General features: G+C 41.7%; 9 protein-coding genes and 1 long non-coding RNA gene across 22 annotated transcripts in view; 4 read left to right on the top strand and 6 right to left on the bottom strand.

Annotated features, from left to right (window-relative positions):
- The first annotated feature begins 194,430 nt into the window (after window positions 1-194,430).
- Window positions 194,431-220,470, top strand: map3k7 (mitogen-activated protein kinase kinase kinase 7). Of its 7 annotated transcripts, none has more exons than XM_061052672.1 (18): window positions 194,431-194,668; window positions 196,462-196,581; window positions 196,670-196,780; window positions 196,964-197,029; window positions 198,425-198,470; window positions 201,384-201,522; window positions 203,978-204,106; window positions 204,956-205,080; window positions 206,711-206,841; window positions 208,031-208,112; window positions 208,385-208,521; window positions 208,605-208,752; window positions 210,238-210,318; window positions 213,894-213,958; window positions 216,431-216,530; window positions 217,722-217,783; window positions 217,916-218,031; window positions 219,837-220,470. In XM_061052672.1, exons 2-18 carry the CDS (start codon window positions 196,489-196,491, stop codon window positions 220,015-220,017), a joined length of 1,812 nt encoding a protein of 603 aa, XP_060908655.1. In that variant the 5' UTR covers window positions 194,431-194,668; window positions 196,462-196,488; the 3' UTR covers window positions 220,018-220,470. The 7 variants fall into 7 exon arrangements, with proteins under 7 accessions (XP_060908655.1, XP_060908653.1, XP_060908654.1 ...); XM_061052670.1 differs by having other exon boundaries at window positions 213,891-213,958; XM_061052671.1 differs by having other exon boundaries at window positions 194,431-194,759; window positions 213,891-213,958.
- Window positions 220,471-221,046: 576 nt separating this feature from the next.
- On the bottom strand, window positions 221,047-221,337 carry LOC132985334 (uncharacterized). Its single transcript, XR_009675035.1, has 2 exons — window positions 221,158-221,337; window positions 221,047-221,109 (listed from the first exon to the last, which is right to left on the bottom strand). It is a non-coding gene; the product is annotated as an uncharacterized LOC132985334 (long non-coding RNA).
- Window positions 221,338-255,490: 34,153 nt separating this feature from the next.
- bach2b (BTB and CNC homology 1, basic leucine zipper transcription factor 2b) lies at window positions 255,491-359,677 on the top strand. 4 transcript variants are annotated; one of them, XM_061052665.1, is made up of 6 exons: window positions 255,491-255,918; window positions 272,034-272,111; window positions 323,219-323,473; window positions 338,505-340,007; window positions 351,724-351,930; window positions 353,008-359,677. In XM_061052665.1, exons 2-6 carry the CDS (start codon window positions 272,073-272,075, stop codon window positions 353,521-353,523), a joined length of 2,520 nt encoding a protein of 839 aa, XP_060908648.1. In that variant the 5' UTR covers window positions 255,491-255,918; window positions 272,034-272,072; the 3' UTR covers window positions 353,524-359,677. The 4 variants fall into 4 exon arrangements, with proteins under 4 accessions (XP_060908648.1, XP_060908651.1, XP_060908649.1 ...); XM_061052668.1 differs by lacking the exon at window positions 272,034-272,111; XM_061052666.1 differs by lacking the exon at window positions 255,491-255,918 and having other exon boundaries at window positions 271,599-272,111.
- A 1,595-nt stretch (window positions 359,678-361,272) lies between these two features.
- gja10b (gap junction protein alpha 10 b) lies at window positions 361,273-366,941 on the bottom strand. Its single transcript, XM_061052663.1, has 3 exons — window positions 366,829-366,941; window positions 365,338-366,747; window positions 361,273-361,394 (listed from the first exon to the last, which is right to left on the bottom strand). The coding sequence occupies exons 2-3, from the start codon at window positions 366,724-366,726 to the stop codon at window positions 361,356-361,358; spliced, it is 1,428 nt and encodes a 475-aa protein (XP_060908646.1). The 5' UTR covers window positions 366,727-366,747; window positions 366,829-366,941; the 3' UTR covers window positions 361,273-361,355.
- A 1,731-nt stretch (window positions 366,942-368,672) lies between these two features.
- casp8ap2 (caspase 8 associated protein 2) lies at window positions 368,673-381,680 on the bottom strand. Its single transcript, XM_061052664.1, has 10 exons — window positions 381,371-381,680; window positions 379,399-379,467; window positions 378,762-378,836; window positions 378,520-378,620; window positions 378,003-378,077; window positions 377,765-377,880; window positions 374,564-376,968; window positions 371,037-373,803; window positions 369,723-369,822; window positions 368,673-369,634 (listed from the first exon to the last, which is right to left on the bottom strand). Exons 2-10 carry the CDS (start codon window positions 379,427-379,429, stop codon window positions 369,581-369,583), a joined length of 5,724 nt encoding a protein of 1,907 aa, XP_060908647.1. The 5' UTR covers window positions 379,430-379,467; window positions 381,371-381,680; the 3' UTR covers window positions 368,673-369,580.
- A 113-nt stretch (window positions 381,681-381,793) lies between these two features.
- mdn1 (midasin AAA ATPase 1) lies at window positions 381,794-447,375 on the top strand. The gene is made up of 102 exons (XM_061051263.1): window positions 381,794-382,037; window positions 383,822-384,048; window positions 385,556-385,780; window positions 385,875-385,982; window positions 386,378-386,570; window positions 386,647-386,856; window positions 387,622-387,753; window positions 387,887-387,990; window positions 388,630-388,744; window positions 389,062-389,237; window positions 391,726-391,807; window positions 391,988-392,083; window positions 393,919-394,031; window positions 395,004-395,152; window positions 395,244-395,304; window positions 396,559-396,770; window positions 396,854-396,957; window positions 397,070-397,214; window positions 397,649-397,745; window positions 397,953-398,066; window positions 399,030-399,177; window positions 399,273-399,380; window positions 399,950-400,101; window positions 401,307-401,485; window positions 401,574-401,782; window positions 402,117-402,263; window positions 402,373-402,514; window positions 402,602-402,736; window positions 403,069-403,207; window positions 403,839-403,971; window positions 404,101-404,231; window positions 404,577-404,715; window positions 404,955-405,069; window positions 406,573-406,833; window positions 406,940-407,137; window positions 408,567-408,775; window positions 408,876-408,998; window positions 409,097-409,294; window positions 410,209-410,316; window positions 410,450-410,638; window positions 410,751-410,840; window positions 410,927-411,190; window positions 411,280-411,544; window positions 411,630-411,789; window positions 412,559-412,675; window positions 412,753-412,961; window positions 413,040-413,188; window positions 413,403-413,602; window positions 413,792-414,015; window positions 414,205-414,318; window positions 414,938-415,067; window positions 415,816-415,922; window positions 416,020-416,153; window positions 416,592-416,758; window positions 417,236-417,356; window positions 417,477-417,690; window positions 417,859-418,099; window positions 418,192-418,315; window positions 418,561-418,725; window positions 418,810-419,024; window positions 420,827-421,214; window positions 421,854-421,966; window positions 422,362-423,040; window positions 424,904-425,065; window positions 425,722-426,007; window positions 426,098-426,327; window positions 426,824-426,919; window positions 427,550-427,644; window positions 427,841-427,965; window positions 429,319-429,471; window positions 429,988-430,097; window positions 430,723-430,796; window positions 430,891-431,074; window positions 431,159-431,306; window positions 431,468-431,614; window positions 431,713-431,839; window positions 432,074-432,179; window positions 432,276-432,391; window positions 432,651-433,055; window positions 433,144-433,373; window positions 433,543-433,680; window positions 433,871-434,067; window positions 435,159-435,320; window positions 435,414-435,551; window positions 436,745-436,880; window positions 437,785-437,963; window positions 438,050-438,181; window positions 438,408-438,549; window positions 438,752-439,068; window positions 439,148-439,303; window positions 441,077-441,178; window positions 441,268-441,466; window positions 441,811-441,984; window positions 442,080-442,237; window positions 442,355-442,444; window positions 443,378-443,493; window positions 443,593-443,767; window positions 444,830-444,903; window positions 445,019-445,133; window positions 445,673-445,739; window positions 446,208-446,350; window positions 446,440-447,375. Exons 1-102 carry the CDS (start codon window positions 381,942-381,944, stop codon window positions 446,623-446,625), a joined length of 16,602 nt encoding a protein of 5,533 aa, XP_060907246.1. The 5' UTR covers window positions 381,794-381,941; the 3' UTR covers window positions 446,626-447,375.
- Window positions 424,435-509,754, bottom strand: lyrm2 (LYR motif containing 2). The gene is made up of 4 exons (XM_061051400.1): window positions 509,649-509,754; window positions 508,732-508,872; window positions 506,399-507,342; window positions 424,435-424,521 (listed from the first exon to the last, which is right to left on the bottom strand). Exons 1-3 carry the CDS (start codon window positions 509,691-509,693, stop codon window positions 507,262-507,264), a joined length of 267 nt encoding a protein of 88 aa, XP_060907383.1. The 5' UTR covers window positions 509,694-509,754; the 3' UTR covers window positions 424,435-424,521; window positions 506,399-507,261.
- On the top strand, window positions 454,173-506,978 carry ankrd6b (ankyrin repeat domain 6b). Of its 4 annotated transcripts, none has more exons than XM_061051311.1 (16): window positions 454,173-454,360; window positions 476,469-476,816; window positions 486,227-486,325; window positions 489,311-489,409; window positions 491,188-491,286; window positions 491,438-491,536; window positions 494,263-494,361; window positions 495,154-495,252; window positions 496,331-496,408; window positions 496,522-496,626; window positions 496,932-497,045; window positions 497,182-497,343; window positions 497,648-497,800; window positions 498,561-498,674; window positions 498,996-499,275; window positions 502,196-506,978. In XM_061051311.1, exons 2-16 carry the CDS (start codon window positions 476,691-476,693, stop codon window positions 502,789-502,791), a joined length of 2,322 nt encoding a protein of 773 aa, XP_060907294.1. In that variant the 5' UTR covers window positions 454,173-454,360; window positions 476,469-476,690; the 3' UTR covers window positions 502,792-506,978. The 4 variants fall into 4 exon arrangements, with proteins under 4 accessions (XP_060907294.1, XP_060907293.1, XP_060907292.1 ...); XM_061051310.1 differs by having other exon boundaries at window positions 454,174-454,360; window positions 498,993-499,275; XM_061051309.1 differs by lacking the exon at window positions 454,173-454,360 and adding an exon at window positions 486,444-486,756 and having other exon boundaries at window positions 476,799-476,816.
- Window positions 509,755-519,057: 9,303 nt separating the features above from the next.
- Window positions 519,058-555,289, bottom strand: LOC132985329 (gamma-aminobutyric acid receptor subunit rho-2-like). The gene is made up of 9 exons (XM_061052662.1): window positions 554,848-555,289; window positions 545,954-546,060; window positions 535,544-535,611; window positions 527,551-527,774; window positions 527,376-527,458; window positions 525,296-525,436; window positions 521,431-521,583; window positions 519,716-519,924; window positions 519,058-519,623 (listed from the first exon to the last, which is right to left on the bottom strand). Exons 1-9 carry the CDS (start codon window positions 554,967-554,969, stop codon window positions 519,306-519,308), a joined length of 1,425 nt encoding a protein of 474 aa, XP_060908645.1. The 5' UTR covers window positions 554,970-555,289; the 3' UTR covers window positions 519,058-519,305.
- Window positions 555,290-557,765: 2,476 nt separating this feature from the next.
- The window catches only part of ube2j1 (ubiquitin-conjugating enzyme E2, J1), a 46,549-nt gene continuing 27,598 nt past the window's right edge, over window positions 557,766-576,716 (bottom strand). The window contains exons 6-8 of the mRNA XM_061052661.1: window positions 569,928-570,057; window positions 568,657-568,785; window positions 557,766-560,404 (exon numbers count right to left, since the gene is read on the bottom strand). Coding sequence (XP_060908644.1) covers window positions 560,111-560,404; window positions 568,657-568,785; window positions 569,928-570,057 — 553 coding nt within the window. The 3' untranslated portion in view covers window positions 557,766-560,110. The remainder of the gene's footprint in view (window positions 560,405-568,656; window positions 568,786-569,927; window positions 570,058-576,716) is intronic.

Genomic DNA, 576,716 nt, shown 5'->3' with positions numbered 1-576,716 from the left:
CTGAACTGAGCTGAGCTGAACTGAGCTGAACTGAACCGAACTGAATTGAGCTGAACTGAACCGAACTGAACTGAACCGAACTGAACTGAACCGAACTGAACTGAGCTGAACTGAACTGAACTGAACTGAACTGAACTGAACTGAACTGAACCGAACTGAACTGAACTGAACCGAACTGAACTGAACTGAACTGAACTGAACCGAACTGAACTGAACTGAGCTGAACTGAACTAAGCTGAACTGAACTGAACTGAACTGAACTGAACTGAGCTGAACTGAACCCAACTGAACTGAACTGAACCGAACTGAACTGAACTGAGCCGAACTGAACTGAGCTGAACTGAACTGAACTGAACCGAACTGAACTGAACTGAGCCGAACTGAACTGAGCTGAACTGAACTGAACTGAGCTGAACTGAACTGAACTGAACTGAACTGAACTGAGCTGAACTGAACTAAGCTGAACTGAACTGAACTGAGCTGAACTGAACTGAACTGAACCGAACCGAACCGAGCTGAACTGAACCGAACTGAACTGAACCGAACTGAGTTGAACTGAGCTGAACTGAACTGAACTAAACTAAACTGAGCTGAACTGAACCGAACCGAGCTGAGCTGAACTGAACTGAACTGAGCTGAACTGAACCGAACTGAGTTGAACTGAGCTGAACTGAGCTGAACTGAACTAAACTAAACTGAGCTGAACTGAACTGAGCTGAACTGAACTGAACTAAACTAAACTGAGGTGAACTGAACCGAACTGAGCTGAGCTGAACTGAAATAAGCTGAACTGAACTGAACTGAACTGAGCTGAGCTGAACTGAACCGAACCAAACTAAACTGAACCAAACTGAACTGAACCGAGCTGAACTGAACTGAACTGAGCTGAACTGAACTGAACTGAACTGAACTGAGCTGAACTGAACCGAACCGAACTGAACTGAACTGAACTGAACTGAACTGAGCTGAACTGAACTGAGCTGAACTGAACTGAACTGAACTGAACTAAGCTGAACTGAACTGAGCTGAACTGAACTGAGCTGAACTGAACTGAACTGAACTGAGCTGAGCTGAACTGAACTGAACTGAACTGAACTGAACTGAACTGAACTGAACTGAGCTGAACTGAACTGAACTGTACTGAACTGAACTAAGCTGAACTGAACTGAGCTGAACTGAACTGAGCTGAACTGAACTAAGCTGAACTGAACTGAACTGAACTGAACTGAACTGAGCTGAACTGAACCGAACTGAACTGAACTGAGCTGAACTGAACCAAACTGAACTGAACTGAACCGAACTGAACTGAACTGAACCGAACCGAACTGAGCTGAACTGAACTGAACTGAACTGAACTGAACTGAACTGAGCTGAACTGAACTAAGCTGAACTGAACTGAACTGAGCTGAACTGAACTGAACTGAACTGAACTGAACCGAACTGAACTGAACTGAACCGAACCGAACTGAACTGAACCGAACCGAACCGAGCTGAACTGAACCGAACTGAACTGAACCGAACTGAGTTGAACTGAGCTGAACTGAACTGAACTAAACTAAACTGAGCTGAACTGAACCGAACCGAGCTGAGCTGAACTGAACTGAACTGAGCTGAACTGAACCGAACTGAGTTGAACTGAGCTGAACTGAGCTGAACTGAACTAAACTAAACTGAGCTGAACTGAACTGAGCTGAACTGAACCGAACCAAACTAAACTGAACCAAACTGAACTGAACCGAGCTGAACTGAACTGAACTGAGCTGAACTGAACTGAACTGAACTGAACTGAACTGAGCTGAACTGAACCGAACCGAACTGAACTGAACTGAACTGAACTGAGCTGAACTGAACTGAGCTGAACTGAACTGAACTGAACTGAACTAAGCTGAACTGAACTGAGCTGAACTGAACTGAGCTGAACTGAACTGAACTGAGCTGAGCTGAACTGAACTGAACTGAACTGAACTGAACTGAACTGAGCTGAACTGAACTGAACTGTACTGAACTGAACTAAGCTGAACTGAACTGAGCTGAACTGAACTGAGCTGAACTGAACTAAGCTGAACTGAACTGAACTGAACTGAACTGAACTGAGCTGAACTGAACCGAACTGAACTGAACTGAGCTGAACTGAACCAAACTGAACTGAACTGAACCGAACTGAACTGAACTGAACTGAACTGAACCGAACCGAACTGAACTGAACTGAACTGAACTGAACTGAGCTGAACTGAACTAAGCTGAACTGAACTGAACTGAGCTGAACTGAACTGAACTGAACTGAACCGAACCGAACTGAACTGAACCGAACCGAACCGAGCTGAACTGAACCGAACTGAACTGAACCGAACTGAGTTGAACTGAGCTGAACTGAACTGAACTAAACTAAACTGAGCTGAACTGAACCGAACCGAGCTGAGCTGAACTGAACTGAACTGAGCTGAACTGAGTTGAACTGAGTTGAACTGAGCTGAACTGAGCTGAACTGAACTAAACTAAACTGAGCTGAACTGAACTGAGCTGAACTGAACTGAACTAAACTAAACTGAGGTGAACTGAACCGAACTGAGCTGAGCTGAACTGAAATAAGCTGAACTGAACTGAACTGAACTGAACTGAGCTGAACTGAACCGAACCAAACTAAACTGAACCAAACTGAACTGAACCAAGCTGAACCGAACCGAACTGAACTGAACCGAACCGAACCGAGCTGAACTGAACCGAACTGAACTGAACCGAACTGAGTTGAACTGAGCTGAACTGAACTGAACTAAACTAAACTGAGCTGAACTGAACCGAACCGAGCTGAGCTGAACTGAACTGAACTGAGCTGAACTGAGTTGAACTGAGTTGAACTGAGCTGAACTGAGCTGAACTGAACTAAACTAAACTGAGCTGAACTGAACTGAGCTGAACTGAACTGAACTAAACTAAACTGAGGTGAACTGAACCGAACTGAGCTGAGCTGAACTGAAATAAGCTGAACTGAACTGAACTGAACTGAACTGAGCTGAACTGAACCGAACCAAACTAAACTGAACCAAACTGAACTGAACCAAGCTGAACTGAACTGAACTGAACTGAACTGAGCTGAACTGAACCGAACCGAACTGAACTGAACTGAACTGAACTGAACTGAGCTGAACTGAACTGAGCTGAACTGAACTGAACTGAACTGAACTAAGCTGAACTGAACTGAGCTGAACTGAACTGAGCTGAACTGAACTGAACTGAGCTGAGCTGAACTGAACTGAACTGAACTGAACTGAACTGAACTGTACTGAACTGAACTAAGCTGAACTGAACTGAGCTGAACTGAACTGAGCTGAACTGAACTAAGCTGAACTGAACTGAACTGAACTGAACTGAACTGAGCTGAACTGAACCGAACTGAACTGAACTGAGCTGAACTGAACCAAACTGAACTGAACTGAACCGAACTGAACTGAACTGAACCGAACCGAACTGAGCTGAACTGAACCGAACTGAACTGAACTGAACCGAACTGAGCTGAACTGAACCAAACTGAACTGAACTGAACCGAACTGAACTGAACTGAACCGAACCGAACTGAGCTGAACTGAACCGAACTGAACTGAACTGAACCGAACTGAGCTGAACTGAACTGAACTGAACTGAACTGAACTGAACTGAGCTGGACTGAACTGAGCTGAACTGAACTGAACCTTCCCAGACCTCTGATACAACACCATTGGTATGAAATGGGATGCCGTTGGTTAAGAGTCAGACCTTATGACCACACATGCTGGTGGTTTTTGAGTGAGTCGAGTGTCTGTGTGTCCACAGACTGTAAATATTCATGTGTTTGCATGCATGCACATGAATGCCCCATGAAGGTCTGTAAAGCATCCAAACAAATACATACTCGTAAATCATGTTATCATTCTCCTTAGAGAGATGTTTCATTGCTCTTCTTGTGTAAGCTGCTTATTTTGTTAAGTGAGCTAATGGATTTGGTTGAATGGAAATCCGATCACCACACTCAGAAGACTGAATATCTTTGGGTGTCAGTCATTCTTAACCCCAATTTGTACAGATTTGTGTTTAGTTTATAACATATCACTCTGCAGTCTCATGATTTTCACATTTCATGTAGTTATACTGTATAACCACAGTCCAGCTCACAAACATTCTCTTCTGAATGCACTGACCATAAAATCTGGATTATACTATGCACCAGTATATAAAACAATATCTATTTTAGAGGGGTCTCCTTGAGGGAAAAAAAAGTTTGATCGGACTTCCTGCATGAACGTTTACATTGCAGTTGAGCTCTCAGCCTGTGTGGCAGTGGTTCTACATTTTTTCTGATTGTGATCACTCATTTCCCTATTAAAAGTTTGCCCAAACACATACCATCTTTTGACTCATTCTATATCTAAGAACATATCGAGCGGACAGCCCAGGTTTTAATCCAACCTGTGGCTCCTTTCCCACATGTCGTTCCCCATTCTCTCTCTCCCGGTGTCTGGCTTTATCCACTGTCCTATCTCTAAAGTAAAGGCACTACAAGACCAAAATTAAACCTTAAAAAAGTGAATATTGCATATGAAATTTCTTAGTATATAGTTTTAGATAAGGCATACAGTCACGTTGGTGCACATGGCACTGAGGTGAAATGAACACAGGCATGCCTGGCTCCTGCTGACACTTCTGTCTTGCAAACTGCTGTTTGTGTGTTTGTTTGTTTTTTCTTTCTTTATGGAGGTTGTGAACTCTGAGACCTTATTTCTGACAGTTCCCAGCTACTTGACTCTCCACATCCACAGAGCCACAAGGTCAGACAGCACCTTGGGTGCTTATCACCTGATAGTGACGGGGCCCCTGAGTCAAGGCGAGGTCACATCACCGGGGGGGAGAGCAGAGAGTGGGCCCTCTGTCTTCTGCACTGACACTTGAATTATTGAGTGGGATTGGCTGTGGCTACCTGCTCCACAATCACCACTCCACCAGCGAGGGCCCACAGGCACACTTCACAGGCTGGGGGAGAAAGCGAAAAAACATTACACTCCCTTCAAAGGCACACATGTATTGTGCTGCTTTGATGTGTTTATTTGGAGGGGCAGCTTCGCCTGGGGCTGGAGGGGTTTGAGAAATTGAAAGGGGAAAAAGAGGGACATGCAATGTTGACAACTTTCTTAGCCCTCCACTCAAGGCCGGTGGGATGAATTTGCTGAGTGTTTTAAAACCTTTGAAATTAATATAATTCTAAACAAATTCAGTCTGTGAGAAGTGGCAAATGGCTTAAGGGATTAGAATGTTTTAATTTGTAAAACAAATGGCTGGAACCAGATAAAGAAGCAGCATGAATTGCCTTCTCAATCCACAGCTGCCTCTATTTGCAAATGAAAATGACTTTATAGAGGGTTATATGGGGTGGACTCTGAGTCACTCTGAAGAGAAAAGTCTTTATTCATAAGTTCTAAGGTCATGTACAGAACTTGTGAGCCTGAATATTAAACCATTTTAATCAAATAATTCCTGAATTTAAGCATCTATGAAGGATGTTTGTGACTAACTGACTACGATTGTTTTGTGGTCGTAAGAATTCAAGTCTTGCTGGACAGTAGCTTGATGTTTTCATAACAATGTGTTTTATTTTTAAGGAGATGTAAAAGGAAATGACTGAGGTCAGACGTCCATATACTAATGACGTAATCACCATCAATGAGGAGCAGTCCACAGTCAGGCAGGCTGCACTTACCTTAGAGGGCAGGTTGGCCTGGAAACATTGGAGTGATCCTGGAAAGTGACCAAAAGGAAGAGATTAAGGATACAAGGGTTTTCCCTCAGGGTGGCTAGTTCTGACTTGGAAATAGGGTAAGGAGCTCTGACATCAAGAAAGAGCTCTGAGTAGAGCAGCTGCTCCTTTGCATCGAAGGAGACAGTTAAGATGGTCCGGCATCTAATGAGGGTCCACCTGGGCGCCTTACTTTAGCCGGTCTCTGAGGATTTGCAAATCTAATCTGGCCTGGATCCCCAAAATGTTGCAAAAAGGTTGCAGGGTTAAGGTACATTTGAAATGATCGTGCGGCCACCCTATCAGGCCCCAGACAGGCTTAAGGAGATGGATTTTGGAGTTTGGATGGATGGAGGGACGGATGGATGGATGGATGGATGGATAGATGGATAGATGGATGGAGGGACGGATGGGTGGATGGATGGATGGATAGATGGATGGAGGGACGGATGGGTGGATGGATGGATGGATAGATGGATGGATGGATGGATGGATGGATGGATGGATAGATGGATGGACGGACAGACAGAAGGACACATAGATGGACAAATGCTTGGACCAATGGAACGGAGATTATAATTGTTGATGGGATGAGTTAAAGCATTTGTCTAATTTCTTACAAAACCACGTGATTTTCATCTGAAGGAATTTTGCACTTTTAAATTTTTCATTCACATTTTTCATGGGTGGATGGACTTAAATTTGTAGCTGACTGTGCGGAAAAGAATCAGAATGTACTTTATTGGCCAGGTATCTTTTTTTATACAAGGAATTTGACTCCAGTTAACTTTGCTCTCTATGTAAAAGCATTCAACATAAAAAATGGCTCACTACACTTGTGGTGCAAAGGGCCTCTTCTGGGCTGCTAGCCACATCAAACAGACAACAATCAGGCCAGATCTGGTCCTAACATTGGAGTGATCCACACAGGTGGTCATGGTGGATCCAGTTGTTTCCTGGGAAGACCGGTCTCAGCAAGCTACTTGGACACAACATGGGAACTGATCAGCTGCAGCTGGGTCACCCAGGCGATGGTCTCTGATGATCTTAGACCCCGAAACACCCTGTGACCCTGAATTCATCACTGATGATGCGTCAAAGATGCACCAGCTTGGGTTTCAATAAGCCTACATAATACAATAGTGCAGTGCTGAGGAGGGCATGAAAACATGATGATAAACAATGTAATTATGTAACAGATGAGTTGATTTACATGAGGTAGATTGTTTTTACATACAATATTTACATTAATGGACCAATATGTAAGATATTTACTGAATTCAATGATAAAATGACACGATGGAAGCGGGCAAGCAAAGTGGTTCAGATAGAAGTGATTGTACCTGACCTGAAAAGCCTCTGCATATTTCTAATAAGCTGCAGGAGCAGATTTGTCAAGTTGGGATACATATTGGAGAGAGGTTAGAGCGTAGAAAGGTTTCAAGACCAATGCAGAGCAGAACTGGCTAAACACTGAAGCTTCGGTGTCCATGACATGGCAACCCCCGTATGGCATTCTCCCTAGGGAGGAGGGGGCGGGGGATACAGCTCTCTTCAGCTTTAAACACCAGGTGTGTAGTTATTGCTCCTTTCAAACGGTATGGGGATGACATTTACACGATTACATTTATTTAAAAATGTGATCAAATGTCCATACAGTCAAGATAAAGAATCCTATCAACCCATTACACAAACCAAACCTTGACAAAAGCCGACCAGATTACATAGTAGTCATGTGGACTGTTGCTGACTTCTTCTGGCACATTTTCTTTAAATGATGACAGCATCTTGGAGGGCACAGACAAACTATCTTATAATTCATAAAAATGCTCATATGTGTTGATTAGGATGCACATGTCACAATCAATATTTTGTCCCACAGTTTGGAGGCAGTGGCTGCTACTTAATTCCTCCACAGGACACACGAGGTTCAAGGTCACCCTTCTTTTTCCGTCAAGATGACAAGATGTCTATGATAATCTTAGTCGCACGTTATCAGATGGGACGAAGCAATTCAGATCTAATCAGCATGCCGTGATAATGTTTTTCCCTTCATCTAACATGAGGTAAGACAAAGCAGGCCGGCAGCTTCAGATGAGCTTTTTTTTTGTCTTTAGTCAATCTCCCGTAGCAAAAATTGAATCTCACATGAATTCACACAGAGAGCGGAAACTTTAAGATTAATGTGACTATCCCTGCGAGAGACAGAACACCATGGTAACGCTCTCCGCTGCTGTCAACATGCTGTTTATGGTTGCATAATTTCCATTGTATTTATTGCTGATGGCTTTAGTCGCAGAAGAGGGTGAATAATATTTGAGGAAGAGCAGAGTCTTTGCTCCCTGTGTGTGCAGGCGGACAGCTTTGTGCCCCATGTCACCGGCTCAAGTCCTTAATCCCACCCCTTATTATTCACCCTGTCTGGGAGGTTCAGACTATCTCTTTTTTTTATCCCACCTCTCCTCCTCAAACTGCTGAAGTGAACACATGATCAATTTTTCACAGCTTCCTTATTGACCACACTTAATGCTACCATTTAAGGTCCCTGTGTGTGCTCTACCAGGCTTGAGTTGCTGAGGATTATATGAAGAATGTCACAAAGACACAGCTTGATTTCTAACAAAGATTACAGTTTGGACAAGAGCAGGGTTATAGAATCAGTCACAATGTGTGAAATAAATGGAAGCAACAGGCAGCTCAGCATCTATCTCATTAACTGCAGTGTTCGTCGAGCACTGTGCTCGGTAAACATACATTTAAACATCTCAAGAGATGGGAACTCAAACCCGAACAATCAAACCAGCTGGATATCTCTGAAGCTAAGTGATTTAAAAAAAAAAAAAACATCCTTTTAGTGCGTGTACAGAAGCAGCGTTTGCCTTTGAGGTTTATGTAATGCCACTTAAACACTTAAAGATGCATTAATTGGTTTTCCAGCCACTTGGGGGCGGAAGGAGCTGTAAACACAATTTATGACATATTCCCTCTTTAACCTTATGAAAACAGAAGATTACGTAATCCTGTTTGTAATTGTTCACAAATAAAAACAGTAACAGGTAGAGACGTTTTTCGGCAAAAAGGCTTAAACCTTCATCTTTTTGTCTCATCATCTGTAGGATTACTGACATTTTAAAATGACAAGAAAACTCAAGGTCGCCTTCAAATTGGCAGCCCAGGATAACCTTGCATATTAAAAACCATAACAGTGAGTACATTCATATGATAACTACTGTTTCATTTATTGGTGATGCCCTTGCTTTATTGTTAGAGCTTGATATGTATTTGTGTTTAGACTGCCCCTCTTTGTGACATCACAAAGTGCAGTAACCCCTCCCCCAGGTGGGTGACACTCCCACAGCTAGGTGTTTGTTCTGCCCTCTGAGTCTGCCTTCTCACCATTAACAATTAACAATAGGGCATGGAGCTAGAAAGCCAGAGCTGACCCAAGCCCTTCCAAAGAGGGGGCATGGTCAGACACAGCTGATTTACATATTTAAAGGTACAGACACAGAAACAGCCTGTTCTGAGCAGGGCTGAAATAGAGGGGTTTATAGACATGATCAAATACAGGATCAGAGTGGATTTAGAACAAGAAACTTCACAGACATGTTTTGGGGAGCTCAGATACTTCTTTAAACTGGTTTAAAATGAATAATATGTGACCTTTAAGTGTTTTATGTGATTAGATTTGGCCTGTTTTTGGTTAGTTTAACAAATAGACAAACTGATGTTTAATGTGTAACTTGGGTTGAAGGCTGCTTTAGCAGTGTGCTGTCTTATCAATGAATCAGTGCTTTTCTCATTTCATAACCAGCTAAAGAATCCTCACAGGGGTGTTGAACAAGTCAAGCTCTTTAATGACTGTTTCACACAGGAATCGAATCAGAGCCTTCTGCATTAAGTTGTGTTTGTTTAAAGGAAGAATGTGCGAGTGGAGAGGGGTTGGAGGTGTCCCGCAGGAGGAGAGCGGAGGCTTCAAAATAGCCAAGGTGTCGCCGAACAGAAGTTTGTTTTGGTTTAATGCTGGTGCTCAAGGGCGACATCTACTGGATCAAAAAGTTGCACATTCTTCCATTAACTTACCATTGTCCTCAAAAACTAAACAGACCTTTTCGATTCCATATGCCATCTACTGACTTCAAAATCCCATCTAAGCATTAAAACCAAAAAAAGCCTCTGAAAGGGATGATACAGAGGCATCTAGAGAGTCTTACTTAAAAGTGTTGGTCACAAATCAATGTCCTGTATTTACAGAAGATGGCTGAATAGCTGAAAGAGCAGAATAAAGAAGTTTATGTTGAAATGATAAAAAATTAACTCCAATCATTGATTTCTTTTGAGGATTCATTTCAAATAGAGGCAATCAAAGCGGTGTACATTCTCTGTGTAGCTGCGGCTGAAAGATGTGTCTGTTCATTTAATTATTCTTCAACTCTTATTTATTTTCTTCCTTGAAAATGACTCCACATTTGCAGACAGATTATTAACCTCAGGATGTAATTCTATAACATCAATTATAAGTGCAATATTTAGGAGTTTTCTCGCATTTAAAAAAGAAACTGTTTGATCACATTTTTCCCCCGTTTGACTCTGAAAAAAAGAAGCTCTGAAAAATAAAGAGTCTCCTCTCCAGTGTGAGAGATGCCATCAAATGGTTTCTATTGTGCTGCAGTCCACAGCAGAGATGATAACAAAAAGAATGTGGACAGACGTTTCTAACCGCGCTCGGTGTAAGCTGCGTCTGAGTGACAGTGAAGAAGTGAGACGTCTTTCTTTGTGTCTCTCCGAAGCTCCAAAGCCGGGATCAGATTCCCAAAACCTTAGCCTCTCCCTGCTACCTTATACAGCAGGGTCATCATAATTAACCAAGAGGGACTCATGCATTGTCTTTCATTCTACGGCCTTATTCTTATGAGGGAATGATGTAACCAATGGATAATATCTGAAAATATGCCTTTGCTCTTTTTTATTTTTTTTTATTTTTAGGGGTGACATTGGGGTTTATTCTGCAGCAGATGCTCCATTTTTATTCTAAACTTGGCACATTTTAAGCGGGTTGTCCCTTTAAATAGATCATACCTTCTTCTAAACCACCGAGGAGTCAGAGGAAAGAGTCTGGGCGAGCGAGTAGGAGTGCTGACAAGAGCATTGAAAATCCCTTGACGTCTTATTTTTAGGCGGAGTAAACCCCAGAGGAGCCCACAGCGGGCCAGAGCTGCAGAGCCCCGGGGGCAGAGGGCCCCGGTGATGAGGCCCCAGTGGCGGCTGATGTGTCCACATTTTTTTCCAGACACACTCATCTCCCCAGCAGTGACTGTCTCTGCAGACGCTCGGGCCGGGCGCTCTCTGAGCAATCAGAGGATTAAAATAATTGGGTGTGGAGTGAAACAGTACACTGCGTGAGAGCGGGAAGGCCGTGCTGGGTCTAATTAGGAGACACTTGAAGGGATTCGCAGCGCATTCCGACCATGTACGCGTAAGCAAACACACAACCACTTACACACACGCTGGCCGCCGCCTGGAGATGCTGACGTGATGCGTAAGCGCTGACCACAAGATCCTTCATAATTGTCATTAATTTGATGTGCTGTGGGCTTTAAATAATCTCCATCCTGCAATGCCATTCAGAGTGGAAGCGGGACTCCCATTGCCCCCGTGTTTGGGTAAAGTAATTAGAATTGCTTCATATGGTGCAACTTTAATTCCTGCCGGTTTCCAACAAATATCAAACAGCAGTTTGATTCCAATCATATTCACTTGCAGGAGACGTCCCTTTGGCAGTTTTATAGCCGCAATCAAAACTAATTTGCATGATGTGCTGGAGCATCTGTGTGACTTGAGAGAAATATGTTTGAAATCACGCACATCCTGCGAGGAGGGGAAACACTCTGGAGATCTTTTTATGTGTTTTTTAAGAGGAGACAATCGACTTTCCCTGTGTGTCTTCTTTATTCCCTTTATTATAGCACATGTTTTTTTCAAAAGCAGAAATAACTCTGCTTCATGAAAGAAGGACGAGTGAGGATTAAATCATGAAATATTCACAAGGTGTTTGTCTCAATGCTATTGATCAACCTTTATCCATCTTATGTTTCCTTCCTGTCCGTGCAGAGTCCTCCATATATAATTTCTGTCTGTATTGGAAGAAGTGGAAGATATTATGGTTGTTACCTAAACCTGCGGTTAGTAAAAAGAAGATCATTTTACACATCAGGCACTATTAAAAATGTTTAAGCCTCATCATCTGGTCATGATGTCTGGTCAGATCTTTTTGATAATAATAACTTTATTTGTTTGACGCTTTTTAAAAACAGGCAGATATATACATGCAGAAGCGTACATGAACAAAGCTTAAAAACTGAAATGTAGGCGGCGCCAGTGGCCTGGTGGTTGGTGTGTGGGCCCCATGTACGGAGGCTTGGGGTCCTCCAGGTGAGAGGCCTGGGTTTGAATCTGACCTGTGGCTCCTTTCACGCATGTCCTTCCCAAGCGGCAACCTCCGGTCTTGGAAAATACCAGTAAAATAAAAAGAGACACAATAATAAATAAAAACAATAAAAGTAAATTAAAGCAATATAGTAGGTTTAGAGAAATAAAGAGATACAACATTAGAAGGGTGAGGGTTAATTCATTGATCAGTAAGAAAAAGAAAGAAAAAGAAATTTGAATAAACAATGAAAGAAATTGAGAATCTTTTAAAATAAAAAAAAATAAGATAGGCAAAAATAAGTTGGTACACATATTTGTCTAATTAAACAAACAGGTAGAAAAAATAATTTGGTATAAACTGCAGTAAAAACAACATCATAAATTGAAAAAATTACTTAAGGGCTTTCTATTCTTTATAGATTTAAGATATAATAAGACCTCAGTTTGAACAGAAATGTGTCTTGCATTACGAGCTCAGAAATCCTCACATCCCAATCAAATCACATCACACTCAAAAGACACTCAAAAGACACTCAAAAGACACTCAAAAGAACAGCAGAAATTACATTTAAAATCACAGTTCAGGAGGAACATAAATATACGAATAATGTTAGGATATTTATTAAGTATTTAAAAGATGCTACAAATACAACAGAGAACACTAGTTTCAGAGTTTGTTGCACACGTTTTAAAACCAAGTGTAAAACTTTTTAAGACCAGTGTTGCATCATATATGCAGTCTGTGTTTTTTGTATTCTATTGTGTACTCAACAGCTTTGATTTCCATTGTCTCAAGCTGTCAAACAAAAAAAGTTTGTATGTCTCTCAGGATGCTTCCTCATCGTTTGCCCCCGTCAATCATTCCCTCATTTATATTTAATTTTTTTTTCATTTTGGAGCCAAATTTTCTTGAACTTGCATTTCCCAGCTGCCTCATTCTGCTCGTCTTCTCTGAGTTTCTGAATACTCTCGTCCATGTAAACGCACTCAGTGTTTTTAAACGCTCTTGTATAATCAGTCAGGCTCTTCCCTTTACTGAGGGGAAGCAAGTGTTTCTGTTTCTGTTCTTCGTGTTTTTATGACTTCCTTTAAAGAAAAAAAAAAGCGGCCCTTAGGAGAAGCAGGTCAGCGGCACGATAGAATTCTTAAAGATTTCCTCTTACATATCATGCCCTCTGTCCTCCCTCTCCAGGAGTCCTGCAGGGGATGAGGTAATTGATTGTGCTACTTGATGGCTGATAATATCTCGTTATGGCCTTTATGCATGGAGAGTCCCCCCCCCTCGGTATACGCTTTGCCCACCCTTGCCTCCGTGCCCTTGATAAGGTCTGCTCTGCATTATCTTCACTGGGAGCTAACGCAGCGGACCCCGGTCCTTATCTCCCGTGACCTCGCAGACCGGGCATTAATCACCGACTGCAAAAGGAAGAAATTAGCCTCGAAGCAATCTCCACACAATCTAGAAATGATTAACTCTCAGCCCACTCACTTCTGACATTGCTGCACAATGCAGTCCCATTTTGAAGGAAAAAAATCCCCTGGAAAAAAGCGGGAAGCGTGGCGAGACAACACATGACATCATCATAAGCAGCGTTTGCGAGCAGTTTAGAGGATGCTGCTCCTCTCAAGGCTGATGTGTTTATGAGAAAGATACAATTAGCTATACATAATGAAAGCGATTTAGCAAATTATCGAGCTCGCTGTTTGGTACAGTGTTAATGAAATTACACTTCCCACAGCCTCCCGTCCATTAATGAAGTACAACACAATTCATTATCTAATGTATGTCCAAAGGGTTTGTTGTGCGGAGACGACAATTATGTCCATTAAAAGAACGAGGCAATTAATAGGAGAACGTCTCTTGCTTCTGCTCCCGACGACTAATTTGTATGGAGAGCGGTAGTTTTTTTTTTTATCAGCGCACAACAAAAGGTGTGTGTTTAGGAGCAGGCAATTAAGAGCTGAGAAAGAGGAGGCCTGAGGACGGAGGTTAAAGGAATCAAACGCCTCGTTCCAGCTACAATGGAAGCAGAGTCTTTGAACGCAGCATTCAAACAGGACTTCCACCCACCCGGAGGAGCCGAGGAGTGATTATTTAACACAGGCGACCCATCTCTCCTCGGTGAGCTCATTTACCTCACCCCCCCCCCCCCCCCCCCCCCTTCCTCATACGTCTCCCCCAAGGGGCTGACACTCCCCCGGCTGGAGCTCGTCTTGGGCACGGCTTGGCTCAGGGCTGGACACAGACGCCAGTGATGGATGCTCAAAGAGTTGACCCGGCGACCGATGAGCCAACGGGCGAATAACACAGCGTCTAAAGTTCTCTGCCAAGTAGAATATTGATTTCATGTTCATGTGCACTTTGGACACCACCACCAACTCCAGACTCCCCGCTCATCCGTCTTACATTGGAAAGAATTCAATAGAGTTTTGTGTTTTGCGCTTTGCATGGTTGCTAAGGAGACGACGACTGGAGAGCCCAGAGTTTTTTTCTTTCTGTGGAGCAGCAGCTAAACAATGCAGATCGGCCGGGCGTAGACTCCCACACACAGCTGTTGCTCAGGGAGAACGTGGTACATGCAAGGTGAATCTATAGCAGCAGCTTTCTGAAGAAGCAGTGAACACATCAAGTGACCTGCTGGATCTCGTTCCGAGGCTTCGTGCCCTGAAAATACTTCTCGCCTGCGAATGGAAATAGGAGCAGTATTTTCCATCAGGCGTTCAGTGGAAGTGGGAATTTATTTCAGCAAATCTTTCTGTGATGCATCAAGTATAAATCATCGTGACATTACAGCTCGAGAGGCTCCAGTTACTAATTTGAGATTGTCCAAATATTACACAAACTGTACCTTGAGATGTGTGAGTGTGCGAAGAAGATAGATTTTATTAATCCAGCGAGGGGAAATGTATTTTACGCTGTGATGATGAACATGCTACACACACATAGGCTGAAATACAAACACACTAACAGGATCCTATAGACCACAGTGAGCACTCCTGAGCTAGTGGGGGGATTCGATGCCTTGCTAAATGGAACCTCAGCAGTGCTCAGGGAGCCGACTGTCACCTCTCCAGCTACCACACCAACTTCCAGACTTAGTCCGCGCCGGGACTTGAACCAGAAACCCTCCGGTTCCCAACTGTTAGTATGTATTTTCATTCTTCTTTGAGGTTTGTGAAGCTGTAATATATAAGTGTTAGAGACCTCGTGGCAGCAGAGTTATATTTGGATTGGAGAAATGTGACTCTGAGACTGAAGAAATGTGTATGTCTGATATTTAAGAGTCAAGATGATGTCTTCTTTGTAGCCTTTTAGAGATGAACCTTCTAGCAGAATATAAGCAGCACTGTGAAGATGAAGACTTTGCCAATGATTACCAGCGATTGTGAGGTCTTGGTCAGCATGGGTCAGCGATGGGCCGCGCTTTGTCAGCCATGTGTGTTGTGTTTCTATATTATCTGACCATGGCTGAATAAATCTAAGATGAATCACAGTCTGTTTATCATTGTCCATTTAATACAGAAACAACCCCCGACCTAACACCGACCCAAGTCCCCGACCCTATGATCTGAGCTACAGCCACCCAATAGATTGACTATAGGAATAGTTTGTTGCTATCTGTTGACTGTAATAGGAACAGTTCAATAAGATGTGAATGTTGCTGAATCTAATCTTCTGTTTGGTAAAATGTTCAATTATGCATGAAGTTTGAAGAATCCCCCATCTGGGTACATTTGGTTAAAGTTCTTATGAGAAGTTTTTAGCAGGTTATAAAACAGACTGAAATAAATATTTATGCAAAGTAAATGAAAAGGAATCCATCAGGAATAAGATAAACTATTCGAACTAACTAAAAGGCTGCAGTCTGGTTTTGCAGTGTTATTAGTTTAATGTAAGCCACACTGTGAGACACAGATCTCATAATGTCGGTACGACTGGCATGTGGACTGAGCGATGACGTACCCAGTGAAGCGAAGGCTGCAAGGCAAGTCAACCTGATCAGCTGAGGTTATGCTTTTTGGACGTCCAAGACAGAAGGTGATAAATCGTGGCAACATCGGTGGTTGTGGCTCCAAAGCTGTGGTTCAACGTGGCACTGAGAGAGAGGATCGGAGATGACACATCTCACACTCGTCACCAAAGAGAGCCTGTGACAAATATTTGACAGCGTGAGAATTTTAAGACCATTTTCTCACAATGTGAATGCTTTTACATTCTACATCAACTTCCAACCAATAGACATGCAGCATTAAACAACGCACCAATCAGCTCAACTACACAGGCGCATTAGCTGTTGAATGCTAACAATGACATGACTCATCTCAAGCGCTCTTTGCAACAATGGCATCCCAATTTGGCGTCTTTTGCCTCACCAAGACTGTGTCCACACATTTTTTTTTTTTCTATCCACATGAACGCCTCTATGGCGAGAGCTCGCTTTCTGCTGACCACCGTGGAAACCTCAGCTGCAAACTGATGACGCTAATGATGCAGCGTGTTGATTGCCTCGCAGCCTTCACGAGGTTCTTCATGACATGGTGTTGCATGCATGTCATACTCAACATCATGAGATCTGGTCTCACATTGTGGCTTTCTATGAACCGACAAGATTCTAAAAATTGCAGTCTGTAAGAGGCTGCAGACATGTAGTGAAAGGGAAAAGATCCTACAGTTAAAAAAGTTGTTGTTGGCATATTTGTAGAGTAGAAACTACTAAGGACGGAGTTTTTTTTTTTTGTTTTGGTATCTGTTTTTGGCTGTCCAAACATGTGGACATAGCACTCAGCACTGTTCTCTTCACTGTAGGTCCCAGCAGGTTTGCATTGAAGAGGAGGAGGGTGAGTTTGTGTGATGGGGAGAGAGGAGCGCGGCTCGGGGGCTGATACAGTTTGACTCTCCCTCTCAGTCATGGCTCACATTCATCAGGAGTTACTGTCTGGCTCTGACGCTCTCCTCCTGAGCGCCACAGGGTATAGGGAAGGTTTGCCAGGTGCCAGCTTTCCTTTTTACCACAGCAGATGCCCTGAACTCAGGCTCCCCAGCAGGGCCGATGTGACACAGACCTGACTCCCCATCCATCAGCGCCTACCTCGACAATATGCACCCTCACAGCGGCCGAGGGATCTACTTGTTTCCTGCAGATATCATGTCTGAGGGTCTCCACCTGAAGAAAAACAAACAGATTTCATCAGAGTGTTTTTGTTAACATTTGTTTTTAGAAGCCAGAGATATACTCTTAAGCCCAATTCACACATACTCCGTGCACGCGGCGGTCCGTCAGCGCACTACGTTTTACTTAGCTTCCACTCTCAATCATTGTGTTCACACAGGGCGCGCTGCGGTCCGTCTCCGGCGCGTACCACCGACGGCACTACGCTCTGCTCCGTTTCAAATACGCAGAGAGTCTATTTTCGCCGGAGGCACGCGTCAAGCTGGACAGAATATGACAGCACAGACAGGAAGTCAGACAAGGAAACGCACAGAGCATCCGGTCAATTTCAAAATCACTTTATCAACATTACGTCAAAACAGGAACCGAATTAACAACAATGCATCAGAAAGACAAAGCAACATGTTGTTTGCATGTTTTTCCGCCCATGAACAGCAGGAGCAGTGTAGAGGTAGAGGGGTTGTGACGCAGGGACAACAATGGCTGAAAGTTTTGAAGACAAGCTGTTAAACCATTGGCTGTTTTCAAAACCATCTGTTGTACTAGTAGTAAAAGTACTGATTTGGCCAAAACTGAACAAATGCCAGAACCACAGTATGCCTAAAATTCCCGGATGTCGTACTGATTTGAGAAAAATCGACAGTATGCAGAAGACCAGTCTTCCTTGTGTACTCGTTCCCACAATGCAAAGCGCCAGGTCAGAGATCTAAATGACGGACAGCAACGATCTTCGTAACAGGGGAAATAATCTCAATCAGACCAAACCACACAAAGATATCACCAATATTATTTTCTCAAACTCACTTTTCCGAATTAAAATGCATTAATAACAATCTAATAAGTAGTTGTCACATAGAAATGCTGTGTAAATTGATGCACTGTTAGAGGAACTGTTAATTAATTTAAACATGAGCAGTGATTATGGGGTGAAAATGTTGCTATTTTCTGTCTTTGGGACTCAGATGCAAAATTTTTGATTTTATGTATTTGTTTTGTAGTCGAGACCACACTAACCGAGAACAAAGACATACCCAAGACTCCGAGACCGAGACAAGACCAAGACATTTAGGGATCGAGACATCATCTTGTGTCACTCAAGGAGACCGTAACACTGGGAAGGTTGTGGCCATAACCAGGGACAAAAATAAAATTATGAATTTATTGACGTTATTCGTTCTTTTAGAAAGGGAGATTGTCCTTCTAATCACAGTAATGACGTGGAAATATAATAGCCCGACAGTGGTGGTCTTCATTTAAAATCCGGAGTCCGCCCAGACGAGACAGAGTAAAAATGCTTTCGATTCCGAGTCATGAGACCAAGACCGGTTGTCATTAGATGTGGTTGATCTTCATGACAACTACAGGCTATTTAAGCTTCGATTTCTACTCTTTAACTTTACTTTTATTGAAAGTTAGAACATGGCTACGTAGAAACAATAAAATAGGTTACTAAAATCTATGAGCAAAGGGTTTTATGGAAGAAGATTTAGTGTGTTGGCTGACTCATTCAATCCAGTTTGTAAAGCTATACGGAGTTATCTTTTCTCTAAGTGACTTAAATATCAGTGAAAAGGGTGAATATGTTTCACTTTGATTACTATTGCAGCTATATCAGCCTTTGCAAGTTGTCAAAAAGTTTGCCGCGAGGGACTAAACACGGGAGTGAAGCTGTGACGCGCTGTCGTTATAAATGACTTTCAGATCCAAGATGCTTTAGTCATTTATTCTTCCAAAAACAAAACAAGATACTACAAACGCTGTTATCGGGTCATCAAATAAACTTGCGATCGCAGTGCAGTATAGTGTGACAGTCAACAGAAATTGTCTCTTCCCACGCTCACCCCCTCTCTCCATCCAAGCCAAAAACCAGGTGAACAGGTGAGTGCGGCCCATATAATCACTGCCATCACCACAAGATTTCTGGTGAACACACCCACCACCAGTAACAAGCAGACCGTAAACAATAAACAAACAACACAAACACCTACAATTACCTTAATTATTGTGATGTCATTGTGTTACCATTTGGGACGTATCATAATAAATAATTATTCAGTTAATGTTCCTGTGTTCTGCTCTGTTGTTCTGTAACTAAAACAGGCCTGCGGTTTTAAAATCCGGGGGATTGCAGGATGCACAGAAGGTCATCTAACTTTATCGTACCCTGGAAACTTAATAATGCATCAGCCAGCAGAAGGTCTGATTGATTGTGTTGCAAACTGGGAAGCTCTCCCACCGCGTCTCTCCCTGGACCAAAGCCGTAGGGAAGCTTTTCTAACTGCACCTGCAACTCAGCCCGGGGCTGAGAGGAGGCGCATAACACAGTCATCATCTTTTTATTTTTTCATTTTTCCTTTAGCATCAAACAGAAAGCTGCAGATATGAAAAGCTGTAGAAGATGTGGGGTTTGCTTCTCTCTCTCACTGTACAGTCTGAGGCGGAAAATACAGACACTGTACAAAATGTCTTGTACTGAAAAGAAGACTGGTGCTAGACTCTAAAAACACAACTTTCTGGGTCAATACTGGAACAACAGGGTGACAAATGGAAACAACTGTCCTGAGTTCAGGTCAGCAAACTGTGCAACAAACTCTTTTGTCCTCAGCATTGTGTTTGAAACTACAAAAACTGACTCCAGAGGAGGATTTCTATTGATTCTGGTGACACTGTTGACCTTTTATCTTGTCCCAATATCAGTGAAAAACTTTCCCAGAGTTTAGCTTTTTGGGTGAATGTAGAGTCTGACCTCTTTCCAAGGTCTGGAAGGGAGAGAGGAGGTCACCTGAGTCAGGTCCTGTTTGTTGTGACAACTTACATCAAAGCTCATATATATTCCCTTTCCTCACTTCACCTTTGAGTATATCTGGAATTTTAAACATTAATATAGCAGATATAAAATATATCCCAACAAAATATGTCTCTATCCTAAAAAGAGAGTGAAGTCAAACACCCTCTGGGTTTTATTGTTCTGAGCTCTGTGTTCACACTTACAGGACGGTGCTTCCTTCAGCTGGTTTATTTCTCACTGAGAGGCTCAAACATGATAACTTTATTTGTCATGCACACCTCTCCCACTCCCACCATTAGCCCTGCTAACATGTGGCGGGGGGCACTCGGATGCTATTTCTTGTGGCATAATGGCAGACTTTAGTTGCAAGAGTTTAACTCAAGGAAAACCAAAAGACTTTCCAAACAACATCAACTTTTAACTTTATTGTCCCTTGAGGGGAGATTTGGTTTACAGCCAGGTGAAAACAATTTAGAAACATTTAGATACACAGGCACATGGACTCAGACGATAGAAACAACATACATGGACTTCTGTGGTGTGATGACTGGATTTGCAGCACTTTTCTTTTGCAGTTGTTTTCATAGGTTTGTGTTGTTGACTTTGTATGGCTTATGTATTTGCTGTTAATGCATTGTTTAGACTTTTTGCTGCATGTTTTATTTTATTTTTTGCAGCATTTGCATGTTTTAATAACTTTTGAATTTGCATTATTTCTAAGTTTTTTGTCTTTTTCTCCTAATAAAAATTGTCTGGTCTGTTTCATAGTTTCTCTGTACACCTCCACAACTGGAAATATGAGGGGAAAAAATGTATGGTGCATAGAAAGCCAGCCATCCACAGCTAGAATCTGTAGTCGTTACATCATTGACTGTTTTTTGGATAACAAGAAACAGGAATAACTCCCAGCAGCACATTTCATGTTTTAAATGATGGAGGGAAAACAATTGCTCTACACTTCATTGCAGAGCACCAATTGTGTCCCCAAAGTTGCAGGTTGCATACACTTAATTTCATTCCTTCTCCCTTGAGGATTGAAGGAGTGTTTTTATTTCTGTTGGCGCTGTGATTTCTCCTGTTCAATGATGTGATTTGACCTCCACATCGCTGAGGAGAGCTGGTTCAACCAGATAACAAAAACAACAACAACAGGGGTTGACTGACAACAGCTGACGGCTGCAGACCCAGACAGCTAACAGACAGAGAGTTACATCAAGCTATTTGACATCTGTCTCAAACCATGAGAGATGAAGTTTAGTTTGCAGACAACAAGGATTCTCTCCACCATGAAGTATCGAACAGGAGGATTTCTTCTTCTTTATAACAATAATTCTGCAAACAGACAGAGCAGATGTTTGTTCTCTACCCTCTCTATAGTTTGTCTGTTATCATTACTGTTATTTTCATTCAATTCCTATTCCTATCTTCTTCTTCTTCAATTGCCCGTGGCCTGCATTGTTGTGTTAGCATACTTTAGTTAACTTGTAGCTTCATTTTTTATTTTTAAATTTTATTTTTAAATCCCCTGAGAGAAATTCTGGTTTTACACTCTGGTTATTGAGAGACATGCTTCTCACACAAATGCACAAACATGCACACATTGACGATAGTGGAGCGATGTCAGAGTGGGGCTGCTACACACTGCTAGATAGGGAGTGCACCAGAGCTGTTGGGTGGTTCAGTGCCTTGCTCAAGGGCACCTCGGCAGTGCTCGGGCAATGCCCTGGCACCTCTCCAGCTACCAGACCAACTTCCATATTATGGTTCGCATTGGAAATTTATTTTTAAAGATTTCTTTTTGTGCCTTTATTGGAGGGATGTACTGGAGTTGGAAATCAGGGAGAGAGAGTGGGGAAAGACATGCTGGAAAAGTAACAACAGGCCGGATTCAAACCTCGGCCACCCCCAGAATGTATTTTTAAATCCCCCAGAAGAGTTGCAATATAAAGACAAAATCAAAAAGGACCCTCCAGTTCCTTTCAGAAAGATGTAATATGTCTAAAAAGAGGAGCAGCCAGCCTTTGAACATACAGTATTTTTTTCTTTCTTTGTCATTCATCCATTCAAGGTGATGAAAAGCATACAGTGGCCCATTGTGTTTCTGAACTGACTTGAAGACGGATTACACCCCGACTCTTATCAGTCCTGAAAGCCGGAGCATTCTTGATGTCAGAGCAAGTTTGACAAATGAGTGTGAGGCGCTCTCTTACAGCCTGTTTGTCATCACCACTGTGACAAGCACGGCTTCCAATCTGAATAGAGGCAATCTGCTCTCCCCCTCCCCCTCCCCCCTGTGATAGAAGCTCTCGTCTTCACGGTGTGTTCGCACTCTCTAAATTTGCTGCTGAAATATACAGAGCCTGGGAAAAGTGCAAGAAAAGCTTTTTTTTTAACATCGCTAAATGTTTAATTTGTCACCTGCTGCAGCTCGCCTGGCCTTGAAAGCATCGTTTTCACACAGCCACCACGGTCGTAAACACTTGCACGAATGCAAAGTACAGCTCCAGAAACTTTTCCTCCTGCACGGTCACATGTATCAGAGACCAATGAGACGTTTTCTCTGACTGAAAGCTGTGATTCTCTAAACCATGCAGGAGCCATTGTGGAGGACCAAAACCGCCGGTACCGCCGCAGAGAGCGTCTGATCCCTGAGAGCTTCCTGTAATGGTAGCATGGTCCATGAGGTGGGTCACTTAAAAATGACATGCACAGATGTTCATGTAGCTCTGTTGCAGGGAAACCAGTATAATAGGCTGCCATCAATGAAGCTGTCACACACAGGCCACATGATGCCAGACTGCGTCCCCGGTTGAACAGAGGGGGCTCCCAGAAGCTCTATTACTCTTTGAGCTCCTCTCTAGAAGACACACGAGGGCCGAGACAGAAACGTGTTTGCCATCTTGCTGGCAGAGCGTCTCTTTATGGACGTCCCACCAGCCCAGGTAATAAAAGCCAGAGCCATTAGAGGGCCTAGGGGAGCGGGGGGGGAACGCCTGCACGCAGGGCAGGATGGAGGGTGTGTTCAAAGGGTTTAAGATGGTAAGCAGCATTAATGAAAATCCCACACCCACCGCTGTCTGGTTCCCATTTGATGGAAGGCTTTGTTTGAGGGGACCAGTGGGATTCAGGAGCCGACACTTGAGCCTTCAGCACAAAAACTAACATCCAGACTGCCATCTACAGTCAATGTGCTCAGCTCCTCACACACTGTTACAGTTTAAGACAAATGAAAACTCAAATGTTCATCTGCCAAATAAGACTTCCTTCAAAAAATACACAAGTCAACATGGAAACTAGGACGTCCCAGTAAGAGTCACCACCAGAGGAGGATTAGGATCTCTCAATTTCTGGATCTGAAGTAAATTAAATGAAATTGTACAGTTCTTAAACAGACGTGTGATAATGTTCTTTCAGAAAGAGTTAGCAGAGTCATGATACCAGATTTTAAAACATTGATACCATACTAGTAGACATCAAAGAGTATTGATGCCTGTTGCAATATCACAGCAACAAAACAAGTGCTAGACCCCCCATATTTGGTAATGTATTGCCTTTAATTACAGAAATGCAAGCTAACTCCTTCATATGGTCTGTACTTTCAAGTACTTTCCTGAAGCAGCTTTTGGTTAAAACAATTTGACTAAAGATCTCAAGTTTATGGACTTTCCAATACCATCACTGCATGACTTTCAGTTGGCAATGTGTCTAGGAAACATTTAAGACAATACGTGCCAACTGCACTTAATGTTGTGAATTGTCCGTAATCTTCTGTATCTCTGTGAGATCCAAAGAAGTGGAAATTTGGAACAGTGGCAATCATCAGATGACAATAAAGCTTTTTGGAAGCGATGGCCAACTTCCAGTGTAGCCAGGTGTCAGATAAAAGACTTCTGGATAAGAGTTTATTTTCTGTGCATCGCCATTGTTTACATCCAACTAGCAACTCTAGTAAGGACAATGGAGGAAGCGTTCAGGGACAATGTCCAAGAACAGACTGTTGGCTGCACTTGTATGCAGATATCTCTTTACAGACATTACTTGAAGCTACATTTAGGCCTTTGATTGGTCACAGCAGATTGCATTCCCCTTTTTGTTTTCCAACATACAGACACAACTCGCTGAAATGGTAATCATAACACAAATAGAAACTAAAACATCTGTTACAAAACTTCAGTCCCATGTCTACATCCTGCATCTCAATGCAGAATGTACAAGTAAAGATCAAACTACAGAAATCACATTTTCTACAGTAAATGTTTTTGTAAAGAGATTAAGTTTAGACAAACTTAAAAAATTAGTTGTTGTTGTTTTTTTTTACCTGCGAACAATACTTCACAGTAAATGATAAATGAATGAGGACCTGTGTCTACAGAAAGTGGGTTTTTGTGCTGACAGTGATCATTTTCTATACAAAACCAATGTCGTTCAGTGTTTTAGCGCTCAGCGCCTTGCTCGTCAATGTCACTTCTTCCTCCAATCAGAATCAAGAAGGGGACTTACAACATCAGGCTTTATCATCAACAATGTCGGAGCACACGCTAGCCTGACTCGTCTTTCCGAGGGAAGAACTTCCAGGTGTAGTTGCTGCTGATGTCAGGACATTTACATATTATTTACTTGAATTAAAGTAAATATTAATCACAAAGAACTATCTGAAACACACCTAACGGACATTAGCGAGGGAAGCAGAAGTTAACTTCTGTAACCTAGCAACAATGAGCGCTGGTTAGACGCGCTCTGAAACTGATGTCTTGAGCGCTGTCTGTGGACAAAGGCCACAATATGACCTTGAGGTGAAAAGATGGGATGAGGTAAACTGCTTTTCTACCTGCTGAAAATATTCTACAGTAAACACCTGAAGCCCAGGTAGAAATATGAGAATAGATAGTATTGACGGTGTGTTTTCTTGACACTAATGGGATGTAATTGCTGTTTCAGAACAAAGACAACTTCTTATGTATCAGGGCAAGTTTATTTAAGAGGGAAACTTGGAGATGATTGCACAGAGCAGCTAAGTTTCCACCTTTGTTAGTTTTTTTATTATTCTGTTAGGAGAGGCTTCCTTTTTTTCTTACATTACACAATGGCTGCTGTCTGGAATTAAGTGTTTCCCTGAACAAGTCCAGACCCTCACAGGCGCCACGACTACTTAAAGGCAATTGAAAAGGCGTAAGAGATAGGTTGAATCAATAGCTCTTTTTTCTCCACTTCCCTGTCAACTCCCATTGTTGATATCTCCTGAAGGCACACAAAAGGCTGGCAGGCTGGGGTATAAAAAAAATAGCTGGCACCCTGCACAGCAAGTGGAGCATCCTGGGAATAATTGAGAGTAGTGGCGGTGGAAGTGACGTGAAGATTAAGCGATTAACGTCCTGTCGTAGGAAGCCCTGAGCTGTGGCTTAAACAGGATAGATGCCTGCTGGATACAGTGAGTTACACACTCACTCACTCACTCAGTGGTGTATTGTTTAGGTTTCCTGCTCGACTGTACACACTCGAGTAAGACTTTTCTTGTCTTCAAACAGCAGTGTGGGCATCTGGGATGAGGGTGCAGGGGAGGACGAGAGAGATGGAGCAGCTGATGCAATGCTTCTCCTGTTTCTGCCCTGAATGCTGCACACACACACACTTTTGACCTGAATCAATGGAATTTTAAAAAACCAGGCTGTGTTCCCTATCGTGTATTGTGTGTGTGTCTGTAGCTGTGTGAATGCATGTGTGTGATTGGCTGGGAAGTGGTGGTCATGGCTGCAGGGGCTCAGAATGAATCTATTATCCAGGGGAGAGTTTTGGCTTCAGTGTGCTTTTTTTTTTCTTTTCTTTTTTAAAGTTCCTTAAAAATGTCTTCACCGCACTGACTCTTAAACAAAAGACAAACTCCTTCTATATTCACTCAAAATGCTTTTAAATAGCTGAATTGAAAACACTGAAATATGATATTTTAGTATGCACATCATGTATCCTCAAAGACAAATTCTGAATGTTATCAAACCTGTGTCATATCTTTAAAGCCTGCAATAATTTAACAGGCTGTAACATGATCGTTTAAGGAAAATGCATCCCACTAAATAACATCCACGCCCAGTTCTTTTGTTAACCACTGACAGGCTCATATTGTTATTCTAGCTGACAGACATCATTAGAGATGATGTCTGTAGAGTACGGCCCTTTTTATGCCTCCTTTGAAACCAGGAAGAACAGTAGCTCTCTTAAAAACTCCTTTGACAAAAACAAAAACTTGTACCTGAATGGAAACTGGGAGTTTCCTCACAATGACTCGAATGGATAGTTTCATTTTGTTATTATTTGTTACTTAAATATTGTGTTGTGTATAAAATAACACGTTAAAGCCACATTAAACACACATAAACGTACTGGTAGTCCATCAACTCCCATGTTATTTCATATTGAATTACTGATTTTGTCAACGCATGGTGGCTTTGAATAGAGTGATGTACAGTAACTAATAATTCTGGTTTTCAGAAAAGTACCCTCTGACAAAAACTTTGATCTCTTGAGGTTTATTTTATTTATTCAAGTCTGTCCCTGAAATACCAATCAGAACCAGTCATTATAGGGGGCTATGGTGAAGAGGTAGAGTCGTCATCTCTCAATCAGAAGGTTGGTGGTTTGATGCAGCTTCTGCAGTCCACATGTGTCCTTGGCCACAACACTGAACCCCAAAGTTGTTTCCTTATGCATTAACAACACTGTCTAAATGTGAGTAATTAATACCAGAGAATGTATAAAACATGGATGTAGCCTCAGTGACGTTACCCATTGAGTACTGTGGGGAAATGTTGAAGCCAAACGATGGCCATGGACATATCTCAACCTAACTGTAGGTCAGCCTTGTTGTGGGCAAAGACGTGAAGCCTAGGTGGGCATTTAGCCCAAGCGGCAACCTCGGATGTTGAAAAATGAACCTGGAGTGCAAAAAGCTGCAGTTCCTCAAGTGTCCACTTGAGGCTGGTTGCCGTAGTCCATCTAGTCACATACAAACCCATTCAAAAATGCCCAGTTCTACAGCAAAAATAAACATGTTTAGAGCTTAGTTTAAAAAATTGGTCTGAATAGATTATGTCTTTATTTACAAACACAGTACAGGGTTAACCTTTAAAATAACTAACCATCTTGATTTTATAAAGGCTAAGCGGCCATCCCTGCATTAAAGACATCCCCTGTGGCCGGGCTAAGATGGGCCCACTGCCACACCGGCACAGTAAATATTACGTCTAATTAGTAGTGGGACTAAACAGCTGTCCCCAAAAGGACATGCTTGAAGCCATATGCAGGCAGTAAAATCCGGTTAATGTATGGATGTATGGATAAGAGTGATTCATAATAAGGGGTGGGGCTAATCTTACAGACAGACGGGGGCAGTGTTGCTGTAATTCAGGAGGCTAAAGGTCAACCTCAGCTCCACCTCTTTGCCTGGTTGACCAAAATTTACTTTGAGACAGCATTTTCAATATGGCTACTGCCACCAATGGGCTTCAAAAGTTCGCTTCAGAAAACAATGGGTGAGATCACTGAGACTACATCCATATTTATATACATTTTATCACTTAGCCTCCTGTCAAACAGCTATAACACCTGTCAGTCAGATCAGCCAGGTCTCTATTTTCAATAACTATTGGCCCTAATATATTCAAGTTATAAATTGAGTTATAAAATAATTCCCCCCACCCCCCAGGTCAGGTTTTTCTGATCTTAAAGGCTTTTTGGCTCACAAAATATGTAAATCTAAAACCAACATGACACACAGTCTGAACATGCAAACTGAGTCCTGAACTCAAATGAGAGATGAAAACTGAAAACAGACTGTTGCATGCTTTCTGGTGAGCGTTGTCTCAAAGGAGAGTCGACTGCACCGGTCTTTGTTTGAGCGCTCGAGGCCATAACGTGTTAATCACGAGTGCAGAGCTCAGCGGCACAGAGCCACCAGCAGAGGTGTTTCCGTGACAGCCCGTCTACAGCACCACTCTGCACACTGCGCCCTCGTTAAACATTTAACACAGAGGTCGCTTAATTATATATCAAAGTAATTGTTCATCAGCGAGGAGCAGCACGTACATCGTCTTGTTCTCTGTCTCGTCAGTGAAGGAACGAGCTGCAGCCTCCTCCACAGAGCTCAACATGCAGGCCTGAGATGTTACACATGTTTCTGTCACCAATATTCATAAGCAGAAGCAGAATCAGCTTTGACGCAAGTAAGGTCCTTCTGTGTTGTCATTCTTAATGTTACATCATGTTGGTATAATTGTATTTAGAATATTATATTATACTCTTTTCACTTAAGTTTAATATATACAGTTTTTAAAACCTAACCTAACTAAAGCAGAACATTTGAAATGAGACAATTTTAGAAATGCTTTTCCTGCTTTTGGGATGCAAGTGATGATTGAAGCAACATATCCACGATTTCATTGGCTACAAGAAAAGCCTTGTATCAATACATCAGAATAGGAGCAGACACCTACACGCCAACTCAGGCTCTCATTGGCTACTTTAGCCCAGGAACAATGAATGGAAGGTCAAAATTTGGCCAAAGCAGATTTGAGGCAAACTGTGGCTCTTTATGGATGTAATGTGTCTGGATTGAATCTTTGACTGGATGTGGGATCGTAGGTAACCTTGTTGACGCAGTTTGAACATTTTGTTAGAATACAATGATTGGGAGAGTACAGTAAATCTTCAAAAGGTAACAGACAGTAAATCGTTGTTTGTTAGTTGCTGGTCTGATAGATGCGTAAATTGTGGCTGCTGTGGTGATCAGATCTCGACATGGTTAACATGGTTAAACCCAACAATCACAGGAATCATAGCTTTCCAGTGATTTATGGCATGAGAAACATTTTTAAACAGCAGTTATATAATCATGAAAATGAGAAATAACACCCCAACACACTGCCAATCTGCAGGCAGGATGATTAAAATCAACTGAAAATGTTCTGAAACCCAAATTCAACCACAAGTTCTTTATTTAAAAGTATAATTTACACAGATGGATTTAATCATTTTAAACAACTAGGTAAATATTAAAAGAAAAGACATTCTGATCATAATCTATTTGATTCGCACCAATCAGCAATGAAAGTTGATGGGCAGAATCTTCATTGCAGTAAAGCTGAACACAGTCTTATAGGTTTTTTCAGAATCATGTATAGGTACTTCTTTAGGAGTTTGACTGTGTGATTATTTATGTTTATTCTTATTGGTTAAACCCAACAAGCATTTATTCTTCCCTCCAGATACAAACAAACTGCCGGCTGTATTATCAAGTCAAATAATGATGAATCAAATCTGTTATTAGGCTTTTTTTTCTCTCAGCTCAAAGTCCATTTTCTCATCTTAAAGATATTCCTCAGATTGTAAACAATGATGAGTGCAGTGAGAGGAATTCTTGGCCAGGTTATTTTTCATTGCTCATCTTAATAACCTCTGGCTTCACCCTGAAAGCCCTGAAAAATGGTCCGGCCTCCGAGAGGCTTTATCACCATCAGAGGATAGCCAAAGGGCTCAAGGTAACTTCATCATGTTGCAGGTTGTAAAGACTGAGTGCATACTTTGTCAGATTGGTGCACAAGACAGGACCAGCGTAGAACTTCTCAAATGTTTCTTTACATAGAGGTTGGACCGACGATTACCGCTTCGACCTCATTAGACATTTTCTCCCATGAACTTGTGAAAATATCTGGAAAATGTCAGACCGCCTGCCCCAGACATCTTCCTGAGTTGCTTGTTAGATAAGCAAGACGTTTTTGCCTAATGGATGGGGAGGGGGCATGGGAGGGTCTTGGGAGGGAGGACTTTTAAAAATGCATCGCTCGCTTAAGGCAGAAATTTTACAAGGAAGCTGGCAGGAAAACTTCTGGTTAAGATAGGGATGAAAAAAATGGGCTGTTTAAGGTCAAAGTTGCTGATCACCATGACGTTTTTGGGACATTTCAGGAATTGTGTGTGAATATGGCTTATAAATCAGAAAAAACCTGACAGTTCACTGTGTGTTTCTGTATTTCTTTAAGTCTAATGCTTCATTTTTAATTCTAAAAGCCTAGGCAGCAGAGGTTGCAGATTAGCCTCAGCTAAAAACCGGTATGCATCTACTTTGTATTTAACATAAAACTGCACACGTCCCTCTAAGACCAACAAGATCACACAGGAATGAAGAGTAAAAACAACATGCAAACAACAGGGGACTCTGTCTTTCTGAGGTTTGTTGTTCATTTTGTGCCTGTTCAACGTAACACTGATTTAGTGATGGGATGTATATTGTGTTTCATGTTTAAGTTGACTGGATGTTGTACGTGTTCCTATGTCTGACTTCCTGTCCGGGGCGATCAACTCTGTTAAAGGGATACTTCACCCTATTTGCAATAAGGACGAGGAGCCCTGGCGGCTCGAGCTGGGGCGAAGCTGTGCATTCTGGGAGTTGTTGTCTTTCATCCACATGAGCCAAAAAGACACTTTCTGCCTTTTCTCGGTCAAGAAGGCACCAACTTCAAAATGTATTTCACATTTCTACAATCAAATTATACTCGGTGGATATTTGGAGCAGAGCTGAAGAGAGTGCTGCTGCTAACACGCGCTGGTGACGGACCATGTTGCATGCAATGTAAACACCAGCATTGACTAGAGAGGGCCCGGTCAGCTCCAGAGTGGGCGACTTGGATTGGAACGCAGCGCACTCTGATTCTGTGCAAATTAACTGCCAGTTACAGTTGAACGTTTTTTGTGTTTTTGTATGTATAAAACATCAGCAGTGCATTTCCAGAGAATGAAAACCTGATATAAGGTACAGTGAATTAAGTCTCTGGGTTTGGTTTCAGCAGTGCAGGGTGTGAGGGGGAGGCACGTTGAAGTCACAGATTCTTCTAAAGAATGATAAATGTCTGACATGAAATAAAAAAGATAATGGTTCTGTTATATCATGTAAGTAGGAAATATAACAGCTTCAATAGTATTTTGTGTGATACCCAGAAGTTCATGAGATACCAGTGACAGCATCTTTCCTTCATAACTTACTGTGGGACATTATTCCACTGATTAACACCCACAGCATCACCATCTTTTATAGGCCTCTTCCCTTTTTAGTCCTGCTGTTCGAGCCATCACTCACACAGCCAGGCCTCAGTGAACCCTCTCAATGGCACCGGCTGTGGTTTCTGGGAGATTTGTGGCACATTTGGAAAAAGCCTCTACAGGACGTGGACAGTCTCCTGCTCCTTTTATGAGGAGTGGGGCGGGCTGTGCAGCGGGCTGGAGAGAGAACTTCTGCACATGGTCGAAGCGGTGGGGCTCCTGGCAGCTGCCCTGTTTAAAATGAGTGCCCGCAGCAGCTGCCTCTTGTATCATTCAGGCAGCAGAAAGGGCAGCCCTTTCCTGATGATCATCAGTGTAAACTCTCCTCTAATCTAACGGTCAGAGGCTGTGATGAATGTGCTGTGACTGATTTATTCATCAACCATTGTTCTGGAAAATAATTTACTGACCAACAGGTCCACTGACGCTCTGATATCACCATCCTCCTATTTCCATGACGACTGCTGCTCTGCTATGACACCGTGTGAGACATGTTACAAATAACACTTCAGAGATGAAAGCAAACCTTTGTTAGATCATCTGGTTCAGGGATTAGACATTGTATTCTGTTTCCACTGATTATTTGGTGTCCAAACCTATACAAAGATAGGCACCAAAAAGTTTAGGATTTGCTCCCAAAAAACTACTTCAGCCTGCAGCAATGAAACTTACTGTAATGGCTGCCACGTATCACAAAGACTGTGAGACATCCAGCATCTGTCCCTTACTTTAAATTGGGTATTTTTGGTGAGCAATGTGAAAAAAAAAGAAGATTTACAGTAAAATTGCTGTTAACAACGCTAAATTGGTAAGCTAATTAGCAAATTGATTGTTCAAACGTTAATGTTTCATAAACTGCTTGGATTAAAGAGTAATGTGAAAATAACAGCAGCGCTAGAAGGGAGATCTGCACGGTTAACATTGCGTTGTGAGCTGAAAATAGATTAGACCACAGGATCAATTTTGCCCTAAATAAGCGTTAATATGTAGAATTAATAAACGCCTTTCATATCAGATTCTCAATTGTAACAGTGAACTATGAAGTGACTGAATGCTAACATTAGCGGTAGCTAACGGGTAATTACATTTCGGTCTAATCATTTAGACCACACTATAAAATCAGATCCAATGCGATAGTGCTAGTTTTAAAATGAACCAATTGTGGTGTTGTGGTATAGCTGAGCTGATTGACGGTTCGTCAAGTGGCTTCAAACCCACCTCAGCTCCAGCTCTCAGCCTGGCTTTAGGTTGACTGAAAGTTAGGTTGAGACAGGATTTCCACAATGGAGACCGCCATTGATTGGACTCCAAAGCCCCCTGCAGGAACAGATGGGTGATGTCACTCAGTCTTGGTCCTTTAATATTTACAGCCTGTGGACTTTCCAGTTAACAAATATGGATTTACTCATTTCCTGTTTGTAGAGTTTTCTATACACAAAAAGTATTTTTTTTCTTTTAAACACAGGCATACTTGTGTGTCACTCAGAAACAGCCCACATCTAATATAATTAAATTTTCACCTCGAGGAAATGCACACTGATCCCACTGAGAGATGTTTCCTCCCACATCGTTTTATGAATTCAATTTTCACTCACAGTTTGTGTGGATGTAATAAACGCAGAAGAAAAAGTGTGTTTGTAAATGATCAGTCATTACTTTACACCAGGAGAGAGGCAAAATATTGGAAGGAGCACATGCTAATGAGAAACAAACACATTATATTGTAGCTTTTACTCTGTTTCATCATAAACACCAGCGCCTGCAGACACCAGGAAAACAGTCGCAGCTGGAGAATCAACCGGCAGCGTTACGACTGATCAGAGCTTCCCTCTGCTGAGGTGAGACAAAACGCCCGAGCTTGAAGATGCACTCGCTCCTCTCCGTCCGGCGGTTATGAGCTGAAGGAGCAGCTGTCTGTTTGAAGGTGTTTCACAGAGAGCCGTTCCCCAGCCCGGAGAGACGAGCACAAAGTGTTTCTGATCTCCCGTTACACTTCATTTGAGTCTTTGAATGCATCGCTGGATGTAATTGTTCTGAGGCCGAGCAATAAGGGGATCACTTAGAAATAGAATACAATGGTAATTTAATATACCTGTGTGTATGTGTGTGTTTGTGTGTGTCTGTGGAAGCTCATCCAGTTTCTCCAGGCCTTGTATCGATCGGTAACTCCATCCTCTGTCCTCCAGTCTTCACACTCTGATGTTCAGGCTGTTTGTCAGTCGGCTCATTTGTCATGTTTCTTACTGACATGTCTGTCCAAAAGAAGGTCGCCTGGGGGCTCATTCATTATTACAACAGGACTACTCTTACACTGCAGAATTAACAGAATTGACTAAAGTAAGTGACAGCTTTTTAGCTTTAAAGACGTTGTGGTTTACTTTGATTATTTGACTTGTTTCGATGAAGGTCAAAGGACAGTTATTTGCTATCCCTCTGACACGTTGTGGCTCTTGTAAGTCCTTCTTAAAATCCCCCAAAAATGTTTAAAATAGTAAATATTTTCAGAAGAAATAATTCATTGCAAGTGACATGAATGAATTACAGTGAATGCCATACAGTACAAGGATGATAATCAGGGAACAGCCCAGGTATATTCACGGCTGCCAGAGTATACTGGCCTTCACACACCATCAACAGAATATTGAGTAAACTTATTTCAGCGTCTTCAGTATACTGCCAATGAATATTAACAAAAGAGCAGCAAAATACCCGAACCGGTCACATCCATCTTTGTTTTTTCATTTGGAGGCGCACATGAAACGATGTTTTACATTTTGCACAGCATTGTGGGTGTTAAAATATAATTCATTTCATGAAAGGATGCATACAAACCATACTGCATAAAACCCAGAAGTTAGAATCCATGTTGAAATGTTCTACCTACTGAAAGTTAAAAACTGTTTAAAAAAAAAAGAACAGTCTGTGCCAACTGTGGAGGTGAGATATTATTGTGAGATATGCATTAAAGTGTCTGACTCTTAGGACAGCTGTGCAGATGGGATAAGTTTTATTTAAGTATGATCCAAGCGTCGCTAGGCTGTCGACATGTGCAGAGGCTATGGGCCCCATTGCAGCGGCTGTGGGTTCGAATCCGACCTCGGCCCTTTGCTGCTCTCCTCCAGCTGTCCTGTTCGATAAAAGCAAAAAGGCCCCAAAAAAAACCTCCTGGGAAGTCTGCTCTCGTTTATCCTCGCTCCTGGCTCCTCAGATCTCCCTCCTCGATCCTCGTTGTGTGACTTGAGATTTCCTTCAACATGGCGGCCCAGAACGACTTCCGTTTTAACTGAGAAGTGAAGAAATGAAAAGAGACATGAGAGGCACCCATTGGTTTACCTCGTCCCAGCGGTCTCATTGAAAGTTCTTCAATTTGTGAGTCTTTTGAGCCTGCCTCTGCCTGCTCCTCTGGATTTGTTTGCCTGTGTGATTGGACCTTTTGTGTACTGAACCGGACTGAAGATAAACCTGCCTGATTTGTCCCTTTTCTCCTGTGGACTTTTCTTTTGTCCTGATTGTTGATGTTTATTTCATTAATCCTGCCTTTGCTTTGTCTGTTCAAGCACTTTGTTAACCTCTGTTTTTAAAGGTGCGATATGAATAAAGTTATTATCATTATTATTATAAAGCCGTTCAATATGAAAACTGATCTTGTCTTTACACTTTTTCAGTTCAGTGCCACACAAAAAGTCGGTCCTTCTTTCTGTTTATATGTTCAGTACGTATTTTATACTGAAGGAGTTTTAAGCAAATGACTTCACATAAAAACAGTTTTCAAACAACGGGCTGAAAACGCTTGCAGTGTCAAATTTGCGCAAAATCGGCTATATGACCGATGTGTTTAGGCCTCATTCTGCAGTATGTTAGTAAATGGATTTGAGCTTGTATAGCGCTTCGCTAATCTACTCAAAGTGCTTTTGGCAGACTGATGGTAGAGTCTGCTGTGTAAAGTGACAAGCACAATCCATTCAAACACATTAACACGCCGCCAACGAAGCAGCGGGAGCAATTTGGGGTTAAGTGTCCGATGTTTCCTGTGCCCAAGTTCACACAGCTGGGGATCGAAGCCCCGACTTTCCGGTTGAGAAACTACTACCTCTTCCACTGAGCCACAGCCTCCCCTACTCTGTGACTCTGTCCGTCTGCTTATTACTGAACAGGTCTTATACAGTAAGTTTAACAAAGCTCTTAATAAACTGCTCACTGCCATGACAACAAGGATTGTGTTAGACTGAGTTGAATGCTCAGTTTTTCTGGGTCATTCTCCTCAAGCAACACATTTTACATCCCACAGTCATCTCAGCTGATGATGTAACTAATAAGGGCAGCTTTACATTTCATATATTCTGCATCTCCAAACTCTGCATGAGGGTCTCCGGGACATCGTCATCACTGGTTAGTGAAACAGATGTTTATTTCCAGAGTAAATGATGTTTCATATCATGATACATCATGGCATTAATTACACATGAAATGATTCAAAGAGACCCTCTAATGACAAGCATCTCATGTGTGAGTCTCAGCTTGTTGTGCATCCTACGCATATATCCTACAGCAACGCTGATTGTATCACAGCTAAGCTGACTTATTCAACTTTCTGGCAACTCGGCTTCAGATAGAGAGTACATTTGCATTAATTAGAAAGGCTCTTTGAGAAGCAAGAATATGCTGCAGGATGAATATATTAAAGGGAGTTTTGAGACACGCTATAAATACTAAACAACAGTGTTATTCAGAACCTCCGATATGTATAGACGAGTGGAAAGCGCTGCTTCAGATGTGGAGAGTCGCAGCCATTATGTGCTTGTGTCTGAAAAATGGTTGGTTCAAATGATACAAACAAATGCTGCTTTTCAAAGTGTACACTTGTACGTACCTGTTAGAGCTTCAGGTCCCCCGGTGGAGTCTGCTCTGTGGTGGTTTTAGAGACGTAAATTAGGTCCGTGCATCACAGCTCTCCGAGAGCTGTACGGCAGAGTACCTCGCCGACACAAGTGGTCCAAAGGATCAGCCAGATGAAGCACATAATTACACTCTTAGCGTCATCCAGTGCTAGTTATGTATGGACTCAGTGGTCTCTCTCAGTGTTCAGGCTTTTCACACAGTACAAGCATCAACGCATGAAATGTGAACAAAATCTGAACAGTGTTTACTTCAGATATTGTTTTTACCACGTGTCAGAGTCACAAATCTAACCATGTTCATGTGTCTAATTTCAAGTCACAAATATCTCATTTCACTAATTATGAGCCACATCCACCTGAAAAGTCAAGATAAATATCTTAGTACTAGACCGACCGATTAATCGGCCAGCTGATAATATCGGCCAATATTAGCATACCAAGTGACTATCGGTATCAGCTACTTTTATCACAGATATGTGCCAATATTACTAGATTTATTCAACGTTAACATAGCATTTCACTTGAGTTTCATGGTATTACACTAACAGTTCTCTTTTACCAGCAGAGGGCGCTATATGGATTAAAACAAGCATCATCCCTCTCCAGAGTGTCAAGAGATCATCTTGTCTTCATTATAAAACTTTTCCAGAAGTGTTTGATAACCCATTGATTTGTACATCTATATCTATCTTTATGTACAGATCGAGATAAGCTCGTAGTATCAGATTTTTTTGGGTCGGGCCCTTATTGGTACAATATTTTGAAACCGTATTCTTGTCAAATATGGATTACAGCAATGTCATTTATGGACATGCTGCAGCCGTTGGACACGGTCTACTCTGCCTTCCGATTTATAACTGGTAGGCCTGTAACGGTTTTTGTATTCGTCTCAAACCGTGACTTTGGTGCATGCAGTCTCACGATAAATACATCTTAGTGGAGATAAAAGGCAGTCACAGTGGGTTGGAAAGCAGAGAGGGTAGAAGACTATCAAAGCTTTGACTTTTTTCTTTTACTTATTCAATGAATAATGGTTTGAGAAAATAAGGCCTGAGTTGCTTTATTTTAGTAAAATGCAGCGAAATTAACTTGTTAAGTTTCTTAATAAAAATAAAATAAGACCATAATCTTCATTCAAATAATGTAACAAGGTGAATGTGGCTTGAATTAGATTAATTTAGATGTCAATTACGCCTCTACAGCAGTGGTTTTCAAAAGGGGGGTTGGGACCCCAAAGTGGGTCACAGAGCTGTTCTCAGTGGGTCGCTGATGACCCCTCTCTCTTGCATGCCTGTTTCTCAGCTGAGCGTAGGGCCTTCTGAGAGACATTTAGGTCTGCCTGATTGAGATCCTCAGTCTCTCTCTCAGCTGGGGCTCTAAATCAATACTACTGTAAGAAAAGATGATTGGCGGGCAATCATGGGAGTTCTCTCTGCTATGTGGCTAGCTGTTAGCTGGTACATCCATTACAGAAAACATTTTGGTCCAACTCCTTTCCTTGTCAGTTGGATTGTGGTTTGTTCTACAGGTCAGGTTGTATAAACACTTGCGTTGTTGCCACAAATAGACAAGTTGATCCTGAATTTATGACATCAATCTAACTTTATGTTTGTGTTTGCTGTCGTCGCAAGTTAATCTTTTGAAGATCAGATAGCCACGCCTTTCTGACTTTGGTGGGAAAGGGGGTAACCAGGCCCAAAGTTAGCCTGATTATCCTGTAGTGTGAACCCTGCTTCAGCCTTCCATTTGTTTGGTGTGCTGCACTCATCACATCCAAAGATTGTAACGTTTAAAGCTGTCCCTCCTATAGCTCTGTGTACAATGACACAAATCCATAGGTCGTACTGATAAATCACAAGTCATTTTGTGTCCCTCCAAGCTAATCTCTTGAATGATCGATTTCTTTGCAGGCAGCCCCATGTAAGATAAAACACAACATTGACGCTGATTAAAAAGAGACCGAATCCATGTGTTTTCAGCAGCTGGAGGCTAGACAGACACTTGTGGAGTCAATGATGTGAGGGTTATGGGATAATAATGATATAAGTGAGATGATAATGACGGCTATTATGGTCATATAGCAGCACTTTTGCAAAATAGCTTGTTGGATTAAACTGTATCTAAACGACAGCTCCTCTGGAGATCATGATATAAGACTCATGGTGACGTGTCATTAAAAAAAATGGCCAAATCATTACCGTTTGTCAAGTTGTGCCCAGTGACCGCCTGCTTTGTGGGGCATCAGTTCTTATATCCCCGTTGAAGCAGTGTGTACTGTCCGTTAAAGGATTTTATGACCCAGCATTTTCTTCCCCCCAAGCCGACATCAGCTAAATAAAATCATCTGTGACTTATTTCAACATGCTCCCTCTGCAAACGTCAATTTCTCACCATCACTTTTCCTCAGGCATGTCATGCAGTGTTATGACTGAGAATTAAATCTAGGCAGCTTTATGATAATTGTATAGCCACATGTCATAAAAAAATTTGCTTCCCACTGGTGATATAAACCTTTTAATGAAATATGATGTCTGCAAACCGAGCAATGCATCATCACGCACTTTATCGCTGAGGAGGTTCTGAAATGCGAAAGCAGCTCAGCCGTAAATTCTTAAGCTGACTTTCTTTCAAACATATTAACGCAAAATGTGTCAGAGGCACATTTACACCAACGTGCTACTTTAACCGTGAGCGTTGGATGAGTCAGTAGAGGTCACCCGACAGATACAATCCACCTGAGACAGACAGCTGTGTCGCTGCTGGCACGCTTTCCTTCTGCACGGCGGCACAAACAGCAGCATATGAAAAGAAAAGCCTCGCTTCAATTATGCATGCGTTCAAATGAGGAGCTTGCAGTGTTGGCTCCTTTGCTTGCATATGCACAGACGGCAAACTGGATGCCTACACCATGCTGGTCTGATTTCTACTTTCATGTCACGTCATGCTGATGTAATGAAGCAAAAACATCTCAGCACGAAGGCTGCAGGTTCAATAGGATGGGATCTTAAAACAACGTCGAGAATAGAAATTATGGTCATGAACTTCAATATTCAGCCTTAAACTGTCTCTAAAACGCCCTGTGTGCAGTTCTCCTGCCTCATGTTTGCATGTAAGCGTGCACATTAACCACAAACTCTGAACAGAACAGCTGTTGGCAGCCTGGTGTGCGTGCAGCAGCTTTCGCTCCATTCTGTATCCTCTGCATGCCATGCACACAGCTCTGATTTTTAGAAACACACACACACACACACACACACACACACACACACACACACACACACACACACACACACACACACACATTTATAATGAAGAGAGACAGCTCCACCCAGCCAGGGTCGCTGTAGATATCTTTAGAGGAAAGATGGTGGTGTGTCCTAGCAAGAGTACAGTTCAAGGAGAACCAACAGACTCTCCGAACCTTAGAAAAGATTTTCTTTGGTCTAAGACTGTGGAAACTTTTTAGACTGCTACCACCTTCGAAAATATTTGGTTCTCCAAGTACCACCATTATTGTAGATGGTAAAATACACTGTAGGCCTATTTCTACACACATTTTACGCAGGAGGCAAATATATTAAAAAAAATAATATTATTTATTATTGACTGTTGGCAGCCATGATGTAGGACTACTAAGGGCCAGTGATAATTTTCCATTTATTCATAAAATTGCTGCGTGTCTGAGAGAGCGAGAGGGAGCGGGGGAGAGAGAGCGAGTGCATGCGCGCTCCACAGGCTCTGTGCAACCAGAGCTGCTGAATTCTAAGTCTCTGCGTTCAACATAGCAAAACTGCCTTTTTTTAAAAATCCCTCTCGACTACTACGGAGTGTTAAGACATCAAAAGAGAGCAGAATCACATCAGCTTCAGAGCAAGAGAGAGTGATAGAGGGAGGGGGAGCGATAAGTCCCGCTGTCCGTACATGCATCAAAACTGAAGCTTCTTCTGGCTCCGTTTTAAAAATATAAATGTACAGCTGCTTGCTGCCGATTGTGTGCTGAACTCCAATAAATAACAGAATATCTGTTAATGTAGACCTACAGCTGCTTTCTGTTGTTTCAGTACTGAACTATAACGGAATATCGAGTGGAACTTTTCAAAACGCGAGGCGTACTCCTGTTGTTTATGTCTGTGGGCGAGCATAAATTGAGCAGATTAAAGTTGTTTGTTGCAAAAACTAGATTAATTTAGAGGGGAAACACATTTGATATTAATACAACCCAATAGATACAAGACAGATAAGATAAGAGTATGACCAAAAAAAATAAAAAATGTTGTTTTATGCTGAACGTTTTTTTTTTTTATATTGTGGAGATTTCTTTGCGTACCACCACAGGGAGCCCGTACCATAGTTTGAGAACCACTGGTCTAAGATACTTCAAATGAGAAAAAAAACAACTTTGGGCTGCATATCTGATTGTTGATCACTCGTAGAAGTGGCTGCATTGGGTGGGATGACTGAGGGAGGAGAGGAGGCGGATCTCAGTTAGCAGAACAGTTAGCCTCATATAGATGCTTCAGTCCTCAACGCATTGAATCCCAGCGTCAGCCCTGTGATGCATCTCTACCTTAAAGGATCCTGACACACCAAGCAGACGGCAAAGAACTTGTGGCGACGAAGGCCGCCTGTGGTGTCGGCGCACGACGCCTTTTGTCTTGGCCAAAGAGTTGCACTTGAACACACCACAAAGACTACAGCCGACAGCCAACCACCATCGTCATTCCAAAATGGGGAAACCGGAAGATGACGAGGAAGAACGTGGATAAATAAACAATTCTGTGATACGAGAAGACAATTTTCTCACCGCTGTCCCTCAACACAACATAGGTACTTCTAATGGAGAATAATGTCTGATAAAAAGTTGAAAATGGCGCTGGCAGCCCTTGGTCTTTTTTTAGTCGAACAAGAATAGAAGAGGCGCTTCCGTATTTCTTCTTGTGCACTGACTCTCCTTTCTCTCTTAGCTGAACAGCCAATCAGAGAGATTCCTACCCCCAACCGCGCCGGCGACAGCTCACACTGATTCAACATGTGGAATCGCACAAAAAATAAAAACAACTGGGGCCGACGGGTAGCGACAGAGCTGGACACACCGCAAAAACTGACCGGCCGTCTCTTTGGTGTGTCAGGGCCTTAACTCTCCCCTCCAAATGTCCTGTCTCTCTTCAGCTGTCCATATAAAAATAGGCCAATACTTTTTGTAAATATTACTCATTTAGTCCCCAAGATTTATAACCTATAGTGCCCAGTGCTGTTTACGTTTTGAAATAAAGAGGTGAGAAAATAATCTCATTCAGTGGTTCATCCCGAGGTCATGTCTCGTATGAACACACAGTGTCTCTCACTTCTTTATTTGGGGATTTCTTTCAGACACTTGACGTTAAAGTCACTCATGCTTGCAGACATAGTCTGGGACTATGAAGTGAGAGTGTTTTGACAGGCTCATAATATATCTCTCTGTAGTGCTTGGCAGCAGAGATCAACAATAAACATGCCTCGGTGCCTGATGTAAGCTATTTTACAGCTCTTGATTTTGCTAATACATTTTGGGAGCAGAGACGCTGCCTGCATGATGTTCAACACTCTGCTGTCTGTAAAGTGCAAATTAAACTTTGTTAACAGACCTTGTTCTGCCCTGTGTTTTCACCTTCAGTGAAGGGTGTGTGTGTGTGTGTGTGTGGGGGGGTGTGTGTGTGTGTGTGTGTGTGTGTGTTTGTATAGGACGTAAACCTATTGTACAGCTGAGTGTGTAGTGGCCATGTGTACCTGTGTAATACAACTCAATGGTACAGTGATTGATAGAAACAGGTCACACCTACACATTCACACACTGATGATAGAGGCTGCTTTGTAAAGTGATCATCAGAAGTAACTAATCTCATTCATACACATCCTTCATACAGCAGGAGCACCTTTAGGTTAAGTGTTTTGCCCAAGGACACATGTGTCTGCAGGAGCTGTGGATCACTTCATCCATTAATATTTACAGTCTGGTCGTAACAATAAGGGGGTTATGGCCTTTTTTTGAAAGTGAAGACAGAGCAACAGGGAATATGGGGGGAGAGATAGAGACCGAGAGAGAGTGGGGGATGAGGTTCACCAAACAGCATCAGGATCGGGAGTCAAACCTGCGACCAGTTCGAAGAGGACTTCATCCTTTGTACAGGGGGGGCCCGCTCCACCAAGAGAACTGAACAGATACCCCTAAACACAAAATTATCTTTCTTAAAAATGACACAGCTGACTTTTCAGAGCAGCTTCTTGCATCACCAAACACTAAACAAGATGTTTTCAGGTCTATAGGTAGAGACTTGTGAATCATGGAGTAGATGTTTTGTAAATCCTCCCCTGATTTATGGTTTAAATGAGTATGACAGAGTCACATTATGTTGTGTGTCTGAAATACTTTCACATGCAAACTCCATAACAGCCAGATTGCATGCTGATGCAAAGTGTGTGAAAGTGTGTGTGTGTGTGTGTGTGTGCAATGTTTAGGTCTCACCTCCAATAAAGCATGTGATGTTGCCTTCAGCCTTCAACTTCTGCAGATTAACACGACCCAAGGGGGAAAGGGAGAGGGAGGGGGGAACAGAGACCCCCAGACTGTGGTGCCATAAATCTGCTAAGTGCCCTTTTCTCTCCGGCAATAAAAGAGTTGATTTATTCTGACATAATTACAAACATTTTAAACTACTTGAAGAAGCGGAAGAATGTGAAATCTTGCAGGAAACCGTTGACCCACACTCAGTCTCAGTTCATCTGCTCTTATCGTGCTCAGAGGACATCAGAGGAACATGAAACAGTCTGCAGTTGTTAGCCTACAAGTCATAAGGCCTACAAGTCATAACTCTCGAGTCTACTATAGAACATAAACACATGTGTACATGTGCTTTTTTATGCTTTTACATAAAGCACCTGTTTTCTGCTGTATGTAAATGACAAACTTCATGTCCTCATTTTGAGAGAAACTTTAAACCTCAGCTCTCTCTCACGCTCTCCTTGATTGTCTCCCTGTTACATTTATATCTGAATTTAAGGTTTGACTGATTACTTTTAATTACATGTTGTCATGCCTTAAAGCTAAATAACAGATATGGGTTTCCTCCCCCCCTTCCCTGTTTGTAAGTGTATGTGTGTATGTGTGTGTGTCCTGTCTCTCTGGAGGAAGTGGTTTGTGCAATCAAGCACCTGGCTGGATCAGACACCTGCAACTCATCAACTCATCTGCTTCAGTATAAAGACCCTGGTGTCTGGACTCAGTGGTGGTGTTTATCAGTCTCTCTGAAGTATTAAGTCAGAGAGTGTTTTCTCACATGTTCACAATCGTCTCCACCTTCAAACAACGAAACTCTGAAGATCACCGAGTCAACCTACTGAACAAAATCTGTGTCAACATGTTTAGACTCCTTCACTCCGCTCTAACCAACCAGCCCTCTGCCCTAAAATAAATCTCCTTCAAAGCGTCCAATTGCATCTGTATCTGCTTCTGGGTTCCTATCTTACAACAAGCCTTAACAATATGTTTACACCAAAGGAAACCAACATAGCATTTGCCTTCCACTTCGCATATAACATCCAACCATCAAAGCACCACTGATTTTCATACATGCACCTTGACACTAGGGTCAGCAGTTTCTTTTCGATGCTACTCTTTGTTACATGTATTCAGCCTGGCAGCAACCCATTTATGACATGCTGTAACAGATATAATATAGAAATCTGCTGTCCTTAGTTGTGTCAGACCTTTAATTAGTCTGTCCAAAGGATAAACGTGTGCACTCATTGCACATCAGCTGAGTCCTCCAAAAGCTAAAGCTAGCTTAAGCGGGGTACATACTACAAGATAATCGAACAATTTTGGGTTTGATTCCCCCCTTCTGACCAAAATCAGGAAAGGCCCGACTATCTGATGGATCCAAAGATGATCTTGCCAGATTATCCTGGTGTGAGGTGTGTTAAGAGTGATTTTAGCCTCCCCGATCTGCTCGGAAGACGATCAGCGCCGCCCCGATTTGAAATCGTAAATATTAAATGTGTTCAATATTTCCGATCAGAAATCTTGTTGTGTGGGGAGAACACTGAGAAAGGCAGAGCACGGACTCTGTGAATTGTCAAGTGGAACGGATCAATAGCCAATAGGGAAGCAAGCTGACTGAAGCAGGAAGCGCATCAAACATTACTATGGCGACCAAGTATAAAGTTAGATTGATGTCATAAATTCAGCACCAACCTTTTTAATTTGTGGCAACAACAAAAGTTTGTATACAACATGTGATGTAAAACAAACCACAATCCAAATGACAGAAAGTTTACCGTAATGGATGTACCAGCTAGCTACATCTAGCTTGCCCGTCATGTTTGTTTACGCTTAAATCGCGTTTGACCAAACAAGATTACACGTTGTGATAGTCGAGACTCTGGTTGTTGGTAAATGACTTGGTTAGTGTGTGGTGAGCTGAGTTGGTTGTCTCGTTGCACACCACACACTACAAGAACTGAACTGATAATCTGTCATGATTTGTCGTCGTGTGGGGTCTGTCACATTTTTTTTAAATCGTTGAAGATTTAAAAATATTTAAGTGTGCCAGGCCTTAGCTAACGTTTGGACTATACAACACAGAACTGCTTTTGCACAAGAACATGTTCTTTTGTGTAGTATTTATTTAACTGCGATGGACACAATGGTGGTTGCAGCTTGCTTTCCCATCACGTCTCCACCAAGGACAACTCTCTCCTAAAGATATATCTATGGAGGCTGTTTGTTCCCATTCTCGTCAGAGACATATGGTGATTTGTGTCAATGGGTTTCCAAAGACTGTAGAGGGTTGGAATGTAAATGTAAATAGATACAAAGCTAACATTTACTAGAGCTAATCATTCTTTATCATCTCCATCTCTAAATAAACTTTCTCACACTGTTAAACCAGCTGCTTTGTCTCAGAGGTCTGTCTGTGATTTGATGCATCCACGACAGAGAAAGGTGAAACTACTTCAAATTCAACATACAAGTGGAGCCCTTGACATTTTGATATTTATTCCGATATGTTCCTGTCTTGTCATTTTGGTAAAAGTTGTGTGTGTTTGCCTCTGAGCGACGCTAAAAGCGTGTTGTTAACACTGTTTGTGTTCTCATTCAGGGAGGTAGACTAATGTTTTTTCCCTCTCTCTAACAAAAGGCTGCCGAAGAAAAGTGAATCTAAAATGTCAAAGTCTGAGTTTCACAGAGGGAACCTTTAGAGAATACCTGCTTCCTGATGCATCTAAAGCAGGCCAGCATGTCTGCCTGTGTGATTCATGCCTCGACATCTCTGCACAGGTTAGGAGACAGTTTCCTGCTCTCTAAATGTGGATCAGCGAGCTTAAATATTCCTCTGATTGCTTTTATTTGGGGGGAAAAATAAAAGCTGTGCACTTTTTGCTTGCACCTACTTGAATCGTGCCCATCCATTCCCATCTGTGAGGCCCCGTATTATAGGACAAAGCTGCGTGTGACTGCTCCACATGGGTATTTATATACACCAGAGAGAGCTGATGGATGAATTTCAGATGTGCGTCCCCAGAGTCTGAGGGATGTTTCCATTTCTAGACTGGAGGAAAATGTGCGGCCCCTGGGAGTGAAGTATCTGAGGTGCCCCTGCAGCACTTTCCATTCGATTACCTCACCTCAAACTGCTGCTGTTATTCCAACAAACTGCTGCACACACTCTAGACGTAGCATGAGTGTGTGATAGATAATGTATACAAGTGAATGCATGGTTAACCCTTTTTCGCAAATGGACCTCCTGCAGGCAGCCGTTTGTGGGGGGCGTTTTTTAACCCGTCCTGATTAAATCCATAAAATATGCATCATTGTTAATCCATAATTTTTTATGCAAGAGCAAGCGAAGACTTCCACCTTTGGCGTCATCACATTGTCGGTTCAACGATGAGTATGTCATTGCATTATGTTCATGTATGAATATGCAGAGTTAAAATGTAGTAGAAAAGTAAGTGTATATGGTTAATTGTAGTTTGCATGATCTTCTTTAAAGCCAAGAGGAAGATGAAATAAAACTAGAAACTACAGCAGTGGTTCCCAACCTGTGGTCCAGGCATGCCAAAGATCTCAGGGGTAGGGAGGCGTTGTTTTCTCTGAGGTTGTCAAAGTTAGATCTGCACATATTAAGTAAAACCATGATAACACTGACTGTGGGTGTTGGCCTATTCTAGGAATTTAATCAATGAAAACTATTCATTGATTCATCCTGTAGCTGAAGAGAAGTACTGTCCATGTAATGCTTCTCCATGAGATTTAAACTTCTCCATACATCCACTCATCCAATATCTTCAGCGAATGACCTCATCAGAAGTGTGTCCTGTTGGGCTCTGTGTTTTGTACTACTTTGGGAATCCATCTTTTCATTCAAATCACCTCCTAGTATAGCTATCCCTTTACTCTGTACTGTTAGGTCAATGATCTTCTAATTTGTACCTTCCTCAGGGGGGTTATATATATATATATATATATATTAAATAATTTGTACATAATAATAATATGTTCTCTATCAATCAAACAGAAAAACATATCAGCCCTCTTTATCACATACTGTATTCTCTTCCGCAAATGGGATATGGTTCCTCATCATAACTATAAATCAGTGAGTATCTTCTTCTTTTCTCCAGTCCTTTGACTGAAAAATCTTTCAAACACAAAGGGAGGAGTCAATCGTCCCGTCCATGTAAACAGGGCCCTGACAACAACACTGCCAGTGGGACTCGAGCTTCTCACTACACATTTTCTATATCTACACATTTTGTGGATGCATTTAAAAGGTATAAAACACCATGATGACAGCTTCGTTGACGAGTGAGGTTTCTGCAGGGCTGTGTGCACGGGATTTGCAGAGTAGAGGAGGAAAGGTGAGGGTGAAAAGTAACAAACACTTAAATCAAGAGTCATTGAACTTTCCACAACTGTGAGTGTCTGCTTCAAACTGACACAAGAGTCTCTTCTGCTGTGGACCGAACCCACCTGAGGGATTTTTGTTGTGTTATCAGTAGGTTAAATGTGTGTTTTTGCATGAGGATACAGCATGAGGACGTGCTTCATAGATATGATATTTGACAACACTTGGAGGCATGACATCACAGTAAGCACAAATGCCAATGCAGCAACTGATGTCAGAGCTCAAAGGGTTAAAAAAAAACATTCACATGACTGAGCTGACTCAACATCTGCATTCAGTTATCTTCTCATTGCGAGGCTGCAAAGTGCGCCGCGGCCCCCTGCTTCAGAGAAGAACCTCAGCGTGCAGCCTAACACTTTCTTCTCCTTCTTCTTTATTTACCCACACATCTTCAGCCGTGATTTGTCTCACAATGCCGCACGCTTTAACAGAGAGAAGTGGACCAGAGCTGCTTTATCTGCTGTTCTCAGGGCAGCGCGCTTATTTCACAGCACAAGTCGCTTCGTCCTGCAAGTTTCTGCTGCAGTAATTTCCCAAATGGTCTCGTTTTTAACTATGACTTTCCAAAAATATATTTCATACAAACGCCTCCAGGCTGCAGGAACCACACAGTAAGGCCATTTCCTTGTTTATTGAATTGAATCCCAAGAGGCGCCATAGCTAAAAAAAAGCTAACGTGTTCTTGGTCTACTGATAAACTATTTACGGTACAATCTAATACCTGAACTTAATGTGTGTGTGGCCATGAGGTCCAGTGTGCTACCCCTCCCCAACAATACCTTATTGTTTCATCTGTACACTCTAATGCAAAGAGGATATGAGTGTTGGTAATTAAAGTATGTTCAGTTGAACAGGAAGTGAAGACAACAGAGATCATTAGTCATGAGCTTCATATTCCACTCTGTCTGTAAGTGTTTGATGTTTGTGAAATGCTTATAAGCAAAATTATAATTACTCCACAGCGAGCATTTTGTTCCTCTTATGTACAATAACATCCTTTTTTCCACATCTGAGCAAGAACTCACCGCAGGTTTCTGCAGCAGAATGCATCAAAGTGATACGCTCTCATCATTAACGATAATCTTAGTCTTTATGAATTTACAGAGGGAAGAAAAAAAACTCCATGACAGCATCCTTTAGTTTGATCCAGCAGGTTCAAACTGGGGCTGGCAGCGATAACGCGTCAAATGCCATGAGATTAAGGTCCATAAATAATGTATTAATTTTTTAAATCACATTAATCACCTGCTATTTTGTCCCAGTCGATGCACTGTAGTTAAGCTGCTGTAGTGTCTTCAATGCTGCTGCAGTGATGGAAAATAACGACACTGTTGCACCTTTGATAAAAACTCTCAGACAGCTCAGCTGACGAGTCCAAAGTAATTCCTATTCTTCTGTGCTGCAAAAACTTGATGCAAGCACGATCGGTACAAACATGAGCTTTATACAATGAAGTTATGAAATAATCTTCAATATCAGACTTTTACTGGTTTCATAGTGCAAAAGTATGACGCAGTATTTATGGCAATGTTGAAGAAGAAAATGTCAAAAATGTAAAATGTAAATGTACAAGGATAAAGACGTAAGACGTAGCTCAACTATTGCTTGTGTTAACGTTGCTAACTGGACTTTTTACATGCTTACACATACATACAGTTACTCTTATATGACACTGATGATCAGAGATGCCAGAATGGACAACTTGAAGATGAACGGTGAGAAAATATTTGCATGTCAAGGACATTGTCTTTGACTTGCAGCTGTAACAGTGCCTTTTTCTGTTTTCATATAAACGGAGAAATCTTTGAAGAACTTAGCGAGTGTGGACGGGATTCTTTTTTTAAGCTTAAACTTCTGTTTTCCAAAATATCCGCCTACGTGTGGACCAGGCCTTGGTGGGGTGATCGCTGCCTGTTTTTTTATCTTTTTTTGCCTTCTCCTCTGGATTTGTTCACCGATTGTTTTGCCTCACTGTGTATTTATCCAGAGACATCTTTATATAGAGCACTTTGGTTAAAAGCAACACTTAGGGCAAAGGGCAGCTGGGAGCTTTTCTTAGGTCACAGAAAGTTTACAGAAGGATGTTTTGTTTGGTAGACAACTCGCTTCAATGAAATGGGTTGATGAAGAGACTTGTTGAACTCAGCTGTAGACACACAGGACGTCTTAGTATCTGCAGTATAAATATAAATCTGTCATAGAAAATAAAACAAGTGATAAAGAAGGATATGTTGAAATATGAGCTTATAGCGTCTGACTTGTCTCCGTTTAATGATGCTGTTTAATTTTCCGTTTCTATTTTGCTGTAATCTCTGATTCTGATAAGTATATTAATCCAATGACTTGTTTGGTGTCAGAATTAATTTTCCTCTCTCTGTTCGTCTAATCAAATTGTATTAGACAGTTAACGCTTCGTCACAGTCTTGCGTAATCACATTACTGAGCTGGAACTGGCTGCAGCAGAGATAATGTGGCCTGCACAGTTAGCAGGACTCTATTGGCTCATGTTGTAAATAAGTTAATCTGTTACAGTGACGGAGCCTTGATTTCTCAATACAGATACTTTAAATGTTCTTTAACCTTTTGATCTTCTGCCCTCGGGGAGGCGTTTTAGGGTGCCTAACTGTAAGAGGAAGAAGTACAAACACTCTTTTATTTCTCAATCGATATCACTGCTGAACAAACAGGAGAGCGGAGGCAGGTCGCAACCCATCCCACACATATCCAATCATTACCTGACCTGGGCTGCACATGGACTGTACGCACTTTAATGTTTACATACACATTCTCCTTACATTATTTATATCTCTATGTCCATCCTGAACTATGATTTTCAATGTATGCTGTTTTTTCATTCTGTCTTTTAAGTGTTGTTGGGGTTGTATCAAGTCAACTTTGGTTATATTCTTTAATAATTATATTTCATTATTAATAATATAAATAAAATATCATTAAACTATGTTTAATCTCGTTTGGGGCACCACCCTGTACTCAGGGAAATATAACCAAAATATCACTCAAATCAGTCTCAAATTAGTTACTTAATTAATAATATTATTAATAATTAATAACTATATTTAATAAATTGAAGGCGTGAAATCCGTACACAAAGCCTTCGCACCCAGCTTATATCACAATGCAAATACACCCAGTAATCACAAACAACTGCTCTCTTAAAATTATAACAGAATTTATTTAAACAAAGCAACACCAATAAAAATCAATGAACTCAATCAAACAAATAACTATCATAACCTAATCTAAGCAACAGACATTATCAAACAAAACTTGTGAATGAGGTGTAAATGTGTGTGTGTGTGTGTGTATGTAGATGAGAGAGAGAGAGAGAGAGAGAAAGAGAGAGGGAGAGAGAAAGAAAACAAGATGGTGGAGAGAGACAATGCACCATGCGGCTTCGTCACATGGTGACAAAATGGTGGACAACAAATGAAGCCGTGTGGCTGCCTTTTGAAATAGTTTGAGCTCTCTGAGCTGAGTTCAGTAACTGTTATTTAAACACCAGAAAGCCAGTGGCCGGACTTTGATTCAACAGCGGGTACACTGGTCTTTCTGATTGTGAAAGCCGTTGACTGAAGGTAAACTAGCATAGCATTACACACATAGGCGAACACAGCGGTTCATCACAATAAAACAAATGCAGCAGCTTACAACAGATAATAAACAGAATGTGACGTCTCGTCAACAATGATGTATAATTATCAGTGGTTATAAAAGAAACATAACTATTTCTGAAACTATTTCTGCCCAGACCAAAGCTCTTACTTGGGGTAACTCCTGGTGATCGTTGCAAAGTTGGTTAGATCGTCACTCTGTTGAATGTTGAATCATCAGATTCAGGCAGGGTTCCTTCATGGCAGATGTAGGAGGAGGGTAGCGGGATTCAGATCTTCGACCAGAGCCCTGCTCTATAGGGTCTTCTGGTTGCAGGAGCCAAGTTCTTTATGTGTCCTTGTGGATTCAGGGATCAGTGGGCTTCCTTCAGCGCTCCTGTCCAGTTGCGTTCAATGACGTCTTACGAAAAATCAAAGGAAAGAAACTTCTTTTTGCTCGAACCTGATAGCATCTGATTGCGCCCAAAACTCCTAAAAATATGCAGTGGAAGTAGTCAGCTGAATCCTCTGATGCTTGAATTCAGCATGTGAAGAGCTACCTATACTGAGCAACCTCAGCTCTGGAGTTTAACCTATGTAAGTCAAGAGGAAGAAAGGCTTTGTCTCGAATGCTGAAGTCCATCTTGTTGGAGAGGGTATCCTCTGGTGTCAGCAGACAACACTTGAAGAGAAGGAAGCAATTTCTGGCGATTGCTTTTAAAGACTGGAGCTGCCTGTGGGTTTACCTCAGGCCTCCTCCAATGAGGATAGAGAATTCAGACACCCCCCACCCCCCACTTTTCACACCTATTTGTTAGTTTCTGTTGGGGGGTTGCTGGGCTAAGACTCCTTTGTTTAGTTCCCTCCAAAATAACTTTAGTCAGGCTCGAGACTGTGATACAGGCCTGATTACTTTGTCCCACACACATGGCTGAGGCCCAACAGTGTGATGTGATAAGTTAATTGGGATGCAAGGATATCTGATGCAAGGCAATTTCAGTGCCAAAGGATAAAAAAGTGTTATCTGATTTTTTCCACTCACTGCAGAAAACAGAAAACACAGAATCCAACATTTTATTCAGGTTGACGTTCTGACCCTGCTCAAGAGATTTACCCGTTGTTGTTATGACTTTATGTAAATCTCTGCATCCTTTCAAACTTTCATCACAATATAATCGATAATAATAATAAAGTTAGATCAGTTTATTAAGGGTTCTTATAGCTGCAGGAAGCCAGATTTCAGACACTAGTTGGCGTCTATCAGAAAACTGCTGGCTGAGCTGAGTCTGACCTAGTATATAGATATTTAAACATGGCACAGTTAGTAAATCAGACCCATTTCTTAAGGAGGAGAAATACCTCAACAGGAGGTATCGTAAGATAGAGGCACTAACCTTTTCCTAAACCATGCCTTCATACATGTGTGGTGGTGACTGTGTCTGCAGAGACTCTGTCCTCTGTCTGGATTTTCATATGTTGTTGTTTTTTTTTGGTTGACTCGAGATGTCTTAGGAAGGGAAGTTGGTGTGTTTCCCCCAGCCAATGACATTGCGCAGGTGAGTTTATGAGTGGATACAATTCAGCGATTCAAACCAGGAATATGATGGACGTGGAAGTAGCCACAAAGTAGATAAAATATAATCATATTGAGACAAAACCCGGAGCGGACGAAGCACGTTCCAACCTTGGGTTGCAGAGTTCCTGTTGCGACAGAAACTCTTTATTGCGGGTGAAAGCCAATAAACAGACAGGTGCCAAACACCAGCGGTTAGATTGTGCTAGCGTGCAGTAGCTTCTAGTGTAGGTACAAGAAGTAAAGGTAAACACTACATCCTGCAGTGAATGTGTGCTTCTGGGGGAAACAAGCCCAGGAGGAGGATCCCAGTTTGAATGTTGTGTTTACAACAATAATACTGACTCCACTTTTACAGATTGCAAATAAACCGGCTAAAGGTTTCTTAGTTGCAAGCCCTGAATAAACATATTTCTTTTGGTCTGACGACAGCTTCGGGACTGCTGCAGTTACTTCACTAAAGCAAGAAGCATCAAAACCAGTTTGATATGTGATTTTCATATAATCATTACACCAGGTAACATCTGTGTGATAAATCTAACACACATAGAGGATGGTGAGTGTAGCCGTAATATGAATCCTCTGTCTTTACTTTCACCTGAGTTGGGCGATCAGAGAGCTTAGCAGCATCACTTTTCTGTCCACGGGTGATTACCTGAGCAGGCTGACCGGCAGCAGAGTGACAGGGCCCGGCTCTGAGCCGAGAGGAGGAGGAGGGGATCAGGGCTTAGAGGGAGGCTGCAGCGCCTATAGCCTACAGTAATCCTGGATCACAGAGTTAGCTCCGTTAGCTTCTCCCACTCACTGCGGGGATTAGAGACACTGAGCTGACCACTCTGATGAAACACTTGCAATATCTGGGGACCGACAGAGACCTGGCGGGAGGACAGGTTACTCAAAGGGTGAGGGGGCGGGGGATTGGTCTGTATCAGCTGACAGCCCTGATGGAGACAGTCCGCTGTGACTTTCCAATGAAACCAGGGATCATGCCAACTTCATTACCATTTTTTTTTCAATGTGAGCATGCGCTTAGAGAAAACTCCAAAGTAAGATGATCCTGCCAGTATTGTCTACAGAGAATTGAAAAAAACATAAATGTTGCTTTGACAGACATGAGATTTTGAAATTAGTAAAAATCAGCAAGTAAAAAAAACACTAAAATCACTGCTTTTATGATCAGTTTAACAGTATATATCTAAAGGGAAACATTCCTCCTAAACTAAACCTGTATTTTCACCTGCAGTCTCTTTTTCTTAGTTAAGAAAAATAGACGTCAGCTGTTTCTCTATCATTAGATTTAAATGGTGTAATTTCATTGATTCCATTTTTCTATTTTAGAGGAAGCATTTCGTATCAAATAATTCTCCCTGTTCAGCACAGAGCTGCATGAGCACATGTCGATCAGTAGCACTATTAAATGTAGCTCTAATGAAAGCTCAGTCAGGAAGACTTTATAGTCTGCATGCTGGTTTTATTGTTTATTCTCATACTGTGTGATATCACTCCTCCATACATGCTCACTTATTTTCTTGTAATCGTCAGCAGTTCACATCACCTGGTCACATCTATCCCATATCCCATATCCCATAGCACCGCTCCGGCCCCTCATTGTTAGCCTATTGTATTGCTGCTGTGTTTTTTAAATATGGCTTTGTCTTACATTCATATCATATTACTGCATGATGCTATCTGTAAATCTCAGTTACTAACCACTGCATCTTTTTCTATCTTCATCTTTTCTAGGAGCTGCTGAGCTCTCTTAGGTTCCTCAGGATTGTCAGTGGACAGCTTGCCTGAACCATCGACCTCTCCCCTGTTGTTCTTCCTGCATCTTATCCCTTCACCCCCTATCCCGTTTTCAAGCCCGGCGCAGTTTAGGTAGATAGCTGTTCATCATGAGCCAAGATTTCTGCCTCTTAAAAGGACGTTTTTTTCTTGCCAATGTAACTTTTGCTAAATGTTGCTAAGTGTTCATGATGGAATAAGCATGGGTCTTTGTAATACAGCAATGATTAAGGTCTTTTACCCGCTTTTTGTAAAGTATCTCCAGATAACACTTGTTACTTGCGACCCTCCACCTCCCCAACACCACCAAGCCTTCTAAGATTCATCACCTTCTTCATCTCATCAGCCATCAGCCATCATCCGGTCAACCCCAGTCTTCACAGTTTGGTCAGCCTCTTCTTCCCTTCAGCCTCAGACGACGTCAACCCCATTCTTTAGTAAGCTTTCATTCCATCAGCCTCAGATGACATCATCAACCATCTTTTCATCAACCCCTGTCTTCAAAGTTCAATCAACTTCTTCATCCCATACGCCCAGACGACATCATCAGCTAACACCTCCACCACCAGTGTCTGGACCCCATGGGGGGATAGCTCTCCATTGGATCACCATATCTCCCTGTAGAGTTCAAGAACCAAAGATTCTCTAACAATCGTCCAATATCACATATGTATCACATACTGTCTCTCCTGATAGAAATACTGCTTACTCATGTAAACGACTGAATCTGAAAATAGATGACGGGTACCACTTTGTTGACAAAAAATCAACAAAACCCAAAAGTTCCTCACAAGAGCTCTAACTTTGCCTCCTGGGTAAATGTCCTGTGCATGTTTGACCCGCCCATCTCTCCTGATACCACCCCAGCAGACTCTCTGGTTTTATGCACAACACTTCTTCCTAAGGGATCTCATGTTGCATGCACAAAATATGCCTCCAATCAAATAACTCGGTTTGAAATGTTTGCTGGTTGACATAAAAAAAAGTAAGGGAGATTCAAGTTCATGCACAGGGTCTTATATTTCCATGAATATTTCACAAAGTTTCATGAGACAGAGTTGTTTATTTCGGTCCCGAAAAACACACAAACTATATTCCTGCTTCCAGAAATATTCACCAGAGCAACAAATGTGGGTTCATTTGTTGGTTGGGTAGATTTTTTTGTAGTTCTTGTATTCAGTGTTCAAACTGGACACATGCAAATGTCTTCTTCATATCATTATGTGGCAAATAAAGTCACTACATCTCCATGGCTTTTGGACTTAAGTAGATGTTATTCTGACCGTTACAGAGAACAACTGTCCATGATGACCAAAAGTTCACACTTTTAATGACCTCTCTCTCCATGAGGACATCATACACACTGCATGGCCACAGCGTTGAGCAGCGAAGAACGCCGATAACTTCTCAAGGTCTCTGTCAGCAGTGCTCCTTCAGCAGTGTGTCAGCCTTAATAAGCCTCTCTGTGCCCACCCTGCCTGAGATGTGAGCAACTGTTGACAGCGTGCAAAGCTGCAGAAAAAGTGTCAGGAAAACAAATTCAATATATGGAGTTATCATTATTCATGAGGGGGAGACGGGGCCTTGGCTCGCTGAGAGCTTATGCAGCACTGAGAGCACGATGTGAGCAGTGCAGCCGCTGCATGAAAACTTTAGTCCTGCAGGCCTCACTGCTGTGTGTTCACCAGTGTTGGGAACTTTACTGAACATTAGTGACTAGTTACTAGTCTTCCACACATCTTCTTCTTAGCATTCACGCTGTTTGTTGTTGTTTCCGAAGAGAAAGCATGTGAACACACTGAAGTCAGAAGAACGACTTCCCACCTCAGGAACTGGGACCATCTGAGGAGCACCTGAATGCATCATGAATCCACTAGTGTCGTCCCTCTTGTTGGCAGTTCATTGGGTCTTCTCTTGTGTCACCTCATTCCAGCTGTTTCTATCTGCGTTTCTTATAGTGTTTTCCGACCATTGCCTGCATTCTCGTTTTTGCCTTTTACCTGCCCCTTTCGGTTTTATTTGCATAGCTGTTTGCTTACCTGTGTACCGAACTGGGTAAATTTAGCATTTTACTGAACTCTGCCTCGCGTGAGTCTGCATATTTGGATCTGTGTTTCTGTCTGGTTCTGTTCATTTTATCATGTTAAAATTGTAAATGGTCTTGAGCTCGTATAGTGCTTTTCTAGTTTTCTGGCTCAAAGTGCTTTTTCCACCTCACGTCACACCTACACATTCACACACTGATGATAGAGGCTGATATGTGAAGTGACCATCATTATTAACTAATCCATTCATACACATTCACACGCCGCAGACGGAGGAGTGTGAGCAACTTGGGGTTAAGTGTCTTGCGCAAGGACACATTGGACATGTACCTGCTGGAGCCGGGGATCTAACCCCCGACCTTCCGGTTGAGAGACGACCGACTCTACCCACTGAGCCACGTCATTACTGTGTTTTACTGCAGTTGACTGCTAATTTATAGACAAAAACAGGTTGTACTTTCTGCATGCTAATACATACTTGGGTATCAGATTGGTCGATGTAGCGACTCTCTGATGTTTGAATAAAGCACTATAGGTGGTATAGGAGGCATTTCCAATATTGGTATCAATATCTGCATGGACAACATGAGTTATTGCTCTTTTCATGGTTTGAATATTCATTGACTTTCTGAAGTACAACAAAGAGCACTGGTTAAAAAAAAAGTCATCTTCTCAGAGCCTCCGGGCCATCACGGTGTCACGACTTTTGCAAATACACTTGACATTTCCACCAGTGTAATAAAAGTGTGCGAGGGATGAAGAGAACTACTGACATTTATGGAAATAAAGGGAGTGCTGGCCAAAGCTCTGTATGTGTTTGACCTCATCTCGAGGAGGGAGTTGACTATGCATTGCTCTTTGAAGTGTCCAGGTAAATGAAAAGACTCCTGGTGAAATAATAAGGCAGAGGTGATGTCAGACGTGGGGGGAACAAAAGAATGACATTCTGCCGCTCACAAACAAAAAGAGACATTTGTAATCCCTGCTATCACAGACAGGATGAAAAAAAAAAAAAGTATATCAGGGAGCACGCATGACCTGCTTCACAAGGTAGCGGGGGGCTTACAGCGTGTCCTTCAGGACTTCAAGGAACAACACAGCAAAGAGCTCATTTCAGCCCCTCTCCTACATACACACTGACGACACCCTGCATCCTGATACAGCTTCAAACTGAAGGAGACACTGTGCTATCATGACGTTCTGACCTCTGTGTAAGTCAGACCTTCATATGAACCAACTTGTAAACAACATATCAACTGGTGAGGAGCAGACTGAGATAATAAGTCAGGCTGGGATTTTGACTCCATCCCAGTCCACCCTGTACCCAAGAAACAACTTCTTGCAATTTGAATAAGTGCAAAATCCAAAGAGCAAGAACCTGCAGTTATAAGATAATAGTGTAATGTGTCATAGAACTGCATTATAAGGCGGATACATCTGGCTGCAGATGTTCTTCCTGATGTATTTGTGAATGATATTTGACAAACATTTGCTGTTCGGACTTGTTATTTGTGTCTTTTAACGTCTAATGTATTTTGTATTTGAATGCTTGGCTGCTCGTTGTCCGTGTGAAACTCTGTGTTGCTGCCTGTCTTGGCCAGGACACTCTTGAAAAAGAGATTTTTAATCTCAATGAGTTTCTTTCCTGGTTAAATAAAGGTTAAATAAATATAATTTTGTAGAGCTGCCGATATCCTCTGTCCTACAAATGTTGTTCTCCAGATGTAATAAAACATGTTGTTTGGTAAAGACACCAACAAAATGTCACAGCATGATGTTTTTACTTGTTTTATAAGTAAAAACTGAAATTTTAATGCAAAATGTAATCATCTAATAGTGAATTATATCACAGCAGAATAAAAGCAGAGTGGGATTTTTCCAGCACAACTTCACCAACATGAAGAGTAAAAGGCTAAAAGAGGTCAAAAAGCTCCAGCAACACTTAGTAAATGTTAATGATGATCATGTTAGTGTTTCAGGTTCTAATATTGTGCATCATTGTCTGAAAATGTATTCACTGTTTTATCAGGAATTTTGTATATTATTGTGGTTACTTCCATTGTTATACCGTACCTGCAGATGGGGCTATTGATCTTTTAAATTGTTCCCTGCAACATTGTGCTAAAGCCACTGTGGTTCATTAATTAGCTGTTTGCTACAAGATGAATGCACTTAAACTAATGCTATTTTTGACTTGTTGAAACACAGTACCTTCGACATTTATGATAGCTCTGTTGTTCTCATTATTGTCATGACTTAATTCCTCCACAGAGAGACATTCTCACTGCATAGCAGCGGTTTTGTAACATTTGCTATTAGCGTGGCTACTTAGCTAGCCATGCTGGGTCTGTGCAGACTAGCCTGGTCCCTTACTTCAAAGCATTTTGTTTTCGTCTGTGGCAAGGTGCTTTCTCCCTCTCTGTTCCACCTTTCTGTTTCTTGTGACTGTCAATTTCACCTGGCGGTGATGTTATCAATGTCAGTTGAGAAGCAGCAGGTAGTTTGCTGCTATGTGCCTCACCAGGGACGAGAAGACGTAATTTTTTGCAGACGAAGGCCAGGACACTGCGGCAACTCACAAAGCGAAAAATCATCAGGGAAAGTCATTCAGAGAGGTCTATTCACTGATTCTTGCTGTTCAAATTGACTGCTCACAGCAGGTTAAATAGACCCTCAGACCACCAGAAAATGTCTCGGAAACATGGTAAAGTGTATTTTGCATAATATGTGACCTACAGGCAGTCCAGAACGACAAATTAAAAAAGAAAAATCCTGCTTGATAGTAAAAGATGTTTGAAACACCTCTCAGTTACCTCTCTTGTTTAAAAGTATTTATGCTACATATACAGTATGTAGATTCCACCACCAGGGGGCTCTTAATCAATACTACGATAGCAAAAGAAACCATCGAGACTGGCAGGGGATCATGGGAGTTCTCTCTGCTAATCACCCTGGTGAAACTGAACTCTGCGTGGTCCGTAGTGAAAAAGAACGGGGGAAACCGACCTGAGGAGGAGAATATGTTTTCCGACGACATATCCAAGTATGATTGACATGACGTTTTTATCACAGCAGCACATACAGCAACAGTACGGCAGCTTTCAGTAACAGCTCACGCTTCCTTGTGTAGCGGTCTTTGACGTAACATCCGGTGTTTCCACGGCAACCATAAACATTCTGTCTGTAATGGCGGCCGCCACAACAATATAAGTCCCGTTACCACTATAAAATTACAGATTTCTCTGGCTTTGATAACTGTTGGAAATATTTGAGGTAATGTAAGAACGCAACAAAAAATATATTTGTAACATGGGTTTAATCCTTTTTTTTTATTAATTTTGACATTTGAATGTAAACATTGTGATAAAATTCTACATATTGTACATTTAACTGAATTAGTCACAGTCAATATTTTGTACTAATTTGTTAAGAATGCCATAATACTGAGAAAATGAAGATATAGTTTATCTAGCTCCCTCTGTCACATACCTCAGAAACTAAACCTTTTCAGGTCTGCTTATATATTTGAGGATATTGTCCGTGGGCAATGTTTAGTTGTGCCAACATTTGCTCTCACTGAATTGATGCTTCTTTGTCTGTTGTCTCAGTAAAGTCTGAGAGGACCGGAGGAGAGCGATTGATCTGCAGAGAAGAATCATCAAGTAAGAATGGAGAACCTGTCTGCTGCAGAGAAATGAAAGCTTTTGTTACAGAGGGTTCAAAATTACTCAAAATAGATTATGTTCCTTTTTGCAATCAGCGGCATTCACTTTCTTTTCTACCCATTCAAAAGACCTGTTCCAGAGAAAACATGTTGTGAACGATGCACAGTTTTCATTAGAATCAAGTCTCATTCAGACCCCCAAAGAGAAAAAGTCTGTGTGGGTGCTGAGGCTCCGATGTGATTCTTCCTTTCTCACACGCTCTTAACTGCATCTTTAACTAAAGACATGCACTCAGAGTTGTGTAAGTGCGGCCTCGTTCTATTCAAGGTCCTCGAGGAGAAAGTGTTATTGCTCTACGCACTATAGAATCATCTGATAGACGAGATAAAGAGTGATTTATCCGACGGTCCCTCCCCCTTTTTCCTCTGACTCCAGCCGAACAATCACAGTAATTCTTCAGGATGTCCAGACTGTCACCTCAGTAATCAGGGCCTGCCACGCTCCGCGTTGAGGAGGGCGCTCTGTTGGAACAGTCCACATTCAAGCTCCATTAGCTCTGAGCGGCTTCACTCCGCTACGACGTGTCCTTGAAAGAGAACGTCTGGAGAACCATGAAGTTACATATTGGACGGACCCTCCTCTAGACAAAGGTAGATTTTACTTCGTTATGACCGATGCCATTAATCTCAGCCAGCCCTGAAATGTGACGCAGGACCCTCATGAACACTGAAGTGAAACATTCATTTGCTGTTGGAGCTGTAACTAGGTTAAATGGGCCTGCTGGCGTTAATGGAGCCATCACTGCCGCGGTGAAGCAGAACTGGGAGCTCTCTCAGAAATTATCTGCAGACCCTTGAAAATGAAAATGTGGTCTCTGTAGGATGTAGTTTATCTCCACTCCTTTAAAAAAAAAGAAAAGTTAGATCCAGGTTAATGCCATGCTTTAGCGACTCCGAGGTGAAGGGAAAACTCCACCTGCGGATACTCGAACACTGTTAGTGTTCATCAATTTGTGCTGCTCAGTGTGTCCCAGGAGTGATGAAGTGTTGTAATTTACTTCTTTTTTTTTAGGTGGCACCACGCTCCCTCTCGCTGCCTCATCTGCTTCTACTTCAAGGAGTGATTTCCTGTTTTTTCCCCGGGTTGACTCCTGACGCTCCCCGGAGAGGAGGCTGCGTCGGAGTGCTGCGTCTGCGTGGGAAGAGAGACAAACTCTGCAGGTTTGTTTTTTACAGCCAAGCAAAAGTCAGACTGGAGACAGGAAAGTCACTGTGTCTGTTTTAAAAAAAGTTAAATAGTCTCATTCGTCACTGATGACTGAGCGGTCTCAGCTGCTGCTGCATTCAAGGTCACATCGGATCATCTGGTCGTCTGCTAGAGAAATACAAATATCATCAACTATAAAAAAAACAGAATGAAAATAAAGAACTGTTGCAATGATAAAAGTGTGTTAACTTTGTGTTTGCATTATTCTGTTAAAACATTAAGCTGAAAGGCGCTGGTGGTGCAGTGGTTAGTGCATACGCCCCATGTGTGGAGGCCATAGTCCTCCAAGCGGGCGGCCCGGGTTCAAATCCGACCTGTGGCTCCTTTCACTGAAGCATGTCATTCCCCACCCTCTCTCTCTCCCTGATTTCTGACTCTATCCCCTGTCCTATCTCTACAATAAAGGCATGAAAAAATCCCCCAAAAAAACGTTAGAAAAAAAAATAAGGAAATAGGTGAAGATGAAAATTTTAACACCTGGAGCCTAAATTCTTTATGCAACTAAAATACTAGTAATTTCATTTTGATGCCATCACTGAAAGACAATGCACAGGTTGTTATTACTGTGAGTCAGATGTGTAATAAAATGTGTTTGTTATGTTAGATTTGCCTTTGTGTAGTATCTTAATATACAATAATTAATTAATTGATAATACCTGATAGTTTTTTCTTATTGTTGGCATTAAAATCCATCAGATGATCGATGCAAAGATGAAGTTAGTCTCCTAATACTTTCTTACTTTCCTCTACCCGTGTGTTGCTTTTTATTCCTCCTGTTGAAATACAGAATGAAACTCTGCTGACATTTATAGATTTTTGACACAAGGTCATTAATTCTGCCAAGCCTGGCCGAGTCGTGTACCCTGTACTATTGGAACCCGACTGCGTATCGTTAACGGTATCGGTCCTAAAAGTTCACATCGGTCGGGCCCTACTAAATATTAAAATGTCCTCCTCAGAGCACCCGGTCACACTGGATCCTGACAAAGGCTTCTCAAATAAAAGGAAAAGGTGATAACATCAGGACTATTTTTTGAGGTGGATGAATACAAATCTGGTTTTGGGGAACATGTTTGTAGGATTTGGCCAAAAGAAAGCACATAATCATGCACAGCAGTAGCTCTCCTGCCCAAAATCTAAATGCCTGAAAACAAAAAATAGTCCTTTTGCATTCCACATAAAACCTCGGTGTCACACATAGTAAAAAAAAGGAAACCTGTTCTCATGTTTGTAAGTCACTTCAGAGGATATCACAGCATACATTAGGAGCTCTGAGGTGCACTGAGGCCGACATGGTTGGCCTGCTGCCCTGTTCTCAGTCTGCAGGGAGGAGACGATTGTTCTCAGGTCATGGATGAAGAGATGTTTGAGCCTAAAATCCTGCAGTGTCCCATAACAGAGAAGAGTGTGTAAGTGAACCAGGGGTGAAAACTGCCTGAAAGCCTCTCCTTGAAAAAAAAAGAGAAAAACTGTAAGTCTACAATACTTTCAATACAAGAGGCAACATAAGATGCCTGTTCACACCTACATGAATGGGATTTCTTCAGATTGGCATTAATAAATACTAGTATTGTTTTAATATTCAAGGAGGTATTGTCTCTTCTTTATGGATCTATATTTGTATATTTTATCACCTGCTAATACTCGAACAATGGTGAGGCCCACCTCACAGAATAACACACACAGGTAAAGTTTAGAGAAGTTACTGTAGTCTGATCCAACAGTAATGAATCATGACTGTCAGGAATTAACTTCTTTTTTTTTTTTTCTTCTTCTGCAGATTCCCTGGAGTGTATTACTTTTAGAGCTCTGGCTAAAGGTGATCACTCACAGAGCCATAATTAGAAAAGTTAACTTTAGTATTTGGTTTGTTCACGTGGACCATCTACAACCAAACCACAGCTTGTAAACTTAAGTCCCAGGAACTCCAGAAAATCACTGCAAGGGCTAGTGGCTCTCAAAGTTCTCTTCTTTAACCCTCTTTGTTGTCGCCTATTTTCTGCACTTACTGTTGTTTCACTTTTATAAAGGTCACATTTTATGCAAATACTTTACCCTGGTTTTCCTAACACTAATGTGTGTCCCTATTCTACCTACAAACCCCACAATGATGAGAAAAGTCCATCCTCTCCGTCTTTTGCCTGCTCCACTTTTCAGAAAATGTGTGCTCAAACAGGCCGTTTGGAGATGTTCCCTTCATGACATCACAGTAGCCCAGCAGTAGCCCCTCCCCCAGGTAGGTGACACTCCCACAGCTAGATGTTTGTTCTGCCCTCTGCGTCAACCTTTCACCGTAAACAATAGGACATGGAGCGAGAAAGCCCGAGCCACCCAAGCCCTTCCAGAGAGGGGGCGTGGTCAGACACCGCTCATTTACATATTTAAAGGTACAGACACAGAAACAGCCTGTTCTGAGCAGGGCTGAAATAGAGGGGTTTATAGACATGATCAAATACAGGATCAGAGTGGATTTAGAACAAGAAACTACACACACATATTCTGGGGAGCTTTGAGACTTATTTAAACTGGTTGAAAATGAGAATATTTGACCTTTATGAATCATCGTACCATTGGGAATCTTTAAATCTCCATGGTATTGTTACTTGCATCACTGCTCTCGTATCTATGTTCTTCCTGATTAAACATTAACAGCACAGATTTAACTAACAACAGTAAGGACAGCAGTGGAGCAATGCATCCAGGCAGCTCAAGTTTAATGCTGATGTTTTGAACCTGCAGGTACTGTATAATGATGAACAAATTTTGGAATTGATTCAATGGTTTGATCAATCTAACAGCCAAAGCTCAGGCTGTCCTGTCTGAATCATGCAGGAGTTATCGAGCCTGCTTATAGTGCTGGTTTCTGCATGCTGTAGTTTAACAATTGAAGACGTTTTGAATCAATAAATACAGAAAACAGTAACAGCATAACACATATAGCTGCCAAAAAGCTACTGAAAAATGTAGTAAAACTAATAACATTGCATATTGAAGCTAAGTTACACTGTCCATTGTACACTTTCCATTGACTTAATTTGCATGGAGCTCACCATAAGTTAAGGTTGTGCATATTTTACTTGCTTCTGTGAGTTTGTTTTTGGGTGTATGGACAGTTTAGAGATCACCAGAAATATTGCAAAGAACTTCACATTTCCTTCATGTCTATTGTGGGCTATCTTGTAAACAATGCAATGTGATGGCTTTCTAAAACAGGTTACACTGAATAAAGAAAAATTATTTTGTTAATGACAATTACATTATTTTGTCTGGTTTTGATGCTGATTAGAACTCTAAAGAACAGCTGTTGATGTTGTGCTTTGCCTCTGGTCACTTCCTGTACGCACCTCTGGTCACTTCCTGTCAACACTTGTGGAGTCCGATCAGACTGAAAACTGTTTGATTGCACTTCCTGACGTTGTTTCCTCCTCTTTAGATCCTTGCTTGTGTTGTACTTACTCTCTGATGTACATTGCTTTGGATAAAAGCGTCTGCTAAATGATTGCAGAATAAACACTTTTCATTGAATTATAGTGTTGTTCCTCCTTGACTCTCAGATATAAAAACAAGCTGGTGAAGACTTTATACAGATCCAGTTTAAGTGACAGCACCTCTGATCTCCGTGTTTTCCAGGTGCACGCTTTTCCTCTTTATATTTATTTTAAATATTTTAAAAGCTCATCCTCATGCTACACTTGGCTTTCGCTAAATGTGTCAAGAAATGAGTCGGTGCAATCAAACCTCCTGTTGATCAGAGTGTGCAGAGTGAACTTCCAGCCTGTGTCGTTGTGTGCAGCGGTGCTCAGGAGCTCTTCTCTGTGAGTTTGTTCCACACACTGACCTGAAAGAAGACGCCTCTCCTGTGGCTCCATGAGGCCAGACAGACACAAAAACACTCTCCTCCTCCCCTCTGACACACTTGTGTGTGCCTGCAGCCTGGGGAGAGAGCTTTTCATGCTCCACTGTTTCCTCAGAAAGCAGAGCCACTTCAACTCCCAAACGCTGCAAAACTGGGACCTGTTCTGTGTTACTGTACTGTGAGTCAGAGAGTACAGCCAGCACTTTAACCTGCATGCTTTGTGTCAGGAAAGGAGAGGTGTGAAAACTGGATCTTATTCCCTTTGGAAAATGACTGCCTCCCTCTGACTCCAAATAATAAAAAAAAATGTTCTCATTCAGCACTTTTTTCTTGGATGTTATTTTACTGAGGATTTGAGGTGCATCACAAATCTCCCAGAAACCACAGCTCACTTCATCATGAAGCCGCAGGTCGGAGAGAGAAATAATCTCAGATTCTTAGAACAGAAAGAGACATGTTGGAAACAAGTTATGATCCGGGCTTAAGTGAGATATAATGGATGGAAAATTAATAACTACAAAAACCCTTGGTGTTGGTCATGAGTCAAGGTGTCTGTGATGTATTTAGATTCACACGTTTAATGTCACATTTGACAGGTTAAATATTTTTCTCTTTCACAGTTTGACATGCACACATTACTTGTTGGAAAATCGTTTTTATGAGATATTTAACTGGCCAAATATGCACTTAAAGGGGAACTCAGGTATTTTTGAACATGGGCCCTAATGTACAGATTTTTGGGTCTGTGGTTGGGTGGTGTTTGTAAAGTTCATCTGTAGGGGATGTGAGTGGCTTGAGGGAGCAAGTGATTGGCACAGGTGATTGTTGGTGGAGGAGAATTTTCCTTTTGGGAATTTTGATAAAAGGGAATTGAATTAGCTCTAGAAACACCGGGCAAGTATTGTGACGATTTGTTCATGTTGTTCGATGTGCGTGTGTGTGTGTGTCTGAAATTAAAGAGTCTAAATACCAAGTTGCTAGCCGTGTGCATCTGTTGTGCTGAAACAGAACCCAGTAGCTGCTGTTACCATACGGTTTCGAGGATTCAGGTATCGGCGCTAGCGATCGCGCTGGTGCACTTAACTCGCTGCTTGACGGGCGTATACCCACTGAAAAGCCGGCTTGTTCTGATTTTCTCCTGGACCTCATCACCCACGTTTGATAGCCCAGTTTTCCGCTGTAGGTTACGCAATAGGTGACGTCGCCTCAATGAATGCTCCTGATTGGATAAACGCTCTGCTAGTCGGGGCTCATTTACACAGCATAGAGCTCTGGTCTATTCCTATCCGGCGAGTTTGCCGGAGCCCCTCTCGAAACTCGCCGCCACGATCTCTCTGGGAGTAGCAGAGAGAACTCCTGTGATTCCCCACTAGCCTCAACGTCATCTTTTGTTATTGTTTAGATTGAGAGCCCCCTGGTGGCGGATTTTACATACTGTGCGATTAAAGGTGCAAAAACCTGAATCCTTAAAGGGACAAAGATACCCGGTCAAAGTACGTCAGATAAACGTTGAAAATGACAGGCTCAAATTATTATTATTTTACTTTTTAAAGCTATCTTTATTAGTTTTAACTTTAAAGACAACAAGCAAGAAACAATTACATGGATTCCCGTATTTTAAAAAATACAGGCAAGAAAAAGAAGAGGGACATATCCCATTCTCTACAGCATTGAAAGAAATATCACCAAGAAAACATTCTCAATTGAATCGTGTCCTGGCATTAGAATCATCTCTGAACCTCAACGAATCCATTAGCGAAGTCCAATCCAATGATGTCATGTGACCAAGTGTAATAGTTGTTATTTGTCCTTTGTTTAAGCTTCACTTATCTGAACTGTAATGTCTTAAACTGGTGAATATAAAAGCAGTAGGACTTCTTCTGTCCTGATCTAAGATGTGAGCTAAAGGGCGACCAGGGAGCATGATGAGCTTATTCCTCGCGCTTTAACAAAGCAATCACAGAGACACAGTTAGGACACAGTTTACAAAGTAAAAGCTGAATGTAGAGAGAGAAAATAAAACACTTGAGGATCGGTTACATTTTCACAGCAGCTCTGACTGCGTCCTAACAGATTGATCAGGAAAGCCGTGAAATGAAGGGCTTGGTTTTAAAATGAGATATCTTCTGTTTGATAAATGTGTCGTCTACTCTGATGAAATGATCGCCGCCATTACATTTAAACTGCTAAATGCATATTATTTCTCTAAAACCCTTAAAGCAGCTCCACTTTAAATGTAATCATCACCTTTGGATTTAAAGCTATGAAGCTCATATGGCATAAAAGGCATTAAGTATAGAGTCTGGAAGCATTGTGAAGGATGAATGGTCTTAAGTGTGCTATTAAACCAATCAATTTGCATTAATCAGCTTAGACGTGGAGTGAAGAGACATTAAAAGCTTATTTTTGATGGAGGTTTATTTTCTATATGCTACAGTGGAGGCACCATAGTGTTAACTTAAAGCCTTTAAGAACAGTAAGAGTAAGTCATTACGTACTGATACTGTCTTTTTCTCACTGCTCCTTAAGTGAAGCCAATTCTTATACATCTCATTTTATAAAATTCACCCTGAGAGGGGCTTTAATTCCCTCACATACTGTAGGCCTGTATACCACAGTGTTATATGTATTACTGTATATTTAACCTCAAATCTTCAGAAGGCCAGCATCTTGAATTCTCATAATTATTTTTTTTTGTTTTTTATACATTTTGAATTTATCTCAAGGGCAATCTAAGAAACAAATGAATTATTTTCTGATTAAAGCTTTACCGTAACTGTTCTTCAAACGACACAACATGTTCTCACTCCCAACTCGTCAACTAAAGAAGCTTGGTGAGCAGTCCAACACTTCAAAATGTGATGCTGTGTGTTACCACTTAGTATGAAGGCTGTCAAGGGCAAACTGTTACAGCCGAGGACAATTTACACGAGGACATATGTGCAGCAAATTCAGTCAAAAAACAAATGCAACACTGGAAATGTGCTGCAAAGCAAGAAAATATGCTGAAAAATTGTTTGATTTTATTTCTGGTTTCTGAAAACATTCATTAAAAGCAAATAGATAAATGATACGTTAGACCTTCAAAATGAAGCTTACTTCATATTTTACACTTTGGAGTTTTTAAAAATCAATCAATATTTGGCTGCACTTGAGGACACTGAAAACTAGGCCTTGTTTTGCTCTTTCAGGAGCATGGAGTTGGGATGTGCATGGAGCTGGGAGGGTTGTCAGCTGATACCTCCTCAGCTGAGTGTAGGGCCTTCTGAGAGACATTGAGGTCTGCCTGATTGAGATCCTCAGTCTCTCTCTCAGCTGCAACCACCTCAGCCTTTTCCGTTGTGTTGGTCTGGTGCACCTCACATCACACCACATTTACACTCAACCACACATTTCAGACATGACTGATGCCTCATACTTCTATTTCAGGTTAGTTATTTCATACATTTGTTTATTTTGGTTACCTAAAGATAATGTCTTTGTGACCAGCGCTAAGCCAGGTGGTAATGTCGCCCATTTCATTCTTCAGTCCCTTCATTTATTCACTTTTTATTTCCGTTAAATATTTATGTATCTAATTTCTGATCTCTCAGACTGTCTCTGTGCTGTATAAAGTAAAATAAATCGCATCACACAACCTTCTATTTTTGTACACTTTTTTACACTTTAATCTCTCTCACACTCACATTTGTGTTTGAGCTCAAACAGGCGGACAGTAAATGATCATTTGTTCAAATCTAATCTATTTTACCATCTGTTTGCATTTATCTGCCTGATATTTCCAATCAACGACGTGTCAACTGGAATATTATTCCATGTCACGTTGCATTTGTTCGTATTTGAGCTGAAAAAACATTCTGACAGACGGCAGATAAAGACTTGTCAGTGCAGCCATATTGTTTTCCCACCTTGCTCACCCTTTTCCTTCCAGACAAAACTGTTTTGTGATTGTGCAAAACGAAGAAATAAGCCCTCTGTCTCAAATGCCACTTGTCAAATGGATTTGACTGACGCAGATTGCAGAGGATAAGGTTTCAGACCACAAATTTCCAGCCTGACGTACTCGGCAAATCTGGCTTACCAGCGAAGCATAAAGAACTGTCGTATTCCCTCAAAGAGGTTTACTTTGGAGAAAACTTTGTCTTTCAGGCCTTTTTGACAGCATCTCAAACTCTACTTTTCTTCAATTTATGACCCTGAATCTGCAACATTGTTAAAACCTTCTCGTTTACAGACATAAATGTAACTTGTATTAAGTCTTTGCCGTGTATTTGCCTTGTTTTAAAGCAGAGGGAGTTTGATTTACTGCATGTACTTGCAGTTTACATCAACTTGTTTCTTTATTACATTTTTTTCAAACCTTTATCTAAAACAGTTTTACAGCTTTTTATACTTTCTATACTGTAAGTGAGCATCATTTGATGTGTTGCCTGTGTTTCTTGTAGAAAGGAACCGTCATGACCCTCTATATCAGGGGTTCCCAAACTTTTCAGCTTGTGACCTTCACAATCAGGGCGCCAGACTTGGGACCCCCACTGTCCCTGGACGTGAGAGCGGACAGCCACGCACACATGTAGGATACTTATAAGTCTATTCAAACACTGCAACACAAAAGAACAAAACAAAAGAATACAACAGCCTAAAAACCAATTATATGACAATTACTTATAGTAATTTATTATCAGAAAGGTGGAATACAAGTAATTTCCATATACTTTAGCACTGAGTAGACAAACAAAAATAATTAAATGGACACAGGTGCTCATCTTTGTGTGTATAGAGCAGCTGCAGACTCCTACATTGTTGCTGTCATGTGAAAATTTACATTTTAAGTGTGTTTTCATTTAATTTGATTTCACTTAATAATAGGGTTATACTCAATTTAATTATTTATGGATATATATTTACAATAATGGGTACAACATACAATTACATTTATTTTCTAAATTGTCATAGTTTTATTTGGAGGGCATCTCCCGACCCCCTCTTGGTTTTTTTTTTAACTTTTTATTTGAAAATGATTTTATTTTATCAATTCATTTCTTGACCTTTAAAAAGGAGAGTTAAAAAGTAAAACCCTCTTTTCGGTGTGTGTCAGCTGTTGCTAGGCAGAAAATACTTTAAATCCAGTTTTGTGATTGGTGGTCCCGCTAGCAGAATAAAAGCCAGCCTGTTATCGTAATCCAATGAGTAAAATAAATTATTTCAATGACTGTAAAATTGACCAATCCCATCTTCCGTCTCAATGGGTGGGCTTTGTTTGTCAAGGTAAACTTTTTGAAAAGTTCCGCCAGCTGTTGGCACGAACAACAAGCTAACAGGATGGAAGCTTTATGTTTCTGTCAATGAGGAGGACAAAGCACAACATTTAAAATCAACTCTTTTTTCTCGATTAACTTCTAATGAAAGGTTTGGGGTTAACCGACAGAAGAAGGCCGACACCTGAGATTCATATGGGGTAGTGAGGGAGGCGTTTCAAATCCAGCAGTGACACCTGTGGTGGACTTCGCTTTCAGTAAGATCATCTAACAGTAAGTCATTTAAAATCTACGAGGCCGCCGTGCCAACTTAGTTTATCCTGGCTGCTGCTGCTGCTGCCGTTTTGTTAAGATTAATTTGATAAAAAAAAAATATTTATTATTTTATGTCAGCCTAGGCTTTTATGTAAAGCTTCCGGTGTTACGGTTCAAAGTGGGACCATGTTAATTAGTGACTTTCAGCCAAATGTCTGTGGTTGTCATAGTTACAGCAGTTGTTAAGTCCGTTAGGCCTCTTTTTGAGCTTTCATGAAAGACATAGCCTATTTAATAAGTAGGCTATTTTTGACACTATAATTAAAAAACTAAACAAAGACGCATTAGTCATGATACTTTACGTTTTCAACATCTATTGTAACCTATTTACAGTCTATGGTTGTAACTAGGAAAACCACAGCGGCATTTGCTGAAAGTCCCCAATTAACACGGTCACTCTTTAAATTGTAACAAGCAAGTGTTAGTGATCTGTAGCCTATTGCTTTTAGATTTTGCATGAAGGCTGTTTTAAGAATAAATCCTAACATATATTTAATAACTGGCTGCCTTGCCAATCTAATAATGTTATGAACAGTAGGAACCTATTGTTTGTTTGCGGTGATGGATTCCTTAAGATCGCTGTTCACTGTTCATGGTGCTGAAGTGTGTTGCTTACTTGGCTGTGTGTGCTGTCATGATGTGGATGCTTACTTGAGATTTTGTTGGTCCTGTGTGGTAGGTTAGAGGGGGGAGGTGCAATGCTTATGCACCTCATCCTGTTGTCAGCATCTGAAGAAGTGCACGCACAGTTTGTGTGATGAGACCATTTTTTAAAGGCTGATTTTTTTTTGTTGCATTTTGCTTATAAAACCAACTGTTTTGGTAATAACACACCCTCTCCCTGTGTTCTGCATTGCTGAGTCTGTTCTATTAAGCTATAACTCTGTAATGTTTTGTTCAGAGCTATTTGTACTTTTGCCAAATTAAAAGAGAGGCTACAGTAAGCTGGGCTGGCAGCTTGTTTTTTGGTATAGGGGGGTCAGAGAGCTAAGATTTAAGAGGCAGGAAAAGTTGCAGGAGTTTGCATTTTCAATTAACTGTTTTATAAACAAATAGTGATGGCAGAGTGTATAAGTGGCTTTTTCAAGTCATTGTAGCCTAAATATAGTTACTGAAGCAATTATTTTCATACTGAATTATTGACAGAGAAAAACTAAGTTCTTTTGTCATTGTCTGAATATCCAGCCTCGTCTTAATATGCAATCTATTCTGTTCCACAAAATCCTCTGCTTGTATATTTTTTAGATGCCAGTTTGATATTTGGAGCATTTTTTTGCAATGTGAATTAGACGGAATAAGTCTTTCCAAACACGTGTGCACCAGAGAAACTTACAACATTGGCAGAAGCTGCAGGCAGTTTTTCAAGGTCTAAAAAAATCTGCAGATTAAAATACTTTTTGTGATATCTCAACATTTACCATAAAACCTGGTGTATGAGACCAACTCCTAATACCTATTTTGTCATCTGAAATAGTTGTCTGCGTCCTTGATACCATAGCAACCAAAATACAATGTATAAAAAGCTGAAGAATTCACTGCATTACCTCAACAGCAGCCACCACCATCACCCACTGCACATGGCCTGACGGAAATTTAGTGTATTGCCTCTGCTGTTTTGCTGCAGAAAAAACATGTTGTGATATTTAGTGGACCAAGTATCTCCACAGCTTCATCCATAGTTACACATATTGTTTTCCTGTTGGATGGTCGGTTTAAAAACTATCGCCCATTCTTCCTGCTAGTCGTCTGCCATGTTTGTTGTTTATTAAGTTGCGTTTGACAGCGAGAACATTTGTGAGATTTCCAGGACTCGGGTTGTTAATGTGTGGCTTGCTCCATGTTTTTTTTGTAATTTTCGTTGCTCTCAACACACTACAGGAACAATCATTTTAATCTTTCTTTATTTGCCCTCATGTGTAAAGGTCGCTTTTGGAAACTTTTGGTATATGAGCCCAGCTTTAACCTGGACAACAGAAAATGTCCACAAGGGTCGAGGTTCTTGTGATTACAAAGTCATCACTTTTCAGTTTCGACTCACAAAGTAATCCATTTAATTTAGATCCAAAACGGCCTCTCTAGTTTGTCAAAAGTTTTCAAATAAAATTGAAAAAAAAAAGAAAAAGTGTTGACCCTAAATTTGCCGAGAAGTAAATAGAAAGTGCATCACAGCAAACAGCAACAGTGGGGGAAGCAATTGCTGCAGTTTTGCTCTTAAATTGGAGCTTTCAAAAAGGACGGAGTACATCTGTATTTTCAGTACGACTCCTGGTTGTAGAATTCAGCTGCTCCTCTATGATTCCATCTGCAGGCTTTTTATTTTGCAGACTGTCACTGCTGCAGTGCCTCAGGTAATTGTGCAATAGATCTCTGCCAGATGGTGACCCTCTACCAGCGATGCAGTAATGGGGACTGGGCCCTCGCAGGTTAATTTTTTTGTGGCTCTGCGAGAGATTTTCCAGGAGCCCGCTCTCTCTCTTTGATTCAGCGTAAGATCCACACCCTCAGCCCTCCGCTCCGGGGCGACCGCTTCCCGCGTCGTTCAGTCGGGCCGATTTCCAGACTCAAAGCCTCGAATTTGTCATTTTATCTGCATGTGGTTTGAGCTGAAACGATGACAAACTGCACTCACAGGCAGAACAAACACCTGTTTACTAGCTCATCTATATTCTGCAGCCTCATGTCCTTCCTTTATTTACAGCTCGCTCTCTCACCCCCTCCTCCTCCACTTGTTATCTCCATCATCATTGCAAAAAGGCGGCAGTTTCTTCTTTCATATTGAAAGCAGTCTGTCATCGTACTCGCTAAAGGATGGCAATTTTTCTGAGAGATATATTTCACCGGTGATGGGCTCTGTGCCACGACACGTCCACAGAGTGTCATCCCTCTTCCTCGTGGAGTTAATAACATCTGTGTGTGTTCTGGTCGGGGTGAAGGTCAGCGGCAACATGATTTCAGTGCTGCTCTATTTCAAGTTATCACTAATAAGAGGCAGCAGCAGCAGCGACATCTCACACTCTGCTGTCACACTGACACACCTGATCAGCCGCTCCGCTCCTGACAGTGCCCGAGCCGTTCAGCTGTTCAAGGTTATGAAACCGTCACAGACCAACTGGAAAAGAAACATTGGTCATATTTAGATAGATGGCGTTGCTAAAACACATCCGGGACTGCAGGATGGTACAGTATTGTTAGCAACATTCAGTTCAGGTAAATTTAAACCTGGGCTCTATTTTACATCTGATGGGCTCTAAATGATTGTGAGATTCTTTCAGTATAGCCTCACAAGGCAAATCATAAAACCAGATGTTTTCATTGCTGCAATCAAGAACATCCGTAGAGCTCTGCGAAGCCACCAGACTCTATTAACAAAAACAATCATTTGACCTTGAAAAAAAGAGAAGGTCAACCACTGCCTCACTCAGTAAACTTTATATCCGGTGTATAAGATGCACATTTTAGAGTGGGCTGGGTCTGGTTTTAGTTAGGAGTGTTAGGAGAGTTGTGGTTTGACTGTGTTTCCAGCTGTGCTGAAGATTTGCTCGGATGCTGCACTTGTAGCAAAAATGCAGAGGTTGTTAAAGTCCACATATCACAACAAGGGCAGGAGAGTTTAATTTACAGTAAAATCCAGAATATAAGTCGCACCGGTGTATAAGACGCACCTTGTTTTTTAAGGTCTCTTAGAAAGAAAAAAAAAGTTTAAACTGTCTTCCTGCGTGACGATTTCTATAGTGTTCAGTCACCTCAACAACGGTCAGTTTCTGTACAGCTGTGTCGCTCTTTTAGTTCAGTTTGTTTTCACTTTCGGGAGTTTGCACTCCTACTAGCTACAGTACAGTAGTCAAGCTCTCAGCCTGCAATGAAAGTTGTGAGGCACAGACCAGCTAGCTTGCGAGCTCTCTGCCTGACTCTGCTGGTCACACTTTAACTTTAATATAGACCTCTTTCAATTAAAAGATCACTCAACAAGGTTTATATACAGAACAATATACCCCCCTTTTATGTTAATGCATGATTATGACCTGGTGAGGAAGAAATAATGTAAAAAGTCTCCCTCCTCCACTCTGATGTTAGCTTAGCCCGTTTACCGCAATGCAGTCATAGTGGCCACGGTAACAGGGGTCTACAGGACCCCCTGCTGGCGCGTACTGTGCACTACAACCCCTCACCTCAATACATTATATTTGCGTCAGTTTCACACAAAAGTAGCGTTGGCATTTTCGAAGGTATTAAAAGTCATACCGTCAGGATTTCTAAATACCCTGGTATGCCGTGATACCACCCAAGCCTACTATAGACTACAGTTGAACATTTCAGTCATTTTTCTTCACTGATAGTTGAACACGTTAACAATCAATTAACAATTCATCATTTATATTAATGAGCTACAAAGAGCACGTCTGTTTTCATGTACTGCCACTCTCTTCTGACTCTCTCTCTAAGGCTCTGAAGTGCCCACGTTCAGATTCCCCACGTGGGCCAAGTCTGATCTGATTGGTCGGCCTGTCGACTCTGCCGTAATTGGTCAGTCGCTCAGCACGGTTCTCGGAAATGTCACGCCCGTTTTACCATATTGGGAATGCAGCCACTTTTGCTCCGAGGGCTGGGGAGCATAAACATTAGCACCTTAGCACTACTGTGCTACTGCAGGCTGCAGCATATTGTGGGCGTGCTACAGAAGTTAATGGGCGTGCAACATGAGCTGCTGGGCTTGCCACAACGAGCCAATGGGCTTAGATCAGTGATCTCACACTGACAAGACGTCACACTGGGAACATTTTTTCGGGGGCTAGAACCGAGCGTTACATGCAGCTAATGCTACAGCTAACAGGAGGACGTAGGAGAAGCTGCGTTTCCGTGGACTTTGAATTTTTGCTCATAGATAAACATGCACAGGACACTTGGAAAACACACTAAAGGGCATATAAAACCAGAAAAAGCATAATATGTCAATCATTATAGCATTACAGTAGTATTGTGAAACATTTATTCATTAAATACAAACACACTTTAAACAACAACAAGGCTCCTTCTTTAAAACAGTGCTCTTCTAAACATATCACGGTCATTAACTAACAAAACAATGCCAAAAGTGGCACTATCTCTGTAAGGCTGAAAAAATTAAACACATTATTAAAATTAACAAAGTGCTGTATAAGACTATCTTCAAAATATCTATCTTCAAAGTTCAGAACATGAACATGTCTTAACTTTCAGAAGTGAGTTGTCAATACATAAAATACTCTATACTCACCATTAAGGCCTAGTCGTTTCTTTTTAGAAAGATCAGCATATCTACATGATCACGGTTGAGTAGTGTCTATTCACAGTAAGTCCATCTGCAGAAAACTCTCTCTGCTGGCACAGACGTCCCGGGGATGCACAGGTACTCCCTGGACAAGTTAGCCAGCCTAGTGAAACGTCCTATGTTTGTTTTCCACCAGTCAACGGGGTTTACATCCAGAGGGGCGTGGTCGTAGCGGAGGAAGTTTTTTTTACCTCTACAGTGGTGCTGTCCTCAAGTGGTTTCGCAGCTCCATTTTCATTCCCTCCTTCTATATCTCTGCTGGCCACAATGTCAGTCGGCCACATTACCAAATGGCACTGCTGATACCAGTTTTAGGATCTTAGTATTAGAATGTAGTATTTTTTTCTGGAGAAAGAAAACCAAGGTGGTTTTGATGAGGGTCTGACATTGATGCAATCAGTGCTGGTGAAGACAGCAGGTCCGCTGACTGTGCACACAAATAAAAGCTCTAGTGGTATGGCTTTAACTCCACGCACCGGCTGCTGTCACCCTCTTTTCTCAGTGGGAATTTATCAGGCTGAATGTGATCGGGCACGTGTGGGAGATTCAATATCAGAATCATTAAACATAAAAATTAGTTATAAAGTTATTATATATAGTCTTATGTACAATCACGGTGGGTGTTTGATTAGTGTTACTGGTAACTCCTGAAGTCAAATGTCATCTCCACAGTCTTAAGGGGGTTCAGCTCCAGATGGTTCTGACTGCAGCAGAGGGCCAGCTGGACCTCCCGTCTGTAAGCAGACTCGTCACCATCGGGGATGAGAACGATGACGGTGGTGTCGTCTGCAAACTTCAGGAGTTTCACAGAAGGGTCCCCTGAGTCGTTGGTTTATTGAGTCCTCTTTGTGGGCAGACATAACGGTCGTGGTAACCTTTAGGGCTCCCAAGAATAGCACGATATCCTCCATGAGCTGCACGTATTCATCTTTTAGTTCCAATATTCCGGCGTCTTTGAGATTGGTCACTGTGCGAACAGAAAGCACAGCAGTAACTACCCAGCGCTGCTTCAGTCCAGCAAACATCTCGCAGACAGAGTTCCATCTTGTTTTGCAGGACTGTATTAGTTTAATTTCATGCTGCTTGCTCTCCAGTGCTTTAGAGGCAACGGTGCTATGATTGAAATGTCTCACCAGCTTCCCAGCTGCAGCAATGACCCGGTGCACGTACCCAGCAAATCCATCATCGATGGCCAGATGAAGAGTGTGCGTAAAACTTGGAACAGACTGCCAGTTAGCACGACTGTTTGCTGCCACAATCATTTTTTGCGTTGTCATGGACACAGGTGGTCACTTGACCAGCTAGTCCCCACATCTCATTCAGATTTTCAGCTGGGTTGTCTGCTGTGTGTCCGACTGGCATGGCCTTGGTTAGCAGGACGACTGATTGTAAATTCCAGTCTTTGTCTATGTAGTGTCATGTAATGGTAATGTAACTCTCTTAGAGCTGTCCAACAGTCTGTTGTTATTGCTAAAAGTAAGTGTGCCTTTTGCTCCTCTTTTTGTTTTTGTCTTGTACCGCTTCTCAACGTGGTTAGTGATTGGTCTCCTTGAGCTCATGCGATAGCCTGGTTCAATGTAGTTCAGTAGCTCAAGAAGTCCTTCACTGTCCCCCCCGTTATAGGCATCATGTCCCTTTCCTCCATAAAGCAAAGCCTTTGAGTTATTGCCTCTGCACGCTCACACTACTACAGCATCTTTTAGCAAACACCAATTTGATAGTTTGTTGAGAGGACAGTGTTTCACTTTCGACCTGCACTGCAATCGTCGGGTGCTGGCTTTTCAGGTGCTACAACATTGACGATGTACTGGAGTTGTACTTTAAGAAAGTGTTGCAATATTTACATTTGGACTTCGTTTTGACCGCTTCGTTTTTGCCTCACTTTTCTCAGCACTGCTTCTTCCTTTAGGAGTAATAACAGTAGTTTTTCTGAGTCGCAAAGGTGAAGGACGCCTTCTTTTGGTATTAAATGGTATTACATGTGACCGCAAGTAAAATTATTAAGAAAACAGATTGTCAGTTAAACCATTTTGAATCAGTTTAATTCTTAACGGTGATTAATCGATTTATCATTCATCATTAACATCCCTATCATCACTATCAACATTACTGTCTATTGAGCGCTCAACTATAGCACCTGGTAGCTAGCAGGAGTCCAACCTCCACAAGAGCTACACAGCTACATAGAAACTGCACTTTTTGGACTTTGCTGAGCACAATAGAAATCCTCACACGGACTCTTTAAACCTTTCTCTCGAGACCCCAAAACAGGTGCGACTTTTGCGGTTCTTCATAATACTTTACTGTACTTAAACAGTTTGAGCCTACTATTCCTGTACATCAGTCGTAGGGTGTTTCTCTACTCATGCTGTTGCCCATTCTACCCAATCAAGTCCCATTTTACTGTCGGCTTAAAACCAATACAAGATACATTTTCAATATGGACTTTTAGCCTTCTTGAATGACTGTATAGCCTCTGAACTAACCACTAGGCCACCAGCACACCATATCTTTAATTCACTGAAGGAACTCCAATGCAGGCTTTAAACACAATAATCTGCTGATACCTGCTACTTCTTGAGCAATTTTTGAAATGAGGACTCCTGGAACATACACAGTACTGCACTGGAGCATTTTCCTGAGCCACAACACAGACAAACGTGTTTTATTAAAATGACTGAGAGACTGTAGGTCCTGGCCTTTATTGACATTTTATTAAATATAAAGGCGATACGTTGTGTTCAATCAGAGCGTACCTACTGTGTGCTTTTTAAAGTTCCAGCAACGGCTGCAGAGTCCAGCTTCCCTCACCAGCTAATCAGACGCTGGCTCGGCCTCAAATACGCCGTGTCCTCACTGAGGCGTATTAATAAAGCAGAAAGTATGTTCAAGGTTATTACTGCTGATGTATTCCTGTGACTGAGAGGGAAAGTCAGTGTAAATTGTTGAGGGAGAGAAATATTAGATTCGCATATTACTTCTCTCTCATCAAGCACAGCTTTAACCCCGCTGTGTGATCTCATGAAACCTGGTGAACTGCAGCTCTGACTGTGAGCAGCTCCAATACAGTTATTATTTATTCTCATTCAAAACAGCCTTCTCCATGTGGAAAAAACCCACACACATTTATAAGATTCAGGTAGACCCCCACTGTAAAAAATAAATGTAATGATACAGACGTGATCTTTCCACCTGGACTGTGAAATAAATTCAAAAACTCAAATAACATCCTCCCATCCTGCTGGGAGAAGAGAGAGGCATACGTATAGAGGCTTGAAGACGTCTCGTTAAATTCTGGGTTTCATATCGGGGAACTATTGTGTGATTTGCAGTACAAGCCGTTTAGCGCCCTCTGCAGGCTCATCCTGGGATTACTCCAATCATACTCCAATGATCTCATGATCTGAAACTTTGCCCACGTTAAATATGAACATTCAGCATTGTAACACAATATATGAGTTTTAAAATGGGCATCAAACCACTCACATAAGTGCGCCATTTCATTACTAAGTCACACTGCCGTGGCATGTTCTTGTTGCACTACTATTGTTGTTTGAAAATGGAACTTTTTTGAAAACGAAAACGTTTCTGTTTTCAGTGGATCATTTTCGGTTGAACATGGCCTTTGAATAACTGTCTGAACCTTTTAGTAGCATTTGACAACAGAGAATATATTTCCTCTTTCACTGCTGCAAGCTGAAGGAACCAACTCTGACCCACAATCCCCACATACTCAGTACCCCGCACTACGCCGTAGTTCCCTGCCACTCTAGTCAATCGTTGTGTTTCCACAGCGAGCGCCGCGGTCTGTCTCCGGAGCGTGACACCAGCGCCTCTACACTCTACTCCATTTCAAATACGCTTTGAGGCTATTTTTGACGCTTCAGGTCTGCGTCAAGCTGGACAGAATATGACAACTCGGACAAGAAGTCAGACAAGGACACGCACAGAGCATCCGATCAATTTCAAAATAAAACACAATATAAAGACTCACAACTGTATTTTTCATCACTTTATCAATATAACGTCAAAACACAGAATGAACAACAAATCATCCTCAGACAGACAAAGTATCATGTTGTCTGCATGTTTCCTCTCGTGCAGAAACAGATCCAGTGGGGCATGGCAGACGGAGCAAACCGTGGCGCTGTTGGACCATGGCGAGAACGTAGCATAAAATGTATAAAATCAGTGCCCAGATATTTGAAATTATTTGAATTCCACTTTTTGGTCCAGCCAACTGTTTGGACGTTCTTTGTTTTAAACTGTTTATCCAAAGTTGGTTTCACATCCTGTCTTGTGTTGTTCCAGCTCTTTGGGGCTGTACTCGTGTTAAAGAAATGTATAGAGCAGCAGAATGGATTCAAAGTCTGCTCTTTTCATTTTGGGTCAGGTCCCTTTCCTGTTCCAACATGACACTGCAATTAAGAGGATTTTCAGTTTTCCATTTGATTCATCATAATTACACTGCCGCAGATCAACTCAGGGACAGAAATGCACAACCTCCCTCTCATCCTTTTTTTTACTGGCCAGTGGCTATAATCGACCTGAATGGCTTCTCCAGTCATGAGATATACATGAATTAAGAGATAGTTAATTGCATCATTGGAATCCACTGCGGCCCCGGGGCCTTTTGTTCTCTGTTCCAGCGCTATCAAGTCTCCTCTGTAGCTCTGCTGCAAACTCCTGCAAAGTTACAGCTTCTTCTCACGCACTAATCAACTCTGAAAGTTTATTTTAGAGGAAATGTGCACTGTCATCACTGCATGGGCATACTGCATCCATTAGATCCTCATACATTTTTTAACAAGCTCTGTTCCCAAACAGTGTACTCTTGCAAATACAAACAAATACACCTTTCAGCGAGGTGTTGAGCGACTCCTGATATTAAGACTTTAATTAGTGACGGCTTGCTGAGAGCTTAGAAACGCTGTGTTGTGTTGTGTTAAGCAGAACTTCCATCCTGCAGGTCACTAACCGTGTGTTTCAAAGAACATTTGCAATCCCAAGAGGTGGATTTTGTTTTTCTTTTTAGTTTTATTATCACCGTCTGCTCATCTTCACTTCACTGGACTTTCGCAGGAGAAAGCATGGATGTGCTGCTCAGACGCTCGGCTCCTGCTGGTGCTTGTGTGGATTAGCCTTAAGAGATGCTGGCTGCCTCCCTAAACAATGCTGCCCCTCGAGCCCTGTGTGGATTATAATGAAGACACAATATCCTCGCTGCCCTGGACCTGCTGGCCCCTTCTCTCATCAGGCCTGTTGGCTGATGTTCCAGTCGCACAAAACACAACCAGTTTGGAGTCGGCCTTAATCACCCCCTCCAGAGACCTCACATGAAGGTGAGAGCGAGTACCAAGAGTTGTGTTGTTGTTGTTGTTTTTTTATCACCACGGTGCTCTGACACAGAAAACAACAGTCTTTATCCCCAATGTCTCTCAGCTGGATCCTATCACAAGAACAAAATCATCTAATTTTGAGATGGCTCCATCCACTGTGATGGATCTTTGAAAAGAGAGGCCGAGCATAGACAGATGAGGAGGAGGTCAATGGATGAGTCCATTTTTCTAAAGCTTAGTTTTGACCATAATTCTTCTCACTTACTAACTAAGCATTGTAACACGATTTAGTTTCTACCTTTGCCACAGTTTGTCGGGGGTTATTGTTCTTCCCACTATATCTGCTGAGATCTGAATGGGTCCCATGCAACAACAAGCAACAGTGGTCTGACAATCAAATAGGCTACATTGAAACATGGCAAAAATGATGGAGGGGTTCATCAAACTAAACATGAACACAAGCTAAAAGAAGCGCTGTAAGTAAGTGAAGTTCATTTAAATAGCACCTTTCAAGAACAGCAACACGAAGTGCTTCACAGTAAAGAATTGAACAGAGATATTACAGACAGACAGTTACACAAAATCAAACAAAGGCAAGTCTGAACAGATGAGTCTTTAGCTGCTCTTTAAAAGTGTCAACAGAGTTCAGAGTCCCATCAGTGTGAAAGCAAAGCTGAGAACAACAAAGCCAGAGGGAGTTTGACTTCTCTCTCTTTTGAGAAGGACATGTGGTTTTTTGCTAAATTATGGCTTACTTAGCCTTTAATGTCGTGTTTATATAGTGATTCCCTGTTTCTTGCAGTTGGCACCTTGAAAAACCTTGAAAACGTGGTTTGAAGGGCGTTTAAATAAATAGTTTACTTCCTTACTTGCCGTCCTCATATGAACCTGCTTCCTAATATGATGTGCTGCTCAGGTTTTCAAAGGCTTTAATATATCCTGTATGTACACAAAAGTATCCGCCGGAATCCATTAGCAGACGTCTCGTCGCAGTCTTAAGAACGACTCAGAGTCCCAGCAGGGTAATGAGCGCCGTCCTCGGAGAAGCAGGTTAATGTGTTTTTATTGCTGTGGTGAAGCTTATAGAGCCGTGATGACTCACTTTTTATTTGCCCTCCAGATGAACTGCTTTTTATAATCTGGATAAATCAGACTGCCTGAAGTCTCTCCTCAACAGACCGTGTCCCTATGTTTCCAAATATCAGCAGTTCACTTGATTGTAAATGAAGACGATGGCTGGGACAACAGAACGGAGTTGCGACGTACTGGAAATGTGTTTTAAATGAAGGTCATGTTGATTTCTGTTAGAGCAACATACAAGCGAAAGCCGGTCGGGTTCAACCGTCTGCGTCAAGTTTGTGCCGAACTCCTGACTCCCTCTGTTGCTCTCACTGTGTTAACAAGCAGTCATGTAGAGCAAAAAGTTGCCAAAATGTTGCTCAACTGCCCACTCAGGTGAACATCCGGCTGCAATAATGCATCTGGGATTCACGTGGGTGGAAACACATCCAGTATCTGTTGGACTCATTTTCTCCAACTAGCTGCACGTTAAGAGAGAAACGTCTGAATTAAACTACTCTGACCTTTAGGTAAAGTGAAATACCACTGCTCTCATTATTCTGAAAGATAGCTGGAGGCAGGAGGAATATATATAACCTGTTTAGTTGGTCACACTTTATGGAGGGTGCAGAGGCCTGTTAGGCTTATATGACATGCCTTTGTCATGACACACTCCATCTGACTTCTATAAAGCTTAAATACAGGGAGATTTGCAAATGTATTCCTGGTATTAACAGCTTGTTACGAGACAGATATAAAACAATGCAACCTCTAAAAACCCAGGTGCTGTTTTACAAGTTGTATTTTAAGGACTTGAACAAATATTACAAATGACTTTTTCCCATGCTAAGGCAGCAGGACACGTCTGGTCACCTTGGTGTTTAAATATGTGATCCATGGGATTTCTCATGACTTCACCGCGAGAAGGATAAGCTCTTAACAAGAATAATAATATGCAGGACAGAGAAAAGGCAGGCTGAAGCTGGGGTTTTAATACTGGCACCACAGCTGAGACAGCCAGCAGCGCTTTGACAAAGATTTTCCTGTTATTATTCACTGGCATACATATTCATTGGCTGAACACACAGGGGGCAGGCACATGGATCTACCAGGGATGAGGTCATATTATTATAACAGAAAGACAAAGGAGAGCAGGAGGGGGTGTTAGCCTGAACGTTGGAAGATCCCAGACTCGTGACTGGAACGTGTCCTCGGGGTGTTCTCTGAAGTGCCGGAGGCCGAGAAGTAAACACGTTCTCTCTCAAAAATCATCAAATTCAGCAGCTGGATCAGTGGTCTTATGCATTTAAAAAGAGGATAGGTAGTTATCTTTCACTTGTCATCTTTTAAATGAAGAAGAAGAAGGAGCAATCAAGTTAGCAAGGATGGCTCATCACATTTGACAATATGAAGGGAGCTCGGAGTGGATCATCAACTCCTTCACATGGAAGGTGGTGAGGGCATTTAACGAGGATGTCTTCTCATACCGTCCTTTAAATGAGTTCCTGATATTCAAAGCCATGACAGCTAGCTAACAAGTGTGAGTCCTCCCAAGAAGTACAAGGTGTGAACATTCTTGACATTTTTGTGAGAATTCATACAATATTGTGTAAAACTGCAACAATTTCATAATACATGAAAAAAAAAGAATCAAGACACAAAATAAGGCACGTTGTTAGACGACAATTTGCAATCTCAATCATTTAGTCATGCTGCTAGCTTAAAGCTCTGCTAGCTATCAAATTACTCAGTTCAAATGATTCTTTGATTTATGGTTCAAGATTCCAACAACCAATTGACTCCAACTCCTGTTGACTTAAAGTGAAGATGAAGTGAAGGGACTGCACCTGAAAAGACCCACATTGCATCATCATGCAGAATGGTACTAATTATTTCCAATGAGTGAATTACTCCTTCGAGTATTATAATGTCGCAGCATTACTGATTAATGCATGCTCTGAAGTGCAATATTATTTTAGTGAAAAGAAGCTCTGCGGCTCTCTATCACTGCTTTAGCTAATTGTGCTCCTCTTGTAACATGATTTCCTACAAATGAGAGTAAGAGGAGTGGGGTTATGTGCCACAAGATGCATTGTCTTCCTTTAAATGCCCCATTAGGCTCCAGCTAAAGGATTATGAGAGTCCTCATTAGTTAGCCTATTCCTCACCCTGACATGCCATCTCTTCTGGGTATCCCTGCCGTCAGGGCGCTCTGAACTGTGTTTAAACAAGGCCGGGGCCGTGCAGGAGCAAGAAATGGAATTATGAGCAATGTCTGAAAACTGTTCACTGAAAAAAAAACTGTTGAACAGTTTTTCTTTCTGGATGTCAAACACAAGCGGCCTTACCTGCATCCCTTTTTCTCTGTTAATCCAAACGCGTTTTTCTTGATTTGAGATGTCGTTTCTCTGCCAACGCGGCGCTCAGTGAAAGAATCTGACAGTGGGAGAGGATTAATGACTAATGTGCTCCCAGTAAAATAGATGTCTGCTCCTATTTTTACCCTCCTAATTGGAAACTGATCCTCACAATGGCACGTTTTCATGAAGATGTTGCAAAAGAGGCTTATAGCTTTCAAACGGTATCAAAGGTTGTACAGATTAGTGGGCCTCCACGAGTCATCCAGGGTACAAATGTGTCGTCATCAAGAATGCACGGCTCGCTCAGTCGGAGTTCTTTAAAGATGCTATGCAATTATTTATATTTGGGCTAAAACTGTGTGCCTCACTTTCCAGTATCTCGTGGATGAATCTCAGCCACTTTGTTGGTATTTTTAATACATGGCCCTATTCTGTATGTAAATTAAATGTACAAACATTTTAGGAGTCATTCTGTAGTCATGAAACTGGTTTTATTGGCTGCAACATAAACTTTGAGGTAAGTACTTCCACTAAAAGTTCCGCAGATTGTGTTTTCTATATTATACGAGTACAGAGAATCCCTTCAGGTGCCCTTTTTTGTAAAAGACGAAGATGCTTTATTCATATCCCGAAATAGTGTTGCATTGCTCGCTTTAAAGCGACCAGACTTCACTGACAAAAACAGTAATTTTACTGCACTGAGAACGGGAGATGTCTGTCACTGCCTTGAATAAATTATTACATTTTGTTTGATGAAATTGAACCTTTACTAAAGTCACACAGAAGTACAAATACTAACCAGAAATGCAAGGTTTTGATAAAAGTTTTGTCTGTGGAATCAGCTGCTGTCAAGAGAGAAATCCAACAACAGCTTATGTTTTCTTTATTTAAATGTTCTATCACTGTATAAGTCATTTAAAATTACAATGTGAGCCTGTCAGTGACAAAAACAAGAACTTATGTTGACTGTTAGCATAGAATCTTTTAAAAAGAGCACAGTGCATTTTGTGTGTGCGATGGAACCATTTAAATCCTCTCCGGAGTCACTTTACAATCCATTTCTCGAGTAATTGAAAGACAAAGTGTGGGCTCAATACCATATGAATTATGTCTTTAAGTCATCATGAAGCACCTTGATGTGTCAGTCAGAAATTTGTATAGATTGGAATCATTTACAGGCACCGCACAATACACTCATGTCGGGGGTTAGTTCCCAAATGATCAGAGGTCCCCCGGTTATATGAAAGACATCGTCCCAGCCGACTCTTAAAAGAAGTTTTAAACTGATTATCAAAAGGAACTTTTTAATACTTCTACAAACCAGACCTTTAAGTGGACCAGCCACATATCCTCCATTATTGTGGCCTTTACAGCCTCCTGCTAGCTGTTGCAATATACTGGAGCAATTTAAAAACTTTTAGTACCCCCCTCCAAAAACCCCCAAGGTGTCATTCTGGCCGACCCCAATGATAATCTTAGTTATATACCATGTAGCCATTAGTAAAAATACCAGTATTCCCCTTTAAGCAGAGAAAATGAGTGCCTTGTAGAACGCTGCAACGAGCTGCATATTTTTTACAAGCTCATGAACCTTACTACATCATAATTTCCTGGAGCAGAACTACACTAAATCCTCACTCCAACCATTTTAAAGCCTGACCCTGTGTCCACCCCCCCACCCCCCCCCCCCCCCCCCCCCCCTCACAGCACTCTGAATTTAACATCCACATCATTTCCAAGTCTGCAGGAAAGTTGAAATGAGTGTCTCTACTGCACCTGAGTAATCTCCGAATCATCAAAGACAGACATTGATCTCTGTCTTGGAAGGAATCCGAGTAAATCAATCAGCCAGGTATGGCTACAGATAGCGCAGACCCCCTCCGTCGGATCCTCCTCTCATCAATAAAGGAGTAGAGCGGTCGATGGTCTGAGGCTAAACTACTGCCAACCACACTGGAGTGCCAACATTGCCTGTGGAGCTCTGCACACACCCAGGATGCCTCCATGTCTTCTGGGGAGCACAGCAGTAATCAGGAAAGCAGAAATACTTAATGAAATGGGACCACTCACCACATTTCATCTCCACCAGTGTTAATACAGGCTGCGGATACAACAGAGGATTGGTTCTCATGAAAATAATTTCAACAAGTCACATGTCTGCACTGCGGCACACATTAGTTCTTACATTAGTTTGTAGTCCACGTGGAAATGAATATTGGATTTTAAACTGTGTGGAGTTTGTAATGCATTTTGTACTTCCATAAAAAAAAATCAGTTCAGTTTCTAAGTTCTCTGCAAAGAGGAGTAAGAGGTTTGAGGGTCTATTTGTGTGAATCGAGTGATTGGAAGAGCTGTCAAGTGCCCACTGAGCGAAGGGCATGGAAACCTTCCTGTGGTCCTTTTTAAGGGTATAGGACAGGAGTCACAGTGTTCTTCTTCCTGCCCTCGCTGTGTTCTTGGTGTTTCCTGTCATAATGTATCCACCAGGGCACCTCAGCAGTGCTCAGAAAGGTAATTGACACCATGTTTCAGACTTGGTCTGCACGAGGACTTGAACTGGCGACCCTCTGGTTCCCAACCAACAGTGTTACTGCCATCCATTTTGATAGGACAATGGATAGAGCAGGAAAATCATGAAGCGATAGTGGGGAATGACATGGGGGGGGGAAAGGAGACACGGTTCGGACTCGAAGCTGGGCTGCCGCTTGGACAGGTAAAGCCTCCGCACATGGGGTGCTACCAACCACTAGGTAGGCTGTTGGTGCCTTCAAACAGTGTATCAGAGATATTTCCCTGCTAGGAAGTTGTTATTTTTTCACAAGATGTGGCTGTATAAAGTGTTGTTAAAGAACTTAAAGTTCAGTTCTATATGTTATCTATATGAAATGACCAGAGAAAACTAATTGTTGTGGTTGTTGTTCCTCTTTTAAAGGTAACAAACAGTCTATGCCCCCTGGAGGACTTAAAGGTTGCAGTTTTAAATGTATGGCTACAATCGCCATATTTGCAGTAAGCCACTTAGACTTCAGTTCAAATCAATCTGCACAATACTCTTAATCCACTTTTTTGGGGTTTGGGGACAAGAGCTGGCTCCACAGACATCACCTGCCTCCAGATCGGCCAATAGAAAAATTCAGTGGCAGTAGCAGGGTTGCAACCTATAGAGGGCAGTCACTATGCTTATATCTAAACATAATATGTAGTATTTGAATACTTTGTACTAAAATGTTGAGATTTGGACCTGAATTGATCAACAACACTACTTAAAAAATGTCTATCTCTGTCATTTGTTCAGACAATTAGGGCACCCTCACTTATTTGTGCTTCGGCACAGTACGGGACCACTAGGCCCAGTGTGAGTTAGGGATGGATATTTCCCACAACCCCACGATACGATACATATCACGATACAGAGGCCACAATACGATGTCCTACACAGAATTCACTACAACAGCTGTTCTTTGAGAATAACAGCAGAGGCATTTTAAGGATCCTACAATTTAAAACACTTCAATTCAGGTCCTCAGAGATCCTAGAAATACATTCAAATATTTTAATCCCAGAGCTGTGGCTATGGTGTTATTGTGAGCTGCACCATCAGTTGTTCTTGAAAACTGTCATCACAGCTTTACAGCCACATTGATTTTGTAACATCTGCATCCATACATGCTGTATGGAGCACATGATGAAAGATTGCCATATCCATTTTTTGAGCACAGCCGTAGTGTGAGTGAGGTCTTAACAATAACAATCTGAGCCCGTCAGTCATAAAAACAAGAACTGTTGGTGTACGTCATGATTAGCAGCATTTGCCTGCAAGGATGACATTACATGCATGTTTCACAGCTGCATGCTGAAACACTCTACTGAAGCAATTAACAAACGTCTTGTACTTTTTATTTAATTAAACCCTAAATTATGTAAAAATGTGGCAAAGGTTCAGGATGAGGGCCTAATGTTTAAGTCTTCAATTAACTGTAATAAACAAGCAGAACATGTGAAGCAATCAATTTAAAACAGGTTTTCAATGTCACATGAGAATTGAAGTTCAAAATAATTTCCCAAGGAAACACATGTCAAAGATGATTGCATGAAGTATTTCTGTAAATCAAAGAGTTTGTGTGGAGATCCGCTCTCCGGTCAGGACAGTCTGCCCTCCTTTCTGTGAGCTGTGTGAACCTCAGACCCTGTTGGACCCGGCCTCATTCAGGCCCATCACTCTGTTAAGCCTCTACATTCTCCTCATTATGAGCATAGTTAGAAACCAATTAATTGAAGTGATTAAAGTGTTTCCCAACTCAAGAGAAGTTAAGGAGATTGAGGTCAAATAGTGTTAATTTATTTGAGTGAATATTCCGCTGCTGCCCCCACACTCACACATTATCAGGAGCAGCCCCGCCGCCTGTATGCTGATTAATTCAGGACTTTAATTGTTGTGTCTGGAACAGCTCGGGTTGTGTGAACGGGGGCCGTCCTCCTCTTCACTGCTGTGTGTTAATGTGACGTAACATGCAGGGAAACAAACAAGAAGCAGGGATCCCTCCGAGCTGATCAGATGTAACATTTAACAACAAAAGAGCAGAGTGGGTAGAACAGAGAGAGCTGCGTTCAATCACAGCGAGGTCTTTTCACCTGTTTAAGAAAGGGCAATGTCTTATAGGCTGTGGTGAACCATGTTTATGGCCTAGAATAAACTGGAGGCAGAATTTTAGTTCCATTCTTGTTCCAGTTCATCATGCCATATTATTGAATGTTTGTGTTCATAGATTACAAGTTAGTAACCTAAAGAGAAGGAAACAGCACTGTTTCATTATGAAGGGACCAAAAATGTCTGAATTATACCCTCATCATGGGGCAGCAGTAGCTCAGTCTGTAGGGACTTGTGTTGGGAACCGGAGGGTCGCCGGTTCAAGTGCCGGACCAGAAATTGGCCTTGTAGCTGGAGAGGTGCCAGTCCACTTCCTGAGCACTGAAGAGGTGCCCTTGAGCAAGCCAACGAACCTCCCACCAGCTTAGGAGTGCTTAGTGGGCAGCTTCCTCACTCTGAAATCTCTCCAGCGGAGTGCATAGGATCCTGTTTGTCCATATGTGTGTGTAGCATGTCCATTAAACAGAGTTTTCGGCTGGCTGCAGAAACACTGGAAGTCACATACACATGACTGGTCAGGTGCTTCCCAATTGGCTATTGTTCCATTCCACTTGACAATTCACAGAGTCCGTGCTCGGCCGTCCCACACAACAGGATTTGTGATCGTAAATATTGAACATGTTTAATATTTATCATTTCAAATCGGGGTGGCCCTGTTAGTCTTTCAGAGCAGATCTGGGATTAAAATCACTCTGAACACACACCACAGTAACTTCTGGCAAGATCATCTTTGGAACAGCAGATAGTCGGGCCTTTGCTGACTTTGGTCAGAAGTGGGGAATCGAGCTCAAAATCCGCCCGATTATCTTGTAGTGCGTACCCCGCTTTATAAAGAATATTTGTCTTTTGTTTACAAAAACTTGCTATAACAGCTCCGTAGTGCTGACACAGCTTGAGAACGTTATAGGTTTTCAATCTGTTTCAATGTCACCACCAACAATGGAATATCAAAAGTAAAACAAACAAGTGCTGCGGACAAAGTTAAGTCAACTCAGGCCAGGAAATCCAAGCAATGATCCAAAATATGTTTGAGCCCAACAGGCCCAATAAAACGAAGGTATGATGCTCCAAACAAGTATCAGTCTAATAGCTCAATATTTTTTTGCCACAGACTGAAATTCTGAATAAAGTTTTTGTTAATGCAGCTTCCTCTGCATTCATGAGAGCAACCCATCTGGGTACTTTGCCCAAAATGATACTCAGGCCCATAGTAGCAAACAGACTACAATTACAGCGTCTTTTGCCAGTGTAACTCAGTGTGATAAGAGCAGCCGAAGACACGGTGTCTGTTAACACGGTCACCAAAGACGGATTTAAAAACCTCCTCCGCACGCTGGACAGAAGATATGTGATTCCCTCCCGCACCTACTTCAACCAGGTTGCCATCCCACAGCGGTACGCGGAGTGTAAAGAAAAAGTGGTAACAGAGCTGAAAGATGTGGAGTATTATGCCACAACTACTGATATGTGGTCAAGCAGGAGGACCGAGCCGTATCTTAGTTTGACTGTGCATTTCGTAAATGACAACTTTGAGTTGAAAAATACTTTCCCACTGACCACACCGGAGAGAATATTGCCCTGGGATTGAGAGAGAGTCTGTCAAGCTGGGGTCTGAAAGAAGAGGACCAGACGTGCATCACAACCGACAATGCAGCAAACGTCATCAAAGCTATGGAACTTAATCAATGGACCAGACTTCAATGTTTTGGACACAGGCTGCATCTTGCAAGTGTAAGAGTGTGTGTTTGTGTGAGTGTGTGTTTGTTTATTAATTTATTCATTCATACAGATTTAATATGATGATGTGTGCGTATTGTCTTCAGTATAGTCAGTATAGTTTTTCGCATAATGTTGTTTTTCTTTGAAGCCCTTACAAATACCTTGTTTGAATAATTAATATTATAATGATAACAGATTATTTATCATCAAACATGATGAATACTGTGTTATGTGCTTTTGATCATTGATTTCCTTACTGTTGTCTGTAATATGGCTTTCTTGGATTTACTTTGTTCTTTTGCTAGAAAATCTGCCTTGCAAAGTTTACCATTATTATCCTTACATTTTCAGCCTGTAATTCTCATTTAATGTTTATTTTTTTGTCCAGAAAATGCTGTTAAAGATGATGCAAGAGTTAAACGGGCAACAGGACTTTGCAAACAGATGGTTGGTGTCTTCTCTCATAGCTGGAAAAAGAAGACAGCACTGAAAAAGGCACAGCAAGAATTCAATTTACCAGAGCACTCACTGATAACAGAGTGTCCGACAAGATGGGGCTCAAGGCAAAAAATGATTGGGAGGGTGTTGGGGCAGAGCAAGGCGTTGTCTCAGGTTCTGTCTGAAGACAAGAAGACACATCACCTGGTCCCCACTTGGCAGGACACAGATGTCCTTGAATCGATAAACAATGCCCTTGGTCCTCTTCAGGAGTTTACAGATGCCATGTCCGGTGAAGCCTATGTAAGCGTGTCATACCTGAAGCCAGTTCTCCATCTCCTGAGAACATCAACCCTGACTGAAAGTGATGAGGACACAGATCTTACCAAGGAAATCAAATCAAGAGCTCTTGGCTACATTGAAGATAAATACAGCGACCCAGCCACACAGGAGCTACTGGACATTACTTACTACAAAAGGTAACTTGTCCTGTTTCTTTGTGTAGTTTAGTAATACAAAATGCCACATCAATACAAGTGATATTTTTATTACACTGATTGGCATTTTTTAATGTTTACATAGAATGCACAATTGCTCTAAATCACATCAGACTGCAAAACTTCAAGCTCTTATCTCTGTGTTTTGCAGGAAAAGAGGGCTCGTGTCAGCACCACAGATCCCGTGCCCCAGGGTGCAGCAGAGGCAGAGCCATCCACCACAGGGAAGGGAAAGCGGTCATTGGACAGCTTCTTCATGAGCAAGGCTGTCCCTCCTCCTCCTTCCACTACGCAGTTGGAGGATAATAATAATAATTTATACTTTATTGATCCCGCGAGGGGAAATTCATTTTTACACTCTGTCTAGTTAACATCCTACACAAACATAGGCCGAAATACACACACATGCACAAACAGGATCCTATGGACATGTACTAATGGAGAGGTCTCAGAGTGAGGGGGCTGCCCACAGTGGGCGCTCCTGAGCTAGTGGGGGGCGTTAGGTGCCTTGCTCAAGGGCACCTCGGCAGCTACCAGACCAATTTCTGGACTTGGTCCGTGCCGGGACTTCAATCGGCGACCCTCCGATTCCCAACCCAAGTCCCTACAGACTGAGCTACTGCCGCTGATGATGCTATTAAAGCTGAACTGGGCAACTACCTGATGACTCTTACTATTGATGGAGAGGAAGATCCACTGGCCTGGTGGAGAGTGCACAATGTTAACTTTCCATGACTGAGAAAACTAGCTCGTAAATTCCTATACATACCAGCTACCAGTTCACCATCAGAGAGATTGTTTAGTGCTAGTGGCAATGTTGTCACCTGTCAGCGCTCATGTCTAAAACCATTAAAGGTTGTCATGCTAGTTTTTTTGACAAAAAAATCTATAAAGAGTGATGTAGAGATGTCAGGGAAGCAAGTATTATTGTTGATTTAGTACTTTTGAGATTGTATTTGTTTGTTCTGCACATCACCCTGACTTGTTGTGTCAGCCTTTTAAAAAAAAAAAAGATATTCGCCATTTTTGCTATAATGTTTAATGCTATATTGTTTACAGAATAGATGTGCAATATTTGGGTGCTGCTGAGCTGAGCCATAAATGAATGACCAACCTATTTTAATATCTGACATATTTTTCAGAAGGTAAGAGGTCATTTTATTTTAGTAAGAGTTTTATTTTATTACCATTACTTTTCAGTTTCACTTACTGTAAAAAGATAGTCCAAGTCCAAGTTTCTTAATATAGGGTTGAATAAAGTACTGCTGATATAGATGTTGATAAGCTAGCTCCCTTGAGCCATAAAAGACTGACCTTGACCTATACCTACTTGAGTGTAAGGCTGTTGGGCAAGATCATTTGGTAATTGTTGAATTTTGTTTTTCTTATCATTACTTATTTAACATTGCTTTTTTATTTTGGAATTGTTTTGTATTTTATTTAACTTTTTTAAATTAAAACAATTAAGGATTTTTTGCACTACTTTAAATTAAGACAGTCAAAGATGGCTCTTTTAGTTCTTCAGTTGTAATAACTGGACTTTATAGAATGTACATGCATGTTTCTTGTTAATAAATACATTTGAAATCAATTCTTAACTTTAGTTTTCATTCTTACATTAGAGTAATGGCATTTAATGTTTTAATGGTATGATGTAATAATCTCATATATGCTGACAGAGAGATGATACATCAGTGCCAGCCACTGGTTCCGTCTATAGAGCGTGAGCGCAGATATGAGCAGCTGTGCACACATCATAACTACAAGATCACACAGGAATAAAGAGAACGACAACATGTTGCTTTGTCTATCTGAGGATGATGTGGTGTTCTTTTGGTGCCTGTTTTGACCTTAGGATGATAAAGTGATGAAATATACGATCGGGGGTCCGTATGTTGTGTTTTATTTAGAAAAATACTGGACGCTCTGTGCGTTTTCTTGTCTGGCTTCCTGTCCGGGTTGTTCAATTCTGTCAAGCTTGCAGAGGAGCTGTCTGTATAGTGACGCTGCTGATAGACAGAAGCAGTAGCATTGAGTAGACTTGCAGCTGACGGCAGCGTAGTGCCCGGTGCTGACGGAGCACGGCAAAATTGGCAGTGAGGTAACATAATGACCTCATCTACAAACACAAAACATGATGATAACAAAGACAGAAGCTTGCCTTCATATTTTCATTATCATGCAAACAACTTTTCTCTTTTACCTGCTCACTTGAAGTGCCTTTTCAGAGGGTTAGAATGTTTTCTTGCTTTTGTAACACACAGAAACATTTCCTGTAAGATGTCTCGCTGTGCCGCTTTGAGCATGAATTAACATGTCTTAACTGTGTTGCAGCTATTTCTACTTTTAGTCTGTAAGTAGCTGGAACTGTGTTTATGTTCCCATGAAGGAGAAAATCAGATTCTCCCCCACACACGCACACACACACACACAGACACACACATACAAACACAAACACACAAACAAGAAGTCTGACTCCGAGGCCAAGGCAAAAACAACTTGTCATAAACTGAGCGTTTCAATGTTTTTCCTCATCCAACACTTGTGTACATGAAAAACAACATTTCCATGAACCCCGAGCACTAATTATAACGTAGCAGTGTGTGTGTGTGTGTGTGTGTGTGTGTGTGTGTGTGTGTGTGTGTGTGTGTTTATTTGTTTAGCTCACAGTGCTACAGTAACACACTCTCTGGCTGGAGTATAAGCTTCATTATCCCTCTGCTTATGGAGTGCTTTTTGGAAGTGGGTTAGTTGTCAGACAGCTCTGAAATCCGCAGCTTTTGGCTGCTCTTGACACTCCGGTTGAACCCTTCCTATTAACGCTGGATTACTGTGGAGAGGCCGTGTTTCCTTGACAGGGGAATAGAGCCCAACATTGGAGCGGGGATGATTTCATCTCGCAGTTTTTAATTGCTCTAGCATCTATTCATGCACTTTCAAGATGCGCCAAGCAGCTTTGCAGATTCCCAGGGAAAAAAAAGTCAAGGTTCAGCAGAAATATCTGCTACCGAATACTGCAGCATCAAAGTTTCATGCTCTCAGGATAAACAGATCCCTCTCCAGCTATAATGTTTTTCTTTTTCTTCAAACATCTGCCAAATCTCGCCATTTCAAGGGAGCTTCTGTTGTCTTTGTGTTCAGCCAGAGTCAGCGTGAGCTTTACACAAAAAAATAAACGTGTGACTAAATGAGTGCACTGATGATGGTGATCACTGAGCAGAGAGAAGAGAGTCAACATTAGCGTCTCCGCTGGTGGCAACTTATAGAAGAGAGAGAGAGAGAGAGAGAGAGTAGGGCTGATTATGAAGACGAGTCCTGCAACTGACGCCGCTCTCATGGTGTGAATGTGATTCATTATGTAAGATGAGGCGGTGCTGCAGCTGATACTTCAGTATGAACATGTGAGTGTGTGATGGAGGAGTGTGAATGATGCTGTGCCCCCTGTGTGTGTGTGTGTGTGTGTGTGTGTGTGTGTGTGTTGTCTCATTGGGCCTCTTTACCTTTTAACACATCCAGTCCTGTTTTAAATCTTAATCATGAAATAAACCCCCATCATGTTGTTAGTGTATCACTAATGAATTGTTTACAACACATTGTGTGTATGTCTGTAATTCTTCTGATGATGAGCATATCTCCAGTTTCCATTCATTTCAATGCTTTCTAGTTCAGATCTGAGTCTCTCTGTTGCTGTCCGGGGTGCTGAATCTAGAGCTGTGCTGTGTGTAAGCATCAAACGGACTCCCAAAGTTAACGAGGGGTTATTTATTTCTTGCATTAGTTAGTGTATGAATGGCCTGTTGTGCCGTCTTGTCGGCTCTCATTGAATCGTCTCGTCACAGTGTCATGTCAATATGAGCTCAGCCTCAGTGGTTTCAGAGGGTATGGGGTGGCCTAGGCACACCTTTAAAAAAGCAAATATATATTTTTGTCAATTTCCTGATCTATAAACCTATAAAATTATCTGATCCATGCCATTAATCTGTGTTTCCATTCAACTGAACGTTAAAGCTTTTTAATATTGTTAATCATGTAACAAATGTGTATGTGAAATGAAAACACAATTTATTATATAGGCTGGTTAAAAAAATAAAAGCTTGGCTGGTGAATTTTTTCTTGCCGTCGAGTCTAAAAACACAATTTGGGACCCTGCTGCAGTACTAAAAAATGGCAAACGTCTCTTCTGTTAACCTCAGCAGGTAATGACTCTGAATAAATAACACATAAAACTAAAGCAGTCTCAAGTGAAGCTTCAGTACAATCACCGCGTGCAGACTATTTTTGTCAGAGAGCCTAATGCGGGGCTGGACTAAACCCAAAAATTGCTCGTTTCGAGCTTTCCTCATGTTGTGGCTCTGGGACATTAGCTCCTCAGCCCCCGGTGTGATGCAGAGAAAATTCATACTTAGCCTGAAATATAACCCAACACTGATGACTAAAAATAAGCCCTTCAATTTTCCAATTTTCCCCTCAGACTAACAACCACTGAGGGGCTGCAGGTTTGTTCTCACACATCACCAATAAAAATAATGACAAAGTACGAGCGATTCAATTATGCTGCTCATGAATCATTTGTGGTTAAATGATTAAAAAACAAAAACAGCCTGGTTAAAATTCATTAAAGCTGAAACCTGCAGAAATGAGGAGGCGGAGTGATTTCCCCCCGACGACCAGCAGAACTATATCATCACAGTTCTGTCAGTTATCGCTAATTAGAGCTTCACAGGAACTCGTCCTCAGAGCAGCAATGATTACCTGACATCACGTTGTGGAACTAGATAATTTACTTTCCTCTCCACGGATATTTTTAACTTTGCCTGTTAGCTCACCAGATCGAGGGAATAATATGTTTTATTTCTGCCTCACTCTGCTGCCACAGATATTCTCATTTAAAAGTCATCAACGAGGCCCTGTGCAAACTTCAAATGCGAGGCCCTGCTCTTTGACATGGATGCGCAGTTGCGCATGAATAACAGTCACACGGACACAGCTTTTCTAGTTCTACTGCACGCATAATCCCGCTGCAATACGTTTTAATCAAGTAGAATAATACAGCATAATCATACACATAGTCTCAGCTATGACTTTTTGCTATTTATTTCAAAGGGGAAAAAAATCAACTGTGCAACGAGTGGCTTTACATCAAGTCAGCTCAGTCACTTTATTTTTGGCATCTTGACATTTTTAACAAGTAGGGTAGGCCACTTTTCATTCATTATATACGTTCATTTTCATTACAACTATACACAACTCATTATTTACTGCACTGCTCACTTACAAATGAGATGGACTCACCATGCGTAAATTGCGCAGAAACTGATCATGTCAGAGTCACTTTCCTTGCCTTCTTAGCCACAAACTCAGCAATAAGATCTTTATAATCCAGTTTAGATGCAATGTCCTTTTCAATTGATAGCAAGGCGTACCTGCACAGTCTGTCCTGTGACATGGAGGTGCGCAAATAGTTTTTTATTAGTTTCAACTTTGAAAAGCTTTGCTCGCCCGATGACACGGTTACTGGAAAAGTCAATAGGATCCTGAGTGCAATCTCACAGTTAGGGAAAGTTCCTTCAATCACGTTGAGGTAATGAAGTGTTTTAGTGCTGTAGTGGTTCCCCCCTTTGGGATTATCTCTCGAAGTATCCTCAACTCCTCAAAGAGATCCAGTACCTGAGATTCGGACGTGCTCAGAGCATCACTCAGTCTTGTGCCACAATGTCGGTGTGGGTGATGCAAGTTGTTGCCACCACATTAGCATATTCAGACCCGCTAGCTTTGGGCATCTGCTCAGCACCGCATCTCTGGAAGTGCTGATAAATTTATCCAGCGATCCCTGCAGTGACTTATGAAATTCTTCCTTCTTTCATTTTTTTTCCTTTTCTCAGAACCCGATTCGTGCTTGCGAAATCGGTCGCGTTCTCTTGCAGCCGACATGTTAGCTTTCCCCCTCTTCCTTCTTCAGTGAGGACTCATTATGTAATGACATAGCTACAATGAAAAACCCGCTTAATTTGTTGGATTTGTTTTTTTTATGTATTTGTTTGTTTTTATGTGACCTTGACAGAGACAGACAAAATCATATATAACTAATGTATTTATTAAAAAAATCAAAAAATCAATAAAATCAATAAATCAGCAGGATTGCAGGCGCGAGGCCCTGTGCAGTTGCAGAGTTTGCACAGTCCATGCGACGGCTCTGGGTAGAGCTGGTCCTCAGCCAAACATAAGATTGGGCGTGCTGTTCCTCTTCCTTTATGTTGGAGAATATGTTAAAATATGCACAGATGTTTATAACATCAGTGACTGAATGAAAATGGCAGTGCTGAAAAGTGCTATGAGGGGTTGGAAAACTAAAAAGTCTCTAAATAAGTGCCCTGAGGACCATTTTCAGGGCAGCTAGATGCTTTATCTTACACTCTTACAGCAGTTTGCATATTATCACTAATTTAACCTCATGAGTAATGACCTATAAGTTTACCAGAGTTTTACTATAGAGCCCTGAATTGTCATGATTTGAAGCTTAGAGTCAGTGACCCAGCTGCTGTACGGTTTGGTGCTGAGCATGTGGTGGCTGTGATTGCACTGCGTGTTGCTGCAGTGTTTTAAGTTTTTTTGTTGTTCATTGTTTCATCAGAATCAGAGGAGTATATCAGTTCTGGACGCAGACAAGCACTGTGCTGAATTTTCCATTTTCCGTCTTCTATATCATCCTAATTTAAAATAAAGTCTGGGTTTTTGAAAACTGCGCTTTCCCCCTGTGGAGCTGAATCCGACCTGTTTGTCATTCCACAGCAGACACAACACAACCTTGGCAGACGTGTACATGAGATACGAGGGAGATTGTTGGTAGAGAAGTTTTTACTGAATACGGTGACATTGAGCTCAGCTTTGAGCAGAGGTGTTCACTGAAGTGGAATGATGAGACTCTTTAGTGTTTCATGTGCTCAGACCTTGTAAACAGCAGCCGGACAAAAGAATATCTGATAAGAGAGTCGAGGAGGGGGCGTGTGCGGCCCTGAGGGCGGCTTTCTCTCAGTATTACATTTGATTTGCTTCTTTAAACTCTCTTAACAGCTCCTGTCCTAACCACAATAAAGCTGTTCTCATCAAGAGTTTCGATATCTTCTTCTCTTAGTCTGTCTAGCTTCTCATTTCAAAACCCTTATCACCTTATCTTTTTAATTGTTAAATAAGTTTAGGATTAAAGAAACGTGACTGAACCTTCTTTCCATCATTTAATGTGATGTGTTCAAACATTTCAAAAGTAGGTCAGTAGGTTAATGCATGTAAGTCATTTGACTCTACAGCTTGAAATATAAAAATAGTACAAATCCTGTGGGCTTCACTTTCATAGACATATTGTAATCATCAGTTTCTCTTATGAAATAAAAGCATATAAGATGCTGAAACTAGGTCTGGGTATCACCTCTGTTCGATTCGATTCCAATTCACAAGGTCCCAATTTGATTCAATTTGCCGATTTCATACAATACTTATTAATTTAGGGAAATTGAAGTGACACTACCAACTCTACTTCAAAATGATTAGAATTATCAGAGAAGGAAATATTTAAAAAATCCATTTTTAAATTAAAAATTTACCCCAAAGCAGTTACACAAAAGTACTTTTTATTTAGTCACCTCGGTCAACAGTTGAGCTGGATTCATTGCCTTGTGGCTAGTTTGAATTTGGGTATGGATCTGTTGCTCTGGATGTCCAGCTGTCACAGGTCAGGGCGACTCTCTCTGCAAACTTAAGTGAAGTGCTGTGTTTCACCTCTGCATACAGTTTGGGGATTGTCATTTAACCCAAATGTTTGCAATGTCTTATATGAACCAGACGTGACAGTCTGCTCAGCTCAGAAATACAAAAGACAAACTGATTTGAATGGATAGGGGGGGAAAGGAATATAGCTTATTAAAAGACTGATCTCTGGATTTGATGAATCGATATCAGATGAAAATAGATTTTTCAAACACAGTCCTGACTCAAACACTAGAACAAAGTGCTACAGTGCCTCCATGTGGGACTTGAATACGTCTCCAAAAGTTTAAACTTCCATGTTTGAGAAACCTGCAGATTTAGAAGCGTCCCTCTCAGACTGTGTCTAATTGCTCAGATTAATGACAAGTCGTATTTTCTCTGTCGTGATCCGACAGTTTCCTCCCACGCTGACGGCTGAGTGATTCACCCAACACTTACATCTTTGTATTTAAAGAGGAACTTCTTAATGGACAGGCTTTCTGATCCTAATGGGCTTCTCTAATTAGAACGTGTTTTATTTATTAAAAGCTGATTCAAGTTGAATTATCTCAGCGCCTATATGTTACTAAAATAAACAACTTTGAGCCAGGATTGATTTTAAAGCCAAAATGGACTACATTGTGAATGACCTTAATGCTAATTTAGATTGTAAAAATATCCAATAAGTAATTTCCTATATCACAAGACACAAGTCCTATTGCAACCTTATGGAGCTCATTGTTGCAACAATACGATACTCTCTGATATGATGCTCTTCATCGTCCCCTTGGTGAAATTGGTCATGGACTCGAGTGCTGCTCACATTTAGCACTTCAGTATGTGAACATTAATACATAATCTTTGGCTGCGTTCACACTGTAAGCCTGACCCAGAACATCCAGATAGATATGTGTGCATTGTGTGTCAGCTCTGCTCTGTTACGGCTCCGTGCACCCTCGTCCATCAACACCCACAGGCTGCCTTCTCAGAGTGCAGAGTGCAGCACGGAGCAGCACCGCAAGACAGCTGTCTCGAGACGAAGGAGTTCCTGTGGGAATTACAGATTCACTCACGACAGCACAAGATTAAACTGAGTGTTTTATTCTGAAAATAAACCGGATGTTTTTAAGGAAGAATGTGTAACTTCTTGATCCAGTATGTCACCCTTGAGCACCAGCATGAAACAAAAACAAACTGCTGTTTGGTGACAACTATGCCATACTGAAGCCTCCGCTCTCCTACAGCGTCAAACCTCCAACCCCTCTCCACTGGTGTTCACATGAAGGAGTTATGAATTAGAACGCACCATGATTAAGCAGCTTAAACCGCAAGCAGCGGACAAAATAGTCCTTTGCTCGAGCTGCAATTACCTGTGGCCTGCATTGTTGTGTTAGCACACTTTGGTTAACTCATAGCTTCATATTGCACTTAAATTGAAACGGAATGACAGTGATCTAAAAACACTAATGTGACAAGCAGTGAATATGTTCTTCTTCTTTTCTCTAGTCCTTGACTAAAACAGCTTTGATACACAATGCCGTCCCGTCCATGTAAACCAATAAATGTCACAAATTCTTCCGTTAATGTTGTTATGTCGCATTACGTAGGCAACACTTTACTAAAACATTGCTGACATATTTGTGCAGTTTAGGCAGTGCTCTCTCTGTCTTCAGTGCACAGCAGCTTTTGGTTAACAATATAACTATAGATCTGTAGTTTTCTACAGCTTCAGTACTTTAAATGCTGTGGATCATTGTAATAATGTCGATTGTATAGTTTTAAAACACTTGGCTTTCAAGAGTATCAAAGCATTTCACCAACTTTATTTGATTTGTTATAGATTTCCTTGCAAAATGTAATTGTGATTTCAATTGGCATTAAAAAAAGTCAAATTAAATTAAATGTAAACTTGATTTTCTGGCATGAAACTGTTCCTCAGCAAGGAGAACATGAAGCGGGGAACCAAAGGACACATTCCCACTGACCAATGACTGTCTGGTCTTACAGGCTCTATTTGCGATAACACCCCCCAGCTTTGAACATTCCCTTTGAAGATTTCTGTCCCGGGCTGAATAACAATGTAATCACATCTAAAGCCGGGGTCCTGCTGCAGGGCCGAAACACTTTGAGCACCTGGAACACCTCGGTCTGAGAGGTTTTCTGTCTCCAAGGTTTCAGATGAGTATTTCCTGCTGCATCAGTGCATACTAATAACACTGCAGGTGGAAGAGACGGAGGTTTTTATTGTGACAGAAGTGAGCAGGAAATGTGTCCCTCTGGCTGATTGTGTCTGTGTTATTGCACAGCTCAGTCAGAGACACCACCTGCCTTCTTTGCATTGTCATCTTATGCAAGAAAAGTAAAGAAATCATCAGAGCGCACAGCCTCCAGCCGTCCACGCTTCCACTGATCTGAATCCGGCTTCTGTCCACTTCCTGAACACATTGACAGATTCTAACATTTAATGATTGTTTCATCTACCAGAAACCATAATCCCCTAATCTCTGTCTGTCATATCTATTATCTCCCACTGTTCTGTGCAGAGCACGCAGAGAGAGGCCACCTTCAGCTCAAGAACAACTAATCCGCTTACAGTCACTCGCCAAATAGAAGAAACTGTTGTTTTTGTTGCAGAGCGGCCAACATGAGGGGGAACTGACTGAAATGGCAGGAGGTGATTTTTGTTGATGACTCACATTGATGTCTGTGAAAAGGCGTCACAGTGGATGTGATTAAGCAACTAAAAGAGGAAGTTAATTTGACAAAAGATTAATTTATCCTGGGCGTCCTGGTGGCCCAGCAGGTGGCGCTGCACACAGTGTCATTGTTACATTAAAGGTCTGCACTGTTACATGTTATCACTCCTCTATTTCATCAGTCCCCTCTCTTTTTTCTTATGGCAACCTATAAAAAGTAAAAATAATTAAAAAGGGAAAAAAACTATTTCTTCTTGTTTGTCAGTGTTTCATTTTCAGTCGTGTTATGTTCATTTCTTGTTTACTATTATGGTTTGTGGTTTGTCGTGCTTGAATCGGTCAATCTGTTTTAAAAAGCAAATAACACAGGCATAAATTATCACCATGACGATGTGTGACATCTTTTCACCAACTGCTTTCCATCTGTTGCACAGAGATTTCATTTTCTGGGCCCGGTTATTTTGAAAAAAACCTGATGCACAAAATACTTAAAGCTTGAATAAAAACCATTAAAAGTTGTTCATGTGCGTCATCACTAACTTTATAAAAGCAAGTGTCATCAGTCTTTCAAATGAAATGTTCTTTTTTTTTTTTGGGTAAAAGCAGTGGTGTAGTGGTACCTGAAGAAGTTGGTAGAAATGTTTTTAATTGAATTGGTCCTTCCAGCAGGAGATAAACAGCCTCTTTTATAAACAGTGACATGTAGGACTACTCTTGCATATTTAGTTTACCCAAACAACTGGCCTTTTGTATTTGCACATTGACACTCAACTTCAACAACTACTTCCTATTCCTAAGCAGTGTTGGGGGCAATGTATTACAAAGCAATGCACTAGCATACTCTGTTTACAGAGACAAGTAATACTACACATGTAGTTACATTTTCAAATAAGCAATCTTACTTTAAAATGTATAATCTAGAAGTGGGTATACCCTATGGAGACAGAAAAATAAATGGTTATACTCCTACTGTATCTGCGTATCCTTGACCATACCCCTGGGTATATAGTTATTAGCAAAACTCTACTTCTTAGTAAAGTAGCTGTTCCACAGTAGAAGTTTAGTCGTGGTGTCTCTCAAGGCTCCGACCTTGGCCCCCTTTTGTTTTCTATACAACTGCTGTCTCTTTAACAAGTTCAGTCAACTTCCTACATTTCTTCTTTCTACCATGACAATTTTACCTATTCACACATGTCATCCTAAACATTTTTTGATTTGAGCTGCAATTGTGAAGAAAATTGCCAGGTGTTTCGCCCTGTTTGAACCCAGACATTTTCCTGCCAGCCTCCTTGTAAAGATTCTGCATAAAGAGGAGTCGATGTGTGAGAGCAGTAGATAATATTCAGGAAAATGTATCCATAAGCAAGTGAGTGGGTGTGATGACATTTAGACCCTGTGATCATTGTGAACGTAAAGAAACTGCTTCATTATGTCTTCTGCTCACCTGTATGTTCATTTCCCTTTTTCATTAGGTATCTTGACACATCCTTTTTATGAGGGACATGTGTGAACAAGCAACTTTGGGACAGCCTGTCCTGAAATGTTCTGGATATGTTATGAATGCATGCATGAAAACAGCTTAAGATACAAATGCTATTAAACTCAGCGATCCTAACAACCTAGAACATTATCATGGTTTCTCACGGTCATACTGTGGTCATTGCACCAGTGACCAAATAACATGTTGTTGTTGTATTACCATAGTATTTTTTTTTCTTAAGAAACAAAAATGTTGTTTTAACTGGAGAGAGGGGTTCTGGTATTCTTTGTTGTTTTTACACATTCTTTATTTTAGAAAGCAAAAATCAAATTGGTGTCGCTGAGTACAGTATGGTATAGAGTCACACACCGCTGTTGAAACATCACAGACCTCAAGGTTAGTTTCAAGGTTAACCTCCCTGACATCCCCCCCTCCCGATGGAGAGAAAATAGATGTGCTACTACATGCAAAACCAATCAAGTGATACCTGGAACCAACAGAGCAATCTACATGAACATAAACACATTTCAATACACACATTACAGAATGGCAATTACATAAAACCAAAATAGATGTGCAGAGCTGGGGGGTTGAATATGAAATGTCATTCCAAAGACAAAAAAGACGTTTTGTCCTAAGCAATCAGTGATTACCTCTATATGTAGCACACACACTGGTTTAAATCAAGATTTTTTCAACCTCAGGTTAAGCTATTAGAATAACAGGTATAATGAGAGGTTTCCCCTACATGTGTGGCTTATACATTTTAATTAGAACTGGTCAAGGCATGTTTCCGTTTAGTCACATGGTTTAATATTATTTTAAACTGTTAAAGATATTTATATTTCTTTATCTTAGGATCCATTCCTCAGTGAATCAAAGAAAAGACGCGCTGGAATTCTGATGATAAGAGGGGGGTAAGTGGACAGCTCTGGCGTCTGTGAGGTTGCGTTATTGGTGCATCATTTCATGCTCCATTTGTATGAATTGGTCAGTTGATGTATTTTGTAGAGGAAATGTGAGATGACTGTCCTTTATTTCTGACACTGTCAGATATTTGTCGTAAACTATGTGTGGTCGCATGACAGGAGATCAGTGATCTTTGATCCTCTCTCACAGTGCGATGTAGGACCACTGTTTAGGAACCATGACCACAGATATTGCCATGATTGACCATCTTTTGTCTGGGACGGCCGAAAATCATACAGTCGGTAACGGATTAAGGACAGTTTGTCCAGAGCTCTAGAGAAAATGAAATCAAGCTATATTACACAATCTATGGAAAAACATAAAATCAATGGTGATGTTCAGTTGTTCTTCCCTGCAAGACACAATGATATGCTTCTCATGCTTAGAAGTATTTTGCATTTTCCGTGAAGAATGTGCATAATTTTAAACATAAATAAGCAGAAATTAAGTATATCCTGTGTAAATGTCTCTCTGAGTCATGGCTGTCTACAATGAGTGAGAAGCCTGAGTGCCGCTGGCTGTTCTGTTGATAGAGCCGTGTTTACATCATGTTTACATCATGTTTACATCATGTTTACATGGACGGGACGGCCTTATGTATAAAGCTGTTTTAGTCAAGGACTAGAGAAAAGAAGAATAACATACTCACTGCTTATTTGGTTGTCACATAAGCATCTTTAGATCTCGGTCATTCCAGGTCAATTTATAATATGAAGCTACAAGCTAACCAAAGTGTGCTAACATTAGCACACTAACACAACAATGCAGGCCACAGGCAATTGCAGCTCGAGCAAAGGGCTATTTTGTCCGCTGCTTGTGCTTACTGTGTTTAATAGTGGTGCGTTCTTATTCATAACTCCTTTGTTCAAACAGGATTGGAGAGGGGTTGGAGGTGTGTCGCTCGAGGAGAGCGGAGGCTTCACAATAGCGGAGGTGTCGGCAAACAAAAGTTTGTTTTGCTTTCATGGTGGTGCTTAAGGGCGACATCTACTGGATCAAAAAGTCACAAATTCTTCAGGATTTTTTAAATGCTATATTAATGTTTAAAATGTTGCATATTCTACTTAATTAAGAAGCTTTATATATTTGTACTCTGAATGAACTCTTAGTAATAGCAGTCTGTGTAATGAAGGCTGCTGTTCAGAATTGAGCAGCTCTTGTCAGAGATGAATCTCAGATTTCGGAGCTGTAACCTGCTGCACTTCAATCGATATATTTAATATTATGCTAATGTTCAGTTTAATTGTTCACTCAGGGGTTAGTAATGTGACTTTGACTCAGAACTGACCTTTCAGTTAGCCAATAAGACATTTAGCCCGGCCATATTAATATGGCAGATTTATCTTCTCATAATGGAGGGCCTCCACTGCGGTATTACTCACTGTGATTAGTGACTAATGAATGACTGCCAACTGCTGTTGTGCTAATGCATTCCTCTGACTGATTGTGGTCAATCTTGCTGGGATGGCAGCCAAAGAGAAAAGTTTATTAGTAAAGCCATATTAATTAACAAGGTACAGGAAATTAATCTACTGAGGGGAGTCAATTACTCTCCTTAGCATGATCTCATTTTTATCATATCAACCCTGATGACAAAAAAAGTAATATTGCAGCAGGCTTGTTGCTGGATGTTTTACAATTACACAGGAGGGATTCTCAGATCCCCACACAGATATTTCTGTAGATTGTCGTCGGTGAGCTATGGTTGGCTCGAACAGAGTGGGTAAGTGAGGTAGCAGGTTTGAGCTGAAGGGAGGAGGGGAGCGACCATTAGTGGCTCCTCTCTCCCCTCGGACCTGCACACGTTATTACCTTTCTGTTCAGGGTGGATATGGTGAAAGTGGGAGCTCTTAGGATGAAGAAAGTCTCCAATTTTAAAGAAGAATTGCGTGGCCGGCTCGGTTAGAAGGCACTCAGACATTAGACACTTGTTGATGGAAAGAGCCCAGGCCGAGGAAAGCTGAGGATTATCAGTGGAGGTGCTTAGGTCCATCACTTAACCAGGAGTGAATCAGCGGCCAATCTGGACGTTACAGACTGAAGGAGAACTACAGGGTTGCAGGGTGGGGGGCTTATATGAAGCTTTCTGCAGCCAGAGAGATATGAGCGACCTTATTATTAATGGACTTTCCTGAAGAAGAAACATTAAATTGCCTCGAACACAGATGCTTCTGTCTTTTCATTGATGTTGTTGTCCCTCTGACTTCCTGCATGTCTGAATCCCTCCTCAATTTACAAATCTGCAAAGCTTAATTTAAAGATACAACCACATGGAGAAAATGAAAGGATTTTCACTAACACTTGCAGTGCTGGAAAGATTGGTTTTTCTGTCAGCAGGAAGGCTCACTGTATTAAGACCACGATATAAGAGACAATTTGCTCTGTCACTTTGTTCTAAATTGCTCCAATCATAACTTTTAACACTTAAAAGAGCAATAAGAGGCTTTTTATTGCTCTATAACACAAAATGACTGCAATATATCTGCTGGAGTTTGATAGATTTGAGATGAATTCCAATGACTCAGTGATTACTGGGTCGGATACTGAAATGTCAGGCTTGCATAAATCATTGTGAATCATGTCAAAATGAAACATCTTAATGTTTTCCTTACTTGTGAAGTTTAACATGCTCATTAATCTTTATTTTTGTATTTCTTTGTAAAGCTTACTGCTTCTATCATTGTGCTGGACATTAAAATACTTGTACCGTGGAAAGTCTTTTTCTAAAATTACATTTTTCAATCATTTTGTCTTCTGATCACACAATTTTCCTTCTAAAGGTTTGCACAGCACAACCAAATATGTGTTTCTTCAAAGGGACGGTTAAGTGTGTCATGTCGTAAAGAGGCATTTTTCCTTCTCAACCTGAGATGTGTTATAAAAGCACTTAGAATGTTTTGTGTTTGTTTTTAGTCTGAAGTAAGCTTCAGGCAGTTTTAGTTGAATACATTAAGAGTTGAAGAAAACTGAAACAAATTTACAAAGCCATTAAAAAGGGAGCTCAGCTCTGTCAGCTAGCTATAATCATAGAGTATAGCATGGACTTAGGCTCCTGGTTTCAAAAGGAAATCCAATGCAGAAGTCCCTTCAACATTTACTGAACAGACTCCAGAGTCCAGATGTTGCAGAAAGACATTTTTTTTATTAGAGTTTATGGTCTCAATCTCTAGTTTCAAGTCTTCAACACATCATAAAGTTAATTTTGTCAGCTATCGCCAAATGTTGAAATAGATAATAAAGTGTTCGCTTTAGGGTGTGGCTTGTTGACACTGACTCTCATCATGGTAGCCTGGTAACTATGGTAGGGATGGAGCTATGAATATTAACTGTGTTTTCCAAATACAAGAAATAAAGCCTTGATCCCTTTGTAGCACTGTAAAATGGTTATTCCCTGGATTTATTCTAGTTTATCATTTGAGATTTACTTTTTTACGACCATTATTGTTTTTTTTTACTATTGAGTGTGATTTGTGTTTACGTTTATTAATTTAGTTCTTCTTTCTTAAATGCTTCAGGTTTCATGATAAACTGCTGCTCTAATACCACAAGTCCCTCTTTAAGGATCCATATATTCATCCATCCAAACCAACCAACCAACCAACCACCCATTCATTTGTCTGTTCCATGTAGCGAAACATCCATCCATCCATCCCTTCATCTTCCCAACCAACCAACCATCCAACCTTCCATCCATCCATCAAATGAACAAACAAACACACAAACCCACCAACCAACTAACAATTCATTTTTCAGATCCATCCAATCGTCTATTGTTGTAACAATCAAGAATTACTCTCCCACTTTCCTAATTCAATTGATCTATTAAAATTAAATCTGTGAAAAACATTTGCCTTTGTTCTGAAATCAGAGCAGCATTTTTCAGAAACACTCTCTTAGCAGCTCCAGGTTCATTCTCAGGCATTGTGCCACTTCAGAAAACAGCTAGTTCATCAAATGATGAAGATCTGGCCAGACACTGAATGAGGTGAAGTTGGTGAAAAGTGTCCTCTCAAGGACAGAGGGTGCTGCCTGTAAAGACAGCCTGAGCAAAGTCTGAGATGTTTTTCTTTTTCTTTTTGAGAAGACTTCATATCAGCAGCCATCACAGTCTGTCAGGGATGAGACGCAGCTCCATTAGCACCTCAGGCTATTCTGACTCTCAGACAGAAACACAAGCAGCTTTGTGTGTCTGAATATTTCAGACTCAGTGGCAGACATTAAAAGTGATGGGACAGAGCCTCAAAGACTTGACGGACAGGAGAGTTTTCATGATCAAACACTAGAAATAAATCTGGTCTATGCCCGAGTATCATGGGGTCTGTAGTGGAAAGTCCCTGTGATAGTGTATGTGTTTTTATTTGTCTGTATTCTCCTGTGATTTATATTGTGGACGTTTGTATCAATTTGTGCCCCCTCAAAAATGTTGGCTGTACTACGCCGCTGTCAGTATCAGTTTGTTATGATGTGTTGGTTCATAGATCTCATACATCATCCTCTCCGCCAACAACCACAGCAGTGTCTTTTTGTGTGTGTGCAAGTGTGTGTGTGTGTGTGTGTGTGTGTGTGAGCACATCTAGTATATTGGTGTTTTAGTTGCACAACATTTCTTGGAGGCAGAACTTTCTGGCTCCAGAGAAAGAAATAATCTCATTGGAGTTTAACCTCAGAGTCTGAACCTCTGAGAAAGTTTGTAGTTCTTGCCTAACTTTCTCAAATAGCTGGAAAAGATTAAACCCTGAATAAAAACTATAGGTTAAATAAACTACTATTCTTTTGTTCAGTCAAAAAAAGCTGTGTTAGTAGATGATATTTGACCAATTTAGTCTTTGGCAACGGCATGAATCAATTAATAGCAGAGTGATGAAATTCATACCCTGCTTTTAAAAGAAGAATGTGCGACTTTTTGTTCCAGTAGATGTCGCCCTTGAGCCCCAGCATGAAACTGAAATGAACTTCTGTTTGGCCACTACTCCGCCACACTGAAGCATCCGCTCTCCTCAAGCGACACACCTCCAACCCCCCCCCCCCCCCCCCCCCATGAAGGCGTTAATAAATGTAACGCACAATAATTAAGCACCATTAAGCGCAAGCCGCGAGCAAATTGTCCTTGGCTCAAGCTGCAATTGCCTGTGTCTTGCATTGTTGTGTTAGCAGGCTAATGTTGGCACTCTTTAGTTAGCTCGTAGCTTCACATTGCATATAAATTGACACAGAATGACCTTGACCTAAAAACACTTATGTGACATCCATTTTTTTCTTTTCTCTAGTCCTTCACTAAAACAGCATTTATACACAAGGCCGTCCCGTCCATGTTAACATGATGTAAACACAACTCCGACAACAACACAGCCAGCAGGACTCGAGCTTCTCACTCATTGTAGACAGTCAGGACTCAGAGACACATTTAAAGGAAAATAAAGTTTATAGAACAAATCCTGGCTTAATTACTGAATTTATAAAAAATGAAAATACAATAATAACCAAAAGTTCTACCAGTTTGTCAGTTTAAATCTTTTTCAACTTACCAAACCTTTTGGAAAATATAATTGAAAGTCTTGTGGGTGTTCAAACTTTACATTAATAATCTCCAGTGAGCCGTCATGTTTTCATCTTTAAGTCCTTTTTAACATCAACACAGCATGCCTGGAGTGTGTTTTTCACACTCTCTGTAGTTGGCTGGTTCCCCTGGGAGGTTTAGCACACCATCACACCTACTGTGGACTCCTACTGAGAGCTCACCTGTGGAGAACACAGAGTTTTCAGTTTTCTTTTGACTATTTGTGAACTCTTTAGTTAAAGGACCAATCGGTAAGATATCAAAGGATGAAATGATAAAGTGATCTTACTATATGATCAGACATTAAGGAAACATGCTATGTTGAAGTGCTGGCTTCTCTGACAACAATGCAGCAGTCAGTATGTCCTCCTTCTAGGTTTAGATTCTGGTCCTGAATAGTAGAAGTGATTCTACCCGACCTAATAAGCTCCACGAACAGAAATGTGCTCAAACTAGGATAAATAGTAGAGAGGATTTTGAAAAACAGAGAGAGGTTTACAGGCCGATGCAGAGCTGGCTAAACATTGAAGCTTCTGTGTCCACGACATAGCATCCCGCATGAGCAACTCTAGGGAGGACAGCTCCCTCCAATGTCTTGAATTTGGACTGCAGCACCCATTTGAAACACTAGGCGTCAGAGATACATATTGCTCCTTTGAGAAGTCCCACATACCTCCTGTGTCTCCTTGTCTCTGTTTTTTTTTGCCACTTTGTGATGGCAACGGAGATTCCTCAAATACAGCAACTATTTAAATGTTGGCATGGATTCAACACTGCATGTATTCTTACATAAAGGTACTTATTAAAATGCTTTCACATAAAAGGTTGAATTAGACTGAAACCCTAATGCTACAACAGGGTACACTCTGTCCCGTGTTCTCGACAACAAATTAGATTTAAAAACCATCAGATCAGCAACAATCATGTTAGCAAATTCCTTTATCGGTTTCACTGCCTGGGAACGATGTCATGCAGCAAAAAACCAACAACTCATGAATTAACGCCTTATTTTTTCAAACTGAAACACAAGTATTTGAGTATTATATTAGTTACACCTGCAAAGGTTTCATCAATGTCAAAGTCATATAAGACATGGCAGCTTGTGCAATTCAATCACCACCTAATTTTCTGACATGGACCGACGCCGAGGTAAGCAAAGAGAATTCCCCTCATTTGCTCAAAACAGTTATTCTGTCTAAAAGGGTTTTTATCTCCAACTGTACATCACTTTGTTAATAAGTTTAAACAAACTTTGTGACCCATTCTGATTCAAATTATGACTGAAGTTGCGCACTCACTGCAGGATTAGCTTGTACGTTTACTGCTTGTACCTTCACTGTAACCTGAGAATATTACATTTGTTGTAATGGGGAATTGATAATTTAGCACGCTAGCACAAGCTAAACGCTGCTGTTTGGCACCTTCCTGTCAAACATAAAGCAGACCAACTCTGGAATGAGTTTTATCTGCTTGGATTTCCACCTCGCTATGATTATATTTTCTCTTCCTTGCCGCTACGTCTGTATATAGAGTACTCGCCAGTTTGAAATGCATCCAATTTCTGGAATTGTATCCACTCCTAGACTCATCTGCACGCTGTCAATGGGCTGGGAGAAACCATGGACTGTAAATATTAATGGACGAAGCCTGAATAAGCCTGAGTGATGTCACCCATCTGTAACTGTAGGGGGCTCTGGAGGCTCATCAGCAGCCGTCATGCTGGAAATGCTGTCTCAGCCTAACTTTCATTCAACCTAACGACAGGCTGAAAGCTGGAGCTGAAGCCTCTTGAAGAACTGTTACATTGCATTCTCCTGTCAATCATGTCAGCAACATGCCTAACTATGGATAACACGTATCGTTTTCAAAATCAAAACAGAGCATTTTGAAAAAGAAAATTCACCCCCCTTTACAGTGTGTTCCAGTGATGACGATAACTCATCAGACCTATTTAGTTTTTAGTACCAGGCTGTAAATATGTTAATTTATGCTTTTTATGCTAATTAATCCTTTTTTGAATGGGTGTGTATGTGACTTCGGGTGTTTCTCTTCTAGTGGACACTCGATGAACTGCAGTTCCACATTGGCTTCATCTTTCAAGACCGGAGGTTGCAGGTTCGGCGATACACACCACTCTGCCCATAAACGCCTACAGTCAACCAATAGAGACACAGTCACCACCACACATGAATGGAGGCGCAGAAGTGATGTTTGAGTGGAATTCATTTTGTAAAAGTCCAATTTTTTTAAAACAATTTTAGGGCAAAGAGCTACATTTAGACAGTGCTGGTGAATATATGTTGATGGGATTCTAGCTACATAATCAAATCACACAAAGTGTGTTGAAATAACTTACAAAGATTCTTTTTACCACAAAGACGGTTCAAATAAAAAAACCTGTCAGTTCACCGAAGGGTTGAAAGAAAGTTCTGCAGTGTGTGTGTGTGTGTGTGTGTGTGTGTGTGTGTGTGTGTGTGTGTGTGTGTGTTTGAGCTGCTCTGTGAACAGGAAGATATTGTTGAAAAGTGAAATGATTTCATTCAGCTATGTGGTTAACAGAAGTAGCTACATGTTTTTTTGTAGCATGCTAACACAGGTTTGCCTGCTGACTCTATTGGCCCTTAGAAAAACAAACTAGGCCCTAGAAGTGTCCTTCCTCTATTCCCTCTGCCCTGAGCTGTCTTTAATTTGCTCTGTGGCTCTACGCCCACATCGAGGACCACAGCTCAGGACCTGCTCATTTACTGGACTGTGAAATGTCAATATATACTCACAACAAAAGGTATGCTGCTGCACGTCCAGCTCTGCAGAAAATCTTATTTAAACCAAAGCCCTCAACCCAAAGAGGGTCTCTGTACCCATGGCTTCACACTTCCAGCACCAAATGTCCATTTTAAAGATAAAAAGCTGTACAGTGCAGGACCCGGATCAAACTTCTGCTTTTAGTCATTCTCTTTATGTTTCCCTGTTTTATATTTAAGCAGGACGACTTCTTCATTACAGATTAATGTGCAAAGACTTTTTCTTTACTTTTCCAAAAGAATAATAAAGAAAGAATTACTCATGCATTACTTATCATTCTGCACATTCTGCATAATAAAATAAATGCTGAATCTTTAAGTTGGATTTCTTTGGTATTTAAAGTATACTCATTTCCCTTTGTAGGCTTAAAGGTCTTTGCACACTCAGTCTGTGTTTTTTGGATGCATTTTACTGATCTGTAATCCAATAAAAACCTTACGCGCCGAAACATTGCACACTGAGTCTGATACGCCTATTTTTTTGTTAAATGCAGAAACAAAATTGCTGGACATCATCAAGCAGTGAAGATGATTTTGTGTTCTGCCTCTTGAAAAAAAGAAGACGAAAACACTGAAAACAAGACAAGAGCTAAGAGAGTGTGACTTGTTCATGAAGGAGCTGCAGAATGATCCTAAACGCGTCCTAAACATGTTACTAACAGCTACAAACAATGTGAATGTATAAGCAAGACTATTGATATTAACAATGTTTAGATGGATCTGATTGCAGCTTAGTTATTGTAATAAGAGCTTTACGGTGACCGCCCACTGTTATCGGCAGCTCTCATTTCTGAAATAAATAGCCCCATTGAAATCCTCCGTTGACATTTTAGGAAATCCTTATCACCATTTCTAATCCTGTAACCAAACCAACCAGATAGCAGAAAGCAAATACTTGTGACTTGAACATTTGGCTCGGCACAAAAAACAATTGGAATACAAAAAAAAAGGTCTTGTTTCTACCCACTGTAGTTTTTATATAGTTAATTATAATGTTGTCATATGTTGTAGTTTGTGTGTAAAGTGTGTTGAACTTCAGTGAAAGCAGCCGACAGTTGAAGTTTGCAGGGGCGGTGAATACTTCCATGTTAACAGCATCATCTCTGTGATGCTGTAGGATTGTGGGTAGTGTAGTTTTTTACCCAAAGATCCCGAATAGACCATGTTTTTCTCCAAACGTGGTTGCTTTCATACGTCCTTGTGTCTCTTACAGGAGCATCCAACATATATTTCACACACTGGTAAGCTGGTGGTAAGTAAACCTTGGATGGTCTGGCTAATAATCAAATCAGGTATGGTGAAAATAATCAGGATTTTTACTTCACTGTTGAGCCCTATTGGGCGCAGACCTGCAGATGTTTATAAACGGAACCAGAACTGTGCAGGTGCATTATTAACCGTTCTGAAGGCTCTCAACTTTATTTATAAAGAACTTCACAAACCACACAGTTGATCCAAACTGCTGAACAGCGCAGATAAAGGAGAGCATAAGAGAGTTACAGACAAAAGAAAGAACCACAGCTGTACACCTGTAAAACCCCAGCATCATTTTGTATTCTACTAATACAACCTAACTCTGCTTTATTGAAGGAAAGGGGAGTAGTCTGGAGTATATTCTGTACCTCTGTTTGTCGAACGTAAATATTATATAGAAATTAGGATGACTTCAACTCAGAGGTCACATTTTAGTGTCGCCTGTGTCACAAAATTCAGCAGTTATCCTACGCAGGAGCAGATGATCCTGCCTGTGATCGCTCCTTTTGACTCCTGTGTTGTTCAGGTTTCCTACGAGAGTTTAATGGTATTTTAATAAGGAAAGGTAATGCAGAAACCGACAAAGAGGCAGCAAAGGTTAAAGGCATTAAGTGAATCAGCTGTGATGGCATAAATGAAAGTCAAAATAAAGGGCGATGCTTGCTTTTATGTTTGCGCAGAGTGAATCATCATCCTGTTTATTCATGCACAAAGAGCCCCGTTCAGTTCCTTATATCCTCTTTGATGGTGCCGGGCTGGCAGCGCGCTGTCCCTCTTTTATGATCACTGCAGTGGATCTGATTTAGCTGATCTCTTGTGGGATCCAAACGTCTCTAAACTAATAGGTTTGCCGTGTTTAATGATGCAGGAAATTTGCTTGAATGAAAGTTATTTGTCTTTATCAGCGTCTTCAGGAGTGGACTGTCAGACTGAGGAGTGTTGGGTTCTGTTACAGACTCTAGGTCAAAGAAATAATAAAATACAATCACCAACTTATAAGGAATTCAGCTTTTCAGTGACTCTGAAAACACAATAACATGTTTACATGGTATCACTAGAATATACCAATCTGAATGATTTCCATAGAGATTAATTAGCCTACAGGTTTGAATGTCAAAGTCAAAAAATTAAAGATAAACTACTGATGTGCACACTGTAGGGCTGTCAATTCTTATTCTAAATTTGAACCTGGAGAGGTTCACATTCAAACTGAGACATTGGAGGTCAAAATGTACAGTCTATCAGTGCATCAGGCTGTCTGAAGTAGTTTGCAGTTTGATCCAGCGCTCTCCGTGTAAGTTGACCATTGCATGCACTCTTGACCTCGGTAAATGGAGACTGTAATGTTGAGGCTTAAGAAACGGGAGTGCTATTCAGAAGATGTAAACTTACATGAGGGAGACTCGTCTCTATTGGAGAGACACGGGGTCACTACAAACCTGCAACTCTACAAGCTGGCTCTTCATATTAGTATGCACCAGGAACGTCTGTTCTCGTCATCTGGTAATCTTGTACATAAAAGGAGAGCTGCACTCGATCCTGATCAAGTTAATAGAATACTTGTGTTTCAAACATTACCGTATCATATTCTAAATTTGTTTGAAATGTTGCTGTTCTTTAAATGACACAACTACAGAATTCAAACTTCCTGTGTGATTGCATCTGTATTTTTATTTTAGATTGCTTATTCCAACATGAATAAAGAAAAGTTCTCTCAAAATGCATAATTATATTGTTTTCTCTCCCAAGGGTTAGCATTGATTGTAAAAATATCCTCGTCTCCTCTGGCTAATTTTGATTTCATAATGATCGTTTTGCATTAAAAAAAATAATTCTCTCATGTTGTGCTTCATTGTCAGGAATAAACAAAAATAAATAAATGCCAAAACGCTACGTTCATGCAACGATTCTTGTCCAAGCGTTGTCATTTCTCAGTCAAAGGCAAAACCGTAAATAGAGACAGACCACAGCAGATGAATTCAAAGTGTTGTAAACATGATGAAGTCATTTCTTCATGAGTTTGTTAGCCTTAAAATAAAGTCTGCCCCTCTTCATATTAAGTCTTTGCTTATTAAGTCAAATATAAACTACAAATGCAAATCAGATCATTATTTTGGCCTCTGTTTGTGATTTCACAATTACACCACAGTTGTGTCTTCATCAGTGCTAACAGCACACCACAAGGTCTCTGCTTCTGTTCAAGGGCAACAAACATGATTTATTCATCATAATAAAAACACTATGAAGACTATAAAGTACAGGTGCTCTGCTGGGATCAGTCAGATGGACTTCAATGGTAATTGGACTTGAGCTTGTATAGTTCTTTTCTAGTCTTCTGACTTCTCAAAGTGCTTTTACACCACAGGTCACACCTACACATTCACACAGTGACAGTAGAGGCTGCTATGTAAAGAGACCATCAGAATATAACTAATCTATTCATACACAGTTGACGAAGCAGCGGGAGCAATCTGGGGTAAAGTGTCTTTCACAAGGACACATCGGACATGAGGCTACAGGAGCTGGGAATCGAACTCCCAACCTTCTGGTTGAGAGCTGACCGACTCCACCAACTGAGCCACAGCCGCCCTAAAACTTTGCTCCTTCATTTTAACTAAAGACTTAGCTGGTAAAAAGAAACAAAGATCATAAATAACACGGAAGTTATTGATGAATATATTAAATATCTTGTGTCAGACCAGATAAATAGATGGTGATTCTGTTTGTTTGTAACTTTAGTGTCAAAACGTCTATAAAACAAATTGAGATTCTTTGATATTGTGTTACCTTGTCTCCTCGTCAAAAATAAATGTTTGAAAACTGAATTCCAGATGAGAGAAAAAAAGGCTTATTTTTGGCACCAAAGGCCCCAAAGGCGTTTGGAAATCTCCTGGAAAAAATGCTGCGAGATAGACCGCACAATAAGATGAGACATTGGATTTCTAATGGTCGTTGATTCTGCCAAGCCACATCAGTATAAATATCCAGTTCAGACCAAACAACTTTCACACTGACGCCCTGAGAAAACACACCGCCTTAAAGCTGCGTGGATACAGATATTTATGATTTCAGGAAGTTCTGCTGTAGGTCTGAATCAGACAGGGTTCCAAGTTTTTTACGTTTGAACTTTGAACGTGATTCTGAAGCCAGCAGTGAAGCCCTGCAGCATGAGCGAGCTTTTGGATCATCTTCAAGAGAAAGACACTTTCTGTAGCACGCAGTGGGAATATCTACTTTTCACCACTGTCTTAAACTAAACACCAGGACTGAGACAGCCAGGGGGGATAATTATCAGTTTATGCTTTCTTCATTCTTTCTCTCCCCACACAAAGCTTCTCTGTTATGTAGCTATTGATATTAGCCGCAGAGTAACATTAGCGCTGATCAAAGATTCTCCATTGGACTTAGAATTGACAACTTCTGTGGGAAAATGAAACCTCCTCACAGCAACAAAATGCAACTCTTCAAACAACAGAAGCAAAGTCTTTCTTGTGGTAAAGTGCCTCGTAAAAGAGAGAATAGTGCCTCATTCATTCCCAATATGCGCCCCAAGGCCTCCTCTTGCACTTTGCATCTTGTGTTGAGCAGGAAAAGTCTCACCGGAGAAGTACTGCGAGGCATTCTGGCAGGAAGCCCTGATGGCAAATATTTCCTGCTGCAGGTCTCAGCTCTGTGTTCTCAGCGCGAACATCATGGCAGAGGTGAAGACAATGAAGAGGACTCTGACACAGGAGAGGAAAACAAAGAGTGACTGTGCAAGAGGCCAGACGAGAGAATATCTGCGACTGACTTTTACTCGTCTGGGAAGAAGGGAATTGCATAATGAAACCTCGGGGCACCACATCTCAAAGTATTCATATTGTTGCATAATGTTACTTCCATGTCTTATTTCTTTGTGGATGTTACTGTTGTTTTAGTGGTTTTGGCACTTTGCTGCTGCTGCTGCTTCTCAAAGTGTTTTACTGTCAAAGGAAAAGATTCAAGATTATTATTTTGATCTCTATGCCTCCAAACCATTATATCTGAAACAAGTCATCATATAAGTCTTTTTTTTTAACCATGGTTCTACTCATCAAATTATTACCACATACAGTGAGACACTGGTGATGATAATTAGTTCAGCTCAAAGAAACATTAAGTGTGTTAATATGGACACCTGGTTTTGTCAGTATCCCGGTTTTGTGTTTGTGCAAACCTGTGAAACCTGATTTAGCTGCCTGGAGAACTCTGAAACCTTACCCAGGTTTCTGACAGCTACAGACGACCTGCTCAGACGGGGCCTCAGCCAAGTGACATATCAACGTTTGCTGGAAATGAGTTGGATACACCAAAGTCGGCCCCTCTCCATGCAAATCAGTCACATTGAAAGAAGTGTCTAATTCACAAACACCGGCGCTGACAACAAAACGACCGTCTGTTGAGACTAGGTGGGAACATCTTATAAGAGATGTCAGGCACAAACGTCCCAGTGATCAGAAAAACAATTCAACCTCAGAGTCCAGATAACTCAAAAACAGATGTAAATAAAGTCTGTAAATATCACTCTGACTTTTCTATATTAATATAATACGGGGTTAAATCAGTCTGAGGCTGTCAGCGGCTCCACACTTCATCCACATCTTTGGAGACGGTCTGGAGCCGTTACCATGAAGACGATGGACGTTTTCTTTTCCTTTGAGTTGCCCTTACATATTTAATATTTCTTAGTGTCTGGCTTCTTAATGAAGACGCTGATGATCTGAAAGAACCAGTCGTCTCCCACGGACCATGTGAAATCTGTTGGATCACACATCTCTTTTTCCTCACAGCTCTCAGACATACATTTTGTGTGTGTCTGCATTTCTCAACGCTGCTTCTTTCAAAGTGTGAAGAAATGTGAAAATCCTCTAACATGCCAGTGAAAACACCTCCTGCTGGGTCGCCCTCTCACTCGCCTCATAACAAGTTGCTGTAAGTCACACTTTGACAACAGTGCACGCTCTGAACCGATGAATTTCTCCAGCGACTGTTGCAACGCTCAACAACCTACTTACTGCCTGTCGACATCACGCTCCCGATGAAATTGTATTCTTAGACGTTTATCTGTTACAAAGAGAGACGCGACGAGGCGACGTCGTGGCTAAATATTCATTGTTCCTCTTTGAAAATGCACGTCTGACTCCAAATGAAAACCGCGATACGCCGTGAAGTTCTCATTTGTCACGCAAAAGATGTCATCTGTCGTTGAGAGCCGAGTCTACAAGAGAGGACAGCTGTGAGATTAAAATTCTCACACGCTCTCGCAGTCTCAAATACTTTGGGGCAGACGGCTTATTATGGCATTCTCTTTCATGTCTTTGGAATAAACTTATCACAGTAATGCTCTTCCCCCAGATCTCACATCGATTCACATCCCCTTCGGCGTGTCAGGAAGCTTCGGATGGAGATGAAAAGAGAAGGGGAATAAATAGTCTTTCAGATATGCAAGTCTCTCTAATCAGCTGTGAGACAAACAGCGCGAGTTCAGAGAGAGGCCAACTCTCAGCGTCACTGCTCCAGAATCATCCAGAAAAATGGATTCTAACTGTTTTCAGGCGGACCCCCGCGGACCTGTCACGTGAGGTTCTCTTTTATGGACTCAACAGTCACGATCCAAATGTAGAAGTTTAAACTGATTTTAAACTGGATCATGTTTTACAGACTAAATGTGGTGTGAACCATCGTTTATATTTTCAAACTTTGAATCATCAGTGTTAGGTGGTTAGGTAGAATTTAGCATTCACTAAGAGTTTTTTAAACGGGATTTAAAAGAACTTGTCAGTTAGTTTTTGCTTAAAGGTCACATGTTATACAAACAACACTTCACCACGGTTTGTCTCTAGTCTGTCTACAAACCCCCCAATGAGAAGAGTGCCCATTGCTCCAAATTTTAAATGTTGATCCATCACCTTGAAACAGTTATGTCGATGGTTAATCTATTAGCTTTAGCTCACATCTTGAGCTATCACCACTAACAACTACTTAAAGGTGTAATATGTAGAATTTGGTTACTAATGTTTACAATACAATATGTAGATGAATTAAAAGTTGACTAAACCCATGTAATATATATTTTATCGTTGAGAAGTTGCATTATGTCAAATATTTCAAACAGTTATCATAGCCAGAGAAATTCGTAATATTTTAGTTGTAACGGTCCGTGTCTTGGCAGCAGCCGCCATGATGAGCCGCCATGACAGACATGAAATGTTTATCGTTGCCAAGGAAACGGCGGATGTTATGTCAAAGACTGCTACATAAGCTAGCGTGAGCTGCTACTAAAAGCTGCTGTACTGTTGCTGTATGAGCTGCTGTGATAAAAACAACCTGTAAATTATACTCAGATACATTGTCTGTAAAGATATCGTCTTTCTCAGGTCGGTTTCGCACGTTCATATCGACTAAGGACAACACAGAGTTTTCACTGGGGGGGAGGGAGTAGCAGAGAGAACTCCCATGATTCCCCGCTAGCCTCGACGTCATCTTTTGTTATTGTTTTGATTGAGGATTTTACATACTGTGCGTTTAAACTGTCGTATTTATACATTACCTTTAGCAAAAAAAAAGACTACAAACTCTTTAGCCTGCCTGTAGGTAATGTCATCTTAACAATTATATAAACAAACTATTAAAAAAAACATTACTTTTTGCTAAATAATTTGATCTTTTATCCCATAGGTTACTTTTTTGACCCTTCTGAGACATGACAACTGAAGAGAGAGAGGACATGTTGGGAGGGGAGAGTTTTAGGATGACATTCAGCAAAGGGCCGAGATTCAAACCCACAGCCGCTATGACTATAGCTCTATAAATTTTTATCATGTAGTGTTGTCAGGTGTTTTTTCTTCATCGTCCTCTGGTGAGGGGAGTTGTATTGTTTGTCTTGGGTCATTTTTACGTGGGACTACAGATGGAAATTAGCGACTCGCTAAATCTAATGCAACCATGTTATCATTTTTCTTTCTATAAATGATCAATGTCATTGCACTCTGTCCCCTGAGAAATAAAATCAATGAATGAATGGAATGAATAAAGCGTGCGACATAACTGCTATGAGCTTTCCGGCAACCCGCCTATTATTTGCTATTCAACTATTTACAAAGAGTTTCCATGAATGGCTCTTTTCCTTTATGATGCATGTGGCGATGGAAATATAGAATAATTTCATCTTTGCTAAAGTTGTATTAAATAAGTTAGAAGGTAATGGATACAAACTGTTTTATCTAATCATCCATTAACCTACTTTCTTTAACTTTCATTTATGATCCATCACTTTGAACTTTCTGTATTCACTCATTTTACCATTTCTTTAGTAATTCATCAACTCAATCCAATTTAGTCCACCATTAATCCACTGCTTGTGACTAAAGATTTGACCCATGTGATCATTTATCAAAAGCTTATTGTCAGGTGTCGTTGCTTGACTACTCTAAACATCATTAATAAATAATATAGATTACTGTATGTTTGTCATCAAAGTGTCATTTACATGTTTTCCAATTAGTTGAGTTCATCTGCAAACATTCCTTTATCCCCCCCTCAGTGACAGAAGAAGAACCCCCTGAGGTGAAAGGACTTTGGAAGTGACTCGCCTGTTTGCACAGCTTCCTACTGTAAAGGATCTAACATGCTACCTTATTGGTCCGCTCCACATGGAAAGCCCCAGACAAGCTCCCCTAAAGCCAAGAAAGAGTGTGGGCTTTCATTGGGAATTGCCAAGTGAAGGATGATAAAAAGAATTCATCCGTCACCTCTTTGGAAAAGTGCATTTGAATAGCTGGTGTCCATTTACCTGTCAGCGTGTGGCTGGTTTCATGGTAAGAGCAGGTCTCTGTGAAGTCAAGTCCTGCACCATGACGCTGAGCAGAAACACGCTTTGATCTCTTTACCTGCTGTGTACATTTGATCTCATCCTCGCTTTGTTCAGATCCGACTGCTGTCTGCCTCGCAGCCCGGGCAAACAATGGCCTCATGCTGAAACCAACATGGAGGATGATTGACATGGAAAACAAGATTGCAGCACATTTCCAGGGTTTTTCATTCATGCATGTTATGTCAGAAGAATTCCCAGAGTAAAGGGCGTCCTGCACCTCTGATAGTTCCTGTTCTGCTTCATGAAGGCCTACAGTGCTGAGTCCAGGTGAGAAACAGCATGCCTTCCATTAATCCTCACAAAGGGACCCACATTGGTCCTCTAGTCGCCCCCCTGATCAGCTCCTGATGCCGCATCAAGTCACCTCCAATGCTCTGGTTACCTTCCAGCTGGGAATTAACAGGAATACACGCGCGTCCAGGGAAAAAAGGGCCCAATTAGTCACTTGAACCACCTCCAAAATGTGAGAGGAAAGGTCTCTGTTAGTAGAGCAAGACAGTGAATCCACATGCTGCAAAAAAAAAAAGTAAAATATAAGTATCAAGGACAGCTCCCTGGCCCTACTTTTTGGGGGTTATTGCTCAGTACTATACCTGCCTATCAGTATAATTACCACTGGGGTCGGTGTACACCCAGTGGCCGCCCACTGGCCCTCGGCTGTAATAAATGTTACGTTCCAGGCGTGTTGGAATGAAGGAAACTCCCACTCAATTGAAGGAAAAATGCAGCTGAACTGTTCCCTAGAAAGATTTCTGAACTCGTGGCTTCTGTGGTGTCAAGTCAACCTCACAGCTTACAGTGTGGAGAACATGGCACTGCATTATATCAAACGTGTTTCTAATACTTAAAGAAAAATATGTATTCAGTATCGCTTAATTGAGCAAATTTGATCCCTTCTTCTATACGCATGTACTGACCTGCTTTTAAACATCACCTAGTGTCCGGTCATCCTCCTCCGTCTCCACAAATATGAAGAGAATGTGCCGCATGTGGCGGGGTTTAAATGAAGCCTTGGAAAGCAGCAGACTAATTTAACCCCTTATGATTATAATATTCGATGTCAGAGTCATATGTACAGACTTAATTTACAGGTCATTTATTTTCAAGCCATATAGAGCTGCAATTGTTTTCCTGATCACTGGAATGTTTGAGCCACACCCCTTCATTTATACTGCGGTGCTGTTACCACCAAATCTCAACAGACTGCAATATTTTCACTCACATTGTTTGTGGCTGTTGGCACCAGTGTTTATTCATTTAAAGTGTTTTGGCAACGAGGTTTATTGGCATATAAAGCCCCAAATGTCTGCATGATTGTTCATTGAAATACATATGCATGGTGTCATATCGGGGAACTATCGCGTGATTTTGCAGATAAAGCCGTTTAGCGCCCTCTGCAGACTCATCCTGGGATTACTCCAACACGTGTTCACCTCATGATCTGAAACTTTGCCCACGTTGACTTTGTACATCCAGCATTGTAACACTACATGTGAGTTTTGAAATGGGGATCAGCATGAAGGTCGACTCATGAACCTGCCCATCTCTGAAGTGAATAAATACATGTCTGGAGGGTCTGACTGAAAGAGAAAGGAGTGTTATTCACCGGGTTCATTCACTGCCACTGATTTTTATTCTTTCCTACTTTGACCACTGAGAAGCTAGCAGGTTATAATTATCACACAGCCGCCGCGGATATCCAACCCCTGACTTTTAAATTGAATGCAGACTTGAATTATCACCTCCGCATGACTTGTACTCTAACAGCTATGGCAAGTGTATATTACACCTAACACATCACAGCTATATTAAAGTCATATTAAAGCAGGGCACCATCTGTGTTTGAACAAGTAGAATAAATTACAGCTCCAGTGTGCTCCTTTTGATAAGTGCAGCAGTCGAGTTAAATAGAATTTCTCTTTGTAATATGGCTTCTTCACCTCCTGAGCAGGCCGGCCACAGCTAAATCAATATTCACTGTTTATTCTCTCAGGTAGAAATAAGGTGATGTGCTGCTCACTGCTTCCTCAAATGTATTTGTTCTTGTCAAATTGGAGGCTGAGGGCCAGTTTTGTCAGGAAAGCAATATTTACCTGCAAAGAAATGATTGTTTTCTGTAAGAGTCATCAATTTTAGGGGTTAGGTTAAAGTTTTAGACACATTTGTCTTAGCAGTATTATTAATTTGCAGCTCCGGGCGAAGTCACGTCGGAAAAATCGATACAGCGCACACAGGTTACAATTAGGTGTAAATGAATCAGCGCCACAGGCCTGTTCACCCTGTAAATAATCAGGGGACAAATTCTGCCGCCGTCTGGAAAAACCAAAACAGGAGTGAGAGACCCGAGTGTGCTGCAGCTCGAGGATCAATCAAAAGGCTTTTATGGAAATGGTTGGAAAAGAGAAAGATTCTGAAATCGAGCTGTGATGAATACACCGGTGGAGGAGAGTGTGCAGAAATCAATAGCAGATGATTCATTTCTGGCAGCGTAATGGTAGCAAGCCGAGTTCCCCAAGAAGTCTGAACCATTTCCAGCACTGTGTGTGTGTGTGTGTGTGTGTGTGTGTGTGTGTGTGTGTGTGTGTGTGTGTGTGTGTGTGTGTGTGTGTGTGTGTGTGTGTGTGTGTGTGTGTGTGTGTGTGTGTGTGTGTGTATGAGGGGATAATTGTGGGCTACAAAACGTACTTGTGAAATGTTCATCTATTTTTGTGTTTGGCTTTGGGCATTTCTGCATGTGCCCAACTCTTAGCACACTAAACAGACGACGGCGGTTAAAACATTCAATCTTCACCAGCAAATACTCGATATGTCATCAAGACCATCGTTATAAAGCACCGTCTGATTCAAGCAGGTATTAGACCCTACAATGAAACATATCAGGATGTGCATGTCTGCAACATGTGGATAGTCAGAACAGACCTTTTGTATTAATGTGGCATCAAAGAAAAATCTGTTTTGAGGGGTTGCTCGTCGATGATGTATAGGTGGGAAATAAAAACAGACCCCTGTTCTACGGTTCATCATCCAAAACACTCGGGAAACTACAATATATCCAAAACTGGCATCTCGCACCCTATGCCACATCATCCCCATCCGTCATAACCTCCACGGGCTCCCCATCCCCCCAGCGTATCCACTTCAGAAATAAGCAACCCTGACTTTAACTGATTAAATGATATTAAAATGAACCTCTTTGTTCATTGATCAACCGTTAACGAAGTTACAATACATCGTCATCAAATAATTCACCATGCAGTCTGAACAGATTAAAAATACATTTCTTGCTGAATATGAAGAGAAATGGTGAAATAAAATCTTGTCAAAGCAAACTTATGAAGAAGATGTTTGGTGGCTCAGGTGAGAACAGGAGTCCTTCCTCTGGTTCTTGAAATCGGCAGATTTAAAAACATCCTGGATGAACAAAGACTGTGTGAACGATGTGATTTAGGAGAAGTGGAAAATAAATCTCATTTATTTTGTACTGTCCTTTTTATGATGGATTAAGAAGACCTTTGATTAGTGAAATATAATCATTTCAATATTTATAAGTCGGCCATGTTTGTCTCTGAAGCTTGGAAGAAGTGTCTGGATGTTTTGTTTCGTTAGTATTATTATTATTTAGTGTCTTCCTTTTGGTCTCTTTTTATTCATAATGGTGTCTTGTAAACCTGTTTTGGGCTGGGCATATTGTTTATGCACGACACAATAATCAAATAAAAGCAATCAATCTGACTCAAACTGGCCTGTCCATGACTCACTATTCATTCTTCATTCATTTTTTCACTGTTTGCTGACGTGTCTGATATAAAAACTTGAATGTGCATACACTGTGACCATTTGACCCTCACTCATCGTTTTCCCATCACAGTGACTCCCTCCCCCTGAAAACCTCCACTCAAGAGGGCGACACATCCCAACATCACTTTAGTTACTTCAAACCGCCTCGCCTTTTCATCTTGCCCTCACTGGATCGATAAGTTCACGCCGTAAAGACGTGTATTGTAAAGGTTTATGACTGTGTTTTGGGGAAAATGCTGCTTCACAGCCGAGGGGAGTGTTGAGAGGTAATCTTCAGGTCAGGCTGCAGACCGGGCGGTGGTGGTGGGGGTGGGGGTGGGGGGGAAGGGGGGGTGGGGGGGACTGCACAGGGCAAGAGACAAATAGAGAGGAGGAGAGCAGTTCAGTTCATTCTGCACAGATTCATTGCTGCTGCTGCCATGCCATAATTATCTTCATTCTGGGGCTCGCCGGCCAACCATTCTGCAAAGCTCTCATTATACACTGTACACTGTGAACACTCTTTGTCTCTGTCGTCTTCCCTCTCACCCTTCTCCGCTCTCTGTTCCTGTCTCCTCTCTCTCCTCCTCTTCCTCCCCTCCTCCTCCTCCCCTCCTCCTCCTCCGGCTCAGCAGGCCTGCATGAGTGTCGGATGTGGTGTCACTTCTCTCCTGGTGGGCCTGGGCTGCGTAATTGAACGGCTCTGCTTCCCGACTTCATTTCTATCAAAGTGAAATGAGTACGGGGGCCTCCCAGGATATCTTCAAAAAAAAAAAAAAAAAAAAAAAACGAGACAGGACGAGGTTTTGTGATGACCCCCGCTACACTGGAGGTGAACAGCACTGGTGAGAATTTCAGGTGAGCCAAGTCCATCGAGTGTGTCTTAAAACCACCTCAGGGTGTGTGAGTCTGAGGAGGTTCTCTTGTTTTGTTGTGAAGCAGCGTGAAACAAATAAATAGTGGCTTTGTCTACCTGAACTGCAGAGAAAACAAGAACTTGCTGCACCAGCTGTTTGTGTGTTCAAACTGAGACTGAATGTGATATTGTGTTTGCTCTTTTCTTAGTGGAGGAGGTTGCATCATTTAACAAAAGGGTTTGCACCACACAAACACAAGCAGAAGCTGCACTCATTTTTTTGTTTTTACCTAATGGAGGAGGGACTGATCCTCACTCCAACTCAGGCTCTTTTTTGATCGTCATCATTGACCCTCTGTATTCAGAAAGGTAGTGCACAGGTTCTTCATTGAGACGTGAAGCATAAAAATGGCTCCTCCTCTTTCTTCTAGACAAGTGCACCACATATAGGCAGTCCAAAAACCTAAAGATCTATTTATTATTTTATTATTTAACAACCTACAAAAAAAACAACCAGGGAGAGTAATGCCAAAATTACAATCAATTGACCTTTAACAATAACAAAATGGCCTGTGTCTGAAATCGGGTAATAATGTTAACGTGCACAAACACAGAAAACAGGATACTTGAAAAACCCAAACATATCTTTGAAGGGATCACTGCTGTCCTCAAAACACTCCATTGGCTCCCCGTATAACACAGAAAGACTTTCAACATCCTTTAATGAGTCCATTAAGCTCTCAATGGTTCAGCTCCTGAGGTCATTTCTGACCTGCTCACAGAATACAACCCCACCCGGCCTCTCAGGTCATCAGGTGGAGGTTTTAGCCGTACCCAGGATTAGATCAAAGTCCAAAGAGGGGGGCCTTTAGTTACTGCGGTCCTTCTCTCTGGAACACACTACCTACTGACCTGAGGTTCATCACAACTGTCTCTACTTCTAAAACCTAGATTCTCCCAAGCATATGAATAGTTACTCTCTGTGTGTGTGTGTGTGTGTGTGTGTGTGTGTGTGTGTGTGTGTGTGTGTGTGCGTGCGTGCGTGTGTTTATGATCACTTGTACCTTTATTGATGTTTGCTTTGCGGTGTGTTTGACTCTTTTGATTTGATTTCTGTATCTTTTTCTGTGGAAATCATTTTTGTTGTATGCTGAGTTTTTAACCTCAATGTAAAGCACACTAAGCTTACCTACTATTGCTAATCAATACCGTGATACTCGTGTCCATGTAACTGACTCAATGAAATCCATGGTGTTATTTAATATTTATCTCTGCTTTGTGTTCAGCTGCACAATTTTTCTGTGCGACAGCAATGGCGTCATTATTGGTCTCTGGTGAGCTGTACCCGACAGTGCTTTTTTTTTATTGTGCTGCTGAGATCACTATATAGTCCTCTACAGAGAGCGTCCTATATAGAAGTAGAAGTAGTAAATGGGGATTTTGACGCAACCGAAGAGTCAGAGTTATAGGATTAAAATCAAGTAAGTTATAAATGACTCAATGATTGTCCAGTACAGATACAGTCCCGTTTTCCATTCTTAAAGGAGCATTATGTAACTCTGACACCTACTGTTTAAAATAGGTACTGCAGTCCAAACTCAAAACATAAGGTAGAGCTGTCTCCCCCAACCCCTCCTCTCTAGAATCAATGTGCACGCAGGTTGCCATGTGGCGGACACTGAAGCTTCAGTGTTTATCCAGCTCTGCATCGGTCTTGAAAGCATCTCCAATATTGATCCTAGTTTGAGCACGTTTCTGCTCGTGGAGATTATTAGAAACATGCAGAGGCTTATTAGGTCGGGTACAATCACTTCTATCTGAACCACTTCTCTTCCATCACTGCCAACACCTGTTGGTTTGACCTGATAACTGCTCTCATATCTGGTAAACTGAGGGGCGTCCAAAACGGCCGTGTGGGGTACCTTAAAACCGTCTACCTTCTCTGGTCCAAACAAATCCAGAGCATTCAGGACCAGAATCTAAAGTTAGAAGGAGGACATACTGACTGCTGCATTGTTGTCAGAGAAGCCAGCACTTCATCATAGCATGTTTCCTTAATGTCTGATCATATAGTAAGATCATTTTATAATTTAATTCAGTAGATATCTCACTGATTGTTCCTTTAAAAAGCTAAAACTTGAGAAAACTTCAGCAGAGCTCGAGGGAACTGCAGAGTCTGGTTGTAATTCAAAGTGGATTGGTTACACTATGACATCTTAAGCGTTACATATCATAATTGTATTTGGATACATATATTTGTTTGTATGAAATATAGTTAAGAGCAGCTTCTAAATGGAACAGAAAGTCGTCAAAGTTGAAGTAATTGGAATATATGTTCCATTGTTGTACGGGTAATTTCATCCCAGCTTGTTGTTCGTTATTAGGGAGCAGTTGTGTTTGTTGGTGTTTGCTATAAATGTATGTGAGATGCAGCTGATCACATTTCATATCTCATTAAACTGAGATTTAGACTGAGACGCTGCAGACATTCTATATATTGTAATATGGCTGCGTGGAAATCTCATTCACTGTGCCAGATGCCTCCTGCCCTTGTTTGTGAGCGCTGAAATTGAGGTTTAAACGGCTTTCTGCGCCCAAGGAGGTCCAATGGATTTCTATATCCTGACAAAACATTTGTCCTTTCTGCGGTGCCAGCGCTGATCTGACAGGCTTTACTGTAGCTCTGTGAACACCTGAGCAGGCCCTGTGAATACAAATACATTGCTACACCTCGTCTGTTTCTTCCCGGTTTAGCCCGCCTGCACGCCGCGCAATCTGTTTAATCTGCAGAGCCTGAAGTTGTAAACTCAATAAAGTAACCTCTCCTCAGAATGTGTACGGCTGTCTGCTCTTATTATGACATTTGGGCTTTGGAAATCTCTGCAGAACAGGAAAAAGTGGGACTCCTCAACTTCTCCATGTAAATCTGATCAGGATTGTGACTGTTGTGCTTCTCCAGAGCAAAAACACAGTTAGATTTCTCTGAAGTACCAAACTTTTTGGTTCACTTTATTTAATCCTTTTGCAACACCTTGCCAAACAGCAACCACGAGGATTCAGTTTAGCTTTTAGCTCTTCAGTTGTTTTCTGGTTTATTCTTATTCAACCTTTGTCTGAGAAATGATGGAATCCGTAACTTAGCTGAGTTAGAGAATGTATTTATACCAGGGTATGACCTTGAGTGTGCCACTTGTGAAATGAAACTCGACTGCACAACTTCCTTGCAGCAGAATGTCCCCATAAAATAAACATCAGAACCTCGGCTGTAAGCTTATATGATTTGCTTTTAAAAACAATTTCAACTTTTCTTTGTCAATCTACAAAAACTTGCATGAAAAAATGAAACTTTACTCATCTGAAGGTTTGAAAGAGAGAAAAAAGTCCATATTTGTTGATGTGTTGCAGTTTATTGTACCAGCCTCGACAGCCTTCAGGGCTTTAATGCCAGAAAGCTGTTTCTTAGGTAGATCACTGTTCATGTCCCATGTGAAGCAAGAAGTCTAATTTAAGTAATGTTCATTAGTCCATCCAACCATCCATCCAAAGATTCATCCATCCATCCAACCATCTGTCCATCCATTTGTCCCACCATCCATCAGTCCAACCATTCATTTGTCCGTCCATCTATAAGTCCATCCACCCTAAGATTCATCCATCCATTTGTCCCACTGCCAATCCATCCATCCTTCCAAAGATTTATCCATCATCCGTCCACCAATCCATCCATTCATCCACCCATTCATCCATGTGTCCATCTGTCCATCCATTGAAATTCCTAAGCAAGATAGCAGCTACCCTTCGGGGATCCACACAAACAGGTTATCAAAATATACAGCAATTATATTAAAAATCATTGAAGAAAAGGAACAACATTATAATAATAGCTCAATTTTGAAAATGTATGATTATTTGTTTTAAAAAACAACAATACCAAATCAAGGAAACGCCAAGTTATCTATTACCACCATCCTCATAACAATACTTTTTAATAGTTAACAGATAAACAGTATTTAGAGTATCAAAAATAATTTGGCCTTGGTGAAACACAACCCCTTCTAGAGAACAAGTGAATCCTAAAAGTCCATTTGACCCTTTTCCTTGACCATAATTGCCTCAACATTGATATATTCCTGTTGTGTCATCGTCCTTTTTAGTATTTATCGCCACAGTCGAGACTCATTTTAGCTGATATCCAGGAAGTCTGGTGGCCCTCGCTGGAGGCGAGGCCTCTGCTGATATACCCCTTCCCCCTGGCTCACAGCTCGTCATCCTGAGTCACATTTCAGCAGCAAATGGAGACTTTACTCCCTGAGGAAATGCTCAAACTTATTCCACCAGCGACGGGGCGACAGCCGGTTCCTGTGGAGGGTGAAACGCTGCCGGCTAGTGGAGCTGCTGATTCCCAGCCCTTCATGTTTGGGGTTGATTGGCGTGTTGCTCTGAATGAACAAAGAGCGAGCTGAGATCAGAACATTTTGAAAACAAAGCTCTTCTGATGGGAGATGTTTACACCACATGCAGGAGCCGCTGGGGTTTATTTGATGCCGGGGCAGGCTAATTGTGGAGACAACATTTAAATCTGTGATAATTACAAGTGATCTGGGGTGAAATATAATAATGAGGAATTGTGCCCCAGAGGAAAGAGGATGAAGCTGTATTTCATGAGCAAACGCAACGTGGCAGCCGGTTGGTCTGTTGATGTGCTGCAGCATCACATCGCTGATCTTAATAAGGAGCATTAAGCAAATTACCTGTGAAAATGGACGGTCATTGTGCAGCTAGAGGCAGGACTTCTTTCATCTGATTAGAGCATGCAGTCATTAATCTGAGAGGAGGAGGCTGTTCTTCAGCTGCTGCAGTCAGAAATACATCACAGGAATGAAACTGTTTATTCATGATGGTGGGTTGTGGTGAGGTTATAAACCCTGGTCACACTCATGTATAGGTAGATTATAACAGACAATCATAGTGGCCTCTGATACTCACATAGTCCAACCCACAATTCTTATTCTATCAGATGTTTCGCTGTCCATTTACCTCCTCTGACAGATGACATAACGCAAGGGTTCCCAAACATTGCCATGCCGAGGACCCCCATATACTGTAGCATTAGTCTCTGACAACATCATTATGATGGGTATTTTTCAAATTTAACATAGCCTACAGCTTCTGTCTTTACCTATTTTTATTCACAAAATTCTTGTTCCACATGAATTAATTCAATCTGCTTTTTGTGAAAAGTCTTATCAGAAACTGAATTTTTTTTTTATTGCCAGAATTTGATTTGGTGCAAAATAATTAAAGCAAAGGATTAAAGCAAAAATAGTACAAAGCTATACAACAGCAGTGATCCTGCTGGCAAGAAACTACTCTGGAATAAGATGAAAATATAAAAAGCGAAATAAAAATATATAATAGAATATAAAAATATAAAAACACAAAATGTACAAAAGGTGCGAGCGAGGAAGTGTGCAGGTATGTGTCTAAATCAGGTCTTAAAGAAACTGTTCAGGAAATATTACTCAAAATAAGCTAATGATCTCCCAATTTCACAGGAAAATGTTCCTTGCAGATATTTTTTTAAAACAAGTTAAATATGCACCAGAAAGATGATATTTAACAAAAGTTCCCTATGCAGAAAAAAGTGCTTCAACTGATTATCCAAGGCTGTTGCAGAAATCATGGAATGAAGTGATGTTAATTTTTGAATTCATAGAGAAATATTGTTCTTATAGTCAGGCTTCTTAAAGAAAGCTACAGGACCAGGGGTGCCGTTAGCCAGTGTTGTTTGTGCACGCACCCCCATGTATAGAGACTGTGGCGACCCAAGTTCGAGTCTGACCAGTCGCTCTTGTCCTGCATGTCATTCCCCACGCTCTCTCTCTCTCTCTCTCTCTCTCTCTCTCTCTCTCTCTCTCTCTCTCCCTCCCCGGTTTCTGAATCTATCCAGTGTCCTGTCTTTAAAATAAGGACATAAAAAGCCCCAAAGTAAACCTTAAACAAAAAAAGCAAAAGGCCTTCTAGTAAACACATTTATTTGTCAAAGTCATGTTAAAATATACCGTCTGAGGGATGTAACAGAGTTGTAGAGCCGTTTGATGAATCACTGTGTTCCCTGCATGTAAAAAGTGTTCTCTGTATAATAAACAGTATCAAACAAAGAGCGTTATAAATCTGCAAAAAAATCAAACAGTAAGGCACTCCCAAAAGGACATCAAACCTCAGAAACATGTTATGATATCTTATCCAGTGAGTTAAAACTAGGTCTGCTTTAGAGACAAAACAAAAGTGTATTTTTGCATCGATTCAAGATGCTTAGATTTCATCTTTGCAGAGTTCTGTAAACCTGTGGCTGTCAGTGAGGATCAACAGAGAAGTGAGACAGGAGGAGAAATATCTGCGGTGCAATCAGATGGACTGTACTTCTATTTCATCTCACCCTATAATCTTGCTTGTTACCATTGTGCCCCCCGTAGGGAAGCTGCAGAATTGCAATTTGCACATGTGCAGCACCTTCAAATCCCCCTCTCTACAATAGGATGAAAATCAGCGAGCCTTTTTAAATGCTGCAAAGGAAATGTTTTCAAAATGAACATGTTTGTCTCCTCTTTTTGAGGAACAAGCTTGTGATCTGTTGAAACATTTATCACATGTGACAAAAGAATCACACTGTCAGTTAGTTTGCTTGAACATGGAGAACTTATTACAATATTGAATCTTTAAAAACTGGAGATAGTTCATGATTGTGTTTGGAAAAAAAAGGTTTTTGCTTTGCTTCTTGTTTGCTTTAAGAAAATAAAAAAACAGGAAATTATACCAGCAACCTGCCAGGGACTGAAAATGAGATCACCATGTGCTCGGTAAAACTTAAAAAACGTAGATGGATGTTGGTCCAAAGTGTTTCTGTCACTTCATGTACGTTGTCCCTTTAAAACAAACACAAACCTTACTTGTGTATAAATCTCAAACCAATGTACAAACTTCTTCACAGCAAGAACAATCAGGAGTATACTATTTTTTATTTTTTATTTTTTAAACTCCTTGAGATTAAAAATCTAAGAGATTCCTGGCAGCAGCACAATTAACAGAGTTTCACACAGACCACGATTAGCCAAGCATACAAATATGAAATACATGATTAGGCCTTAAAAGACACAAATAACAAATCTGAACAGCAAATGTTAGTCAAATATCATCCACAAATACATCAGGAAGAACATCTACAGGCAGATGTGTCATTTAACTTCCGAGAGAAGCTTGTTAAGTTTCAGCTCTTTTTGTAGCTCGTAAAGGGAGCAGCAAACTTAAAGGCCTTTTTCTCCAGTACAGTCCAGACTTTTGGAACAGACAGTAATAAAAGGTCCTGAGATCGAATTTAATAAATCATAAATCAATAAATGGGGCGGCTGTGACTAAGTTGGTAGAGTTGGTCGTCTTCTGTCTAGAAGGTCGGGGGTTCGATCCCCAGCTCCTTCAGCTACATGTCCGATGTGTCCTTTGGTAAAACACTTAACCCTTGTTTTCTACCGCTGCTTCATCAGTGGGGTATGCATGTGTATGAATGAGATGAGTTACTTTTGATGGTCTCTTTACACAGCAGTCTCTACCATCAGTGTGTGAATGTGTAGGAGTGACCTGAGGTGGACAAGAGCTTTGAGTAGTCAGAAGACTAGAAAAGAACTCTACAAGCTCAAGTCCATTTACCATTTAGAACTAAACAGACATCTCTCAGGAAGAGCTTGTGTCAGGAGATGAAAACCTCTACGACAGATTCTGCTTCTTAAATCCATCTTATTTTTGCATTATTTCTGAGGTGATTAAATCATGATTCGTGAGTATTAATTACTACTGACGCCTTTTTTGGGGGGCATCAGATAACAGAGGTCCAGTGAAGTGTCACACCAGAAAACAATGCTGATTCTGTAACTAATGAGTAGAGTCACATTTCCTTCTTCTGCACGTCTCACTGAGTCAGTGAGTCCCTCTCGTCTGTTTATCAATCAGCAGAGAACTGTGAGGAGTTTCCACTCACTCACTGAACAGTTGACAAAATCATTTTCTAACTATTATTTATTTATGAGATTTCTTTCCCCCTAACAGTGGAGATAATAAGCAGAGATGCCCTGAGAGAAGTGTCCCGATGTAATTGCTACTTCGTTCAGATGTGTCGCTCAGCTGCAGATTTACGACTTCATCCGCTAAGGCTCAGACTGTGACGGAGCTCTTCCTTCTGACAGCTCCTGCTTCACAGTTTTCACAGGACAGAGCTTCCTCCATCATCACTGAGCAACAGAATACACAGGAGAGTACACACAACTTCTTTCAAAGTAAAATTAAGTTAAACATGTTAAAATAAGTGGTCATAATAAGTTAAAGTTAAAAGATTAAAAACATTTCATTTTTACATTAGTTCATGGTTTATACTGCCACCTACTGGTCATTGTGGGTATTGTTCATTAAGTCACATGCTGCAGTCAGAAGGACAGAGAGAGACAGAGGAGGCATGTTGCTGCTCAATGGTTTTCTGCTACACTTCTGCCTTGGAGACCATTTGTCTGTAAGTTTTATGTTTAGTTCATTATAAAACTGTCGAGATATTAACACAAAATTCACGTCAGAAACTTTTTGTTGTTTTTTTTTCATACATGTGCTTTGCTAGGTAATGCTAAATGTAGTCGCTAACTGTTTTCCTTACGATAGCATGTAGCTTTTTGATGAATTTGCATTTTTATGCATTTCTGAGTTTGCTTGAAGTCAGATAGCAATGCTTAGACTTTATAAACCTATACTTGTTATCTGTACTGAATTATTGTTATTCTCTTTGTAATATTGCAGTTTTAAAAAATCAAAAACAAAACCAAAGGAACTCAAGAAAAGTCAAGAAAAGACAAGCCTTGTGTTTTTTTGGAGGACTTTTGTTTGAATGTTATCTGGCTGTCCATTCAACTATTTTATATCAACTATTTCAATGAATGTATGGTTCTTATTTTTCCAAAAAGAAAAGAACATCACTCTCTTCAAGTCATAGAGACAGGACGGACTTGCACACTTTTATTCTCAGCCCACAAACGCTTCATGCAAGTGTTCCCGATCGCACAGCCAGCTCTTTTCTACCCATAATAAACGCTAGGTGGATACGGGGCCTTACTCATCAGAATGCCCCTTTAATCGTACATTAGTCCCATTAGACATTAGTGATAGAACTCAGTGAGACCGCAGAGTGAAAAATAGCTTTAATATGACAGGACCCGTGGCTCATGAAGTAATAACTGGACCCAAATGTTCTCCGTTCTAATGTCTGCGAGTGCTCCAGGAGACCTGTAGATTAAGACGAGCTCAGCGGCTCCACCGTCCTCCACTGTGAGCTCTTGTTAAGATAAAACAGGTAATATACATAAGAGACTTTATCAGATCATTTTCTCTTTTTGAAATCATCGCTTTTGTCACTTTCACTTCCTGGATAACAAGTGTACCCCATGCAGTCAAGAGTCTCCCTTCAATTACTTCCAGCACAGAGAAACATGTGGTTTGAATAATCTGCAGTGTGCAGACGGCCACAGCAGGCTCCTCAGTATTCTGCTTTCCAAATGAGAGCCACTTGTCAAGGTCACAACACTCTTCCTTATTCATTTGTCCCCTGACAATCACTTCTGGGGTCCCACCACGGCTAGCACCATCTTTCATTGGAACAGCTCCATCTCTTGTCATTGGTGTTTACAGAAATCTGCAGCATCAGTCGCCTGCAGACAGCCAATTGAATGTTTCACCCCCTGCATCCTTTCAAATGACCATGTAATGCCACCGCTGCTGCCTGGATGAGATCAGGAAGACATTTCTTAGAGACACTTAATGGGGACAACGAAGCCTGCAGACGAGAACGCTTCATCACGTTTTCCCTTCAGTTTACAGGACTTTGTATAAAAGTGCTGTACTGGGGTGCTAGTGGCACAGTGGTTAGTGTGCGCGCCCCATGTATAGAGGCTGTGGTCCTCCAAGCGGGCGGCCCAGGTTCGCATCCAGCCTGTGGCTCCTTTCCCGCATGTCATTCCCCACTCTCTCTCTCCCTGATTTACAGCTCTATCTACTGTCTTATCTCTCCATTAACGGCACAAACTGCCCAAAAAATAAAATCTAAAAGTGATGTAGTGTTGGTTATTATGGACGGAAATTCAAAGCATGAACTAAATAATATGATTAAGTTAGTGCTGTCAATGGATTAAAAATGGAATCCAATTAAAGGCAGGGTTGGTAATTTCCTACAGATACACTTTTTTTTTTTTAAATTAAAATGTTAGATGTCATGAGGTGATTATTACTTTAGACCTGTCAACTGAGCCGTCTGGGAGTTTTTTAAAAGTAAAATCAGACATTCAAAGATGCTTTGTTGTGGTTCTTTTTCATCACTGTAACTACAGGGAGAAGCTGTCACTGCTGTGGTTTTATCTTATGGGGTCTACATGGACAAAAAAAGAATGTGTTTAATGCAATTAAAAAATGAATGCACTAATTCTGGACCTTGATCACATCTCTATTAATTAATCAATGCTGACATCCCAACTCTTACCACATGTCACACCTCAGGAAAATCTAACTAGATAACCTTAGAACCTTTGGAAGATCAGGACTTTGCTTAAGATTGTGGAAGGGAGCCCAAAATCAGCCTGATTATCTTTTAGAGTGTTCCCCACTTTAGTCACTTAGTCATTTTGTGTAATTAACTGGCATCACTTCAAAGATATATTGTTGAATATCTAAGTTACTTGCATACGTATGTTAGTTACCAAAGGGACGCACATAAGTTATTACTTGATTATCTTTCTATCCCAAAGACACATTCCAAAACTTGAATTTTCTTTTCATTACCTCCATGTTTTTATTGTTGCATGTTTCCTGTTTCTCAGCAGGCTTTGATAACATCTTATAAAGGTCTAACCAGACTTCTTTACAGTGCAATTTAAAAAAAATAACACAATGGTGTCTGGATAGTTACATGTGGATACTACAGGTGGGGTCAAAAATCGATTCAGTATAGTATCGTGATATTTTGTGTGGCGATTTTATGTCGTCTCATGGCGGCCAAGTATCGATGTTTTGAACATGATATTTTAGAAATGCTTTTTAAATTTTTTACCGCTGAAGGTGTTGCACAATTCATGTTGAACAAGTTGCATTGTGAAGAATTCATGTTAAAGTTTGATTAGACTGAAATACAAATAAAAGACTGAAGTGAAATGAATAGACTGAGAATTTGATCTTATTTGACTAAACAGTTGGTTTAGTGTAGAGGACATACTATGCAGGTAAAAAGCTTAATCGCAATAAGTTGTATCGCAATTCTCAGCATATCGCGAAATGTTAAAAATCGCAATAAAATGGTACTGTGTCTCGAGTATCGTGGGGAATTTGGTGAGTTCCACCCCTAGTGGATACAGTAGTTGGATCCCTGACCATGCTGCTGTGTTGACCTTATATTTGAGAACATTTTGCATATCCATGTTAGAACTGAAAAGATGTGTTGATGAGATGAGATGAGATGAGATTCAACTTTATTGTCATTACACATATACAAGTATAGAGTAACGAAATGAGGTTTGGCATCTCACCAGAAGTGCAAATAAGCAGAAAGTGCAAGAGTCTGTGCTATGTACAGTAATTACAAAATTTACAGATGCAGACAAAAAAAAAATAATTATTGGGTATATATGGCTGGATTAATGGGATGCTATAAATATAAATAAATGCTATAAATATAAGTATATTCTTCAGATTATAATATACAGATTAAGGTGCAGTGAGCATGCTATACTAGTTTACAGATAATATACAGAATATGGACATATTTTACAGGTCGATAACTTATTGAGGTGATATGAACATACTATAATACAATAATACAGGTGGATGAGAGATGTGTGTGTATGACCAGGAGGAGTGGTGGGGGGATGATGGGTGTGAGGTGATGTGCAGGGGAAGGGGGGTCAGCGGGGGGCGGAGTTCGGAGTTAGAGAGAGAGAGAGACAGAGTTCAGAGTTCGGTGGGTAGAGTTCAGTAGAGAGACAGCTCTGGGGAAAAAGCTGTTCCTCAGTCTGCTGGTTCTGGTCCGGAGGCTTCTGAAGCGCCTACCGGAGGGCAGGAGGGTAAACAGTCTGTGGGCAGGGTGGGAGGAGTCTTTAAGGATGCTGTGAGCTCACCGCAGACAGCGTTTTCTTTGGACATCCTCAATGGCAGGAAGTGGACACCTTGTGATGCATTGGGCGGTTTTTACCACCCGCTGTAGAGCCTTACGGTCTGTGACAGAGCAGTTTCCATACCAGACTGCTGGTCAGGATGCTCTCGATCACACAGCGGTAGAAGTTCATCAGTACAGCTGAAGACAGGTGGTGTTTCTTCAGTGTCCTCAGGAAAAAGAGGCGTTGATGAGCCTTCTTAACCAGACTGGAGGTGTTAGTGGACCAGGAGAGGTCCTCTGTGATGTGGGTCCCCAGGAACTTGAAGCTGGAGACACGTTCAACAGCCGTCCCGTTGATGTGAATGGGGTTGTGCGTGCTTCCTCTTTCTCTCCTGAAGTCCACGATGAGCTCCTTCTTCTTGCTGGTGTTGAGGAGCAGGTTGTTGTCAGCACACCAGGCGGCCAGATGCTGTACCTCCTCCCTGTAGGCTGTGTCATCGTTGTTGCTGATGAGGCCAATCACCGCCGTATCGTCCGCAAACTTGATGATGGTGTTGGATCCATGTACAGGTCTGCAGTCGTGGGTGAAGAGGGAGTAGAGGAATGGGCTCAGCACACAGCCCTGTGGTACGCCTGTGTTGAGTGTGATGGTGGTGGAGCAGGTGTGTCCTGACCTAACATACCGGGTGTCTGTTGGTCAGAAAGTCCATTATCCAGTGACGGAGGGAGGTGTTGAAGCCCAGGTCTCCGAGTTTAGTGTTTAACTTGGAGAGGATGACAGTGTTGAAAGCTGAGCTAAAATCAACAAACAGCATTCGTGCATATGTGTTGTTATTGTCCAGATGTGTGAGCACAGAGTGCAGCGCGGTGGAAACTGCATCCTCTGTACTCCTATTGCTGCGGTAGGCAAACTGGTATGGGTCCAGTGTGGGTGGGAGGCAGTTTTTCAGGTGTGCTAGGACCAGTCGCTCAAAGCACTTCATTATGATGGGTGTGAGTGCTACAGGGCGGTAGTCATTCAGGCCTGTCGGGCTGGAGTGTTTCGGCACTGGGACAATGGAGGTGGCTTTGAAGCATGCTGGCACAGCTGCTTGGGCGAGGGACAGGTTGAAGATGTCCGTAAAAACCCCAGTGAGCTGCTCCGCACATGCTCTAAGCATGCGCCCGGGGGTGCCGTCTGGACCAGCAGCCTTTCGAGCGTTGATCCGGCTCAGTGCAGCGTGGACGTCTGTGGAGGTGAGTGAGAGGGGCTGTTGTCTGCAGGAGGTCTGGTCGTGGTCTGCATCTCCCTGTTGTCTCTATCGAAACGAGCATAAAAGTGATATAGCTCGTTCAGGAAGGAGACATCTGTGGTTATCGGGGTGGAGTTGCTGGGTTTATAATCACTGATGGCCTGGATGCCCTGCCACATGCGTCTGGGGTCGGAGTTGGAGAAGTGTTCCTCTACCTTCAGCTTGTAGCAGTGCTTGGCCTTGATGATGCCCCTCCTCAGGTTTACCCTGGATACGCTGTAGGCCATTGCGTCATCTGATCTGAAGACGGTGTTGCGGGCCTTCAGCAGGAGACGCACCTCCTTGTTCATCCATGGCTTCTGATTTGGGTACGTGGTGATCTGCTTCCATGTTGTAACACTGTCGATGGTGGTATTGATATCATCCAGCACAGAAGAAGTGTAGGTGTCAATGTCTGTGTGAGAGCCCAAGGTAGCCTGAGAAGCAAATATACTCCAGTCTGTGTGATGGAACTTGTCCTGAAGTACAGAGTCTGTCCCCGCTGGCCACACTTTAATCGTTGTCACTGATGGCTTCACACGTTGGATGAGTGGGGAGTACTTGGGGATGAGGAACAAAGAAAGGTGGTCTGACTGTCCCAGGTGGGGGAGGGGGGTCATGGTGTAGGCTCCTGCGATGTTTGTGTAAACATGATCCTGAGTTTTGTTTCCTCTTGTATTGCAGGAAACATGCTGGTGAAATTTAGGGAGCACTGTCTTTAAGTTTGAGTGATTAAAATCACCTGCAACTATAAATGCAGCCTCCGGGTGAGCAGTCTGTTGTTTACTGATGGCTGTGTAAAGTTCCTTCATAGCAGTTTTTGCATTGGCATCCGGGGGGATGTAGGCTGCAGTTACAATAGTGGAGTTGAGCTCTCTTGGCTGATAGAAAGGTCTACATTTAACCATGAGAAACTCAATGTTAGCTGAGCAGTGTCTCCCAACAATGACAGAGTCTGTACAGCAAGCTTTGTTAATATAAATGCACAGCCCTCCTCCTCTGGTCTTACCGGAGTCCTCTGCTGTTCTGTCTGCCCGGAGAGTGTGGCGTCCGGTACTCCGTTGTTTAGCCATGTTTCCGTGAAGATCATGACATTACAGTCCATAAGTCTCTTGCTGTGCATGATGCGAAGTCGTAACTCGTCCATTTTGTTCACCAAAGACCGCACATTAGCGAGGAAATTGCTGGGTAACGGGAGACGGTGCGGTGTTAGCTTTAGCTTAGCTCTTATACCGCTGCGCTTCCCCCGCCTTTGTTTACGGTCTCGACGCCGCCTGCAAGCACTTCCGCCCGGCCGGGTAGAGTGCGTAGCCTCGGGTGTTTTGGCGTTCTCAGGGATGAGTCGAAGATTGGTGATTAGATCGTCAGGGAGGTGTATTCCAATATCCAAAAGTTCCTGTCGGGTGTAGGATGTTAAGGCGAAGCTGTTCCGTATGAACAGACCCGAAATGAACAAGAAAATTACTACAAAATTGCAAATCTGAGAGAGACGCTGGGCCTCGCGATGCGCTCACGCCGCCATCTTGGATAGATCAGGATACTGATCAGTACTGACGATACTTTCTCAGATAAATTGCGGTCCTCCTACTACATGTGGTCGCCTGTATGGTCATATCCAGTCTCATCTGTTTGGAATCTCTGCTGCTCTTATCTGTGATATCTCTTTAATCTGCCTCTCTCTCACACAGAGTGAGTTCCTGCAGAGGGGAGCCTGCCCTCATTGTGTCACACTGTCAGAAACACTAAATGATCTGAAAGTCATCCTGAACTTGTGTTTTGCTTCGCTTTCATTTTAAACGTGTTTAGTTATTCCCCAGGTAGCATCAGGATAAGTGTTTCCATCAGTTTCACTTCCCCTGGGAGCGTTTAGTGCATCACACTTCACCTGATTACTAAACACGTCTGAAACAAGCTAATTATAGGCGCCATTTATCATCTGACGTGTGTTGTGAATTCATTAGGATGACGACGTTTGATCATTTGGATAAACCATATGTCTGACTCACATCTCATTAAAAAGTACCATTGAGGACATGAAGATCTCTGCGTCTGACCGCAGTGAAGCAGCAGAAACACATCGGAGGAGACAAAGCAGATCTGTATCGGAGCGTTCTCGCCGGAGGGTCCAAACGGTAATCAATGAACAAAACAAACTTGTGTTCACACTGCCCACTCGTCTGAGTGGATCTTTCAATAGTTCTCTTCAGGAACACCAATCAATTAACTTTGATTAATGAACTGCCCGAGCACTTCTCAAAGTTAAAACTCTTTCTGTGAACGGCCACAGCGGTGATCACCGTCGAAGCCTTCAGGCCACATCATAGATTATTATGTTTATTAACAGACACACATTATTCATAGAAATGTGTCTTTGTTTAACAGTTTAGAGAGGTGAAGCTTTATGAGGATTTATATTATTTTCAGATATTTTAAACCCTTTATTTTTTTCTTTGCACAAAATCATCCTCATGTAATCTTTACAGCTCAATGATTGGCCAACTTTCTTATTCCCTTATAAAGGAACAAAAAACTGATTTTAAGCAACAGTGGCAGCAGTGGCTCAGTGGTAAGAATCAGTCGTATCTCAACCAGAAGGTCAGGACTGGGTTTGATCCCCAGGTCCTGCAGCCACATGTCAAAGTGTCCTTGGGACACTTAACCCCAAGTTGCTACTGCTGCTTCATCAGCAGCGTGTAAATGTGAGACTTTAGAGTCATCAGTGAGCCTACAGTCATGGTGGGTTGGTTTATGGGTGGTATGGCCATAAGCAACAGTTTTGTGTACATAAAGGTCATATAAAGATGTGGCAGCCTGTGGTCATAATGTGGTTGGGCAAATTCTTGAACCAGGCTGGAGTTTTGGATGTCTGAATATGTCTCAACACTATTTGTTAAGACAATGTTTTCACATCACCTGATAATGGGGAGAAGATGTGGCACAGTTAATAGGGGACAAATGAGGACTGGAAAAGGAACTTGTCATAGGGTGGTTTGGCCGTAAGCGTCAGTTGTGAGGACAAACCTGGATAAAGACAACCAGTGGCAGCCTGTGGCCACTGAATATGACTTTATCTGCAAATGTATTTTGTCAAACATGTATTGTACAACAAAGTTCCTGGTTCAGATGACTTTCTGTGAGGAGTTTGCATTTTGTCCCCATGCATGTATGGTTTCTTTCTATACTCTGGCTTCCTCCCGCAGTCCAAAGTCATGCTCTTAGGTGTATTGGTGACTCTTAATTGACTGGTGCTGTGAGTGCGAGCATTAATGTTTGTCTTGTCTCTAAATGTCACCCCTGTGATTGACTGGCGACCATTCCCTGGTGTACCCCTCCTCTCAGTCTGTAGCAGCTGAGATCAGAGAAAGCACCTCAATTTTTGAATATCTGAATTGGTCTATATCACCATATGATAAAGACAATTGGTTTACATTTTTAATGGGAAACATGGCTACTAGAGTTACTAGGGGAAAAATAAGATCTAATGAGGAACTTACTATTAGTTTTCCATTAGTTTATCATTAACTAATAGTAAGTTCCTCATCAGATCTCATTTGTGCAAAAGCTCCCCAAAGAACCCCTTTAGAGCTCTTAAATTTAGCCAAAATGTAAAAATGAGGCTTTAACTCTGTAGAGACTGCAAGCATCGATGTATCGTGTCATTCAGCACTTATCTTAAACTAATGGATTTCAGTTTCATGTGATGCATTTCAAACATATAAAAAACACATAAAAGTGTCTAATTCACAAACACCAGCACTCATAACCACACACAGTTTTTTTTCACAGTTAGAAAAAAAACTACTGAGAGTTGGTCGTAACTGCGCTTTCTATTGGTCAGGAAACAATTCAGCCTCTGTATGTCTTTAAAAATAAATGATTTGTATGTAAGTGTAATTATTGCTTTGACATATTAATAATATAACCAGTGGTTGAATCTGTCCGGGGCTTTCTGTGTCTCCACACTTCATCCACATCTGTGTATCTGTGGAGACGGTCTGGAGTGGTTAAGCATAAGGATGGATGCAAGTTGAATTGCTGTTGTCTGAGTTGCCCTTGCTTGCTCAATTTGGAGAGAACATTTTGTTTTAAACCTTGAAACTCAATTGAACATTTTTAAGTCAGGCAACTAAAACAAACCCTGAAAAAGTTTCCCTCCCCTCCTCGGTAATGAGCTTTATTTATACTGAACTGAACTCCGTTATCATGAGATTGCAGCTCCGTGCAGAGTAAAGGGGCGGACGGCTTTTTTCCACATTCACACACAAAACAACAACAAACTGCGCGGAGCTTGACAAACGTTGTTGGGTGAATTTATGACAAAAGATCATTGGAGCCATTCGCTTTGTGAAATAGACCTTAAGACCGGGAAGATAGCGGGCGCAACTGATGCAATTTTTTTGAGCTATTTGCCTCTAGAAAATGTGTGTTTAACAAAAGCCGGTCTGTACTATGATCACAGCTTTCATTCTAGCATTCTTTGCTAGCTGCTGTTCAACAGGTTCTTCTTGGCGTCCGGTGTGCTTAATCCCAATGTGAGGAAAACAATCCACACAGAGCAGCAGCTGTGGACACCAGACATGTTTTTGAAACCTGTGACATCTTCTTTTACAAAAGGTGACTGTCGTTAGTCGATCATTCCTCCCAAAATGAAAACATTCCTCTCCACTGCTGTCATCTGAAAACAGGCACGCTGACACTGAGAAAACTCTGCTGTCATCACTCACTACTTAACCAGACGGCTTGACAAGTAAACAAAAGACAAGAGAAGACGACAGATTGCTGTTGTGAAAGGTTTGACTGACATATCCATTCAATCACTCGTCAGAGGTGCGTAACCTGCGCCTGCGGAGGGGAACGCCAAATCATGCTGCAATCATGGCTAATGTGCAGGAACATTATGAAGGAGCTAGAGTTGTGATCCTGTGGAGACGTCACCTCTTACACAGTCCGTATATGAAACAGAGAGACAGAGATGCACTGCAGCAGGTGAAGGCTCCTTCTCATGCACACAGCTCTCCTTTTATTGGAGGTGACGCCTGAATGGCAGCCCGTCTCTCTCACAAGAACCTGCAGACTTTGTGTCAGAAGGAGCTTCAGGCGCCGACCAACCAGCCGACGACTAAAACCTTCAGCTGAATTAATAAGCTCCACAGCCAGACGAACCCTGGTGTAGTTCAGAGATAAAACACAGACGCTAAACGATAAACAGAGCAACATGAAAAAAAAGCAAAATGATAAAAGCTTAAAAACAAGACAAACTAATACATTAGTCCAGGTGTGATAAAGACTCCCCGGAGGATTTTGAAACAACATTTCAAAGCAAACAAATAAAAGCAGCTCTTCACTCTCTGTTATGTAAAGCTACACTGTGCAGGGAGGTAAATTACAGCACACTGAAATCTGGGTCACAATTAATTCAAATAGTCCAACACTGATGTTAAAAGCTCTTGTGAGGTTGGTTATGAAACAAACAGATGCCTTGGTATGACCTAAAAACAAACATGAACATTAGGTACAAAACTGTTTCTGTATTGTTGTTTTATTTGGTAACACTTTAAATTAAGGTCACAATATTCAGCATTTACTAGTTACTAATTAGCATGCTAATCAGTAGCATACCGGCTGCTTATTAGGGCGTTTTCACATTAAGCACGACTGTTTCACACTTGCTTATGTACACAGTCTGATACAGCAGGTCGCAGTATGCACATAGTTGGTTTGCAAATCTGCCACAAAGCAGAAAGAAGAAAAAGCAACCATGGCAACCACTCGTGGGCTGAGTGCATCCTGCTAACTGTGGATGTTTCTCTTATTTCAGAGACGCCAACAACGACCCTCTTCCTACTTCCACATCTACCGTGCAGATCAGAGGATGAAACGGGTCCATGTTGCAAGGAAGAGACAGTTCTTTAAGGGTCAGGAGCCGATTAGGTCCCTAATGTGAAACCAAACCTGAGTCAATATTTAGCGCTTATCAACCTTATTCTACAGGAGCATACTGCCCTACAAAGGCAAAAGGCAGTAACTTCAATTTTTTTCAAAAATGAGTTTTTGTCATTTTTGGAACATTACAGATGTGCTTTATTATGTGGACAGATATCTTGAGTCAATTGTGTTGTTCTTTTGAGAAAATAGTAGGTTGTATTTGCCTTAACTTCCAAAAGCCCTCGAGAAACCAAGACAGAGTCCAGTAACTCCACTCATCAGGGTCATTGTACTGCAGCATTCAGGAATGCTCAAACTGAGTTAAGGTCTTCTGCCTTTGTTTTACTGCGGATCAAAGTGAAGTTACTGTTTTACTGCAGTGGAGTTAAGGTGTTATGCCTTTGTTTTAATATCTGTCATCAAGCACTCAAACACACACAGTAGCTTGACTAAAGTGTAGCAAAGAAATAGTGTTGGTTGTGTTATTTTAACCATGCAACCAAGTGAAATACAGTATCAAATGGAAGTTAATGCCTTTTGCCTTGGCATGACCCCATATTATTGTACAGGCAATGCAAAGGCAGAGTACCTTAACTTCCAAATAAGGGTCAATAAAAGGTCATGTTTGAGCTAAAGATTTTTATGAACATTAATAACCTGATTAAAAAGACAAAGAATTGTCACATTTCCAGTATTCTGCCTGCAACTCATTTGGCTGGACAACAAAAAGACTTTAAAGTCATTTATCTCAGTTCTACAATCTGGCGAGTTAAGGTCTTTAGCCTTTGTAGGGCAGCATAGTTAATAGCTTATAGGCCTCAAAACGCTCCTCATTAATAGCTTTTCTTGATTTTTTTTATTGATTTTTTTCATAATTTCTTTATTTTTTTAAGCATAGTCAGCAATGCAATTTAACATAATAATGTACAGGGTTTCTTATATAGCCTGCAATATAAAGATACAAACACATTATATTCAACCCCTCACCCACCCACAAACATCCCTTCTTCTCTCTAGAAATCTCTCTTGCACTTAAGAGTCCATAAAAGTGAAAGATTATTTCCAAGATAATTGTACCTCATTCAATTGTACCAATAAAAATGAAAATCATAAATACATACATGTTGTGCCCATTCATACACATATATATCTACACTTACCCATACACATTCATACATACATAAACCTAAAGTTACATATTTGATTTTCTGCTTTTATCTCTTTTTATTGAGTCCAGCTCCTTTACGGCCTCTAATGCTTTCATCTTTTCACCGCCTTGTCTCTATTTAACTATTAGATGTTTTATTGTTATTTCAATGTATAGCCGATACGCCCCTCTCATCGTTTTGATCTAATTTTTTATCTTCTTTAAGATAACTCTTATCTCTTTTAAAGCTTCTCAACACTTTCTATTCTCTCTTTGAATCACTTTTTTATCTTCTTACAGCCTCGCTCCTCTTCTCCTCAACCTAAGTCGCCTGTGTTCCTGTTGTTGCCTGAGTTCTTCTGAGTTATTGTGTTGCCTGAGTTTGCATGATGTTCGGGTTCTGATGTTGGTTTGGTTTCAGATTGGGTTCTTTAACTGTTGGGCTTTTGTTATCTGATGCGTGGGTTGCTCTGTTGTCGTAGTGTTTTGTTGTTATTTGGGTACTGATGCTGTAAACCCTTGTTTTTAAAAATGCTACACAAATAAAGTTATTATTATAATTACTGCTTATTGATAGTAAGTTAGGAAGTCGTTGAGCATGAATTATGACCTTAATATGCTTTGCTTAATACGACCCTCATACGGTAGAAGTAATCAAAAGCACATTAAGATCATAATTATAATCAAAATAATAACTTCAATTAGATGACAGTATAAATGATCCAGGTCAATCAGGGTGCAGGTGAGAGTCATTCTGAACCTGTGGAGAAGACTCTGAACAAAGTCTGTGACTCTTTGTTCTGTGTGCTGGTCATGAGCTGATCATCATCATCATCACTGCTGAAACAGAGATGAGCCCGGCCTCGTCACACAGCATGGTGTAAATTGAAGTTGTTAAACCTGATAAGGACCCGTGTAAAAGCCTCAGTGGCATGAATGGGACCAGTGTTGCTGTTATTGGTCTGATTTAATAAGGGAATTGCTGCGGTGATTGAGGTCATCTTCCTCGTCTGCTTCTTGTAAAAATAGTCCAACGTGTGAGCTCATGAGACGGCTCGCGCCTCCTCCACACACACACACACACACACACACTGCTGACATCTTCATTTTCCTCTGCCAGGCAGGTTTACTCCTCTGCAATCCTTCCAGAGAGGATTAAACACCATGCCTGTTTATTCACCTCCAATTCCAATACAAGTATTTTAGCTGGTGGCAAAAAGAGAAATCTTATTTGATTCAGTTTACAGCCACATACCAATGCGTGCTCATCCAGGAAAATAGAGAGCACTCGCAGGTGAATCCTGCTTAATAATTGCTATTTTTCCACTTTTCTTCTCCTCATCTGCTGTATTGAGGAGCAGGCCACAGGAAAGAGAAAAGGCTGCACAATGTCTTTATAACACAGAGGTCACCGCCGCAGACTTCAGACCATGACAGGAACCCTGTCTCATCATTCCTTTTATACCTCCTCAGCCCGCTCGGGCTTTTCTGCGGACGCATTCAGCCGGGAAGTGACTGCTGCAGCGGTGCGTTCATAAGGTGAAGTACTCTGACTGCTCTCTCAGGGGTGAGCGGCTTTCTGAGTTCTCCAGAAACAACAGCGGCATGTCCCGGAGAGCGCGGACGATCGGACTCCTCAAGTGATGAGCGAGCAATCCTGCCTCATTATTTTTTCAGCCAGACACCGGTTGTCACTTTGGCTCTGTGGAGTCGAAAATAAAACTCCCAGACTTTTTTTCCCCCAGACTCGCACAGTTCCAGCACTCGGTAGACATCTCTATTATTCGCCGGTGGAGGCTTCGCTGCACTCAATGTTCCTGTTTTTGACAGTAGAAAGACATCTTTGTTCACCTGTGTGGATTTTATTAAAAAGAGAGAGAGAGATAGAGAGAGAGAGAGAGAGAGAGAGAGAGAAGCCACCATGAACTGTGACAAAAAGTGGACAAAGCTTTCATGGTTTTAAAAGTGAAGCCAAGTGTGAAGTGCCCTAAACCTGCAGTCTCTCAAATAGCCAGCAGGGGGAAGTGATAAAAGTGAGAGTACATAAAAAAATACTACGGCGAGGCTACCTATAATTGGCTGCCATGGAAACCTGTCAATAAGGACAGTGACGAAGCAATGTGTATGTATCAGAAATGGTAACTTCTTTTTTTTTAAGATTTATTTTTGGGCTTTTTGTGCCTTCCATGGAGAGACAGGAAAGTGGATAGAGACGGAAATCAGGGAGAGAGAGTGGGGAATGACATGAGGGAAAGGAGTCACAGGTAGGATTCAAACCTCTGGGCTGCCCACGTGGAGGACCACAGCCTCCAAACATGGGGTGCGCGCACTAACCATTGCGCCACCAGCGCCCTAGAAATGGTAACTTCTGGCTCTATTTTGTATGCAAAACCTTAAGGCTACAGAACCTTGGCCTTTCGTCCAATTTGTGACGAAACAGCGGCTACGCTTATTTCTGAATGCAACAAGTCTTGAGATGCAAACATAAATATTAATGGAGTGATGTCACTCATTTGTTACTGCAGGGGGCTTTGGAGTCCCATCGATGGCGGTCTCCATGTTGAAAATCCTGTCTCACCCTAACTATCAGTCAACCTAACAACAGACTGAGAGCTGGAGCTGAGGCGGGTTTAAGACAAACTGTTACATTGTGCTCGCCTGTCAATCAGGTCAGCTAAGCGCCTAACTATCACGTATCATTCATAAAATCAAAACTAATGAGTCATCAAATAATTCACCCACCCAGTCTGTGCCGATCGAGACATGAGCTAATCAGACATTTTTCATTTTTTGAACCAGGCTGTAAACAAGTTCATGTACGAGACTTCTGGTGCTTCTGAGGCCAGCCTTAAGTGGACACTCGGAGAACTGCAGGATTTTGCACTTCCCCATTGGCTTCATTTTTCAACACTTGGATGCCACCAGTATGTGGAGAAAGAAAATCTCAATATTATATATTAAAGTCTCATAGTTGTTTTAGACCTGGGTGTTTTTTGACAGTATATACAGTTTTTCCACTTTGTGTAAAAATAATAAAGAAAACATCCCCTATAGTCAGCACAAAGTCAACAGAGCTATGTTCTTCTAAACGGCCTCTAAATGGGACTCTTTCATGTTTATCTAGTGGAATTAATGCGTTCTGCAGGTGAGCACGCTGAGGGAGGATCTGCGGCACGTCCCCTGACAGAAGAGAAATTTTAATTAGCATTGCTTGCAGTTTGGGTCACCAACATAGACATCCATCTGAGACTGTTCAATATTTAATTAAATGGCTCTTGCTTTACACCTTTGTTCACCTCAGAACACAATTCCCCGCAACACGTTTTGCTCAGCCTCCCAATTAATCAGTGCAAAACACTTAATGAGAAACAGCTGTCACAGCAAATACTCGATAAATCCCCAAAGCATCAGTTTGCTGCTGTCGCTCAGCTGTGATACGCACTCACCTATTTCAGGGAAAAGGTGGAATAACGTCATTGATCAGGTCAGTGATCTGTGGTCTGAAAGTGAACATCGTACCCTTGTCTTAATAACTAGAACACATGTATGCTTTATTAGATTCAGATAAAAGTCTCATTTGGGGTCTTCCTACTATTTTCACTTCTCCATCCTCCGGAGACCCAAAAATGTCTTATTTTCTACAATTCTACAATTCACTTAGCAGATGCTTTTATCCAAAGCGGCGTACATCAGAGAGTAAGAACAACACAAGCAAGGATCTAGAGAGGAGGAAACACTGCAGTAAGTGCAAACAAACAGCTTTAAGTCTGATCAGACACACAGGTGCTGACAGGAAGTGACCAGAGGCAGAGCACAACATCCACAGCTGATCTTAAAGAGTTCTAATCAGCATCAGAACCATCCTAAATATCACCATAGTCATTATCAAACAAAACCATCATCATCATCATCGCTATCATTCAGTTCGTAAGTATTCATAAAGAGCTGGGTCTTTAGCTTTTTCTTAAAGATGCAGAGGGACTCTGCAGATCAAATGGAGTTTTGTAGTTCATTCCACCACTGGGGGGCGACAGAGGAGAGTCTAGTTAGAGACTAAGGGCCCTGTTGTGAAGGTTGGATCAGACGCCTTTCATTCTCAGAGCATATTTTAACATAATGTAATGAAAAGTAATTGGATCTCATGAGGACCATATCCCAAATTTAAAGAAAAGGTTTTTTAAAATACTTTATTAATCTCTTAAAGGGATACTTCACCTGTTGAAACATGAATCTGTATTGACATTGGGTCATATATGTTTTAGAAATGTGAAATAAATGTTGAAGTTGGTGTCTTCTTGACAGAGAAAAGGCAGAAAGTGTATTTTTTGCTCATGTGGATGAAAGACAACAACTCCCACAATGCACAGCAGCAGGTCTTGTGCCTCAGCTGCATCAGCCTCAACTGTTTGTCGCTGTATTGCTGCTCGTAGAGATAGCCGTGAACATCCGATTCAAGCACAAGACCTTCAAAATCCCCTTCATCCATATCAGTTTGAAGTTGAAACATCATTTTATCATAATTCCGTTCTTCTCAACTTTCTCCACAGAGCCTGTCATAGCATCCAAGCAAGATGGCGGACATTGCTTTTAGATTCTGGGACAGAGGTCCCACCCACTGATCTGTATTAGGTCTGTAGCTTCAGTGGGTCAAGCGCACCTCGGCAGTACTCAGGAAGGGATCTGACTCCTCTCCAGCAATCAGACTGCACCTAGACTTTAACCAGCGACCCTCCGGTTCCCGACCCAGACTGAGCTACAGCCACCCACAACTTAGTAGTTTGTTCTCGTCAAGGCAATGCATCCCTCTAATGTACAGAAGCTTTATTTTCATCTTTTTATGACCTTTACCTTTTTATGTTGACTAAATAAAAGTTGGGTTTTGTGTCAGGTTTCCCCACAGCGTGTACAAAAAAGGATATCAAATGTTGTTAAGGGCCAACAATAGACATACGATTCCAACAGTTTTGTATTATGTATGTGTATGAAACTGTCCCAATCGATATATCTTCTCTACATCACAAATCCCAGTATTACCAGTTTGAACAGATAGATGATCACATTTGTGCGTGTGTGGCTGCTGAATAAGTGGTATTGTTTGATGAGTGGATAGTGAGAACGTGTCGAGTGGGCTCAGTTGTCAGCAAAAAAAAACTCTACAAGCTGTGTCCCACTTAAAAACAAATTACTAAGTTTAACTGTGAAGAATAAGAATTAGAGGTTTATGTTCCCATAATGCAATGCATAAAGTATGCAACAGCTTCTTGCAGCTGGAATGACAAATTATGCGTTTCACAGGCTGGTGAGACAACTTAATAAAGCTCTTTTTGTTGTGGAGCCACAAATAATGTGCACTCTGTGGAAACAAATATTCCCCTGGGAGCAATACAGAAAAGAAAGATCTATTTATTTTCAAACATTAAAGCCATAAAGGTACAATCTGTAACTTTTAATAGCTTTAAAAAGGTTGATGCACAAAAACATTCAACAGGGAGAACGGTGGCTCTCTCATGTCCACAGCGCCCTGATAGTCTGTTTACTGCAACAAGTAACTTTGGATCGGGCAGGGGTCATCTTTCAAGTTCCCGCACGAGGCCTCAGTTTTAAAATGAAGCAAGTTAGCTCGTCACTGTCCTCTTTGACACAATGGCTGAGGCTACGAGATGGAAAAGGACGAAGGATGTGATCAAGCTAAGAGAGAATGACCGAGCAAGAAGCTGCTCAGAGTAAAGGCCTTTGCACACAAAGTCTGGGGGTCTTCTGATGGTTTTTTTTTGGATCCTTAATCCCCAAAAAATAAAAAACCTTACGCATAGACACCTCGCACTCTGAGTGGTTTCTTTCACTCCTTGAAAAAAAAACGTCTCGTCCACATGAAAACAAGACCAGAGTGAGGAGAGTTTCACCTGTCGATAAAGGAGATGCATCACAGAGACAGATCTCTACAATGTTTTGAATTTGGACTGCAGTACCCATATTAAACACTAGGTGTTTAAACTTGCAGTCACTCTGCAATAACGATTATTCATGCATCTTCTGTATATATTGTGTGTTGCTTTGTCTTTAAACTGCTGTTTGTATTTTTGTTTTGTTTCTAGTTGATGTTTTTTATCTCATCTATTGCTGAAGAAATGTTGTCGTCCTGCATACAATGACAAAGTATCTTCTCTTCATATGGTGATACTGGTAGGTTTAAAATAGAAAGAGATCATTATGTTAATAATTAAAGTTACACACACAGTATAGGCCTAAAGGTAAAGTGAGTCATTTGAAATTAAATCTTGTTTTTTTATATGATTGGCCAAACAACAATAGGTCTTGCATGAATCCAACACAGAGCTGATAACAGAGGGAGTGCTTCAGTCTTTTTTTTTTAGGTGTTTCTACAGGAGTCTCTGCTGTCGCTTCTGAAAAATTTATCATTTTAGAGACATTTTCCTCCCAGATGAAACCAGTGAAATAACTCTGAGACATCTATATTCAGTTATAATACTTAGTGTGTGTGTGTGTGTGTCTTTTTGTTTGGTGTGACTCGAGTGTGTCCTCTCTCCTGTTTGATCACAGGGATTATTCAGAGGTTTAGTCTTTTAAGTCCTGTTTCGTTTTGCCCATCTAGCTTGTTAGCATTTAAATGACTTTTTGTAATTGCCTGGGCGAATCTTGCAATAACACGACGGGGCGAGTCGCACTCCCTCCTTGTTGTTAACCTCCTCATTCAGACTCTATAACAAACAAACAGAAAATCCTCAGATCCCTGTCAGGAGTTTGGTTCCCTTCAGATGATTCACGTAGCTGCTGCGAGTCTGCCTTTGATGCTTGTCACTTTGAGTTTTGTTAGCACCCTACACGGAGGAAATATTCACCAATTATACCCACAATCCCCTGAGAACGAGCCAAGAGACACTTGAAGCTCAGCATGCTGGTGCTGAGCTTCAAGAGTAAGAGCTGTAAGTGTGTGTGTGTGTGTGTGTGTGTGTGTGTGTGTGTGTGTGTGTGTGTGTGTGTGTTTGTGTGTGTGTGTGTGTGTGTGTGTGAGGATGCTGAGATGTCCCGCAGTGAAAGCTCCTATCTTGTATTAACACATAAGGACTTTGTGCAGGGCATGACTTCATATTTAATCTATAAAACTCCAATCCAGAGAGATTAAATCCAAACAATAACCTATAGAAGGAAAAAAAAAAAAAACTTTCTTAACCCCTGAGTGTCCAGAACTGAAGACAAAAAAGGGAACAAATTGGTCCTTTTCAGACTGCTTTTTTTTCCGTAACTAAGCTCAGTGAGTGTAACATATTTGTACATTGATATGAAATATTGGTGTCCTAGTGTGTGAATTGAAGTGTGTTTCGGTGTTGCAGAAGCGGGAGCGCCACAGAGACAGTAAGACATGCACACACACACAGCGCTGCGCTCCTCAGCTGGTTCCACTGAAACCTTCTGACCTCTAACGGGATCACTTTGTCCCCGCATTATGACTCTGCGACATTTATATTGAAGGTGAAATAATCTGAATAGGGCTATTGACAAGAGTCAGAGCTCAAGTTTTTGCTGCAAGAATGGAGACGTTTGTCACTCCAGAGCTAGACATGTGAAAAAGTTAGATTTGATTCATCTGAGGATAATTCATTTCGTCAAATTCTTAGTCATTTAATAACAATCCTTTAATAGCTACTGTACACTATTTACCACTTTTCACAATTGACTTAATTTTCTCTAAAACTTAATCAAATTAACGCTGTTTCATAAACTGAGCTATGACAGCATGGCTACAATAGAAACTGCAGGTCAGAGTCAATGTCTGCAGAGATCCTGTCCTCATCCTGGATTTTCATGGTTTATTTTGTTTTGATCGACGCTGGTCGTTTCTGAGCGGGGAAGTTGGTGTTTTTTCCTCCAGTCGATGACAGCACGCTTTTGAGTTTAGGAGATTTAATGATTAGACGTGATTCCAACCAGGGAATATGACGAACATGGACGTAGCTACAAAGAAGAGAAAATACAATCATAAGCCATTTTCATATCTGCACTCCTGAAAATATCTAGATAATTTCAGGTGGATTGCTCCTGATATTCTCCTGACCTGGCTGTTCACATTACGCTCCTCACAGGGAGAGACTATCCCTGTCAGATGGGAGGGGCGGCAGGGGGTCTCCTGAGGTAAGAGGTGACATAAAAAAAGACAGAAGTAGGAGAAACTCCAGGTGAAGTCCAAGTGAAAAATGTGGCTGTTTCCGTTCACACATACAGCTCCTCTGGCACAGGAGTTTCTGCGAGTGTGAAAGTGGATAAAGCTCTTTCAAAAAGGAGGGTGACCCTTGTGTTGGCTTCCACATGGTGACATTGAGTTGGTATGCCCAACACTGATGGTTAGCTCATGCTAACGTGCTAAATTATCTGCTTTCACATTACAACAAATGTCTCAGGTAGCTTGCAGTGAAGGTACAAGCAGTAAACGTACACGCTACGTCATGCAGAGGGAGTGCGCCTCTGCTGATGATGAGCTCAGGAGGAGGGGCCCAGTTTGAATGTTGTGTCTACAAGCTGAAACAAACATTTCTACAGACTCCACCTTTAATAAATCTGGAAAGCTTTACTCTCATCTGTCATTTAATCCAAGTCCATCCCTCTGATTGGTCATGAAATTGAATTTAAGAGTAGGATTTTCCTTTGAAACAACGTCAACTAAAACATTAAAACAGTAAAGTCATTTTTCACCCTCACTAGTCATGTAAATAAATTACCAACATTTCAATTTGAGATGTTGTTGAATCAAATCAGCAGAGGAAACATCCTTCAGTGTGTTGCGTTCACGCCTGCGGGCACAGTTTACCTAAAGTATGAACTTTGGTTTGAAAAGATTCAAAGTGGAAGATATTTCCATAGCAGCATCCCACAGTAAAGATAAGTCAGAGGATTAATGTCGAATCAAGCTCTTCTAAAAATGTGTCTGCGTCGTACTGATAAGGAGGCGGTATGTAAATAGAGTTAGTATCAGTGATGCAGCACAGCTTTATGACTGGAGTGATAAAAAGTGAGCATATTTATAAACCTGTGGCTCAGACAGAGAGAGAGAGAGACGACATGTAATGAGATCTGAGAAGAACACATGACATGAGAGGAGCGTTTTAAAGGAGCAATTAAAAAAAAGTGTTAATACAACTCTGTTGACTCTTTGGGGGGAATTGAATCCCTGAGGTGAAATGTGACATTAAGAACAAATACAATTGATGACAAAAAAAAATCAGAAACTACGGAAACAGTAGGCGATGGATGTTTAGCTGGATAATCAAATCCAAATGCTAAAGTAAAATGATCAATCCATGTTCCTCCAGGTTTCTGCAGAGGATCACAGACATTTATGATTGGAATTTGGTTGATTATTTGGACTTGAATACAAATAAGCAATGACCTTGTTGCATTTTAATGAGTTATGAAGTGATGCAGTTGTTATAATAGTACACATACTGTTTTTTTACTGGGGATGGCAAAGGCAAGAATGTAGTCTACTGAAGAAAGCTAAAACAATTAAGCAGCATAAAGCTGAAACAAATGCATAAAATTCACAGAATATACAGCATGCAAAAAAAAAATGCCATGTCTGTTGCTGCATTTGTTTTTGGCTTTGCGTTGCCTAATCTGTAGCTGGTTTCTCCAACTGGAAGTTTGTTGGGCTGTTGCTGCATGTTTTTTCAAGTTAGCTTTAAAAGAAATACTACTTTTCACTTCATTTTCCTAAATATGAGCACACTGAATCAACAACACTGCACACAGTGAGAAATAAAGGAAGAATCTGCGACTTTTGATCCAGTAGAGGTCACCCTCGAGCACTGCCTGTGGCCTGCATTGTTGTGTTAGCAAGCTAATGTTAGCTCACTTTGTTTAGCTTGTAGCTTCACATTGCTTATAATTTAACGACCGTGATCTAAAAACAGTTACGTGACATTCAAATAAGCAGTGAGTATGTTCTTCTTCTTTTCTAGAAATCCTTGATTAAAACAGCTTTTACACAAGGGGAGGTGTCGGCCGTCCCGTCCATGTAAAAATTATGTAAACACAGCTCTGACAACAACACAACCAGCGGGACTCGAGCGTCTCACTTACTGTAGACAGTCATGACTCAGAGACACATTTACACAGGATATACTTCATTTCTGATGTGTAAAACTGTTGCACATTCTTCCTTTAAACTGTTCAGCTCACTTTCAGTTCAGACTTAGAAAAGAGACTTTACACACATGGGTGGAACAATGATTTAACATAACTTGTTTTTGAAACCAGCTCCTAATGCAAACACTATGAACTGGTTTGTTTCATACTCTTTGTGCAGAAATGTTTGACTGTACAGTTTCTTCATTGCAGTGAGGACACGACAAAGGCAAAAGAGTTTCTTTCCAGCAAGCCGGCTAAAACTCGAATAAAAATCCTGCCTGGCATTAGAAGCTTACATAATCAAAATGTAACACGGGTTTAAAGTTTTTTAACATCAATAATTTATGCACAACACATTGTCCATTATTTCCGGTCCATATTTGAGATCAGAGAAGAAATAGTTCAAAAAATGTTTGGATCTTAAAAAGTCTACAATTTTCAAATGGAATTATTCACAGCCTTAAAATACTAGATATATAGATATTTCTCTGTATGCAAATGTGAAAACAGTACACAATACAGTCTGTTTTATGACATCATGTTTTACATTTCAGTTGTTTAGTGTTAGTAATCTGCTTTACAGTTAATCTAACACCTGCCAGAATGTTTCCGCCCTGAACACGTTGATAACTTGACTTGTTAAGCTGTGTGGTTGGACCGTCTCTGAAGCAACCAGAGCTCCATCACAGACGTCTCTGAATCCAGGTGTGAGGATAACAGCAGGTGGATGAGTCTGTGCTGTCATAACAGTGTTCAGAAATAACCCCCACTTACAGCCAGCAGACAAGAACAGTTATTACCAGGAAGCTGATTTACATTTCTCTACGATAATGATGCTAATTAGCCAAACAAAGGAAGTGCTCCTCTCTATTTAGCTCACGGAGCAGGTGCTGAAAGTGAAGACACAGCTGGTCTGGTTTGTAAGGCAGAGAGAAGAAGACAGGAGTTAAGGTCAGATGGACCTAGATTCGATTTAACGGATCCTGTAAAATGTGTCTAAAACGCAGATTCGAGCAATTGAATGCTGTTATAGGGCTCAACCGGAAGTAAAAACCTGTTCATTTTCTCCATAGTGGATTTGATTATTAGCCATAATGTAGTAACCATCAAAGGTCGACTCACCACGAGTATAAAACGATGGTTTAAGCTCCTGTAGGAGACACAAGTTAGTATGATATCATAAATCAGAACAGGGGCAGACACTTCCTTTTCAACTCAGGCTCTTATTGGCCGGGAACAGAGAATTAAAGGTCCTTATGAACCAAATGAAGTGTCAAGCCAAAGGTCAGAGTGCGGTCACCATTTTCATGTATTGCAGTAGAAAGAAATGTAGTATGTTTGGATTGAATCATTCACTGGATTAAGATGGTGGAGACCCTAACCGATGTAGTGGGATGTTTTTGTTGGAACATTATGATGGGATGATGTAAAAATCATAGTTTGTTTGTCCGCTGTCTGACAGATGGGTAGATTGTGGCTGCTGTGGTGGTTTGATCTATGAAATGGTTTTCACAGTCGGAATCACATTAATTGCAGCTCTCTACAGATGGAATGAGATATATGTATAAACAGCAGGTGTGTAAATGATCGTAATTGGAGAAAACACACTGGCGGCCTGTGGGTGTGCTGTCGGATTCCTTACAGGAGTCTCAAGATCTGTCTTTGTAAAATCAAATAACACAGCAAACAACAGGCCTCGAGTTGTAAGATTAATGTGTTCATTTTATTGCAAGCAGATCAAAACATAAATGACTCAGGGATCAGGTTAGATGCAGTTATCCAAGTTTGTTTTTATATCTAGATAAAACTTTCAGTCGGCCTTTGTGTCTCAAACTTTTCTCAAATGTAATCATTATTTACAGCCCTACCCTGGAGTGTTAAAACGGTAACATGCAGTCTTTTGTTTTCAATTGTGCATTTTTTTTTGTTGTTGTAGTTTTAAGTTCACAGATTGTGTTGATCCTCAAAATCCATATCATCCTGATCCCAGCAGGAGGTTGGACTCAGGCTGGATTACAGAATCAAAATCTACCAAAACCTTCAAATTAGTCGAGTCGAAAGACTTAAAATGATGGATAAACTGTGGATATACGTTTTTATGTTGAACTGCTGAACTTGAGGTAGTAGATAAAGTAGACATTAGTGTTGGGATAACACTGTCTTATTGCTTTTCTTTCTATCAGTAATGGTTTTCTTTCATAATCCTCCTGTGGACAGGTGTGGAGAACAAGCATGTACATGCTAAAACACAATACATCTGGTTTGTCCAATATTACTGTGATGTCATGTCAAATAAAGTCTATTTATCTATCAAATAAGATTTTTGATACGATATAGCATCATAAAACATTTCATTTAAAGCAGCTGATAGGACTGTTTAAAAGGCTAAGCTACAAGTTGTATGGATTTTGGCTCCCCCTGTGGACAAAGTATGTATTGTCTTTTAAAGATTCAATATTCTCCTCATTTTCACCTTTCGTGCTGTCAGTTTGTGAAACCTTTAAAGCAGCTTCGCGTGATTTGCATTTTTTTTTTTTTAATCCTTATTTATCTGATACTGACGTCAGTAAAAACCCTCATTTCAGATTCTACCTGAAACAGTCCGTTTCAGCTGTTATCTCTTTAAGGCCCCTTCCTCACATGCCCACTTTCTTCTGATTGGTCAGCTCTCTGGAAACCTTCTGGTGGGGGGGGCAGAACGCTGCAGGGCTGTCAGGGGAGGGCTGCTCTCCGGTGCTGGGAGAAAAGAGTCTATGTAAGAGGTTTCACTGGCTTACGTAGAGGCTTGCTTCTCGTGAAATTCATGGTTTCATATCTCAGAACTTATCGTGTGATTTACAGAACAAGCCGTTTAGCGCCCTCTGCAGACTTATCCTGGGATTACTCCAACATACACCTCATGATCTGAAACTTTGCCCACATTTAAGTATGAACATCCAGCATTGTAACACTATATGTGAGTTCTAATATGGGAATCAGCATAACAGCTCAATAAACTACCATAATACTTCTTAAGGATGTTTTTTGAGATCAAATGGTGACACATTTAACCATAATGCACAAATATTATTTTATGTACACTGTTAATGCAAGTGCCCTAGCCCCTATTTTAAAAATACATAAAAGGCATATCAGTGTCTGCAAGTGGCTGTAAGAATCTTAGATCATTATCACAGTTATCATTTTTGCTATGAGACTTAATAAAACTGAAGTCCTCAGTGGATTTCATTAATCCAGATCGTACATCTTGTAAAACCATGAGCATGAGATCACTGCAGCCTGTCCTCATTTTCTGATTCCCCAGTGATTCATCTAAAACGTATCTGTCTGCAGTTCTGTCATCTCCTGTTCTCCCGAGCAGTTCACTCACCCCCTGAATTAAAGAGTTTCAAATGAAGAAGTGCCAGCAGATATTCACTGCCTCCTCCTCCTCCTCCTCCTCCTCCTCCTCCTCCTCCTCCCTTCTCGTCCTCCTCTCTTTTAAACTTCTCTCACAGAATGGAAAGGTGACCTCCAAGACTCGTGTTTGCCTCAAATCAAAAAGAGAAGTGCTGCAAGAAACAAAAACCTGTCAAGGACTTCCACAGATGTTTCAAGTGTGCCATGTTGGTTTGAAAAGAGAGACAGACAGAAACTTTGAAGGGTTTTGTACTTTTGCTCTTGAGCTCTTAATGATTCAGTCACAGTTCAAAGACTTTCAGGTTCACTGCATTTAAACATGTTTTTTTAAAGTCTGCTTATTACTCTGGGTATCAAATGGATTTTTAATGATCCATCATTCAGATTACAGATAATGTTATAGATATAAATATATAGGAATCTAAAGCGGGGTCAGATTATAGCCTATACATTTCAGGACTGGCCTGCGCAACATTTATTTTTCATATTAATTAATAATATTTGATAGTCATGCAGTAAAGTTGTCATGTCGGTGTTAGCACGCACCAAATACTGACTTTATGCCTCTTAGGGCTCATATTAACTTGCTTTTGAACCACACCTATGCATAGACAACCTGCCGCATCGTGAATGTAAATATTGACCTTGTATAATATGTGCTACACGACGATTCCTCTAGAGGGAGCACCACATAAATCAGATCGCATAAAACATTGAAGTTGACATGATCTGTCGCCAGCTGTAAAAAACATATAACTAAGCTTTTTACATTCCCAATGAAAACAAACATAACACTGATATTCTCCTTTATTCTCATGCAGCCTTATTAACAGTGATAATTGCCAACCCATCCACCCATAGACTGTAAATATTAATAGACGAAGCCTGACGTCCCCCATCTGTTACTGCAGGGGGCTCTGGAGTCCCATCATGTTCATTGTTTTGATTTTTTTTTATTAATATAACATCCAAAGTACCTGTACCTTCTTGCTCATTTAGTCAAATTTACAATACAGTTAAAGGTGGGCACTGTCCCTGACTAATAAGCATTATTATTGCAAGAGGAAAGCATTCTATCCACTTGCAGTATTTTCAGAATCCTAATAATCATGAGGAATTCATGAATTCAGAAGAGGAACTGTTCAGCTCTACACCTGTTCATTGGTTAAATAAAAACTTGTTACTTTCCCAGGTTAACTTATGAGTAATGTAACTTGTCATACTCCATGACTTGGCACTCACCCTCTAAATACTTCACCTAAAGCTGGAATAATAACAACATTTCCCACATGGTTATCTCATAATAATAATAATCCTACATAAATAAGGCCTTATAGGATATCCAAAAACCACGGAGCCAATGCAATGACATGAATAAAATGTAAAATAACTCATGGCCATGCATTAGCATCCCTTAGCCACAACTTACCAACTTATGGCCAAGCATTATTATCTTCAGGCCACAAGTTATTTTCAGCTTTACCTGTGTGACTCAACTTCAACTTTATTTGTCCCAGAAGGGCAGTCGGTTTTGTGGCAAGGCAGAACAAGACAACAGAAAGACAAAAGTACATCCAAAAAGCCAACACGGCAAAAATGCAAGAGGCACTGAATACAGCAGCCCCCGAGAAACAACCGAGATCACCGAACGAGGCTCTTAGCGACTTTCATCAAAAGCCTTCTCCTCCTTTATTTGGATTTGTTTGGTTTAACTTCCTGGATCAGCAGCCAGTAGGTAGAGTCGGGACTTCAGTTAATCAGGCCTCAGTTAATGTAAATGGCTTCCACTCTAACATCTCTCCCTCCCTCTCAGGCCTCCACCAGCTGGTTTGGTTTAGTTTGCACTTCACAACACTCCACTCATCCATACATTGGATTTGTGACTGATTTATTATCAGACTTATATAATAGAGATTATTTTAACTTGGGTCTATAATAAATTAATTTCCTTTAAACTTTGTTTCGTGTGTGATACCCCTTCTTTGACACTTCCTGTTTTACTGTAACCTGCCTGCTTTACATCCGGGTTATTGTTTTAAATATTACCTGACCTGTGGTGCCCTGTAAACCAGCCTTCTGCTTATTTTGTTGCATGAATACTCATTTTTAACTCAACTTTCCATAAGAATTAAACTGTTCCAGTCAGACTTTAAATGCATTTACTAACACAATGGTCAGTGATTATAACAAGTATGTAAGTAGACAATGTAAAATGGGATCTTGTTATTTGAAACAATACATTTTTAAAGACGCAGACACGTCATTACTTTAAGCCTTCAGTCTTGGCTCCACCTGTGAGTGACGCAGCAGCTCTTACAGCAGCACCAGGCCCTCTCTCTCCTCTGCTCTGACATCCTTCAGTCTCTCTGTGTGAGCTGGATGCTGTAAGGTTGGGCAATAAGGAGTGACAGCCACAAGGAGACGAGTGCTGTCGCCTCGTACTCAAATCACTTTGAATTCATCTGGAGGGAGATGGAGGAAGTCTAATCAGCCTCGTAGGATCACCCGTGGATCCCGTTTCCATTCAGAGCAGCTGCATGAAGCACGGCGTCTCTCACAGCTCTATCTGTGCCCTCTTTGCCTCTCACTCCTGTCAAAACACGGTGTAATTATGTTGAAAGTTCCACTTTCAGACAAGAGGCCCATGTTTGTGTCTGTCTTTCAAGTCGCAGCTGCTCTGCAAAGGCTTCTCAAAACTCCTGATTTACAACCAAAAATAATCCCTTTAATGATACTTAAGAGTACACAAAGACCGAAGCTTTGAACGTAGCTGAAGGTTTCAGGCTCAGGCCCTTCTTTGGTCTCATTTTTTAAATGCACTCTGCATCAGCTTGCAGGTAATATATCTGACTCCTATCTCTGCACATTTTGCAGAAACACTCAGAAGAGGAGAATTATTTCTAAAACAAGCATCTGTTGTCAAGGTGCAGCTCAAAAGACCGGCAGCCGTCTCACCGCAATATTGCGGCTCGTAGAGAGAGCCACAAACATCTGATTCAAGCACAGGACCTTAAAAATCCCCTTCATCCATATCAGCTTTTTTCGCCATTATCAGCTTTCTCCATAGAGCCTGTTAGCATAGCCTCCAAGCAACATGGCGGATGTTAAGTTTCGATTCTGAGAGTGAGTTCCCACCCACTGATCTGTGATTGGTCTGTAGCTTTAGTGGTCGAAAATATGAGGAACTAGCGTTGTAGTTTCACCCTGCTAACCGCAACAGCTTCCAGTGACGCAAAATGATGATTTTTTGCGTCACTGGAAGCTCCTTTTCAGACTTAGAAATACAAAGATTTCCCATCTCAGGGGAAAATGAGGGCAGGATGCACCACCATTCAAAAATACTACCAGGTTTCTAATGATACAAAGATTAATGCTAATGGGTGAAGTATACCTTCAACACATTGTAGCTATAAGCTACAGACACACTGAGTAGACAGTAGGACTTGATCCTACTCACTCTAGGTTTGTGCTGCAGCCTTAAAGTCACAAAGCTACTTATTTTTCTTTCTGTCAAACTTGAGTCTTAAAAAGTATTTCCTACTCTAAGAATCGTACTGCAGCAGTGAAACTTTCCCTCTGAGCATCTCGTCTAAAAACAACTCCTCTGCAGTTGTTTGGGGGGAAATGGATGCAGCGAGAAACTTTGTCTGTCTGCTACTACCAACCAAGTTGGGCGAGTAGATTTGGGCAGAAAAAAAAAAGAAATAGGCAATCATTTGGTGTGTGTCCATGTTATTTTTCACAGAGATAGTGTTTTGATTGCCTGCAGGGAGTAAATGGTATTATTTACTCCAAATTGCCTCGCCTGGTCCGTGTTGGCTGAACGAGCAAGCTGAGCCCTAAACATTTCCTCTCTTTCTGCGTCTCATATTCTCCACACACGCTCTCTTTTTCTGCAGCGTCGAGGAGTGAGACGGCGGCCTTTTTTCAGCTGAAGAAGTGGAAGTGTGGCAGCTCTCAGCTAGAAGTCTGTGTGAAAGGGTTTAGTGGGAACACTTACACACAGCGGGGCCCGAACGACACGTCTGCTCAGAGGAAAACATCATATCAGGAGGAGTCTCAGAGCTTTGAGGCCTCTCATGACTGACCACCAGTAAGGCAGAAAATGACAAATGTCTGTTCTTTCAAACTCCACTCTTTGAAATGTAATCCATCAGCAATAAAACTTCTGAACTTCCTGCTCTGCCTGCTGTTATTCTTAAACTTCTGCGGTCATCTTCTGGCAGAGATAAGCAGCAAGCGCTTGTGTCTTGTGTGGGCAAAGTGTAAGAAATTGAAGCAATGAGATAGCAGGTGTGAGATGAATCATGTTCGCTTTGAAAGGAAAAGATAAAATTAACGCACCACACATTTCCTGGAATACATACTTGGGCATATGTAGCGGCTTGAGATGAAAACACAGAAAGGGCCTGGAGGCGAGTTCTCTTCCTGCAGAAACCCACGACGGATACATCCCACAAATGGATTCGACACGCTGCGATTTATTCTGATATCAAGAGGGTTCACTACAAGGGTAATTCTGTTATTTTTAAACCTTTGCCCTATTTTTACATGCCATGTGTTGAAATCTCTAATAGGTTCAGAGAGTTTTGGAGTTTCTCCAACAGACTGAAAACAGCCTGTAATAGCTGCAGTTCAATCCCTCCAGGCAAATGCATTACTCTTATAAGACACACTCACACTAGGCGACCTGTACCGCACACAGTATGTATGCACGCTTCACCCCAGACCAGTTCTTTTGACTAGTGTGAGTGCTCTGTTCCGATGGTCTCAGTACACTTCCTTGGCCCTGGCACAGATTGAAGAGGATGGCTTTGGCACGGTACAGCTGCTCATGCACGAGCGCAAGCACAGGAACACAACGTGGACATGAAGTATAATCGATCCCCGAGTATTTTGACTGTATCTGACTAAAATGAGCGACCAGACCCTTCCATGATGTAATCGACAAGATTTTAAATCCTAAACATCAAGCATGTTTGATGTAAATCTGAGCAGCCCCGATGCTCTCTGGGAGCAGATCTGGGAGGTTCAGATTGGATCTTTGTACCACTCACACTACAAATGAATCAGGGCAGATAGTCGGTTCCGAGCAGCCTCCAGTCTGGAACAACCCTGCACTGGGTGGGGCAGAGGGAAGCGGACCTCAAATCGGCTCGATTATCTTCTAGTCTGAGACAGCAGCTGAATTGAACCGTTTCAGGCAGAGGCTGAAATGAGGGCTTTTACTGGTGCCACTACACGATAAATAAGGAGTATTTTGAGCTGCAAATCATGCAAAGCTACTCTGCTGGTTCTACAGACTGACAACATGAAAGGTGAACATGAGGAGAATACAGGATCTTTAGGAGATGATTCCAAAGAGGGCACAGCAAAATGTCAATTTTTTGTATTCTTCTAATTTCTAGTCAAACATGTGGGTTAAAATTTAATTTGACAAATTCACATTAACATCTCATTTTCAAGATATTAGTAGCAACAAAACAACAACCTGATTCTTTGTCATGATTCAAACTGAATGCCAATGCAACAAGCAAAATGTACTTTTCAGGTTTCTTAAGACATAAGACAAGACTTTCCATTAAGGACATTACATCTTATTTAAGACGCCACAACTCATTTCAAATATCTGAACTATAGGTTAAGCTTGCTGACTATTATTAAGTGTAGTAACACTTTTTTTTCTTGGAATAAGACGAGTGCACGCAGTAAGATTTGAGTTTTTGCAGTGTGGGGGCTAAAGCAGTAAAATTGTGATCACCTTTGATTGTTCTTATATAGCAGGAAGGAGGGGAAAAGGCGTTGACACAACATGCTTTGAGTCTTCCTCTTAAACAAAATAAAAAGCTCTATCTATTCAGTGACCCTTCTGTAATGTTATCAGACACTTAACAGTCACATCTCAGCCCGTTAGTGGCACACAAAAAATTACTTTTTAGTGTACACACTTTGATAAGACAAATTTAGCCCAAAGGTTTTGGCAGCGGCCTGAAGAAGATCCTTTGGAACGAAATGTTGCCCTCAATAAAGTTGCTCATCGGGAGCTGAATAATGTTCAGACCTTTCCCTTTATTCTGCAGTTCAAATCTTTTCTTCTTCTCTTCTGCTCAAACAATCCCTCAGTGCAAATCCAAAACGTTTGTACCAACCAGTCATTTCATAACCAAATCTGAAAGACAAGGGGCGACCAACAGGGTACCCAGTTCACAGTATATACGTCCTCAGGTGCAGGTCGGTTGCTGGGGGAACCTGAGAAAGCTACAGGCAAATGCGTTGTTCGATCACGGTTTATTTTTATTTTTCAATGTAAGAAAAGGGGCTGAAGTTATAAAGTATTGGCGTTCCCCTTTAAAATGAAATCCAGATTGAGCCTTCTGGAGCTGAGAAATCATCATAATCAAAAAGAAAAACATGCTCCATGAAGAGCTGCAGAGACAGAGGTTGAGCCATCTCCATCAGCTGAATCACTTGCTGTAATCAATGCCAATAAGCTGGGGGCATCGCAGGAACATCCCTCCTCCTTAACACTTTACCCTCACATATCAAATGGCAATTAATCCCTAATATGTGTTAGAAATTGCCTAATTACCGAGTATGCCCGCTTCTCTCAGTCGTCTGTTAATGATGCGCTGCTCGTTGCAGCACACTGCCAGCTCTGGAGCCACCAGATACTGTTCCTTGAATTACATACTGTACGGGACACCATCATTACTGCTCCTGAGTGAGGGCTCAGCCTGCTACTATTGCACATCTCACATTATGGTAATATATGCATTCTATATCATGCTGACATGTAGCATGAACAGATATACCTGCTGGGCCCCGGGTGGAAAATGACAACCTGGTGCCATGGCGGTGTGTGAAATAGACACCAAATTATAATAATATATAGAATATATATAGAATAGTGCGCATGAACCCACACACCGTCTTTGTTATTGGTGTCAGTCAGCCCACATGTAAAATTTGATTTATTTCTAATTTGACGTTTTTTTCACACCTCTAACACAACAGCTTTTTGGAAGTCAGGTGGTTTAGGTTAGGGGGCCAGAACTTCTGCAGGGTTGGCGGTCAGGTGCAGTGGATTGGTCAAAAGGAAACAGAGCATAAACCCAAGAGCCCAGCATTCAAGACCCATGCAACACCACAGGTCAAAGTTGAATTAGTTTTATTTATTAAAATCTGTCTTTTTTTCCCACTTTATCGGGTTACCAATCAATTTTTGGTGGCCTTTTTGGATTTATTGGAAAAGACAGCGGAAGAGAGACTGGGGGTGACATGGACGAAAGGACCGAAGTCAGAATCGAACCCTAGGCCGCTGCAATGAGGGCCAGAGACTCCGTACATGGGGCACTAGGCTATCGTCACCCAAACCATTCAATCTTTTTTATATATTATTTCAGACCCAACTCGAAGCCACCTTGAGAAGAAACATGGACAAGAGAAAACGTTCTCCCCTGGAGGTGGCTGTGGATTGTTATGTAGAGATGGTCGTTTCCTATGCGGATAATTGGGGGTATGATCCTCAGCTCCTGCAGCTACATGTCCGACGTTTCCTTAGGACAAACACAACCCCAAGTTGCTCCTGCTGATTCGTCTTTGCCGTATGAATGTGTGTGAATGGATTAGTTACTTCTATAGGTCACTTCACCTGGCTGCCTCTACCATCAGTGTGTGAATGTGTGGGTGTAAAAGCACTTTGAGAAGTCAAAAGACTAGAAAACCTTGGCAAAAGCTCAAGTCCATTTACCATTTACCCTTTGACTCCAAATAGGACAAACATTTACTAAATGAACATCATGCTGTATTCAAGAAAACCTGAAACTAGAGCTTGAGAGGATAAACCCAATAGAAAAATGTTTACAGAGGAAATGAGAAGAAGGATCATTTTATTATAACATCATATAATATTCTTATAGGGTCTTTTATATATGATTCAATACATGAGAAAACAAGAAGTGATACAGACTCTAAAACAACATTATTCAGAAAGTTCTCTCCGGTGGTATCACTTTCTCTCTTGGCTTGAAACAGACACTCACAGATTTGATTTCCCTTTGTATAAAAACTAACAGATGACTGAAACAAGGGGCTACAGGAGGCTTTTCTTCAGCGCTGTCACTCCCTGTAGCTCTCAATGAAATATAAATGGAGTTTAAGCGTGACTTTGTACGACTTTGTCACATTTTAAAAGTTGTTCCCGGTAAATGCAAGGTCATGTTTGTGTCCACGTCTCGACACCGGTGGATAAGACGGTCCATCTCCGTCCTTGTTTTCTGCTGTCTTTGAAGCTGCATCATGAAAAGCCTCTCCAACCTGTGAAATGTGAAACGCTAACAAACAAAGACGCCCCCCCAGTCTCTTATCTTGGTGCTGTTCATGCCAGATGAGAGGGTGGATTTCTTCTTTTTATTTTAACAACAATTTAAACAGCAGTGCTCTTAGTTATTTCACCTAATCCTTTGTTTGAGTTTCCATCGCTCTCTTTTTTTCCCATTCAAACAGGAGGATGCTGTGATTTTATCTCTCCTCCTGTCTCCAGCTGATGCTTTTATTTAATTCAAAAGAAAGTCAGGGTTGTTAGATTTTGATTGACTGTCAGAAGTCGTTAAAATCATTTTAACAGCACGTGGTTTCTTGCAGGACGGAGTTTGTCCAATGTTGGAAAGTTGTTGTTCTATATTATGAACGAAGCATGTTACATTTGGAAAACATTTTGAACAGACAGAACTTGTTTTTTGAAAGCCCTGACATCTTTGCTGTCACATTTTCTAGGTTTTCTTGAGGTTTGTCGACCGTCATTTTATAGTAGTAATGTGACGTGTCACATTCCCCGACAGCCTCAACGTCATCTTTTCTCATTGTAGTATTGATTGAGAGCCCCCTGGTGGCAGAATCTACATATTGTACCTTTAATAAGGCCTTTTAGCTGTACTTCCTTTTTTGTAAGTACATCTTCCCACAACTCTGCGATGTTCTTTTGGAGTTACTATAAGTTTAAGGGGAGACTGTGGCTCAGTTGGTAGAGTCGGTCATCTCTCAACCGGAAGGTCAGGGGTTCGAACCCCAGCTCAAATACACTTGGGCAAGACACTTAACCCCAAGTTGCTCCAATTGCGACAACAGCAGTGTTTGAATTTGTATGAATAGATTAGTTACTTCTTCATATAGCAGCCTCTACTGTCAGTGTGTGAATGTGTAGGTGTGACCTGCGGTGTAAAAGTGCTTTGACTATACAAGCTCATGTCCATTTACAAAGTGACTTTATACTTGTGTACACTCAGTTTATTATAAACTTCAAGTACCGTCATGTTTTGTGGGGCTGCTGTCTATCTTTTAATGCTAAAGTGCTGAGACTGTGTTCACAACCTGGATTAAATACACATGATGTGGGACTAGTGTGACCGGGTACCAACAGGCCAAATGTGGGACAAAGGGTACATCTGTGCAGGACAATGTGTGACATGTTATCTCGAAGCCGAGCGGTAGTTTATATATCGATATATAATGTCCAAATAACCCTAAAAGGATGAACAGTAACCGTTATCTTATAATTATCAACAACAATGCTTTACCACGTGGACTGTGCAGGTTGTGAGATCTCCACAGAGGCAAGTGAAGCATATCTGTCTCTTTCTATGTCTGCTGCTTCATCCAGGGGATTTTTCTTTTGCAGTTTTTGAGTCAGGAAAGATGAGCGGAGCCACAACCTGCTGACCTGTAAGACTGCGAGTGCTGCACAGTGTGGTGAAAGCTCGTTATCTTAGCTGCTGTTACCTCATCTGTTGGTCAGTCCTCTTTAGGTTTCAGGACAAACATGTCCATAGATCCACATTTCTCTTCATGAGCCAGGTGTTTCTTGTGAGTCTCACATGCATTGTGTCGCTTCAAGTCATTTTCTCTTCTATTAATGAATTCAAAAACTTTGGTGAAAGTTGCAAAAACAACTTTCCGGGGAATCGCCCGACACTGTCTTAACCTGAGTACCAATGTTTTCCCGGACGTTGTTATCGCTGCATCTTCTGTCTTTGTCCTAGTTTCCATCACATTCCTCCAGGATCTTCTTCATCTTGGCAGCTTGTGTCTATTATTTCTGCCAGTGACGTAGGCAACGGGGATGATGACAGTTTTCATTGATACATTTATTAAATTAGGACAGTGCACATTAATCTACATATCAGCAGATAGCATTTATTAAAAATGCCAGAATTAGCACAAAAGCTAAATTTAGTCCTAAGGCAGGAACTAACAAACATAAAATACATTTACAATTACAGGACACCTTGAAGGAGAGTCTACAGAACATCCTACAAAAGATCCAACAGGACGCTTTACAAACAAATTGGACACATAAGAACTAACATACAGTTAGCTAATTCATATCGCAGGAGACCCTGGGAACGAGCACCAGAAGGGGGGGGGGGACAGATATTATATGTGAGAACATGACTGGTTTGTTTTTAACCAATGTGTGGCGAGCCATCGACCTACACAAGGGGGCTGATTGATTGACATCTGAAAAAGACCATGATGATCTCTTTCTCTTGATTTCTACAAAGCCATTGGATAAAAGCCAGGTTTTAGAAAAGGGGGCTGCCCTGCACTTTGGAAAACCAGAGCCAATCAAAGGTGGGACAAAAGCAACTCTGTGAATGTTTTTATTCTCTCCACATTCTGCTGATGATAAGAAATTGTTTGAATTCAAGTTCTCTTAACACAAGACCCGGTCGGTATTATATTTTTGAATGTAAAATCTCTATGCACGCTCAGTACATTTCTCCATGTGATACCAGTAAAACACAATCTCAGGACGCTGGAAAGCACCAGGAGAGTTTGATTCAGTTTAACCTGCAGTGATGTATTCACAGTGTGAAGCAGCGAGGAGGTTCAAAGTTTTCTCTCTGGTTTGCTGCATGTTAAAGCACCAGTGGGAGATCTCTGTGGATATTTATCAGTGAGGGATTATTTTGCTTTTCATTACTTTTCATAAAATCCACACCCAGCAGAGATATCCCTAGCTGTGCATATGACATATTGTACATGAAGATGTTGTTGTTGGTCATACCTGTCTGAACCCGTCATCATGTTTTCAATAAACATGCACACCAACATGATGTGCTAACTTCCAGTCTCTGAAGGCTCATGAGACCCCGTCATGTTAGCAGATAAAGAGAAACCCCTCCATGCACGGAGGACACACAGTCTGCATGTCAGCTCACACATTTGTGGCATTCAGAAAATTGGCAAAGACTTATTTATGCACTGTACATTCCTCAACACGAGCCCTGGAATATTAAGAAGTATATCCTGAAACACGTCCCACACACACACACACACACACTCTCTTAGCTCTGTGGTGTGTCTCCTGCACAGTGACAGGAGAGGAGTCTGTAAAAACATGGCCGTCCTGAGAGCAAGCGGCAACCTGCAAACACACACACACACACACACACACACACACACACACACACACACACACACACACACAAGGAGGAATGATTGGAAGCTGCTAGCAGCGAGTGAGGCTTCAGCAAAATCTGTGAAAATGTGTGCAATTTTGAGTGACTGGGGATTGATAGAGTGTTTGCATTTGGCCCATGAAGATACTCTTCTATTCAGAGTCATGCTCCAGTAGCTGGTTCAGAACTTAATGTTAAGATGCACAGCGGCGTAATCTGGAGTTTGTATACGTGTCCGGTTGCTGTTACCTGGCACACAGTTGTTCTGTGTTAGCAATAATTCAACTTTCATTTGCAGGTCAGAGTTCAGCTGTTCTGTTCCCCCCTCTCTCTCTGATTGGACCGTTGACGTTATTAACGAGCTGAAGCTGAACACAGAAACCTCCCCTCTGTCTGAGAGCGAGCCGATTTATGTTCATGTAAGTTTGTTTAATATCAATTTATTGGAGCTGTTTTGACTGTGAACCGTCGCGGAAGCCAAATAAGAAGTCAGGAAGTGTTTCAGAGCCTTGAATCCACCAATCACAGGAGGGTACAGCAGTCTGATACGGAGGAGGTGGAAACAGATTATTAATATTACTTTTTTTTTTTTAAATTTAATTACTTTAATTTACCTGAAATGAGCGTGATCTAGAAACACAGTTAAGCAGTGAGTACAGTATGTTATTCTTCTTTTCTCTAGTCACTCAATTAAACAACTTTTATACACGAGGGGAGGAGTCAGCCGGCCGTCCTGGCGATGTAAACAAAGTGAAGATAGGACTCTGAAAACTCTGAAAACATCACAGACAGTGGGACTCGGGTGTTACACCCATTGTAGACAGTCATGACTCACAGAGTTATTTTCAGAGGATATACTTAATTTATATTACATTTAAGTGTGAAAAATCGCATATTAAGCCTTTAAGATGGAAAAGTGCATATTGTTGCTTTCAGGACTGATTCTGCAACAAAATCTTGTTAACAAGAGTTTTTCCTTTTTTTTAAATATGCACCACATAAAACTCCTTTATCAGCCTCATGACTTTTAAACACAAGATATACGTGTTGTGTAACTACTTGTAATCAGCCAGACATCAAAACATTTTCAGTATGGTAGATTTTCACTCTTTCAAGTTACGTCACTGTTGTTTTTAACGTTATCATTTAACCTGTAGGGCTCAGTCAGCTACACAACAGCATTGTGAACAGCTCGACCTGTGGCCTAAAACAGAGAAGAAAAGATTGATTAAAAAAACAATTTCATTTATTTCTTTGTTTGAAGTTTTTACCATAAAATGCTTTAAAAAAAAACATATATAAATATATATAATATGTATATGAATAACAGTTTCTCTTTATATTAAAGAGTTTAACACTAAATGAGAAATCTTCTAAATGGAGCTTGAGCCTTATCTTTTTAAACCACGTCATTTAAAATGAATTTTTGGTTTCACTTTCAACATGAAGAGTCTTCATAGGGAGGACAAAGAGCAACATTTAACTGAGAGCGATTGAGAAATATTTTGTCTCACTTTTAGATTTAGTCTTACCAAGGTGAACATCACTCCATTTTATTCACAAAGGAAACACTTAAACATTTTCAAGTGGCGCCAAGATCAACACAAGTGAAAGGTTCCTCACAGGAACTTTTTATATTGATTAAATTAAATATCTAGTGAGGACAAATCATGAAGGACAAAGCAGGATTCAATTCTCATCTTTGTTGGTTTAAATAACATGAGGTATGGATGTAACCAAAATTCAAAGCTTAAAGCGAGGGATGAAAACTGGTGTGAATAAAAAAAATTGAGAAATGAAGCGATACATTATGAAGTGATTTTTAACGCTCCCAGTGTGAACCAGTTCAGACTTTGTTCAGCACTCTGCGGCTTCAGTTGTAGCAGAGAAGATATATAGTTTAATAATACAGTAAAAGAGCTTATTGTGAACGTATGAAAACAAAGATATGTCTGACTTACACTCGTCCAACTTCTCCACATCCGTTTAAAGTCGCCCTCCGGCTTCAGTTATATGTTGAAATCTGATGAAATGAGAAATCCCATTAAAGCCGTGCTGAATTCAGGAAAAGTAAGGCAAAAGTTTTCATTTTTCACACCACAGTGAGACATGCAGGAAATGAAAAAGCCCAATGAAAACGCTGACTCCAACGTCGGAGGGGAAAATACAAAGAAAAACTGTAACTCGGTTATTTTGTGCCTGTGGAGAATAAAATATACATCGACTCAGGGTTGGATGTTTAATCCATGTAAGCATATAGGGCCGACTGCGGCACCAAACTGAGACGTGGAGAAGAAACAATGATAGCTGTGTCCAATGATCCAACAGGGAGCCACTCGGAGGAGGAAATTAAGCCTCTTCAAGCTCATCAGGAGGAAAACAGTGACTGTTAGTGCTGGAAAAACTCTTCAAAATGTATAATTTACCAAATAACAAACAACATCAGCAGGGAATAAATCAAACTATGACGTTACTGCTTCAAAGGAAATATAGTTTATAACAGAAACACGGCTTTTAAAAGCTTCAGCTGCTTATTACAAGTGGTGAAGGATTGAACTTTAGTCATGTTGGTATTACAGCTTTAACTTTTATTAAGCCCAGCTAATTGAAGGTGTTTAACAGTTTATGGATCATTACAGTGCTGTAGATTACCAAACACAATGAGGGCGATAACATGGACTTGAGATTGATCAGGTTTTTTAATTATCCCATTTTCACTTTTGTGCATGTAAACATCATATCACGATTCAGATAAGCCTTTTTGAGCTACCTGGAAAAAGCAAACAGGATCCTGTGGCATGAATACGCCTTACCCCGGTTTCTGACAGCTGAAGACTTACCTGCACAAGCAGCACGACCTCGGCCAAGTGACGGATCAGCAAAAGAAACCTCATCAAAAGAAATCATGGTTCCTTCTCTTTGAGGTAGCTGTCCCTTCAAGGACACCATAAAAAATAGTTTTAAAGAAGCAGTTCTTTCAAAGTGTCCATTTGCCTCTTTTCTGCTGGTTCTACAGGATATGTGTTTGTCTTTAACACGCCGGTGCGACCTGTAAACTACAACATTTCATTTTCATCAACAGGATGGGCCTTACATGAGAGGAGGATGAGGATGAGGATGGTGTATCTCGTGCATAAATACTTAATCAACACTTTCATTTTGGTGCTTTAGTCACAGTTTAAAACTGTATAGCTGCATACCTGGGAATAATAACGACACACAATAAATCACAGGTGCTGCAGTCAGCTGTTCATCAAAGCGGTGGGGCTGTTAATGTACACTCTCCTCTCTCTCCAACCAGCCGGCGTGAGTTAAAGACTGCTCAAACAAAACTGATGAGCAAACACACATCCCATCATGAAGTTAATGTTAACATCCAACATCAAAACACTCAATAAATGACTAAAGAAACTTTTTGACTTCAACAGAGTCTGTTTTAAAATGAACTCTAAATGAGCCTTGTAGTCTTTGCTGCAGACAGACGTTCATCATCTGTGAAGCAGCTGACAAACACCTGTTGGTAACATTCAGGATACACGTTACTGTGAGGGTTAAAATAATTCACCAGATATGTTCACATTTATGAATTTTACTGACTTACTTTTTACTGGTATAAACATGAACATTAAAGGGATAATTCACCCGTTGAAACATCAATCACAAACAATCTGTATTGTAATCTTCTTGACTGAGAAAAGGCAGAAAGTGTCATTTTGGCTCATGTGGATGAAAGACACCAAATCCGAGAATGCACAGCACTGCATGCAACTCCCACTAAGGTCCTCTATTTCAGAATCAGAAATACTTTATTAATCCCAGAGGGAAATTTGATCGATACAGTTTCTCCAAAATATACAATATAGCAGTAGAAATATAGAAGTAAAAACATTTACAGACATATTTACTTCAACACATAAGGCCATTTCCTCAACTGATTCAGAGATTTTTTCCAGAAAGGAATTGGTATCATGTAAATTCCTGGCAGCAAACAGACTCTATGTCTGTGTCCATAGGCAAACAGTGAGAGCACCGACACTACCAGTCCGCCCCAGCTCGAGCCGGCCCCGGCTCCTCATCCTCACCGACGCCGACAGGCAGGCATTATGTCTCGGCTGCTGAGCTGGCAGTGGCCGGCGGCGGCAGCAGCCAAGACACAAGACCTGCCTGTCGGCAGTAGTCGTCTCGCCGCTATATTTATATTTTTTCGGCTTTATATATTATCAGCTTTCTCCATAGAGCCTGTTAGCATAGCTTCCAAGCAATATGGCGGACGTTATGTTTCGATTCTGGGAGTGAGTTCCCACCCACTGATCTGTGGGAGCGATGTAGTTTCACCCTGCTAACTGCAACAGCTTCCAGTGACGCAAAAATCGTCATTTTGCATCACTGGAAGCTCCTTTTCAGACTTAGAACTACAAAGGTTTCCCATCTCAGGGGAAAATGAGGGCGGGATGCACGACCATTCAAAAATACTACCAGGTTTCTAATGATACAAAGCCTAATGCAAATGGGTGAAGTATCCCTTTAAGGAAAGGCTATTTTATTTATAGAGCAGCATTGATACAAAAAGCAACTGAAGGTGCTTAAAAATAACACATTAAAACACCAAATATATTCAAATATAAGTCAGATACAACAACACTCCTTCTTTGCCCCAAGTCTTCTCCTTTGTGTAAATCAGAACGGGCAAAAAAAGAAACAATATTAATTTAAAGGTAAAACATTTATAACTAAATGTAAATTTCTCCCAGGTTTCCTCCTGTATGCAGAGAGAAGTGTGATGGAAGTCGGGAGCACCATCACTCTGATGTTTCCATGTGTGGCTGCAGCTCTCTCCCTGACAGGCTCTGTTAAAAGCGCTGATCTATTGCTTTTACATAGGAATAGATGTTTGCTGCTGGCCACAGAGTAAACTACATCCTGCTCAGGATGGAAAAATAAGCAATTTTCTTCTTGGCTTGGGGCCTCCTGCGTCGGGAGGGGTGGAGATATGTGACCTCTGCTCGACAGTTTTGCTGATGTGCCTGCTGAGGCCGGCGTGTATAAATGAATCTCAATTTCCTTTATTAATTTCAAACGTCACTATAAATTTGCCTCTGAGTGGACCTGACCCGAACATTTCTGCTCACCACCACACAAGAAGAGGTGACTCCAGAAACATTAACACACATTACGTCTTCCAGATGACACTGGAACTGATGGGTTTTACATGTTGACCCTTTATACTGAAAGAAAAGCTGAACTTTAGATAGACCGAGCTGTTTGTCACCGGGGGCAACAGAAGAGTAAAAGGTTAAACAAGTCTGTTTGTGGCTAAAGGAGGTACATGACTTTTTATCTTATTTATAATGTATATTTAATTCACAGGGGAAAATACAATGTGCTTCATGTGAAACATTAGAAAAGAGGAGATATGGAGGGACAACAGGAGCGCACAGACACAAACATTTCAGTTATCTAACAACAGATCTGGAGCTGAGGCGGCTTTTAAGTCTCCTGACAAACCGTTACATGGCACCCACCTGTCAATCATGTCAGCTACGTGCCTTATTGTGAGTACCACTTCAATCCCCGTACAGTGTGGGCTGATCGAGACATGAGCTAAAGAGACCAATTTGATTTTTTTCAGCCAGGCCGTAAACATGTTAGTTTGTGCTGTAAAAACAGCCTTTTTTGGATCAAAGTTCATCACTTTCTCCTGAATCAGTCCGACACAATATCCTATTTGTTTGTTCCCACTTCATCCCTTCATAGCACTTCATCCCTCCACCCTCATCTCTGTGTCCCTTATCCGTCATTTCCATCACTGTTGTTGTAGTCAAGACCACACTAACCGAGACCAAGACATACCTGAGACCAGAGTGCTCCCGAGACCGAGTCAAGACCAAGACATTTAGGGATCGAGACCGAGACAAGACCAAGACCAAGGCAGGGCAAGGCCGAGACGAGACAGAGACTAGCGGATGTGTCACTCACTTAGTACTTATCACCAGGAAGGTTGCGATCGTAACAGAAAATAAAAATCAAATTATGAATGAATTGAAGTTATTAGTTGTATAAGAAAGGGGCGTTTTAAGCCTTCTAATCACAGTGATGACTTGGAGAAATAGCTGTTCAGTGACCGGTCTTGACTGAGACAAGACCAAGTTAAAATGCTTTTGATTCCTAGACGAGACCTTCACAAAGTGGTCTTGAGACCAAGATTGATTTTGATTGAGTACTACATCACTATTAATCACTGACAGTCGTCTAATACTGTAAAATATTCAGTCAGTGAAACACATGTTAAGACTTCATGGGTCAATGTAAGTCTTTGAAACATTTGGCCTGAATTTCTACACATGTTCAGGCTCAGATTGTGTCTGAAAACATGAAAGAAGGATCACTTCAGGTTAGAGATGTTGTGTGCGATGCTTTTTTAAAAAACAGAAATAGTCGTTACATCACTCTCCTCGATGCTAACACACTCTCCTGACAAACAGGCTGTAAAAACAGGGATCAGGTTTTAAAAACAGAGGAATTATAGTGTAAGTTTAGTAATATATCATCTACTTGTCTAGCTCTTTGCAAGATGTGGTCCAACTGAAAATGTTGCTAAAGTTTACTTTGTGAGTTTGACTCTATAAGCAGGGGGATCTCTGCCTCTGCTGCGTCACATTTGATTCTTATTTTCTCTCATGAGATCTTTTTACTCAATTAAAAAAAATGCAATACAAAAATCTGGGGTACCTTTTTAAGAAGCCAAAAAAACCAGTTTGGCAACATTTACATTCAAATTGTCCTGCCATCTGCCTCAGCAACAGGTTGTTAGTGTCCTCTGGAAACTTTTTGTATTGATCATCCCTTGCAAAACTTGGAGGATGTTCAGCTTATTGTGAGACTGCATATGTGAAAATGTTTTGTTTTTTTTAAACTGGCAAAACTACAAAAGAAGGATCTCAAATCCCACAATAAAGCTGTAAAAATGGTTTATAAACAAAGAGTTTTATTAACAATGCACTCATTAGAAATACTTGTCGGACTAGCTTTAACAAAGCTGCGTCACATTTAAACTTCAAGCACAAATGCAGCCAAGACTGATCCTCCAGTAATGTGGTCTAAATCAGCATAATTAGGCTGTGAATGTTCCTCTGGCCCAGTTCATCTGCAGGCAGCCGGCCAAAGCATTACTGAAGTCCAGATTCTGCATTTTCTATGAAGCTATACGTGCAGAGCCACATTTTCACAGGTGTATGCGGTGCCAGGTTATTTTCCTCTCTCTCAGAATAAACCACGACCACGTGACAGCCGGCGGCCCATCGAGCCTGCCAGAAGCAGTCGGGCCCCGACGGTGCAGGGGAATAACTTTATCTGAAATATGATGGCATCTGTCTCTCAAGCTGCAGACTCCTCATTACAGGCAGTTTCTTTGACCGGTTGTTCAGGCGTCAGCTGTCACAGTTCATCGGCCCCGTCGAGGAATAGGGGCAAACTGAGCGGCTGCCACAAGTCCTCCTCAGCTGCAGACGGAGCCACGTGGAGATAAACGCAGGGACACAGAGAGCTGGAAACACTCCAGACCCTCAGTCAGCCTGAGCACGCTGCAGAGAAACAAACACTTCATGTGAGTTCATGTCAACCTGATTCAAGGGTGATTGTTATTTTGACAGTTCAGCGTTCACAGTCAACATGTAAGTTGAGTTCATATGGCCGTTCTTTACTTCATCAAAGGCTTTCAATCATTACAGGTTGATTATTTGTGCTGAGACATTCATTCCTTTGGGGATGGGGCGCTCAAGAAATGAATAAAGAATCAAGACGAGAATGGAGGCAGTTCAAATGCTCCAGTAAATAACTTTTGCACAAACAAACAAGCTAAATTTGAAAGCCTCTTCTGGCTCCAATAAATGCCCCGACACCGGCTGTGGCTCATTAGTAGAGTCAGTCATCTCTCAACCAGGGGTTTGATCCCCAGCTCCTGCAGCCACATGTGTCATTGGGCAAGACACTTAACCCAATGATGCTCCCGCTGCTTTGTCAGCGGTGTATGAATGTGTATGAATGGATTAGTTAATACTGATGGACATTTCACATAGCAGGCTCTACCATTAGCGTGTGAATGTGTAGGTGAGGTGTTAAACTGTTTAAGTAAAAGACTAGAAAAGAACTATACAAGTTCAAGTCCATTTACCATATCTTGATGAAGGCCAAACTCAGGTCCTACATAAAAATACATTCATGCAGTCTATGTACCCCTGCATCCAACCAGGTCATTTGGTGGGTTTTTTAATCTTCTCATTTCCTAACATATACCTGAAAAACTGGAATCAGATTTAAAGGCAAAGTTTCAAATCATTAACGAAAAAAACATACAATGAGAAAAAACAAAAGTGCAGTATTAGACTGCCGTGTATGTTTCCCTCACTTCTTTCTTTTTTTTCCCAACTAGCTGACGTCAGCCAGTCATAAGTTCTTGTTACAAAAGTGGAAAAAGTCATCTCAGGCACAGCAGTCCAAGCAGTGCAGGGATGTATCAATCCACCAGCTCAATCTGTCTGGAAAGTTTTCCAACAACTTGGCACAGAACTGCTGTTCAAGTTTCAAACTTAGAAGATAACAAGGATGCTTTTTAAACGGTATCATGCAAATTTACTCTTATGGAATCCCAGGGCCCGATTGTTCAAAAGTAATCCAACAGGATTTAATGCGATCGGATATGGATGGGTTGAAACCTGAAAAGGCAGGCGACCAGGAGATATGCTAATCAGATGCTCGAACCCATCTCAACTGGCTCCTTTCGATGTGAAGGAGCTGTGGCTCTACTCTGAGCTCCAAGCTCCTTACCCAATCTGAGCCCAGCCACCCGTAAGAAGAAACTCATTTCAGCCGCTTGTATCTGTGATGTTATTCTTTTGGTCACTACCTGAAGCTACAAATCATAGGTGAGGGTTAGAACAAAGATCGACTGGTAAATCAAGAGCTTTGCCTCAAGGCTCAACTTCCTCTTCACCACAACGGTCCGTCAAAATGTAATACTGCAGACGCTGCCCAGATCGAGTCAATCTCACGATCCATCTTACCCTCACTAGTGAACAAGACCCTGAAATACTTGAACTCCTCCACTTGAGGCAGAGACTCGCTCCTAACCTGGGGGGAGCAATCCACAGTTTTCTGTGGGGTGTGCCCCTCATCCTGAAGGCTTCACACTTGAGGGTCCTATCCTGAAGATATACCAACCGAACAACATCATCTGCATACAGCAGAGATGAACATCTGAGGGCCCCAAACTGGGACCGTTCTCCCTGGCTGCGCCTTAAGTCCATGTCCTGGCCAATCCTGTCCATGAAAATCCCAAATAGAATCAAAGAGAAGGGACGACTCAACGGGCCACAGGGAACGTGTCTGACTTGTCTGCAGATGTGCTGAGAATGTGGTCACAGATTTACCTTAGGTCGTACAAGGACCTGGGCCTGGGGGTCAGGTGCTATGTTGAGTTGGCAGCAGACGAAGGCAGCTCTCTCCAATGTTTTTAGTTTGGACTGCAGTACCCATTTTAAACAATAGGTGTCAGAGTTACATATTACTCCTTTAAACTGGACTGAACAGTGTGCTATAATGTTTTATTTTGATCAAATCTGTAAAGTCTCATTGTTATCTAAGCAAAAAAAGTGCCATAACTATCTATTCAGGAAATGAACATAATGTAACTCTCTTATTCTACAACATTGTGTCATGAATCAGAGTCAGGTTTAAAATGGACTCACATGAGCACACCTGCAGTAAAAGTGTGTGGTCAGGCAGAGAGCTGGAGCAGAGGTGTGGCCATAATCCTCCAAAATCCCCGAGAGGTTTTACACCTGACCCAAAAAAACAGAAAAAGGAAAAGAAATGACTTCCTCTCTCTGTATCCATTCTGAGTGTGGGAGGAAGCGGCTCTAAAACTCTGTCCTCCTCTTTCTTATCACCTCCAAAAGCAGTCCTGCAGATACGAGGAGGAGTAATCACAAATAACAAGAACGCCCTTGATCTCTGTCTGACCCCCCCTCTGGAGTCCTACACTCTCTGCCCCTCGTGCTTTTGCCTGAACCGTCGCTCTGCTCGAGTGTACGGACATTACCTTATCCTGCCCCTCCAGCCTGTTTGATGCTCCACAGTGATGTTCTGCTGCACAGGCCGAGCTCTGTCTTTATCACAGCTGCAGACTGTTGACTGAGCGCTCAGGGAACACTGTAGAATACATACATATATATATATATATATTTATGTATAAAAAAAGAGGTGAAAAGTCTGGTGGCAAAAGTTGCCAAACACTTTCTGTGAAACAGTAACAGGAAGCAAAGAAAAAAGTAATGAAAACTTTGGTTATTATACCGAGAATAGATGCTATTTTATGTTTTTAAAGCAACAATATGTAGGAATTTGGTTTGGTATGTTTTGGCGCCCACCAAAGGCCTCTGCGTGCAACAGCATTGTCGTAAGAAGCAATGCTGTTACGTCTACCCCTCTTAGAAAACGTACATCATGAGAAACCAAAGAACCATGTCATGCCATTGGGCCGCGCTGTGGACATGAGAGAGACGCCATTATCCAAGTTGAAAGGTATTGTGCTCTTAAATTTACCTTTAAACCATTACTTTCAGGTGGAAAAGGTCACCATGTGGTGGACACTGAAGCTTCAGTGTTTATCCAGCTCTGCATCTGTCTGTAAACCTTTCTGTGTTCTAACCTCTCTCCATTTTTCAAAAGCATCTCCAATATTGATCCTAGTTTGAGCACGTTTCTGCTCGTGGAGCTTATTAGAAACATGCAGAGGCTTTTTAGGTCGGGTACAATCACTTCTATCTGAACCACTTCTCTTGCCCGCTTCCATCGCTGCAACACCTGTTGACCTGATAACTGCTCTCATATCTGGCAAACCGAGGGGCGTCCAAAACGGCCGTGTGGGGGTGCCTTAAAACCGCCTACCTTCTCTGGTCCAAACAAATCCAGAGCATTCAGGACCAGACTCTAAGAAGGAGGACTGTGCAAAGGTTCTCCCATACATTTTCACCTTCCCCCACCTTCCCTACACTGATATTGTGATTTAGCTACCCACTTGAAACAATATAATGATATATTGCTGTTCAGTGATTTATTATTGTTTTAGTGGTATTTTTTGTTCTTTGACTTCCCTTTGTGCATGAAATGGTTTCTTCCAACTAGGGCGTGGTCAAGAAGAGTATAAAGGTAGACTAAGCCAGAGTCTGGGGGGGAAATGTTGTTGGTGGCAGCTTGCTATGAGACTGTGTGTTATTTCAGTTTATTCAATCTAGTTGTTTTATTAGATTACTTTTGTTTGTGCTATTTTTGGTAAAATAAATCAACCACTTTATTTTTGCATCTATTTCTGCCTCCTGACATCTTTTTGCTCACCACCAGTGCCGAACAGCCACTTAAATCCCAATTTAATGCTGACTAACGATGGGTAATGTTACAAGGACATACTGACTGCTTTGTCAGAGAAGCCAGCACTTCAACATATCATGTTTCCTTAATGTCTGATCATATAGTAAGATTTAATTCAGTAGATATCTTACTGATTGGACCTTCAAAGATTTAAACCATTACTTCATGGTTAATATCTTTAATCAGAATGATTCAGTCCTTTTTTTTATTGACCCTTTATCCATTAAAATGGGGAGCGAAGTAACTCACTGAAGTGATTTGAATAACTTTTTGCTACAGTGCACCAAAGAAGGAGATGCCAGGATCGCATTAACATGCCTCTGATGTGTTTGTTCAAAGTCTGCAAACGAGAGGGGAAAAAAGCACACATATCTTTCAGCACAGCCTTTTAGATGGCCCGTCGAGAACATGGCCAGGTAAAACAGGTTTGATAAATGAGTCTTTATCAGGAACTCTGTGGGAGCTGTCCTAACTTCTCAGCGCTCGGCTTCCAGACATACTCAGATGATGTCAGACGTTACACGAGCCCTCTGATAACCTCTTGTGTTTCCAATAAAAACAGCCCGCCTTCAAATGAGTGTAAGAGCGCTCCTGTGTACCAGTCATTTGTTTCCATAATCACACACTCCAAAGCCAAAACAAATGTGCAGACAGGCCCGTCAGGCTGGTGGCTCCGGATGAAATGTAGTGTTTACTGAGATACATCCCACGGGAGCTCTTTGGAGAACTTAATCTACAGCTCCTGATACCATCCAACCGTTTCACAATTTGTAAAAAAAAATATGATTCATTCCCTCAGAAAACAAGTCCCGGTGCCCTGCTGAGCTAAATGCAGAGAACACAAACAAAGCCTTTTAAATGAAGAGGAGTGGAGTGATGCTGCTTAGGCTCAATGTCGTCACAGTTTTCAAGAGGCTGCTCGAGATAGTCATCTGCAGCATTATTTTACATATTGAAGGAGATTTTTTTATAGTGTCAAAGAGAAGTGTGCATTGATTTAAAAAAAAACATTGAGAAAATGAACAAGGATGTTTTGAAAGGAAGAAAAAAAGGAAAATGGTATCTATAATTGGGTATTAAGGCATTTTTATTTATTTTAAATTTGGCATCTAACATTTGTTTCTAATAAAACATGGTTTATTTCAAGTGGAAGTGTTTATATATGAGCAACATGAAAGCCTTTTTGCGTCAGACAGCATGACCCGAACAATGTGGTGGCATGAATACACTTTCAGTCAGCAGACAGAGAATAGTTCAACCTCCTAAACCCAGGAGGCGCTATTTGTGTGGACTAGGGCTGGGTATTTCCCATAGCCACAATATGATACATATTGTGATATTGATTTTGGATAATGGCCATGTCCTACACAGAATTCACTACAACAGCTGTTCTATATTGTTGAGAATAACAGCAGAGGCATTTTAAGGATCCTACAACTTAAAACACAAATCAGGTCCTCAGACCTAGAAATACATTCAAATATTGTAATCCCAGAGCTGTGGCTATGGTGTTATTGTGAACTGCACCATAGGTCAGTTGTTCTTCAAAACTGTCATCACAGTTTTGCAGCCGTATCGATTTTGTAACATCTGCATCCATACATGCTGTAAAGAGCACATGACAATATATTGCCTATCCATTTTTTGAGCACAGGCCTAGTGTGGAGACAGATATTAAAATCTTTGTGTTTTATTAATGTATGATTCTGGCCGATATTATGATCTCCATACTTAACCTTACCCATTCATTTTGGTATTTGTATAGCGCTTATTCACAATCAATTCTGGAAAGTGGGAAAGAGGAAGAGGCAGAAAGAGACAAACAGAGCAACAACAACAACAACAACAGTGAATTAAACAGATAAGAGCTACAATAATAACAGTAAAAGTACGTGTGATCGCAGCAGTAACAACATGATATGATATTGGACTGTCTGCCACGAGGTACCAATCTGATGAACCAATCAGGCGCCTCCCTGTCTCCCTGCTCGTTCTCTACACCTTGCGTTCACTAGCCCACACTCAACGGCCATCACCAATGACAGAGTTCATACTGTGATGTTGTGGTTGTTCCATTGTGAGTAGTAAAAATAGTCAGTTGTTTTTACATGTATTATGTTAAAGTTTAGTGTTTACTTACCGCTGAATGAGACATAAGTTGACGTAGTTTTTACACAATGTAAGCGATGAGCTGAGGTCCACTTCTTGAGCAACGGCGCTCGTGCATGTGAGTGAGGGGGCGTGGCTTTAGAGGGAGCACAGAGTGGAGGAGGTGCAGACGTATCACTGAGGGAATGCTACTTTCAAAATCATGCTAGTTTTCAAAAATTACCAACCCTGCCTCTAACAAAACATATGTTGGCCCCCATGTGATGACGAATATGACATCAAGTCAAACACCAAATTCCTCCGACTTGAGCAGGCATTCAGAATTTCCAACTCGGACACCACGTGAATGCAGGGTTTGTGATGACACAACGAGTGTGTGATTGGTCTCCTCTGTCTTTTTTTTTACTGAATTAAACCAGCTGATAATGACTTTTGTGAACTTGCTTTGCTGCAATTACAAGACTGTTATAGTTTTAAAGTGTTTGTTCCTCACTGTTCAAGTATTCTAAAGCTTTTCTCCTCCTCTGTGAAGCACTTTGCATTTCCTCAGTACTTCAACTGTGATATATAGAAAGCTGCTTTAAAAAAAAGTCTGTTATGCTACAATAATTTACCCTTATTAAAAAATTCAAAAAGGGCTTCTATAATCTCTCAGGAAGATATATTCAGCCGGTGTTAATGTTTCAGAGCTATGCAGAATTTAGAGGGAAAAAAAACATGAAATATTACTCCAATACCTGTGACATGAAAAAAAAAAGTGCGCACTTTGCCTGAAGACTTCAAACTTTTTTTAATAAAAGTAAATTCTGCAGCAGACAGTAATGGAAGTGGAGGGCAGCTGAGAGTCATATTTTTACCTCATTAGACATGAGCAGAAACTATTAAGCAGCCCGCTCGTCAGAGGATAATCCAGCATGCAGGTGTCTCATCCACACATACACACATGCTCTCAAAACCCCCACAAAGGTGGCATTAGTGTCGACAATGGAAAGGTCAGACACTCCCCTCAGATCAGCCGGAGCGGATAAATGATCCCCCATGAGAAACAACGGAGGGTTCAACGCAGGGATGGGAGGATGTGAAGTATAAGGTTGTCAAATATTTCACACATGCACTCCTGAAAATTTCAGGACAAGCTGCCCCTGATATCTTCCTGAGTTGCCTTTTCACATCCTGCGCCACCTTTGTCCAACACTGCACATGTTGCATGTTATATATGTCATCCCCCACCTTCAACTCACTTGCTCTGAATTTTTTTGTCTGCATTCTCACTTTAGCTCACTTCCTCTTCACGCAGAGGAGGCGAGAAGGACAAATGTCGGGTAAGGGCAGGGTGAAAAATGTGTTCATTTGCATTCACACATGCAGCAAACAGATAGATTTGGGTAAAAATTTTTAGGAGTTTTGTGCATGTGTGAAAACACCATGAGACACTTTGAGTACCATGCTCAAAATGATTACATCTCCATTAATTATGAGTTACAAAGTTTCAAAATATAGGGACACTTTTAAAAAAAACTATAGTTAATTATTATCCAAAGCTGCTGGGAGTGAAAGAGAGACAACATGTCTAAATAGCATAAAGCTAACATATATGCATATAGACGATGTGCAGGAGTTTGCCTGCAATTTTTGGTAATTAAAAGTAAGCACTTTCTAAATTTTTGGGTGCCCATGGACTTAAATTCTTTGTCCAATTGTATGGAGACAGCTATCAATATCATCTGACATCTATTAGTATCTTGTCTAAGTTTATAGTTCTAGTTTTGTCACAATAATGTGAAGGCAGCTTGGGCCTCTGTGCTCTCCCCTTTCTTTCAGCCACTTATCAAGTCTAATGCGTCCACATCTTGGTGGAACAATCTTGAAAAGGTCACTCTCAGCTGGCTGCCGAGCGGTCGGCGTGTGAGGTGGTACAGCCGCCTCCAGCTGTGCCGGGCCGGAGCGGCTCTGTCACTTGCTGAAGGGAGGGAAGAGGAGAGGGGGGGAATCTGATTCAAATCAGCTCTTGAAGCGAGAACAGAGAGAAGGCAAATAATGCATTCATTCCTACCTGGGCTTTGAACATGGCCTGGCTATAATAGTCCCCTTGGTGCCGTCTTTGAGGGCCTTCTATAGGATTTAAGGCTCTCTTTCAGGTGCAGCTCTTTGATTCACACTGTGACTCTGTTGGGTATTCAGCCCTGTGTGTGCACGCTGCTCTCACACTCATACCAATTAGCCTGTGGGATTATTTTTCTCGTGATGTATTTCATCTGTCACATAAAGTCAGCGTAAGTGAACGGAGCATTTAGATAAAGTTAAAATGATTTTGCAAAATGACTTTGCGGCGGTCCCCGGTGTGTACACTGTTTACTTGTCGGGGGGGCTGCGGCGGTGGGAGTTGCTCCACTTATAGAAAATGATTCAGGTGAATATTTGCACACAGAGGCTTTTTTTCCCCCTGTACTCTAATTAAACAATGTAAGTCTTATCGGGGACAGAGATATCCATAATGCCAACCTGCAGCGCTCGTGGCACTTAAAAGCCATAAACACAAGACAAATGTTCATCAGCTGCACGACTGAACTGTAATCAATCATACGACTTAGCGCAGGAAACAGATTATTTCCCCGTGTAGGAGAGTGCTGATGCTGACATAAGAATATAAATGAAGGCATTCTAATTGTGAGAAATTTCTGTGTGTAGCCGTACACAAACACGGGAAAAACACCGGCCTTATAGAAGTGCATGAAAGAGAGAGAGAGAGAGAGAGAGAGAGAGAGAGAGAGAGAGAGAGGGGGAGAGAGGGGGAGAGAGGTGAGGCTGAAGAGGAGAGATGCTGATGGAAGATCAACAGTGACACCCAGTGGTCATGAGGGCAAATAACACCCTGATTCATTCTGTACAGGAGACGCCATGCATTGTGTTATGTTTAGTAATAAAGTGACTTTGAGGTGAGTGAGGGGCTTTTTAAACCACTTGTTGTCAACACTATATTATAGTTTAATTCTTCCATATTTACCATATTTAATTATATTTTTGCAGGTACATTTCCAACCCTCCTCCATTAAATCGTACAGCTTCAGAAGCCGTTTGTTTCATCAGCTTTTTTTTAGTGTGCTCCCTTTTTCCCCAGACTGACGCTGTCGACTTTATTGGACATCTGAACATCTGAACATTTGTCTCTAAAGCCAAATGATTCATAGTTATCTCATAGTTTATTTCCCTTAAAAATAAAGATGATAAATACAACCAGATACATGCAGTGCACAAATCAATGATCAGGTTACAGAATCTGTTCACTGGGACCCTTTTTAAGAAACATTGAAAATGGTGACAGTGGATGTTTTCACTAATTCAAATTGATACTTCATTCAGGATATTTACTGCACTGAGGCAACTTATAATTAACATATATGTTGTGGCTTATTTAATCGTAGAATCAGGTTCAAAACATTTACATGCATTACTGAAACTGTGCAACACTCTTGTCCCACTGTTTTTTTTATTAGCAACATTTAACAGAGAAACACAGATACCAGACAGACATTATATTTCTCCATGAAGCAAGAACTAAAAATACCCTCTAAGCCCTCTCCAACCTCCAGTCCAGAGTTCCAGATCCCCCCACCCCCCTACCCCACTTTACAAAATAGATTTATAAAAAAGCAGATTAAATAAAAAGTCAGCCGTTCACGTACAGCTTAGGTTGGATAAAGAAAAAGAGAGCCACAGGATCAACTCACAAAACATTATGCAAGATATACTGCCAGAACTTTTAAAGTAAAGATTTAAAAATGTTTATCTACAATAACCTGTTTAATCATTAAACTATTCCAACACAGCAATTTTTTAATTGAATAAAATAGTTCACACAAAAAACAAGAATATGTACTAACAGAGTGAAGCTAAGAAAACAAAAACACCCAACTGGAAGAAAACGACTTCAGGGCTCTCACAAGGACAAATAATTCAAACAAAACCACCACTCTGACTTGAAACAAAAATAGTCATAACTGTTTCTGAAGTTTCATAGGCAAAGATAAATCAGTATTTTGCACATTTTTTACTTTTTCATCAATATAAATTCAATTACCGGTAAACTTTTTCTTGAGTGATTTTGTGTAACTGTTGTAAACAAAACACACAATACAAGGCTCCCTGACATACCATGAAACAGGATGAAATGGAGTTCAACAAAAAGGCAGAGAACCCCTACACCTCCTTCACTGAAACTGCTGACTGCAGCTCTTAAAGAAAACTTGCTCACAAAGCTCAAATCTGCTCATCTTCCAAACACACTGGATAACTCATAATGTACAAGCAGCACCATCGACTTGTAGTCAGGGCAGATGAGAGACCAGATGCACAGAGGCCCTTTCCTTTCAGTAGACTGAACCCTCGTGGTCATTCGGTGGGCTTTTTTTTGGGTCCACCTCAGTAGAATGAACATTTCAGCATGGATGCTAACTTCCAGGTTTTGTGCAGCATGATTTGTAATCATCTTTTCAGGAAATGAATTGTATTTTAACACCAACAATGCTGTGCAAAATGTAAAATGTCACTTCACGTGCGCCTCGAAATCAAAACAAACGAGGATGAAAAACGGTCGGAGGTATTTAATTCCAGCTCCTCTGGTTGGCCGATCAGCTTCAGGATGTGATGGGAGAGCTCTCAGAGGTGTGGCAATGTGGAGCAGGAGGGCGTGGCAGATCTACAGCGCAGACATGGTGAGGGAGAGCAAAACAAAACACAGTCCAATCAGGACGTAACACAGGCCATACATCAAGATCAATCCTTTTTTATTCTGCATACTAAAATAAAACTAATTGAAAATATTGAAATGTTATAATGTCATATATTTAGAGTGAAAGTGTGATATCTAGTAAGTATGTGGGTAAGTTTTTTGTATATTTCACCTTTCAAGAGCAGACGCCACAAAGTACTTCAAAATAAAATATTTTTAAAAATACATGAAATACAGATAATTACATAATAACAGACACAGACAGAACAAACAAAGACAAATCTATTCAAATGAGTCTTAAACTGTTTTTATATAAATGTCAGAGTGGGGCATTCTTACCTTTATCAGATAAGACAGGTGAAGAGAGAGAGAGGAGCCGCTGTGATGAAGACTAGAGCCTCCATACATGGGGCGCACACCAAAACCACTAGTTTATCCGGCGCCCCACGTTATATTCAAAATTATAAGTACTGTTTGAATGTGTTACTTTCTTTGTTTTTTTTGTTTTTTGTTTTGATTTCACATGACTTCTGTGGAGGCTTCATAAAAGCTCTCTGAGTTTTCTGCACAGATCATTATGTATCTCTGTCATCTCTGTTATTTGTGTGTATTTTAAACACAGTTTAGGAAACATTTCTGTTAGTACGAGTGCATAGGGTCGTGTTTGTTAAATATGTAGAAATAAAATAGATGGTATTATTGAGATTAGCCAGCTTATAGTATTTCCCATGTATGATAGCATCACGCTAACAAACTACATCCTGGTCCATGTGTCAGAATTGTTGCCCCCCTGAAGAACAGTCTACTGCACCAGCAGCCATTGCTTTCCATTGCATCTGTCATTCAGATAAAAGAGATTGTATCTTTTTAGTGTGTGTGCCAAAAACTATGGAAAGAAGAACATTTTGCACTTTGTAGTTTTGAAAGTTGGAGAAGTGTACAGATACTGTGGTATATGTTCATAACTCTAAACACAAACTGTCCTCAGAGGGAAATTTGTTCCCTGTAACACAGTTTGAAGATAAAAATCTACGCGAGAAGTTATGGTGGGGGGCCTGCAACAGAGAAATGTAACTCTCCTGTGAGATTTTAAGTTCAAAACAGTGTTCCAGTTATCCATTTTTTCTTTGAGTAAAGTTTGTGTATTTAGTTCAGAAAATACAGCACAGAATTGTTTCACTTCTCCAACTTTCAAATTTCACCACCAAAACTCCATAGTGCACCTTTAATTTAAAACTTGTATTGAGTCATCAGTGTAATGGAGGCGTGTTTATAGAGATATTGCAGGGTTGGCTGAGACTGTGGTGGAGGGGCCCAGAATGGTGAAGCCCCTGCTTCAGCATAGCATCCCATATTTCCTAGATGCATTTCCCTGTTGACAGCTTTTGTCTTCCTTGAAATCATTCCTAACTTTATCCCCGGCTGGTGAATGTCACCTTGATATTGCAGAGTATTGCTCGTCATCATCACTTCCTTCACTGCTGGAAGATGATGTAGGTACAATGTCTGCTATATCTGAGCGCTGTGCAGTGCAGCAGGTCCAACTCTTCAAAGATTTTTTGCATCTGAGAGGGCAAACAAAACTTAGTGATGACCGCGGGTCCCAGAACATATGCCGATGCCTGTAGTCCCAAATAAACAGCCAGGTGAGAGCGTTTTAATCACCTTTGAAATGAGCGATTAGAATAATTATTTGAGGGGAGAGGGATGGCTCCAGCTATTAACAACCCTCTGTTCAATATCACAACAAATTAGTTCATGCTCATTAGTATGAGTTGTGCTTGCTTAGTGGTTTGGAAAGCCTCCACTGGGAACTTGCTTTATTACTCCCCACGAGTGGAGCATGTAATTAGCATTCATCAAGTGTAGTGTTTATATAACATCCCTCCTCACAAATTCCATTTTGACATTACATAAGTGTTACTCGCCTGATCAAGGAGGGTCTTGCATGCGAGGCTAAATCGACACATCAGAGGTCGGCAGAACTTCCTCTTCACTCAAAGTTCATGAAAGAAGAAAATGAGAATAATCTCAAAAGCAACTAGATGTATTTCACAAGTCAAGTTGATGTATATTTTTTACCATGAAAAGTGGTTCTGCCAAGAGGAGGTCATTTATGTGCAAGGTTGCAGAGTTCAATCATGCAGTCAGGACTTTTTTATGAATTAAAATAAATTCTTACAATTTTGCAGAAGCACATTTTCTCAAACCAAGTGCTAAAGTACCTACAAGAGGGGATGATTTGTGAGTTAGGTGGTTTTTCTTAGGCATGATACTACTATTGTAAGTCAAACTTTAGCCTGAGTTGCATATATCATATATCAAACTGTATTGTGGGCTCATGTTTTTTTTGTACGGGTGGGATATGTATATATGTGTTGTGTTGTGTGTTTGTATGTATGCTGGCTGCTGGAACACCTACATTTCCCTGCTGGGATGAATAAAGTATATCTTATCTTTATCTTATCTTATCTTATCATATATGCTTTAAAATATTAATAAAAGTGTATGGAGAGAAAAAAAAAACAGCTACCAAAACATGGATAAAATGTATAGGGAGGCACTAAGCGGGCATGTGTCCCTAAATTGTTTTTTACTCTGTTTACTCCTAATAATTTTGACTTATTTATCTCGTTACTTAGGGGGAAGAAACACGAGTTGATTTCAGTCATTTTCTGGAGAACTTGTCTCATCATCACAGGAAATGCAGCTTTGTTATCTCAAGTTAAAAACATATAAAGTCTAGACCTTAGAGAACTAACAGAAATGACTCAGGAACACCAAAAAACAGAGTAAAGAAATATCCTGATGCAGCTCTGCTTCAGACTTTAGAACAATAGCACCTCTCAAAACCAACTTTACAAGTTTCATTAGACATGTAACTAAAACAAAATAATCAAATAATCCGTTATGAACGAATGAAATTAGCAGACATCAGGACCAACTTAAAACAATCAAACAACAACTGTAAAATGTAGAACTAATAAGAAAACACTAAACTGAAAATAATTTAAATGATGTGACAAAGCAGTAAGTCGGCTGACTGTTGTTCACCTGCAGGCCTACAGTTGACACTTTTAATGACACTTTAACTAAAAAGTATACTACAGAACCCCTGCGCTCGTAAAAGGGAACATTTTTAGGACATTATTTAAAATGTTCACTTTTTTTATCTCACATGCACAATATAATTATCTCTAGCTCACAAGGTATTGTCTAACGTGTACACAATATAATTATTTTGTGTGCACCAGATAACTTGTGGGCACTATATATTGTGTCTAAAAGAATATAAAATAGGCCTACCTTAATAATACCTTGGGTGCACACTATAATAAGTTGGCTCTCAAAAGTTGTCATCTAACATGTTTGCTTTTGGATAATTATGTTGTGCGTACCAGAAATGAACTTGTGCTAAGAAGTTATTATCCTGTGGCAGCTCCTTAAATCCCAAAAAGTAAAAAAAATATATATATATTGTTCGTACAATATATTTAATAATTGTGAAATAATAACAGTATTTTGCACAATTGCGTAATTGAGTTGATCGCAGCAGATAATAACTTGCGTTCACAAGTAATAACTTAAATATCCACATGATAATAACTTGTGTGCACGATGTAATTATCTTAGTGTTAATCTAACAACACAATGAAGGTTAATAACTTGATAATAACTTGTTTCCACAAGATGTTATGGTCCCTTTGGGGATCCGTAGTGTACAGTGTCAGGTAGTCAACATTATTTCCACCCCAAGAGGTCAAGATGATATATGTTTTATATTTTTAAAGGTTCCGTGTTCAGTCCGGACAGTTTAGCAGTGCGCACACACTTCCTGATGGAGCTGCTGCTGCGGAGAATAAAAATACACTCCCAGCAAGTCAGCTAGACGAGTTCAGAAAAAGTTATGTCTGGCTGTCAAGTTGATGTAGAAAGACTGTTTTTAAAGCATGGATGTTACTCCACGTCTGTCCGTCCATGAGTAGAAGGAAACTCCCCCAGAGAGCCGGAGCCGGAAGTCAACAAGAAGGGTTGGATTGTTGAAGCTAACGGTAGCTAGCGTTAGCATCCAGGCCAGCTAACGAAAGCTAGCTGGAAAAAACACTGAAGGCCTTTTGTAGATTGTCAATACCTGTGCTTATGGTAATGTAATGGTAGTGTTTAATCATCTTTAGTGCTGGTTTGTGGATACTTTATGCATGTAGGGGAGTTTAACATAACCGGAAAGTCAACTTTTATCACTCTGAGTTAGCAGTTAGCTTCTCTGTTAGCCAGCTGGCAGAGTTCATCACACTGACAGAAGACTAAAGAGAAGATAAAGTTAAGACTTTATATCTTGTTTGACAGCTCACGATAGACTGACTAACTACATGTTACATACATAATTACTTTAGCATGCTCCTAAACTTCGAGTTTATTGAATCATTAATATGTTATTATGACAAATGACTTGACTAGCTGCTTTGTGCTCAGTTTGTGTTGTTGTGTCTGTAGGTCTAAACCTTCAGTCATGTGTATTTGATGTATTTGCTTGTTTCAGTGTATGATGTCCAACACAGCAACACAACACACATACATACTGTTCATAAACAAACAGGAGCAGGAGGAATATCATATCAAATTTAACTGAAATCACCAATTAAAGTCATCTTAATGTTAGAGAAAATTACTTATTTTGTAAATCTCAGCATTCTTCTTAGTGTCAATACTGTCCATTTACAACTCTGTTTTTGCACATGTACATTTAATCTTCCTATTTAAGACTAGTAATGCTAAGTTAAATCCTGGTTGTTTATATTTCCATTCTTATTTTTGATATCTTTTAGTGATTATTTACTTTGTATTTAATATTATATTGTGTTTAAATTTGCTAATATTGTGTTTTTTTACTCATATTGTGTGTTTGGACAACCTGCTGCTGTAACGCCACAATTTCCCAGTTTGGGATCAATAAAGTAATTCTATTCTATTCTATTCTAGTGTTCATACAATATTTGAGAAAGTTTATTGATGTCATTTGGGTTCAGTGGCATTAAGCTCCTTGTTCGTATTACACAGATCAGAACTCGTAGAAAATATAAATGGACCAGGTGAAACGGCTGTCTCTCTCCTCTGCTGTCTGTCTGTCTGTCTGTCAGCCGCAGAAAAAACATGATTTGTGCATCTTCATGAGTTGCCTTGCAAAGACTTGACAAATGTGGGCGTTTGCCAACCAACCAGTGAATTTGAACACTGTGTTGTTGTGTAAGAGCTGCAGGTGTGACAGACAGCAGAGCGGAGAGATATACAGCGTGACTGTGCCCTGTGTCCACCTAGCCTTTTTTTTTAGTGCCAGTGTCCTCTTTCAGTTCTTTTCAATGAGGAGAGAGCGTTCACAGAAGAAAGCGGTCGCCTGGAGAAAAAGCGCAGCGCCCAGTGTCTTTTCCTAATGTATGATATTCCTTGTAGTTTTGCCGCCTACAGATTGTGTCTTTTACCCAAATCCTCTTTGATGATTGGTAAAATAAATGGTCTAAAAGAAAAACATACAGTAAAAAGTAACATAGCCGTGTCGGTCATACAGTGGTCTTTGTCAAGAGATTGTTGTCATAGAGACAGGTCAGGCTTCTCTTCTCAAGTCTTTAGTGCTCCTGAGTGCACAGCCAGCGTTTTTCTGCCCGCAAAAATCACTAGGTGGACACAGCCTATAGTTGGACATGATCTTTTTGGGCTATTGTGTTAAGGTGTAGACGTTTTTATAAGATCTATTGAGCATTACCACCATGAAACAATCAGAAAATGACAACCTTACCTGTAATTATACGTCAGCATTTTTATTTTATTCTTCTGTATGATCTCTTTTCAGTAAATTACTAGCTGACGTTGGCTAGTAATGTCTCTGTCGTTACCATCCGCCGATATACTCGAAACACCACCTGGATATCCATTTGAAGAAATCAACTATGAGGATATTGAAGTTGAAGAGGTGGGCTGTGAAACTCTTTGTGTTGTAGTCCATGAACATGCAGATATTTGTGAGATGAGCTAAACTAATGTTGACTTTCTGTCTTCAGGTGGTGGGGAGAGGAGCCTTCGGGGTTGTTTGCAAAGCCAAATGGAAAGGCAAAGATGTGGCGATCAAGACCATCGAGAGTGAGTCGGAGAGGAAAGCCTTCATAGTCGAGGTATGGATGGAAGAGTTTTTTTGACTCAGCCATGGTCTTGTAAGACAGTTTTGTTTGTGTCTTGAAATAGCAGGGCAGGGGGCTTTATAGTGAGGGACATGGTGACAGATATTTGTGTACCTGAGGTGTTGAACTGCAGGCGTGTAGATGGAATTGAGTGAAATGTTTCCTCTTTGTCTGCAGCTCCGGCAGCTTTCACGAGTCAATCACCCCAACATTGTGAAGTTGTACGGCTCTTGTCACACTCCGGTAAGTCACAATTTGAATGTAAATGTCATACCTGGGTTTTTTTTTAACGGTTCTGGTGTGTAGATGACTTTTAGATTCAACACTTTCTAGCCACTGAGGGGGCTGTAGCCGGCTGCAGCAATTTAGTACGTCAACATAAAATGCCATAAATGCTTGCATTCTTAGTGTCTGACAATGTAACAAATTGGTTCCATACAGAAGTTTGACCTTAGGTTAAAGAGTACGATTCTTTGTTTGTTACTGTTTACAGGGCTTTCTTCATACTAGCTACCAGACGTCATTTGACAAAAACAGTCATTTTATTGCACAGAAGAACAGGAGCTGCTGATTTACCACTGATCAGTCCGTTTGATGTTGTCATTGTGTTAAAAAAACAAAACTCAAACAATCTCACAACCAAATAATTCAATCTAGTCAGTCTTCTTTTTGGTCTTTTGCGAGCTAAAATGACTGATGTGAGATTAGTTTGGTTTAATCCTACCGTCTCGGCCTCACAGGAAATGAAAGACTGAAACATCGTTTACATCAATTACCAAACTTAAAGTCAGCTAAGCTGCACATGTCGTTTAAGCCTACTTCAATGAGAACACTAAATGATGGCGGGACAGTTAACCTCAAACTCACTTGTATGTTGAATATGACTTTGTTGCTTTGAAGAGAACAGTGTGCTGACTCTGTCTGGGTTTAAAACGATGTGTGAAGTCTTTTTGTTAAGTTGTCTGACAAAAACAACCTGAACTCACTGCTGTAAAAAACAAGAACTTTGTGTCGATGCTGTTCAGTCTCACAAGGATGTAGCGTTAACATTTGGTGTGTGAGACTCACTTTTTGAAAACTTTCTTTTCAATGAAGAAGTGACCTGTGTCCTACACCAGTCCAATATACCGTTATAAAATACAGAGAGAGGTATTTTTTATTGCACAATGATCTATCTATGCACTATGAATACCAGTGCAGCTGCAACCATCACCCACTGCTCACGACCTGACACGATTGAAACTGCCCACTGTCACTGTGTATTGCAGGAGTTAGCTTAGCTGGCAAAGTGTACTGAGGTACAAATCAACGCAGACCAGCGCCACTCCTAAACAGATTTTCTCTTTAAACAGGTCAAAATCATGTATTTTTCTTTTTTTCTCTCTGGGAGACCCTCCAAAACAGACTGCACCTTAGAAACCAGTGCGACTTCCATTCTGGATTGTACGTTTGTTGGTTTGCATTTAAAGATGAGGCCATCCACTAGAGAACTTTTGGAACATTTTAAACCTATTTAATAGAGTTTAGAAACACTAATATTCCCTTTAATCACACAAAGTCAACCGTAATGATGTCTTCATTTAGTCTTACATGTTGGTTTTGTCTGGTGAGTTTCATGTGATCTTCTTTCCCACTCAGGTCTGCCTTGTGATGGAATATGCTGAAGGGGGGTCATTGTACAACGGTGAGTGTAGAAAACTTTACGTTTCTTTTTTTTGTTCCACTTTGCTCTCAGTGAAATGGACACAGTCTTGCACAGACACGAGAAGCTGTCCTGTTCAGTTGACCCTCCCACTGTTTGCATGTTCAGTCACTTGTCCAGTTCCTTTCTGTGATAGTCTTTGCTCAGTAACAGACACCACAGCCTTATTAGTCCCTTAATTTGATATCCAGAATGAGCCCAGGGATTAGGGAGGTGTACAACCATCAAAATGAAGTACGACTTTAATGACTTTTAAGAAACACAGTATATGAGCCAGCATCCTGGAACTTGACCCAAAGACTGTCACCTTATCCTCAGTGAGTCGGGGATACACTGCTGAAAGATAGGTGTGTCTTAATGAATAAGGACCACTTAGGCTTACTGCTAAATAATACAAAGGTATTACGCACAGATCTCTAAATAGAGTCAGCACTTTGGTGTTTCCAGGGAAGAATATTTATTTTAATCCCAATTAGGTTCTTGTTTTTCTGAAGTCTAAAATGACTTGTTTCCAGTGCAGCCTGTAAATCAGTTGTTTTATTGAAAGAATGGAACAACGTTGCTTAACAAAAATATCAAAGGGAAAGGAAATTGGATGAGTCAGATGATCCAGTGGTTAACTTTGAAAAGTGAGATCTTAAAGAGTAATCTGGTGATTCTTCACTCGGGCCCTGTCGTCCTGATTGTGGGTCTAAATCTCAAAGTGTGAGACAGTAGATGTCTTTAGTCTGCAGCTGTTAAGGCCTGTGATGTATGCAATTCTTAGATCAAAAATGCACACGATCAAAGTACATCCTCTAAATATGTTCAATGAAACACTCTGACTGTTCCAAGTGTCTGTCAACAGAACAGAAATGACATTTTTTAAAGAAAGAGAATTATGCTTCTTTAACCAGAAACAGATCTTTCTATCACTTTTTAAAAGAGCCAGACTCTATTGATGTACACATGACTTTTAGCTGAATGAACATGAGAGTTGCTGATCTACTGCTGTTGGTAAGTTTGTTTATTATATTTAAAAAAAATAGTTAGGTTCCAACCTATTCGTGCAACACACCAAAACCATATTCACACATGCACTCCTGAAAATTTCTAGAGAATTTCAGGAAGACTGCCCCTGAAATCCTCCTGATCTTGTTGTCCACACATGCACCTCACAGCGGGAGACTATCCCTGTTGTACAGGAGAGGGGGACGGGGGGTCTCCTGAGGCATAACATGACGTAAAAAGGACGACAGGGAAGTAGCAGATGATGCAACAGTGGGCACTATAAGACGCTATAATGATAATATTTGCCTTCATATCAATGCTACCTGGAGTTTGACAGAATCAGATTATCAACAAAAGAGAGCGGAGACGAACACAAATGAACAGAAAACATAATGCAGCAGATTAAAGACGCGCAGAGAGATCGCAGCGGTCGCGTGCAGACAGTCTGTGGTTGTGTAGGTGGTTAACATAGTGTGTGTTATCATACTGCATGCGGAAAATATACTAGTATATACTAGGAAAATATACTGGCGGAAACCAACATAAAGTCCAAGTGAAAAATTCAGGATGTTCACGTTTACACATGCAGCTCACCCCAGAAGTTTCAGGAGTTTTTTGCAAGTGTGAGTAGGATACAAAATACTAACCAACTGAGGCAGAGGAAGACCAGCAACTCCTGTTTTCAGCTAAACAAACTCACTTTCAGTTAATAGAGTCTGGTATCTTTCTAAAGGAAGATGTTTCATGTATAACTATTTCATATCATATTCTTAAAAAAAACAAAGATCTGTATCAGCAGGAACAGTTTGAGATTTAGTCAGACACTTCAAAAACATGGAACAACTTGTTTACATTTCAACTATTACAGCCAGTTCTGCTTTCGCTCACTGAATAAATCTACTGGGACAACCTCCAAAACCTTTTTTTTTTTATGTACAAGTCATTTTGACCCTCAATTATGCTAAAACATATCACTGAGCAGGTTTGAAAATATCAAAATGACTCTTTAAATGAACTGATTTTAGATTTCGACAAACCTCTGTGATCGTTTGTAAGCTTGTGAGTTCAGCCACATTGAACGTAAATATCTCAGTGACGTGGCTGTGATCCCACATATCAGTTTTATACTAGCAGAACATGACCCGAGTAGAGGTGAACTGTAATGAATCATCAATATTTGAATATCTACTGTAAAAATTCATTGAGGCTTTTATTTCCTCGAGTCTATAAAATGACCCCTTATTTTGGACAGGCATCAAAACAAGACGGCCTTTAATTCTTTGCAACCAAAACGTTTGCACAGCAATGACGGGAAAGACTACAAAATTGGAAATTCCCACCAGAACAAATATTTAACTGTTTACAAAATGAGGACTTCTGTGAACAGATGAAATAACAAATCACTACTTTGATCTCACTTTGTAAGATTGCACATCATTACCAACCCGCTGCACTGTGAGGGAGAGAGGAAGACGTGCATGATGATATCGCAAACTAATTAACATTAAATTCATGGAGGCCTCTCACTGAGACTTTGTCTATTTTCAAAACGTGCTGTTAGGAGCTCAGAGTTTTTCCAGGAGCTGATGCCCACATTTCGGGGCTCTCTGATGTGCTGCACAGTTCATGAGTACCTCTCCTCCCCAGTTACTGAATCTCTATCAAAGCGACTCTCCCTGGGAGTTATAATGTGGTACCATAACTTTGATGTCATTCAGTGGAGTTGTGAGTGTGGTTACTGAACGGTGAGTCCTCAGCCTGTCCTCCTGGAGTGACCTTGTCAAAGGAGCTGTAAGAGCGACGTCGTCAGCCCTGTGAATGTGTACGTGTTTGTGTGACTTCCCCGGTTCCTGTGGGAGTTTATTGTCTGTGCTGGTGGTTGTGACTGTGCTCTCTTGTCCACAGTGCTGCATGGTGCTGAACCCCTCCCCTATTACACTGCCTCCCATGCCATGAGCTGGTGTTTTCAGTGTTCCCAGGGCGTGGCCTATCTCCATGGCATGAAACCAAAGGCTCTCATTCACAGGGACCTCAAGCCACCCAAGTATGCTCCTCCTCACCTCACACTCTCTTGTCTCCTGTTTCACTGTGCCAACAAAGTGCCTTTTAGCTTTATTTTGGTTTATTGTAAACACTTAAATGCTTTGATAAAGAAAAATAACTTTCCTGTGTTTCATTAGACAAGTTCAAGAAGAGTATTTAATTTGTTGTATTTTTATGCTAAATCAAACCCCTTTCATTCTTTTACTCACTTTCTGAATGTTTCTTTTTCTTCTGTTCCTTTAAGTTATTATTGTGCCGTCATGCAGCTGTGGCTGAAAACATTATGTATTCAAGTTCAACATACCCAGTGTAGCTTTTTTTTATTTATCTGGCAGTCACCCTGACAAAGGAGACTGTGTTAAACATGAAACTATTTATTCACCTGACAGGTCAACCCAGAGCTTCTTCTAGCGCATTCACATAAAATGGGCCGTGTTAGCTTCATATAATCACTATAATCAATGAACAGGAATCATGACCGAGTCTGCTGCCATGCTCAACGAAATGTTATCCTTAAAACGTGAAGAGGTTAAACACAGCAGCAGCAACAAATCCATGAGAACCAGCAGAAACAAGTCTGAATATGTGAATGTGGAAATTAAAAGTCCAATATGTAAGATATTTACTGAATTAAATGATAAAATGACCTTACTATATCATCAGACATTAAGGAAACATGCTATGTTGAAGCTTCTCTGACAACAATGCAGCAGTCAGTATGTCCTCCTTCTAACTTTAGATTCTGGTCCTGAATGCTCTGGATTTGTTTGGACCAGAGAAGGTAGGAGGTTCTAAGGCACCCCCACATGTATCTGACCTCTGTATGTATCTGAATGTAGCCGACCTAAAAAGCCTCTGCATGTTTCTAATAAGACTACAACAGTTTTCTCATGGTGCTGTAAACCTCTGTACAGTGTTCTGGCCTCTCACACACAATAGACTTTGGAGATCTTCTTCCATTATCTCAAAAGAACACGAGGCAACGTTGGGCCATCATAACACTTGAAAAGCAGCACTGTGTTATCAGTCTGAACACGCGGTGACATGGTGTTGCTGAGGGTTGTTTTCATTGGCGGAGAGAAAGCTCCTGGCAGGACTCCGTGGGAATGATCAGCTGCTCCATTTCCTAGAGATCTGTTGTGGAGTTTCTAGGAACAACAAGGCCGTGCATCGTGACAAACTGTCAACTCTGGGTTATTGTACAGGAAACTATTCCCAGTACACTCTGCTTCATGATTCTTCCCAGAGTTAGTCAGCAGTGGGGTTCTATGAGGCTCTTATGAACCGTGGTTTAACAGTAGATGACGGTCAGTTTCTGCCCTTTTTAGAGAAGACAGCTGAGATACAGACACATGGGAAAAGATATGAACTGCTGTCAACAAAGTGAACAGATTTATGAGACCTAAAGAAGCCCTCCTTACCACAAAAAGTCAACATCAGTTGAGCTTTCAGAGTCCTATCTTCACTTTGTTTGCATCGGCTGGACGGCCGGCCGGCTCATCCCCTCTTGTATAAAAGTTATTTAATTGAGGGACTAGAGAAAAGAAGAATAACATACTGTACTCACTGCTTAACTGTGTTAAGCATTAGCATGCTAACACAACAGTGCAGTGTGAGTTGTTTTGGTTTCATGCTGGTGCTCAAGGGCGACATCTGCTGGATCAAAAAATCTAATATTCTGCCTTTAATGTCGTATTAAGAATATTTCTCAACGTTTCCTCTCTGCCACAGAGAGATATTTGGCAGCTTTACCTTGCTGTCACAAAGCCCTTTATTTCTGCAAAAACATTTTCAGCCTGACATTTAATGTTTTCTGCAATTGCTGCAGTTTTAAAGATACAATATGTAAATTCTGCCACCAGGGGGCTCTCAATCAAAACAAAAGATGACGTCAAAGCTGGCGGGTAATTCTCTCTGCTACTCCCTGCCCCCCCAAAATAACCGGCTTTGACCGTGTTAGCGAAACCGACCTGAGGAAGAGAACATGTTTACAGACGAGCTGATGTATCTGAGTATAATTTACACAAAGTTTTTTATCACAGCAGCACATACAGCAACAGTACGGCAGCTTTCAGTAGCAGCTCACGCTTCCTTATGCAGCGGTCTTTGACGTTACACCCAGTGTTTCCACGGCAACGATAAACATATTGTGTCTGTCATGGCTCGTAACATTTCTCTGGCTTTGATAACTGTAGGAAATATTTGAGGTAATGTACGTACCCGACTAAAAAAATATATGTAACATAGGTTTAGTCCATTTTAAATTAATTTAGATATTTTAGTGTAAAAAATTCAACATATTACACGTTTAAATGAAACAACCTAAGAGAGATAGTAAAGGAGTACGAAACATGTTATGAAACTTGTTGAGCTGTCTGATGTACATGAAGCTTTAGACAAACAATCTAAAATCCTTATCAGCTGTTAACTGGGTTTATTTCCTCTCTCTTTTCCAGTCTTCTTCTCGTGGCAGGCGGCACCACGCTGAAGATATGCGACTTTGGAACAGCATGTGACATTCAGACCCACATGACCAACAACAAAGGAAGTGCAGCGTGGATGGCCCCGGAGGTATTCGAAGGCAAGTATGAGCGGCATTCTAAGTAGTTGAAGAGCTTTGGATGCCTCTTTCTGTCAGACGGTTTTTAATTAAAAAAAAAAAATGTGTGTCCGGTTTGATTCTATTAATGCCCACAGAGATCACGCTCTGCCGTTTTCTGTGTGCTCTTTTATGACAGCCAACTTTGTTTTTGTCACATTTCACGTTAATAGCACCTCAGTGCTCCCAGCGTTGAGGCATTAATTCTTGATTCATCATCAGCAGCCTCACTCATGCTGCGTTATAGATGGTTGTCTCCCAAAGCATGTTGGGAGGATGAATGGAGTGATGCTGGTGGCTTTATTTCCCTCGGGAGACGACGGCGTAGAATTTGTGTTCTCATTCAGCCTAATGTATTTCTACATGATGAGACATGTTCTTGGCAAAGGGGGTCAGGAGGAAAAATGAATTAAGCTCTGGTTATTATCTTGTTTTTGGAGGCATCTTACAAGACTCCAGTGCAATTAAACATCTCACTTCTGCCCTCTCTGTGAACTCCTCACAACTAATTTGCATCAGTGTGAAATGCTACCCGAACGCCTCAGCGCAGCAACTTCTAATAGGTGTGTGATGTGCACTTTAATTCAGCAATAATAGGCTAATCAAGCAACAAAGGAGCTATTTCTTGATCAAAATTGCTCCCTTATTTTCATCCTCCATCCTCCTGTGAACGGGAGGATGAGATAAATGCTGCTGTGCTTTCCCAGGCACTCATCTCAAATGTGCCACAGAGAATTCACTTTCTCAGTCAGTCAGCGAAGTCAAACTGAGCGTTTTCCCCGTTTGAAAAGGTCCTAAATGTTGCTGTGTGTGTTCTTCTGTAACTCACAGGCAGCAATTACAGTGAGAAGTGTGATGTGTTCAGCTGGGGGATCATTCTCTGGGAGGTGATCACTCGCAGGAAGCCCTTTGATGAAATTGGAGGACCGGCTTTCCGCATCATGTGGGCTGTGCACAACGGTGAGTCACCGACTGTGTGTGTGTGTGGGTGTGGGTGTGGGTGTGGGTGTGTGGAGCTGCAGGTTGCAAATGCCATGTCAAACTTTCAGTCACTGTGAGTCCTCAGAAGTGCCAGCCCTGCAAGGAATGCTGGGAGACTGTACAAAGTTAAAAGATTGATTCCAGTAGTTTTAAACCTGGGATATCAAAAATTTCAGAATTGCAGTCGAGTGCTTCAGCCAGCGTCTGTAAAATGAATGCTGCATAATCCTTTGAAGCAATTACACCCGATCAAATTCTGTCGACTAAATGTTCTTGTTCTTGTCACAAACAGTCTCTGATCGTAATTCTGTCAGCGAGTGTCCGACAATATTACAGAAATGCAGAGAGATTGGTGTATGACCACAAACAGCTCTTATCACACTCTCAATAAAACAACTACTTTATCAGACAAAACTAGGGAGCCGCTGAGCCGCTGACACTTCAATCTGTAAGTTTGGTGAAATTATGTGTTTTGTCTGGTAGCTCGATTTAAAAAAATATTTTAGCCAAAGTTATTTGAAACATCTCAAACAAGGCTTAACTCACTAAAATTCAGTTTTCAGTCTGAATGCTGTATTCATATGTCAATTCAATGTTTAGAATTGTAACACTGTTCAGCTAAGGACTTTTTCAAATTTCCCCTCGGGATCAAAAAAGTATCTGTCTATCTTTCTATCACTTTGTCTTTAGCAGCAGCAGAAAACATTTATCGATCTAAAACAGGCCCGCTTTACAGTAAAATCAGTGTCAGTGTAAGTCTCCTCTAAATGTGAAATATATCTAAAGCTTCACTCAAGCTGATTTCTCCAGAAAGTCTTGTGGCCTTGACAACAGTGATGTAATGGATGTTTCATCATCTTCTGTAACAAATAGCTCTCTCTCTCTGCAGGGATCCTTTCTGAAATGTTGTCAGACACTTAGAATAACAAGTCTGTCTCTGACTAAAACAACAACTTTTAGTGGTCATTTTATTTTATTTTTTAAATATTTTTTGTCTGGACAGAATCAGAAATCAGGAGAAGCTAGAGTTAGGGTAATGACTTGGGAAAGGAGCCACAGGTTGGAATTGAACCCTGGCTGTCCGCTTTGAGGACTTCAGCCTCTGTACTTGGGGCGTGCACACTAACCACTAGACTATCCACACCCCTAGTGCTCACACTTTAATCAAGAGCACGTGCCCTCATTGATTTTATTGCAGCCATTACAGCCTGTGTAATGGCTGCTGGATGAAGCCAACGACTGCAAATACCAATCAGTCATTTAGACCATAAACATGTCACATTAGTTCTCTTGATTAAGAGTAACAGTTCCTCTTTTAGAGTCTGGCAGGAGAGAGCAGCTTTAAGGTGTCTTCACCTGTGCAGCGCTCCCTGCAGTTTAATTCATCCCAGAGATGGATGGAGGACAATACTAATGGGACGCTTAAAACACTACAGGACAAGTTTGATGTTTTTCACCTGCCTTAGTCATCACTATCTCGCCGAGCAGGAGACGGGGGATTCAGCATAAATGGACTCCATTTCTCTGCTTGTCTGGTGTGATGTGAAAGTTATTTGTTCCCCGTCTCCGTGCGAGCTATTACCCTCTTTTTTTGTCTTTGTACGTTCAGGGACAAGACCTCCTCTAATCAAAAATTTGCCCAAGCCCATTGAGAGTCTGATGACTCGCTGCTGGTCCAAAGACCCCTCTCAGAGGCCTTCTATGGAGGAGATAGTGAAGATCATGACTCACCTAATGAAGGTAATTTGTTTATCACACACTCTGCTCGCCTTCTTTAAAAGGCTTTCATTACACTGTCGTGACTGAATCAATAAACTTGAGAAAATACAACAGAGCAAATCATTTACTGTCAAACTGTTCCAGGAAATGAGCCCCTTTAGGGCCTGTGTCCATTGACGGCTTTCTTTGCCCTGGCAGCATTTTCAATACAAAACCGATGCTGTTCACTGTTTCAGCGCCAAGGCGTCCGCAGTGCAATAACGACCTCATCATCTCCGTTTTTTGGGGTTTTTTTTTTTGTTGGGCACACGGCACTCAGTTGAAAACAGTTCAACTTTTATAACAGCGCACGCTCATCAATGGCTCTTCTCCCTCACTAACCAATCAAAATCAAGAAGGGGCGGGACTTCTGATATTTGATCAGTCTTGTTTCGAGGGAACAATTCCAGATCAAGCTGCTGCTAATGCCAGGACATGATTCATTTATATTGTTTTCTCCAAAATAAAGGAAAACATGAAGCATATATATACAGAGCAAATTAAACCTCACTGTCTCTAAAGAGGTAAACGTAGCAACAATGAGCGCCTGTGAGAAGCACTCTGAAACTGAGGTGGTTGACGTCTCCAGCAGGAAAACTGCAGTCAGTGTACACTGGCTCTGAATGTTACATAAAGAATACGTTCAGTGACGAGTTTATTAGGCCTAGCCTTTTGAAATAAATGCAGTCTAACTCAACGACCCGAAATGATTTCTCCCGTCATGACTTTTATTGTTTTTATTTTCTGTGACATCGTACACCTTGAAGATTTTCATGAAGTTATCCTCCCCTCACTCATTTAGATGAAGTTGATAAGTAAATAAAGATACGTGTCTGAACGATAAAAATTAAGCATGAGAAATTAATGAGACTTTAATTACTGTGATGAAGATATCAGTATCATAAACATCCCGGAAAAAGCCTAAAATACAACACTGGGTATTTGCAAATACCAAAGTGAAGCTGCAAATACCAAAGTGAAGCTGCAGATTTGATTCAGAAATTATTGTCAAGTTAATAATTTATCTGTTTAAGTGGAAACCTTTTTTTTTTAATGTGCCAGAGCAGTATCCTATCAATGCCGAGTTGTATCAGTGTTTTTTTGTCTGTTTTTTCTGTACAACAAAGGTGTTTTCAAGTCTTCATCAATCCCCTTTTTCTCCTTCTTGCAGTACTTCAAAGGATCTGATGAACCCCTGCAATATCCGTACCCGTATTCAGATGATGGACAGAGCAACTCTGCAACAAGTACAGGTACAAGAGTCTTCTTGAAACTTTCTTTTACACCAGAACAAACAGTTCTTAAAGACACACCCAGCATTTGGTGCACAGGGGTTCAAGGTCTCGTTTAAAGTCAGGTTTACTTAATGGTCATGAATACTGGACAAAGTATTTAGAGTTTGACCTAATGTTAGAGTAGTGAGCAGGACAGCAACACAAATTATATCAAATCTTAATTAAAAATCATCATAGTAGATAAATGATGAGATCTATTAACGTACCTGTCACGCTGCGTCTTTTTGGAGAAACAGGTTCATACGTGGAGTACACCGCCACCAGCACGAGCAACAAAAGTGAAGTGAACATGGAGCGCAGTGATTCTCAAGGAAGCAACGACACCATCAAGATAACGCCTCAGTTTGCTCCTCACTTCAAGCCGAAGGTAAATCTGCTCTTCATCGTCAGAAGAAATGTAGAAAGAATAATGAGTCACAGCGTTAGTGAGAGTGTTCGTCTTTGTTTCAGGGAGACCCACTGAGGACTCTGCCTCTGTCCAGGGGGAGCAGCGTTGAGAGTCTGCCTTCACGGACTCAGTGCCTGGCGTCATCTGACAGCAAAAGAATGAGCGCTGATCTTTCAGAGCTGGAGCCTAAGATGCCGTTTGCACCTTCAGGTAACACCACTAAATACACAGCGCGGAAGATGAGAGCAGAGCAGACGAGGAGCTTGTCGAGGCAAACCCGGCACGCTCCTACCATTTTAGAATTTCTTTAATGTAAGAACAATTTGCACAGGGCAGCAGGGCATGCAGCGTTACCTTCAAGGAATGAGGCCTTTCCAAATCCACAAGAAGCTCCTCCCCAGACTTCAGTGTCCGATAGTTTTTTTCAAGTACTTTGATAACTTTGAGGTATAGACTAAGATGACAAACATCGAGCTGTCAGCCGTCTCCCCTCCTGTAACATCATACCCAAGAAGCTCTCCACATTAAATTTTGATTGAAGTCTAGTTGAGTGTTTGTTCCTGTGTTTTCAGATTTTAAACCAGTTCTCTTCTCTTCTATTAAAGCTGGGTTCTGTTGGAACGGCTCCAATAGATTTGCTTCAGCCCGAAGCTTTGAAACAAGCTGGAATGTTTGCGATGTAAACTATTAGGGGAAGGCTCCAGATCAAAACAAGTTGTTGTGTTTGTCACTGACAGGCTCAGATTGTTACTGTAAGTGTTGCACAACATTACTGAACAGATCCCTGCAAAGATAGACCTTTAAGTTATAGAGGGAGACGCTCTTTTTGAATCCAGAAACAGATGTTGCTTTGCTTTTCTCTACAGGGGCGGCTGGTCTACTGCTACCTTGATTGCTTAGTTTGTCTGTGCTATCAAATATTGTATTTGCTTCCAAAGTAACCATTTCAATAACTAAAGACACATAATAACAAAAAATACAACCGATCAAGGAAGCAGTGGAGTGGCTACTGCCATGTTTTTCAACTTGACATCACCGTTTTTGTCAATGATGTCTGGTGGCTTTGAAAAGAGCGATTCAGCAGCTGCTTCTGGTTTAAAAAAATTTATTATTATTAATAATTTTTTTTTTTTAGAGCTCCATCTCTGTAAGACTCCTGCCTGTAATGTTGTCAGACACTTAGAATAACAATCTGAGCCTGTCAGTGACTAAAACGTGCATTTTTTGCAGATATTAATTTGATCTGGAGCTTTTCTGAAAGAGGACATTGCAGCCTTTACAGTCTCTGATGGCTGAAGAAATCTACCGGATCGTTCTTGATGAACCTATAAGCCATCTAGATTCTAGACTATATAAAAACAGGGCCTAGCTTTAAAATACCAGAGTTTAACCAGAGAATAAACTGTTATTTATGCATCCCCACATCGTCCAGTAAACTTCTGAGCAGCGTTGGAGCTGAATGTCTGCTGCTGTTTGTGCAAAGAGAAAATAGTGCAGGTGTCTGCCGGCAGTGTTCACCTCTCTGCAGCGTCTTCAATGGATGCGGTGCATGCTGCCCTTGCACGTACCATGTATGCTCTGCATGTCCGTAGCTCACAGTTCCAGAGCGGCTGTGGGCCTGCAGTCTGCCTCCAGTCTGCATGCTTGTTGTGTCCGCAGCTGTTCGTGTGAGTGTGTATGTGTGTGTTTTTGCAGCAAATCCCGTGTTTAAACGAGGCCACCGTAAAACAGCATCATACGGCACCATTCTGGACGTTCCCAAGATCGTCGTCACAGGTACCACTGGGACCACTGGGCTTCATGGTGGCTGGGTGCAGCTGGCTTGGCTGAGCCCGTGGGTTGCAGTGCTCTTACATGACCTTCTTTACTGTGGCACTCCAAACACATTTATATTCATATGTTGTGATTTAAAAAGAAAAATGTTTTCAGACCAAAAGGGAAGCAAAAAAATGTTGGGCTGCACAAACCCAGAGAGCACTGCGCTCTGAATCTATCAGTGTGGAGATTCTCAGGAAGTCTGGAGATTGCATCCGTAACAAACTCTGTTTGGAAGGCAAGGCTTTTAAAGGTGTTTGCTTGTTGTCTTGCAAATAGACCAGAAAGAAAGCATGAATTCAGACATTGACCATTGAAGCATGAAACTGTCACTCAGCAGAGACAGACGCCCAGGAGCTACACAGCTAAAACAGAACACAGGAAGTTGGTGTCCATTAGAGAATCCTGGTACTGATCCTAGCTAACAGGTCACCAAAGTGGGCACAGGTCAGTCTCAAGTACCTGGAAGAAGCAGGGAAGTTAATCATGCATGTTGTAATGTTTTCCAACACATCTTAAAGAGTAAACTGGCCTCATTCAGAAGTAATTCTCCGGAAGGAATATCTGCTGAAGTCCCAGTGACGCTGTTTCTAAAAAGGATTATTGTCTTAATTGACACTGAACCATAAGAGGAAAAGGACAAATATATCGGTGAATGAGGCTGAATTCCAGGGTCAAGTTTAACTAACCAGATGAAAGAAAAACAGCAACATTTGTGCAAGTAAATGATCTTTTGGTCTGAAGACATGTAAGGGACTATCTCGACAAAATAAGAGAGATTTAAGTGATCTTGTTTTGGAGTGACACACGTCAGAAGGTGTCTCATGTCTCTCTGTCTTCTGTGGTTTGCGGTAGACAAGCAGAACATGAGTTAGTATTCTCATCTTGTGTCACTTTTTATTCCACAAAGCATGTCCCTACTGAGGAACTTTTCCTGCAGGTAGAGGAGCCGTTCGCTTGTGTCATTAACACATTTTTAGCTGGCGTCTTAAAACCTGATTGTCATATTTCATGCGATGAGGTGACACAGATGAGATGAGCTCCTAACTCATGGCCCTGTCCTCTCTGTCATCACTCTGGCTTGGCTGCAATACATCCTGGGAAGGGGGGGGGGGCGCTGAAACCAGAGCACCACCCCTACGCATCTGAGCTCGTCCTTACCTTTCACGCTTAGGTAAGGTCGTCCTTACCCCCCCCCCCCCCCCCCCCCCCCTTGCTCTCTTTACATCCATTAACTTTGAAAAAAGTTGTTTTGATTAATTCCTCTCACACTGAGGGTCAGAGCTATTATCACGAGCAGAGATACGGGTGAGAGGAACGGGGACGGCTCTGGTTGTCACAAAAGACTTCTATTCTGGAGCCACGTGAGTGAGTGGCTAATTTAATCCAGCGACTAAGTCAGTCAGCTGGTGCATGTTATTAAAGGCTGGGCACTTATCATTGCATCTGCACACCTGGATGTCAGGCCTCTTCCAAGGATCATAAATCACCTGTGGCTGTTAGGTGACAGTGTGACGGTATACAAATCCTCCACTCAGTATGTGTGTGAGTCTCAATGCTACACTAAAGAAAATATTTTTATAACATGAAAGAGAATTTCATTGGCTACTTCAAAATACTCACCTCAGCTCTGAAGAAAGTCCAAGAGCGAGTCTGCAACAATTACATTTGTCTAAACAGCCCGATATGTTCTGATAAGAATAACCTCAAACAAGACAACTATACAAAGAAGAAATAAAAAAAGAATACCGGTAGGTCAAAAGAATAATGAAAAAATCTAAACTAATTGCAACTGAGGCTTAAGGGCCTTTCAGATAGGATCAGTGGGCGCTGCACACCGCTGTCAAACCAGTTCATTGTCTATGTGTTGCCCCGCACAAGAGCGTATCTGCACCCTGTGACGTCACCTCTGTGCGTCCAATGGGTGGGAAGATCACAACAAAAGAAAAACCAGCCTTGAAACGACTCCCTCCAAACCTGCAGGATATTTAAACATGGTGTGATTTGTGTTTGTCCTTAATTACCGCTGTTGCACAGGAAGTGAAGATTCTTTCGATCAATCAAAGGACTGCAGTGTGTCTCACTCCATCCTTTAGGGTCACATCTGTATGCTAGGCACGCCAACAGGAGGGAGTAGGACAGCACGGATCAGTTATTTTGGTACCCTTCCCAACTTTTGAGAGTGGAAACGCCCATAAATGTGTACCGTACCGAACAGAACTGAACCGGACCGCTTGGTGGAAATGGGGCTTAGTAAAGCCACATACTGAACAAAACCTCCTGATAATAAATGTAGTGTTACGCATTAGACGTTTGTACGGCAGAATACATAAACAGCATGACACAGTATGTCAAAGTTTGAAATCAGACAAAAAAATCACCACAATGAGGTTTCAGGCTGCAGCAGACATCTCTACTCTGAACAACAACAACATAGAGAAAGTGAAGATCCTACAGACTCTGTGCTCTCTTTGTTGTGCTTGTCTGTTAGGTGTGTGTTAATATGTGTTGTGTTCTCATGGTGCAATAGATAGGGATGGGATCGTTCATTTTTATTGGTAATGAAAGCATCAACGAGACTCCCTGACCATCAGAGTCCTATTGATACTTTTCTTTTATATTTATTCATATTTAAAGATTCAAGGCTTCACTATTGGGACAGTGGATAGAGCTTGAAGCAGGCGATGAGAGAGTGAGGAAGACGTGCAGGATAAGAGTCGCAGGTCAGAGTCGAACCCTGGCCGCCCTCTAGGAGGACGATAGCCATGTACATGAAACGAACGATATAACCGCTAGGCCATCCTGCGCCTGCAGAGACAATATTTGAGACAGAATTTGGACATTTCTCCTCCAAACAACTTTTATTAAACAAGTTTCTCAACAAAACCTAAATGTTCAGTTTCTTGTAGCTACCTTTAAACACAACATGATGAAGTTTTATTTACCGTGTTTAAAAGTCATTTCACTGACCTCGTTTGAAAGCTAGCTAGCTTTTATTTAAATACGGATTTCAACATTGGATTACTGTTTCTACCTCCCAAGACTTGCAACAAAGTTTGGACGTTGAGATAAAACGTTACACTGCAGGGTTCAGCGTGATTCTTAACAGTATCTGTACTGCAAGCTCAAACATTATTATTTTTTGAGGCTCTGAAAAATGTGGAGCTGGATCGCTATGAAAGCTAGTTTTGATCCCCATCCCTTGCCGTGGACGTAGTGAGTAGTCAGCGTAGATCAGATGATCCCAGGCTGCTGTTTTAGTTTTAGACGAGTGAAACATTGTGATCCTTTCTCAATTAAAGTTTAGGAATACAAACTCCCACGAGCACTCCTATTACACATGACTCCATTGATTTCATCAAATCAGAAAGTAGTTAGTGTTTTTTTTCTTTTTAAACTGCAAAGTACATTTTCATGAAGTTGATTAAAGGCATCCTCATTTTTTAAATGTAGAGGCTAGTCCATATAACCACCGCTCCCCCACGTTCAATGTCTGTAGATCTCGTTATTCTTATTCTTTTTTATGTCCACAGCAGTGTGTGATCCTCAGAGACGTCGGTCTGTGCAGGATCTGCCCGGCATCGGCACAGAGTCCAGCCATGTAAGAAACACACACACACACACTTATAGACACACACACACACACAAACACACCTATAGACACACATTTTTAGTAATTGATCTGTCGTCTGTGTAACAAACAAAATGTTGAATTCAGCTCAGCTGCACATTTGTTATTTTGGTCCTTTTTGTCAGACTACAGATTGTCACTTTCTGTGCTCCATTTGAAGAAGACACATCTGTGTCATTTTTAGTTACATTAATGACATAAGTTCAGTCCCTCTGAAGTTTATCTGCACCTCCAGATCTTTGTTTGTGTGTATACCCAGGTGTTCATTTAGTCAGTTATTCTACATTTAGTCTTTTGATTAGTTTAACACCCATTATAAACATGTTGTACATGGTTGAGGTACAATCAGGAAAAGTCCTGAGGTCGGGGAATGGGCTCGTGGCTCTGCTCTCACTGTGTGAGTGTGTGCGGTCGCACAACCAAAATGTCAAACGTAGCAGAAAATCATCCAACCGGTCAGGAGCAGCTGATCAGAGCCGTGGTCGACCGTCGTGCGTCAGTGTGCACTGCACGGCTATTGACGAGCGATCAGGATAAAATTCAGCCTGACATTAAAATAAGTTTTAAAATGAAAAAATCAGCCTGAAATGTACAGTCTGACTCTGGTCATTAGTTTAAGTCAATGGTTCACTCTAATATAGCAGGCACACAGGTTGTTGTATTAGTTGAACATCATTTAAATGATTAATGTTTTGGATTGTTTTCGTAGCCTCTCAGTAGACTCATCTGTCAGTCAAACGTGCACAGATCTACCAGCCTGATTAAAGGGGTCTTTCTTATAAATCTCTACAGATTTATCTCCTGTCACAAATGAAAAGAATCCATTTAAGAACCGGACATTATTACTGTCTGCTTAAAGAGACTAGATGAACCCCTAGGATTCATAGCTTCTGTGTGTTTTCTTCTTTAATGTGAGGTTAATGATGCATCCATTATCATTCATAAACAAAACAAACTCTTTAGATCATTTCAAATGAAAACTTGAACTCCACGCGACCCCGGCCAGCTTTTTTTTTTCCTGCTCTCTGAGTGTAAAACATGTTTTTACTCGCGTCTTTGAAGCCTCACCAATGTTTGACTGATGGCATCTGTTTTCAGACACATTTGATGCATTCTTCGTCAGGAGCGAGAAAATCCACAGAGAGAAGATGTCACAGACTGAGACGTGTGTTTGATATGTCAGCTCTGAGAAGATATGAGAGTTGGACTCTCTCAGCGTTTCTGCTGCTCTCCACAAACACTCATAAACCTGCAGTTCATTTAAAGTTCAGCATAAAGACTGAACACAAATACAGATTTTAAAGAAGACACATAGATCTGTGAGATCCACCTGCCCTCCAGGTCCACAGAGCTGTGACACAGACACTCATTGATCATGGAGGGTTTGATTCCCACAGTGGGAATGTTACCAACATCAAGTATTAACTCCAGATTGTGTTGTATGTGTGGGTAAACTCCTGCATACAGAACAAGAGACTTAGGATACATTTCTTCAGGATGGGGGGGTGAACATTTAGACAGTCTGCAGGAGTTTTCTTGCTTTTTCTGATGGGTTCATTCTTCTCATTCTCACGCCGTCTTGTGAAATAAGTGTCGTTTTTAAAAGTTTTGGTTCATTTTGATTCTATCTATCCTAGAAATAACTAGGGATTTTCTCAGCTGACTGAAATTTAAATTCCCTTTAGGCGACTATTTCAAAGGTGCCAGGTAAACGATGTAATTTGGTTTGCTGAGTGTTGCTAACGTTAGCAGCGCTAGCACTGGCAGCCTTCAGCTCTCCCTGCAGGTTAACATCCACATGCCCGTGATAAATGTTGTTACACATCGCTCCGGTCCATTTGATAGTTTCACCTGACACAGCGTCGCAAGTTTATTACAACTTTATCTCCATTTTATAGGTCAAAATACTGACAAAACCCATTAACCAAAAGGCTACAGCCAGTCTGTGGCTACAGCTCCATCTAGCGGCTGGAGGCTCCAGTGCAGATTTAGCATTTTGACATTTGACCAGCAGCAAAGGCCCTAAAATGTAGAATTTGTTTAATCGACTTGTGATTCTGGTGCCAAATAGCAGTGGTGATGATGTTTAACCGTGTAATCGACTGAAGCACACATACCTAAAAGTAACAGAGATTATATCGTTCTAAAACAAGTGGTATTGAACAAGTTTCAAAAATGTGGACAATTTTATATCGCATGGAAACGATTTAAATTTTTGTCATGTAGTTACTAATCTTCTTTTTAAGCTTAGAAAATCAGAAAAAATAGTTGTTATGTGTTAAGCTTCCTTTCATTTCTCTTTATTATAGTTCCAACATGAGGAGATTTCTATAGCTGCATGATTTTGATTTAGTCATGATTATTTAAAATTTTGCCTGTCTAGCTTTTATAATCTCATCTGGCTCGCCTGTTTATTCACCGTGTTTTGATGTTTTCTTTCAGGGGAGCAGAAACAGCAGCCGGTCCTCCAGTCCCAGCATGAGGATGATGCCCAGCGACAAGACGGGCAGCAGGGGTTACTTCTCCCCCGATGACCCCACAGGTACCAACGTCAGCTGGAACACAACCACAGAGACAAAAACTCTGCATGCACCTTCAAAGGAGAAGTGTTTCTCAGAGTGTCAGCTCTTCACCTGGGCAGTAGAAATAGTCTGCCAGGACCCACTTTAGTAAATCTGCAGATTGTTACGTCGTTTCTAGGAGTTTTGAAAAAAATACTTTATATCCCTAGAATCTGAACAATGTTAGCTAAAATGTTCTTCAAGTCATAAACCATAAACATTGATAAAAGAGTTTGTTTCTTTAACGAAAAATTTGAGGATAAATAATCATCAGCATTTGTTTTTATATGACGAGGACGAGACCTCAACTGTTAAAAATTCTGATTACATCTTTATTAAGTTTTCATCAACAAGACAAGACGGGACTAACATTCCTGTGTTGTTCTGTCGGACATTCAAGGTGTATATTTCCCCCACTGTGCGTCTGATCTGTGAAAATACAAACAGGAGAGAGGTGTGTGCGCTGCAGGAGGAGTGTGGAGCAGAGTGACGGAGAGAGCCCGAGCTGGCACGATAACTTTAGGTCACTGTAGTAACCGTGGTTCTCTGAGTAGCATGAGTGGGCTGTCTCAAGCTTACAGTTAGCTTGCGTTAGCAGTGAGTGACTACAGTTTGTATGGTACCATAACATAAGTAACCTTATAATGTTGACACACAGCAAAGGGCCGAGGTCGGACTCAAACCTACGGCTTCTTCGATCAGCACTATAGCTTTTGTACATAGGGGGGCGCAACATAACCACTAGGCTATCTGTCACCCCAAATGTAACATTACGTCTTCATTATGTCAATTCAAAAATTATATATTTTTTACATGAATGTAATGATGTCATCCTAAAATGTTCAGAGTTCAGCTTTCAATGTCTGGCTTTCTGATGCAAGAACAGTGAACACTACAATTAAAACAGATTTGATTTCAAACAGTCCAAACAGTATTACCCCCCCCCCCCCCCCCCCCCCCCTTAAGGTTAAACAAGGAAAAATAATGTCTATAACAGAATTAGCATCAATTTGGTCACTCTTTCTTAATGATGTCAGACTACACTGGGACTGTGTCAATCAGCAATCAGGGTTTTGTTGTTGGTCTGTGGTCAGCTGAAGCAGACCTGCTGGTTTATAATCACACATGTTAAATAAAGTCCTACTTGTTCTTTCTTTGTGCTCTTCTGTCAGACACCAACGGCTCAGATAACTCAATTCCCATGGCTTATCTGACCCTGGACCACCAGCTGCAGGTATGTCAGCCAGTCACACAACAGGACATACACTTGGGATAGTGTTTGTTTGAACCGTTAGCCTGAAAACATTTAGCTACATCAGGATGTTTGTGTGTTCTCTCCTGATCCTGAACTCTTCCTTATTTCCAGCCTCTCGCTCCCTGTCCAAACTCCAAAGAGTCCATGGCGGTGTTCGAGCAGCACTGTAAGATGGCCCAAGAATACCTGAAGGTGCAAACTGAGATCGCCCTGCTCATCCAGAGGAAGTAAGTCCAGCTGCCCAGAGCAGAGATTTCATCTGCTGGGGGCCGTTTCAGGGGGTTCAAGAAGCTTTCTTTGTTTAAAAATCTAATGCATGTTTAGACACGAGTAGAATGAACACTGAGGGGACTTCTGCTCATCTCATTTTTATAGTTCATCAAAGAATCAGCCTCACAGAATCAGCATCTGTTGCTTTGGGGTTGTTAGTTAAAACATCCCTGATTTGGCAAACAAACTTGAGTCCGTTGCCAAGTTAGTGCGGTGTGAAAGCTGTCAATCAAACCCTGGTGTGCACCAAACAACAGCCTGAGACAGCTTGAGGAGGTGGACCTTTATCTGCTTTTTTTCAGGTTCTTTTACAGTAAGAACATGAACCGACCTCGATATGACCTAACTGCAGGAAGCAGCCACCTCTCTGTTCATCATTGTTGAACGTGTTTTAAAGACCACAGACATAATAAACAATCGAAGAAGACAAGCACATTCCTCAGTGGGTGCTGGATCCAAAACTAACAGGCTTACAAATGCTAAAGGATCAGCACACCAAGAAGATCCTTTTGAAGGATTTATTTAGCAACAAATGACATTTCAGAGCCAACGTGCTCTACCTCAGACCTGCAACTTTTTCTGTGAGTCACCATCTTAAATATACAAACACGTGACCCAACACCACTAAAATCCATTATTTTCTAATTAGGAACCAAAACATAAAAAATATACAAATAATATCATGTAAAAATTAGTACTGTCAAACGATCAAAATTAATCGTGAATAATTGTGTTTAATCGCGTTTGAAATTTCAATATCTCACATTTGAAAAAGGAGATAGTTATACGCAGATCACGTAGGTGTAGGGCAGTGCAAAAACAGCAAACTCAGGAAGAAGGTAGGCCCGCACAATTGCTCAAATGCCACAAAAAAAGGGTTTTTATTTCGACCAGAGGTCTTTATCACCTGAAGAAGACCTCTGGTTTATTTGAAAATAAAAAATGTAGGCTTTTATTTTTTAGTGATTGAACTGTCTTAAGCTGAGAGTGCCTTACTTGCAGTTTGAATTCAACCCTGCTTTTATTTTGAAATAAAGTATGGACCTTCTGGTAGATGGAAGGTGATGACATTAACTTAAACACGGATAAAGAAACTCTTTCCAGTGACTGTGACTACACAGGGACATTTAGGAAGCGTTAATTGCAATTAATTAGTGAATGCTGACAGCCCTAAAAAAATGACATTATACATAGAAATATCCTCAGACATACAGAGAACATTAAATGTTGATTTACCTTCAGATACATAGCTGACACAACTGTGATAAATACCATCACTTAAACAAACCACAGGAATACTATGTACAAACATGTTAGACCACAGGCTTACTAGACGGGTCTTCAGATTAAAGCCACAGATATAACCACCAAAGACCAGAGCGATCATCAATCGTGTAGTTGTTCGTCCATTTAGAAATTGTGAAGTGTCTTTGGAGCAGCGACAGCCCGGCATGAGTCGACTTGTTTTTGTTTCCTTCTGGGATTTTATCTCACAAAAAATGTGGGTTTTGGTTTTGGTCTGTCTGTAAATATCCTCGTGTGAACTCAGACCAAACTTGAGGTAATTATGTGACAATGGAACAAATTGGTCCATGATGATCCAGAGCAAACAACATATAGGTTGTGTGACTACCCAAAAGTCGTTTTTCTGGAGAAGTTCTTTATCCAAAAGTGTTGCTTGTTAAATTTGTTCCAACTTGGTTATATATGATGAAAATCTGTAATTAGAGGATTAAAGTTTCCTCCTGCCTCTGCTGTGCAGGAAGGAGCTGATCGCTGAGCTGGACCAGGACGAGAAGGACCAGCAGAACACGTCCCGTCTGGTTCAGGAGCACAAGAAGCTGCTGGAGGAGAACAAGAGTCTGTCCACGTACTACCAGAAGTGCAAAAAACAGCTGGAGCTGATCCGGGTGCAGCAACAGAAGAGACAGGGGACGTCCTGATGAGACAGAGACATTAGAACTCTTACCATCACCCCCCTCTGTCCCCCCCACCCCACCCCGGCTCTATAACACTACCCCCCGCCCCTCCCCAACACACACACACACACACACACACACACACACACACACACACACACACACACACACTCTTTGACCCAGCTTTGTAAAGAGACCTGCACTCTACTGTGTCCTGCATGTCCCACCGTAGACCCTCACGTCTGTCCTGCAGGAAGATGATGTCCTCTGAACATTTGCACATTGTCACATTGACCGCAGACCAAACAATCAGTGCACCCCCCCCTCCTCATTACCCCGGACCCTGCTGCTGTGCCCCGGGACGGACCCTCGAGTAATGAGTGTGTGATTTCTTCATTTAGCTCAGTGTGTGTCCTCTCCTCGGCTCTCTCACACACACACACACACACACACACACACACACACACACACACACACACACACACACACACACACACACACACACACACACACACACACACACACACACACACACCGTCCTCCAGAATGTGAAAAAAAGGCGTCTCAGCGAACAGTGTGAATCTTGTGCAGACTTCTGAGAGCAGTGAGGATGTCAGAAATGTTTTCTGAAGCGTGTGTGAGGAGTACCCGATATGCAAAACACAGACACCCCCCTTGAATCAACATATTTATCTCCAACTTTGTTCTTTTTTTAAAAATTGTGAGCATGAGACGCGTTTCTTTCAGGTGTTCGATAAACTCAGTTCAGGCAGGGATGTACTTTGAGTCGGACATCGGAGAAAAGAGAACAACTCGGGGTTTGAGTAAACCAGGATGCAGCGTTAGAGTGGAACTCCTGAGATTTTAAACCCTGGGCCCTTTCTTGACTTCATCACAGGGTCTAAATGACTTTTACTCTCAAAAACATTATTGAATTTCTCCAGTCTGTTGCCATGACGGTCCGTAATTGGCTGCGACCTAACCTTTGTGGTGAAATGCCTCAGGTTAAGTCCACTCTAAGTTCTTGTTCTGGTCCCCACAGAGACAGACCTCTTTCTTACAGAGGAAAGAGATTTCTTTAAACAGAAAAAATACATTCTCGTTGGGGTTGCCAAACTGGGGCACTGACTTCTGCAGGGGTGGCCTGATGTGTGATGTGCCCACACACAGATTAATATCAATGATTTACCCTTTCTAATCTTCACAATCATATCCACTTTATACAAAAGATAATAATTTATTAATGACACAAAAGAAGACAAGTGTTCAAATTCACAATTTAAAGTTGTTTAAAAATGCATGGAAAGCTCCTGCACATTGTCTAACTTAAAAAATACATGAACTGGCAACGTGTTGGTCCCCAAAACAAATAGCCAATCACAGTTAAGGATTTTTGGGGTGGCAAATCAGATTTCAAGGTTGTCTCATGCCACTCCTCTGGATACGCCCCTCTCTGTGTGTTATTGAATCGATATCGGAGCATATTGATCAGCATGGACTTGATATTGAATCGAATCATGACCCTAAGAATCAGATTTATTTGTGAGGTTCCGGAAAAAGTCCCAGCTTAAGTGGAGAGGATTATGTCGCAGCCATCACAGCCTGTTGCAGGACTGCAGGCTGGATCAGTTCCAAACCTTTATGTCCCTTTTAGTCATTTAGACCCTGAAGATAAGTCAAAAGACCCCAAAGATGAGTATTCTGCTCCTGTTGCTCTTCAAAAGAGAAACTCTGTTCCAGAGCGTTTGCAGGGGGCTGTGGATTCCCTTTTATTTTGACTCCAGTATTGTTTTAGCGTGTCGATGATTTTTTTTTTTTGTCTTTTCTATTCTGTAGTTCTCTTTGTATGATGGCTCTGGTGTCATTTCTGCATTAGGACTTCTCTTCTCTGGTGTGGGTCCGCCCTCACGGACATCATGGAGGAGCCTGCAGCTCCATGTTGGGTATCTATAGTTTGTTTTTAGTTCACATGTTGCCTTAGGAGTTGCCTGCATTTTAAGTGCGTGTTTTCTGTGACATTTCGTGGGGATACAAGCTAAAAAGACAAAAAGAAGATATTTTTAATGTTGAATGAACTTCTTCTCTTGAGGGGAGCGGGAAGGATGTATGCTGAAAATGTAAATGTTTTCCCACCAGCTCTACATCCAAAATGTACTCTGAAAGAAGGATTGGATGTCATGTTTATTTTTCTCTCTCGCTCTCATATCCCTCGAGTATTTTTGCACAATCACTTTAGTTTCGTCTGGTTCATGTTTCAGATTTAATTTCTTTAATTTTAGTAATTGTGTTTTTAAAAGTTCAAAGACTTAACGAGTCTGGCTTTTAAATCTGTTACTGTACAGGAGTGACTCAGCGGTTCTCCTCATGAGTTTGTGTTCACAAAGAGTCAGCACAAACACACAGACACACAAATGCTGTTTATGAGTGTTTCCTCAGTGAAAGGGAACCCAGGTAGGCCTACAGTATATGACAGTGAGCAAGGCATTATGAAATAAACTGAATGGTGAAAAGACACTTTTTTTTATTGGTGAATTTTTCTATTGGATGTATTTAAGGTATAATTGAACATTTTTAGAGATAGTTATCCTCTTACACCTTACTGTATCTTTGTCTTTATTCTTTCACAGAGGCAGAGTTTATTAAATAATCTAATCAGTTTAATATAAATAAAATTCCTTCAAATCGTGGGGCATATTAAATTGTATCAGATGGGAAGGAGCCTGGCAACAAGAGATTTTGTCTGTCCTAGTAACGGTTACTAAGGAGTGCTGGGCTTGACAAAGGGTCAATTGTACCAGTTCTTCTCTTAGATTTATTTTGGGGTTTTTTGCGTGCCTTTTTTAGAGACAGGACAGTGTACAGAATCAGAAACTGGGGAGAGAGAGAGTGGGGAACGACAAGCAGGAAATGAGCCACAGGCCTGATTCAAAACTTGGGACGCCCACTCTCAAAGACTCTGTTCATAGGGACGGCACTTTAACGGCTAGGGTACCGGCGCCCCAAGTTTTTTAATATAGAAAAATGTGATCTTTACAGGTTCCCTTTTTCACTCAGTTTTCCCTGTATCCTGATTTATTTATCTTGTTTTCTCGGGATAACAACTCACAATATTCTTAGGATATTCACTGGTTTTCCCGTGAATTATGGGTGAGTTTCAGTCGTCATCTCTAGATCTTGAGAAATTAACTCAGCATCCCGAGATAATGAAATAAATAAATCGAGATTTTGAGAAAGCAACAAAAACGTACTTGTCATCCTGTGAAAAAAGGAGTAACAGGGCTTCTGTAGCGCTCGCCAGATGTACAATTTCAGAATAAAGCTATCACTGAAACAGCTTGAGCCCAACTTCTGGAAAATTGACGCATTCGTCAATGTCATGTCTCCCCCACCGACCAATCAGAATCAAGAAGGGGCGGGACTTCTGTTATCAGATATACGTCACCATGGCAATAAATAGGTAGGTATGGTAATCATTTATTACATATTGATATGTAACATTTGAACATATGACGCTTCTTGTATTGAGATAAATGACTAAATGACTCAAGATTTTAATGTTCCTTTTATGGTCGACAAATCTCAAAGCATGAGTCTCATGACTAATGCTTCATTGCATTCTTCATTTTCTAAAATGGCTAAACCAATCCTTCAAACTGGAGTAAATCAGTCTTTTGTCTGGGACTATTTTTAGTAGTGGATGAATACAGATTTGCATTTCCTTTCTTTTCTCGATATTTCTTTGAATAAAAATAAATATTAAGCACAAAGAGCTATCTAAACTATAACGATCTTAACGGTCATTGGCGAGGGAAGTGGAAGTTAACTTTCGTAACTTAGCAACTAACAGCGGCAGGGAGAAGTGCTCTGAAACTGAGGACTTGTTTCTTCTTTGGCCTTTATTGCTCTGAAAGGAAAAGGGCACGCTGCTCCCGGATCTCAAACTAGGCAAAGGTTCATTCGGGATTAAAAGGTCTTCAAATATAATCTGGACTCAGGTCATGGAGAGATTTAAAGGTAATCAATGAGGATTTTTATAATCAATCTTTAAACCAACAGAGCCGATGTCGAGAGGCTTAAACAGGAGAGATATGATCACACCTTTCTGCTCTGGTTCTGTTGAGTCTGTAATCGTTGTAATAATGTTTGATAGAAAGAAGCATCGCTGCAGTGGTTCAGACACAATGAGAAACAAATACAAACATGTTTCTGCATCTTTAAACTTTAAAATGGATCTTATTTCTATGTTAAAATCTGTTTTAAAGTTACCTTTGAACCTGAGTTAGTCTACAGCTGTACAGCGACCGTCAAGATTTGCAGAATGCTCAATGTGACAGAGAACATTTTAGCAGGTTTAATGTCTCAAAGGTCACATATTATTCAAAATCCACTTCACCATGTTTCTCTAACACTAATATGTGTCTCTATTCTGTCTACAAACCCCCCAATTATGAGAAAAGTCCATCCTCTACGTCTTTTACCTGCTCCATTTTTCAGAAAACATGTGCTCAAACAGGCCATTTGGAGATATTCCCTTCATGACATCAGGCCTACAGCGATATAGAACTCTGAGACTAAGCGTTTAAAATGTGTACTGCAGTCCAAATTTGAAATATCGGAGAGAGCTGTCTGCCCCCTCCTCTCTAGAGTCAATGCTCATGCAGGTCACCATGTGGTGGACGCTGAAGCTTCAGTGTTTATCCAGCTCTGCATGGGTCTGTAAACCTTTCTGTGTTCTAACCTCTCTCCATTTTTCAAAAGCATCTCCAATATTGATCCTAGTTTGATCACGTTTCTGCTCGTGGAGCTTATTAGAAACATGCAGAGGCTTTTTAGGTCGGGTACAATCACTTCTATCTGAACCACTTCTCTTGAACACTTCCACATGTTGGTTTGACCTGATAACCTGATATTTACACACAACCTGGTGTGTGTGTGTGTGTGTGTGTGTGTGTGTGTGTGTGTGTGTGTGTGTGTGTGTGTGTGTGTGTGTGTGTGTGTGTGTGTGTGTGTGTGTGTGTGTGTGTGTGTGTGTGTGTGTGTGTGTGTGTGTGTCTGATTGGGACCAGGTGTGGTTAGTTTATATAAACCTTTGGGTTGCCGCAGTCAGTGCTCCCTCACTGTCTCACCATCAGAGATAGTGAGATGTTCTCTCTCTCTGTTTTCTCATGTTCTGTAGTGGATGATTCTGTATAATCACCACAAAAAAAAAAAAATGTACTTGTCTTACCTTTTCAAGCTGCTCTGAGAGTGTGGTGGCACCCTTCTCATTCCACTCCCACATCAAATCCATCACCAAATCCGCCTTCTATTATTTTTAAAATAACCCAGACTCCTGCCATCGCTCTCTTTTATAACCTTGATACACATACAAATCCCTCCACGCCTTCGCCCCTCAGTACCTCTCCGACCTCATTCACCAGTACACCCCGTGTCCCATAACCTCCAGTCCTCACACACCGGCCTGGTTTCCTTCCCCGACACCAGACTCCATACTTATGTAGACTGGGCCTTCAGCGTCACAGCACCCCAACCTCTGGAACACCCTTCCTTCAGACATCGGAAATGTCCCATCTTTGGACACATTAAATAGACTACAAAACACCATCTGACACCACACCACAGCCTCGTAACTGCCTCCCCATCAGAGTCCCATCCTTTGTTAGTTGTCTCAGTCTTTGCTTTTTAATTTGTCCTGTATTCTAATTGTTACAACACTATGTAAAGAGTAATTTTGTCCCTTGAAAAGTGCTTTATGAATTCATTTATTTATATTTAATTGCTCATAATTTAATGGTTATCCTTCCAGGGTAACTTTTAAGACGTTTCAGGTCCTGATGTCAGACACCTAGAGTGACAATCTGAGTCAGACAAATAAACAACTTTGAGTGGATGAACTTGAAACTGAAGAAATCTATTGAAGCAACTTTTTATGTATATGTTTATCATTTACATGTGCCACAACAAACTTTATTTATACTACGGTGAGGAGCTCAGACTTTTTCGGGGCGAGCTTGGAGTTGACCCAGAGTTTGCTGGATGGATTATATGTCCCGTCTGGCCTGGAAACGCCTCCAAATCCCCCCCGGAAGGAGCTAAAAGGTTGCTGGGGAGAGGGAGAGGGAGAGGGAAGTCTGGGGTTGACTTACTGCGCTTGCTGCCACCAAGACCTGACCTCATGACAATAAGACAAAGCAGGGGATAACATGAGCAGGTATCTAAAGCATTTGTAAAAAGGGTTTTATAAGAGGAAGATGATGCATTGACAGATTTTCTTGATCTCCAAATATGGAAATTTATGACAGAGTTTTAAAAAAATACCAGAATGACCCTTTTGGGAGTATTTAACACTCCTTACAGACTCATTTTGTCTGACTCATTTGATCATGCATGCTCTATACCAACCTACAACAGGAGAAACATCACGGTGTAAACACCACCTGTCTTTACCACACTCAGCCAGCAGGTGGTGCTAAACATCCAGAGTTTGTCTTGAACAGCTGTGTGTGTTTTTATCTCAGACAAAGAGGCTGCGCTCATCTTCAGTGTATCAATGTCCAGGATCAAAGTGAATCCAGATTATGTCACTGTGGGGCTCAGACTGACCTGATTTACTGACTGCGTTTATTTATCTCATGTATCAATAGATCCAGTCACATAAGAAGCTGAGTGGTTATATGAGGACCCTGAATGTGACCTGCTGAAATCATCTCCACTTTCTGCTGACAAAGGCTCCTGTTTTGTCGCTGTGTGTGTGTGTGTGTTTGAAGTTGATGCTAAATGGGAAACAATGAGTCATTTCATTGTGCAGATATGATGTCATCTTCCTCCACAGCCGGCAGGTATTGTGTACGAGCTGCTGCCTGTCCTCACTGAACTGCTGGGAATAAGGAAGACAGCGTTCTGCTGCCAGCTTTGTCCTTCTCTCTTTGTTCTCAGAAGGACGTTTGGTGTTTGGCCCATTGGTTTGTGTGTGTGTGTGTAAGGCTGACTACACACTAGACATGGTCAGCTGGCTGTGTGGCATGTCTTGCATGATAAAGGCACTCGTTTGGTCATTCCACAAGCTGGAAGTCTTCTTGACCATGGAGGCACCGAGATCTGGAATCATAAGTATCAGACATGTTTGATATTTACAATTCCAGATCAGGGAGGATCTGACTCAATCAAAAACATTAAAACATTCATATTGACACATCACACTTGAGGATTATTTGGACAAATAATCGGTTGCGACAAGCCTGAAATCAGGCCACGGCCCCTAATCGGACCCAAGAGCGGGCCTAAAATCGGCGTGGCCAGTGTGTGCTGTGTAGCCAGCATAAGGTAGAAAAAGCGATGATTTGACTAAATGTACCCTTTATTTTATTTTTACAATGACAGGTGAAACAAACACACTGAGCTACAAGATCAAACAAGGGAAGCCAATGTGGAAGTTTCCTTGACCTGCATTCTTTTTCATTTCCAGCAGGGGGCGACTCGGATGAATTCCCATGCTTGTTTAGAAGCATAATGAGAAAATGTACATAATTCTCATTGGATTTATTCCCTCAGGAAACATTTTTCTAATGACTTTATGGTCTCAATCTCTACTTTCAAGTCTCTTTCAAAACAACACAATCAATCAATCAATCAATCAATCAATCAATCAATCATTATTTGATGTTCACTTTGTAAATGATGATCCCTTTCAGAGTCAACATTTGTTTTCACACTTGCACAAATCTCCTGAAAATGTTTTCATGGTGAGCTGCACGTGTGAACAAAAACCATTCAATTTATTTTCCGACTTCACCCTGGAAGTTTTCCTGCTGGTCCCATTGTAAATGTTCAGCATGAAGTCACGGTGAGCCGATGTGTGAACACAGCAAGAAAGATTCAGGAAAATTCATGCATTCATCATGTGTCTGATATGATCTTGGTGTACGTAATACAACCTCCTACTCTTTTCTGCTCCCCAGCATATTAATCTCTCCGCTCTTTCGTTGATACTGTGACTATAATAGTAAGATTGGATGAACTTCATTGCCTCCAGGGGGAAAAGTGCAAAGAAAACACAGCTCTGTGCAACTTACAATAAAACAATCATAACACAAGACAACCATAAAAACACATCAAGTAACAAATACAAAGGAGAGAATCACATCAGCACAATCTGAAAAAACAAAACATACTAAAAAGACTAAAGGCTAAACAAGTTAAATACTGTGGCTGGACTTATTCCACTGGGGTCAAGAGAGCTTGAAAGGGTTACTTATAGGCTTAAAGGCTTGATATGATATCAAGGCATCAAGCTGTCCTTCTAGTGTCAGACTCTGTCGCTTTGTCTGCCACTGTGGTCTTTTATACGTCATGGCTTACCTTCCCGTTTCCAACATGAAAATAATGCTGTGAGGGACATGTGAGAACAAGCAAGTCAGGAAGATTTTAGGTTCAGTCTGTCCTGAATTTTTTCAGACATTTTCAGGAGTGTACGTGTGAACGCAGCTAAATGGATGTTAAAGCAGGGGAGACCTTTAGGGCGAGGCTTTACATGTGATGAAAAGACACTCCCATGGCCACATGAAAAAATGTCTTGATCAACGTTAGTACATTTTGTTTAACGCTTGCCTAGCTAACAAGCTATTATAGCATTTTCTGATCGCTTGGCTAACATTTCCCTCGTCTTCCAGCTCTACTCTCATCCAAATACGCTCGCTCCTTTCTCACAAAAATCTCCAATTTCAAACACCAAAATGCAAAAACAGAAGTCTGAAAACTAATAATGAAGGTGAGGACTAGCTTGTCTTTGTGTCTGGGTAGTGAAGCTGCTTGTTCATTTTTTGTATTTCTTTTTTAAGTAACAGCTGAAGACAGACAGGAAATGTTGGGAGGAGAGAGTGGGGGGGCAAAGACTCACTGCATGGGGCGCGCGACATAACCCCCAAGTCATCCAGCGCCCCTCTCTCTGCAGTATTTTGAAAACACTGTAAAAACAGCAGCTGAGTTACAGTATAAAAATCTGTTTAAGAAGATAACGTTCTCACATGTAATATGATGAAATACAAATGACTGTCATCTTTATAACGTGCCCAAAAAAGGTATAAACTCAACATTGTCAACGCTGTACAGTTCTTTTTTTATTCATGATTGATCATCAGAGAACAGAGAACATAACAGAGGACTTTTTATCTTGTTTTAGATATAAGAATGTTTACATCACATGCCTATACATCACCTACATGTGTAACATTTCTTTTTTCTAACCCAAGGTAAAAAGAAGAAAACAAGATCTGCACACCAAGCAGCTCCCGTTTCAAGGATTTATTGATAAGTGAAGCTTTGAGCCAATACGCTCTTCCTCACACTTGCTCTTCCTTACACAAATTGTATCTGGTGAGTCTCCATCTTTGTTAACATAGACAAACACGTGACCCAACACAGCTGAAATGTGTGTGTGTGTGTGTGTGTGTGTGTGTGTGTGTGTGTGTGTGTGTGGGCGGCTGTTGGTAGAATCTTGTCTCTCAACCGGAAGGTCTGGGTTCGATCCCCAGCTCCTGCAGCTACATGTCCAGTGTGTCCTTGGGAAAGACACTTATCCCCAAGTTGCTCCTGCTGCTTCGTCTTTGGTGTATGAATGTGAATAACTGGATTAGTTACTTCTGATGTTCTCTTTACTCAGCAGCCTCTACCATCAGGGTGTGAATGTGTAGGTGTGACCTGCAGTGTTCTGAGTAATCAGAAGACTAGAAAAGCGCTTTACAAGCTACAAGTCTATTTATCATTTACCAAGTCCAAAGCCATCATTCTCTAATCTGGTACTAAAGAAAAACATGATCAAATCACACTTCACATGGAGTTAAGTGTCTTGCCCAAGGACACATCGGACATGTTGCTGCAGGTGCTGGGGATCGAACCCTCGACCTTCCGGTTAAGAGACAACCAACTGAGCCACAGTCGCCCCTATACGAATCAAAGTAAATTCTTCATTTCTTTTCCTGAATTCTGTTTTGTTTTTTTTTTGTGGTAGATTTTCTATTTAGAAATGTACAAAGAAATTACACAAACATGTATAAAAGTGCAACCCCACATACATCCCAACCCCGGATCTCTCAAGGAAAACAGAGAAAATAAAAACATATTTCAGGTCAAGCATGCCGCACACTGTCCTTAACGATATTGTAGGCTGCAGCAAAGACTGTCTCCTTGACGGGGGAACCTCTGCTTTTCCTCTGTTTGTAAACCTTTAAACCGCACTGTGTTGTCCTGTTTAAATTTTCACACAGATCATGAGATAATAAACAATGAGTTAACCTTTATGTTCAGCTGCATTCAGCACGTGAGGCTGTAATGTCCTCCTCTCTCTGCAGGACAAAGTTGATGCTGCACTTGAGAACCTGTGTGTGCTTTAGATTTTATCTATGGCATGGTAGCCATGGAAACTGGGTGACATAAATAGGCTAGCGGTGGCAGAGAGAGATGCTGCAGTTTTTTAATAATGGACAGAATTTGGGTCATAATATCGTACATGTTGGTCTATAAATTGCACCGTGTGCCACTTAGGATTCCATTAATCTGCGTGAATCCCTGGTCGGTCCTCAGAGTGTCTGCGGGCGATTATCTGAGGAGTCGACAAGCCTGCGCTCTCCTCCGCACAGTCAAAGATGTTGGAGGAGCAAAGAGCAGCACGTTCAAGCACTAAAGTCTTTGTTTACTCTGCCTCATGCATTATGTAATTACACACTGCTTTTTAGCTACGGGAGCAGCGTGAGTATGCTAATTGGGATCATGAATTAATTTTCTATTTGGAACAGCACTCATTCATAATTTCACCGCGGGTCTGTTTAGAGGGGCACTAATGAGGGCGAGGGAGAGAGAGAGAGAGAGAGTAAAAGAGAGAGCAGCTGCTGCGTCTCTGATGTGAAACTGGGAGCAAATGTTTTGACAAATTCACTTTTCTAAGAATTTCTTTTTTTTATTTTTATCAACAAGTCTGCTTCTGTTCTGCCGATTTTATGAGTCATGGAAGACAAATTAGGAGGAATGTGTTTGTGATTTGAAAAGAGGGTTGAAGCTTTCATGTGGAAGATAAAAGTGTGTGTGTGTGTGTGTGTGTGTGTGTGTGTGTGTGTGTGTGTGTGTGTGTGTGCAGCTCAGTGATTGAATCCACTCTGTGCTCAGGGTGACCACCCACTTAGCGAGTCACTGACTAAAAAACACGCCCCTTCTCTTAAATGGTCAGTTAAAAAAGGTTCTTAATGTATTCGTTTATGGGAGAAGCCAACGTTTTTCAGTCTCTTAAACCTGAAACCAAAGTGATGTGGATCATGTGTCTAATGTGATGCATCGTCTAAAAGAAGTGAAAGTCATTAGCACTGAACTTCAACGTCTTGATGTCCACAGAAAAATAGATAACTACCAAACATTCAAGTACAAAATAAAACACTAAATAAAACTGAAGGTACAGCACGACTTCACAATGTTATCAGCAGAACTCAGCATGCACATCGCTGACTAATATGGAGTTCAATTTCACCTGCAAACAAAATACACTGTAAAAACTCAAATCTTAGTCAACATATGTGTGTGACTTTTAGTCAAAAAAATCTCATTACATTTAAATAAGCCACATTCAAGTGACACGTCCAGATAAACATTGTATTTTAAGATAAAAAAAGCAAAAAACAAAAGCCTGAATTGCAATAAGTACAAATTCTCAATGCTCTGAATGCTTTTCAGATGAGTTATGTTTAACAGTGAAACATGTCTTATCAGCTCAGCTGATCCTCACCTTTCAGAGAGCGGGTTGAGTCTGATCTGCAAAGATGTACATTGACTGTGCAAAGTCGACAAACTAATAACAATATGTTACCATAGAGACACAAGTATCTTGCCATGTTTCAAACCCAAACCAAAATAAAACTGCTAAATGAAACAGTCTGAGAACATTTATTTTCTCGACGGGGTCTGACTGAGAGCTTGTGTTGGGACACTGAGGAACTGATCTCATAACTCCAAGATTATTATCTTGTTAATTCAGATAAACAATACAGATGTTATTTTCTAATGTGAGTGGACTTGAGCTTAACCACAAGTCACACCTACACATTCACACACTGATGTCAGAGGCTGCTATGTAAAGAGTCCATCAGTATTAACTAATACAATTCATACATATTTATACTCTGCCGACAAAGCAGTGGGAGCTACTTCGGGATAAGTGTCATGCCTAAGGACTGACAGGACCACCCGGCCACGCCACAGGCAGGATTGTGCATGTTTGTTTGTTATGTGTTTAACCTGAGCTGTTCCTGGATGGATACGTTAGAGCAAAATTAAATGGAAATGATGGGAGCGTACTGTGAGGAGAGTTGTTCCCTTGAACTCAACTGTGAGAGAAAGGAAGAAAGAGGAGACCAGGACAAAAGTGAAACTGAAAAACTTCAAACCCCCAACCTTCAGGTTGAGAGACAGCCGACTCTCCCACTGAACCACAGCGGCCCCATAAGCAATGCAATTCTCTTCTGTAAAACTGAACAGAATTTAATTTAACAAGTGGGGAAAAAGCCTCCAGAGAAATGCCCAAGTTAAAGATGTATTCAGAGTGTGCTGAAAGTAAGTTCATGAGGTTGTATTGCTGTGTTCATCACATGGGTCAGTGTCACACCTGCCTGTGGTTCTGCTGGACGGCTGACCGCAGCAGACAGAAAGCTGCTGCTGCCTCATGCTGTCAAACACTGCATGAGTAAGAGGCGAGGCATCTGTGTGTGTGTGTTACTGTAAGATGCACTTCTTCCCAGAATCCCCCAGGCTCAGGACAGAGCGGGTAGTGAACAAAAACCTCACAGTCCATGTAGTTTTCCTTCTCTCTGTTTGTTCGACAGACGCTGACTTTGAAACATTTTCATAGCCTCTAAAGATGTAATGATGCTATGACATTTGTAACATTCCCGTCTGCAGCCGTTTGTAATGACATTACTGAAAGTTTTAAAACTCTGTGCACAGCAGCAGCAGATGAAACAGACTGACGTATGGAAAGCTGTGGAGTTCAAACTAGCAGCAAACAAACGTCCTGCCTTGCAAACACAAAGCCTGCAGGAACCCACACATTTTTTCCACAAACAACAGTTGAAGAAACAGTTAAATGTCGTCCAGTACTGCATGTTTTAGTTTGCATAAAGTTGTGTAAATTCTGATGGCTGTTGCACTGAAAGGATCAGTATGTAACTCTGAGCGTTTGAAAGTGGTACTGCAGTCAAAATTCTAAATATTGGAGAGAGCTGTCTTCCACCCGAGAGTTCATGTGGTTGCCATGTGGTGGACATTGTAGCTTCAGTGTTTATCCAGCTCTGCATCGGTCTGTAAACCTTTCTGTGTTCTAACCTCTCTCCATTTTTCAAAAGCATCTCCAATATTGATCCTAGTTTGATCACGTTTCTGCTCGTGGAGCTTATTAGAAACATGCAGAGGCTTTTTAGGTCGGGTACAATCACTTCTATCTGAACCACTTCTCTTCCATCGCTGCAACACCTGTTGGTTTGTTGTTTTCCTGGCAAATTGAGGGGCGTCCAAAACGGCCGTGTGGGGGTATGCCTTAAAACTGCCTACCTCTGGAAAAAAAAGAGACCATTCAGGAGCAGAATCTAAAGTTAGAAGGAGGACATACTGACTGCTGCATTGTTGTCAGAGAAGCCAGCACTTCATCATAGCATGTTTCCTTAATGTCTGATCATAAAGTCACTTTATCATTGAATTAAGTAGATATATTACATATTGGACCTTTAAGGCTGGATACACACAATATCGGGCCCGATTTGCTTCAGGTGCATTAACTGAGGGTATACGTTGAAGTCAGCACGCCCCCTCAGTCGGACCGAGAGTCGAAACAGTCTTAGACACAGCAGTATGCAGTATAGAGAAATGACGAAAACGGGAACAAAACAGACAAATATCTGTTTAACTTAATGACAACGTTCAGCTATCAAATCAGCAAATCTGCATATTGGAGCGCTTACCTTCCATATGCTGCCTCCACAGAGTCCTCCCAGGGTGCCGTCAGACTCACAGACCATGACACAGTGTCAGGCTGTGACAGGGTTTGTGCAAACTATTCAATGTGGAACCTCCCAAACCTCCTCCCAAATCTACCTGCATCTCCCTGTTATTGGCACTGTTGCCAGCTGATATGTGTAAATTGGTGGTTTGAATAATCAGGAATGTACAAGTCTAAAACAGTAGAATTCATGCATGTATACATTTTAAACAGTGACCGTGGTGTTCACTCTTATGTCTCAGGAGATTACTTTAGAACCTGCAGGTTATGTGTGTAAGACGTTTTCAGTATTAACTAATCCCATTTACAACATACACATTCATACACCGCCGTCAAAGCAGCGGGAGCAACTTGGGGTTAAGTGTCTTCCGCAAGGACGCATTGGACATAGCTGCAGGAGCTGGGGATTGAACAGAGAGACTTCTGACTACCACTGAGCCACAGCCGACTCTACTGCATCTGTCTAAAACAATACTGTTGAACTCACTCATGCAATCCTCTTCAAAAGTGATTTCTCAAAGATGGTAGGGATCTTCAGTATGACATTTCTCTATTTTCTACCTTTTGCACTGAAGTTGACAAAATGCAAAATTTTCTACCTGCAAGTTATTGTCCACAAATTGTGATTTTTTCCATTAAAAATGTTGATTATTGCAGCTTTTAACGAAACAATTAAACCAAAATGCTTAAATAAATGACTTTCATTTTCATTTAGTAACAAGATAGGGAAGATAATATGACTCTATAGTTCTCTAATTCTACAGAACTGGAAAACATCATCGGTTTAAAATGTGTCTGATGTCATAGAATCTAATATCAGCGTGTGATCAGATGTGCATACCAGACATTATCTCTCTCTCTTTCAGTGTGTGTGTGTGTGTGTGTGTGTGTGAGAGCTGGCAGTGACAGTGTGACAGCCTGTTATTACAGCCGGGGTGACTGACAGTGTGTGGGTGAGGAGGTAATAGCTGGAGTCTGCCTGCGGTGCTGAGGAGCTTCAGGGGAGCGGATGCTCAGCAGACTGAGGCACACAAACACACACACACACACACACACACACACACACACACACACACACACACACACACACACACACACACACACACACACACACACACACACACACAAACTGATGAGTCATCTCTCTCACACCCATTCACTCGTGTTTGTTTACTCCTCTTGCTCGCTCGGCTGCAGCCTGAGCCGCAGCAGTGACAGACAGTGAAGTGTGGCCCAGTGATGGGCCGTCTTAAAGGATTTCACCTGTTTAGACTCCGGGAGAAGCAGATTAGCCAGATTCAGGTCTGCTTCATGTAAACAGCCTCAGAGTCTGCAGACTGAGAGATTGTAGAGCGGTCCAAGAGGGAGAGTCTAATACACACGGCTAAATATACCGACTGCACTCAGTGATGGGATTAGACTGTAACACATTATACTGTCATTCATAACATCTGATGTGTGTTTGAACTTCACTCACATTTAAAGTCATTGTGCTTAAACTACGGCTGCTAGCCTGAACGAGTTGATCGCTATGCGAGTAATGTCAGACATTTCTGCATTAATTTTTCCAATTGCAGTTTTCTATTTTGGCCCTTTAGGCGCACTGTAGGAAATCACCAGTGATGGATAAGAACGACTCCTCTGTTCATTTAAATGTCTCATAAACATTTAGCTTTTTTACCATTCCTTTGTTTTACTTTTCTAAGTTCCTTTCTCTTAAGTTAAGTTAATCTTGTAACCTTCAATCTACCTGAAGCTCCTTATTTTATTATTATTCAGAATAAAAGCAGGTTTGTATCCAAACAGGAAGTGAAGTACCCTAGACAGTACAACAAATAAAAGCATAACAAAATCTGTTGTGAAATGCAAAATAATGGAATCCTGTCCATGTAAACATCATGTGAATACAGCTCTGACAACAACACAGCTTTGGGACTCGAGCTTCTCACTCATTGTAGACAGTCATGACTCAGAGAGATATTTACAGGGTATTCTTGATTTCTTGTATTTATATGTCAAACGATGCACCTTCTTTCTTTAATTGGTAAACGGTTCTGAGCTCACATCTGATACTGTTCCATGTTTCTCATTGATTCTTCAGTTTTATATCTGATAAATATGTTATTCTTGAAAATGTGTTTGAACTGTCCTGATGTTTGACATGTTTTCATTTTGTCACTGCAGCTGTCCCATAAATGAGCCCTCTTAGTTGTGATACAGTGTAGTTTCACGGTTGGAGAAAAAACCCCTGGATACTGTTCAGTAGCTGATGATTTATTAGTCTGTACATGATTTGGATGATTTCTTAGTTTTGTTTTAAGATTTATTTTGGGGCATTTTGTGCCTTTATTAGAGAGATAGGACAGTGGATAGACCCGGAAATCAGGGAGAGAGAGAGTAGGGAATGACATGGACATGACAAAGGAGCCACAGGTCGGATTCGAACCCGGGCCGCCCGCCTGGAGGACCATAACTAGTAGCATAACTAGGAGCTGGTCCATACCTGCACCAGCCCTTACTATAACTGTAGTTATTGACCTGATCACAGCCTGCATGGTCTCACTGAATGATTCAGAGCTTTAAGAAGTCAGAAGACTAGGAAAACATTTTATACTTAAGCTCCAGTCCATTCAACATTCAGTTAAAATTCAGTCTTGTACTCACTGCTATAAATATCAAGATTTTATAAAATATGATTTAATCGTATCTGCTCTCCTTTATGTCAGTGTTCACCCTCTTGTCTCTAATAGTGTGTCTGCTACTCTGCTTCTCTGACAGCGACCGCCTGCTGCTGTTGGAAACCGCAAAGTTGAAGTTATGAGTCATCAGAGCAAAAGTTATGACAACAATAACATTTCATCACAACAACAGAATAAAATCAGTCGAAAGCGGCTGCAATGTCTGTGAAGATTCTAAAATCATGCAGGTCGGGGTAATCAGTTTCTGAAGACGTTTCACCTCTTATCCAAACATCTTCTCCATCTCTAAAAAACAAAAAGAGAAGTTAAATTCTCTGCAGAGCCGAGGGGGATCAGCAATCGTGCAACAATTCATAGAAACAAATATGTATCATTGCAGCTTTAAGAGACGTGGTTACAGTCCCAGATGTTTTAACAAAAAAATAAATGCATGGTATGTTTTGAAAAGCTGAGACGTCGTTGTGATGACTCATAACTGAACTTTGTGGTATTTGCAGAATACACACGAGGCCGGATCTAACGGGCGTGGTGTGGACACAGACAGCCGCTGTCAACAACAACACAAGATCATCAGAATCTGCCCAGAAAAATGTGCATCTTATATATCACGACATGATCTTGAACCTGAGCTTCTCCTGAATATTTGTTTGTTTACCTCGGATTTAGAGACTGTAATCTGCAGAACAAAAGTAAACACACAAACAAAGCCTCGCTCTCTGGACTGTTGTGTTTCTGGTTTTGTACGCTCTACTTGCTTCTGTAAAACTTTGTTTGTGCTCCAAGAAGCTGTCTGCCTTCCCTTTTGAACTCTCAACTCACCGCCCACATACGTCCATGCTTCACACACACACACACACACACACACACACACACACACACACACACACACACACACACACACACACACACACACACACACACAAACACCTGACAAGCCCACAATGACATCTGTCATCTGTGGAGGCTCAGGCTTTTACCTTTTAATCTCGGTGGTATGGAGAGAGCTGAAAATGAGCTAAGTGTGTCAGATGCATGCTGGGTAAGATGGAGGCATGCAGGGAATGAAGCGTGCAGTTTTTCTTCACACAGACAAAACACACGTTCCTCAGAGAACACACAGAGCGAGGTTGGGTTCATGCACCTGGGTGATTCTGCAACCTTTACTGTGTGTCAACCTCTGTGAACCTGAACATCTCACTTATGAAACAAAAAAAGTGAAGTATGTTGTGAACAAAAAAGATGCCAAGTACATAATTGAAAACCGGAGCAAAACCAGGCAACTGGACTGAGGAGCATGTGCAGAACGCCTCGTCCAGTACTGTTTACATTCAAGAGTTCAGGCCATTGCACGAGTAGTGATTTATGGGACTATCCTGTTAGACCATTTTGGTACTGTTTGATACTATTGATGTGGCTAAGAGGACAGTGACAGATTAAGCTAAGAAGAGAGAAGTGGGGGAGGCTTCTGTGTGCAGCCGTTGGACTCCTTCGGTCGTAGGCAAAGCGTACCAAATCGAACTTTTTGTAGCCATTAAGAAACTTAAATATGTCAAAAATAAAAAAGGTTTTATAAAAGAGAAACTCCTATGCACACTACAGAAAGCATTTTTTTCTGACATTAAGGTTGCTTAAACACGGTAAAGATTTTTCAAGGTGTCATGTCTACTCAACCTGAATCTGTGCAGTGCATACACGTGTGTATTTGTAATGACACATTTAAAAAGTGCATTTCCTGTGAGTGTTTTCTTGCAGCAGTTTCTTTGTGTTTTTGCACATTTTATTTTTACTTGAGGAACTAGAAGTCGTCCTCTGCAGGTAACCGAAGCCTGATCGTTCGCTCTGAGGCAGCCACTGTTATGAATGGCGGTTAGATCGCTCCCTGAGGCCCTGTCAGACTCGCAGTAATTGATGTAATCAAAGGCATTTGGCTCCGGGTCACATGCCGGCTCACTTGCTGACAACAGCGCTGCATTTACGTCTTTGTGCCTCTGCCTGGACTTGCCGCTCTCCTTAGCCAGCAAATTCGTGGAAGTTCTTCTTGGCTGACAGTCCTGTTTGGGTGACCGCAAACCACGATGAATCACTGGGAAATGAGTCATCCTCGCTCTCAAAGTGATGACTCTTTGACCGAAGTATCTCTTGCTCTGAGCGGGGCTTTTTTTTTTTCTTCATGCTTTTGGATCTGCTTTGAACACTTTTCCGATGAGTCATCACTGTGAGCAGATGCAGGATTATACATGTGCCTGTTCGCTCGCAGCGTTCTGGATTTTAACTGTTATCTGAGCCTCATGAAATCCCAAAATGTGGAACAAAGAAAAACATTTATTTAAGCTTGTAACACATTGTCAGTCCACAGCATGTCACATGTTTTTGTTCAGATGCATTTTTCACCTAATCTCATTGAAATACATGTGTAGATGAACTCATCTGACTTTGTCACTCAGGTTTCTCCCAGTAAAGGAAGAGCTGTGAGTCAGCATGAAGAGGGAGACCTGCATGTGTAACAGGGTCAAATATGTACTTGATTATTTCACTGTTACTCTTGGTAAAGTTAGACAAAATGACCTGGTAAAAGTTTTTTTTATGTTTGTCTGAGAGGACTTTGGGACTCCGTGCTGAAATATGCTGTAGTTTATGTGTGGTATGTGCAACACTTTGATTTCTTCTTCGGTGGTAAATGGTTAAATCCTCCATTGACATTTCACAAAATCCTTATATCAATAGTTTTAATCTTGGAACAAGGCCGACCAGCTAACTTGAGCCTCGTGATTAAAAAAACATTTAATTTGGCGCAAAAAAATAATTGGAAGTGGGAGACAAAGGCAAAGGTACATGACTGTGTACTTTTTTTTCACAGAAGTGAAGGAACTACACCTCCCATAATCCACTGTGATTCTTATAAGACCCAACAAACAATAGTTTAGGGTGCTTCTTTCGGAACGTAGACGTTTTGTTGGCGAGTGTCCATTGTTTTGCCTATTTTTTAAAATCTATTTCCAATCCTTTTATTATCGCATTATTCTGTCTTTGTATATTCTTGCTACCTGTTGTTGTATTGATTCGATTTAAATATAATACATACTGTATATGGACTTCTTATCAGTCATAAAACAACAGGGATATTTTTTTTCGCACTCTTTCTATTTCGCGCAGCCGTTCTATAAATTGCGCTTGATTCTTTGCTTATAGAAATTTAGACCATATTCCTGCTATGTCCATGTTGCCCTGACGTCACTCTCAGGGTGGAAAGCCCAAATGTTGTTGTAGTTTCTTATCGATGCTCCAGATTTAAGTCACGTTATTGTCGCAAATCAGAGCAACTGTTTTCATTTCAATGCTTCCTGATTGATGAGAAAGTACACAGACAATAGATAATGAAAATCCTGAGATGTTAGGGGACATCTGATGAGTTAGAAAACATTGATTTCAGCTACTCCCTAGTTCAAATTGAACACATGTTAGAGAATCACAGATATGATATAAAGACATTTATTAATTCCAGTGTTTGGACTAATGCGTAACTGTAACACCACTACTATTTGCTATTAGTGTAATAACTTGTTACTTTAGGCTATGTGAAACAGCCGCCAACAACACCTGATCATGGTTTATTGACATTGATTCAGCTTGCCAAGCTAACATCAGAAAATGAAGTACCCTTGGTCGAAATGTTAGGATGACTTGCAGACTGTTAAAATAATTGTGTCAATTTGGACTGCGAAATGTACAGAGTCAGCTCAACAATAAATCACTGAGTCATCAGCATACAGATGTTCATGACAGTTTGACAGATGTGAACTCAAAATCAAGCTTGGGGAAAGCCTTCTATTTTCGTTCATAAAATATAAAAGTAGCTTCTCAGTTGAACTGTTTGTTGTCTCTGACAGATTGCTCCTGAACAAATGACATGCATTATTGCCTGCTAGCAGTTACATGACATATTCGCTCATGCACTGCTTCGAATCAGAATCAGCTTTATTGGCCGGGTATGCTGACACACACAAGGAATTTGACTTCAGTGAACGGAGCTCTCTATGTAAAAAAGACTAATGTGAACATGACTAAATGAGACAATAGTGCAGTGGTGGTGCAGTGGTTTCTAAAAATTCAAGAAGATTTCAGGACAGTCTCCCCCTGAAATCTTTGTGAGTACCTTGTTGGCACATTTCCCTCTCAGTGTGAAGTTTTCCCTGGTGGACACAGGCTCTTATACTTTTTAGTTGGCATGCATTCAAAGTGTCTCTACAAGAAGGGCCGTACTGCACATTCCCACGCAGGCGTTAGACTTTGCTAGTAAGATGAACCATGCGTCTCTGGTGAAGTTTCTTGTTCTAAATCTACTCTGTTCCTGTATTAGATCATGACTATAAACCCCTCTATGTCAGCCCTGCTCAGAACAGACTGTTTCTGTGTCTGTACCTTTAAATATGTAAATGAGATGTGTCTGACCACGCCCCCTCTCTGGAAGGGCTTGGGGGTCTCGGGCTTTCTCGCTCCATGTCCTATTGTTTACAGTGAGAAGGCAGACTCAGAGGTCAGAACAAACACCTAGCTGTGGGAGTGTCACCTACCTGGGGGAGGGGTTACTGCCCTTTGTGATGTCATGAAGGGAAAATCTACAAACAGCCTGTTTGAGCACACATTTTATGAAAAGTGGAGCAGGCAGAAGACGGAGAGGATGGACTTTTCTCATCATTGGGAGGTCACCCACCTGGAGGAGGGGTTACTGCCATTTGTGATGTGCAGGTAAAAGACGGAGAGGATGGACTTTCTCATGATTGGACAGACTACAGACACATATTAGTGTTAGAAAAACATGGTGAAGTGGATTTTTAATAATATGTCCCCTTTAAGGCTTAAAGGTATAATCAGGGCTCTGGGCATAGGGTCACTCCTCTGGTCACGCCCCAACAGTCTAGGAAATACTGCATTTCATTCATTCATAATTTGTACAAACTGAAGTGTAACTGGTGAGTTTCAACACGACTGTAACAAACTTCAATTCTTCTCTGTGGACTCATCACCACCTCACAAACACTTTGATATGCACTCCCTTTTGCATGGTTGCATCGATATATTAAATGTGATTAGTCTGAGCTTTACTAACTTTACTTGATGCTTTACTAACAATTCAATAATACTGCGTTAGTTAATATGATCTTGTTTTGATTTTCTTGGATATGTCAGTTACTGTACATTATTGTCATTCAAAAAGGGACACAAAAACAAGCTGTCAAGTTGTTTATTTTCAAGAAACATGAGTTTACAGCCTCTGTGATTCAGTTAGGTATAACATTTTTCAAGTTAGTGGGGTAGTTGTTTGCACAGACTGTTTCAATGTTCCCTATGACAGATTTACCACTGTACAAACATTTAGAATGCTTGGCAAGTTTCTTTTTCAGTGTACATTCAATTGTACTGTAGACAGTTTTGCTTGTGAAAATTTCAGCATAATCTTTTCCATTTTTGGGGCAAATGTTTTCAACATCCTCTGGTTTGCTGATGATGATGTAATTTAGCTGCACACACTCCCTGCCATCATCCTGTTTAAAAACCTTCATCATTTCGTCGCAATTCTTGGCACTCATCTTCTCTCGGACATGCATGGTCTGAAACGTGCCCCATTCAGCAGGTTGAGAGTGCACGGTAGCAGAGAGCAGCAGCAAACATGCAAACTGGATCTTCATGATTCCACTGCTTAGAAAACAAAACACACTAGTCAGAGATTTTATGACTGGAACTGAAAAATGCACCAATGTCATCCAACAAATGAACATCAATCAGCTCATGAAAAGTCATGCATTGTTACTAAAAAAGCAGGCCGACTAGAGCCAAACTCTGTTATCTTATCCTCATGGTCTTCTCTCTTACCGCTTCAGCTGCAAAACTTTGTGCAAAGTTTGAAAGTCAGTGCCTTCAGCCTCAGATGATCGTCTGGTATCTGTGATAAATAAATCGTCAATTTTACAACATTAACCACACCAGACTGGAAATGAGTTTATTTTGCATTAAACCTGTCCAGATTACTTGGACAATGTGTCTCACTTTTGTCAACCCGACCCACAGAGCTGCGATTAAACTTATGTTTATTCATATTTTTCTTTGGAAAGTTCAAACATGTAATGAGTTCATGTTCATTTGGTCTTCTGATTGTTGGGTTACAGAGTTTTTTTTGTCAATTAAATATCATAAACAACACTTCTCTCTGAAAGATTCGAGTTAGCTTTATGAATGAATTAACTTTTCTTAAAAAACAGCAGAGAACAAATTCACCTTTGAAAACGATACATGGAAATAAAGATGAAAATTAGGTGGCACCCCACCACCCCCCACCCCCACACACAAACCCTCTCGTATCGGGTCTGGAGGTTATTCACGATTGGAGAGAGGTATGCAGGAGGCGACCCCATTAGCCGGACCCCTCTGATGGGTCTGGGGGGAGACCCCTGCATTAAATGAACTACAAAATGAAATACAAGAACTACAAATCTAAAGATGAGCTGTACCTAAGCGAAGGTGAGGGAAAGGGGTAAAAGGATTTTTTTTTTTTTGTTCTTAATTTATTTTATCTTATTTTTATTTATTTGTTTTTTCTTTGTCTCTCTTGTATTCATTCATCAAGCGTATTCTCCTCTTAGATTTTACCTCCTACATCCTCCAAGTTATCTTCAAACCACCTCCCTCTTGTTGCCCCAACACATAAAGAAGCAAGCATGCACACACACACACACACACACACACACACACACACACACACACACACACACACACACACACACACACACACACACACACACACACACACACACACACACACAGTCACACACACACATGGAGCCCTTCAACATTCTTAACCTACAATGTTTCAATATGTCATCAGCTACTGCTCGTTTCTGTTCTGACGGAACAGTTTGTGCCGTCTTAAATGTTAAAACATATTGATTGTCACATCCCCACATTGTAACGTCTCTCACTTGTCTTAAACTGTCCCGCATCAATGAATAAATAAAAAAAATAGTCAACAGCAGAAAACAATCAATACTGATTTAATATCAGGAGTTGCTGGTCTACCGATGCCTCGACTTGATATTCTGTTTAATCAGGTAAATCTAGTAACCTGAGTTCTGCAGGATAACATGAATCTTTTTGTCAGTGGAGTCTGGTAAAGTTACGTCTGTTTCCTCATACATTTCATCCGTTTATTATGTGTTGTAAATATGCAAAATATGAGAGAAGCTGTATGAATCATCACTGACAGTAAGATGTACAAAGAAAAACATCTTTAAGTGTGAATTTAATCATTCAAAAACTAAGAGTTATTGAGGTAAAAAGTTTGTCTGTGATAATAATAATAATTTTATTAAAGACGGTGACCGATGACTGAAGACGGTGTTACCTGTCGACTCTTTTATAGGGTAACCAGTGGGTGAAATGCACATGCCAACCTCAGTGCCTTATAAGGGCATAAGTCATGAAGCTATAACACTGGTATCAGAAATCAACGTTTTTGTTTCAGATAGCAGCCTTCTGGGAATCTTTGCAAGTCAAATGTGTGAAAGAGAGATTCAGAGTCCACATGGACAATGGGTCTGTGTTAATAATTAAAAAACACTCGCACAGTGAACACGGCTACATGTTTGTCTTCACAGCACTGAGGATCGAATGTGTCTACCTGTCTTCCTTTGTACGCTTGAAGCATATTCTATTTTTCACAAGAAGGTAAATGAACAAAGTTGCTAAGATTTAAGATTTTTTGTATTGTGGTGCTTTGAAATTGAAAGTACAGAGACCTTCTTTGTTACAGTCACATTTATTTAAAAGCAAACTGAAATTGAAAAAACGGCACTGTTCTCCTCTTCTGTCAACTGCGACAGGCTGCGAAAGGCTGCGCGATAACACGATATATGTGGTATAAAACCCTTAAAAACACAACAACAAACACATAAGGTCATTGTTCTGAACCGTCAAAACGGAGTGTTTGATTCTGAAAATATAACAAATGTTTTAATGTTATTTCAGTGTCTGACTTCCTGTCCCGCTTGATCTGCTCTGTAAATGATGCGCAAGGCTTTGACATCTGGCATAAATTGAAGCCTTGGGTATCTGCACAGGGATTCAGACTGACGGAGCTCAGACGCAGTGCAGTGTACCCAATGAGAAGTAAACTGACTCAAGTAAAAACAGCTCTGTTGGTGTGTCGGTTTCCTTGTTATTCAACATTTTTCAGGAGCCAATGGGTCACTGACACTGCGGCCATGTTTTATACAGTCTTTGATACAAATTGACGTTGAGAAAATAACAACGTACCTAAAACTGGACCTTGTGGAACGCCTTTTGTTACAGTTAAAAAGTTGGAAAGGAGCTCTGCATTTCAACAAGTTGTTGTAGACATCTCCTGGACCAATCACGTGCATTTTCATCAGCCAACACTCTGCAGGTATTAACAGAACAAAGTTGTTTTCACACATGCACTTGTAACACGCTGAAAATGCTTTTTCATATTTTCTTATTTTTTTCTCTCATTTTGTTATATCAGTGTGTCTAGCTAAACTAATTTAATTTCCAGAAGTATTTAAGTCAGTTTATATTTCTAAGATCATTAGCAAAAGAAAACAAAGTTATAAACAGTAAATACTGTGTGTGTTATATACCTTTAAAGATTAAGAGACTGGCCCTTTAAGGGAGGCTCAATGAAGAAGATACAGAAGTGTGTAGGCTGAAAAACGAAGCTGTGGGCATTTCTTTAATAAAAGTTGCTCAAAGTGAAGATTCTGACCGGTTCATTTCAAGGGTGCAACACACTGCTGAAAATCACAGACACATTTTAGGACAGTAGTACACCATATCATACTGTACACACATCACAAGAGAACTACGAGATCACGCGGGAGAAACACGTGCAACCAACAAGTTGCTTTGTCTTTCTGAGGATGATTTGATGTCCATTTGGTGCCTGTTTTGATGTAATGTTGATAAAGTGATGAAAAATAGGATTGTGATTCTGTATATTATGTTTTATTTTGAAATTGAGGCACATAGGGGCGTTTCCTTGTCTGACTTCCTGTCTGGGCTGTTACAGTTCATGCTGTCCAGCTTGATGCATGCTCCAAAGACGGACCGCAGCGCTCGCTGTGGAAACACAATCATTGACTAGAGTGGCGGCGAACAGCGGCTTAGTGCGCGGCGCTGACGGACCGCGATGTGCACAGAGTGAATTGGGGGTAACAGGAAAACTTTAGATTTTCTTTCAACTTTCCTCACTCACCAGAGCGCGTTAGCTAATATTACAAAGTGGTGCATTCATTATTTCGACGTCTGTGATTGAACAGTTGTACTTTGACGTGTGTTAACACCAGAAACAAACACTATTTGCCTCATTGTGATTTGAATCTATCAGTCATCAATGCAAAGCACCACACTTCCATTTGTCCACCAACAGATATCCCTACAGAGTATGTGTTTTTCCTTTTAAGCTTTCATTTGAAAGAATTCTAACAGATGACTCTATTTTCCCTGAACACAATGTCCAGTTTATATTCATAAGGTGTAGGAGTGTCTGGAGGAATGAGCACTGTAGCTTTTGCAGTTAAGAGCTTTGCTGATATGAAAAGTTCTGCCATCATGTTTCCTTTTGTCAACTCACTGACCTGCACTCCCACTTTATTCCTGCTTTCACAGTCAAATTGTAGATGACACACAAAGACGGTTGTTTTCGTCTTTGACTTTGGTGATAAAACACTGAACCAGCTGTGTGAAAAAAATGAGAGCGAGAGAGCGAGAGGTCGTGACCATGACAGACCTCTCCCATTTATGACAGCCATAAACTTTCATTTGAGAAAATAAAGAAACATGCTGGAAAAGATACCACCTCTGAATCATATTCTGCCGCACAAAAATACACCGTATTATTGTTCCCAGTGAGTATGGGAGTTCATCTCTGCTTCACAAGACGATCTGATTCGAGTCTTGATACATAGGCTGCAAAGTCTTGACAGACAGTAAACATAGTTAAACTGACAGTCGAGCTTTTTGCTTAATCCAAACGTTACTTTTTTTATGTGCAAAGTCAGCCTACTTCTAAGAGCCCGGAAGACGGGTAGAGATTTCACTGCAGCCTGTGCACAGTGTAGCTTGAAATTATTATGCATTACTCCAAATTTAAAAGTCAAATGTGACAAAGGAAAATCAGTGGGCTCCCGAATTAAGAAGCTAAATGCCAAAAAATTTTAAAAGTATGGCACTAAAAAAGAATCTGTTGCGGGGTAATTTTTGGGGGTCCAGAGACACATTTGACAATCCAGCAGCTAATCCCCCTGGATTAGTGAAGGTATTCATATTCATATTCATCCACGCAGAAACCTTCAGGACTTCTGAGGGTGTTCATTCTGAGAGCTGTGGAGCTCCAAAGCAGGGCCGGGGGGGCCTCGTGGAGGTGGGAGAACCCGTGTCTAAAGGGGCTGTGAGACTCGACCTCTTTGTCTCAGGGCGCTGCATTCGCTGTCAACATCTCCCTCATGCTCCCAATGCTCTAAATGCATGAGGAGAATTTAATTACAGACTATAGACTGAACACACACACACACACACACACACACACACACACACACAAATGCACAGACACAGAGTGAGCAGCCGCGGCATTCCTGCACCCGATGACCTCTCCTAAAGGCGGCTGACTGAAGTTAGGTTTTCGGAAGTGGAGGGGGGGGGGGGGGGGGGGGAGTAGGGTTTGGGTTGAAAGAGTCCACAGAGCGATGGCCTTCCCGCTCAGCACTCACACTGTGGACAAACAGTGTGTTCTTGTGTCAGGAAGCATAATTAGGCTTAATAAGAGCAGCATGTGAAACGTCTGCTGCTCCTCTGTGACACAGAGAGGAAGCAGCATGCAGAGGGAAGCCGCTCTGTGTGCAAACTCTCCAATCCCCGCTGATTGTGCAACATGTGAGGAATGTTATTGTTTGGCTTCAAATCCGTCCTGTCATGCATTTATTACTGCAGAGACATGGATAGGGCTGCCCAACCGTTTCATATTAGCCAGAACATTTAGAAAAGGGCAGCTTGATTTCGGCCAAAAACTTAATCATGAATATATTTTATCAATATTGATATCAAGATTATTAATTGTTATTAATTTGTTTGTTTATTGTAGAAACACATATATGCTGCAACTCACCTATTACAGGGGCTGGGACAAAAAAAAACTGCCTAGGCGTTTTTTGACCCCTGACCCCCACAGTTTCCACAGTTCCTCAGTATCCATACTCAGGCCAAACGACGTGAGAATTATCAAAGAAAAACATCTAGTGTTCTGTATTAATCCTCATCTAAGAATGTGATTTATTTCAGTGGTTCTCAACTGGTGTAGCCTCAGGATCCACCACAAACTGCTTCTTGACAAATCGCGACCCAAATTGATGATATTTTTCAACCAATCAGACGGTACAAAACATGTGACACTGAGCAATGAAATGGAACAAAATAAATGTTTAAAATAAATGTATAGACTTTGATACAGTTTTCTTTTCCAGGCACACATTCTCGACCCACTGAGAAACAGTTCTGGGACCCACTTTTGGCTCCCGACCCACCAGTTGAGAACCACTTTTTTATTTAATGATAATTCATAAGTTAGCTTAATATGACAGCTTTAGTAACACGGTGTAGGTAAACATCAAGCTAAGCTTTTATTTTGTAATTTATACTGTCTCATGGCAGTGGTTCCCAGCTTTTTTTTGTTTTACTTGTATGTAAGAAAAGCTGAGTGGATATTACTTTGGACTCGTCAGCTGAGCTGTCCTTCTTTTACATCACTGAGACTACAGGGAGACACTGCTGTTTCATTTCCCTTTCCTTCACTCCTCCTAGCACTGTCTGTTGACCCCTAACAGGGTCAGCACCCCCACTTTGAAAAACACAGGTATAGACTATCCAGTAAGTGTGTTAGGATTTTAGTAGAAATGTGCAAATCTTGTTTTGACAACCTCAGAGCAGACAAAGCCAGACAAAGCCTTTAACCCCCCTGAGATCTATGGCGCCCAAAGCTAAACTGATGCTTTCCTCCAGACCCAAAGCTCGAGACCCAAATGAGGTCACTAGAAACAAACAATGGTGAGATTGATAGAATATACATATTTAGGCATACAGATAAACGTACAGTTCACACTCGTGAAGTGCATGATTTTTTATTTTACACTGTTTTCACCCCAGAAGACATGGAGCAAAGAGGATGTGAGTACAAGACACGTTCTGTAGGCGGCAAAAATACAGAGAATATCATACATTTGGACGTCAACAGCGCCTTTCTGAAAACGATTCTCAGCTGAAGCCCTCGGAGCAGCCGCAAAAAAATGCGTTGTGCTCGGAAAAAAGACACTGGGCGCCACGTTTTTTTCTCCAGACGGCCGCTTCCTACTGCAAACGCTCTCTCCTCATTACAAACCATTGAACAAAGACGCTGGCGCTCAGAAAAAAAAACTTGGCAGTTTTCTGGTCCTATCTTACACCATGGTGCAAAGACTGTTGTTGTAAAGTGCAGGAATTATTTGTTTCTCCCCTGAGACAGTTGAAATTGTGTTATTATCAAATGATCTTGTGCCCACGTTAATGCCCGTAACCATGAGCAACCAAAAACTGGTCCAAAGATTGAAGTCAATGGCGTTGTGTTTGGAGGGCACAAAGTGAGACGTAAAAAAAAAAGACAGGACATGCAGCCGTATTCACAGTGTGAGTTTTTAAATATTATCAACACAGAGCCATTGTCCACGTGGACTCTTAATCTCTCTTTCACACATTTGATTTGCAAAGGTTCTCAGAAAGCTGCTGTTTTTAACAAAACGTTGATTTCTGATACCAGTGTTATAGTTTCATATGACTTTGTGCTTCAGGTCACTTTTCCCTTATAAGGCACTGAGGTTGTTGTGTTTCACCTGCTGGTTACCACATAAAGGATTCACCATGGTAAATATGCTATGTATATAATATATATATAATTATATGGTATATAAGACATTTTTATCTTCATTTATTAATTTCTGTTTTTTTAGCAGCAAGAGGACGAAAAGTACTTCATGGTGGAGATTTGTTAACTGATTCATTCACAAAGTTTGGCTCTAGTTGACCTGCTGTTTAGTAACAATGGATGACTTGTCTTGAGCTGATGTTGATTTATCAGATGGACGTTGGTGTGTTTTCAGTCCCAGTCGTCTGCTGCCATAATCTCTCAGACTGAGCTTTATATTTCTAACCAGGGGAGTCATGAAGATCCAGTTTGCTTGTCTGCTGCTGATTCTGCCGAGGTGCACTCTGGTCAGATTAAATTTGATACATTTTCAATTAGCGTATCACTGAGAGAAGATGAATGTCTTCAAGGTGGGGGTGGGGGGTCCAGTTGCAGAATAATTAAATGGTTTGAGTCACTTTATCTTATTGATTAATGTGTTGAACTCAACCTGATGAGGTCTTCTCTTCCACTTGGATGTGGTATGTAAGTCCACTAGCTGTTACTGTTTCCTGAAACTGGGAGGCTTTCCAGTTTCCAAATTGTTGAAAGTCAGTGCTATCAATATGATGATTTCATCTTATTCAATCATATTATGCTCAAAGTATCACAAACATGATACAGTCTAAACAAAATGGTTCATTTGTCCCTACGGCTCAGATTTCTTTGAGATGGAACGAAGTAGAAACATGAAACTTAACGTCAACATTATAATAAAATTATGTGCATTGGCTTCCCAAGAAATACACTAACAATTGTAATTGTTACACTGTAATTATGAAACAAATCTACATTTTTAAAGGCTACTCCCCCCTTACAGCGTTATGCGGATTGACTTTATATTTGACACACACGACCAGCTCATTCAAAGTCCAGAATGATGGATTCTCCACCATTTTCACTTTGTTGCCCCATCAAACGAATGAGCTGAGACAGAAATATCAGAAATGCAATGTTTTCCTGTTAACTTTTGTTTCTTATTGATGAACCCCACCTAATAATGTTCTGTACTTTAACATATAATCAGAAGAGTACACATTGTCTGTTGTCACAGCATCACACAGATGAGGTATTAAAACTGATAATGGCTTCACTGAAAGCAACAACAACAAAAGAAGAAGACTGCATGTTAAAGTGTTGGTGTGGTGGTGATGAATTCACAGAGAAGAAGTTGGCAGTGAGTAACAGTCATGTTTAAACTCACCACTTATACATTACTTTAATTTGTATAAATCCATTCACCAGATTAGAAATGTAGGAATTAAATGCAGGAATTTGGCTGCAGTGGCATGTCCAGAGGGGGGACCAGGGGTGGCATTGCCCCCCTTAAAATGTGTTTGGCCACCCCTGATTGGACCCTGATGTAATCTAAATCTTTTAGTTATTTAGTGGTGTAATGGGGAACATAATCAGTGTTTCTCCAGTGCTCTTCGCTTCAGTTTTCGGGGACTGTAAGCTGAGCTGCAGCCTAATTCAGCTCACTAGCAGACACAAAGCCCTCAACCACCAACCAATTATTAGATTATACATCACTTTAATTTTAATAGAAGAGAGAAATGAGCTACAGAGATCAAAACTGGTTTTTCTTCTTCTACCAGGCTGTAAACATGTTTTGTTGAGTCAGTTTTAGACGTCTCAGGGAACTGCAGTTTTTTTAAATAATACTGACATTATTAGGTTAGTAATGTAGTCTCACTGCGAGGAGGTTCCTGGTTGGTATCCCCCGTCAGATAACATGAGTTTTTTATGTTTTCACTGTGCATGCGTCAGTTATCTCTGGGTAATCCGGCTTCCTCCCACAGTCTAAAGACATGCTCGTTTAATTGCTCGGTTAATTATCCACATGTGTGAAGGTGAGTGTGGCTGCTCGTCTGTCTCTATAGAGACTGCAGGGCTGCAGCAGAGCAGCTTCAAGTGGCAACTGTAGAGTTTCATTTTGAAAAAACATCTTTCGCTCAAACAGATTTTTTTCTGTGAAAGGAGTAAAATCCTGGAACTCACTACCGGATCATGTTTAGCTGTTTGTACAAAGGCTAAGTTTGAATCTTATCTGTATCCTAGTGTTCCCAGTTTACTCTTTCTTTCTCTTTTTTAACTGTTTTTATTTTTTATCTACACAAAAGCCCTTCTAGGGACAAGTGTTGCACTATGATACTTGCATTGGATTGCTGTTTTCAGTTTGTCTATGTATATTGTATCTGTCTCTATCAAATAAACCATAAATTAATAATAATTAATATGTCAGTCCTGTGAGTGACTGGCGACCAGTCCAGGGTGTAACCCCGCCTCTCGCCTGATTGACAGCTGGGATCAGCTCCAGCTTCCTGCGACCCTGAACAGGTAAGCAGTATAGATAATGGATGGATGGAAGGACTGACATTATCTAATAATGTTGATGCTTTTCTCTACCATTCAAAGAGAGAAAGTTACCAAATACCTGTGTCTTAAGTTTAGTTGAGACATTTTGACCGAAAGTATACGCCTGTTTTAAAAGTCTCCCTTCTCATCTTTAAATACTGTGTGCCATATTTTCTCACATTCTTCGCCTGACGGTGGTGTTGTTTTGATGTCAGCAGCGACATCTCAAATTGTGGTTTCGAAGCGTGCAGCAGCACAGGGAGCTGCTCTTTGAATGTCGCTCAGTGAAGGGGGCTGTCTGTGTTACTGTGATAATTCATAATTACATGCAAACTCCCTGGGGGGAGTTTTATACATAAGGAATTAAAACATCTCCAGTGAGTGTTCGCTTGTCCAAAAAAGGATGTGAGCTTCCTCCAGAACAAAACGCTGCCTCCCTCACACTGCTGATGTTTAAGCTGTGCAGCGTTCTCCGGCTTACCTCCCTCCCACCACCTCGCTTCACTCATTTAACATAATCATTTGCATTTCTGTTTGTTTGCTTCGGTCTGGAAACCTGAATATTCCCCCCAAACATCCCTTGTTTTCTTAATTGTTTTGACCCTTCATATTAAAGTGCTTTTGTTTGTGAAAGTGCACAAACAAAAGAGAAAGTGACACATTGAAATGCAAAGAAAGCTGCTAGCAGCTTGTTGTTACACAGCCTAGACAGATGTTTCATTATCAATCAATTAATCAATCTTTATTTGTTTAAATCAAATTCATAACAAATGTTTTGTCAAGCAGGACGTCTGGAGCACCAGGACATTTCCCGGTGGCCCGATGTACAATTTGATCTGCCGTGAGCAGTCAATGTGAGCAGCAAGAATGAGTGAATAGAGCTTTCTGAATGCATGCATTAACATGTGCAAGTGTGCAGCAGTTGGTTTAGTGGGCTCGCCCTGCCTCTCTCCATCAGTGGTACAAACTTTTTTGCACAGAGGTGTGCTCGCCTATGATGAAGATGTTTCTCTCCACACACCGGTTGGTGTAATAAACGAAGGAAGAGTCTTTCATCTCTTTGGTGTAATCGTCAGCACTCATCTTCTCTTGGATAAGCATGTCCTGAAACATCAGCCAACCATAATGTATAGAGTGCACGGTAGCAGAAAGCAGCAGCAGCAGAACAAGCAAACTGGACCTTCATGATTCCCCTAGTTAGAAAGGAAATGAAAACCTCAGTCAGAGAGTTTATGGCGGCAGATGACTGGAACTATTGTCACTAAAAGACAGACCAGCTAGAGCCAAACAAATTAATCGGTCAACAAATCTTCACCATGACTCGACTTGATTTTCCTCTTGCTGCTGAAAAATAAGAGTCATTGAGTTAAAAAGTCTGTTTCTAAAATGATATATTCGGTCTGTTTTATGAAAAGCCTATACCTGGAAGTAAAACCTGCAAACTCTCGACAGACTCTGCGAATAAGTTTTTAAAAACAGACAGTTGAGCATGATGCTTTCATACAAATGATATTTTTTCATGTGCAGAGTCGGTTTACTTCTAATGACTCAGACGGCAGGTGTTCGTTCTGAGTCTGCCTTCTCACCGTATAAACAATAGGGCATGGTGCAGGTTTGGGAATCCCTGTTCTATAAAACATGTCGATTTTACTCAAACACAAACCAAAAAGCAGAGAAAACATATTTTTGGAGTCGTCTCTTTTTTTTGTGTAATTTTTGATTCAGACCTCACCTTCGAACAACACAATCCTGTTTCATCCACATGAGATCCATTTCCTAAATCAAACCCATTCTGCCCCCTGCTGACCTGGAGAAAGTTATTAATTCACTGATCTTCTCTCGTCTGGACTACCACAACCCCCCTCCCTCCCGGTGCCACACATGAATCACTCTCCCACCTCCAACTGGTCCAGAACGCAGCAGCTCGGCTTCTGATTGGTTTTTAACAGACAACATCACATCACATCACTCCTTTCCTCTTCTCCCTCCACTGGCTGCAGGTCACTTTAAGAACTGATTTGAAGATTTCACTGATCACTTTTAAAGTTCGTCTTGTTCTTGACCTGTATTTACATTTCTGTAACGCTGACCTCTTATGAGCCCTCTTGTGACCTCAGATCCTCAAGCGGGGCCCTTCTGTCCCAAAGTTGAGGCTCAAATCTAAAGGTGACCATCCTGTAAGGGCTCCTCTACTTTGGAACAACCTCCCTGACGAGCAGATTCAGTGACATCTTTTCAATCACTTCTTAAAACTCACTTTTACAGACTCGCTTTGATGTGATGTCTCTCATTTTAATTTGATCTCTTCCTATATTCATTTTATTGCTCTGTTGATGTAATCCTCTAACCTTCCTTTAGTGCTTTTAATTACCTTCTAAAGTATCCTTTTTATTTTCTGTGATCTGATGCTGTCTTCTTAGTCTTCTTCATTCATCTTATTGTTTTTATTAGTTTATTATTTCACTTCTTCAGCTTTATTTCTTTTATACTTTACCAGCCTTTTCAGGCCTTTTGTTTTTACTTTCATCTGCATTTATTGTTGTTGTATATTTTGCTTTTTTTCTTGTTGATCTTTTGCTTTTGCTTTTGCTTTTGTTTACTACTCTCTGTTTGGTACAGTGGCCAACTGGCCAAGGTCAACTGCTCAAATATTTCATAATTGCAACAAACATTTCACTGGATGCCAAAACCATTTCACGTTCTGCAGAAATATTCCAACATCTGTGGAGATGTGAATTAGAAATGAGTTCGCAGTAGCCGAAGAGAAATGTTTTTGATGTTTCATGGAGTATTTTTACATTTCTTGGAAATGCATTTACGTTTTATGAAATATTATTGCATTCTGTTAAATTTTTTGGCGTATGGTTAAAAGTGTTTTGCAATCATGAAGTATTAGTGGTAGTTGACCTTCAGGGCCACCACAGATGGTCTCACTATTGATGCTTAATTAGTTATATTCCCTTCTTCATAGTTCTTCATAGTACTTTGTAAACATCTGTTTTAAAAAGTCCAATAGAAACAACGTTATTTCTTCTTCTTATGTTCTTCTTCTTATTATTATTATTATCAATATGATTCCGGAGCTGTAGCCTATTTATCAGAGATAATCGGCGTGTTTAAATGAGAAAGATGAGAAGTGTTGGTGTGGTTTGAAAAAAGACAATACATCACTGTTCTGAATTTGTTTTCCCTCTTCTGTCCGCAGCCTGTGAAAAATGCCTTGTGTCATCTTTCACCGTCATGTTCCCGCTGTGTGTGGACGGAGGGGAGGGAGGAGGGGTTGGGGCGGGGGGGATTTGCGCGAACAGCCAGCTGCGTGATTCACGAAGCTGCACTGCGCATATTCTGCTGAGCAACGCTCGCGCTTCCCGCCTTCACGTACGCAAAATCCCGCGCGGAGCTGACGATGTTGTGAATGAGGGGGGGATAGAGTGACGTCAGCGGCCGAATGTCAACAACGCAGCGACTGAGAGAGTAGAGAGAGAGGAGGCGGACCAGTCGAGTGAAACAAACAGCGGAGACGGAGCGGCACGCCGCGCGGGAGCACCACGCACACATTACGCACAGAAACACGCGCGCGCGCACACACACCGTACAATCACAGACCGAATTTTTTTTTTTTTTAAATCAGTGAGAATTAACCGAGCGGAGGAGAAGAAGAAGAAGAAGAAGAAGAAGAAGAAGAAGAAGAAGAAGAAGAAGAAGAAGAAGAAGAAGGGGATAAGTGATGTGTGTGCAGCCGGGAGGCTTTGAGGAAACGACAAAGCGAGTCATCATGTGAAAGAACTTAATGTGGGAAACGGACGCACGGGCTGGAATACGAGCAGAATAGAAAGTCAAAGGTGAGCTGGCATGCACCGTTTTCTTTCTCAAACCAACGCCTCGCTCTTATTTCTCTTTGTGTTTCTCAGTGTGTGTTGACGTTCTCATAACCGAGTTGTAAACTTGCGTAAGTGTCGCAGCGGTGCCGCGGTGGGCTTCTCCAGGCAGGCAGGCAGAACAGAACAGGGGAGTCCTCAGTGTTTGTGTGATATGTGGGAAAAAAAAAAAAAGTCGCAGATAGAAAAACACAGAATAAACCGCATGCATGAATCCTGAGAGCTCGGCGGTGAAGGGGTGTAAATGTGATTGGGTGTGAACGCGGGTTCAGGAGTGAAACTCAACTCTTTGTACCACATCCTGTTGTGCTTTGAGTCAACACTCCGTGTCCGTGTGCGCTCCCCGGTTCTCGGGTGTTTTGTTGCACATAGAGAGGGGGAGATGTGTCGGTGATCCCTGCGGAGGCATGCCGGGGCATAAATGCTCCGTAAAGAGCTGTCACCTGCAGCGTCACTTTACACACTCATTCAGCTGCACATGCATCAGATTCATATCGAGCTCAAGACAAAGCATGCTCTTATTTATAAATTAATATCGCTGATTTTTTGTTGTTTTTAAAAAAAATAGAAATCCAACCTTTTCCTATCTGTTAAGATTTAATCTCATATCTCATGACTGATTTGTTTTAAAAACAAATCGTGAAAATATTTGCTGTGTAAGGACGAGGTCTGTGTTGTTGGAATCACCTCATTGCAGCGCTCGACGGAGCTTTAACCGAAACAGAACCCTTATTTACATGTTTATTAACCATTTGTGTTTAAAAAAAAAAAAGATCGGGACTGCCTGAACGGTATAATGAATTTAAATAACACATGTATTAATAATCGTGTGGCGACTTGTTCTGAAAACAGCTGCGTCTTTACGCGCGGAGCGGTGGAGCGGTCCTGCATTGTCATGTGAAAGGGTGCTGCAGTGTAGTGGCTTAGTCAGTCCCTGTCACTCTTGTTATTGTGTAGCACTCAGTGAAAGGTGTAGTGGTGATTTATGCTGCCGTGCAAGATGAAGTAAAAGAAAAAAAGAAAGATGCGGGGGAAACACATTTTAGACATTAGATTTTTGTTTTAAAAAACAGACTGGCTGCACATATTTTATGACATTTAATGGAGCTTAGGTGTTAAAAATAATAATAAAAAAAATGCTTTGTACATTTTTTGCTGCTCTATTCTTGACAGAAAAGCAGGCACGTGTCCACAGTGTCCACGCAGAAGTGAGAAGGATGTATTTGCAGACCATTAAAGCAGAATAAACGGGTTTATTTCGGGATACTATTGTTTGATCGCCACGTGTGCGTTTGACTCATGCGGGAGCGGAGTGATGCTGCTGCTGCTGCTGCTGCCATTAATGCGGTGATACAGCAAATTGAGGAGCGGTGACTTCCAGCCTCTTTGTCTGTTTGTGCTGATGCAACGCGATGATGATGGCACTGAGGGGATCGCATCATCATCATCATCATCCTCCATTTCTCACAGGACGGAAACGCAGCGCTGCGTTTACCGCTTTGAAAATGTAAAAACATTTGACTGCAGATGAGTCAGAGTGCGCGCAGAGGAGATGCTTTTATTTCTGTCATCGTTGTCAGAGTTAATAAAAAACAAATTGTCGCTCACTGACATCGCTCTGCTCGCACAAACACGTGCACGGCGGCAGCACTCATGCGTACTTTTACGCACAGAGCCTTTTGTTCTGTACAGTATAGCCCCGCTGCCTGCTTTTCCCATGCATGGCAATCCTCTGCTTATTGTGAGGAGGGGGTTGAGGAGGCGGAGGAGGAGGAGGGGTGTCCAAAACTGTAAACCCCACAGTGACTCAGTCAGGCTTAAATGCCATTTCATCCAATCTGCCAGGCTTTGTCTCTGCTGCTCCTCTCACTCTGTCAACTCACATATCGGGCATGTTTACTCTCTGCATCGGGATTCTTTGTCTCTTTGTCCATCCGTGTATGGAAGGAAACAAATATATAACATGGCAATCTTGACACTGATAGCAAACACTCTCCAGTCATTGTAAAAAGTAGTGATTTTTGCAGTTTGAAATGTCATTTTTGTGTATTTTGTGTTGCTGGAATTCTCGGAATTTGAACGAATATTTGGAATTTCTGAATGCAGCATCTTTGTGCATCCAGAAAAAAAAACCTGCTCATTGTTTCAGACTTTTTCAACCGCCCAATTCTTCTTTTAAGAGGAAAAAAATCAAGCGAATAAGCACAAATTTCAGGCTTTTTTAAGTGCTGGGGGAACCTGAGGAAGCTACAGGCTAAACACAGATTATTGATTTATTTTTCATGGTATGTTCCTGCAACCATGCGCACCTGAGAAGGTATAGGCTGTGCACTGGGTACCCTGTTGGCCATTTAGATCAACCTTTAATCATATTTGAGGAATCATTGAGGGGCAACCTTCACTTATGATATCTAGTCAGTTAGAGAAGAAATTAAAAGACAATTAACCTTAAAAAAAAGAAAACAGAAGACAGATTGATTTAAGGACATTTGAGTGAAAACAATTAGTCAAATGCATAAAAAGCAGATAAACTCAGGTGTGCAAGATAAAGCGTCAAATGTACTGAAAGAGATACAAATCCAATAATTACACTGTTTAAGAAGAATACATTAAAAAGTACACTTGTGTGAAACAGTTTCAGACTTAGGTTAAGAGGTTTAAAACCAATTTTTTAATGTCCAAAAGTGCATTCATGCAAAGCAGATACTGTCATTTGTTCCAGGATTCAGCTGCTGATTAGCAAAAAGCTGACTTTCACCGTTCTGACACGACTCATGTCAGTGTCTGTAAGGCTTGCAGGTGCATCTCAGTGAAGTCCCTTCACAAAGATAAAGTGGGACAAAATGACTGTTATTATATAACAAGGCCATCGTCTCTGCAGTGGAGTTTGTCTTGGGAACGTCTCTCTCTCTGTCTGAGCGGTTCTGTCAGGGGGGATCTCCACATAATGAGTCCCTCAGGGTTCCCCGGCCACAGCTGAAGTCCCACACGGCAACAGGATCCCTTCATGTGACCCCGCCGGTCCCACCATTCATGCTTTTTTTTTTTTTTTTTGAACTGTACCGTCCCAGGCTCAAGACACTCCTGCTCCAGGTTTCGTCTGAACCCCTGCGTCATTATATTTTCTGCTGCTGAAGTTGCCATCGAGCTAATTAAGATGCTGATCAGAGAAGAAGCTGCTCATGCTCAGAAAGTAACCAGGCACTTATGGGTTAATGATTCATGAAATTGCACTTGGAGGAGGATGTGATGGAGCGATGTCTGTGTGTGATTTCAGACATATGAGCTGCAGTGTTTTTGATTCTTTCAAAAGTGAGGTTTAACCCCCCCCCCCTTGCGTCATTAAAGGATTGTTTGCATCACTGAGGATATTTGAGTAACCCCCACTAGCTCAGCCCAACATCCCTTAGCCTCAGCCTCGGCCAGGAAAAGGAGAAGAAAACATGTTCCCATAGCTCTCCCACGTCAGCACAAAGGCATGTTTGACTGGGCCGCTGCCAGTGTGAGGCGTAGATGGAGCAGCTCTGCTGGGAGAAATCTAAGATCCTGCACTTTACACTCAGAGCTATTGTTCCCCCCCCCCCCCTTTCTCTCTCTCTCTCTCTCTCTCTCTTCCTTCTGTCATATCATGGCTGCTCGTCCCTCTCCTCCTGCCGTTCAGGGCAGCGATGTGCACTGGCATTATGGCCAGGCGTGTGAAATCAGATTGCATTATCCTGCCAGCTCCCGTCAGTCTGCGGTTGCAGAGTCAGAGCTTGTCTGTGTGTTTTGCTGCTCCTGTGCCAAGAAGCCTTCAAGTCCAAAGCACCACAGGCACTTTTCTGAGCGCTCTGTTTTGGTTTGTTTTGTTTTTTTTCCTTCCCGTGTTGCCTGTTAGAAATTACAGAAACACGTAAATCACGCAGACAGTTGCGTCAAACATATTTGATGACCTCACAGACGGCGGGCCTCAGGCGCAGAGCTTCACCTCCTGAACTCTGCGTTAAAGCTTCTTTGGTAACCCCGTCCCCGTTGGTTCATCCATACCATAAGACGCAAAGCATGTCGAGCTAATGAAATGATGCACATCTGGTCCTAATAGCTGTGGAATTAAAACACTTAAGAGGGGACGGGAGAGGGAAGCGGTTTGAAACGGTTTTAGAAGAATGAGTGTGTAGAGCAGCGTTCAGTGAAGGAAGAGAAAACATTTAGCACAGTGTAATGACCTGTTTGTATTGGATTAGTGCAGCACTACTACTACAACTACTGGCAGCAGGGGATTGCAGAGGTCTGTTTAAACTCAGTGTAGACGAGCTGCTGCTACATTTAGTTAGCTTACAGCCGGTGAGCTGCAGGAGCTGCTCCTCTCCAGTCTCCAGGATTTAACACTATATGGAAGACAGTTAAAGAGCTACTTGTACACAAGTTTAAAAAAAAAAAAGAATTCAACATGGTCTCCTCTAGCTCTGCAAGTAAAATTGAAGTGGATTGGACTCATCCCCTATAGGAGGAGTTAATCCCAGAGGGAGCATTGGAAATGGCTAATCTGAGCCATTTTTTAAACTAAAATTTCAAAATGGTCCTGTTAGTGATATGGGTCCAAGAGGCTTTATTGTAGAGAAAAACAATGCACACATGCCTGTTTAATTTTATAATCCCATGTTGAACATGCTGCAGGGGCTGCATTTTTTAAAAATGTTGTAGGGGGCACCACTGAGCCATTTTGTAACACTACCACGATCTCCATGGCGGGCTTTAACCTGGAGGTCGAATAGCATGAAGGCATAGCAGAGCAGAAGTGGCGTTTGCATTGAGATATCACCATACGCTATAGGGAGAGCGTGCATAGCATTGGAACGGAAAGCAGAGAGCATGTATGAAATGTACGACACATATAAGCATCACTTTACAGTTTGCTCAACTGTAACAGTATCTCAACTGTCCTGTGCATGTAAACATACTGAGTGTGTGTTGATTGTGAAACAATGACTGTTAAGTTGGTAAAAACGTCTGTGAAACTTCAGCATGTGTTACGGGTGTTTTTTCTGCACACACACACACACACACACACACACATACACACACACACACACACACACACACACACACACACACACACACACTCTCAGAGCTGTGTATCAGACACAGGCATGCTTTGACTCGGCTCGTTGTTTTGAATTCCCCTGACTTGTGTGTGGTCTTTCTTCTTCTATTATTATTCCGGGCGTCAGAGAACGTGAATGACGTGTGCGCTGCAGTTTTCTCTCTCCCCGGCGTGAGCCCACCGCAGGAAAATGGCCGCCAAAGAGTCGCATCACATGCTTTCAGCGCGTCTAGATATTCACCTTGGTAACAGTAACGGAGCCATTATCACGGCATGCGGACTCGGCCTGATTCCTCTGTATTATCCACGCTGTATTTCCTGGAGGGGTTACGGGGGTTATTCATAGTCAACACTGTTGTCTGTGTGGTCCCCTGAGCCCGCCCGCCCCCCTTCTGCCGCTGTAGAAACGATATGCATACCATAACACATTAGAGCAGTTTGCTGTGAAAGCAGGCGGTGTGTCTCAGGGGTGAGGGCCTCCTCTGGTGTTTCAGCTCCTCCTGAGGATCTTTGAAAACACATAAAAAGCTGATTTTAAGGCTTTTTTCGCCTGTCAGCAGTTTTCTCTCTTCACAGCTGCTGAGTCACAAATAATGCCGGAGCTCTCACCAGGGCTGTCACGATATCAGAATATTAAGCTGTAAACGATTCAAGAAAATCAAACAACATCCACACCTGATATTACAGCGATTAAAATAGAAGTTCTAATCACCCAATATTGGGTCATTTCTTGCTTTAAACTGCCAATCATGCAGACAATCTGGGCCTATATACACAGGCTATACAGAGGCTGTGATCCTACAAGCCTGCAGCCTGGATTCGGGTCCGATCTGTGGCTCCTTTCCCTCCTTGTCTCTCCCGATTTCTGACTCTGCCCGCTGTCCTATCTCTGGGTATTGGAATTAAAAAGCACAAAAAATAAACCTGCAGACAAACTCTTGCACTCTGTCTAAATCTTACAGATATGTTTGCAACATATTATTGGTGTTGAGTAAAAGGATAGTTTTCTCTTTTTACCTTAAAATTCTGAAGTTAGACTGAGAAAAGGAGAATCTTTTTGTAGTAAATCTAACAAGCTTGCACCTTGAGCACACCGTAAATGCTTCAATAAAGTCTACCTGACAGAGTTTAAAGGTATAGGTTTTTGATCAGCAGTATTTTGTGTTTCCAGTCTGAAGACATCTTTGTGTCAGTTTGGACACGTTTTTCTCCACCCTCCTGCAGAACAATGCCGCTGTGTGCTTCTTCCTCTGAAGTTCGAGGTCACATCCTCGTATGTGACACCCTTTTGTTTTCCTCCCTGACATTACAGCGCACCCTGCAACAGTGAAGCGCTTGCCTGTCTTCATGCAATCACCAGAGTCTTTCTGCCCGTGGCTGAATTATTACAGTTAAACTCATTAAAAGTGTCTGAAAGTAAAAACCATGGCTGCTTTCAGTTTCTGTTTAACCCAGTGTGATTTCCAAGACCATCTTCTCGGAATTGAAAGCATTTTAACTTGGTCTTGTTTCGGTCTCAGACTGGGAGGACCCCAGATTTTAAATCAAGACCGGTTAAGACCACCACTGATCGGCTATTTGTCCACGTCATCACTGTGAGTAGAAGGAAAATGCCCCTTTCTAAAAGAACAAATAATCTCAATTCATTTCTAACTTGATTTGTATCCCCTGGTTACAGCCGCAACCTTCCCAGTGTTACGGTCTAAGTGAGCGGGCTTGCCCCCTGCACACAAGATGATGACTTTTCTTTGATATTTATGGTCTTGGTCTTGGTCTTGGTCTTGGTCTTGGTCTTATCTCAGAGCACTCTGGTCTCTGGTATGACGTGGTCTCGGTTAGTGTGGTCTTTTTCTACAACACTAGTTGTACTGTTACCTCATCTGCAGGTAATGAACTTTAATAATAAACTTTTATTACCCCCACATCTTTAATAAAACTTTCTCTTCTCTGATGAGAGTCACTGATGTTACTGACACTCATTTAAACCATGAGCTGTGAGGGACCAAACAAAGCTAGTTTCCATGTAGCTCCAGGTCTCTCTCTAAGTTTCCTGCAGAGGTGTTTTTTTTTTTTTGTTGTTCTCCCTGGCCTCTCTTTCCGTCCTCGGGGTTGATGGGAAATAGAAGTGGCATTGAGTCGGGCAAAGTGGAAGGAATTCAAACAATCAGAGTCGGGATGGTGAGATCATTGTTTAAGTGAAGGATGCAGAGTTTAGGATGCTGTGAAGCTGGAGGTGACAGCAGCTGCAAGAGAGGTCAGAAATCCTCCTGTGTGTGTGTGTGTGTGTGTGTGTGTGTGTGTGTGTGTGTGAGTGAGTGTGTGAGTGTGTGTGTGTGTGTGTGTGTGTGTGTGTGTGTGTGTGAGTGTGAGTGTGTGTGTGTGTGTGTGTGTGAGTGTGAGTGTGTGTGTGTGTGTGTGTGAGTGTGTGTGAGTGTGTGTGAGTGTGTGTGTGTGTGTGAGTGTGTGTGTGTGTGTGTGAGTGTGAGTGTGTGTGTGTGTGTGTGTGTGTGTGTGTGAGTGTGAGTGTGTGTGTGTGTGTGTATGAAGCTCTTACGTTTGTGTAAATAGAAAATGATAAACTGTTTCCTGGAGGTCGGAGTGAACAGCACGTTGTCTTTGAGGAACTATTGATCAGTGAATAAACAACATTTGATCTGTGGCTCGATCAGAAAAGCTTGTCATTGTATTCACATTGTTAAAGCTGCTTGATCATGAAACCCTGACAGTTTAAACCCTGAGGTGTCAGGGTTGATTCAATACCAGACTTTAATACCTAGATAAAATACTTATCAACTTAAATAACATTGATGGCTTTTTTGATACCACGGGACAAAAATGAAGAGGGCAAAGGCAACAAGTGTTTGTAAATCTCCTGTTTTTAATCATCAAAAATTGCTGGCATCCTCCTGCACAATGTCTAAATTGCAGAGAAATATTGGCAACACTTCAGTACAGAAATGTTGCTAATGCTCTGGTGCACTTTAGACAGTCTCTCTTTCTCAATTCAATTCAAATGAGATTTATTGGGTTGACAGATCATCACTCCATATTGCCAAAGCCAATATGTCCTGCAAATGATTATTCAAATAAATACAATATACAAACCTTATAAAATCAATCATTTTTATGGTGTAATTACTGAGAAACACATGGACTTTTACTTCTCTGGTAGCTCCTCCTCAGACAAAACGAAAAGAGAAATAAAAGAATAAGAGGAAATGAAAAGGTGAAGATTGAATCATTTGAACACACATGGCATCAAAAAGAATCAGCATATTCAAAATGTTGTCAACCTTTGTGTTTGTGGAGCTGCAGGTAGTTTAGGTTTCTGTCTGTCTCCTGTTTAAGGTTCCTGTTTTTCTGTAAGTTTTCTGCCGTAATGTCAGCATGATGTAGAAAAGTTCAAAAGTCAAGCCTCAGCGACGCATAGTGAGTTATGAAGCTCGCCAGCTTCTTCCATTTTTTAGACTCTGAACCAGAGCAGACTTTTGTTGTTTTAAATATCTCAAACCTTCTCCACTTTTTCTTTTTTTTCAGAATTCACAGTTTTCTCCTTCCCTCTCATCTCTTCTTAAAAGACACAGACGATTATTTTTACCTGAAAGTCTGTGTAAACAAAAATCAATCTTTCTATTGAAACTGCAGTTTGTGCTCTTAAAAAATGAGTTAAGTCTCTAAAATGAAGAAATGTCCAATGCCTAAAAAACAAATCTTTTCATGATTTGATTTAAAAAACGTGTTGTATGAATTTATCTGTCGGTGTAGGTTGAGCAATAATTAGTGTGATTTTAATTTTAAATAAAAAAAACCTTCAGTTTGTGCCGATCTTATGGAGATCTGAAGAATATTTGAACTTCAGTCTGAGTGATATTACCTGAAATAAAGAATAAATAAAACTAGTTTATCTGCTTTTGCAAATGTGCTTTTCATTTTCAGAACTGACATAATAATAAAAAAAAACCTCCATTGTATGCACCGTGTTTATATGCAGATAAAACTATATAAAAAACACATTTTCTTTACACATGGCAATAAAACAAATATTTAAATTAAATAAGTTAAATTATCTTCTGGAGAGTTTTTACACTTAGAATGATTTTTCATCAATTTGTACCTTCATTTGCCAAATTGCAAGAAAATCTTAAACCTTTTTTTTTTTTACAATAATGTGATTTTGTTTATACAATTATTAGTAATGTATTTGGTTGATTGGCCCGAAGAAGCTTTGAGCTTCATTTACAGATTTTATGGATACAAAAACACAACAGTAAAGACACTCAGCAACCGTTGCTATCACCGCATTAAAATAAATTCCACCACATCTTTGCAGAAACAAATTTTCCTGTTATTAAGAATCTGATTTTAAAGTTTAAAGTTATCAGCTGTCACTTGGACAGGATGTCAAACTCTGGTTTAATAAAACCAAAACTATATCTGCATGACGTTCCTCTGGAGGTTGGTTTGGGCGGACGACTTTTGAGTCACTTTACAGTAAATCGAATCTTCTCTGACGTCGAAGAAGTGGAGTGTAACAAAACAAAGTGTGTTCAGAGTGCGGTTTGGAGAAGTGCAGCAGAGGGGGGGAGAGGAGGGGTTTGAGGAGGAGGGGGCATCCTGTGAGACCAGCACAGGTGGTTGGGAGGGTTGTGGGGTGATGTGTTGGGAGGTGGAGGAGGCAGGCTGTGGGCGTGGAGGAGCAGTAATGTGCCCACTTCCTGCTCTCCAAGCCCCCGCACTCGCTGCTCTGTAAAGCAGTAAGCCTACAACGAGATCAGCAGGATTTGCCGGCGGTGGCATCCTGCCATGGTGCAGCAGGAGGCCATAGGTGGAGATCCTGCATGTGCACTCGAGTGGCCCACTGTGCCTCGTTCTCCTCCTCATCGTGTGTTTTATTTCTAATCATGCCACAGAGAAGGAACATTAACTCCACGGCAATGCACAGAAAACATAAAAAACTGTGAGGATGACGACGTTCTGGCTTCTGGGTTTTCCATTTGTTGCACACAGATGTTGGATGGAAAACATGAAAGACTAAGTGTTGGGTTGGATCCATGTATACAGCCCTTCCTGTGGGGGAGTAATGTGTACGATGGTTTAAGCTGATTTCATCCTGTAATTTTCCTGAAAGAGCCTATAAAACATAAAGCACACACACGTCCTCTCAGGCCGTGTTTACGTCGTACGGCTTGGAGCGGTTCTGCAGGTCAAACTCATTCTGTTCATAAGGAGCAACAGTGAACGCATAAATAGTTTTTCGTTGAGGCACAGCAATCTTTAAGAGGCTGATCAAGAGTGACTTTAGTTCTAATCAGTAGGAGTGTTTGAAGCAACAGGTGAAGGCTTAAACAGGCCAACGTGTCTTTGTGTTTCTGAGAACGAAACTCACAATCGGCAGAGCTGAAATCTGAAATATCTCTTAAAATGAGAGATCAGAGGTAGTTGGGCTTTTAGAAGCTCAACATACAGATATGAAACCACATGCTGCTCTAAGTCTCTGCACCATATTTAGTATTTATTTATTTGCACAGTAAGGGAAAAAAACATATTAAACAAATAACAAAATAGACAACACTCAGGGTAAGGCAGGCAGAAAACTCCATGAACCGTGTAGTTGATGTGCTCAGAAAAAACCCAATTGTTACCAGTTCTGTCAGGATTAGTACTGTAATGGTTCTCCGTGGGGATGGGTAAAGTTTGGGCTGAAAGAATGCTTCAACTTTGCTTTGTGTTTGATTCCTGGAACACAAGCAGCAGCCTTCTTCAGGGTGGAAGAGAAAGATTTTTTTGAAAAAGTCTGAAAGGCCACCACACTACAGTAAGGTCTTAACGACTGCTATGAGGATGGAGAAGACTCAGCCCTTTTTCAGGCTGTAGCTCACGTTTCCATCAGTTTCTGTAGACCTGCTCCAGTCCCAGAGTTTTAAAGATTGTAGGAAGGTAGCGAGCTGCTATCCAAAAGCTGCTATAGACATGCTGACGGTGGTGTAGTGCAGGGTATACACAGGTATACAGAGTATACTTATTTTCAGTCTCTATAGGGTGTGCCCACTTCTAAATCTCATCTGATTCACACCAATGATTGATTGACAATAATCAGTGTGCTGCAATTTTTCAGATGGTGAAGGATGACCCTCCCTACTCTGTCTCTTATTTACCTGTATGAACTAACTAAATATGCACGAGTAGTCTTACATGTAACTGTTCATAACAGAGACCGTTAATCCTCTGCTGGCTGGGACACTTAAAGAAAAAAAACATTGAGGGGGTAAATTAAGAGTATACCCACTTCTAAAGGCACCACTACACCACTGCCTTATCACGATACCAGAATTCTAAATTTAGATATGAAAATAATAAAAATCAAACAATGTTGCTTCCTGTTTCAATACAACAGCAACAATTCAGAAGGCAAGCAGAAATGTGCAAATTCTTTTTTTTATTTTAAAAAAGTGCAGGCGAACTCCTGCATATGTATAGACTGAAGATTTGATTTTTTAAAAAGCTTTACTACATTTACATAAATAAAAAAAAAGAGGTTGTATAATTTTGAAACACATGTTTTTTGACCTTTCTCGAGAGTTTGAGCGCACAAACTCAATACCATAAGTTTGTTTGTTCATCGTGCACTTCTTATTGATCTGAAAACCTAATCACACAAACATTTCACCAGACATCTTAGAAAACCACTAAATCAATGGTTCACAACCTCTTTTAGCTTTAGACCTCACTTTGACCTCACACAACACAAACAGGTTTTTACTCTAATTTATGTCTTTTAAATCGTGTAATAGTTTTATTGTGTGTTACAGTAAACATCAATCTCAGAGCACATTTAGGCTTTTTCACGTGCATTATTGTGGACAGAGGAAGAAACGCTGGGAGGACGTTCTGCACACTGGATGACAGACAGACAGAGACTGCAGGTTTCCTGTTTTGGCATTGGCCCATCACAGTAGACCAGCCTGTGTTCAATATATTTGAATATACAATATATATTTTATTGATCAATTTCAGGCGACCCTTATTTGAATGTCAGGGGACACCATGTTGTGAAAGCCTGCAGTAAAGCTTTTGTAGGACATTAAACACTAACTCATAATCTAAAGAACCTTTTAAAACTCTACAATCGTGTTTTCTTTGTTCCTATTTCAGTATGTTAAAAACACATTTTAAACTTGCACTGCTCATCTTCCCAGCTCAGTGTGTGTGTGTGTGTGTGTGTGTGTGTGTGTGTGTGTGTGTGTGTGTGTGTGTGTGTGTGTGTGTGTGTGTGTGAGTGTGTGTAATCCAGGAGAAATTAACTTGAAACACACTCTCTGTGTGGCTGTAAAAAGACGGATGTTGACACCTGATCGCCAACCGTTTCTCATTCTTGCAGAACCCTGAGTGGTAAAATGTGTTTTAAACTGTGAGTCACCATAAAAGGTCAATCATAACTTAAAACAAACTCAGGAAGTGTGAACCTGAATGACCTGAACAGACCATGGAGCAGCGGGGGGAGCTCATAGGGCAGGAGTGATCAGAGGTCATGGTGGGTTCACCTGTGTGTGTGTGTGTGTGTGTGTGTGTGTGTGTGTGTGTGTGTGTGTGTGTGTGTGTGTGTGTGTGTGTGTGTGTGTGTGTGTGTGTGTGTGTGTGTGTGTGTGTGTGCGCTGGTCTGCAGTGAGTCAGCAGACTGTGGTCGTGTACCTGCAGCGGTCACATGGTGATGTGTGCAGTCCGCTGGCCGGGTCGTGTCATGGAGGACAGATGGGAAAAGGTCAACGAGGCCGAGCTGTGGACGCTCCGCTGTTGATACTGAGTCACGAGATGAGCGTCAGTCGAGCATGTGAGAACAACAGAGGAGGCACCTGTGAACCTGAACTCTCACTTTTAGAACAAATACTTTTTCTACGTCTTGTTTGAAAGTCCTTTTCTAGGTGTGTGATAGTTGTACATATGATGACTAATGACTAATGATGGGGGCCAGTTCTTTGTCCATAAGCAGCTCCCACATCCACAGTTGAGTGCTTCTCATCTGCGTTTACTGTTGCTAGGCTACGGAAACTAACATCTGCTTCCCTCGGTAGTGAGCGTTCGGTCGGTTTTGCTTCAAAAAAAAGAAAAAAAAGTATTTCCGTCCTGGCTCAGGCAGCAGCTCTAGATCTGGAGAATTTTGTATCTTCTCCTCCGCCATCGCTGTGTATTCTGATTGGTTGATAAGGGAGAAGTGACATTGGCGAGTGTGATGATGGTCAAATGAGAGCGCTGTGAGCTAACGCAGAGGCATGGAGGAGGTTTGGCTTTGAAAAGACGGATGTTGCCTAAAAGACGTGAATCTGCAGACTTCTGTATGTCTTAAAGCGGTAGACGTTAAAGACAACTAAGCAGACGACCAGGAGCGAGCAGTTGAGGTACCGGAAAAACAAAAACACTATATTGAGTCTTTTTTGAAAAATATCGTCGACATCAGCAAAATAAAGTTTTTTAAAAAAATATTGCACACCCCTAGTCTACAGCTATCTGTAACCACATGATTTAAGCTCTGCTGGTTCTAGTGTTTAAAGGGCAGTTACAAAAGTTTTCCAGTAAAAGACAAAGCAGAAGATAAAAACACAAACACAAACAGGGACAGAGCGTTATTGAGAGAGGAGATCTTCATGCAGACTGATTCATCCACTCCATTCATCATCAGGTCGCTGTTATTGTCCTGAAATCTCTGACACAATCTGAAGAACCGCCACCGGCAGAATAAGCAGAGAAGAAGATTTTAAAAAAGGAGATGTCGCATCTGGTTTGAATCTGAAAGTGAAACATGTCTGAAACCAGCAGCTCATACACACACAGTGATGTTAGCTCTCACTGCGACATCACAGTCACTCCTCTAAATCATCTCAGACAACTTCAATCGCTGTGATGGGACTCCAGCAAGTCTGCAAACCTCCAGCTCAGTCACTGGAGTCAAACATAAATCCACCAGTCGCTTCAGTTTCAGGGATAAGTACGGTGGCTGGGAAGTGCAAACCAAATTTAAAAGATGCAAAACACTTCGACGAGAGGAGAGACGAGTTAAAAAGTGGCAGATCACCGAATTATGTTAAGTTTGTTTTACGGTCTTTGGAATCTTTGAAGGAGACGGACGAGACAGAAGGTCTAGAAGGTGCCCTTGGTCATCTTTTCTCGTCCTGTCCTTTAAAAACTCCAGAGCCCGCCCAGACGGAAAGCAAAATCACGCTAACTGTCTCAGGTGGGTTCCACAAAACGGACTGAACATCATTCGGTTAACATAAACATCCTTATAACACATTTCAGACAGTTTTTCCTGCCAAAACAAACTCATTGACCGCTCACTCAATCACTTCCGGGTCACTTCAGGCATTTGGTACGTTCCCTTTCCAGAGTCTGTTGTTTGTGTATTTGTTTAAATGTTTTTTTTAAGACTGGTAAAAGTGATGTTGTTCATTTGTCTTAGTGCTCATCCAAGTGTTACACATCTATTACATGTGTCTTCTAAAATTATAATTTGTTTTGTCCTTGTCCTTGTAAAACTGTTTCACACTTTGTAATTTTGTTTTTGCAAGTGATGAAAAAACAGGAAACTACACTAAAGCTAAAGAGTCTGTGAAAACCTGAGTACACTAACGTATCCTGATATGTGTTTTTATTCTACATTAACTCTCAAAAACAAAGTTTACAATCCTTTGTTTTTGCAAAGGTTGAAAGTAGAACCATTTGATCTTTAATCTTCTTGCTAACAGTATTATTGGTATAATTTCAGTAATTGAATCCTGACCCATGTTAATAATAATAATAATAATGTATAATGTTAAACTAATGTGAAATGAAACAAACACAATCATGAAAGTTATTTGATTAGAACAGGAAACGTCACTTCTTCTCACCAGGAAATGTGATAATCTCAACAAAACAAATAAAAACAAATAATCTTGTGTATTAAATCATTTTCTGTGCTTTTAAATCACTGATTCAGATATTTGAATTTGATTTATATTTTGAATAGGGACATTGCTATTTATCTAAATCCTAGTTTAGTACAAAGCATGAAACTGAAGAGCTGCACAGAGAGTCTCTTTGGGGAAACAAGAGGAGAGTAAAAATGTACAACGTCTGATCACATAAAACCAAATCACACTCTATGAGGATACATTCAAATACATTTACAGAAATATGACAGAACCAAATTCTTTCTTCTTTAAATACATGTGGCTGAGTGTTCATTCTTGACCTGAGAAAAAGTCATTTAAAAATGTCTCCAACAAGTTCAAAAGTTTTACTGACAGACTCCTTCCTCAAATAAAGTCTGAAAGACTAGAATTAGATTTTTTTTAAATTTAAAAACATTTGATATTTAGCCAGATATTTTGAACGTATTATTTTGTCGAACCAAATGTACAAGAACAATTTTTTTAACAGAGTGAAGTAGAAAGTTGAAGCTGTTTGTGACGTTGTTTCCTCTTCTCTAGATCCTCGCTTGTGCTGTTCTCACTCTCTGATGTTTGTCACTTTGGATGAAAGCGTCTGATAAATGAATTGTAGAATCTTTAGAAATTAGAAGTAAGTAAATAAATGATTCCAGAAACATTTCCCCTTCTGAAAAAAAAAAAAGAGTCAGAAACCAGAAAGGTTAGGACTAAACTCTGTGACGTAGTTTTTGCAGAAGTTGATTTGTTTTTGGGGGGAGCAGTGAAATATTTAGTTTGATGTTTCATGTAATATTTTTGTCATTTAGTGAATTGTTTTCGGGGTCTGGTGAAATGTTTGTTTGGAAGTTGACCTTCAAGGCCACCGTAGTATGGAAACTTTTAACACAAATAAACTGTACAGTACTGTGGTACAGTGTGTGGTGGTGACATTACATGAGTACAATTGGACGATATATCTGATTCACCTCCCCCCCACACACACACACACACACACACACACACACACACACACATATATCTGTCAATCATGTTTCTGACCTCCTCCTCCTCCTCCTCCTCCTCCTCCCTGATAGTGATGTTGTCAGTGCGACTGTAACGCTGCTCGTGGATTAATGATCTGTAATCGGCATCAGGACATGAAGGACGTGTCTGTGAGTAACTCTGCACACACTCCATCTTCTCGTTCTTCTACTTGAAAACAGGATTTCTGTTGGCAGGAAGAGTGTTTTTTTTTTTTCCTGTTGTGGTTAAACAGTGTGAAGGCAAAGGCAAACATTTGTCGCACTGATATGCACAAACAACAATCCAGACACTGCTGTAGTCACATCATTTCAATTTCTAACATTTTATTTGACGTATGATTTGTGAAACCTTTTTATTGATTTTTTTTGGCAGAATAATTCATCGTTTTCTTTCTGTTTTTTTGAGTCTTAAAGCAGATTTTTTTGGTTTACACGGATTATTTCCGACTTGTAATGTCACTCTTATTTCACAAATAACAAGAGAAGTGCTTAAAGGTGATACATTGATGATTAAGGGACACATGATTTCCATTTATAACTTGCTGCAAAGGAAATCAAGCTTCCCCCTCTGACTTCCTTAGCAGGTGTTAAACAAGCGGCTGTAGTCGACTCAATATTCAATGATAAATAACCCAGCTCTCATTTCTACAAGCCAACATGACTGAGAAAATGTACAAGTGTAGCATATTTAGCCTTCTGCTTTTAAAAATAGATCCATTCTGAAATCTGTTTGTTTAAGGGGAACTCTGAAGTGACATGCTGCTCATAAATCTCCTCTCAGCACCTCTCACGTGTAAATAAAGTCACAACTCTTATCCCCCGCTTTTCTTTTGAATCCAGCAGCAAACACAAAGGCCGTCTTTGTCCCGGAGCCGTTAGTCTCATAGCCAGAGTTTGTGGCTTAGTGCAGATCCAGGAGTTAAAGAGGCTGTAGTGGGAGTCGACGTTGTCACAGCGGTAATAGTCCGCACCACGTGGAGAGCTGGTATCTGAGCGTCTCTCTCCAGTGGCTGTCGCACGCAGCAGCTCACAGACGTCCCACAGTTTAAAAAGATATACCCTGCTGAAATCATAATTCACTGTCAGTGAGAGATCTACTCTGCAGATGTTGAGTGTTTCTCTTGTGCTAATCTTTGGGTGAAAGACGAGAAGTTTGCGTATCATTTGACTCTTCTGGTGATCGTTCATTGGTTTCGGATGCTTGGATGAAAACAGGATTTTTATCAGCGTAAAAAGTATGTGACTGTTAAATACAGAGACCTGAAAGTTGTCCTACAGAAATAAGTGAAATCAAAGCTGTAAGCAGCAGAGGTGTGGACGTTTAGAGAGGATAAGGTGAAAGGCCGTGATGGAGTTCATCAAAGTGTTCACTCGTAAATGGATCTAAATTATGGAGATTTATGATTTTGGTGCACACTAGAATCTAACCCGTGCTCAGGAGAAACTTTGTGTGCTCATGAGCTGTAATTTCATTATAAATACACAGATATTCAGTTGGAGGCAGCCAGATCTAAATATCGATATAGATTCAAGATGGGGGAGCCTCGATGTATTGACACAACATACCTTTGTTTTTGTTTTTACAATTTTATTAATCCATGAGGGGAAATTCTGGTTTACACTCTGTGTTTGAGAGACATGCTTCTCACAAACTTAGGCCTGAATCACACACATGCACAAACACAACCTGTGGACATGCATTAGTGGAGAGATGTCAGAGTGGAGCTGCTACACATGGAGCTGTTGGGCGTTCAGCGCCAATTCCTAACCCAACTCCCTACAGACTGAGCTACTGCCGCCCCCACAATTATTCGGACAAATAATCATTTGCGACAAGCAACGAATCGGGTCACAGCCCCTGATTATTGGGGGGACATATCAGGCCCCAAAATCAGGCCTAGAATCATCTAGTGTGTAGCCAGCCTTACATAAAACCAGGAGTTGTTTGAGGTCTGTGAACTGGCTGCCCCCTAATCCAGACTGAGTGTTTCGTCTGTGTGTGTGTGTGTGTGTGTGTGTGTGTGTGTGTGTGTGTGTGTGTGTGTGTGTGTGTGTGTGTGTGTGTGTGTGTGTGTGTGTGTGTGTGTGTGTGTGTTACAAAGCAGGAGTAATCCGAGCACATAACTCACACTCGGCCCATATCGGAAAGTTTAAGTGCGTCTGCTTGTTGCCCGGGTTTGTGTGAGGCCTCTCTGAAGTATCCCCTCTGAACTGTATATGAAGCCTGTCTGCTTCCCATGATGCACCTCCCCATCTCCAGGCAGGCGAGGGCAGTGAAAGAGGCCATTGTTCGTGTCACTGTGAGGCATGTTGCATGCACTTATGACACGGAGTGGGAGAAATTATTCCCATTATACCTCTGGAATGTCTTTGAATCAATCAACGTCTGTATGAAGAAATGCTGCTCTGTAGTACACTTACATTTACAAAGTCCTACACTCACTACTGTGGACTGTTTACATGTTCAATCAGAGGGAAACTTAGTGTCGGAGAGTTGAAAAGGGGTTTAAAGCTCAGCACAATTTATTTTTCATATTTCGGGTCTAGATGAAAAACATATTATAGCGCTCAGCTAGAAGCCGAGTCTCAGGCTGTAGTGGTTCCTAACAAATCCTTCTGATCAGCATACTACAAGTTTTTGTTTTTGTCAAAGACAGACCCACATAATTATTCTAACCATATAGTCCATGAGTGCTGCGATCCGCCAGTGCCTCATTTTTTGCTCCGTTGTGCGCCCTGCCCCGGTGGGTCAGTTTTCTGGAGCGTGAAGCAGCTTTTTTCCAAGATCACAGGAGAACTACAAGATCACGCGGGAATAGAGAGAAAACATGTAAACAACATGTTGCTTTGTCTTTCTGTAGATTATTGGTTCTTCACTCTGTGCCTGTTTTGACGTCATGTTGATAAAGTGATGATAAATGTATCAGGAGTCTGTATATTGGGTTTTATTTTGAAATTGACGGGATGCTCTGTGCGCTTCCTTGTCTGACTTCCCGTCCGGGTCGATCTATTCGGTCCAGCTTGACACGTGCTTGCAGCGGGTTCTGTCAAAATTTGACTTGCAGCAAATGGACCGTGTGGAAATTGCGGGTAAGTGTCTGACAGCCAAACAGAAAGGAAATTCTACAGAGATGTACATTTTCTTAAAGAAGGAAGGCGATTATTTTCAAGGCATATACAGCTGTATGGTTACTCTCCTCAAAGCCTCCAGTCTCCAGAGAACATAGGACTCGCTTTCCTACCACTTTTTTTTTTGTGTTACAAAAATGTTGCATTTGATCCAAACTACACACTAATATTTTTGTGTAACAAATGAAGAGAGTTGTGGTCAACTGTCAGGATGGTTCCCAAGTTCTGCACATCATGTCACAGTTTTTGTCAATGAAGTCTGGTGGCTGTGAAGAAAGAGATCTAACGGCTAAATCTCTGGTTAAATTAAAGCGTTTTACCTATAAACAAACGGCCATCTCTGTAGGGATCCTTTCTGTAATGTTGTCAGACACTGAGAGTAACACACTTTGATTTAGTCCCAATATATCATAGCAGACATTTCAGCCTGTTTCAATGCTGCAGGCTGGATCAATCCCCTGGAGCACTTTTTCAACTTTAGCCATTCAGATCATAAGAAATGTGAAAACAGGGCCCAGGTTTAAAAACACCAGAGTTCCTCTTCAAAGAAAAATTAACAATTTTTCAAGCCATCACACAAAAAGCAACACCTTCTTTATGCTAATGTACTCCCCTCATAGATTTTCTTTATCGGCCTGACCCTGAGCAAAGACCACCTCGGTCGCCTGATTCAGATGTCTGATGTCCTTTGAATCAAACTTGCCAAGAAAACAAATGGCTTTCAGGACTTTTTCCCTCTAATTCCTTTCTTCTTTTCCCACTGAACTCGTATGGATGTGAAGGAAAAACCACAGTGGGAAGCTCACAGCTTCTCTCGTGGATTCCTCCTGCATGATGTAATGTTTAGATGATCCTCTGTGGAGTACGCACATGTGCAGTGACATCAAAACAAAAGAAATATCCTCCCCCTGAAAAGGTGGACTTCTCAGGCAGATCATTTATGCTTCACATAACGTGAGACCCTTTGAATCCCCCCCAAAAAACAGGACGTTTTTTGTGCTTTGACATGCGTGAGAACATTTGCTTCTCTCTGTTCTCAAGTTCCAGCAGGGCTGCAGGAGAGTGTGAGATGTGAGATTTATTGATCCTATTTCTTCATCTTTAATGGTGTTAAAAAAATCCCTTTTAATTCAATCCAGAGCCACAGATACTCAAGATTTAAAGGAAGAGCGCTGCATGCCGAGGTCACGAAACTCTGCCCCATCCGTCAGCACACTCTATTTTTAACTTTGCTGTATCACGTATCACCTCTTGCCATTTTGTTCTTTTGTTCGGCGAGGAGGGATATTTCGGTTCCGCCTCACCCCGACAGTCGATCCGTCCTGCGTTTGATGTGTGTGTGTGTGTGTGTGTGTGTGTTTGAGGTGAGGTGAAGCCCACGCCTGCTGCTGACCTGTTGCATGGGGGTTGAAATGTGCTCTTCCCATTCATTAGACTGGGCGGCCCGCGCTGCTACCAAAGCGCTTTCACTACATCTGTATTTGTGGTCCGTGATCGGATCCAGATGGCAGTCTGGAACACCCGTGCAGACCTCGTACGAGCTTCCCATATGGCCAACAGTAAAGGGATATTTAAAGGAGCCCTGCAGCAGGGTCACTCTGTAAACAACTGATGCTCCGTGCATTTGTAGTTTCTGCTGTTCAGTGAAAAATCTGTTTTGTTTTGTTAAAAGTGTCATCTGAAAAAGTCGAGTCACAGACACACATTTTGCATTTTACACTAAGGATCCTTAATTTGTCATGAAAATCTCTTTTGTATTTTTACACAGAGCAAAGCAGAAGAAACGACGTGGCAGGCTGTAAACTTTACCCAAAATAAAGTCTTAAAAATAAACCTCAATCTTTTAACTGGAACTACAATATCATCTTCTCTAAAAACCAATAGAGCCAATTAATGAAACCAGTAGAAACATGAAACAAAGCAGACTATGCTAACCTGTGGTATAGACTATAGGCTTTATTCTTTCAATACAACTTTTAATATGCAAATGGTAGACGTAAAGTGACTATTAGCAAGCCTATAGAATAAAGTGAATGAAAACTGAAATTCATTAAGTGTGTTTTTTTTATTTGAGGTCTAGTGAATCATCATTTGGAGCTTTAATCTGCTGGAGGGGAGAAGCCCACAGGCTGCTCTGCTGCTGTTTGTTTGGGTTGGGTTGTGTGATCCTCCTTTCCAGTCTGCTGCTCTGTTTTGCTCTCATTTTTTGCTGCTATGAATGTGGCGGGGGAATGTGCACGGGGCGGGGTAATCGAGGTGGGGGGGGGGGCAGGAATTCCCACTCACTTGGCTCATCTTGCATTTGCTCTACCCCTCCGCTGAATCTCCCCCCTCCGCTCATGGAAAGGGGGATGTTTTGTTTGTGAAACAGCGCTCCGAGGCTCTGGCTTGTTTTTCAGGCATCGGGGATACAGAGACGCAGCACGATGTGGCGGCTCTTTTAGCCGGAGGAGCACCGCTGAGTTCATTCATCCGCCTGTCATGGGCCTCTTTTTTTGCTTTTATTTTTAGCCAAAATCCATCAGGTCTGACAAGTGGGGCAATTTGAGCCAAGACGAGGGCAGCGCTCCAGGTCCCTTCCACAAAGTCAATCTTCTCCTCCCCTCTTGGGAAAAAAAAAAGAGAAGAAAGCTCCGGACAGCCACGCTCCAGGCTCTGGGTTTTGTTGAGTCATGTGAGATCATGTACACAGAAACTCAGGGAGAGGTGGGGGCTGAAGGTGAAGGGGGTCTGTGGGGGTAAATGAGGTGGGTGGGGTTAAGGCCAGGGGCAGCAGTGGGAGCTAAAATCTGCTCCCAGGCCAGCAGACAGCAGAACGTGCTGCTGCTCGCCTTGTATAAGGTAATGTCTAGTGAGCATGCTGGGGTGGGACGTGTGCACAGTTTATTTTAATACACTGCAGGTCGTGCCAGAGGGGGGAGGGATGTGGAGCCTGCCAACTCGTCCCAGGACCACTGTCACACTGCGGACGAGACGGGACTTTTTAGTAGACAAACCCACCACAGGCGAATAAAAAACACTGAAAAGAGGCAAGTTTCAGTCCAACATTGATCTTTTGAATCTGCATGGTCACACTGGATTGTTTTTTCATGACATAAATGCTGTTTGAACTAGCTCCTCTCACACTTGCATGTTTTTTTTTTTAGTTGATTGCTCTGCAGGGAGGTCTGGATTTGGCATGACAGTCTTGTATTTAGCATTACACTGATACAGCATGATACTGCAGACTGAAGGTAGTGACGCTGCAGAAAGCTGCAGGTCTGCTGGAGCTTTATATATGACCGAAAACCTCTTTGCATTACCTGTTCAGTTGGATAAGAGACTAAAAGATTTGTTATAAGGCTAAAGACATATTCTTATGTTTGCTTACCCTCATAATCATAGAGAAGCTGTAAGGAGGGTCGACATCCTTCAGTCTCTTGACGTTTTCACATAGTTTTAGGATTTGTTTACGTTCACATGAACGTTGGTACAGCCAGGAAAATATTGTTGTGTTTGGTAGATTTTGTGGTGCCAATGTCGATCCTATTTTTTTCAACTTTTTATCCTTATTTTTTTTGCCTTGCTCACATTGAAGCTTGGGGTGTTCACAATACCAGAATTTTGAATTGTGATACAATTCTAGTTAAAATCAATCAATATTTCGATACCATGGCAACAACAAGTTTTCATCATCAGAAATTGTAGGAAAACTGTCTAAAACACATTGGTAACGTGCTCGTTTCAGCTTATAGATACAATTGTTACTGTAGGTCTGTAAGTTTCTTTATTTCCGGATACTCGGCCATTAAAATAACGGTGGTTGGTCTGATTGGTTAACGTCCCCATTTTGATTTTATGAAGGATAAGAGTTATACATACTTAGTGGCTTGACTGATCCGACTGCAAGCGGCTGCATTTTAGCGGTCTGTCAGCAGTCTTAAGGCCCGCCTCCACTCTTTGCCTATTTTAAGTATGACTGAAAATTTAATAAGATATTTACAATATTGCATCCATTATGGATGGGCTTCTAAACATCTCTTCAGAAACCACTATTGAGGTCACTTAAGCGTCGTCCATTTTTATGTACAGTTGTTGGTAACTAATGGATGGATTAAATAAAAATGTCATCCATGATCCTTAAAGACACACACTGTCTGACCCAGGATTTTATAAAGACATTTATTTCCAATAAAACCATCATTAGTTTTTGAATTTGTCTATTACCTTGATGTTGTAAGCTGTGCATTTTGTTTTAAAACAACCAAAACACTTAATTGAACCACACGTTCATCCATGCACAAGTTTTCAACACTGCTTGAGAAAAGGTGTTTTCAGCCAACCTACCAAGCACACCTTTCAACACCATGGACGCCATGAACTTTATACCTGAGTATTTTAGGGAGGCCTTTGAAAAAAGAGAGTTTCTCTTTGGCATGGCAGCTTATTTATTGCACATGACAGCTAAATGTGAACTTACTGACTTGGTTACACTGGTTGTGTTAGGAAGAACCACAAGCCTCATGGCCTGTGATGTTTGCTGATGACTCATAGGTTTTCAATCGCCTTGACAATGACACATTGATTGAGAGAGTGAGAGAGACACACGCACAACGATTGGGACAAAACCTGATAAAAGCCATGAAAACAAGTTTAAAATCATTTGAATTGTGGTAGGAATTGGAGCAAATGTTAATAATTGGGTCATTTTGTTACTTTACAGATATTGTTTGGAACCAGGTACACCCAGACAAACCAGCCACATGCACAGAGGAGCTAGCATGACCGTAGACTCAAATTCTTGTTGTGCAACCAAAGACAGAGAGGGAAAGCATGCCTATCGAGCATCAATAATTGAATCTGAGCTAATTTTGGACTTGGACTGCCATGGGATGCTACTATCAGGTTCAGTGTTGACTCAATGGCCGGTCGCCAGTGGCAAGGCCCAGTGATTGAATTGCATGAACTTTCTTCTATATCAGCAGTATTAGCTTTGCAGGAACATGCAGTGGCAGATATTTTTTTCCGTATTTGAATTAAAGTGTTTAGAGGACATTCACCGGGTTAATAACTTTTACAGCCTATAAAAACCTGCAACGGTCTCCCAGGATATAAATCAGCAGTCTGTCTCTGCAGGGTGTTGTGAGGCATGTTGGAAACAAGGCTGCACAGCGCAGAGGCACAACCCCTTCAAGCCCACCTTGAGCGATGAAGGTCACACGAGAGGAGAGTTAATGACTGAGCACACAGGGCAACTTTAATGAGCCCTGCACAAGTGTTATTTAGATTCCATTATTGCCTGTCTTCCTGCTCCCGTTAGAGCTGTCAAGAGGCCGTATATCCTCCGTCTGTGCATGTGTGACTTTTGTCTGTGGCAACTATATGTTTCTATGCTGTGATGTTGGGGGGTGAAGGATGATGATGCTCTATAGGAAGATATTTACAGATACTACATTTATAGAGAGAGAAAAATCCACCCGCAACCCTAATGTAATTATTCATGTTTCATTACGTTACAGTAGAGCGATTGTTTGTACTGTAAGAGTGCACTCTTAGTAACCCTGTGATCTTTTTACAAGCACATAATATTGAAACAAGAAAAAGCAAAAAAAAACATGGTATGCATACAGTCGGGAGGCAAAAAGATGATGATATAAATACGTGCTAACTGTGATGTACAAGTGCTACCATGTTCCTAGTTAGTGATGGTTTACAGACCATTCTTACCTTTAAAGAATTCTGAAGATTGACAACAATTTGCAAGCTAATGCAGCCTGGCATTTTGTGTTATAGTGATAAAAATAGATAGTTAAAAGTACATCAAATGTTACAAAGGGAAGAAAATTTAAAACACTAGCTCAACTGAGTCTTAAAAAGGTACCATAACCTTAAAAATTGGAGCTGATTGGAGCCAATCATAACTTGTAACACATACTTTTGGGTACCTCGAAACAGATTCTAACAGGCACATTAAAATGATATGAAGAGTACCTTAAAGTAAATGCAAAGTGTACCTTGAAACAGACACTGAAGGGTTGTAAAGGGTACTTTGCAACAGAAACAGGAGGTACCTTTTAAAAGATGCCTTGAAAGACAAAATACTTCAGGACTTCATAAACTTGCTCATAGACACTACTTTAAAGGCTACCTTAAAATGGACAATGAAGGGCACCTAGAAAAATGCAAAGATTACAAAATAATCGCGTATTATACCTTGAAACACACTGACGGGTTCTTTAAATATCACAAAATCTGTCCTAAAAGCAGAATCCACATTCACCTTCATCAGATTATTAATACATCCTTACAACAGAGACTTCACCAGACTCTTAAACAGACCTCTTTAAAACCTTTTAAAAGAACACTTTCTTGAAAGGTTTACCTTGAGGCTACCTCAAAACAGATCCTACAGGACATCTTAAAAGTAAGAGAAGTGTACCTTGAAACAGACACTGAAGGCTCATTTACACTTTTAAATGGGTCCTAAACACATACAATAAGGTTACCTTGAGATTTAAAACAAACCTAGCCACAGAAATGGAAGAAACCTCAACACAGACCCTCATGTTTGATTAACTTTAAATGGTACCTTGAAAAAAAAATAGGGTTAGTTGAACTTGGAATTAAGAACCTTGTACAAGAAAAAACTACCATGAAGGATATGTTGAGGGTACCGCTAAACATTTACTACAGGGCACCTTATAATGAAAAACTGCACATATATGTTGGCAACATTTTGGTACCACAACCTAGTCAACATATTTGTGCAATTAGTGCAATTAGACAGTGTGCAGGAGTTTGTTGACAGTTTTGAAGGATTCACTTCTCTCCTGCACATCTGTCTTATGAATTAGATAGATTTTGAAAGCTTTGGAACATTTCAGTACTATTTTTTATCAAAATAACAGAGAATGTATTGGTATGGAAAAGCACGAAAGGTACTGAAGTATGGAACATTTTGACAACCTTACCTTGCCACAGAAACTTAAGGTACCTTAAAACAGACTTAAGTTTATCTCAACCTCCTCTGCCAAGGCTTTCCCTCCTTGCAGTCGCTTATGGGCAACTTAAAAAAACACACTACAAGAAAAACTGAAAACATGCCTTTAAAGGAAACCCCCGAAACAGATGCTACCTTGAAACGTCTGACATATTTAGGGCACCTTAAAGTTGATTGTAAACTAATGCGAGCTTTTGCCTGAGACCCTCTTAATTTGGGACTTTTTTAAACAAATAAATTGATAGATTGAATCATATGTCATATCGTACAATCAAAATGTAAGCTCATCACGTTGCTCTGCACTTTCCCCCTTCCGCTAATTTCCTTTGATGCACCTTAGCAACAACCCAAGACAAGAGCTAATCATGCTCATCCTGGTTCATCCTGACATCATGGAAACTCGAGCCCAACACAAATATCTAATAACACTGATGAGCTGTTAAAACACATCATAGTAAATACAATAATTGTGTACTATAGAAATAAACTGTGCTACAGGAAGTAAAAAACTTTGGTGAGTATTACTGTGGCCTTGTCAGAATAACAAACGTCCAGTCTGAGCAGAGTATGTAAATTACACACAACACACCCACAGAGCTTCAGATTTATGAGAGGCCATTACTGCCTACCACTTTGTATGAGTATGTGTGAATGCTGTGTTAGTGGTTAGCTCTTCAGCTACGCTAGTTCCCCAAATAGCCTTGCAAGTAGTCATTACCTCACCAAGCTTCTGTCTTCTTTTGCACGGACACACTGATGAACTCTGTCACTTCAGAGTCCGGCCCTTTAGACCCTCCCTACCCTCAACTTTATTCAAACTCCGCTCCCACAGTTTTTAATGCTGGATTTCTGATTTAAATTTTGAAGGCTCAAGACAGCAGGCTACGGTAACCCTCATGACATTTCTATTACATCACCATCGGTCAAAGCTCCACTAGAGCCAAACATGTCATTACACAACGTTTCACAAACTAAGATCAACAGCCAACAAAGTCATTTTGAATTTGGTTGGCATGACATTTCCTGAGAAAATGAAGCATCATTTAGGAGCGAGTCTTGAGCCTTGACTGGATTTCCTATCAAGAATTCTTCCACCTATCGTCACTGAACAGTTTGTACTTTTTAAAGTACCCTTTCTTGTCTGTTTTTAAGGGGGTTGTTGTCCTATCTTACATGCTATCAGGTCTGCTACAAAGTATTATTTCTTCCTGATTTTAAGTTCCCTTTACAGTCAGTCAAGGTACCTTTCAGCATCTGTCTTTCAAGTCTTTCAATGTGTCCTTCAATGGTACACTTTAGCGTCTGTTTCGAGGTACCCTCCAGGTTCTGTTTTTGAGTAGGTCTTCTTCCTATCTTGCATACTGTTAGGTCTGTTCACTGCACTTTTTAGTGACTGCTTTGAAGCACCTTTTAGCTTCTGTTTTAAGGTACACTTAAGTATCTTCTTTCTTCATAAACATGGCTGAAGAGAAAGGATGTTTGTTAGGAAAATGTACTTGGTAAAGTTTTGGAGACACATCATGGAGTGGGTTGAATTAAAAACTCAATATTAACTGTTTGTGACTCAGTTTAGTTGAACCCTTCGTCTCTTGCCCGGTGACACATGCAGACGTTGTCTTTGCAACTCCTTGAAAAACTGGGGGCGCAGGTGGCAGTGTGGCTAGCTTGCGCGCCCCAGGCTGTAGTCCTCAGAGCAGGTGGCCCAGGTCAGAGTCCAACCTGTGGCTGCTTTCCCACGGTTTCTGACCCTGTCCACTTTCCATTGTCTCTAATAATAAGGCATACAAGTCCAAAAATAAATCTTAAAAACAAAAAGCAAAACTGACTGAGTCTGCAATATTTTAAATTATGTGGCATCTAGCCTTTTTAGCTTGTGACCTTCAGGCTCTGTAAGTGCAATGTCACCAAAAGTTTCCACTAAGAGAGTCATGATGGGTGCTCTCGTTGCCGAAGTCGTTCCATCCCATTATTTCTCTGCTTCTCTTATCACATGTTTTCTAGGTAGCAACCAGCCTCAAGTTTTTTTGTTTTTCTCAAAAAACAGGGATTCTTTCCATCCCTTTGTTCACTTCCTGTCGTTCTACATTGTTTAGTTTAACTGCTTAAGGATTAGTGATGTAAGGCGTTAGAATAAAGCTTCAATGGAATTGCTTAATATGTACGATTTAAATTTCCAAATATATTATTTTTGCTGAAATTTAAATGAGCCCTCTTGGGGGACGTGATCCCCAGACTTGTGGATTCTGTTAAGGATGTTGTTTTCTTCTTTACTATTGATGCATGCAAATTCCTCCTGTGTTGTCAGGACCGTAGGCTGAAAGGATGCCTGTGGGAAAAAAGGCTTTAGGAAGTTTGGGTCTGTAGCCACGGATCATGGGAACAGCCGAGAGGGAAACGGAACACGGACAAAAGCGGATTTTCCTTTCTGTAAATCGGAGTTTACTTACCTTCTGACACAGATCGGAAAAGGAGCCAGCTGAAAAATGTTCCGTAACGGAGCGGTGGAAGTTGGGGGGGTCATTGTTCCGCCGGTTCATTTCTGTACGGCAGCCCTGGATCTGTGGACCCGTCACCATGGAAACCATTATGTGGGGCAATTGGCGTCGGAGCACTTTAGAAACCTCCTTGGAATATATTAGAGGCAGCAAAGGCCCCACTCTTCTCACCTTCAACCCCTTCGCCTTTTGTCTCGGAGCGAGTTTTTCACTTCAGGCGCCGTTCTCAGGACTTCAGGCCCGGGCTCAGGAATGTTCAACCTAAAGCTCGACGTGAAAACAACCCAGCTGCAGTCGGCTGACGTTTGAAATGACTCATAAACAGGCTGAAACCTGCAGCCCTGAATCTCCACTTTGTTTAATTTTAGAGAAGGACAAGTCAGATTGAAAATATTCATTAAAAGCACGATCCATGCCAAATGTACATTTTCATCAGAGGAATGGAATGATTTGGACGCTGTTTCTACTGATGCTGCAAAAAAGAGAAAGAAATAAGATGAAGACTTCATACGCAGCAGATGTGCTGAGGCTCAGATTTCACTGAGAAAGTGAAGCTGCTTCAGACGCTTATTGAATTGTCAAGCTGGGTGTGAATGCATGTGTGTGTATGTATGATCATTAGCCCAGACCTGCCTCCTGAACAGACTGTGAAATGCTGTGAATATTAAGCGGACACCTCCCCCCCCCCCCCCCCCCCCCCCCACACACACACACACACACACACACTTCATATAGCAATATTACCTTTTTGCCCTTCACAGACATTTCCCTCAGGTACAGGTTCTACAACCTGAAACTCAGCAAATTTATAGCCATCAGCTGAGATTTCTCACGGGCTGCAAACCAAAAATTCAACAATTCATTACACCAGTCATTATTTTGTCAGTCAAATCTCTGCACCATAGTAATGTATCTGCATTATGGAGAGAGCAATACGGGAGCAACAGCATGGCAGGCTGTCAACTTTAGAAACCGTTCAGTTTTCGACACTCAGGTTGTTTCTGGAAGCTTCTTCTACTTCAGTCTTTTAGGGGCTTGGAGATGAGCAGTCGTTAAGTTTTGCTCATTAGCTGCAACAATTTAAAATCTAGTCAAGAAATAATACAGTCTGGGGGGCGCCGGTAACCTATAGTGGTTAGTGTGTGCGTCTCATATATGGAGGCTATGATTGTCCAGGTGGGCGACCCGGGTTCAAAATTCAACCTGGGGTACCTTCCCTGCATACCATTCACCACGCTCTCTCTCCCAGATACCACACTCTTTCCACTGTCCTATATCTAAAAATAAAGGCAAAATAAACCTTAAATAATACAGCTTAAAACAACGGGTAAGAGAAGTAAGAGAAGGAGGAGTAAATCAGCTGAAAATGATTCCATGTCCATCTGAGCTAAAGCATGCATCAGAAACATGAGATCATTTGCTTTAAAAAGGAACAAATAGTCACAGTTTTTTTTTTATTGTAGAGCCAAATCCAATTGGACTGACATCATTCTCATTCGGATACTGTCTCAGATTACTGCAGGGATCAAATATTGTATTGCCACTTTTCCCTTTTTTGTGTGCAGATTTTTTGTGCTTTGGCTCGATATGGCACATTTTTATTCAGCAGGAAAACAAGCTTCCTAAAGATCTGCTAACCCATCTGGCTGAGGTGATTAGCAAAAGCCGAAGCAGATGGTGCCACGGCCAGATTCTGCATTGCTTCAGGGGTGTATTAATCTGCGTATACTACTGACAGCCCATGCTTGGCTGTGAGGAATTTTTCTGTGTGACTGAATGAAAGTGTGAAAGTCAGTCTTTTTCCTGCAGTGTGTGAGGTTTTCTTGGGGCTCATTTAGCACGGTGTGCCGATTGACTGGGACCCTCAGGATGTTTTTGTTCGGGGATGGAGGGTAGGGGTGGGGGTGGGTGGGGGGGCGGCAGTATACTTCCTCTCTTCATATGCAGTAAAGTGAAAGAGCCACGCAGCAGCAGCCCCCCCCCCTCCTTCACTGCTGGCAGCGGGGTCTGGAAATGTTGACACACGGAGCGGAGAGCAGCCCCAGAAACCCCAGGAATCCCCCCGAGAACAGGCTGGGCGGGAGGGTGAGGTGGAGCCTTGGAATGCACTCGGAGGAGTCAGTCACTTATTTACTAGCTGAACTCGGTGAACCCTGCCTGAGTCAGCCACTTCCACCCGTGGGCCAGTCTGCCCCACCTCTCCCTCCCTCTTTCCTCTCTCTTGTTTTGTTCTTTAACCTACCCTGAAGCTCCTCGTCTGCTCGCCCCTCCCTTTCCTTCTTATTATTGACAGACACTCAGCTCTTAGGCTTCTCATTGGCCAACGAGCAACCTAATCCAACCCCCCCACCTGACCCCTGTCACCCTGTTGCTCACCCTCAAGCTGCAAACGTTGAGGTCACAGGCTCATGGTGTGTGCAAAACAAATGTCAGTGGAAATATGAGTCAGGCCGGGCAGAGTGTGCAGCACAGCCCGGGTACAGGAAGTGCCACACACTCTTTGGTTTGTGGAGATCCGACCTGACCCTGCCACTGAACCCACTTCATGTAGGTTACTCAGTGCACCTCCTTTTAAATCTGGGGTTCAAGTTAAGTGGCTATGAACCTAGATTCAACCCAACCTGTCAGAAAAATCATCCAAACTCAAAAACACAGGAGTTACTGTTTCTATACTGTTACCACCATCAGTCACTTTGTATGTTGTTTGGGGGACTTTAGTGTTTTAAGTGGATTCATCGGATCCAAGAAATGTTTTTGCGAAAAGGCAAGAAAATAATCCAGACCACTGCTTTGCATAGAGTTCAAAATGATCATCAGGAGCTGATAGTCTAGAGGTTATGTCACATGCCTCATGTACAGAGGCTATAGTCGTCGTTGCATTTATGTTTCAAATCCGACTTCAGCCCTTTGCTGCATGTCATCCCTCACTCTCTGCTCCCAGACTGTCTGTCTCTGTTACAATACTTTCTATCACATTGTCAGAAACTTAGAAAAATCTAATTGAGAACGTCAGTGGAATAAAACAATTATTTCTATAGGATGTACTTCTGCAGCCAAGGATGACATTGCAGCCATTACGGCCTGTCTCACCGCTGATGACTGAAACGATCGTGTTCAAAAACACAGCCTCAGGTTTATAACTTTAATGCTGCATCCTTGTTTACTCAAACCCTGAGGTGTTCCTTTTTGGAAATGAAATCCAGAGTTTCCTTTTCCAATAGAGAACTCTGTTTTTTACTTCCTCGTTATCTAAAGTCAGTCCACATGCAGCTCTTTCCTCCTGGTGCAAAATATTTTGTATTGTGCCATTTTAAAATAAAGCGGTCCCAGGATGTTATTTAACAAGCAAATGAAGGTGTTTTTTTTTACAAAGCATCATACAGCTTCTCTGTCTGGATGTGTTAATTGAGTCAGTGGACTTTCAGTGAAAGAGGAGCATGATGGGAAGAGGAGGAGTAATGATGTAGAGCTGTCTCACAAGTCTTCCTCTCTGACCACTGATCTGATGAGAGAACAATAATCCATGACTCTGTGGGAACCAGCGCTGTCTGTCAGTGATACTCTGCATGTCAATTACTAACTCAGGGATCCATCAATGGACTCTGATATAGACCTCGATCTGAACGCAGCACAGCAGACTCTGGAGATCTGCACGGATTAAGACGGTCACACATCAGTAATTCTGGTTTGGAAAGATTGATTGTTTTTTAACAAAAGTGATAGAGTTAGAACATTTTAAAGCAAATCCAGATTGTTTTTCTCCTTTGCTCTCACGGTGGGTTTGAGTGTGTGTGTGGTCTCTGGGATCACCTGACTGACTGATGAATGAACATTAACGGAGAGATGAACAAGCTGTTCTCACGTCTGCAGCAGCAGCAGCGTGGTGGACGTGTTCAGCGGGGTGCTGCTCACTTTATCACCTCCATGAGTCTGCAGGAGTGATCCGTGTCACAAGTTGACGCTGAACAGCAGCGGACTCTGCTCCCTCACATGCGCTCTGTCTGTGGTTCATCACTCGCACAACACCTAGGAAGAATTTGTTTGTCACTTCTGCCAGCCTTGCATCAAGTGAAACTTCAAGGGATTTGACTGTCAAAAACAATTTCCCATCAAACTAAGGCTCTGGTTACACAAATACAATTTCAGCTAAAAACAGGAAGCATTTGTTGCTCTCAAGCGTCGGGTGTTGATAGTCTGTTATCACCTGCGACGCCTGCTCAGCAGCGGAATAACTTCACCAACCATCACTCTTCTGTGTTATTTACATTGGCGGTGAGGAGTAACTGTCTCACCTTCAATGTTCTGTGCATGAACACTGAGAGCATGAAGTAAAGTTACAACGTTGTGTTTTGTACAGTCATCAGTGAGGCCCGCCCTCAGAAACAATCGATTAGGTTCATCAACCTGACTTCCACCTCCGGTTATGACAGAGCACCTGGACTGTTTGAGGAATGATGCAGCTTTTACTACAGTCATTTGAGTAAATGGAAACAGCTTACACTTCAAGGATATAAAAACCAAAGTATGTGTCACCGAATGTCAACCAAACATCGTGGCTGATCAATGGTGTCAGAACAAATGTTAAAAATGCAAACAAACACGGGAGTGGAGCTTTAAGCTGTTTGCATGTTGAGACTCTGCTCAAACTGCCTCGAGCGCAGACAGAGCTTCAAAGTCGGACTGCAGGGTCAGGAGCTGCTGGGAGAGATGTGAGCACACAGAGAGCAGAGTTTACCGAGTGGACCTTTGCTCTACTTCTCTGATCAATGACACTGACTGAGCTCCCAAAGCACTCCACACTTTGTTCCCCGTGTACTGACAATTTGTCAAAATGCTTCTTCCATGCTTTTGTTCTTTAAGAAGTTATTTTCCGTGGCATGACATTTAAACCCGGTCTGTGTTTTTTGCCCTTGGGTGAGAAGCGAGAAAACGCAGACCCTGTCCAAACACTCCCTGAAGACATTCAACAAAGCCGTCTTTCCCAATCAACCAGAGCAGTGAGAGCGCCTTTTTGTTTTTTTTTCACTTTTTGTTTTGACTCGCCACATCCCGGCAGAAAGTAGGTCACAGGCTGACCGAGGTAAAGTATGAGGCAGCAGTTTGCAGGCCGGCCCCCTCCCCTCCCCTCCCCTCCCCTCCCTCCGAGGTGGGTCGCAGCCCCAGGAAGCTCTCTGCAGAGAAGACGTTAAACACACCAGTTCCTGTTTCACATCTGTTTCCAGCGAGCCTTGCAGACCTGCAGAGGCCTCGCTCACCTTGTCGGTTTAACTGCTCTGTGACCCCCCTTTTCCTCCACTCCCTTCCTAGAAAACCAAAACGATGTGATGACGCTCCTACCGTTGACTCTTGATAGATAAACTTGATAGATAAAATCAGGAAATACAGGTCCTTACGCAGGAAGCCACTCTGCCTAGACTGCCGACCATCAGGGCTGTGAATAATTAACCAGGTGTGTATTTAAAGCGACAGGTCCACACTGTGTGCGGAGTAAGATCACATCCTGATATTTTACACTTTAGAAGACCTCAGATTACAGCTCCATGAATGTGAAAGAGAAAACCACCATCAAGGAATTCGCCCATCAAGCTTCACTGGCTCTCTTCGGGGGTTTGTTGCTTCCTCGGGCTGCACAGAGGCGGCTCTAATTTGTTTTTCCGTCATCAATAAACCGGCTGTAAAACCTCCGCCGGCCCTCAGCGGGCTTCCCTACTCACACACAGAGGGTGTATTTTTAGCCCCAGGGAGATACTGTGACCTGCCAGACATCACAAGACAAATTATCCTCCTACTACACCTTGCATGTACGGGAAACCTTAGAAAGGCTGAGCTGCCGTGTGAGAGGAGAGGCTGAAAGACAAGACGAGTTGAGCGACAGAGTGCAGGCTGAAGGCCAGCCGAGCACAGGAAGAGCCCGGAGCTATGGTCCTGTGTCACACGGTGAAGGATGTCACCGCTGCTCCCACCTGGACTCTGTGCTGCAGCGTAATGTCAACGCAGAGCTGAGGCGGCGTCAAGTATTTTGATATAGTATGTTTAGGCAACAAAGCAATTCAAAGCGCTGCACACACACACACACACACACACACACAGGATAATCAAAAGCTTCAAGACAAAGAGAGAAAAACAAGACAATTTATGAAATCAGAAAAAAAAAACATTTACCATCCCAGAGAAGATTCAATATCAAAATATTAATTACAACTAAAATAGAAAGATACAAAAGAAAAAAAAAAGTGACATTAAGCAGAAAATGAGACTTTTAAATATTAAATATGAATGACCTCACATTTGTAATGTGGTGATGTCATTCTGCTCTGCAAGCCTTTCAATGTTATATCGCTGACTGCAGAGTCTCCCTGACGGACACAGATTCACCTGCTGGTCTTGCCTCATTGAGATTTATTTAGACTCACAGTTCGCTCCATCTGTGTGCGGTCACAGCCCTACTGTGCCCTGGAAACCCCACCCAGGGGGTGCTGTGGTGGTGAAATGCACCCACATTCGTTACAGTTAAACATTACACCAATTTGTTTTTTGAGAAATTGTGTTTAGTCTGTCAGTAAAAGTGAACGAGTACTTTAAGTAATTAGCTCTGCACACATAAAGAATCCGGTGGTCTGAAGTCGCTGACCACAGAGACTCACTGTCTCGCCGTGCGTCAGAAGAAAGAGAGAGAAGGGCCTCATGCTACGCTGCAAAATATTCACTCTCTGACAGGGAAATTAGAAGATGTGCATACTTAGATTTTTTTTTGACACATCGCTTCTCATTTTTGTGGTTTTGCTGCACTTACTAGACAACAAAATCATCCTAAAAACATCGATGCTTCCACTGAATCCCGTCCCATTAGATCAAAATCTTCCCCTCCTGGAGGGGAGGCAGAAATCCTGCACTGAGGGATGTTGATACAGACCGATGTGATGAATATGTACATTTTCCCTGTGTGGAAACAATGAGGGGCAGTGGGCGCAGCCTACATTTCCACTGATTTCTGAGCGTTACTGTGTGTGATTCACATTTTCCACTTGCAGTAAAGTGAAGCTCCTTAGGGTGCTCTGTGAGTAATTTGTTCGCTGTTTCGCGTCTTCAAAGACATTCTGCTCACAGACACATATCTCTGTGGCAGCTCATCATCACATCTGACATAGTCAATTCAGTCACTTTCTATGTAGGAGCAGAGAAATATAGATGGGTGCTGCTACTTTGAAGCTAATTGTGTTTTCTTAATGATCACTTTGCTGCAAAACCAATTTAGCGGCGAGGGATGAAAAGCTTGGACTCGTCCTGTGTGATTTTGCACTTCAGGACTTTAGTATCGCGGTAGAATCGACGCGGCTCAGGTCGATAAACCATGAACAGAGGAGGGTGCAGGGATTCGGGGGGGGGGGGACTCCATTTCTCTCCGAGTATGTGGGAGTGGGTGGGATGAGAGGAGAAAAAAGCGCTCTGTTTGTTGTTGCTCTGCGGCGCTGCAGGCTGAGATCAGACTAATCAATAGCAGGGATAATGTGGAGATGAGTAGTATGACATCAATATGAGGCGCAGAGGCCCACAGAGTCCATTGTGCTGCTCTCTGTGCTGAGCAAACAGTGGCTCCCCGGGGAGAAAGGGAGTCATTGATGGGGTCTCGTCCACTCATCATCAGGGGGAATCGTACCTGCCCGCCCACAGAAGACGAGGAGAGCTGGTCGATCAGCAGTTAAATATTACGACGTCACGATGGTTTGTGACATTGACGGACAGTCTCATCCACTCCCCTCTCTCTCTCTCTCTCTCTCTCTCTCTCTCTCTCTCTCTCTCTCTCTCTCTCTCTCTCTCTCTCGTTCTCTCGCCTGGCGTTTTTATTGGATCGTGAAATAAATCACTGAGGTTCTGTTAGGACGATTCATGTGGCTGATTGAGTGGAAGGTTAGGGTTTCACTGACACCTGACGATTTTACAGCAGCTTTTATTTTCCCACTGAGAGAGGCTGCAAGAGTCCTCTACAAAATTAAATATACACAGCATTCTCTTATAAACTCAATCAATTTCTTCAGATTACACATTTGAAGATTAGATATCAAACATTTTTAGTGACTTTCCAGCTGCTCTTTTTCCTCCTAAATGAATTTATACCCCTAACTGTGTATAAGAATTGGACATGGCCAATGGACGCATCCGTTTGTTTGTGGACTACCTTTTTTTTTAGCCTCCAATCTGACATGTTGGCCCTCGCCTTGTGTCTTGTGTTTTAGTTTGTAGAAGTGACGATATCTGGTTGACAGAGGGGAACTGAACAGAGACAAGGTGTTAGGAAATGCAAAGTCATCAGCTAGTACTAGCTTAGGTAGAAGAGTACCTCTGTATGTCACAGTAACTGTGGTATTCATTTGATCGTTCATTTTGTTAAGAGAATAACAGGCTTCAAACTAAATGTACATCAGACGATAGACTTCTAGTTAAAGGGTATGATGTTTTTTTTTTTTTTTTTTTACAAGCTGTTAACGGCTTCAAATCGCTCTCTCCAAATCTCTGGAAAGAAACAAACAAATTCTGCCCCACAGTACGGGAGTTGCATGTCTACTGCTGTTTTGTGACATAAATATCAACTAGCCTTTTTAAAAATATTTATTTTTGGGGCTTTTGCCTGTATTTGATATTACAGTGGGTAGAGTTGTACAATGGGAGAGAGATTGTGGAATGACATGATACAGGAGAGGAGCTGCTGGTCGGACTTGAACCCTGGATGTCCATTAAGAGGATTAAAGCTTCCTTAAAGGAAAGGGACTAACCGCTTGGCCATCAGTGCCCCTAAACTATAGCCTAAAACTTTGCACATTAATGCAAACAGACGTACCTAAAAGCATTGGTAGATCAGCAACTTCTGCTCTGCTCTGCATGGTTACATTACTGACTCTGAAGTCCTTTGTACGTCAAAGAAAGGAAATCACTTGAAATAAAAATGTCAATTTTTTTAAGCGAGTCTTTTTCTAAAGTTTACAGACCTGTCTGAGCCTCTTAACCTCAAAAAAGTTCACTTTTAGTGAACGTATTTGGATGGTGTGCATGATGAAGAGTAAATACAGGCTGTTTTACAGATGCTGGACGAGGCGATCGACTGGAGAAATCATACATATTTTTAGAATCTGTTAGTCTCTGAGACCTCAAAGTATGTAAAAAAAGCACTTGATTTACCATTTAAAGGTATTGATAAATTAAAATTGGTATATAAAGGTAGCAAAAATAAGTTTTTCTTGTGTCAATATTTTTTTTACGAGGGGATCTGCATGGACATATTTCTGCCTGACGCTTTAAGAGAAGAAACCAGAAGACATATCCTGCAGCAGAACTCAAAAGACTGAAAACATCTGTCTTTAAAAGTTTTGCATTAGTGTTTAGTTTGCATGACTTAAAGACTTCCTGCTTTGCGTAGATCCATCTTTTCTAATACCTGACATGAAATTCCTGATAGTATACGATGCAGACATAAAGTCATTTTTTCCCCGCTCTCGTTTGTGTGTAAATGGCCTGACAAACTTGGCTCTGCTTCAAACAGCGTGCTCTTCCAGCAGCTGCCTGGCAGTTTGATAAATTGCCGCAATTCCCCCCTCGTGGTTTCTGCAGCAGCAGAAAAGGCAGAAATGACAGGAATCCTTGTCCTCCTCGATCCTCTCTCTCAGGCATGACTAAGCGAGGCCACTGCCGGTCCTGAGCCGTTTCATTCTGCAGCCGATGCTTCAAACTGCTCCTCAGGAGGAAGTTTAACTCTCCCCGCTGCAATTAAACCTCTTAATGTGCTGATCTGCTGATGAAGCCCTCTGTGCCTCCAGTTTTGCACTGATGAGCACATTTTCTGCATTACACCCAGAGAGGCGATGTTCTCTCTGTTTGGACTGTGTGGATGTGGTGATTCATCATGTGCCATCTGCTGGTGTTGTAACAGTAAACAGAACACCTGTCACTTTGATTATAGATCCAGGGTTGTAGTTAAACAGAGTTAAGGATTTCTGTCCAGCTCTGATGTTATTGACCTCTGTCTTTAATGTGATAAATGCCTAAATAGTGTTTGTGTTTCTTCCTCTGTCACCACTCCATCAGTAAATGTTTGCAGCTTTGATACCTTCATACCAGTCTCCCCCAAAAAGTTTGTGAAAGGAGATCTAATATTCTGATCCATATTTAAAAACATACTATGTTACAGTACGATGTTGGATGTCCATACTCAACCTCGGCAACATTTTTTAAACACAAGAGACACAGTTGTTGGTTTAATCCCGGACTTGGTTTCCCGCTGCTCTGAACGAGACGGCACGAGAACTTCCCGAGACTTGTCCAGAACCTGACGTCTTAGAGCAAAGCGTGGAGCACAGTTATAAGACATGCCCACCAGGAAGTTCTTTTAAGGTCACACCCACCAGTAAGTTCACTCAAATTTCCCTGCGAGTGCAAACAGAGCTCTTCAATTGGAAGAAAGTGGTCACGTGGGCAGGGGGGCCTTAAAGAGACAGCAGAAGAAATGAAGCGTTTCAGGCTGACACCAGTATCAGATAAATAAGGAGTTTTTTTGACCTACACATCTCGCAGCGCTACTCCAAAGGTGTCCCAGACTGACATCATTAGAGGTGAAAGTGAGTATAAGAGATCTCCTTTGAGTGTAAAAATAATGCACTCTTAAAAATAAGCAGTGACCAACACCACGTTTCTCTCCACATATGACTTCTGTTTGCTTGTTTTTTGTGTGTGTTCTTTATAGTTACTTGTAGCTTTTATGGAAACTTTCTAATACTACAACTCAAAGCGCTTTTTACAGTGCAGGTCAGACTTTCTAATTCACACATCATTCACACACTGATGGAGGAGGCTGATATTTAAAGTGCTATGCAAAGACGGTATTAACTAATCATACCCATTTACAGTATACTGTGATTTGGGGTTCTGTGTCTTGTCCAAGGATGCCTCGACATGTGAATGTTGGAACTGGGGATCGAACCCCCCCACATTCTGATTGAGAGACGACCAACTCTACCTCTGAGCCACAGCTGCCCTTAAGTCCCGCCCTAAAATCATCTTCTTGAACGTCAAAACAACTGGAAACAGCTGCAGAATATTAACCCGGAGACTTTCCAGAGCTTTGGTGGTAGAGAACAGAGAACTCTGAATTACCTTTGTCTTTAACCTGGACTCTGTAAAGACCTCCTCAGACAGTAAACGGTTTAAAGAGAGGTAGATCTGTTGGAATAGCGTCGGTAGTGTGAATATTGTAGTTCAGGTGAGATTATGAGAAAAAGCGTCATTGACTCGTGAATCCAGTTGAATAATTTCTGTGTGCAACGTGCTGCCGGGGAGAGGATGAAAGCTCCTCCAGACTTGATTAGAAGCCGGGATTGATAACTACCCATGATCCTCCACTCCGCCTTCCATCCCCCCTGCTCACAGCGAGCCTCGCCGCTCTCGACGGAGCGGGGATACCCGACGTGTAATTGGCCGAGCTTTGATGTGACGCTCCTCCGCTAAGCCTCTCAATTCAGCACTTAGCACTTAACAATACTCGCCTCCTTCATCTGCAAAGCCAATTAAATTGTGGCGTGGAGCTGAATTTCAAAGGCCGGCTGCAGAGTGAGGGGGTCGTTCTTTTATTTTTCTGATGTTTCATGTGCTTTGTTTTTGAAGGTTTTTTTTTTGTGTCGTCTTAAGAGGGGGACAAAACTGTGAGGTTTCTCACCATGGCAGAAGATCAGTGTCTCTGTAAAGTACATTTTTTTGACCAAAGCTCAGCAGACAGCAGGTCCAGGCTCATCATCGCCGTGGTTATTTATTGTATCAGATGGCAGACAGTCGCTGAGAGCCATTCGTACAGCCCTGAGATGTACTATTTAGCTTGTGGAACATTTTCTGACTCATTCCTGGCTTCCTCCTTCAAATTATGACTCAGAGGCACGGGGTGAACAAAGGCTTCAGACTGCAGAGCTTTCTTCTATGTGTGTGTGTGTGTGTGTGTGTGTGTGTGTGTGTGTGTGTGTGTGTGTGTGTGTGTGTGAGTGTGTGTGTGTGTGTGTGTGTGTGTGTGTGTGTGTGTGTGTGTGTGTGTGTGCAGGAGTGAGTCAGGCTGTTTGTGTTGTTTTCATAAAATAAAAGGCTCTGAAACTCAAATAAAATGCTGGTGAATAAATCTAGTTTATGGGCGCATATCTGCAAAAAATTAAATTGCACATGTCTTCCAATATTATCAGCTGGTCGATTCTGGCTTTCAGATCCATTTCTAAAGTCTGGGATTTCATAAATGTGGCTTTTCCGAGAAATCGCTGTACGTCAGGTTTATCAGTGAATCCTTAATGTGAACATCTGGATGTAAAATGTATGAAATATATGTTTGTTTATGGATTCATGTCACTTCATGCATTTATCTCTTTGTGTGAGGGACCAATCTTTCCTTCTCCATTGCTGATGTCAGACTCAAGTAATGATCCAGTATCTTCCTCCCCCCCCCCCCCTCACTCTTTCACAGGGATAATGCATGCAATGCTAGGCAGAGACATGAGAGTGAGTGCTGTCATATGGGGCCCTCTTTGGGAGGTTTCCGAGTGACATTACAAAATTTGCACCTTTTAAGCCACTGCTGTGGTTGAAAGTTTGTCATCCCTTGGGGGCCCCTTACTGGTCTGGGGCCCCAGTTGCCTGTTTTTCCTGTTGACAAGTGTTGTGGATTTTTCTGTTGGTAATGAAAGATCTCAAGTCAAAGTCTTTTGTCTTTGTTTATTTTATTGCATATCGTAAGAGTTGTTTTGCAAAAAGGGTAATCAGCTACAAAACTAACACCAGTCACAAGTACATCAAAGAGTCCCGGGGCAGTCCCGGTTGCAGAGCATATTTATACTTTCACAGGGTGTAGGTATTTTACATATACATGAGTGTGTGGGTATATTACATGTACATGAGTAATACATCGTCATTGGTTTCAGCTTGCCCTAGTGACTACGCCTTCTGCTAGTTTGCCTGGTGATTTACCTAAAACCAACAGAAACTCCTTTGTCCGGAGGGCACTGATTTAGGATCATGCTGTACTCAGATACTGAGGAGAGTTCCTCAGAAACAGTTTTTATTTGCTAAATGACGCACGAACATCCTAATCTTTTAAGTTCAAACGAAGACGACAGACAGATAGTATTTTTCCACCACACAAGCAGCACTTCTGAATACTGAGGCTCTCACCTTGACAAAGGCTTTGAATAGAAATATGTGAATTATGCTGTAAATGGATTATTACTGATTGTAGGTTTATTCATTGTTCCCTTTCTGCACTTCAGTATTTTCCTCCTGATGGTTTTCTGTTTTGACTTGCATGCTTGTGTATCTTAAAACCCACAGGGCCCAGAAGTATGACTGATATTGTCCGTGTCCATCTAAAGCATGTATGCTCCATTAAATGTCATTTAAAATCTCTGTGAATCATTAAGAAAACTCCTTTGTCAGTCCTAGTGACTGTAGCCATTCTGACTTGTTAAAGCAGAAGAATCTCTTTACGTAATGGATGATTTAAACGACGGCTGCACACCATTTATGTGCTCCAGGCTATCACTCAGGTTTACATATCATTAATGAGAGTTTAACACCTGAGCTTTTTCCTGCTGTGACAGGTCTGAATGTCTGCGCTGACACACACAAAGAAGAGGAGCTTTAACATGAGAGCTGTGCTTCTTATCCAGACTGGAGGCAAAAATGTAAATGATTTTTTTGCATTTGTTTTCACAGACCTTCATCCCTCATTTATAGACAGAATGAGAAAATCAGAGAGACTTTATTGATCCCCAGGGGGAACTTGGTCGTTACAGTTGCTCTTATACACAACAAAGCAGCAGGAAATATAGAGAGAGATGGGAATTAAAGGAGACATTTTAAAAATGAAAGCAAAAAGTACAAAATCGCAGTATTTAACCCGAGTATTGCAAATTTTGCCCATTGAATAATTTATATTATACCCACTTTAGTATCAGGATTGCACACTTGGGTTATTCACCAGACTGTTGACCCTTGTACTCCAAGCTCCAAGCAGGAGTACCTGTCTTACTTGTTCGACAAAATATCTCATGACACTTAATTAAAGCCACATTCACCTGATACTTCCAGATAAACATCTCATTTCAATATATGAAACACAAAAGATGAAACCTTCAGTTCTTGAAATAAGTAAAATTGTCTGCCAATGATGCAAGCAAGGTTTACTCTGAGTGTGTTTTGAAATGAGATGTCCTTATCCAAATAACTCTAATTTCAAGACACTCCACAGGTAAAATGTTCTTCCCTGATTGGCAGCCTTTATTTACTCACAGTTTTACAAGCTTTGTGTTCTGCTTTTAGTATCTCGAAATCCCATTTTTATTTGTACTCATCAGGTAAATGAGTCTTAAAATGAGTGTAATTTGATATTTTTTACTTAAAATCAGACAAATACTCTTGCTAAGATTGTTGTTTCTGCAGAGAAGTATTGGCCAAAATCAAAAAGTAAAAGCAAATATTCAAAATCTTTGTTTATAGTAAGGACACCGGCCATGAAAATATTCCATATGTTTTGGGTAAGATACAAATGAATACAAATGACCATTTTATAAACGAATCTTTTTTTTAGGAAATGAAAGGTTGTTCTTGGTTCAACTTTAGGTCCGAGTATCTCAAAAACGAAAGCTTTAAATGGTGGTTGTTAATCTATAAGAGTGCAATAATAATTTATTTCAGGCGTATTACACAAAGATTTCATTAAACATTGAAACTGAGTGGAACCCTTTGCGTCTTGTAATGTCACAGTTCTGACATTTCCGTCGATGTGTGAGTGTGTGTGTGTGTGTGTGTGTGAGTGTGTTTGGCCCTGCGCTGCTCTGTCTCTGTGGGAATGTGGAAGTGAAACAGAGTCCAAACAGCCCCACCACCTCCACTTCCATCCCTGCACTGTGTGTGTCTGTGTGTGTATGAAGAAGAATGGCAGGGCATGCATGTCCTGCGGCAACCCCGGTGCTTTGTGATCTGTTTACGAGTCTACTTTGCCCCCCCCCCCCCCTTCACTCGCCCCCGTCACCCCGCCTGCACCAAATTTGTTGTGACGAGCTCGAGCAACTGTTAGAAACCAGATTAGCAGCGACACACAGGATGTGACAGAGTTCAGAGTCAGTCAGCTTACTTGTCCGCCATGTTTACAGTGAGACCTCGATTGTCAGTTCAACAAGGAGCTCAAAGCCAATAAAAGCTCTTCAAAAATAAAAAGTCAGAGACAAACAGCAGCAGTTCAGATGACGTCAGCTCTTCCCTGATGTAACCTTGATTCAGCCCAGGCCTGGCGAATGGATCGTGACTCACTCGAGCTGCTGCCTTGGCAGGTGGAGTCCGGGCTGAGTTGGTTTTTTTTTTGTTTTGTTTTTTGAGCCCTGCGAGCTGCAGAGGTGAGAAAAGTTCAGCAACTGAAGCGAGGAAGGACCGGAGGCTTTGCTGAGCAACGCTTGTAAAGCGAGCTCATGCTGGAGCTTGTCTGCGCAGACTGAGACACCTGAGAGAGTGTCCAGAAACACTCAGGACGGAAACATCACCTCAGTGGAGTCATCACAGTTTAAACTGTAGCATGTCTGTCCCGGGTTACAAAGTCCTGCTCTGCACTCCTTTTAATAGTATTGTTAAAACATTTCTCTGGAAAGAAAGAAAAGACAAGCTATTACTGTTTATTTTTCTAAAGCTTTGATAAATATATCGAGGACATTTTGAAGTTTTTTGTTTTTTAGATATATATATATATATATATATATTTATGGGAATAAATGAAGTGAAATCTAGGCCTCCAAATGGAGTTGTATCCTAAGTTATATTGACATCAAGAATCCATTCTGACCAGTTTTAATTCACAAAGAGAAACAATGAAGCAGAATCTACAAGCTTCTTTTTATTAATATGCAGAAAATCTTCATTCTTCTCTAAAAACCCACCTGTGTGGTTTTACAATTTCATTGTTTCAAATTTCTATTGATTTGCACCCAATTACTCTAAAGAAGTTAAACATCTGGAAGTCGAGGCCTGAAGTACGTCTAGTGGGCAGCCTGTGGTCGGATCCGACTCTGGCTCTATCCACTGTCCTGTCTCTAAATAAAGGCATAGAAATCCTAAAAATAAAATAATCTTTATCATCAGAAAATGATGAAACGATTATTATCATTAGATTTCCAACATTTCTGCAAGGGCCAAGAAGAATGAAGAGGAATGTGTTCAACAAACACAAATATCTTTAAATAATCAGCCATGAATATTAGCTGTGCTTGTGCCTGATTGATTGATTGATTGATTGATTGATTGATTGATTGATTGATTGGTCAGCTGATTGTCTCAAGATTATTTCATCCTCTCTTGTGAAGATTCAAAGTAGTCAAAGTTTAAAGTCCTCTTTTTTTCAAAGCCCAATTCACGCCTCATTGAATTCTACATTGATGTAATTTTTTAAAGAAGCAGAACCATATTTAAGATCAAGTTATCAGACTGAGTCAGATGTTTACATGTGTGAGGCCGACCTCATCCCTCAAGTGGGAGGTTTTCCAAGTTGGATCAATCTCAACCTCTGCAGTGTTCAGTTTTATGGACTACTATGTGCAAATCTCTTCACACAGCAGAAATTAAGGTAACATCCAGGGTGCAGCGGTCCTGATTCACTTCCACCTTATTAACAGTTTGCCAACGTGCTGACAGGACGTTCATTTCAAAATGTTTCACTCAGCCCGTTGATGGAAATATCTCTACAGACAAACTGAAAACCCATAAAACCAGCAGAAGACTGTCCAAATCCACTGCGGTAACACGATGGATGAATGTCTGCAGCACCACAAACCCTGTTGGTGTTGAAGCTTATAAATAGTTTAGTCTTCACTGCAGGATGAAGTTTTAACACTTGAATCCTCTAAACTCTAAGTCCACATCCTGATTGGCCGGTGATCCCGATCAGGCTGAGATGTAGAGAAATGACTGCAGCGTGTGTGTGATGCAGCGTGTGTGTGTCACAGAGATATTGAGTGCATGTAGGCTGTGAGTCGATGTGCTGCTTTACATTCGAACTTATTGAGCAGCGAGCGGGCCGTGTTCAGGAAAGTGGGACGTGAGCTGGACCTCATTGTGGACAGAGGTCACAGAGAGAGTTTCTGTGTGGTCGAACATTTGACCTCTCACATGTGGAACAACGCACGCTCATCAGATGGTGGAAGATAAATCACCTGATATCACATCAAATCTTAGAGTGTTTCTACTTCTTCTGTGTCTTCTTGTTTATCTGTGAGATCTCAAAAGAGTCCTTACTTTTAGGGGGGGGGGCCTTGATGAGGCTGAATGATGGGACCACATCTTGTGTCCCAGAGTGATTGTTCAAAGCTAATAAGGGTTGAGGTCCTGCCTCAGTCTGAGTTTGTCCCTGATGAAAGCCTGAAGGGGGGGGGGATGTTCATTCGGCCCGTGTGTGGTCATGTTTGTCCCCTCCCAGCTCGGGCAGATTAGCCGTACAGCTAAAGCTTAGCCCTGCAGAAAGTCCACAGTCTGCGAGGGACACATTAAGCTTTTGTGAAATAAATAATTCAGACTGTATCCATGAAGAAAACTGTTGCTGAAATCCCCCTCCCGCCAGCTCTGATTCATCACACATAATCATCCTCTGCCTGTCCCAGAAGCGCTCTCATTTTCCATTACGAGGCTGACATGCACATATATGTCTATATATATATCACTTTCCATGACATGCTGGAATTTTCTTTCATAATGTAAATGAAAAGGGGCAGGAGTAATGACAGATGAGACATAAACCCAGTCTGCTCTTTAACGTGAAGCGTTTACGTTTTATTTCTGTCGTCTGGTCAGTCTGCGCCACCATGAATCCATTGAAGGATTAGGCGGTTAAAAATAGCCTCTCACCATAGGGGACTCTGAACCATAAACAAACAAATGGCATTTTGTCCTCGGCTCTGTCTGCCAGCGATTCGGGGAGTAATTTGTGGCGTTGACCTCGGTCAGGAAGCAGCGGCGGGATAAAGAGGAGCCCATTTAGCTGCGTTTAGAGCTGCATGGCTTCTGGAATCGGCCCTTTCTCAGGCCGCCGTGTGGGCAGCTGCACGGCCACAGGCGAGCTGAAACGTTCAGAAGCTTGAGTGGAGATGTGCATCAATCATGCCTTCCAAGAACTGTGTCTGTCTTCAACCGACCGAATGTCCACTCACTCGCGCAGGCCGTCGTCCAGCGAGTCATTTTAGCCAACGTTGTGTGTCCTACGCATTTAGCTTCAGCTGACAGCTGCGCTTCTCCTCCGGAGGTTTCCTTAGAGTTGATCTGAGAGGACTGCCGGACTCTGGACAGGACGGCCGGACTCTTAACAGGCAGTGAAAGGTCCGCTCTGCACTTGACCTCAGGCAGACGAGGATGACCTGTGAGACACAGCGCAGGGCAGCAGTAACCCGGGTGTTGAAAGGTTTTTAAGTAAAGTCTTGCAGGTTGTTCTGCGGCACACAGAGTGATTTGTTTTTGGCTGTAGCAGCTGTTGGGCTGAATTAGGAACCTCAACTACAGATTATTTGACTTAATTGATCCAATTGTTTTAATGAATTGATTAATGCTTCAGTTAACCAAGTGGCTCAGACATCTAATAACTACAGCAGCAGCTTGTTGAACTTACAAAATCAGAGTTAAAAACAAACAATACAGAGCGCAAAACCTTTTGATAAATTGATATGTTTGACACCACATGTTTTAAAAAGATAACATATCTGTTATATTTAAAGAACAATAGTATCAAAAGTTCCAAAGCTTTAAAAAAACTACAGCTCTGTAGTTGTATTTTTCACCAAAAGTTACCACAGTGAAAAAAAGAGAGGGCACCATCTAAACCGCACAACACTTCAGTATCTAAATGTTGCCTGAGTATTTGTACAATAAAGACAGACATTTTCGATTGATGAAAATGTGTGAGAGTGAGTAAAATGAACACATGCTGAGTGAGAAAGCAGTGCTTGTTTGTATCTATATGTCTTTATTGCTAAAAGCTCATAATGCAGTAATGGTAAAAAATGCAGTTTATTGTGCAGCTCTTTTGCAGTTGCATTCATGCAATGTTTGCAGAATAGGAAAAAAGAGAGAGGGAAACCCCCTTTTTTAAATTCTCACTTCTTCTGAAGTCTGTTTTATTTAGTTAGACTGATCACAATCAGCCGTTTCACCTCAGAAGTTGTAAGACAAATTGTCATTTGAATTGGCTTGTTTGTTTTTCACCTTACTGACTCAGGTGTGTTTACACTTTTAAAGTACTTGTTTCAAATTGGAGATAAGCTGGCTGTCTGCCGATCCACACTATTTACATCACTCAGAGTCAATTGGTTCAATATTAAAGGTCACATATCATGCAAAATACACTTCACCATATTTTTCTAACACTAATATGTGTCTCTAGTCTGTCTACAAACCCCCAGTTATGAGTAAAGTCCATCCTCTCCGTCTTCTACCTGCTCCACTTTTCAAAAAATGTGTGCTCAAACAGGCCGTTTGGAGATTTTCCCTTCATGACATCACAAAGGGCAGTAACCCCTCCCCCAGGTGGGTGACACTCCCACAGCTAGGTGTTTGTTCTGCCCTCTGAGTCTGCCTTTTCACAGTAAATATTAGGAAATGATGCAAGAAAGCCCGAGCCAGCTTAAATAAAAAAATCCAAACACTTTGACCTTGAGTTTTCTCAGCGACTGATGGGAAATAGTTCCAGATTCGTCCCACTTACACAATTGCATATGAGTAACTTTAATTTCCCTTCAAATCAACACATGGATAAAACAGAGCGTAAGAAATTTCCCTCAGTCACTCTTCTTCTCTTCTTCTCATGTTCGCTCTGAGAGGGACATTTTGTTACAGCACTTCATGTGGAGATAGTCTCCCTTTTATGACAGGTATGTGTGTATTTAAATGAACATTCATATCAGTCAGCCTCACTTCTCTCGGTCGTAAAGAAACCAACAAAGAGGCTGCTCTGCTCGCTCCGGCTGCAGAGATGATGAGTGTGTGAAGTGGTTGACCTGAACGACTGTCTTAAATTAAAGGCTTCTTTTTGAAGTGTGAGGAAAATAAATCAGATCAGGAAAAGATCAATACGTGAAAACAAGCGGTGCAGCCCGGACCTGCTGTTGTGTCGCCTATAGATGTTCTGCTCTCTGCTGATTATTGGATTCATCATTTCCAGCAGTGATGGAAAAATCGATCGCACTCAGAAAAAAATCGTCGTCCACAGTATGTATGCTCCATCACAGTGTCTGTGGGTTCTGCAGGAGTGACTCATCCAAAAACACACACACACACACACACACACACACACACACACACTCACACACTTCTGCTTTTACACTCGCTGATCCCTCTCCTTGAACTTTCTACAATGCAGTGTTTTAATCAGGAAGAAATCAATACGCCCAGCGATAAATATTGATCTCTGCAGAGTTGAGACTGTAACCGAGTTATTTGAGCAGAGGTCTGCACATTCAGAGCCACACACACACACACACACACACACACACACACACACACAGATAAAGGATTAGAGGGAAGGCTTTGTGAAAGGTGTTCACGCTCTTTGTCTGTAAATGAGTGAACCACTCAAATATATACATCCAGAATGTTTGAATGAATCTCAGGAAATCAATTACTTTAAAACTATAAAAGTGATTCCAAACCACGTCTGCATTTATTTACATGAAGTGTGGAGTTTAATCAAACCAGATGTTGCATCTATTTAACTTGAATGTGAAGCCCTGTGCACCTAACTCATCATATTTTGAGGTGAAGAGCTGCAGACCAAGCTCCTGTATGTGAGGAGTTGGAGGTGGGAATGACTGAGTTGGCTCTTTAACCAGAGTGCACTGTTAGGTGTGAACAGTTCATATTACATGATAGTAGAGCTGTGTTTCATAGATTGCTCTGTGCGGCTGCAGGACACAGCTGTCCAGTCCATGTGTGAAGAGATCAGACGCTGGATCCAAACGGTCATCAGTCGTCGTTCTGATGTGTGTTTTCATGTCTGCTTCTGACAGAACAGATGTTTTGATGCAACAAATCGTGAATCTTAAATCTAAATACAACCAGGCGGACTTCATCATGTATTTCACTGAACATTCAGGCTCTGAGATTTTTTTATTTTTTTTTGCATAGATCAAAGACAAAACGACGCCGGAAACATTTGACTCACTGTTCACTTGCGATTCAGAATATTTCCACTGTGACTTGTGCGTGCGGAGGGGTCGGATCAATAAGCACTTCCTGCTTTCTCTTCTCAGGTTGACTCATCAACACTTCAGCCCAAAAGCCACCAAACCACACTGTGTCACGTCATGAGCACATTTTGAAACCGTAACCTTTCAATTGTGTGCCCTCGCACTCTGAGTGAGGCGGTCAGAGCTCGCGTGCTGACGTACTCTCACAGCTCAGACTGACCTGCTATCGTCTGCTCTGATGATTTACACTACATGTATGATTGTTGAATGATTTAGGAGATATTCCCGTGCAGAGATTTGACTCTACAGCTGCATGTTGAAACGATACAGTGGTGGATATTTGACTCCTTTATGTCGTATGGTTTTGTGATTTATCAGGCGAAAACAGCATTTTGTCTCAACTGCGTGCAAATCAGTGAGATCAGCTGAGTCATGGTTGCAATCGTACAAAGCCTGCAACACTCTTCACATGATCCAAACGAGTGCGTTTCAGCAGAAGGTGCGAAATGAACACAAGCGGTTTCAGAAACCACAGACAGATAACAGGGAGAGATTCGGTGTTTGAGTGCACACTAAAGGGTCACTGATGGTGCGGTTTATTTCACGGTTCATCAACAATCAATACTGTGACACCAACAGAACAATATGTTCCTTTATAGGTGAGAGACGTCCAACCCACAACCTCCTCTGCATCTCTGAAAATGTCACATGTAAATTCAATACTTTCACATGGGAGCTAAAATTAAAAATGTGTGAAAAAAAAGAGTTATTTTAAACCTGAACAGGATCATTATTATTTTATAGATTTGTTTATTTGACATGGACATTCACTCACATTGGTGCTTATTGGTGGTAATTGGGCGACTAATTGTTTCATCACATATAAATGGAACATTTCTCATTGTATTTGTGGGTTTCTACGGAAGCCTGTAGGAGACTTTCTTTTCCTGTGACAAGAAAAAAACATTTGAGTTGCCTCCCCTCATTTATCTTGTTCTTTCAGGATAGCAGCGCAGAGATCATTTCAGCTGTTTTCTTGAGGAATTAATGGGTTGTCACGGGGGAGAGCAGAGTTGTTATCTCGAGACAAACAAGTTGAGAACTCAAGAAGACAGCAAGAGAAAGACTTGTGATCACAGGAGAATGGAGCAAAATGAAACGTTTGGTTGTTTGTCCTCTCAGGGCTTCTGTAGTTTTTTAATATTTGAGTAAACACAGGTTCAAATCCGACATGTGTTTACTCCTTTCCTGCGTGTCAATTACTATGGATAAAACGTATTGTTCATAAAACCAAAATGGAGCCGTCCCGTACAGCGTGTGCCCATAATGACAATAACTAAACAGACCTATTAAACATGTTAATTTCTGCTGTAAAAACAGCTTTTTTTGGCTGTTGTGTGTATGTGACTTCCTGTGTTCCCGGAGCCAGCCTCTAGTGGACACTTGAAAAACTGCAGGATTTTTTTGCACTTCCGCATTGGCTTTATTTTTCAAGACCAGGGCTGTGTCTGAAATCACTCACTCATTCCCTTCTCCCTATTCACTATATAGTGAGTTTAATGCAGTGGACTATATCGTGCACTCACTCAGCAAAATTAAAAAACATTTCGGACACTACTCGCTCACTCACCGGCCGCTGACAGTGACGTCATTGTTGTCGCGCAACTGAAACGTGCAGCTTAACAACAGCCGAGGATCAATAACAACGATAAATAACAGCATGAACTTCAGTGATAACTCGTATTATACTGAGTGTATTTTCACGAAACATTTACAAATAATAAATACTGAATTTTACATAATGAGACATATTTTCGGACCAAAACTAAATTATTTATACTCACAGACTCTGGTTTCTCGTCTGTCATCATCATTAGGACAAACTAACATCACTAAAGTTGACGATCTTTTAATCTTTATTATAACCGATCATAGATTTCAGTAAAACGCTCTGAATATGAACTTTATTGAGTTTCTGTGTTCATGCTGGTCGCTCCTCTCGTCCGCTTGCATTGATGGTATATATTGCTCGCATAGTGACCATCGCTCATACACTACTTTTTAAAATGCATTGTGGGATACATTGAGTTGTCTATATAGGGTATGACCATGCTCACTCAGAATTCGGACAGCACTACAAAATGGCGTGTTCACTATATAGTGGATAGGGAGTGATTTTGGACACAGCCCAGATGTTGCCTCTTGTTCAATCCCTACTCTCTCTCTCTCCCCAATTGTCGACTTTATCCACTGTCCTATCTCTAAATAAAGGCCCCAAAATAAGCCTTAAATATAAATTCATATATATCAATATAATTGAAGATTAACTTAATTTGTCCTACAAGGTGAGACATTAATTGTGGGCTCTTCACCCACGCTGCAGCCAAAAAAAGACAACATTCAACATCTGGAAAAAAAGATAGAAGATAAAGAAGGATTTATTTTACAATCATAAAATCATCGTTGTTAGACTAAGCAGCTCAACGCTGCTCGCTGCCTTCAGTGCGACATATTGCACAGCCTGACTTCAAATTTTCTCTCGTCTTAAATAGTGCAAAAGGGAGTTTTTTTAAAACAGGAATGTTCTAGAAAATCAACGTTGTACAGTCACCTGCTGACAGAAAATAAATATATATAATAGCAGTGCAAAAACACAAAAGACGGTCCAGTGACCTTCCTGCCTTATTTGGTACTATTTAAAAGTTTCACAGATGCGGTGATAAATTCACTCAACAACGGAGAACTCTGAACCTCTAAGGGCAGCAGCTCATTCTCTGTATGCAGAACATCGGACTGACAATCTGATTGGCTCGCCTTGATGTCACTCAAATGTGATCGATCTTGTTTCACATGTTGGATTTAAATTCATTGATGTCCATTAAGAAGAAGACATGTTTTTCACGCTGCTGAAGAGCTTCCTGTCAGTGTCATATTTTATAAGAACACATGATGTGGCAATATGTGTTTGTACATACACTTCTCTGTGTGTGGAGGTAACACAGTCTAGTCAGCTTTCCTGTGTGTGTGTGTGTGTGTGTGTGTGTGTGTGTGTGTGTGTGTGTGTGTGTGTGTGTGTGTGTGTGTGTGTGTGTGTGTGTGTGTGTGTGTGCTTGTGTGTAAGCGTGACTGCATGTCTTAAATTAGCTCCCTCACACTGTGGCTGCTGCTACAGAGGGTCCTCTAACCCAGTGTGGCCGTTCTCTGGCCGCGTCTGTCAGTGAGCTTTCAGAGTACGATCATGTGAATGTGTCGAAGCCCCTCACACTCGAGGAAACTGACAGTGACCGTTGATCAGCAACATCCAAACACATGGTTGTTGTTGTTGTTTTTTTCATGTGATCTGTCTGATAACCTCGGAGCGCAGCGAGGGGAGAGTCGGCTAAACATGACAACATAGTTTGTAATAATCTTCAAAATGGAGATGCAGTGTTTCAAAACGAAGTTCCTACATGTTTGAAGTCTTTAGCAACAGTTTGATCGGGTGAAACTATCCAGACTTGCCCCCCCTGAAAGTCGACCGTGCGATTCAGAAGTGGTATTTTTAGCTCTGTCATTGGACGCACAGCAGGCTGTAACTTTTCAAACCGAGTCCTAGGATAACCCTTCACTCTTCACAAAGCTTTAGTAGGAGCCGAATCATCCCCAGAGGTGTCCTCCTCTCCAAAGTAATGACCAGCAGTAAAACACTGATTGAGATCGTTTCATTTCATAAACTTGTATTTTTTAGATGCATTTTGTTGGACATATAAGAGGTAAGGTGGAGCTGAGCTAGAGCGACCTTGTTGTTTCCTGTTAGGATTCCTTCAGTGTTGACTCTGGTTTTGAACAGAAACAGGACAGGGTGATTCATTCTGCTGAAGCTAGCTTAATGAATTTTACACTCAGCGTTCAGGTTTTCTCCTGATGTGGGATATGGGGCGTCAGAAGGGGCTGCAAGGTCGTAGGCAGGGAATGGTTAAATTGTCGGCATTGGTTGATAACAGAGAAATGCATCTTGCAGGAAAAACCCACAGTATGAATGCCTGACGTCTGCTTTCACCTTTTTGATTGTTCTGAAAACAAGAACCGCTTGAAGCAATGCAGCACACGTGTTTGTGACGGGGGTTAAAGGGAACGCATCTTGTGACGTGTGAACAGCACACACACAGAACAGTGAAGAGAAAAAAAAAAGAGCTTGACGTGAAAAGTTTCATGCACGACGTCCGGCTCGGTCGGTGGATCTTCAGACATGTTGGGTCTCTCTCTCTCTCTCTCTCTCTCTTTCTCTCTCTATTACAATCAGTCACATCAGTCCGTGTTTCTTTCATGTTCTTCACAGGCCGGACTCTGTGGCCCTTTCATCTCAGCTGGATATAAATAAATGCATATTTCAATATAAACCCCTGCTCTGCTTTTGTGCACTCATGAAGGTCGTAGCAACAGAACGGGTGTTTGTATGTTTGCTTTTAACGTGTGATGTTGCACACACAACAGCAATGTGTGAAAAACTTCTTTTTTTTTTTAACCATATCACCCACCAGACTTGCCCACTCAAACAGGCCTGCACACACACACACACACAGTCTTTGCTTTGTGCACAAACACCCACACACACACATACGTGTGCACAGACGTGGCTTCTGAAGGTTTTGACGTGGGCGATGCCTCTGTGTCACCTCTTTCCTGTGGGGAGACTTTCCACTTGCTTTTTTTCCATGAGCGCTCTGAGGGTGAGTTGACGGTTGAATTATTGTCAAACTCATGTGTGTGCGTTGAATTTATTGTTTGGAATTTTTTTTTAAAAAAGGCTTCCACCTCCACTCTGCCGCCCCCCCCCCCCCCCCCACACACACACACACACACACACACACACACACACACACACACTCTTCTCTCCATCTGCTTCCACCAAGGCGCCATTAATAATGCAGCACATAATCCAGTCTTGGTCACATTCATGCTAGCAGCCTCTTTGGCCTGTCAGTCATTGGCCTAATTAGCACCCCTGCTCCTTCTGTGGCTGCGGCTGGAAATCACCCCGCATCATGTCCTAACCCTGATCCGTCACAGGCCGCTCTCTCCCTCCTGGCCGTGGTGCTTTTCAGGGGTTTTTTCACCTTCATCATGAGGTGCTTTTCTGTACTCACAGATTGAAACAGAACGTGTTTCCTTGTTGGTTCAGCTGAATGCACAGGAAGAGGTTCAGACAAACAGATAGTGGTGCCGGTACAGGTGTCACTGTCAGAGTAAATATCCAGCATGAGGTGAGATATGCAATAAGCCCCCCCCTCTCCTCTTTTATTTTCAACGTGTATATTTGTCTTTGGCCTTTTGTGCAGTAATATGAGGCGGTTGTATTTACATCTAAGGTTGACTTTCAAACCAAGTTTCCTCTGAGTCATGATGAGTCACTAAATAGTTGAGCCGCTTTTTCAAAACTGAAAATCCAATCTCAAATATTAGCTCTCGTTAGGGCTTTCCCCAAACATTCAAACACAGTGATTGTGGGTTTAATTTAAAGTCGGGCTCTAAAGAATGCCTTTTTTTTAATCACTGAATTTCAATAGTTGCAATGAATTGCATTTTCATTTGTGTACAGGCTTAAGCTAAGACTGAAGTGTTTGATGTCCTGAGGTGGATATTACTTCTGACTGAGCTGTCATGGAGTTCTTCTGAAGTGAAAGTATCCTTTAGAGGGGCAGTGGTGTCTTTATTTTTTCATCACTGTAACTGGTGCTTACCTATGATGCGCCTTAACACGTGAAATGCATTAAAAAAGATTGATTTGTTATTACAAAGTGCAGGTTTATACGTTTTTCTTCCTCCTGCACTTTTTCATTCTTTGTAAAGCCAAAAAAAAAAAGTATTTCTCGACATTGTACGTAATAAAAGGAATGAAATGAAATATGAGACAACACAAAACCATATGATACAATAAGATACGATGTGATACGATACTTTATCAGCTCCCATCAGGATTTTGTAATGCTGCACACATTTATCAGACTCCACAGAACTGTTAAGAAAAGAGTAAAGCACCTACTGATGAAAACAACACATGACATAAATTGCACGTTACCTCCAGTCCTGTTCCACACAATACACAACAATCACGACTCATGAAGTGAAATATGTCAAAAAGAGTAATATAATATAAAAAGTTTCTTGAGCCTTGCTCCTGCACAGTGGAGGTTCTGCTGCTTGTTCTGACACAGGAAGGATGATTTCAGGTTTTGCCTTCTTTTGCTGTCCTTGTTGATGTCGGTTGATTGGCTAGATTTGTACTTTGCAAGTTTATATTTGAAATTCTCCCTCCCTTGGGTTTCTTGTCTTGTTTTATCAGTTATACTTCTCACATTCTCTCTCAGTCCTGGACCTCAAACCTATCTCTGATACCTAGTTTAATACATAAATAAATTCATTTAAATGTCAGTCTTAAATGTGCAACAGTTTTCTATAAATATCTGAGGTTGAGTGCAGCTTTTCACCGTCACATAAGACAGGAACAAACAAAGATAAGTCTTAATATCACTCCAAAGACCAAGACGGAGCTGAGAGGCAGCAGCTCAGCTGTAGACATCAGACAGGGCGAGCAGTCTATAGATAACCCCCGTGTTTCTATCACATGTGCAGCGTGTTACCATATAAGACAGCAATATGACTCACCCCGCTCACTGACCTACTATGTGGGAAGTCATGATTCATGCAAGCTGCATTTAAGCATGCAGAGACCAAAAATACTCTGGCATGCCATCACCCAAACACACACTCACACATACCTCGCTTGCTCAGTCATACTCGCCTCCCACAGACACAGATAGGCTCAGATGCTGTCGCTAACACACTCTGAAAGACGTTAGAAAGTTGTCAGAACAAAGACTGGAATAACAAGATGACTGGATCTGCACCTGATGCTTTTTTGAGGTAAAGCCAAAATACACGAGCAGCTTTGGGGGGGGGCTCGTTTTTTTTTTTTAACCTTGAATAGATGGTTAAATGTTATTCTCAGGGTATTACAGTGTTGTCCAGTGCAACAGGTTGCTTCTGTCAGAGCTTCATAGTATTTTAAGCCATGCAGGTTATTTCTCGACAGCATCTTTTGCAACTTATTTGGCAATACAGCAGACTGAAGATCGCTCTGGAGAGCTTGTTCTGTGGTTGTTTGGCTTGATTTTTCTCTTTATCATGAGCAGGTCTTTCAAGAACTGTTAGTCAGCAAGAAATGTACGGCCCCTTTAGAAGGTGCTGCACATGCAAGTTAGGCAGAAACGTCTTAAACGTGTCATCAGTTTAGACACTGCAATTGTTGTTTTTTTGTATCAAACTGGGTTTGAAACATAAGATTTTTTATTTTTCACTCCAGTTTTTATCCTGTTTTTCAACATTTTCATGACAATTTAAACTTTATTGCAATCTTAATGAAGATGTTGTAACAGAAATTGTTCTGTTACTGCATCTTAGCTTACGCACTGTTTTGGCCACGGAGAGGTCTAATAGCTTGCTTCTTGTGGTGCTCTTTAGTTTTTAGCCTGATATAGCTTTTTTTTGCAGGGTTTTGGTGAAGGAGGAAGAGTAGATTTCCAGTGTTTTAAAAGTTTGTTCAATTCAATTGAGGAAAAAAAGACTATTACAGCTTTATTTATACTACACACTATGCTTTTAAAAATCTAGAAAAATTAGATCTCTGGGGTGCTGGTTGCTTAGTGGTTAGTGCGCATGTGCCCATGTACGGAGGCCATAGTTCTCCAAGCAGACAGCCTGGGTTCAAAACCGGCCTGTGGCTCCTTTATTCCCCACTCTCTGTAACCCCCAGATTTCTGACTCAACCATGACTGACAGTTTTGAAGAACAGTCTCGAACCCCCTCTCTAAGAGTTGAACTCTTCTGGGATTGAAACAGAGAAGCAGAGAATTGTTCTAGTTCCAGTTTTGATCCACTGCTGATGTTAGGGAGCGTGTATCTCAGTGAGTCTTTAATGCAGAGGTTGTCAGCCCATGTAATGGGTTTCTTAGTTCATAATCCAGCTGTCTTTGATTGTTTTCCATGCAGCTTCTGCTCCACACTAATTGTTTCTGTTAAAAGGTAAATCTCAGCTGTGGTTTGAGTATTGATTCACATGGTCCAGGTCACCACATGGACCTCTCCATCGCCGGCAGATGAAGTAGCTCTGGTGTTAATTAGGCCGGCTGCAGATAGATGCAGGTTTGTGCGGCGAACGCTGGCTCACTTTCAGAGCCGGTCCATTCATCAGCGTCATGCAGCAGGGGTAACCCGAGTCATTTGACTCAAGTAGAGGTGGTCGTGGCTCATCAAGGTCATCAAATGAAGAGACTGCAGAGAAGGTCCCTCTGAGCAGGTCAGACTGGAGACTCTTGTGCAGAATATCCAGTCCTTGCCCAGCTTGTGTGTTCAGGAATTGATGCCGTGTTGTCTTTCCTCCATCCCCCCACCCCCGATCGAAGCGCAGGGAGACGGTATTGATTTCTATCTGGAGTGAAAAGCACTTGATCCATTTGTTGATGGACTTGAGAATAATGACTCCAGCTGTAGCCTGAGATGACTCTGTGTCCTCCACGTTTACCTTGAACTTTTTCCTGCACAGAAAACCTGCAGAACTCTGCAACAGTAAGAGTACACCACGGCCTACATTTAAGAAAAAGTCTTATTCTGAAGTCACTTATTACAGAAATGTCAAATGCTTCATGTCCTTAGACTCGGTAAGACCTTAGCCAAAAGGTCGTGCACATCAATAAACCATTATAATTAATCAAACTAGTGAGATGTTGTCTTAAAATAAGAAAAATACAATATATGACAAGATCCCCCAGTAAAGTTCTTAATGAAGAAACATTCATTCTAAGGGTTTCATTTGACTCTTTATATTTAGAGTTTCAAGCAAAGTGCAAAAGATAACAAAGAGCCCTTTATCTTATTTTAGTGTCTCAGAAGTTTCGTTACCTAAAAATCTGAACATGTTTCTATTTGAGTGAGCTTGTAGGGCTTTTATTTTTGGATCATTCCAAACACGTTATGCAAACGACAACAGAGGAACAAAGCTGCAGCCTTCAGCCAGAGACAAACCATTGACTTTTGCATAAGCAAACATTCAATCAGACTCCTCTTTCCACCGCATGCAAAAAGACTGATAACAGTTTCTACATCAATTGAAACAGGATTATGCAAAAAGAAAAAAATGCTCTCTTTGATTCTAGGCTGTTTATTTCATGACAGCATGTTTTAGATTTAATTGCACATGGAGAAAAAAAATGATTTGCCACAGGTGCCTGTGCAGACAAACATGCTGAAGAGTCTCATTATGCCTCCACATTCCTCAGTATGTATAGCGGTGCAGAGCCTGGTGAGCGTCAGCAGTGTGTCTCAGACGTGGCTGTGTTGCATTTATTATCTCAGGATCAATATCAGAAAACCCGTTGACCCCTCTGAGAGGCTGTTTATCAGCAGTGTGGAGAATCAGGAGCCTCCGTCATGGATGTGAACAGAACTTTCCGTGGGCAGAGTGGAAAGCCCCAAAAAAAAACTGCTCGGCTGAAATCTTGAGGATCTGACTTTGAGCGTCATCATGTTATGTTTTGCTTCTTTTGATGCTGAACAAACTTTCACGCTCGCTGCTCTTTCTTCAAGATTTTCTGAGGCTGAAGTTTGTCCCACAGCAGCGTCTGATTAGTTCTCTTTTTTGTGTGTCGTAACCACACCAGATTTTCAATTCATGACTTCCTTAAGTTTGATTTTTGCAACGCAAAGACACATCAGCCTTCCTTCCTCTTGCCATTTATTGATGTTTTAACAGTGAATCCTGTCAGAAAGATGGAAGTGTTTCTGCTGATTCGAGGCAGTTTTTTTTTTTTATGAAAGAGTCCGAGCAGCAACAGATGAAAAACATATTGAGTAACAAGAAAAGTCTTTTTTCAGGAAGTGTACAGAAAGGCTTGATGACGGAGCACATTTACTGGTATTCAAAGGGTTTTGCAACCGTGTCATAAGCCAAAGAGGTCAGAAAGTTAACCCGTAGACAACCATGTAACTCAAGTGAAGAAATAACGCAGAAAAATCAAAAAACTAGGATCAGAACAGAACAACCTTTTTTTTTTTGAACAACATATTCTGGATCATTCTGGAGTTTTTATAAGATAATTAAAAACACAGCGTGTCGTTGTTTTTCCAATGAATCATCTTGTGCTTTTTCTTATCTCAACGTTGATGTAAATGAGGGAAACCTCAAAGATTTTAGAGGCTTAAATGTTGGTTAAATACGCCAAGATTAAAAACATAAATTATGTATATTTTTTCTACGGAGATCCCAAGAGGACATTGTCAAAAAATGTAAAAAATAAAATTAAACATTTCTGGTGTGCACTGGAATCTTCCTGTTGCTCATGAGAAACTATCTTGTGCACTAGAGAAGGTATTGCATGTGCATAAGATACTTCCTGGTTCTTTTGAGAAAATACTGCGAGGGTACATTCTTCTCAAACTTAAAACTTCTCACTTCTCGTGAGCACCATGAACTTCTAGTTTTATATTTTCTGACAATCTTACCTCAGGGGCTGCGGACTTTTCAAACCTTGGCACCTGTGTTTTACATTTCGGAGTCTGGTGGATTTCCTCTGCAGGCAGGAACTTACCTGGCTGTCATGGCTGCATTGAAAGTCTCTGGCAACATAGAATAAATGATCCCAGAAAGACTTTTTGAAACAAGAAGCTGCAGACATAAAGCTTTCTTCAAAGACACCAGGCTCCATTTGCAAAAGAGTGACCTTGACATTCTAGTACAGAGTAAGTTGCTGGTCAAATGCATCCAACATAGGCACTTTTTTAAAGCAATTATTTTACAAAAATACTTTTTTTTTTAAAAACACCAGACTCAGACACTATAACATAACAACCTCACCAAATGAGGCAGATGTAGACCAGCGATGTCTGCATCCTGCATGAAATATTGTGTGTTATGTTAATGGAGTCTGTTGGCTTTGAAGAGAGCGATGTAAAAACTGTTTCTAATTTAAAAAAGGATCTTATCCGTTTCTGCAGAAGCATATGTTCGGAAGAAATTCCAAAACTTTTTGTGTCCAAAATATGTCAAAATTAGGGCTGAGGTTGTGAAGAGGAATTTCTGGCTAATGAATACCAGAAATTCCTCTTAAGCTTTATTAGCAACGATTGGAATTAAAGAAACCGAGAGGGAGGTATCCTGATGGAACAGCGAGGGAGACATTTGAACAAAGTGAGCCTCTCCTCATTAACATTTTCTATTAGAGCCGAGATAAAGCAATCTCTGTTTAATCAATCCTCGCGCCTGAAGCCCCTGCGTGATGCTCATAATGAACCATTAACTCGTTTCTGATGATCTCTGCAGTTTGTTCTGCGGGGAAGCACCAACCGGGGTGTGATCAGCACCACCTTTGATAAATATTAAAGGAGGACACCTGTGGTGCTGCATTCAATGAGTGATGCTCAGGATGTCCAGATATGCAGAGATTCACACAACACTCCAGTTTACCATCATGAGTACGACTCAAATCTTAGTCCGAGCTTATCAATGTTACATCATCTGTGAGCATCAGCTGCAGACTTTAAGTTCAGAGAGCAGGTGGAGTTTGAAGAAAATGTGTTCATTGTGTTTACACATTGACTTTTAGACATAAAGTGAACTCTAATGAGACGTGAACCAGACTGGCTGCACCGACATGGATTCAACATCCACTTTGTGGTTTCCAGTATGAAAATGAACTCAAACACAGCATGTTACGACTTTGTCCTTCTTGATTTAAAAGATAAACTGGAGAAGTCGACCCTTTAATCAGAGCTGATAGTGACCTGGTCGCTGCGTTAACATGCACTGGATGCACCAACAGTCACAGATAACGTGGTTGTGACAGGTCATTTTTTTACATCACCTTTTCTTGGATCTGGGAGAGTGGTAAACTTGATCTTCTCTTAACTGGAAGGTTGGGGGTTCAATCCCCATCTCCTGTAGCCACATGTCCGATGTTGTCCTTTGGCAAGACACTGAACCCAGAATGGCTCCCGCTGCTTCGTCTGCAGAAGAACGTGTATGAATGGGATTAGTTACTTCTGATGGTCACTTTCCATAGTAACCTCTACCATCAGTGTGTGAATGGGAAGGTGAGCTTTGAGTAGTCAGGAGATGAGTAAAGTGCTTTACAAGCTCAAGTCCATTTACCCTTTACAATATATGTGCACTGGTCATGTAGCAGATATATCGCTGCAACTGTAGCCCATGGTCAGGGTAGTGTTGTGTAATTATAGACAGGAAGTAGTCCAAGACATACACCTTTACTCTTTTAAATCCTGTGAGGAGTTTTTACCTCGAATTGGAATATTATATATAAGAAATGCAGGTAGCGGCTTCTAGGCCAATGTTGGATCTGCTCTCTGTGTTGGTCAAGGAGCAAAACAAACAGAAAGAACAGAAAGTCTTAAAAACCATCCTCTGGGGACCAAGAGTCCCATTATAAAGTTTCATGGCGATATCATGCTCTAAACCGCGGCTGCACATGAACAAGACAGAACTACTATTTTGAAATGTTTAGGATTCAGGGAGACAATTTGTTCCAAACAGAGACCACCATGTGAGACATGCTGAACAACATGAGGACATAAGAACGCTAAATTATGGCTTTAATACTCATTTCAGAATTCATTTAACGCACACAATCATCATAAGAAAATCCAACTCCCTTAATCCAGATTTGATGGCATCTTGCAGGTCTTCTTCAAACAAAGTGTTAGAAAGTCAAACAGATAAGCAGATAGAGGTAATTTAATCCTTTCAAAACTAATCCTAATAATTTACTGTGTGTTGAAATCAATCCTTTTATCAAGCCTGGAAACACAGCTTGATGATAAACACTCTGGATTAGTGGTTCGTTCACCTCCCCGTCATCGTCGTCACCATCCATGTTGACATTTGCCGCCTCGTGCAGCTCGAAGGGCATTTGATGCCGCAGCCTAATTTGATAATTCTAATTAAAAGCATGTTCATCGTCAGTGTAATTGCAGTCATCTGGCAGGCGTCCTCCCCCATAATTGTGCACAGTGACGCTGTGTTCATGTTCATGATAGTCTCCCTCTGACTCGACCTCTGACTCTGAATAATGTTATTAGACCGAGGCTGCAGCAGGTCAGACTAATCTTGTTATAGACAAGAAAACACAAGAAATGTTTTTTCACCTTCATGTTGTGTTGATGCTTCACCATGAGTCACTGATAAATTCATCTTTGAAATTAAAGCAATGAATGTGGTTGTGGGCTCAGTGCCGCTTCATGCTCATCATTTTTTGAGGCGCAAAGTTGTTAGAAGATAATGGAAAGTTTGGTTAAATTTACCAATCAGGGCATGTAGCCTATGCTCGGTCCTCCCTAGAGGCTGGTCCTCCAAGCAGGCGGTTTAAATCTGACCTGTGGCTTCTTTCCAGTATGACATTCCCAACTCTCTCTCCTCCCGATTTCTGACTCTATCCACTGCACTAACCATGAATAAAGGAATAAAATGCCCCAAATGTAAACCTTAAAAAATGTACCAATAAGTCGGCCAGCTTTGATTCTCCAGCAAAGTTTTAGAAAATGCAATCTGACAACTTATAACTCAGGCTCAAGATTGATTGGTTTCATTTGCTTGTTGTTTTCTGATTGTTTTTAATGTGCTTGTAATCTCAACAGCGTTGGAAACCAGGGACACCTGAGTGTCTTTTGGAGAATACCTTAAAGGTTTGAAATGAAATGAAAAGACAAAAACAATGCGATAATATTTCTGTTAATACTCATTTCTGCTTGGTTTGAGTTGGTCCAGTTCACTCTTTTTCAGGGTCATGATATCTGACCCAGCTGATGGTACCCAAGCTGTGTTTCCATGGTAACAATCAGTGATCACCTCTGACCTGCTGATAGTAAGAGGAACATGTCTGTGGGGGTTTTTCAGATAAAATAATGTGAGAGAAATCCTGCAGAAAAGATTTTTATTCAAGCTTTTCATGTCAGTTCAGTTTTTCCAGCAGGCTCAGTTCAGTCCTCAGAGTGTGAAGTGGCTGCTCGCTGCGCAGACACAATTAATCAGTTCATCAGAATTATACTAATTAACCGTAATCAGAATAATGGAAGAAATGAATCAAGCTAACGAGACAAACATTAACTTGTTGATTATTTGTATTATTAATGTAATTACAGTGCGATTGTTAAAAAGAAAAATTGTCAAGCAGTTTGAACACATCATCATCAAATTTAGCTGTAAGATGTGATCTTAAATCAGATGGTGATTAGCCTAGCTTAGCATTAAGACGGAGCACATAATTTCCCCCTCAAACCACTGCTTGTCATCATTACATTTCTGTTTGTGTTTGAATTAAATTAATAATGTTTAAACATCATTAGTGTTCTTAAACAGATGGTAAGGGGCTTTCTTTTTTCAAACTTGGGCTAGATGTTTTTCACAAGCAGGTAATGCGGAAGTGCAAAATCCTGCAGTTGGTGGAGTGTCCACTTGAGGCACGTCACACAGACTACTACTAGAGTATGGTTTATCACTGCTCCAAGACTTTATGCTAAGCTAAGGCAGCCACATTCTGTGTCAAGTATTACGTGGCATAATGATTTCATCAGAGTTTACGATAAATTGAGAAATTAAAATTTGGATCATGGCATACAAAACGTTTTTGAATTGTTCCAACTGAGGGTCACAAGCCAGGCTTTGATTGGCTGTTACATTATTGTTGGAGGAAACAGAGCCCCATCAAAGTTAAGGTCCACTTTGATTGTTTTTTTTGTTTTTTTTACTCTGACGTTTGTCTGAGTGTCTGACAGGATTACAGAAAACTTGAGTTAGATGCTTTTTCAACCAGAACCAGCTGTAAACTCACAACCAAACCTCATTGACAAAAACAGTAATCTAACTTCAAAGAATGCTGATCCACTGCTGCGTGATCAGTTAGTTCCTGTGTCTTCAGAATTCATGAGTACAATCTCATCCTTACTTTTAAGCTGTTGCATTGTGTAACATGTAAGTTACAGAACAACACAAACTAACTATTCCAGGCAGCAGTAACACAGCGGTTTCTTTGTTCTGTAGGTTTCAATTCTTATTTTTGTCAATGGAGTCTGGTGCCTTTGTAGAGAGTATGTAACCGCTGTTTCTGGTTAAAGAAGTGATCTAACTTTATCAAAAAATATGAAAGGAACTAACTAACCTAACCTCATTTTGGAAACAACAACTTTTTTGTAGATGAGGTGTTGCAGCTGAAATGTGCAACTGCATGACCTAATTATGACCTAATTAGAAACCAATAGCATGCTTGAAAACCAAAATCGAGGCCCAGTTAAGGGTGCTTCTGTCCAATCAGGTGTAAGTAGAGAGCATGTTGGTGCCTCAGCACCTCTGTCAGTCATTAACTATTCACTCGACATCCTGTTAGAAATGACGTCTAGCATGAACACAAACTGCAGAGACCAAAGTGAGGAAATTGAAAATTATAGGCTGGTTTTGTGACACCGAGCATTAAAGTCTTTTTATAACTTGTAGATTTGGTCGTTTACCTGTGACAGAGCTGTAGTTATAATTTGAGTAAAGCAATCTGCTGCCTCATCAGACAAGTCCAGACTCTCGTGTGGTTCTGGCCGGTCCAGCTGTTGTACAGTCGTCTTATTTCCACCAAACATTTCTCAGTTGGCTTCCTCGGATAACGACCTGTCTTCCAAGAATAATGTTTCCAGATGCGGTTGCGAGGTTCAGAGAAATCCAAACAGGCTATTTCTACCCTGGTATGCTCGCTCGCCTCACTTGGACTTCAGATGGTTTGTTGCAGCCGGAGGAAAATGCAACGATGACACAAACACACACACAGCGCAAGCATATTCCCAAACACATACCCAGACACACACACACATGCACCACAAAATAGCAGGTTGTGGCAGATTCCTGATTAGAAGTGCTGATGGATGCAGAATATTTCCTTTTTTTCTTCCCTTTTTCTTGACTTGCAGGCTTCGGTTGTTGACGGCAGCTCTAAGGCTGATGTTGTTAAACCTTCTTGTGAGATGCAAACGTTTCGGCTGCAGATCAAAAGCACAGCGTGATGGTTATGATTCACTCCTGCAGCGGGTGGTCGCGCTGACTTCAGGCTCACCGCTGGCTGCTCCTTGGAGCGAGCCTGCAGATCTAAGTGGGGGCTGATGAAGACTAATGCTGCTTGAGATCCGTTAGCTCAGTGCTGCCCATTACACCAATTATGCTTGTGGATCTTCTGTGAGTTTAAAGTGTGTGCAAAGTAGACCGACATACTGTACAAAAGGTGCATTAGAGGGCAGCTGCAGGTAACATCGTGCACTGACCAAATGATGTTCACCTGTCACAACCTGAATAAAGACTCTGACCTTCTGCCTTACATTTATTGTTCCTGCTTGTATTTCCACATCTTCATTCATCATGAGGATAATGATCCTTAATGTAGGGTTAACCATCTGTACTCTGCAGTCCCAGTGATGCCCTTTGACCCTCTCCATGTTGATATCTATTTAAATATATAGGCCCGATGTAAAAGGTGTGACTGTGCTCATTTTGGGTGGCATTGCCAGGCATTGACCGAAGCAAACAACCCTGAAACCCCTTCAACCTATGCTTAATCCTCCTCAGATCTTAATGTGCATGCATACAAGTTATCTACATTACAAAAGAACATGATTTAATTTGAACTCCCTCAGTGAAGCACACTGGAGATGACTATTTGTTATAATGTTCTTGTCCTTTAGTGCCTTGTTTTGGATCGATCTGTGTGTATAGTCAGTGAAAACAACTGTACTCTTTCGAGGACAATAAATAATTGTTCTGGCTCAGCATACCTCCACAGTGAATCCTGCTGAGATTACAAACACATGTGGACCGCTAAATGATAAACATACTGCAGAACGATCTCTGCACTGTTCTTAAATATTTATTTTTAATTATTTAAATAAAATGTGTTCCGTCTGCTTTTTTCTTTATCTAATTATTACTTTGCAAATGTTTTTTGGGAATATGTAAATGGCGTGCTCTGGTATCGCTCCTTTCTATTTTTTTTTTGGACCAATTAAAATGCTTTACAGCACAGTTTAATCATACATCAAAACACTGATGGCTGCAGTTTTGAGAACAATTTTGTGCCTTTAGTTTCTGAACCTTATCTGTGTTTTGTAAATCTCATCTGGGTGTTTTGTACTGTTCCACACTGAGAGCGTATTTTTCCGGTTTTGAAAAGTGAAAGGGAGACTGAGGACATGAGAGAAGCAGCCAGTCAGGCCTATTTGTGTTGAATCATGAGTCCGGCTGCAGCAGTCCGTCGGGGCTGATGTCAGCCCTGAGGTATGCCGCTCTCTGCTCGCCTGTAAGCTGACCCCCTCCTCTTGTTGTGTTTCTATTTCCAGGGCGTGAGCGGTATGTCCGTGGATGAGAAGCCTGAAGCCCCCATGTACGTGTATGAGTCGACGGTTCATTGTACCAATATCCTCCTCTGCCTGAACGACCAGCGGAAGCAGGATATCCTCTGCGATGTGACCGTCCTGGTGGAGGGCAAGGAGTTCCGCGGGCACCGGTCTGTGCTGGCCGCCTGCAGCGAGTACTTCCTGCAGGCCCTGGTGGGTCAGGCGGAGAATGGCCTGGTCGTCAGCCTTCCGGAGGAGGTACGTCCATCAATCACAATGTTTTCCCGACAGATTTCTCCTACAGGGTGGAAATGCACTGACTTTAAGACAATGCAACATTAAAAACTCCCCCGACCAGGTAGTCTCTCTGCAGGCCTCTCAGCATCCATGGCCACACAGAAACTTTTTACATTCTCCCAGCCCTAAAAGTTTTAGTCCCTGAATTCTTCCTGAGTTGCTTATTGACACATGTCCCTAACAGCGTGTAGTTGACATATGTTTCTATTAGAATGGATTCAGCATTGGAAGCTGGGCCCCATTAATATTTGCTATGTTTATGTAGCATGTTCATTAAACAGAGTGTAAAACTGAATTTCCCCTCGCAGGATTAATAAAGTATAAATTATTATAATTATATCATTAATATGAAAGCTGCTCATGGCCCATGAAATAACAAAATATCACATTTCCACATTTAGAAAGTACCCTGATCTTCTGCATAATTGGACACTAGAAGTCGCAGTCTGCGGCTCTAGTGTGCGTTCAGTATGTCTACAAAATATCTCTAAAATCGGCTTTAATTGCATTTACAACTTTTAGGAACTAATAACTTTAAAAAGAGCTATCTAAGTGTTCAAATTGGGAAGCTGAGGTCAAAAATGTATCTACTGATTTATAGATATTTCTTTACCAATGTAAGCTCATGAGAAAAATTATTTCTTGACCCATTGGCGTCAAGTAATGCTGCAATACCAGGTCTGTCCACCGTGTAAAATTGGCTTCAAAGATCTGCGCATTTTCTTGAGGCTTGAATTCACCCTGTTGTTATGGAATCAGGCGTTAAACAGACACTGTGGAAAAGATGGAAAATTAAGTGACTCTAATATGACAGTTTTTTATGAATGCTACATGTAATTAGACACATTCACAGTATCAACAAAAGAGTGTAAAAGAACAAAGCCAGCAGAAAACACTCCCTGTACAAAGATCGCACTGGCTGCTCACTTATTGTGTTATATATAAAATTCATCAACCCCTCATGCTCGCTCGTTGTGAATATTTTGAAAGTTGGGGTGAAACATTTTGGCTTTTTGCACACATTCACAAGAGTGTTTTGAGTTGGTACTGTTGACCTCCAACGACTCTGTCTGCTGTAATGTTTGTGGCACCTAATAACAGAAACAGAACTAATTAAGGGTCTGATTCTCCCCTCTACAAATCCATCTGATCTCACTTTCATTATTGGGCTACAATACAACTTTCAAAATTCAAAATATAAAGGATTCAGTGCAATAAATTGAAAAGTAGAGGTAATCATTTAATCCTTTTAGTCCCTTTATAGATGCGCGGTGCACCCTGAGTGTTTCCCAAAGTGCATCGCTGTGATTCCACCTGCTGCCTCTGTATTATATTATCACGTCGTTACAACTCCTCTGACTCCACTTTGAGATTATTTGTCTTTTCTTCCATCATGAGAGAGGACGGCGGTGAGTTTTAATTTGGCGCGTGGTTCGCTGGAGGATAAAGACTCAGTGAGAGGTGTGAGAAAGTGCATTATTGAGTCTAAGGGCTGTGATTGCCAATTAGCACCTGTCAGCTGCAACGCCGCCACCGCTGCCATCGCTGCTGTCAACAGAAGGTAATGTTTCATGGCGAGATTTACGCCACCTCAGGCTCAGCTCATCAGGTTCAGTAACACCCGTCTCTTGCTCACCTCAGCTCCCACACTGTCACTTTCAACTGATCCCCCATCGGAGCGCCTGAACACACCATGAAAGTGTCCCTCTGACGTATTGATGTCACACACACACACACACACACATGTGAACATACATGTGCGGCTGTGAAAAGTGGGGCACATCCCACATGTGCCGCGGCGGCTCCTCGCTGGGGCCGGCGTGCATTAATAAAGCCTCGCCTGTCAAACACTCGCTGACAGAGAAGTTAGCATCAGATTGTCGTCTTATGTAAAATGAGAATCAGCGGCTTTTAACTCAAAGAGCAGCTGCAGGGATGCTCAGGCTGCTTCCTTTCATTCACCCAGTGTGTGTGTGTGTGTGTGTGTGTGTGTGAATAATGCATGAGCTGCTGTGTGTTTCAGGTGTGAGATGGAGTGTGGAAAGTAACATCTTTCAATGACTCTCTCTTTAATGTGCCACAGATAGATTTACTCCCACTGAGCTTTTCACTGAGCCTTCTTCTCTTTGTCCGACATCGGACAGATTTACTATCTTTATCTGTTTATTTATAAAGTACACACGGCCTGTGTTCTCTCACAGCAGATATTCACGGTAACTAGCCCTGACAATGTCCTCTTTCACTGTGGAGAAATGCAAAAATAGTTCTTCTCATGACCAGAAATCGAATAAACATAACGCAGCGTAATGGGACCAAAGGTTTTGTCATCCCTTAAATTCTACTCGCTTATAAAGTCTTGTTTTTTCAAGGATTGCCTTTGTTTTTAGCCTTTGCTTGAAGAAAAGAATACAAGTGAAGTACTAATACAGAAATGTAAAATTACTCAATAGTGAGTGGCTTTTTTATGACTTTATTAGAGATATGACAGTGGATAGAGTCGGAAATCAGGAAGAGAGAGAGAAAGGAGAGGAAATGCAGGAAAGGAGCCACAGGTCGGATTTAAACCCGGCCCGCCCGCTTGGAGAACTACAGCCTCCGTACATGGGACGCACGCTCTGACCACTACTCTACCAGCGCCCACTTCTGCGTTTAGTTTAGCCAGATATAAATATGGATATATATATTTAGATATGATTTGATTGCATGACTCTGGACGTAATGTGATCTGAACCATCTTTTACCTGCCTAGGAGAACAGCTTTGAAACACCTGTACGCATGGAATTAAATAATCCATGGGACTAGTGTGTGTCACATGGATTCCATTTTTGGACTTTCATCTTCACAATCTGTTGGATATATAGTTACCTTTAGACTGGAGGAAAAAAAATCATCAAATACGCTGAGCTGATCAAAGGCGACGTGCAGCCAGCAGCCGCTCTTTAGGTGGAAGATTTTCTTGCATGTTACTTTATGCACACGTTTAAATTGTAAATCAATCAACACACCTGACTTTAGGTGAAACAACTTTGACGATTATGTTTTGTTTTATTGGCTCCCTTGTATGTCATGAGCCTCAGTGATGATTGATTTATCATGCTACTAGAATCCAAACTGGTTCCTGTGCAGAGCAAACGGGCTGTAAAGCAATCTCAGCCTTCTTCAGCAGGCAGCTATAGAGACAATTTAGCTTTAATTCTGTAAACAGTTGTCAGTGATCCAGCTCTCAGAACAGGGAGTCTTGGCCTTAAAGAAACTTTTGACTAATTGCTGGTTACACCCGATGCTCCAAAAAGTTGGACAGGTCACAGAGACATATATGATCGTAAGATAGCTGATAAGTCCAAAGATTGGTGTATACCAGACCATCGCATACCAACTATGAGGGCAGGTCAATCTTTGACATTGCATCACTAATATATATCTGAATATTACTTAAAGTGCTGAAACAACAATTTACAAATGAAATATTTTGTGTTTTTTTATATTTTTTTTAAATCAAATTAAGTTTGAATAATCCTCAAACAAGCATTCCTCTGCCCTGTGTAGCAGGTGCTTCATCTCTCTGAACGTCTAGACGGCCTCATCATGACGTGTCTAGTCTTTTCGTTTTTTAACACCCTCTGTCAGCATTTTGCTTCACGGTCATTGACTAAAGCCTGCTGACGCAACCCTGCCCCCCAGAGTCTGAACAGTGTCTTCTCGGATGATGAGGATGATGATGATGATGAGGATGATAGTGGGGGTGATGATGATGATGGTGGGGGTGATGATGATGATGGTGGGGGTGGGGTAGGTCGGCTCAGAGAAGCAGCCTGAAGCTCTGCTCGGTTAGCATCACTGTGTGCCTGCGGCCATAGAGAGTTTTCCTCCTGCAGCACCTTTATGAAACAAAGAGGGGGAATGAGGAAGACCTCTGCTGCAGTGAGGGGCAGGTGATGGTGCAGATGAAATGTGAAACAAAGACCACCCCCCCCCCCCACACACACACACACACACACACACACACCACCTCCATCGCTCCTCTCCCGTGGCCTCGCTGCCCTCGGAGTAACCGGGGCTGGCGCGGTTGAGTGACATCATCTCTATCTAATGTGATTGTGGGCCCGCGGAGGAGGAGCAGCCGGCTGCATCAGGGGGGCTTTGTTGGCCATCACATCACGGCAACAAAACAATCCCGCTTTATTCCGAACAGCGCTGTCCTCCGGGCCCGCCGGCCGGAGAGAGGGAAGAGAGAAGCTGACGTCGTGTTGGACGCCGGGGGCTTCACACAGAGTTTCTCTGCTTCATATTTCTTCAGAGTGCCAGAACAAAGAAGGATTCATGAGAAGCTGGCTCCGATCTGAGGAGTTCCAGAGAGAGAGCCCTCCACTGGAGAGGAGCAGACATCACCGTCACACAAACAACATATGACCTCCTTATTGAGGAGAAAAGATGGGACTCTTTCCTCACTGCTATGATCTTAACAACTAGTTAGAAATCAATCAATCAGTTATCAAGCAAGCACATGCACTGTATATTAACATGGACAACACATCCCTGTCTCCTTCTGTTGTACAAATGAGAATAAACAGCCAAGTCAAGACGTGTGCTGAAGAGAGCTGGATGGTGGAACCACTGAATTGAGGCCACGCCCCTTCTGCTAACCAAAAACACACAACCTAAAGCTACCAATTAAACGTCAAAGATCCCTTAGGTGTGGACAGTCCACTGCAGAACAGATCTGAAGCAGACACTTACGTTTATATTTTGTAAATGTGTATAATGTTTCCTCTCACCCCTCCTAATCTTCTCTGATAATCCAGTTAAGAATGCTGCGAGGACACACATTTTCCTAATAGAGCCGTCAATCATGACGTTACATCCAATCTTTTTCATATTAAAGACTCATTCAAACAAAACTACTCAGAAAAATGAACATTTGGACATCACTTGGACTTCACAGTTTGACCCATGTCCCCATCTGTTAACATGGAGGAGGCGGGGTTTATGACCTGCACTGCAGCCAATCAGCAAGGGGAGCTCTAAATATTTTGGCTTCACTATTCCATCAATGCAGTCTGTGGTGCAGCACTTTTTATAAACACACAAACACAAACTCTCTTTGTTAATAAAGTGGAGGTCAGCACCTTTTTGCTTACAATTCTTGGAAATGACAAAACAAGAAATGCCTGAGTAAAGGATGCCTCAGACTTGTATTGTTGTTGCCATGGTAAAGAATGAGGTATCAATTAATCGTGACTCTACTTAAGGACAATATCTAGAAGCAGACCCTTACAACTGTACTCTGAAATGTCATTCCTCAATTGCAGCAGAAACCTAATTTATTACAGTAATTAGATAATTGAATAATTCCTTTGCCTTGAATTAATCACATAACCATTCACAGAGCATTTCTAGTGATTGGCTGTATTGTGCGCTTGTTTGCACATCTGATGTCCAGCGTGGGAAAAGCTCTGATTGGTTCCAGACCGCTGTGAGGGCTCCAGACGGATCCACACTGATCTAAAGTGCTAACATTTCTGCCCTCTCTTACTTTTACATCCTGGAGGGGAAAAAAAGGAGAGATCTGCTACGGTGATTCAGCAGAGCGCTGCTGGTTCACAAACCTCAAACCACCTCCTGTTTGTCAGCTCTTTCCTTCGTCATGAGCCAGGGAACGCTGCACATTCTTCATCTCCAAAGAAAAACAGACAAATGAGCACCCTGTTTTTTAAAAAAAAGGAGAGTTTATCCTTCTGTGGTGTCGCTCGGGATTTGCTCTGATTTATTCTAAGATTGCTGAAAGACTAGAGGCTGCTGTGTTCTTTGCACCGCAAACTTTTAAAATATTGACTTTGGGTTTGACATTGGACCTAAGCTTGATCCTCCAGGCTGAATGTCCTATATGTGTTTGCTTAACAACATTCATTATTATTCATTACTTTACAGCTTTTTATACAACGGATGTGTACATGTCTTTTAAAGGACTTGTGTTTGCACCACATAGAGGATCGTTGTTGATTTTTGCTTTGGCTTTTTCTCTAACGTGTGTTAACATGCGTTATGTCGGCTTATTTTAAGAGATTTTATTCCAAATATGTATGAACTTTTGTGCATTTTAGTCTGGTTGTTCAGGAGGCCAAAGCTAAGGCTCTTCTTATTGTCATGTAACTTAAAGTTGACCTGTGATGCTGATACTTTAGACTCACTGATAGAGTTACAATGCTGGATGCCCAAACTGAACGTGGGCAAAGTTTCAGATCATGAGGTGACCACGCTTCTGACCATTGCAGGGGGCTTTAGAGTACCATTAACGGCAGCCGCCATGCTGGAAATGCTGTCTCAGCGTAACTTTCAGTCAACCTAACGACAGGCTGAGAGCTGGAGCTGAGGCGGGTTTTAAACCTCTTGACAAACCGTTACTTCACGCCCACCTGTCAATCAGGTCAGCTACACACCTTATTGTGAATAAAGCTGATCTTTTATAAAAATCAAAACAGATCATTTTTTTCATTTTTCAACACCAGAGGTTGCGGCTTGGTTCTGGTTGCAGAGAGCTGGCCAATCAGAAGAAAGTGGGAGCAGCTGAAACGACACCATTATAAGATAAATAAGGAGTGTTTTTAAAGCTGCAAATCATGCAAAGCTACTCTTTAGGTTTCACAGACTGACAACGTGAAAGTTGAACATGAGGAGAAATATAGGATTAAAACAGACACAGGCGGATGTAAAGCACGTCCGGTGGTTTATGAGGTTTTATAAGTGACATCAGTGCTCTGTCTCAGGTCAAACTGTTGATCGGAGCTCAACCTGCACAATGCTGGCTAATCGGAGGGGGGGCCTTACTTAGACGGGCCCCACACCGAGAGCCTCCTCAGGACAGCATCACACAAACACAGCCTGTCAGACAGATGGTAGGAGACAGGAGCCGGGGACTTCCTAAAGATGGGGGTTGGGTAGTTAGGAGATGAAAGAGGAGTGATGCGCAGCAGTGGAAGTGCTGGCACTAATACCCAACCTCCCCCCCAGGTCCAGCAGGGGGTCTCTCTTTCTCTGCCAACACAAGGACACATCTCATGATGAAGCTGATGGAGAAGACGCAGGGTCTTTGTCTGTGGGCGGGTGGAGAAGCACCTTGAGCAGCCAGATTGTAGGGCAGCAGCCTGCGGGGAGATCCACATGTTCATCTTTGTGTTTGACCCCCACTCATTTTTTTAAATCTGAAATGAATACACAGACTTTTATTAATCTGGGCGGAAAAATCTGAATAGAAGAATCATTAATGAAGAAAAAAGGAGGAGGGCACAAAGCCGAGAAAATCACATGACACGTGTAGACACACTCAAACAAATTCAATGGTTTAATATCTGTGTGTGTTCAGAAACAAAGCGCTGTCATGTCGTTGAGGTGGGTCATGTCCTCCCCGGTGTCTGGCCTGTAAAGTAAGCTGCAAAGGGGAGAGGATTAGGACGTACAGTATCTGACTTAATCCACCTTCAGGGGGAGGTTTACTCACCCACCTCACCCACAGCTCAGCACCACCGGCGTCTGAGCCGCTGCTGTCACTGACTGTGACACTTTCCTTTAGATGCCTACTCTCTGGACATGTTTGAACTGTATGAGGAGCTTCTTTGAATGATTACAGTGATTCTAATGTGCTCTAAACCTAAAATATGTACATTAAGAAACTTTACTAAACTAAGTCTGACTGATAGGCCAAGATTGTCCTGGTTTGTTGTAAAGGTTTACAGACATGCATTCACATTTTTCATGTTTTTAACCTCGCCTGCCGAATCCATGTCAATTAACCTGAATCTAACAAAATTGATGTATTTCACATAAAGTAATTAGGATTGAGTTATTAAATCTGAACAGTGACTAGATACACATGTAGTTACAGCAAATAGTGGATTTACTGTTATAGTAATAAGTAACTAAGTACTAAGTCACCAAGTCATGGGCGGTTCTAGGCAGGGGCCAACAGGGGCCAGTGCCCCTGTAACACTGAGCTTGGTCCCCCTTGTGGCCACACCTCCAAAAGGAAGAGCCCCCCTAATAACACATACACAGTATTTGACTCAACAACCGGACTCACAATCTAGTATTAAACACTGTTACTGAAATGAATATAAAGCATGATATTTAATGATGTGTGCGATTAGTTGGCATAAGATATATATTTAAAAGCGATCATCTTTGTCTATTTTTCACCTGGGTTTAATGTTCCCCTCTGACAAAACAACTGGCCCCAGTTTGGCCCCCTCAGTAAAAGTGGTCTAGAACCACCACTGCACCAAGTGAAGTTTCTGCAAACCGACCATATGTTAGCACAAACTTTTGAAAAAGGAGAGAGCAGGCCTACTCTCAGATTCATGCCATGAGACTCTCTCTATGTACACAGCCCATACGCCGACTGTTAGGGTGAGGCAGTTTAAGCTTAAATGAGTGTGTGCTTCCGGACGGCTGCATCCAGCTCTGCTGATAAACAGTAAAGCTGCTGGAGGAAAAGTGCTGAGCCTACCAGGGATCTATTTTCAGCTAGTATCAGCAGCTGCTGCCTGCAGGAGTGCATCTTTATGTGTGCCCTGCACCATATGTAATTACTCCACTGTTACAACCAGCACAGCAGCCTAATGAAGGGAAGGGATCGACATAGGAGGGAGGGAGGGAGGGAGGAAAACCAGCGAGGAACAACAAACATATAGGAAGCAGAGGAGGACAGGGAGGATACACAGACTGTTTCCTGGTCATTAGCTCACTGCCGTGACGTTTGAAGCATTTCAGCTGTTAGAAGCACTTAGTGTATGAGTTTAAACAAAGAGGGAAATACATCAGTGTGACAGATTGGGGCCATTTTGGGCTAACTCAGCCCTGCTCTTCGTCTGCAGGACAGGCAATACCATTACAGGGCAGGAAATTATGGGCAGTGGCCAATCACAGACCCAAAAGAATCTGCCTGACATTTTGAGGAAGTCTGCCAAATATCTGTTCATAAACAGGCTGAGCGTTACTACACCGCCCTCCTCCTCCTCCGTCGTCCTCCCTCCTCCCTCACCTATTTGCTGCTCTCTTACATCGGCCTTTTCGCCTCTGTAGAAGAGACGGCTAATTTATGCAAATGTGCTCCAGTGAATTCCTGCATGTCATGCATGCTAATGGAGTCGTGGCATGGCATGACAATGGGGAGCTTCCCCGCGCTCTCCGTCTCCATCTGAGGGGACGACTTAACATCAGATGTGCTGAGCAACCTGACATTAACCTCTGAGCGCGCGCACAAACAATACACAGCCTGAGTCACAGAGCTAATGGAGATGAGGCAGCGCCTTACTGTACGCTGTCAGGATGCCATTGTTAGGTAATGCTTCGGTGCTCCAGGAGATGACATGAAGTGTGCAGGCGCAAAGAGGCTGCTGCTGAACACAAGAGCTCAAGGGCTGAAGGAAATTGTTTATAAAGACAGCTGGAGCAGATGTGAGAAATAATCAGACAGCTTCTGTTTATACAGAGAAATGCATGGCACGCTTTGTCATTACTTGGCGCAAAAAAACCAATCTGATCTGAAATGTTGCTTGCATTTTAGGATTACTGTAGAAAAACCTGAGCTTTTGAAAGTTTCCAAATCAAGTTTTTCTGGTGATTTTTCCCTCGTTTTTAGGATCTTGTGATTTTTCAGCCACTTATAATCTGTCTGTGTGTGTCGGTGTGACCAGCAGATTTGTTTTTGACGTCTGCAACTTACCAAGCAACAGTGGAACTTTTACACTCTTAAAAAGAGAAGTGCAAAAGGTAAACAGAGTTCATGTTTCTGCCAGCTCTGGTACAAAAATGATGAACAAAAACAATGGTTTCCTGGAGGGAGCGAGAAGACAGTTTTCTTGGAAAAGATGCTGCAAAAACATTTCTAAAAATATGCAAATTGTGTTTGTGATTTAAAAATACGAAAAATCTGGTTTGATCCTTTAAATAGGAGCATATTCAGAACGTTATATATATATATATATATATATATATATATATATATATATATATATATATATATATATATATATATTATGTACTGATGCCTTCACCCTCTTGTAAGTACTGAACACAACAAGGAGAGCTTACATAATAAAAAACAAATAGCAGAAAACAAGTTAAACAATGAAGGCAGCAGTAGACCAGAAACCTCAGGGTTTTCTGCTGGAATATAAAAAGAGTGATGTAGAAAAAATCATCTTCTTAAACAAGAATCTCTATACTGTTATATTGTCAAACACTGAGAAAACAATCTGAGCCTGTTAGTCACTAAAACAACAACTTTTAGGAGATACAGTATCATGTGATTATTATCTTGCCATAATAATTATGTTGCAGCTATTACAGACTGATTTACAGCATTATAAAGATCATCACACAAGCAGAATGATTTCATGGATAAAAGACGAGGATGCATTCAGTTACTTAGAGAGCTCATGATTCAGATTCTATATTGCAGTACAGAAATGTGTGTGTGTGTGTGTGTGTGTGTGTGTGTGTGTGTGTGTGTGTGTGTGTGTGTGTGTGTGTGTGTGTGTGTGTGTGTGCGTGCGTGCGTGCGTGCGTGCGTGTGTGTATGTCCTGAGCAGTGCTGCTGCAGTCGAGTTGGAGATGTGCTGCGCTCATCAGTAGAGCAGATAGTCCAGTCAAAGCCTCTACCCTCCCCCAATCCGTCACAATCACACACACACACACACACACACACACACACACACACACACACACACACACACACACACACACACACACACAGTACATACAGACTCACACACACACACACACACACACACACACACACACACACACACGCACATGCACCCCTCGCCCACTTACACTCTAACCATCCCCCTCACAGATATGGAGTCAGCAGCTTCCTCTTAACAATGACTGATATTCCTGCTGCTGCTGGACTGTCTGTTAGCTGGAGCTCGCTACAAGGTGCTGCAGACCAGGTGCATTCTGGGAGCTTTTGGATGCACATGAATAACATAAAAAACATGGAGACCCCTATACTTGAGATAAGAAATATTTATTATGTTTTATGTTTAAATGGATCCCGTCACACCTTAACACACTGTCTGCAAACAGATGTGTATTGAGGTCATAACACATCTGTATGTGCTAATGCCATGTTTTACCTAAATAAACATCTGCAGTCATATCAAATAAACAAAGAAATCCAGCAGATGTGTCAATGAAATCACTATAAAGAATAACGAATGAAGCCATTCACGACGAGCAGCAAATGAATCTCTTATATTCACTGTAACAAATCTTTAAATAGTTCAGTGTGGTCACCCCGTCATCAGGAAGGTGACAGCAGCACATCGTGACTTAAAGCCCATCAGGGAAACACTACAAGCTGAAAGAATGTACAAGAGATTTGACAGCTGTTTCTGTCACTTCACAGAGACGCAGATTCAGTGGAAATAAGGAACACGTTTATTTATAGCTTTTAAAGAGAGAGAGACGGATGATAGAGGTTGATTATGAGCAGGAGAGAACAATGAAGAGGAGGAACAACACAGTAAATGTATGGCGCTTTACAGCTTGTTTCTGTTCACACATGCAGCAAAATTCATGAAAAATTTGACGACATATAGGAAGAGTTGCAAGTGTGAATGCAAATTGTTCAATTTTCACTCCAAGCTTCTTCCTGTCAGCCCACAAGTTAAATTTATTTATGTGTGAAGCATGGATCAGCCGATGAGTGAATTGAGAAAAATATCACAATGCAACAAACTGTCTCCAGAGTGTTTGACTCTGTTTCTTCATCCACCATCTTGGATATCTGCAGCATCTGTTATATGTCATGTCCTGCCTCCTGAGATTGCTGATGCTGAAGAAACACAGCAACGTGCAGCAGATCAGAGCGGCATTTACCGATATCTCATCAGTTAATGACCTGGTTAACAAAGACAAAGAGAGGAGATTCTTTTCCAAAAGTGAACTCAGGATGCTTCATTACATTTCAAACGAGAAAGATATTCATAAATGAATCGTCATTAGTGAAACAAAACTGTCTAACAGTAAATGGCATCCCATTGGTTGATTGCTGACAGTCAAACAAATCTATTTGACTGTCTATTGGCTAACCTGCCCTTGACTCAGATGTTTTGTCCTTTGTTTGCTGATTCCCCTCTCTTAGTTGGTAAATTAAAGTCAAGTGCATGACTTGTTCCTGCTCAGCCAGTCAGAGCTACAGTATGACGCTCCTCTCTCGTGATGTGACAGTGTTTTTTGCAAACAGATGTCACAAAGAGAACCGAGCGATTCACCTTCAGCTTTTTTCTTTTTTCTTAAGTGTTTTAAAAATGTCACCAAAAAGAAATTTGATCCTCGGCAACAGATCCGCTTAGTGGGATGTCGCCTGATTGGCTGCTGTTTATTGCAGCCATGCGTCTGTGTTGCTGCCATAATCAATAAGTTAAAATCTGCAGGAAAACAAATCAGCTCTCCCCTTTAGTCAGGAGTGTGAATGTATAGATTATACCTCTAACATTTCTCCTCTAATCACCTTCACACTTTACACTGCTCTCCATTAAGTTCCTCAACATAAACACATGGGCCCCAAGCCATAGGAACTGTTGTCTAAAAATTCAATGTGTATGATATTAACGTTAATGCATGCTCTAGCTCGTGGTAGATAGAATCATCTGCCCGCAAATTAAAACCAGATCCACTTTACTTGAGTTGTTCGGACACACTTCCCGATCATTAAATTTAGCTGAGGGTCAAGTTCATTGTTTTAAAATCTAAAGCTCATCATATCTGTTTTTTAAAAATCTGTTTCTAATCTCTTCATCCCGTCTGTATTTTGGGATCATGTTCCATGTAAATCGGCACAAACATATCTTTCATTGTGTGTTGTTGACATTCCAGCCCTCCAGCATGCATTATCTCTCATTTTAAACAGAATATTTGGAAAGCAATAACAAGAGAGAAGTCCAAAGAATTGGCTCTTCTTAGCATGTGTGTAAAATGCAGTAAGTGATGCACATGTTTATCTTCTATAACATCCACAGAGCCAGATGATTAAACACATTCTTGGACTCACTCAGATGACCTCAGGCTATTTTTCACTGACATATTTGCGTTTCCTCATGCATGCATGCTGCTACATTGTTTTTCCAAGGGGACAAGTCCACAGAGCAAAATTTCTGCGGTCTATGAAACTTGATTACTGCGGAGGGGAAAATCCTGTTTTACAAGTTGGGGTGTCTGGCAGCGGCCTCTGGACCTTCTGGAAGCTGCTGCACAGCTAGATACCTTCTAGTTATTCATCTTCTCTTGTTTTGTTTTTTTTCTAACAAAGGCAGCGAAACAATCAGTAAACAGACGGCTCATTAAAACCACATTGTGCTGCTCATCCCTTACATCGGCAAGCCTCTGTTAAGTCTTGTAAGAAACACTTTACATCACTCGGCCTCTGAAAAGATGCTTTGTTGAGCAAACAATGCATCCCAGATTCACAGTGAACCCATTGTAATTGTGTTTGCGAGCGCACCTTTATACTCTGCGTGGTTTGATTGCTTTCCCCCCGAGCGCCCAACAGTAATTTGTTTGTCACCGGAGAATAAACCGAGATAAAGCTGCAGGGATTGTGTGCCTGAGTAAAGTGATGAACGCAACCTAGTGTGAACCTCACGCTGATCTCCCAACAGCCCAGCATTAAAGCGGCTCCTCGGGCTCCTTTCTCTCGTCTGTGTGCTCGGTGACAACAGCAGCAGAGGGCGGCCTGGACTTCTGCAGGCTCAGGAGTTTACCTAATTATCAGGCATTAAGTCTAAATGGAAGGCTTCCCTCTATCATCCCTCGCCACATGGCCACAACAGGGATAAGCCACGGTCTTACAAACCATTAGGCTTTGCAGGGCACTTGACCTGACGATGCAGGGCACTGACACAGAAAGTGAGGCTGCGGGGCCGTGTCCTGATCCCAACTCTTACAGTATACACAGAGCGTCCAGACTGTGAAGGCAAATCAGGTAACCATGCACGTTTCTTAGGGGAAGGGATCAGGTATGAAAAGAGCCGGGTACGAAGTTCTAGCCAAGAGACAAAATCCAATCCTGGATCTGTGCAATGTAAAGGCCCCTCATAGTTATACAGTTATGCCATTGTGTTTTAGCTATTATGATTTAAAGACCAATCATAGCAGGCGGCCTGGGTTCGGCTCCTTTCCGGCATATTTTTCTCCACTGTCCATTGTCCTACTCTGTCCACTGTCCAATCTAAAATAAAAGGCAGAAGCACAAAAATGAATCTTTACTTCCTTTGTCAAAAGAATGAAATGGGGATGCCGGTAGCCTAGTGGTTATGGCACAAGCCCCATGTACAGAAGTCATAGTGCTAGTTTTGAATCTGACCTCGGCCCTTTGCTGTATGTCATCCCCCACTCTCTCCTCCCAACGTTTCCTGTCTCTCTTCAGCTGTCCAATAAAAGCAAAAAGGCCAAAAATTATCATTAAAAAATAATGGAATGAATCTTAACTTTATATGAGTGTTACATCTCTTCAAAATGAACTTATTAGCTGATACTCAGCTCAACAACAATCTTTTATTGGTGTCATTTAGTCCTTCATGAAGGAATTAAAGTTTTCATTTTAACATAGACTTCTGCTGCAGACAGGGAACACTTGTGCTTAGACATCTTACCTAAAGTCAATAAGCAAAAGCAGTGACAGGAGTGGGCGTATGCAACCCAATGGTAAGACCACAGAGCAGACAGTGGTGGACTGCTGGAATGTCCCACAGGTTGTTATTATGAACATGAGGCAGGACACACAACCTGCCAACATCCCCAGTACAAACCCACCAGTTCTTATTTACTGCTGTGTCCAACGTTCAGTGCTGACCGATAGAAAGATTAAGCGGTACTTTACAGTGTTTGTTTATGATGGTCTGAGCTGTCCGGTTGTCTCACCACACTCCAAGTGCTCTGAACAATGCCTGTGCTGATGGTAATGCTGGCAATTTCCCTGTTTTTTCGCAGGTCACTGCCAGAGGATTCGCTCCATTGTTGCAGTTTGCCTACACTGCTAAGCTGTTACTCAGCAGAGAAAACATCCAGGAGGTCATCCGCTGTGCCGAATTCCTGCGCATGCACAACCTCGAGGACTCATGCTTTCGCTTCCTGGAGGCCCAGCTGCGCAGCGAGGAGGACGGCCTGCTGCTCTGCCGCAAGGTGGCGGCGGAGGCCAACAACTCGGAGGACGAGAGCATGCAGTCGGAGGAAAAGCCCACCTCCCCCAGGGTGCGGCGGTGTGCTGACGCCCTCTCCTCCTTCCGACACCCCGACGACGATCGGCTAGCAATGTCCAGTCAGCTGATGGACGGCAGGTTGGACTTTGATCGACACGGAGCGTCAGACCTGCCACGATGCCCTAAGTACAGGAAATACCAGTGGGCTTGCAACAAGCACAATAATGACACCTCCTCACACACCAGTACCTCAGGTTTTCCAAGCACATTAAAGGAGAGCGGCGTCGGTAGCACAGTGCCGAGTCCGGGCAGGCTGCCTCTGGCACAGATCAAAGTGGAACCGCAGGCCGAGGAAGAGGCGATCTCATTGTGCCTGTCGGGAGACGAGCAGGACGGCAGGGATAAGGACAGTGTGATAGCCATGGAGATGGATCACCCCATATCTGTGGAGAGAACCAAGAGAACCAAGTCCCCGTCCTGCCTCAGAGCCTTCTTCAAGAAAGGGGCGGACCTCCCCGGTCTGCCCAACACTTCACAGCAGCTATTCGCCAACAGACTCGTCAGCCCCCAGGACAAAGGAAACTCTCAGGGAGATCATAAAAAAGACTTCAGGCCTTTCTCTGGGGAGCTGAGTCTGTCTGTTACATCCCCAAAGGACGGGGACGGCTTCCCTGTAGGGTTGTCCCTCAAGTCCGCTTCCTGCGACGGGGTCTGCAAACAGGAAGTCGAGCTCGACCGCCGTAGTGTCATATTTTCCTCAGGGGCCTGCAACCGTCTGGGAACCCCAGCGCATTCCTACCCTGGTGGGAACTCTTTGGAGATGGATCCCGCTGAGCACATGCCAAAGGGCGTGTGGGCTGGAGCCAGCCAATCCCTCCCCACCTCACAAACCTACTCTCCGGGCGCCACCTCCTCGGAGCCCCCGACTCTGTGCCGCCCGCGACCCAACACCAGCTGCCCAGTGCCAATCAAAGTGTGCCCGCGCTCGCCACCTTGCGAGACGCGCACCCGGACTTCCAGCTCCTGCTCCTCGTACTCCTACGCGGAGGACGGCAGCGGAGGCTCCCCCTGCAGCCTGCCCCAGTTCGAGTTCTCCTCCTCGCCGTGCTCCAACGTGGCCCGCTGTCTCAATGTGGACCAGCAGGAGCAGAGCATGGGAGGGGACGCCCTTTTCAACCAGGTGCGACCCAAGATCAAATGTGAGCAGTCCTACGGCACCAACTCCAGCGATGAGTCGGGCTCCTTCTCGGAGGGAGACAGCGAGTCCTGCCACATTCAGGAGCAGGGGCCAGAGGTGAGTGTAAAACATCGTCTCCCCCGTGTTACACAATATGTAGCCCTCACACTCTACTCCTCCATGGCTAATTATATCGCCGTGGCCTGCTCTCCAGGTCTGCATTAGCAGTCATTAAATCATCATGTAATTGAAGCGGGAGTGTTCAGCACAAGATTTACAGCACCACCAAAGGGCACAGATGTGCTTTGATATTATTAATCTGCTTTATGCACCGCTGGAGATCTGTGTAATGAGTCTGAATATGAGAACCCCAAATGCACTGGGACGGTTTAAATGCAGGAGGCTGTGATGCTGTTTTTTTAAGATGGGAACTTGTTGTGTAGCATAGCCAGAGAAGGCACTGGAAGGGTCAGGAGTCCCTCAGGGTAGGGCTGACTCCTGACGTGTTTCCTCTGGCTCGATCTGTCCGTCCACCTGAGCAGCTCATTGTATCCCCGTAGAAACTCTGACATCCACAACCAGCGTGTAAATATGCTAATCTCAGTGTAGCTCAGCAGAACCCTGACATTTTTGATCTATCGACAATTAGCTGTGATGCCTGTCCGCAGTCGAGGTGTGCGGTGCATCACAAAGGGATTACAAGCGATATATTACAGCCGCAGTGTGCAGCAGCCGTAAAGTTTTAACAGCACGCCGGTTGCAGTGAGTTCAACATACATGAGTGGGCGAGAGCTTCAGCACAGCTCAACATTGCTGACAAGGATGAATAGCCAATCCTCTAATCACCCTCCCCTAATCCACCTGGGCAGACGTCCTCCGAGCTACAGACTAGACAACTGGTGTTGTTGTTGTTGTTGTTTACCGGGGAAAGATCAGTCAGGGACCCTCTAATTCACACAGATGGAGCACAGTTCAGGTGTAATAATATCGCAGTGAGCTGATTCTCCACCTGAGGGAGAGTGAAAGACAATAAATCTCTTCACAGGAAGCAGCTCTGCTTCTGTGCAGCGCTGATGTTTGCTTGCTGGTATGATTAAATGTTCCGTCTGTAACTCGGCTTTTCACCATGGGGTCACTGCCAGGTGAGGACTTTTCACCTCAAAGCCCTCCTTTGAACGAGACTAGTGGTGCCATTAGCAGATGTAGAATACATCTATTGATTTATTTTAACCTAACACATCCATCATGTAATCTGCATGAGGAGCAAATAAAATGTTAATAAGAAAGAGTTAGTTACCACCAAGCAATTTGATTGGACAAGAGGCATTACATGAGTGACAATATAGGAGAACAACATCAAAGGGACTTTTAACAATAAGTATCCCTCCGCCTCAGCCAGAAGCTCTGAATTATTTTAATTCACATTTACAATCTGACAGAGATTTATTTATTAATGACCTCAAACCTCAGAATCAGGCAACAGACTCTAATGTCACTGGTTTCAGGGTAATATTTATTACTTCTAACATACAAGTAGAGGATCATAATACTAAGAAGCTGCTCTGTGGTAACCATCAGAGTAGCTGAGTGCAGGACAATGTTTGGGTTGCCTAGCAGTCTACTTTCAGTTAAATTGTGAAACTATAGTTGAGGGGAAGTTGTTAGTTTTTACTTTTTACTAATATTTTCAGCTCTCAACTGAAGGTTGAGAATTACCCAAATTCCTACATATTGTTGCTTTTAGTGTTAAATAAATATTGTCAATTTGTTGTGATAAAAATGTAGCCGTTAAAAACCCATCTTTAGAACTATATTTGAACTTGGCATCACCCCTTTTCAGCTTGTGAAAATTCAATCGTAGACATCCATAATTGGTGTATGTTTTATTTTAATTCATCTGCAAAACATAATAGATAAAATAGATTGTTCGGGACCAAAAATTACATTTTTTTCATGACAAAATGTCCAAATCTTTAAATCTTTACTCGTTGGTCATCGTTGAAAGGGCTTGCCATGTTTACAGATATCATACCTAATTATGAAATCAACTATTTAAAATGTTTTAATGATATGTCGTTCAGTAAAATGAATGCTCTGAGGATTAGCCTACATATTAAAAAAGCTTGTCCAAGGAAATAAACTTTGATAAGCTTGGAAAGAGAGCTCTATTGTATTGCTCTGGATTGGATTAGAAATGTTTTTTTAATAAAAAAAATAATAAAGCAGTCACTGATGGGTTTTCAACATGACTTTAGCACTGTCGGATGTTTTCATGAGACGTTGACACCATATGTTGGCTGTCGTCAAGCTTTAACGTTTGACCTTTTTCACTCTAAAAGGCTCCTGGTTTCCTCCGGCCCACCTGCACTCTTATGATGTTTCATTCAGCGGTGTTTTGCTCGAGGTTCAGGGAGAATCCTTTCTGATGAGCCGGGTGTTGGAGGGATGGTGGCGGTGGGGGGATGCTCTGAGTGCACAGCGGGAGCTGAAAAAGGAAGATGGAGGAGAGAGAAAGTGGTGCATTGCCATGGTGACCATATTCACAGAGCGCGCCGGTGTTTGAGAGACATGACAGGAATGTGCTTTTTCAGTGTAAAGAATTGGGAGCAGAGCTGCAGATGAAGAGGCTCAGCAGTAATGTGTAATTATTACCTTCACAACGTGGCACACAACGCCGTCAGATTTACGAGCGTTTAAAACGAGCCGTTCAGTGTGGATTGATTTACAGCGCTGAGCCATCCGCCTCCAAAAAATAATGTGGAGATGATTCAGTTCCCTATGTCATCTCTTTGTGTGAGTATGACTGTGTTAGTATGAGTGTGTGTGCCGTTATAGGCTCTACATTACTCTGCACAGTATCCCTCATAAAATCTCTCTCAGCCAGCTTTTCCTCTCACTATACCAGGCTGCAGAGAGGATCCTTTAACAGTTTATGTCTCCCATGCTGCCCAGTCTGCAGTTTGAAACACCGGCTGTACAGATCACATAAATAAAAAGGCCAGGATAACCAAGGTGGCCCATTTCTAATTGCAAAAAGAATGGAAAAGGGAGTTGTCTTCAACTTTATTTGCAACATTTCCAAGTACAAAAACAGAAAAAACTTCCTTTGCTGCACTGCTGAAGGTTTGACTTACTTCCCCAGATAAAAACTTGATTTTCAACATTTCATAGTGTTTTATGACATTCAAACTTAACTCTTGATATCTTACATTTATTTATATTTCACCTTCATGTCTCTTGCCTCTCGGCCAATGACAGCAAGGATTGGCTCCAGTCCCTTGTGACCCTGAATTGGATCAGCTGTAAAGATAATAGACTGATGGATGGATGACTGTTCCCACTTTTATTAAGGGGTAATTAAAACTGAAGCTTATTGAAACCCAACTATCAATGCTTCACGTAATTACTTTTTTTTTTTTTTGCCTTACTTGTGTTTTAACTTTTTTGTTCATCTTTTGTTACTTTACTGGGCGGTGATTCTTTGCATCTAACCCTTGAATATTTAATATTTTACTTATATATGATGCTGGTGGGGATGGGATCAGCAGGGTAACTACTTAACACTTCATAACTCATCTTGGTCTTGGGCAGAGTTAAGTGGTGATGAATGCTAGCTGTAGGGGCCACCTGTGTATGCTATGCTATGATATGGTATGGTTTGGTATGGTTTGGTATGGTTTGATATGGTTTGATATGGTTTGGTATGGTATGGCAAATATGGTATGGTATGGTTTGGTATGGTATGGTATGGTATGGTTTGGTATGGTTTGGTATGGTATGGTATGGTATGGTTTGGTATGGTTTGGTATGGTATGGTATGGCAAATATGGTATGGTATGGTATTGGTATGGTATGGTTTGGTATGGTATGGTTTGATATGGTTTGGTATGGTATGGTTTGGTATGGTATGATATGATATGGCAAATATGGTATGGTATTGGTATGGTATGGTTTGGTACGGTATGGTTTGGTTTGGTTTGGTATGGTATGGTATAGTTTGTATGGTATGCTATGATATGGCAAATATGGTATGGTATGGTATGGTATAGGTTGTATGGTATGGTATGGTTTGGTATGGTATGGTATGGTATGATATAGCAAATATGGTATGGTATGGTATTGTATGGTATGGTTTGGTATGGTATGGTATGATATGATATGGCAAATATGGTATGGTATTGGTATGGTATGGTTTGGTACGGTATGGTTTGGTTTGGTATGGTATGGTATAGTTTGTATGGTATGCTATGATATGGCAAATATGGTATGGTATGGTATAGGTTGTATGGTATGGTTTGGTATGGTATGGTATAGGTTGTATGGTTTGGTATGGTGTGGTATGATATGATATGGTATGGTATGGTTTGGTATGGTATGATATGATATGGCAAATATGGTATGGTATGGTATGGTTTGGTATGGTATGGTTTAGTATGGTTTAGTATGGTTTAGTATGGTATGGTATTGTATCCTATTTGGAATCTTCCACTCCCCTTCTCTTAAACCTGGCCCTCTTTCACTCTTCCAAACCTTATTGCCCTTTCTGTGGTGAAGAAGTGCTACCTCATGCTTCCTTACTTTCCTCGCTGGCCTCTCTGTAATTCTACTGTACAAACAAACACAGGCAGCAGCCGGGCCTCGCTGTGTTTGCAGAGTGAATGGCAGAGGGGGGAATGAAAGCTGCTTTGGTAAAAATAGCTTCAGCTCCAGCACTGCAGACTGGACACAATGAATCCCGATGAGGAAGGAAGTTGTTAAAGTGTGGGCCGGTCTGACCGAAGCCCAGTCATTCAAGGTAGCAAGAGTCACATGAGGTCTTTGGGCGGCTCCTGCTCTGTGGTCATGGTGTGTTTGGTCCATATGATCCTCTTGTGTAGAGAACTGTCAACACAGTAATAAAGCACAGAGACACCTCCAAACAGAGACAAAGCAACTCCTAAAAGAAGATCAATATATTCTTCACTTACATGTAAAGTTATGAGCTGCTTTGAGTGTGATCTTGAAGTATTTTCTCTGAGGTTTGGAGCCTTCTTAAGGTATATTCTGTCTTCATCATACTGTTTTAATGACACAAGTGATGTTTACTGCTTCAATTGAATGCTGTCTTACCTCCTACGCAATACCTCCTTCAATGGATGGATGATGAAACTAATTAGATTTCACCTCAGAATAAAACATTTTTAATGTTCAGGGGGAAAATGTTGAGTCAAAACTAATCTACAAAAACAAGCAGTGGGTGAAGTTTATATTAATAAGTGATAGAAATAGAAAACAGTGCGATAGCATTGACTTGTAACAGGCTTTGTCAGTCACGTTTGGGTGTAGGGGGGCTGTTAGGCCTTTTTATTTGTGAAGGTATATATTTGGTAAACATTTAGGTTTTAACTGTTTAAAAGTTGAATTCATCAGAAATGTAATTTAGCTTTTTTCATTACACTGCTAAAGGCTCATAGTTCAGTATAGCCTGAAGATGAAGGGGTGCTAACTAACATTAACTACCTTCAGAAAAACATGCCAGTGTATCTGAGTCAGCATACTAAATAGATTATTTATCACTGTTTTTCAATCCACTATTAATATTACAGTAATATGTCAGCCCAATCCCATCAGTGCTAATGCTAATGTTGCTTTGCATTAACAAAAAGCTAACATGTAATCAACTTGGATTCATTAATGTGTTGTACCTATTGGTGCTGAGGACCAGGCTGGTGGCTGTATCACATCTACTGTAAATACTTTTTACCAACTGCCATTGAATAACAATAGAAGAAGAAAGCATTGGTGTCAGGTGACGTAACTGTAGAGTTACAGACGGTAGAGATGCTAAGAAACAGGCTGAGTATCTCTTAATATAAAGAACGATCTGTTTTACTTGAGCTGAGAAGAATAGATCGTTTATCAAGTGAAACTTAACGGGATCCATTGATAAATATGTTTGTGTTTGTGTATATGTTATATGTGCGTTAGTGACAAATTCCATTTTGTGTTAGCGCCAAGCTAGCAAAAACTAAGACGTCCAAACTGGTGCCTCTGTGGTATATATCGACGCATCACATTTTGTGATACTGATGATTCATAATGTAGATCTGTTAATCATGTGATCATGTAGCTTTTTTCCCCCTCACTACAGACCTTCGTCATCAAAAAATGACTTTTGAATAATAACTTTACTTAAAATGCACCTTCGCTTTAACTATTATCTCATAAGCAAAATTAAAGTTGAATGAGAAACAACAGAACATTTTATCTGTTCAATACTTTGTTTGAATAATGTGCAAACTTTGGATAATAAATATACTCATATCATAGTTGTACTGAATTATACTTCTGAGTGTTTTCTGTATGAACATTTTGACATAGTTCTGCTTTAGTCACCTTGATTTGAGCTCTTCTGCAATGGCGTGTAAGCACAAGAAAGGTCAGAGCAACAAATCACAGCGGTCACAGTAAATGTTGTGGAGGCTGCAACAATCCACCTGGATTTAATAGTGCTGAAGGAGAACTGAACTTGAGTGCCACTTAAACCAGCAGCATCTCAACTGGTGATGTATCATGCATCTCTACACATGTAGCACCATTTGTAGCTCAGCCTCTCTCTCTCTCTCTCTCTCTCTCTCTCTCTCTCTCTCTCTCTCCCTCTCTCTCTCCCAGAGCTCCAGCTCCTGGTGTCAGTGTAGGCGTTGAGCTCATTCTAGCGTAGCGTCTGGCCACAGCACTTCAAATATTGATCTCAGAGCGAGTGGGAGGAATGAGGAAGTAGTCCTGATACATCAGCACATTATTTTTTTTTCTGTGTTTTTTTATCAGGCGAAACATGAAATAGAAAGAACATGTGACAGGAAGTGCAGAGACATTAATATCAGTTCTGCTACATTTGCACAAAGCACAAGAACCTTTTCTCTACTCTAGATATGATGTGGCTGTGGTCAGAGTCTCATTCACCATTCATAATGTTAGCAGCAGAGATATTTACTCGTTTTAGTCACATCCAATACTGATAATACCATACAGAAGTCAGAGCCTTTTTCAGGTGATGTAACTATTTCATGCCAGGGCACTGGGTAATTTATTACAGCAATATGTATCAGTGTGAGTCGAGGAAGAAATGCTCAGTAAGCCATGTTAATATTGCATCAAATATTTGGCTGTTATTGTAGCTGAGGTCTTGGTGCAGTCGCTATAGAAACCAAACCGCAAGAACGAGTGTGCACACTGTATGATGTGGAAGGAGACTTATTCATGTTTTAAAAAAAGGGGTATGTTTGCACGATCATTTCCCTCTTAAATCTATATTTAATGATGGAGATGCATATGAAAAATGTACTTATGGCACCACAGGGGGCCGTAGTTTGTACCCTGCAGAGTACGCAGAGGGAAACTTGCTCAGATTGAGCAAGAGGAGTTCTGTTTACCAAAGCATTTTACTTTGAAATCTATATTTATCTAGCTGGATGCATGTACAAAAACTGTAGTATCAAGGTAATGAGATTCAGTCTCTCTTCATTACCCCCAAATCGCCCCTGGGGCAAACGCTGCATCGCTCTGCAGCACTGAGCGGAGCGGGACAAATATGGGGAAACAAACAGGGGCACAGAAACGCTTCTATTCCTTTTCAGGGCCTGTGGTAGGAAGACATTTAGCATCCAGCTACCTTGCCCTGCTAATCTGTGAGATTCCCACGGTGTTGATTTTGGCTTCGTCGCAGCAGCAGCCCCGGCGCCCGGTGCTGTGAGGGGTATCTTGCACGAAAATTCCCAGAAAGAACTTGGCAAGCAAACAGCAGGGTCCAGTTTTGGAAGTTTTGTTTGTTCATGTTGATTTTGGAGGTTTTCTGTTGATGAAGTTTGACACATTTTTCTTTCTGTATCTTCTCGTGTTTCTTTCAAACAAACTTCGGTTTTTGCTGCCAGCAAAGGAAGGCGTCAGAGGTGTAATACATGGAAATGTTAACATAAGGCCTATGTAGCCATAAGAATATAATAAAAAGAATAAAAACAAGTTATGAAGGCTTTTATAATTAAAACAAGCAAAAAATAGTGACAACAAACTCCGGTATGTTTTGAATAAGTACAAGATACCTGTTCCCCAATCAAAAGACGAGCACTCAGTGAAGAAAACCCCCATCCCAACCACGCCCCGATGTCCCTCCGACAAGCCAAACAACCCACCACATGGCCCCGAGTCGCCACTTCAATCCAAACAGCCACACCACCCTCAACAGACCCAGCTATTGACGACAGTGACAGCACTACCCTCCCCACCACAGGACCCTCATCAGCTCTCCCAACACATCTATGTAGACCGATTGGGAAACAAGAGCCAGCACACCACCTGGGCCACAAAGGGGGAACCACCTCTTCCCCCTCACACCGGCGCCCTGTCCAGTTAGTCCCACAACACCCCGGGAGGGCCAGGCAACTAGCTTTGGCGTCATCCTCCACGCCAGCTCCTAGCACCCACCACACCCACATGTAGAAATAGAAAACAGAAAGGAGAATCTGCAGAGAGGTGTTAGAAGGCAGAGCCAGGGCGAGTTGCCTGGTTAGGCTGCACACTCCACCTTCCCTTACTCCCCCTCCTTCACTAGGGAAGTGTCATTTAGACACTTAGTAACTTCAAGTCTGATTAGACACAGGTGCTGACAGAGTTTTTTTTAAATGTTATATCATTTTATCACCATCAACAACATCGACAGCTTCTTAGTATTCTAATCAACATCAGCACCATCCTCAATATCGTCGTCGTTATTGTCAGTCCCATCACATAGATTAACTGCATAGCTTCTGAAAGTTGAAATCTCGACGCGTTTATGTTTTTAAATCAGACATCAAAGAACATCAAACATTAACCAGTCGAGATTTCAACTTTCAACAGCTACGCAGTTAATTCATGAGAGAAGTGAGTGAGTCTAAGAAAATTTGTGAGATTAGATTGTTATCAAGCTCTGGAGAAAATAAGTTGGACAAGCATCATGGCTTTTGTATATTACAACATGAATAAGTTGAGGTCCCAAAAAAAAAACAGGAAATTTATGCATTTATGCATTTTAATTGCATTAAATATTCCACGTACTTGTTTTTCTCCTTTATTTTCCAGTTTTTGATCAACTGACTTGGTTCTTTCAGATATTCTTACTTTTTTCCGATACTTTTTTCTGAATTACGCTTTTTTTTATGTCGTTCTTATGACCTCACAAACGCTAAGTGCATCTGACGTGAATAAATCTTTTTTGAAAACTGTCATTACTTTTACCCCAGGACAGAACAGTAAGTTCTGGACCTCGGATTCGATAAGAGAAAAGTTCCACACGGACAGAGGCATTCGTTAGCTTTAAGGTAAAAAAACAGAACTTGTTTGTAAACGACTGCAGCTGATCGCATGCAGTGACCCCTTCAAGTCGGGGTCATCCATCGAGTTCACGATTCACCTGAGGTCTCCACCTGCTGCAGGCTGCCGCAGCTGAATGTCTTTAGACGTTGAAGCAAGTCACTCTTTTTCTGTGTTTTCAAAGGCAAGTTAAATAATGTACATGTTTAAGCAACAAGGCAATTTGAAGTTCTTTACACCAGACAACAGTACTCTGTGACAAAGGGAGACATTTAAAAAAAGAGAATAAAAAATAAAGATCTTCTCGTGTGATTGAAACAGGAATACAAATATTTCATTAAATGTCAGACTGCTCCTGTCATGATGTACATTTAACTGTGCTACAGTTGACTTATATTTTATTATTCCGAGTATGATATTAAAATTGTGCCTGATATTACTTTAGAAATCTACAGGAACAAAAAACAGGAAGAGCCAGAAGACCTAACAGATGCAACTAGACTCAAGCTGTGAAGAGAAACAGCATTAGAAATGATATATTTATAACTTGACTTGATCTCCTCTTGTAATAAATAGCTCCTTCCGCCTGCTTTTGAGACTGTGAAATACGGCTTATTTGTTTTAGCAGTGCTCAGTGTCAGAGCTGAGACCCAGCATGGCTCTGGTCCTGATGACAGACGAGTCCTACTTTTCTCTCTGTCCCCCATTTACAGAATAATGACCCAGAGAGAGAGAGGGAGACTGAGGAGGAGGAATTGAGGGAGAAATGTTAAATCCAGAACAGTTGGCTGTGAATTTATGACCACCAGTGAAGCGTACTCTGTCATCCCAGCTCTGCTGCTGAACTGGTTTCTCATAGTGGAGCAGCTAAATTTAGCCGTCCCCTGCGTCCCAGTGACTGGTGGAAGAGGGGGGGAGAGAGAAACCATCACAAGGTCGCAGCGTCTCCTTCCCCGTTGCGTTCAGATCCTGTGGAGTGAGTGCTCACACTTCTGAAACCTCTGCTCACGACGGTACACGAGCCGGTGTGATCACAAACAGAGTCATCTCCTGCTCTGCTGTAGACGAAGCTGGCAGCTCGCACTGATGTTTTATAGCTTCCCCGCACCTCTCTTTTCAGGCTGGAGCTGTCATGCCCCGGCAGAGCAGCGAGAGCAGAGTGTGGCCTTGAAAGCTCGGGCCATCATTTATTCATGCGTCTGCATGCAGATGTCGAGACCGAGATGAGAGAGAGGGCTCCTGGCGGCTCAGAGGGCTGAGCCTCTAATGAGGAAACTCAAGCCATTTTACTCTTTCAAGGATAGATTGACATCTAGATTTGCTCCTCAGTGTCAGAGTCATTCCAGTTCTACCATAAGTAGGCACCTTGTTTTATCCCCATGAGAGCTGCGCTCATACCAGGTGACACCACAGCCACCCTGTGAACCGTCTGCTGCTCAAACAGAGCCGAGCTCCCTCTGCTGCAGCCTCTGCCGGCTCAGGGCCTCCTGGGAGCATCGAGCAGCCAGGTACACTGTGGAGTCACATCGTTTGCTCCTCTTTCTCCCTCTCTTCCTCCTTTGTTTGACTTTGTTCTTCCAGAGGCAGCCACGGGGAGGAAGAGTGGAGAGAGGAGAGGAGGAAGAGAGCTGCAGCTCCTCTCATCTCTGCCAAGCTCTCCGGCTGTCTTCCTCTGGCTCTTTGTTATTCCTCCACTGCTTCACTCCCCGCCTGAAGCGACGGCTCCCTGGTGCACACAGATACCGCTGGGGTGGATCTGCCTGTGATGTGCTTATCATAAGGTTTGCCATCACCTGGGGGAGAGAGCCTGACTTATTGTTGCTTTCCAAACTGAGCAAATAAACACACATGGCATCCTTCATATTTCCTTTATTCTCATTTCACACCGCACTGTCTTTGCTCCTCCAAATCACTGCTGCATTTCTTCCACTCGTTCTTTTGTTCTGCAGTCTGTGAGGACAGCTCTGAATGTTGCCGGTACAGATATTCATGCCCCCAGAAATCACCTGACACTGATTTGGAGCAGGTTGGCAAGTCACTGCCCCCTCAATCTGTCATCCTGGCACATTTCCAGGTGTGAGGGACTGACGGACAGAGACACTCTCTCTCTCTCTCGCGCTCTCTCTCTCTCTTTTCTTGCATCACTTCTTCCCCTCTGACTGAAAATGTGCTCCATGGTAAATATGAGGCGCAGGATGTTGAGACGCTCTCTAACTCCTGCTCTGTGTGGTGTGTGCGGAGCAGTGCTCTACTGCCATCTTGTGGTCCCATGCATAACTCTCCTGCATCAAACAGGCAAAAACTACTCTTGTTGCAGCTGTCACAGAGCAAAAACTCAGCGTTTGTCATTCTTATTTTCTTATTTCAAGAAAAAACAAAAACAACTTTATTCTAAAAGAAATTGGCAGCATTTTTGTACCAAAATCTAGCCAATGTTTCTGTGCAAGTTAGACTGCATGACCAATTCATGCTCAGTAATAACAACATGTCAATCTGTCTGTTCCAGGTGAAGCTGCCTTTCCCCGTAGATCAAATCACGAATCTTCCACGGAACGACTTCCAAATGTTGGTGAAAATGCACAAACTGACCTCGGAGCAGCTCGAGTTTATCCACGACGTGAGGCGGCGGAGTAAGAACCGCATCGCCGCGCAGCGTTGCCGCAAGAGGAAGCTGGACTGCATCATGAACCTGGAGTGTGAGATCAGGAAGCTTGTGAGTCGACGTTTTTTATTTAATACTATACCTGCCTCCAGATGTCATCTGTCTGTGAGACTTCATGTTTTCATTAAACACTCTGAACCTGGGACAGCAATAAACCCCTAATCAATAAAGCTCTGGACATCAGGATGTGATGATGCACATTCCCACCACTAGGGGATCCTCTGATCTCCATGAGTGGGAAGCTGCAGCTCTGCAATTTGTCGTACTAGCCACACAAAAAAATATATTTTTGTGACGTATCTTTCATACATAAGATGCAGCGGATGCAGCCTTATTCAACATTTACCACAGCAAAGATTTACAATGTGCGATACTTGACCGTTAAATAAGAGCAGCACAAGATTTGTTGTCACATAGCACTTCTTCCTCATGTACAGGACAAGATGAATTAAGAGAGAGAAGCACCTCTGTGCCCACAGGGGTCGCCAAAATCGACACAAACCAAAAGTTCCTCAACCAAAAGTAGAAATGTTTGTTGCAGTTTGTTAATGCGTCCTTCAAATTGGGCCCCTCTTCCTGGGCTCATGGCCGCCAGAAGCACAAGCCCACTGCAGGGTTAGCTTGTATATTTGAGGCTTGTACTACACTGTAAGCTAACTGGGAAGATTACATTTGTTGTAATGGAAAAGCTGATCAATTAGCACGCTAGCACAAGCTAACCACCGGTGTTTGACGCCTGCCTGTCCAACAGACAGCTGAGGCCAACTCTGTGTTTTCAGATGGACGACCTTTAGTTAATTCTCATTTTGGAACAAATTTTATCCGTGTGGCGTTTCACCTCGTTGATTGTATTTCACTTCTTTGCTGTTAAGTCCAAGTAGGCCAAATTCACCAGTTTGTATGGCGTCCAATGAATTGTATCCAGTCCCAAACTCACCTGCCTGCTGTCATTAGCTGGGGGAAACACATCCACTCCCCGCCCAGAAACATCCCGAGTCAACCAAAAAATCAGAAAGCAGGCAGAGAGAGCAGAGTCTCTGAAGACACAGTCAACACCACAGTGAATGGGAGCTTTATTTTCTACTGTTGTAGAAAAGTTGGTCACTTTCTGTGTGTGTTTGGTTACAGGTGCATGAGAAGGATAAGCTCCTGACGGAGAGGAACCAGCTGAAGGCGTGTATGGGTGAGCTGTGGGAGAACTTCTCCTGCCTGTCTCAGGAGGTGTGCAGGGATGTGCAGCTGAGCCCCGAGCAGGTCCAGTCTTTAAACCACTACTGCCCCGTGATGCGGCCTGCCAACTCCACTACCAGCAACCACAACAACAGTGCCGCCCACCAGCCCAAACCCGCCCCCCTCAGCCTCACCACCAACAACGCCACCACCAGCATCGACCTCACCACCCACTCAGGCTCGGCCACACCGGAGCCGAGCTTCCACGGGTCACCAGGCCCCTCTGAGAGCGAGCCCGAATCGGCCGTCAGGAACGGGGCGGACAGAGAAATGGACGGCCAGGACGCCAGCTTGTACACAAAGTCCGGGCTGACCGTGGACAAGTCCAACCAGGCGGTGACGGTGGATTTTTGCCAGGAAATGACTGACAAATGTACAACTGACGAGCAGCCGAGGAAGGACTGCACTAATTAGTTCTCTGTGTTTGTTTTTGATGTTTTTTATTATTTAATTTTACTCTTCTGACAAACCCTCGCTCTGGGTTGTTGAGACGGTCAGCCTCCGCCAGTGTTCACTGAAAAAAAAAAACAAGCTTTGTTTGTATTTATGTCTTTTTGTGCTGTTTCGTTTTTTTTGTTTTTTTTTGAACGGTTGACACTAAAGTTGTCTTAACAGCAATACTGTTCTCCAGGTATTCTCCTCTTACCATGACAGAGTGGGAACTTCTCACCAAACCCTTACAATGGTGCTAAACTCGCTCCGGCAGCAGCGGAGGCTCCGTTCTCCAAACGTTCACAACTCAAAGTCAAACCTCATCGGACCTAAACAGCAGCAGCTCTCTGTCTCTCTGTTCCTGCCTTTTGTCTTCTTTCACATTTGCTCTTTTTTATTTCCCACTCTGTCTCTATCAATCTTTACTCTACCTCTTTCTCTCTTCCCGCGCTCTGTCTGTGGTTCTTCTCTCAATAGATATCTCAGTGGCCCTTTTCGTCACAGCAATTCAAACTCAGGAAAGAAAGAAAAACAAATCCTCTGAATGTTCAACCTAATTCATGACAAATGAGAATACAGCTTTCTGTAAGTGAGGGATGCAGCTAGACTGTAAAATGTTCATATGCAAAAATGTCTTCAAGCGTCTCGCATTTGTATTTCTGTACAGGAGAACTTCTTTGTAACTAAAAACATTCCTCCTTTGCCTTCCTCAGCACTGAATTGAAAGGTTAAAAAAAAAAGGTTTTTGCAGGCGGTTAAATGGCTATTTTTATTTCCCACTCATCAGCAATACCATTGTATTTGGATGTTGTGATGGTGACTTTCAAGTGCTTGTTAGGCAGAAATGTACATAGTATGGAGCATGATGACTGTAACAGTGATTTTTGTACAGGTAGAGGCTTAGATGTTTCTTTTTCACCGGGGTTATATCAAGCACCTTTTTCTAAGGGAAAAATCTTTGCTTTGCTGTTTCCTGTCCTGCCTATCGAATGCTCCCCGTCACGGCGGGTGTTCATAAACTCAGGAAATCAGCTCTAATACACATGTGGACACACACACGACAGAACATACAGACACATGCGTCAACACACAGAGTTTTGAGCCCCATGCATGTATAAAAATTAGACGTTCAAAGACGTGTTTTTGAGCTCAGGCCAGCTCCTGTTTCCCCACTTTGACTCCTCTTTAAATGTGAAAAAAAAAACGAGTTCTGCCTTGTGTTTTTTGGAGAAAAATCTTTTTTCTTATCAGTATTTAAAGATGCTATTTGTGTACACGACCGTACAGACCTTTTAAGGTTTTCTTCCCTGTTGCCAACTAAAGCTAAAAAGTGACAGATACTTAAAAAAAATTTCAAACTGATCCTAAAATAATCACCTCTTGAGAAAAAGGAGAAAGAAAATTGACTAAATTCAGGCACTTTGTTTCCGCCCCCAAGCGCTCAGAGCCGTTTAGCACTTCAATTAGGGTCTTTATTTTTAATTCAGGCTCCTTAAAAGTCTGAAACTGGAGCACTTCATTTGGCACTTCAAGAGAAAAAATCATGTTTATGTGATAAATGATCTTTATGAAAAAGATGTATCTGAGACACAAAAGGAAGCTAACATTTTAGTATAAGATTATTCACGACTTATATTTGTATTTCTTTAGGAAATGAATAAGCTAATTCAGATTTCATTTGACGTGAAAACAGTGTATGTGTTTGTCCAAACGATTAAGTAACAATCATATAAGATAGTAACCAGTTTGCCCTAATTGTGCATTTGTTTGAACATCCTGCTTGGTGACGTGCATGCATGCTCCCTGTAGCTATAATGAGTCTTAGTTTGTCTAGCTTCTGTTTGCCTTGTGACTTTTCTCTGGAGCTTTTAAAATGATATTTTTAAAATTGTATTTTAATGTATAAACAAGCTGAATTATGTCAACCCTCACTAGAGGCTTGCTTTGTGTAAAAGCAGGTTGATTTTAATTGGAATGTGAAGCTTTATTCATCACTCTTTAAAGCCCCAATCCAAAAAAACGGCCCTCCCTCTTAGCGTAGCTAGCTGAAGCTAATAACAGGCTAGCCACTGTTTCATTAGCAAGAAAACTTCTCTTTCATTAAACAATTCTGCTATAGTGTTAATGTGTTAGAGGAATGTGTTCCCAAAGTTTAACAAATTAGTATTTACTACAGTACTTTCTATTAGAAATGTAAACCCCAAGTCGTTAAAAAAAAGCTAACGCAGCTTTAAAGAAGCCTAAAACAAACAGTTTGATACAAAAATAATATTTATGATAATTTTTCACTGAAGTAACTTTTTGTAAGAAAATGTATGAAACAAAATAATTATACAGTTGAAGCATTCATGCCAAAAACAAGCTAACTAGCATTTCAGACATGTTTGCTAATGTTTCTTCATTTGTGCTGAACTATTGTTGTTTCTTTGTCTCAGGGATGTTCAGAACATTATTGACCATGATTAGCAATTAGTAACATCTTAGCAACGAAACTGACATGTTACATTTAAGGCAACTCTTGTCTACTTCAAAAGTATTGTGTTGTTTATAGACATTGTTTTCTAAAAATCTTAAAGAAAGTACTGTAGTAAATACTCCCCCCCCAAAAATATTGTAAACCCCCTTAGAGCGATCTAAAAAGATCAGATTGCCGTGCTAGTTAGCTAGCAGTGTGTTTTGTAACACTTTGTTTCGGTTGATTTATTTTAGGTGTTAGTCCTTTGAATCATTAAAGTGACTAAATGTTGTATATGTCAATGATTATTTGGCCGAATTAATCATGGATTTGGGCTTTAAAGTTAAGATGAAACATTTTAAAGTCCTCCCCCCCGGACTTAAACTGATGTAAATTTTAGATGTAGTTAAAAATATGATCTCACATGTGAGACTCTTTCTGTTATACAGCCAAACAGAGTTAAGTGTATTTTAAAAATCTGTCTTTAAATTGTTAAAAGACCTTTCCCTACTTCGTAGAGTACATAGACCCCGCAAAGACACGGACACATGCACACGTACACGAACAACACACACACACAGAGTACACACACATGGGGCACAGCCTGAGTGCAGAGCAGTAATGGTGGTTCGGCCCGTCTTTTATTTGTGATCTTTTCATTCTTGTATGCATTTTATCTGAAGTTAAACAGTATTTACAGTATTAATGTGCAGATTCTACCAGGTTCAAGCAACAAAACTAGAGAGGAACTGACGTGTCTACGTTACAGAGGCTTCATTTCTGCAAACGTTATGCAACTCGTTTTATGTTCATTTACTTTTTTATTAGCTTGATGTTAAATTGAGGAAGCCTGGTTTTGAATCAGAGAGCATCAACTCTGATATATGTTGTTTTTTTCTGTCTGGAGAAAATGGATTTATGAATATTGTGTTGTAGCAGAAAGGCCCCTGGATGTCTCAGATGTCCTCATAATACGACAGCGACCACTTGCTTGTTTTAGCATACTGCAGAATATCTGTAACAACTATTTCATAATTCAACTCAACAAACTCTTAGAGTCCCACAGAACTTAGATGCATAGATAATTAAACAAATTAAAGCTAAACCTCCAGTCAGAAAAGCTTTTCATCCAGACCGCTAAGCTCTCCGATTCTTTGCATCTTTGGCTCCAATGAAGAGACGAGGTAATGTTGGGTTACTCGATTGTTTTATTCCACTGTTGGTTAAGGGGTCAGTTCACTCAAATGACTAAAAATAGTTAAATAAATAAATAGCTATTACTCATTTCTTGGCTATAGTACCTATTTGGACCACATTGGAAGTTTATTTTTAAGTTCTGAGTTAAACGTATTCAGGGAATTTAAACAATCAAAATAAGAAACCAGGACCAAATTCTAAATGTAACGTCCAAACCCTGGGTGTAAAGATGGACTTAAAAGAAAAGACGAAAGTTTGAGTTTACAGTTTGAATTCTTTTTTTAGGGGTAAAAATCTGGATTTTAGATTTAAGATCTGGATTCTGAAATCGGAAAGTCTGCATTTTGTGATCAGAGTGGATAACAGTGAGATCAACACTGTTCTGAGAATTAATTAAAAGATCTGAAATAAAATACAGGCTGTGAGACCAGATTAGAGTGTATATTCTGAGATTAATGTCCGGATTCTGAGATCAACTCGGACCTATAAAATACAATTTTCACATGTGGACCTCATTGTTTTCTGTACTTGAGTCATCTAGTAACGCAGATAGTTTTTGATTCAATGGTTACAAACTTGTTCCTGATTACTTTGGTATATTTTGTGTCCTGAGATCCTGTTACTTATTTTCCCTGTTGGTCTGGATAATCATGTTTTTGTTGACTTTGTTTCAAATGAAAAGTTGAATCTAATCAAATGTCCACTCACCTCTGGTCTGTTGGGATGGTTACAAAAATGTCAGACTGAAACCAAAACTTTCTGTGTGGTTTGATACCATCAGAAATAAGAATTCTGATTTTTGTCATTTGGGTGAACTGATCCCTTAGTGTCTCAGGGTGTCAAGCATTTAAACCTGCTCTTTATCTCCCTCTGCAGCAGACTTTTATCTTTTCATCTTTTCATTTAACTTTATTTGTTTGAGCCTCAGAATAGATTTGTTAACGAAACTTAAAGCTGCAGTAATTGATTTTTGGCAACTTAGGGGCAAGCTATTAACAAAGTTGACATATTACTGACTATTAAAGTTTACAAAAGCAAACACAACATTTTCCTTCTTACACAGTGAGCTAAAAGCATCATACACATTCATTTATAGTCGTGTTTATGTCTGCCTGAATGTACGTCCAATATTCGCTCAAACTTTTAGGTTTCTTTTTGGTCAAACCCACCACCTCCAGTATTTTTACCAGCTGCAGCTAACTCTGTATCTCTGCTGTTTGGTGCAGCTTTGGTAGCATACAATAACTTTTTCACATACAGTATTTGGCAGAATATCCTGGGTTAATAACCAAAAACAACTGGTTCTTCACTTCAAACAACACACACAGTCATCTGATCCATTTTGAATACAAATCGATTAGTGCAGCTTTAAAACGATGTGGTTTATAATTCTATGCATAAAACCTGAAGTTAATGTAACCATTTAATTATTAGATTCGAGGAATCCTCCAGGTTACTTTGTGCAGGCCAAACATTTTTTTATTTTCGGCTGATGCCATTACAACAGGTTGATTTAAATACCTTGACATGTATAACTGAATGCTCGTACCTTTTTGTTGTGGATTTGTTTTTTTTTTGTTGCTGCTTCTCTGAAACAAACACTGGCTTTTCAACTCCAAAGGTTGTTCTTTAAGAAAACGTATGAACAAAAACATGCCTTTCTCACAGATTGCTCAACTTTATTGAAAAAAAAAAATTAAAAAATCTGGTATCCTGGTTGAACGCGCAGGCTGAGATCATTAAGTAACATTGAAAATGGAAAATGTTTACAAATAGGTGTCATGTCATGTTTGATAAATGTTTGCCATGTTAAACTGATGGTCGCTTCAATCGGACTGCTTCTTGGTAAAGAGACAAAGAATGAGTTTCCTCACCTTGTCTTTAATCCAACTGTTGGGATGGGTCAGCATGGATACACATGCACCTCCGATATTTGCCTTAGAACTTGCAGAGGCCATAGTTCACATTCAAATGAAGTGAGTGTATGCAGGGGCCCCGGCCCCCATCCCTGAGTCACCAGTGCGGACTTTCTCACACTTATCTACCTGTGAAATCCTTCATACCTCTCATAACTGGTCAATGACTGTATCAGCAAACTGCATCAGGTGTTTTTTCTACATGCTTTTTACACAGATTCTATGGATTATTGTATTAGTAGATTTTTGGTGCATCATTTTTAATGTAATAGCTCTTAAGCTTGTAGTTCAAGTTGTTGTTTTATTCTTTCATTTTTCTAGACGACTGTTTTGTGTTAATATTGTCAATTTGAAATAGCTGTCATTTGCTTATTCTCTACTAAGAGTTCTTACCTTTATCATTTTTAAATGCTACATGACCCTAATGAATTAAAATGACTTAATAACCATTGTAAATACGGTATTGTGCAAACCCCATTTTCATTCATTTCAATTGCTAGTGTTCTATAAATGACTTTTTTTGTCTAGACACCATTTCTCTTTATGAAATAAAGAAACATGCATATCATCTTCTGCACTTTGTGATTTTTTTGCCAAAAATATGACGAAACGTTGGTCATTCATAAGCTGTCTTTGTTGATCCTTTTGTCCACTTACTTTCTTCATAGTTTGGAGCCGTCGAAGCCTCAGGTAAGAAACAATAATTTGCCATTTGGTGAAATTCATGATCAGTGGGCGTATTTTGATGCCGAGCATTTAGCTCCAAAGTAGTTAATGCAGCCTCTGCAGGCAGGGCTTCTCGGCCCCATAACAAGATCGCACATTGGGCCTGTCCACCACAGCCTCAGCCAACCCTGGGATGTTACTATTACCCCCCTCCCCCCCTTTAATTCACTAAGGTCTTCAACCGTTTACTCCTTCAATACCTTTTGACAAGGAAGGTCTTTTACCTGTTCTTTTGTCAAGTGTTAGGATAACATTTGTTATGAATTGGCGCTATACAAATAAGGATTCATTAATTGATACCACACATTCTAAAATTATACAATCTCTGATATTTTAATATTTGATACTATTGAAAAGTACTGAAGCTTAAAAAAAATAATTCTATCCAATTGCAAAAGGTTCTTCAAAGAAAAATGGGTCAATCAAATTACAATAGCACATATTATTTTAAAAAGTTTTGTTAGTGGTTCCCACGATTCCCCCCACTACTACAGCCCTGCTTGCAGCCTGTTCTGCTGCTGGCTGAACCAATCTAGAGGAGCAATTCCAAAACTTCTTGACCCCAATAAAGGACAATAGGGCCCAAGCTTATCGACACTTGGATTCCCTTTAAATGCAGCAGGTTTTTAAATGTACAGGGATACAAACTTTAGCAAAGATAAAGACATGACAATGTCACCTTATGACAAAATTGACTGAAAAGGTCTTGTGTAAGTAGACTTTTGATCCCAGGGAGAAGGGTTTAAAACAATCGGACAGGTTCCTGCTCAGTGGAACAGAAATATCCGCAGAATGTCAGTTGTCATTTGGGACAACGTTTTAGAGAAAAGTCGGCCTGCAGGCTGACATCACCATCCTCATAAAAAGATACTGTTAAAAAACAACACGCAAACGGTTCAGTCCTGCTGAGAAAGGGGATACCTTTATTTAGAAAAAATCAGGACAACAAAAGCATTTAAAACACAAGTTTAAATTTGTCAGATATCTTTATGACCAGAATCAGGCTTTCCTCTTGGTCAAACGTTCAAACTGCAGAGCCCTTTTTCGTCTCCAGCTCGTTCTTTTTGATAAACAGACAGAAATACATTTGAAGAGTTCTCTTTGTTTATTGTGGCCGCCAATTCCACAATCTGTAAGTACAATCTTTAGTCAAATATCATTGAAACAAGGTATTTGTTGTCTCATTTTATGAGCAATCACATAAATGCTTTAAGCCAAAAACTAATTGGGATTCATATTTGATTTGCAGTATCCAAAAATACACAAAACACTAAAGAGCAAGAAGTTTGCAATCTGTCAATAAAAAAGTCATCAGAAGTTGGAGATATCATTTTGACAAAACATGAAGCATCTTTTTTTACCTCTTAATGTCATGTTCACATGTTTCAAATGCAGTAAGAGTTTATGTGAAATAAATACTGCATAGACATATGTACAGTATGAAAAGAAAGCAGATCCATCGGCCCCTCTAGAAATCCTGTCGGCCTGTAAGCGCTCGTCCTGTAACAGTCTTTGTCATTTTATTTTTTCATGATAGAAGACAGCTCCAGGATCATGCTCTGAAAGAAAAAACAAGATCAGACAGTAAATGATTATTTAAATCACAGATAAAACCACATTGTCTTTAAACAGCATCCAGCACAAATTCATTGCACTATAATAGTTAGATTAACTATTCAGCCACTGCATTATTACTGTTAATTTGTTAAGTCAACGTACAATAACTACTTTATAATTCATCAAATACACAATACAGTTTACTCCTTCTGTCACTGCACTTTTTACCTATTTATCTAGAAACTTTTTAATAAGACACTGGAATATAAGTACTTATATATTCATCCAGTCACTGAACTTTAACTGTACTTATTTAAAGAGGACATATTATTCCCCTTCTCCCCCTTTTCAAACAGTCCCCCTGTGGTCTAAATGAAACATCTGTGCTGTGCTTTGGTCAAAATATAACATGAATCAAGCACCAGAGGAGGTTTGTGACCCTGTATAAACCAGCTCTCTCAGAACGCTCCGTTTTGGTGTGTGTGTCTCTTTAAATGCAATGACACTTTGAATTGCTTTTGATTTGTATGAAAGGTGCTATATAAATAAAACTTGATTGATTGATTTCTCTGCTCGTTTAATGTAGCACAAGTATTTTTAAATGTACATAGATATATCTTTTTATACAGTATGTGACCAGATGTTGTAACACTGCTGAACAGGATTGCTGCAAACAAAGTTTTGTTGTGCTCTTTTATACAATGACAATAAAGTGCCTAGCTATCTGAAATCCCTTTTTCTAACCTCTACTATTAAACCTTTATTTAAGCCACCAAAGTCAATAATTGAGGTTTCCCTCATTTACAACACTGCTGAGATACAAAAAAAGGAACACAAATGAAACTACAAAGATTCTCAGGATGATCTCAGTAAAAAAAACAATTGCGCACTGTGGTGAAGTGGTTTGTGATCACGGTCTTAATTTGTCCAAACAAAAAGAAGAGTGTCAATCTGAGTGTGTTGTAAAGTATTCCACATTTCTGGAGCGTAAAAGCTAAGTGCGGAATTCCCAAGTTCAGAGTAAATCTGTGGGACGTGAAGCAATAGACGGTCAGTAGAGCGAGTTTGGTACGGTCTGTTGGTCTAGTGGTTTAGCATGTTATGTAAGATGGGCAATGTCCAATAAGGTAGATCCTGGTCTCTGGATTACTTAGTGGCTCCCCCTATCCTAACCTCAATCATTTCAGAGTTTGTCTGTCATTTCTAACTGAAGGTTGAGTTTAGATGCTACAAATATTTTCTCGGGATGCACAAGCTGATAAAAAAGTTCAAACAGACAAAAGTTGCAACATCCCCTTTCGACAGCGTCGCAACTAAGCTCAGTCGTAATCACGTCTTTGTAAATTCCTCTGTGAAATTCCATCTCTGTGAATTCACATAGTGTTATGGCATAGCAGAAACACAAGAGAGCACGGCACAGTGGGAGCTTCACAATTCACGTACACACAGTCAGCACACACACACGGCACTGTTCTCCCCACTGGCTCGCTCCTGCTTTGCCCCTGTATCGAATCTGTTACTACTGCACGAAGGGGGGATCAATTCATCCCCCTATTACACTTCTTTGATATTCATATTGAAAGTGAAATGTCCCCAAGGCATAAATATCGCGCTTTGTAATGGCAGTCATTATTTACCCTACAACAGCATAATATGGGAGTCTGAGTCTGTGAATTCACATTGTGTTACAGTGTTGCAGAAGAATGTCGGGAGAGCAACAGCGGGGGTTCCACAAACACACACATTTGGACATGCACACACACACAGCAATGCTCTCTCTCTGCTGGCTCCGCTGATACCATCTAATCTAGTGTCCTAGTCAAGACCACACTAACCGAGACCAAGACATATCCGAGACCGAGACAAAACCAAGGCATGATGAGACCAAGACAGAGACGATAAATATCACTTAAAAATCATCATCATGTGTGCAGGGGGCGTATCACTCACTTAGACCGTAACACTGGGAAGGTTGAGGACATAACCTGGGCATAAAAGTCCAACTACTTTCTTCTAGAAAGGGGTGTTTCCTCTCTTAATCACTTGTAAAAATAGCCAATCAGTGATGGTCTTGACCGGTCTTGATTTCGTAGAAAAATGCTTTCGATTCCGAGATGAGAACTGAGACCTTCAACTAGATCAATTTTGAATACTACAGTACTAGTCTTACTTCTCGAGAAGGGAGGCGTGGTTTTTCCTTCACCAAAAGGGGGCATGAGGGGAAAGTTGGAAAACCATCTGGTCTAACCAAACTTCAACACAGCAGCATTAAATCGTTTCATCACATGGTCTGCTGTAGACTGTGGTTGTGTTTTCTGTGGTCTAATCTCATTTTTCCCTTTATTAATTTATTTTGTTTACTTTACTTTACAGGTAAAATGAACTTTGCATTCTTCTTTTGTTCTGAGCACCTACTTCATTTTCCCTTTGTCTTATTTAGTGTGTTTTTAAAAGTTTTTTTAAATATAATAATTATTGGAATTTCCATTATTTTCCTATAAAATGCAAAACGTCCTATATATATGATTCGTCTTAAATTAGAAAATAAAAATAAAAGTTAAAATTAAAACATGTTACTACAATTTTGGGGATGTTGCAAATGTTGCTATACTACTACAACTCCCATGTGAGAAACTGCACCCACACATAATGGATGATTATGTTAAGATAAAGAAAGATATACATTTACTAAACTGACTGCTTTCTGTGATTTAGTTTCAGTTTTTAATAACTAAATGTCTATAACAAGATTATTTGTCCCAGCTCTTTGTAAATCAAATAACAAAGAGAGAAAAAGAGAGCTGTATTTCTATTTTAGTTTTCTTTCCAGCAGAGGGCAGCAGAGATCTACCAAAGATAGACTCAAATTACTTTTACAAGATGTGGTATTAAAAAAACAACTCAATAAACAGTTACAACATATTTTTACGGGCTGCTGGTGGCCAGACATCAGAAGGAAATACACATGACAATGTGTAACTTTAATGGCATCACTTCTTTGTTTCATTTCTTTTATTTCCATGGACTCATAGAAAAGCCACATGACAACACTGTGTAAAAGAATTGAATTAAATGAAGTGATCTGTTCAGGAAAAAGAATATTTATACTTCTACTAAATAATGTAGATCACTTAAAATGTTATTTAATTAATGAGAATCCATGCAGGAATAAATGTGTGAAAAAGGAAATAAAGATATTATGTATATCTTTTGATGTGTATTTTCTCATTTTGATTGTTTATATTTCGATTAGTTCCCTTTACACTCTGATATTTCTAACAATGCAGGATACAGGCAATTGCAGCTTAATGGTGTTTAATGATGGTGCGTTCTAATTCATAACTGCCTCTTGTGAACGGGGGTGGAGAGTGGTTGGAGGTTTGATGCTGGAGGAGAGCGGAGGCTTCAGAAAAGCAGAACTGTCACCAACCAGCAGTTTGTTTTGGTTTCATGCTGGCTCAAAGATGCACATTCTTCCTGTAACTTTTTTACGTTACACATAAATTCCCTATAACTGCACCACCACTTTGCATATAAAGGCTTCAGAAATATTCCATATCTTCCATCCTGGTTTTTGATCATTTTTTAAATTGAGTTAACCTCTTTTTTTTTTTTCTTTTTTTTTTTTAAAGATTTATTTTTGGGCTTTTTGTGCCTTTATTGGAGAGATAGGACAGTGGACAGAGCCGGAAATCAGGGAGAGAGCGAGAGAGAGTGGGGAATGACACGCAGGAAAGGAGCCACAGGTGGGATGTGAACCAGGGCCGCCCGCCTGAGACGACAGCCTCCATACATGGGGCGCGCGCACCAACCACCGCGCCACCAGCGCCCCGAGTTAACCTCTTTTTATTCACTTTTATTCACGAGTCGCCCCAAATAGATACATTTATTTTTCAAAGGGCTTCAGATTAAAATAAGGAAAACATGGAGAGTTTTTGCTCTTACCATAGACATCCTCCTCCCGCTGGATGGAGGCGGTGGAGTGATCATCGGGCTCTCCCCCTGGTTCAGGTGCTGGGTCTCTGCGTCCGTCCCGCTCTGAGAGTCGGTGCTGTCAGACGGAGAGGCCAGCTTCCCCTCGGACATTCCTCGAGACATGAAGCTGCACTTCCTGGCTGTGGGGTAGTGACCGCTCTCTGGAGAATCACTCGTGTCACTGAACTCCTTGCACACACTCACTTTGCTCTGCTTCCTCTGCGGGATCCTCAGGGACGCTGGGATCTCCATGTGGCCCCCCATCAGTGTGGGTCTTGGTCCTGCGTACTGAGGCTGCCCTGAGCTTTGAAGTCCGTTTGATTCGTTGCTGCTGCTCGACGGCATCCCGTTGTCGAAAGTAGGCCGTCGCGCCAACACTCCCAGCTGATGGAGAGCCTGGATGTCCGCTTGGCTGGGACGCTGGTGGGAGCTGGCCGACCCCTCCTGATTCTGAGGGGCCCCTGGGACAACACTTAAAGGCTCCCAATGAGCGTCAGGCACAGCATGACAGGTCCTCTGTGTGAGCTGCATCAACCTCTGCGGTGAGGAGTTAGTGAGCACGCAGACCTGTTGCACCGACGAGTTTTTCTTTGACCTGTACACGCTGTCATCGTCTCCATATTTGTATCCGTACAAGCTCTGCTTGATCTTCTTCACCCCCAGGTGGAAAATCTCCAGCAGGTTGAGGAATAAAGAAACCCCAGCTATAACCAGCATGAATACCATGAAAATGTTCTTCTCTGTCGGCCGAGACACAAAACAATCAACACTGTTGGGGCAAGGCAAGCGCTCACATTTGTACAGAGGAGACAGTCCGATCCCGTACAGAGCGCACTGACCAATAATGAAGCCCACCTCCACCACAGATCTCGTTAAGATATGGAACACATACGTGCGCAACAAGGAGCCTGTGAGGGGAGCTTTCCTTACTTTCTTCTGTTCGTCTAGTTTTCTGAGCTCTCGCTCTATTCTCTTGTGGTCCTCTTGGACGGGGTCCTTCCCCTCCAGCTCGGCTTTCAGACAGGCTTTCTTTCTGTGCCTCTCCTTTTCCAGGGTCCTCAAATGGTACAAGGCATGCCCCATGTAAACCAAGGACGGAGAGGACACGAAGATGATCTGCAGGACCCAGTAGCGGATGAGCGAGATGGGGAACGCCTGGTCGTAGCAGACGTTCTTGCAGCCCGGTTGCTCGGTGTTGCAAACGAACTCGCTCTGCTCGTCGTCCCAGACGTCCTCGGCTGCGACACCGAGGACAAGCATCCGGAAAATGAAGAGGATGGTGAGCCAGATCTTCCCCACGATGGTGGAATGAATGTGGACCTCTTCCAATATACTCCCCAATAAATTCCAATCACCCATCTTCTGTCACATTGTCATCATCTGTCAATGCATAAATACGTTATCTGTAGGTTTTCCATCAAATTGAGATCAAAGAAGCGATGAAAGAAATGGTTTACTTACATGTTTTCTAGGGTCCTTGTCTCAAGTGTTCAGCAAAACGCCAGTATAAAAGAGCAGATAAACCTGTGCAAACATCGGAGCTCATTGGTGGTCTCCGTGGAGACGGATCAGACCCCACTGTGCAGTGTGGCTGACACTATTTTTGATGCTGTGGCAAACTGGGACTCCAGTTTGAAGCCATTGATCCACCACATGGCCCTATAACGCCCTGAGGGTCAGTTTCATCCTGACACTTTTAAGAGGACACTACACTGGAAATAACAACGACAGAGATGTCAATACACCCACATGTACAACGTGTTCAAGCCTTTTCCTTATTGTACAACAGTTTGCAATGGTGAACTCTCAACTCTGTGTTGAGTTTGTTTTCGTCCTTTCCCTGTTTCAAAATGTATCCAAAGAGTAGCCCATTACAAACATGTATCTAGGTTTTGTGTGGAAACTGACTGGCCTGCAAAGAGTCCTGACCTCACACTCATTGACACCTTGAACTTTAAGTAGTATGGGAGGTAGAGCCTTCAGTTATCAGGCCTCTGCCAATTGGGAATGATCTACCATTCAGGCTCAGGGAGGCTGACACCTCGGCTTAAAACGTTCCTTTTTGATAAAGTGTATACTTATTGCTGGCTCAGACTTGGACCAGCTCCTGGTTATGCTGCTATAGGCTTAGACTGCAGGGAAACCTGACACACTGAGCTCCTGTCTCTCCCTCTCTCTTCATTAACTATGTGCTCCTGTCCCCTTGTTGCATCATGTTATTAACTACATAACTTCCCCAGAGTTTTTTGGGCTGTCTCTCATCATGAGGTGGATCATTGATGTAGACCTGTTGCCTAGGAACTGTCTGACTTCAGCTACCATTGCAAGTGCTTTTTCACGGTAAAAGCCAATGAAACACATTTTTTTACACAATTTTTGAGACCACTTCATCGTCGGTGAGACTATTTCCCCCCTTAAAAAATCTGGTGACTACAACCAGATACATGCTGTGCACATTTTTAATATCAGGTTACAGAAAACGGCTCCATGAGATGTCAATCAGTGACACAAATTAGATTTTTCATGGATATTTTCACTGACTTTGAAAAATACAAAGAAAAATGTTCAAATAGTTACTGATACTTGAAAACAGATACTTACTGGACTGAAGCAAAATATAATGAACCCATGTGTTGTGGCTTATTACATCGTAGAACCATGTTGAAAATGTATGAATCAGATTTGATACATCATGTATTTAATATGATTTTGTGAATCATTGCTGCACTTAATGCATTATGTATTCCACAATAAAGGTTTTTCTATTTTGCATATTAAGTTAACAAATGAAAGACTGAAACCTCATAATTAGATATATTTAGAGTATTTAAGGAGGTGTTTGCACATCCAACTATCTCATGAAGAGTAGGACGACAAACTATCACTTGAGAAGAAAACATCCTGTATACTCTTGCTTAGCATCACCAATTTATTAGAAAAAAATCACCTTTTGGGTGATTACTTTTGTGTACTAACGTTGTGGTGATGCTTAGAAGCAGTCTGTCGGACGTTTGCCAAATGTTTGTTTTCCTTCCATCCTTCCTCCGCTTCACATCACTGTCTGTTACAACACTCTACTCCCCCTCCCCCTCTTAGGTGCTGGCCTGGTTTCCAGGACTTTGTGGCCCACTTCATGAATATTTGTCATGCTGATAACAGTATAGGGTGCTACCTCATACATTATCTTCCACTGGTGCCAACTGGAGTCGATCTTTTTTAATTCATTTGGGCGATTTGCCAATATTGTCTTACACAGATTACATCACTCTGTCAATGAACCAATGAATACAAGCTGACCCCCTGAATAAATAAATAAAACTTTATTTGCACAATATTCACATCATTTGTGTTCCATGCTGTTGTTAAGCATTGGGCTAAATTGAACAAAGAGCCGTTCAGGCCAACAGATAAAATGCTTCATTTGATTAACAGAGATAAGGAAATCGTCCTGTACATGAATCGGGCATGTAAACATTATAAACTTCAAACCAATTAAGCACCGACCTCTTACACCAATACACCTATTAAAATAATATCCAAAATAGAAAACTGTACTAAAATAGCCCAACCTGCCAGACCCATAGCTTCACCCAAGGTTCATTCCAACAGTTGTTTGAGTGTTTTAGAAACTAAAATCTGAACACCTGTGCTCTGGATTCATCTGAGTCTGAAGGGGGTTTTCCTCCGCCGGTATGAGGAAAACATCAGTTAAGGACTAATATTAATTTGAGGGTTTGTTAAGTCGGTGTATCCTAAAGAGAGAGAAATGCTGTAAATGCTGCATGAGTAGCAGACATCAGCACGTAACAGAAGTAGTGTGTGCAGTGCGGCGTCTGACACCAAAAAGTGCATCAACAACTAACACTGATGATTTATTTTACTGTGTAGTGATCCATATTGTCAGTTCTGTTGAAATCTTATTTTTCACACTTCAAATTCTTTTTCAAAACAGCATAAAGAGGAAACACTTCACACTCTGACGATCTGGTTTCAAACGGCCGTCCATCTCCTGTCAACTCGTCTGATGGAGGGGGTAAGCGGGTCCCCACATCGTAGAGCAAAGAGTTCGTGTGGGGATCGATCCGCTGACTCTGCGTTCACGTCTTCCAGCGCTACAAAAACAGCGCACGCACACCTGTGTTGTTGGTGTGTGGAAATGTTCCAACCACAAGATCTGTTTTCATGAAACAATCCTCCTCACAGTCTCGAGTGATCAGGGGTCCATCTTCTTAAAAAGCTTCATGAGCTGGTTGAATCTGTGAGCAATCTGTGAGAAGGAAAATCAGATATTGGATGATCCCAAATACAGCCTGTAAAGTGAGAAACCGGCCGACGTTCTAAAAACATGGACTAACCTGCGCCGATGGTTTATTCAGTTTCTCTGACAGAGCAGAGAAAGTGTCGCGGGAAGCTCCTTTCGTCTTCAGTTCAACCAGAATAGCTCGATCCTCGTCTCTGGAAGCAGCAAAAAAAAAATTTTTTTTTTAATGCAACCATCAAAATTTTTTGTAAAACCCTCTGCACACATGTTAAGGAACACATGATTAATTCACACACGATCTCCTTTCCAGATGATGGTGATTCACTTGCTCATATTTCCCTAAACATTACAAACAAGGTGTATTTGCGACAGTTTCCCACATCTCGATACTCCCACAGGCCCCCAGGTATGTTAATAACTCCTCCACTAGCCTATTATTACGACCTTTTTTAAAAATGAATTCATAAAATTGCTGTGCACGAGAGAGAGACAGAGAGAAAATAGAGAGAGAGAGAGAGCCGCTGTTCCTACATCCCTAATGTTAATGCACTGATTGAGGAGCCACACTGCTGCCCTAACTGTAGCTTGACATGCCTTCGTTTCAATATTTAAATTCTGCAGCTGCTCTCCTCCGATGCTGTCCTTCTCTCGTAGTTTATCATTGTTGTGAAAAGCATCATCATCAAATACATCTCGACACACACAGACCACCTGAAGTGGTACTGACAACATAATATCAAGTGGTTTAGTGACCTTCAGTCTCCCAGAAGCTCCTGATTTTCTTTCAAAATAAAAGCAAGTTTGTATACAAACAGGAAGTAAAGAACCCTCAGCCAAAGACAGAACATACATTCAAAATAAAAGCATAAAAACTTGTTTGTAAAGCAAAATAAGGGAATTTCAAACGTGATTAAAAAAACATGTCTCACTATTAACTACTAAAATTCAGTGATTAATCACAACTTAAAAATTGAATCCTTCAACCGCTACTCTATAATTATGTGGAACTTACTCCGAAAATGGAATGAAGAAAACAAACTTTTTCATTACAGCACTTAATTCATGAAATTGGTTGCCAAATCAGTTGTAAGCTTTTTCTCATCTTAAATTATCACAGCATCTGTTTTATAAAACTTATATGGTTGGGCTCTACAGAGTCGCACCAACACACAGCAGATGTACTCATTAGCATGATTTCATATCAGTTACTTTGTATATTGTTTATTGAAGAAAAGGCGAGTAAGACTGTTTTGATAAAATCTTGGAGGTTGGACATTTCTCCAAAGGTTTGGGACGAGTGGAAATAATGTAAAGTCTATAAAAATATTGAGGATGCTTAACATTAAACCCATAACTAACTAAATCCTGGGGGGAGACGGGCTGATAAAATAAAGAACTGAGTCCATACCTGGTCCAGGACATCACCACCTCGCCCTTCTTCCTGATGACGTTCTTGGCATAGAGGTTGTTGGGGGACAGAGATCCCGGGGAGGATTTGGATTCACTCCTGTCCATCTGGCAGTTAGACACCACCTCATCTGTACTGTCCTCCTCTTCCTTCCTTGACCTCTTGGCCTTTGATTTTTCCTGGTGCTTCTTCCGTTTTCTGTTTCTCCCAGCATCCTTTATGTGTTTCTCTGGTGTGCTGCTCACATCCTCTGCGATGGTGAGACTCCTCTCCGACTCTGACACCTCCGCTTCATGTCTCTCCGAGTCAGAATCACGGGACACAAATGACCGGCTGCTTTGATTTGTCTCAGAGCTTTCAGCCAGATGACGTGGACTGTAACCTGACAGTGAAGCTTTTGAGGGACTTGTCATGTCATCCTTTCTGTTGTGTCTCATTTGCCTTGAGCTTTCGTTAGCAGCGTCTTTGACATCTTCTCTGCTGATCTGACCAAACACTTGATCAGCACTCTCAACGGCATTGTGCAAACTTTTATCTGAAGGAGGCAGAACTTTAAGAGACTCAGTCAATATCTGGGAATCTTCAGAAAAACAATCCTTTGAGGTATTTCGTTGCGGTGATGAATTGTCTTTTTTGGGGGATGGATCCTTTGTCGGCGTCAAACTCTCTTCTTCTCCAGAGGCAGTCTGAGAGATCTCTGAGGTTTTAGGAACGTTACACAGGTTGGTCTCTGATGGTTCAGCGTTTGATGTTGTACCTTTCTTGGATTCGTCTGAGAAATCATCTGCAGCATGAGTTGCCGTGTCGTCGTCGCCGCCATGGTGTTGATCTTCTTCTGTTAGAGTTTGACTCAAGCTGTCGTCGGCAGTGAGCGTCACATCCGCCCCCGCTGCCGCCTGACGGATCTTCAGAATGAAATGATCGTTGGACCGCTCCATCACCAGCGCCTGCACGGGCAGCTCGGGCTTGAACACAAAAGGTGTGGCGAGTGGTTCAGAGTCCAGGCTGGTGCTGGAGCTGCAGCTGGAGAGGTCCGTGTCGAGGGCCAGGTGGATATCCTCGCTAGCGTCTTCCTCGCCCATCAGAGCGTCCTCGCTTATGTGAGCGCTGATGACGCTGTCTGGAGTGGACATGATGTGCATTCTCGGCTGCTGCTGAAAGCTGAGAAGGCTGTCGGACTTGAGGGGGGATGGGATGGTGAGCGAGACGGCCAGATCTTCAGCCAGAATGGAAAACGACCTATGTGAAGCCAAACCGGACAGCTGCATTGCTCTACTCTCTGTTGGCACTTCTAACAAGCAACTTTCATCAAACAGAGCTGGATTGAGATGCGTCTGATCTTTGGATCGCGGAGACGATATCTTGCGAGGTGAAATGCTGGACCACGTTGTGATCAGTTTAGAGGGAGTGTCGAACTTCAGCGGGGAAAGTAGTTTAGACGGAGAGTCGAATTTGGTTGGAGTTGTGATGCTGAGGAGTCTCTCCCCGTCCTTCCTTGGCGAACTGAGGGACCAGGTCGTGTTATCTCCGGTGATGCCACTGGTTTCCAGTAAGTCAGAGCCTTGGAGGAGACACTTGAAGATCTCTCCCATTTGAGAGTCTGTCACCAGGTTGAATGTCAAACGGGAGGCTTGCTGTTCTGTGAGAAGCTGAAAGTCTGTTTTGTCAAGCAGAGAGCCACTTGGAGGGACAAGAAAAGATGATGTGTTGTTTTTGTCTGGGGTTGAAGGAACATTTTTAGGAGGCAGGAAGTTGACCACAGTTTGTGTATTTGTTGGATGCGAGTCAGCATTCTGGTCTGTTTCCACCTGTGTGATTCTGATATCTTTGCCTCTGCTACCAAGGCCTGTTTTGTAAGGCGCCACGGCACAAGGCTTGATATGATTCAGGCTGGTTGGAGCAGATTGTGCTTTCGTTTCCTGACAATGAGGAGTCTTCAATGGAGCCTGTGTGGAAACTTTCTCGTTTCCACTGAACTTTTTATCCTCAGCCTGAGCTCTTGTTGTTTTGCAAAGGCTCTTCAGTGTCACATGAATGTCCTTGAACATGTAGTCCACTTGGCCGTCTACAAAGTCCCACAACTTCTGCTTCAGGTCGGATGCTTGCTGTTCAAAGATGCGTTTCACAATACCATTGTTTGAAACTTTGCCGAACACAGAAGTGATCAGTTTCTTCAGCTGGGACTTGAGCTCCCCTTCCTGGCTGCAAACTTGAACAAAATTGGCGCCATCCACAAAATTTAAGAAAGACTCCTGGAAATTGTGCATCATACCGAAGAAGCTCTTCTTGGGGAAGGTTTTATGAAGCTTCATGTACTTTTTTCGGATCTCAGCGCGGACCTGCTTGAATGTTCCCATTATTGCGTCCACACTGGCAAAAGAAGCTTTGGTTGCTGCGGGACAAACTGTTTTAAATCGACTCTTTGGACTTCTCGACGATGCACCCGCTTTTTCAATTATTTCATTAGACACAACTCGCTTCTCTTCAGATGTCCTGTGTAATAAAGACCTAGGACTTAATTTACTTTTGATTGGTTGAGCCAACTTTGCCCTCTTGGTTGACGGAGCAGGAGAACCTGTTGCTGCCTCGTCACTTTCACTGATAATTTCCCCTTCTTCTAAGTCGATGTCAGAGAGGCTTGAAGGCACGTCAGACTCCTTGTCCACCACATTTTGTGGGTCATTGTTTGCAGGTGAACCTGGATATTTGTTTTCTTTGTTTACATCCAACTTCTTCAAGTTAGCATCAATAGGTGGGCTGGAGAACTCTGTACAGGAGAAGGGAGGAAAGAAGTTAATACAAAGTTTTTCGTATTTTGTAATTTGCATTTGACATAGCTGAAGCCATGATGACAGATTGAGCAAAGAGATACTGATTTCTAACATTTTACCTGATTCTGAGTTCTTTCAGCCCAATCAGATATGCTTGCTCAATTAGAAGATTACTGTTTTTTCCCCTTCAATTTAATTTACTTTGGCACCACAATACAATAAGCTCTTATTTGCTTAGACTTCATGTGTTTTGCCTGCAAGATGTTTTTCAGAACTTTTCACTAAGTGCCTGGTTTTGGTCTTATATTATGGCATTTCAGACCACTGCCTTCTTAGTGGTTCATTACAAGAAAGGGGCACCCACTCTGAAAAAAAAAAGCCCATATTGATGTAGAAGAATATGACGGTTGCAGATTCTGATGTTTTTTCATTACTGTTTTGTCATGCTTCATGTCTGTTTTTCAAATGATCTTTGAGATTTGATGTCTTTAAAACATTAGTGTTCCTCCTCTTGAAATGTCTCATGAACATCTAACAAACATCATGTCACTGATCTTTCTCAGAGATGGTGTAAGACTCTCACACTACTAACTTTCACATTTGACCATGAAAACAAATTTGAGTTTGTCAAACAGATGATTTCTTTGGTGCAGTAAAATCTCTTCTCTATCAAAAGGACCTCAAAAGTACTTGCAACCACATCCACTCTGATCTTGTGGATATGAAAATTTGATTGTAATAATATTTGATCTTTACCTTTCTGAAGGCTTTTGACGTGACCCGGCTTGCCGTCCACATGGACATGGCTTCTCCTGGTTTTCCGCATTGGGCTCCTCAGAGGGCTGATGGCGTCAGGGATCCTCTTCAAATTGCTCAGTGTGCGCATCATGGAGTCCTCATCATGGAGAAATGGCATGGAGCTGGAAGGCTCCAAGTTATTCTCATGACTTTTACCCGGACTGAAGTTCTTTTTAGGCGTGAAAATTAGATCCTTGAACTTCTCTGGCTGGGCCGTCTCCTCTGTTGTACTGCTGACTTTGGACACGCCGATGCAACCAGAGGAAGAACTCGGCTCAGCGGTGTTGTCACTCTTGTCGTTGATGTCTTCGTTTGTTTGTGTCAACATGTAGATGGCCTCAGGAAGACTCAGCCCTTCTTGTGGAAGTGATTCCAAGCTTAGTGAACTGGAAACAGCTTCTGCACCTTTGGGACCATCCTGCAGGTCGCAGGCATCTATCTCAGGTAAGGAATTGAATGTCGAGAGGGATGATTTTTGCTGGCGACCTTGAGGTAGAATAGTGGGTGGAATTGGCCGATCTACAAGAATAGCCTTGTCAGCAGCATCTTTGGCTACAGGGCCTTTTATTGAGGGTGCAGCGGTTTCTTTGCCTGAATCAACCGGGGGGTTTTTCTGTACTGCAGATTTAGAAGTCCGACATTTCACTTCTACAATTGGATCAAGCACATTGGGTTCTGTAACAGCAGCAGATTTATCTATCCTGTTTCTTTGTTTGACTTTTTGTAAAGAAACGTTTCCAGGCATGTCACCTGGAGCCTCCAAACGTCCACATTCATCTTTTGTGCTGTCTGATACAAGCTTGGTTTTATCTTCTTTTGAAATGTCAGCGAGCTGTAGAGAACCCTTCTGCAATGGTTTGGCTGTGAGTTTCACAGTCCCCTGAGTCTCTGCAGTATCTGGTGGTGTGTTCTTATCTGAGGTAGTTTGGACTGAATGATCTTCAAGCTGCTTGTCAGTTTCACTTCTGTTTTGGTCCTTTTGCTTGTCATCTCCTCCTTCATCACGCCTCTTATGTGACTTTTCAGGACTTGGCGGTGTTTTAGGCTCATCTGCAGACGGCTCTGCTTCTAACTCACTGCTGTCGACTTCATCGATCACACACATGTCTTCAACGTTAGGTTGCGAACTCTCATCATCAGGTGTGGTTACAAATGCTTTGTCTGGCAGTGTGAGGTCTTCGATGGGCAACACTGGCTTCTTTATCGGTGAAAGGGTTAGATTCAAAGTTTCCATAAAGCACAGTTTCCTGTTTGGACTGTTTTCCTCCACAGAGCTTTTCTGAGTCTCTTTAGGTCCCTCCGATGTTGTCTTAAGGGCCTCTTGAGTCTTCTCTTTTCTTTCCTGACTACAGACAGGAGCTTTATGTCTGTCTGATTCTTTTGATTTCTCAGATTCTTTGCTTGGTTCCAACAAAGTTCTCCTCTTATGCCTTCTGTTTAAGTCTTCTTCATGTCCTTTTTTCTCCTTCGTGTTATCACTCTTAGACAGTCTTTGCCCTTCCTTTTCTTTTGAGGTATCCCTGCTGTGTTCAGAGTGTTGATTTGAAGAGGACTTTTTCCGGTCCTTTGAGTCTGAGCGTTTAACATGTCTGTCATCACCCTTGATTTTTCTATGATCTCTGCTGTGACTCTCTTTGGAGCTATGTTCAGAGTCTGACATGGACAGTTTGGCTTTGAGTTGTCTCTGATCTCGTGTTTTCGACTTCTCGCTGTGTAAAACCTCTGGTGGAGGGCTTTTGGTCCTCTCTGACCTGTGGTGCCCCTCGCTGTTTAGGTGGTTCCTGCCTTTACCTGACCTGGAGTCGTATCTCCGCTCTGTGTCTTTGTGTTCTCTGTGAGATCTGTTTTTCTCTGGGGCATGACAGTCCTTGTTGGGATCCGAACCAGTTCTATGTCTCCTGCTTGTTGAGTCAGATCTTTCATCTTTATGCTTGGACTTGTGTTTGTCTGACTCTTTATGCCGGGTCGAAGGACAGTTGCTGGATCTATCAGGCGCATCACAATCCCCTTTTGAGGAACCTCTCGAGTGAACATCAGAGGATGCTCGTGTCTCTATGCTGGGTCCATCAGGCTTAGAGGTGGTCTCCTTCCTGGAAGGTTGAGGAGGATCCCTCCTGGATGTAGGTTTATTCTCCCTCGGGAGTGAAGGCGGTAGAGGTGGGAGAGGGGGAGGCGGACTGGAGGGTGGAGGTGGAGGACCTGAAGGTGGAGGAGGAGGTTTGGAGGGTGGTGGAGGAACTTTAGAGGTAGGTGGAGGAGGTGGCCTACTGGAGCTGCCTGTTGAGGTTCGACTAGATGAATTCTGGTCCCGCAGATTATTGTGAGACTGACTATGATGTTGATGATTGAAACCTTTCATTGACCTGCAAAAAAACAAAACAAAGATAGATCAACTGATTAATCATGAAACATTGATTCAATCAGTAGAATAAAACTTAAAACTTAAAATAAAACACCAGCAGTGGTGTTGGTATACCTGTCAACAATATCTTTTACTATTCTTACATGAAGTTGTCATAGTAACTCATTATGGAGTACATTCATTTGTTACATCAATGTGTATTTCCATCATTTGAAACAGGCTCCTATATTTACACATTGATGATTTGAATTGTTTTTAGAGGTGTAACTATGCACAAAAATCTGGCTGTGGTGCGTACCTCGGTTTAAAGTCACAGTTTGATACAGTAAGAGAAAAAAAATGCAGCAAGTTTCCCCCTTTATTGGGAACATTTAGAACATCCCTGTTACAGATTGTCTAAAGTGCAGCAACTTGTAGGCCTGCCCAGGTTTCTTCATTGTAACATTTTAAATGAAACATAAAAATGATCGGACTTTTGGCTGCAGGAGCTGGGGATCGAACCCCCAACCTTCCGGTTAAGACACGACCGAATCTACCAACTGAGCCACAGCCACCCCTATAAGCATGCATTAAAAACAAGTGCCTGTACCTTTACAACCCTAATGGTGTATTTGGCTTTAACACATAAAAATACTATTATACACAGAGAAGCAGTACCAATTCCAAAAGTTGATGTACCTATGAGTCACTTAATGAGTCATCCGACTCCTTCTTTGACACAGTGACTTTTATATTTCTTCAAAACAGATAATAAAGTTCTAAGTGACCCCTTTATCTCAAAAGAAAAGCACACGTACTGTTGGTTCAATCTCAGGATCTCAGCATCTTTTCTGGTCACTTCCTGTTTTGCCGTCCTTAAGAGTGCCGAGATGTTCTTCTTGAGACTGACGTTCTCGGTGTTTAACCGGGTGTTCTGTTTAAAGGGGGACACACGAGACAGGTTAGTGATTTAATGCTGATATGACATTTAATTAAAAATAATATTTTATGCAACATAAGCTCATTTGATTGAACAGCTTATAAGACAAAACAGACCTGAAATTCCATCTGCTCCAATCTCCGATGCAGCTCTTTGATTTGATTCTGAGCTGCTTGGAATCTGCTCTTCAGCTGCAAACAAACAAACACAAACAAAATAATAAAAAATAGCCTGATTGAAGATGTGAGGTCTAAGACTAATTCACAAATTTAGTCTAGGATGTCAGGTGACTAAAATACCTCCTCCTGGCATTATGCATCTCTTAAGATTTCAAACTATACTCTGGATTTATTCTAGTGTCATTATTTGTATACTGTTCTACCCTACAGTAAAACATTTGATCATTAGGATGACAAGTCTGCACCTTGTGTGTATTACCCTTTAATGCACAATTACCCAAATGAAAGATACATTTGGCATACTATTTGCATATTTTATTAATCACTTTATCATTCTTTCATCTTACTCTAGAGCTGCTGTAAAAAGTGATTCTTCTCCATTTTAAGATCAATAATGCTTCTTATCTTATCTCCCTCTAGTCTCAGATATACAACAGAGAATATTGTTCCTCACCTCGGAGAACGTCGACTCTCTGCTTTGCTGCTCCTCCGTCACCATCTCTTCGTACAGATCCATCGACTCCTTCAGTCGAGAGGAATGCGGAGGTGACTTCTCTGTAATGAAACCATATGAGACTCAAGGTAAGTTATGTTCATGCTTTGTAAGGCACGGTGTTGGATGAGGTGAAACGTGTTGAACTACAGGACAGGACAAACGATGGGACATTGCGGCTGACAAAAGTAAACAAGTCTTACCTGCATTGCTGCTCATGTTGCTGTCCAGGCCATCGTAGATATCCACAGAGTCTTCATTGATACCCGCTTCAAAAACTGTGATGAATCAACATGTGTTATAAAGTGAAACAGAAAAGTCTAAACCTCAATTTAGTCTAAACTAACAGATGTATCCCCTCAGTTAACATTTTCCTAATGAGCCTCAAGTCTTCTGCAAACAGCATGATGTTCATTTTGTATTGTTTCATTTACAGTCACACAGATGATAAAGCTAACGTCTTATAGGCAAGTCCTAACCACGAAAAAAAATGTCTTATTCAGTGTGCCGATGTGTAAAGACACGACTGTATATTTGATTTATTAAATAGTGTCTCCACAGCCTGTACTGTCATGATTTCACAGTTACAATAAATGAATTATGCACGTTGCTAACTAAGACTGATCATTAGCTGATATGTAAATATCTGACAACCCTGCACTTCTCTATAGCTCCGCCCTCTTGACCAAATATGGACATACCTGACAAAAAATAAACAACAATTGCAAAGGCAGAAAAAATACAGTAAGCGACGGATCCCGACATGTACAGTTTATGCTCAGAAGACAAAAATACAACAGATTAAAACTGTTTCTATGAATGTAATAACTTAAAACTTACTACCAGAAGCATAAGCGTCAATGTCCTCCATTTTCCAGTACTGCTGTGGCTCCGTTTGAAAAGGAGATCCTAAAAAGGGATAAAGTAATGATTGTTTACAGTGAATATAATCCAGAGAACACGTTACAGCAGGGGTGTCCAAAGTGCGGCCCGAGGGCCATTTGCGGCCCTTGAGGGGATTTTTTGCGGCCCGTGACTTCAAATGAAGAATCAGAAGATTTTGGCTCGAGGCCTCGATTAAGATTATCACATTATCTTATTTTTATTTTTCATGTTAACAAGAACTGAACAATATTCCTCAAATAGAAAATGTTCAGTAACATGTATGTTGTTGTTTTTTTTAAATCTACAGCTTTTACTATTTTCCACATTTTTTGTAAACTATGAAAAAAAACGTATGCAAAGTTTTTGGAAACAAGCGGACTGTTGTTTAACCATTTAATGACCTGAGCTAAATGCAGAAAGCTTTTCCAAAAACATGAACCACGTTACAGGCTTGATTCTGAGAAAAAAACAAATAAAGTAGAACGAAGAAATCAAAATATTTGATTTCTTTTATTAAAGGGTTTCTTTAGCGAGCCTTTTGATTCTGATCTACAAAGCCTTACTATTTTTAAAACTATATTTTAAAAAACAAAACCTGTGGCCCGCGAGCGATTCTAACACGACAATTTTGGCCCTCAAGAAAAAAAGTTTGGACACCGCTGCGTTACAGGCTGAAGGTTTCACCAGGTACCCTGTTTATTAATCCAGGTAAAACCTCATTGAGATTAAAGTCCACATTCAAGGAGAGATATTTACGCCTCTGTGACATCTCGCCTCAAGTGTGAATGTCACAGAGGTATAATGAGGGTGGGGGTGGAGTGGGGGGGATTAAGTGATCCGCCCTTCTGAAAGGTCTTTTAAGGTAGTGACAAAGGTGTTACAGGGGCGAGATGAGATCAGAGGAGCCAGCGGGAGAGAACAGCGCTGTGTGTGAACATGAACCACTTTTTTTTTTGTGCTAATATCCTTTCACAAAATAGTGGTAAAATGTTTGACATTACAGGGATTGTTAAAGCCTTTCAGACTGACTAAAAGCTGCTCCATCTTGTCTGAACGTCTCGATGGAGACGATTTGTGGGCAGTTCAGTCTGAATATCTTCAAGAATGAGACATTTTTAAGCGCCCAATAATCATTCTTGATCAGTGACGTGGATCAGTTCTGTCAGTCTGATAAACTGTATATAAATTAGATCAATATTGAACGCGACACCGATATTAGATCTGATCTGTCCCATCCCTGATTCCAGTAGGAAACAATATTTGGAACAGAGACTCTTCTTACAGGTTGTAAGCCTAAATATAGTAATAAACTAAGATTAAATATTTACAGCACAGTCATGTTCAGCTCAGGCAGAGATGTACTCTAATGTTTTTTATTCTTTGTTTATTAAAGAATAATAAAACTAAACCTATACAAATACTACACACATGATTATTTAACAAATATCAGAAGGTACTGTAATGAATTATCTGGGTATTCCTGTCATTTGTGTGTATTATTGAATTGATATCGAAGCAAATCGATCAATATTGAATCAGATTGATGTTGAATCATGAAGAAAGAATCAAAATCAAATTGAATTGAGGCAGCCCTAGTTGTTAACCATAACTCGTTTTACACTTCTTAATTTTTATAAAGCTGCATTTACTCCTCATGTATGAATGTTTATTTTAGTGAGGAATATGACAGACTATGTATTTAATACAGCAGGATATTTAATCTCCATTAACACATGTGTTAATAAGCCGGCTGTGGTGTGTTAAATAACCATTGTTCTACCACTGAATTACAAAAGACCAGAGGAAACCTTAACGTCGACCTGAAGAGGAGACAAGTACTAACTCCGTGTTAATGTTAAACAACCGAACAACATGTAAATAACACAGGGGTTGGTTACAGTAAGTTAATATTAAATGTCTGCCTTACTTTGTTGAGCACGGTCGTGTGTCCTCCCGTTGTTTACAACTGTAATGTCGCGCCAAGACTTCTTCGCACAGGAAGTAACGACATTTTCCCGCGGTCTGTCAACGCACCTCCTCGGTTAACAATCCACACTTTACACAGCAGTAAACCACTAAAGAGACGCGCTTTACCTCTATTAACAGTATTCAGTAGTCGAGGACATCCTCCCACAGCCTCCTGGCATTAATAAAGTCATATAATCGAGGCAGATAGTTGAGTTTGCTCGAGAGAAAGTTGCTCCACTCGCTCTCTTTGCGCTGACTGACTGGGAGAGCCGGACCCTGCGTCGCTGTGCGGGCGCGTCATCAGAGCGCGACGGGAGATTCCATCATCCCCCCGACCCGGAAGGATATGCGCTTCACTCACATGTGGACAGGATTTTTTAACAGCGGTGACGGAAACGTGCTGCCTGCCTGTGTGTTGTGATACAACATCAGACACACGAGCACGGGATGAGCCGTACACTCTGGGTGAACTATATTCAATTAATCTGTTCGTTAGCTGTGTTTGTGCTGCAGAGGCGACACATGAAACGATGGAGAATTTAGAGCTGAGCCTGCCCTCTCTGGGTACCATATCCAGACATGTTGACCAAAGGAACAACCAACTCAGCCAGTATCTGTCCAAACAGGTAATATATTCTTATTTCTGTTAGCTATGAAGCACATTAATGTCTCTTTAATGTTTTATTTTCTAAACGTGTGTGTGTGTGTGTGGCAGCTCTCAGTCATCTCTCCATCACATGTCACAAGTCACTGATCAACCGACTTCATTGTAATGTCATTTGAGCTTTTATACCTTAATAACTGTGAAATAATGAATAATTTACACGTGACCCCTGAAATCTGGAATAAACATGAAGACACATGCTGTGTAACAGAATCTAGCAGGCGCATAGTGTCATTTAATGTGGTCGTATCCATTGATTACTACGATCTGGTCCTCTGTTCAAACAGAGGGGGAGAAATGTCTTGACATCAGAGGAGAAATGGACCTAAAACTATGTTATCATGACCGGTCAAAAGGCCAAATTGCTCATTATCAAGCTGCTTAGAATCCTGCATGTTTGGCTTGATGTACATCCACCCACATTAACAATTTGGCATTATAATTTATTATCATTTCTTCCTCATGATAGTTTATTCGATGTATTGCAGTGAACATTAGAGGAATTTTCAAAGCAGCGGTCCATCCTCAGTGTTTTTATTTTGGTAGTGAGTGGTCAACACTAACCAGAGTTGGAGTAGACTGAGCTTACATGCTCATCAACCTTTTATTTTTATTTATCTGTTTTCCCCCTTTCAAATGTCTCCCACTTGTGTGTTTTTGTCCCTTGTAATTTACGTTATGTTTAGAATATTTTGTATGTGCTTCTATGTGTATTCATTCAGCAGACTTTAGACTTTATTGTCCCCAAGTTGAAATTCTTTTCCACTTCACAGTACAGTTATGGACAGCACGCCGACAGATAATAACAGATGGACAAACACAACAAGATAACATGCAGACAAATATATAGACAGAGTGGGCGCAGTAAGACAGATGTAACTTTTCTATTCCTAAGATTACTCAAAGCACTTTTACACTGCAGGTCACACCTACACATTCACACACTGATGGTAGAGCCTGCTGAGTAAAGTGAACATTAGAAGTAACTCATCCCTTTCATACACATTCATATGCCGTCAATGAAGCAGCAGGAGCAACTTGGGGTGAAGTGTTGCCCAAAGACACATCGGACATGTGTCTGCAGGAGCTGGGGATCGAACCCCCGACCTTCCAACTGACTCTACCACTTATCCACAGCCACTCTGCTGATGCTGATCTCACGATATGATCTGTTTTGTTATTAAACAAAAAAGAATTAAAACAACAGCGATGATACAATTGCCGTCATTTTGATGATTGATATTATGCAGTAGTACAGGAGATATAAAAAGTGTATTTATTTCCCAAGACAGGTGCATAGAAGAAGGTTTAGTCCATCAAAAAATGCAAAAGAAACTCCTCCAGGTTGCCAAGGATTTGTGCAATTCAGACAATGTGTAGGACATTTTTGTTTTCAAATTTTGCAATGCAATATGAGGTACCTAGAAATTCAAATTCTCTTTTTTTATTACCAAAATATGCAAACACACTCTTATACACACTTGCAGTACACATATAGACTGGTTGACAGTGTGCACAGTGCAGGAGTTTGTTTGCAATTTTTGAATAATGAATTCTTCTCCCAGTCAAGATAGATGTAGTATTTTTAAAGCTTCTGTAATATTTGATACTCTTGGTCATCAAAATATCTGAGAAAGTATCTCTATAATACACGTGGTATAATGAAGAAGAATGTAATATTTTGACCACCTTACCCCACACCCCTAACAAACAGCATCACCGACTGTATGGATGATCTCTCCTCAGATTTGGAGTCAGCAGGACCGGCAGTGTATTCTGGAGTGTTTGGCTCAGCTGCTGTTGGAGAGAGACTACACGCTGCTGATCGCCCGACACCTGCGGCCGCTGGTTCTGGATCTGTTGGAGAGGAACGCGGAGAGAGTCAAAGCTGGGGGCAGGATTAACCATGACCTCCATGAGCGCCTGTGTGTGGCCCTCAGCAAACTCCTCGGCATCAGTCCGGATGCACAGGCGTAAGTAGACTCTGTTCTTCTCCCAGAGAGCCGCGGACATGAGCTCTGAATCGCACTTGATGCTGGAGCTGACTGTGGGTGCACACACGCAGTCTTAGGGGCAACAATATGTGTCTTTTCACTTTCAGACAAAGAAATTATTATTAATATTTATTGTAGAGTGGATAGAGTCGGAAATTATGCGCAGAGAGAGAGTGGAGAATGACATGCAGGTAAGGAGCCACAGGTTGGATTTGAACCTGGGCCGCCCGCTTGGTGGACTTTAGCCTCTGTATATGGGGCGTGCACTTACCACTTGGCCACCGGTGCACCCATACGGGGAAATGATAATCTGTAAAGAATTCTCTCTGTCTTGAGAAGGGGGGCTCTTGGAGTGTCATTTTTAATTTTTAATCTTTTTAACAAATGAACAGTTGCAGACTTTTATCGGTTCCAGTTGAGCAGGACGGGCTTGTGATGACTTTTCCAGAACACTGAGAAGCTCACTGCCCTCGTCTGCATATCACCACTCCAAATCTCTCCGCTTAATATCTCCCTGTGCTGTCCCCTTGTAAGGAAAATATGTCTAGTGTCCCAGTAAATACTTATATCCTCCTATTCTAACTACATTTTAAACTGATCAATACAGATCTCTGTATTTTCAGTTGATAAGTGATTTAATGCCTGTGGAGGTGTTGCACCACACAAATGAAACTTGTGGTATGTATTTCTTGCTGAAAGAAATACTAAAAATAGCTATCAAGTCTGAATTATCTTGATTTTACTTCCTAGTATGAGACAAACTCAAAAGTTATGGAGCGGTCTATCATTTCTTGAACAGACAGGGATGCAGGAATCAATCAATCAGACAATCTTTATTTGTATAGCGTCAACTCATAACAAGTGTTATCTCGAGACACTTTACAAAAAGCAGGTATAAGACCTTACTTATTGCTATATTACAAAGACACTCATTAAAGGTCACATATTATAGGACATTAACGTAACCTTGTTTTAATATTAATATGTGTCCTTAGTCGATCTACAAACCCCCAAATTGTGACGAAAGTCCATCCTCTCCGTCTTTTGCCTGCTCCACTTTTCAGAAAATGTGTGTTCAAACAGGCCGTTTGAAGATTTTCCCTTCATGACATCACAAAGGGCAGTAACCCCTCCCCCAGGTGGGTGACACTTCCACAGCTAGGTGTTTGTTCTGCCCTCTGAGTCTGCCTTCTCACCATTAACAATTAACAATAGGGCATGGAGCGAGAAAGCCTGAGCCACCCAAGCCCTTCCAGAGAGGGGGCGTGGTCAGACACAGCACATTTCCATATTTAAAGGTACAGACACAGAAACAGCCTGTTCTGAGCAGGGCTGAAATAGAGGGGTTTATAGACATGATCAAATACAGGATCAGAGTGGATTTAGAACAAGAAACTTCACACACATGTTTTGGGGAGCTCTGAGACTTATTTAAACTGGTTGAAAAAGAGAATAATATGTGACCTTTAAGTCTTCTCTTTGTCAGGTTTGCAGCGAGGTACTTCGATGACGCCCCTCCAGTGTTTCAGAGACTCTTCTTCACCAGCGAGGAGGCCTCAGCCGTTCAGTACGGCCCCAGGAGGATGAAGCTGCGCGACCTCATGGGAGCCACGCTGCGTTTCCTTCAGAGTGACTGCGCCAAGTTTCGGATGCTGTGGGACTGGAGTTCCTGCGTGTCTCAGCTGCTCACCAGCGACGTCATGGTTCGAGGGTACGTTACCTGCTTCTCATAGCTGATTCAACTCTTTAATTACCATAAATAAAACTATAAAATGCATGTTTTTTTAACTCATCGTCTCTTACAGGTACACTGCCCATTGTTTAGCGCTGGTCTCTCACATGACGGATAATCAGAAAACCATCTTTCTGAGGAAGGTGCTGACGAGTGATGAGATCCTGCACATGAAAATAAAGTATGTACCTTTCATTTTCTGTATCTATTGTTCATGTTATTTCATTAGAGATACGGTTTTGTACATATTCTGTTTGATTATTTCTATTTAAAGTCTACAATATGTTACTCCTGATATGTTCAGGAGGAGCTGTATGTGTGAAGTTCTGTCTTGGCTTTTTAAATTTACTTTAACCATTTATAATATCCCACATCCTGTCAGACAAGGATAGTCTCCCACTGTGAGATGCATATGTGAGCAGTCATCCTGAAATGATCTAGATATTTTCAGGAGTGCAGATGTGAAACGGCTTCAGATGTTGATAAACTAGAAAAACGATAGATAACATCTAAAACATCACATGCACGTTTCTTTTCTGTTTGTTTCTCACTTCTATTTCTTTGTTTGTCTTTTAGAGCTTTGGAGGAAACTCAGCAGCTGGAGGTAGAAAAGGCCCTGGTGTTAGCCAATCAGGGCTCTGCGGTGTGGCGTCAGGAGAAGGCCAATAAGTTCACGAGGGGTCAGGTGGTGTCGGAGGATCTGTCTTTGAACGTGGTGGCCGTCTGTGGCGTCGTCCTGCCCAGGATTGCTCCCAGAATCCCTGAACAGGTTTGCACTCTTTATTTTGTCACATTAAAAATCTCTCTACCGATCATTTGGTTCTGATGTCGCTCTCCGTTCACAGATGAACACGAAGGATCTGGTTCTGGTGGACTCCACCTGTCGTAATCTGAGGAGACTGGCGCTGGCGGTGGCGTCCCAGAAGCCCGTGCTGCTGGAGGGTCCTATAGGCTGTGGGAAAACGTCGCTGGTGGAGTTCATGGCTGCTGTCACGGGACACACGAAAGCTACAGAGATCCTCAAGGTCCAGCTGGGCGATCAAACTGACAGCAAGGTGAGAGAGCATGAATTCAATGTACACTTAAAGGGACAGTCCCAACACTTTTACATTTAAAGTTCAGCATGCTCTTCAGGAGGTTTCAGACAACTCAGACTGTGAAAAGCAGCTGCTTCATTTTCCTGGTGGCTGTGGCGGTAGATTTCCAAAGTTTCAAAGATAAACACTGATGATGCAAAAGTTCAGTCTTGGTTTAAATGTACCTTAACAATTTAAAAGGAAGGAAGCATGTGTTTAAGAAATGAAAGTAAGCAAAAACTTCACACTGATCTGAGTACAGGCTTTCTGCCGTTTCTTTTCTGGTTTTTGATTTTTCCTCGAGCTGACATGAGCTAGTTGAGGATTTCTTAAGCCATTGTCACACTGAAAACTTCTGGAAACTTGCAGAAGGGCTTCATGTCAGACGAGAAACCATTTCTGACGGCGTAATGACCACTTTTTTGCCTCTTATATATATATATATGCTTCATATAATGTGAATATATACGTCTTTTGGTTTCACACTTTTAAAATCTAGGTGCTTTCTCCAGGAAAACAAGAACTGCATTATGGGAATTGTAGGACCCTATTGCTATATTTAATGCTGGTCCATACTACAGGCTTTGAGTCAGGCGACCTCAACCTCTGCTGCTTTGATTTTTCACTATCAGGTTTGAAATCTGTCTCATGCGAGTACTCCTGTTTTACAGAGGTTTACTTGAGTTCCCCTTAAACACTAAACAAAGGTTTTAAATGTGTGACTGTGTTTGGTGTACTTCACAGATGCTGCTCGGGATGTACCGCTGCACCGACATCCCGGGGAAGTTCGTTTGGCAGCCGGGAAGTTTGACACAAGCTGTTACAACGGGCCAGTGGATCCTTCTGGAGGACATCGACCACGCTCCTCTGGATGTGGTCAGTTCCAGCTCAGCCTGATCCTGCAATAACACATGCTCTGAACACATTCTTTACACACCTAAGTTCTTCATGTTAGCCCTGTTTGTAGTGAAACTATCATCAGAAGTGGACTGAAATGATCTTGTTTCAGATCTCCGTGCTCCTGCCTCTGATGGAGAATAAAAAGCTGATGATTCCAGGACGAGAGGACTGCATCGATGTCGCTCCAGGATTTCAGTTCTTTGCGACAAGAAGGTGAGAACATCATCATACTGTATGTCTGAATGGACCTCTGCAACAACTGCTTGTTATACTACTCTTTTTTTCACACACCAAACTCGTGTAAAGACAGCCTGAGCAAAATCCCCTTCCAGAGAGGGGCGTGGTCAAACACAGCTCATTTGCATATTTAAAGCTACAGACACAGAAACAGCCTGCTCTGAGCAGGGCTGAAATAGAGGAGTTTATAGACATGATCAAATACAGGATCAGAGTGGATTTAGAACAAGAAACTTCACACACATGTTTTGTGGAGCTCTGAGACTTATTTAAACTGGTTGAAAAGGAGAATAATATGTGACCTTTAATTCTCCCAAATGCACATGGACAGGGTTCATTCATTGAGTTGAAAGTTTAATGGAGCCAACTTGGATTCCTTGTATCCAAGAGGTTTGAGAGGTTTAAGATGAGACTTGACGGATGCTGCATGAGGCGCTTAAATTCACCCAAAGAGACGATAAAAACAAATAACTTGAGAAAGAAGATCTGAAACACCTACTGTGACAGCTCTACACACCCCGACAGACGAGGGCACGATTATCTGATTGTTTTTATGGAAAGGTAGAGAAGTGGTCAGACTGTTGTCACACTCTTGCTTTTTCTCGGTTCTTGCAGGATGTACTACAGCGGAGGAAGCTGGCACAAACCACAAAACTCTCACGCAGCGCTGCTCGACAAATACTGGACCAAACTGCAGATGGGAAACATGACCCGAGAGGAGCTGAAGAAGGTGAGTGTGACAGATATCTGTCGTGCACAGACACACAGGAGTGGAAACACTTCAACATGGATATTGATCATGTGCAGAATATGCGGAGTAGAAAATATTGTATTTTCATCTTTCTCCCAGATTGAAAAATCAGAAAGGTCTTAAGACCTCTAGGTTAATAAAGTGATAACATATTTAGTCTACAACACTATTATGATGCAGTTCTCTATGACTGCTTCACAAACTTCAAATACACTGCAGGTTGGATATAAGAAAAGAAAGCATACGTCTGAGGTTTCATTGGTTCTCCCTCTGTGTATCTCATCCGTGTATCTTAGGTGCTCGTGAGCAGGTACCCTCTGCTCACTGTGGTGTCAGACCGTCTCCTGGACATTTACTGCCAGCTGACCGGGGAGAGACACCCGGACACGGACACAAACAGCCCCGACGACATCCAGCAGAACAAGTCTGAGGACAAAGGCACACCGCTGGAGGGGAGAGCCCTGTCTCTCAGGTGAAGCCCACAACACTACTATTATTATGCTCCCTTTATTTGACTCTCTTGTTCATTGATTTATTTTGTCATATTAAATAGATTTCTTTCATACATTTTTGGGTCTAAAAAAAACTAGAAAGTACAAAAGGTTTGGCATTACTCCAGTAGAGTTCTTCAGACAACAACAGTGTCTCAATGATCTTTTCTCGTAAGTGAAGGACTTTTATGTCAACCGGTAAACAACCTTTTTAAAACCACAGTCAGCTGTTACTTTACTGTTTTCAAAACCAGCGGACTCCTTTGACCAAATCGGTCATTCTATTGTGCAAAATGCAACCTGTAAATATGCTAGTGCTGTAGCCTCACAGTGAGGAGGTTCCTGGTTCGAATCCCCGTCAAAATCTCTGTGTGGAGTTTACATGTTCTCTCCATGCATGAGTTCTCTCTGGGTACTCCAGCTTCCTCCCACAGTCCAAAGACATGCTGGTTAGGTTAATTGGTGGTCTGAAAATGAGGTGTGAGTGTTGCTGGTTGTTTGTCTCTATGTGTCAGCCCTGTGATTGACTGGTGAACAGTCCAATGACAGCTGGGGTCTGATCTGGCCCCCCACAGTGACCCTGAACCGGAAATGCCAGGTCCTGCCAGGACCTATAATGTCAACCTGCTGTGTCTGTGTCAGACACTAAGGATTGTGTTGCAGCCTTCACAGCCTGTTACATGTCTACAGTAAAAACAATCTCCAGAAATCTTTCTCTCTAGAAGTCATTTAGGTTCCTAAATCTTTAAAAGTAGAACCCAGGTATAAAAAGAATTCATAAGAACATTTGCACCGACAAAAACCCGGGAAAAGTCATGTAGGAAAGAAATATTGAATGCATGGAAGACTCCCTAGAGAGATGTCATATCAAACATTCTGCAAAGCTGCCTCTTTGGAAACAATCAACATTATTTATGTTGTTCATATTGATGTACAGCTCATGTTTCACGACACCAGAACTCCAGAACAGCAGCCAAACCTCGAAAGCTTCAACCCCCCTCTGCTTTAAATCCCTCAGATTCTAACTAATCCAAACTACCAGGCGGTCTGCAGCGGCAGCCTTCATGTTTTATTGAGCTTTCCACTCACTGCTGCTGCGTTCGATAGAGTATTGATCAGACCTGTCCTCTGGACCAGTGGCTGGAATAACAGACTGTACTGGTCATACTGGGACGTTTCCCATCAGCCTACAGGTTGTCCAACACCTCCTCACATGACTTATGATATGACTTATCTGCCCTGTTTTACTTTTTGATGAGATGCTTTCAGTGTGATCCATAGAGGGCGTGTTTGTGATTCAGCTATCAAATCGATGTGTCGTTGTTTCCATGCTGCTCTTCATGGATCGATGTCATTCACTTTACAGCTCAGCCTGCCATGCTCATGTATATTGATCTGGTTCAGTAGGGTTCATCCTATAGAAAAGATACGTTCACTTTATGTAATCCAGCGTGTTTCTGCTGAAGGAGCAGGAGGACAGTGGATAGTGTAGGAAACCATGGAGAGAGAGCGAGAGAGAGCGAGAGAGAGCGGGGAACGATATGGAGGCACAGGTCGGATCTGAACCTGGGCCGCCTGATTCAAGGGCCATAGCCTCTTTGCATGGGGTGCGCTAAATAACCGCTAAGCCACTGGCGCCAAGAGCTAGCCTTAGTGCCATTTTTGGAAGTTATGAATCGATTTAAAATCTCAGAAGATAAAATCTCGATTTTTATAAATTGATTTTTTCCCACCTCTACTCGTTATATTATATACGAGGGATTTCAAAGCCCACTCATTTTCTCGTCAGTTAAATTCTGTTTTACTGACTTGTCCAAAGATTTGAAAACACTGCCAAAAAAAAGTCGAAATGATTAACTTAAAACTGTAAGCCGGTCGTACTAAATGTTGGTACTCATGGCTCCGGTTGATATGCCAGTTTAACCTGTCAGCCTACATGCAACTCTCTCTCCGTTTTCTACATCAAAATACTGATAAACTACGCTGCACTGCGCCTACGAGATGCTATCTGTTCATTGTGCTCGTTTACATCTCAGTTGTAGAGCAGGGAGAGGAGGCTCATTAGGAAGAGCTTCAGCCCCCTCTAGTGGCGAGCGGCTGTAGTGATGTGGGTGCTTTCTAGTGAGGCTGATGATTTTTAATTGTTAGTTGTTTAACAAGCACATCCCTATTTTACACTAAGAAAAACCAACCAGAGCTGCTGATGATAGGACGCTCATTAAATGTGACTTTAATCAAAGTTTTCTAATAGTTCATTACCTGTTAGTCTCTGCATGCAGACTTTTGTTTTTCCGGTTGTCTATCATCATTTCTCATTCTTCTGGTTCAGCTGAGACGATATGTTATACCTGAATAATAAACTGATTCAGAGATGACGCACCTTTTTATCATCCACCAGTGACACATAAATGTAGATATATTCAACTTAACGTCATTTTTGTTTCTGTGTCTTCATCGTGGTTTTGACAGGGACTTACTGAAATGGTGTGAGCGGATCAGTGTGAACTTCGACAGCACGTCACCAGCCACAGCACAACACGTCTTCCAAGAGGTGAGTGTGTTTGATTTCTGTTCTGAGTAAGCAGATCAAGAGATATATATCCGGCTCCGTGTGGTTAAAGTACCTTTTGTTTTCTCTGTTGTGTCTTCATGCCTGCTTGCAGATCTGTTGTCCTTCTGGATTATAATGAAGTTGAAGTTGAAAACATTTTGATAACCTTTCTGTTCTCAGGCTCTCGACTGCTTCACAGCCATGTTGTCTCGTCCTGAAAGTCGACTGAAGATGGCCGAGATCATCGGGAGCAAACTCAACATCTCTAGAGAAAAGGTATTTGACCGGCCTTTTGGGAATAAAATTTGGGTAACCAAATTTTACCAACTATTTGAGTCTGGGGGAAGGACATTTATCCAGACCATCATCCTGAAAGCGCTGAATAAGCAGAAAAAAAACATGAGGAAAGTTTATTTTTTGACTTTTTTTTTAAGCTACTCAGTCAAAAAGTCGGCTTCTTTTCAACCTGGACTCTAGTTTGACATGTTTTGGGGTCTGGATAAGAGTGTATCAGTTGTCTCAGTAGATTAAATTAAAAGCAGTGGAATCGTCCGCAGTGACTACAACGTAATCTCATTCTCAATGTAAAATGACAGATCACAGTCCGTCCACTAAAAGTTGTTTTTGTCGCTGACAGGCTCTGATTGTAATTCAAAGTGTTGTTCTGACAACATCACAGAAAGGATCATTGTTGTCATTGTTCTGTTGTCTTATAGCGGTTAGCACACAGTTAAGAGCATCACCAGAAACTGGATTGCCGTGTGAATACTGCCGTTTGTCTCCACTCAGACATATTCACACTCTGTGATGTCCAAACTTATGACAGTTCAGTACGATTATATCTATCTGTATCAGAGTTACTGTAGCCTCAGGACCCACCACCAGATCCTTCATGAAAAACCGTGACCCAAATGTCTGATATTTTTCAGCCAATCAGATTGATTTATTCAGAATGTGCAACATTTTATACATAAATACAGCAGAAATCAAACATATTGTAAATGTGTCTCTGAGTCATGACTGTCTACAACGAGTGAGACGCGCGAGTCCTGCTGGCTGTGTTGTTGTCAGAGCTGCTGGAGGAGAGCGGAGGTTTCAGAGTAGTGGAGGTGTGGAAGTTTGTTTAGGTTTCATGCTGGTGCTCAAGTGTGACATCTACTGGATCAAAAAGTCGCACATTCTTCCTTTAATGATAAATTGTGCAGCTCGGACCACAGATGGTACAAAACATTTGACGGAACAAAGAGACAAACAAACACGTTCACAAAGCGCTGACAGGCTCAGATTGTTATTCAAACTGACAACGTTACAGAAAGGATTCCTACAGAGATGGACTTTTGTTATTGTTCAGATGGTTTTATAGCAGCATGCATACTTTTTTTTTTTTACTCTCGGTTTCTTTTAATAGTTCGTTTGTATTTAAATCTAATATTTTTTTCCCTCTACATTTATTTAGTTTTTGCAACACACAACTTTAATTTGCTCAATATATTCACGCACGTGCACAGACACAAACATCAGGAGTACGCCCCGCGTTCTGAAAAGTTCCACTCGATATTCTGTTATCTACAGGAGTTCAGCACAGAAACAGCAACAAGCAGCCTACATTAACATTATAAAAGCGAAGCCATGAGAGGCTGAGCAAGGCACCTCAACTGGTGCATTTAAGGGAGGGGAGTACAGACAGTGGACCTTATCTCTCTCTCTCTCTCTCTCTCTCTCTCTCTCTCTCTCTCTCTCTCTCTCTCTCTCTCTCTCTCTCCCTCTCTGAAGCCGATGTGGCTCTGCTCTCATGGTTTTGCTGTGTCTTATCTCTCCGCAGTAGTCGAGAGGGAAGGAGTTTTGTTATGTTGCACACAGAGTCATATAATATTAAGACACTGGTTGCACAGAGCCGTAAGGTCCTCCCTTCGTCATGATACTTCTGATGTCTTATGTGAACCACGTTGATGATGTAATGTGCTGTATAAATCCTCTTGCATTGCTTAGGGCCCGTGTTAAAAGTTCAAGCTTCACAGCTCGTTGTTCGTCTGTATAGAGAACGATTGATGTCTTTGTTTTACATGAAGTCATTAGTGTTTCATATGATTCCCTGGTTGTTGTCTCCTCAGGCGCTGCACTTCTGTCAGATGTACCAGCCCGGCATCGCTCTGACCGAGCTGGAGGTCTCGGTGGGCAGAGCGCTCCTGCGTCGAAAGCAGACCGAAGCGGTGCAGCTGAGTTTGTATGTGGGACGTCTCGCCCCCTTTTGACCTCTGTTTACACCATATATACATCAGCTAGTCACTGAGCTGATATACGCCTACTGACAGAGCCCAACACACCCAACACCAATTGATTTTGAAACACATTACAGTAAAGACTGTGTGTGTACTATAAAGAAGTTGTATTAGTGCAGTCCATTTATCATCTAATGGCTCAACCTCCAGCCCAAATACCCACATTGATCCCTCCACAGAGCTCAATATGAACGAGTGTCATCATGTGAAAGCTGCAGAGTGAGCGTGATGCCGTGTGGTTAAAGTTCATTTGATGGTGTTTGTAAGAATGTCTACACATTGACTGTAAAGGTCAGAGTCTTCTATCACAGCACTTGGAACTTTATGTTGTTTTTATGGCTTATATAATGATCAGATAATAAAGGGATCATGTACAGTGAACTGGTTGTTATCGTGGAATGAAACCAGCGACCGGGTAAAAACAGGACCCCAATGCAAAGTGGAGGACTCGTTTGCACACCGTCATTGGCTGAAGGAAACACATCAGTTCCCCGTCCAGAAACATCCTGAGTCGACCGAAACATGAAAATCCAGTCAGAGGACAGAGTCTCTCTGCAGTCACAGTCACCATCACACATGTATTGAGGCCCACAAGTGATGAATAAGCAGAATTACAAAGAAATACAAATTTAGGAAGTGGCAGTGTGATATGAAATAGTGTTTACTGACCCCTAAAAGACAGATTCTTTCTCCAGCTTCTGTTTAAATTCTCAACATCGCCAAGGGAGAATCAAACTAAACCGCTTTAGTTCTTTTAATAAAGAAGAAAAAGGTCCTTACCCGGGACACAAAGTGATGTTGTTTTACTTTCAGGCATGTGTAAGAGATATGTTTTAAAAGGCTGAGGAGGCCAGACGCTGACGCTCGTATCTTCATCCTCAATCATAATCAAAACGTGTCTCTGCTTCCACTAAAAGAGAAAACCAGACGTTTGCTGCCACTCGTCCGTCGGCGGTGCTGCTGGAACAGCTCGCGGTGTGTGTCGCTAAAGGAGAGCCCGTTCTTCTGGTGGGAGAGACCGGGACCGGAAAGACCTCCACCGTTCAACACCTGGCCAGAGTCACAGGTGAGCTCACGATCCAAACCGGGGCTGTGACTCATAGATTGTAGCCTCTCATGATTTCATTATTCCATGTCATTATTGTTTTTAAATCCAGGTCACAGGTTGCGGGTTGTGAACATGAACCAGCAGAGTGACACTGCCGACCTGCTCGGAGGGTGAGTGCACATTATTATCTTAACAAAGACGTTTCATTTTCAGTCATTAATAAAATTGTCTGGGTAATACAAAATTTGATTTAATTAAAACGTGTGATATTTAGAATTTAAAATCTTGACGATTACTTCATGAAAGGGTCTGGCAGAAGTCGAGTGTGACTACAATCACCAGGAGAGGACAGGAATAAGTGTAGTAGTGGGGACCAGCGGCAGGAGTCAACCTGTACTGTATACTCATAGTTACAATCCGACCTCCAGCTCTCACTGAAGAATATACAACACATGTTGTCGGCGTCTCTCCAGACATTTCTTCACCCAAAAACCTTAAAAAAAAGTTCTCTCTGCACAGAGCATTATAAATCACACATTTACCCGCCTGCTCCATTGTTTAGGTGAGGTCACGTGAGGTGATGCGTTCCTCCGTCTGGCAGGATAATCTTAATGAAATCCTGTAGTCTGTGATGTGCCAAGATTTTCACATCTTGTAGTGTGAGCGTGTTTGAGATTATGCAGAAGAAGATCTGTTAGGATTATCCTAAAGTGTGTGATGCTACAGGAAATCAAAATCAGGGTTTTTAACTCCTGCAGTGTGAGCCAGCCTTTAGACTATCCAATCACAGAGCTTGCCAGCCAGCCAAATAGGGGCTTGAAGTAAAAGTAACCGTACTGTCATTTATTCAAATATGCTGCTCCCTCTTCTTGGAATCGGTTTCAAGATACTTAAAATCTTCGGGAGCTGGTTTCCTTGAATGTTTTTAAAGGTCGTCTTAATGATCTGGAGGCAGAAATATCTGACTGTAGATGTTTTTAGCTAACTCGTGTTGCCCTTTTTGATCGCTTTGTTGCTGATGACTTATGACAGATTCTGATGAACTGGTTCTTTTTGTGATTCCTGTATTTATGTTCATTGTTGTTAAGTGTTTTATGTCTGAAACCCTGTAATTGTGCTGCTGCCTGTCTTGGCCAGGACGCTCTTGTAAAAGAGATTTTTAATCTCAATGAGACTTTTTCCTGGTTTAAAAAATGTAAATGTAAATGCAAAATAATATTAACTTTGACTTTGTAGCAGAAGAGGAATTTGGTACGAGTTGTCAGGACAGTGCATGTCCCATCTTAAGTGTCCAACATTTAATGTATCCCCAACATTTACCAATTTAAAGACTGATATTATCAGTGTGTGAAATGGTTCTGAATCCTCGTTGATGGAGAGAAAACTGCACTTCAAATGTTTTGTTCTTTTTCCGTCTGTCGCAGGTACAAGCCGGTCGACCACAAGCAGATCCTCCTCCCGCTGCGTGAGGCGTTCGAGGACCTGTTCTCTCAGACGTACTCGAGGAAACAGAACCTGACCTTCCTGGGTCACGTGCAGACCTGCTTCAGGGGGAAACGCTGGCAGGATCTGCTCAAACTCATGGACCACGTCTGCAAGTCGGCCCTCACCCAAGAGCTGCAGGACAAGGCGGACGGTAGGTGACCACAAAGAGTGATCAGTGATAAGAGAGGGCTGCTGAAGCATGATTAAAGACTTTGACTTCTTCTGTTTGTGCAGCTGATCTGCTGCAGGAGAAGTGGGAGGCGTTGGCTCTCAGGCTGAGTCAGACCCAGCAGCAGATCCGAGCCTGTGAGACCGCCATGGTGTTCGCCTTCGTGGAGGTATGAAGGGCCTGGAAGAGTTCCTGTCACTCTGTTCTGTCAAATCAAATAAAGGGAACATTTCTTCATGTTTCTGTGTCAGCTGAACTTTGTGTGTGTGTGTCCTCTGTAGGGAACGTTGGCTCAGGCGGTGAAGAAGGGTCAGTGGATCCTGCTGGATGAGATCAACCTGGCGGCGGCAGAGACTCTGGAGTGCTTGAGCGGACTGTTGGAGGGCAGCGCTGGATCTCTGGTGCTGCTGGACCGCGGGGACACTGGTGAGGACTAGTTTACCCGTACACAGAGGTTTTTTATTCATCTGATTCATCCAACAAATCCTCATCCTTTTCAAACCCAGCCCATTGAGATGCAGGCTCTCAGTCTGTCGTTAGGTTCACTGAAAGTTGAGATTTGCAGCATGGAGACCTCAGCAGATGGGACTCCAGAGCCCCCTGCAGTCACAGATGGGTGACGTCACTCAGGCTTCATCCACTAACATATACAGTCTATGGGCGCCATCTAGATCATATTTATTATTTTTTTCTGTTGTGTTAGAGGTCTGACTCTTTCACTTTTAGATAAAGTGTTGTAATCATGTTGTCTCATTTACAGGTGGGGTGTTTTTGTGGAGAGGGAGTTTGCAAATGAAATGAAGAAAATATGATGAAGTGAGATATTCTTTGAATGTGTGTGTTTGTGTTTTTGATTATAGAGCCTCTGGTACGAAACCCGGACTTCCGGCTCTTTGCCTGCATGAATCCAGCTACTGATGTGGGAAAGAGAAACCTGCCTCTGGGCCTCAGGAACAGGTGACAGTTCAAGTCTTTATCTCATTAACTTTATCTTACATCAAGCTATTAATTTATTAAATCACTCAGAAATGACAAATATGAAGAATTTACTACAGATCAATGTGTTGGAGAGGAAAAATAAACATGACATATGTGCTTATCTTTTGGGCTTTCACTCAGAACAGTGATGTCATTCATGTGTGTGTAAATGTGTGTGTGTCCCAGGTTCACTGAGCTGTACGTGGAGGAGCTGGAGAATGAGGGGGACCTGCGCATTCTGGTCTCAGACTACCTGAAGGGTTTGAATTCACACAGAAACGTCATCAGTGGCATCATCAGGTCAGTTCTTACCGAGCTCAAGTCAGGTCACCTCAAATGTTTATTTTGTGATGCTGTATTTCTTCTTCTCAAACACGTCAGTAATTATTTAATAACTGACAAATGCCTCGGTTTGTTTCCTGAAATGGGCGTGCTTATCCTTTTCACGGATTGCACAAAAGTTCAAGTTAAGCAGTGGGCTACAGTTTGACGATGATTGGGTGGGTGCAATGTAACAGTTCATCAAGAGGTTTAAAACCCGCCTCAGCTCCAGCTCTCAACCTGTCCTTAGTTTGACCGAAAGTCAGTGGAGACAGGATATCCAGCATGACGGCTGCTGATGAGCCTCCGGAGCCCCCTGCAGTAACAGATGGCTGATGTCACTCAGGCTTCATCCATTAATATTTACAGTCTATGGTGTAAAGTTACATCTCGTGTTTGATACAAATAGATGAAAAAAATCAAAAAAAGATGAAAAATCTACTACATTCTGTAGACGCTATCAGAGTCATGCCTGTGCATAATCTAGTTATTCTGAACACACTGAACTTGTGTGTTTAAAAGCATTAAAGATCCCTGTGCTTTGATTTCCTATAGCAGGAGGTGTGTGTGAAAGGTTAACCCGCCTGCGAGCTCCCCTAAGGCAGATAGAAAAGTCCCCCCAATACCTCCGTGTTACGGTCTTGAGTGACACGCCTCCTGCACACAAGATGATGTCCTTGTCTCTGTCTCACCCTGCCTTGGTCTTGGTCTAGACTTGGTTTCTTTCCCTAAATGTCTTGGATCACTCTGGTACCGGGGAAGGCTTGGTCTCGGTTAGTGTGGTCTTGACTACAACACTACTTGGGACTATAACTTATTGTATCCAGATAAGCTGAGAGCAACGTTTAGAAAAAAAATCTACTTTTTTGCAGCTTTTTGGTGTCACATGCAGGATAAAAAACAACCTTACAAAAGTTTCTGTACCTTTGTGTTTGTGTTCAGTTTTTACTTGGCGGTACGAAAGGAGGCACACTCCCACCTGGTGGACGGGACAGGTCACAGACCCCACTACAGCCTGCGTACTCTGTGCAGGGCTCTGAAGTACGTGGCAGTAAACCCCTGTAACAGCGTGCAGCGCTCGCTCTATGAGGTACGAGGACATTCACTAAAAAACATTATAGTTTTAATTTTAACTTTTCTAAGTGTGGGTCCTGAGTTAGCCGTCTCTCTGTTTCTTGCCTGCAGGGTTTCTGCCTGAGCTTCCTGACTCAGCTGGATAGAAGCTCTCACCCTGTGGTCCAGAAACTGGTCTGTCAGCACATCCTGCTGGGGAACACAAAGTGTCTGAAACATGTAAGAGCCAGATACACACACAAAGCCTGATTTATACCTCTGTGTTGAATCTCCTGCCCTTCTATCTACTCTTACACCTTCGATGTAGTCTGATGTGAGGGGATTGGTCAGGTCAAAGGTCAGGTCAAGTCGTGGTGAGAAAGTCGACTATTTGCCTCCTACCATGCAGCTCCTCCTGAAAATGTTCAGGAGTCTTGAGCATGTGTTCAAAAACATCAAATGATGTTCTAAGACAAAACCTGCTGACTAGGTAACAAAAGAAACATAAAGGAGACATAATAACAAAGCATAATAAAAGACGATGAGGAGAAGAGAGACAAACAAAGCAGACATCGTAAAAGGTGCACACGAGCTTTCATTCGCTGAACTGGCTGTTGTTAAAAAGTTAAATTTTGTTTGGTAAATATCTGTTTATGTTTTAATCCAAGATAGAAACATACTGTAGTTATCAGCAGCACTTATGTATCACAGGAACTGTCCGATAACAATCTATTTTTAAACTGTAGTCCTTTAGAAACATCAATCTATCTGTGAGATAATACAATCACTTCCTGTTTAATTTCCTGCAGCCCATCCCGGCGCCCTCAGGCCGGCCGTGTGTGGACGTGGAGGGGTACTGGGTCTCTCAGGGGGAGATGGAGCCGGCTCTGGACCCGAGCTACATCCTCACCGCCTCCGTCAAACTGAACCTGCGTGACCTCGCCAGAGTGGTGTCTGCAGGGTAGGAACACAGCCTGACCCCCTGCCCGTGTTTTTAGATCGATTGGGCTCATAGACTAATGTCCAGACGGACATTTTGGCAGAGCTCAATTTGGCACTTTAGGAAAGCTGCATCCGAGTGCATGGGGACAAAAGTTTGTCTGGAATGAATCCCCACGCTGTGAGCGACCTGATGGGCTCAGATCAATTTCAGAGGCAGAGCATTAATGATGTCTGACTGTTGGCTGGTCAGCTGTGGAGCCCATGAAATGATCTCACATTGGGCCCTTCCATCACAGCCTCAGCCGACCTTTTGATATTACTATAACCACACCTCCTTTACACCGATGACACATTACAAGCTTTCTGGTAAGGGTGCAAAAAGCTACGTCTATTACATAATAGAGGGGTGTGATAGGAATTAATCCATCAAAGATTGCCAACAAACACCAAAACCACGGGTTGAAAACAAGAAATCACACAATGTTGGGTGTCTCAAACGTCTATTTTTTTGTTACCATGGTGATAAATCAGCTATCAACATCACTGGATTTAAAACCAGTATTGTATCCCAGTTTAACTCTGCTATTTTTACTAATTAAAAAAATGGTGTTACACTCTGGAAACTTAGTTTCAGTTTAAATAAATCACAGATCTTTTTGAAATTGGTCCAACTTAAAAACGGTCTAGATTAGCCTGAAATCATACAGCAATTCTCGGCTTGAAGATTAAAGAAAAAAATCTAAAACTGTTTGAACCTGTTAGATGTAACAGTTCAAATGGTGGAATGTACCTTTCAGACAAACTGTGTTGCTAAGTTACTAGAGAGACAGACAGACAGACAGACAGACAGACAGACAGACAGACAGATAGATAGATAGATAGATACTTTTTTCATCTCCTAGGGGAAATTCAGGAGTATCCCATAGCTCACAAGTAAAAACATTGAACAAACAGTGAAAAAGAGGATGTTAATTTAAGACTGCATAGAGACAATTAACAGATGATTAAAATACTGAAAGTCTCTGCAGTCCTAAAGATTTATTATTATTATTATTATTACATTTGTTATTGGATGAATACATTTCTGTGTTCAGCTCTTCTGTTGATTCTTATTGATCCTCTTTATTCATCAGCTAGTACGACTCTGAGGTTTATTTGGTTTCAGTCAGGCTACAACAACACACCAGAAACCATCACTCACTTTTTTTTTTTCTGGCTCCACAGGTCCCACCCAGTGCTGATCCAGGGAGAGACGTCTGTGGGGAAGACCAGCCTGATCCGCTGGCTGGCTGCAGCCACAGGAAACCAGTGTGTGAGGATCAACAATCACGAGCACACCGACATCCAGGAGTACATCGGCTGCTACTCGTCCGACGACCGGGGGAAGCTGGTGTTCAAAGAGGGTATGAGTATCTCACACTTCTTTATCTAGCATTTTTCTTAGTCAAGTCCAGTTCTACAATGAAAAAGTGTCTCCTGTTTCTGCTGCAGGTGTTCTGATCGACGCCATGAGAAAAGGCTACTGGATCATCCTGGACGAGCTGAATCTCGCCCCCACTGACGTCCTGGAGGCTCTCAACAGACTGCTGGACGACAACAGGGAGCTCTTTGTGGCTGAGACGCAGGAAGTCATCAAGGCTCACCCCAGATTCATGCTGTTCGCTACCCAGAATCCCCCTGGACTCTACGGAGGGAGAAAGGTACGTCATTCATTCAGTCTGAGAGGGTTTGACATGATGGTGTGGTCACAGTGGGATCATCTCAAGTTCACTGTTCACTGTAATCAAACGTATCACTCAACACAGTCTTGCTCTTATTACATCACCGTATCTCGTACTATGAAGTCAATCCCACATACAGAGAGCTAGAACATTATGATAACAGACATTATGATAACATACATTATGACAAGCTTCACAAGAAGTCGTGGGAATGTTGTCCATATTATGTTCTTCAAACAACATTTACACTCCTTTGTCCTATAATATAAAAAACTTACAGGAAGTTAACCCCGCCCACTTCCTTTTTCTCCAGGTTCTCTCCAGAGCTTTCAGGAACCGCTTTGTGGAGCTTCACTTTGACGAGCTGCCCAGTGGAGAGCTGGAGACCATCCTCCATCAGAGGTGCAGCCTGCCTCCGTCCTACTGCAGCAAGCTGGTCAAGGTCATGCAGGACCTGCAGGTAACCACACACTCCAGAACTGTCCTCCATCCTGCTGATTTGTACAGCTTTCCTACCTGATTTTGGGTGATCTTTAACACTCGTGTGAAATGGTTTTTCCCTCCTCCAGTCCTTGCGTCGGGGATCTTCTGTGTTTGCGGGGAAACATGGCTTCATCACCCTCAGGGATCTATTCCGCTGGGCAGACCGGTACAGGCTGGAGCAGCAGACTGAAGACTCTCAGGACTGGCTGCAGCATTTGGCCGATGATGGTGAGGAGTCTCTCAGGTGTTTCTCAGATTGTTAATGTTATGACATCAGTGGACGTCCTTAGATTAAGCTGCTATCCTCTTCATCAGGGTACATGCTGCTGGCTGGACGTGTGAGGAAACCAGAAGAAGAGTCGGTCATCCTCTCCATCCTGCAGAAACACTTCAAACGGACGGTCAACCCTGAAAACCTGTTCTCTAAGAAACAGGTCAACAACCAGTTCAGTGAGTGGAACACAGAAACTCTGATCCAGGTCATAAACATCTGGATCGTATATATCCACTTCTCTAATAAACTCATTCTAATACACTTCTTTAGTGTCACAAAACTGCTTTCCACGATGATCTATCTTGACTTTTAAAAGTTCAAAGTTTTATTTCTTATTTATTAATTTATTTATTTTTCTTCGTTTTATTTTGTTTTGTAATTTTTGACGTTTTAATAATAAAAGATGAAGATGTTTAAGATTTGCATTTAATCACTCAATTGTAAACTAAGAGATTGAAGCCAGCTCGTCTGATGAATACTGTTTTTTTGTGATGCTCTGATTGGCCAGGTCCCTTCATCGACAGCATTGCCGGAGTACCGGAGGAGTTTCGACACGTGGTGTGGACGCACAGCATGAGGAGATTAGCCGTGCTGGTGGGACGGGCGCTACGATTCGGAGAGTCTGTCCTGCTCGTAGGAGACACCGGGTGAGATTTAGGGCCTAGACCGAACGTAGGCCGGTATTTTTTTAAACCGAGAATTTCCTCCTCTGTTTAAAAAATATGACATGCTAACATTTTGTCACCCTTCTTCTGCAATGCATTTAATTTACAAAGCAGGCATCTCTGCTCATCAGCCTAGTCAGAGAGTAACTGTGTACTTATGTGTATGCATGTAAAAAGTCCAGTTAGCAACGTTAACACCAGCTCTTACAGTTAAGTCTGCCATCACACTGATCTCATGACAGTATCAAACAATGACGTCAAACAGGCGCACAGTGTGACGTTACAAGATCAACACTCAGTTTTCCCTGTCTACAAAATAAACACTTTAAACTGAGTTTCTGAAAATCTCCCCCTGGAAGGAGTTTTCCAAAAGGTCAGCTTTTAGTGACCTAAAACACCCAGAAAAAGCTACATATTTAAAAAATGACTCTCTACATGTGGACTCCTCCAGGCCTGATTAAATCCGTCTTTAATAAGAGGAGAGTAAGATGGACACTTGTGTCAGATTCTCCACCCTGCTCTGTATTTTCAGATTTGAAAGAATAATATCTGCTCTGGGGTTTCACCTCGATAACTCACTTCATATGTTACGTTCTCTCTGTTCCCTCACCAGTTGTGGAAAGACGACAATCTGCCAGCTGTTTGCGGCTCTGGCTGGACAAAAGTTCTTCTCCGTGAATTGTCACCTTCACATGGAGACGTCTGACTTCCTGGGAGGCCTGAGACCCGTCAGACACACACATCAGGTACTGACCAGTCAAAGCTGTTTGGAAATGGAAAAGGGAAGAGAGCCTTTAGAGCAAATATCTGACATAAACGTGTAGAATAATAACGTTTTAAAATATACTGTGTGTGTTTCTTTTGTTTTATTGCAGACTGCTGGAGAGGACAGCCGGCTGTTTCAGTGGCACGACGGTCCTCTGGTTCTGGCCATGAAGGAGGGAGGAGTGTTTCTCATGGATGAGATCTCTCTGGCAGACGACTCGGTGCTGGAGAGACTCAACAGGTAAACATGCAGGAGAGGAATCTGCAAGTTAGATGATAACGTATGTGCACAACATCAGGGGTGCCATCGGCATAGTGATGAGGTGTTGTGGGCTCAGCAGACACCATTGTGTTGGTGTTGGCATGTATGGTGAGCCAGTTGTTTGGGTTTGGGACTTCGGGCTCTGAGTTCAACGTGTCATAAAGTTAACTCTTTGTACATTTCAGTATGTCTGTTTATTCTGTGTATTTAGCACTTTTGAGTTCTGACACTCCACAAGAACACAACTTGTTGGTCCATACACAACATGGACAGACACACATCAAACGGTGACAGCCCTTTACAGCGTGTCGTGTTTGTTTTCAGTGTTTTAGAGACGGAGAAGTCCCTCGTGCTGGCAGAGAAAGGCAGCGGAGACGACGACGACGTGGAGATGATCAGAGCGACTGGAGGTTTCCGCCTGGTGGCCACCATGAACCCCGGAGGAGACTTTGGAAAGAAAGAGGTACTTTAAACAAAAGAGTTGTTAGAAGAGTTTAAAATAAAATAATAATATTTGTAAAAAAAAAAAAAAAAAACTCAAATGTGTCCTGCTGCCTTCAAAAGACACAGTTTTGTATTTGCAGAAACTGATTCTACTTAATGTTTGTGAATACAGATTGCTCCAATGTGTTTAGTTAGTAACAAAACAGATCTGTGTCGATGGAGACTGATTAATGTGTGTGTGTGTCTGCTCTTGGACAGCTCTCCCCCGCCCTCAGGAACCGTTTCACAGAGATCTGGTGTCCTCAGAGCAACAACCGCGGTGACCTGGTTCACATCGTCCAACACAACCTGCGCTCAGGACTCTCCCTCGACGGTACATCAGCCCCGAGACGAGCAGATTCTAAAACAAGCTGCTTTGTACTTCATTGATGTTTGATTGATGTTTGATTGATGTTTGATTGATGTTTGATTGATGTTTAATTGCTGTTTAATTGCTGTTTAATTGATGTTTAATTGATGTTTGATTGATCTTTAGTTGATGTTTGATTGATGTTTAATTGATGTTTGATGTTTGATTGATGTTTGATTGATGTTTGATTGATGTTTGATTGATGTTTGATTGATGTTTGATGTTTGATTGATGTTTGATTGATGTTTAATTGATGTTTGATTGATGTTTAATTGATGTTTGATTGATGTTTGATTGATGTTTGATTGATGTTTGATGTTTGATTGATGTTTGATTGATGTTTGATTGATGTTTGATTGATGTTTGATTGATGTTTGATGTTTGATTGATGTTTGATTGATGTTTGATTGATGTTTAATTGATGTTTGATTGATGTTTAATTGCTGTTTAATTTATGTTTAATTGATGTTTGATTGATCTTTAGTTGATGTTTGATTGATGTTTAATTGATGTTTGATGTTTGATTGATGTTTGATTGATGTTTGATTGATGTTTGATTGATGTTTGATTGATGTTTGATGTTTGATTGATGTTTGATTGATGTTTGATTGATGTTTAATTGATGTTTGATTGATGTTTAATTGCTGTTTAATTTATGTTTGATTGATGTTTAATTGATGTTTGATTGATGTTTGATTGATGTTTGATTGATGTTTGATTGATGTTTGATTGATGTTTAATTGATGTTTAATTGATGTTTGATTGATCTTTAGTTGATGTTTGATTGATGTTTAATTGATGTTTGATGTTTGATTGATGTTTGATTGATGTTTGATTGATGTTTGATTGATGTTTGATTGATGTTTGATGTTTGATTGATGTTTGATTGATGTTTGATTGATGTTTAATTGATGTTTGATTGATGTTTAATTGATGTTTGATTGATGTTTGATTGATGTTTGATTGATGTTTGATGTTTGATTGATGTTTAATTGATGTTTGATTGATGTTTGATTGATGTTTGATTGATGTTTGATGTTTGATTGATGTTTGATTGATGTTTGATTGATGTTTGATGTTTGATTGATGTTTAATTGATGTTTGATTGATGTTTAATTGATGTTTGATTGATGTTTAATTGATGTTTGATTGATGTTTGATTGATGTTTAATTGAAGTTTGATTGATGTTTGATTGATGTTTGATTGATGTTTAATTGATGTTTAATTGAAGTTTGATTGATGTTTGATTGATGTTTGATTGATGTTTGATGTTTGATTGATGTTTGATTGATGTTTGATTGATGTTTAATTGATGTTTGATTGATGTTTAATTGATGTTTGATTGATGTTTGATTGGTGTCACCTTGGATCACTTCATTTTTTACCTCAAATAAACTGGCCTTGCCTTACATGGTGTAACCACATAGAGGATCTCACTGACATGGTTTCTTTGCTATGAAACACAGGCGGCGACATCGCAGAGCTGATGCTGGACTTCATCGATTGGCTGACGCGGCAGGACTTCGGCCGCCGCTGCATCCTGAGCGTCAGAGACATCCTGTCCTGGGTGTACTTCATGAACGCCGTGTGCGAGCGCGACGAGGATGGCTTCATGACCATGGGGGCTCTGGAGGATGAAGAAGAAGCCGAGTGGGACCTCAGACTGGACACTGTGACCGCCTTCATCCACGCTGCGTGTTTGGTGTACATAGACGGCATCGGCTCTGGTGAGCTGATTGATCGTTTTGAGTTTAGAGAGATTTACTGTCAAAGGAGTTTTTTTTTTTTTTTTTTTTTAATGAATCTAATGTGAGACTCTTTTTCTCATTGCAGGAACCACAGTGTCGTGTGCAGACAGCGCCCTCCTGGCTCGCAGGTTGTGTTTGGGTTTCCTGCAGCAGCGGCTCGGTAAGATGACCAAACTGGATCAGGAGATGCTGGACGCCCTGAGGGTGTACGACAGCAGCCTGCAGAGGGAGCCCCAGTGGGGGGAGGACTTCTTCGGCATTGACCCGTTCTACATCGCCTTAGGTACGTCATGCAGTGATTCTTAACAGATTTATAAAGTGATACCACAACAGGAAACTGTAAATTACACACTAAAAGAAATAAATCAAATCTGTGATGTCATGTTGTCAGCTGCTGACCTTTCAGAGTACAGCTTTGTTTGTTTGCATGAACCAACCTTTCAAACCTCACAGCATCTTAAACCATCTGTTCCTGAAATGGTTTGTGATGTCGCTGAGCTTCCCCATCACAGTGCCTTATAGCGGCTCTGGCTCTGAGGTGTTTACCAGTTTATCTGCCTTTAGGGCCACTTCAGTAAAGAAGCACAATGTTTTATAGAATCAGTTTTAACCTTCAACATCACAGCCTGGTTTGGGTCAAACATTCATCACAACCCCATTAAACAGGATCGTAACAATAAGCAGCAAAATAATGGGACAGACAGCAGCAGGAACCACTGATCAGTATCTAGAACAGGAGAACAAAACTAAAAGGACAACATATAGCCTCAGACAGCGCGCACACACACACACACACACATAACCTCAGACAGCACACACACACACACACACACACACACACACACACACACACACACACACACAGCCTCAAACAGCACACACACACTCTGCCATCTCTACAACCGTCTCCCCTCAGGCCACAGATACAATCTCTCACTTTCCGGACTAATCGAGCCATGTGAACACCACTCCTTTAACCGCTCTTAACAATTATTTATCACCTATTTATCATGCTTTTAATACAGTCACTTGTATGTGTGTGTTTTTGGGTCTAGCTGTATGCGCACTGATGCTCTTTTACACAAATGAAGTTCCTAGTTAGTTTCCACAATTTCCCAGTTTGGGATCAATAAAGTAATTATATTCTATTCTATTCTATTCTAACGGATACATAAAGTTATTTGAATTTGAATTGAAGAGGTTTGGGGAAAACCCCTTTTCTTATTCCTTCTTGTCAGGAGTTATTGAGACTGACAGCTATCTCCAGTCTGTATAGAAAAAGGAAAATGTGTCCCTTTTGTCCACAAAGATGATGCTGCAGGCATTACAGCTCAATTCACTGAAGCATGAATGAATGAATGAATCTTTTTATTTTCATGTCTGGCCTCAAATGGCCAATCCTTAAAGGGATTATTCAGACACATTTAAAGAAAACCTTTCCTTGTGCCATCACACTGACACTAAATCAGCAAATCCAGTGGACTACATGAAAAGAGTTTTGTACCTTTTTAAGTGAAAGTCCCCAAAATGTGTCCAAAATAATCTCAGGTTTAAATCCCAGGATTGTTTTTTAAGTAGAGAGTGGTATATACCATCCTTCTGAGTACAGAGAGTTGATATCACACCACTATGACATACTTCTGTAATGTTTGATTGGATGTATTTTTTCTTCTCATGCTTTAAATAATCAGTTTTTCTGTTTGTGCACACAGGGACTCGGACTGAGAGTCGGGACCTATCCGACTACGCCATGGCGGCAGGGACCACGGCGGTGAACGCTCAGAGACTGCTGCGGGCGTTGAAGCTGCAGAGGCCCGTGCTGCTGGAGGGATCCCCCGGCGTGGGGAAGACCAGTCTGGTGTCGGCGCTGGCCAAAGCATCGGGGAACCATCTGGTCAGAATCAACCTGTCAGAGCAGACGGTAAGCCTCTCCGTTTGTAGTATTTAACTCTACGTTCATACCATGGTGGCTTGAATAAGCTTTAAACTCTCTGGTACTGATGATGCTTCCTCTCTGGCAGGATGTGACTGATCTGTTTGGGACTGATCTCCCTGTGGAGGGCGGGAAGGGAGGAGAGTTTGCGTGGAGAGATGGCCCCCTGTTGGCTGCTTTGAAGGCAGGGCACTGGGTCGTCCTGGACGAGGTGAGAACCAGTAGTTTCATGTTTTCTTCATTAAGACAAACGGTACCCTGAAGACGCTGACATAACCTGCTGGATTAAACTAACCTGTGTCTCCACAGCTGAACCTGGCCTCTCAGTCGGTGTTGGAGGGTCTGAACGCCTGCTTCGATCACCGAGCAGAGATCTACATTCCTGAACTGGGAATGAGCTTCCAGGTTCAGCACGAGAAGACTAAAATCTTCGGCTGCCAGAATCCTTTCACTCAAGGCGGAGGACGTAAGGGGCTGCCCAAATCCTTCCTCAACAGATTCACTCAGGTAAGCAGCAGCCGAGGTGATTTACACTTCTATACAAATTTTAATAAAAAAGGTTCTTTCAGTGATTCTGGGTTTTCAAGATCCTCTCATGGATCATTCTAACCATTGCTCTCCAGGAGTCTCTTAAAAATTAGATCAAGCAATAATCAGGAACGATCACTCTTTGGGGGAACCTTAAGAGGCGAGGGAGAGTAGGAACGATCTGTTTGATAAGTCTAGTCCTAATTGTTTTCTCTTCTTTTTTGTCTTTTAGCGTTTTCTTTCTAATTACTTCTTTGTTTGCTTTTAAATATTTAGAGAGTTGATCCAAGAGAAACATTCTGCAATTTCTTCTTCTTCTTTGTCTTCAAAACAGTTCAAGAAAATAGAAAGCTGGAAAAACATGTTAGTGGATGTTGTTGTTGTTAGAGTGTCAGAGTAGAATAGTGATATTGATAAATACTAATAATAATACATTAGACTTTTAAAGCGTTTTTCTGAATACTAAAAGATGCTTAACATAGAACAACAAAACAGAGAAAATAATGAAAAAGTAAAGCGAGAGCCGCAGGATGGAAACAGAGTGTTGGTGGTTGTAGGCGATGTTGAAAAGTCTGTAGGGATTTCTTGAAGGTGGAGAGCAAGAGGGAGTCCATCGTAAATAAAAAAAGCCATAACATTTTAAAGTACTACATAAAGGCCGGACTGAAGAAATTAGGTTTTGGACTCGATTAACATGCAAAGGATCTCAGCTTTTATTTTATCTTTCAACCTGCTAAAACTTTGTTCCCACTTTTTGTAGTTTTATACCAAATAAAAAAACTGAAAGATTGATCCTGGATTTCTTTGATTAGACTTAAAGAGCACGTTACCAGTTTTCATGCTGTGATCTTTTCTCATCCCTGCTCTTCCTCACTTTCACCTTTTGTTCTCAGGTTTTTGTGGACCAGCTCACCAACAAAGACATGGAGTTCATCGGAGACTCCATTTTCCCCAACATTGATAAAGAAATCATCGTTAAGATGGTGGAGTTCAGTAACAGGGTAGGTTTCTTTTTTAATCTAATAAACTGCTGACTAAGAGAAACGATCATTCAACCTGTCTGCAGGTTGTCTATCAGGGATTGTGTCTCACGTTTAAATCTGTAACTAAAAGCTGTTTTCCTCCCTCCATCAGCTGGTTCAGGAGGTGTGTGTGGAGCGCCGGTGGGGTCAGAGAGGGAGCCCCTGGGAGTTCAACCTGCGGGACATGTTTCGATGGTGTCAGCTGATGCAGGCTGACCAATCCCCGGGCTTCTTTAACCCAGGTCAGCATGTGGCCCTGGTGTACGCTGACAGGATGAGGACGGAGGCGGACAAAGCTCAGGTACACCATATTTCCAACTTTCTTACTTTCATGGGACTTTTTTTCCTTTTAGTTTTTTATCATTTTCTTAAATGTACCCTCCCCCCCTACCCCCCTCCGCTTTTCCTTACAGGTGCTGTCCGTGTTCAGGAAGGTGTTTGGGGAGGACTTTGAGCCTTACAGCGGCTCCAGAGAGTTTCACATCACCCCGCTCAACCTGCAGGTTTGTAGAAACACTTAAGTCCTGTTTTTCATTTGAACATATTTGAGAAATGTACAGACTAGTGAAGTGTTTCTCCTCCCCTGTAGGTGGGTTTCTCTGTCCTGCAGCGCAGTGGCGGAGCCCCCGTGGCCCTCGACCCTCCGCTGTCCATCACTCACCAGGCGCTGCGGCCCCTGGAGTCCCTGATGAAGTGTGTGGAGATGGGCTGGATGAGCATACTGGTCGGCCCCACCGCCAGCGGGAAGACGAGCCTGGTGCGGCTGCTGGCCCTGCTGACGGGACACCGGCTCCGGGTGATGGCCATGAACAGCGCCATGGACACCACGGAGCTGCTGGGGGGCTTCGAACAGGTAACCACCATCTCCGACCCCCCCTTTGTCATCATCTAAAAACATCAGACAACTTCACTCAACACTTTCCCCCCTCCTCCTCATTCCAGCTGGATATCATGCGGCCATGGCAACAGGTGCTGGAGAGCGTGGACTACATAGTTGCCATGGTGATAAGGCGTGGCCTGATGTCTCTGGACGTTGGCGTGCAGGACACAGAGTTCCTGCTGCAGACGTGGGGTCTGTTCTGTCGCTGGCTGAAGGAGGAGGGGCTGCAGAGGAGCGGAGGAGCCGTGAACTCGGAGGCTCTGAACAAGCTGGAGGTCATCATCATGCTGCTGCAGAAACTCAACACCAAGCTCAAAGTCTTCACCGGTGACGACCTCATATACACACAAACACACTTTAATGACGTCTTTCTGTAATGAGAATGTGTAGAATAATGTGTTCTCTCCTCCAGACATGTCCAAGCTGCAGAAGGACTTCACGCTGCTGAAGGAGCGCCTGGCTCAGCTGGAGGACGGGTGGACTAACGGAGGCTTCGAGTGGCTGGACGGGATGCTGGTTCAGGCTCTGCAGGCCGGAGACTGGCTGCTGATGGACAACGTCAACTTCTGCAGGTCAGAAAAAAAGTGCACAGCAGGATATTCTCCCTGGAGGACTCAGCTCCAGCCAATGGGAGGGGCGTTACGTTTATATATTCAGTCAGTGCATTGACTGTCAGTGTCTGCCCATGACCACTACGATCTCCGCACACTTAAACGGCTGCATTACATTTTCTGTTCATCAGTATGTCGTTCTCCACTCTTTAGTTCATATTGTGATTCTGTTGAACTACACATTCAACGTAGCATTGATTTAAAGGGAAATATTGTCATTATCTAGATATTTTCAGCAGTGAAGATGTGGAAACAGATATAGAGTGTACTGTTCCTTCATACTTCCACACATGACAGTGTGGAGGTTTGGGGAAAAAAACATATTTCACACTCACAAATCTGACTTTCTTGCTTCAAAAGAGAGCGATCAGAATCATAAACAGCTGATTATCACAAACCCACAAACAAATGATTCATACATTCACAGGCACTCAAATTAAGTGAACTTTCAGATTTTAGAATAGCATCACTGATGTACAGAGAAAGCATGTGATGTGATTTCTGTTTTACTTACCATGTGTTGATATGTTTATGAGTTTCAGCTTTGACAAATCAAAACAATACTTTGTTGCATTGTAGCCATGACATCATTTAAAGAAGCAAAGTGATTATAGTTGTAAATGAAGAGACATCTTACGAGTTTAAACAACTAGCTTCAAAGCATAAAAGCCCTCTATAGTTATATGAATATATATATATATGAATATACACTGATGTGTTTTCTGTGCAGTGCTTCTGTCCTGGATCGTCTCAATGCTCTGCTGGAGCCCGGCGGGTCTCTCACCATCAACGAACGAGGCGTCATAGACGGGAAGACCCCCCAAATCACCCCACACCCTAACTTCAGGTAAAACTAGATCTACCTCACTTTGTGTTTGAGTCATTGAAGAAGTCCCCGCTCAGCTGGTGTGTGTGTGTGTGCAGGTTGTTCCTAACCATGGACTCTGTGCACGGAGAGCTCTCCAGAGCCATGAGGAACAGAGGGGTGGAGATCTACATCCCAGGGGAACATGAGGGGGTCTGCTGGGACTCACTGGACCTGAAGACCCTGCTCCACACTGCGGGGGTGACCGGGGACTGTGTGTGCGAGCTGCTGATTGAGATACACAAAGGCATCAAATCTGCCATCTGGGGTAAACACTGAATAATAATAATAAAGTCATACGCTGTCGACCAGTCTGCAGAGACAATAACCATCTTTTATCTTTCAGACTCCCCGGCATCATCGCTGGCCTCCCTCCTCCACGCTGCCACCCTGCTGTCCTGTCAGCTGCAGAGAGGTGTAGATTTACCCAGCGCCCTGCAGCATGCATGTGGAGAGGCCTACTCACACTGCCAACGCACCACTGCCAACCAAAAGGTATCAACACCCCCTTAAAGAGCCTTCTTAATCTCCTGGTAACATCTCAATACATGGGTCTCTTTTATACCTGTGCTTCTGTATACTCAGTATCTGTATATGTAAGGCTGTTGAGTCAGAGTTCTTTGCATCCAGCTTGGGAATTGATTTTCTTTTGACTGTGATTGAAATAGTCGTTGGATGACAGAACTTGGGTGTGTTGTTTTCCCTGCAGCAAGCCCAGCAGGTGATCGAGCAGCACTTATCCATCCTGGACACGGAGGACTGGGGCAGCGGGCTGCTGTGTGCCGGGGTCTGGCCCGACGGCTTCCCTTCAGCTCTCCTCTCCACCGAGGACTCGTGCTTCTCAGCCGTGCTCAGAGACGGACAGGTCCTCTCGTTCTGCCTGAACACCCTCAGCCTGCAGGGGAGACGGTGAGCAACACATCCCTGAATATGTGACTTGAACTGAGCCTGACCTTTCAAATGTTCAACAGAAAAGAACGTATATTTAATGTCAAACAAAAACAAACACAGAGTGGACTGAAGTGTAAAAAAAATATCAAACCAATGAAAATGCCTTTCCCAAAAGTGTTGACATTAAAATAAATATTTGACCCACAGGAGTCGTCCGCTGAGTCTGAGTGACCTGCAGAGGGCGCTGCAGAGCAGTGCGGTCCATGAAGGCCAGGTGTTCTCTGGAGGCGTGGTGGATCTGGCGGATGGAGACGCTCTGAGACTGATCCCCACGGCGGTGAGACTGCTCACAGAGAGAGCGTCTCACGGAGACTGGATCCTCCGCAGCAGCTGGCTCTCACACCTCGGGAAGAGCTACAAACACATCCCTGGTTTGTAACCTGACATATTCAAACACACCCAAATAAAAGATCCTTTTACCAATCAACATGTTAACGAAGAGGGCCAGTGGTAAATGTTTCAAACTGCAGTGTATTGTAATCTCTCCTTTCAGATATTAAAGTAGTTTCTTTTGTCTAGTATTTTAGATTTTAATACGGTGTCATTCTTGACTCTTCCAGATCCGGCTCTGGTCCAGGTGGAGGCGGGAAACCGAGCTCTGAAGGCCGTATTTGGTGGTAAACTTGCTGCAAAGGGAAAGTCACTTGCTGAGCTGCTGCAGCCTCACAACATAGGTGAGCAACACTTTGTCTGTTCTTTGTTCTTCAGCATTTTAGAGTCCTGATAAGAATGTGTTACAAAGCACTACCCACAAATATCAACGTGGTTAATATTAGTTTTTATGCTTGAGTTAAGTCTGTACAATAATCATGGTAATGCTTGTACATAAAAAACACAAGACTCCATTCACAAATCCAGTGACGTAAACTTAAGGAAATAGAAATCTGCTGGTCTGACTGTTTACTTTTTGTGTGTTTTTATGTGACTGTCGTGTTTTACATTAGAAACAAAGTAAATGATTGATAAAAAGGTGGACAGCTTACTTTAGTCTGGTGTTGGCTTTAAAGAGAAAGCAGTAACTGTTCCTGGTCTCTCTGTAGGATCCTTTGTGTGTTAGACATTTAGAATAATAATCCGCCACCTTTAACCACAAAACAACCCACTTCAACACAACCTGGTTCACACTCATCAAAAAACTAACCTCCACTATTAACTGACCTTCAATCCCCAATGCTATTTTAAAGGCGAATAATTTGCCAAACCATGTTCTCTCTTTTTGTCTCAATTATTTGTCTCATGTTTCCGCCTCCTGCTAGTGTCTGTCACAAGTATTATCCTCTGTTTTATTTCCAGATGAATACAGGATCCTGGTGGACATGCGATGGAACAAGCAGTACCTCGATATTTTGGCAAACAAGTGCAACTTTGAGGACGAGGAGCGATACGCCGAGTTTTTGGAGGCGCTGAATGCAGTGGCCAACAGGTGCAGAAAGAAATACGGATGTTCACAGACGAATATTTCCCTTGAATATGAAAGTACAAAGACGTGATGACGGCTGAGCTTAGTCACTGCACTTCTAAAAGGCTTCTATCTACAGCTCTAGCTAGTGGCAGGCGACAGTATTGCAGTCAAAGCATAACATTAGACCAGCATCAAGGGCCAAGATATGAAAATATTAGTGCTGTACATTTTAAAGTCAAGTGAAGTTTATTTATATAGCACATTACATACGACAGGCTCAATATGCTAAAGATGATTAATCTCTGAATTTCGATAGTTAAAAGCGATTGTTCACATTTATAACGTCATGTTTGAAATTCGTCTTTCTTTTCAATCACTGTGACTACAGGCAGACATTACGAAGGCTTACCTACAGTGTGCCTAAAGGGACAAAATAGCTTAAAAATGCATGATTTTCTGACCTTCATTGAGGGCGATTAACGCGATGATGTTGACAGCCCTAAAAATGCATTAATAATTATTTTAACCAACTGGTCATTATGGTGCCGACTTTTACCCATGTAGTCCACATTCCTAGAAAAAAATAGACAAAATAAACATATCCTCCTTCCAGTCTGGAGATATTGTATTAACATTGGTGTTGTAGAACAAGTTAACATGCTAATCATTTCTGTTCAATCAAAAGGAAAACATGATGAAAAATGTTTAAAACTATTTAGCTTTTCTTTAACTTTCACTCATGCACGTGTGTGTTGACTTTGTGTCTCAGGATCGTCCTGACGATGGACAGAGAGGAGAGGTCTGTCATCTGCACCTGTGCCATCAACCTGTCTGCTCAGAACTGCGCTCTGAGAATAGCCACGGCCTTCAGCAAAGGTACGCACGGCAAACTGTGTGTAAATATGTCTCCACACCGAGCTGCACTGTGTGTCACTCAGACTTTAACAGTGAGTGTTTCTCTTCCCCTGACCAGGCACTGTGGATGTTGGTCACCTGCCCCACCCCGTACTGATGCACCTGCGGGCCTTCTTCGACCTGTGTGACTCGTTCATGCTGCAGGCGGTGCAGAGCGGACAGCCCTACATCTCAGACCACATCATGTTCGAGGTCAGAGTTCACTTTTATCACTCTGTCACTTTGCATCTCCATGTTTCATTTCTAATGCTGCTACAGCTGCTGAAATGAGTGCTCATAGTGTCTCCACCAATTATCTGTCCAAATGATCCTCAAGTGGGATGTCGTGGTGTCAATACGATCATTTTACTTCTTCCAATCGAGTCTCTCCGATCTGAAATCGTAAATATCAAACATGTTGGATATTTACTAATCCAGATCAAGCTGCCTCCAACAGAGCTGAGCTAAGTGAAATATTGAGACAGGAAAGGATTATAAAGAAGACCAGCTCGTGTCTTTATGGCAACAACAGAAGTGTCTTTATATAGTCTGTAAATCCATGAAGGAACTGTCCGTCTTCAGAGGTGGATCAGAGCTCGTGTAGATCTTCAAAGTGTCCCCTCTCTCTCTCTTCCTGTCTTGTATCTTCAGATCCTGCAGCTGCTGCAGTGGCTCGATCGGTTCTGGGACGTGTGCAGCACGCTGCCGGCCGACTCTCAGGGCATCTCTGTGCTGTCTCTACACTGGCAGTGGGTTCAGAAACACCTGATCCTCCGGCTGCCCCAGCTGCTGCTGGGAGACAACGACACCTCCATCGAGTAAAACACTTCTCTCCACATTACATCCACACTACTGTACATAGAGTTATCAAAACACCAGGATGTTAAACTTCAATACAACACTAATAAAAATCTAACATTATTGATACCTGTTTCGATACCATGACACCAATAGATGGCGTCCTGGGCAAGCAAACCTGCTTAATTTAGTTATATTTGATTTCCAGCATGGAAGAACACAGAGCACAATGTGGATTACTATTAATACTCATGAAAGGCAAAATCAGATTTTCCTACAAAAGTTTTTCCTCTGAAATATCCTCAATAATGCAGAAGACGTGTGAGCTGTGATTCTGCTCTCTGTCGATTTGAGAGCATGTCATATCTAATAGTATCAAAGTATTGAACATGTTGATAACCTTGATACAGTTTATAAAATTCTAAAGACATATTCTATGTTTCAGAGTCTGCACTTTTTATATTTTGCATCACTCTTTGTTTCTGTTTTTACTCCAGAGGTAAGCAGGAGCTGCAGGCGGTCTCAGCAGCCATCCAGACCGTCCTGTCCACCCCGGTGTCTGTGGCCACAGCTCTGAAAGGAATCCAGAAAACACTGGGGAAAGCTCTGCCGTTCAAGGTCTGAAGACGCCTCATTAGCCCTCGGTTACTGTTAAACATCGTCTCTCAAGACTCTAAAGTCCATTAAACATTGAACATTTACAGCATCTCTAAAGTAAAGTCTCACTTCCTCCCTCAGTTGGAGTCGGTGGCTGAGTGTGCGTCTCGTCTCAGGCTCCTCAGTAAAGCTCTGGATGTGAGCGACCTGAGGCTGGACGGCTCTTCCAGTCCTCTGAGGCAGGAGCTGGTCCGGCTTCAGGGAGCCGGACTCGGGCTGGACGTCAAAGAGAGTCTGCTGGAGGCATGGGGCCTCGTCCTGCTGGCAAACAACCAGCTGGATCCACACACGTCAGGTAAGCTTGTATCATATGACAACTTGTTTTTTAACCTCCTGACATGCCTCTGTGGTGGTTGGTGAAGTTTACAGGTCTGCAGAATACCAATCATTTTCATAAATCAACCACTATTAACCACTATTAGGCCAATAAGTTTGTTCCTATTAAAGCATATCTTCCCCTCAGGAGTGTTGGAGAGGCTGGTGTCGAGTGTGGAGCAGCAGCAGCGTCAGATGACCTCCAGAGGTCTCCTGGAGGTCCGCCCCTCGTCTGAAGAGGAGGAGCCAGCCGAGGGAGTTCACCTGGCCCGAGGTGAGCTGCAGCAGCTCAGCCGCAGGGCTCAGCTCTGGCCCCTCATGGAGCAGCTGGCTGTCCTCAACCAGCTGAGACTGAGCACCGACCTGCTGCACCTCGCTCTCTCTCCTGGGTAAACATGAATTGTAGTCTCCTGAATAAAACAGAAATACTCCCAAGGCCTGCTTTGGAAAGACTTTATGAACTCTTCCTGTTGAATTTCAGAGATCCGGAGGCTGAGGAAAGCTTGCGTCGAGAACTCTCCAGACATCTGCGGTTCTGCCTCCAGTCCACACCGATGAACGTCAGTCAGCTGCAGCCGCTCTGGTTCCAGCTCAGCAGTGACAGGGTCAGTACAAATACACAATTCTACAATTCATTTATCAGACACTTTTATCCAAAGCGACGTACATCAGAGAGTAAGAACGACACAAGCAAGAATCTAGAGAGGAGGAAACATCATCAGGAAGTGCAAACAAACAGCTTTAAGTCTGATTGGACACACAGGTGCTGACAGGAAGTGACCAGAGGCAGATAAAGAACAATGATTTAAAGCTAAAATCATCAATGTTTTGACTTTTCTCTCTCCTGCAGCCGTCTGAGGAGCTGCAGTTTGTTTGGTGTGAGCTCCTCTCAGAGGCTCTGTCCGCCCTGTGGACCAGCAGTGTGACCTCTGACCCCGACCTGTGGCTGAAGTGGGACCCGCTGAGACCTGAGACCCGTCAGGCTCTGAAGCTGCACCAAGGAGCCGACAGCAAAGTACCGATCTTCAAACATCTCCTTTTCATTTCTCTGTGTTTGATCGTCAGAGTTTCACCTTTCTGTTTGTTTTTGTTTTTTTAGGGACCAGCCTTGCTGAGCAAAGCCGTGTGGTCGCATTGCATGCTGGGAGTTCTCAGCAGCAGTGAGACTGGAGGTCGGTGGGAGCCGTCGGGGGCGTCCCTCCTCTCTCTCTCCCGTGTCACCCTGGGCGAGTGGAAGGAGCGGATCCAGCAGCTGCAGGATGTTTCTGCTGTGCTGTGGGACAACATGGCCGTCCCTGCTCTGACTGAGTTCAGGTATGGATCAACTGATCGGTTGACATCTTTAATTTAAACGAGTTAACAAGATTAAGTAGATAAAGCTGTCACAACAGAAGAATTTTAACTTCAGTTTATACTAGTAGATATCAAGTGATATTGACACCAGTGTTGATACCATGGCAACAGAAACACAAGTTCAAGGTACTCAGTACACGGTCATTTCCTGGTTATGATAACCAAAAACTCTTGCACACTGTCATAACCCGAAGTCAGACTACATGTTATAAGCACGATTATAGCCCGATCCGGCAGATGTAAGGTTTCGACCTACGACCTCAAAAATCTATAATTTAATCCCATGTAGCGTGTCACAGTGAACGACAATCAATGCCACATCAAGGACGCTTCATGACCTGCGGACAGAAAGCCTAGCATGTTTTATTTTTTTTATTTTTATGCCTTCCACAGTGTGTTCTGTCACATCAGTGATGCTGACCAATGAGAGCACAGAACGCTCTGCATGCCCAAAAGTGTTAAAAAAACTAAAAAAACTGAGAATATTGTTGAAGTCGGTGCTGCGTGATGGAACTATGGGACAAAAGAAAAGTTAATCTCTGTCAACAACAGTTTTTATTTTGTTTACAATCGGCTGTCGTCTAGCCCCGCCCCTCTTCTTTCCAACGTCGGTTGTGATGATTGGTCGGATACCAAGATGAAGTCTGTCATGTTGGTTGGCCAAGTCTCGTCACAAATGTATGACTCTGTGATCGTCTAATCTGACACACATATCGTGTAGTCTGACCTCGACATTAATCGCACAAAAACATCACAGAAATGTTGACAATGTTTTTGTCTTTGGTTAAAAATATCACTGAAGATCTCCAGTGTTTTTTTTTTTACTTTTGGTACTTTTTGATAAGATAGATCAGTAAATGAACAGAGATCACATCGTTTTAAAACAAGTTATTGGCGCCAGATAACCTAGATGTTATGTTGCCTACCCATTACAGTCCTGTCAGCGACCTTGCTGAATGTCGTCTTCTACTCTCTCCTCCTAACCTTAGCCTTAGGCCACTTTTTGTAAGTGCCAGCGTCTTTTTTAAATAGTTTTCAAAGAGTAAAGAGCGTTTGCAGCAGCAGGCGACCGCCCGGACAAAGAGTGCAACACCCAGCTTCTTTTTTCAAGCGCTCTGCCTTTTCTGTGCGGCCGCTCAGAGCGCTCAAGTTGAAAATCTTTCAACTATTCAGGTGCTGTGGACGAAGATATTATCCAAATGGTTCCTCCTTTGGATTGTGTCTTGTACCCAAATTCTCTGATCAGGAAAAAAAGCGACCTCAAATATTAAACTTGCAGTAGAAAGTAACAGAGCTGTGTCGGTCATACAGCAGCTGTAGTCAACAGACTGTTGTCAGACAGGACGGACGTGCAGGGCTTTTCTGCCCGGAAACACAAGGCCTTAGAAGATAAATCACTAAACAAGAAAGAGCAAAAGAAAATATTGAAAGTAAATCTAAACAGTAATATGGACCTATGCTCGACACAGAGCAAATATTTCATGTTTGAAAGAGATTAGAATTAAGTTTATTGTCATTTAGCCAATTCCTAATCTACTGTAAACAACTGCAGCACAAACATACATCCAACAGTGTGTTAAAGACACTTAATGGTAGAAAAATCATAACTGAATGAACAAGCTTTTACTATCTCTCCTCCTCTCTGTACACACACAGGAGGTTTCTTTGACACAGTTTCTTTAAAAGGAATAAACATCATATATATTCTCCACAGTCATGAATATCTTCTGCTTTGACTGACCTCCTCCTCCTCCTCTCCTCAGGGCGACAGACTTCAGGCTCCAGGGCGCCGTCCTGCGTCGCCAGCTGCAGAGCATGGCGGACCTGCTGCCCCCCAGCCTGCAGGAGGGCTACATGGAGAGCTGTGAGAGCCTGGTGGAGGACCCCGACCCTCTGATAGCAGCTCAGGAGATCCAAACCGTCTTCAGAGACTTCCTGCCTCCTAACCTCCTCCCCGCGGGGCTGCTGGAGGCCTGCATCACCTGCCTGCAGCAGTACGTCCAGAGCAAAGTCCAGGGCTCCAGCACGGCCGCCCGCTCAGGGCTGTTCTGGGTCAACATGGGCCTGCTGCAGATCAAAGTGTGGACCCCTCAGACCATCTTCGACCCGGCTGTGAAGAGAGCCTACAAACTCAACTACGCTCAGCAGGAGGTCAGAAGCTCCCTGTGTTTGTTGTAGTACCTCCATCAAAATGTAAAGAAAGGAGCTCCTAGCATTAGTTTAATTAAAGGCACAAACTATATTTCATGAATGACAGAAAATAATTTATCAATAGATTTTTGTGATTTCTGCTGCATCAAGAACTTTCGGTGAACATATTTTGAATTTGTAAAAATTTCCCCAAGGATTACATTGCAGCCTCTTCAGCTAGTCCATGACTTCTTCTTCTTAAATAATTACAAGTCACTGAGACCCTCAGGTATGAAAAAAATGAGTTAAAGATTTAAACCTTTGCATTTGGACTTTTTTAAAGAGCAGCAGGCAGAATAAACTACAGATTGTAAAAGCTCATCATGTTACAATAGTTTATGTTGTGTTTCAAAAAACAGAATGTCTGGCTAAACAACAAGTGTGCCTTTGAATTATGTGAATACATCTTTTTGTTGAAACTGGCAGAATTTTAAAAATACATGACATAAGGGGGAAAAAGTCCTGTCCTACTTCCAGACAAAAAGCAAAGATACATATCTCATGACTTTGTTTGAAAAAAAGTGAAAATTAGAAGCCGTATGAAGCTTTGACTTCATTAAAGTAATCTTGAATGTGTCCCTCTGTGTGTCTCTGCTGCAGCTGGCTCTCCTGCAGGAGGAGTGGAGAGGACGCAGTCTGTCGTCTCAGCTGATGACCGGAGCCGAGCTGGAGGAGAGCAGCATCACCGACGGCTTCCAGCATCCCAGAATCAGGTCAGAAACCATCCTGTGATAATCCACCTCCAAAAGGACCACAACTCAAGAGTTTTCTCTGAGACAGTTTACTGTGCTACAGCACTTATTAAACATTTACTTTCATTTGAATGTGAAGAATATTCTGGATGTGCAAATTTAAAATTGAAGTTGAATCGTACAATTTGTGAGAAACACTGAAATCATCATTAATATCATTTAGTCATATCCAAATTTTGATATGGTATCGAGTAACATGAGACTTCAGAATCACATTAATGTAAGGGATAATATCCAGTATGGAGAGGAGGAGTGATAACAATGACCCAGAGTTCTTTGAGTGTACACATGATGCTGTGAGTAACTTAAGGTGACAATCCGTCTTTTAACCGTGTGTTTTGGACTTGTCATCGTAGGTACCTGTGGATCCGCATGCAGCAGGTGAAGGAGCAGATCGCTGAGCTCTCCAGGAAGCAGGCCTGTCGTCCTCATGAGCCTCAGTACGGCCGTCTCTTCCAGGAGCTGCAGCACTACCTGTGCAGCATCGGGCAGGCGTCCGCAGTGGAAGACCTGCTGTCACACCTGCTGAAGGCCCTGCAGACCCCCTTCACCTCTACAAAGTCCAGGTCAGCGGTGCAGGGTCTGCTGAAGGAGGAGGCCGTGTGGCAGAACTCCCAGCAGCGCTTCTGTCAGAGGCTGCGCGAGGATTACCCCCTGTACCCCGATGTGGTCGGACCCGTCCGGACTGGGATCTTCCTGCTCAGACACGGCATGAGGCTGGTGGCCGCGCAGGTCGCTTCCACGCTCACACCTGCACCCGGTCTGCCCAGACTGGTGTCCTGCCTGCTGGCGTTCCCCTCCCTGTCCCCCAGCCTGCCGTCCTACCTGTCCCGCGCAGACTTCCTCTGCTCCAGGTCCTGTGTGGACGTTCTGCGCGGCCTCGTGAAGCTCCTCCCCCAGCAGCAGGACTCTGATCATGTGGTCCCTCAGTCGTCCACGCTGCTCCTGAACGCTCTGCTGTACGTTCAGTGTCACTCGATGACCACAGGAGAGTTCAGCAGCGAGACATGCAGCCTCTTCAGACACATCTGTCAGGTCAGTGCTGCAGGCTGCTCCTGGATCCACTGCTTCTGTTATGTTTCAACCTGGGATATATCCTAACATGTTTTTAATGCATGAATAACTAATAGGTGTAAAAACAAGTTGAATTGCTCCTGAATGTCTCATCCTGCAGCAGTGAAACGTAATCATAGTGAATCTGCTACAAGTTGTTGTTTTTGTCCCTGACGGGCTCAGATTGTTACTTTAAGTGTCTGACTACATCACAGAAATGATCCAAACAGAGATCTTTTTGTTAAAGAGGAAGATTTTTTAAATCAGAAACAGCTGTTACATTATTCTCTTCAAAGCCATCAAACACCTTTAACACAGAGATGTTCCCTTCATGACATCACAAAGGGAAATAACCCCTCCCCCAGGTGGGTGACACTCCCACAGCTAGGTGTTTGTTCTGACCTCTGAGTCTGTGAGAGAAATTTCTTTTGAATTGCTAGTTCTCAAAAGAAATACGAACACAATGTTATATGAATCAGGAAACCGTTTATAGAGTGATCACGCAGAGCAAACATTGGAAATGGTTCCCTCTAGACAGCAGAGTTAATCTTCACACCATTTTCAAATTTAGTCATAGTCATAGTCTCCTGTCCTTTATATTTAGTCAGATATTAGTCATTTGTGATTTAATTTAGTCAATTAGTCACTGACTAAAATTGCACATCATTTTAGTTGATGAAAATAGAAGATATTTTAGTCAACAAAATCAGACGCATGCTTTTATTTTTATTATCAGAAGCTCCAGTGGGCGGGGCTTCACAGACCTGCAGGCTCCAGGCTGCATATTGTTGCACTCACCACACACACACACACACCTTTGATGAAGTATGCTATGGTTTACAGTGATTTTAGAACAGCTGAGGGGGTACGTGATAATCCTCACTTGTAATGTAGTTTTCGTTTCGTCACATTTTCGTCAATTAGATGATGAAGTAAAATTATTTATCAAATCATCAAATAGCGGAGTTTCGTCTCGTCATCGTCAACGAATATGTTCGTCATTTATTTTGTTGACAAGATTAACACTGCTAGACAGTCAGCTCAGACTGCTTCTTAAATACAGAAAACCCTCCTACAATATGGATACATCAAAGAACACTCATAAAACAATAAACCAATAAATCAATGTCAATACAACTGCTTCAAGGCAATCACACCTCTCAAAGATGGTAATCGCCAAAGAGGACAATTCAGGAAATCATTAAGTGAAGAGCCAGTTCCATCTATCTGCTCTTAATTACTCCTGTTATAAGAATAGTTCCCTTACAGTTTGCACTCGAGACACCCGAGCCCTTCCAGAGAGGGGGCGTGGTCAGACACAGCTCATTTCCATATTTAAAGGTACAGACACAGAAACAGCCTGTTCTGAGCAGGGCTGAAATAGAGGGGTTTATAGTCATGATCAAATACAGGATCAGAGTGGATTTAGAACAAGAAACTTCACACACATGTTTTGAGGAGCTCTTAGACTTATTTAAACTTTCTGAAAAGGAGGATAATATGTGACCTTTAAACTTTTGATTTTATTGACAATCTTCAGGCAGGACTCTCGGGTCAACAGCTGCTTTAATCTGTTTGTTTGTTTGTGTCATTGTTTAAAAGACTCAGGCCTCAATAAAGGAATTTCAGTCTTGGATCAAACATGTCTGTTGTTAGAACATGTCTGTTGTGAGCCTGTTATTCACAAAAACAAGATTTGGAGTAGACGCTGCAGCCTTTTTTTTTTGTGGCTGCTGACTCAGCAAGCTCTCTGAAATAATCCAGAGGTTTAAAAATACCTAAATGACCTTCTAACCACTATATTGAAGAAGAGTTTGTTTCTGACTGTAACGTGATGTTCTTCAGGCTCTGGTGAACGAGTGGGACGAGCAGGAGAGGAGGAAGAGAGAGAGAGAGCAGCTGGAGGCCAGTCTTTATCGTAACCGCAGCAGACTGCACGGCTCAGGACTGACTGAAGACGAGCAGGAGGAGAGAGACTTCAGACGACTCTTCCCTCAGTTCAACAAGGTAAACACACAGAAGAGATTTACAACCCGCCTCAGCTCCAGCTCTCAGCTCCAGCTCTCAGCCTGTCGTTAGGTTGACTGAAAGTTAGGCTGAGACAGGATTTCCAGCATGGAGCCCTCCACCAGATGGGTGACACAGTCAGGCTTTGGACATTCTTCTTTACAGTCTATGGTCGTGTCTATGTCTATGTAGTGTTTACAGTGGGTCGCGAATGTGTGCCTGGATTGTTTTTGGGCAAAAAGTTCATGAAGCGCTTTTCTTTTTTTTTCAACATGTTTGTTTTGTTCTTTCTCTTTGTATTATCACATATTGTGTACCACCTGAGGTCCAAACTACACCACTTTATATTTAAAATAAAAGTTGAAAAAACAAAAATCTGAAATTCAGGTCACGATTTTTCATGAAGGAGTAGGAGGGGGGTCCGGTTGAGACCAGTCCAGAATCTGAGTCTAAGTATTATACACATTTTGTCAAAATCAAACTTTAAACTAAAAGTCAAAAGTGATTTCACACTGAAGTAAGTTCTGCTATCGTGACGAGCCTTTCCCGTCATGTTGCTACAAAATGTTTCCTTTGCTTTCAACAGCAGGTTCATGCTGCTGTCTAAGATTAAAACAAAACAAGTCATCATCATGTTTGTTTCTACTCTCCATCAGGACTTTGCAGACATTACGTCTCAGCCCAGTCTGGAGGCTCCAGCAGACTCTGAGCTCCAGGAGGAGGAGGAGCAGGAGCAGGAGGAGTCCAGTGAGAGCAGCTCTCTGTCTGCAGCCGCCATGAACACACTGGTCCAGATCCACCAGCGCCTCTGTCTGGGGTACGCTCAGTCACTGTGGTACCAGAGCACCAAACCAGCCAATCACAGCAAAGAACACATCACAGCCCTCGTCTCCTCCTATCAGATCGCTTCCCCTCTGATGTCTCGCTTCTATCATCTGATTGGTCAGTGTTTCTTTTGGTTTTTGTCAAACTTCTTCAACTTTTTATTTTATCATCTCAGAAACGATGACCTCTGTGTGTTTCTCTTCTCAGACTCTGATCTGGACCAGCAGCTGAGCGGCAGTGAGCTGCTGCTCTCCGCCCTCCTCCAGAACACAGTGCAGGGAGCAGGCGGTCTGTCCGTCACCTCAGAGGGTCCGTACGATTTCTACCAGCAGCCCAACATGAGCGAGGCTCGTCTCTGTCTGCCCGTCCTCGAGCAGCTGAGTGCAGCAGTGAAGCAGAGACTGGACGACTGGCCCGAGCACCCAGCACTCGTACAGGTCAGACACCTTCAAATATCCAAACATTGTATGAGTCTGCCAACCTGCTGCACCGTGGGGAGACCCCCTTGTTAGTATATTGTTGATCTGCAAACTAATAAAAAATAAAATAAATGCACAGCAACAATTAAAAGCTGCCTGTGATGGTCAAAATGTGCAGCAACACCAGACTAGTTAAAGGGACTGAGCCTTAAAGAGGGATGGGCTTTATTTGAAGTTTTATAGTAACTGCATGTCTGATTTATTTTTATATTTAAAGATCAGTCTTTAAATCATTTTAAATTTGTAGTAGTCATCCAAAGTGATCATGTAGAAGTGTTCAGTTGTACATGATCATACAGGAACATGCAGGAAGACGCTTCCATTCGATTAGCTCGAATAATAAAAGTAACTGGTTTGTGAGTTGTAGACTGAGCAGCTAACTGATCTCAACATGTCTGCTGCTTTATTACCCACAGGAGTTGGTAAACTTGTGTCTTTGTTTTTTTTTTTCCAGCTGACTGTGGTCATAGAGAGAATCATGACGTTCAGTCTGGCCAGTCCTCTGGCTAAGTTCCTCAACGGTCTGGAGATCCTGCTCAGCAAAGCACAGGTGAGCTCGGTGTGCAAGAAACCCCTCAGCATGTAGGATTACATAAGTGTGTAACGTCAGCAGACATCCTCTATCACCGTCTGATAGACGATCTATCCCTCTGGGAACAGATGTTTATGTTCTCAGTAATTCATTTGAAGCCAGCTGAACTACTTCCAGGACAGATTTCATTTTCTGTGCAGGGCCGTCGTTTCTTTGTCCATAACATCGTGGAGTAACATCTGTTCATCTGTTGGGTCTCACTTCAACAGTTTAATATAAGTTACACAGCGGCTTCACTCTGACTCACTTCATCTCTAAGAAGGGGGGGGGGGATTTTCTTTTCTTGTGATTTACTTGCAGTTAAAGGGAATTCAGATTGCAGAAAAAACAACATGATTCACATTTTTAAAGTAAAAAGTCAAGTTTTGTCAGGTCTGTCCTTCTAGAGGAGAAGAAAACAACGTTAAAAATGTTTGTTGCATGGAGGTCAGATTGATCACTTCTAATGTGTTTCAGGTAGTAGGGATCAAATCAGAGACATTTTCATTTTAATATAAAGACAGAGAGTCTGCTAGTGTTTCTTCAACATCAGTTCGTAGCACAGATGTGATCTCTGTCTTATCTGTTTGTCATGTTTGTTCTCCTCAGGACTGGGAGAACAACGCCAGCCGCTCAGTCTCTCTGCGGAAAGAACTGGAACCAGTGACCCAGCTCATCATCCAGTGGCGCAAACTGGAGCTCACGTAAGAGCCACAGAGCTTAGACTACATTTTCTATTTGTGTTTTATAGAAAAGTGATTATAGATGTGAGATAAGCGAGGTTTAACCTGGACCAGAGTTCTCAGTGTGTCCTGTTTTTGTTTAACCTGATATTAGACGATGAACAGACTGTACAGGTTGTTTCCTATAAATGTATAACTGTGTCCTGTCACTCTGCAGCTGTTGGTCGAGTAGTCTGGACAACGCAATGAAGCGTCACACTCAGAAATCAACCAAACACTGGTTCTCCATCTACCAGCTGGTGGAGCGATATCTGGAGGAGCAGAGGACGGACCCTGACACAGGTATGTAGAGAATCAACTGCTCTCTGTTTGTTATCAATCACATTATACATAATTAATAGAAATCAATCAAATCAACTGTTGATCTGGGAACACAGACAGAGTAAGTGATCTGAGTTTTTAAAATGTTGTAAATTATTCTCATTTTTATAATCAGAGGTGTTAAATCTACACTAAAATATAAAGAGCACACTCTGGTATTTTTTCTCTTTTTGATGTTTTTTAAGGTCTTCAGATGATTGATATCTCTTAAAGGAGCAATATTATGTAACTCTGACATCTAGAGTTTAAAATAGGTACTGCAGTTAGCCCCCCGCCCCCTCGTCTCTAGAGTCGATGCTCACACAGGCCACCATGTGGTGGACACTGAAGCTTCAGTGTTTATCCAGCTCTGCATGGGTCTGTAAACCTTTCTGTGTTCTAACCTCTCTCCATTTTTCAAAAGCATCTCCAATATTGATCCTAGTTTGAGCACGTTTCTGCTCGTGGAGCTCAAAGTGCGTTTCAATGTTCAAATGTGTCAGGAAATGGCAACAAAAAGGAATGAAAAATAGAATACGATAACTAGATTTAGATTTTTGTTACAAAGACACAAACTGTAGCAAACAATCAGATGCATTGAAGGTGACATGCTATGCAAAAATACACTAAACCATGTTTATTTAACACATATATGTCCCTAGTCTGTCTGCAAACCCCCCCAATTATTCTACAATTCACTTAGCAGACGCCTTTTTCCAAAGCAACGTACATCAGAGCGTAACAACACAAGCAAGGATCTAGAAGAGGACACAATGTCAGTAAGAGCAAACAAACAGTTTTAAGTCCGATCAGACACACCGGTGCTGACAGGAAGTCTCTTCTTGAGAGCTCTAATCAGTATAGAAACCACCTTAAAAACATCGTTATCAAACAAAACCGTCGTCGTCGTCATCATCATCAATACTATCAAATGATGAGAAAAGTCCATCCTCTCCGTCTTCTGCCTGCTCCACTTTTCAGAAAACGTGTGCTCAAACAGGCCGTTTGGAGATTTTCCCTTCATGACATCACAAAGGGCAGTAACCCCTCCCCCACGTGGGTGACACTCCCACAGCTAGGTGTTTGTTCTGCCCTCTGAGTCTGCCTTCTCACCGTAAACAATAGGACATGGAGCAAGAAAGCCTGAGCCACGTCCCCTTCAGAGAGGGGGCGTGGTCAGACAGCTCATTAGCATTTAAAGCTACAGACAAACTTGTTGAAATAGAATATAATATGTGACCTTTAAAACATCCCTCACACGGTTAAACAAACGTTAAAGGTGGGAAAACGCTGTGACAGCTAAGAATCTTTGTCTTCCTGTTTCTGTCCTCTCAGGTGAGGAGGTGGAGCGTCTCTCCCTGTCCTCAGTGACCTCCACCCTGCAGGCCTTCATGGAGGGCTCCACCCTGGGAGAGTTTCACACTCGCCTGTCCACGCTGCTCAGCTTCCACTGTCACCTCCTGCTCGTCCCGGACCAGCCTGGACAAGGTCAGACGTCAAAACCTCTTCAGATACAGAAAATACAAGTCATTTAAAATACAGGAGTCACAGTTATTATTCCCCCGCCTCCTGGCTTGACTCTTATTGCTCCATATTTACATGTTAGGTAAACAAGTTGTTTTTATAATCAGCTCATAGTTAAACCATCTTGCAGTATTGCTGCACAGCATGGATGTAACAGGTTGGTGGTGTCCAACATTAGGAGATTATTGCCAGGAAAAAAAAAACGGATGTTGCATGAATATATTGACAAAATAATTGATCCCCTGACCAGACAGGGTCAGCCCCCACGCTGACATCTCTGTGGTTCAGGTCAGGCTTCAAACTATCTCAGACATCACTCACTGGATTCCAATAAAGTCAATAGTTACATGGAAACTCCATCTCATCACTGAACTAGAAAATAGATTTGACCTGTGAACTTCAGGGGTCCAAACGAGGCTGTATGTATGTAGGGAACAATCTGGACTATCGATGGTTAACTCTTTTGTTTTTGTTTCACAGAGTCTTTGTCGAGTCTTTTGTGGAACCTGCACAAATACTACAGCCAGTTCTCCGACTGCGTCCAGACCAGAATCAGTCAGCTCCGACAGCCCATCGAGAAGGAGCTCAAGGTTTGGATCCCTGTTTAATGATTTACTGTGAACCAGCATGATGGGTCTCTGTCTGTGTCAAGGAGTGTTGAGACTGTTTATTTTTAGTTCAGTGATTAGAAACAGGGTCGATGCAAAACTGCTTAAAGACACAAAAATATGTCAATTATCAAGTTCGGCTTTTTCACCTGGTGATCAACTTAAAATGTGCAAAATTTGTCGCGAAAGCTTCTCAGCACTGAGACTTTCCTGGGACCTGGTACTGGTCCTGGTACTGATCCTAGCTAACAGGTCTTTAAACTGGGGCCTGGTACTGGTCCTAATTAACAGGTCAACAAACTGTGACCTGGTACTGTTCCCAGCTAAAAGCTAATCAAACTGGTAACTGGTTCTGATCCTATCTTACCGGTCTTTAAACTGGGACTTGGTCATAAAGTTCCTCCAGACAGTGGAGGAGGGAGATTAACCCAGCTGTGACCTAGACATGATGGCCTTTGAATTTCTTGCGTTAATGAAAATGGGTCTAAATGGAGGTTGTGTGTAACAGACATAACAATCTGAGATGTATATTTGATCATCTGAAAACAGTTTAACAATATTCCATCACGGTGTTAAAGTCAACTGAGATTTGAATGTGTTCCCTCAGGACTTTGTGAAGATCTCCAAGTGGAACGATGTGAGTTTCTGGTCCATCAAACAGTCGGTGGAGAAAACACATCGGTAAGATTCTGAATATATATATGAGGACTTTTGTGTTTTAGGACACAGTGTTGTGTTTCTAACATTGTTCCCCCTCTCTGTTCTCTTCTGTTAGGACTCTTTTCAAGTTTGTGAAGAAGTTCGGGGAGGCTCTGAGCGGTCCCAGTGTCCCCTCTCTGGTGGAGCAGGGGAGCAGTGCGAGCCTGGACAGTGTGGATGTAAACTCAGAGGAAACACCCATCCACCGGGTTCACCGGGCCCTGAAGAGCAACCCGCCTGGGAAGGGCCGAGACCTGGAGGTACAAGTTGTCAAAGCACACAGAGAGGGTTGATCATATTGAATCATTTGTTATCAACCTAATAAGCTGAATGATGTTTTTCAGTGTGACGAGGTCCCAGGTGAGGGAGTTGAAGGTTCGTCTCTGCAGGCCCGTCTGCCCGTTCTGACCAGGAAAATGAAGAAAATGTGCGTCCAGCTGCTGAAGAAAAGCCCTGTGCCCGAGCTGACTGAAGACCTCGACTGCTTCACGGGTAAGAAACACAAAAACACAATCAAATAAATGAAATGAGACATGGACCTATCCACCCAGATGCTCATTGTTTATCTTCAGATGTGAGCATTTGGATGTAGATCGGTCAAATTAAGGATGGTAAAAGTAGAAAAATACACAAGTATGTGTCCTTCTGTCCAGGCGAGGTGATCAGTAACCTGCAGGCACTGCAGAGCCTCAGCGTGAACACGTCGGCAGAGAAGGAGAAGCAGAAAGCCGAGGTGAAACACATCCTGCAGCAGAAACAGAGAGCGCTGTCAGATTTGTTCAAGATGCTCACAGAGATAGGTGAGTTCTTCCTCTCTGGTGTTTCCAGAGTTTTTTTTTTGAACTCTCAGATAAAGAAAAACACTCTCTAATACTGTATGTGTCACGGTCTCTTTCAGGTCTGTCGTACCGTAAAGGCCTGACGTGGAACAGGACGGCCGATCCAGAGCAGACTCTGTGTCTGCAGCCGCTGGAGCTGAGCACGGCTCTGACTGCTGTCAGGAAGCAGGAGCCGGCCGAGAGCGCGTAAGAACAACACAGCTTCATTTATTTAACTGCTGCCAGTTCATGTTCAGGACTTAGTGAAATCAGAAAAAATATTAATTTTGAGTCATTTTGGTCAGATACCGCCCTCTAACCATCCTGGATTTGAGCTCGTGCATGAGCAACCGTACACCTCACACCTCTTGCATCCATGCTCGGGCCAAAGCAGTGCAGTCGTCTCTAAAAGCTGTTTTCTCTTTGCTCTCGATGTTGCAGGTTGTTCACAGAGTTGTTGACAGCGTGGGATGGATGTCAGAAGTATTTCTACCGTTCATGGGCGAGGAAGACGACCCTGCTGACCGCTCTGCAGCAAGCCGCCAAGGTGAGACACAAACTGACACACATAGTGATTACAGATAAAGAAGTGTATGTAGCATAGCTCTTTGGTCTAAACTCTATATGTGTGTGTTTGTTTCAGGAGCTGGGTCTGGGGAACATCGAGCGCTGCAGAGGTTTCTCTGCTCATCTTTTCAAGCTGCTCCTCAGACAGAGACGACGGCTGTCCAAACTCACCGAGCAGTGGGTCCACCTCAGGTCAGTCTGCTGTCGCATCGTGTTTGTTAAACATGCACGGAGCAGAAGGTCTGCCGAGGGGAAGCAATGCACTGAGGGATAACTTTGTTTTGTTAACCTGAAAGTCGCATATCAAACCTATAGCTCTGTTGATGTCTGAAAGTTGACAAAATGTGTGTTTTGATTATGTAACATTTAGCTTACTGGATGGAGATGAAGTTTAATTTTGTATATTAAATATAAGTTAACCTTTGTCCCTTTTTCCATCCTAATCTCTCAGGAGGCTGACTGACAGCGTTCAGGGCATCAAGGCCGACCTCCAGAGCCGCAGTGAGGACCCGGCCTGCGCCCTCCCTCCTCAGGAGTCTCTGCAGAGCTGGCTCGTCAGAGGGCAGGAGCTGGCCGCTCAGTGCTCCACCCTCCTGCAGCAGCTGTCCTGGCTCCACCAGTGCTGCCCCGACGACCTGCAGCAGAAGGAGACGGGCAGCTGCAGCCAGCACACCCTGAGGTGTCCGTCCCCGCTCGCCGCCCACCGCCAACCCCCCGGCTGTCTGATGAGGAGGGGGGACGCCGCCTGGTGTCAGCTAAACCAGAGCTTCATCGCCATGTCCAATCAGACGCAGAGCATAAAGGTGGAGCTGGATGACGCAGCGCAGCAGACGTCAGACAGAGTCCTCCACACGTGGTGAGACATCACTTTTACATTGTATTTCAAATCTGTTGTCACAGCTTTCGACGAGTATCAGTCTGAACACGGTTGGTTTATTCCACAGGAAACACTTCATGACGTGCTGCTCGGCCTTCGATCAGCTGGGAGCTGTGGCGGCTCAGATGCCCGGCGTGGAGCAGCTCTTCTCCCCGACCGTGTGTGTCGGCAGCAGCGCTGACAACCAGCCGGCCATCACACAGAGCCTGCAGTACGTGAGAGGACAGGTGGAGGCCGGCATCACCGAGTTCACCACCTGGAAGACTCAGCTGCTCTCTATTGGGCCACACAACTCAGGTGAGTGACCAGACCAGAGTCTTTAACCACCACTGCATAATGATGATTTAGATGATTTAGAATGTAACATCTTCAGAAGTTGGAGCAGGGTTTTAGCATTCCTTTTTTTAAAGTAAAAATCACTTGAAGTAACACGCTGTCACACTCCGTCTCCTCATTCCTCTCACAGATCTGCAGCCTGCCTTCTGTTCTGACTTCTCTGCTGAGCTGGAGACAAACATCAACACGGTGTTGTGTGCCGTCCAGACGCTGGTGAAGAGACGGGAGAGAGAGCAACAACCAGAGCAGCAGGGTGATATAAAGAAAGGTGAGAACAAGTCAAGGAGATTGATGGAGAATCTGTAGCATGCAGAGGGGGAACCATCACAGCCACATTTATAACAGGTTTTTTTTAATTTTAAAGGTGTTTTCAGTTGTCCAGATCGTTGTATTCTTTACATCTGTTTTTATTCTGCCAGCATTAAACGTTGTCGTCCTGCTGTTATTAGATGTGACAGAGGGTGCTGCAGAGGAGAAGGAGGATGAAGGTCCTGTGGAGGACCTGCTGAAGCCCGGTCACCTGTCTCGTCTCCTGGAGGACGAGCTGGCTGCAGAGGTGGACGCTCTGTGTGTGGGAGATGTGAGCGGCGGGCTGGAGAAGCTGCTGAGCCGCCTCAAGACTCACAGAGACTCGTGTCAGCCTTCTCAGCTGCAGGTAGGAACACAGCCTCACATCCATCACACTGAAAGTCTGATTTTTATATAATCACATAATCCTCTCATCGGAATGCTCCCACTGAGCTGCCAGTTCATGTCATGTTTTTATTTATAAACCAATTAAAGTGTATCTGAAGTGAGCATGGGAAAATGATATTATAGACTTGTTTATTTAAAAACACCTGCAGGAGGGATGTTCATTAACCCTTCATGAAGTCCCTTTGAGTGACAAGGTGCTGTGATTTTGAAAAAGTAATCTTCATCAGTTGATCTGCAGATTATAAAATCATAACATATATTGCACATATATCTTTAATAATAATTAGATTATAATAGTCAACTTCATCTATTAAAGGTTTATTTTTGGGCCTTTATTGTAGAGACAGGACAGTGGACAGAGTATGAAACACAGAGAGAGTGGGAATGAGATGCGGGAATGGAGCCACAGGTCAGATTTGAACCCTGGCCGTCCTTTTTGGGGGGACAGTAGACTCTGTACAGTACATGTGAGTGTGTGATATAACTGCTAGCCTACAGTATCAACGCTCCCACGATGCTTTTTTTTAAGTGAACAATCTGAGACAAACGTCCTTAAATCATCAGCAGTCAGTCAAATTGAACTGAGTTAGAGCTCACTGAATCTAAACATTTAAGTCACTCTCTAGACTTTTTAGGAACATGTTACAATCTAGGTATGAAACCTTAAATAGTTTCATTTCTGTATGAAACATGTCGGGTAAAAAAAAATATTTTTCAAGCTCCTTTTTAGGGTCATTATTTCAGAATGTGTTTTTTCTGCTGTTCATGAATTTTATTCAATCTTATTACAATGTTAGTTTCATTAGCATCAGTCCATGTAAGATAAGATAATCCTTTATTTATCCCACAACGGGGAAATTTACATTGTTATAGCAGCAAAGAGCAAAGATTGCAAAGAAAAAGTGAACACAGTACAATTTAAATTTAAAAAAGAAAAATGTACAAAAAATAGATAGATACCACAATATAGATTTTAAAAAATAGATCAGCTGAGCTGCAGTTTTGACAAAAATGTAGTCAAATTTGTGATGTGTGTGTGTGTGTGTTTAGGAGGTGGACAGGGCGTGCAGGATGCTGGTGCGTCTGCAGCCTCTGCTCGGGGTCTTCTGTGACGTGGTGAGGTTCTACGTGTCCGTGTCTGTAGGAGCTCACAGGAGCACGGGGAAGCTGCTGTCTGTGCTCGCCAGCATCTTCACCCAGCTCGCTCAGAAGGTAAACAACAACAACACTCTGTCAATAACAATATACGGATATAAGAGGAACTGAAAGCACTGAGTCAATGATTGTTTTCTCCCCCCTCTTCAGGGTTTCTGCCTCCCTCAGGAGCTGATGGCCGGGGGAGACGGAGAAGGAGCCACAGAGTTTCACGACTACGAGGGCGGAGGAATCGGGGAGGGCGAGGGCAACAAAGACGTCAGCGACAAGATCGAGAATGAAGACCAGGTGAGGACAACTCAGAGACTTTACTCGTTTTTTTTCTTGTTTAATAATCACAACTCATAAACGCTCCTTAAAAGCATCCAGTAAGAGGACTTTCTGATTGTTTTTCAAGCTTTATTTTAAAAGAGCAAAAAAGCCTGGTCAGCAGTAAACATTGAGATCTTAAATCTTCCTCCAATTCTAACTCTGATCATCAGTGTTGTTTCTCCTGTGTTTATAATGTAAAAGTTTTTATAAAAACGTCAGCGACCTCTTTTTTGTTCCTCAAATGTTTTCCTGTTTCACTCAGGTGATAAATGGTCCACTATACGGTGGTGAAAATAGAATCTTTCTTGGATCATTCCTCTAAAATCCTTAGTCTTTTTTCCACCTGATTTCAGGGATAAAAGAAATGAATGAACTGTGAAAGATTTTTGGTGCATTTTGTCTTTTCCTTTCACCTTTTCTTAAGTCATAAACAATAAACACAATAAACACACAAAAGAATTTAGATCAGGCACAGAGAATTGACTTGAGCTCTTGTTCCACCGAGCGGTCCGGTTCAGTTCAGTACGTTACACATTTATTGCCGTTTCCACGCAAATGTACCAAATTAACCATTCATTACGATACCCTTCTGTTGAGCTTCCAAGTGTACTGATCAGACCCTAGAGGGTGGAGCTTAACACGCTGCAGTCCTTTGATTGGTCGAAAGAATTGTTACTTCCTGTGTGACAGCGGTAATAAATTACTTAAACAAAACTTGTCATGTTTAAATATCAAGGCAGTTTCTGTTTTAGTGATGTCAGCGCACAGTGCTGCCCGGTGGATGACCTCGGAGGTGAAGACCTTTGTACGGATTGTTGTCTTTTGTTTCCATTGTTGTTGTTGAATTTATTGGCGGGCTACACCATGCCAAGCTGCTGTGATGTCACGCTGTTACCTAGCGATCCGGCTTACACTCCTCTGACTGAGTAAGGGTATGGTTGGCTGTGGAATCGCAGGCAAGATCAGGATTTACTGAACCAAGCTGTACTAAACCGAATGTTGTGACACAAGAGATAATGCGGTGAAGCCTTGGGTTGAAAGTGTAATTGACACTAATTAGTATAATTGATTGTAGGTTTTAACTATTTTCACCAGCGATGATCTGAATCAAGTTTTCTGTATATTGTCTGAACAACATTTCCCATGATTCTGTGTGATTCCTCCTGCAGGTGGAGGACACATTCCAGGAGGGTCAGGAGAAGGAGGAGGAGCAGGATAAAGGAAACATCGAGGCCGAGGACAACGCCATCGAGATGTCGGAGGACTTTGATGGACAGATGCACGACGGAGACGGGAAAGAACAAGGTAACTTCTTCTTTTTATATCTGTTATAACGTTCTTCTTCCTGTTGCTCTAATGTGACCTGCTCACTGTGTTTTGTTCCATGTCTACTTTTTCTCCTGACTTCCTGAGATGACACAGTCGATCCTGCACATTCAGCTGGTGCCATATATTTACATACCGCTCTACTGAAGAAAATCTAACTCACTTTTTTCACTCCTCCATATATCCCATGTGACACACACTCTGTGTTTAAATTCAGAAATGTTTGTATTCAAGTTCCTTTAAAGATCATTTCAGTGTGATGTTTTAAGTGATCTTAATTCAGTTCGAACACATCTTCAGGGGTCAAAGTTCACTTTTATTGTGAAATAATCTTCTACAATAAAGCTAACTCTCTTCAATGTTTAGAGTAGTGATACTCAACCCGAGGCTCTCGAGCCACATGTGGCTCTTTTAGGTCCTACTTGGAAAAATAAATCCAAAGTAATTATTTAAAAAAGGGAAACATTGTCAGCAAAAATTATTCTTTGAAAGTCGTGTCACTGTGTTCCCCACATATTTTAGGAAAGAAAGAGGTTTTTTGATCGTTGCTCTTGCAGATATATTTTTTGGTCAATGTGGCTCTTAAGTCTAACAAGACCTAAGAGTACCACTGGTTTAGAATTTGGACTGCAGTACCCATTTTAAACACTAGATGTCAGAGTTACATATTGCTCCTTTAAAAAGATCTACAAAACGTGTGAACAATGTGCTTTAAATCAGAAAACCACCAGCTTTAGAGCACAGTTTTTATATAGCAAACAAGAAGGAGAAACTATGTTCATCATTAAGTGCAGGAGGCCCTCAATAAGAACTTTAGAACTTTAAATATAGAGATTTCACTGAAAAAATAAAATGTGTTTTTTCTTTTTTTAATTATTTGCAGAGGAGGACGACGACTCGTCTAAAGAGGAGGAGGAAAAGGAGCTGGACAAAAAGATGGGCGACCTTGGTGAAGGTGAGGCGGAGACTCTGGATGAGAGGATGTGGGGAGATGATGAGGACGATGAAGAGGAAGAGGAAGGAAGTGACAAAGAGGAAGAGTCTGGACAGGGCATGGACCAGGTACAGAACAAAATCATGACTTCAACTTGTTAGAGGTCACTTCAGTGCGTGTTCTCTAACTGAGTGTCCTCGATGTGTCCTCTCAGGGGGAATCAGAGCTGGTGGCCAAAGACGACAACCTGGACGCTGCAGATCCAAACAAAGAGAAGAAGAACCAGGACGGAGACGATCAGATGGACGAGGAGGAGAAAGACAAAATCAACGAACAAGGAGACCAGGTAACCGTCTCTGCAGCATTCCCATACCTTTCATAAAATATGTTTATTACATTTCTAAAGATTGATACAACACAAACAAGACTTAAACAGCACACAGAAGTTAAATAAATCAGTTTTTACATACGCAGTCATGACCTTTAAAAAAAAAAAAATCCAGACTCTGTTAGAAGTTTACAACGTTTCACAGATTGATGTGTCTAATGTGTTTCCTGCTGTTGTTTCTCAGAGGGAGTTTGATGAGAATGAGGTGGATCCGTACCACGGTCAGCAGGACAAGGGACCGGAGCCTGAGGCCATGGATCTGCCCGAAGATCTGAATCTGGACCAGGACGAGGAGGCGGGAGAGGATGGGGAGGGCGAGGGAGAAGGTGAGACCTGCAGCTAACATGCAGAGTTTATTCCTGCTGGATGGCGGAGGAGGGAGATACACTTAGTGCAGCTCCAGACGATGTTATGAACACACATACCTCTTGGTTTGGTTCATAGAGGTATCAGGAAGAAGATGAAGAATGAATGTTATGAACCAGTATGAAAAACAAAAGTGTGACGCTTGTCTTTTTATTTTTCCAGAGGAGAACCCTTTTGACATCGATGATAAAGCCACGCCTCTGGATGAGAAGGAAGACGGACAGAAAGATGGAGACAACGAGGAGGAGCAGAAGGAGGAGGGAGCGGAGCAGATGGAGGAAGAGCAGACGGACCAACCAGGAGAGGAGAAGACTCAGGAGCCAAAGACTGAAGAGGAGGAGGAGGAGGGAGGGGGAGAGAGAGCGGAGGGAGATGAAGAGTCAGCTGAGAAAGATGAAGAGGAGAAAAAGGAGGGAGGAGAGGAGGCAGGAAGAGATGAAGATCATACTGTTCCTAACGATGAAGGGCACAAACCAAAGGTGTGTATGACAGAGAGCTCCTGTGTGATCGACACACACACATCTGTCAGGTGTGTAACTGTCTTTATTCTGCTCACAGGAGGAGGAGGAAGGAGCAGGCGAGGATGAGGAGCAGCCGGAGTCAGCAGAGAGGAAGGAGCACAACACGGACGGTCAGACCGGAGAGGAGAACGTTCAGAGTGAGACGGCTGTGGAGCTCGCAGGAGAGGCCTCGGAGAGAGACCAGGCCAAAGAGGTACACAAACACATCACACACCTCGTGTGTTCACCTGCACACACACACTGAGGGAGGAGCATGACACACGCTCACAGGACATTCTGCTCTGTACACTGACACTGCTGTATAAACAAACTGCAACCAAGCAGTGTTCAAAAATGAACCTGTGTGGGAGTGCAAAAAACTGCAGTTCCTAGAGTGTCCACTTGAGGCTTGCTGCAAAATCCCCAGAAACCCCATACACACCCCATGTTAAAAGTCTGTGTAGAGAAAAAGACATGTGAACAGTCTGGTACTAAAATCAAATATGATAGTGCAAGTTTTTACTCGGCACACTGTGCTAGAAGGGATTTTCAACTCATTTGTTTCTATTTTATGAAGGCAAAAAGTAAGGCATAATTAGGGCCGTGTCTGAGTTGACTGACAGGTGAGGGCGCTCTAGCTCTGAGCAAGGAAGCCAAAGACCCGCCCTCATATCTACGGGTCTTGGTCAAACCACACACCCCTCCCCCTCTCCCTACACTTCAGCTCCGTTTGCACGCTCACGTAGAGGTATCAGCCGCATTGAGCGCCGTCCAAAACCTCAGATCATGGAGTGACAGTGGATGGAAACTGTCCAACAGCGAGTCTGCACACTGCACACATGCTGACTCTGTAAACGGGTGAAACACATTTAATTGTTGATCACTGGAGACGCTCTGTGCATAAAAATTCAGCTCATCAACCCCATCAATTTTAACAAGGTGACAAACACATTATAACACCAAAGTCTGTTTCTACAGCGTCCTGTTAATCTCCTCATCTTACAGCAGCCTGGTGACCGACATTAAAAATAACTTTATAGAAATAATCAGACTTGTACCTGATGGTCTTAAGTCATAAAGAGGCATTAGTAATTAGGCAGAGCTCCATTCTGTTTTGTAGCCAGCTGAATTCTCCTCATTGGGGCATTAAGTTGTTTAAATTACACTTAACTTAAAAGAAGTCATGTTCTGCTGGTTTAAGATAAACTCTGGTTATCTGGGTCAGAGTTCTGTTTTTTATACCTCTTTTTATTCTGGGTCTTCAGAATTCTGGCTTCCCTAAATGCAATTCTTGCAAAGGCCACTAGAGGTCACCACATGTCTGTGTCTTTATATCAGCCATAATCAGAGGCTTGTCAACAGGCAAGGCAAGGCAACTGCTTGGGGCCCCAGACTAGTAGGGGACCCCTGAGGCCTCACAAACTTGTAACAACAGCAGTGGCCCTGTTAAGCGTTGCATGCATGTGAAAATCAAAGTATGTCAATGAAGAAAAATGAAGCAGAATTATCCATCTGTAGGAGAGAAAATACAAACAGAACAAAGGAGGTAGAGAAGGAAGCGTCGGGACACTGGCAGACAGAATGGAGATGAACGCTGGTTGGAGGGCCCCCCAATTACTTTCTGCCTAGGGCCCCAACAGACTCTAGAATCACCACTGGTCATAATAAGCCAGTGCAGAGGACATACACAGCTTCATGTTTGGTGCAGCCTGTGCAGGAGAGATAACCTGGAGGAACAGCTGTGAAAAAGTCATTTACTTACATTCATTCATTACATTCATTCATTCATTCAATCGTTTAGGTCAAACTTAGATGTTCAGAAGAGCAGGTGATATCAATCAAAGAGCTCTGTGTCGATTAACAGAAAGTCAAAAGATGAATCTCTATTTTAACACCAAAGTGAGCTGATATAATCCACCTGAAGACATTATCTCATCCTCTTAATGAAGCTGAAATTAAAGATGTTTCCACTGTTTTTGTGTGTCAGGAGCATGGGAGTGGAGCTGCAGATGCCAGCCAATCAGAAGGCCACCAGTCAAAGCTGACAGCAAGAATGGCCTCACAGAAACAGACTCAGGACAGAACTCAGGTTTGAGAATCTGACCTGCTGCTCTCCTCTAGTATCTGTTTGTTATTCTCTCCAATTTATAAAAATGTTTTTTTAATGTACTGTTTCAGAGCTTCAAGAGGAAACCAGGTCAGGCGGATAACGAGCGATCCACGGGCGATTATAACGAACGAGTGAATAAACGTCTGAGAACAGTGGAGAGCGGGAAGGATCGCTCTGAGGACAACAGACAGAGTGACACTCAGCAGGAGTCTGACCTGTACGAGCACATCAAAGAGGGAGAGTCCACGTACGACACGCAGACATACGGTCAGTGTTCGGTCTCTTCACACACACACACACACACACACACACACACACACACACACACACACACACACACACACACACACACACAAGATTTATTTAGATATGTTTTTACCTCATTAATAAATGAAGACTTTGAAAATCTCTTTTAATCATCCTCATTACTTCTCATTGTTTTGACCGTTCACCTCATGATTAAGACTAACCATGGGGGTTTATTTTTAAATCTTAGCTCAGTCTTCTTTTGTTTGACAGAAATGCTTTTTTAAAGTTTTCTGATGTTTTATAGTAACTTTTCAGACGTCTTCGGTTCAGATTTATTTATTACTTTTGCATTTTCTCTCCAGATGTTGCCAGTGCCGACCAGCAGAAAGCAGCCGGTCCTCAGCAGGACCAGGACGAGGAGCAGAACGAGGAGGATGTCGCCATGGAAACGGAGAACCAGGAAGAGGACCTTCAGGCTGCCGAGGTCCAGGAGCTGAAACCCGAGCAGCTCGACTCCAGCAAGGCCTCAAAAACAGGCGAGACGCTTCTTCTTCTCTCTCCTGCCTGTCTGTGCCTGGGAAATAACTCTGACTTCATAGTTTTTATTAATGTGATGTGTTCATGTGTGTAGGAGCGGACAGTGGAGAGATGGAGGTGCAGACTCAGGCAGAGGGGGAGGAAGAGGAGAGGTGGAAAGAGCGACTAAACACCAGAAAAGAAGAACGAGAAGAGAGATGCACAGAGTCAACGATTCACACGGTCCCTGAGCTGCTGCTGGACACCATGCAGGTAAAATACAAGTGTCTGTCTGTCTCATCATATCACCCTCATCATCCCTGTTACTGTTGCTCCTCACGTTGAGGTTTCAGAGTCTGAACTGAAAGCTGTGTGTCTTTGTGTTTGTAGAAGGAAGAGAGAGACCCGGAGGAGATCAGGAGGGAGATGGAGCTGCAGCTGGAGGCCTGGCACAAACTGGCTCCAGGAACTCAGGAGGAGGTGAGGCTGACCCAGAAATATTCAAAACTTTAACATTTTTCATGTAGTTGTCTAACAGTCCAGTCTCTGGTTTGAAGGAGGACACACCAAAGGGAATACCAGAAACATATTGAACCCTTAAATCTATTCTTGTGTTTTGCACGGTAACCAATGCATCCAGCCGCCAGAAAGACTGTTTGACTAAAGACACAATTGCAACATATTTTCATAAAAATTCAGAGAATTAGAGAATGATATTAAATCTGCAGCTTCTACTATCCTCATATGTTGTTTTTCTTTTGATCAACAGCCTAGGTTTCTTGATTTTGAGCATTTTTATTTGCAGAACATAAACAGGAAATGACTCAGACGTATGTGAAACAATTCATAAAACTGTCAAAGATAGACTAGAACGTCTGTCACCAAATGGCAGGCTATGGTCTGAATCTGGACCCAGCTGTCGTCCTGTCTGCACCCAGGCTTATTTTGATGAGCACCTCTATTTTGAACAGTGCAGCCTTAGGTGGTTTTACAGTAGTCTATTTTAAATGGTGCAGCTTTTCTTGCCTTTACGGTAGCTATTTCAGCTACAAATTATAAGGGCCCAGGACAGTTCACAAACTCTGTGCAATGGACATTTTATTTAATTTCTTAGAAATCTGTAATTGTTTGAGTTTCATGCTTTTGTGTGTTTTAAGCACTTGACCTTTAAATCAGCACCTTTTTTTAAATGAACCTACGCAGACTCCCTAAGTTGATTTGGACATGAACTCTTAAGATTTTGATCTGTAATTCTAAAAAGAAAAACATTTTGATAAATGTTCTCAAAGATCTTAAAAAGGTGTCTTCACATGAGGAGTCAGATCCATCAATGAGTTGTGTTGGTTTGTAACCTGGGCTTGATGTCTTATTGTGTTGTGTGTGTGTGTGTGTGTGTGTGTGTGTGTGTTGCAGGAGAGTGCAGCAGCCTCCATGTGGCATCAGTACCAGAGTCTGACCTCAGCTCTGTCCCAGCAGCTGTGTGAGCAGCTCCGCCTCATCCTGGAGCCCACGCAGGCCGCCAAACTCAAGTAGGACCAAAACGCTGCACGCTGCATCACGTGTCTATAACAGAAGGTTAAGATACTGTAACACACAATAACACACACCTATTGTCTAATGCTCCACAGGGGAGATTACCGCACAGGGAAGCGCCTGAACATGAGGAAGGTGATCCCCTACATCGCCAGTCAGTTCCGTAAAGACAAGATCTGGATGAGGAGGACCAAACCCAGCAAGAGGGAGTACCAGATCTGTCTGGCTGTGGACGACTCCTCCAGCATGGTGGACAACCACTCCAAGCAGGTACCAGCACACCTTCACATGACGTTATTTAAACTCTAGTCCTGTGAGAATATAATGGTATATCACCCAACTGCAGTTACCATCAAAAAAAAATACAAATTCCACAAAAATCTGTGTTCAAGCACACATTGGTAATAAGACTTCATATCATTATCACAATATCTAGAAAAGTATCAGGATTACATACAGTGCAGGCCTGAGATAAATTGAGTTAATAGTGATTAAGGCGGCAGTAGCTCAGTCTGTAGGGAGTTAGGGTTAGGAATCAAAGGGTTGCCGGTTCAAGTCCTGGTGCGGGTCTGGTAGCTGGAGAAGTTGCCAGATCACTTTCTGAGCACTGCCGAGGTGCCCTTGTGCGAGGCCCCAAACCCCAAACCTACCAGCTCAGGAGCACTCACTGGAGGCAGTCCCCTCACTCTGACATCTCTCCTTTAATGCGTGTCCATAGGATCCTGTTTGTGTGTGTAACATGTCTCAGTAACAGAGTGTAAACTTGGATTTTCATGAATCAAGTATATCTCATTCTTCTAAGACTCAAATGTTAATTGTCCATATTTAAGCCTGTAGAAAGTCACTGAATGTGTTTTTAAAAAACAGAAAGAAAGATACAGCGATGTCACTTTTCTCCAACATCGTTCAGCCCTACTAACCGGTCGAGTCAGTAGGAAACTGGCAGCTCCTGTTTTTGTGAAGCACAACGACTGTTTTTGTCAGTGGAGCTGGCTGGTTTTAAAGAGAATGATGTAACGGCTGTTTCTGGGTTTTTAATTTTTTTTTAAAATGATCATCTTCCTCTTAACCAAAAAGGTCAATCTCTGCAGGGATCCTTTCTGTAATATTGTCAGACACTTTGAATAACAATAACAGAAATAACTACAACTCATTTGCCCCAAGGATTACGCTGCAGCTATTACAGCCTGTTTCAGAGCTGGTTCATGAAATCTAACAGAGCAGTCCCAACACTTTAAATACTTAGACGTAAAAATATGGCTTCCATATCAAAATACATTCATGGTTCAGTATGTACAAAGTCATCACTTCTGTGTCCTGTGTTTTGTGCAGCTGGCGTTTGAGTCTCTGTCAGTGATCATCAACGCTCTCACTCTGCTGGAGGTCGGACAGGTGTCTGTGTGCAGGTGAGTCTCTGCAGGTTTCATGTGGTGCAACATTTTTTAAACAAGGAAACAAAACTCAATGAGAGAGTGTGTTTAGGGAATATATGTAACCTTGAACTCCTGCTCATGTGTGCAGTTTTGGGGAGCAGGTCCAGTTGCTGCACCCGTTCCAGCAGCAGTTCAACGATGAGTCGGGCGCTCGGATTCTCCGACTCTGTCAGTTCCAGCAGAAGAAGACCAGGATAGCACAGGTGGGAAGTACTAAAATGTTGTCAGGATTTGTCTGCAGGCTTTTGTGGCTGAATGCTTTAAAACAACAAGCATTCAGCCCTTCTAGAGAGGGGCGTGGTCAGACTCAGCTCATTTACATATTTAAAGGTACAGACACAGAAACAGCCTGTTCTGAGCAGGGCTGAAGTAGAGGGGTTTATAGACATGATCAAATACAGGATCAGAGTGGATTTAGAACAAGACACTTCACACACATGTTTTGAGGAGCTCTGAGACTTATTCAAACTGGTTTAAAAAGAGAATAATATGTGACCTTTAATTCAGGTTTTTCTTGTTTCAGACATAAAATCTAAAGTGTCTAAAAAAGGCAAATATGTATAGACATTGTGTTTTCATAAAACAATTTTCCCTTTATTTTTGTATTTCCTGTTTAAAACTGATGATATGTAATGAGGGCTCGTTTACTTTTCAGCTTCAGTTAAACATAGTAAAGTGTCTGATCATGTTTAAGTACATCTCCTCCTCTCACTCCTCCTCTCTTCATTTGTCTCCTCTGCAGTTCTTGGAGACGTCGACTAAAATGTTTGTAGCAGCTCGACAGCAGGTTCCTGGAGCTCTAAACTCAGGTAATGACTTATAAGCACAGAGATCAGGCAGCTCAGTGATAGTGAGCTGTCGTGTTTAGACGGTGGTCACCTCTTACAGTCACTCTGTTTGTATAGTTAGATTCATAACAAATAACTTATTAAAATCCATTATCTGTCTGGTATTTAAAGCAACAACATGTACTACTTTTTACACCTTAAAATAGTCGTTTCAAAGGTTGATTTAATAGTACGATAACTTTCAACAGGGAGAATGGCGTTCTCATGTCCACAGAGTGCTTGGTTGCCTGTTTACTGCACTATGTAACTGTGGCAGCAGGCTGAGGTCATCTTGTGTCATGTTTTTTTTCTTCTAGCTTTGCTGCAGAAGTTTAACTCTAGGCGTGTCTGCACTCTGTGATGTCACTGATGGCTCATCAGGACTAACCAATTGAATCTGCTTTAATTGCCACACGTTCTCATTTTGCTCCTCTGTGACCTCCTCCACAGAGACGGCCCAGCTGCTGCTCGTCGTGTCCGATGGGAGGGGTTTGTTTCTGGAGGGGAAGGAGCGCGTGATGGCCGCCGTACGAGCCGCACGCAGCGCTAATGTGTTTGTCATTTTCGTGGTGCTCGACAACCCGAACTCGCGGGTAAGTCGACACGGGGTTTTTCAACTTTTTAAATTCAAAAAGTTTTCCAGACTCAAACGTTAGCTGAACCTTTTGTGCTCGTTCTGCAGGACTCCATCCTGGACATCAAGGTCCCCATATTCAAAGGACCAGGAGAGCTTCCAGAGATCCGCTCCTACATGGACGAGTTCCCCTTCCCCTTCTACGTCATCCTGCGGGACGTCAACGCCCTGCCCGAGACGCTGAGCGACGCCCTCAGACAGTGGTTTGAACTCGTCACAGCAGCCGACCAATGAGAAGCCATCTTCCGAAAAGGCAGCAAATAACTGCACAATAACTCCCTGCTGCTCAATCCTCAGACACAAATCACAAAAAGAGACTTGAGGACAAACAAATATCTGTACATGTGCCTTTATTTTCTGATTTTTACTCTAGGTTTTAGTCCATTTGAAAGCAATCTTTGTTCGTTATTGTCCTGGTTATCAGGGGACTCTCTGTTTGTTTGGAAGATTGCTTTAACTTGCACGTCTGAGATGAAATGATAGAAACAAAAAAATGTGATTATCTGTGTGTGAAACACCTCAGTGAAGAGTCAGTAAAATACCTCTGTACCCTCTGTATTATAGCCCTGAAGTCATGTTTCGGTGTGGATGTTTTTAGTCAGTGTTACAAACGTCATGACATCACTCGTCTTCAGTGTGGACACAGCGACAGATGTGACCTAACAGTAGCATGTCGGTGAGGTCACGACCGACTGTGAAGGAACTCAGAAATGTGCCTCTCATCCCAGCGCTCTGTCGGGATCTCTCACGCACTTTGAAGCACAGGGACTGCAGTATCCCACACAATCTGCAGAGTCCATCTTCCTGCCAGTCTGCGTGACGTCAGCTCCACGAGAGCTCAGAGCTCCTCAAGTAGGTGTAAATGTTTGTTATCACCTCTGTGTTTTGTACCGTGCTCTTCCATGTAAGCAGATTTAGAGGTTGTTTCATTGCATACATGTCTTGAAGAAAAAACGATCCTGACAATAAACAGTTTACAAGGTCGCTCTATGTGTGCTTGGTCACTTTAACTTCATAAGAAAATCCCTGAACTATTCAACTTCAACTTTATTATTATTATTATTATAATGAAGGAAATCAGCAAGACACGACAGAAATATCACAACTCAGGAAAAAACAGGTCTGAAGTTTTTTTAATTTTATTATGATGTCATACAAACATTTACACGCCCAGCCTGCATGACTTGACATGACACCATGAAGTTAAATGTTCCAGGATCAGAGTGCTTAGTAGGTCTCTTCATTGTCATGGAACAGAATAAGGGATTAAACTCAAGATAAAACCCTCATTAAACAGACTGTTATCTTCTCCAAGCTTTTGAGACACAATTAACAATCTTAAACACATCAAACTGAAACAGCTGTTAGAGTTTTTTGCACATCTGTCCACGGCAATATTTCAGGTTTGTGACGAGCTACTTCATGAAGCAAAAATTATTTCAAGTCATCATATTTGTACAATGCAAAAGAAAATGGGACTCAGTTTCCACTTCATCCAAATCCCACATCTCAGAAAGTCTGTTTTCTTCTAGAATATTTTTGAATCGACCGTTCTCAATGTCCAGAGAGAGGAGACCAGATCTTAACTGTGACTCTGTAACTGCACTAAGGCTCTATAGTCACATATGATTCAGGAGTACGACTCTGTTTGATCTGCACATAAGTTCCTTAGTTTTGACTTGGACAGAACGTTTATCAAACCCTTTTTCTTCAAACTTAAGTAAGAGCTTATCTTTCCTGGAGTTAACATCACAGCTCAGATTATTCCTGTACATAAACATCATGTCCTTTTTTTGCCCGTGGTACTCCAACCACACTGAGCCAGAGGCTGAAACAGTTCAGTCACAGTGTATGAAGAGTATTACATTAGATAAAGTCCTGTGCAGTGGGTACAACACATAGTAATAATGAATAATCAAGCTGAGATAGATCAAAGAATGACATGTGGGAAAGCAGCCACAGGTCTGATCTGAACCTGGGATGAACACTTGGAGGTCTATAGCCTCCTTACATAGGGCGCACACACTAGCCACTAGGCTACCAGCGCCCATATTTATTATATATTTATTTAATATGTGCAAATCGAAGTTTTCTCTAATTCTGACCACCTCAGAGCAGAGAGAGCCTCGTGCTAAGATCTCACTTGGCCCCCGGACTCCAGGTTGGAAACCAATGCTCTACAGAACCACGTTTAAACTCATCATTATTTAAAAGACTCACAATGACTGTATTGTAAATGCAAATGTCACTTAATGCCTTTTATTATTTGAATCACTCCCACAGTCCTTAGTGTACAAAATGAACAGTAACAGAGAGAGAACACAGCCCTGTGGGGAGCCTGTGGAAGAGATAATACACCATTAACCCTGACACACTGTGACCTAAACTATAAAAGAAAATTAAATATTGAAGAGTGGAAGGCTTGTTTTAAACTGTGACAAAAAAAAGTTTGGCAAAGTTTAAAGTCCTTCATACAGGAGCTGGAAACTATTTGCTCTCCGTGTGAGGCTGTGTGTCCTCCTCATGTTTCAGGCTTTATCTAAACTCTTTGTGAGTTTTGTTGACCAATAGAAAAGGACGCACCATGAATCACATTCCTGAGAGGATGACGTTATCTCCAGTTCTGCAGAAACATAACACACTTCTCCTCTGGCAAAACTCAGGAGAGAGAAAAGCAGAAGGTGATGCCGTCATGTAGGATCAGATTCCTGCTCTGGAATCTGAGATGAGAGAAGTGAAAATGTCTTCTGTTGAGAGGCTCTGTGCTCAACATCAAAGGTCAGAGAGAGAGAGAGAGAGGAGCGGACCAGTCGGTGTGACGGAGGTTAAGCTTTTGACATCAGCCGACAAATCACACTCAGCTTCATGTCAGGAGATTACCAGATCAGGTTTCAGGGATCTGTAATCGGAAGAGTGTGGGAGTGAATCTCACAGACACTCCTCCTCCTCTTCCTCTTCCTCTTCCTCTTTCTCCTCCTCCTCCTCCTCCTCAGATTGCATTTAAGGTGCTTTGTGTTTCTTCTTGCCACATTTTCCTTCTGTGTTATTGTGTTTGAGAAGAATTTGAGGATATACTGTAGTCGAGAAAAGGGCTCGTAGACCTTTTTTAACAGAGAGGCTGCAACATAAAAAAGAGTTGAGATGGAGCGGCGATGACCTAGCGGTTAAGTAGTGCCTCATGTACAGAGGCTGATGTCCTCTAAGACGAGCGTGCCCGGGTTCTATCTGACCTGCAGCTCCTTTCCTGCTCGTCATTCCCCACTCTCTCCCTTGTTCCACTGTCCTATCATAATAAAGAAACAAAAGCCCAGAAACATATCTTCCTAAAGAGCTGTGATGTTATATGTTTACTTGGTGAATGAACGACTACAGTCAAATAGTTGCGGGAAATGAACCTCAGGTCGGATTTGATCCCGGGCTGTTCACTTCAAGGACTACAGCCTCTATACATTTGGCACACGCCCTTTCCACTTTCCGACCGACGCCCCGGTAGTTGATTGAATTTACGTCTAAACCAGCTTCTCAAATGACAGCACTCTTCTGTTACGTCTGTTTAATAACATTGTTTTTCCCTTTCTGCTGCAAATGATCACTTTTCAAACCAAACGCGGGCGGCCCGGGTTCGAATCCAACCTGTGGCTCCTTTCCCGCATGTCAATCCCCACTCTCTCTCCCTGATTTCCAACTCTGTCCACTGTCCTATCTCTCCATTAAAGGCACAAAAGCCCAAAAATAAATCTTTAAAAAAATAATAATAATAATAAAAAGTAGATTTGTTCATAAGAGGACTTGAGCTTGTAAAGCGCTTTTCTAGTCTTCTGACTCCTCAGTGTTTTTAAACTGCAGGTCACACCTACACATTCACACACTGATGGTAGAGGCTGATATGTAAAGTGACCATCAGAAGTAGCTAATCCCGTTCATACAAAATCTTATACTCCGCCGTTGAAGCAACTTTGGGTTAAGTGTCTTGCCCAAGGAGACATCAGACATGTAGCTGGAGGAGCTGGGGGTCGAGCCACAGCAGCCCCAAGTGGTCTATATATATTCTATTATCAGTAAGGTGTTCATGTTCTGCTTCCTGCTTCAACATTTTTGAAATTAACTTAACTAAATAAACTAACTTAACGTTCTTAACTAACGCCTATCTGACAGCCTATGCTTCCTGTTCCTTTATGTTAAAGTAGGTGTACAGCATCCAAAATCTAGCCTTATATCAACAACAACATGAAACTCTTACTGATCTTCTTATTTCATTAATATATGAAATACAATAATAAAGAAATAAATTTCTCACATGAATCTGTTGTCAACACATGACTCTACATGTATTTAACACACAGAGACTCTACATGTATTTAACACACAGAGACTCTACATGTATTTAACACACAGAGACTCTACATGTATTTAACACACAGAGACTCTACATGTATTTAACACACAGAGACTCTACATGTATTTAACATACAGAGACTCTACATGTATTTAACACAGAGAGACTCTACATGTATTTAACACAGAGAGACTCTACATGTATTTAACACACAGAGACTCTACATGTATTTAACACACAGAGACTCTACATGTATTTAACACACAGAGACTCTACATGTATTTAACACAGAGAGACTCTACATGTATTTAACACACAGAGACTCTACATGTATTTGTGCAGTATAGCTCATGACAGCTTTTCTATTATATAGTGTGAGTCCTCATCTATTGTCAGACCACCCCCAGCCCCCGAGCCCCCCATCACCCTTCAATCTGAAATCCACACTGGTAAGCACCTTCTATGTGTGAGTCCATACAGCTCTCTGCATTGTGAGTCCATCAGAACAAGCCCCGAGGTCAGTGCAACACAGTTTACATCAGCTCTGGTTCCTCTGACTCACCTGCCGACACGAGGCTGTTTATTTTATACACCTGGAGAAAGTGTGTCAGTGTCGGCAGGAGAACCACAACTGACTGTTTCACTGTGTGCAGTCCCACATTCTCAAATATCTACCACTCTTTAGAAAGATACTGAAACAGGTTGACAGCAGATGAAAAGACGACGGAAACATCCAGGTCTCTGCAGACACGCCCTCCCTCCCCAGAAACGGGGCCCCTGCTCGGTTCTCCATGGCTCGGGGCCAGTACACTGCAAAAACTCAAATATAAGTTTTACTCTTGCCATTGTAGCAAGTAAAATTGTTGAGTGTTAAAGTGAGATGCACCAGCTGGTTTAGATCTGAAAAAGTTCCCTCAATACACTAAAGGTCAATTTGCTTGCTGCTCTGGCAGAGATTTTTACTTCCTTACTACACTGAATAAAAATAAAAACCCAACATGCCGATCCAGAGCATCCCAAACATGCTCAACGGGTGACTTGTCCGAAGAGTAACCTATTGAAGAGCAGCCGAATGTTTTCAGCTTCAAGGAATTGTGTAGAGATCTTTGCAAAGAGGGGCCGTGCATTATCACGCTGCAACATGAGGGGATGGTGGAGGATAAATATCACAACAGAATAGAACTTTTGTGAACATAGAAAAGTCTTAAAGTTGAAGAAGTGTAAACAAAAGTGTTGTTGAGTGTGTCAGGATATAAACAGTATACAAGTTAAGATCCTGATGAAGTTGTAGCTGGCTCCTTTATAACTCTTCTTTTCAGTGTAACAGTTCTGTCACTGGCTCTCACAACCATTCAGGTTTCTGTCTGATCTTAAACCCCTTCAGAGTCTGCTCCTCAGATCTCTTTGAAGGCAAAATGTACAAACATGAGTCTGATTTGACCTTCTTGACCTTCAGGATGCCCCCTGACCTCAGATTGGGATCTGCTGCAGGTTTTTGGCCTTTGAGCAACATTATTTAGGGGATGGGTTTTGCCTGTCTGTCTAGGATGTGGATGTGTGTGGAAGCAGCACAAAAACAAAATCATATACTTTGAACTTGATGAACTTGCAGCTCGATCGTACTGTACAAACTGAAGTGCAGGTAAAGGTAAAGTTTTCAGCATGAAGTTCAGTTTACTGTTCATGGAAAACCCTTCTTGGTGTCCTCTGTAGCCCGGGAGGAGACTTTTTACAACCCTGAGCAAACAACCCTGGTGATGTCACTGGGTCATCAGGGGTTATCTCTGCAGGAAGACTACACATGTCTAATAGGAAGTTTGTGTTATAAACATTAGGACTGGAGCTTTAAAGATTCCAGTAGTTTCCCTATTTCACCCAGTTTGCACTGGAAGTGACTAATGTACATTTACTCAAAAACATCCATATTTAGTTAAACTGAGAAAGGGCAAAAGAGCAAAAACATTTGAAAACATACATTTTAAAAGCGATGAAATTAACCCTTTTTCAAGAGAACCCCTGAATTGTCCCGAGATAACGAGATAAATGAGTTGAGATATTGACACAAAAATAACACAATGTACTCTTGCCCCTAAGTCGTTATCGCGGGAAAACAGAGTTAATAAAGTGTGATCATGTCATCTTGTCTTGTCCGCTTAGAGCTTTCATAGTATAGCAAATATTAAATATCTGCCTGTTTGGTAAACTTACTGAAAAAATAATACATATGTTCCATGTTGTTTTCCTGCAATAACAAGAAGCCTACATTCCAAGAAAGCAGCTGGAATTAAGCTGTTATCAAGAGAAACCAGGGTTGGTATCCTGAGATAACAGGGGCTTAAAAGTAAACTCCTGCACACTGTTTAACTTTTAAAAACATTTAATTTCAACTCTTCAGGTCTAATACCAAAATGTTGCCAATAAATGTTTGTTTGCAAGATAGACAGTGTGCAGGAGTTTACCTTTAAGTTTCTGATGGACACTGTGGTCTCTGTCTTATGAAACAATATGCAAATGTTTTTTTCTATTTGAATCATTATCATGGGAAAATTGAGTTGCATAAAGTGCTTTGATGTGTGTCCTTTTAGGGCTTCTGTACATTCAGGGGCGTGTCCAGACTTTTTTTTAACTGGGGTGGCCCAACTGGGTCACTGACTTATGCAGGGGTGGCATGAAGTCTGTGGGCACAAATCTTTTCTATCCCCACTAATATTTACTTGTGAGTAACACAATTTGGCAACATATAAATCTTCTTAGCTTGATTCTCTAGGGACTTAAAAACAAAGATTTTTGTGCAAACTTACAAAGTAGCCAACTTAAAAAGTTGCATGCAAATGCTTGTACGCTGTCTAACTTGCAAAAACACATTTATTGGCAATGAAGTCCATTGCCAGTTAATTCATGTGCACAAGTATTTATTTACAACTGAAAGTAGGTACTACCATTTGCCTGTCGAAAACAGAAACAATCGTTGATTTGTCCCGCCTCTGATTATCCAAATAGCCAGTCATAGATTTGGATTTTGGTGTTTGCACCTGGGGTGGCCAATCACATCTCATGGGGGGCCCATGCGCCACCCCTCTTGACACGCCTCTGTCTACATGAAATATCAGAATACTGAGCTATGCTTTTATTCATGTATGATCGGGATTTGACTATTCTTTAGCGACAACATTTAGTAATTATATAACAGGTCAACTTCTCAAATCGTTGCGCTGCATAATGATTTAAACAAGCTTTAGAAAGTGAGAGTTTAATTCACTAGCTAATGGCAGGTTTACTATAAATAACCCAGATGTTGATTTGAGGTTAATAGTCCCTCCTCTCTGCGGTCAAAGGTTTGAAATGATTGATTCATTTTGATTTCAGGAGAGAGTTGAATACTGTAACCGAGCCGGGTCTTCCTCCTGTGGTTTCCCCGTGTTGACGGTCTGTCAGCCTCTCTGTTGACATGTAAATGGGACAGAGAAGAAGGAGGAGGAGGAGGAGGAGGAGGAGGCGACAGAAGCGACAGGCAAACCCACCGTGTGTTTTCACTCTGGAGTTTCCTCTCTAACAGCAGCGTGCACTTCACCGGACTCTCTGTCGGACTATTTCACACGTTTTACCGCCCGAGTTTACACACTTTGTTTACAGGTGAGTGTCTTTTTTTACATTAATATTCTGCATTTGTCGCGTTTGGTCTCTGAAATACTCAGGCTTTTCATGGCTGTGTTTTTTAAAGTGCGCACTGTGACGAGCTCTGCCCACATTACGATCCTCCTCCTCCTTCACCACAAATCACATAACGTCAGTATAATCTGCTGAACTTTTATGTAACTTTATTTTTCTCTGTAAATCCTTTTCATTATGTTGTTTTTGTCCCGGAGTGACTAGACTTTTTTATTATACTAACTTTAAATAAGACAACATGGCAGTTTTTACAGTGACAGTATCTGACTTGAACACCTTCAGTCTTCACTTTAAACGTGGACTTTGTTTCTATGAAGTCCTTTTTCAGAATAAAATCTACAAATAAAATTGAGATTTCTCATTTAGCAATTTTTTAAACAAGGACAACATGCTCCAGAGGAGAATGTAGTCATATAAAAAGTGTATAAACTTCCCACCATTCATTTGTCTGCATTTGTCAGAGTAAGAAAATAGTGCAATGAAGAGTGAAAATGTCCTGTGAGAAACACACTTTTATTTGATAAACGCTAGTCAGATCCATAAAATGTACAGGGGGTCATCTAACCAGCGTTCATCACCTTTATGTTAATAATAATGAGAATAATAATGAGAATAATAATAATAATAGTTACCATTATGAGCATTTGAAGGGAGCACTTCATCCTTCTCTTTTGGATGAATTCTCTTCATTTCTCTTCAGGGACTTTGACAGTCTTTGGTGTTCACAAGAATAATTCATGAGAGATATTGCTGTCAGATGGGGCCCTCTCAGGGAGGTTTCTTACTGTCATTGCAAAATTTGAGCATTTTGAACCACTGTTGTGGTTTAGAGTTTGTCAGCGCCAGGGGGCCCCTTACTGGCCTGGTGATATAAGGTATAACACATTAATATATTTTTAAATACCTTTTTTTAAAACTTTTTATTTCTTATATGGAGATATGGAAACAACAAGAGTTAGAATATAACAGTACAATCATTGAAAAACAAAATCAAATACTAGAATGGAAAAGACACAGGCACAGTACACAATGCATACATAGTTCAACAAACTTGTAAGTGAGATTGCTGTACTGCACTCTCTGTACTGTCTGCACATGTAGCAGAGCAGACAGCAGTCCATACTAAAGCCGTTTTCTTATCCTGAACATTTTTAGAAAATGTCAGGTAGATTGCCCCTGAGATCTTCCTGTGTTGGTTGTTCACACATGCACCCCTCAGTGTTGGACATGGGGAGGCAAGTGAATGCTTTTGTGCAAGCTTTTGTTTTTCTTGTCACCTGTCTTCTTTATATTTCTTTTGACTGGCCGTTCTGGTGATGTCAGAGTACGAGGAAACACCCATCGCTACCTCTTTAAATGACTTCTCAACCTCAGGAAAAGCCCTTCTCGAGCAGCACGAGGCCAAAAATGTCCAGCAGAGACTCACACCAAGCTCTCCATCATGCAGGCTTGCTCCAGTGTGTGTTCTGTCTAATGCATGCAGAAACACTCGCACTCACATGCTCTCATGCAACAGAGAGTGGGATTCATAATAGGTCTGCACGTTATAAGAAAACTATGCAACGTGCATGCATGGTGCAATACTGCAATAACAATGTGAATTGTGATAAATAAACACAAACAGAGTTCAAATCAGCTTTAAATTCTCTGTCTGCTCTTCTTCATGTTTGACATGTAACTTCTAAATATAAAATCCCCTGAAACTTTAAATGTTTATTTTTCTCCACTAACTTGGCACTGATTAATCTGATAGTAGTAGATAGTTAGCTTAAGCTTCTTTTGACGTCATCTAAAAGGTAAGAAAGGATGAACATTACACACAGGTGTACAACATGTACACATGCTGAGAGAGAAAGCATCGCTTGACTGCATTCAAAGTGTTTTTTATATATAATGTGATCAGACTTTCATGGTGTTTTATTGAGAATGGTTACATCGTGATTTATTGGCCAGCCCATAATAATGCTTCTACATAACTATGAGTGCAACCTGCAAGCAAGCCTACAGTTAATGAACCCCCGACCATCTGGTTGAGAGAAGGCCGACTCTCCCACTGATCCACAGCATTAAAGAACATAACCAAGGTCTCCAGCAGGGCTTAAAGGGAATAAGAGCTGACTCTGATTGGTGTATATTCAAGCAACTTAATCCAACATCTTTACCTCCTGCACATCGCTTACCCGCCCTATGTGCCGCTTAACGAGCAAAATGTAGCGTGACACCTGCTGAATCATTTTGTGTCTCAGGTTTTAGACACTCAACATGTGGCCCAGAATCCCATATTAGTCACATTTATCAGGGTCTACTTTAAACACTTACACAGATTGTTGGATTTGATTCCCACGGTGAGAATTCTTGACCCCTCTGTGTGTTAGACCTTCTTAATATGCATCATGTTTCCTTTGTTTCGTCTTGTGCTTCCCTCAGACATCCTTACAGAAAGTTAACTTTATTATTAATGTGTCTGTGTTTGCTGCTCACTCTGGAACGACCTCTCCAGGATACTCCCTCTGTGTTTTCATTAAATTCCCAGGTCGGGAGTCTGTGATTTTACAGCAAAACAGCCCCCCCCCCAAAAAAAATGTTAATCACCGTAAAGGGTCTGTGGTGTGAACTCCCATAAGCTTTAGTGTAATCATGTGAGTGTAAAAGACTTCTGAAAAAACCCCAGAATAAATTACCCCAATTTAAAAATTAATAATTAGGCTGTAAGATATGGTGTTTTATCTGATGCTAATGATGCTAAATCTCCTTAAAAATGTGAACCGAAGTAAGCGTTAAGTGAAATCTCTTCTGCTGAGTGAACATATCCTGAGGCTTAACCTAAATATTTAAATCCAGCCGGGTTCAATCTGAGGGTGTGTAATGTTGAGAGATATGAGCTCATTAGAAAGGCGGCGCTGTAATGTGTTATAATGATAATCCTCAGCACTTCACAGACACTTACACCCAGCAGGCACGAGAAGGCCATGCTCACACTCAGTGGTAGTAGTACTTTTTAAAATTGCTTTAATTTGAATGAGATTTGGTTATTAGGCTTCAGTGTGTTCAGGGTGAAGTCAGGGTCCATTTATTTCAGTGGAGGGATACCGAGTCAAGAGAGAGGAGTCTTTTTATTTCTCTACAGATTGACCTAGTGAGTAAAGTGGTGGAGCATGACTGTAGGTGTTTGGAAATCAAAGGGAAAGAAAAATGTGGAAGAAATGATCTGTCTATATGATATATTGTCATTTTGTGAATCGCTCTGAAGCACTTTTCAGAAAAAAGGAAATAAAGAAATATGCTTCTCAAAAAAACTACATTTGAATCAAAGCACTTCATTACAAAATATAAAACTTCCATGAAAGCAACAATATATACATTATACATCTTAAAATAGCAGCTTCAAAGTGGATCTAATGGGACAACAACTTTCAACAGGGAGAATGGCGTCTCTCTCATGTCCACAGAGAGCCCTGGTCGGTTGTTTTCAGCACTGTGTAACTTTGGAAGCGGGCCGCGATTCTCTCATCTTCATAGTAGGCCTACTAGTTGACACAGCAGAGAGATAAATAGTCTTACATAGAGTGCATGCTAATCGTGGCTAGCGCTAGTGGGCTAAAGCAAGCAGATTAACGCGAGCAGCTAAAATCCATCGATCACCTCAGCTGCTCTTTGCTATAAACACATTCAACTCGCTGGATCTAAACACTGAAATCCACTGTTTGTGGATGGCAACCTGTGGATTACGTTAGCTCATAAGCTAATAGATAGCTAGCCTATTTACTCACCATGATGAGACAGTTGAATTAAACTGAACGCATACATACATAACAACAACTCTCCACTGTACCTTCTTCCAAGGATGGAACAACATCCTTCATTTCCCCTTTGATAAATCTTTATCCATATTGGTCGTTCCAGTCAGAGAGACCGGTGGGGATGAAATGCAGTTAGAGATGTATTAATAACCTGAAAGACTCAGGCTTTTGAGAAAACTATTGCACTGTGCTGTCTGCTCCGTTTTACTTTCAGCTGCTCTGTCAGCTGTGGATTTAAAAAAAAAAATCAAATGATGAAAAATCCAGATTCTTCAGTGAATCCATTGTCTTCCCACCCTTACCTATGAAGGTACTGAACGGAGCAGTCTCAAGCAGCAGCACTAACGGCTCCATGATGCCATCGTTTTGTGTTCTCTGTGTTAAAATACAAAAATTCATGACAGATTGAGTTACAAGCACTCTTACTGATCCTTACTGAATCCACTCAACATTCATTTTTTTGTTTGTTTTTTGTCTAAGTTGAGTGCAAGACAAAAGTTTTCAGTAGTCGCTCCTCCTTTTACTGAGAGCTTTCACAAATCTCTATTCTATTTGAATATAGAAATGTATAATGTTTAAAAGCTGCTTTCATTCGCTCATACAAAGGTGAAATAACTTTGACATGGAAGCTTTTTCATTTGAACACAGCGTCCTGTCTTCTTACTGTGTGTGAAGCTGATGGATACACTCCCACAGTCTTTAATGCAAACAGCTCCACCCGTCTGTCCGTCTGCTCACGTCCCCGGGGAGCTGATCAGCAAAGCACAGTGCTGTGGAGGTCAGAGGTCACCAGGTGTATAATGGGCACATAACGAGTCATAATGGACCACAGGGCAGAGGGGACCAGAGAGTGGGCTGGGGAAACCAGACACTGTAAGAGCGTTGGTTTATTAGATTGTCTGTCAGATGGTGAGGTGGAGCTTTTTATCCACATCAGACACCAAAACTAACGCTGCTTTTTCCCCACTGTAATGTATGTAATCTATGATATTAAAGCTGTGTTTTATAGAGATCATATCAATTTAAGGATTAGGTTAATTTAACACCAGAGTCAGGTGGAGGTTTAATAGGCCAGAGCCCAGGATTAGCACACTGTTAGTCATAGCACCACTTCCTACTGAGGCTCTAAATAAATGAATAGCAGCTCTGTTGCATAAGAAAAGGAGCTTTCTTTACGTCTTTGAGGCCATGCTGGGGCTCTAAATCCCACTTTACTCTTTAATTGGAGGCTTGAAACAAAGAGCTCGGGCACTGAGCGGCCCCTCGCTCTTTCTCAGAAATTACATCTGATGTCATTAAGTTTTCTCAGTCCACAGGATTACAGAAGGAGGGGTGGGGGGTGGGGGGGGGGGGGGGTGGGGGGGGGGGGGGGGGGGGTGTATGGTCGCTTTTTCAGGAGCAGTGTGAAAAGAAACAAAAAGGAGATACAGCAGGGAAGAGTCTGACCTGTTTGTGTGTGTTGGAAGGAGAGTTGTGGGATATTGTGTGTGTGTGTGTGTGTGTGTGTGTGTGTGTGTGTGTGTGTGTGTGTGTGTTGTGTGTTGTGTGTGTGTGTGTGTGTGTGTGTGTGTGTTGGGGGGAGGGAGGGAGGGAATCAGTTCAGGGTTGGTGGATGCTCGGACACACAGCTGACACTCGGCTCAGTCCAGCTGGAGGAGAGGCAGCAGGAGCACCTGCACCTCCTGCTTGTTCTGGTTTCCATCTACAGCATGTTCAGCTCACAACATGATAAACATGGTACATGATAATAACATGACAAAACAGCAATTCTGTGATAATCAATATATTTAAAGATAATTATACAAAGATATATCACATTCACAATATCTGATTAACTGGAGAATACAAAAAGACCATAAAAGTTAAAGTGCAGGATTAATGGATTTACTCACTTTAAGTGCTGAGCAGTCGGCCGTCCCAACCAACGATCCAGAGATGTACCATCCAAATTCCATTAAAAAGAACGAGACTTTCCCAGGTTGAGCACTTTTCTCTTTTTCCTGGGTGAAGGAAAATGTTTTGATGATGTTATGGACAGAGACCAGTGTTTGTTTTCTGAAATCCCTGGGTTGTGGTTAACCATGTCAACAACACAACAGGCTAACACTTTCAAACTTGCATAAATAACTGCATGCTGAAAATCTGATTTCATGTGGTCTGACCACAGGAAAGAAAAAGTGATATTGGTGCCAAAGAAACTGTGGTCTAACTCTAATACTTTACTTTGTGTGCCTTGTGTCGTCTTTATTTGTGACCAGGATGGTGCTTACCCTTTCCCTTCTTTTAAATAGTTTAACTCAAAAATTGGGGAATCGTTGAGAGAGCACAGCCCGTCTCAAAGAAAATGTCGGATATGGACGCTGGCTGCTTAACACTCCAGATTGTATGAACCCAATCGAAAGATGACAACAAGTCAAGAGGGTCTACATTAATATTTTAGGGTTTGCAAGGTGAAAGTCTATAGCTAGGATTTCTCCATAATTTACAGTTGCAGTGATTTGATTTTTAACTTCCGTCAAGACTGTTCAGATCAGACAAATATGACTTTGCCAATGATTTCTATCCGTTTGTTTGTGATGACTGACAGCACTACAAAAAAAAAGAGGCCAAACTGTGAGTCACAGGATTTCTACTTGGAGAAAGTGACCATGTGAGGCACACTCCACGACCACATGTGGCGTTTCTGTGGTGTTTGTAGCTTTGCATAGCCCCGCGGGTGGTCAACTCTTTGTGCGACACCACTGAGAGGGAGGAGACGCTCTGTGAGGAGCACAAGAGGCTGTTTCTGCTCACTGCTCCTGGACAATGGAGGACGTGATTACAGCTAGCAGACAGGCGAGGGTCTTCTCCTCTTTGTTGTGCAGCTGCATCCTTCAATCAAGCCCCCACTGCAAAACATGCTGAGTTTGAAAGCAATATTAATGTAGGGTGGGTGCACTCTGGCGCCCCCCGAAGGTCTCTGAGTGCAACTGAACTTTCATAAAACACACATACTACTTTCACACCTGCACAAAATTCCTGAAAAGCTCCTGATATTTTCAGGAGGGGCCGCATGTGTGAGTGAACGCAAACACCCAGGAGTTTCACTCAGACTTTACTCTGAGTTTCTCCTGAAAGCACACTAGTATTTTGTGTACTTATCCTCAAGCAAGTGGGAGGTTGGTGACGTTTATTCTGTGATAGGTGCATGACCGTAGACACGTGATCATTGCGATCTCTGCGCACGTAATTTCTGCATTAAGTTTTCTCTTCTCCAGTATATTCTTCGTTTCCCCTCTTTTGGTGAATACCATTGATATAAATATTCTCATTATAGCATCGTATAGCTGAATCGGTTGCTTCGTCCACCACTTCTGTGTCCTTCTTTGTACATCATGTCTTGCCTCAGGAGAACCCTCGACTGTTTTGTGAAGCGTCTTGTCGATGTGAAAAAGCCTGTCTCTCTTTTTCTTTCCTAGCTTCATCTGTCACCGTCGTCTTCTTCTTGTGCCTCGTCCACACCTAGTCAGGTATTTTTTTTAAAGTAGTTCTTTTTGTGTGTTTTGGCCTTTTGTTCACACACAAACTGCGTTTTCGCTCACTGAAAACACACCTCTCATCTTTCCAGTGTGAAGATTTGTGTGAAACTCTGTTTAAGGTGTTTATGTGTAGACGTGGAAAATGGTATTTTCTGGCTTGTAATGTGCTCACACTGTGCGCAGGTTCCATGAGGGGAGCTGTTCATCTCTGTGAGGTGGCTGCCTGACTGTAGTACAGTTTTTAGAAGCCTGGTGTGGTATGTTGCCTGTCATGTATTGGTTGTGGGCTGTTCAGAGCATTTTCTACCCTTTTTTAATGTGATTATATTGGTGTTGTTTGGATCCTGAGTATTTGAAGTTGGGGGATCACGCTCCTCTGGTGGTGCTGTGGATATGGTAGGATGTGTTGTGTTGTAATTTTATAGTGCTTCATTCAGCTGGAACTCTGTCATCAACGATGCCGTGAAACCCTCTCTTGTGCAAGTATAAGTGAATGTGTTTGGATTTCATTATCACATTTTCTTGTGCAAATATTCGGTGACGCCACCAGATTTTTCATACCAAAATCACCACTGGTAGCTGCTGACTAACTGGCATGGTTGGGACATTTGTTATGTAATTTGTTGAGTCTGATCCAGCTGGATATAACCTGACTCTTAACAACTTAGCCCTAATGGATGGATTGACAGATGGATGCATGTTTGAGCATTTCAATTAAACTTGTTCTTTCTCTGTTTTCTGGCTAGTCCTGCTCTGTGCCGTTTGATAAGATGTTCTCATTGTTGATGACACACAGCTGTCCTTCAGAGTCGCCACACATCACCACCCTGACTGAGACATTGAACCTCGTGCTCCTCGTTGAGCTTTTTGTTTTCCACGGTTCATTTTACAACATGTACAATCTTCAAAATGAAGAACTAGGAAACTACTATTTCACATGTCAGTAAGTTTTATCAACAGTCTGCGTCTTATAGAGTCCTTACAGGCATTATGTTTCAGTTTAAGTTAACATCTATTTACTCAGATGACCTTAACATCTGCGTCAGCGTTCACATGACAGAAGGTCCATCAGTGAGGTCAGGCGCTGTTTCAGCTTCCTGCTTCTCTGCAGAAGAATAATAATAATAATAATCTCAGCGATTAAAAACATAATAATACATGCACAAACATGTCTACTGCACTCTCCGGGGTTATTTATGGCTCCTTTCGTACCATAAACGCTTCAGGCAGGTCAGAATGTCTCTGCTGAACTGCTGCAGTGAAACAGATCTTGGGATTATTGAGTGGGTCAAAGTATTGTTTTAATCTGGTTTTGGCTCTCTGTCCCTGAATGGTGCAGCAAAGACAGATGGCCGAGGCTTGAGTGAAAGCTGGTGGGTGGAGGGATGGAGGGGGGAACTTTCAATCTGACCACTTATGCTCATAATGTAGGCTTGTGATGTCACTGATTCACACACACAGGAGCACGTGTGCTGTACGCTAGCAGCCGAGTGGAAGCTGCAGTTTGTATCTCTGTTGTTCAGGAGAGCTGAGTCCCACAGCTGCTTCTGTTTCTGCTTCATTGTTTTTCTTTTGACTTTCAACCAGAAGCACGATGGGAAATAAAATAAAGGAGAGAATCAGAGAGAATAAATGAAGTTGACTAAAACAAAGATGAAATATTACTCAAATTGAATTACACTTAGATATATTCTTTATTGATCCCGATGGAAAATTCAAAGCATCTAGTAGTAGTTTACAAAGACATGCACAATATGAAATATTTGTTACATCGAAACTACAACCACTGTCCCCCCTCCCATAAAATATGTATTAACCCAAACAAAGACTTAAAGAAGCCCCTACATGAATCAATGAAAACTGTCAATTAAAAAATAGGCTTTTACAAAAAATGTACATAACCTGTGCAGGGATAAAGATAGATGTGCAATTTAAACAAAACCTTAACAGTTTAAAAAAAAGTAAATTAGACCTGTACATAAATAGTGTACACCTCCTGAAAGTTCATGTTGTTTATGTATCTATGCATGTTTGTATTCTCCAGAGATTGACTGTAAAGATTGTACAACAAGATGAAGATGTAGGAAAAAGAAATGATGGCATGCTTGACAATCCCTTTTTTTATATATATATATTTTTGGGACATTTTCTGCCTTTATTAGATAAAAGCTAAAGAGAGACAGGAAACATTGGGAGGAGAGGGCATGAGGGGATGATTTACAGCAAATGGCTGAGATTGGATTTGAACCAGGACTGCACCATAACCGCTAGGCTATCTGGCACCCCTTTTTAATGCAATAGAAAGTTTTCCTTTGGGGGGATGTGATTTTCCATTGAAAAAAATGTCAACACACAACAGACAATATATGTTCACAGTGATATCATATTTTTAGGAGGGATGCATCGATTGTGAAAACCAGAGCCGATACCAAGACCTTTGTTTTTTTTCTTTTTGTTCAAGACTCACATCATGCAAACACTTTCTCTCATGTTTGACCACAAATCCAGATCAGAGTTTGTCCAACAGGTGACTTCCTCTGCCCAATAAAAAACCCATCTCTGAATCAGTAGTCAGGTGTACTTGATGCAATCACTAAATTGATATGAAACATCTGGAACTGACATGGGTTCATGCCACATTATTGGCTGATGTGTAAATGTCTGTCAACAGGGACGATATCAGCAGATACCAATGTTAAACCGATGCATCCCTACTTTTAAAGGTCACATATTATCCTCCTTTTCAATACGTTTAAATAAGTCTCAGAGCTCCTCATAACATGTGTGTGAAGTTTCTTGTTGTAAATCCACTCTGGTCCTGTATTTGATCATGTCTATAAACCCCTCTATTTCAGCCCTGCTCAGAACAGGCTGTTTCTGTGTCTGTACCTTTAAATATGTAAATGAGCTGTGTCTGACCACGCCCCCTCTCTGGAAGGGATTGGGTGGCTCTGGTTATCTCCTTCCATGCCCTGTTGTTTACGGTGAGAAGGCAGACTCAGAGGGCAGAACAACTTTGTGATATCACAAAGGGAAAATCTCCAAATGGCCTGTTTGAGCACACATTTTCTGAAAAGTGGAGCAGGAAAAAGATGGAGAGGATGGACTATTGTAATAATTGGGGGGGGTTGTAGACGAACTAGGGACACATGTTAGTGTTAGAGAAACATGGTGAAGTGTATTTTGCATAATAAGAGACCTGTAAGTAAAGAAGTATTGAAATGTAATCTTCAAGGGCTTTACAACCCCCGCTGTTGTCAAGGACCTGTTTAAATCTTAGAAATTTTACTTAAAGTGAACTTATCATAGAACTAAAACTTTACTGATGAAGCTACAGTCACCTTTAGCAAGAACACGAATCATTTCCTACATGAAAAAGTATTTTAAAATCATGAAAACCTACAGGACACATGAAACATTGGCACTCAGGTGGCTTGAACTGATTCTGTTCTCTTCATCCAGTCACATCTTTTTACAGTCTACACTGTCACATCTTGCACGCGTCGCACAGACACACACACACACACACACACACAGACACACACACACACACACACACACACACACACACACACACACACACACACACACACACACACACACACTCTTTCGTCTTCATGCTGCTGTGAGTGCTCATACAAACAGGGAGATGATGACCCACATAACAAGAACATGCAGCACGCTGTGTTGTAGCTCAGAGCGCTGAAGTTAATTTTAGTGCGTTTACACCTGCATCATTTCACAAAGGTAAGACGTTTCATTCTGAGATAAAGCCTCACTCTGCAGGTTGTGTGTTTTTGTGTGTAGTCTCTGACATCTTGTAGACGTTGTGTTTCTGTGTCTGAGAACATGGAAAGACTTCCTCGAGGGACGTGTTTCCTTTCTGTTAACATGAAGCGTCTCACAGCTTCAGAGTTTGAACAGAGCTTCTTCATGTTTCATGTTCAGTGAATATGAAGAAATGTGAGAAGCTCGGGCATGTTTCTGGAAGAGTGGCTACAAGTCTAAACGCTCGATCTGAATGTTGTTCTGATGAATTCAGATTATTTCTGTTTATAAACTCTGAGCAGCTCATAGAATAGAATAGTAAAGTTTTGTACCCAAAACACAGTAAACTAGTTATTCTCATATTCATCTATATACATTTTATTAATGACCAACAGGAACAATACAGTTTTTAATTGCTATAGTGGATTTCTTCAGCCTGAAACAGGCTGTAATGGCTGCAACATAATCCTTTGGAGCAATTGTTTCTGATTGGTCTGTCCACTAAAAGTTTTTTTTTTTTTGTCCCTGACAGGATCAGATTGTTTTTCTAAATGTCTGCTAATATTAAAGAAAGGATCCTTACAGAGAAAGACCTTTTCACCAGAGAGGATGATGATTTTCAGACCTGAAACACTTGTTACATCACTCTCTTTTTAAGGCACCAAACAAGTGGGTTTTAAAACCCACAGAAATGTTATCTCATTTGTATCGGTCACTAATGGTCACAACGTACAAAAAGTAGATGACGATTGAAGTCTTCAGCTGGCTGAGTGGTTTGTCTTCCTGAGTCATTATAAAGGCAGTTGTGTTTATGTTTGCTGCCATGTTTGTATGAAGTACGCAACATCCGGCTGGTGATGCTTCCCGGTCTGCTTGCTCTTATTGGCCTTTGCAGGTTTTCCGTCACATAAGGTTTTCCGGACACGTAATCGTTTGTGACGACGAGGCCACACAAAGCATGTTAGAATGGGGCCGGAGTGGGGATCTGGTGGCCTGGTGGTTGGTGTGCGAACCCCAAGTGGGGAGGCTGCGGTCCTTTGGGTGGGTGGCCCGGGTTCAGGTCCCACTTGTGGCTCCCTTCCTGCGTGTCGTTCCCCACTCTCTCTTGCCCTGATTTCTCTACTCTGTCCGATGTCCGCCCTCTAAATTAAGGCATGGAAAGCACCAAAATTAAAAAAAGAATAGGGCCAGAGTAAAAAAAAATGCAGTTCCCCTTTTTAGTAATTGGTGATGACCTTTCTCAGTGGGTGGTAGAGTAGACAAATCCCCCCACCCTCTGTTCAGCTAATCATTATTGGACTGTAATCCAAAAGCTATTATCACCAGCCAAATGACTTTTTGAAGAGTAACTAATGGAAATGAGAAAGAAATGCAGGCCCACATTCCTCTCCTGACTCGAAGGTTCAAGAAATGTTGGTGCACCTTTCAGAGTATCCCCGGGGTCAGTGAGCGGGGTCACATCAAAGCCTCGTTTGCCAGCTCTAAAATTCTCACACCCACTTAAACTTTAATGAAATTTTGCAGGGTGGCGTTTTGAATGAGCTGCTGTGCGATGTGTGGACAGGCGAGCACTAGCAGCAGCATTCCTCACATAGTTTGGATATAATCGGCCGTCCGGGGTCTTAAAAGATGCTCCGTTTCCTTTTCACTTATCAGTCGTGGAGACAGTGTTGACAGCTGCCGACAGACAAACTTCAGCTCTGCAACATGAGCATGTTCATGAGAACCTCTAAATGTGTGCTGTTCACTCAGCATGACTCGTCAGATAAACGCTGTTTTGAAAGGTGTAATTCAGGGCTGTCATTACTGTTATGGTGATTTGATTTAGTTGGCTCACTGTCTGCAGAAAACAGCTGAAACCTGATCTGATAGTAGAGTCACTTTGTTCTCATATTACATAATGTGTGGTTATGTAAACAGATGTTTCTTTTATATGTTGGAATATGAAGTGCAGAGATTATTGTTGCAGAAGATATCTGTGTATCTCTAAATATACTCGATGCTTAAACATAGACTGTACAGTGTATACTAAGCAGATGTCTCCAGGGTGAGGTAATGCTTTATGTTGTGGATGACCGTTTTGAAGCCGAGCATTTTGCCTGTAGCCATCTTATTATCTTTTTAGCCAGAAGTGACCATATTTTGGTTGAGAGAATGGAGCTGGAGAGTTAGAAAATGTTGCTCGGTTAGTGAGTTGTGTCCATAGTTTCATGATGTTTGTGGTGCTAATTATAGCAGCCAACTCCTCAGACTTACTTCAAGTGGAAACAAACACTGAGTGAAAAGTTTGAAGGTCACCTTAGGCAACCACAAGTGAAATCCTCCACTGCTTTCTGGACTATTTGACTCAAAATGGATCATCATTTAATAAATGAACATCATTCTGTATTTAAGAAGATTTGAAACTAGAGATGGAGACCGAAAGAAAAGTCAATGTTTTATTTGTCTTTTAAAAGCGTCACACAGTGTTGATCAGAGGTACTAAAAGACTGCACTTAGATTTGAACACATTTCAGTTTCTCTTTATTGCATCCACATCTTAATTTTGTCATAATTTCAAGATAGATAAAAAAAAAAGTGGGTACACGTTATGATGTTAATGAGGAGCATTCAGTTAGCTGAGGCTTAAATTGTGACCCAGCACAAGAATATAGAATGGAAAATACAGTTTTAAAGGAACTAGTTCATAGGTAGTAGTTTTTGACTTTGACCATTAAGCCTGATTTATACTTCTGGCAGGAAGCTACACCAGTTAGCCCTGTACATACACAGAAGTGCAGCCTGAGGTGCAGCTCCTCAAAATTGTAACTACACCCTGGTAGCCTAGCGTTAGCCTTTGGCGGGCTTGACAAAGTGCAGTCTGAAAGCAAACCAAACCACTGTTGCAACATAGACCCTGAATCACACCGAGTCCACTAAACTTCCTCTGCTAAAGCGACCATATAGTAGTGTTTCGGTGAGTCAGATTGCCAGAGAAATGTGCTTAGAATGACAAATGTATATTCATTAAAATATCCATGTTTGGCACCAGCACTCATTTTTAATTGTATGACACTAATCAGGAGAGGGACATCTTTTCGTATCAATATTTTGTTCCACCCTCACAGACCATGGTGTAAGGTCTGATGAGCATTAATGATCAAATTTAGGGTTAGATCAGGAAATGCTGACCATAGGTGCTTTTGGCTCTTCAACTAGTCCATGAAAGGTGAGTGGGCAAAGAAACCAGACTCAGCTGATGACAGGTATCACAGTTTGAGATGCTTTTTCTTTCAAGGTTTGGCTCCACAAACCCAAAGTCCCTAGTGATTGTAGATGAGTTCGTGAGGTCAGAGATGTTTATCTGTGAGGTTATCAAAGCGGCCCCTCCCATCACAGCTGTTCCTCTCGATGAAGTCGGTCACATCAGCAGGAAGAGCGAGACTCAACACGTCAGCTGTCAGTCAAGACGCTCTGAACCAAACACTTCCGATACAGCTGATTCACTGAACATCCTGCAAAGAGCAACGTTTAATCAGATCAAGAGAATTACAGTCACAGGGTGTTTCATCAGTGTGTTCAAGGTTATCATCTTCTCTACAGTGAAGCTCTTTTAAAATTGTGCTGTGATCTGAAAAGACATAAAGTAACAGGCAGGTTGCATTCCAGTGAGGTAAGACCTGAGAAACCAGGTTTTTGACCTCAGACTGACCCTGAATGTTTCCCTCCAGGGCAGAGTGATAAAAAAGACATGAAGGACTCAGGTGTGGGCAGGTAATAGTGTCCTCTCTAAAACACATGTGATCCCTCCAGGAAGTAATCAGGTTTCAAGTGTCATTGGACACTTCGATCCAAATACACCGAAGAAAAAATGAGTAATGTTGTTTTATACTGCTGCTGAGGCAACTTGACTTCATGCAGGAAAGATTCTTGGGTTGGGTTAGAAACCGGAGGATTGCCAGTTCAAGTCCAGGTGCGGACCAAAATATTGAAGTCGGTCTAGTTGCTGGAGAGGTGTACTGCCTATAGGTGCTCTTGAGCAAGGCACTGAACCTCCAACAGCTCTGGTTTACTTCCTGTGTAGCAGCCACACTCTGACAGCGTCCACAGGTCCTGTTTGTTTGTGCATGTGTGTATTTCTGGCCTGTGTGTGAGAAGCATAAGCTTGGTATTTATGCTGAAGATGATGCTAAAGTCAGGGGCATATATGGCTATACTGAGATGAATGTCTCCTTACCTAAAAGCTTCTGATTGACACAGAAAAGGTGTTTCAGATAGAGGAGAGCAGACATGAAGTCTCCCAAACGAGACAGATACGAGGGGAGACACAACAAAGTGTCCTTGATTGTCGTATTCACAGCCAGCCCTATCAGTGCAGCTGTGACTGTCAGGCCCAGGAAGTGAACTACAGTAAGATACTGTAGAGGAGAGGTCCCCCTGAACATGGAGAGCCTGGGACCTCAAGCTTGACCTAGATCACACAAGTATAAAGTAATATTGTCCTAACTGGCGAGGCTAAATCCAACGGAGATTTCTGAACATCTAACAGAGATGCAGATTTCAATCACAGGAATTAGTGCTGTCAAACGTTCAATTTATTTTATTATTCTCATATCATTTAATCCTCCCTTTTTTTCAACAGAAAGAAGTGTCCTGGTTACATAACAGTACTGTTGTAAGGATTTAAGGGATTCCAAGAATTTGAAGATACAAGAAATGACAATCACAATAAGTCACAGTGATGTGGACTCTGTATTTTTATTTAGGATTAAAGCATCTAAAATGCCTTCATGCTCTTCTTATGTTAATGATAATACGTCAGAGATTCAAATGTAGACGACATTTTTTTATACTTCTTCGATCAGAATTATGTAATTTTTGTCGTTATTGTCAAGAAAACAGTGACATGTCTTAAAAACAGGTGCAATACTTGGATCATTTTTTTGTGGTTTATGGACCCACATGCACTTTTTTCTTAGATTGTACAGATTTGTTTTATAGGAAGCTTTGAAAACACTCCAAAAGTGACCTCACAATAAGCAGAAATCCCAATATGAGTACTGAATGACCCTCTTCCATCATGCTTTAACACTCAGCAGGGGTTTCTGTCTGTCAGTCGTGGCTGTGTACAGTGACACTTTATTCTTCTTTGTGATTTATTTGAAACATTGTTCTTATAAATGGATAAAACATGGCGTGTCTGTCCGTGTGAGAAAGCAGCAGCATGTCAGGAGCGAGCAGGTTAATAAGTGTTCTCAGACCTCCTCCTCCCTCAGCGAGTGAAAGGAGGGCTCGGCATTTCTTGTTGTTGAACTGAGTCCCGAGTTCCTAAAGTTTGCATAAAAGGCACGTTGCCTAGCTGCACGAAGAGCCTCAGTGTGACTGCCAGCCTGCTTTGTATGTGTGTGTGTGTGTGTGTGTGTGTGTGTGTGTGTGTGTGTGTGTTTGTGTGTGTGTGTGTGTGTGTTTGTGTGTGTGTGTGTGTGTGTGTGTGTTTGTGCGACTGAACCAGATTGTCTGCAGAGAATTCCCCCCTGTGCTTCATCGTATTCAGTTTTCAGCCAGCAGGAGGGAGTTTTTTATTTTTGATTTAAATGTTTCCATAGTGAATTAGCTCTCTTTTCAGATAAAGTGAATTGACCTCTGAGGGAGAGCGTTTCCAGGCTTTCTCTGGAATTCCACTTTGTGTGGTCTGAGTTCACACTTTTGGCAAAGTTTCAAAGAAGCTTGTCCAAAACTGTAACTGTATAACTGTCAGTCTAACATTTTGCAGATTGCAGGAGCACCTTTATATATTTTTTTAAAGATTGTCTGTACATGTTTGTGGTGCAGCTTTAAACTGCACTCACTGGAGCAGCCGTGAAACACAAACCCCCACCCCTCCAGCTAAACTTGAGCGAGCCCTTTCTTTTCTTAAATTCATGGAATGATTGAAAAGTTGGCCCATCCTCCCCGGGCACGTATTATTTGGGAATAAAATACTTGAGCATTCCTGGTTACAGACTAACTAACAACCTGTTTATGCTGCCATCACTGCCGCCTGGTGGGGGCTGTGAGGATACCTGAGGGGGTACTTTACGACCCAGCACTGGAGGTACTTTGACTTGATTATTTCTTGACATCATGTTTTTGGGCAATAATACAAATCTGTTTTGTGGAGAGTGAAGCTACAGACATTTTCACACCTAACCTGTTTTTGTTTGGTTAGAACAAATTTGAGTCTGTTTGCCAAGTGTGCTGTGAGCTGGAGCCTAGAAATAGAAATAGGCTAATCATATTCACCATATACATCCAATTAAAACCAGCAGAACATCACAGGACTCAACGCCATCTACTGGTTCAACAACTTATTTAGGTTTTTTTCCAGCTTATGGAACTATGGGAATTTTAATACCCAAAATTTCACTTGTCGTTACCACTCAAGGTGGCAAAACTTAGCAATGATTTTTGAAAATGTCCATGTCTGTAGATTATATTTTGGTATGATAGACTGAGTCACAGTAACCAGCTCACCACTGTTGTGATTGCAACAGATGTTGAAAACAGCAAGAGAGCTTAGGACGCCTCTGTGTTTATTTTTTCATTATATCAAAATGAACCTCCTCAGATAAGTCTTAAATGAAAAACAAAATAAAGAAACATTTACATTCTGCTTAATGTCGCCACCTAGCAGGGTAACACCTTAAACCGTAACACCGGCAGAGCATTAAAAGTCTATCTTGTTCATTCACTCACAAGTTTGTAAACTTCTGAGGTTTTTCATATTGTATGTATGAATACAGCTGATTCAGAGTGTTTGATGTGCTACGCTGAACTGGGAGACTGTTGGAGAGTAAAAAACACATCGGCCCTGAGACGTGACTTGGACCAGCTTTCAGTTTGAAATTCAAACTTTCCTCAGTGGGAGTGATTTGGCTGAGGAGCTGCGATGCACAGCCATGTTGGATGGCAGAGTTGAGATGAAGAACTAATGAGTTGGAAGTAATCCATCCCTCTCCGTGGATTTGTCCACGTTGCCCCGCAGGGCCGTGAATCAGACGTGTTGATGTCATCTGTACCATGTTATCTCCGTGTTTGCAGAAATGAAACACAGTCATTAGAGAGACTGTCAGCACAGATTAGACTCCGGGGATCCGATTGGGACATGTCTCTTCCTCTGCTAAGACGAGACGTACAATCAGTGCTGAGTAGAAAATGCTGTTCACTGTCTCTCACATCCTGCGTCTGTCTCAGGTTACCTGTCTGAGCCCATGTGGAAACAGGCGATCTGACAGTGCACACTTGTTTTATTATGTTAGCATCATCTCTTTGATATCGTTGAGGATTTATGGGAGTATGTTTCTTTTGATTTCAGTAAGAAGAAGACAGAATCCAGATATCAGGAGCACTTTTCACATGTTTTTCCTCGTGCATCAAACTAGCAAGTACATTAACTTTTATTGTCTTTTCAACCTTTTGGCTCTGATCTATAGAATCACATAAATGTTTACCCACTATAATCTGTGGATTGTGTGAAATAATCTTTATATAAAGTAAACCACAAAATATAGAAAATGGAAACATTAATGAAGTGCATCGAGGGCAACTGTAGGACGAACAGGAGATCATGTAAATAAACCCCTGCTTAATATTTTGGATACTTCCTCGTTTTTATCCCTTCCCCATTTCTTCCCGCATTCAGAGAACCCCTGGACCCCACCCCTCGATGTAAGTAGGATGAGGAAAATATGTAGGATTACTAGTCTACACATGCAAAGTAGCTTGAAATACGGGGCTCCAGTGGCCTGGTGGTTAGTTTGTGTGCTTCATGTTCAGAAGATGTACAGTAGATCTTTAAGCGGCGGCCACAAGCTCAAATCAGACCTGTGGCTTCTTTTACTGCATGTCATTCCCCCCTCTCTCTCCCTCGATTACCACTATCTACTATCCACTATCCTGTCTCTAATCAAATATGAAAGGCCCCAAGATACATCTACAAAAAAAAAATCCACATATTGAATAATAAGTATTTTTTTAATTATTATTTTTGCATTGAGGAATGTAAATATATATTAAAGATTAATCTTAATTGGGGCAGATGGCCTAGTGGTTATGTCGCACCTCATGTACGGAGGCTATAGTCAAACACATTCCTGTATAACCTGTGGCTCCTTTCCCACATGTCATTATCCACTCTCTCTCCCTGGTTTCCTTCTCTGTCCACTGTCCTCTCAAACAATGACAAAAAGCCCCCAAAATACATCTTTAAAAGTAAAAGAAGATTATCTTCATTTAGTAAATAAACTGAAACCCTTCCTGAACACATCCACCCTGTGATTCAGTGTTTTTTGGGATTAAGTCAGAAAAAAATCCAAGTTCTTCCTCAGGAACTGTGCAGGACGGTCTTGATGAAACATGTCGACGTCGTAGTGACAGACCTTTGATGTTCAGCTGCTGGATTCAATCGGATCTTGTGTTGTGTGTTTAACTTCTCTTCAAAGATAAACTGATTCTCCTCCGTACACACTGGTGGAGCTCGAGTGGAGCACAGTGTGTGTAGATCATCATCATGTATTATAAAATGTTATTTTATACCAAAACACATCGTCAATAAAGAGTTCTGACAGAACCAGTAACATGTAATGTGGTGTGTTCATGTCAGGACGTGCTCACAGCGTCTGTCTTCACTCTGATATGATACTTTATGACTCTGGATTAATACCTGGTCATAAAAAGACATTTGACATGAAAGAATCCCACTTACCCAGACTGAACATATTTATGATGCTTCAAGCTGACAGGTGTTTCCATCTGCCCGTTTTAGCTGTCGTCTCTCAGAGTGAGAGAGACGAAGATGTTGGGACTTTTTCAAAGGGCAGCTTGGAGGGAAAAAGTGAGAGCACATACAACCCAGAGAGAGGGAGGTTTTATTTGACATTCAATCAATTTTTAAATACATAAATGTATGTTTAAATCCACTGAGTCTCACATTAAATGTCAGTACTTTTGTTCATTACAGTTTGTAAACACAACATTCAAACTGGGCCCTTCCCCTGATCGCCCCAAGAAACACATTTACTGCTTATACCTTCACTCGATGCATGCTAGCACAAGCTGACTGCTGGTGTTTGGAACCTGCCTGTCCAACCAAAAGCTGTGCAATTCTGCGTCCCCGGGTAAAAGCCAACACAAGGTTCATCCTCTTCTTAGAACGAGCTGCGTTTCGCCTCACTATTATTATATTTTTCCTTCTTTGCTGCTATATATATGTGTGTCTAATTGGCCTAATTGAATTGTGTCCAATCAATGAATTGTATCCACTCCTTAACTCACCTGCGCGCTGTCATTGGCTGAGGGAAACTCACCAGCCCCCGCCCAGAAACGTGATGATTTAGTGGCCTTACTTTTGTATAAGTCTATGTTTTATGTTTTAGGAAAAAAGCTTCTGTCTCCATCTTTAAAGTTTTTTTGTTCCCAGCTCAACACCAGCTCTTCAGGCACACTTTACCAGAAGTCTGAAATTCAAACATTTTATTCTCCACATCAACAGAAACAACAAGTACAGGTACGGGTACATGGGTATAACAAAGTTAGCTTTTTGGGAACTTTGGTATCTCTACCAATGAGTTTCCCCCCTAGTGGTTAAATAAAGTATATCTGATGCTGATAAACAAAAAAAGAAAGTTAAGGATTTGAATCATCAGTTTAAATGCTTGAACTCTTAGTTTAAAGAAACATTATTGTGTGAATTAAATATTCTGTTTGGCTTTGTCTCCCACTTGAGATGTCTTAGTGCAACTGCATCGTAAAACACACGTAGTGCTGTTCCGCCTCCCCCTCGTAGACCACATGCTGCTAAGCAGGTGTTCTATCAAATAATGCAATCCATCGAGATGTACTACCATACGGCTTTGTGCTGTACAGGGAGCATTATTTGATCTGGAACACGTATAGCTTCTGCTATCGTTTCGCGCTATGGTAGCATTTTGGACAACGTAGCACATCTCTACAGAACACCTGCAGAGATGTGAGAAGCCAAACAACCACATCAGCTGACAAGGTGCAATATTTCCTCTTGTCTGACTTCTTGATCGGCCACTCTCTCTTTTCTCGTCTTAGCTTCATCCATCATCCTCCTCTTCCTCTTAGCCTCAGTCTTTGTATCAAACAGAGACGGGCTAGCTGTCTGCGTTGTAGCTGAAGGCTGCTGTGTGAACTAGTGCCAAAGTTACATACTGCTGTAAACGGACTCCCTGTTGGAAGTTATTGTGCTATTAACCTGACGTTTAAAACTACTACTCTGAAAAGAGAAAATGATCATCCAAAACAAAACATTCAAATATTCACATCGAACAGAAAAATCAGATTCAACAGACACACAGTTTCACTCTAACAATGATCACTTTCAGAGGAGCGCAGACTGAAGTGCTGTTACTCTCTCCAAGTCTCTCAGAAACATCAAACCGGCATTGACTCTCAAACTCAGAGAATTAAAAAGCTTCTACTTTTGACAGGCGGGATGATTTCACAGCTCAGCTTTGAGCCCTGGGCCTTTTCATCCTGAAGGTTACAGACAGTCATTCACAGGAGAATGAAGCAAACCGGGAGATAACTGGATCTCTGGAGAACACTGTGAGATGTCTTATTGCATTCCACAGATCAGAGGTTTTTGTATGACACCTCGATGCCTGTCTGTCGATGTGTTTTAATGATAAGAAATCCTGATATATTTGAGGCTCAGCTGCTCTCCTCTCCCTGTGGTCAGACAGACACTACAGCAGTGTGTGTGTGCTCTTTCAGGGTTTTTTATTTCTCTCTCATAGTGTGTGAACTCGCAGCAGTACAGCCGGCTCTCTGACCAAATCTGACCCCACTCTTTTTGGCTCTCTTTGCAGGATTATTTCAGTGCAGCTCACATGACTCCACGAGGGCCGAACGTGGGTTTTTAACAACCTGGACAGTTGGGATGTCAGACCAGTCCTCCCTGTTTTCCTGTTTTCACTCTTTTGTTTCCTGTTCTCTTCCCAGCTGCTGAGAGGATGAAGGGCAGGAACCCGGGCGGTGTGTGGAGTTTGTAGAAGAAACAGAAACACGGGGCGACTCCTCTCCAGCTCGTCTGTCCGCAGCAGAGCTCACCATGAGTTAGAAACGTCAGAGACCCCGTCACCGCCGCTGCCTTCCCCCCCCCCCCCTCCCTCTGCCGTCCTGAGCTCCGTGTCTGACTGACAGCAGCATCACTCGCCCCACTTCATGATCCAGCAGGATGCCGCTGAGGTCCTCGCACTCTCCGAGCGCCTCCTCATAGCCTCGCACAAGGGACAGGCGGACAATGTGGTCCAGCTCATCAACAAGGGAGCAAAAGTAGCCGTCACCAAGGTGAGTGAGTCGCCCCGAGAGTGGTAAAGACAGAGGAAGCCCTTTGACACATTTATCTTCATTTTATTTCTTGGTCTAAAAACACTTGCGACAAAGAAAGGCAGTGCAGGCTGGTTGGTCATGTCTTCAGTTTCAGTTTCAGTGTCTTCAGCAGTCCTGAACGCATAAAGCAGGTTACACGCTGAAAGATAAACTAGCTGACTTTGGGCATGATTCCTCTCTTTTGAAAAAAACAAAGCGATGTCCTGATTCTTTTGATGGTTTTTAAAGATTATCTCCCCAGATTTCCCTGTGGTCGGAGGTGTCTTAAGATTTATCCAACCACTCTCAGAAGAACATCTTGAGTGCACTGATTTCTTAATGTAATTATTAATGATGTTAAATATTTAAGGTCCGTTGATCCCGCTATGTGGGGGGTCTTTATCTTGTGTTTTATTTTGAAATTGACCAGATGCTCTATGCGTTCCCTTGTCTGACTTCCTGTCTGGGTCAATTCGCTCTGTTCAGCTTCACGCCTATCGCAACAGGTTCTGTTGAAAAATGGACTCTGTACGTATTTGGAGCCCAGTGGCCCCGCTGGCTGGCACTGGAGACGGACCACAGTGTGTGCAGTGGAAACATGAGCTCCAGATTGTGCGGTGTGAATTGAACAAGGATCCTGTGGAAAATGAAGATTAAATTTGCAACACACAGGAGTTGCTAGTCTACCACTGGCTCCATCAGTTGATCAGCATCTCCAATATTGATCCTAGTTTGAGCACGTTTCTGCTCGTGGAGCTTATTAGAAACATGCAGAGGCTTTTTAGGTCGAGTACGATCACTTCTATCTGAACCACTTCTCTTCCATCCCTGCAACACCTGTTGGTTTGTTGTTTGCCTGGCAAACTGAGGGGCGTCCAAAACGACTATGTGGGGGTGCCGTCTACAGCACTTCAACATAACATGTTTCCTTAATTTCTGATGATATAGTAAGGTCATTTTATTGTTTCATTCAGATATCTTACAGATTGGACCTTTAATTAGATTCAGAAAATATAAAAAGTGGAGCTTTGTTTAATATTACAGCAGAATCGGGGTGCTGGTGGCGCAGTGGTTGGTGCACGCTGTGGTTGGTGCGCGCTGTGGTTCCTTCAAGCGGGCGGCCCAGGTTCGATTCCCACCTGTGGCTCCTTTTCCCGCATGTCATTCCCCACTATCTCGCTCCCTGATTTCTGACTCTATCCACGCAGAATTATGAGTCTGTAGTTCAGTAAGACATCAGATGTGTTTTTGAGTCATTGTGACGTAAATCGTTTCTCATGCTCTGTGAGCTCATCTGTGTGTAATTAAATCAATTAGACACAAAATGGAGCATGAACGTGTGAGCAGCACTGGAGCCGCTAACATATGAACACAACCTCATCATGTTTCAACACTCTGCTAATGAGAATACATTCAGCTGCTCTACATTCAGCCGAGAGGATCGTGTACTGCCATGTTTTCACTCATTTGAAGTGTTTGAGGAGTCAGTGGAGCTGCTCCAGGCTGCCTCAGTGCTGCTGTGTGTGTAACACTAAAATATGCTTTAATTACTCTTCAGTGTGATCACACAGGCTGGATTAACTTAAAGGGGACATATTGTGAAAAATCCACTTTTAGTGTTTTTGAACATATATTTGGGTAACCTGAGTGTCTACAGACCCACAAAATGTGAAATAAATCCATCCAGTCCTTTGAAGTCTTGCAACACAGAGAAAAGTGCTCCGTTTCAAATTTGATCTCCTTCTTATGTCACAGTGGGATTCTGGTAAAAAAAAAATCCCCTCCCCTCCCCTGGTATCTCCACCCATGGACTCCACCCCCAGCCTAGAACAAAACTTTGCGCAGGTCCGCCCATTTTTATTCTCGCTAGCGAAGGAGTGATATAAGACAAATTCTGAATTCAATTTTTTTTTTTTACGATAATACGCTTTTGGGCTACTTGTCATTTGAAATGTTATCATTTGTACAAAGGTGAAACAAAGCAAATATTTTTGATATTTAGAATTTAAAATCTTGACGATTACGTCACAAAAAGGTGTGGTGGAAGCCGTGTGTGACTACAATAAGTGCGAGAGACGAGGGAGGACAGTAATAGGTGGACAGTAGTGGTGACCCGCTCAGGTGTGCAGGACAACTGTAACGCATCTGACAGTTACAATCTGACCTCCAGCTCTCACTGAAGAATATACAACCCATGCTGTCCGCGTCTCTTTTAATGTTTTTGTCGTCTCTCTACACAAAGCGAAAATAAACTCTGTTGTTTACATGAGGTCATGTGAGGTGGTACATTCCTCCGCTGGGTAAAATCCTGTAGTCTGTGATGTGCCAAGGTTTTCATATCTTGTAGTGTGCATGCACGCAAAATATCTGTTAAGATTCCCCTTATGTGTGATGCTGCCTTATTTGAAAATAGGAAATGCTTTTAAACCTTCTGTAGTGTGAGATAAGTTTCTTTATGTTATTTGTAATATTCCTGAAATTGTGTGTTGAATAAATCTAGACTCTTCTAAATCACAAATTGTACCTTCCTGCACCTTTAGGAGTGAGCTGCAAGGTGCAGTGGTTAGCACTCTGACCTCAGGTTGAGGTTCCTGGTTCATGGTCTTTGGGTGTGGAGTTTGTAAGTTCTCACTGTGCATGTGTTGGTTCTCTATGGGTACTCCAGCTTCCTCCCACAGTCTAAAGACATGCTTGTCCAGCGTGTGACGCCGCCTTTCAACCAATGACAGCTGGGCTCATCTCCAGCCCCCCCTGCGACCCTGAACAGGTTAATTGGTATAGAAAATGGAAGGATGGAAAAACACAGTTATTGGTTCACTGCTTCCTTGGCTGGTTGTTTGGTTCGTTTTATGTTGTGCAAATATTGTGTAAGATTCTCGACCATCAACTTAGCACACAACACAATGATGTGAAACAATCTGAGTCGGTTTCGAGGCAAGAATAAGAAATTTAGTGGAGATACTTTGATTGGTGTGTTTACCTGCAGGGCTAAAAGGAGCAATATGTAACTTCAGTGTTTAACCAGCCCTGCGTCAGTCTTTCCTTTCTGCATTCTTACCTCTCTCCAGTTCTGTCTGAACCACTTCACTTGCCTGCCTCCATCTCTGAAACACCTGTATGGTGGCCGTTTGCCTTTCAAACCAGGGTGCGTAGATATCTTACATACAGTATTGGTCTGTTACAGTCGTTACTGCCTGTTTCATGGTTGCTGGCAAAGTAATCTACTTGAGCAATTACATAACTTGTTGTACCAATTTGTCCCTCTAGATGTTAAATATGTGATTTTGAAAATACAGAACACACGTTGAATTTCCTAAAGTTGAGTCTGTACTGCAGTGACTTTGGTTTTCATCCCGTCCAGGTGTCATCCTCTCTATCTGTAGCTCTCTCCTCCTTTTCCTGTCCATCTCTCTCTCTCTCTTTAGCATGAAGGTTAAAAGGAAAAAAACAATAACGAAGTCACAGCTGAGCTGCCGAGTGAACAGATGGATCATTGTACAACACACACACAAACACAAACACACTCACACACACTCCCCTGAGGTCTTTCTTCATTCTTTCATCCGCACTCTCACATCTTCTGAAACACACCGAGGTTCAAAGGTCACAGGAGCAGTGCACAGGATGTGATGTAACACTCCTGTGTGACGGTTCGGTTCAGTGCTCATCCAGAACAAAGACGGCGATGTCAGAGGTGCAGAGGTATTTATAGAGCAACACTTCCCTGTTTGAGTCAGTCTGTTAGAGTCAGTGTATCAGACTGAACAAAGACAAAGAAGACTTTAAGTCACTCTTTGTAAAATCATTTGAAAAGAGAAAAAGTGACAAACATGAAGATCATTGATCAAGATGATCAAGAGATGTATTTACAACTATTATAAGCAAGAATTAAGTAAACTATACACCAAATAAGATCTTAACTATTCACTACAAACTATACAGGACATTGAGACATATTAAGTGGCAAGTTGATTTTAAAGTGACCAGTTATAAGATAAAGTGAGAGAGATGAAATAAGTGGGCAAACATAAGCAATAATATCAAAAATAAACACCTAGAAATAATGTGAAATGAGTGACAGATTCCAGGGTTTGTCAGTGTGACAGCCTCTGTGGGTTAGGGTGATGAAGACAGACTGTAGCACACACTGCTGTTGTACAGTCTGATGGCTCATCATGGAGAGGATGAGAGGAGTTCTCCAGGATGGCTGTGATTTAGTCCCTCATCCTCCTCTCAGCCACGCTCTCCAAGCTGTCCAGTTCCAGGCCAACAACAGAGCGTACCTTCCTCACCAGCTTGTTGAGCCTGCTGACCTCACTAGTCTTGATGCCGCCCCACCAGCACAGCACATCAAAGAAGAGGGCGCTGGCCACCACAGACCGGTAGAAGGTCCTCAGGAGTGTGTTGAAGATACTGAAAGATCTGAGTCTCCTCAGGAAGAACGGCCTGCTCTGTCCCTTCCTGAAGAGACAGTGATATCATACCAACACAGACATCATAACTCAATACTAATAAGAGATTAAATAAGGACAAACAGGAAAATGAGGATTATAAGAGGAAACAGAAACGAAAAGAGAAACACACAAAGCCGTGCTGAGCTCTGTTTGTGTTCTTTCTGTATCATGTGCTTTCTGTTTTCTGTTCTGGCTCTGCAAACAAATCTCTCATGACCACATGGCATCCTATTGTCACAGCTAGAACAACATTGTGTGTGTGTGTGTGTGTGTGTGTGTGTGTGTGTGTGTGTGTGTGTGTGTGTGTGTGTGTGTGTGTGTGTGTGTGTGTGTGTGTGTGTGTGTGTGTGTGTGTGTGTGTGTGTGTGTGTGTGTGTGTGTGTGTGTGTTTGTGTGTGTGCGTGTGTGTGTGCTGCTCACTCTGATGGTTCAGTGTGGACCGGCTGTATTTTGGCGTTTTGGCAGGAAGCCTGTATAAAGCCTTAATCTGGGATTTAAAAAAGGGGGCGGAGCTTCATATGAAACATTCCTCTGTTCACAAAGAGGAATGTGGGAATATTTCTTTATCGGCTGAAATGATGAATGAACTGTGACTGAGAGTATAAACAGACGTGAAGAAAAGGGAGGATTAAGGAGGAGCTGAGATGGAGAGGGTAATTAAAAGAAATGTACAGAAGAAGACAGGATGGAGGTTAAGAGTTCACAGCTGGGTTCTGGGATTGGAGAGGTTAGAAGTAGGAGTGTAAATCTCTCCTTTACAATACGGTCCGATCCGATGCTCTGGAGCTACGATGATTAAATTAAATACAGAACGATTCAGTGCAATTCCTCTCGGTACGAGTCCAAATTGATAATTGTATCAAAGGAGAAAACATTTTTTAGCCAGTGTGTCGTTTCAGAACAACATGTCCTTCAGTTTATTACTTTGCAAGAGAATTGGCCGACTGTCTAAGCAAATATTCTGTTGATGATGTGAAGAGTCTTTATCACACACACCTGTCCAGGTTTCTCACTGAGAGCTCGGCGGGGGAACAAATCACTTTTGTTAATATTTCCGTACCCTCATGTATCGACCTGCACTGGTCACACAAGATTCCCTCCTGAGCAGCCCGTTAAAGTTTCCAGCCTGTACCCACTGTTTGTTTTTGTTGTTTTAATATGACTTTGCATGTCCACATTTTCAACGTGGGCACCTGAAAACACACTGCAGTGAGTGCAAAACGCAGCATACTCACTGCCCTGGTACTTTTTGAAGGAGGCTGTAACTTTCCTACAGGTCTTTGGAAAACGCAGACTTTCTTTTCAGTACGACAGCTAGCCTACCTGTTGTTACTCAGCAGGTCCTGTTAGCATCACAAGCTAGGCTAACTAAGCAGTAGCCGCAACACTGGGATTGATTGACACATGTAGAGACAAATCAGCGTTGAACTTCGATTCACAGTGCATTAGAGATGTTCCTCTACTGGTTAAAACAGCAACAGTTGGCAACAACATTGACTGACATCTATAGAGACAAATCAGTGTTAGCACAGTGTGTTGTTTGAGTAAGTGTAACCTGTGACATGGACTGTTCGAAGCCTCGATATATTAATGTTTGGTAGGTATTTGTGGGTACTCGGGACACAGAGCATGAAAAGGAAACGGTCCCGGTCAAATTGGGACGTATCGACACCCTAGATGGCTGTCCTCTTAGGACCTCTGTAGTCAGGGATTGAAAGAGTCTCTCTGCTGGTCTCAGACCGGCTGTTCACCTGAACTCGCCTCGTGGCTCCTCTCCAAGTCAGGCCCACTGAAACTCAATCTGAGGTGCACATAAATGGAGGCAGAGCCGCACCCAAACAAAGCATGAACCTCCTCAGACAACATGATACCTGAGGTGTAATGGGGCTTGTGCTTCTGTGTTACACACTGTACTGTATCTTTACACTGAGTCCACTCGGATTAACAGAAATCATCTGGACTAATGTTTGAAGTTTGAATATTTCCCCTCATACTACTACAATGTGCCTTGTTGTGAAGTGAATCCTCTCAGAGAAAAGTATTTTAACTTCATCTGAAAGGGATGACTTCCTGCTGCTTTTTTTTTTTACTTGTTACCCTCTGTGCTGATGAACAAAGCTTCATTAAAAAAAAAAAAGGTTAAAGCGAGTGCTGCACTGTCTAAAAAAATGAAGAGGAATCAGGTGCTCTTCAAGGATAAGGGACAAAGGTCAAATAGCTAAAAGAAATAAATCACTGTCACTGTTTATAGTGTGATGTATTTATTTATCTAATAAAAAGAACACACTATAAATCACATTGTTAGACATTAAAATACACAAATAACACATTTAAACAACTAATGTTTTTGTCAAGGTTACCCACTAACATGTCTGGGAGATGTGTCCGCCTACAAGTCATTTAACATCCTCCAATGAGAGCAGCCCGTTAAAGTCAGGGTTGGTAATTTTCTCCAGATTCACTTTTTTAACATTTTGGTGGAAATTGTCTTTAGGTCCTGACAGAAATTAATAATTCATTTGCTCTGAAAAAAGAACGAAGACAATCCATCATCTGTATCAGTTGTAATCCTGTAAAAACTTCGACCAATGTCTGCCACGAGGTACCAATCTGATGAACCAATCACACGCCTCCCTGTCTCCCTGCTCCTTCTCTACTATCTCACAGTTTATACTGTGAGTCTGTCGTTGGCTGTTGTGAGTAGTAAAATAGTCTGTTTTTTGTATGTATTCTGATAAAGTTTAGTGTTTACTTACCGCTGAATGAGACATGAAACGCCGTAGTTTCTAAACAATGCAAGTGATGAGCTGAGGTCCTCTTCTGGAGGAACGGCACTCGTGCATGTAAGTGAGGGGCGTGGCTTTTAATGGAGGGGGTGGGTGTAGAAGGAGCACTGAGGGAATGCTACTTTCAAAATCATGCTAGTTTTTGAAAGTGAGCAACCCTGCCTTCAAGTTTTAGTTTTTTGTTTTTTAGTCATTCCAAATAAAGGGAGCAGCAAATTTAAACATCTTTTCCCCCAGTTCAGTTCTGACCTTAGGAATTGACGGTGAGAAAATGTCCTCACAAATGTAAGAGCGTCTTGTTTTTCTTTAACACACAAATCCCAGAACAAGGAAACACTTAATATGTAGAAGAACGTGCTTCTCTTCATGATGTTAAATTTAAGTTTATTTCTGTGTTTCCATATTTACATGACGATTGACTTGATTTAATCAGGATTAAGTTAGAACTATCCAACGATGAAAACTTACAACATCTGTACGAGCCGATACAACCCAGTGTTATTTCTGCTCCGTCCTTTAAAACCTCCTCAAGGTTAAGTAACCGCGCGGCTCTCAGGTCCTTATATTGGCAGGATGCAGAGTTTATCCTCTGCTCAGCTCACATGAACAGCTGTGCACTCGTCTCTTAAACCCAGCTGGATTAAGGACTTGTTTGTTTTCCCTCGACTCATTACTGAGACGGATGGTTCTCTGCAGCAGATTGTCTTCAGTCATGCCATCAGTGATGAGCTCTGTTACCTACTCTGCAGAGGTCTCCGACTCAGCGGCCTGTGGTTCTGTGTGCAACACAGCAGGGGTGGGTTTCTGTTTCTACACTCGTTGTTGTCTGTTCACTGTTTCATTTTCATTGTCTACTGATTGTGCTGTGCATTAGTGATGTTTTTGTGTTTTATGTCTGAGGGATCATGAAGTGTTGTCGCTGTCTGTGTCAGAGTCTCCACTTTTAGTTGTGTTTGATCGCTGTAGAGAAACGCTGTTAGAGGACGTTTTTAAGTCTCATGCCTGTGCGTCAAAGGGACGTCTTAAGAACGGCTGCAGGGGAAATCTTCAAATTTAACAAAAACATCCACTTGGACTCGGGGAAGAACTGATTTGAATTCAGGGGTCAAAGTCAAATATCACTTTTAGCTCACGTATGTCTGATTGTCCTGAACGGGTTATCGCCGGTATATCTGGAGGGATCTGCTTTTAATCTGTTGGAGACACCATCTTGGTTCAGCGTTAAGTGGTCTACACCTTGTGCACCTGTTAGATCTGCTGTGGTGAGAAGACTCGACTGATAATCACCCGTCCTGCAGAGAAACAGAGAGAGATGTTTCGTGTTATTATGTTCATCCTGTTAATGATTGTGGTGGAACCTTTCCTGTTGGATGTAGGTTTCTCCTGTATAATTATTATAGGGTGTTTAGGGGTATTCATTATTTTAAATACAAACAAACTCCACATCCCAGACAGACTTTCTTTCTTGGTAATCATGGCTGGATGGAAACTTGACTTATCGGCGGAGGCGTACAACAGAAAGACTAGTGACCCTCAGCCCCCCCCCCCCCCCCACCCCACCCCACCCCTCCTGCCCTGTTTCACCAGTGAGTGTCTGTGAGACGGAGAGCGGCAGATGAGTGCTGATAAACATCTGAAAAACTTGATTCTGCAATTAATTTAAAAGTGGCAACATGCATCTCAAAGTTGATCCTGTTTGTCTTTTTAGGCCAAAGAAAGTGTTTTCTTCAGTTTAAAAAGTCTGTCGGTTCGTCTTCAGTTGCACTTGACATTTTGTCCTTTTGCCACTAGAATGACCGTCCCTGAGGGGCCGTTTCACTTCCTCTACATGGTGGGCTTACAGTTAGAGAGAGAGAGAGAGAGAGGGGTTCATGTGACGAAAACATGAATGAAACAGTTTTGAGCCTCTGAGTGAAACATGAACAAACTAAAGAAGGCAACGTACTGTCCTTGTGAACACAGAGCTCAGAACAACAAACCCAGAGGGGGTTTGACTTCACTCTTTTTTTAGGAAGTCATTACTCCCAAAATATATTTTGTTTGATTTATATTCAGAATGTTGCGTATTAAGCCTTTACACTGGAGTGGTAGTTTGATTGTTGTACGCACTTTACTGCATTGTTGACTGAGTTTTGTCTTGTGTCCACAGTATGGCAGAGGCCCCCTACACTTGGCCGCCTACAAAGGCCACACTGAGGTTGTGCGCCTCCTGCTCAAAGCCGGCTGTGACCTGGACATCCAAGACGACGTGAGTACATCCATCCGACTGTCAGCTGCTGTTTCCCGTGTTTTATCCACTTCTAGCTCAAACTTCAGTCCTCATTGGTGATTTCCACTGTAGAGCTCCTATTTTTGCTTTTTTTTAGATCCACATTACTTTTTCTATTCTAACACAAAGATAACGGTGGTCTAATGACCTCCAGTGGCCTTGAATGGGACTCTTTGGACTGCCCCCTTGTGGGTTTGCCCTCAGGATGCAAGCCCCCCACAGACAGTGATAACCAAGATCTCGGTCGTTGCCAAATTCCCTCTCTGTGGTCAATGAGCTCGGCAGATCGCTGCAGTGCATCCTCCAGGACTGCAGGGGGCAGGAGGTGCAGACTGAAGCAGGAAGAGGAGGAAGAGGGGAGAAAGAAGAGGGCTGGGGAAGAGCCTGGCGGATCAGGGAGAGTGAAGGAGGTTAGCCAAACCTGATCCTACTGACCCCCAAACCTTCCCAAACTCCCACTGCTGCTGTGCTGGGTTCAGTTCTTATCTTCCCCTCTCCTCCTCCTCCTCCTCCTCCTGCTCCTTCTCCATCACTGCTTCTTCCTCCTGGGCTCTCATGTCACCCCTCACCTGCTGTCACTCATCACTAATCTGCTCGGTGTTCAGAGTTTCCTTCATGGCTGAGCATTCATGTGCGCTGGAGCTTTTCCTGGGACTGTTCACTCACTGCTTTCATTTTCTCAAACACACCACTGTTCACCTTTAACAGCAAACACAGCTGTGAGGACCTGCTGTGGTTTAACTGTGTGGGGACATATAAACATTATTACTGATAGACTCAGTGAAAACCCTGCACGACCGAGGGATACATGATGTTTGTTTAAAGTGTAAGTCTGTTGGACCTGGACCCTGAATTATTATTTTTTAATTTTTTTTTACATATATGGGGGTACAAATTGTGAACTTAGGCTCTGTTTAGAGAGTTTGTTTACACGATAACGTGCAACGTTTTGAAAACGGGTTCCAAAGTGCAAACTTTACAAAACAGCACCATCTCCATCATGATAAAAACTGTCAATACACAGTTCCTCTGAAAACAGAGAGAGAGACGTGAGAGACCCTTTCCTCCCTGCAGAAAAAATAGTGGTCTAAAGTATACCTGTGAGACGTCTTTTTTAAGGTGGAACAGTTACTTATTGTGGCTTTAAAATGATACACTAAGATTATTAACACTGATTTACAAAGTACATCCATCCATCTTTGTGTAATTTTAAAGATAGTTTGTGTTAGAATAAAACACAACCAGGTTGTTATTTCCAGTCTGTGTGACGCCTTGAACTGTTAGAGGTTGAAGCTCTGATGTAAAGTCCTGGTTTCATCTTTGTTAGGTTTGTTTAAGTCATTACCTCAAACTTCTGGGCCTGGTTGTTCCAAAGTAATCCAACATTATTAAAGCTGTCAGATAGGATTCAGTCTTTAAATTGGGTCGATCAGGTTCACCATTGGGTTGTTTAACAATAAAGGATTTGCCCTCATAGAATATTTCACCACAAAGCTTCATTATGAAATGTTACGTTAGGACTATCAGCTTTAACGTGTAAATCATGATGTCATTAAGGGCAGAAATTAATGCTTTTTTTAAATCTCATGCCATTTTGTCCATTTAGTCACCGTGAGCTTCTCGTCGTAGTCACAGTGATGTAAAAGAAGGACACTTCTGCATCTCTGAATGTTTCATTTCTCTTTAACAAACTCTCAGACAGCTCAGCTGACGAGTCCAAAGTAATATCCACCTCATGACATCACACATTGACCTTTTCAATCGTTCCTTTGAGCTGTTTGATGTCAGTTATCCATCTGTACCAAGTTCCTTTTTCCATAGTTAAGTTAATTTTGTAATCTATGATCTACCGGTAGTTCCTTGTTTTCTTTCAAAATAAAAGTGTTTTCATACCCAAACAGGAAGTGAAGTACATTTAGCTTAAGTCTGTAAAAAAACAAAATAAAAGCACAAAAAAAACTGTTTTGAAATGTAAATAAAGACATTTCAATCATGCGATTGAAAATGCGATAAATCCTGATTAACTATTCAAATTCAGAGATAAATTAAAAAATTGTATCGTTTGACATGAAATATCTAATTGAAAGCAGCTGTAAGAATCTTTGCATTTGGGTGGATTCTGGCGCCCCCATGTGGACAGAGCATTTAGTGTGAAGTCCCCATAAAGGCTCTAGGGATCTGGATTTGGTAATCGTTAAAAGTCTGTACCTGGATCAGGGGATCATATCCACTTTAGAGCTGCTATATCTGATACTTTGTAGAAAAGAAGTCGGTAACCAAAACATCGGGTGATTCAAGGGGATCATTTTTTTGAAGAGTTGGTGAAAAAGATCAACTATATTCAGTTTGTTAATATGAATTTCATAATTGATATCAAAGCCCACTAAAATAATCCTCAGAGCTGCTGATATCTGGAGGGTTCTGGGAGTTGCAGTCATTATGTTCATGTTTTTTTGTTGCATGTTGCTGCATTAATTTGCACTGGGTGTGGTTTACAAAGAATTACACTTTTCGCTGTGTTGTTGATTTTTTTTTCTCTAAAACATACAAAGTAGTCTTGTGGCCTAACCAAACTGCTCCAGCTTTGTTTTGTCTGGCACCAGAACTACTTGATAAGGTTTATGTAAAGATCCTTGTTATAGTACACACAGTACATCAACACTGAATATTGAGTTCACAGTGGACACACAGTCTTCGGGTCGAAGGTCAAACAGCATCACCAAAGTGTGCACTGACAGATCCATCCAAACCCCGCCCACCAGGTTTAAACCCCGCCTACTACAGGGAGTCCTGAATGTTTCTTATTTAATGTAAAGAGTTTATTGTGTGTGTGTGTGTGTGTGTGTCTGTTTGTCTGTATGTGTGTGTGTGTGTGTGTGTGTGTGTGTGTGTGTGTGTGTGTGTGTGTGTGTGTGTGTGTGTGTGTGTGTGTGTGTGTGTGTGTGTGTGTGTGTGTGTGTGCAGGGCGAGCAGACGGCACTGCACAGGGCCGCCGTGGTCGGAAACAATGACATCATCAGCGCTCTCATCCAGGAAGGCTGTGCACTGGACCGACAAGACAAGGTGCAGATCAATACACAAACACACACACACACACACACACACACACACACACACACACACACACACACACACACTCACACACAGTGTAAGAGCTGTGTGAGAAACATGGAGTTTAAAGCTTCAGGAAGTCTGCATTAAAACATCTGATAATGGCAGAGAAACGCTCATGCCTGTAATCTGCTTAACCTCAGAGTGCTCGCAGTACAAAGAGAAACGGCCGACAGAACGGGGATTATAACCATGAACAACAATGTCAAAAGTCTTTACGTGCTGAATAAAGTGAAATTAAAAGTGTATTTTAGTGGATACTCAGAAATAATCCAGATGTAATAAATCCCTTTTCCACACGACTCCTTCACAGATTACAAATAATCACTCATCCTAACATCATGTTATATGTTCAAATAAAACAAATCACTCAGTTAAATACACAATGATATCAACAAACAATGTCACTGAAGAAGAAGAAGAAGAATGTAGGATTAACTGTTTGTTGATATGAGAATGGACGGATTATCACGACCACAGGCTCTGGACACAAACTCGCTTTGGACCCATACACATGCAAATATCACACACACACACACACACACACACACACACACACACACACACACACACACACACACACACACACACACACTGCTTGTGCCCTCCCCACACACACAGAGTTTGTCTGCAGAATAAGAGAGGCCAATCCACAACCACACAGCACGTATTCCTTTGAAATTATGTTATTTATTATTTAATAGTTATTTAACCCTGTCTGGGTTCTTCACAGAAAAAAAACTAAATGATGGAACGTTAACTTTCTGATGTGCATTATGATCCTTGCACAATATTAAGAGGTAAAATAGTCAACTCTCTCTCTCTCTCTCGCTCTCTCTCTCTCGTTGACTGTCCCTGAGAAACCACAAAAAGAAAGATGATGAGATGAAGTCCAATATCTTAATAGCAACAAAATACATATACTACTAATCCTAAATATTAAAAAACATAATAAATCTTAAGACCAAGACCATTCCATTGGCCAGGACCCTGCGCCCTTGCCCACATTGCCTGTGCAGTGATCCGCTTATGGATATGAGGTCAGTTTAGTTTAGAACATGGTGCTGTAGTGACTCTTTTGTCTTTGAAATAAAGTTTCCTTCAAATATGGATTTAAGTTTTCAGTTAAATTTGAAATCAAAGTCACAATATTCACCATTAACTAGTTGCTTATTAGCATGCTAATTAGTTGCATACTGGCTGCTTAGTAGTCATTATTAAGCTCTTATTAGTACCTTACATGACCATAGTGTAAAGCTAATAGGACATTAACTACTGTAAGAGTTTGTCCTAAATACCATCTTAATCACTGCTTATTGGCAGTAAGTTAAGAAGTTGTTGAACATGAATTGTGATCCTGATATGCTTTGCTTATGGTTCTTGTAAGGTGAAGTAAGCAAAAGCATTTTAGGATTATAATTCATGTTCATCAACTACTTACTATTTAGTAACACATGAGGGATGACCCTCTCTCCCACTGGGCCACATCCGCCCAGTTAGTGCAAAGTGTCTGGAGTTAAATATTCACATAATACAGAATAGAAAGAATAGAACAGTCAGAGAAAAGTAAATGTTATTTATTGATTATTAAAGAAAGAATAGAATAAATGAAACTCAGTCATCGAGAGTTTCCTTCAAATGTAAAGTGAGGAGGAGCATCACTGAGTGTTCACATGAAGTCCGGGCCGTCGCTCTGCCTGTTGTTCAGTTTTCATTCTTCTTTTTGTCAGGATGGAAACACAGCGCTCCATGAGGTGTCCTGGCACGGCTTCAGTCAGTCCGTCAAACTGCTGGTGAAGGCCGGAGCCAACGTACACGCTAAAAACAAGGTCAGTCCACACATTCTCACAACAACAACAACAACAACAACAACATCAACAACAACAACATCAACAACAACAACCAAGGCATGGATTGAAGATGTTTGGCCAAAACTGATCCTGATGAAAGACTCTGACTCTGTCCTCCATTTCTCTCCAGGCTGGAAACACGGCCCTCCACCTGGCGTGTCAGAACGGTCACGCTCAGAGCTCCAAAGTTCTCCTCCTGGGAGGCTCCAGACCCGACAGCAAGAACCACGTAAGTCTGCAGCAGAGTCGACATGCTCTTAATTACTCACTAACACGAGGGCCAGGGAGGATTCATGTGATGCACCCAGCAGCTCCCTGTTGTACACTGGTGTCTGTCAGCCTGCCATTAACGCTGCATTATTCATTATTTATTTATTATAGCATGACAGGTTTGAAAGGTGAAAGATGTTCTCAGTAGTCATGCTCTCATCAAGATCCATCTCCTGACTCTCTTGAGTTCAAAGTTTTCTTTTGTGTTTTTTCTTGGTCACAAACTTTCTGTTTAGGTTCTCTCTCGTGGCTCTCACTGAAGTGGAGTTATTGGATGAAAACGATGAGCTGATGTCTTTTGAAGCAATAATATGTACTTTTTCCACCTTAAAATAGTCGCTTCAATGGTTGATTTAATAGCACGATAACTTTCAACAGTGAGAATGGTGTCTCTGTCATGTCCACATAGCGGCCCAGCAGCCTGTTTACTGCAGTATGTAACTGGCAGCAGGTTGAGGTGATCTCCATCAAGAAGTGCGTACGGCTTTACAGTACTATTTTCACACAGCAGCCTTCAGTTATATTAAGCAGTCACTTAGCCCGTCTCTGTACTGTTTGATACGATTGGATACTGTGATGTTCAATGAAACTCTACATACAGTATCAGCCTCCATTTGAATGAAGGTAATTCCTGGTTTCCTTGATCTTACTATATGATCAGACATTATGAAAACATGCTATGTTGAAGTGCTGGCTTCTCTGACAACAATGCAGCAGTCAGTATGTCCTCCTTCTAACTTTAGATTCTGGTCCTGAATGCTCTGGATTTGTTTGGACCAGAGAAGATAGACGGTTTTTAAGGCGCCCCCAACCGGCCGTTTTGGATGCCGCTTGCTTTGGCTGTTATGAGACCAGTTATCCCGACAAACCAACAGGTGTTGCAGCGATGGAATCGATCAAGAGAAGTGGTTCAGATAGAAGTGATTGTACCCGACTAAAAAGCCTCTGCATGTTTCTAATAAGCTCCACGAGCAGAAACGTGATCAAACTAGGATCAATATTGGAGATGCTTTTAAAAATGGAGAGAGGTTAGAACACAGAAAGGTTTACAGACCCATGCAGAGCTGGATAAACACTGAAGCTTCAATGTCTGAGACATGACAACCTGCATGCACATTGACTCTATGGAGGAGAGCGGAGCTTTCTTCGATGATTTGAATTTGGACTGCAGTACCCATTTAAAACGCTAGGTGTCAGAGTTACATTTTGCTCCTTTAACCTTGACCCTATTTAATTTTGACATATTTGGGGTCTAAATGACGAACAAGTACACATTAATGTCATATTGCCTCAATAATTTGCTTCAGCCTGCAGCAGTGGAACACGCTGTCATGGCTGTAATGTCATTGTGACTCCTTCACTGCAGATTCCAAGTAGTTTAAAATACATAACATGTTCCAGTAGTTTTCATTTAACCTGAAGAGACAGGAAACTTGAAGAGAAACAAACTCGTACCTTTACTTCTTCCTCTCTTGCTCACATTTCCGTTTCACCATCCAGGATGTCGTCCTGCTGTGTACTGAGCGCCCACACGGCGCAGGACTCTCTGAATTATGAAACACTGTACGGTACATTTGCACTTCAAACATAATGTGCAGCCTCATGGGGAAACTTGTGTTACTCAGCGAACACACAAACAGGAGGAGCTGGTTGTTGACTTGTTGTTGTTGTTGTGGGTCTGAGCTGGAGCTTGAGTGCTGATTGTTGGAAATCACTGACGAGTCCTTCATGTTTAAATTAATGACCAAAAGTCACTTTGACAAGATCTAAGGACGCAAAATCTTCACATTGTTAAAAGATGACAATAAGAAATGAACTTGGCTCACTATTGGTGTTAAATAATAAATGAAATCACATAAAAAGATTCAGAGCAGAAGCCAACATCCTGATATTTTGACTGCTGAGTAATCTCTACTTTATCCCCTATATTTCAAAGTAACAACTTATTAATTACATTTTAAATGTCACATATTACGCAAAATACACTTCACCATGTTTCTCTAACATTAACATGTGTCCCTAGTCTGTCTACAAACCCCCAATGATAAGAAAAGTTCATCCTCTCCTTTTTCCTGCTCCACTTTTCAGAAAATGTGTGCTCAAACAGGCCGTTTGGAGATCTTCCCTTTGTGACATCACAAAGGGCAGTAACCCCTCCCCCAGGTGGGTGACACTCCCACAGCTAGGTGTTTGTTCTGCTCTCTGAGTCTGCCTTCTTACTGTAAACAATAGGACATGGAGCGAGAAAGACTGAGACACATCCCCTTCCAGAGAGCGGGCGTGGTCAGACACAGCTCATTTACATATTTAAAGGTACAGACACAGAAACAGCCTGTTCTGAGCAGGGCTGAAATAGAGGGGTTTATAGGCATGGCGGCTGTGACTCAGAGGTATTATAGAGTTGGTTGTCTCTCAACCAGAAGGTCAGGGGTTTGATCCCCAGTTCCTGCTGCGACATGTCTGATGTGTTCTTGTGCAAAACACTTAACTCCAAGTTGCTCCCGCTGCTTCGTCGGCGGCATATGAATGTGTATGAACAGTTTTGATGTCACTCTCGATTATGTTGTAATTATTTATAAATCTCCATAGTTCACTTTTGGTTATGATTTATCCTTTAAATTGTTTAAGGTCGAACGGAAGTACAATGTCTTGTAAAATATCTAATCTTTACATTTGTTCATCCAGGTTGGGGACACGTGTCTCCATGTCGCTGCTCGGTACAACCACCTGCCGATGATCCGCATCCTGCTGGGAGCGTTTTGCTCCGTTTCAGAGAAGAACCTGGTGAGTAACTGAAGGATGGGAAATTATCACCTATCACCAGTTATAGCGAATACTCTAAAAGAGGACATATTATACCCCATTTCCACCTTCTGTGCTTTGGTCAAAATATACTTGACCTTTGTAGTACTTTGTACCATCGTGTTCATGATGTTGTTACATGATGTTATGGGCTGTACAAAATGTGATGACAACACACAGGCTCTGGAAGGCTGACATGATCGGGCTGTGGGAGATTGTTTATTGACTAATGATCTTGTGAAACTTCATCAAAATTAAAATCCATAAAACAACAACTTATAAATCCTTTAGTTTTTTTACACTCACGTAGGCACTGAACTTCATTGTAGATCAACTATCACCTCAAAAATCTCCTCATTATAAAGAGAATAGCTCGAAAATAATAAAAAAAAATACAGTTAAATTAATTTAAGATAAGACATTATTATTTAAAGTATAAGTTTAACTATTAGTAATAGTTTCTTTAATGTTTTGGTTTGGTTATCATGATAAATCAATGGAAAAAGAGAAAGTTTTTCTTTTTTTACATTTAAATATTATACACACTTTCATTCCTTAAATAACACAGTACAGTTTATTGAGATGATTTATAGAGATGGTCGACGCTCATACCACAATTTCTTGTTCTGGTGTGTGTATGTGTTTGTGTGTGTTTTGTGTGTTTGTGTGTGTGTTTTGTGTGTTTGTGTGCGTCTGTGTTTTGTGTGTGTGTGTGTGTGTGTGTGTGTGTGTGTGTGTGTGTGTGTGTGTGTGTGTTTGTGCGCGCTTGTTCAGGCAGGGGACACACCGCTCCACGTTGCAGCTGCTCTGAATCATAAGAAGACAGTACGTCTGCTGCTGGAGGCCGGAGCAGAGAGCCGCATCTGCAACAACGTGAGCGCCTGCAGACTCTCTCTAACATCTTTACAGCAAACTAAAGACGTGTTTGTGTTTGTGTGCTCACTCTGCTCTTTTATATTTGAGTCAGACACATTTCTGTTGTGTTACCAATCTCACACTGTCCCTGCTCCTGATGTCCATTTACAAGAAAGAAGAAGAAACTAAATATAGAGATGTTGTTGTTACACGGCTCATGTTAAATAACCAGGCTTCTTTAATGGATGTAAAACAGGAGATGTTGCTTTATGTCTTTTCACCATTTAAGAAAAAGATCACTCACACAAGTCTACAGGCTGAAAAGTTAAACCATCAATAATATCAAAGTCTCAAAAGAAAAATAAATACACGGTAGTCTCTGAAAATGTTGGGTACAATCCAGATCCTGAATGCAACTATTGATGTAAAAACAAAAACTGGAGGCCGTGGAAGATGAAATAATAGACAGACAACAGTGAAACAAACATTGAGCCACAAAAAACAAACAAATATACTAAATATGATTTATAGACTTTTGGCCTTCGATAAATAAATGGGATCTCTGCCGAGATCTCGTTGACCTTGTTAATAAATCAACAGTTGTCAAGAGCAGAATAAAGAAGTGTTTGACAGGTTATCTCTGATTAACTTAACCCCTTGTTCAACGATTATGACTAAATATTAAATATTTACATTAAAAAACATCACAAATAAAATACACAATGGGTCAGAGATCAGATTCTGGTCACTGTTTGGGTTGCAGCTTCTAGAATAAAGTGATAAAGTGTTTTCAGCCCCAACAGCCCCCCCTCCCCCCCAGCATCCACCTGTAGGCTCCGACTGGGAGTTTAAGATATCATCCCATCATTCAAACTGTGAGGATTGATGAGGTTAGAGCCTAGACGCCCGAACACAAACTATGAAGTAATAAATATTTAAAAGAAAACTAACGTGAGTTGTCTGACTGAATTGAATTTTTTAATAAAGGCTCGTCCACCCATCTGAAGCTCCTGGGAACAAACTTTAACCACTATTTGAGGATTTATGGTTATTCTATGATCTCTTTGACTGTGTGTGTGTGCGTGTGTTTCTGCAGGCAGCTCAGACAGCTCTGGACCAGGCCAGAGAGCACAACAACCCGGATGTTGCTCTTCTCCTCACTAAAGCCCCCCAGGTAAGACCACTAACTCCGCTTGTCATCTCTACATACAGCATATAAAACAAAGGTTGTTCCAGTTGTGACTTCCTCCTCTGTGTGTGTGTGTGTGTGTGTGTGTGTGTGTTCAGGTGCAGAGTTTTCTGCGAGGCAGGAGTGTGAGGAAGAGGAGGGACAAGCTGAAGGCGGAGGGTCGAGCTCAGTCGGTGCCCAGAGACGAGATGCTGCCCTGCAAGGTAAAAATAAAATGTATCTGATGGTGTGACTGCAGATCATTCATACTTTGGTTAACTAGTGCAGCAACAAAACACTTACACAAAAACTCAGGCTAGAGTATTTCAAGGTCCACTAGATGATATCAAGGGATTAAAGAAAGCGTACAGTACTTGATGGTAGGTTCATGGTGGAAGAGGGAACTGCAGGGAATTGGTAATGCTTTTGAATTGAAAATGTTGTTGTCCATGCATTTTAAATGTTGAGTACCCAAGTGTCTAAACATTTCCTGCTCTACCAAACCTTTCCTTCCTCTTGCTCCCTGCAGGACAGCGCGTCTGCTGCAGAGGACACGCAGAGCAGCGACCGCGCCGCCTGCAAACACGCAGAGGTGACCGAGTCAAACACCAGGCAGGGGAAGAGCAGGAAGCAGAAAGAAAAGGTGAATCCCTGACGTCCCCATCAAAGAAACATTATCACATAAAATGTTGTCTGGAGGGAAGAGCTCTTGTGAAAGTTCTGAGCAGGTGGAGTAGAGATGTGAGAGTGACTCACCTTTCCTGCTGTTGATGTTTCAGCCGTCGCTGTCCGACCCCCTCCGCCGCAGAGATACCCGGCACGGTGAAAGTTTTAACAAGAGGAAAGACAAACTGAGAGGAGCTGCATGCATCCCTCCTCACAACTACAAAGCCTACCAGCTGTACACACTGTACCGCAGCAAGGACGGAAAGATCATGCAGGTGAGATATGAGTCCTGGAAGCTTTGTGTACTTTTTTAATCTCAGTTCATATTTTCCTAATTCATTTATGGTCCCACTTTTATAGTTTTAGGCCTTCTTCAATACAACATGACGTTCATTTAGTAAATGATAGTCTCTTTATGAGTCCTAGCCGTATGCACTTCTGAACATTTCTAGATCATTTCAGGAGGACTGCCCATGACTCCTGTAAAAGAACAATGAAGAAGTGGAAGAAGTCCGCTATGTGGCGCTATAATGAGAATATTTGCCTTTGGAGCTCAACAGAATCAGTGTTGTGTTTCAGGCTCCTCTGAACGGCTGTCGCTGTGAACCTCTCATCAATAAACTGGAGAATCAGCTGGAGGCCACCAAGGAGGAGATGAAGACCGAGATCCACACAGTCCAAGACCTGATGAACAGCAAGATGGGACAGCTGGACCGCAAGAACAAGCACCAGGTAACACACACACACACACACACACACACACACACACACACACACACACACACACACACACACACTGCAGGTAACAAACACACACTGCAGGTAACACACACACACAGCAGGTAACACACACTGCAGGTAACACACACACACAGCAGGTTACACACACACACACACACACGCACACACACACACAGCAGGTTACACACACACACACACACACACGCACACACACACACAGCAGGTTACACACACACACACACACACACGCACACACACACACAGCAGGTTACACACACACACACACACACACACACACACACACACACACAGCAGGTTACACACACACACACACACACACACACACACACACACACACACACACAGCAGGTAACACACAGATTTAAAACTCTCAGTGCAGTTCAGTGTGTCAGATGAAATCTTCTCAAACAGCTGTTGTTGCTGAGTGTCACTGCTGCATGGCAAAATACAGACGTGGACAAATGCAGGAATGCATATCAACACAATCAGGTATGAAGGCCCTAAGGTAACTACAGGAGAGGATCATGGGAAGTTAAAGAGGACAATGACATGTTTTTCTACAGTTTACTGAATAAAAACTGGGTGCTGATGAGGTTTTGGCTACTATTCAAGAAAAATACTTTCAGTGTGTTTCAGTGTTTTTTCACCATGAACCAAACAAAGGCTTATCTTTGCTTTATTGTTTCTGCCCGCTCTCCTGATCCGTGTGCTTTTTTTTTTTCACGCTCAGATCCGAGCTCTAGATAAGATGACGGTGGAGCGAGTGTCTGCAGAGAGGAGCGAGTGTGTGCAGAGGATCGAGCAGCGAGCTCTGCAGGAGAGGCAGGAGGCAGAGAAGAGACAGGTAACAACTAGCAGAACTCGACGTGGACACAGACTGCATGTTTACAGACAAGTTACTGTACTGTTGTCTATTACATCAGATCAAGTAAAGGTATGCAGTCTGTACTGCATGTACATTTGCCCCCCTTCTGAACACAACCAGAAATTACTGCTTATCACGGGAAAGTAATAAAATAATAATGAATAAAATAAATAAATATATGGATGCATGTTCGCTTAGGGGCTCCATAAGTAACAACATCTTCTGTAGCAGGGCGACATTAGTTTGACTTGAAGTAATAAAGACTGGAATCTGTGTGTGGTGTTTGTGGCCTTTAAGCAGGCGTCCCTGGTCAGCGAGCTGAAGAGCTGGTGTCTGTCCAAACTGCAGAACATGGAGGTCCGCTTCACCGGAGACCCCGCCAGGCTGCAGCGCTCCTCCTCCGTGACCGAGGGCCTAAACGAGGCAGAGGGAGCCGGCCTCACCGTGCTGCCACCCGGCTCACAGTGCCTGGAGCTCCACAGCAGCCCCGTCCACCCGGACTCCAGCTGGGGGGAGGCCAGCGTGGCAGAGAGCGGCGCGAACAACCACTACTTTGTGGTCCATGTGGAGAGTTCTCCAGGTAACAGCTGCGGTGAGACGCTCGCAGAGAGGCCTCAGGTCTTTGTTGATTGTTAGTTTTGAGTTTTGATGCATGTTAACATGTTAGCCCGACTCAAATGGTACTGAGTTGAATAATGCAGATGGATAAACTCTGGCATGTATACACCACAATCGGGCCCAAACTGGACTAGGCGTTCTGAGCATGCTCCACAGCCCCCGCGCCAGGCTTTGACCCCGAAGTCCAACTGCAAAAGTGTGTAGCATGAGTGTAGTCTCGTTGTGGTCTGCATTCAGATATATCACCGTTAGCTAGAAGGATAACTTGCATCGCATTTGAACCAAAAGTGAAGTGTAGAGCATGTATGAAATGTACAAAGCTGTGAAGTTGTTCATGTTTTAACCCTTTCGACACCACATTGCTGTCTGCTAACTTGCTAGCATGTTAGCAAGATCAACTGGAAGAAGGGTGAATAGTACTAGCTGAAAGGGGGTATATGATATCTCCAGGTAACTTAGCGGAGTCAGATATTTTATTGCCAATAAACGATTATCCGTCAGTGTGTGTAGAGTGGGACAAGGACATTACTCCAATTAAACGGCCTCATAGAGCTGGACTTAACTGTGTGTGCACACGTTCCAATAGGCTACATACGATACATATGACTTTAAGAGTAAATGAGAGAAATGAAACAAGCGCTGCACTGTTGTCAGGGTTTGTTTTGTGGAGAGAAAAGACGCTTTAAGTGAAACCCTGTGAGGATGATTTGTTCTTCAGGAGGATGTGATTAACATTTCATGAGTCTAAGTTCCTCTGTCGAGACGTTTTGGGAAAGAACCAATTCGCTGCTGGAGAAAAAACACAAAATCACTGAAGATGTGACTCCGTTTGCCAAGAAGGAAATTAAAGATGCAGAGTTATACTGTATTAAAAGCAGGAAGTAGACCGTGTAAAAATAAGCAGCCAATGAAAGCCTTTCACCCTTTTGTCATCTGCTTGTTATAATTTTTTTTAAATATCCCTATCATTACTATACAAATAAAAACCTTTAAGATTATATGATGTCATTGACATGCTTTGTTCTGTCCTTGATTTAGAAGTTTAATGCTCATAATGTTCCATAAAATCAAGGTGCTGCATCCGTGGCTCAGCAGCACTCAAAACAATCATAGCTGCTTTGGAGAAATACTAATAGTTTTCTCCATTAGAGCAGAATGATAAAGGATTCAGGTCTATTAATGGCAATGTATGCATGTGGTGTACGGTGCATACTGCTGATATTAGCTACACAAGTACAGGTAGATCAGACATGACGGATCTGTCTGTGTCACTTTAATACCACTTCAGCTGTTTCTTTTGCACCACATCTAGTAATATGGACCAAGTCCCTACAGAATGGTAGGGGTAGCTCAGTCTGTAGGGACTTGGGTTAGAAACCAGAGGGTCGCCGGCTCAAGTCCTGGTGTAGGACCAAGTCCTGGAAGTTGGTCTGGTTCCTGTAGAGGTGCCAGCTCACTTCCTGTGCACTGCCAAATTGCCCTTAAGCAAAGCACTGAGTCCTCAACTGCTCAGGAGTGGTTGCTGTGGGCAGCCCCCTCACTCTGAAACCTCTCCATTAGTGTATGTCCATAGGATCCTGTTTGTGCATGTGTGTGTATTTCAGCCTATATGTGTGTAGCATGTTCAATAACAGAGTGTAAAAATGAATTTCTAAAGGATAAAGGATATCTTCTTCTTCTTCTAACATGTGTTGTTACCTCTTTATATATTATAAACTACCTCTCCTGTAGCATCACAGACCTTAACAAACCAAATCTAATTTCTCTGTGTACTTGTTCTTTATGGTTGAAATGACAGTAAAGAAACCTTCGCTTGACTTGATCTAGTTTTTCAAGAATATATTGAAAACTACCAAACAGAGTAGATTTAAAGGGTCATTCATGTATTTTTATTTTTAGACCTGTGTTTTATTTATATTTTGGGGTAAATAGAGACAAAGCACAAAACGTTCTGCTATTCTGACTTCAAGACAGTTTGAGGCAAATCATCTGATCAAAGTATGTTAGGTAAAAGTTTTTTGTCCCTGTCAGGCTCAGATCGTTCTTCTAAGTGACAATTTCAAACTCTTAATCAAAGAAACGATCCCTACAGAGATAAAGCTTATTTTTTAAAGAGGGAGATTATTTTTTTTAATATCAGAAACAGCTGTTGCTTCACTCTCTGCTAAGCCACCAAAATCCATTTACAAAAACCGGACATTTGAGGTTGTAGGACATGGAAGTTGCTTATCTAGCCCTGCATGAAACAGTTCTCTGTGTGTCTGTGTATGCAAATGTGTAACTTTGGTATTTTACTGTTATTTTACCTTGTAGAACACAAGAGCTGATTGTCTCACTCTGCTTCAGTTAGTGTTTAAACAAACCAGCTATATGACCAAGGCAGTGGTACACAAAATATCCTTGTAACATTAGTTTTTTTTAAACTTCCAAATAGGCTTAGTTTCTAAAGTACTGTAATTACTCTTCATCTTTAATCAAGTGGGCTCAGTGAATCTGTCTTGTAAAATTACCTGATGTAAATAAGTCTCAGTGAAGATGTCTGAAGATGATTTCTTTAAACTATAAACTGTATCATCAGTCTCTCCAAACCACCAGACTGCATTGTCAAAAACAATAATGTCCCCTTGCAGAACTGGGGGAGTTGCTGGTCTACCTTTGACTCGTCTGGTTGTTAGTTTGTGTTCTTGTGTTTCTATGGTGTTACACTGTTTTAGTTCAGTTCATACACGATATTTCTGTAACGTAGAGGGATGCAATCAAGGTAGAGGTGCACAAAAAACCTATTAGTCATTTAGTCTCCAAAATATGTTTAAAAAGTAGGTGAGACGTTCTTCAATAATAACTCAGTTGTGCTCATTGAATCTCTTTTGTACATTTCACAGATGTGAATAAGACTCCTGGTGCAGAGGTCGCCTCTCCTGCAGCAAAGACCCCGCTGTCTTCTGTCCAGGTGGTCCGACCTAAAGAGCGCTCAGTGATCTGTGCAGAGGCTCAGAGGAAGAACCTGGACCTGAAGGATGTGGACGTGATGGAGAACCAGACGACGGGGGGCAGGATTCACAGAGCCAGCAGCCTGTCTCCGGCCACAGAGCGGCGCTGCAGCAGCAGGACTGAAGCCGGGGTCAGAGACAAGGAGCGAGGGCGGGACAAAGGGAAGCACCACAGGAAGCACTCCCAGGGCAGGACTAAGTCCAGGGGGGCTGCCGGGGTGCGGACTCTGGAGGTGTTTGGAGAGCAGCAGCCCGGCGAGCCCTCCTTTGCCCAGGAGAAGGACAACATGCACGCGTTGGAGGTGACACAGTACTTCTTCGAGGCGGTGTCGACGCAGATGGAGCGCTGGTACGAGAGGAAGGTGCAGGAGGCTCGCTGGCAGGCCAATCAGAGAGCGGAGGCTGACAGAGCCGCTCTGATCGAGAGGATCACCTACCTGGAGGACGAGCTGCGCATGCTGAGGACAAACAGACACGATGACTGCTAACACACAGCTCATATGATGTTACCATGGAAACTGGTAAACACCATGTGTGTAATGATATTCCCACATCCACTAGTTTTCCTTTTTCTTATCTACTGACAGTTTGGAAGCTCAAATTATAAAAAATGTGAAACTGATATACAAGTTGTAAAAAGAAATAGATCAGAATATAACCATTTGATGCTAACACATAGATAACAAACTGAAAAGACTGGGGCTGCCAGATAGCCGAGCTGTTATGTTGCGCACTGCATGTACCAAGGCTACAGTCCTGGTCTAAGTGTCTGTGGGTTTGAATCTGACCCCGCCCCTTTCCTGCATGTCATCTCCAACTCTCTCCTCCCAACATTTCCTGTCTCTCTTCAGCCGTCCTATCCAATAAAAGTAAAAATAACGGTGAATGACGATGAAAAATGTAAATCTGGAGGGACATTTTTCAAGTTTAAGGACATATTTGATAACCTATTAGCCACTCTTAAACAACAGCTCGTTAGTGTGCAAAGCTTTCTTGGCTAAAGGAACCCCTTTGTGAGTAATATGACAGAAAAGCCAGATATGAGCCAATGAGAGCCTGAGTTGAGAGGAGGTGCGTGCCTCTTCTATTCTGAACACGAGGATAAACTGCTTGAATCAATAACTAAAAATAAAAGGGATTCTGTAATCAAACAGGAAGGACAGTACCCTCAGCTTAAGACAGTACAACATTTCAAAATAAAAGCCTAACACAAACAGTTTTTTAAATGCAGAATAATGGAATTTCAAACATGCGATTAATTATTGAAATTCAGCGATTAATCGCCATCATAACATGTAATCAAAGGCTGTTGTCTTCTTTTGTGTTGTTCTGATTCTAGTGTTTGGTTAAGTTATATTCAGTGTTAGTGCACAGCTGTGAGCAACATATATGCATATACCCCCCCCCCCCCCACCTCCTCCAGGAACATTGGGGGGCCCTGAAAACATTTTTTTGATCTAATGATTATATTACGAGGAATTGGCTGAACGCTTACGTTTAGCTGTCAGTAAGTCATGAGATATTCATTTGTTTAACCAGGACTTGGCCAGATGTCCCCCCAGATTTGTCCTTTTAGTTACTGGTGGAATCGGGAAATATAGACATTAAACCCGGGTTACACCAACACAACTCGATGAAAGCATTTGAGCTTCCAAACCCAGACTTCACATCAGAGGATTATGGCCACAGGATGACAGCCAAAGACTGTATAAGCAGTGGACGTAGCCACCATGATGTCACTTACTGAAGCGTCTTAATGCCATCTTGCTTCTTGTAGCTTGGAGGGAGTGATTTGAAGAGATGATGAACCTGGAGAGGAGCGAGGGGTTGCACTTAGACAGGTGCATCACTACTTTAAATAACTGATATTAATTGTGATTCATATTTCTGCAGGTAAAACCATTCTTTGAGCTAAAAGAAGAAAATATCCCAAACTCCACAGAGTGTCTTTAGTTCTACCAATCACTGAACAAGTCATTTTTCTGGTTTCCCTGGTAGCTTCTTAAAATCACAGGTAGCCCCGCCCATAAGCACCCCCTGCTCTCTGGTCTCTTTAACTCTAAATGGGACCATAACTTACTGAACGAACATCCTGCTGTATTGAAAAGGACTTGAAACTAAAGATTGAGACCATGATGTCATCAGGAAAATGTTTCCTGAAGGAAGAAATCAACTGCGAACATTTCATCATTTCATTGACGTCTGTACAATCAGACTTCAGGAAGCTTCCTACTCTTTTTTTATATTCAGTCAACAGATGCCTAAACAAAGCTCCATCTTCAAAACACCATCCTGTCGGTAGTCATGGTAACACTGCACAGGTGAATTGAGATGTGTACATACAGTTTTATAGTAATAAGGCAGCTCTTGTGCACTGTGTGTTGTAAATAAACCAGTAGACTGAAAGCTAGATATTGATCTCATGTGCCATTGAAAAGATGGACTCTGTGCGTCACGAGAATATTAACAACTCTAGCGTCTTTAACTTTAACGAGTTTGAGATGATCTGAAGAAAGTGAGAGCGGTCTGAATGGAGGACTAACAGTGTAATAAGCTTTGTGTTTATCAGTGCATGCTGGAATCAGACCTGTGACTTCAATGAACAACCCACTGCCTATTTATGACGGGCTGAAAGAACACAGTATGCACCACCACCACCACCACTATATATATATATATATATATATATATATATATATATATATATATATATATGAATTATATATGTATAAAGTGTTCATTGTGCTGCATGATATAATGTGTATTTTGAGGCTGGAGTGTGCCCAATCTATATATGAAGACTTTTACAATGTGTCAGTTTAACAAGTGAGTAGGTGGATCCACAAAAAAGAACCATATTGTTATGCTTTTATTCTTTATAACTTGTCATTCTTGGATGATTTTCTTGTTAATTCAGAAAAACTGAGCAGATTTTGTGTATGCAACACGCTTCTTCTTCTCACCAGTACACTGTAGTTTGTTCATTTCATACACCCTGATGTTACACTGAGCCACCCTGCAGAGGCTTTAACACCAAAGGAGTGTTGAGGGTTCCCTCCAGGTACTCCTGCCTCCTCCCACACTCCAAACACAGACTAGTTATGTTGATTGGTGATTCTACATCCTCATTATGTGTGAATGTGAGTGTTGCTGGTTGTCCGTCTTTATATGTCAGCCCTGTGATTGGCTGGTGAACAGTCCAGGGTGTACCCCCACCTCTCACCCAATCAATGCTGGGATCGGCTCCAGCTTCCTGCGACCGTGAACAGGAAAAGCGATATAGATGATGGATGGATGTTTAAAAGTGAGGGAAATCTGCTTTTTCTTCATTTCTACTAATATGGACATTTTATAATAAAAATACTTTTGACACTTCTTGGTTGCACAAAGACACGACTGTGAACACTGTGAAAGTTTATATTTATTTCTGTGGCACACTCCAGACTCTTTAGATTTGGATAAACAAGAAACTTTCAAACAGCATCAAACTCTATATGTCCTGTCGATTAAAGAACGTATCCTCCCTCTTGACAAAGAATCATCAGCAGCTACTTCAGAGATCATTATTCCTCCCTTGCATGTTTCTCTAAAGTGATGGTTTGTGAATTTTCTGTCTTCAGTTATGAAATCAGGAACATATTAAAGGTCACATATTACATAGAACACACTTCACCATGTTTTTCAAACACTTATATGTGTCTCTAGTCTGTCTACAAACCCCCCAATGATGAGAAAAGTCCATCCTCCATCTTTTGCCTGCTCCACTTTTCAGAAAATGTGTGCTTAAACAGGCTGTTTGGAGATGTTCCCTTTGTGACATCACAAAGGACAGTAACCCCTCCCCCAGGTGGGTGACACTCCCACAGCTAGGTGTTTGTTCTGTCCTCTGAGTCTGCCTTCTCACTGTAAACAATCAGGCATGGTGCAAGAAAGCACAAGCCACATCCCTTTCCAGAGAGGGGGCGTGGTCAGACACAGCTCATTTACATATTTAAAGGTACAGACACAGAAACAGCCTGTTCTGAGCAGGGCTGAAATAGAGGGGTTTATAGACATGATCAAATACAGGATCAGAGTGGATTTAGAACAAGACACTTGAGATTTATTTAAACTGGTTGGAAAGGAGAATATGTGACCTTTAAATCAGTACTGAAAAAGAATCATTAGTTGCAGCGCTCTTCAACACAAACTAACCCCTCTCCTGATCCTGAACAGCTAACTACATTTAACCTCTGCTGGTCTTTGTCTGCCTGTACATGATCGTTGTAACATAAAGATGGATTGTGTTTGAAGCTGTTGCATGAAGAAAGCTCAGAGTTGTGTTGCAGTATTCTCGTCTGCTGTGTGTTTGGTGTAGTGACCGTCTGTTCAGCTCAACAAAATCTAACTGCAGAGCCACAGCTCCCTAGACCTACGTTTTATTAGACGAATGCATGGGCAGGTTTGTGGCATTATTTGAAATGTAATACTCTCTTAAATTGTGTTTTTTAACTTTTACTACCTAACCAGGCAGGAGATTATGTTAACCTTTGATAAACCTGCACAACGGTCCAAAGTTGGTGCTCTGTGGCTCTGTAGTTTGATGTTAGTTGGTTCGTTTTTCATGAATTAATGTTGATATGAATAATGCACTCTGAAAACATATTTTGTATTAATTAAATGATCTTTCTACTTCTGTCTGTGATTTCATGACTTCCTGTTTAATACACACAACACATATGACACACAGCACAGTCAGAAGTGAGGCTCAGTCGGCCTCAGGTTCATGAGTTCTTCTGAACACGATGAGCAGCAGCACAGACGGTTTTACGGAACGATGCCTACGCATCAGTTCCATTAATCCGTCCTTCAGAGAGCGTCCAGGCAAAGACAGGATTCAGAAGTTTCCATCAAACGCTTGATGGTCTTCACAGAGTGCAGATCCAAAGTAGTCTTCAATCTGAAGCAGTGAACAAGATTTAACTCCTGGCCAGCGCCAAAGACTTCTGCAGCTCCTCCAGGTGGTTGTTGGCTTGTGACACCATCATTCGGATGGCATCCTGAAAGAATAACGAGGGAAAACAAAAGATCAGAGCAGACGATGATCTACCTCATAAATGAACCCTGTGTATGAAGAGCGTTTGCACATGTCCGTCATACACAGAGATTTAGAACTGAGGGTTCATTTATGAGGTTTTTCTGGAGCCTTCAATGAAGCCCCTTTTCCACTAAGCCAGTTCCAGAACTGGTTCAGACCCAGTGCCTAAGCTAGCACCAGTTCTTTGTGTTTCGAAAGCCAAAAGAACTGGCTCAGGGCCAGATAAAAAAATCAGTTCAAGAGTAGCACCAAGTCCTGGCTGGTCTAAGAGAAAGTACCGCTTACATCAGGGACTGAGGGCAGGGTTATCGTGACCAAAATAGAAGCACGCAAAAATGTGTTGTGACCACCTCAGGGACAGACCTGTTAATGTTTATGAGCTCCAGAATCGCTGTTATCACATACCTGAGTTATGACCTGAATGATACCATTTTAAAACAATTCCGGGAGTTGTATGCCATTAGTGACAGGGATGCATCTCTCTGCATAACACCGGTGTGCCAGCTGACCGGGGCCCTGAACTCTGCAACGGTGAAGGACGTGTTGGAAGCCATGGTGGAAGAGGACGTCCCTCTGCTACAGACGTCCTCTGTTACTGGTAAGTGTATTTTTTGTTTCAGCGTTCACATGGGCTTAAGTATCCCTGTTATAAGCTGTATCCCAGTTTGACCATATTATGAACGCAATATGGGATATAGCGTTTACATGGACTCTCATTTTGAATCCACCTCACGCATCACCCTCGAGCTTTATGCCGCTTGTGACTGTATGTCTACAGTTTACATGCAGGAGAAACAGTCGGTCAGTTCTGTAACAGCCGAGGGTGATATCAGACTGGAATGGAAACGAGAAAACGGGCATTTTCTGTTTGCATCAAACAATAGAGAAGAGGCAGCCTGACGTGCCTCAGGTCACATGATTGATATCGCACATCCTGGGCTGTGACTAACGCACACGCTCACATCGCATCTGATATATTGTTCAGCCATTTTCTAAAGCCACCAGACTCCCTGAACAAAAGAAGTTACTTTACGTCACTGAACATGCACGTTGCTTGTTTACAACCAGCTTGTTCTGGTGTTAGATACTTTTGTGTTTTACATTTTAAGTTTAGATAAAACATATTATTTGTGAAAAACACACAATTTCAAAAATAAACTACCTGATCAAGGTAGCAACAAATCATCAACTCATGTGTTCTCAAAGATAAGATCAATGTCAATGGATTCTGGTGGCTTCATGAGAGGGATGTGTCCCGTCTCTTCATCATCAACATCATCTATTCACTTACAGAGCAGTTCTATTTGACGTATTAAATGTAAAGGCGAACACGTTCAGACTCTCTCTTTACCGGGTTGGTAGCGCTCTTATTCCTCTTGAACTCGTCTCTGGCCCAGTCTCGCAGGTACTTCCTGTCTCCCTCGCTTGGAACCTGCCGGATGGTTTTCAGCATGTTTCTGTAAATCCCCAGGATCCTCTGTCTCTGTAAGAACTGACAGAATACATAGTTTACTATCACAGCACATTATCTTTATTGATATTTTATTTTATCAATCCAGAGGGAAATTGAGACTTCACTCCATCACTGACTTTGTGAGATATGCTACACACATGCACACGTTCATACACAGTTATATGCCTCCAATGAAGCAGCAGTAGCTACTTGGGATTCAGTGTCTTGCCCAAGTACACATAGGACATGTGGTTGCAGGATTTGGGTATTGAACCCCCAACCTTCTGGTTGAGAGATGTCCGACTTTTGTTACCTTGCTGAAGGGTCTGTTGGCACCTCTCCATTTCCAGAAACTAGCCCAATTTCCAAACTTTGGTCCAAAACCCTGACTTGAACCTGCGACCCTCCAGTCCCTGCAAACTGAGCTGCTGATGTCATTTTCATCATGTCCAAAATGAGTATAAGCAACACCCATTAACCCAATCTCCAACCCATTTCATTTGATTACATTATGCATCTGTTACAGTACATTTATCAGAGTGCAAAATCCACGCAGGAAATGTCTGATTTCATTTCAGCTCAAGAAAACCCTCCATCACCGTATCCTTAATCTAATCCACCTCAAAAACCACATTTCTGTTTTATTGGGACACCTCTTAACACGGTCACTCTTTTAATCATAACACCGGCAGCCCATTTGACAGACAGCGCAACAGCTACTAAGCTATCACAGCTAGCTGCTTTATAAGTATAGTCCGTGAATCTTTCCAATTCTTACTAATAATGAATTTTCTTCAACAGGTGTGACTATTTACCTGTTTTAAAGAAAGCGCTGCGGTTGGTAACCTTGAAATCGTCATCTCTGTCAGATTGTTGTTACAACTTGTGTGACAGCGAACTGCAGACCCGGATGTTGTGATGACGTTGTATCCGCTGAGCAGAGTTTTGTCTCCCCCTGGTGGAGCGGAGGACAGCAGGCTGCACAGAAACCAGCCAAAAGCAACACAGGAGCTCATAAAAGGGGATGTTTTGCAGATAGGCCTACATTTTAATCTGCTGAGTTAATTTAACAAATATAATTTTCTACTAGGCCTATAACTCATTTCAATTAAACAACGTTATTTGCCCCGGGGGGTCATTTTAAATCACAGAGCTGTGGCATTAAGGCAAAAATAAGGAGCCGCAAAGGCAGTGCAGGATAGAATTAAAATACAAAATAGAAAAAGTAGACTAAATAATAAGTGGACAGTGACCGGACTAACAGCAAGAGACAAATGTAACAGAGCTGTATGCAGGTAGACAAATGTTGAATCAGCATATAGTACAACTTATACTACAATGGTAATGCTATAAGTAAATGTACTTCTTGCTGATAGTTCCCTTGAATATCCATGAGGCTATAATACTGTACTCAAACGGTGTGTTGATCTCACACTGAATGAAGAGTGGATTCAAGAAGCTTTTCCAATAAATTAACTTGGATGGACATGGTGCCATCTTGTGGTGAGAACAGTGAATAACAACATTTCAGACCACTGGAGTCGTTTTTTAAGTGGTCATCTTTTTCGGTGCTTATTAATTTGATATTTTCCTTTCTTTCATCTATTTGCTCTTAATCTTTTTATCCATCACTAACCTTCATGTATTGCTTGTATTTACTTTGCAGTAATGATTGGAAGTTGTAAGAAAAGTAGAAATATTCTGGGGGGAAATTATTATATGTTTTACATGAAAACATTATGTAAAAAAGTGAAATAGAAACTGGGGAGAAATTAAATGAAAGAAAATGACATGATATAATGATCATAGTTAGTTGATTGTGTGCTGATGTCGTGGGCAGAGACTATCAGTTGTTTAAGTCATTTGATTCTTCTGAAAGTTTATTTTCTATTCTGTAATTATTATTTTATTTAACCAAACAACTTGAGATAGAAATTATATTTTTAGCACTTTTTTCTAAATCAAAACAACAACTACAAAATGTTTTGCATGCCTCTGAAGTGTCCACCTCGTATCCTATGATTGGTTCATGTGATCAACCTTCATGCAGGTGAAAAAGTTGGTTGTTTAAAACTGGAATCTTCTCAGACTCAGATTATTTATAACAGTTTCCATCCAGAAACAAATCATTTGACATGTTGGATGATTCCTGTTGGAAACCTCTCACTGATGTTTGTTTAGATTGCTTCTCTCTCTGCGTCTCCTCCTCTGCAGACTTTCTGCTCATTCAGCACTAAATGATTGGATGTTTGATGCAGAGTGACAGATTCCGCCCCCCCCCCCCCCCCCCCCCCCCCCATAATGCTTTGTGTGTGACGGGGCAACACACACTCGAGCACGCAGACTGTCTGCATAATGTTACAGAAATCTATTTCTGCATCGTACTCTAACATACACTCTTTGTTTACTCTCTGCTATCACAGATCTTTGTTCCAGGGTTTAATCATCAGGAGGTAAAGGAAGAATACATGACCTGAAAGTGTTCTAATCTTATGTTTGAGGAAAGTATTGGATTAATCTAATTTTATTTTAGATTGATTATGAAACAATCTTCATGTTTAGAGCTGTGGATTAAAGTCAGTTGTCTATAAAGCGGAAGATTGGGGGTTCGATCCCCAGCTAATGCAGCATCATGTCCCATGTGTCCTTGGGCAAGACACTAAACTACAAGTTGTTCTGTAAACTCATGAACACCAGCAGGTGTCAGCAGACGGACACATCAGAGGGTCAGTGAGTACGTCCGCTGAGCTGATCTCCTCTGACCCCTCGGTGATCTTCTGTCCACATGTTTCATGAGTTGAGCTTCAGTGAACATTTATGTTTTATACACGCTATGGCTGTACATACAAATCCATGTATTGTGATGTAGTTTCCACACTGTCAGTCAGTAGGATAAAACGACTTAGTGATCATCATAATAACAGGTGGAGTCGTCTTTTACTTTTTGTTATTTTTAAAGCTGGTCTCTGATTTTTACGTTCTATTTGATTTTTCTCTGACCGTCCACTGACTCCTTGTCGATGACTTTTGAACAAACCTTCAGTCAAAACGATTGATAATTGATCGATGAAGGGGTAAATAAAACAGACAAACTTAAACATGGGGGCCACACTACAAAAACTCAAACTGTAGCAATGTATTTGTCTCATTTCTGTTCAGAAAGATGTAATTTCAGTCAAGATAAACATCTTATTTTGAGATATTAAAAACAAAAAAAAGACCTGAAATGCTTGTTAAGTTAAAAAAAAAAAAAGAAAACTCTGAACTACTCTGAAAGTCACGCATTACACCTTTAAATAAATGTATATGGTAAATGGACTGTGCCTAAAAATACTTTATATTTAGGTCTCTGACCTCTCAAAGCACTTTCACTACATGTCCCACAATAAGTGAATAAGACGCTGCCTCCTGGAGGATTTGAATGTTATGGCTTTAACATTCTTAAACCAATAGCCCTGTTTTCGTACTTTACAATCACCATATTTCACAGCCAGCCACTTTGATTTGAGTCATAATCAAACGGCGCAATTCTCTCAATTTACTTGATTCCCCACAGTTTGCTGAGTCAGGTCACAATGTTTTTATCGGGTTTGGTGACCAAAGCTGGAATCATACAGAATACTAGTGTTGTAGTCAAGAACACACTAAGCGAGAGCAGGACATACCCAAGACCAGAGGGCTCCGAGACCAAGACAAGACCAAGACATTTAGGGGTCGAGGCTGAGTCAAATCATAATCTTGTGTGCAGCAGTCATGACACTCACTTAGACCGTACCAATGGGAAGTTAACCGGGGGATAAAAATCTAACTACAAATAAATTGAAGTTATTTCTTTCTTTTAGAAAGTGGCGTTTTTCTTCTAATCACAGTGATAAAATGGACAAATAACCTATCAGTGGTGGTTTTGACCGGTCTTGATTCAAAATCCGGAGTCCACTGAGTTTGAGGCAGAGACAAGGCTGAGTAAAAATGCTTTCAATTCCAAGACGAGACAAGACGAGACCTTCAAACCGTGGTCCTGGTTTGGACCCTAACTGATCAAAACACTACTTTTCCAATGCCTTTAAGACTCAAAAACACTCACAGATTGGATTTAAGAGGAGGTCCACTCGCTGGCGTTTCTAAACTTGAATTGCGTCTCATGTTCTTTGAGGACAAAACAGTCTTAACACAGAGAATGTAACTTTGTATTTATAAGCCAGTCTCTGCTGCTTCTTATATCCTTTAAATCATCAAACTTCTTTTTATTGAAACAGCAAAGTGTGACTCGACTAATGACCAAATTAAAGAAACCAACCTCATGAAGAAACAGGACATTAAGGGAAGTTCAGTAACGACTAAAGTACTGAGCCAGCACATCAAGCTGTGATTGGTCCGCAGGCCAGAACAGAAGCCGTTTTCAGAGCGAGTGAGGACAGAGAACGCGGACGTCATCAAAGCTCAGAGGCCACGGGAGGAAGTGTCTCTGCAGAGCTGAGCAGCAGTGGGTCTGGATTTTTCTTCAAAGCGGCTCGTTCTCAGATCTGGCAGTTTGTCTTCCTCACATACAAACCCCAGCTGTGAGCAGAGCGGACTCTTGGACTGGACCCATAATTGAAGTGTCATCCTGTTAAATAACGTCAGGCTTCTTCTCAGCGTGCTCCATTAGCTTCATCATTTGTCTGAGACGCTGCGAGGAACATCTGAGCCGAACAGCTGGGTATGAGAGTGTTTGAGCATGCTCAGAAATATGCAAAGATGTTACAGAGCTTTTATCTTTATATCTGCAGATTGGTTACAGCCTAAAGGAAACTTTTTCCATGTTTCATGTTGACGTCCTACAGTCTTGATTGTTAATGTATCAACTGAACTGCCAGTACAGTTTTTCACTATTGCATAAACACAGTTCATGAAAGTCGGGCCCTGTTTGTCAAAACTCCACAAACACACAAAAATCAAAAACATGAAACGAAAGACACAACAACTTAAATCTCCTGCAAAACCAAATACTGCTTTCAAAACTATATAAACTTTCCTTAAAATAAATCTTTTACTTCAAAACTGTAAGACGATACCTCCAGAGAAGATTGGTCAGTGAGGACGTCGCTGGAGTTTTTATGTGTGATCTGATTGGTTACATGTGTCATCAATCAGTCATTATACATGTGGCCAGTTAAACTGTTATCTGCAGACAGTGTACAAAAGAAACCGGTGTAGATTGTACTCTTTGTTCAATTATTTATGAAGACCCAAAATTAATCCATCTAGTTTAAAGGGTCAGATCAGTGAGGGTAGTTTTGTCTTCACTCATGGAGCTCAACGTACGTTCAAGCAGGAAGACTGGTTATATTACTACCCTACCCCTCTGAGTGCATGAAGTCATCATGACATCGCCAAAGACATTGCAAATGTATCTACTGTTAAATAAATAATTGTAAACTCTTACTTAAATCTCTCCTGATTGAGGACCAGCAGGTAGACACAGCCAGTCCTGTGTTCAGTGAGGTAAAATCGTTGTTTTTGTCAATGGAGTCTGGTGGCTTTGAAGTGAATGACATAAAAAGTGTTTCTGGGGGGCGCCGGTGAGCTAGTGGTTAGTTTGCGCAGCCCTTGTACAGAGGCTGTTGTCCTCAGAGCTGGCTGCCTGGGTTTGAATATTTTATTTGAAACAATCATTTAATCGGGTTCTTTTGCCCCTAAAGGTTCGGTTGCAGCTGTTAAAGTAAGTTTCACTGCTGCAGGTTAAAAAAATCTATACTGGCGCAATTTAAAATACAACATTAGTCTTCATTTATGAACCAGGACGGCTCCTCAGATCCTCTGGTTCTTCTCTTTTATCTGTTCCACAGAGAGCAGGACACTTGATCATATTATAATTTTTGCGGTTGTTTGAGAGTTAGGCTGAGACAGGATTTCCAGCATGGCGGCTGCTGCTGATGAGCCTCCGGAGCCCGCTGCAGTAACAGATGGGTGACGTCACTCAGGCTTTGTCCATTTATATTTACAGTCTATGGTGGACACTCGATTGAACTGCAGATTTTTGCACTTCAGCATTGACTTCATTTTTCAACACTGGAGATTGCTCTTTGATCAAGCCTTGAATCACCTTAAAACTTTGATTGTGTAGCCAGCATTATTATCTAAATCATTTTTTAACATCAGGTCTTTTTTCTATCACTTATCCGCTCACTAGTGAAGCACTTGAGTCTGAAAGATGCTATATCAATCAAGTTTGATTGATTAAAAAACAAATTGTTAATCAACAAACAGCTCAACCCATCCCAGTATTGTTATTTATGATATATTCTATTTACACCACGTACAGATTATAAAAACCTTTCCCTCGTGTTCTGTAGATATTTCTAAATATGGGAAAGCAATTTCAAGATAAGTCCATCCCACAGTTTCCTTGTTGATGACGGTCTGGATCATAGTATTTAAATAGAGTGTTCTTTCCCTCCTGTAACCCAGACATTAGTTCATGTCTACTGAACAGATACATAAAAACAGAAAGAGCCCGAAAACCCCACATCTGGGTCACTCTCAGTTCATATCAGATCCTTTTACTTCCTGTTAAATCCGACCAAACTCCCCAGAGCCGCCAGCTTTATACACACACACACGCACGCACACAAATGCACGCGCACACACACACGCGCGCACACACACACGTGTACAAAAACACTTGGATTTATGAAACCATTCATATCGTGCATCCTTTTTTTGAGCCCTTTTCAAAGAAATTTGTGTAAATGCTTATTTAGGTTTCCCAGACACAACATGTTACGATCCTCAGCACAGTCGTCCTTTTAGGACAGGAAGTCCTAAAGAATCAGCCGGCGGCTCCAAACAGCCAAAAATAAGAGAGCGTGAGTCTGTGTGTTACTTTCAGCGGCTGCATTAATAAACATCAGAGAAAACATGAATGTGGGATCCTTCCTTCCTGCTCTGCTGTGGTTCTAAGTGGTGGTAGCACGGGCAAATCCGACGTGGTTTGTCTATTTGGGGATTAGAAGTGCCCGGAGTGCTCTGAAAAATCAGGATTAAAGACGGATGTGCGTCACACGGGAAGATTGTGTCTGATACATTATTCTTGGAAGTTATGAATGTTTTCAGTGGAGCTACTTCTTAGCAATCGCTGAACACATAAACCTTGAATCCATGTGTTGTTTTTTGAAAGGAGTAAACCAGGAAGCAGAAACATGTGTGAAAGAAAGACTTTATTTATGAAATGTGCTCTGAAAGCATTACATTCTGAACATTTCCTGGAGTAGAAGGTAGAAGTGATGTTTGATTGGAAGCTGATGGATCTGAGAGCGTTTCTTCAGAGAAACCATCCGTTTGTCTGATTCATCCCAACAATGATATGAAACACTGCGTGAAGAAGTGACATCGAGACTTGAAATATTTGCTGAAATAAGTCCACAGTCCATTGTTGTTGTCTGGAAGTATTTTTAGTTCACGCTGAGACCTCGGCTTTTTGAGGATTTCACATTTTGCAGAATGAGCCTTCTCATATCTGTGCTGCTTGCATGTTAGCGAGGGGAAATAGCTAGCCTTTAGTCTGGTTACAGACCCTGAATCACCTCAGATTAGTCAAATAGGGTGATTCATGGTCGGTCACTAATACCTCCAAACATTCAACCAATCAGAGCTTGGAGGGTTGAAAAAGAATTAGGGGAACCTTCTTGTACGTCATAACTATCCAGCTACATAACTCACCAATATAATCACAGACAGTCTAAGAATGGATATGGTACTACTCTGTGATTGCTTTGGATCAAATTGATTAAAGTGACCCACCCCCCTCCCACACAGACATCATGTCCCACTTTAAGAATAACATGATATAAAATGGACAACCTCATGTTATTATCAGTGCATGTTTAGAATGAGAGCCCGACCGATAAATCAGCCAGTCGATAATATCGGCCGATATTATCATATCCAGTGACTATTGGTATCAGCTAATTTTATCACAGATACGCACCGATATTACCAGATTTATTCACCAGTCAAGCATTTTATTTGAGTATCATAATATTACACTAGCAGGTATCTTTACCAGCAGAGGGCAGAGGGCTCGTACATGCGCAGTTATTTTCCAGTTGAGTGACCATCTTGTATTTATTATATATTTTTTCCACAAGTGTTTGATAACTTCATTTGAGGGATCAACACAATAAATTTGTGTATTTATATCTATCAATCTATCTCAACAGATCGAACTTAGATCGAAGAAAGATATCGGCCAATTTATTGGTTTTGGATTTTTGATGTCAGCCCCAAAAATTATCGGTCGGGCCCATAAGATGTGAAAAACAACTTGATCTAATTTGGTGTTTTGTTTTTTTAACCATGCTAGAGCTAGAATAGCCATTTCCCCCTGCTTCATAAGTAACACCATGTCATCTGTTCCAGCTCCATGCAGTGCATGCACAGACATGTTGATCGAAGCCGTCTCATCAAACAACTCATTCCCCAATATGTGGACATTTCCTTTAAACATGGAGATTCTGTTGTTTCAGCCTCATACACCGGAAGTGTGGAGTGAAACTGAAGCACTTGTCATCACAGCATGTCCAGCCTTGGAGTAGCTTTTACGCTAACTATTTACTGACGTGATTAAATGCTAAGCTGGATGAAACACAGCTTAGAAATCCCAAATATATACTTTGCAGTAGAACAGCGAGAAAAAAAAAGAACAAACAATAAAAGCACAGCCATCAGACCATGTTGGAGTATAAAAACATGTTCACTTAAGGCGGTTACATCACTGACAAAGCTCTCCGTGTTTTTTGAAAGTCCTTTCTATTAAATATACAACAAGACAGAATTAGTATTGCACGTCTGCAGCATGCAACAAGCAGTTCTGTACAAGCCCTGTGTCGTGCTTCTTTGCCAACTTAAGGTATAATGGCACATAGATCTATTGCTGCACTAAAAATAAATAATTCATGTTAACTAAAAGGACGTCAGTGAATGAAACAGGCCCATAAATACTGTAGATAAAGACTTTGTTCAGTTACGGAGGTGTTTGCTGCTCTAAAGCCCATGAGATGCCACTCAGTCCTGACTTCACGAGTTGATCCAGTCTGGTTAATGCCATGTCGAAACACATGGCAGCAGCATTTACTGTCACTTAAATGGGAAATGTTGTCAGTGTAGTCAGAGTGTTGTCAATGGAAGAAAGCCTGGTATTTAGCTCACTTACTGCCTCATTAGCCATCTGCTCTGGACACTTTCTGCTCCAAAGCTGCAAAAGTCACAGAGGCTAAGGCAGCCAAGTTATTTATGCTGGTATTTCTCTGACAGTCTGATCAGGAAGATGGAGCGCTTCAGAGGAGAGAAGAGTGGTGTTATAGGGAAAGTCTCGAAAGGGGGCTGGTTGCACAAAGATTTGACTGTGGCTCAGAACTATGAGTCCAACATCCTCTAATAGACATTAAAGTTCTGCAGTTGTTCAAAGCTTTTTCTTGACAATCTCGGGCAGAAACACATCAGACTGCGTGAACTAAGGTGAATATTTGGACGCTAAAGAGACATATGTTTGTCTCAGGACGTGGTTGAGACCAAAACAGATCTAAAAAAAGAGTTAACAATTAAAAAAAAAAAGGTTATTTTCCAGAAAACAGGCTCACGTTGCTCTTTGTATGCCAAGGTCAGAACCATACAAGGACAGTATGCCCCCCCTCCCGCGCAATATGTGTTGCCGTCAAAATGGTAATTGTGTTCATTGATAAAATTCCACCAGAATAGGCAACAGACCAAAAGAAAGATATGTGCAAATCTAACTATTGACAACCTCAGAGCACACACAGCCTCGTGCCCATCCTGAGATCTTTAGGGCGCCCCCTAGGGGTGCCTGGACCACAGGTTGAGATCCAATGCTCCATAACATTGCTTCTTATTAATATAGACAGATATCTGCATATGAATGCAGAACCTGCAGACAATGAACAGATATTTGGGTTGAAAGAGTTGTTATAAATGTTTATTACACAGCTGGTTTGAATACTTGATTCTGATTGGCCAATTTGCTAGCTAAGCGGCACACAATCTGGCCGCTAATATTTTGACGATGGCGGACTGAAGTTTTATTTCATTACATTAGAAATTATCAAAAATTTGGAATCTTTGGTGTTATTCTCTAAGATGTGTGTAATGGGCACTGGACAGTCCGTATTAATATTTGTGATCTTGATTATCAGTGGATCTCAAAGTTATGTTTCCTGCCCTCTCAAGATAGAAGCAACACACCCCTGAGCGCTCACTGTAGCGCAAGTTCATTTGTGCTGGCAAACGATAGAGCCCTACAACTTGTGCAACCAGCCCCAAGAGGTCGTTTAATATGACTGTGGGGGATCCGAGCTTGTGACTGTAAAGGAAAAGGAAGCTGCATATGTGGCCCAGTCCAGCGCTGACCTCTGAGTCAGTTTGAGATATTCAGCCAGGCATCTCTGATATTCCAGTTGAGGCTGAACCGCACAGGCTCAGCAGTACACACACCAGTAGATCAGGTTAAACAGGATGTAGGATCCAGGGAAGATCATGCGAGAGTAAGTGTCGATAGCATGGGTGTTCTGGATGATCCTGAAGCCGCGGATCCCCTTCTTCTGCTTGTTCCCTGTGGGCTCATTGTCCAGGGAGAGATGCACCACCATGCGCTCCTGTTTTTCTGAAGCATCCTCTGCTGCCATGGAGGCCCTCGTGTACCCGGCCAGGCTGTTTGCGTCCGCCTCGCTGTACGTCCCGTCCAGCATCATGGTCCTGGCGTGGGACATGCCGCAGGTGCAGGGGAGTGTCTGCGACTGGACAAGAAGGTAGAAAAGAATGCAATGTTGATTACAGAGTTTAAAACAGTATTTGGAGATACATGCTCTTTCTGAAATGGTCTCCGTACCTGCTCCCTGGCTTTTTCTCTGAGCCTGCGGTCTTTTCCGTCTCTCATGGTTGTCAGGTAGTTGACGGCAGCGTATTCAAGCACAGACAGGAAGACAAAGACGAAACTGACCCACAGGTAAATGTCCACAGCTTTGATGTAGGAGACTCTGGGCATGGAGGCGTTCACTCCAGTGATGATGGTGGACATGGTGAGCACCGTGGTTATACCTGAAGCACAGAGAACAGACTCAGATTCCTGCGCAATACGGTGAAGATTCATAATGTCGTCATCTCTGAGATCTCAGAGTTCAGTACACAAAAGGCTCCTGAACTTGTAGAACAAAATAAATAGAAACGTGATGAACTGCTAGCTTTTCAAGAGTGGTTAAGAAACTGTTCAACAACTGCCAAGGCTATGCTAACCAAATCCTGACTCTGCCTCTATTGACTACTTAGCTAGCTATCAAAAATTATTGAAATGTCCCAAAATGTTGGGCTGTCTGTTTCATTCTCTCCGAGGGCACACTCAAACTAGGCAAAGTTGTCCAGTACCATGCTTGAGCACTATTATCCCCCCTCCCCATTCCCCAGCTGGCCTGCACTCACACTGCTCCAGGACTAACCGGGCCTGAGCATGGTTAACTCTAAGTCGTAGAACAACCATGCATGGCTTCATGTTATTTTTGAAGCGTGTTCAGTTTACAAGACAGGTGGACTCCAGAAAAAAAGAAAACAAAAAGAAAAACGGAAGCGCAGTTGAGTACACGTCCGAACATTGGAGAACAACACAGAGAACATGACAGCTTATTTTGAGAAATTTTAGTCAGATACAGCCAGAACACTCCATGATGGGGATTTCTCCATGACGAAGGCTGTCCACGTTGTGTGCCCATGCTTGTGCATGAACTTATTAGCACGGATCGAAGCGCTCATACTAGTCAAGCGAACTGGACTTCAGGGGCAAAATGTACTTAGGCACGGTAAGGATTTCCTAGTGTCAGTGTGCCCTCACACTAAGCCCATTTGTCCTTTAACATGCCCCAACATGATTGTCCCCACCCTTCCCATTCCCCCGCTGGCCTGCACTCAAATTTTCCTAGGCCCAACCAGGCCTGAGCACAGTTACCTCTTGTAAGTACATCATCACGTCGTAATAAGACAAAGGCATGGCTTTACATCATCATAAAGCATCTTTAGTTTAAGAAGAGCGCGGTCTCAGAGTCAGCACATTTGAGAACAACACAGAACATGACTTCAGCTTTACTGACTGTGTGGCTTATTTTGAGTCATTTTAGTCTAATACGCCCCGATTTTCTTGTTTATGCGAGGCGGCATTTATACGTCTGCCTGTGCAGAGTATTAGTATTATCTGTTGTCTGTACTTCGCTATGTTTATGTTTTTTATTTACCAGCTGCTCCAAACCATTGCCCCATGCAAGGCGGATTAATAAAGTTGTTTGAATTGAATTGAATGAGCCACTGCACCATGCCAAAGCACACCTCTTCCAACCATGTCAGGACCAAGGAAGTGTTCCATCCTTGAGCACAGTACAGATTTCTCACACTAGTCAGCAGACTGGACTTTAGGGGTCAGGCGTGCTTGGTTCACGGTACAGATTGCCTAGTGTAACAGCCCCTTCAGTGTCTTTTTGTGCTAACTGGTTCTGCTTTAAATACACATCATATATGGACAGGTAGTGTTTTTATTGTGTAACTATAAGTTCAAGTTCTGACCTAATGAGACTCTGGCAGGGACGGCCCTGCGGTCGATCCAGAAGGACACCCAGGACAACATGACCATCAGCGTGGCGGGGAAGTAGGTCTGCAGCAGGAAGAAGAAGATGTGACGCCGCAGGGTGAAGTTGATGTACAGACGGTTGTACCAGCCTGGAGACAGAGAAGAAATGTTCAGCCTGTGTTTGCAAAATTGTTTTACAGTACACGTGGGAAATAAAACAGAGAGATTATGTGCTGAGATGACACAGAACCAGGTGAAGTTATCAATTTATCTGAGCAGGAATGACAGAAATCTGGAGGGCATTTTAACCATAACAAAGCAAACAATGAGGCAGTTAATGGCAGAAGAATAATGTGAGGGAAAGTATTAAAAAAGCCCAAAAGGAGTGTTTTTCATATCATTGTTCTAGTTTCAATGACGGACACATTTCTCAGAGGAATACCTTTTCTCCAGGTACAGTTCTAATCGAATTATCTAAGTGAAAGTACCCACAGCATCCTTGAGTGGCGTTGTCAGAGTGCTCTGTGCATTGTGCTTAAAACTAGGACAGTGCTTCTGCAAAGACGAGCTGCTTCTGACGTCAGATTATTGTTCTTTTTAAAAGCCTTTAAACCGTGTTATGTTGTGATAAAGTTAAGGTTGCTGCTTTGAAACCCCCTCTATAACAGCGCCATTTTGTTTTGTAATTATCAACATGTAGGTTTTTCTTTTAGATTTATTTTTGGGCTTTTTGTGCCTTTAATGGAGAGATAGGACAGTGGATAGAGTTGGAAATCAGGGAGAGAGCGTGGGGAATGACATGCGGCAAAGGAGCCACAGGTGGGATTTGAACCCCGGCCGCCCGCTTGGAGGACCACAGCCTCCAGGCATGTAGGTTTAAATGTTTGTACCGACTAGTTTGTTGATGAGTCAAATAAAAGTAATGACGTTTAGGGAAATGTCTGATGGATTTCTGTTTAATAATTATTCCAAATAAAAATGGTGGAAGGAAGAACCATCAAAACTGCTCTTTGAGTCCTATGTCATAACCCATCCCTTCACTGAAAGTATTTCAGCTGGTGTCATCACTAAAACGTTTGCAGTCTCTACTTCTCAGTTGATTTATTCCTTCAGTAAATATTTTCCTAATCAGTTTATGGTCTCAATCTCTAGTTTGAAGTCTTCTTCATTACAGTACTATGTTCCTTTTGTTCATTATGCTCCTACTTGGATTCCAATAGTCAATAAAGTAGGGTTTGTTACAGGGTAGGCCACCTATGATTGACAAGACGCTATGATGGAAACTTGAAAAGTGTCTAAAACCCTGTTAGTATGGAAGTAGTTTTACCTTCTGATGATTTTTAATAAGTGCAGAGGTTGTGTTTTTTATAGCATGCAAATTGATTTCTATGATTTATAAAAGTGATGATTCCAGGGCAAATTGCCAACCATGTTTCAGCACACACAGAGGTCCTTTGATAATAAATATCCAGTCCGAATTGTCTCAGTAATCTAGGGCAGTCTGTTTTTTTTTTACTGGTCGAGAGTGATGGAGGTTGTGATGGATACTGTTAACAAGTTTTGACAGTTTTTTAAAAGCATATTCTGTTGGTTGGTTTGAATAAACAGGAAGAGCAAACAGATTTCCATCCGAAGAACCAGATTCTGAAGAGAGTCAGAGTGATGACAGGAAGATTTTCTATCTTTCAACAGGCTCAAATTAAAGATCACATATTTTGCAAAATACACATTACCATGTTTTCTTAACACTAATATATGTCTCTAGTTTGTCTACAAACCCCCCAATTATGAAAAAAGTCCATCCTCTCCGTCTTCTGCCTGCTCCACTTTTCAGAAAATGTGTGCTCAAACAGGCTGTTTGGAGATTTTCCCTTCATGACATCACAAAGGGCAGTAACCCCTCCCACAGGTGGGTGACACTCCCACAGCTAGGTGTTTGTTCTGCCCTCTGAGTCTGCCTTCTTGCCGTAAATAATAGGGCATGGTGCAAGAAAGCCAGAGACACCCAAGCCCCTTTCAGAGGGGGGGGGGGGGGGGCGTGGTCAGACACAGCTCATTTACATTTAAAGCTACAGACACAGAAACAGCCTGTTCTGATCAGGGCTGAAATAGAGGGGTTTATAGACATGATCAAATACAGGATCAGAGTGGATTTAGAAGAATAAACATGTTTTAGGGAGATCTGAGACTTAATATGTATATAGATAATATGTGACCTTTAAAGGCTATATAGTCGTAAGTGCTAGTGCACTTTCCAATCAATTTCACTAGATATTGAAAATAGAGCAGAAAAGCCAGGGCTGGACTCAATGCAATCTGCTCTATTGCATTGTTATTTGTGTAGTTTATAAGACCTAAAGTCAGCCATCTTGTCTCAGCCTAAACTCAACAAAAAGGTTATTGTAGTTGGCTGTAATCGCTGTCATGTAAACGTGGCCTAACATTCGGTCAACCAAGTATCAGCCAAAAAGTGGAGCTGACAACGCGCCTGCCTATCAGTCAGATCAGCCACACCCCTTATGACGAATAACTCATATCTCATGTTATAGATCATCCATAAACGGATGAGCTATAACAAAATGTACCCCCCTGTGCAATAAGTGCTGATAAAGACGTGAGCATTCAGACCATCAGTGTGTTTAGCACCAGGCTGTAAACCTGCTTATTCCTGCTACGAAAAACAATATTTTATACGGGACATCCAGAGGAATTGCAATGTTATGCTCTTTCACATTGACCACATTTTTCAACACCAGAAGTTGCTGCTTGGGTAATACTAATGCATGTAGCTTTATTCTGCATGTGGGTTGTGCTAAAACACACCTTGAGGAGTCTGCTGATTACGGAAGAGGATTAGGGCCACTGGGAAAAAAAAGTTTTTGGTTCTGACATTAATCTCAGAATTCTGACTTTTTTTTTCCAGAGCCAGAATTCTGAGAAAAAAAGTCAGAATTCTGACTTTAATCTCAGAATCCTAAAAAAAAAAGTCAGAACCAAAAAAACTTTTCTCAGTGGCCCTAATCCTCTTCCGTAGCTGTTCATATTTTCCGTGCAGCATATTTGGTTTTAAGGCTCCTCTTCTCTTCAAGGCAGATATTTTCTTCACAGTGAATTACGGATGCTTCCCCCTCGCTCCTTCCCACATTGCCAACATTTGTCATTTGAAGCTCTAAAATAAAAACAAGACTAGGGCCAAAAAAAAGCCCAACTCAAGGCTCAAAATCCACAAACCAACGGTTTAAGTTATGATGGCTACGTCTGCTGATAGAGTCTATGATCAGTATTCACTCTATTCTTCCATCCTTAGAAACCTGCTTTCTAATGTATTATTTCTCTCTCTCAAAAATCGTCTTTCCATTAGAGCACATGTGAGGCATTTCCTTTGTGCATTAAATATGTTATGTAAATGAACTTTCCTTGACAGTCTTGCCTCGCGGCTCTTTGACTTTCCTCACAGAGGTTCAACTCTGCAGAAGTGATTACTTCTGACTCTGCAAAACGAGGGTCTGAATTACCCCTCAGCTCGCCTCGGGGCAGAGAGTCCCTGCTGATCACCCCCAATTTTCTTTAACTTGGGCGGCTTAAACATGGATTTGTTGAAGAATATGCAAAATATTAGCATAATGTCAACTTTAATATAGATGGTATTAAAAGTAGATTTTGACACAAGGCCCCTTGATATGTTTAGATTGATGAGCCTGAACATAGTTTCCATTTCAGTTTTTATTCTGATCAAAGCAGTATGACCTGACTGCCACAGAGTGAACCTGGGGTCTCCGATTGCTCTCGAATGCACTCGCCCAACATGACCAGTGAGTGATCAGTACTCGTATGAAGTCAATATAAAACCTGTGTATCTACCTGTGCTGCTGTAGAAAGCCAGTCTGGAGGTGGTGTGAAACTTCTGGATGAGAAACTGAGACAGAGAAATCCTGTCGTCCGTGCTCAGAGACTCATCGCCGCTCTTCCAGTAAAGCATCAGGTCTTCATCGGTGTAAGCATCTGCAGGACAGAGAGCATACATGTAAGAAAAGAGACGCACTGTGTGTAGTATCAGCTGCAGAAGTTTGATTTTTTTCTGACTCACGCACAAGCAGAAGGTACAGAAAAATTCACTCATAGCATGACCTGCAGCTGCCCTCTTGGACAGGAGTGAAAGAGATCGTGATCTCAAAGGGTTAATTACCTGGTTAAATAAAGGTTAAAATTAAAAAATCTACTAAGTGAGTGTTACCATACTCATACTTTTTTTTTACTCACTTTTCATTAATTTGCTATTTTCAAAATGTTTTTTTAACCGCCAAAATATCTCATGCAATCCAAAAGAAATGGCTGCATGTAATGACAGTGGATCAGTGGCTTGAAAGGCAATGTGCACATTTTTAAATCTTTCAGGAGTCCCTCGGAGGGGTTCTCATTGGCAGCATCTCCACAGCAAATATTGATTCACTGACGAGTGATGTGAACGGGTAATAAATGAATGCAAACATTTCTGATAAACACTGAAGTCAAAGATCAATATTTTAAAATGCTGGAGTGGGTAATTAACATGAACATCCAAAGTGTCTCTCTCTTACTGAAAACAGTAATAAAATGGTGAATAATTAAGCCATATCTCAGAAGAGGGAGCAAAGTATTAAATATCAGCACTGCTGTGATTCGGTTATAAGCACGAGGCTGCTGACAGAGTGCCAAAGTTAATCTCAGAACTGCTGATATTCAGAACTTCATGACCTGAAGTGTGATGAAGTTTTTAGACTAAAGTTTCACAAGCAGCAACAAGAAGTGAAGCGCCTGTAACTAAAGACAGTGCTTTTTCCTCTGGCAGCGAATCAATACAAAACCAATGTATACATAGTTCAGTGTCTCTAAAGTCTGAATTCATCACAATAAATAAAGCATGATTATAGTGAAAGAAGAAAGGATCTCTCACTCAGTATGTGCAGTGTTGACCTGTTTGATGGAGACCCAGGAGTATCGGCCAGGGCGCTTCAACAACATGTTGAAGATAGCTCAAGCTAACTATCAGCTACCCTCAGACTGATTGGTGAAGATTTAGTGTTCAAAATAGAAAAAACCTTTGCACATGCATATTATAAGACAGGTGCGTAGCAATGTATCCATCAAAAACTGAAAGGTGAACTCCCGCACACTGTCTAACTAATCTAACTTATTGGCGACATTTCGGTAGTAGACCTTCATCATTTGCCTGATGAAGGTCTAGTATCAAAACGTCTCCAATAAATGTTTGTTTGAAAGTTTTCAGTTGAATGTGTTTTAAATATTTGTTAGTTTAGTTGTTTTATTAGTTTTATTCGTCTCTGTATTGTAAAATATTCAGAGAATGATATCAAGCAAAAAAAATAATTAAACAAAGTTTAATAAAGGAAAAAAGTTCTGCAGTCATCAGCTTCTTTCAACATAAACTGACGTGCCTGAGACAGATTGTAAGGAAAGGTTGTGTGCTTGTAACATTTTCTCTATAATGTTATTTCATTTTAGTTAGTTATTGTCTTTTGCAAAGCCTGTTTTTTTTTTATGGTTTCAGTTACTGAAAATGTTTTTTTACATTTTGGTTTTCGTTAGTTTTAGTTAACGGTGATATAATAACCTTGATGCAGAACTGTAATCTGTAAGTGACAACAGAAATGTGCTAATTCAGTTTCTCTGTGAAAGTGTCTTCATGCATTTCTGCTGATTGAATTAAAATTTAAGAAAATATAAATTCTGCACGTGTTAACCAACGGATTTCTTGTGTTTTTTTAACCCTGTTTTTTGAGCTCTCGGGGCCACCGTAACAATCAGTGTTTATAATCGGTGAGTTGCTGATTGAGATAACGCTCCACAAAAACACTTGAGGGCTTTAATAATGAGGAGCTCATTATCTTCACTTTCTCCTCAGCGCTACAGTAAAGTGTGTGTGGGACACACAAACACTCACAGCTCTCCAGCTCCAGCGTGCACGTCTGCGAGTCCAACGGGAATCGACTGAAATCCATGTTGCACGCGGCGGTGACTGTAACCCTGACGGATTAAAAAACAGAGTGTGAATGTCACCAGTGAGGGCAGATATCTATGCATGTGTTTTTGTGTGAGGTGGGGGCTTCATGTCTCACCTCAGGCTGTACAGGACGTGACCATCAGGAAACACCCGCAGCATGATGTTGTCGGTCGTGGTGTCGTGGATGAACGACCTCTTGGAGTGGACGAAGAAGACGTCGGGCACCCAGATCTTCTTCACCAGGCGTCCGTCAAACGTCATGCTCTTGTTGGTGGTGCTGGGGAAGGCGAGGCGCTCGTCCTTCCAGTAGTGCCTCAGATACAGGGTCATGGTGAAGTCCTGAAGGGGGGGTTAGATATGGAGACAGCATCTGGATTTAGTCTCACAGCGAGGACTCCTGAGCTCTGGTGGGATTACACGGCTGCAGATCCTGGATTACATGGATTCTTTATGACTTAATATACACAGCGGAGAGAGCTGAACATATGTTAACTAAGCACAGCATCCATTAGTCCTAGATTACCCCCGTCTGCTCACCCCCCTTTCCTCCTGTTTCCATGCAGGGAGGAGCGGGCCTGCAGACTCACATCCCCTCCTCTACCCACTTATATAAGAGCAGATCAGTTAAGAATAATTGCTGAATCAACACATCATACTCTTGGCACCGATCATTAAAGACACTTTTATGGGTGTAAGACGAGTTCAGGGGCATGCCTGAGTGTCTGCAGGGAATAATAACTGTAATGTGCTGTTAGTTTACTAATGAGAGGTGTTACCCTGGGCTGTTAACTCTCGCTTTTTTGTGTGCCTTTATTAAAGAGATAGGACAGTGGATAGAGTTGGAAATCAGGGGGAGAGAGAGTAGGGAATGACACGCGCGAAAGGACCCACAGGCGGGATTCGAAGCGGGGCCGCCCACCTGGAGTACTACAGCCTCCATACATGTGGCGCGCGCACTAACCACTGCACCACCAGCGCCATGTCGTTTACTCTCAAATGTGTTATAATTTGTTTAAGGCTGGCTACACACTTTACATTTTAGGGACGAGTATGGACTGAATTTGAGGCTTGGTGTCAATACGATTCCATTGACTGCTGCGGATTGATTCAGAGCCTCTCCATCTCGATTCATACCAATTCCAGATTGTGCTGCCTCCGACAGAATATCTGCAGTAGCCAATGAGAGGGAGCAGACGAGGAGGTGTCAAGAAACCGGATGTTGCATACTTTTAAAACTCATCTGCAAAATGTATAAGCCTCACCCACACTGTACCGTCTTCTCAGCCAGGATTTCACCCAAATTCTTTTCTTGTTTTTTATGTTTTTCGTTGCAAAACAGAATGTACGCCAACACAGCCAGCTGACGACATTGATCGTACTCCATATTTGTTTTCCATGGGAAGTCACGTTTGGAAGATTTTCTATGAGCTCTTGTGTCTGTGAAATCATCACTACAAACTGCAGATGTGTGATCTCGCGGTCTGGCTGATTCACCCAGTGTGTTCATTTAAAATCGTTTGGAACTGTCCTCATGGTCTCCCAAGTTTTTTTTAAATTGGTTAAGATTTGAAAATCATCTAGTGTGTAGCCAGAAATCAGCCAGCAGAGTAGCTCTTTAAAACATTGAGAATTTGATTTGACCAGCTCTGAATAAGTTCAAATGTAGCCTAGATGAACATGAATTCTAATTCAGGATGGAGTTTACCAAGTTGTGTTTTGATAGTGTGTTGAACTTCTGTGATAGCAGCCAACAGCCAAAGCTCATTGGGGCAGCAGACATTAGTAACAGTGGGCTTCATCAATCAGAGACATCACTGTGACACTCAAGGTTTAAGAGTAGAGTCATTGTTTTCCCAGAGATCTCAAATCCACCATGTTTGTCTGAAAATGAGGTCATATCATTTCCAACAGGAGCAGGAAGAAACTGAGAAGGAATGACCATCATTGATCCTATAAATTTAAATTGCTTCTTCAAATGTACTTTCCCACTGTATTGCAACTCCACCCTGTGTGACTAGTTTTACAGGAGCAAACACTATCAGTTCAAACACAGGTAGCTTGTGGTAATTCTACCTTGGAAAGTTATGACATTATGGCTAAATATCAAATCTGCTATTGAGAAGACAAGTGGGATTTTTACTTCAGGAACCACTCTGTTGAGCTCTATTAGGCACGAGAGGAAACACTGGAATGAACCGAAAAGGTCAGATCAGGACAGTATTTTGTTTAGTTTGGAAGTTACACTCTACTAGTTAAGATGAACCTTCCGTCTCCACGGTAACCCAACAATGACTACATAAGTAGTACTTAAATTACAAACTAGTTTACAGCTTCGGTTTATGGTGGACTTTACACTAGAACTTAAGGCAGATGTTATACAGAGGAGCTTAAATCTGAATGTCTTGTGTGACCATTAAACGTTTAAGAGCAGTTGTAACAATTACTGTTAATGACAATTAAACATTCCATTTATTAGCAGCAAAATGCACCTTTGATGAAGTTAATGCACGCTCATTTAAAGAGCTTCATTTAGCATCTGATGAGCTAATTTGAGGAAAGAGTTTAGATGGAAATAGCTGAGTGGATGACATTACAGTAAGTTTTCTGTCCTTATGACTGCATCCAATTAGCGATTTTTTTTCTGGCAGTTTTTGTGCTTGGAGGGCTGTTTCAACCCCAAATCCATCCAGTCCATGAGGAGCACCATGCAGACTTTCTGCAGACTTACAAAGAACCCTGGTTGGGGTGTAGACTGCACAAGAGTTTACTGTTTATTACCCATTACCTCATTACAACACTGAGTGTTTCTATTTGGAGACAAAAAAAGCTTTTAATGAACATGTGAAACAAAAACTTTAAAGGACCAATGTGTAACTCTAACATATAGGGTTTAAAATGTGTACTGCAGTCTAAATCCAAAACATTGGAGAGAGCTGTCTGCCCCCTCCTCCCTCCTCTCTAGAGTCGATGCTCACGCAGGGTTGCTATGTCACAGACACTGAAGCTTCAGTGTTTATCCAGCTCTGCATGGGTCTGTAAACCTTTCTGTGTTCTAACCTCTCTCCATTTTTCAAAAGCATCTCCAATATTGATCCTAGTTTGAGCACGTTTCTGCTCGTGGAGCTTATTAGAAACATGCAGAGGCTTTTTAGGTCGGGTACAATCACTTCTATCTGAACCACTTCTCTTTCCCGCTTCCATCACTTCAACACCTGTTGGTTTGTCTTGTGGGTATGTCTTATAACCACCTACTTATCTGGTCCGAGCAAATCCAAAGCATTCAGGACCAGAATCTAAAGTTAGAAGGAGGACATACTGGCTGCTGCATTGTTGTCAGAGAAGACAGCACTTCAACAAGCATGTTTCCTTAATTTCTGATGGTAAGGTCATTTTATAATTTAATTCAGTAGATATCTTACAGATTGGATCTTTAATCATGTCAATCTATCAATTATGAACTTGAATCATGTGAGCAATTTAACATGAAAGGTAACAACACTGCAGCAGTACATGGGAATCTTCCTTTAAATGTTGCATATTCTCCTTTTCAACCAGTTTAAATAAGTCTGAGAGCTCCCCAACACGTCTGTGAGTTTTTTTTTGTCATGAATCCACTCTGATCCTGTATTTGATCATGTCTATAAACCCCTCTATTTCAGCCCTGCTCAGAACAGGCTGTTTCTGTGTCTGCACCTTTAAATATGTAAATGAGCTGTGTCTGACCACGCCCCCTCTCTGAAGGGCTTGGGTGGCTCAGGCTTTCTTGCAACATGCCCTATTATTTACGGCAAGAAGGCAGACTCAGAGGGCAGAACAAACACCTAGCTGTGGGAGTGTCACCCACCTGGGGGAGGGGTTACTGCCCTTTGTGATGTCACAAAGACGGAGAGGATGGACTTCACTCATAATTGGACATTTTGTAGACAGACTAGGGACACACATTAGTGTTAGAAGAAATAAAGTGTATTTTGCATAATATGTGACCTTTAAATAACCATATCATTTAAAGATTATAACTAATAAGCTGTTTATTTAAAGATGACTCAGCACTTTTCAGCCTCTGTTTCCAAGTTGGCAGTAGAATTACTGTGATACTTTTATTTTCAAAGTTTTCTTTGACGTGTAATATAATTGAAAATTATTTTCTTCATGGTTGTTTGGACTTTTTCAAAGAGCTCTGTTAAAAATAAACATCATGCTTTAGAGGAATTGAGTCAATTAAAGTTGCATAACACAACAGTATGTCTCGCTGACGTTTCTTTTGCAATATACTCTAAGGATAAACTGCTAATGATTGTTTATGGTGAATTCATTTCTAAGTTCAGTTAAGGTGAGCTAACTCTGCCCTCCCCAACACGAGTGGATGTTGACCACTAGTCACAAAAAAAACGTTTTTAGTCTAGTTGTACATCTTCAGCAGGAGTCAAAGGTCACTCAAGAGTATCAACATCACCACATTTTGATACATTTTTAATTTTGGGTAACATAGTCATCTGTTCTGCCACTTGTTTATTTTGTATTTAAAGTACTGGAGAATCTTTTGTTTTCCTATTTGTATGTTTATTTAAATCTCATTTTGAAAAAAAGAGGGAGACAGTCAAAGGTCTGGTCATGGTCAGGTCAGACAGGGGCGCCTGAGGCTGGAGTTTTGTGCACAACACGAGAGCAAAGTTGAAGTTCTGCTGTTTGGTCAAGGCCGAGGGTTGTTTTGTTGGCCGTTTTGGCCAAATAATATCCCTGAGGGGAAACGTTACAAACTGCACACAGATGAAGGTCTCAGCTGAGATCTGAACCCCCTGTCGCCCATTCTGACACAATTCACTTTCAGACATGTATTCAGAAAAACTTTGATTTCTGTGCTCTAAACTCAAAGTGTGGAGTTTTCTTGATGAGAAAATCTTTTGAGACCTTGATCTGGATGAGTTGTTGGTTGGTGAGTGGACGGGCAAAACATACCGGGGCATATTTGGGATTATGATCTTTTCCCAAAACCGCCTCCATGTCCTTGAAAACCTTGTATTTGCATAACCTGCCATCCCTAAATGATACAGTCAAAGATAATTTGCTGTGTCACTGTCGAGCATGGTGCAGCTTTGTGATGTGACATAATGTCATTAAGAGAAGCCGTGGTCTGACATCATTATTTATTTCACCGCTCTCTGTTCAAAAACAATTAAATGCACGACGCTGAGATCCAAATTAAGATTAATCCTCGCTCGTCCTTCAAACGGGAGCTTACACGACATCAGGACGACAGTTTTTTGGATCCAATTTTTGCTTCCAGACCAGAAGGTTGATTTAATTACATTACTCAACATGCATCAGTCTGACTTTGAACACATAAAAAACATCCCATCAATGAGCTTTTATAACCAGACGCTGGTTATCCAACTGAAAACAACAGCTTCATTACAACAACTAAAAGAGTGTGTTCATCTGTCCTTTCCAAATACACAACCCCTCTGATAACAGAGCTTCACATCACCACTATTTTGGGACTATTTTTCATTTATATATTTACGGGTTGTGATCTGGTCGGTCTAATTATTAACATGATTGGAGATGTCACGTGTAAAAAACGTTTTTTTTTCAATGTGGAGCTCATGTGTGTTCACATGCTGTTAGTGGAGTTTTTAAACCTGGAGCCTTTTTTTAATTTTTTGTGAAAAAAAGGTACAAACGTTTTGGAGTTACACCAGCATTGCTCGCTCCTGCAACAGTGAAACAGGAAGTAATGGTTGCATCATAATCCTCCTGCAAAATGTTCAAAGTCTGTCCACTGAAAGTCCTTGATTTTGTCCCTGACAGGCTCAGATTGTTATTCTAAGTGTCTGACAACGTTACAGAAAGAATCCCCACAGAGATGGACCTTTTTGTTAAAGAGGAAGATCCATCCATCCATTTTCTATACTGCTTTTCTCGCTTACCCGGGTCGTGTGGGGGCTGGAGCCGATCCCGGCTGTCATTGGGCAAGAGGCACCCTGGACTGTTTGCCAGTCAAGCAGGGTTGACATATAGAGACAGACAACCAGCAACATGTTAACTCCACACAGAGAGGCCCTCTCCGACGAGGATTTGAACCAGGAACCTCCAAGCTGTGAGGCAACAGCGCTAACCACTGTACCCCTGTGCAACCCTAAAGAGGAAGATTAAATTTAAACATGCTTTAACATCCCTCGCTTGTATGACCACCAGGCTCCAGGTGATTCCTTGCGAGTCACAGGAGTTGGTAGTTTACTGCTGCATTGATTGGTTACAAAGTGTTGTTAGGTGTTTCATAAATATTGTGTTGGATCTGAATGTGTAACTTCAAACGGAAAACAGGTGGAGAACCAGGAACATCCCCAGTGGGCCGGGCTGATTGTAGAGCAGCGATGGCCGGTGTACAGTCAGTGACGGTAAATAGATCATCAGGCTGCACTCGCTACGGATGGGTACCAGTTAGAGATGAGCCCGAATCTGAATCAAAATTCTGAAAGGCACAATGAAATGCAAAGACGCCTGAATGGACTACTGAGGTCACTGCTGCTTCAAACAACACTGCAGCAACACAAACCCTGCGGCCAACATCAATGGTTTTGGAGGAGACCTTGTCGGACTTTGGGTTGGTGGGACAACTTTGAAAAATGAAATGGTCAAACCTCTGGACCCCTATGGATTAGGCTGGGCGTGCACTTTAACTCTAGAGCACCTGGACGCATCTATGCTCATGTGCCCTGAGACAGGCTGAGATTGCAGAAAACTGTTAATGTTCTCTTTATTGTTCTAATAAATAATAGTTGTGAACTTAAACGTATGTGCTTGAATTGGAAATGTGATTTCTGATCAAATGCAATATGAATAACAAGGTCGTAGAAAATAGTTCACTGATTCAGACTTCTATACTAGAAGGGCTAAAATGATATATCTCCAGTGAAAGGTTGTGAAGTAAAGCGGGCTGGTCTGAGCCATGAAACTCCCAGGCTGAAAAGAAGTCAAACTCCAGCCCTGAATGAAAATGACATAAAAGAGATATAAAGTAACCAGTTGCTGCAGTGATAGATCAGTAATGTTACCTGCTGTTAAAACAAATCAGGTACGTTTAAGGCAAGAGATGCATAGGACTTTCTGGTTAAAAGAAGTCTAGAAGAGCGCTATAAGCTCAAGTCTGTTTACCAATCTGAGCCTGTCAGGGACAAAAACAACAACTTTTAGAGGGTGTTATCATAGTTAATTGGGCACATTTACCACAAAGCATTAGTATTCAGCCATAACAGTTTCACAGCTGCTGCAAGACGCAATCTACTGGATCAATTCCAAAACTTTAGATAATTTAAGTAATTTGAACCTAAAATATGTAAAAACAGGGTTTAAATAAAAAAAAGCTAAATTATCCTTTAATGAAGATTGATTTTTAGGATCATTAGCTGCCTCATCTCAGCTTCTTCTCCATGTGTTGAAGCAGTCTGAGCTCATTTGTTAAAGCCAGCAGCCTTGGACTCAATCTGTCACAGATTTACTGGTCACATTCAGCACCAGTAACATAATCCAGTGGAACAATAGTGTTAATAACGACATGATATTTCTTGTCCTTCTCTAATCTCATTCATTTCAGTTTGTGAGTCTGAGATTTCAGATCTGATTGAATATTAAGTTCAATTGATTCCAGTAATCCTCTCTGAACACATCCAAACTAAGTCGACTTTAACGACTTATTAACACTCTGCAGTTATTTCATGTTTAATAGCAGCTCAACCCGATATATACCAGAATATGAAACTTAGATATGATTCTAGTAAGATTCAAATCATATGGATACTTGTTTTAATACCACGGCAACACATACCCTCCCCCCCCACACTCGTTAGGGGGACAAAATTGCTTAAATCATCTCGTGTGACACCAGCCTTTGACCATGCTCGTTCACTTTCATTTGCAGCACTTTTTAGTTAAAAATAGGACTGAAGGTCTGAAGTTTTTTATAGCTATGGTACCTTTAAGGGAGATTGTTTTGTTTTGGCATCAAAAAGTTCTAAAGCGTTGAGCATTTGGACAACTTTTGTTTGTAACAATCATACTTCATGTACTGTGGGTGGCAGATACTGCAATGTAACATTGAGGCTACTCACCATGTCCACCTCTGATATGCTGTCCAAACTCTCCACCTGCACGTCCACTCCCACAGGAACAGCTGGACCTGCAGACCAATAGCAAACAGATGTTAATTTGCATTCATGTGTGTCACAACGAAACAGCTCTATACTCTATACATAAACTGTTTCAGGTTTATTAAAGTCAGCTTGTTCATATATTATGTAGAAGACTTGAAACCAAGACTAAAAGTACATTGAAGAACATTTTAAAGTGCAGTGCTGAAAACACTACTACTGCATATAAATATGAATGCCATAATAACCTGGAAAACCATTTGAACAAATTCACATAATGGTAAATGGTAGATGGACTTGAGCTTGTAGAGTTCTTTTCTAGTCTTCTGACTACTCAAAGCACTTTAACACCGCACGTCACACCTACACATTCACACACTGATGGTAGAGACTGCTGAGTAAAGTCACAATCAGAAGTAACTAATCCATTCATACACATTTATATGCCGCTGATGAAGCAGCAGGAGCAACTTGGGGTTAAGTGTCTTGCCCAATGACACATCGGACATGTGGCTGCAGGAGCTGGGGATCGAACCCCCGACCTTCCGATTGAGAGATGACAGACTCTTCTACTGACCCACAGCCGCCCTATAAGCAGGTGTTAAATATAGAGTTATATGTAAAAACTTGATTTTGGAGCATTCTGAAAACCACAGATGACTATCAATGACACATTAAATAATCACAATCTTTATGTAGTGTATGAACATGACAGCTAGATGATAAAGTGTTAATGCAGCACTTTTCTAGACTTAAAGTGCATCGTGCCACATGTCACATTCACTCTTTTACTCACACTTTCTTACACACTGATGTCAGAGGATGCTGTAATGAATCAGACTGACCAGCAGGATGTAATCTCATCACATTTACACAAACTGAGGCTTTGCATTCAGGAGCAGTTTGGGCTTCAGTATCTTGCCCGAAGACACTTCAGCTCAGGACTGAAGGAGCTGTTAGAAATCTGGCTGTGGAGTAAATGGTAGCTTGCAAATGTTTGCTTTTGAAGTAGTTTCTTCAACAAAACACCACCCTGCAGTGAATAGCACTACACCGCAGTTTGAAGATGTTTTCACACATGCTCTGAAGGCCACCCCTGAAATCTTCCTGAGTTGACTGTTCACATATCTGAATGATTATTCCGACTTCACATGGAAATTTAGCAGGGAAAATTCCAGGTAAAGGTCATGATGAAAACTTGGCCGTATGCTTTCACATAATGCAGCTCGCCAAAAAAAATTCTGGAATATTTCAGGAGTTTTGTGCATGTGTGAAAAAACACAGAGAGTTTACAAAAACGGCGAAATCATAGTGGTCAATGTGCGAAACTCACTAGAACAGGGGTTCCCAGGGGAAGGACCCCCTGGGGGTCGCAAGACCATGAGAGGTGGGTCGCGAGACTCCTTCCAAAAACACATGTAATTTAAGTAAAACTAGATTTAAAATAGTATATTTTAACCATTATTGTGAACATATATACAAAAAATTATATCAAGAGATTCATTATTTTCTGCTTCTAGCATTTCTTTCAATACATCACTAAAATAACATTTGCCTATTAGTCTGCCTGGCTGTTTTAACCACCTCCATGGACAGTGAGGGTCCCCATGTCTCTAGCACCTTATTTTGGGGTCACATGCCGAAAAGTTTGGGAACCCTTGCACTACTAGAAAATACAGTTAAGATGATGGGAGGTAATGCTTAAACTGCTTCAAATCCTGTTATATCCTTTTATTTTTCTCAAGGAAAGAACATTTCTCAACAAAATTAAGATCTGCAAATATTTAATTAGATTTAGAATAAAAACAGTTATTGTCCGTATCCCTGTCTTTAATGGTACCATCATACAAATGACAACTTCCTGTACATAATATAATAATGTTTATAATTCAGTCATGTGTGGTGTAGCATTGAGGAGAAGTGATTTAAGTTTCCACTGAATTACGTCCTGGTATCCGTTTCATTAATCCACACACACCCTCTTTGTGTTCGTGTATTAAAGTGACATTGGCGGCTGTAGTATTGTTAATCTGAGCAGCAGGGAGGGTGCCAGCCTTACATAACGGGTGGCACGACAAAGCTGCTACCTGGAACAGAGAGGGAGAGAGGGTATTTACTCGTCCCCGGTCCAGCTGTCGTCAGAGTGTACTCCCTGCTCTTACTCACACCATATGTCCCACATCACGTGCCAGACTCTGTAATCCCCGAGCTCCGAGGATGACATGTTGCCTCACCGGGTTCAACACCGGACACCTGCTGGGAAAAGCACCCGGACCAGCGGGGCTAATGGGGCTGGACGTGTCTGAAGCCAGAGCCAGAACCAGAGCTGGACTGCACTGTGAGGACATATGGATATATAACTGTGTTTCTTTTTAAATTACGATGTACAGACGCCTGTTTTGCATCAGAGTGAGACTGAAGGGAAGAAGTTTGTGTGAGCTCAAGCAGGACAATCGTGCACACATTAAAAAAAACATGTAGTTTTCCCCTAGAAGATTTCCTGTTTTGCTATTTTAGGCCGACAGCATCAGCGAATTATTCCACTACACTGATTATCAGATGAGGCCCACAAATGCGTCACTGGAATGCTCCACTTCACAATGCTGTTGGTCTTTTGTAGCCCTCAGTATCACATCTGTGTGCTTGAACATCATAATAATAGTTGTTATTTTTAATTTTTTTGTACAGCACTTTTCAAAAAGTGGTTACAAAGAGCTTCACAAGAGCAGTGTAACGAGATAAAAGCATTTCAAAAGAACATTAGGACAATAATAATTCAAAAGAGAGTATAAAATAAGATTGAGATTTGAATACGTTGGGGTTAAACAGCAAGGCTTCAAGCAAAAGTGCACTTGAGAGGTGCAAAATAAAAATGCAGAAAATAAAAATGCTGAATCTGTATAGGCGCTGGACTGGATTTTGGTATCAGAAGAGTTCTGATTTTCTTTGGTCAACCACTAGTGTTTCAGAGGGATTCAGCTGCATGCACGAAAACAAAAATGGGCTTTTAGGGCTATTAGGGCTTTCACACTTGCAGGAAACTCCTGAAAAACTCCTGATATTTCCAAGAGGAAGCTGTATGTGTGAACGCAAACAGCCACATTTTTCACTCAGACTTTACCCAGAGTTTATCCTGCCAGATCCCTAGCGTTTTCTCCACAGAAAGTCTGAGTGAGCTGATGTGAGAATGCTGCAGGATATTCTCTAGAGAATTAACCTCAAGCTAATGGCAAGGGGAGTGACGTTTCTATACTGTGACTGCTGTGACTGTGACCCCCCCTCCTGTCTGACAAGTATAGTCTCTCTGTGAGGAGCATAATGTGAACAGCCAGGTCAAGAGAATCTCCGGAGCAGTCCTCCTGAAGTTATCTAGATATTTTCAGGACTGCAGATGTGAAAACAGCTTATTATCATCATGAGTCTTGCCCAAGGACACCTCAACAGGAAATTGGGGATCAAACTATATTCTGGTCAATTCATGACCAACTCTACCACTGAGCCAGAGCCGCCTGCAAAACAAAAGAGGGAAAATGCATCGACCACAATGCAGTCTTGGAAACCCATTAGGGGTAATTTTAAAACGATTTAGCTTCATAACTGTATACAAACATATATCTATGTAAACGAGCAGCTATCAATCCATGCTGGGATTTCATTTTTCGACTATAACAGCATTCTGGCCTCTCAGCATGCAAGTCTGAATGTAAACAAAGGCAATGCACCAAAACGGAAGTCATTGCCTGTAGTCTCTAATCGCTTTCCAATGGTCATATTTAAAAACCCACAAAAGTTTGCTGTTGCTTCCATCAGATATAAAGCATCAGATGGCAGCTGATAGGCTCCCAGATTGATGAAGTGAAATTAAAAGAAAACGGAGATGTAGCAGTCATGAAAGCAAAGGCTGGGTGTCCAATGGACCACCAATAAATTTAAATCTGTCACCTGAACTTTTGAAATCATGAATATATGAAGCTATGATTAATGCAATTAAATTGTACCAATTGTTTCGCTATGTCAAACTCCGCTCTCCAATTCTGTCTCATTTTTTTCCCATCCTCTTCCTGCAACAGGTCTCCTACTCACTGAGAGTTTACGTCCCAGTCACTTACTGTACAGATCCTTTCCACTTAGAAACAATCGGAGCCAGAGAATACAGGGATATTCTGTCAATTGAACTTTCTTGCCTGCAATAGCCCCAAAGGATTGCATTGCAGCCATTAAAGCCATGTTGGTCTGCAGTCTGAAACAACCTACTGGAGTAACTCCAAAACCTTTTGAGCGTACACTTCTGCAGAAGTTCAGAAATAACCCTCAAACTTCATTAATACATTGCCAGAGAGCTATTTATTCATAGTTACTGCTGACATAAGAGAAAAATAAAGCAGCGTGTCGTCTGTATAAAAAGAGACACAAGAGTGTGTTTTTTTCTCCACAAACATATACAATACACAATGCACACAACACTGAGCGTTAACATCACAGAGGAGTACACACTGTGAGTTTAAGCATAAAAAACATCCTGTTTATGAGCACACAAAGCTGCAGAACAGGCACACCAATAGTTTCCTAAAGCTCCACAAAACCCCTGCAGCTTTTATTTAAGTCCGCGTCTTACTCTTAAAAACAGAATTATTGTCCAAGCAGAAACAAAAGAAACAAAAGCACATAATCCATACACAGCCTGACATAAAAGCAAACATTTTATTAAGCACATTCAGGGATTTATTCAGCTACTGAATATTTTATCAGGCTAATTATTTGAGTTCCTGTGTTTATTAACTTTAATTTCCCACGCTGCATGAAAGTTCGTAAAGTCTTTAATTAAGAAAGTTACACTTACAGCCTACAAAAGGATGATAAATCCAAAATATACAGGAAGAACATTTTGTGGAGGGACTCTTAGTTTGATGTGTGCTAAAGAATATTTAAGTGTTGCGCCTGAAATTGGACATTAGGGGAATATTTCACTTATGAAAGCAGTTTTTCGGGGGGGGGGGGGGGGGTCTGCAGGTACTTTTAAAGATCTGCAAGTTTTACCTCGTCTCTTTACTGCTTTATGCTAATAGAATGAACTTCTGAGCAGGCATCCAGCCAAAAAAGAAAGGGAGAAAATAAAAATCAAGAGGTAAAGGGCCAGTTCCCAACCATTAGGGATAAATGTGCACCCCCCCACCCCACCCCTCCTGTCTGCCTGCAGGTTGTGTTGTTCTGCAGAGAGACCTGCAGGATATTGATTTTCTTTTCAGCTTTATTTTACAAAAGTGTAAACCAGCCAACTGTAGAACATAAAGAGGCTGGTTTACTGCTGCTAGTGCCGCAGAGCTGTGGACTGGAAATGCTTTCTAAGATTCATCATTGTAGTGTGTTAAAGGGGGGGGGGGGGGGGGTTATTACCACCTTTGTTTGCTGAATTAAAGCAGAATCAAGCTGATTAAACAAAGTGCGTGCAAAGTTTTAGTTTAATTTTAAATCAGCTGTGCATGGTTTAAAGTTTTTTCTGCAGCTGTCATGCTGCAGGTGAACCGTTTTTTCGGTGTTGCTGCTGTCAGAGTTGATGATGATTCAAATTTTTTAATCTGGCACCCTGCTGTCACCATGGCAACAGAGTTGTTAGAACACATCTTTAGCAGCATTGATCATAGGGGGGAAACTGTAATGGAGAAACTGTACCTACATCTGTTTTTTTACTTATATTTCAAACACTTCTCTTTATTTTAAGCTGCCAAACCTGCTTCATTCAGCCGCATGGTGATAACACAGCAGGTGGGTGGATAAAGGAGCCTGCAGCTAAAGAAAGGAGACATTGTTAGAAGAGTTGGAGAGCGGAGAGGATCCAGAAGCAGTGCTGCAACCTGCTGCTGCTGATTCAACAAGCACAACATCAATGACGCCTGATGGCGGCAGCTGCTCACAGTCTGAAAGAACCTTCATACACCTGGATGAGAGCAACAGAAGAGACCAACAAACATGTCTCTTGATAAGTAAGGGGTTTAACTTAGAGATACACTTTTAAAAGTTTTGTGTGTCTGTGTGTTTGACAGGACATAATATGTAGAGAGGAGGGTAAAGCAGTAATTCAGATTAAATATTCAACTAGTTTTAAGCTAGTTTTTCTGATTATAAATACCATAATGTCATTGTCACATGGACATGTGTCTTATGTTAAACTTGTGTAGAACAGATTCAATAACAATTCTACAATTCATTTAGCAGACGCTTTTATCTAAAGTGACAAAAATCAGAGGTTAAATACAACACAAGCAAGGAGAGAGAAAAGAGGAAGCAAAGTCAGTAAATGCAAACGAACAGCGATTGGACACACAGGTGCTGACAGGAAGAGACCAGAGGCAAAGCACAACATCGACAGCTGCTCTTGAGAGTTCTAATCAGCATCACAACCATCCTAAATATCGGCATCATGGTCATCATCACTATCATTAAGGTCATAGGTGTTCATAAAGTCTTTAGGGTCTTTAGCTTTTTCTTAAAGGTGCAAAGGGACTCTGCAGATTAAATGGAGTTTGTTAAATCATTCCACCACCGGGGTGGAACAGAGGTGAAGAGTCTATTAGAGACTTGGGTTGTTATGAAGGTTGGATCATAATCTAATAAGATCATGGGTAATTGCTTGACTGAAATATTGTTTATATACCGTTTAGTATTATAAATATGACTCATCGTGTTCCAACTGTGAATCATATTTGCGTCACTTGTTACATCAAACAGCATCCACAACTTATTTTCTCCATTCAAACGTTATATATGGGGCGCAGGCAGCCTCGCAGTAATTGACGAGCACCTCATACAACCTTAAAAATACCGAACTATCCCTTTAAGTTAGATTGCAGAGTGCATCAAATGTAAAGATATGCAGTTTGTGTAAAATGTGTTTCTGCAGTCTTTATTTGCTACAAACAGCCAGTGTATTACGTATATAAACATTAGCTGTGACTGTTAATTAACTGTATAGCACCAGTGTGCACACCCATGCACAGAGGGTGTCCTCCTCGAGAGCGGGCTTCCCGGGTTCGAATCCAACCTGTGGCTCCTTTTCTGCATGTCATTTATTACGCTCTCTCCGCGGTTTCTGACTCTATCCACTGTCCTATCCAATAAAGGCAATACAACCCCCAAAAACATGATATGTGGGGGAACTATCTTATCTTGGTAAAAAATGACCAAGTGAGAAATCTTAAATTTTGTCTCGCTCAATTTCAAACATACACAATTTTGTTTTGAATTCTGATGGAATAAAAAAACTTCAAATCCTCCTCACAGCCCAGATGATACAGTAGACTATTTTTTCATTCAAATTGAAGCTTTCACAGAAAACCAAATATCTGCAAATTACGGCTCCACTCTACTCTTTTACCCAGTCACATTTTCACAGATTGTATTGTCCTGTGCTGTATAATTTCTCCTCATGTGCCCAGAGCAGAGAGAGATAAAGACCGTATCAATTCTACCTAGCGGTGCTGGACGGCTCGCCTCCTGTGTTTGTGGATTAGCAGCTGCTGCAGACAGATCCAGCAGAGAGGAAGTGTTTACGGAGGGTTCCTAAGAATGAAGCGGGTGAAACGAGGAGAAAACAAGCGGCCTCTTTAATGCAAATGTGACTAATGCATGACGGGTCTAAACCCGAGGCAGACGGGGAGGAGGAGCTTTATAAATAGAAGCACGCAGGAAATATGATGACAAATATTTGGTCCCAACAAGCGTCTTCTTCCCTTCAGCTTCCTGTTTGATTTGTGAGGCCGCAGCAGGGGACCAATCTGAGCAGTGCAGGTGCTCGAATTAAGATGACATGACACTTTATCAACTCTCACAGCTCCTCCTGCACACCGATGATAACACGAACATGATCCACTGGAGAAGCAGGAGAATCTTCACTAGAAAAATTACCACTTCTCTGTTCAGTATTTTCATTCTTTGGGATCATAACAATGTGATTTTTGCTGTCCAGACGTACACAACGAACTGCTCCACAGTCAGGATTTATCAGATGGAGACTCAGAAAAGTTCACCAACACCCCTGTTGGCGAGTAACAACATCATTCTCGATATGGTTCCCCAAGTGTGTAAGAGGTTTTCATTAGTAACACTGCAGCCACTGCCAGGAGGAACCAGAGCATCTGCTGCACTCACACTTCCTCCTCCGATACATGAACACACCACAATCTCGCCCACAGCAGCAGGGCGCTTACACGAGTCAGCTTCTTCTGATGTTTGACTAAGACCATCTCATTCTTCTTCTTCTGCGTCTGCAGTGACAAACAAAAGCTGGTAAACGACAGAGACAAAAATGATCCTCAGTGGGATCCTCGCCTCCATCTGTGTCTGCTGCTGCAGTCTCACAGGAGCATGAAATGCACCATGGGACGTTTCATTTAGCTCGCCACCTCCTCCTGTGTTCAAACTGCGCCCCATTTATGCTAAACACAAGAGGATGGAACACTTTAGTCCAACAAATAAGCTTCTTGTTTTTAATTGCCTCATGAAAGTCACAGCAGCAGTGCCACAGGCCTGACAGTCGACGTGTGAAGGAAAGACACACACAATGGCCTTAAATTGAAAGACATTTTCCTGGAGGAATGCCTGAACTTTTCTGTTTTCTTCACATCGATGACAGGCAGCATAGCATCAACATCGCTCTATTCAAATACATCAGACTCCACTGACAAAAACAGGAGCAATACAGAAGTTATTGTTTGACTGCTACCCCCATTGATTATTTATTTTATTATAATAGATCCAAGAAACCATTTAAAACACACCCTCACACACACACACACACACACACACACACACTCACACACTCTCACACACACACTCACACTCACACTTTGTTTACTTGTTGTCTGACAGATCTGACAATAAATTCACACTTGCACTACATTTATCATGATGTAGTTATTTCAGCCTCCTTTCAGTCTGTTTATTGTAATTAAATCTCATTAATATATGTTTATTTTGGGTTCAGTCCTGAAGTACGACAGATTTCAGCTGACAGCTGAGATAGAAGGAAAGAACAGAAGTTAGTGTCCATCAGAGGAATCCTGATGTTTGGTTGTGTTTGATGTGAAATTGACATTTTAACAGGAGCACAAAAAAAAGGAACTCCTGTTCTGTGAGGTAAAATTTCTGTTTTTGTCTGTAGTATAAAATAAAGTGTCTGGTTTTAAAATGAGATCACCTTCCTCTGTAGCAAAAATGTCTCTCTCTATAAGGATCCTTTCTGTAATGTTGTCAGACACTAAAGGCGCATTCACACGTAAGCCGTTTGGTCCGCTTGAAACGAACTCTGGTGCGTTTTGTCTGATAGTCCGTTTGGTTTGTGGTGGTGTGACTATTCAAACGAACTCTGGGGGTCTCAGTTCATTTCCAAGTATCAGAGTTCGGTTTGGCTTAGGTGAGAACGCATTCCAGACCAAACAGGGGAAGTGGACCAAAAAGAAGTGCATTGTGGATTTAAATTTGCCGTCTGTAAACCATGTCAAACAGTTTTGCCGATCAGGTTAACATTAGCATTGCTAACAACACCAGCCTTCAGTCCTCCTTGCAGATTAACGTGCTGATGCCTGTGCTTAGTGTGGTTACACATCTCTCTGGTCGATATCCCACTTTAAGCTGACACAGACTACATACATGTATAACTGTATCTCCATTTTATTGATCAAAATACTACCCAACTGCGCTGCACTAGGGGATGCCATTCTTCCACTGTCCTGTTGTTTTGGGTCATAGTGATGCATTGCTCCACTGACCGAAGCTACGGCCCTAAGTGGTCAATGGTCACAGTACACAACATTTAACAGACTTTGGTGAGCTTGACACAGTGTAGTGTGAAAGCAAACCGAACCAAATGAAACAACACTGTTACAACCGCAACCCTGAATCACACCAAATCCACCGGACGTCATATGTCAAAGCAACCAATAACAACAACATTTAGAGGACAGACTTTGATCAGGTGCTTGGATCACATTGCAGCCATTACAGCCTGTTGGCTGATGAACCTGTTGGTCATTTAGAGCCCATCCTATACAGTATAAGACTTTAAAACATAATGCTGCAAAGTTATCTCTGCAGTATTTCACACAGTGTAATAAAACTCAATAATTCTCTTTCTTCTTCTCTGGCTTTCCCTCTCTTTTCGTCTCCATCTTCTTTAGCTTTGTGGAGTGGAAGAGCACACAGGTGGGATAAATAAACCTGTTTCTGCTCCGTCAGTCAGCGTGCTATCAACATTTACTTCACGCTCAGGTTCAACAAAGGGTGAACTGAAACTAATCCTGTGGGTGTGTCACACCCCTCAGAAGAGCGACACACAAACACGCGATCACAGATGACACACAGCTCTCAGGTTTTTACCTGCGAAGGCCGGCCTCATGGTGAAGTCGTGCTCGTCGATGCGCAGGAGGTGACTGGTCTTCAGCTTTTTGGTTTTAGTTCCATCTGATACCTTCTTGGACAGAGGGCTGCAGACAGACAAAAGAGAGGAGAGGTTTTAACCCTTTCATGCATGAATTATGAAATAAAAGAGCAACACTTTATTTTCTAACGTTACTTTTTACTTCTTAGGACTCTATTTTTAATATTCATAATTTCTAAGATGTTACAGAAGTGTTGAGTGGACATCAACGCTTTTATTCAAAAGATCTTTAATGCACAAAGTAAATATGAACACATTTTCAATTTGTTACACATTCAGGGTCCATCGAGGGGGTCCTTTTGAGATCTTGAATTGGAGTTTTAAAGATTTCCTGACTTATTCAAGAAAAACATGCCTTGATAAAGATTTATTTGATGGCTTTTTATATCTTTATATAAAGATATTCCGTAGAGAGACAGCATAGAGCTGGAAATGGGAGACAGAGAGCAAGTGAGTAATGAGTAATGAGCCACAAGTCAGATTTGAACTTGCGCCACCCGCTTTTAAGACAACAGCCTCTGGGGGCTCACAAACTAACCAGCAGCAACAGACAAAAAGAAAGCTCTGTCGGTTCAAACTAACTCCTTACTAACGTCAAATGTTTTGCCTGAAGGCTGCAGAAACAGCGCAACAGCAGACAGTTATGATGAGAGCAAATATTATGGGAGAGCAAGGATTTGAATCCAGACTTTTTTTCATAGAAATATTGTAGAAATACATTGAATGAAACCAGTTTTAAGTCACAAAATGTATTGTTTTTGTTTCTAACAAAACCAATTAATGATAGCAACCCTTCCAGGTACTTTGCCCAAACTATGGCCCCGCCCCTTTCCAGGTGAAAACATTTCTCTGAAATGTATCGGGGTTAATTTAAAAGATTATCTTTAGTGACTAATGACACAAGTAAGATTAACGACACAGGTGAGACTAACGACACAGGTGAGACTAATGACACAGGTGAGACTTAGGACACAGGTGAGACTAACGACACAGGTGAGACTAATGACACAGGTGAGACTTACAACACAGGTGAGACTTACATCACAGGTGAGACTAACAACACAGGTGAGACTAAGAGACTTAGGACACGGTGTGACTAACGACACCGGTGAGACTTACAACAGAGGTGTGACTAACGACACAGATGAGACTAACGGCACAGGTGAGACTTACAACACAGGTGTGACTAACAACACAGATGAGACTAACAACACAGGTGAGATTTACAACACAGGTGTGACTAACGACACAGGTGAGACTAACGACACAGGTGAGACTAAGAGATTTAGGACACAGGTGAGACTAACGACACAGGTGAGACTAACGACAAAGGTGAGACTAAGAGACTTAGGACACAGGTGAGACTAACGACACAGGTGTGACTAATGACACAGGTGAGACTAAGAGACTTAGGACACAGGTGAGACTAACGACACAGGTGAGACTTACAACACAGGTGAGACTTACCACACAGGTGTGACTAACGACACAGGTGAGACTAACGACACAGGTGAGACTAACGACACAGGTGAGACTAATGACACAGGTGAGACTAACGACACAGGTGAGACTAACGACACAGGTGAGACTAAGAGATTTAGGTCACAGGTGAGACTAACGACACAGGTGAGATTTACAACACAGGTGTGACTAACGACACAGGTGAGACTAACGACAAAGGTGAGATTAATGACACAGGTGAGACTAACGACACATGTGAGACTAACGACACAGGTGAGCCTAACGACACAGGTGAGCCTTACAACACAGGTGAGACTTACAACACAGGTGTGACTAACGACACAGGTGAGACTAAGAGATTTACAACACAGGTGAGACTAACGACACAGGTGAGACTAACGACACAGGTGAGATTTACAACACAGGTGTGACTAACGACACAGGTGAGACTAACGACAAAGGTGAGACTAAGAGACTTAGGACACAGGTGAGATTTACAACACAGGTGTGACTAACGACACAGGTGAGACTAACGACAAAGGTGAGACTAAGAGACTTAGGACACAGGTGAGACTAACGACACAGGTGAGACTAATGACACAGGTGAGACTAACGACACAGGTGAGATTTACAACACAGGTGTGACTAACAACACAGGTGAGACTAACGACAAAGGTGAGACTAAGAGACTAATGACACAGGTGAGACTAACGACACAGGTGAGACTAATGACACAGGTGAGACTAACGACACAGGTGAGCCTAACGACACAGGTGAGACTAACGACACAGGTGAGACTAAGAGATTTAGGACACAGGTGAGACTAACGACACAGGTGAGACTAAGAGACTTAGGACACAGGTGAGACTAACGACACAGGTGAGACTTACAACACAGGTGAGATTTACAACACAGGTGTGACTAACGACACAGGTGAGACTAACGACACAGGTGAGACTAATGACACAGGTGAGACTAACGACACAGGTGAGACTAAGAGATTTAGGACACAGGTGAGACTAACGACACAGGTGAGACTTACCACACAGGTGTGACTAACGACACAGGTGAGACTAACGACACAGGTGAGACTAACGACACAGGTGAGACTAATGACACAGGTGAGACTAACGACACCGGTGAGCCTAATGACACAGGTGAGACTAACGACACAGGTGAGACTAAGAGATTTAGGACACAGGTGAGACTAACGACACAGGTGAGATTTACAACACAGGTGTGACTAACGACACAGGTGAGACTAACGACAAAGGTGAGACTAATGACACAAGTGAGACTAACGACACAGGTGAGCCTAACGACACAGGTGAGACTAACGACACAGGTGAGACTTACAACACAGGTGAGACTTACAACACAGGTGTGACTAACGACACAGGTGAGACTAAGAGATTTACTACACAGGTGAGACTAACGACACAGGTGAGACTAACGACACAGGTGAGATTTACAACACAGGTGTGACTAACGACACAGGTGAGACTAACGACAAAGGTGAGACTAAGAGACTTAGGACACAGGTGAGACTAACGACACAGGTGAGACTAATGACACAGGTGAGACTAACGACACAGGTGAGATTTACAACACAGGTGTGACTAACGACACAGGTGAGACTAACGACAAAGGTGAGACTAAGAGACTTAGGACACAGGTGAGACTAACGACACAGGTGAGACTAATGACACAGGTGAGACTAAGAGACTTAGGACACAGGTGAGACTAACGACACAGGTGAGACTAACGACACATGTGAGACTAATGACACAGGTGAGACTAACGACACAGGTGAGCCTAACGACACAGGTGAGACTAAGAGATTTAGGACACAGGTGAGACTAACGACACAGGTGAGACTAAGAGACTTAGGACACAGGTAAGACTAACGACACAGGTGAGACTAACGACACAGGTGAGACTTACAACACAGGTGAGACTTACAACACAGGTGTGACTAACGACACAGGTGAGACTAACGACACAGGTGAGACTAATGACACAGGTGAGACTAACGACACAGGTGTGACTAACGACACAGGTGAGACTAACGACACAGGTGAGACTAATGACACAGGTGAGACTAACGACACAGGTGAGACTAATGACACAGGTGAGACTAACGACACAGGTGAGACTAACGACACAGGTGAGACTGAGAGATTTAGGACACGGTGAGACTAACGGCACAGGTAAGACTTACAACAGAGGTGTGACTAACGACACAGATGAGACTAACAACACAGGTGAGACTAAGAGACTTAGGACACAGGTGAGACTAACGACACAGGTGAACCTCACGACACAGGTGAGACTAAGAGACTCAGGACACAGGTGTGACTAACGACACAGGTGAGACTTACAACAGAGGTGTGACTAACGACACAGATGAGACTAACGACACAGGTGAGATTTACAACACAGGTGTGACTAACAACACAGATGAGACTAACAACACAGGTGAGATTTACAACACAGGTGTGACTAACGACACAGGTGAGACTAAGAGATTTAGGACACAGGTGAGCCTTACGACACAGGTGAGACTAACAACACAGGTGAGATTTACAACACAGGTGTGACTAACGACACAGGTGAGATTAACGACAAAGGTGAGACTAACGACACAGGTGAGACTAAGAGACTTAGGACACAGGTGTGACTAACAACACAGATGAGACTAACAACACAGGTGAGATTTACAACACAGGTGTGACTAACGACACAGGTGAGACTAAGAGATTTAGGACACAGGTGAGACTAACGACACAGGTGAGACTAACGACACAGGTGAGATTTACAACACAGGTGTGACTAACGACACAGGTGAGACTAATGACACAGGTGAGACTAACGACACAGGTGAGACCTAACGACACAGGTGAGACTAACGACACAGGTGAGACTAAGAGACTTAGGACACAGGTGAGACTAATGACACAGGTGAGACTAATGACACAGGTGAGACTAAGAGACTTAGGACACAGGTGAGACTAAGAGACTAACGACACAGGTGAGACTTAGGACACAGGTGAGACTAAGAGACTAACGACACAGGTGAGACTAATGACACAGGTGAGACTAAGAGATTTAGGACACGGTGAGACTAACGACACAGGTGAAACTAACGACACAGGTGAAACTAACGACACAGGTGAGACTAATGACACAGGTGAAACTAACGACACAGGTGAGACTAACGACACAGTTGAGACTAATGACACAGGTGAAACTAACGACACAGGTGAGACTAACGACACAGGTGAGACTAATGACACAGGTGAAACTAACGACACAGGTGAGACTAACGACACAGGTGAGACTAATGACACAGGTGTGACTAACGACACAGGTAATGACAATCAAGCCAACATTATGGAAGCTAACCAGAAAAAGGGAGGAAGTGAGACAAGAAACACTGGTGACAAGTACTACAAAATAAAATAGGAAACACTGTAGACACAGAGAACTCAAGAATGTAATAGCGACAATACACACAGGAAGTACAGAAACATCAGGATAAGAAATTACAAAATAAAACAGGAAACACTAAAGACTAAACTAGGAAACATTAAATAAAAGAATTATGAAAGGGAAAAAAGCAACACCAGGGAAGAATGAGACAAACTAAAACAAGACAGGAAATCTAAACTCTGAAAATATAAAAAAACAAATTATGACACATAGCCGCTAGCCTATCTGGCGTCCCTCAATACTTGTACATTTTACAGTTATAATAATGCTCATTAGTTGTTACTTGATGTCACCTGCAGGGGTCAGGTAGAATAGCAGTATTTTCAAGGTATTGTAAAGGCAGTGTATGGGATGACTTATGTGATGTTGAGAAACCATTCCATCCATATTGAGGAGAAAACAGCTGTTGAATACATTTCCTCTGTATGACCCGTAGACATGAAATGTTAAAATAGCAGCAAAGATTTGATCCCAAAGGTGAAAACTTCTGTTATTCTGTTTGTGGGCTCTCAATACTCTCCACAACGCCAACCAAACTGCAAGAGAACAACATTCAAACTTGATGATTATAACACTCTGTTAACAAGTCACTTTTTCTTTTTTTTGGTTACAACAGAATAATTATTGTTGAAGTTAAATAGCGCAAACACCTGCTTAGAGGCAGAACAGCAAAACATATCTGATACAAGAATAGCTGATTTATGATCTGTGGTGCCTCGTAACATACAGAAAATGAGTCAGCAAACTTCAGCAGATGGAGCACAGAACTTATCCATAAAGAGAAAGACTAAATGCACAGGTATAAAACTTCACAAAAATAAAAGGAGTGCGGGCGAATTTTCAAACAAACGACACGCCAATTTGCCTTTTAATTGAGAAGGTTATTGACATCCTTATCAGGAAGTATTGCAACCATCTGATGTGTTATTGCTCATTTGTTTTTATGTCTTCAGCTTATCCAATCAGAGGAAAATAAAATAAACAAAGGTTGAGACAACAAGCACAACTAATCATCTCTTCTTCCACAGGTAAAACATCAGCACATTCTGTAACCTTTTATCAGCAGTGTGAGCCCGATGAGGATATTGAATGGTGAGTGACAGTGGAACAAAAATGGCAAGCTTTTCTTCGATATAGTTAAATTATATCTGCACTCCTCAACCCTCTAAATGTACCTTTTTGAAAAACAAATACAGACTTCTGCAGGGAGAGACAGAGAGAGAAAGAGAGAGAGAGAGGGAGAGAGAGAGACAGGTATCTCCTGTCATTTACGCAGAAAATCAAGCTGCAACCTCTGGTGTTGGAAATCAAGCCAACACAAAAGTATAAAAAAACTGCAGTTCCTCGAGTGCCCACTTGAGGCTGGCTCTATTAGCCAGATAATCTCTGTTAGTTCCCTTATTAAAATGTCAATTTTTACAGCAGCAATAAATGTTTGCAGCCTGGTATGAAAATGTCTCTAAAGCTCATTTCTATTTGTGTACACACTGTACAGGGGTACATTTTGTATTAATCATCTGTTTTGAATTCATGAAGGTTAAGAGTTATGCAGATTACTCATGTGACATAATAAGGCTGATTTGACCCATGTTGTGCGTTGTAGCAATAAGCCAGAAGGCTGTGCCTCACTTTGCTTAAACCCTGACTCGACTTCTGTCAGCTTTGTATTGTTTCCAACGTTTGGCATATGCTAGCTGGATAACAAGTTCCACCTATTTGCTAGGTGGAGTTAGGTGGAGTCAGCGTTTCCAATGTGGCGACCACCATCGTTCAGCTTCATAACTCCTCGACAGACGTCACTGAGGCTGACGACTCATTTCCACTTATTGTACTGTATATGACTGGTGTCGGCAGATCTGTAGAATAGATGATGCATCCTAGTGTCCAACGCAAGGAAATGCATCTCTTTATGGATGGATAGAAACCTGATATCAACTACCTGTAGCCGTGGGGAAGGGGCTACTTTTGACAATCAACAACATGGGCAGCTGAATCGAAGAAACTAGCCTGTTAGCTAGTTAGCAGCACGTTAGCTCCCTGAAATCAACCCCAAAGCTCAATTAATTTAATGTATTTTAGGCACATTTTGGCTAAAATATTACAGAGGGGAGGAGTTTTGCAGGCACATCTGCTATCACAGAGAATTCCAAAGTAATAAGTGGACTACTACGACGATGAGTTGTAGTACAGTCTATGCACAGGATGTATTGATTCTCTGTTTTGAAGTGTAACTTCTCGGCCCTGACACAGGACATGCGAGGCGACCACACAGTCAGCCGTTATAAGAGTTAATTCTCTGATGTATGTTTGGTGTGTGTGGGACACAGCAGACTCTGATTGTACAGCGAGGTGGTCAGCGTGGATGGATGGACAACACTAGAGGCCGCTGTTTCTTACCAAAAGTCAAGTCTCATTAAAAGATGAATGGTTCAATGATATTATCAGAGTTCTTGATAATATGAAGACGTCATGGTCAGAAAACACAGAGCTCCACAAAAAGCTGCTGATTGTCGCTCTCTGTATTATGTCTCTCAGGAATAAACAGTTCCCTGCTTTCTTCATTGACTATTTGAGTGTCTGGTGCAGAATCATACAACATTATTCTGATGAAACATGTTGTGGTTTTCTGAAACAAGCCAACTTGAAAATGCAAATCTTTAAAAACATCTCATAGTGTCTCCATTTTGATCAACGTCGTTTCTATCAAAGTCTGATGAGGACCAATCCCAGCAGCAGAAGAGCAGCACGTGTACGTATGTATGTTTGTATGTATGTAGAAATTAGGTACGAGAGGTTTGGCTAATAAATTACAAAAACATTTCTAAGCATAAAATTAGATTTTAATCTTTTTTTGGCTTTGTTCCTCCTGGTACAAACTGAGCAGCTGGCGTTGAACAGGTTGAATGATTTCTCTCTCTTTGATTTTTATTAAAGGTGATGGATGTTCTGCAGATTTAGACAACAGGAAATCCATCTTGAAAGCAGCTGCTTCTTCAGGATGTATAAGATTCTGCTCAGAACTTTTTTGCTGTATTTTCTGTGATCAGTCTTCAAATGTGATTTTAGCAACTAAAAATAGAATATTCAGTCCTCTTTTTTTTTGTCCTCTGTAAAACTGTTATTCTGGTTTGAGACGCAATCTGAAAAGGTCGACTTATTTTTTTCTGAAAGTGTAAGAGCAAATAAAAAAAAAGATAATAAAGTTGATTTAACAATAAGATGCTCTATTTTTTTAATGGCTCAAAGCAGAGCTTGTTAGATCGTCCAAAATCCAGGTTTTTCCTGCAGAATAAATCCATGCTACATAATGAGAACAGAAGTAAAGCTGCTGCAGAGTTTGATCCTGTTTGAAGTGTGACTGTCAGTGAGGAGAAAACAGCCACACATCAGGATTAAAGGGAAGAATTGGCCTCTCTGAGAGTCTTCATAAAGAATTCACCTGAAATAACATTATTCACTGTGTTCTTTCAGAGAGGGACTTTCTCCTCCAATGTAAACACAAACACAAGTTTTCTGGAGGACGATGGGTCAGTGTCTGCGCTCTGTTCGGTTCATGCACAAAATAAAAACCAAATGCCGCAACTTTACCCATATATTTAGAAGGTAAAGTGATGTGAAAGGGTTCAGAGTATGCCAGGATTGGAAGTAAATGTTGAGATTCGGATTATTCTTGGTAATGAAGAGGAGAGAACACTCTGTGTTCGTTGGTCTGTTGCACACAGTTGTGCGTAAATTTGAGCTCTCAGAGTAACGATAAAGAAAGAGCCAGGGATTTTCCTGTTGATCTTGTGTCCCATGGTGACTTTAGATGGCCATGTACATCTCCTAAAGAAAGCTTAATAAATAAAGATATTACAAAACAAAGATTTTCGCTACTTACGTCCCGGGTTTGTGCGTCTCCGCCGGCGCAGACCAGCGCTTTTTCCTACTTCTGGGTTTCCTGCACTCCCCGATCAGGACCAGGCACAGGATCAGGAGCACAAACCTTGCGTAACAGGGCATAATAATAAGTTTAAAAGTCCCGCAGCGAGTTGATCAGTGCCGCTCTGGGTGTGCGTACGGTACGCTCGGTGCGCGGTACCATCGTCCTGTCAGCGGCGGCAGGAGAAGGAATGCGGAGAGTCCGGGAACTGTGTTGGAGGAAGAGAAGAGCCAGAGAGGAGGAAGAGAGAGAGAGAACGACGGGATGCTGAAGTCTGATCCGCGCTCTGATTGGTCTTCAGACTCTGGAGTGTGTTTTTTTCTCTGCGCAGCATCAGCACCAAATGAAGCCGCGCGCTGCAGGAAACAGAAACACGACGACGTCCCCTCTGAGGAGCCGATCCGAGGCAAAGACATGAGGAGAGTAGGACGTTTTTTCTCAGAGGAAAGAGAACAAGCTGTCCCATATTCCCTGTACTTTTTTTTTTTTTTTATGACAATATACAGAAAGAAAAAACGTTCAGGAAACTATTTGCATTTCTTGCAGCGTTGGACATTATTTCATTATTTCTAACACTTTTTGCAGTGTGGGACATGTGTGAGGGCATCCTCTCTCTCTGACGTAATATGCTGATGTCCACATCTGTCTCACTCAGGACTCTCTAACCTTCAGAGTCAGTTAAAGGATGGTAAATCACTTTAGAAACCAAACAAGATACGATAGGCTACTTCATGTAGTATTCTAATATCTGTCCTTAGATTCAGCTCAGTCAGGATTCATTTATTTTACAGCTGCATCGATCCACTTTTTCAGTTTCCGATCAGTTTCCGATATATGTACTGATATTTTAACCATAATTAACATTGATATAGTTGTTGGTATTATGTGTAAGGCTACATAAAGTTGAAGTAAATATAGCAAAAAATAATCAAAACATATAAAAATAAAAATGATTCCAAAGAAATGGAATCATTTTTATTTCTGAACTTTGTTCTGGCTTCACATACAAACAGGAAGCAGCAACAACTGTAAGGTTTTCAAATGAAATGTGTTAAGTGAAGAGTAAGAATTGTAGTTTTTATGACATAGAAGGAGCTGTTTCATCTCGTCTGAACGATTTGATTTGTGGGCGTTTTGTGCAGTTCCATCTGAATGTCTTTACAGCTAAACTTTGTCTTTAAAGGTGACGTGGATCGGGTCTGTCAGTTCAACAACGATATGTAAATTACACCAATATCTGACCTGATACGGATATTTGATTAGAATTTCTAATATTTTTCATACATTTTTCAATATTAGCTAAATCTCTGCCCCATCTTTTTTGACCCATAATGAGTTTGGATATAGACAATCAAAATATTTTAATTTTAAACGAAATATTATGTTATTGTATCCATACAGCTCCATTTAAAGATGATATCAGAGTTTACAATATTTATTTGAAAGGACAATGTCAGATGTTTTATCCAAATGGCAACATTCTAGCTGAGCAATTAAGTGCCAAAAACTGCAGTTCCCTTAGAGTCCACTTGAGGCTGTCTCCAGAAGTGACTCAATCCCCATAAAGCCCCATGTTACACTTTACATTTTTACAGCCTTGTAGAAAAAACTGTTTTGTCTGTAGCTCATTTCTCTCTTCATGACATCTGAGCATGCTGAATGTTTACACAACTCACCTGTGTACATTATATTAAGGCTTAAAGTGATGTAGAATTTGGGGGCGTGGCCTCTTTGAGTGACAGGTGGGAGCTGCCTGTGTAACCTAAGCTAATTTAGTCACTGAACTTAACATCCAGGCCGTGTCTGTGCTCTGTTGGTGGGATTTTTTTGAAAAAAAAGAAGGACAAATAGTCAGTCTTTTTGTGTGATAACATAACTATATATAATATAATTCAAACAGATGATTTATATGAAAATCCATTCCTTATCGTTGTCATGATTGAAAAATGAGCCGTATAGTTGTTTTGTACCAGGCTGTAAACACGTTTATTTCTGCTGTAAAGTTTGGTATTTAACATGTGTCTGTATGACGGTTGACTCTCTTTTGGAGACAGCCTCAAGTGGACACTCTGGGAACTGCAGTTTTTATCAACTCTGCATTTGCTTCATATTTCAACAGTGGAGGTTGCCATAGGTTGGTCATAGATTGTTTAGCTTAGATAACTAATAAAGAACCTTGCTATGTTTATAACACCTTTGCTATTGAATGTCCATGAATCGCACACACTGGTCCTTTCAAAGTAAAAGACAGGCTACATATTCCCTTGTTGGTTATGGAGGCAGAACAAGACCTTATGAAATCTGACACGGAGCAAACAGAGTTTCATTCAGGCGATTTATTTTCTGTTTATATCCCGTACACCAGCCGAGAGCAGAATCATTGTAGAGACAGAAACTGTGCTGCCTTCAAGTCAAACCTGAACATGTGCAGGTGTAAGATGTTTGCTCAAACTGCAGAAAAACAACAGAGACAGATTTGTTCCCCTCAACAGGTCGACTGCTACGAGCACCTCTGAGATATTTTTCCATGCTGCCGAGTTCTGTGCGTGTCACAAAGCCGTCAGCTACGATGAGCAAAGAGTGAATGTAAATTACCTCCCAGGTTCTCCGAGTCTCATCAGAGCGATAAACCCTCCTCAGAGTGCATCAAAGAGGGTAAACGGCAGACAGTGTGCGGGTCTATTTATACAGGGAAAATTAGTGTTTGCGGTCGGCTTCAGAGAATGCAAGACAAACAAGAGACTAATGCACAGAGACGTGGTGTGAACACCATCAAACATCAAGACTGTCACAAACCAGAGGGATTAAAGCGTCCACAGAAAAATGACTTCCTGTTTCAAATTAAATAAATAAAATCTGTTGGATGTTTAAAAAAAAAAAAAAAAAAGCCACAGTTGTGTTGAAGGAACACAGACTGATAACTGAACCTGCTGCAGATCAGACTCGTGTTAACTGGTGAAAATAGTCTCGTAAATGATCTCACCAGTAAATGTTTCCATGGTGATAACAGCTCAAAGCACTCTGCCCTCATGTGCTCTTCAGAAAACCATAGTTTTATTTGGCAGAGCTATTCCCTTCACAGAACTGTCTTTGGATTTTTTTTGTAGTTGCTCCAAAAGTCTTTTCTTGACCTTCAAATGCTTTCCTGTAGTTTAAACGTTGTTTTCAGTGCAGCTGGAGTTTTAAATTTAAGGGTAGTTTTGTTTTCGTACATCTAGGCCCTACATAATTCGGCATATTATTGACATCAAGGATCAAAAGGTTTTGCAATTGCGTCAGTTGTTTCCACAAGCTGACGGCCTTGAGACAGGCTGTAAAAGCTGCAATGTGTTCTGTGGGGGCAAATTATTATTATTAACTTTACAACAGGGCAGGCAGGTAGATAGCCATGATGGCTGAAAGCAACTGAAGGACCTACCGCGGCTTTAGAGTCACTTGTTGCCTTGAATTTGGGATTACTTTCAAGCAAACCAAAAACCCTCCAAGCTTAACATTCTTTACAGTAGTATACCGTTTTCTTTGAAAGGATCATTTTCACATAATGAGGGAGACAAGCTGATGGAATGTAACGCTGCCAGTTTAGATCACATCGCAAATCACCTCGGAGAACAGCAATGGCAAACACTCTGACTCGCCCTCTGGTTGGCTAAAGCCTGGCTCACACTGCAGGATTATCGGGTTCGATTTGAGGTCCGATTCTTCCTTCCCGACAATCGCAGGGTTGCTCAAGACTCAGCTCTCACTGAAGAATACACAACCCATGTTGTCGGCGTCTCCCCAGACATTTATTCACCCAAAATGTTTTCAAATTTTTCAGTGTATTCCTCTCTGCACAAAGCATAATGATCACAAATTTAACCGCCTGCTCCATTGTTTACGTGAGGTGGTGCGTTCCTCTGTCGGGCACGATAATCTTAAAGAAATCCTGTATTCTGTGATGCGCCAAGATTTTCATATCTTGCAGTGTGAGCATGTTTGAGATTATGGAGAAGAAGATCTGTTAGGATTCTGCTAAGAGAGAAGTGTGTGATGCTACTGGATTTTAAAACTCCTGCAGTGTGAGCCAGGCTTTACCCTGATATTCTTACCAAACCAACCAAAAAAGGCAACAGTGTTTACTGGCCAATAGGAGACAGAGTAGGAAGTAGAGAGGTATCATCCCTTTGTGATCCTAGGAAGAAAAATTGCAGCATACTTTGGAATATTGTGAATCAGAGTGGATTTAGAAACGGGGCTCTATGGAGACTGGAAAATAAGTGGGTACAGTATACCCTGTATAACCTGCACTACACCACTGGGTAACAGGTACTAATGTCTCTAAAAGGTGAGCATTGTGTATCTCTTTTTAATTGTTAGTTCAAAGCTGGGACAATTACACACATTAAAACACACAGTTTATGTTTCTGGCATAAAAATAGGATTACATATTTGGGTTTATTTCTGTAACATTGCCTGACACTTAACATACTGAATAACAATCTGTAAGAATAAAACATACTTTAACAGGCTCCTTTGATCCAAGAATGACATTGCAGCCGCTACAGCCGGTTTTAGCCGCAGGCTCATGAAAACATCTACTGGAGTGATCCCAAAACTTTTTGTACCTAATAGTCGTTTAGACTCCAAACTAGAGCCCACGTTTAAAACGTACCACATCAATCGCACCTGTATGAACTGAAGCTGGAGCGCTGAGGCTGCTGCAGAGGTATAATGGACTGAAGTGACCCAACAAGACATTAAAGCACATGATGAAGAAGAAGAAGAAGAAGCCCTAAACACACTCTCTGTGAATAATATACTTTTCCAATAATGACCGTGAGACAAACCCCTCCCACAGTTCAATGATGATTACATGTTAAATTACATTTTGAATTAAATAATGAGAACACGCTGCAGCTCTAGGACAGACAACAGACACATTAAAGAAGGTATGTGATGTGTGTGTGTGGAGGTGTGACTTCCTGTTCTTAAAAAATGCACCACACTGGAGAGTAAAATGGACACTGATTAAAAGACACCCAGGAGGTCTGGTGGTGATTAAAGTGCCTCCACTGCAGGAATGAGATCTCCCCTCGGAGGAGACTGAACCTCTGCTGACGAGCACAGTGGGAGGAAAGTCTGTGGAAGCCGCTGACTCGGCTCTGGTTCCACTGCAGCGGGTCACAGTTCTGTGGTAGGAGGATTGGACTCGAGAGAAGGAGGGCGTGAGGGGCCTCGCTGGTCACAGCTCAAAGTCGAACTGGTACTCGTTAGCCAGGTAGATCCTGCGGAAGATGAGAGCGGCCAGAGCGAGGGTGAGGAGCACGATGAGGACGGCAGAGCCCGTGTGGATGTCCTCCTCCTGCTGCTGGCGAGGAGCCGGGGGGAAGGCGGGCCTGCTGGCTGCGTCTCTGCCGTCTCTCTGACCCTGCTGGCTCTGCTGCTGAGCCCGACGCTGCCGGGGGCTGAGGGGGCGACCCGGACTGGGGACGGCAGTGGGTCGGGGCTCCTCTTCTGACACTTGAGACGCCTCTGCCTGTGGAGCAGTGAGACAAAAACTAAGCATCAAAGAGTCTTCATAACAAAAACAATATGCACCTTGTGTTACTTTTACCACAGAATCAGTTTCTATTTAACTGTCAGAAGCTGCACACAGCTGACTTAATCTGCCTTGGATTCTCCCCAGGACTTCTCTGATGGCGTTCAATTTCAGCTGTGACGATCCGGCCTATCTGTCTGAGTGACAGTTTCACTGTTTCTAACAAGCAGTATTTGGATTTTCTTAGTCACGCCTTACTTTAAATCCTCTATAATTTGTGGTTACTAGCAGTGAAGGGTATCTAGCTACTCTTCAGATTCAATAGTCGTTACAATGGCAGACATTTTTAAAGCACTCATTCCTCTTTAGTTTACATGAAACAGTCGACAACTATACAAGATTTAGTGACATGGATTCAGCAGGCGAGGTCACGCTAACTTCAGTACAGTAGCATCCTGGGAGAACAAACACACGGGCTGATGATCATTCAGGTGTGAGCTTTCTGTCTTGGAGTAAAAAATATGTTTTTCCCTGCTCAAGAATATAGCTGTGAGTTGTCTATGTGCAGGAAGGAAAACTCTCCATCACCAAGGACAGTACACACACACATGCTTCTACTTAACCAGCTGTCAGAGAGCTGCAAACACTGAGACCCAGGTGCATCTCACAAGGAGTTGTTTTCTCTCTCAGTGCCAAAACAACACTAAATAATGTGAACATTAAGTTTGAGCATTGAAGCAAAACAAGTAACACTAAAGTTACTTTTATAATGCAGTAACCCAAAATAAAGAGGTTTTAATGAGATTAAATGACAATTAACAGACTGAGAGGAGGCTACAATTTACAACATCATGATGCTGATTTGTAATCTGAATTCATGCTTAGTCAGGTCATCAGCAGGAGGGCCAGCGTAAACATTCTAAACCTTTAAGGTTAACTTTTCTTTGGCATGAACAATCTCTGAACATCAAAGTCTTCTTTATATTAAACTGAAGTCATCTTAAATTGTCTCTCTTTCTGATATTTTGCATCTCACACCATGGAGGGAAGCTGAGAAAAGAACTGCTAAATGAATCCTCATTAGATTAGAAACGATCACTTGTTGCTGCCCTGTTTGGTGTTAATGTCCCTTAAAAAAACACAAACAATGTTAGAAGAAGAGTTTATTAAAACAGACAAATGAACCCTGCAAGAACATCTGACGAGAAACCTAACAAACCTACGTCGATGTTTTTCCACCATAAATACTGAAGGTTAGAGTTATTTTAGAGAAACTGTGAAACTGCTGCACAGGCCCCTAAAGTGCAGTTTAAGGGCCTGTGTCCACTGATGACGCTCTTAGCGCTGGCAGCAACCACAACCACAGTTTCAGAGTGCTGCTTCTTGTTGCTAGGTTACAAAAGTTAACTTCTGATTCCCTCGGTAGTGGCCGTTAGCTCTGTTAAAAAAAGTTCCGTATGATTAATATTTGCTTTTTATTCAAATGAAATATCACCAAGAAAATATATAAATGAATCTTGTACTGGCATTAGCAGCAACTCTGGACGTGGAAGAGTCGGATAAGTTTCTTCTCGGCCGTCATAGTTGATATGAGCTGATATCAGAAGTCCTGCCCCTTCTTGATTCTGATTGGACGGTAAGGGTGAATTGACATTGGTGAGTGAGTGAAATGTCAAGACGCTGAGCGTGTTTTTGCACTCTGGGCACTGAGAGCTGAAAATACTAAATTGCATTGTTGTCGTTTTCTTTCAAAATGTAATTCAGTGGACTCCTTCTCTCAGACAGGGACCAAAGAAAGTACTGGAGCACACAAATCACGTGAGGCAAATGTATATTGGTGCAAAGGACTAATGTTTCAATGCACTGTATCTCCTTCAGAGTTTGACTGTTTCTTAACTTTCTGTAGATTCTGCCTGAGAGACCGAGTCCACTGAATTAAATCTTGAACTTCTAAGGTCCTTCTCTGAGAGCACTGACCTCCATCTGTGGAGCAGCTGAAGCACAAGAGTTTCCTTATACTTGGCATTGGTTTGGTATTAAGAATAGGTGTTGCCAGTGCGAAATACAGCCATAGTGTAAAAAGTCTTGAGGCTCAGGTTTTACAGATAAAACATGTAATTCAGTCAGTCAGAGGACGACTGTGAACAGAACATCCTTCAGCACTGTGCAGCAGCAGGGCAGTGTGGGATACCTCGGTCCAAACAGGTTTTAAATATTGTCCCTCCAGCTCCAGATGGTGAGTCCTTTTTCTGACCTCCTCAGTTTTATCCACAAACTCACCAACTCTAATCTAAGTTGACCCTCCTCTCGGCTCCTCCACACTCTGCTGCTGTGGTACTGTGGCGAGCAGCTGGCGCCAAAAAAAATCAATCCTCTTAGACGAACAAAGCTCGTCCATAACATCTGAACTGGTGAAAGAAAGCAGCGGAACCATCGACTCCAAGCTGCCGAAACAGATCCAGCGTGATGTGCTGAGGAAACGCTGATGTCTCGCTGCTTGATTTCACACACACAGCTGGCGTTCAGCCGACACAGAGCTGCTGCTGCTGCTGCACAGTCAATCATTTTCATCCAGACTCATTCAGAGCGACTCAGCTCAGCGGGATGTCAACAGGTGATGAGAAGTGTCACCAATTACAGAAACAATGTCAAAGATGAGTGACTGACTGAAAGATGGTGTTTTTAAAACCTGGACCATGCTTTAGGTATTTTAGAGTCTCAATGATTATTAAGTACAAAGAGGTTTGGAAAAGCTCCAGTTGATTTCTTCAGCCGGCAGCCATGAAACAGTCTGCAATGTTATCTGGGGACAAACGTGTCTGATCAGAGCATGACTAATAGAAGTAGATCAATATTCTCAACATCTGACAGCGATACAGAAAGGATCCTTACAGACAGAGACCTTTTGGTTAAAGAGGAGAATAGTTTTAAAATTTGTCTGTTTGCGTTCACACTTACAGCTGTTCTTGGATTTTTTTAAATTCTACAAGTGTGAAAGTCCTGATAGACATTAAAAACTATACGGAATAATAATAATAAAAGGATACAAGAAGGAAAGGAAGAGAGAGAGGGAGTGAAAAGGAAAGACAGATTGTACGTCTATATGGAGGATCTGAGATGGAGAATTGAGAAGGGTGTGTGCTCTGTGTGTGTGTGTGTGTGTATGTGTGAGTTTTCATCTATGAACGTGTTGATGTGTGTATTCATGTTGTGTGAAAGGTGGGGTTTGTGTAATGTTTATGGGGCTGCAGCAGGGGGTTTTGGGATCCAGAGGTTGTTGTTCAACTTAAATCTTTCAAACGGTTCATTCTAACAGAGTTTTTTTTTTTTTTTTTTAAATCACTGAGAGTGGCAGCAGTAGAACAGCAACTTCCTTCTTCCTCTGAGGTAAAAGGTTTTTGTCACTGACGTCTGGCGGCTTTGAAGACATTTGAAAGGGTTTATTCTAATAGAAAAACCTCTTTGTATTGATTATTAAGCTTCATCTCTAGAGCATCTGTTCTGTAGTGAAGTCAGACACTGCTGTTATAACGCTCTCTTCAAAGCTGGCAGACTCCATTCATTAAAACTCAGTTTTATTTTTTGGGCTTTTTGTGCCTTTTATTTTTGAGAGATAGGACCGTTAACAGAGTCGGAAATCAGGGAGAGAGAGAGGGAGCTGGGGAATGACATGCGGGAAAGGAGCCACAGGTCGGGTCCGAACCCGGGCCGCCCGCCCGGAAGACCACATCCTGTAGTTCAGATACCATAACTGAACTGGTCTATCACTGCAGCAACTCGTTAGTTTAAATCTGATTTTGTTTCAAGTTACAAGTTTAGATTTCTGTAATGTCGTCAGACAATTAAAACAACAATCTGAGCCTGCAGTTGCAAAAAGAAGCACTTTGAAAGGATGGACAAGACCCAATTTCACGTGCAGTGTACTCTGAGGAACGACAGCTAATCTAGCCCCGATCTGCTGCCGCCCGGACAGTTGACCTGACCCCCTGATTTTACATGACAGACAAACTGACAGACAGCGTACAAAATCACCATGGCAACAAAGGCAGGAAATATCTGCAGACCTCCAGCTGACAGGGAATGTTTGTTATGATTAATTTTTTAGTTAGCTTGTGTTTGTTAGTGATGCTGTGTGTGTGTGTGTGTGTGTGTGTGTGTGTGTTAGAGGAAAAGCAAGTGCATATGTGCTGATGTGTGTATTTGAGCCGTGCACATGAGACAACTGAACTACAGTTTTCTATTTAAATTGCGCCATCCTGATTTCACTCATACAGTGTGAGCTCAGGTCGTGCCCGACAGCTGGGTTGTACAGTGTGAGCACATAAATCTCGAGCGCTGGTCGTGTGTCGTTAAGGACGACAGAGTGAGCTGAGATTCCACCACGACTTTTACACAATCGTACAGTGTACGCCGGGCTTTATTCACCACAGAGGACTGAAGAAATCTAATGAAGCTATTCCCAAACTCCTGTACCATTTAGTCATTCAGTCCCTAAAGTATGTAAAAGCAGGGAGCACTTTTAAAAATACCAGAATTATCCTTTAATGAAGATTGTTTTTGGATCATTAGCTGCCTCGACTGAGCTTCTTCTCCATGTGTTCAAGCAGTTTGAGCTCATTTATTAAATGCAGAAACTTCCACGACTAAACACTCCACACTCACAGATGAACGTAGTGAAATAACACAAATACTGTCATCCAACGGAATAGTAATAATAATTATTAGTTTATGAGTGTAACCTGGTTGAATCTTTCATTAGACTGAGTCCAGTAATGCTCTTTAAATACAGCCAAACTGAGTCGACTGTAAAGACTTCTCTACAGCAGGATTGTAGCTCATACATTTATTTTAAACAATCATACTGTCTGTGATATTTAACACATCAAAGCCATTTACCACGATTTCAATGTTTAGATTTCATTTCCTGTTTTATTTTGTATTCCTCCCTCGTGTTGCTTTAATTCCTGTGAAAATCTCTTTATTTTCTCATTTGTATCCTCTTGTGCATTTCCCCTTGTCTTTTTAGTGTTTCCCGTCTTATTTTGTAATTTTTTTTGCCTTTTTGTGTCATCTCCTGCTTAAGCTGTTGTCCTGTTTTATTTCTGAGTGTCTGCAGTGTTTCCTGTTTTATTTTGTAGTACTTGTCCCCGGTGTTTCTGGTCCTGTCTGACTTCCTCTCCTTGTCTGGTTTCCCTCGTTTGTCACACCTGTGTCCAATCGCTCCTGGTTTATTAAGTGTCTGTGTGCTTCACCTCCTGTATCAGTTCATCGTCTTCCTGCTCCTGTGATACGTCTCTTACCTCCCAGGGTTTTCTCGAAGCTCTTTGTTTCTCTTTCATGCAATAACTTCTGGTTTTCTGCACGTGGGTCCTCCTCTTTGTGTTTCTTTACCACATCTCTGACACACATGCTTTCTGCACATACAGTATCAGAAAGTTAGGCCACAAAAAAAGGAGAAACAGTCCTCAGTTGTTCCTCTCTGAAAACACTCACTGCTGTGTCCGACAGTTTGCAGCTTAAACAGATTGAAAAATAAACCTGCAGGACGCTGAAGACAGATTGTTTAATCCTCAGTATCAGCTCTGTTGCATGTCGCTGAAGGAGATTTACAGTGGAGTGATATATTTTTATTAAGTCTTCAGTGATGTAAATCATCAGCAGTAAGTGTTAGCTTTTAGTGTCAGCTCCTCAAGAGCAGATCAGGGACTTCTTTAGAGTAATCGCAGAGCTGTCACGCAGATCTGCTGTAGGGACAGAGGACGATGTAAACACCACTCAATCCTAGACAGAGACAGAGTCGAGACGTACAACACGGCTGCTGACACTCCTTTTCAGTTGTCACCCCCCCACCCCCTCCTGCAATTTCAGGGGTGCCTATAGCCTAGTGGTTATAACACACGCCCCGCATGCAGAGGATTTAGTCCTCATTGCAGCGATTGTGGATCGAAGTCCGACCCCGGCACTTTGCTGCATGTCATTTCCCCCCCCCCTCTCCCTCCCTCCCAACGTTTCCTCTCTCTCCTCAGCTGTCATCACTGTCCACATTTATAACATCATATATGATGATTTGGGAAAATGATACATTTTGTTTGGCATTGGGGGATAAATATATTAAATATGCTCGATGTATCAGTACTGGTTCAGTCTGAGATTTAATAAGTTACTGTCCACACACACACACACACACACACACACACACACACACACACACACACACACACACACACACACACACACACACACACACACACACACACACACACACACACACACACACACACACACACACACACACACACACACACACACACACACACACACACACACACACACACACACACACACACACACACACACACACACACACACACACACACCCTTTGGAGGGCGGTAATAGCAGCTGGAAGGGAGCTCTGTGATCTGCAGAGATGGTTTCAGTGTCTGGCTGAATTTCAAAAACCTTTCCCTTCTCTAAATTCACAACAAATAACCTCGAAGCGAAGCTGGGATTGTGTTTTTTTTTTTTTTAAATTATGTATTCATTACACAGATCTGTCAGCGTTGTCTAAACACTGAAGACAGAAATGATCACACAAACATTCAGGCAGAAAAGAGTGATTGGATTTGTATTTTTTTTTGATGATGTCATGGAGCCCTCCGTCTCCCCCCCCGCTAAATTTAAGATTATTTTTGATTAATGTTGAGGTTGAGGCTGAGAGGAATTGGTGCACATTCCTCTTGCTCATAAATCCAACATGTTGTGAAATGTAACAAAGTGGAGGAAAACTTAAGACCAAAAAACAAACAGTTGTACTCAGGTTCTGAACCATTGAGTGTTTTATGAGTATTTTAAAAGTGATTCTGATGTATGGGGAGCCAGTGGAGTGCTTTGAGGACCAGAGAGATGTGTTCAGATGTGTTCGTCCTACAGATTGTTTGGATGACCCTGCATACAGAGCTTTGCCATTATCTAACTTGGTTGAAATTAAACTTGTTCTCAGAATTTAAATATTTTTTCAGGAGGAACCATGAAAGTTTTTTTGGATTCAAAAACACTTTACCTAATTGTCTACAATTTTCCAAAACATACCCGAAAGGATAATTTCAGTTCATCAACAACGTTGTTCTAAACTTCTAGTTTTGGCTGTCAGTGATAAAATCAGTGTACTTGCGAAAAAGCGTAAAGGTGCAATATGTAGAATTTTTACACTAAAATATCTCAATTAATTTAAAAACCTGTTTTACATTTCTGTTGCTGTTGAGTACTTGCATTGTCTCTAATATTTCCAACAGTTTTCAAAGCCAGAGAAATCCTTAATTTTATAGTTGTAACAGGGAGCCTGCCATGACAAGCTCGACATGTTAATCATTGCCATGGAAACACCGGATGTTACGTCAAAGACCGCTACATAAGGAAGCTTGAGCTGTTACTGAAAGTTGCTGTATGTGCTGCTGTGATAAAAAAACGGGATGTATACTTGGATACGTCGTCGTCAACATATCGTCTTCCTGCCCGTTCGTCTTGAGATCGTGTTAGGCGGTGGGGGTGGATTAGCAGAGAGAATCACTCCCATGATTCCCCGCCTGCCTCAACGTCATATTGTTTTGATTGAGCGCCCCCTGGTGGTGAAAATTACATACTGTGTGTCTTTTTTAAGTATAAGTCCGGTCATCTCTCCTCCTTCTCCAATACAAGTCCTCTCAAACCTCTTTTACGTCTTGCTTTTTATGTTTTATTTCTATGTCAGGTGAGGTTTGAGATGATAAATCCAGCAGAGAGGACAGTTAAGAGCCCATTGCTTTAATATCACACTTATATTACATTCACTAAAAAGTTGAGTGATAATAAGACTGGAATAAAAAGATGACGTGGTCAAAAATATACAGTAGGTGTTTCAGTCGTTCAACATCGATACGATAGTATCAGAGAAGTTTGCATCTATCTCAGCCTGTGGACTTGTTGTGGATTTGAAGCCCAGTGGAATTACTGTGTGGGTTATCTTCTGTGCAGTTTTTCAACATTTTCTCCAGCACCTTGTAACTCAGTCTCACACCTACTCACATATTTGTTATGGAAACATACTAAATAAAACAGATATGTGGTAAATAAAGCCGGTTTACTTTGCTGGCTGATGATCTAAAAACTTGTGAAAGTGTGTGGAGGCTCTGTGCTGTAGGTGGTGTTTTAACTGCAGGGGGGGTAATGTTCTCTCCTGTGTTCAGTCCCTGAGCGGCCCTTTAACACCTACCTGTTCGGTCTGAGGCTCGTCAGCCGCTTCCTGTCCTGCAGACGTGGAGGCGTCTCCCTGATCGAGCAAGGAGGTCTCGCTCTCTGCTCCTCCGCTCTCACTCGTATGTCTGGATAAACTGGTCTCCGCCTGCAGGAACGCACAGAGAGCTGCCGTCACTGAGAATGAGTTCATCCTGATAGATAACCAGTGTTGTCTCTTGAGGCAAGACGTGACTTAAAACCAACGCCAGGGAAGTAGCCAACGAAGCAACAGTCAGCTTTGTGACGCAATAATGATAATATTTGCCTTCATATCAGTGCAATGTGAATCAGCTGTGCAGCTCATCATCACTACCTGACACTGACGCTGTGAAGTGAAGGACTCCTCATGGGGTAAATTTGCACTCCACATCTCTTTCAATCTCTCACTGAGAGGAGCTAAAACTCGAGGAAACGACGTGAGTGAGGGACGCTGGGAGAGACATTAAAGGCAGGGTTGGTTATTTTCTCCAGATCCACTTTTTAAGATTCTGGTTGAAATTGTCTTTAGGTCCTGACAGACATTAATAACTCATGTTCTTTGAAAAAGGAACAAAGAAAATCCTTCATCTGTAGCAGTTGTAATCCTGTAAAAAAAACAATGTCTGTCACGAGGTACCAATCTGATGAACCAATCAGGCGCCTCCCTGTCTCACTGCTCGCTCTCTACCTCATGCATCCAAGAGCCCACACTCAAAGCATGAGCTGAGGTCCGCTTCTGGACCAATGGCGCCTGTGCATGTAAGTGAGGGGCGTGGCTTTTGAGGGAGCACATGCTACTTTCAAAATCATGCTAGTTCTTGAAAATCACCAACCCTGTCTTTAATAAATGGATACTTTCATAATAACAAGGCAAACAATATCCACAGATGAAAATATGATTCAAATCTGTAGAAAAGCTACTGAATGAACCGTCTGAGCGTTTCTGTAGTAAACTGTTGTCTCTGAATCCAAGCATGAACTCTTGAACTCTGGAGTGTTTCTGTTCATAACAGAAAGTCTGAGCAGAAGAGCGGAGTGAAGTATCCGACATGTAGGCCACTGTAGTCTGAAATGTTGTCATGTCAAAATAAAAGCATATTAGCGGAGGCAGGGATTATATATTTCTGGCTGATGAAGTGCACAGAAAGAGAAAAAAGCAGCCGTTCCTCTCTGTAGTTGGTGCTGTCAGAAGCTCTTTTGCTCCGAGGGTTAAAGAGCTGACTGAAGCGTGAATCAAACGTGACGCACGTTGAAGCCGCTCGGTCGTACCTTGAAGTTGATTTGCTGAGCCAGTTCTTTGGCCTGGTGGTCCTCGGCGCTCGGGTTGCTGTTGGGCGTCAGAGCCAGGAGGGCGGAGCGCATGGAGCAGCCGCACGTCTCGCAGCAGAAGTCCTGAGACCTGACGGAGACAGAGTGATGGTGCATGGTGAGGTCATGGTGCTGTAGGAGAATCTTAAACATTCAGAGACCTTCAGTTTAAAAAACAAAACCAAAAAGGAGTTTAAAACTTTTCCTTTTCCCTCCTCTCTGTGAATGACTAACCTGCTTTATAAATCTGCTTCAGTAACAAAATATATAACCTGTTATTATATCAAACACACCTAAAATGTAAAGTTCTGCTCATCTTATCACATTACATCTGGTTTACCTGCTGTGTCACCTGAAATATTAACCAGCCAGACTTTCTGCCAGCCAGCTTGTACAATAACTACATCGTTCCCTGATGTATGTCCCACTCATAATTAAACAGCAGCTCAGGCCTGTAATGCATCATCGAGTGTGATTAACGTTCAAAACAAAAAGACTTGTTCCACTTCATCCAAAGGAAACAACAACAACAACAACACTGATGCATAGCTGCAACACTTCATCCTAACAGCTTCATGCTTCAAGGAAAACTCCAGTCTTCTTCTCACAGTGGTTTCTATCCCGTCTTCTATCTTTATTTCTGTCTACATGTTCTTCTCCTGACCCTCATTCTTGCAGCAGACATTGAGAAACTGTAATTTGGGGTGTCTGTGGTTTGTCATGGGTGCACAAGAATGCTCATAGACCAAAAAATGTGATTAATACCACTGAACAGGATCGAAGCAGATTGATACCTTTTCTACTTTTTAAAGGAAGAATGTGCGACTTTTTACTCATAAATACAGCAGAAATCAAGTATATCCTCTGTACTCAATGAGTGAGAAGCTCGACTCCCGCTGGCTGTGTTGTTGTCAGAGCCGTGTTTACACCATGTTTACATGGAAGAAACGCCCCTTGGTCACGTAAGCGTCTTTAGTTCACGGTCATTCTGTGTCAATTTTATGTGCACACCAAAGTGTGCGCCACAGGTGATTGCAGCTCGAGCCAAGTAAAATTTTGTCCGCCGCTCACGCTTAATGGTGTTTAATTATGGTGTGTTCTAATTCAATACTCCTTCGTGTAGAGGGGTTGGAGGTGTGTTGCTGGAGGAGAGTGGAGGCTTCATTATGGCGGAGGTTTGGCCAAACACCTGGTGTGGTTTGTTTTGTATATATTGATGTATTTTTTACCCCCCCCCCCCTATTTATATTGCTTTTTTCAGCTGCTTTATTCAGAATCTTTAAGTTCAATAAATGCATGTGATGCAGATGTTGTAAAATTAATGAGTAAAATAAAGCTACTGAGAAGCACGCTTCAATCAAAATGATCTTAATAAAACATGAATAACCGACTCTTCTCACAGCGTCTTTTAGTGAAACTGAACACTTGATAAAATATATTTTTTAAATCTCTATCAGGTGAAATGTCGATTACATGTAGCCCCGCCCACAATCCTCCCATGTTGTATGTCCTATTTGACTTTAAATGAGTACATCATGAACATCATGCTGTTTGAAGACTTGAAACTGGAGATTGAGATCATCAACTTAAGAAAATGTTTACTGAGGGAACAAATCAACTGAGAAGTAGGCACATTTTATCATAGACTTCTATACAATCAGACTTGTTTAGCACCGGTAGGGTTGCCCCATTCTGGTGAGTAAAGAGAAGACGCTTTTGTATACTGTACTTCACTTTTTAGTCCAGGTGGTTTTGTCCACAGCGCCTGACGTTTTGACATTAGCTGAATCTTTATGATGACTTTAAAAAAATTACCAAACAGAGAAGTATCGCCGAGGATCGAACAGTGAAACTAACCAACAGTTGGTTTGAGGAAGAGCTACAACGTGAATTCTTTGGCTGGTGGTCAAAGATAGTGAGGTGGTCAGCACGGCCAAAAAAACAGAAACTAGACGATGGATTCTGATTTATTCAGACACTTAAATGTGAGCAGTCTGAGCAGATGGTGGCTCACTGATGAATCTGAAAAACTGCAATTTGGCATCTTGATTAGGAAGTTAACGAGTGTTTTCAGAGTGAGGTGCCTGTATTTTTCACATTTGTGTGTGTGCATCCTGTAGAGAATCTGGCAAAAAAACAAAGCTGCAGAAGAAGCTTTGTTCGTTTGTGGATTTGGCTGCGTTTGATGTTGGCTGCCTCATAAAGCATCCTCAGCTGACAGCTCTGTCTCTGCCTCCTCCACCTGTGGCACGCAACACCACATCCCTGCAAAAAGGTGTAGACTGTTGTGTGAAACCTTCACACCTTCGTGTCAGTCCTGACAGCGGGGTGCAGTGCAATATTTCTTAGAGAAGGAGCAACACATCCACTGAGCGCACTGACATAGAAATAAAACATAAAAAGAAAGACGTAAAAGAGGTTTGAGGGGACTTGTATCGGAGAAGCTAATCGTCCCTTGCAGCTGCTAATGGCCTGATGTTGCAGCTGTGAGGAGGAGAGATGACTCGTGCTCTGAGGAACACCACATCATCACCGTGGAGCTCCTCGGGCCAAAGGTGGCACGGATAGATATGGATACATTATGGCATTAAATGATCCACATCAGTGTCTTCCTCTGGAGCCAAATTGAAATTCTGTTGGAGTGAAGTTGAGATGTAGTCGGGGAAGAAGCTGGGCTTATTAGGCATTCTCCATGACTCGGGGAACGATCTGGTGTGCCTCTAGTCGTCGTGTCAGTGGACTATGACAGCTTTAACAGGCGGTCTGTGTCTCCTGGAGCAGACTCCATGCAGACAGGCTCCACAGTTGGTTGATGGTTTCTCATATGAGTGACTGTTTGAACCCTCCTTAGTGCTGATAATCTCACAGATAATAACACAGAGATTAGCCAGAAGGAAAAAATCTGACATGAATACTGAGAGAGGAGAAGCAAGCCTTTAGATTTGATGTCAGTAATACATCACAGATGTGTGTAATTAAATGCAATTCTTCTCATCTTTACTTCAATTATTTTGCTCATATTTATCAAATCTGTAGTTTCCTCTCAGCTGAGCCCACGCCTCCGCCCACACACACACACACACAACACACACACACACACACAACACATAACACACCAACACACACACACACAGTGGGACGGAGTTAACACAGACAGACATTTTTCTAGTGCTCATATTTTTGATATAAATTGGAGGAGCGTTCTTCTAAAAAAAAAAGCGAGCTGCAACTTGCTGGCTGTAATTACATGACTAGTCCGCTGTTTGGTTGACAACCAGCGCTTATGGAGTAATTACCAATAACAGAACCTTTTGTCTATGAGCTAAACTACTCTCAGTTCTGACCAATCACATAGCAGTAACAAAAAATATACTGCTTCTCTAAACCCATCTTTTGTACAAAGGCAGAGATACAGGTCATGTCCAAAGGTAGAAACTTTGTGCATTTATCTGACAGCTCACACTGCTTTATGTTTGGAAAAGTAGAGTCACACAGTCCAGGAGAGCATGTCTGTTTTGGGCGTAGATTCAGAATTATTGTATTATGAAGAGTTGTAAGAGAGAGACAGAGGACAGAAAAGAGGGGGTTAATGATCGCCAGTGTTTAGTGCAAACTTGGATTATTTTTGCATTTGAACATGTTCTAATGACCTGTTAGACATCACAGTCGATCTAAAAAAAGATGTCATGTTCATATCAGTGTTTGTATGAGATGCTTTGTGGGCTTGGTTTGTCCAAATGCAGCAAGAAACAGATTGGTAAAACATAATTTAAAGGTGAGTTGTGTAATTTTAAACCCAGGCCCTGCTTTAATATTTTTGGGGGTCTACGTGACTGAAATATACAAAATCTCTGGAGAAGCATGAGTAGATTAATTCAGCCAGCAGCAGTGAAACAAACGGATGCAACACAATCCATTGGGGTAAAAGATCCTGATCAAATAACATCCAATTAAAGTTGTTTTTGTCACTGACAGGCTCAGTTATCCAAACTGTCAGAAAACATTACAGAGTGTCCCTCCAGAAATAAACCTTTTGTTAAATAGGAAAGTTATTCCTAATAACGGCTCTTACATTCACCTCTTCAAAGTCACGAGTCAGTTGAAAAAATACTGCAGTCTGATGCAATCTTCTGGTGAAATCCCAAAACTTAACTTTTGTCTTTATTGAATAGGACAGTGGATAGAGTGGGAAACAAGGAGACTAGGGCCAGACCCGAATAGGGCCGCCCAATTTGAGGACTGTAGCCTCTGTACATGGGGCATGACCTAACCACTAGGCCATCTGTGCCCCAATTTGTATACATTTTAAGGTATAATATGAGGCATATTAAACATTAGCAGCTTTTATATTGAGGAGGAATTACTTTCTAAAAGAAGAGTTAAGTCAAACTCCCCCTTGGTTTGTTGTTTTGCTTTGTGTTCGCACGGACTGGCAACTCAGCAGTTCAAACATGTTACATACAGCACATGTTTTTTCCCCACATGAATCCCTCCCTGTCCAACCATTAGCCCTGCCAACAGGAAGGGGAGGAGAGACGACCTCACTCACTCAGGGACGCTGTATGTAAAGGCACAATTGCAAGAGTACAAAAAAGAAAAGACTCTGTTTAGTCTTAAATATTTTAAAGAAATAAGAACCAAATCAACTTTGGGCTACATATCTGGAGATCAGTTGTATAAACGGCTTCACTCGGTCAGAAAACTGAGGGAGGGGTAGGAGAGGAGGGGAAACAGTGAGGTTTGTTTTGGTCTACAAGACGGGTACTCAAGTGCAACACCTACTGGACATCTACTCTGAAAGTTACATATTACCTTTGAGCTAGTCATTTAAAGAATACTGGAATTACCCTTTGAGTTTACATATAAAGTCAAAACTTTATATTCTTATATATATTTATATTATTTTCTTATATAATAATATATATATAATATAATATAATATAATATTCTATTCTAACTTCAATTGTTCTTCTGTAAATAAAGTGATTCATTAGTAAAGCAATACAAAGGCGACTTCATCTTTGAAAAAATGAACACTTGAAAAAATATATTTTTTAAATCTCTATCAGGTGAAATGTCGATTACATGTAGCCCCGCCCACAATCCTCCATGTTGTATGTCCTATTTGACTTTAAATGAGTACATCATGAACATCATGCTGTTTGAAGAAGACTTGAAACTGGAGATTGAGATCATCAACTTAAGAAAATGTTTACTGAGGGAACAAATCAACTGAGAAGTAGGCACATTTTATCATAGACTTCTATACAATCAGACTTGTTTAGCTTTGTTAAGGACAAGTAGTTACTGATATCTCATACAGTACAATTACTCCACACTTAATTTAGAGCATACACCAGGTGTTAGGAAAAACATGTTTTTTGTGTTTTTCCTGGGACTTCCACTGTGCCCCTGTGTGTTTGTTCTATCACGTCCCGAGCTGACCGACTTCTCTGGCTGTTAACTTGTCAAACAGTGAAAACATTGGACAGGAGCCTCTCCCAGCTGAGCTCTGACTGACAGCTCACACAATCTCCAGAGGCACAGAAACAGGAGATGAGAAACCAGAGCGAGGAGCTGTCTCAACCTCAGAACCTCGAGTGTAAAAAAGAGGTTTTCTATCAACGTGATAAGCAGCCAAGTATTTATAGTAAAGAGCGTCCTCCTGTCGATCTCATCTCATGTGTTAATGAAACAGCCCACTGTCAGACACCCTGCTCTCGTGATAATCCAGGAGCGACTTTAGCTGGATCCTCTCCTCCTCTCACTTTGTTTGGATTCCTCAGAGAGAAAACGTGCCGTGAAATAAAGAGAAACATGCCCATTCATGTTTCCTCCACTAACAGGCTACTTCAGCGATAATGAATATGTCACATTGCACTAACAGGACTGGCATGGGCGCGCTCATTCCCCATCATGAATAAGCAGTCATCAGTGAGCTGAGACTCAGATGCTGATTACTTTACATTCACATGTGTGTCTTTGAATAGGAAACCCCATACGTGATAAAAATGTATGATCTAATTAAAACAAAGTCACCACAGGTTAAATTGGCTTTAACACCTGAATAAAGGATGTACGTGTTGACACTTTGGAAAGTTGGCTGTGACTTGAAATCACTTCAAATGTTGTTTAGTGTAAGGCGAGCAGAGAATGGCTGGGCCCCCTTAAAAAGGCCAAGTGAACGGGCCTCCGCAGATGTCATTAAATAATATCACTACACAGTGTTGGATCAGTAGCGTTAGCATTAGCCTCCTAGCTTACATTTGACTCCTCTGTCTGGCTCTTACTAGCTTTTGGCGTTTACTGAAAACCATTTGCCAACAAGTAACTTTTGATTTTTTCTTTCTGACTTTCTGCAGGTCCTGGTGTAGCATATACCCAGCCCGACATTACTGGCCTAAAGTTCAATGGGCTCAACACTAACTTTAATGTCACTACAGAAAGGGGATTTTCATTTTAAAACAGGCAACAATTTAAAAAAAAATTGTTTCTTTGTTGTGTTCATAACTAATGGTGAGTATTTAGATATTTTTTTTAAACCATCTTAAATTAAGGATGACCATGTTTTCCCTAACCCGAGTGGGCTCCAGAGTGCTAACCCCTCCTCTTCCTCTAAATGGGTGGTCTTGAAGGCCAGCATTAAGTAAGTAATATAAAAACAAATGAAGATGGAGTTTGATGTCAGAGCTCGGTATGACAAGTTGCTAATAAACACTAGAATGTACAGCTTATACTTTTATTGTTGTA

This window comes from Labrus mixtus, chromosome 12 (assembly GCF_963584025.1).
Source record: "Labrus mixtus chromosome 12, fLabMix1.1, whole genome shotgun sequence".
Classification (NCBI taxonomy): Eukaryota; Metazoa; Chordata; class Actinopteri; order Labriformes; family Labridae; genus Labrus; species Labrus mixtus.
The sequence above is the reverse complement of the archived record's forward strand: the minus strand, read 5'-3'. Positions and strand labels throughout refer to the sequence as shown.

What these genes read in the sequence shown, in the direction of transcription:
- map3k7 (XM_061052670.1), top strand. Translation starts at nt 196,489, where the DNA reads ATGTCTCTGTCGTTACCATCCGCCGATATACTCGAAACACCACCTGGA. An exon ending in AGGGGGGTCATTGTACAACG is followed by an intron (nt 198,471 to 201,383) that starts GTGAGTGTAGAA and finishes TCTTGTCCACAG; the next exon opens with TGCTGCATGGTGCTGAACCC. An exon ending in TCGGCACAGAGTCCAGCCAT is followed by an intron (nt 213,959 to 216,430) that starts GTAAGAAACACA and finishes GTTTTCTTTCAG; the next exon opens with GGGAGCAGAAACAGCAGCCG.
- bach2b (XM_061052665.1), top strand. Translation starts at nt 272,073, where the DNA reads ATGATCTGTAATCGGCATCAGGACATGAAGGACGTGTCT. An exon ending in TCGTCAGCCTTCCGGAGGAG is followed by an intron (nt 323,474 to 338,504) that starts GTACGTCCATCA and finishes GTTTTTTCGCAG; the next exon opens with GTCACTGCCAGAGGATTCGC. An exon ending in AGTGTGAGATCAGGAAGCTT is followed by an intron (nt 351,931 to 353,007) that starts GTGAGTCGACGT and finishes GTTTGGTTACAG; the next exon opens with GTGCATGAGAAGGATAAGCT.
- gja10b (XM_061052663.1), bottom strand. Translation starts at nt 366,726, where the DNA reads ATGGGTGATTGGAATTTATTGGGGAGTATATTGGAAGAGGTCCACATT. An exon ending in GCGGGAGGAGGATGTCTATG is followed by an intron (nt 361,395 to 365,337) that starts GTAAGAGCAAAA and finishes TTTTTCTTTCAG; the next exon opens with AGCATGATCCTGGAGCTGTC.
- casp8ap2 (XM_061052664.1), bottom strand. Translation starts at nt 379,429, where the DNA reads ATGGAGGACATTGACGCTTATGCTTCTGGTA. An exon ending in TGACGCTTATGCTTCTGGTA is followed by an intron (nt 378,837 to 379,398) that starts GTAAGTTTTAAG and finishes GATTCATCACAG; the next exon opens with TTTTTGAAGCGGGTATCAAT. An exon ending in TGGAGCAGATGGAATTTCAG is followed by an intron (nt 377,881 to 378,002) that starts GTCTGTTTTGTC and finishes CCCTTTAAACAG; the next exon opens with AACACCCGGTTAAACACCGA.
- mdn1 (XM_061051263.1), top strand. Translation starts at nt 381,942, where the DNA reads ATGGAGAATTTAGAGCTGAGCCTGCCCTCTCTGGGTACCATATCCAGA. An exon ending in TCAACATCTCTAGAGAAAAG is followed by an intron (nt 392,084 to 393,918) that starts GTATTTGACCGG and finishes TTGTCTCCTCAG; the next exon opens with GCGCTGCACTTCTGTCAGAT. An exon ending in AGCCACGGCCTTCAGCAAAG is followed by an intron (nt 415,923 to 416,019) that starts GTACGCACGGCA and finishes TCCCCTGACCAG; the next exon opens with GCACTGTGGATGTTGGTCAC.
- ankrd6b (XM_061051308.1), top strand. Translation starts at nt 486,490, where the DNA reads ATGACCTCCAGTGGCCTTGAATGGGACTCTTTGGACTGCCCCCTTGTG. An exon ending in AGAGCCGCATCTGCAACAAC is followed by an intron (nt 495,253 to 496,330) that starts GTGAGCGCCTGC and finishes GTGTTTCTGCAG; the next exon opens with GCAGCTCAGACAGCTCTGGA. An exon ending in GCAGGAAGCAGAAAGAAAAG is followed by an intron (nt 497,046 to 497,181) that starts GTGAATCCCTGA and finishes TTGATGTTTCAG; the next exon opens with CCGTCGCTGTCCGACCCCCT.
- lyrm2 (XM_061051400.1), bottom strand. Translation starts at nt 509,693, where the DNA reads ATGACGATTTCAAGGTTACCAACCGCAGCGCTTTCTTTAAAACAG. An exon ending in CAGCGCTTTCTTTAAAACAG is followed by an intron (nt 508,873 to 509,648) that starts GTAAATAGTCAC and finishes GTATTCTGTCAG; the next exon opens with TTCTTACAGAGACAGAGGAT. An exon ending in ATAAGAGCGCTACCAACCCG is followed by an intron (nt 507,343 to 508,731) that starts GTAAAGAGAGAG and finishes TTATTCTTTCAG; the next exon opens with GATGCCATCCGAATGATGGT.
- LOC132985329 (XM_061052662.1), bottom strand. Translation starts at nt 554,969, where the DNA reads ATGCCCTGTTACGCAAGGTTTGTGCTCCTGATCCTGTGCCTGGTCCTG. An exon ending in CACGTCCTGTACAGCCTGAG is followed by an intron (nt 527,459 to 527,550) that starts GTGAGACATGAA and finishes TTAATCCGTCAG; the next exon opens with GGTTACAGTCACCGCCGCGT. An exon ending in CCCTGCCAGAGTCTCATTAG is followed by an intron (nt 519,925 to 521,430) that starts GTCAGAACTTGA and finishes TCTGTGCTTCAG; the next exon opens with GTATAACCACGGTGCTCACC.